Source organism: Sitophilus oryzae, unplaced genomic scaffold (assembly GCF_002938485.1).
Source record: "Sitophilus oryzae breed Bouriz unplaced genomic scaffold, Soryzae_2.0 scaffold_494_pilon_pilon, whole genome shotgun sequence".
Classification (NCBI taxonomy): domain Eukaryota; kingdom Metazoa; phylum Arthropoda; class Insecta; order Coleoptera; family Curculionidae; genus Sitophilus; species Sitophilus oryzae.
Genome location: NW_022147078.1, coordinates 516,678 through 1,018,866, shown reverse-complemented (window position 1 = coordinate 1,018,866; position 502,189 = coordinate 516,678). Strand labels below are relative to the sequence as shown.

Sequence of the window (502,189 nt, the reverse complement as noted above, 5' to 3'; positions counted from 1 at the left end):
GGTTTGATTATACAGGGTGTTTCAAAAAACATGTGCCATCTCTCGTGGGTTGATTCCTCAGGTAAAAATAAGATTTATTTTTCATATCAACATAGGTCCTATTCTGCTTTGTTTCCTAGCTACAGAGCGTTAAAATCTTAATATTTATTCGATTTATTATACTTTTTTTCCAAGTACTTTTAGCGTTTCCAATGAAATTTTGAGGGTAAAAGTTGCTATAAATGCGACATAATTTAAGGCTAAAAAATTATTCACGAGGGACGTATTCACCAGGGAAGTGCATATGGGTTATCACTGGAATATTTTTCTACAAAAAGCATGTACGCCACTGTCTTTTTTTTCTTTTGTTAGCGAAATAGTGTAAGTAGTCTAATGGCAATTAAAAGATGTCTCTTGATATTTTGTCAATTTCGGCCTCCTTGATGAGATAAACGCAATTTTTTTTAATTTGCCTTGATTCAAATACTTGAATCAAGGCAAATTAAATTAAAGGTTGCTATTATACAATAGCAACCTTTAATTTAATTTGTCAGCAACCTTTAAAATTTTTAAAGGTTGCTATTATACAATAGCAACCTTTAAAAATTTTAGTATCATTAACATGAGAACGTTTTAAATGAGTACTCATTGATTCTTCATCAAAAAATATGAAAAAAAAATTCTTATAAACATGGGTATGGAAATGCATAATTTTAGAGTTAAAGGATGTTAAAACATTTTAAAATTAGGTTTTTTGTAATTATCTTAAATACCATAATTTTTTTATTTGAAATTGCTGTAGGTTGGACTAATAGTAATAATATTTAATAATAAATTAGGTAAAATATACAGGGTTGTTCACCACATACGACACGGAGTATTGTAGCTAAACGATTAGATTTTTACAAGTTGTTAGTTTTGGGTTCGTTGAAGGACCATTAGAGCTACAATTTAAAAATATTTTTACAAGATACAGAGTGTCCCAAATATGTAAAAAATATTATAGTTGTATTTTTATAAATGGAACACCCTGTATATTATTCTATTTTTGCATTCTACGATTGAAATAAAGGTAAATTTGATTAAGGTTTATCACACTTAAACCTTACCGCTTTTGAAATATTTTCAATTTTATGAAATTGCAGTAAAAAATTTAAGGCTTTATTTCTCCAAGGGTATCAAAGTTTTTAATACTAAATATTTACTGAAGATTATTTATTGATCAGATATTGTGTTGCAATAATAAAAATTTTACTACCTTATACAGAGTGTCCAAAAATTTATATTAAATAATTACTATCTTTAAACGGCAACAACTTGTTTAATTTAAATGGAACACCCTATATATTTTACGTGAATCAGATGCACAATGTAATTGTCTATTAAATTGTATTGTTCCATTTTTTTACCCACCTCTTCAAGTTTTCATAGAAAATGCATTTTCTTATTGACATTTTAGCTTATTTTTAAAGATGTAATAAATTTTCAAAGGTTTTAATATTTTTTTCAAACTGTTTAAATATTTTTTGTTAAAGAGGACCAATTAATATGATCTCAGTATTCAAACTACATTAATTGACTGTTTGCGTTGATTAATAATAATTGCTCCAAATACTAAAAAACTGAATTTTGTATGTGTATTAAGACAGTGTGGTAAAAAGTAACACCTTATAAATTTTATTTCATTTATTGACGAATGCTTATTTATAAAAACAGAGACATTCATTTTCATAACTTATTATTATATTGATTTCTGAGCTAAATCCACATTTATTTAGAATAATGTATTAATTAAAACAATTTAAAATTATGTAATTAACTAATTTTTGCTGTTTATGGTAGGAAATAATGGTGGTATATTTAATTTTAAAGAAATATTTAAATAGTTTTTTTTGTATGCCAATGGGCTTGCAATATTTACCACCTGTACATTTTGTACATATTATGGTACTATAAAAAATCGGAAATGTCAATATTCCATGGGTATAGTGATAAATGAGGTCTAAATTATAAGAAAATGCATTTTCTACGAAAATTTGAAGAGCTGGGTAAAACATGGTATAATACAATTTGATAGACAATTACATTGTGCATCTGATTCACGTAAAATATATAGGGTGCTCCATTTAAATTAAACAAGTTATTGTCGTTTAAAGCTAGTAATTATTTAATATAAATTTTTGGACACTTTGTATAAGGTAGTAAATTTTTTAGTATTGCAACACAATATCTGATCAATAAATAATCTTCAATAAATATTTAGTATTAAAAACTTTGATACCCTGGGGGAAATAAAACCTTAAAATTTTTACTGCAATTTCATAAAATGGAAAATATTTCAAAAACCGTAAGGTTTAAGTGTGATAAACCTTAATCAAATTTACCTTTATTTCAACGTTATACGTACCGATACGGCGATATCAGCCATCTTGGTTGCAATTTTATTTAAAAATCGCTTTTTATTCAAAATCTGAGCTAGGTAGGTATAGAAAACCCTAATATAGTTTGACAGTGCATTTGAATCTGCTTCGATTTATTTAAAAAATACAGGGTGTTGCATTTGAAATAACGAAGTTTTTATATAAAATATATCCTTAAAATAGATCAGCAACTTTTGATAGCCCTGTATAAATTTAAGGAACCAATACCATTTTTCAGTAAAGTTTATTTCCCTACCTTTAAACTCAGTATAAGAATTAATTCTGAAAAGTGATGTACAGGGTGTTAATAGTATATTCTATTGTAGCATGCAAATTTAAATATCTTTAAATATCTCAAAAACTAAAGATTTTAAACATATTAAACCTTATAATAAATGCCTTTTTTTGGGCCCAAGAATCCAAAAATGAAATAAAATACCGGGTGTTCCATAAGAAAAAATATAACTTTGGTATGGATCTTAGTTCTGAAACACCCTGTATATTTCAAAATAATTTTAAATTGTGCACATTGTCTCCCCACAGGTACCCATAATATATTTTGTTTCTACATCTTTCCGTTTTGAGGTGCGCCACCCTGTATATTATTAAACTGACATAAAGTGTCAAATTCAACGAGCGTAACCATAGTTTCTCGATATATAATTACTTACAAGGTATTACTTTTAAATCTTTTTATATTATTTGGAACGTTTAAAATTGTTTCAAAAATTATTTGTGGCGTTTGAGAAAAAAATAGCATGTTCTATTCGGAGTAAAAATGACTTTTTGTGCCTCACCTGTCAAACGTACAGCCTCGCCACAAGAAGTATCATTTTTACTCCAATAAAACAATATACTATTCTTTGAGAATTTTTCTAACTGTTAAAATAAACTCGTAAAAAATAAAAAATAAAACCGGAAAATTCACTTTTTTCGCCAAATTTTTCCGGAAATCAATCAATTAAAAAAACATTTCCATCTATTAAAGAAATACAGGAATAACTATTTTTTTAGGCAACATATTTATGATTACATGATGAAACACTTTTTCCGCAATATTATTTTCAACAAAATGTTATGGCCAAAGAAACAAAAATACTTACAAGATACATTTTTTTAATTTAAAAATCTTATATATGTGTTATTAGTTATGAGTATAGAAGTTTACTATATATGTGATAGAATTAAAACGGTGTCACAGTAAGCAGAGAAATAACATTGCCACATAAATCTGTTCCATAAAAATTATCTTTCAAAAACAGATTAGTATCTGGATGGTTTTACTTTTTTTTCTAAATAAAATAATAATTTTTCACAAATATTTATATCAGTTTTTACGAAATGACATATTGAAGTCGACTCGACAGAAATTATCATCGAACTTGATTTCAAAAGACACTCAGACGCTTTTTTTTCGATCGTACTCACAAACAGAAAATAACTGATATTTTTATATACTAGTATTTTTGGCATTTAGCAAAGACTTAAATAATTCACTATCCACTGTTTTTAGAACCTCAACCACAGCCATATTCCTAGTAAAAATTCGAACTCAAATGTCATTTCTACACCTTCTGTGACGCCGTTCTTTTTCCGATCATACGTTATATTATTTTTGTATTACATAAGGGTGGTTTTTAGTTAAAATATTATGTATACATGTTAAAATAAAAGAAAAATAACAAAAAAAACTAATAATTACATAGTTTGGAAGTCATGGTTTCTGTGGTCTGTTGAAAATCTTGAAGATCGCTGTTTTAAATTCAATGTAAACCATTTTGGTGGTTCAGAACTTCGAAACACAAGTTCCACTAGGATCCCTCACTTGATCGTTTGAAGGACAACCTTTTTTCGGAACATCTATAGCTATTCTGTCGTCGGACTCATAATATGTCGGGGTTTCTTCATTATCTCCGCTTTGTGGTACTTGCGAAGTCAATGGTACGCTTTCTGGAGGTAAAGTAGTACTTTCGTCTTGATTGTTCTTGTCTATGGAGTCTTCTCCTGGACCAAGAGGTCTCGTTTGACCACCTCTTGACTGTATTGGAGCTGCAGGATGTCTGTAAGGTATTGAAGGAGGAGTACCATCCTTTGCGAAGTACTCATGCAGATGTTTCTCGATGTCCACACTTTCTTGAGAGTTTTTTGGGAAGATACAGCATTGCCCTTGTACTTTGTCGGTATCAATTTGAATGTTATTGCACTGTGATGGGTTATGGGCAGATGCGACCGCCAAAAAAGACATTAAAGCCGCTAAGAACATGATGCAGGTACCGCTTGTATTTTTTTACTGAAGTACTGAACCGGAAAAGTAAATAAAAACGTTACTTTGCCGTTGATTGCATCGGCAAGGTCGCTGTACAACTGGTCAGATTTGATGGTCGGCGATTTTTTATATCTTGTGTTTTTTTTTGTAATGGTAATTTCAAGGAAAAACCACAATAATGTAGGCTATAATTAACAAATAAAATACACAGCATTAAAAAAATTACTTAAGCCGTAAAAAAATCGAACTTTAATTTGAATCACCCTGTATATCTGTCGGAAGATATTTTAAAAATATAGCTTTATAATGGCCCACCATATTCTCGTCCTGAGGAGACTAATTCGGAAGTTTAAGGAATTTTTCCACAATCAGAAAACACCGCATGACGAATCGACGTTGCCGGATTGGGCAAAAAATCCTAATTTTTTATTTCGTACCTACTTAAGGGTGGGTTCTAGTTAAAATATTATGCACGACTGATAAAAATAAATGCAAATAACTGAAATTATATATTAATAACAGTAATTACATAGTTTGGAAGTCATGGTTTCAATGGTCTGTTGAAAATCTTGAAGATTTTTCTTTAAAATTCAACGTAAATCATTTTGGTGCTTCAGAACTTCCGAACACATCTTCCACTAGGATCCCTTATTTCCTCTGGTGCAACACAACCATTTTCTGGAACATCTATGGCTATACCCTGCGTGCGGTCTGCTGCTTGCGAAGTCAATGTTTGGTTTGGTGTTGAAGAAGTACCATCTTTTGCGTAGCGTGCATCCAAGTACTCACCCAGATATTTCTTGATATCCGCCTTTTCTTGAGGATTTTTGGCCAAGATACAGCATTGGACGTGTACTTTACCGCTAGTAACTCGAAGACTACTGCAGTTTGATGGATTTTGAGCGGATACGAACGCCAAAAACGACATTAAAGCGACTAAGAACATGATGCAGGTACCGCTCGTTGTTTCTTACTCAAGTACCGAACCGGAAATTTAAATAAAAACGGTATTCTGCCGCTGATTAAATAATCGGATTTAATGCTCGGCGATTTTTATGTTTTATTGTGTTTTTTTATAAAGGTAATTTCAAGGCAGAACTACAATAACGTATATGCAATAATTATCAAATAAAACGCGCAGCATTAAAAAAAATAAGCTGTAAAAAATCGAACTTTAATACAGAAAGATATAATATTTGAGTCATATCCCTGTATATCTATAAGAAGATATTTTTAAAATATACACTAGCATTGCGCGTACATTTTTAAAAAGAATCACCGTATTCTCGTCCTGGAGAGACTAAAAAATCGGAATTTCAAGGAATTTTTGCACAATCCGACAACACCGCATGACGAATCGGCGTTGTCGAATTGAGCAATAAATCCTATTTTTTTATTTCATACGTAAGGGTGGTTTCTAGTTAAAATATTATAAACGAATGTGAAAATTAAACACAAATATCTGAAATTATATATTAATAACAGTAATTACATAGTTTGGAAGTCATGGTTCTGTTGAATATCTTGAAGAAAGTTTAAAATGCATCGTAAACCATTTTGGTGCTTCAAAACTTAACACTTAAAGCGACTAAGAACATGATTCAGGTACCTCTTGTTGTTTTTTACTGAAGTACCGAACCGGAAAAGTAAATAAAAACGTTATTCTGCCGTTGATTGCATCGGCAAGATCGCCGTACAACTGGTCAGATTTGATGCTCGGCGATTTTTTGTTTGTTTTTTTTGTAATAGTTGAATTTCAAGGAAAAACCACAATAATGTATGCTATAATTAACTAATAAAATACACAGCAAAAAATCGAACTTTAATAAAGAGAACTTTAATTTTAATCGAAATATAGACTAGCATTGCGTGTACATTTTTAAAAAGAATGATCTCCCGTATCCTCGGAGAGACTAAATCGGATTTTAAGGAATTTTTTCACAATCCGAAAACACCGCATGACGAATCGACGTTGCCGGATTGGGCAAAAAATCCTAATTTTTTATTTCGTACATAAGGGTGGTTTCTATTTAAAATATTATGCATGTATATCTATATAAAAAAATGAATTGTGTATGCTAACAGCGCTTTCAGATGGAGCGGACCGTACACGCGGAGCGTCCGCGCGGATTTTTTTTAATATAGCTATTCCGGACGCAGCATACGCGACCCATGTGAAATCTTTCATATAAACTCATGGTACTTGCTCGAAGTCGCGGATGGTCCGTCGCGGACGCTCCGCTCCATCTGAAAACGCTGTAACATTGCCTAAAACTTTTCTATTTAACATTTTTTGTAAAACTTGAAACAAACGAGATAATGGACTTTATTATTGATTCACCCTGTACTGACACCTATACCTGTACCTAATTTTACACTGAACTTAGTACTAAACACCCTGTACAGGGTGTTCCATTTTCGTGTGTTTTACTGAGTTTCCCGATTATGAGTAGGTAGATGCGGTTTTCATCTTTAGTTTCATAAAAAAGTAGCAACTGTGAAAACCGTATCTTTGTACCACTGCTCATAAACGAGAAACCCTGTGTTGTTGTGTTTTTTTTTTGTAATGGTTCAATTTCAAGGAAGAAACACAATAATGCAGGTTATAATTAACTAATAAAATACACAGCATTAAAAAAATTACTTAAGCCGTAAAAAAATCAAACTTTAATAAAGAAAAAATTTAATTTGAATCACCCTGTATATCTATCGGAAGATATTTTTAAAATATAGAGTAGCGTTGCGTGTACATCTTTCAAAAGAATGGTCCACCGTATTCTCGTCCTGGAGAGACTAAATCGGAGTTTTAAGGAATTTTTTCACAATCCGAAAACACCGCATGACGAACCGACGTTGCCGGGTTGGGCAAAAAATCCTAATTTTTTATTTCGGGTGGTTTCTAGTTAAAATATTATGCGTGAATGATAAAAAGAAATGCGAATAACTGAAATTATATATTAATAACAGTAATTACATAGTTTGGAAGTCATGGTTTCAGTGGTCTGTTGAAAATCTTGAAGATTATTCTTTAAAATTCAACGTAAACCATTTTGGTGCTTCAGAACTTCTTAACACATCTTCCGCTAGGATCCCTCACTTCATCTTTTGAAGGACAACGTCTTTCTGGAACATCTATGGCTATACTCTGGCGGTCTGCTGCTTGCGAAGTCAATGTTTGGTTCGGTACTGAAGAAGTATCATCTATTCCGAAGTAGTTACGCAGATATTTCTCGAAATCCTCTCCATGAGAATTTTTGGCTAAGATACAGCAATGACCATATACTTTATCGCTATCAACTTGAATCCTATTGCACTTTGGTGGATTTTCAGCTGATACGAACGCCAAAAACGACATTAAAACGACTAAGAACATGATGCAGGCACCGCTTGGTGTTTTTTACTGAAGTACCGAACCGGAAATTAAAAAAAAACGTTATTCTGCCGCTGATTAAATAATCGGATTTAATGCTCGGCGATTTTTATGTCTTATTGTGTTTTTTTTATAAAGGTAATTTCAAGGAAAAACTACAATAACGTATATGATATAATTAACAAATAAAATATACAGCGTTAAAAAAATTAACTGTAAAAAAATCGAATTTTAATGAAGAAAGATATATTTGAATCATCCTGTATATCTATAAGAAGATATATTTAAAATACACACTGGCATTACGTGTAGATTTTTAAAAAGAATGGCCCACCGTATTCTCTTTCTGGAGACACTAAAAAATCGAAGTTTTAAGGAATTTTTGTACAATCCGACAACACCGCATAACGAATCGACGTTGTCGAATTGATCAGTAAATCCTAATTTTTTATTTCATACGTAAGGGTGGTTTCTAGTTAAAATATTATGCATGAATGATAAAATAAAATGCAAATAACTGAAATTATATATTAATGACAGTAATTACATAGTTTGGAAGTTACGGTTTCATTATTCCGTCGAATATCTTGAAGATTAAAGTTTAAAATTTATCGTAAACCATTTTGGTGCTTCAAAACTTCGTAACACATTTTCCACTAGGATCCCTGACTTGGTCTTGATCTAACCAGAGTGGACAACCGTTTTCTGGAACATCTATGGCTATTCTGTCTCCAGTCTCATATGTCGAGGTTTCTTCATTTTCTCCGCTTTTTGATACTTGTGAAATCAATGTTACGCTTTCTGGAGGTACGGTAGTACTTTCTTCTTGATTATTCTTGTTTCTTGAGTCTTCTCTTGAACCAAGAGGTATTCCTTGATCATGTCTTGACTGTATAGGGTGTCCGTAAGGCATTGAAGAAGGCGTACCATCTTTTGCGTAATACTCCTGCAGATGTTGCTCGATGTCCACACTTTCTTGAGAGTTTTTTGGGAAGATACAGCATTGTCCTTGGATTGTGTCGGTATCAATTTGAATGTTATTGCACTGTGGTGGATTATGAGCAGATGCGACCGCCAAAAAAAAGATTAAAGCGACTAAGAACATGATGCAGGTACCGTATGTTGTTTTTTTACTGAAGTATCGATCCGGAAAAGTAAATAAAAACGATATTCTCTCGTTGATTGCATCGACAAGGTCGCCATATATCTGATCAGATATGATTCTCGGTGATTTTTGTCTTGTGGTTTTTTGTAATGGTTATTTCAAGGAAAACCCACAATAATGTATGCTATAATGAACAAATCATGTACACATCCATTAAAAAAAACAGATCTTTAGAATAAGACACATTTTGACATTTGAATCACCTGTATATTTATATGACAATATTTTAAAATGCATATTAGCATTGCGTGTACGTTTTTAAAACAAATGGTTACCGTATTCTCGACCTGCCAGGACTAAATCAGAGTTTTTAGGAATGTTTGGATAATCTGATAACACCGCATGACGAACCGACGTTGCCGGATCGGACAAATAATCCTAAAATGTATTTATTTCATCTAGTAAGTTAAAATATTAAAGATAAAACCTGACATGGATTTTATAGGATTGCGAGTAATGCAGACTCATCGGAAGTTTTAGGGTTTTTTACACAATCTGACTACACCGTTTAACGAATCGATGTTGCCGGATCGGATAAGAAATCCTAAAATTCATTTATTTCAACTAAAAAATGTAGTTAATAAGTTAAAATAATTAAAGAGAAAAAGTGATAAGGATCTTTTTTAAACAAACTTAAATAAGCCTTGGTGTTTTACAGCAGAATAAAAAATCATTTTATTTATATCTTGCGTGAATCCTGTATTTTAATTAACAATAGAAATTGTTTTATCAATTTTAATTTAAGAGATTCTTAATTCTTCTTAATTTAAAAGAAAGAGGATATGGGAAAATAAATAAAAATCTACGAAAGGTGTATTAAAATAATAAATTATTTATTTTCAAAATTGCATACATCAAAATACTAAATATATAAATATTATTTGTCTAAAATTAAAAAAAATATTTGTTAACATATAAACACCAAAAAAATCTAAACAGAAATGTATAGTATTGGCCAAAATTAGATTCACATTATGTTCACTTTTCTACAATGTTGTCAGATCCTACAGAAACATTGCTCAAGAAGAGGATTTAAAGAAAACATTTCCTTAACCTTCACTAAAACGATAATTTGAAAGAATTCCTTACTTGTCACATTTATTTTTTACATCTTTCTGTGTAAAAAATCGTATACTATCAACTTTCATTACATATTAAAGAAATACATAAAACTTTTTTGAGGCAACGAAAATTTAAAAAATATTATAGATTGATTATTAGAAAACACTCCTTAAACAATATTATTTTTAACAAAAAGTTATGCTCAAAGAATAATAAATATAAGATCTATAAAATTTTGGATATTAGAAATATACTATATGATTGAAAGAAAACGATACCACAGTATTTGTCAATTTTTGTCATTTCAAAGGTTAGTATGACACATTTTTTTGGATAATAGGATATTTTAAATCTATTCATGTTTTTTCTTATTATTATCTGTTAATTAATCTGAAAATTAGCGACATAAAAAACTCAAAATTCTACGCCTACTGTGATATAATTTTAATTTAATCTCACTGTATACTAACACAAATAACACCCCGATAACATAACACTCCTGATGGTTCAATTAATAACCTTAAAATAGAAAACAAACATATAATTCGATTATAACAACTGTAGTTGTTGTTTATTAACGTGGTTCGTGATTTGTTATTTTTCAGTTTTTGGAATTTGATAATGTGAGGTTACAGTAATTTATATAATTGTTATTTGATTTGGTTATGTATGCAATTATATTTGAAGAAATTGTATAATAGATACTCATGAAATATGACTCATTAGCTCTATGAGATGAGGTAATTAAAAAACAGTTCAAACAGTAAAAAGTAATCACTTCCTGTCTTATATACCTATGATTAAAAAAAGATCAGATAAAAAATTATTACACGAATTTACATCTAAATTACTTTTATGATTCAATAGAGAAAATTTATTTACACATAGACATTTTCTTTCCATCGTATACCAAAAAAATTTCAATCAGTTTAAAATAGCCATCAGTCTCTCTAATTTTCTCCGATACCGTGTTTATAATTTTTCTAAGAACTATCACAGCCATGTCAAACGAGACAAAACATTTCTCTTGTCTATCCATACGCCCGCCGTATTCTCGTCCTGTAGAGACAAAATCGGAGTTTTTAGGAATTTTTGCACTATGTGACAACCCCGCACAACAAATCGACGTTGCCAGAATGTACGAAAAATACTGAAATGTGTTTATTTAGCCTAAAAATGCAGGATTCGTCTAGATTTATCTCTGTACCTATACCGAGGCAGTTTCGGGATTTTAAGGAATCCTTACACGATCTGACAACGCCGTTAGACGTATCGACATTGACGGGTAGTGTAAAAATACTGAAATTTGATTTCACCTAAAAATGCTGGGTTTACCCGAGTCCCCTCTGTACTATAACCATGTCAGTTCCCGGATCGACGAATCTACGTTGCCAAATTGTGGAAAATATCCTAAATTTTGGGCATTTTATATTAAAATGCAAGATTCGAGACGTCTCTAAAGTTCCTTCTACATCTATACCGCGGTAGATTCAATATTATTAGGAATATTTGCACAATATGACAATACCGTTCGACGAATCGGTGTTGCCAGATTGTGGAAAATATCCTAAATTTCGGGTCTTTTACTTAAAAATGCAGGATCTGTCTAGAGTTCGTTCTACATCTATATCGCGGTAGATTCAGGATTTTTAGTAATTTTTGCACAATATGGCAATACCGTTCGACGAATCGACGTTGCCAGATTGTGAAAAATATCCTAAATTTTGGGTGTTTTACATAAAAATGCAGGATCTGTCTAGAGTTCCTTCTAGATCTATACCGCGGTAGATTCAGGATTTTTAGGTATTTGTGCACAAAATGGCAATACCGTTCGACAAATCGACGTTGCCAGATTGTGAAAAATATCCTAAATTTTGGATATTTTACGTAAAAATGCATGATCTGTCAGTTCCTTCTACATCTATACCGCGGTAGATTCAGGATTTTTAAGAATTTTTGCACAATATGACAATACCGTTCGACAAATCGACGTTGTCAGATAGTGGAAAATATCCAAAATTTTCGGTATTTTACGTAAAAATGCATGATTTGTCTTGCGGACTGGAATCGGCGTTGCCAGATTGTACAAAAAATCCGAAATGTTGCTTATTTCACCTAAAAATGCAGGTTTCGTCTCGATTTGTCTCTCTACCTATACAGTGGCAGTCTTTGGGGTTGTAAAGGAACATTTGGCGGCAAGAGAAACCATAAAAATCGTTTATCGCGTCGCTTTTAGGTGGGCCGCGTCATTTTTCAGGGCACCTGTCAAGGCACTACGTCACTGGATCTTCTCGTATATCAGTTGTACTCGCACACGTGTCCACAGCCCGTCGCACAAGTGGTTTTGTCTGACATCCAATTCCTCATGTGAAAAATATGACCGCCATGAGAACAGCCCTGACACCACACGTAAGTACCTGTCAAATAAAATAAATAACATACATAATAACTTGATGTTAGCATTAAATAAACGGGTTTTTATAACACAAGAAAAATTACCCACCTTTAACGACTTGGTTGCACACGCTACACAACCCGTATTCTGACGTATGACACCTGTCACACAACCATCCGGCTCTCTGTAAAGGCTTCAAACACTTCCCGCAGTTAGTGTTGATGGTAGTGCTCTGCTGGTTCAACTGACTGACTGAGGGCAACCATGATAGCTTAATTACTTGCGTTGAAGTGTTCCACATCTTGTATCGGCTGAGGAGGTCGATGTAGCCGAGTAACCAGTGTTCTTGTAGAGCTTCGCTAAGCCCTAAAACCGAAAAATTACACAATCCGGTGTTTTCCCATATTTAACTTTATCGAATTTTAGTGTAAAGTTCTGTTCCTTAGGGTCTAAATCTGATTTTTGTCCTGTAGAGACTAAATCTGGATTTCTAGGAATTTTAGCACCATCTGACAATACCGCACGTTGCTGAACTGTGCAAAAAATCCCCAAATAAATTTATTTGATCTAAAAGTTCAGGATTCGTCTAAACTTCTTTTTGTAACTATATCGCGGTAGTTTTCTGGATTTTAAAGAAAAAAAAAATTTTTGCACAATCTGGCAACACCGTTCGACGATTCAACGTTGCCAGAGTGTGCAAAAATTCCACACTTTGCTTATATCACCTAAAAATAGAGAATTCGTCTAGATTCTTCTTTGTATCTATTAATTATTAAATTCCATTGTAAAGTGTGTCATGTAGAGACTAAATCTGATTTTTTAGGAGTTTTTGCACCATCTGACAATGCCGCACGTTAAATCGACGTTGCCGGATTGTGCAAAAAATCCCCAAATATGTTTATTCGACCTAAAAATTCAGGATTCCCGTGAGTTCTCTATAACTATATTGCAGTAGTTTGGGGATTTTATAGAATATTTGCACAATCTGACAACGCCGTTCTACGATTCAACGTTGCCATATTGTGCAAAAAGTCCTAGACTTTGCAGATTTCTTCTATTATTGAATATTTTACTGTAAAGTTCTGGCGAGGTTCTTACCTGTTAAATACTTTCTGCTATCGCCCAATACTATCAGGATTGTAGCCGTTGTTTGTACGTCTCCTAGGGCAGAGTAATACTGTAAAGTGTCAACAACAATCGAACTGGGGTCCCACATCAATTTTTTTGACGGAGTACCGACCGTGAGCATCCCTGGCTGAGGTTCTTCAACCTGAAGTACTGTTTGTGAAGAATCTTCACGGATATCTGGTGAATGGTGAGGGAAATGTTCGGGAGGTGGGGACCTAATAAAAGTTTAACAAAAACAGTTTTTGTTTAACATATTTCAAAAATAAATAAGTACAAGTAAATCTGTGTGTAGCATCTCTAATTTCATAAAAAATAGCACGAGAACCCCCAAAACGAGAAACCCCATAAAACACACGAAAATAGGACACCCTGTACAAAGATTTCTCGTCTATCCATATGCCCACGGTATACTCGTCCTGTAAAGACTAAATCGGAGTTTTTAGGAATTTTTGCACCATCTGACAACACCGCACAACCAATCGCCGGAATGTACAAAAAAATTCTAAAAAGTGATAATTTCGCTTAAAAATTGAGGATTCGTCTAGATTTCTCTCTGTAACTATATCTCGGTCATTTTATGGATTTTAAATAATTTTTGCACAATCTGACAACACCGTTTGACGATTCAACGTTGCCAGATTGTGTAAAAATACCAAAATTTGATAATTTCACTCAAAAATGCTCGATTTATTTAGAGTCTAGAGATCTTTTAGGATTTTTCGTACAATTTGACAAAAGCAATTCGACGAATCAACGTTATCAGATTGTGTAAAACATCTCAAATTTTGCGTATTTACGTAAAAATGCAATAATCGTCTAGATTTCGGACGGCGCATATCCGCAGTAGTTTCGAGATTTTTAGGATTTATAGTACGATCTGACAACGCCGTTCGGCGATTCAATGTTGCCAGATAGTGCCAAAAATTCTATACTTTGCTTATTTCACATGAAAATGCAGGATCAGTTTCAATAAAAAAATAAGCAAGTATAGATTGTGTAAAAAAATTGTACAAAAAAATAGCACACTCATAAACGAGAAACCCCATAAAACTCGCGATAATGGGACACCCTGTACTAACCTGTCCAAGATCTCGTGTCTGATATCAAAGGCTTCTATAGGCAAGGTCCAATCGATCTCATTGTATTCGACGGGATTGAACCGTCCATATTGGTAATAATCCATAAACATTGGAGCCCCGTCCAATTCAACATCTAACTCGTTCTCTCCAAAGAAGAAGTCTCCTCTGGGTAGGCAACCGTCGCGTACATTCAGGTAGTTGGGGAAGGCGTTGTCCACTTGATCCTCGTTCTCTGTTTCCTCGTCTCCGCCACTGAACTGCGCCGCCGCTGGCGTGTCTGGCGCTTGTTCTTTATTGGTAAAAAACAGGGTTAAATTATAACGTGCTTTTTTATTTTATTTTCAAAAACTCCGGAATTTTGTTTATTTCACCTAAAAATACAGGGGATTCGTCTAGAATTCTTTCTGTACTTAGAACCGTGGCAGCTTCAGGAATTTTAGGCATTTTTGCACGATCTGGCAATACCGTTCGACGAATGAACGTTGCCGGATTGTGCAAAAAATCCCAAATATTGATTATTCCACATAAAAATGCAGGATCGTCTAGAATTCTTTCTGCACTTAAACCGTGACAGTTTCAGGAATTTTAGGAATTTTTGTACGATCTGACAATACCGTTCGACGAATCAACGTTGCCGGATTGTGCAAAAAATCCTAAATATTAATTATTCCACATAAAAATGCAGGATCTATCTAGAATTCTCTCTGTACTTATACCGTGGCAGTTTTAGAATATTTGCAAATTTTTGCACGACCTGACAATAGCGTTCGACGAATCAATGTTGCCGGATTATGCAAAAAATCCTTAATTATAAGTACATATAAAAATATACAACTAATTAATTCCTAGATAGAATTGCAAAGAGACATATTAGATTAGTAATTTCCAAACATACCTTCGGCGTTCACCGGAGCACCGGTACTCTCCTCCAAAGCGGTGCTGCTAGCGTTCAAATGCTGCACAAACTCCTCCCCATACATAGTACCCATAATCTTCCACGTCAGAGCCACGTCGTGCTTCCCGAACTGCTTAGCTATGGCCGAATTCCTTTCACATAACTCGGATACCGTCCTACCGCACAGCACGTAGTTCTTAGCCAGATCCAGAAACACCGAGGACTCCTCAGTCTCGGAATTCGTTGGCCTGAAAGCGTAGATACAGCTGGAAGCTTGATGGAAGTTATCCACCGCCTGGGTAGTTGAGGTTTTCCTCATTAAGCCTACGGCTTTGCTGAGCGAGTTTTGTGAGCAGCTGTTGCTGTTTGACATGACGTAGTTTATTTTTCTCGAGTAGATCACCTCTCCTCTGTTGTTGAGTGAGACGCCTTGGGGGTTTGCTTTGCTTGCGGGTCTTTGCCCGTCGCTGAATGAGTGATGGTATAATGTTGAGTCCTGGAAGATTGAGGTAATGACATGGATCTTCAGAACAAAAATATACAATAGAAATTTTATTTTTTTTATAAAAAGGGTGTAAGGGTGTATCTCAATATTTTAATTCCACACCAAACCAGAAAAAAAAAATATGTATAGAAATACTCGCGAATATACCGGGTGATCCGAACTGTATTGCAGAAACTTCCGCAGCACATTCTGCAGATAACAATAAGTAAAAAAGTTCGTATAAATGTATGTCCTAAAATGCTTAGTTTCGGAGATACAGGGTGTAGAAGTTTTATTTTTATTTCGATTTGTTCCAAATAATTTCTGAAGTAACATCACAATATTTGGATGAAAATTGGTGTCTGTGAGTTTTTTGACATGAGAAATTTGATTTTGTTGTCAATATGACTCCTATTTGTAGGGGGTTAGGTTATTTCCGTGATTTTTTACGTAAAAAATGTCTCTTGGTAAAAACCGCTACGAGCAACCGTTCTCAAGATATCTAAAATGGAAATAGTCAATACATGTCATTATTGACAAAAAATAAACATGTTGAGAAGATAGTAATTTGACTAAAATAATAAATTTGGGAAAATTTTATTTTTTAAAATTAATCATAAATTTTCCTTCAAAAAAATGATGATAAAACAGTTGCTGTCGAACTTTTGGCACCACAAAAACATTTCAAATTTATGATTTCAAGCTAAAAACTATTTAGTCAACATGTTCAAAATCGACAACTATGAAACTATGATCCCTTTCCTGACACAAACGGTACATTGCGAGACAGGAAAATGTAGAGAGAAACAAGCCCTATAACAAAGGATACAACATTTTAATGAACAGTGCTTTCCATAAAATGAAAAATATAGGAAATAATATACATGTACTGATTTCTTTCGATAATCGACAACTATGAAACTATGATCCCTTCCCCGACACAAACGGTACATTGTGAGACAGGAAATTGTAGAGAGAAACAAGCCCTATAACATAGGATACAACATTTTAATGAACAGTTCTTTCCATAAAATCAATAAAATGAAAAATATACGAAATAATATACATGTACTGATTTCTTTCGAAAATCGACAACTATGAAACTATGATCCCTTCCCCGACACCGTCACAGGTGATAAACGGTACCATTGGTCGGCAGGCTCCGCGCGCCAATTTCAAATTGTCAAACAGATGACAGAATAAATGTGAAAATAATTTTTTAAATGTCAAGCTCGATGATTTGACATAACTTTTGGGGTTATGTCCTAATTCTTCTCTATTTTAGGTCGTTTTTTTATTAGTGGCAATTGAACAATATGGATATTTTTTTGTATGGCGTATGACGTCACAGGTGGTATGCGCAAACTTAACGAAATTGGAGCCGCTATCGATCATACCTTGTTTTCTTTGTACCATGGGTACTGATAATTTCGATTCCAAATATCTCGATAACTATTAAAAAAATACAAAAAAATTATTTTTTGCTTAAATTTTGAGAACCACTGGATCTTTTCTGGATTTTCGTTTTGTAAATTTAATGTACTACCTACCTTGCCATATTATCAAGAAGTTACGTTTTTTAACTAAAATCTATAAAAAAATAAAAAAAAATCGAAATTTTCAATTTTTTTTAGCGAAAAAAAACTCATAATCGTGTTTTCTGTTTCATAAATATTTGCACTTATTTAATGCTCACGTATAATTCAGAAAAAAACTAAAATTACCTCTGTAATAAATAAAAACTTACCCTGCCACTGCTGAGGAACACATTGGGATCCCCCTTCCATACCACGCCACTGGCAATATCCTTATGCTCGGTAAACGACGCAAAAGGAATATAAGGTCTCCTAATATCCCACACGTTTATACTGCAGTCTATGACCAGTGCGCAACTGGCTATGTGGAACTTATACTGAGGCCTCCATTTAACGTGACCAATTGAAGCTATGGTGTGTATGGTGTATTCTAGGGTTGGTTTAGCTGTCAAATCCCACACCTATTTCGAAAAAATAGTTATTTGTTTATCAAGGGATTCATAAGGGTATTGTTAGCCAGGGACAATGATTGCCCGAGGATATTAACACTTTTTAAGCCCCGTGGTACATAGATAATTTTATTTCTTATTGAATTTAGTATATTTTGTCCCATTTTAAAAGGACACAAATGTTGCATTTATTAATCTCCCGGTATACCGTGCTGGCAACTGTTACTTTTGGGTCGGCATTTACATGTGTGGAAGTAAATCGCATAGGGATCTTATTAAGTTGGAGAGAGAGAAATGCGACGGTGTGCTGTTGCGGCGTTGCCATACGCCTTTCCCTATCAAGTAAAGTAAAATCACGATCGTAAACCGCTTATTTTTAAAATACTTTTTTTTCAAGAGATAACTAGATAAAATCATTAGGTTTGTAATGTTTCTGAGCATCTGAAATGGAATTATATGGATATCGTTAGGGTGTCATTTTAACAGGCCATAACTCAAGAACCACTTTAGATATTGAAACTTTTTTTTATTTTCAAGATCGGATATTTTACAATATGTTTACATAAGCCGGATTAAGATTAATAAAAATTGTAAACAATCCATTCATTTACTTTTAGAGCATAGCAATTTTCAGCAATCGTGTAATTTTTTTATTGATAAAGATTTTCACATACTGTCTACAAAGAAAATACAGCAAAAATATTATCAAAATTCTTGAAAAAACTACAATCTATTATTTCTAATAGATTTCGAGATATCGATTTTTGAATTCAGAGTTCTAATAGCGCGACCACTGTCGAAAACCAACTCAATTCCACTTATTTTTACCAAAAATGAAAGTGTTTCTAGCTTGCACTTCAAATTCAAGCTATAGGGAAAATTACAACGACTCGTTAATAAATAAACAAATCAAGTATCACGAGACATAATTAAATCGTGAAGCTGAACGCATGACGTACACCTTTCCCTAGAACTTTAAGTACTGACAAAGGTATTGATTGGGTCGACCGGTCAACTGCGACAAATCTGCTATATCCCCTTCCACGTCTCTTAGCGATGTGCATAGTTTCTTGCATAGACAAACAGAAAAATTAAAAGACTGCCAGAAGACATACGACGCGCAGGCAAATGTTCCTGTAGCGCATCGACGCAAGTGCGGAAATACGTCCATCTAGCTATCTGTGTTTCGATACTAGTCCGTTAGTCTTAGCATATTCAGAAAGAACACGCTAACCTCCAGCGTTGCCAATTTGTGGGGAATTCCCCAAATTTTGGGGAATCCGGAGCCGATTGGGAATTTTGTGGGGATTAGCAATAGGCGGCGAAAATAAGGGGAGTTGCAACATTTTATTGCTGATTGAAAATGACGTAAAATTTTTAGCTTTAAAAACGGAGCGGGACGATATATCGTTCCCAACTTAAAAATTATAATCTGCTTTTTACTTGTGCTTCCCTTTGCAAATGCTTCAGTTGAAAGAAAATTTAGTGACCTCATATTATTTAATGACTATTAGGGAAGGGATTAAAAAACAAGGAGGGAATTTACAGTTTAATCCCTCTAACATATATAATAAATATTGTATTTTTATTAAAATTATTTTTTTTTGTTAAAATAATCATATGGGGAATTTTTGGTGAATCGGGACATTTTTCTCCCCAAATTGGCGAATTTAATTTAGATTTTTGGGTGGTTTAGAAAATTGACATTGGCAACGCCGCTAACCTCATTCTTTTGTTTGTTGTTTGTTCAAAAAGCGGCACGCGGCGTAGTACAAGGCTTGATCATTTTTTAAGAAATTTTTGATTGTTAATTTTATTTTTGTGCAAACTAAACAGTTGTTTTTTATTAAAAAATAGCAGACAAAGGTAAGAAAGGTAATGTCCATGCAGAAGTTTTTATTTCACAGGCTATTCTTTCTAGAAATTATACCATCCAGCCCTCCTATTTAATTATTAAATGAAAGTGTGAAAGAGATATCAAGGTCTATTCTGTTAAAATATCATCCGACCAGTCTAGGCCCTGTTGTGAACCAGAAGGTGTGCTAAGTTGGATGTTGGATATAGAATGGAAGGAATATCATGGCCGAGAACAAGGCATAATTGTATGCCCCTTGATGTAGGGGGGTAGGTTTGTTTCTAATAGGCAGTAAAACCAAAAATTCTACTGTGAATCTTCATATTCTAGGCCTGTAAAGATAAATAATTCCTGGAGCCATCTCGAGGTATAGTACTCAAGTCGGATCGAATCAATAGATAGCACAATGAAAAGAAATAATAGCCATCATAAAACTGTAAATATGTATATAACTAGTACAATGTAGCTATTTAACTGTAAGTACAATGTAGCTAGATATTTAGTAGAATAGGGGTATTATAAATTAATACAAAATACAATAATTGGTCACTCTTTCCATTCCCATTCAATTCTTCCCATTTAATCATTTTCCCATAAAAAAAGGAAAATTAAAATTAAGAGTGCCGTTAACCAAAAATAGTGAAATAAATGGAGATAGTCAAATTTTATATTAGCGTGTAAGACTTTGATTAAAAAGGTGTAAAAGGATTATAAATGCTGTATTTATATCCTTTAATATCATGATAATATAAAAATTGAGTAGGTATCTCCATTTATTTCACTGTTTTTGGTTAAGGGCACTCTTAGTTTTAATTGCCTTAAAAATAATAAGTATAATAATAATTTAAATCTCCCGCTCTTTCATAGTTCGTTTCTGTAGCCAACTAGAGGGCGCCAAAAGCGCAATCTCCCAACATTTTACCACGCGATTTACCACTCTCTAAACTATTAACTTTCTCTATGGTTTCTCGGTTTATTTCATACGTTTGGCAACGTGTTTACTGTCCTCTCTTTGTTCAGTACATTATAAACGCACTCTTCTTACATACGGAAATCTCGACCCAAGACTAACCTTTGCCTGCCCTTAGTATTTGTATTAACGCTGCTGGTATTAGCTCTGCTGTAAAAAATGTCAAGTTGCCGCATTTATTTATTTATTTCCTGACATCGTCATTCGTTTTGACACTTTAGTTTTGTATTGCGAGTTTTTGGGTTAAATAAATAGTGTTGTGATTCTTTAAGCTTAAAAATGTTTACTAGCAGTCCTTGCAGTCGAACGTGGTTCTTTTTACAAGATAGCTTAATAGCCGTAAAAAACTCGTCGCAACTTTATTAGAACATTTTGAACGGGAAAGCGGTAGTAATGGCCCTTTATGTGCCTTAAGTGCTGTTAAGAAAGTGAATTTTGTCTGAAAGATTCATTCGATGTAAATAACTGGTTATACAGGGTTGTTCACCACATACGACACGGAGTATTATAGCTAAACGATTAGATTTTTACAAATTGTAAGTTTTGGGTTCGTTGAAGGACTATTAGAGCTACAATTTAAAAATATTTTTACAAGATATCGAGTGTCCCAAATAAATAAAAAATATCAAAGTTGTATTTTTTTAAATGGAACACCCTGTATATTATTGCATTTTTAGTTTCTACGATTAAAATAAAGGTAAATTTAATTAAGGTTTATTATACTTAAACCTTACCGTTTTTGAAATATTTTCAATTTTGTGAAATTGCAGTAAAAATTTGAAGGCTTCATTTCTCCAAGGGTATCAAAGTTTTTAATACTAAATATTTACTGAAGTTTATTTACTGATCAGTTATTGTGTTGCAATAATAAAAATAATACTACCTTATACAAAGTGTCTAAAAATTTATTTTAAATAAATAATTATTAGCTTCAAACGGCAATAACTTGTTTAATTTAAATGGAACACCCTGTATATTTTACGAGAATCAGATGCACAGTTTAATTGTCTATCAAATTATATTATACCATTTTTTACATATCTCTTTAAGTTTCCGTAGAAAATGCATTTTCTTGTAATTTAGAACTTATTTATCAATATACCCATGGACTATTGATATTTTAGATTATTTTTGAAGATGTACCAAATTTTTAAAGAGTACAGATACTAATATTGTCGATATAATTCGTTTATTTCATTAAAAAATAAAAAAAAACTGTTTAAATATTTGTTAAAGAGGACCAATTAATATGATTCCAGTATTCAAACTACATTAACTGACTGTTTGCGTTGATTAATAATAATTGCTACAAATACTAAAAAACTGAATTTTGTATGGGCATTAGACAGTGTGATAAAAAGTAACACCTTAAAAATGATATTTTATTTTTTAATAAATGCTTATTTATAACAACAGAGACTTTAATTTGATAACTTATTATTATATTGATTTCTGACTCAAATCCACATTTATTTATAATAATTTATAACGAACACAATTAAGTATGTAATTAATTAGTATATGGGCGCAAATAATGGTGTTATATTTAATTAATGGTATACTCTTTTATAAAGATTTAAATAGTTTTCTTTTTGCATACAAATGGGCTAGTAATATTATCGTTTTGCTAAAAACGATAATATTACTAGTCTGTACATTTTGTACATTTGTTGCTTTAAAAACAATCTAAAATGTCAATATTCCATTGATATATTGATAAATGAGGTCTAAATTATAAGAAAATGCATTTTATACGAAAACTTGAAGGGATAGGTAAAAAATGGTATAATACAATTTGATAGACAATTTAATTGTGCATCTGATTCTCCTAAAATATACAGGGCATTCCATTTAAATTAAAGAAGTTATTGCCGTTTGAAGCTAAGAATTATTTAAAATAAATTTTTAGACACTCTGTATAAGTTAGTATTATTTTTATTATTGCAACACAATAACTGATCAATAAATAAACTTCATTAAATATTTAGTATTAAAAACATTGATACCCTTGGAGAAATGAAGCTTTAAAATTTTTAGTGCAATTTCACAAAATTGAAAATATTTCAAAAACGGTAAGGTTTAAGTATAATAAACCTTAATCAAATTTACCTTTATTTTAATCGTAGAAACTAAAAATGTAATAATATACAGGGTGTTCCATTTAAAAAAATACAACTTTGATATTTTTTATTTATTTGGGACACTCTGTATCTTGTAAAATATTTTTAAATTGTAGTTCTAATAGTCCTTCAACGAACCCCAAACTTACAATTTGTAAAAATCTCATCGTTTAGCTACAATACTCCATGTCGTATGTGGTGAACAACCCTGTATATTTATAATTAATTTATTTTTGTTTTCTAAAATATTTTGATTAAAATAAAATGTATAAAAGTAGGCAACGCTGTGCCGGTCAAGCTTAATCACGTGACTAAAAGTTTATTTGGTATGAACTTATTTCCTTCACATATGGCGACATTAAGCAAGGCGTTATTTCCCAACAATAAGATTGGCTTAAATTGATTTTTTAACAAATAAATTCGATTAATAAAGATATAAATTTATGATTGGTTGTAAAAAGTTTCGAAAAAATATCGGCCAATCGTTAAACCAGGCCGATTTTTATATTTGTAGCACTTAATAAAATAATTAAAAACTTTCAGGCGTACGGGATCGAAAAAAAAAACGCTAACAAGTGTTTTATAACGGATACTAGCGTGTACCAGCGACTTCGTTCGCGTCGAATTAATCATCTGTAATGGTGATGATAAAGCAAAGCAAGAATTTCCATTAACATACAAACTGGATAAAATTTTCTCACATTTATGTCAGCATGAGAAAAAACAATATGCCGATAGGTTTTTCTAAATTTTGCCGATAGATAAGGGTTTTTCATAGTCGTGCCAATTTTTAACTCTATGGTCACGTGCCTAATGTCTACAGAATATGAATTAAATTTAATGGAAAATATAGTTTAATAAACATTCTAGTAAACATATATTTTTAATAATAATTTATATAATTTTATGGTTAAATAAAAATTTACGTTGGCTAAACAAATAAGATGAAACTGTTCTCTTGTAAATTTATTTTTAATTTATTGAGGCCTAGCAAAGGTTAGTTTGGGTGGAGATTTCCGTATGTAAGGAGAGTACATACAATGCGTTTATAATGTACTGAACAAAGAAAGAACAGTAAGAACGTTGCCAAACGTATGAAATCAACCGAAAAACTGTGCACATTGCTAAGAGACGTTAAAGGGGATAAGAAGTAGTACTTAGTAAGCAGTACTTAAAATTCTAGGGAAAGGTTCAGCTTCACGATTTAATTACGTCTCGTGATACTTTATGTTTATTTATCAACTAGTCGTTGTAATTTTCCCTATAGCCTGTAAATTTTTAAGTGCAAGTTAGAAACACTTGCACTTTTGGTAAAAAATAAGTGGAATTGAGTTGGTTTTCGACAGTGGTCGCGCTATTAGAACCCTGAATTCAAAAATCGATATCTCGAAATCCATTAGAAATAATCGATTGTAGTTTTTTTAACTTTCTTAATATTTCTGCTAAATTTTCTTGGCAGACAGTATGTGAAAACCTGTATAAATAAAAAAGTTACACGCCTGCTAAAAATTGCTTTGCACTAAAAGTAAATGAATATTTTTTTAAATTTTTGAATGGAAAAAAACAGCTTATCGATATTTTCTTATTAAAACATCTTGTAAAAGATCTGAACTTCAAAATAAAAAAAAAGTTATAATATCTAAAGTGATTCTTGAGATTACTGACGTTTTCTCGTTATAAAAAAAAATGGACACCTTAACGATATCTTTATAATTCCATTTCCGATGCTCAGAAACATATCTAATGATTTTATCTGGTTATCTTTTCGAAAAAAAAGTTTTTTAAAAATAAGCGATTTGCGATCGTGATTTTACTTGCTTTGATAGGGAAAGGCGTGCCGGAGAAATGTGGCAACTGTCGCATTTCTCTCACTCCAACTTAATTGCCAGCATGGTAATGATGTAAATGAATTATTAGAGTAGTTTGATGAGTGTCCATTTTCATTTTATATTATAACCTACTCAAAATCTCTATTGTGTTTCATGGTTGTTACCTATAAAAGGTAGAGAGAATTATGGCACCTTAATTCCCGTTAATACTATCCCAATGGAGTTATAACTCTATTTATGATTAGCGCAACCAAGACGATAAAAGCTTATATTAATTCAGTAAGAAATAAAGTTATTTTTTGGCCGTTAACCTTAATAGTTTTGTCCCTGCTCGATGTAGCCAGCCACGGTGATTCCGGATGCCAATCGCAGGCAAAAACCGGACCACTGTGCGCTGTGAACTGTTGCTGGAACTTTTCGGGCTTGCGCACATCCCACAGTTGAACGCTACCGTTGTCGGAGACCGCACAAAACATGTAGGCATTGTGCGGACTGAACTGGACGTCCCTGATACTTTCTGTGTTACTATAATAAAATAAATTATTATTTTTGATCACAGTGTATACACTATCGGACAAAAGTAGAGCAACACTTCGAGAAATATTTGTAAATCGCGATTTTTTAATTATACATGCATGATAATGTATACAAATACAATAAATTTAAAAACTACGAAGTAAGCTATGAGTATCCATGACAGCAAGAATTTTTACTAACAAAACAAATGAATTTATTTTGACATTTAGTTTTAAATGTTTAATACACAAAACATCCCTCTTTAGAACTTTTTCTTTAATGGCCATAAGCGGGAGTAAAAGACCAACCGCCCGAACAAACACTAGAGGCGCCACAAGTCATCAAATGGTGTAAAAATTGCGAAAATTTAATCATCTAATTTTGACACAAGGGGTCGCGCTTAACTTTTTCAATTTTAATTCAATATTCATTGTTTTCAAACTATATTATTAGACTTTGTTGTATTTTGTGAATGTACAAATGTTTTCTTAGTATAAAGTTGCATTATAGTAATTTAAATTATATTACATACATATTTAAGATTCAAATATTATGACATATATGTCAGTTGCCTCTAAAATGTCATCTTGATAACAAAAAGTTAGTTATTAGAGGTCGAGTCGGCCTACAAACACGTAAACTTTTACGTACGCATGCGCATTTCTTATATTTTTCATTTTTTATACACGTAAAAGATTCTTTACGTCTACGTATACGTTCCAGCAGCGGCCGACTCGACCGTATATCGTTGTTCTCTATTGTCAAAAGTAGTTAAAATCATGTTAAAATATCAAAATTTACAAGTTATAATTAGATATTTTATATTATTTCAACAACAAACACATAATAATACAGTGTGTTAGTAAGCATAGCCGAAAATCACAACCTAATATTTTTTTTTATTTAAACATGAATAAAAATGAACTCTGTTGCTCTACTTTTGTCCGATAGTGTATATACAGGATTCTGAAACAGTGCTTCTGGCATCTGTAGCTCCTATATAAAACAGAACTTAGGATTTTTTAAGTGCAAGCCTAAAGTAAGTACTAGGATGTATTTCAGAAAAATAGCATTTTTGGCTTTCTTTCTGGTTACTTTACATGATCCTAAGATATTATTAAATATATTTTGCTAGTTTCAGAGATAATAAATAAATTTTGAAAAAATCAGCCTTTTAAGAAAAAAATATTAAAAATATTTACAAGAACTGTTCTGAAATCAAAACTATATTAACTAAAGTTAGTCTGTACTTACTTTTCTATAAATATCGTAATCTTAAATCGTACAGAGCGTTCAAAATTCCATGCCAAACTTACTAAAAAAATAAAATAATTTTTCTTGTTCTTTTTAAATGGCACACCCTGTATATTATTTTTTTGTTAGATGCAAAATTAAAAAACGAACATTTGTTGTATTTAACGTATTACAAAATTTTTAGTGGTTTAGCAGATATTTGCGGTATTATATTACATATGGTTTTTTCAACAGTAAATTTTGATCGAAGCCACCTAATGATTTTATCTGGTATTTTACCGTTGAAAAAAAATTAAAATACCTTATCATCGGAAAAAAAACGACGTACAGTTGGCTGGGAAATGACGATCGATGACATTTCCGAAAAAAAATTACACATAAAATGACAGCATCTTCATTTCATAGCCATCGCTGACGCCGTTTTTTCGATCATATGGTACGTTAAATACAACAAATGTTCATTTTTCAATTCTCTATTTAACAAAAGAATAATATACAGGGTGCTTCTTGCAAAAAAAAACAATGTAAAATTATTTTGTTTTAGAAAGTTTAGCATGCAATTTGAACAACCCTGTATTAAAATGTCTGTCATTAAAAAGGAAGCCAAAAATGCAATAATATACAGGGTGTTCCATTTAAAAAAAAATATTAGCACTTTATGTATGCACAAACAAAATTCTTTTTTATAGAACCTACAAATGCCTGAGGACCCCGTATCATATAAATAACAACCTTTGAAATATTGTAACTGCAGCAGGCACTCTGATATCAAAATATCGCATGGTACCATCCTGTGAGCCCGAAATCAACTTAAACGGCTCCGTAGCATGAAAATTAACTTTATTAACTGTCCGTTTGTGGTCTTGGTAGTCCTGTTCTTGGGTGGGACGCCCGGTTTTTGAAAGATTCCAAACACAAACATGTCCGTTTGTAGCTGCTGTCGCCAAATAATGATCTAGGAACGTTTAAAATAGCTTACATACTCTCAAATATGAGTCTTTTGCAATGATTTACCATCGGTAAGGCTCCAGGCGACATCATTACAAGAAAAGCCAGAATTTAAATGCTTGGAATTCCTCAAATTGCACACTTCACGGAACTTATCGTCTTCGATTTGATAGACCTTAAAAACTGCAACAGAAAAAAACGTGTATGTAGAAGCAAAAAAATTGTGATATGGACATTTGTTAAAAAAATTATCCTTGGCATAGCAATTTAAACTATTTAGTTAGTATTTGTGTGTTTCGTCGTTAATATAAATAATAAAACATTCCTGCAAATATGAATCTGAAAAGTCTAAGCCCCAAAAAACTATTACCATCATCCCCAAAGAAAAACAGGTAATATTTCTATTCTATAGAAACTCCATACAAACTTATTTTTATTCCTTGAAGATATGTAATAAAAAGAGCTCTAAAATGTGTTCATTCTCTAGCTTTTTTCGTTAAATTAATTATAAGAAATGAAAATGTTTAAAGGAAAAGAAAACCTTACCATTTCTTCCACCTATAGCAACCTGGTTATTATCACGATTTAGGGCCAGGGCATTTACTGGGCCCTCTTGGGATACACAAAACGTAGTCATTTTACACGAACAGTACAACAATTAATCGATTAAAAACATTAATATTTTAAAGCAGTGCATTTAAAAGTCCAAATTCATTATCGCTAGTCAACATTTAAGGTTATGTATCAAAAAAAATATTGACACTTGACAAGCAAAAAGGCTCCTGTAAAAAATCTATCTCTTTTTTTTTAACCCATTGAATTAAAGAAAGACAGACATATCTATAGACCCAATTGACAGTTTTAAACGATTTATTTGCTAACCTCATTTTCTTATATTTGTAAACAAATATCTACGTCGAAATCAAATCTAAATAGTGCTTATTTAATTTTATAGATATTTTAATAAAGCTGCTATGGTTTCTAAACTGGACATATCGTGGACTCCTTTACGAAACAAGTTTATAACTTGGACCTACGACACTATAAACTTGTACGAGATCAAACCTACACAAGAGGCTCCTCAAAATGGTGGAAATTTTGTAAGTTTCTATACACAAAACGTCTAATTATCTTGTTATTTTGCAGCTATTAAGATATCTAAGACCACCAGCGCGGACATAATAGCGTGCGTGAACAATTTGCATTACTTGAAGTGTTTAGACATTCACCCTAAATCCGAGAAAGATTTGTTTCTCGCTTTGGGTTTCTCAAATGGAAAAATTCGATTATCCACGTTTGGGGAGCTTGAATGGGACTCAAAAACTTTTTCGGGCAGGGAATTGGGTATTGTTAACACCCTAAATCACCTTTTGCCAGTATTTTTCATATAATTTTTTTCCAGTTCCAAAATATTCAAGGCAATGCAACACTGTGGAGTTCAATCCAGTAGAAAACAATCTACTGGCCACGAGCTTCGATAAATATAAACCAGATCATTGTATCGCTATTTGGGATATCAATCAAGTACCATCGTCATGTGAAATCAGTACTTTTCAATCCGAAAAAGCTTCGCCAGGAACGGATAACCCAAAACCTTTGTGGGAATTTGGGATGGCCGAACATTGCCAGACTATCGTATGGTTTCATAACAACTGCAAAATTCTGGCGGCAGGGATGAATTTGAAACATATTAAGCTGTTTGACATTCGTGGTAAGCATTTTAGTCAATAAAATATTTCATAATATTCTACATCTTGACAGTTTGTAAGGAATACAAATCGTGTTGTAGAATCGCCAAGATTAGTAAGTACCACATTAACCAAGGCAGCTTTTGGAATATGTGCCAATCCAAAAGATGATAAATACTTAGCTTCATACTTTGAAAATCAAGTATTTATTTGGGACACCAGAAACATGGAGAAACCTATTCAGGTTCTAACGCAGAACAGGCCCGTAGCGAAACTCGCCTGGAATCCAATCAAGTAAGACAACTTAACCTCGATAAAAATATTTTTTGTATACAGGGTGTTTCAAAAAACATGTACCGTCACTCGTGGGTAGATTCCTCATGTAAGAATAAGATTTATTTTTTATATCGACATAGGTCCAACTCTGATTTGTTTACTGCTACAGGGTGTGTTTTTTTTTCTTTGAAAGTTTTTGTTGTTCCTTTTGGGTAATTTTACCATAGAAAACCTGTGTCCAGGAAGGGTTCATAGTTTTATAGATGTCGATTTTCGAAAGAAATCAGAACATGTATATTATTTCGTATATCTTTCATTTTATTGATTTTATGGAAAGCATTGTTTATTAAAATGTTGTATCCTATGTTATAAGGCTTGTTTCTCTCTACAATTTCCTGTCTCACAATGTACCGTTTGTCCCCAGGAAGGGTTCATATTTTCATAGATGTCGATTTTCGAAAGAAATCGGTACGAGTACGTCACCGCAACGTACGTCGAATACGAGTACGTTACCGCAAATCGCTCCGCCCACTCATTTTATTGGCTACTTGCAAATTTGTCGAATTTTTATTGATGGGACGCGTCGTCTAATTTTTTACGAAAAACATCGAGAGAATATCGTTTCCCCTCTCACGGATACCCAGTAGCTACAGAATGAACAGACATACTGTACATCTTACTATTATAAACTTTTAAGATATCTGTAAACTTTGACTATAGTGTCTAACAAATCAAGGAAGCTTTCGACAGATGACATCCAGAAAATGGCAGAAAATACAATATGCCTGTGAATTATAATGACACAACAGCCACTGTCACGCATTCTCCCGTTGTACATATCAATTTAAAATAATATAGAAGTTAATAGTTAAGCTTTTTTTTGACATACTATATACTATCCATTTTTCATATAATAAATAACAATTAGAGATATCGTTATTAGTTTATTTTTTGTACTAATCGTTGTGATTGAAATATTTGAAATAAATATCAAACTCAAAAAGGCTTACAATATACAAAACTAATTTTTTACGTCTGGACATATGAAAAATGTAGAAAATTGGTTGGTGTAGAAAATTAATTTTCTATGTGTAGAAAATATAATACTTTCTACCTACCCAACCCTGGGAATCATTAACAGCGTTTTCAGATGGAGCGGAGCGTCCGCGACGGATCGTCCGCGACTTCGAGCAAGTACCATGAGTTTATGTGAACGATTTCACATGGGTCGCGTAAGCTCCGTCCGGAAGAAATCGGTACATTTATTTTATTTCATATATTTTTCATTTTATTGATTTAATGGAAAGCCACTGTTCATTAAAATATTATATCCTATGTTATAGGGCTTGTTTCTCTCTACAATTTCCTGTCTCACAATGTACCGTTTGTGTCCAGGAAGGGTTCATATTTTCATAGATGTCGATTTTCGAAAGAAATTAGAACATAAATATTATTTCGTATATTTTTCATTTTATTGATTTTATGGAAAGCACTTTTCATTAAAATGTTGTATTCTATGTTATAGGGCTTGTTTCTCTCTACAGTTTCCAGTCTCACAATGTACCGTTTGTGTCCAGGAAGGGTTCATATTTTCATAGATGTCGATTTTCGAAAGAAATCGGTACATTTATTTTTATTTCGTATATTTTTCATTTTATTGATTTTATGGAAAGCACTGTTCATTAAAATATTGTATCCTATGTTATAGGGCTTGTTTCTCTCTACAATTTCCTGTCTCACAATATACCGTTTATGTCCAGGAAGGGTTCATATTTTCATAGATGTCGATTTTCGAAAGAAATCGGTACGAGTATGTCGCCGCAACGTACGTCGAATACGAGTACGTCACCGCAAATCGCTCCGCCCACTCATTTTATTGGCTACTTGCAAATTTTTCGAATTTTTATTGATGGGACGCGTCATCTAATTTTTTACGAAAAACATCGAGAGAATATCGTTTCCCCTCTCACGGATACCCCGTAGCTACAGAACGAACAGACATACTGTATATCTTACTATTAAAAACTTTTAAGATATAAACAAATCAAGGAAGCTTTCGACAGATGACAAAAATACAATATGCCTAAGAATTATAATGACACAACAGCCACTGTCACGCTCCGCGCGTACGGTCCGCTCTATCTGAAAGCGCTGTAAAAGCACTTAGCTTTAACCACCTGTAGCTAAGACACAAAGGAGAATCGGACCTATATCGATATAAAAAATAAATCTTTTTACATGAGGAATCTCCCCACTATACAGCTGATACTTGTTATTTGAAACATTCTGTAAATGTTTTTTCCTAGGAGTTGTAGGGTGACGTCTCTACTGAAAGACAGCGGTATTTTCTACTTGTTTGACATCGAGCACCCGATAATAGGAAGTGAACAGGTGGAACCAACGGTTCTGGAGAGGATTGTTAATCCTAAATCGACAGGACCGTTGGCATCTTTCTGTTGGCATCCTACTGACGACAATAGGATCTTAAGTGTAGGGCCTGGAGATAGAAGTACGTATTCGTCTTTAATTTTATCTTTGTTTTTTTCATTATTTTGTTGTAAATTTACTGTAAGATTTAAATGAATTTTTTTGTTTATCAAAATTATTGATTTTTGCGGGTTCTGTACCCCAAAAAACTCCGTCTGACCACAGATTATACAGATTATAATCGTTGTATTTTCTTTATTGTTTTTCGTGGTACCAATTTTCGGAATCGGGCACTAGTTAGGTTACTAGTTTGCGCACATAGCACGCCCACTTATGGCCTCTAAAATTGTGCACAGCGCCTGACCGGCACAGTTATTAGAGAGATATCGGAAAACCGAATAGCGTCATGCAGTATTTACGCGTACCTTATCATGGTTACGATATGCGCAAGTCAATTTTTAACGCAAACCCGCTAATAACGTTACCGCCTGACGTAATTTGCGAATCAATTACACCACGCTTATTTCTAAATAACGTTTAAAAATTGCTTAAATGGGCATGTGCGGGTATTTGACAACCGGGGCCGGCCGGCGATATCTTTTATTTTAGGTTATGTTTGAGTTGTTTTGAATTATTACATTAGTTTTATTAGGTAATTTGATATTTAAGTAGCTGGGATTAGTTTTAATTAAATAAATGTGGCTCAAAATATGGATTTCACCTCTTCCAATACTAAAGAACCTATAAAGAGTCTTAGGTTTACAGCAGATGACGACTTAGCCCTTCTAAGAGAATTTGTTGCGTGTTGCCCTAAACCCACTGACAGACGTTGAACAATAAAGCACTGGAAATCAGTACTTTAGCCCTTTAGTTTTAAAATACCTAGTAAACAAAACAATTTCAAAGTTTTAAATTCAAAGTTAGGTTAAGTTTAAATAGCGGACGCGACGCGAACAGAATTCTTTCCGATCCGATAACTATAAATGAAGAGAGTTAATACCACCTCACGTAAAGGAAATAACACCTGGCCTTATTAACGTCCATGCACGCTATTCGGTTTAGCGGTATCTCTCTATTATGCTGTTTATTGTTATTTTACGCGAGTTTATTTTTGCGCACAGGAAATTTAACTCGTTTGCACATCGTCATAAAAAACAATTTTCGTACCACGAATTAAGCCGGAGTCTCATGCATCCGAAATCCGATGACACGACGATCCGACGGTGCTCCTATTGGTCGAAATATTTTGACACCAATTTTTATCCGATAATTTTAACTAATTGTCTGACGTCGTATAAAGTTAAATTTTGTTTAACTTTTGTACGATATCGTGAAGTGGGCAATTTGGGGATATTTGGCGAGGAAGTTAGTTTTATAAGTGTTTCTCCAATAAAACATGACATGAATCTCTATTCATTGCAGCAGAAAAATGTCAAAAGTGTCAAATTTCGGATCGAACTTTCGGATGTATGTGACAGCCCTTTTTTATTTCACAGGATAACTTCAAATTTCGGATGTCGTACCATCGGATTTCGGATGCATGAGACTCTGGCTTTAGGGATAAGATTTTTATCTGTATACACATAGTATACCTAATCTGTGGTCTGACGCTCAAGACCTTGTTATCTCGGGAATGTGTGGAGGTATTATAGGCTTGATGCATTCTCCGCCGGTGCTGCCACCATCGGAGAATATCGTAAACAACTAGTATATACAAATACACGAGTTTAAATAGCGAGTATACAAAACATTTATTATATAGTTATTCTAAAAGTGTTAGGAAGTACCGTATGATCGAGAAAAAACGGCGTCAGCGATGGCTATGAAATGAAGATCGCTGTCATTTTATATGTAAATTTAGATGGGAAATGTCATCGATCGTCATTTCCCAGCCAACTGGACTCCGTTTTTTTTCGATCATACGGTATAATTTGTGAAAATTCTAAAAATAAAACTAAAAAAGTAAATATTTTGATATCTTGAGAAGGTCTAACTTGTAATATAATTTATTATTCCAATTAAAAAAGCTTTTTAGATGAGTTCAACTACGGTAGCGAACATAGTTTTAATCACAATAGTTTTGCTAGTGGGGTATAATTGGGGCTGAAATTTTTTAAAGGTACCGTGAAGTGGGGTGACTTTACCCAATTCTGAATTTTAAATCGTGTTTATTTCAAAAATTGTTGTATTTTCTGAAATGCGCATGGTCTATGCTATAAGTGGTAATAAGAACAACAATAATACGCTTTTTTGTTTATTAAAAAAAATATATATATATAAAAAAAGTAAAAAACTGGATGGGCAAAGTTAGTTGCTTATATGGGGTGTCTTTGCCCTCTTCCTTATTCTTATTGATAGACCAAAGCCACCCCATTTAAAAGCATAATCACGTAAAATATGCGTCATCACCCTCAATATTATAACGAACTTCTGCATAATACTTACCTCAATATAGCGTGGTTAACTATTGCAGCCACGTAGAAGTTTGAAACGCACAAAATAGGCTTTAAAAACAGATTTGGCTTCACAGCACTGTAAATGCTACATAGCAACTGATGGCAAGCGTTTAGCGACGTTTCGAGACGTGGGGCGCCTCCACCCATAATTTACCGATAACACATAACGCGTTCTTTTCAAGTAGTGGCTACGGCTACGTCTAACATATTTTCGGACGAAAATTGGAAAAGTCACCCCATTTCACGGTACATAATTATAATTTTAGAAGATGTTCATAAAACATCTAATCACTAGTTGATTAAAAAAAGTATACCATTAATGTTGCAAATTATATTTTATCCCCTTATAGTATATGTCTATTTAATTTTTTGATTATTGTAACGAGCACTTTGTTTACTCATTTGTTTTGTCAAACTGCTTGAATCCATTTCTGCTATTGAGCAAATCGGTTAAGAAATTATGAAGCTATAAAATGTAGTTTCGGGAGAGTTGAATATCCGGGAAAGTTAAGTTATTGAATGTTATTGCACTCAACAACGCCCTAATTACGCTGTCCTTTACGCGTTAACATTTTTTGGGGCAATTTTATTAACATTTGAAATTGTCACAACAAGACGCCTAATTTGAATTCTTTTTCACTTATTTTTTTCTACCCGAAACAGCGTTACATCACACAAACCTCGCACCTGAGTGTTCTATAGTCTCAATAAATGCATTAGCAAAAAACTAAAATACTTAAATATCATGACAAAACCTCGATTTCAATATTATTTTAATGCGATCGACATTACATCGACATAGTTCACGCTATATATTGATAATTTCTGATTTCTGCCGTTGAAGTGCTGCCGTCGGAATTTGTTGAAATTAACTAAAATGCGTCAAGCCTATACATATGTAATTAAATCATAAAAAAATACAGTGTTTATACGGACATGTATGAATTTATCTCTATTCATATTTATTTTTGAATATTTAGCTGTGAACTTACCGCAAAAGTTCAAAAAATAGTTTTGTTTGTCAGAATTATTATTTTTTTCCGTGTACATCGATTTATGCTTCGGACATTTGAACCACTCGTTCGGGAGGGCGAAAAGTATCGATATTATACGAAAAATCGATAGTTTGTAGGGGAAATATAGGTAACCAGTCAAATTTGGTATTTCTGACAGCACCATACTGAGTTCAATTTAAAATAATTCTCGTGATATATACCGTATGATCTTAAAAAAAAACGGCGTCAAAGACAATCGACGATAATTTTGGCGAGGTCGATCTCGAGACGTCATTTACCGAAAATTGACATAAAACTTGTCAAAAATCAACGCTATTTATAGAAAGATTAAAAAAGGATAGAACGTTTCTAGACACACAAATGAATTTTTAAAAAATATTTTTTCTCGAATTTTGAACTACACCATTTAAACAACCTAAAAAATAAAGAAGCACGGGTCGAATAAATGACGTCTAGGGCTTGACCTCGTAGAAAATATCATTGATTGTCAATACCCAGCCGTCTTCGACGCCGTTTTTTTTTTCGATCATATGGTACTGTAGCTGTATACCGTGCTGGCAACTGTTACTTTTGGGTCGGCATTTACATGTGTGGAAGTAAATCGCATAGGGATCTTATTAAGTCGGAGCGAGAGAAATGCGACCGACTGACGCGATGCGCGACGGTGTGCTGTTGCGGCGTTGCCGATACGCCTTTCCCTATCAAGTAAAGTAAAATCACGATCGCAAACCGTTTATTTTTAAAAGACTTTTTCTTCAAGAGATAACTAGATAAAATCATTAGGTTTGTAATGTTTCTGAGCATCTGAAATGAAATTATAAGGATATCGTTAGGGTGTCATTTTTTTTATAACGAGAAAACGTCAGTAATCGCGATAATTTAAAAATTCAACTTTTTAACACATAACAGGCCATAACTCAAAAACCACTTTAGATATTATAACTTTTTTTTATTTTCAAGATCGGATATTTTACAATATGGGTACATAAGAAAAATTCGATAAGGTTGTTTTTTCCATTTGAAAAATTGTAAACAATCCATCCATTTACTTTTAGAGCATAGCAATTTTCTGCAATCGTGTAATTTTTTTATTGATAAAGATTTTCACATACTGTCTATAAAGAAAATACAGCAGAAATATTAACAAAGTTCTGGAAAAAACTACAATCTATTATTTCTAATAGATTTTGAGATATCGATTTTTGAATTCAGAGTTCTAATAGCGCGACCACTATCGAACACCCACTCAATTCCACTTATTTTTACCAAAAATGCAAGTGTTTCTAGCTTGCACTTAAAAAAATTCAAGCTATAGGGAAAATTACAACGGCTCGTTAATAAATAAACAAATCAAGTATCACGAGTCGTAATTAAATCGTGAAGCTGAACGCATGACGGACACCTTTCCCTAGAACTTTAAGTACTGACAGAGGTATTGATTGGGTCGACCGGTCAACTGCGACAAATCTGCTACATCCCCTTCCACGTCTCTTAGCGATGTGCACAGTTTCTCGGTTTATTTCATACGTTTGGCAACGTGTTTACTGTCCTCTCTTTGTTCAGTACATTATAAACGCATTGTACTCTTCTTACATACGGAATCCTCGACCCAAGACTAACCTTTGCCAGCCCTTAGTATAAATAAATTTTATTGCTAATTGTTAGGGAGGGTCAAAAGTATCGATATATTACAGGTAAAGTATCGAAATATCGATAGTTTGTCCAAAAATATTTCCAAGGCAGTGAAAAATTGGTATTTTTGTTTGCTCTCGTGATTTCTACTATAGCTGTATAAAATTAATTTAAATGGAACATTAAATATATTTACCAAATTATTGTTTAAATTTGCAGATATAATTATCGATCATCAGCTGTATGACAGGATAACTGTCAATTGCACCCCGTGGTTCCAAATTGTATGGTCTCACGGCAAAAAAGTGTTGAAAAGTTTAGACCACAGCACAGTTCCTGCAATGCAGGATATAGCTGTCAAAATGAAAGACAGAGCAAAAGAAGAATACGGTTTAGCTGTAAGTGAACTGTTGTTTTTATTGTATTTTTTTTTTTTCGATCACATGATATATTCTATAGGAAGAGTTATGTAAGAACGCGAATATAGTGAAGAACGATGAAGTACTCTCTAATGTCTGGAATTGGCTAGATTTGTGTTTAAAATTGGTCGAAGAGAACCAAATAGTGCTGCCGGCAGGGTTTCCATACAAACATCCAGGAGTTATGTACATTTTGAATATAGACCCAGATAGAAATCCTTCAGAGACTGTCACCGTGTCATGGAATGAGTTGGGACATGCCAATTGTAGCGGAACCATAAAATATTACAAGTAAATATAATGAAACTAGTGTGTACCAGCGACTTCGTTCGCATCGAATTAATCATTTGTAATGGTGATGATAAAGCAAAGCAAGAATTTTCATTAACGTACAAACTGGATAAAATTTTCTCACATTTATGTCAGCATGAGAAAAACCAATATGGCGATATTATTATATAACTTGGTTAATATTTGAGGGGTAGTTTCATCTCGTTGGAATTTGACTTTCGAAAAATCAGTTTGCTAAAAATAAGCTTTTTATGTCAAGCAGTTTAAGCAGAATCGTGGTTAAGAAATTACCCAACTTTTTGGAACACCCTGTATGATTTTTTAAGAAATTTCAAAATATGTAAAAAAAAACAAATAAATTATGCGCGTCCAAGCGTTTTCCCGAAAGACTAACCGGGTTTTAAATAAAAAATATTCTAATATTTGAGGGTGGTTTCAGCCCCTTAGATTTCGAGTTTCGAAAAATCCCTTCTTATCGAACCTCTACACCCTAAAGTCAATCGGTTTTCCAAAAATCAGCTTTTTACATCAAGGGCTTTAAGCAGGATCGTGATTAATCAATGACCAGATTTTTCAAAACACCCTGTATACATTTTTAAAAAATCCTAAAATATTATTCTGAAAATTTTTCAGAATAAATAAATATCTAAATATTGAAACTTAATAACGTACTGAAACATACAGCGCCATAGTATCTCGACCTCCGCCCGTTATGCTCGTAACAGGTTGAAAAACAATGTAGGTATCTAAAACAACTGATGGCGTTATTCTCCAACCTGTTTCGAACCTCCATCGACAATCGATCGATGCAGCAGCGTTACTTTCCCACTCCGATTATCTCGACCACCGCTCTGTTATGCTCGTAACAGGTTAAAAAACAACATATCTAAAATGACTGCTTATTTTCTATACGTTATTCCCCAACCCGTTGCGAGCTTTCATCGACAATCGACCGATGCAGCAGCATTCCTTTCCCACTCCTGTTATCTCGACCGCCAGGCGTTATACCCGCAGCTGTTTCAAAAAAGCTGTTTCTTTTATATTGTTACGTTTTTCGTCGGTTCCGTAGTCCATAGATCGATAGGTGCATAGAGAAGGTTTCGATTGTTCTCGTATGTACTACTCCATTCCAGTGGAACTCGATTCTTCTCGAAACTTCGAATAAATTATTACGGTGTCTATTCCTTAATGCGATGTTAAGGTCATCTGAGGGCGGGACATATAGTTAGGTTAGGTCGAGTCCACACGGGTCCGCAACAATATCCTATTATTTTTAAGCTGTTGCAAGCCCAACACGACCATCGACGGCATCGACCGATGCAGCTACGTTCGCTGTAGCGCATACCCCACTCCGTTGCTGTTGTATCTCGCCGCCTGTATCGATGGTTGTCGAAATAACATGTTTTCCATCTATACTAGTTGTTTTTTGGAATTGCTTCGAGCAGCATCGAATTTCGTGGCGGTGCAGAGCGCCGACTTCGTTTCACGAACGGTCGATATCTTCGTGTCGTTATTTTATATCTGTTATTTTTTAAAAGTAGTATCGGTTGCGTTGTGTTATTTGTAAATAATTGTTATAAAATAACAGCTAGTTAAATAACAACCCATCACTAGGTGGAATAATATGAAAAAAATTAAAACTAATTTTTTTCTAAAATCTTCTTGGACTAATTTTTTTATAATAATCTTTATGTTTATTTCCTGCCAGGATATATTTTTACTACTTTAAAAAATTCTAAAAAAAATCCTGAGTGTGTAAAGGAGTTTCTGACGACTTTTAGTGAGTGACATATTTCACAAAGGTTAAAAAAATGAAGATTTTAATCATAGATAAATGCAACAAGTTTAGATTGGAAAGCCCGTAAAAATTTTAGGTCGCGAAATTATTTTGGGTCGCGACCGTTATACGCGATCTGGCGCTGCTATAGCGGTCGCTAAGAACAACGGCAAACAAAAACAGAAATAATTTTCTCTTGTCAAAGTCAGAATCTTCAAAAGTCATAATAATCTTTCAAAATCTAAACCGCTCTCATCAAAGAAATTCCGAAAAGTGTTTATAGAGCCATTTTCAAAGTAATAATTGCTATCTTGTGAGTTTAATTCAAGTTTTATTTACTCCAACCGGTGATAATTGTGAAAAAGTGGCATTAAAAACTTAAAAAGCTGTGCTGTGAACTGTGAACTGCAAAAACCATCGTGGATCGTGGCATAACGTCGGTTTCCAATGTTTCATATCTATTTCATACATGCATCCTTATATAAAATAAAGTTTCTTGTATGCAGCACACTGTCTTTTATTTATAAAATTAAACGAAAATTATAATAAATTTGAATAAACAATATTTGGCGATATAATTGCGGAAAAAGCCGAACCGCTCCGAAATTTTAAAAAGTTTTGGGTCGCGACCGTTGCAAGAATAGCGCCAAATAGTGTTTACATTGTCCCTTTGAATAAGAAGACTAAGGAAGGAGCATAATGCTATCCATGTATTCATGCATGGTGGGCGGAAAAGCCACCATAAAAGCTCTCTTGGGTGGGGATCCTTGACAGTTCTGTTTGACGATTCATTTGACACATTTGAATTTGATTTGAAATTTTGTGGATTTGTCAGTCTTTAGGAAGCTTATTTTATGTTATTTATTATTTATTCTACTACTGATAGTTGTATAAAGGTAGTAAATCTAGATGGAAATTGTGGCAGAACTTAAATTAACAGTGACACTATCGCGATTTATCGAAAAAAGACTCTAAAATAGTTGGTTGTGTAGCGTGCGGTAGATCTCGGCAAAAATTAAGTGAAATAATGGGACAACTTTTCGCTAGTAAGTGACTATATAATATACATACGTGTAGTAAACCGATCATTTATGAAATTCACTTAAATTAACTAAATTATATATTTTTCTTGCATTTTAGCTTTTATTTATTACTTGTCAAAGATTAGATGTCAAAGAATTTAGATACGTTAATTTGACTTACCTGCTTCAGTAGCGTATCGGATGTTTGTGGTAATAAATACTTATTATAACTTATCTATTTTTATTAGAATTATATATTTTTATAACAATTTTAATAACTACCAACATTTATTCACAACGTAAAATAAAACAACAAATTATTGAGTCTACCCCACGTCTACCCTACATTATAGTTTTACATTTTTTAAATAAAATTAGAACGACACTGATAAACCGGAATTTAAGTCGGCCATATTTGAGGCCCATCGCGGTGTACCTAATATTTTTGATATGCTCCTTCCTTAGTCTTCTTATTCAAAGCATTGTCCTTATGGGCACTTTCCAATCTAAACTTGTTTCATTTATCTATGATTTTAATTTTCTTTCCTCAGCCAGAGAGAAAACTAATAACTAAAGTGAGAGAGACCCATCAACGTTAATCTTTGAAGACTGTGTTAGTGGCGCGGCCTTTGGCGTCTAACCCGAACTATGAGCGCATTATCGATATAGTAGGTTGCATTCATACCTATATACTGGCGCCAAAAATTTAAAATCTGTATATTTGAACCGAATCTTAATCTTTGAAGTTTATAATAAGAAATCTTCGTAGTTTTTTTAGATTATTTTGTTGACAACGAAAATTTATTATTAGACTTTAAAGCATTAAAAGCTATAAATAAAATACTGTGTAGGAACATAATAATTTATTTAACTTCATACTCCTTGCCATACTCCAACTCAAGGCTGCAATCTTCAGTATCTTTTTTATCTAACTTGGTTGGGAGTGAACAGGGAAGCACGGTTGGGAGCTCGCACAGAGTATCAGTAGGTATCCCGTAGGTATTCAATGTTTTTGATAGTCTTTATTCTATAACAAGAACCTAGCAGTTGAAGAAAATAATTTGTATTACTGGAAATAATACCAGGTATAATACCTAGTCGTTCCATAGGTATCAGAAAAGAATGTGACGTTTTAAATTAAAAAATTTAAATTAGCAATGTACGATTATTATGTGCACTCACTATTACTATTAGGTATGTTAAAATAATTACCGAGATAAAACTTACCCTTAAAGGAAACGTTTTGTCTGGGTCTCAACCACAAAACAAAAATTACAAAAATGCCGAATAATCGTGGAATCTGAAATAATCAATAATGACAATAATCTTCTCTTCTGACAAGCTAAAAGAACAGGCACATTCAGTCAAAAACAATTTATTACTCCGATTTGCTCCGATTATCAACAGATTTTAGGTATCTCCTTCTAGAACTAAGAAATAGAAAAAGCTACTGACAATCTAATTAATCCTGTCAAATGTTTAACTTGCAAAATTGAAAACTTCCTTTTTTGACCGCCTAAACGCTATGCGCGTCTGGGATGCGCGGTGACAAAATAAACTTGTCTACGAAATGCCCTATTCCACTCACTTTAGTTATTAGTTTCTCTCTATCCTCAGCTAAAAATCGACTTTTTGTTTAAGAATCATGATCACATCATTTTTTCATGTCTTAGACTTCTAAGAATTAGAAAAAAATCATCATTAATTAATTTTGGATTTTACTATAAAAATAAAATTGAAAAAACAGTTTTTTTTTAAAAACTCGAAAACCGTTTGAGTTAAAGAGCTAAAAATTTAGGTGAATTATTTTGATTCGACACCAAATCGATCCCCTGAGTGCAAGTCAAAAAAGCCGCGGAGGCAGATTTCCCATATTAATACGGCTATACCTTTTCTTGAGAAAAAAAAAACCTTTTTTGGCATTTTTAGACACGACGATAGAAACAACGCTCTACTTCTATGCAGCTGGCCAATAGAACGGGACACTGACTCATTGAGTACTATCATTTCCAGCCTAGAAAGAGCAGGAGCCTACACCAGAGCAGCCGCTTTGGCTGTTTTTAACCTCAATGTCCCACTAGCCATAGAAATATTAGGCAGAGCTCCAGCTAGTTTTAACTCAGCTATGGTAATCTTGGCGCTGTCTGGCTTTTCGGACGATCCCAACAGCGTCTGGAAGAGATTTTGCACTACTTCAATCCATTCACTGACCGATCCTTACTTGAAGGCCATGTTTGGGTTTTTGGCAGGTGACAATAACTATCACACTGTGTTGTATGAGTCCGATATCACTGTAGACGATAAGGTGGCATTGGCTTGTGTTTACTTGGCTGATAACAAATTGAAGGAGTATATGAGCAGGCTGGCTAAAGATTTGTGCAAGCAGGGGAATTTGGATGGACTGCTGCTTACAGGTAAGTTGAAATATATGTACAGGGTGGACTATTTTGGTTGTTTTTATAGGGTATCTAGGAAACCGTGAGAAATATTCAAATTTTGATACTGCAGTCTCGGGTTCTTTTTTTGAAAACAATACAATGGCACAAACGGATCGTGGCTATCTTGATCGGTTTCGAAGCTACAGGGGGATCTCAGATTTTGTACTTTTTGAAGATGTTCGTTAGTTTGTTTATTTCAGCCAACCACGGAAAAATGAATTATACATTCTAAAGGCACTTTTCTGTGTAGAATGCAGTGGTGTAGTGAGACTTTTTTCGAAAAAAATATTTTTTAAGGTATTAACTACACCTATGTTTTTTTTTAAATAGAACCCCCTGTATATTTTTAAATTTTCTTATTTAGCTTGGCATGGGCTTCTCGAAAATATATAACACTCTCTATTTATTTTCACTATTAACCTCAACATTTCAAATTTTTCTTAAAAGACAGAATATTATTTTTATTTTTTGGTTCTTTGACATTATAAACATTTATAAATGTTTATTTTAACAATAAGACTGACAATATTATCTGTATAATGTTTTGTATTATCTTTTGTTTGTTTGTTTGTGTACCTTGTTTTTTTACTTTCTTTGTTAGTTTACCTTTGTCTACAAATTGAAAAATTTTTTGACAATAAAGGCATTTATTTATTTATTTATTTTATAAAATATCCACTTAGTAGATAGTAGGCCGCGCCGAGCAACAAACTAAACGATTGTCATGGTGATCGGAACATACCTTTGATGGATGCGGGACATTTCATTTCAACAGATTGAAGTGTGTGTATTTTAAATAATAAAAAAAATGAGTAAATTTGAAAATTTTAAGAAATATAATATGCTAAATTTTAGTTGACCTTGTATAGTCTGATATTTAATTACAGTAACCATTGTATGTTAAACCAAGTTGAAATTTGACCCGAAAAGTTATACAGGGTGAGACAAAATTAATATGGAACATTAGTCATTTTTAAAAGCAAGTTACTCCTTTATTTTAAATGGAACAGCCAGTATATTTTCCGGTGTTCAATGGGGAATTTATATATCTTCAAAATATTATTAAGGTTGCCTACCCCTCTAACAAAGATTTTCCTAGATATTTTAATTTTTATGATTTTGCGTCAGTAGATCTTTATTATTTGAAAAAATCTAGGGTGGCTGTGTGATATACTTTTTGTTAATTTAACAAAAATTAAAGGTTGTAGAGTAAAATACTCAACGGTAATAAAAAGATACACGTTAAAAACATATTTTAATTATTACGGAATTAAAACTAGATATAAACCTATAATTATGTGATAAAATTAGCTAGATTAAATCAAATGCTTACTACAATAATTTATCTCATGTTGTCGACAATAGTTGGTCGAGTTTTGTAAACACTGTCTTTAACATGTATCCCCATAAAAAAACCAGACTAGATAAAATCAGGAGTTGGCAATTATTAGCATCTCTTTTTGAAGATATTTTTTATTATGCTTTGATGAATTAAAAAGAAAACGGTAAATTCATTTTAAAACTATATTATTTGTGTAGGAAATAGCCCTGAAGGATTAAAGCTTCTGGAAAAATACAATAATAATACAGGGGATATTCAGTCTACTACCCTGATAGCAGTTAGAGCCTTCCATAATGAGATCAACTCTGTTGCAGTTCTCAATTGGATTTTAAAGTAAGTTTTAGTAGTTTTTTTTCTAAGAATCACTGATTATAGTATTGAAATCCTTGAATAAAAAGATTCAGGAAGGAGTAATAATGCTATTCACAGGTGGCTATCGATGTATTCATGCATAGAGATGGAATCAACCTTATAAATCTCCATTTTGACGGTTCTTTTTGACGTTTCACTTAACAGTAATTTTTTTGAAATGCTCCTTCCTTGATCTTTTTACTCCAAGATATAGAAATACACCAAATAATTGAATAGGACATTTAACCTACTATCATTATTATTATTTCTAGTTACAGAAATTTGCTCAACACTTGGAAGCTCTGGTTTCAGAGGTGCGATTTCGACATAATGGTGGCAAAATACAAAAAAGACAAACCGCCACCGCAGATCTACGTCTCTTGTAACTATTGCGGGAAAAATATCTCGGCTCACATGCGCAACCTGAGAACTCAGCAATATTCCAGGCTCAACGTTGCCGGTACATCGAATAAGGTAGCTACATTCTCTCCCTTGGTGGGCTAACACCCAGATTCTTGGGTCCAAAATTATAATTATTTAGACATACAAAATTATAGAGGAATTTTGTAAAGTTTTCTCTCTTGAAAAAAGTCATTTCAGATTTTGTTTTGTAATTTTTACTGTTTTTTTAATACAGTTAACTGCTTGTCCGCATTGTCGCAAGCCACTGCCCCGATGTACAGTGTGTTTGATGAATATGGGCGAGCCCGTAGATGACGAGGACTCGGACAAGCCCAGATCTTTTGACAGCTGGTTCGCTTGGTGTCAGTATTGTAGGCATGGCGGACACGCCAAACACATAACTAACTGGTTCGCGTAAGTAAAAAAATCTTTTATTAAAGCCTAATATTCCATAGTTGTCAGGAAATTTTCCAAAGATTTGGGAAATTTCCTACAAATCTACGAAATTTTCCATAGATCTAGGAAATCTTCCGCAGATCTAGGAAATCTTCCACAGATCTAGGAATTTTTTACAGATCTGGGAAATTTTCCACAGATCTAGAAAATCTTCCAGATCTAGGAAATTTTCCACAGATCTAGGAAATTTTTCGCAGATCTAGGAAATCTTCCAAAGATCTAGGAATTTTCCACAGATCTAGGAAATTTTCCGAAGATCTAGGAAATTTTCCACAGATCCAGGAATTTTTTTACAGATCTAGATTTTCCACAGATCTAGGAAATCTTCCAAATGTCTAGGAAATTTTCCGCAGATCTAGGAAATCTTCCAAAGATCTAGGAAATTTTCCACAGATCTAGGAAACCTTCCAAAGATCTAGGAAATTTTCCACAGATCTAGGAAATTTTTCGCAGATCTAGGAGATCTTCCAAAGATCTAGGAAATTTTCCACAGATCTAGGAAATTTTTTTACAGATCTAGGAAATCTTCCGAAGATCTAGGAAATTTTCCACAGATCCAGGAATTTTTTTACAGATCTAGATTTTCCACAGATCTAGGAAATCTTCCAAAGGTCTAGGAAATTTTCCGCAGATCTAGGAAATCTTCCAAAGATCTAGGAAATTTTCCACAGATCTAGGAATTTTTTACAGATCTAGGAAATTTCCCACAGATCTGGGAAATTTTTTACAGATCTAGGAAATTTTCCACAGATCTAGGAAATCTTCTAAAGATCTAGGAAATTTTCCATAGATCTAGGAATTTTTTTACAGATCTAGGAAATTTTCCACTGGTCTAGGAAATCTTCGAAAGATCTAGGAAATTTTCCACAGATCTAGGAAAATTTTTACAGATCTAAGAAATCTTCCAAAGATCTAAGAAATCTTCCGAAGATTTAGGAAATTTTCCACAGATCTAGGGAATTCTTCCCAGTTTTATGGAATTTTCCACATTAGTCTTTTAATTCAATGACTAATCATTAAAACCAATAAAACAATTTTTTTTCAATCATCTTTTTAGAGAACACGTGGAATGTCCACAAGTAGGATGTACTTGCAGGTGTTTTAGGTTAGACCAAACGGCGTGCAAAAACTGACATTAGACAGTTTTTTAAAGAGAATTTTTATTTGTATATACATTTTGTTAGTTTGAAATAGAAAAAACACTCTGTGAGTTTAAATGAATATAACCAAGCAGAACCATAGGAAATCAGTAGGAAAATACTGCGATTTCAAGCGATATTTACCATACTATCGAAAAAAAAAACGACGTCAAGTAGCCGTTTTCATAGACCGCTACGACGCCGTTTTTTTTTCTATTACACGCTACATTATCTTACATTTTGCTTGCGTGTGCTTATTTAATCTGCGATTTCCAGTGATACATACCGTACTCTCGAAAAAAAAACGTCGGCCAGTAGCAATTTTCGATGACCACTATGATACCGTTTTTTTTTCGATTATCCGTTACATTTTACACGTATATAATTGTTTAACTTCACGGAGTCGTTCTGTAGATTAAATTTTAAGCCTAAAAAACAGACTGATTATTTTAAGTAAGCTCTATTCATATTTTGTGTTATTTTATAAAAAAAATAGTTGACAAACTTTTTATTCATATTTTTAAGACACAACTACCTCTTATTGTATAAGTTTTTAGTGTAATCGTTCGTTTTTTATAACCATTAGCGAAAAAAAAATAGATGAAAAAAAAAACAATTTTTTTAGAGGAAAACAACATAGTTTTATTTTCCCTCGTATATATTACACAGTATGAAAAACTTTATATAAAATTTAAGATTTGCTTTTACGTGTATTATAAATCAAAAAGACTGCGTGTTTGACATATAAACTACAAATAATCTAATAATAATAACAAAATACTAAAAACACAAAAAAAATAATTATTTCATTACATCCGGTATAATACAATGACCTAGAAGATCTAAAAAATATATAATTTTGACTGGGCTTAAAAAAATTCAGTGCTTTTTTTGAATATCAAATTTTTATTTTTTTCAATAAGTCTACCCAGAAAAATTAGTATGGCAATTTTTGGTATTTTATTAAAATAAGTACCGTTTGATTTTATACAAAAATAAAAATATTACAATATTTAAAAAAATCTTTTCTGGGCAGGAGCTAAATAGAAAAAATAATGGCAGTGTTAGCCAAAAAATCTATATAAAACAAAAAGGAAAAGAAAAATGGTGTCAAGGTAACCTTTGAAACGACAATCAAACTTGTATCTGCACGCCATTTTACATTTTTCGAAACTAAAAATATTCATAAGTGACGCTATATATTTACATTTATGTTATCACTCTCTGGTTAGATAACAACAGAATTAAATAATTTTGTGATAAAAAAATAAATCATGACTCAACTGAGGCGAATATTAAAGATTCCCTATAATTCTTTTTTATTTTCGATTGAATAAAAAATTAATAATTTACATGAATACTTATAAAGCTTATATTAATATCTTTACAGTAAAAGAAAAATCCGTTTTTTCTGGATATCTCTTAAATGCTTACAAGTAGACTTCTTGCCTTTTTTTTTTCGAGACCATTCTAACTTTGTTTCTTAAAGAATTACACACTTTAGTTTCTTTTTCTTGTTTTTGTCCTTTCCTCTACCGTTGCTTGTCTTGTTTTCATCTTTTTTCCTTGCTCTGATCTCCCTCATCAGATCGTAAAAAACCTGAAGAAAATCAAATATATCACGTACTAAAATTCTCGTATATCTATAAAAACATAATAAACAGTGTTCAAAAACTTACTTTATCAACATTTTCCCTTGTTTTAGCCGATGTCTCTACGTAAGGAACCCCCCATTTATTAGCCCTGTCTTGAGCTTCTTGAAAAGTAACTTTCCTTTTCTCGTCCAAGTCGCTTTTATTACCAACAAGCAAAAAGGGGATGTTATCATCATTCTTTACTCGAAGAATCTGTTCCCTGCAAATCACAAGACGTTTATTTCACAGAATCACATGTCTAAGACTTTAAAAACACTATATTCACCTGAATTCTTGAGTAGCCTGGAAACTTTCATCTTCTGTAATCGAAAATATACACAGAAACCCTTCTCCGCTTCTAAAATAATTATCCCTAATAGCAGCATAGTCTTCCTGACCTGCTGTATCCAGAATATCAATTTGGACTTCTTCACCATCAAGGAGGATCTTCTTTCGGTAAGAATCTGCTTTCGTTGGTTCATAATCTTCAACAAACTCATCGTACATGAACTGAAGGGTTAGGGCGGATTTTCCAACACCTCCACTGCCTACCATAATCACTTTATGGAGGGCTGGCTGCACGGCAGGCCTTTTCGACATTTTTCTAGGCTTGTTTGTGAATAGAACGAAAAAAGGCGTGTTCTAAAAGCACTTATTTATGTCAGTGACCTTAAAATTAACAGTATTTAAAATTACTATTATTAAACACGCAACGCTCGTTAAAACTGGGCCAGTTAACGAGAAAATTAATTATTTAACGCTGTTTTTGTAAACGAACAGGTATAAAATCTGTTTGCTTTTATGTTTACTTCAAGAAAAACCTGATTCACAAGACATTTAACATGAAATCATACTCACAAAATTCCTGGAATTACATCAGTGTTGTCGGATTATTTTAGAATCCTCTTCATTGGATAAATAATATTTTACCGTACAAAGATTTCAGCTCTTTGAATCAAAATTTACCCTGTAGATTACAAAATAATGAAGTTTAATTTCTAATTGTAGACTTTTTGTTTTATTTATGACGCTTTTTATTATATTGATTATATAAATTTGGCAATAATGGAAGTGAAGAAAACTCTTGTTTATGTCACTCTCTGTCACGAAAACATTGACAATTCGACGATTTTTATCTCTGTTTAACTTCATAAAATAAAAAGAGAACAATATATGTTTAGTATTTTAAATGATTGACATTTAAAGGTCTCTGGAAATGTCAATTTTTACGTCAAACAAAAACAACGAATTTTTTTCCAAAATCTAAGAACAAGAAGAATATAATTTTCAAACTTTTAATTACTATAACGATGCATAGGTAATAATTTTCTAACTCCTGGTTGTATATCGATAAACATAATTGATGCAATGTTTAGTTTTAGGCCTACTTAAATCAAGGTAACATTTGTCTTTGTATTTCTGAAGAAAGTTTTTAAATAAAGCCGAATTCATGAGAGCCATGACGAAACCCCCTACGGACAACTTGCCCACCGTTAAACTCGTCGTGGTAGGCGATGGTGGTGTGGGGAAAAGTGCCATAACGATACAGTTTTTCCAAAAACTGTTTGTAACTGATTACGACCCCACAATTGAAGACAGTTATATGCAGCATGTTGAAGTTGATGGCCAGTGGTGTATGCTTGACGGTAAACAGGGACTTTTTGCTTGGTTTTCATGAACGAATTATATTTCTGTGTTTTATAGTGCTTGACACAGCTGGCCAGGAAGAATTTAGTGCGATGAGGGAACAGTATATGAGAAAGGGTGATGGTTTTTTGCTGGTATATTCAGTAACCGACAAGAATAGTTATGAGAACATCACCCATTTCCACACACAGATCTTAAGAGTGAAAGACAGGTATATATTCTTAGAAAAATACTTGTTTTGATATGTATAAATGTGTATATTTTTGTAGGGACACATACCCGATGCTTCTAGTTGCGAATAAGGTTGATTTGGTTCATTTAAGAAAAGTTACTGAAGAACAGGGAAGGGAATTGGCACATAAATTGGGAATTCCTTATATTGAAACCAGTGCTAAAGATCCTCCTCTAAATATAGACGCTACATTTCATGAGGTAACTATAGAGAGATTAGTAAAAGATGGCAGTGTGTACTTTTTCCTTTTTTTACTCAAAGGATTGTGTTTATATTTTGGGGCTATTTTAGGTGGTGAGAATAATCAGGAATCAACCACAGAACGACAGTGATAAAAATAAAAAAAATAAAATGCAGGGCTGTGCCAAGTGCATACTAATATAAAATATATATTTATTAATTTATATATGTTTGTAAAACGCTTTATTTCGTTGTGAGCCTACGAAGAAAACATGAATTTCTGATGTAGATTCATGTTTGTTGTTGTTGTTAATGTGGTATATTGGTAAAGAGACTGTTTCGCTCTCTGTTTGTTATATTTTCTAACGAACTTTTGCCTAAATATTTTTATTCTCTTCTGTTTAAAGACTGTAATTAAAAAAATGCGTTACAAAACCCTTAAAAAGGAATTAACTACTATTTTGTAATTGTTTATTATACACGTCAGTACCAAAGCGTTCCAAGTGAAAATTTTAGGCCTAATTTTTAATTTTTTTGTTAAAATTTTAAGTTTTGCTTTAAAATGTGTAAATAAATGGTTAAACTTATTTTTAATCGAGTATGTTTAGCTAAAATATATGTATATGTAATTCTTTATATATGTAGATTTATTGTGATAAATATACTGAGTAAAACATTTATTTATTTGTATTATTTACTTGACTGTTGTGTACAGGGTGGCCAAATCGTGCGAGTCTAGATATCTAATAATAATGTGTCATTCTCTCTTATTTTAAATAGAACACCCTGTATTTTATATCGTAAATCAGCAAAGCTTTTATTCAGTTTTAAGTATTTTCTATTCCAACTCAAATCAGTTATTATTTTTCGTTTTATTTTTAACTAAACAATTTTATTTGCTTTGTTTATTAGAAAATTAACGTATTGCTTTGTTTAGTGGGTTCTAGGCTGAGTAATAGAGTATTTTGTTATTTTTTCGATTATTTTATTTAATAAAAGACGTTTTAAAGGTATATTTTGTTGTAACATTTAAAAAATTTGATTTTTATAATGTTGTTATGTAACCAGTAATACCAATTTGCTCTAAATATTAAATGACTTTATAATTTATAGAGAATATGAAAATTTTATAGCAAATGCACTGTGCAAAACCGCAAGAATATGGAATAATTACTTATTCATCTACAAAAGAGAATATGTAACATTCGATTTAAAAACCACATAAAAACTTTAGTCAAATACTTTGTGTAATAATATCCCGATTTGAATCACCCTGTATATCGAAGAAACTATCTTTAAAATGTGCTTAACCAATTTTCGCATGTTTTATAAAATATATTGTAGTGAAAAAAACACTGGATACTCCTTATAACTTAATTTAAATTTTTTAGGGAAACTTGTATTACTGGTTGCATAAAGTTACATTACAAAAATTATGTTTTTCGAATTTTACAATAAAATATACCTTCAAAAACACTTCTATTAAATAAAATAAACTTAAACTAACCACAAGATACTCTATTATTTAACAGGAAACCTATTAAACGGAACAATACGTTGAACTAGTGTCCCCAATCCCGAAAATCAATACAAATTTTTCAATAGGCCTGTCCTGCATTGTCCTGTCTGGAGTCCTGCAGGATACATGCGCGTAAAAACAAACAGGCACGCACGGAAACATCCAGATATCCGCGTTTCTGTATCCCGTGCACAAGGGTTCAAAATAATGAAGAATTATTGGCATGTCGTCACGAAATAAATATCGCCAGATATTCTACGGGGTGATATATGAGTTTTTCACATAAATTTATGTCAAAGTTTATGTGTTAGAATGTAAGTAAATTTGTGTTTTATACAGTTTTTCTTTGAAATTTCGCTCTAACTAGTTTTTTCTTGTACTAGTTTGTATATAAACATGATGTAGCCGGTTTTTTTAGGAAGAACATAGTATTTAAATATTCAAACATTGTTAAAAAGTTATTTTTTGCTTTGTGTTGTTGTAGTGAAAGCAAATGTGGAGTTCGGTGGCTCCAGATGATCCCCAAGGGTCGGCGCCCTCGGCTAGGGCAAAACACAGTGCCACCATTGTGGGGGAGTATGTTTACGTTTTGGGGGGACGCAATGGGAATCTGCCTTTGAAGGATTTCTGGAGATACAATTTAGGTAAGTCTGAATAAATTTTGTTTTTATATTTAAATATTAATATTCCTGTTACTTCTGTAGGCTTACTGTCACATAAATTATATTTGTTGCATGTATGCATATTTTATTTTAAAAATTTGACTTCCTTAATAATATTATCTTATACAAATAATAATTCAAGTGTTTTTTTTTTGAAACTTTACATTTACCTTAGATCACAAAACATCCCCCTTTAGAACTTCATCTGTCATGTTAAGAAATGAAAGTAAATAATAAAGCGCCTCTCGTGTTTGTTCGCACTCTAAAAATTTCAATTAATTCCTGTATTATTTTATTTATTTTTAATATATTTTTTAAATTTACATTTTTTTAATTGTAAGGTAATATATTACATTTAAATGGAATATATTACATAACAATTATGTCAATTACAGGATTACAAGCTTGTTTTCTAACATTTTTTAAATAAAACCAATTATAAAATTTCAATATATGTATATTTATCGTAGGTATGAAAAAAGTAAAATATAAAATGGATAAACGCTTACTTACATTGCAATAAAACTTCCACTTTTAGTTTTGCAATCCAAACGCAATATTTCTATTTCACAAATAAAAATATCCGACAACACTAAAATCACTGAAACTTCCGCGGCTGATAACGAAAACTGAAAAATATAACGGCACTTTTTGTTTTGGACCTGCATATCAACATTACGCTGTACTATTATGTGTTTGTTGTTGAAATAATATAAAATATCTAATTATAACTTGTAAATTTTAATATTTTAACATGATTTTAACTACTCTTGACAAAAATTAACTTTTTGTTATCAAGATGACATTTTAGACGGCAACTGACATATATGTCATAATATTTGAATCTTAAATATGTATGTAATATAATTTAAATTACTATAATGCAACTTTATACTAAGAAAACATTTATACATTCACAAAATACAACAAAGTCTAATAATATAATTTGAAAACAATAAATATTGAATTAAAATTGAAAAAGTTAAGCGCGACCCCTTGTGTTAAAATTAGATGATTAAATTTTCGCAATTTTTACACCATTTGATGACCGGTAGCGCCTCTAGTGTTTGTTCGGGCGGTTGGTCTTTTACTCCCGCTTTTGACCATTAAAGAAAAAGTTCTAAAGGGGGATGTTTTGTGCCTTAGATTAATATCTTACTCTTCTAGAAAATATAACAAAAAGTGCAATATATAAAATATATTTAAGACAATGTCTTCGCCCATTTGGTTATACAATAGAACTAAATAGTTAAGTCATACTTCTCGTAAAAAAAAACTTAATGTGAAAAAAAGTGACAGGAGAAACAAATTTCTTTCGAAATTAATATATAGATAGATAGATAGATATATAATAACTGTATATCCTCTCGCTAGACTAACTATAGGTAGTGTATATAATTTTGGCTTATTGAGTATTGACTACGTATATAATCAAAAGTATTAGTATAACAATATATAATGTTCACTGTAGCGTATTGTGTCTTTTTATTGTTATTCATAATTTGAAGTTGTCTGAGACACAGTTCTTTATACAGGGTGGCCCATCGAAAACGTTCCGCAAGGCATAACGGCCAGGGGAATTTTTTTTTCAGAAAATTCAAAAACACGTCAATTTTGTTTGTGAGGGGGACAACTTTTGCCCCAAAAATGATTGCAAAATCTTCAACCCTCTAAGCAGGGGTGTCATCCCCCAATTTTTTTCAAATGGGAAGGGGGGTCAAGTGGCACCGCAATGAAAAGAGCTTTCTATTCTCTATATTTCCCCGCTTCGTTTTTGAAAATCGGTGGAGTCATTGAGAAAATATGAAGGATTGAAATTTGAAAAGTTTATTTAAACATTTACCAGAGTAAATGATAAGGATAAATTCTTCGACCAATTTGCTGTTTTTTCTTATTATTTTAAGATGTTTACGCATTTTTTCACTTACCACAGTGCCACCATTGTGGGGGAGTATGTTTACGTTTTGGGGGGACCTTTGAATAAGAAGACTAAGGAAGGAGCATATCAAAAATCTTAGGTACACCGCGATGGGCCTCAAATATGGCCGATTTAAATTCCGGTTTATCAGTGTCGTTCCAATTTTATTTAAAAAATGTAAAACTATGATGTAGGGTAGACGTGGGGTAGACTCAATAATTTGTTGTTTTATTTTACGTTGTGAATAAATGTTGGTAGTTATTAAAATTGTTATAAAAATATATAATTCTAATAAAAATAGATAAGTTATAATAAGTATTTATTAACACAAACATCCGATACGCTACTGAAGCAGGTAAGTCAAATTAACGTATCTAAATTCTTTGACAAGTAATAAATAAAAGCTAAAATGCAAGAAAAATATATAATTTAGTTAATTTAAGTGAATTTCATAAATGATCGGTTTACTACACGTATGTATATTATATAGTCACTCACTAGCGAAAAGTTGTTCCATTATTTCACTCAATTTTTGCCGAGATCTACCGCACGCTACACAACCAACTATTTTAGAGTCTTTTTCGATAAATCGCGATAGTGTCACTGTTAATTTAAGTTCTGCCACAATTTCCATCTAGATTTACTACCTTTATACAACTATCAGTAGTAGAATAAATAATAAATAACATAAAATAAGCTCCGTAAAGACTGACAAATCCACAAAATTTCAAATCAAATTCAAATGTGTCAAATGAATCGTCAAACAGAACTGTCAAGGATCCCCACCCTAGAAAGCTTTTATGGTGGCTTTTCCGCCCACCATGCATGAATACATGGATAGCATTATGCTCCTTCCTTAGTCTTCTTATTCAAAGGGGGGGACGCAATGGTAATCTGCCTTTGAAGGATTTCTGGAGATACAATTTGGGTAAGTCTGAATAAATTTTGTTTTTATATTTAAATATTAATATTCCTGTTACTTCTGTAGGCTTACTGTCACATAAATTACATTTGTTGCATGTATGCATATTTTATTTTAAAAATTTGACTTCCTTAATAATATTATCTTATAGCACAGATAACATATAATTAGAATATAGATTATGTGTTATCTGTGCTTATAGGTTGAACGATCAGGTGCCACAAGGTTGAACTACAAAGTTGAACGGTCAGGTGCGGTAGTTGCTAGATAGCTGTTCTGTGACTTATGCGTTGAAGTTCTTCTCAGTATCGTTAAACTTTTTAACAATTATGGTGTAACAGAACTTCAACGCACAAGTCACAGAACAGCTATCTAGCAACTACCGCACCTGATCGTTCAGCCTTGTGGCAAGTGAAAAAAATGCGTAAACATCTAGAAATAATAAGAAAAAATCCTCAAATTGGTCGAAGAAATGTATCCTTATCATTTACTCTGATAAATGTTTAAATAAACTTTTCAAATTTCAATCCTTCATATTTTCTCAACGACTCGACCGATTTTCCAAAACGAAGCGGGGAAATATAGAGAATAGAAAGCTCTTTTGAAAAAAGTTGGGGGATGGCACCCCCGCTTAGAGGGTTGAAGATTTTGCAATCATTTTTGGGGCAAAAGTTGTCCCCCTCACAAACAAAATTGACGTGTTTTTTTGATTTTTTGAAAACAAAAATACCCTGGCCGTTATGTCTTGCGGAACGTTTTCGATGGCCCACCCTGTATTTAGTTAAGGAATATAGAGACATTTTGAAATGTCTGCTGGACTATCTCCTGGATATTTCCAGATCTTGGTTTAAATAGATTCTCAAAAAATTCTACGTACAGAGGAAAAATACAGTGCATACATTTTAAGTATAATAAACCTCGACATTTTGGTAATATTAAAAGCATATCTTCAAAATATTAAAAACAATATTTATTATTCTAGTTATTTTTCTTTATCGAAAGTCAACACATACCCTCGCTAATTTTATATCAAACACCCAATAAATAGAACCGTCTTTAACTCCTCACTATCAGCCCTTGGGCCTGTTCCTTCAGCCCCAAGGGATTAATCTCATGCATCATTTAGGTTTGTGCCATATTGGATGAGTCCCTTTCGGCGTTCTGTCATTTTTAACCACTTTTACCCCTGTTTGTAACTTTATCGAGTGATTTATCGTAACTTTATGGATGTTTTATGTCAAATATCAAACTAGTTAAGTAAGTTGGTTTATTTATAGTTATTAATGATACAAGTTCGATACGAACATCATAATGAAACGCATGTAACGTTAAGCCACGAGGCGTCAGCCGAGTTAAGTAAGTAAGTTAGTAAGTTTCATTAAAAAGTTCGTATCGAACGTGTATCATTCAAAATTTAATCTACGAGGCGACACGAGGGACGATCCAAAGAGATTTGATTTAATTTAAAATATCAGAGATATCCTCATAAAAATTAAAATTCAAAATTATCAGGTGCCCATATTAGTTGACGCCGTGGTAACCGTGCTTGTTGATTGTTTCCATTTTGACTTTGACAACTCAATTATTGATGTTCACAAAATATCCCCCTTTAGAACTTTTTCTTTAATGACCATAAGCGGGAGTCTTTGAATAACAAGACTTAAGGAAGGAGCATATCAAAAATCTTAGGTACACCGCGATGGGCCTCAAATATGGCCGTCTTAAATTCCGGTTTATCAGTGCCGTTCTAATTTTATTTAAAAAATGTAAAACTATGATGTAGGGTAGACGTGGGGTAGACTCAATAATTTGTTATTTTATTTTACGTTGTGAATAAATGTTGGTAGTTATTAAAATTGTTATAAAAATATATAATTCTAATAAAAATAGATAAGTTATAATAAGTATTTATTACCACAAACATCCGATACGCTACTGAAGCAGGTAAGTCAAATTAACGTATCTAAATTCTTTGACGTCTAATCTTTGACAAGTAATAAATAAAAGCTAAAATGCAAGAAAAATATATAATTTAGTTAATTTAAGTGAATTTCATAAATGATCGGTTTACTACACGTATGTATATTATATAGTCACTTACTAGCGAAAAGTTGTTCCATTATTTCGCTCAATTTTTGCCGAGATCTACCGCGCGCTACACAACCAACTATTTTAGAGTCTTTTTCGATAAATCGCGATAGTGTCACTGTTAATTTAAGTTCTGCCACAATTTCCATCTAGATTTACTACCTTTCTACAACTATCAGTAGTAGAATAAATAATAAATAACATAAAATAAGCTCCGTAAAGACTGACAAATCCACAAAATTTCAAATCAAATTCAAATGTGTCAAATGAATCGTCAAACAGAACTGTCAAGGATCCCCACCCTAGAAAGCTTTTATGGTGGCTTTTCCGCCCACCATGCATGAATACATGGATAGCATTATGCTCCTTCCTTAGTCTTCTTATTCAAAGGCGGGAGTAAAAGCCGAACCGCCCGAACAAACACTAGAGGTGCCACCGGTCATCAAATGGTGTAAAAATTACGAAAATTTAATCATCTAATTTTGACGCAAGGGGTCGCGATTAACTTTTTCAATTTTAATTCAATATTCATTGTTTTCAAACTATATTATTAGACTTTGTTGTATTTTGTGAATGTATAAATGTTTTCTTAGTATAAAGTTGCATTATAGTAATTTAAATTATATTACATACATATTTAAGATTCAAATATTATGACATATACGTCAGTTGCCGTCTAAAATGTCATCTTGATAACAAAAAGTTAGTTATTGTCAAAAGTAGTTAAAATCGTGTTAAAATATTAAAATTTACAAGTTATAATTAGATATTTTATATTATTTCAACAACAAACACATAATAGTACAGCGTAATGTTGATATGCAGGTCCAAAACAAAAAGTGCCGTTATATTTTTCAGTTTTCGTTGTCGCGGCTATTTGCAAGCCTATGTAAAACTTGAAGATTGGTGTAAAGGGAAAGGAATCAAGAATAGTAGTAACGAAAAGTTTCTCCTGGCATATTTTGAACATCTTTCAAAACATAGAAAGGCTTCATCACTTTGGGTATATTATTCCATGCTACGTTCAGTTATATCAGTGAAGAAAAATACAGATATTAGTAAGTACGTCCATTTAATTGCATTTCTAAAAAGAAAATCGGAAGAATTTCGGTCAAAAAAATCGAGAATTTTAAGAAAAGAAGACATAACTCGTTTTTTGTTGGAAGCTGATGATAAAACTTATTTCCTGACAAAAGTTTCATTGATAGTGGGACTTGCGGGAGCCTGGAGACAATGGACAATGCATTCATGTCATTATTCCATTTACAAAAACAAAGATATCACGAGATTTTTTTATAAGGAAAGGAAACGTTGAAGGAATAAATATGGTGGAAATGGTTTGAAGATATATAGCTATGCGGCCCACACAGAGCATACTCGATTTTTTGTGGGGTACAGAAATGGAAAATGTATTAAGCAACCCATTGGCATTAATACTTTAGGAAAAATGCCGTATAAAATAACATTGTTCTTAAGTCTTCCAAATCCACAACAATACACTGGACATTGTTTCCGTAGATCGTCTACGTCGTTGCTTGCAAATTCAGGAGTGGATTTATTAACTGTTAAAAGACATGGTGGTTGGCGCTCTAACACAGTGGCAGAGAGCTATATAGAAAATTCCAAAGAAAATAAGAAAAAAGTGTCATGTAATATTTTGGGTAACATTTCTGGCAATGATGGGTCCTCAACAAGTTCAAGCACTCAGGAAATAAATTTACTTTCTAAAAATTCAACTCGCCTGTCATCGTCTGGAATTAATTTAACCAATTGTACTGATATTACAATTAATGTTTACAATAAATAAACGTATTTAGGTACCTTTTTTTGCTTGTTTCTTATTTTAAAATTTGCGTGTTATTATGAAAGCCATAATGACATCCAAATGACAATATTAAATTTGTCATAATGACATTGTCGTAGATTAACAATAATAATGACTTAAAAATGACAATATAAATATATAATTAATTGTTTTATTATTAAAGTACATGTATCAATAATACTATTGATTTGTTCTTTATTGTTTTTCATAATTAGAAGTTATATGAGACCCATTTCTTTTTATGTTTTTAGAGGATTAGTCTATCCAAAAATGTTCTATTAATCCAACAGAGACTAATTGTCAGCAGTGGCTTTCTAATGAACAAATTTTTCTAACGAACAAAAAATATTTAACGTTTTGGAAAGTATACTTATCTCTTTCCGTCGTCGGAAGCTAAAAAAATGCCAAGAACAAAGAAAAAAACTATTTAAAATATCTAAATACAACAATTCGAGAACATTTTAGTTTTTTTTTAAACAGATACCTCTGCAAAAACCGTCGACGTTCTGTTAAAATGACTTTATATTAAGTTAAACTTCAAAATTAACAATTACTGTCTGATAACAATTACTTAATAAGGTTAAAACTTTCTGTATGAAAGTGTATGATTATTTCTAATTTGTTTTTAATTTTTATGTATGTTATATTTATCTATGTTATATTTATGAATTTATTTAATTTATTTAGAGGTCATTGATATTTTACTATAAACTAGCTAAATATTTTTGAATATTATTTTTATTTTTTGTTCTTTGACATTATAAACATTTATAAATGTTTATTTTAACAATAAGACTGACAATATTATTTGTATAATGTTTTGTATTATCTTTTGTTTGTTTGTTTGTGTACCTTGTTTTTTTACTTTGTTTGTTGGTTTACCTTTGTCTACAAATTGAAAAATTTTTTGACAATAAAGTCATTTATTTATTTATTTATTTATCTTCTTTATACAGAAGTGATTGCCATACATTACTAACATCTACAGATGCATAAGCAATACCTACATTTATTTTTATTAGATTGTATTAAAATATATATTCTTTTTTGGATAGATGAATGATTTTTCTAGGATTAGTATATTCCTCTGTATAGTCATTATAGAATATTATTATTTTTATTAAATAAAAAAAAATTAAAAGAATAGATATGCTGAATAACTAATCTCAATAAATTTGGATATTTAATATGCTATTTTCAATATTTTTGTAACTTTATTTTTACAACTTTTGAGAATGTTTCTTAGTTTTTCATTGATTTGAATTAATTAGCAAAACTCTGATGATTTGATAAAAATATATTTCCTTAAAATTGTTTTACATGTAACAAAGCCTTTCATTTCTTTATTCTTTGACGTTTCCTCTGCTTGGGTTTCTTCAAGAATAATCGAGTATGGGATAAAAGTATATTTTTGGCTAACGCAAGAAATAAATTGTCGCGTCACTGCAAACACTCTGTCTTCTTCAAGAGGATTTGAAGCCCACTTTATTTAGGATAGAAGGCCAATCTACTAAAAGCCCTATCGTTTGCCCTAAATCTATTATGTAACCACTTTTTTAAAAGAATAGATATGCTGAATAACTAATCTCAATAAATTTGGATATTTAATTTGCTATTTTCAATATTTTTATAACTTTATTTTTACAACTTTTGGGAATGTTTCTTAGTGTTTCGTTAATTTGAATTAATCAGCAAAACTCTGATGATTTGATAAAAATATATTTCCTTAAAATTGTTTTACATGTAACAAAGCCTTTCATTTCTTTATTCTTTGACGTTTCCTCTGCTTGGGTTTGTTCAAGAATAATCGAGTATGGGATAAAAATATATTTTTGGCTAACGCAAGAAATAAATTGTCACGTCACTGCAAACACTCTGTCTTCTTCAAGAGGATTTGAAGCCCACTTTATTTAGGATAGAAGGCCAATCTACTAAAAGCCCTATCGTTTGCCCTATATCTATTATGTAACCAGCGTAAATATAATTTTTCTTGCCTTTTTTTGACACGTAAAATTTGAGATACATTATTACACTTATCGTTTTGAATATTCTTTATTATTTTATTTAAATATTATAATATAAATAGTTTTTCATAATTTAATGTTCTATGATTCTCACCTATTTGTATCAGTGTTACCAAGTTTAATGGGGGATGTAGATGTAGAGATGTTAATGTATCCTAAAGTATAGTGTATAAATATTATTGTAAGAACTGTTTCTATACTCTTTACAACATAAAAAAATAATAAGTTTTAATAACTAATTAAAAACTAATGAGTAATACTGTAGAATTAACTTAACGAGTTATTTTACGTAATGCAACGTTGTCGAATTGATTTCAGTTACTGGCAAATGGCAACAACTGAAACCAACAGGAGACAAGTTACCTTCTCTACAAGAACACACAGCAGTAGCTTACAAAGACAATATCTACGTATTTGGGGGAGAAGTCAGCTTTTCAGCCAGTACAGAAACACCTCTGTGGGTCTACGACATCAGAAACAACAGTTTCAGAAAAGTAAAAACCAAAAAAGGTACATTTTTAGATTTTTACGATTTTTTTTCTTTAGATTTAAGGATTTTTTGTAGGTGTGGCAACGCCGAAAGGTCGCCGGGGACATACAGCACTGGTGCATAATGGCGCTATGCTTATTTATGGCGGATATCAGGATTTGAAAGGGTCTTGTGGTGATTTGTGGGCCTTTCATTTTGGTAAATATTGTATTTTTTATTATTATTGCAAAATTTTAGTGGCTTATATGATAGTTCTTTCTGTTATTTCCTGTATATCTTGTGATACAGTGACGTGCAGTGCAAATCAAAAAAGGCTAGGCAAAAATTGGCAAAGTAATAAAATAAATATTGCATTTTCGTAGTTTCGAAGTAATTAATTAATCAGTATAATTATTTTTTACTCAAAATTGGGGGAAATTTATTCAGATTTGGCAACGATGCGCAGGACAGCTGGTTTTGCCTATATTATATTCACACCCCTGTTGGTGATATACAGGGTGAAAATGACATTACTAATCGGTATTATTAAATAAAAATAATGCTTTGTTGTTTTTTAGACACTGAATCTTGGCATTTGGTGTTCACTCCTCCTAACAAGAGTTCTGAGCAATGTCCACCATCACGCCACAAGCATTCTGCAGCTATTCATGAAGAAACTCTTTGGATATATGGAGGTAAATATAACATTAGAGTATTTCAAAAAGTGCTCTTTCTTAAAAAAAACTAAACAAAGTCTTAAAAAGCAACAATTTAAAGTAAAACTGTATAGTTAAACTGCGCAAACTTGCCTGCACAATCCGCCTGTGTTAAAAAACTGAGCGTCTATGGGGGCTCTTAGAATTAGCAATGATATTATCGTTGTAATGTTATTAATTTTCTACAAATTTAAACTACATAAAAAATTATCAACTCTAGGCATGACAGACCTTCAAGAACGCAGCGATTTGTGGAAGTTTGACTTTTACACGAAAATCTGGACGAATATCAAGACCAAAGTGAATCCTGGACCTCTCCACAGTCATGCTTGCTGTAAAATGCCTTCTTCCATGATCCTGTTTGGTGGTGAAAGGAATGGGCAAAGTTCCAACGATCTGTGGAAGTTTATTTTTGGTAAACCACTTTAATCTGTTTGAAAATGCTTTAAGAGACATACTATAAAGGGTGTTAAAAAAACTTTGGTGGGTGATTATACAGATAAAAATAAAACAAAAAGTTCCTACGAAAAAATGCCCTAAAATGCTTCCCGAAGATGTTACAGCTCTTGAAAGGTTAAAAAAATAATATAGTCCGTCTAGAAAGTATCCGGAATTTTATATTTTTCCTAATTTTAATGTATTTTTTTTTCTGTAACACTCAAAGACAACAGTAATCCATCACGTAGGTTGTGCACAGTATATATCTTGTTTATTTTTAAGAACATTTGTAAACCGTTTTCCTTGACATTTGGTATATGTTTAATGTAGAAAGGTTTTTATTATTATTTTTATGATAAAAGCAACATTATTTGACAGATGTAGAATCATGGGAAAAGATCGTGATCAACGGAGTGAAACCTCAACCCAGATCAGAAAGCAGAGCGTTGATAGTCTCAGAATTATTACTGAACGGTTCCTCCAAGGCTTCTTTTGAGTCAAAAACAGTCAGGATCAGAGCTAGGACCTGTAATTCGGTGGACAGAGGCAACAGGCATTCTTCATACCTTCCTAATAACCGAGTAGCTCCCTCAGAAAACACATATGTCTTTCAACCTTCACAATTCAACTATACTGATGGTAAGTATACAGACCGGACCACTGTAGTAATAACATAGGCAGAACCGGACGAATTAGCGTATCCCCGTCCGCGGGATAAAAAGCAGTCGAAAAAAAGCGATGAAATACAGTACGTCTGTCCGTTCTGTAGCTACGGGGTATCCGTGAGAGGGGAAACGATATTCTCTCGATGTTTTTCGTAAAAAATTAGACGACGCGTTCCATCAATAAAAATTCGACAAATTTGCAAGAAACCAATAAAATAAGTGGGCGGAGCGATTTGCGGTGACGTACTCGTTAAGTCGACGTATAAAATATATTGCTGTTTATTTAAATGTTTTTTGTCCGCATTCCTTTCATAGACACAGATCTAGCAGACGTACTTTAAAAATAGGTAGATATGTGATAAGAATGTTTCAGAATTTGTATTTATTCGTGTTTTAATAGACAAAACGAATACATAGATTCTCGCGGCAGTTCTCGTGTAAAATTTATTAAACGGTTTTATTTAGCTCGACCCGTACGGTATTTATTTATTGGTTTGGGTCAAAATTAGAAATTGAAATTTAAGTACCTTCCTGTTGTCAGATTGATCTGAAATTTGATACACACCTTTAGTTCCGATGACAATACAATATAGTAATATCAATAACATTGTAAATCTAAGATGGCCGCTGGTACAAAATGGCGGATTTCATATTTTTCCACAACCCTCTCAATATGGGTATCAAATGAAAGGGCTACACTAGTAGAATACTGTGATTATGACAAAATTTAAAATCCAAGATGGACGTCGTTACAAAATGGCGTATTAGGTGAGGGCATGAGTAGTCGTGTCCAGAACAGTTGTGTCCAAGATTTTGTGACGTTAGAAGGACAGATAAAAAATAGGTGATTAGATGTACCTAAGTAGTTAGCGGTAGCTTTACCACCCAAGTTAAGGTAATAGGTTAAAACGTGCTGAGGACTGTATGGCATTAGGGTGGCTAAAAATGTAATGTCGCAAGCGTTTTCCCCTCAAGATTGGGCGCCTCTTGTTGTATATTATAGCCTTGCCCCTCTACTGAACCTCTGGGGGGGTCGACCGTTAAAATGTCCATTACTCGTGGGAACAACATGGAAACAATAAATAAAAAAACAAACAAAAATAAAAACGAAACTGCTACACAACGAAAAAGAAGGCTCGAAAAGGCGAAAGAAAAGTATAGAACGAAACGTGCAAAAGAAAGTGACAAATAAATTATCAGGTAAAAAACCATGTAATAATGATGCACTAAATGAATTAAATAGAATGAGGAATATTCGGTAGGCATTTCCGTTAAATACTAAAAACTAGAAAATAAAAAATCGGTAAAAAAACTTTTAAGTTAAACGGTTTTATCTTATGTGCACTGAAAACTAGAAAATAATAATAACAATTAGGTATTTTGAACTTCTAGTTCAGAAATATTTTAGTACTAGGCAGAATAGCTTTTAGGCATATTAGACTAAAATAAAAACGTGGGGCCCATTAACTATTGCTGTAATACTTTCTTCTATACTAAGTGTGGATTGCATCGACTTACTATAATCGTAACTGGAGATTTTGACAATCAATAACCAGCCGTGACGGCTTCACCAGCGAACGCCGAGCTCATGATCTACCAAAGTATAAAGATATGCTTTGCCATAGGTAGGATTTCAGAGGGGCCCCACGTTTTTATTTTAGTCTATAATATGCCTAAAAGCTATTCTGCCTAGTACTAAAATATTTCTGAACTAGAAGTTCAAAATACCTAATTGTTATTATTATTTTCTAGTTTTCAGTGCACATAAGATAAAACCGTTTAACTTAAAAGTTTTTTTACCGATTTTTTATTTTTTGAGTAAAATAATGGATGTTTACGAAGTTCGTGAGAAAATTCAAATTGTAAAATGGTATTTCCAAAATAGGTCTTATCAGGGTATACAAACAATTTTTCCACAAACTTTTGTAAACAGGCCAATTCCATCTTTACCTACTATATCAAGACTTATTAATAATTTTGAAACACATGGGTGCGTGTCCCCACAAAAACACAAAAGGCCTGTTGTGTTGATTAATGAAGAACAGGAGTTAAAGCAAGTGTTCATTTATGCTACCGCGGATCAAAATCCCACGTTTTCAAGTAATCAAATTGCTGAGGTAACAGATTCTTCACCTAGCACGGTTAAAAGAGTCCTTAAAAGGAATGGATACCGATCGTATAAAGCGCGCAAAACTCAAGAAATTTTCCAATTGGTCCAGAAAAGACCAATCTCGGCGTATGGCGTTTTGTGAATCTGTAATGGAAAAGGCCAATTTAGATGAAAACTTTATTCGGCGTATAGTTTTCACCGACGAATCAAGTTTTCCTTTATTGAGTCGGCATAACCCTACACAAGTACGATATTGGTCTCGGGAAAATTTGCACAGATATTTTGAGGTACGCATGCAATATCCTCAAAAGCTAAATGTTTGGGGTGGTTTTGTAGGGGAGCATATGATTGGTCCATTTTTTATAGAGGGTAATTTAACTGTTGCAAAGTATTTGGACTTGTTACAGCAGATTGTCCTGAGAATTCGTGAGTTATTGGGAGAAAGATTCCACAATGTCTGGTTTCAACAAGATGGTTGCCCTGCCCACAATGCCCGTATTGTTCAAGAATATTTGAACAATACTTTTCCCAACCGTTTAATTAGTGGATATGGAACTATTTTGTGGCTCGCTAGATCACCAGATCTTTCTCCCAATGATTTCTTTTTGTGGGGTTATGTAAAATCCAAAGTGTATGGTCATAATAGGGCTAATAATCTGGATGAGCTTCAAGTAAAAATACGAGAGGCTTTCCAAACTATTAGCCCTAATATGTCAGATGGGGATTATACGATCGCCTAGGCTTCTGTCTAACACAAGAAGGTGGTCTTTTTGAACACTTGTTATAACTTCTTTTTATTTAGAGTAATATTTTAGTTTTTTTTTGGGTTTAGAGAATTTATTTATTTTTAGTTTTGGCTTGTAAACATACTCAAATAATAAATATTTAAGTATTTTTATTTTAAATGTTACCTTAACTGAAGGTAAACATTTAAAATGAAAATAATAAATACTCGGCACTCCTCGCGTCGTATTCCTAGTCTGTCACGACCGACCCGTCCAAGCACAACTGCAACTGCGTACTGTCTGACCAGCCGACTAGCCGGCAGTGAATCTCGAGTACGAACGCAAATCGGGTAAACGTAAATTCGTCCGGCAACTTGCTATGTTACTAGTAGCACAAATTGCCTATAACAGATGCGAAAGAAAGCGACTGCATCGGAAACGGCCCGGCAAACCCGACACGCCTATTGAGTGGTGTAAATACACCAGTCGTTTAGTCCGGAAACCTATGCTGTGTCGTATTCGCTTGCTGGAATGACATAGTGCGTGGTTATATGTTTCTTTTTAAAAACGCGTGTAGGATTTTTGTTGAACTTTTGAACTGTTATTTCTAAGTTTTGGTAATTCGTATATCTTATTTAAAATGGGATGCAAATGTTTTTATTCATAAGGAAAAAAAGATATTTATAGTATAAAAAATTAATTTATTTAACAAAATTTAATTAAAAATGTGACAAAATAGTTACCTTTCTATTGGTTCTATCGGACTTTTTTCGACTATATAAATCTTTATTTGTAAACTTTAATACATAAAATATTTTCAATCTAATAAATAATTTAATGATGTAAACAAGAGGAAATTTCTCACATAGGTGGTCAAATTTTATAGTTTTCATTATATCAAACAGCCTCTGAGAAATGTTTTCAACTTAAAATGCCTTTAATTATGTTTGACTACATCATTAAAGAGGGTCTTCAAATACATCAATGTGATGTTTGTCTAAAATTTGCAAAAGAATCCGAATCTCTGGATAACTCGAAATTATTTACCCATTTAAAAGCCTTTGATCATGAAAGTGGAAAAATGTGTTCATTTTATTTACAGGCTGGAAAAATTATTTATATTAAATTTTGATGAGTTTTGCACTGAAGAAAACATTCAGAGGCTGTTTGATATAATGAAAACTATAGAAGTTGACCACTCATGTGAGAAATTTCCTCTTATTACATCATTAAATTATTTATTAGATTGAAAATATTTTATGCATTAAAGTTTACAAAAAATAAAGATTTATATAGTCGAAAAAAGTCCGATAGAACCAATAGAAATGTAACTATTTTGTCACATCTTTAATTAAATTTTGTTAAATAAATTAATTTTTTATACTATAAATATCTTTTTTTTTCCTAATCTCCTACGAGCTGATATAATATGACGAGCAATCTATTAAATTACTGTGAGATTATACAGAAAAGTCCACAGACTTCGAGACATAGGAAAATCAAGTCCATTTAGCGTGTATCCAAATTTTGACAAGTTTTCAAAAATGACAGTTTTGTTTAGACTGACGTTTAATTTCACCTGACCTCTCGGTGAATGATTTCTTTTTATGGGGGTACATAAAATCTAAAATTTACGGCCATGAAGAAATTCAAAACTTGGAGCAGAAAATATTTAATGCCTTTGAGACTGTCACCCCTGATATGTTATCCAATGTGAGGAGGGGATTTTATGATCGTTTGGTTTAATGCAAGAGGGAGGCACTTTTGAACAATTTTTGTAATTTTTTAAATTTCATTATCCTGTTTTTTTTACCGCTTACCCATTACCTACCTTGACGAACATGGGAAAACGAAGGTCCTTTTCAGGACCACAAATATTTTGATTGAGAAAATTGGTAACTTTTTTTGGATTAAAAAACAAAAGTTGTTAATATAATACCAATTTAAAAGTGTTTTAGTAGTTTTAATACACACTATGATATAAAATTTATTATTATTATAATGTACATTATTAATACTATTGTTCATTCGAAATGGCATTAAGGCCCAATTGCAACAATGATTTAAATTTTTCTTAAAGATAAGTAGAGCTTCGAATGAGCTGTATTTATATTTACTTTAATATTCACCTTAAATGAGGGAATTTGACTGATACAATTTTTGAATTTGAATTGTTTTTAATGATACTAACAATTTTAGTTCAATTTTTAATAAAAGTTATTTAATATTAATAGAAATCCAAGAGATTTGAAACCTCTTTTAGCGATTTATAACATTCTCAAATGAATTACAGGTGCCCTTATTTTCTATGAAAATCACACAGCTTTTTTCATAGTCGCTGCAGTTGCTATAGCTATAAAAACTAATTTTTTAAGGTGTGAAAATTGCGACACACGCTAAATGGACTTGATTTTTCGTATGTCTCGAAGTCTGTGGACCTTTTTGTATGCCTCGATAATATATTGGTGCAGATTATTTTCACCCAAACAAATAATAACCCAAACTATACATTGATGCGGATTGTCTATGAACTCTTTCTGAAGGTCACAGAAACCTGAACGCGTAATTCGGTGTTCTTTCGCATCGTTGTAGTTAATTTGTGCTAGTAGCCTGGTCTTCTCTGTATAGGGATATTTGTGGCATTTTATTTCAATATTTTTTTGAAACATAAAAAATAGTTAAAAAACACTGATTCTTCCAGGTAGCAATTTAGTTCAGCAATATTCCGATGCCCGATCTTCCAAGACCAGCTTTCTCCAAGAAATAACGAAATTATCCCAAATTAACATTTCCAAGATTAGCAATAAGTGTAACTACACAGTATTATCCAAGGGAAGGGCTACAGATAGTACTGAAAGCCTTCTAAGGCAGCACTCAAGTCCTCAGCAGGAAATCAACACAACCCTGGCTGAGCCAGAACAAAATATGACGCCATCAAGGGGTAAGTATGATATATTTTATTAAAAATATTTATTTTAATTTATAAAATAGTGTATCATAGTGAGAGAATAAGCTAATGCATTTATATATGTTAGCTTGTTGTCTTTAGTTTCAAATGCCACTCAGGGCCAGTTTTATATCGTCAGGTAGTAGTTAATCTTGAGACACACTTAAAAGAGGTTCTAAAAAGAACAATAATGTTCGACTGCAAAAAGAAAGTAAAGAAAAAAAAGTGCTGTAAAGATTTCTTTTAAATAACTGGTTTTTTGAGTATAAGCCTTTGGAACTATATTATTTTTAAGAAAAAACATTTACTTGCTACACTTTTACTTAACACAGTTATTTTAGGTTATTTTAAAATAGGTCTCGCCTGTTTCGTTAGGTATATACGAACAGGTAAAAAATAAGGTTAAATCATTCTATTTTTTTTTTTATTTTTCAATGTTACACGCTGTATATATGTCCTTTTATTAATATACATTCAAGAATTTTGATAATATATGAGAAAAAAGATCATTTTAAATATTTTAGAAAATTTAATCATTTTACTTTTTAAGTTTCCTTGTATATGAGAATAAATAAATATAATACTTTCATATTTATCTAAATGAAGGACATATATGTATTATTTATTATCAATAGGCTTCAAAATAATAGCTTTTCGCATTATTAATATTTATTTAAACAATTTTGTATAGCTTTTCTAATATACAGGGTATTTTTTATGCGCGCTATTGAACAGTAACATCCACAGTGTGTATCAGCCAAGTAGAATAATAAATTCAATATGAAATAAATGGGGGAATTCGAAAAACACATAGTTAATAATCTTCCATGTTCCTCTCTGAATGGCTAACATGGAACAATAGGCTGATAAACACTGCCTACATTAACGCTTGCAACACAATAATAAACAAGCGCCACAAAAGTATTAATTTTTGCGACGTGATTGTCAATATAAAAAAGTCATTTTAACAACTAGGCATAAAAGTAAAGCACCAAAGGTCTAAGCCATAGACTTAAAATAAAATATAGACTACGCTATTTACATCTCAACGCGGTCAAACAATATTTTTTGTACACATGTTTACTTCTGGGTACAGTCGACCGAGCCTTTGTCATCCAGCCTATGTTGTCACGTCTTTAATATTATCAATATTTTTTTTCTTATTATACACATATATTGAGATATTAATACTACAGTTTAATAAAGTACGTTTTAGTATTCCATAGATGTATTAAATAGTCCTTATACTACTAAATTATAAGTCGGATACTGTTTAAAAAGAATAAGTTCTTTACAATATGACAACACCGATTAGAGGCGAGGGAGCCTATTCATTCATTTATTACCTTGTAGTACGCGTGGCACGTGTGCGGTAAAGCTTTGTTGCCGCTATGTCCCCGGCTGTATTAACGCATTTTCTTAGCTTGTAGTCCTTAAGTGTTTATTTTATTGACTTTTTCTGTTCAAGAACTATAAAATATGGTTCGTCAGTGCCAAATTTGCAAGAAATTTGACTTAAATAATCCATTTAAGTCTTGAAACGACTTTCGACCGGTAGGCAACTCTCAATTTACCCATTAGGAGTCAGTGGCGTTGTTGTAGAAAGGCGCTTATTTAGATAATATTTTAGTAAAATGTAAAATCTGAATTTTTTCTCTTACATTACATTATTTACTTACTTACATTGTAACAAAATCATAATTATAACCCTGTTAATACTTAATAATGTTTTTATTAAAAATATATTCCGGTTTATTCTAAAATTATCTTGAGAATCTAAAATAACATACAAGAATTTTAAAATGATATTACATTATGAAACAATATTTTTTAATATACCGGGTCGTCTCAAAAGTGGCTCACCCCTATAACTTTTTTATTTTTTCAGATAAAAAAAAACAGATTTGTATGTTAGTAGGTATATGACATAAATTAGGATTTATTGACATATTCAATTGTTTTTGGTCTCTTCCTGTTTCACCGAATGATTACATCTTTTGATTTTTAAAGGCACCCTCGGTATATTGCTACTTTATTCGATAAAAAATGACACTCTGAATAGAATGACATATCATATGTCAACTTTCGACATTTTCGCTTAAAAACAAATCGTATTTTAAATTTCAATCCAGGGTGTCATGGTGTTGTTAAAAACACTAAGTTTTAATCAAGGAGCCTTGGAAAAATAGTTTTGATCGTCTAATGGGTTTCGTGTCTTGTCTAGGCCGGTTAAAAGATGTACAAATCGTATTTTTAATCATACATATGTCAATTTTTTCAAATGGGGTGAACGAACAAGGGTGACTCATTAGCATATTTGGAAAAAGCATTATGTTATGAATATATTGATACCACACACATGGTATTTCGAGTCAAATTGTCGTTATGAACCGCGTGTTACAATTACAATTAAACCATATGCGAAAATGTCAAAAGTTGACATATGATATGTCATTCAATTCAGAGTGTCATTTTCTATCGAATAAAGTAGAAATATACCGAGGGTGCCGTTTAAAAATTAAAAGTTATAGTCATTTCCGGTGAAACAGGAAGTGACCAAAAACAATTGAATGCGTCAATCAATCCTAATTTATGTCATATACTAACATACTAAATCTTGTTTTTTTATTTGAAAATATAAAAAATTATGGAGATGAGCCACTTTTGGGACGCACCCGGTATAATAAAGACAGTACCGAGTTAAATAAATGTAGTTTTCATTTTATCCACTTCCTATCATCTTCCTTGCTTTAATGGAACAGATTTATGTTTTCTCTAATTTACATAATAAGACATCACTTAACCAGAAAAAAAATTACAACAATCATATTTTTTTTTCTCCCTGTCGCCGATTCTATTATATCTGTGGAATAGATCCTGTTTTGATTAATATTAGGGGTTGTAAATGTCTGACTAAAATTAATAATTTATTATTAATTTCAAAAATTACGTAATTTGGATTATAAAATTTCTTCTATAACGTGTATTTTATTATTTTTATCCTTTTGGACTCTAAGACGTTTTTCTAAATTTTTATTTAAAAACCTGTCCTAAATCTTAATAAAATATAAAAAAGTTTAAATACGATATATTTTTAATTTAATTATAGCTTCATTAAAATAAAAAAAATACCCGGCTATGATACGGAGAGTTCAGGTGTACTTGAGAAACGAAAGACAGTGTTGTGTTTCTCGGCAGAGTCGTCAGGGAACGACCGTTACGACAGAGACAACCTATCTATCGCTCGTGTCGCACTCGTTATAACCTAAAACAATAACACAACAATAACAAGATATTGTCTGAACGCATGTTCCAGCTATTTATGAATGAGATGCTCAGTCTATATTTTATTTTAAGTCTATGGTCTAAGCCATAGACAAACAAATAAAAAGAGACTGACAAATCCCATGGTAAAGAGTGGGACCGCGTTCCCGTAGCGCAACTCAGAATAACAATTTTGAAACCAATTAGCAGGACCATGGCAGGACGTACGTCTTTATTGCATCTTTCTTTATTATGTGTGCTTTATATGAAAAAGAAAGAGATAGGTATAAAACGTATCGTAAGACATTATCGCACATTCTGGCTGGCGGAAAATTTAAATTAGCCATTATTAGTAGTATTCTTTCATTCTGAAACTGAAAATTTTCACTTAAACTGATTTATTCCCTATACCACGTAAAAGGAACGTGGTGTAGGGAATAAATCAGTTAATGAAAATTTGCAGTTTCTTTCAGAACGAAAAGAATACTACTATTATAAGGGAAATTATAAAAAAAAGCAAAATTGTACTGTTTTGTAAACTTATTTATTTATACATAAAAATAAATAGACTTTTTATAATAGAATAACAAAAATAACAGTGTTTATTCCACCCACCTACCAATTTTAAATGCAGAAGAACTGACTGTTGCAGGAAACGATCGGCCAATTTTTTAAAGGGCATTAAAATCTCATTTTCGAAAAACTGCCTAATTGCAATAACAAAGTGAATATCCAAGCAAAGAAGACTTTACGAGAATCATGATCCTGAACCATTTTCAAGTCCAGTTTTAATCCTAAAACAAAAGTAAAATAGGTATATTAATAAAGTTTCTGGTTACTATAAACCAGCTTAAACTACCTACTCAAAAAATGAAAAAAATTAATTGTATTAATTTGTTATGTTAAGAGAGGTTCGAAATATTTTTGACACAACTACTTATACTTTTTTCTTAATAAGATGATAAATATAACTACTTACGTTTATTTTACTGGGTGTCTTTGACATATCTCTCAGAGAAAGGGGGCACCAATACATATAGAAAATAGATGATACTGGCTCCTGCAGCAAATAAAATAACAAATAGTATAACCTAAAATTATAAGTAACAAAATATAAATACCTATATGGAACAAAGGAATTTGTTCCCTATATCCATATTCATAAGTCAATAAAATGGATAGTTTAGAGAAAAAGGTAAATCACCAAAAGAAAAATTAACAAACATGACGAATTGTCATGATGTTGTCATCTTGCTTGTCATGATGACGAAAACGAAAGGCGATTGTTCTAATTTATATTTAGAAATTACGTTTTATATGGCTGCTTCTTTCTCTCTTGTTATATTAGAATGAGATAGTGGACCCAATAAACGCAATGCGCAGATCAACATAAATAGAACGAAATTTTGCGTTCTGAGTTGCGCTACGGGAACGTTGCCCCTCTCTTTGCGATTTAATTTGCCAGTCTCTTTTTATTTGTTTGCCTATGGTCTAAGCATAAAAGTATGAAAATATATTATTAAACATATTTATTAAAATGACATAAAGTGTCAAATTCAACGAACGTAACCATAGTTTCTCAATATATGTATAATTACATACAAAGCAATGCCTTCTATTAAAAGATCAGCCTACGGGCGGACTTTTGTTTACTTCATCAGCTGTACATACTTAGATATTGGGTTAGATTCCGTTTCATATTTTGTCGGTTGATTTTTGGTTTTAACTCTTTGATTTTTGGTATTATTTATTATTGTAGTGCAAAAAACTGATTATTTTGGTAGCAAAAGTGACATAAACTACTACCAGATATATGGTCCTCTCGGTTTCGCACAAAAAATAGAAATTTTAAAAATTACATCGTTGTGCAAGTGATTTTTTTACTTATCGTGATTTTTGTGTGTGACTTTTTAAGACTCTAACAATTCATCAATAAAGCTTAAGTGGAGTGTGTTTTTTTGGTGCTATGCCTCATCTTTGTTGTGTTCCTGGTGGAAAGGATAGTTATTATACTAGGCAGCCTAAAGTGTCCGGAAGAGCAAGAAAAGTGGGTACGAGTTATAAATCAAGAGAATTTTATTGAAAATATCTTTAATAAATTTAAAAATAATATTCTCCCATGATGGTATTAATGAAAACTGGACAATTATGTTTATTTTATTCATATTGTGGAATCTCCACTCCAAGTGTTGCTGGTTCAGCTTCGATAGATTCAAACACGTAAGTAGGTATTATGATCTAGGGAAAAATAAAGAATATGTGTATTAGAGATCATGAAAAAGATTATTATTTTGAGTTCAAATTTTAAAAAGATTTTTGTATAATGTATGTTAAGCATAACATATATTTGTTCAGTAATTTTTAATGAATAGTATTGATTATTTATAATACCAAATTAATATCAAATATTTCGAAAAGTGATGGCTGAATACAATATGAATAAAATAACAATAAAATTGGTATATTTGCATAATACAAAATTAAGTTTTAAGAATAAAGGTGTTACTAAAAATACTAAGAAATTCATATTTCTTTTGTTTTAATTGGTCTAATGTTATTTACATTTTACGTAAGAATTATACCGTATCATCGAAAAAAATCGGCGTCTAGTTGGCTTGGAAATGAACATCGATGCCATTCCCTAAATAACTGTACACATAAAATAATTAACTAGAATTTTACAATCTTGGAAAATTTGATATTCTTGAACCTTGATTCTAAATATTCTAAATTTTTTGATTTTCTTGGAATTTTGATTCGGAAAAAACGCTGATTGATTTTTCATTTGTTTTTCATTATTTTTATTTGGTTTAAAAAAAAACGGTTCAGCTAACATATAGCCTCCATCAGTGTTGTGTCATATGAAAAAAATAGTGTCGAATATAATCCAAAAATTGCATATAAAAATATTCACACCACGCACATAATGTTTACTGCGTATTCCATAGTCAATGTAGATAATTTTAGTGTTAAGAATAATAATTTTAAAAATATGTGGTCATCTTTTGATAAGTTTATATTAGTTTATTAATTGCAGTAAACATTATGAGGTGTGAATTATATTGTATATGTAATTTTTTGGATTATATTCGTTCTATTTTTCTCATATGACACAACACTATGAAGGCTATAGTTAGCCGAAACGTTTTTTTTAAACCAAATAAAAATAATGAAACCCAAATGAAAACTTAATCAGCGTTTTTCCCGAACCTAAAAATCCCAAGAAAATCAAAAATTTTAGAATAATTTAATATATAAAATGCCAGCGATCTTCATTTCATAGCCATCGCTGACGCCTTTTTTTAGATAATATTGTATTATTTGTAAATATAAATTTTGTGAATGCAAATAATAATACATCACTATTAGTAGATATTAAATGTTTTTTGTTAAATTAGATCGATTTTCAAACCCCAAAATTTAAAATATATTTACATTTTACCCATTATCTTATGTACCTATACATTATTTGTACATTGTAAAACATTTGCTGCATTTGTATGGTTCATAGTTTATTTGCCAAAGTATTTATTACTATAAATAGGTATATATGTTGTAGTTATTAACTGTATATTATGTATATTTCATTTAAACTATATCATTTTTAAAATACAAACCAAAAATCTGAGGAATAATTATGTTTTCCATGTATTTTACAACATATTTATTAATCCGTTATATCTAACTAGCGTGACGTCATAAATCTCGCCCGTAGGCTGATCTTTTAATAGAAGGCATTGTACAAAGTATTACTTTTAAATAGTTTTATTTTATTTGGAACGTTTAAAATTGTTTAAAAAATTATGTGTGGCGTTTGAAAAAAAAATAGCATGCGTTTCTATTCGGAGTAAAAATTACTTTTTGTTCCTCGTGTACAGCCTGCCGCAAAAAGTATCATTTTTACTCCTAATAAAAAAAAACAATATAGTATTAGCAAAATATTATATTGTAATAAATCACAAAATACCTATAGTTTCATCCCTAACTACATAGGAACCATGGTAAAATCCAAATCGGCCTACGTCATCAAGAAGAAGTACCATGACAGTTCGCCAACAACAACCGAAGAAGATGAAGAAGAACAAGTCAAAGAAGTGTCCAGGAAGAAACGCGTGGAATTTGACAGCAACATCAAAAAAATCCCCAGGGAACCGATATCAGTGCCAAACTTCAGTATGCTGACGCTGCCAACTCCTGTACTCACCCCAGTAGAAGCTTCGAAGTTGGTCTATTTGACTGATGAGGAGACTGACGTGGAGACTAAGGCATCGGCTGTCAAAAATACACCTGAGGTAATAATTTACAGGATACAGTTATTTTGTTAATTTGCCTTATTGTGTGTAGAGTTTTTTGACACCAATTGACTATCTCTCCAAAAAAGTCCTATGGGCATTTCGCCACTGTAAAAAAATCTACAATTAAAATAGTTATTTTTTGTAAATACTGCTGCGTTAAACGAATTTTTCTAACAGACAAAAAATGCTTAACGTTTCGGAAAGTATACTATCTCTTTCCATCGTCGGGAAGCAAAAAATACAAAGAACAAAGAAAAAACTATTTAAAATATCTAAATGCAACTTTTCGAGAACACTTTAGTTTTTTTAAACAGATACGTCTACAAAAACCGTTGACGTTCTGTTAAAATGACATTATATCAAGTTAAACTTCAAAATTAACAATTACTACCTGATAAGAATTACTTAATAAGGTAAAACTAAAAAGCTTCAAACTTTCTGTATGATTATTTTTAATTAGTTTTTAATTTTTGCGTATGTTATGTTCTTTAAAATCAAAGATGCGATTGCCATACATTACTAACATCTACAGATGCATAAGCAATACATTTATTTTTATTAGATTGTATCAAAAAAGCCTCTTTTATTTTTCTTTTAGAGGTCTGTCGTGTTTTCATTATAATTTGTGCATTGTTAAAATCTATTCAGTGTCCTGTGTTCCATGAATGCTGACAAATCTTAGATTTGTGAAAATCTCCCTTTCTTAAATAATCTTTATGTTCTTTAATTCGAACATTTACGGGTCTAGATGTTTCACCAATATAAAATTTATCACTATTTTTCGACAGACTCAATTATTTCAAAAATTCAGTTTGGGTAGAGAGATTTGTATCGATATTTATTACTTTTATATTACCTAGGTCGAATCTGAAGAGACTGAAGACGAGTACGATAATTTGAAGCCTCTGAAACGTGCTGATAGTTACAGTTCTCACCTGGGTTACGCTGACAACCCCCTCTATCAGGAAATGATCGAAAAATCTGAAGAACTTGCATCTTCTACTTCAGACTACTACAGTATAGAAACTGTGAATCGCCTGTCTTCAGCGAGTAGTTATAGTGTGAAGACAAATACTCCACAAGAAAATAAAGAAACAGTGGTAAGTATGTTGAATGTGAGAAGTTAATAACCTTGATTTTTCTGGTATAGATATATTGTGTTCCCCAAAATGTCAATATTCCATGGGTATTGATAAATGAGGTCTAAATTATAAGAAAATGCATTTTCTACGAAAACTTGAAGAGATAAGGTAAAAAAAGGTATAATAAAATTGACATACAATTAAATTGTACATCTGATTCTCGTAAAATATACAGGGTGTTCTATACAGGGTTGTTCACCACATACGACACGGAGTATTGTAGCTAAACGATGAAACTTTTACAAATTGTAAGTTTTGGGTTCAATGAAGGACTATTAGAGGTACAATTTAAAAATAATTTTACAAGATACAGAGTGTCCCAAATAAGTAAAAAATATCAAAGTTGTATTTTTTTAAATGGAACACCCTGTATATTATTACATTTTTAGTTTCTACGATTAAAATAAAGGTAAATTTGATTAAGATTTATTATACTTAAACCTTACCGGTTTTGAAATATTTTCAATTTTGTGAAATTGCAGTAAAAATTTTAAGGCTTCATTTCTCTATGGGTATCAAAGTTTTTAGTACTAAATATTTACTGAAGTTTATTTACTGATCAGTTATTGGTTGCAATAATAAAAATAATACTACCTTATACAGAATGTCTAAAAATTTATTTTAAATAATTATTAGCTTCAAACGGAAATAACTTGTTTAATTTAAATGGAACACGCTGTATATTTTAGGAGAATCAGATGCAAAATTTTATTGTCCATCAAATTATATTATACCATTTTTTACCTATCTCTTTAAGTTTCCGTAGAAAATGCATTTTCTTGTAATTTAGAACTTATTTATCAATATACCCATGGACTATTGACATTTTAGATTATTTTTAAAGATGTACCAAATTTTTAAAGAGTACAGATACTAATATTGTCGATATAATTCGTTTATTTCATTAAAAAATAAAAAAAAACTGTTCAAATATTTGTTAAAGAGGACCAATTAATATGATCCAGTATTCAAACTACATTAACTGACTGTTTGCATTGATTAATAATAATTGCTCCAAATACTAAAAAACTGAATTTTGTATGGGCATTAGACAGTGTGATAAAAAGTAACACCTTAAAAATGATATTTCATTTTTTAATAAATGCTTATTTATAACAACAGAGACTTTAATTTGCAACTTATTATTATATTGATTTCTGACTCAAATCCACATTTATTTATAATAATTTATTAACGAACACAATTAAGTATGTAATTAATTAGTATATGGGCGGAAATAATGGTGTTATATTTAATTAATGGTATACTCTTTTATAAAGATTTAAATAGTTTTCTTTTTGCATACAAATGGGCTAGTAATATTATCGTTTTGCTAAAAACGATAATATTACTAGATAAGTTTTGGACCAATTGCGGGTGTTTTGGGGGTCATGTTACTTTCCTTCAATCTTCGTCTTAGAGTCCTCTGACTAACAGTCACTCCTCGTGTTCCACGGAGCTGTTGTTACACCTGAATAGCATTAAGATGCCGATTTCTTAATATTGTTGGCACAATAAAGCGGTCATCACGATCCGTTGTATATCTCTTTCCACCAGTTCCAGGTCGCCTACGAAAGGATCGAGTCTCCTCATATCGTTCACACACTCTTCGAACCGCTCCGCGTGTCATATGTAGTTGCCGAGCTACAGCTCTCTGTTGTAAGTCCATTTTCAATTAAAGCGATTACTTTGGCAGCTTTTTTCCGTGATGTATGCCTTAAATTGAAACACTAATCAAACAATGAAAGAACAATGTGCAAGTTTCGATTACAAAGTAACAGTAAAGTAGTAATTGCAATATTTGATAAGTTTTTTATTCTTATTGTCATCACAACACAAATGCCTTTCATTTGTTTACCCGTTGCTACGCATATAAACGATAAGTACCATAGATAAAAGACAATAATCTTCTATTAAGATAGATATGAAACTTAGTAGTAAAATTTTGGGTCCAAGCGCCCCTCCGTGTTCTTAGTAGAGACTACGTTTAACCCAGATTCTAAAAGACACTTTTCTGCTGTAAATATTTTTTATGTTTATATTTGATTTCATGCACGCAAGTTTATTTTAAAGTTACACTGATATATTAATATAATGTAGTATTATTTTTATTATTGCAACACAAAATTTAGTAAATAGAAAAACTTCTAACTTTAATAAAACATAAGAATATATATATTTTACAGTTTATTAAATATAAATTTTGACTACAAGGTAGAAAGTAAATCACAATATTTGATAAAACTTATAAGTATACCATTTTTACAGTTAATAAATAATAAAACTATTTCTGACTATGATATTTAAAATTTAGATAGATAGAATATTAAAAAACATACCGGTATTTGCAGACGCAGGCCCAAATTCGATAAAAACCAAAATTTTTCCTGTGAAAATCGGGCTTTTTTCACAGAAAAGGTATTTTTTGATTTATCAACAATCATTGTCAAGTGGACAATATACAGGGTGTTTTCTAATTAGTCTAAAAAATTGTGGTGTGATTCCTCATGTGTTCTTAAAACAATTTACCCAATTTTTATATAACCATTGGGTCTAATGTACTTCCTTTCTGATCTACAGGGTGTTAAAAATTAAAAAAAAATCGATATTTTGCTTAACATAAATGGTACACTACTGCTTTTTTAAGGAAAATATATTTTTTCTTGACTGGCCATCCTTTTTCAACAAAATTGATCTTTTGAGTTTTTCTTGTTCATCAAACGGTTGCCGAGAAAAAAATAAATATACTTATTAAGAGCCCGCCGTTTCTAACGATTTTTATTATTTAGATTAATTAGGAAACACCCTGTATATGCATATCACAGGCAACCAAATAAACTAGTAACCTCTAAAAATTATTTTTCCTACCACTAGCGACATACCGTGTTTTTAGTGAATACTAAATTATTTTATCAAAATTTCACCATATAAGTTTCCAGGCAATGGATAAGTACTTTGGATAAATTTATACTCATATTAAAGCATGCTAAATTGTCTTTGAAACAGCTCATATTTTTTTCTTGGTCTGATAAATAGATTCTAAAAGACACAGTTAAGGTGAAAAGTTTACAGTGGGCCGATTTCTATGCGCGCAAGTTTATTTGAAACACATTTTTAGACACCCTGTATAATGTAGTATTATTTTTATTATTGCAACACAAAATTTAGTAAATAGAAAAACTTCAGTTCAATATTTGGTTTTAAAAACTTAAAAATCCTTAGAGAAATGAAACTTTAAAATTGTTACTGCATTATGACAGAATCGTAAATATTTCAAAAACGGTAAGATTAAAATTTACCTTTATTTTAATCGTAGAAACTATAAATGTAATAATATACGGGGTATTCCATTTAAAAAAATACAACTATGATATTTTTTTTTTGTTTGGGACACTCTGTACCTTTTGAAAATAATTTCAAATTGTAGCTTTATTAGACCTCCAACAATTCCATCATTGACAATAATTTATATTGTATGGTAATGTATATTTTTTCTTATCATTTGTTTTACAGAAAGAAGGACCCTTTGGTTTCTGCAACCCCAACTACCTTGGCCCTTCTACAAACAAATCCATGCTCACCAACGACGAAAAAAAGTCCTTCAACAAAATCTTTCCCTCAGACACGCCAGAACATCGTCCAAAAGACGAGGAAGACATTCTGGAACTCCTCAGCTACGACGGCATCCTGGATAAGAACACCAAAGTCATTTACAGGCAGTCGAGTCGGTCAGACAGGCCTGCCAACTTGCCTCTGCACAGGAATCACTTAAGAAAGGGGTCGGGGCATAGAGCTCATAGTGCTGGAAGGGCCGAGAATAGAGGAAAGAGTTTGGAGAAACAGAGTTCAATGAAGGAACCTGCTGAATATGTTGATCCTTTTATTCCATTGTATGTTTATATTATTGGTGGTAAGGAGCAAGGGCATGTTACGGTTTTCCAAAGACCTATATCGATTTGGAGGCTAAAACTCTTCTAAAAATATATAATATTTTTGAGTCTTATAGTTTTAAAATAATTCGTTGATCAATCTTAAAAATAAAAAAAACTGTCTATACTTCTGTGGCGGATTCATCTCTTCAAAAAATAGGCCTATGCCCAAGAAAACTCCTTGAATTTTTGATATAATCTTAACTTTGAAAGATCTAAAAACGAATTGTGAAAGATTATTTTTTTAATTCACCCCCGAGAAGGGGTGAAATAAATAAATAATTAAAATTGAATTTAAAGCGCGCTCGATGACGTAACTAAAAGTTTAATTGGTATCAAATATACTTTACTTTTTTAATTTTGGTATTCCATCCATGCTTATCAAAATAAAAACACTAAATCACCACAATACACTTTTACTTTTACACTGGACGCGCGTTTCGCTAACCATGTTAGCATCATCAGCAGATGATTATAAACTAAAGTACAATCTACAAGTTGAGCGTTTATATACTCGCCCAGTGGGCACCGAGTGGGCGTGGCAAAATCTAGCCAACCGAGTCAGAGCCAACTGAGCGTAACAGTTAGATTTCCGCCACTAGATTTAAAGAACATTTAGCTCAAATAAGATATGGTAGACCGGATAAATCTTGCGTTGCCGAACATATTGTTGACAAAGAACATTGTATAGATCTTAATAATTTAAAATTAATTAAACAAGCCTCAAATTACAGGCAATTAGATGCATATGAAAGCATCAGAATTAATAAATGTAAAGATAGTATGAACAGAGACAACGGTCCAATTCCTTCAAGTTCTTTTTTCCTACTACTCTAGTGGCGGAAATCTAACTGTTACGCTCAGTTGGCTCTGACTCGGTTGGCTAGATTTTGCCACGCCCACTCGGTGCCCACTGGGCGTGTATATAAACGCTCAACTTGTAGATTGTACTTTAGTTTATAATCATCTGCTGATGATGCTAACATGGTTAGCGAAACGCGCGTCCAGTGTAAAAGTAAAAGTGTTTTGGTGTATTGTGGTGATTTAGTGTTTTTATTTTGCTGTGTAACACCAAAGGTTCCAACCCTCAACTGTAATCCATGCTTATATTAAAAAGATCAACGAATTATTTTGGAACAATAGCACGCATATACGGAGTGTTTATAAACCATCTGTACATAATTGCATAGCTCAGTAGTTATTTTTTTTGAGTACTTCCAAAAAAAAGAATTTTTAAAACATAAAAAAATCAATTTAGAATTACTTGAATTAAATTTTATATGGATTTAAAAAGAATGTTATTTTTTTGAAATAGTGGAAAATACAGTGGCATTTAATGAAGTGACATATAATTTGACCCTTATTTAAATAATTAAATACCTTTACGATTTATTACAGCCTTTTTATGAAGACTCTGTATATAATATGATATCTAATAGTATATCTAGTATTTCTAAAAAATTTGACATCTTGTTGTAAGATTCTAGTTCAAAATTTGTGCCAACATATTACATTAGCGAACTAGACCAATATTATAAAGCATTATTTGCTCATTAGATGCTTAATAAGGTTTTTTAGAATATTCTAGAGTTTAACTACTATAAAAATCCAAGAATTCTCTAAAATTACATCCAAAATTAATAATATCTATAAATGATAAAAAAATTATACCGATAATAATTTTCATTAGTTGTTATATGTTTATTTTTTTTGTTTCTAATGATTTCCTATAAATGACGTTTCTAGGTAGACTAATTATTACAGGGTGTAGAAACATCTATTTCATTTAATATATTTTTTTATTTCCAAATTATTTTTGAAATAAAAAAAATCTAGCAGATTACTACCACTTTAGCTCTTTTTTAGTGAAAATATTATTTTGAAAATGCTGAATAGGAGGATTTTGTACAGAAGAACTTTTTTTTCTCTAAAAAAAATCAGCTGTCGTATTTTTTTTGGCAGTGATTCATCTACTCCCTGTATATTTGTTGTCTTTAGCTGTAAATAGTTTTTATGTTATCATATAGCTTCAAAGAAGGGATTTTAGTATGCCTATATATTGATTTTTCATAAAAAAAACGGCGTCAGCGATGGCTATGAAATGAAAATTTTATATGTAAAATTATATTGGGGGCATGTCTTCGATGTTCAATTTCCAAGCCAACTGGACGCCATTTTTTTCCGATCATACGGTATTTTTTTGGTATGTTAAGGGTTAACAAAAGTGTTCTATACGTAAGCAAATCTTAGTGTTTTCAGTATTAAAAGAAATAAAAATATAAAATAAACAACCCCTAAAAATAAATAAAAGACTATGCAGTTCTAGATAGTTTATACTTTTCTAGATATAGAATAGTACAGATTTCTTTAGATTGATTAAGATCTATGGTATATTTATGATCTGATTTTTTTTTGAGATCTTAACTTAAGATCTCTATGATCATGGAGAAATGTAAAAAATCTATTAAACGTGGAATTAGTTAAAATATATATATATATATATATATATATATATATATATATATATATATATATATATATATATATATATATATATATATATATATATATATATAGGTGTCCCAAATTCGAGGTACCAGGTCACATTTTGTGTTTGAGCCGCTCTCATCAAATTTCTTTTTTTTTAAATGCGGCCCTAAATTTTTTATTATGGATTTTAAGAGCTTTTACGGTTCCAAAACCAATGATGTATCGCACTTTTTCAAAAATTAATGGCATTTTCTACAGGAATGGGCTCTTTCACAAAAAATAAAATACCCAATTCAAGGACAAAATCTGAAATAGAAGACTATTTTCAATATATTTATCCAAAAAAAATAGTTCCATGACATTGAATAATTTTTTTATAGGCCCTCAAAATTGCTTTAATTTGAAATAATTTTAAAGTGCCAATTGATGACGTGTGAAAAATACGCCCAATCGCATTGCAGAACCGTGCCCGTGCGCCAGCCAACAACTGGCAACATTGCGATTTGATTTGACCAGCACCACCTCAACTCAAGGCCAATCAAAATGATATGGGCAAGGCAAATATGGCGGCGAAGGCAGCGCATTATTAAATTGTTTACCTTTAATCTGAAAAGCCGGTAGTGGTTTCTCGTTCTGATGGCATACCAGAAATAATTAATTATCTCTAGTTTGTTGTGCTTCTGCAACACGTTTGTTTAGTTCTTAGTGTTCAGTGCATGGTGTGATCAGAAAATTGTGATAAAATAACAGTGTAATAAAAATCCAAACCAGACATTTCACATAGGGAACTTCAAACTTTTGTGCTTGTCGTACTCCTCTATTATTAATTATTTTAAGGTAAGAACTAGAAGTATTTATCAAGATATTACACCTAAATGAGTAAAAAGCCTTCGCCGCCAGTCTGCATAGTACTTTATAATGGTTACTTACAATAATCAAAAGATAGGTATTAAAGGGTAGGTATTAACATTTTATTGGTAGCATGCCTTTTACATGCTCTGTTCCAAATGGTTGACGGCTATTAAAAGAGATAATTTCACTCCTACTAGTAGTTCTCGGGTAAGAAGTGCATTAAATATGCCTCAAAAAGGCCAAAGGCCAAAGCCTCTGTTACCCTAGTGAGGATGTAGTTATGGCTACTGCTTACACTTACCTCACTATAAGTTAAATATTGGAATAAGAATCAAGCTTTTTACATCAAAAAGATCACAGAAAGATATTGACAACATTGACATTTGAAAATTTAAATGGCCTGGATGTAAGTCTTTTTTTAGGTCACAATTGCCCCTCACATACGTCAGAATTTATTATTAAATCCATCTTGTTCAGAATATCCAATATTTTATTGAAGAACTATGCAAAAAAAAAGAATGACGTCTTTACCACAAACACAATGCCCTATGTAAAGATAAAGAGTAAAGAAAACTAAGCTAGGCGTAAGTTTTACTTACGAACCCCCAAAAGGGTATTTAGTTTTTTTTTTCTATATAAAATCTTGAAACACATATTATATTTTTTATTTATCCTCACCTATTATAGTTTAAATTTATTCCCATTTGTGTAATGCTGCAAAACATAGAAAAAATATTCAATATTTTTTAACCTAAGTCAATGTAGTTTATAATTCCAAGAGCATTTACCAAGGCTTTTACTAAGACACAGTAACTTCCTATACTGTCCATAATAGTATATATTTATCAAAAGTTCAGTAAATTCTAAACTATGGTAGGTAAGTGTTTGCAATTGAATCTTTAGTTTATATTGCTATTTTCTGTCATATATTTCTGATTATTTCTTTTTCCGATGATTTTGAACACCCTTTGAATATTTTAACACTACCTATTTTCTGAGAAAGCAGACCTTTTTATAAAAAGTAACTAACTGATGTTTTCATAAAAGTAATAATATAAAAAATTCCATACTTATGTGGAGAACTTTAGACTCCCTGTATATTAAAAAATTAGTGAAATATTACGTAATCTAACCCGACAAATGAAAAATGTCTATTTGTGAATAAAACAGGTTTTAAAATACGCGCCAAATAAAGCACTTCTATCTCCGCCATATTGGAAAAGGTTGAATGGCCTTGTGTGGAGGTGGTGGTGGGTCAGCATGTTGGCTCGGCCGCGGCCGTGTTGTCGCTTTTTAACATGCCAGGTGTGACGTATTGAAAATAAAGTGTGGATTTTTATTCTGGGCTTTTTTGTTTTTATTTATTTTCTTAAGAACGACTTCAAATTTTTCGAAAGTGAGATAGCTGAAAATTCTAGAATTAATTGCTTTATTCAATTATACTAATTCTAAAATATAGTGAAAGAGCCCATTAGTGTGTTAGAGAAACCAATTTTTTGTAAGATCTTACCAGAAAATCATCAACTTTTCCTCCATTTAACCTATCTTGTATCTCTTCTAGTTCCCCAGATACTGTGATTCAGAGACACCCTGTACTGCTATTAGCGTCAGATAGTAAATATACCGGGTGAAACAAGAAAATCGAAAAAAAAATGAGATAAATTTCGTCCATTACTCTATATAATTCCGTTCAATTGTAAATTTGTACGATATAGACATAGATATTTTTGGAACAGTTGAATTTATATTTTTGGTGGTGTAAAGAATAATCAGTAGTAACCATTAGTAGCCAGTAATATTACTAAAATGACTTTTATTGTATAAAATAAACAAAAAAAAAATATAATAACTTCCTGAGTTGTAAAATTTTGAAAAAAAAATCTTTTTAATTTAGTTTTAAGTATTTGAACTTGATTTTCTGTGCAATATTTCATATCACTAGGTTTTAAAACTTTGTTGTTGTGTTGTTTAGTTATTTTTCTGTAATTTTGTTTGTTTATTGTAATTTATTGTATTTTGATCGTTTTTATTATTATATAAAGTGATTAAAAATAGGGGGTTGTATGATTTTTAGTATCCCTAACCAATCTACTGATGTGTGGATAATTTAAACGTAAAGATTGAATTAATAAAATTTATTTTCAGGAAAAAATAGCTATTTGGAACGTCATAAGCTTTCCAAAAATGCAACAAAAAATCCAGGTGGGTATTTAAAAAAATAAAGTTGATGATGGTATCTCGGAAAAGAAACGTCACATTTAAAATCTAATAACATCAGCTTGTAGAGCAGGAAAATTCGTAATGGGAACATGAATTTGTATTGTTATATCTTCTCAAATAATGTCAGAGAAAAATAAAACCAAAATCGGGAAAATTCGTTTTTTTTTCAAAATCCGATTACTTACGAAGATATCTTCGTAAGTAATCGGATTTTTTTTAAATTTCGAAACACGACGTTATATAGTTCAGCAAGACGCAACTTTGTTCTAATTTAACCATCTTTGTGTCTCTTCATGTTTACGAGATACCCGTAGTGCGCATTTTTATATGAGACACTCTATATATTTTGTTCGCTCTGTATATATTTTATTTAATTAAGAATTGGAAAGTCAGACGTATAATATTAAAAATTTTTTTTTTCAATAATAGAATCATATAAATATTATAAAAAAAATGTTTAGGAAAGTTTTTCAATATGATCAAATACTAATTTAAAAAAAATCGAAGATTATTTTGTATATTTTCAAAATATATACAAGACAAACATACTTAATATACCATTTCACATTATTTAATTATAATTTATTATAAAAACGGTAAAAATATTACAAAAGAATACAAAAAATTAATATTAAAATCCATCCTTACATCAAATCTATCAATTTTATCCATATATCTAACTTAGTAGGCTTTGACTTGGTTTGGCAACTCTCGCAGTTTGACAGTTAAAAAAAACGAATGTTTCGCTGGTGCGCTTGTTGAAAAACGCCAAGAAAACTGAACAGAAAATATTTGGTTGTAGGTATTTTCGGGTTGTTAAATAAATTTGTGAGCGGGCATAGTAAAAACGGTGGAACATAAGTGTAATTTTTGTGCCTTCCGAGTGAGATTCTGGATTATCATGGCTTAGTAAGGTAGGATGTTTTTTGAACGATATTTTCAAGTTTATTTGTGTTTTAAAATAGGATATTCTGAGGTAATTATATCTATACGTGTAGTACTTAAATACTAGATATAGTATATAATTCTTTTATATACAATCATACAAAATAGTAGATTTTTTATACACTCATATGAAGCGTTTAATTTTAACCAATAGTGAGACAATAAGTATAGTTATTTATGTATGTATCAATGGATTTATAAGAAGGAAATAATATATTTTTTTCTATAGCAATTGTTAAAATTAGTAGTGGGAACTATCAAATGAATACTATCGAAACATTCGATAGTGGCAATTCATTCGAATAATTCGATAGTTAGTAAAAAAACATTCGTTGAAAACTATTCGAATAAAAATTATCGAATAGATCCGTCATCTGCCTTGAAATATTATATTCTAGTAATTCGGCAGCAAAAACCATTCATTTATAAAATTCATTCATTTATGAAATTCATTCATTCGTCAGGATCGATTATAATAAAATATTAACTGAATTTTAGTTGTCGCCCGGCGTCGTAGGTTTCTTTCCGAGAAACCCGACAGCGGTCGGTGGCAATGCTATGAAAGAAGCCGGCATCTTTGATTTTTTGCGGCGTCAGATATAGATAAGGACACATTATTTTTTTTATTGAGGTGCTAGTATTTACACAGAAAATACATTATGAAAGGCGCTGTTGCCATATTTTGGTATTAGTTGATATTAGCAAAGAATATTATTGTTTGGCTTTAGTTAATTAGGGATAGTATGTTTATATATTCTGCATTTTTTTTATTAATATTCTGTTGATACACTGCAATAATACTTGTTATTTTGAATGTAAGAAAATTATTTTTAATGTTTTTTAGCAAAGACTGGTTTAATAAATAATAATAACAGTAATAATTTGTTATACCTATTAACAACAAAATTTAAAATCATTTAATATAAATATTTTCTTTTAAGTAGTAGCAAAATATAAACAACAAATTAGATGTCAAAATTATTTATATTAGATTCTATTTAAAAATAATATAGTCTCTAAATTTTTTGGCAACGGTGGTTTATTAAATAATAATAATTACAGAACTAATTTGTTATATTAACAACAAATTTTAAAATCATGAAATATAAACATTTATTAATTTTCTAAGCATGCAGTGTAATGTAAGGAAAATATAAATAAAAAATTAGAAATCAAAATTATTTATATTAGGTGCTTTATATTACTATTTAAAAATTATATTTACTTTTACTGGCATTTACTTTAAAAAATAAATGAAATATTTTTTCTTCGCAAAAAACTACATGTAAAAGAATTAGCATAAACAAAATATAAACATTGTTAACTTTTTTTTTTAAATTGGCACGTGTAAAACTTTCATTTTAATTTTCTCACCCCATAGTTTGAGTTCGATAACCATTTACTTAAATATGATTATACAACCGCATTACTTAAATATGATTATTAAGTTCAACTAATTCATATTATTAAAACATCTAAAATACAAATATGTATTTTTTAAATTAATTGTAAGTTCATCTCATCTCTCTTAAAAATTGCTACTTTTCAAAATTTCCCATTAAAAAATAGACCATATACCATATAAAATTAAATAATTAAAAGATCGGACTACGGAAAACCACACAAATTTTCGGAAAAATTTTGACCACCACATGCACACAATCGTCAATAAATAAAATTAAAAAATAACTACTATTTTAGTATTTTAACTATTTTAATAAACGCAAAAATAGCACAGTATTTATACGGCGAAGTTATAAAAATTTGGAAGAACTAATAATGCACCGACGCATACAAAAATCAAACGAATACTAAATTTCATTTATCAAAAGCATTCGATAGTCGTGGCTCAACAATAACCATTTGGTCGCACGGCGACTAAATTTTTTTTTTTTTTTTTTTTCGATTCCTTTTCATAAGTTATTCGGGATTTAAATGGAAGTATAGTTTGGATATGGCGTTTGTCGCCTCAACCTGAATATCTGTTATAATTTCTGAATATTTTTTAAAACGTAACTCGCTATGGAAAAAAATATTGTTTTATTAGTGCAGTGCTTTAAGCCCTTATGAGATACAAACCTCGGAATTCATTTACTGTGAACGAATTTTTATAAAACTTTTTGCATTGTATTGATAATAAGATATATTACAAAGTTTACCTATTTAAATTCGTTGCTTTTACTTTAGTATTCAAATAAACACACACATATACAAACGCATACATACAAGATGGCTCCGTTTTCCGGAAAAGCTCTGTATCAGGATTCCTATTTGAGATGTTCACTCCAAACCTTTTGCAAAATATATGTTTAATAGTAGTTGACATTTCAAAAATATTTTTATAGATATACAGGGTGAGTCAAATATATATCATTTTCGAGTTTAGTGAATTTGCTATAAAATTCTGGTTTCAATAATACCTTAATACCATAGAGTACATTAAATGGTCTTTGAATTATGACTACGTCCATGAGTACGTCAATATAGACGTCCAGGAACCTTCGTATGAGAACTTCTAATCGAGACGATCGATTTATTGTAAGTTTATCGCTAAGAAACCGCCCTTTGCCAGCTTTTCAAATTGATAATGAATTGCACTTAAGAACCGTACATATTAACTAACGGACTACAAGAAGAAGATTAAATAAAGCAAATCTTATGTCAAGAAGGCCTGCTTCGGGACCAGAACTTACTAGATGTGTTGACTAGGCCCAAAAGCAAAGGCATGGTCTTAGTGTAAAAATTACGAAAAATGTTAGTGCCTTCTTTAAAACCGAATATTTCCAACAAAAATAAAGCTAGTGAGATGAACCAAAAAACAAATCATCGAGAAAGGATGTATCTAGATGATAAAATAATTTTTAAATTTCTTGCTGTTTTAACATATTTCACAGGGCGTTTCAAACAAAAATATCAACATTTTGTTTTCCGTCATATAATTAACAGGCGGGGAGTTTCATTTTTAATTTAGAAAAAGATACTAAGAAGTCAAATAATTTGGCAACACACTGCTTAAAAAATCATCAAAATCGGCCCATTAAAATAAAATATATTAACCTTTTTATTAACATTTTAGTCATATACTTTTCTAATGAAACAAACCTTTATTTTTTTACTAGAATCCAAAAATCAATTAATATATAGGGTGTTACATTACAAAAAACATAACTTTGATGTGTAACTTTTTTTGGGGACACCCTGTAGAACTCTACATAATTTTAGGAAATACATTAAATTGACTTACATAAACTCAGAAAATTTCATTTCAATACAAACATTTGTTCTCCTTGCAAAAACCGCGTCGTATATGACGCGCCACCCTGTATAATTCGATTTCAATCAAAATTTCAATGATTAGAATATAAGCAGAATAGGTATAGCTTATGTATTAGATTTAATGATTTCAATTAATTTACTTAGAAAAAGAATTAAAAAAATCAAAATATTAAGAAGGAAATAATTAAGAATTTACTAAAATTACTAAAATAAAAAATTAAAAGCAACGAAAAAAAATGGGTTAAAAAAAACATTTTAGTATTTTATCTATAAAACACAATACAGAAGGTTTCAAATTAATACATTCACAGTAATTGAATTCCGAGGTAAAAGTCTCTGGGCACTCTACTATACAGGGTTGTTCACCACATACGACACGGAGTATTGTAGCTAAACGATGAGATTTTTACAAATTGTAAGTTTTGGGTTCGATGAAGGACTATTAGAGGTACAATTTAAAAATAATCTTACAAGATACAGAGTGTCCCAAATAAGTAAAAAATATCAAAGTTGTATTTTTTTAAATGGAACACCCTGTATATTATTACATTTTTAGTTAATGTTACGATTAAATAAAAGGTAAATTTGATTAAGATTTATTATACTTACCGTTTTTGAAATATTTTCAATTTTGTGAAATTGCAGTAAAAATTTTAAGGCTTCATTTCTCCAAGGGTATCAAAATTTTTGATACTAAATATTTACTGAAGTTTATTTAGTGATCAGTTATTGTGTAGTAATAATAAAAATAATACTACCTTATACAGAGTGTCTAAAAATTTATTTTAAATAATTATTAGCTTCAAACGGCAATAACTTGTTTAATTTAAATGGAACACCCTGTATATTTTACTAGAATCAGATGCACAATTTAATTGTCTATCAAATTATATTAAACCATTTTTTACCTATCTCTTTAAGTTTCCGTAGAAAATGCATTTTCTTGTAATTTAGAACTTATTTATCAATATACCCATGGACTATTGACATTTTAGGTCATTTTTAAAGATGTACCAAATTTTTAAAGAGTACAGATACTAATATTGTCGATATAATTCGTTTATTTCATTAAAAAATAAAAAAAAAACTGTTTAAATATTTGTTAAAGAGGACCAATTAATATGATGCCGTATTCAAACTACATTAACTGACTGTTTGCGTTGATTAATAATAATTGCTCCAAATACTAAAAAACTGAATTTTGTATGGGCATTAGATAGTGTGATAAAAAGTAACACCTTAAAAATGATATTTCATTTTTTAATAAATGCTTATTTATAACAACAAAGACTTTAATTTGATAACTTATTATTATATTGATTTCTGACTCAAAAATTCACATTTATTTATAATAATTTATTAGCGAACACAATTAAGTATGTCATTAATTAGTATATGGGCGGAAATAATGGTGTTATATTTAATTAATGGTATACTCTTTTATAAAGATTTAAATAGTTTTCTTTTTGCATACAAATGGGCTAGTAATATTATCGTTTTGCTAAAAACGATAATATTACTAGTCTGTACATTTTGTACATTTGTTGCTTTAAAAACAATCTAAAATGTCAATATTCCATAGATATATTGATAAATGAGGTCTAATTTAGAAGAAAATGCATTTTCTACGAAAACTTGAAGGGATAGGTAAAAAATGGTATAATACAATTTGATAGACAATTTAATTGTGCATCTGATTCTCCTAAAATATATAGGGCATTCCATTTAAATTAAAGAAGTTATTGCCGTTTGAAGCTAATAATTATTTAAAATAAATTTTTAGACACTGTGTATAAGGTACTATTATTTTTATTATTGCAACACAATAACTGATCAATAAATAAACTTCATTAAATATTTAGTATTAAAAACATTGATACCCTTGGAGAAATGAAGCTTTAAAATTTTGACTACAATTTCACAAAATTGAAAATATTTCAAAAACGGTAAGGTTTAAGTATAATAAACCTTAATCAAATTTACCTTTATTTTTATCGTAGAAACTAAAAATGTAATAATATACAGGGTGTTCCATTTAAAAAAATACAACTTTGATATTTTTTATTTATTTGGGACACTCTGTATCTTGTAAAAATATTTTTAAATTGTTGCTCTAATTGTCCTTCAACGAACCCCAAACTTACAATTTGTAAAAATCTCATCGTTTAGCTACAATACTCCGTGTCGTATGTGGTGAACAACCCTGTATACACGACGATAAAATTGCATTATCGTCTCCCGAAATTAATTCACTCGCTCGTGAATTAATTTTTTCGGTCGACGATAACATACCATTTTATCGTCTTATATAAAAAATAACTATAAGATGTGTAAAGGAAAAAATTAAATTTTCACAACAAAATATACACTATTTATTACATTTTATTTACAATTATTACACGTAATAATAATTATTCTAAACAAAACGTATTACATTATTAGTTATAACAAAAAATCTTAACATTGCATTATTTATGTTTAAATTCTTGAGTTATTATTGACACAGTTCAAATATTGAGCTTAGTAATTTGACAAGGTTTTATTTCGTTGTTTCAAAATTCCTAAAAAGGGCTCAATATTTAGAAATTTTGAAATTCACATTTATTTACTAAATAATTAAATAAAAAGGAATTCATTTTCAATGACTGTAAGTATACAGGGTGTTTTTTAATTTAATTTATATCTCTATACAATAGTGCTTCGTTTGTTCGTTATAAGACTGATGCTGTATACATATCTGCAAATATGATGATAATGATGATGAATAATGACTTGGAAGAATATTATAGTATTAAATCACCCTTTCCTTGTTGAATGACCTGGAACAGAAAAAGACAGAAAAACACATTGAATGATTAAGGACTTTACTTTCTTGGACAAAAATAAGGTCACGGAAGTAATAAAAGAATGTTTTTTTTTTATCTAAAAATAGTCTCTTATTATGAGTTATTGCAGAAAAATAGAGCATTTATTTCTAACAGACCTTTTTTTAGATAGCTAAGGGTTAAATTTACCATGATATGAATTTAAAAACAAGTTCAAATTGTGGAGAATAATGTTATACAGGATCGATGATATGTATGGGAACGGTCGATTATTAGGTAAAATATACAAGGTACCGCAAAAAGTTAAATACAAAAATTATAGGGCTTTTAAATGTCTAGTAGCTATTAGCACAGAATATCTAGCTACGCAACAGAAAAATACTCGAAATGAAAGAGCTAAAATTGCACAAATAGAATACTAGATGGCGCGACAATGTCATAATCAGTAATAATCAGAATATAATTAGAAATTTTGAACTTTCGGTTTTGGATCGACGGCTCGTCGACGGCCTTGTAGCTCGGCTAAATATGCACAGTTGCCAGATTCAAAAAGACATGAATTGACATCCCATTCTTTTTATTGTGTATAAAGCAGAATGTGTTTCTTTCTATTCTTCTTTTCTTGTCAGATACACTTATAATTATTCCTTTGGCTATTAAAATAGTTTTAAGTATATTATTACAAAACATATACATTTTTAACATACAGTACCTTATAATGTTAACTAAGAAAATACCTTTAATTACCTTTAAAATTAATAATATACAGGGCGATTGATAGTGATATTTATTAATGCTGGAACGTTAGTAATGAAATAAAAGTTTAATAATAATGGAAATAATTTATTAAAATGCAGTACAAAAATGTTAACTGACTAAAAAATACTATAATAACAAATTTCTTCCGTTTGCCACGTTATTTATATGTATAGACCTAGGTAAATGTTAAAAAGTGACACAGGTACAATTAATAATATATTAGTTCGGCATAAAAGTTGCTGTCACGACATCGAACAATAAATTAAAATTCGTAAAATAAATTAAAATTATTAATTAAACAAATCTTTATAAAGAAACGCAAGTATACCAAATTTGGGCCCAATCAAACTCCAGGAAATGATATCATAATAATGTACTATATTATGGTACCACTTGATATGCTTTAAGGTACCATAATATTGCAATGTCACCGAAGATCCGTAGTATACCAATTTTAAAAACAATCGAACGCCATGAAATGGTATCGTAATATGGTACTATATTACGGTACCACTTTATATACATCATAGTACAATCATATTACAATGTAACCGAAGATACGTAGTATACCAAGTTTGAGCCCAATCGAACGCCAGGAAATGGTATCGTAATATGGTACTATATTAAGGTACCACTTTATGCGTAGCTAGATATTCTGTGCTATTAGTAAATTTAAGTTAACAGGGTCGGTCATAAAGTTGTGGCACATGCAACCCCGTGTATATTATTGCATGTTTCAATTCTTCCTTCAATTTTAAGCAATAATCGTAATACACAAATGTATCTAAATTCAACTATTTCCGAATTATGAAGGCTAAACCATTTTTGATTATGAGATGCTAATCGAAAATTTTGTAATTTCCAGACTTGATATAATCTCATTTTATCCATCTACAGGGTGACCCATCGAAAACGTTCCGCAAGGCATAACGGCCAGGGTAATTTTTTTTTCAGAAAATTCAAAAACACGTCAGTTTTGTTTGTGAGGGGGACAACTTTTGCCCCAAAATGATTGCAAAATCTTCAACCCTCTAAGCGGGGGTGTCATCCCCCAACTTTTTTCAAATGGGAAGGGGGGTCAAGTAGTACCGCAATGAAAAGGGCTTTTTATTTTACCTAATAATCGACCAGTCTTAAAAAGCTATAGACAATGAAAAATATACAAAATGACTCGAAGAATCTAATCAAATTTTTTCAGCGTACCTACTTTTTTAATGGTGGTTCTATTATTTTTTTATAAAATTTTGCGACTAGTTGATTTGGACTATTTTTTTTTCGGAAACAAACAAAAGGTTAAATGGGGTTTAAAAACAAATAATCGGGTCTTTACTTTTATCCAATATCTATTTCATTCTGCGAGAATTTCTAGACATTTCATTGGTTTAAACCGTTCTGTTCTTGCTCTGGAGTAGCAGCAAATTGTCTATCATCCAGGATTAACGATTTCCAGGAAATAAAATAGGTATTTTGTCCTATACCGGGTTGCTTCAATTGGAAAGGATGTCTTTTCAGGAGATTAGGATTTTTTTGTCCTTTTTTAAGTTTTATTCCATTAAAAGAGCGGAGGAAATTCTGAGGCGGTGCCTTGTCTTGCTGGAAAAATATGTTTTCGTTTTCGATTTTTTTCGAATATACAGGGTGTCCCAGAAATAAGTGCAAGTATTTTAAGGTGTGGTAAATCTCGATAAAAAAAATCATATTTTCTCTTTTTCGTTTTTCAAATAAGTCCAAAATAACGGATTTATTTTACTTTGAAAATTTCGAAAAAACATGATTTTTTGCTAAAATTTTGAGAACCGCTGGATCTTTTCTGAATTTTTTTTTCTTGTAAATTTAATCTAATACCTATCTTGCCATGTTATCAAGAAATTATGTTTTTTAATTAAAAACTAAAAAAAATCCAAAAAATTTTTCAAAAAATTTCGAATTTTTAAAAAAAAAATGTTCGCAAAAAAACTCATAGGCGTGTTCCTGGGGTTGAATTATGCTACCAGTTAAAATACTTGCACTTATTTCTGGGACACCCTGTATATACAGGTTTCAAGAAACATGTGCCATCTTTCCTCACATAAAAATAAGATTTATTTTCATATCAACATAGATCCAATTCTGCTTTGTTTCGTAGCTACAGGGTGTTAAAAGTCTTAATAATATTTTTTCGATTTTTGTCAAAAACTCTTTTTGTCAAAAACATGATGGTAAAAACCGCATATCGATATCTCTTACCGTTTCGAAGTTACGGGGTGTTTTTCAAAAATATGCATTTTTAATAAATCGCTGTAACTTTTTTGCTATGGAAAATTTTGTATTTTTATGAAAACATTTCCAAAGCACCTTTTTACGTAGAATTTAATGGTTTAAGTATAATTTTTTTAAAATTAATAATTTAAGAATTATCAACGGAAAATTTGATTTTTTATATGGGACACCCTGTATATTTTTAATTTATTGAAAAGAATTTAAAATTACCTTTTAAAAAATATAACACACTTGATATTTTGCTCGATTCCTCTTCGAGATATAGAGTATATAAAAATTCGCCCGCTTTAAATAAGTAGGCTTTGAACGGAACGGATGTAATGCAAAAAAATTCTAGCTGTGAGCATCAATTAAAACGAAAATAATATTTGCTATGAGAGATGCAGAATTTTATAACAATTTAAAATATATTTAACCAACATCAACACATTTAAACTATATCTAGTAACAATAAAAATAAATAGCAAACAACATGAGATTTTGCTACAGGTGTTCGACATATCAACCGTCTTCTGTTATGGACAGACGGGGCAGTTTTTGAACATTTCTCGCGGAATTCATTAACTCAGTGGGGGTGAAAGATATCCTCTCATAACTGCTAAGTATTTCTAATTCTTGTCTACATTATACGGAAGAATAAGGAACCTTTATTCTTCCGCAAATATATCCATAGGATTAGATCCATGGGCACTAAGTCAGGCGGCCTCGACGGCCAACGGCTGGGATCTTGGTTAGCTATTCAATTATTCTTGAAATTGACTGCAAAAATTTGCTGATAACTTCAGCGTTCAGAGGCGGTGCGTCGTCTTGCTGAAAAAATATGTTAAAAGAGGCGAATTTTTAAAAATTCTGTATTTCGAAGGGGATTATAACAAAATATCAAGTGTGCTATATTTTTGGAAAGGTAATTTTAAATTCTTTTCAATAAATTAAAAATATACAGGGTGTCCCATATAAAAAATCAAATATTCTGTTGATAATTCTTAAATTATTAATTTTAAAAAAATTATACTTAAACCATTAAATTCTACGTAAAAAGGTGCTTTGGAAATGTTTTCATAGAAATACAAAATTTTCCATAGCAAAAAAGTTACAGTGACTTGTTAAAAATGCACATTTTTGAAAAACACCCCGTAACTCCGAAACGGTAACAGATATTGATGTGCGGTTTTCACCATCATGTTTTTGATGAAACTTGAGCTCCAGACACCGATATTAGTTTTCGTCTATCTCCTATAGAAAAGGGTGTTTCCATTTAAAAGCGTCGAATTTGACCCATCCTGTACAGTGATTGATTAAAGATTATAATTATATTTGTTTTGCGAATTACAAAAAAATTCTAAATACAAAAATGTTTTTAAGAGATTAAGATTAAAAGTCATTTTCCGTATAATTTTCATAATTAATATACAAATTCGTAACTCATCGTTCTCCTTGTACTTTTTGAACTTGTTACACCCTGTACATCTCTACAATAGATTCTCAACACAATAGCAGACACTTTATTAAGGTTTCCGTCGCTATCTGTATCGAAAATAAGCACCCTGTCTCGATATCTACTATTCAGAATTATCATCCATTCGAATCACGAATCGGTCTAACGTCGATTCTGAGGCGCTTTGTTTTTGTTATGTTGTCGCTTCACTAGAGGGCGGTGGGTGGTTTGATATCTTACCCCTTTATAGATTTAGGAAATACAGGGTGGCTCATATTATACACGGTCCGGAAATAGTGCGTCGGTCTATCTCTAGCTCCTAGAATCAAAAACTTGGGAATTTTCTATAAGTACAAACTTAAAATGTATTAGGACGTATTTCAGGAAAATAATTCAACCCCTACAGAATGTCTCAAAAAAGTGTGAGTGGATACGGATATTTTTTTTTAATGGAACACCCTTAAAGATATTTTTAGATATGCTTTGACACTTTCAGAGATATTAATAAATAAATAAAAAATATATTTTTTTTCAGTCTCTTTTAAAAAAAATTAACAATACAAGAACTGTCGTGAAATCACAACTATATTAGGCATTTATCTTAGATGGTCTGTACTTACTTTGCTATAAATATCGTAATCTTAGATCATACAGGGTGTTCAAAATCGTACGCCAAGCTTTCTAAAATATAAAATAGTTTTTCTTGTTTTTTTTTATAAATGCAACAACTTGTATATTCTTTTTTTAATAGATGGAGAATTGAAAAATGAACATTTTTTGTATTTAGAGTATTTCAAAATTTTTAACGGCTTTGCAGATAGTTGCTGTATTATTTTATATGGGTCTTTCAATGGTAAAATATGAGAGAAAAATTGTTGCAGATCCTGCAGTTGAACATTGTTCTTTTTAGAACCTCTTTTAGTGCGAAGTGATAGAAGATAGCTTAATAGCCGTAAAAACTCATTGCAAATTTATTAGAATATTTTGAACGGGAAAGCGGTAGTAATGGCCCTTTATGTCCCTGTGCTGTTAAGGATTTAGTTGATGTAAATAATAACTGTTTATATATTTATAATTAATTTATTGTTGTGTCCTAAAATATTTTGATTAAACGAAAATATGTAAAAGCTGGCAACGCTGTGCCGGTCAAGTTTAATCACTTGACTAAAAGTTTAATTGGTATGAACAGTATGAACTATATATAACTTTATTCTGTGATATTCTGAGTTGCAAATAATTTTCAATATGTAGTAGGTGCCACCCTGTAGGAGGGGTTGTTATAGGGAAACGTACGATTCGCTCCTGTCGTGAGGGTTATATCGCAAAAAGCGGATATTTCAGATGTTGAGGAAATTTAGTTCGTTTTTTATGTCTACCACCCTCTGTATCCTATTTTCCATCGATTTCAATTTTCCGATATTTTGGGCAGGTTGGTTTTTTTATTAAATTCCGATATTCGTAATACACTGTTTGTATATACAGTATGTTCCTGTATTGAAAGGAAATTATATTACCATAGAAAACGAGATTTGATTTTTAGGACCTATTTTCATGTTTTTCTTTAATTTTTCTCTAAAACGGTATGGAAATTTGGAAAAGTATAAACAGAATTAACCATTTTAGAACAAGCAAAAATTTTAATGAAGAATGAATGATCTTCCTCAAAATGGCAACAATAAGAAGGTTTTTCCTCTTGTCAAGACAATCTGGGGAAATACTGTACAGGGTGGGTCAAATTCGACGCTTTTAAATGGAAACACCCTTTCCTATAGGAGATAGACGAAAACTAATATCGGTATCTGGAGCTCATTTTTCATCAAAAACATGATGGTGAAAACCGCACATCAATATCTGTTACCGTTTCGGAGTTACGGGGTGTTATTCAAAATGTGCATTTTTAACAAATCGCTGTAACTTTTTTGCTATGGAAAATTTTGTATTTCTATGAAAACATTTCCAAAGCACCTTTTTACGTAGACTTATATTCTACGTAAAAATTTGCGATGTTCGCCATTTTAAACTAGTAGGCTTTGGACCCCTTATTGATGATATGCCCTTAATGGAACTCGAAAACATATTTTTCCAGCAAGACGACGCACCGCCTCTGAACGCTGAAGTTATCAACAAAATTTTGCAGCCAATTTCAAGAATAATTGAATAGCTAACCAAGATCCCAGCCGTTGGCCGTCGAGGCCGCCTGACTTAGTGCCCATGGATCTAATCCTATGGATATATTTGCGGAAGAATAAAGGTTCCTTATTCTTCCGTATAATCTAGACAAGAATTAGAAATACTTAGCAGTTATGAGACGGTATCTTTCACCCCCACTGAGTTAATGCATTCCGCGAGAAATGTTCAAAAACTGCCCCGTCTGTCCATAACAGAAGACGGTCGATATGTCGAACACCTGTAGCAAAATCTCATGTCTTGGTTTGCTATTTATTTTTATTGTTATTAGATATAGTTTAAATGTGTTGATGTTGGTTAAATATATTTTAAATGGTTATAGATATAGTGCATCTGTGTTGAAATATTATTAAATATATTTTAATTGATGCTCACAGCTAGAATCTCTCATAGCATTACAGCCGGTGCCGTTCAAAGTTCAAAGCCTACTTATTTAAAGCGGGCGAATTTTATATACTCTATATCTCGAAGAGGAATCGAGCAAAATATCAAGTGTGTTATATTTTTGGAAAAGTAATTTTAAATTCTTTTCAATAAATAAAAATATACAGGGTGTCCCATATAAAAAATCAAATTTTCTGTTGATAATTCTTAAATTATTAATTTTAAAAAGATTATACTTAAACAATTAAATTTTACGTAAAAAGGTGCTTTGGAAATGTTTTATTAAAAATACAAAATTTTCCATAGCAAAAAGTTACAGCGATTTGTTAAAAATGCATATTTTTGAAAAACACCCCGTAACTCCGAAACGGTAACAGATATCGATATGCGGTTTTCACCATCATGTTTTTGACAAAAATTGAGCTCCAGACACCGATATTAGTTTTTGTCTATCTCCTATAGAAAAGGGTGTTTCCATTTAAAAGCGTCGAATTTGACCCACCCTGTACAGTGTAATTCACAAAAATCACGATTTTAATTCCGAAAATATTAATTAACACAAGATATACAGAATGAATTTTAAATAAGTGCAAATATTTTCATAGATCCCGATAAAAGACACATATTTTCTCTTTACCGTCTTTCAAATATGTTCAAAATAACCGAGTTATCCAAGTTTAAAAAAATAAAAAAATACTTATTTAAAAAAAAATTGAAAGCCACTAGATTTTTTTTTTGTATTTGTTTCGCTTTTAGTGCCGTAAGCACATTGGCGTAACTACAGGTACTACAGGTACTGCTGGGCACCCCCCAGAAAAATCCTGAATTATGACTCTTGACTACGTATTAATTTTTATTTGTTTGTGATGCAGTAAAAATTACGTTTTATAGTTTTGTTTAGTTAATATTATTTTGTTGTGTTCAAAAAATGTGTTAATTTTTATTTTTTTAGAAAATTTGTAGGTATTTAAGTAATCTACGGGAACACGGTTTGATAACCAAGTCTATGAAATTTATTGATTCATGTAAATGTTTTATTCAAAAAATGTGTTTTTTAAAATTATTTTTCATTTTCAAAAAAACAAAAGCCATAGGCCCCCCTGGGCTCAACCCCAGGCACCCCCCCCCCAGGCCCACCCCAGGATAAATTGCTAGTGAAGCTAATGCGTAAGCATGGTAATGTCAGAGATAAAGAAATTATACGCTGGAAAAATATACGGTCTAAAAAGTTTTCTAAAAAAAAGAAGAAATTTTAAAAGAAAATGTACAATTTTCAACGTCCTCTCTTTGCGAAAAGAATGTCATAGACGTGTTCCTGTGGCCGAAATATATCACCTCTTTGTAATTATTTAACACTCACCCTGTATAAAAAAAAATAATACTACACGATCGAAAAAAAAACGCCGTTGAAGATGCCGGGAAATGGCCTTCAATGATAATTTTGGCAAGGTCAAGCCCTAGATGTCATTTAAGAAGATTGTAATTTATTCTTCACTGAGTAAAAATGAATTTTAATTGGTGTTCATTCAAAACATTTTTTTTGAACTATAGATTTGTATGTTTGGAAACATTCTATCCTTTTTTAATCTTTCTATAATTAGTACTAATTTTTAGATATTGACCTCGCCAAAATGATCATTCCTCAGCCGTCCTTGACGCCGTTTTTTTTTCGATCATATGGTATAATATTACACACCTAGTAGAAAAGTGTTTTTTAATGAGACATAAAACATTTGCATTATTTTTTATTTTATTTGATCTGTGGCCTATACTATCCCTATGCTTCTTACTTTCTTATCTCCTAAACTGCCGAAATCAGTGTTTTTTCTCCACTTTTGTCCATATTGGAATATCGCGATCCAGGACGCAGTCTATGCAATAAGGGCCTTAAAAACACTTCTTTAAACGTCACTCTGAACTGCCTGGACATCGTACAGTATAGTATAAAGTTGATTCCAGAATTGGTCAGTGCCAATATGTCCATAATGTCACCTGAAATATAATTAAAAATATTATCAAAAACAATGTAATAGATATTTATTTTTATAAGTCCTCTTGCTAAACTTTCTTTATACCTACTGAAAATTGTTTTGGGTATGTTTTAAATCTTAGTAAACGTTACAGTTATAATGAGTCAAACATCTCTAATAAGCTCATTAAATTAATTATATTAATTTTAAGCTGCATGTACTGGCTATATTCAGCGAAATGCAGCATATACAGGTAGTTAGTTTTCTTTGAGTAGACGCAAAACATTAATTAGTAGAACTCTACGAATTCTACAATACATCGTTTGAAGTAAGCTTAATTTAAAGTTAAGAACTATGTTACCAGATTTAAGATGTATACAGTGGTTTATGGTTGTACCAGTTGGGGGTAGCACTATTAGTCCCAAACAAATAATATACAGCGTTATTCACCTTATTCGAGAGGGAGTATTTTAGCCAAAATTGGATTGGATTTTCAGAATGAGTCTCCCAAATAAAGAAAAAATATTAAAATTGTTTTTTTTTAAATGAAACACAATGTTATCACATTTTAGTTTTTACGATTAAAATAAAGATAAATTTGATTAAATTTATCTGTATATTTTACGTGAACACCCTGTACATTTTACGTGAATCAGATGCAAAATGTAATTGTCTATGAATTTGTATTATACTATCTTCTATCTATCTCTTCAAGTTTTTGTAGAAAATGTATTTTCTTATCATTTAGACCTCATTAATCAATATACCCGTGGAATATTGACATTTTAGTTTATTTTTAAAGATGTAACAAGTTTTCAAAGAGAACAGATACTAATATTGTCGATATAGTTAACTAATTTTGAGGTTCTGAGTGAAGTTTTTAAAAGAAAAAAAGTTATTAAAAAAATAAAAGTTTCATTGTTAGTGGTAATAGTATTCTGTGAATTATTGTAAAAACTTTTCAATAAACATTTAATTAAGAATTTTTTATATGATAATATATTAAATATAATATTAACTAACTGTACAAATTTATTTTTGACATTTATACATATATTTCTTATGCAAAATATTGTGCACATTTAAATATGATAGCTTTAACAACAAAAGCAAAATTTATTTAAAATCCTGTATTATTATTCTGGCAACGTTCAATGTTTTTTTTTCCTAAATATCCTGTTCAAAATGATTAATAAATAAAATTAATTAAAACGACATAGCTTTGAAGTGTTGGAAAGTAAAATAACCAGATATCCCTGTTTAAAATCATTCAAATAGGTATTGTGTTTGCATTTGTTTTTATAATTAATTAATTTAAAATGTATCGAACAGGTTTTTTTTGCTTGGTAATTTCAACAAAAATTAAGCTTTTGGAAATTGGGCTCCGTGTGGATAATTTAAAGTCTTTTGTCTTTAACAAAGTTTATTTGCACTAAAGAAGGCAACAAGAAACTAAACTAATCAAAAAAAGTTAAGGATATTGTGTTTTCGCTAGGAAGAAAATTTTTAAAAGTGTAATTTCTAGACTCACAAACCGATTTAATGAGACTGGATCTGTCATGGAGAGGCATAGGGAGGTTGACAAAAGCTAGGGACGACCGAAGCTTACTGAGAGAAGCTAGGATGGATCCTGCAAGAAACTACACGTTGCTCAGCCAGGACCTTTTGGCTGCCAGCAGAGTACGTATTACCCCTCGGACGGTCTTAAATCGATTAAAAAAGCAGGTTTACATTGCTGTAGGCCTATAAGCCGCCCTCCGTGATCCTCCAATGATGTCGTCAGCATAAATTTCACCTGTCATTGTACCTTCTCAGACATACAATTCCGTTCGGCCTCCGTAGAAAATTCCATCCCAGACCATTACATCTCTAACTCCAAAGGGATGCCCTTCTTGAACATATCGGTCGTTAAGTCTTGTATTTCTTAGTGTCCATACACGAACTGTACGTCTGTCAGTACGAAGACAAAAGCGGCTTTTATCGCTGAACATCGCAGTATGCCACTCATCATTTCAGTTAGCTCTTTCATTACACCAGAGCAAACGTTGAGCTTTATGACCTCAACCTGACTCTCGCGGTCAACGGAGGGTGTCTTATAGGCCTATATTAATGTAAACCTGCTTTTTTTAATCGATTTAAGACCGTCCGAGGGGTAATACGTACTCTGCTAGCAGCCAAAAGGGTCTGGCTGAGCAACGTGTAGTTCCTTGCAGGATCCATCCCTAGCATTTGTCGACCTTGGTCGACCCTCCCTATGCCTCTCCATGACACATCCAGTCTCATTAAATCGGTTTTTAAGACTAGAAATTACACTTTAGGTGACTTTAAATCGACCAGCCACATCGATCTGTCGCGCACCGCCAAGAACCAACCCAATGGCTTGATTTGCTTCCTCTATTGTTAAATGACGTTTGTTCATATTATCGATGACGGAAAAGCCGTGCCTTCGGCCTTGGCCTTGGGTCCGGACCTTTAACCCAAAATACCATAGGTTTGCGTGAAAGGCAAAGTCCGCGAATATATTTCCGCTATGGTAATTTGGGTGAAAGCCCCGGTCTCAAGAGCAAGTCCAAAGGCTGGGCGTTTCCGTGTATGGGCAGCTATTAATGTTTTAAACTCAGTGCCTTTCGATGGAGTTAAGGTTTCAACAATTACAGCAGCATCCTTACTTCCACTAGCCCTAAAGCTCATAGTACTTGCAAAACCCAATTCTTCTTTTGAACGCTCTTCAATTAACCCTTTAACGAGTCATCTTTGTTTTGTTTTTATATATTTTATACTATCCAATTGAAATGAAACTTTTGGGCATTCACCTGGTAAGCTTGAACTTCCTGTGACTGTGACTACCTGTGTTGGTAACTATTGGTAACTCAAAAGATCTACATCATTCAATATATCGATATTTTTGAAAAAAAGTGAAAATTTGATATCTGCAGAACAAAGGCACGAAGGACTTTAACAAATAATATACGTACAGTAGAAAAGTACATACCTTTGGCAATCTTCAACATAATTTGGCTTTGGAATAAAATGTATAAGCACTTGTAAATATTTTGTTTTCGTATGATCTCTGCCTTGCTGAGCAGAAAACGACCAAATTTGGTTGATAAAAATGTATCGAAATACAAAGAATATTCATGCATTTTTATATCAATTGGAATGTCTACTATTTATTCTTATCAGTACACATTTTTTGGCTTATTTCTAACCAAACGGTTTTGTCCCGCTAAATTTATCTTCCACCGCACTGTGCGCTCGTCCGTCAAACACAAAAATAACTGTCACTGTCTAAGATCTTTAGCGCCAACTTCAACTCCTGTCAAAATAGCGTGAACAATCCTGTATATTTTTATAATTTTCTCTACTTCAGTCTCATTATTTTCTATAACAAATTACACGACATAATCAATAAATGTATAATGAATTAGTTGCTCAAATTAAACATAATGTAATTAACGTTCTAGGTAATATTTTATTAGATAAAAGTCAAGAGCCAGACAATCTCCTGAAAATATCTGGGAAACTCGAGTTTTCCCTCATAGGAAAATGAAATTTTAGGGAACTTTTCATCCATGTCCCGTTTTCCGTCTCCGTTTGAGAAACTTGACATGGCTGCCGCCTCTTCACGATGGATTTGTCTTACATGACGTCGCACAAAATATTATTAAAATTTAACTCGAGATAAGCACACAGCGGAATACCAAAAGAGCGAAATGATTTTATTAAAGGCTTGGTTTTGAAGGAAAATTTAAATCTTGACATATTAATACTGTGGGAAAACTTTATTTTCATTCAAAAATTTAGTTCCATTTAATTTCTGATGATATATTATTTTCAATTTTTTAGGTGTCATCAAAAGGTTAATAATAAAAAAAATTCTCTTGTATAAAGATAATCCGAGGATACCTATACTGTAGAAAGCGTGGTTAGGTGTAGACACAAACGGTACATCGTGAGACAGGAAATTGTAGAGACAAACAAGCCATATAACATAGGATACAACATTTTAATGAACAGTGCTTTCCATAAAATCAATAAAATGAAAAATATACGATATAATATATATGTACTGATTTCTTTCGAAAATCGACAACTATGAAACTATGAACTCTTCCCGGACACAAACGGTACATTGTGAAACAGGAAATTGTAGAGAAAAACAATCCCTATAACATAGGATACAACATTTTAATGAACAGTGTTTTCCATAAAATCAATAAAATGAAAAATATACGAAGATTTCTTTCGAAAATCGACAATTATGAAACTATGAACCCTTCCCGGATACAAACGGTACATTGTGAAACAGGAAATTGTAGAGAGAAACAAGAGAAAAACAAGCCCTATAACATAGGATACAACATTTTAATGAACAAGGCTTTCCATAAAATGAATAACATGAAAAATATACGAAATAATATACATGTACTGATTTCTTTCGAAAATCGACAATTATGAAACTATGAACCCTTCCCGGACACAAACGGTACATTGTGAAACAGGAAATTGTAGAGAGAAGCAAGCCCTATAATATAGGATACAACATTTTAATGAACAGTGCTTTCCATAAAATCAATAAAATGAAAAATATACGAAATAATATACATGTACTGACTTCTTTCGAAAATCGACAACTTTGAAACTATGAACCCTTCCCGGACACAAACGGTACATTGTGAAATAGGAAATTGTAGAGAGAAACAAGCCCTATAACATACGATACAACATTTTAATGAACAGTGCTTTCCATAAAATCAATAAAATGAAAAATATACGAAATAATATACATGTACTGATTTCTTTCTAAAATCGACAACTATGAAACTATGATCCTTTCCCCGACACAAAGGGTATATTGTGAGACAGGAAATTGTAGAGAGAAACAAGCTCTATAACATGGGATACAACATTTTAATGAACAGTGTTTTCCATAAAATCAATAAAATGAAAAATATACGAAATAATATACATGTACTGATTTCTTTCTAAAATCGACAACTATGAAACTATGATCCTTTCCCCGACACAAACGGTATATTGTGAGACAGGAAATTGTAGAGAGAAAGAAGCTCTATAACATGGGATACAACATTTTAATGAACAGTGTTTTCCATAAAATCAATAAAATGAAAAATATACGAAATAATATACCATGTACTGATTTCTTTCGAAAATCGACAACTATGAAACTATGATCCCTTCCCCGACACAAACAGTACATTGTGAGACAGGAAATTGTAGAGAGAAACAAGCTCTATAACATATATGATACAACATTTTAATGAACAGTGCTTCCCATAAAATCAATAAAATGAAAAATATACGAAATACCTGTAGATACATTAATTTTACACTCAATTTCCCTTTATTTATAAACATCTATCTCTAATTTTGTCGCACTTCCTTCTCTAAACAAACCATTAGCATGTATTCCAATTGACGAGAGCTGTATCAATAATCATTATTTCTATCAAAACCAGCATTTCGTGAACTGTTAAAGGGAAAACAAACATGCCCCAGATCCATATACTATGCAAGCAAATTAAGCATAGCCCGAAAACCCAAGGAAAAAGGAAGAACACTAAACATCTGCCCCACCATAGCAATTATTCATTAGTTCTGTAGCTTGTCATTTGTCTGCTTCACCCTCAGAGAAATACGTAAACTTAGAGAAGCCTAAAGGTATCATATTGTAGACTGTATGGAATGGGAGAAGTTAATGACCTCGATCTATTGTGTCTCTCTTTTTTTTTGAGTTATAACTGATCGTTAATAATCTAACACGAGACATACCAACACCAGGGGGCATTAGACAGGGAGACAGCCTTAGTCCCTTCTTATTCAGTCTTTTAATGGACATCATCATAGAAAAGGTGACCTCGATGAATATCGGTTATCGAATGGGACACAACAGAGTTAGCATGGAGTGTTAAGCTAATGATACAGCCATTGTCGCAGAGACAGAGGACGATATACAGAGGCAGCTTCATAAATTCTATCGAGTAAGCCGAGAATTAAATATGATTATCTCCACAGAGAAAAAACTAAATGTCTAACTTTCGCTAAAGCGCCGGTAAGATTCAGAGAAAGATCTGAGAAACCAGATAAACAGAGCAACGGCCATGTCAGGATGTCTGAGACAAATAATGTGGACAAACCGCAAACAGACAGCAAAATTTAAATTTATAAGACCTGCATCAGATCAATAATGACACATATTATGGCATAGAAATCCGAGGGGAAACAAACAAGACCAAAAGCATGTTAAGAGTCGCTGTCGGAATGAAGAACCTAAGAACCATAATAGGGAAGACTAGAAGAGACCAGAATTAGTAACACAAATATCGGACAACAATGTGGAATACAGGACGTAGTGAGATGGGATAGGCAAAGAAAAAGACAATAGTTCGCGCACGTAAAACGCATGGAAGAAGAGAAATCCATGGGTAAGAGACCTCATCTTAGAAACACCTTTTAATTTTTAGGCCTTACAATTTCTATGGTTACAGTTGTTTCAGCAATTTTTTTAAAACCGCTCTATGTTTACTAATATCTCTGGAGTTTCACCTGAACTACTATGTTATTTCGGATGTTGTTTTTTATACTCTTTCCTTTCAAAATTACACATCCACATATATGTTCTTTTCTGCGAAAATTGCAGAGAACGTTGTGTAATGTGTCTTTTTTAGCCATAGTATTTCATTAGATACTCGCATTTTCGTTTAAAATTCCATAGTTAGCTACATTGTGAGGAACATTAAAAGCAATCATGCAGTAAAAATGATAAATATTTTTCTAGATAAAAAAGAGCTCTCCAGAAATGCTGATTTTTGTTAAAACCTTTGTTAAAACTATGATAAAATATAGACTGATTTTCTAGGGTCCGAAAACACTGAAATTATGTTTTCATCTTGTTTAAAAAACTTTATTAAATCTATAGACAAACGTATCGGCCAACAATACAGCCTTCATCAGTGTTATAATATATCATAAAAGAATTTACAAAAATTAATAAATCCAAAAACAGACAATCTATCACAGCACAATGACATGATATTCACTAAAGTTTTTCGAACAATATAAATTTGTGCAAGAAAAAGCCTAGATCATATAAAAAATATCCTTACGTGGATAAATCAACGCCATAAGTTTAGCATTAAAAAATATGTCTCCAACATCACGACATGCCGTTTTCAAACCTTCTTTATTGCACTTATGAAACGTTCAATAGGTTTGTCATTCTCGAGAACCTTACTTTGCGTATGCGCATTAAAAGTTGCACGTATTTCCAAAATAATCACAATTTTATACGGTTTAGAAAGTACAAATTATACATTGTTATGGAAACCAACTTTTCATCGTCATCATATTGTCATAATCTTGTCATAATCTTGTCATAATCTTGTCATAATCTTGTCATAATCTTGTCATAATCTTGTCATAATCTTGCCATAATCTTATCATAATCTTGTCATAATCTTGTCATAATCTTGTTATAATATTGTCATACTCTTGTCATAATCTTGTCATAATCTTGTCATAATCTTGCCATAATCTTGCCATAACCTTGCCATAATCTTGTCATAATCTTGTCATAATCTTGTCATAATCTTGTCATAATCTTGTCATAATCTTGTCATAATCTGGCCATAATCTTGCCATAATCTTGCCATAATCTTGTCATAATCTTGTCATAATCCTGTCATAATCTTGTCATAATCTTGTCATAATCACATGTCATAATCTTATTCCGCGAATTATCTTTTCATATGCAAATAAAGTATTCAGTTGTTCTTTTATTTATATTAAACCACATGAATATTTTCTGGTTAGATTTCCTAAGAATATTGATATTCGTACGGAGTGGCACTGACAAGGAAATCACTTACAAGCAAGTAGAAGAGACAATAAGGAAACTTAAAAATAGAAAATCTCCTAATCAAGATAAAATACCAAACGAGCTAATAAAAAACGCAGGCACGGCTATCATAGAGGAATACACAAAACTGTTTAACATTATATTACAACATAAGAAAATACCAGAAGAATGGAAACAAAGTATAACAATACCCATTTTTAAAAAGGGAGATAAAACAGACCCAGCAAACTATAGAGGAATAGCATTACTGAGCACCTCGCTAAAACTTCTGACTAAGATCATTGCGGACAAAATCTCCTCAATAGTGCCAATAAGCGAGGAACAACAAGGATTCCGAAGAAACCGATCAACTACCGATGCACTATTCATACTCAGGCAACTAGTTGAAAAAGCCTTAGAATATAACTCTCCAGCCTATCTATGTTTCATAGATTTAACAAAGGCCTTTGATAGAGTCCAACTAAAAGACATCATCACCATCTTGGAAAGCAGTAATGTCTCGAAAGAACTCACAGAACTTATCAAGGACTTAAACACAAACACAACAACCCAAATAAGAACAAACTTTACCTTAATGCAGCATCTTCGAACTACAACTGGTATTCGCCAAGGCGACAGCCTCAGCCCTCTGTTATTCAACACAATCATGGATCAAGTAATAAAAACCGTCAAGAATACTGGATTAGGATAATGAATGGGAATGCATAAAGTAAACATATAATGCTATGCCGATGACGCAGTACTTATTGCAGAGTCAGAGGACGACCTCCAAAGAATGCTACAAGCTTTTAACAGACAGGCAGTAAAACTTAACATGCAAATTTCCACAAATAAGACCAAATGCATGACCATTACAAAGGAGCCTCTACGGTGCAAATTGGTAATAAAAAACAAAACTATTGATCAGATAATGTCATTCGAGTACCTCGGATGCAAAATTACAAGCTCAGGATTTTTGGAAGAAGTAAGGAAACAAGCCAATAAAGCTGCCGCAATATCAGGACATCTTAAATATCCCATATGGAAAAACAAACATTTGAGTACAGAATGTAAGTCAAGAATAAACAAAACCTGCATACGACCAGTGATGACATATGGTGCGGAAACCAGAGCTGAAACATCAGTAACAAAGAGAATCCTACGAACTACTGAAATGAAGACCTTAAGAATGATAACTGGATACACATTGAGGGACAGACAGAGAAATGTAGGCATAAGAGAAAAGTGCCAAACAAACGACGTTGTCAGATGGATAAGGCAGAGAAGAAGAGAATGGAACCAGCATATCAATAGAATGGGCCCCGACAGAATGGCCATAATAATTCGCAACAACGTACCCCATGGCAGAAGACCCAATGGACGATCACAAACGTTGGCAAGACAGTTGGCAGTCAACCTCGCAAGAGTTGCTTAGACGAGGAGGAAACCGGAACTAAACAGGCGATACGCCTTCTAAAAGAAGAAGAAGAAGAAGAAGAAGAAGTACGGAGTGGCAAAATGTATTTTTATATAATTTAATTTTTGTAACAGTAAACATTCAATTTATTGTTCAAATATAAGCATTTTACAAATTATATTTTTAAAACTAATGTTCAAATTTGGCGCGTAGACGCTAGGTCCTCGACAAGGATAGATAGAGTAGAAGCACCGCGTGTGCAACAAAAAAAAAAGATAAATGGAAGTCGTTGATATGTTTGCGACAGTTTCCATAGCGATTTACTTATCCACGTAAGTATAATTATGATCTAGAAAAAAAACAAGTGAAACGTCAAACATAACTGTCAAAAAACGGCGTCTCAATTCTGTCTCTAATGCATGAATATAAAAATAGTGTTAGACTCCCTTCAAGTAAACATATTTTGAGCTTCAAGTATTCCTCCAAATTCCAGATAATCTCATAGATGCGAAAACAAGTTAAGCTCTAACTAAATCAATTTGGAGGCATCAGATCCCCCCTTCTTGTTTGTTTAAACTTCCTCATTCCCCTCCAGTTTTATCTAATTTCCCCCACAGGCGTCTGATAAATTCCAACAGACCCCTATCGTTTCCTTGTACTCGGTGAGACAGAAAAAAGCTAAATTTATAGTTGGAGACAATTTTAAGTTTAATAAATTCCGAGAACGGTAAAAAAACCAAGTTGACTTTTTAATTGGTTGAGAAAGCTTTATAGAAAGCTCTTCGTCAAGTTTGATAGAGAATTAAATGGATTTTGTGACCTTTTGAGTTTTCAATGTTACTCTTTTTTCAGCAAATTCACCCTAGGAAACTCGTTCAAAATAAGAGTACATATACCTTTGCCTTATGACATTTTTTTGTAACTTGACTATTTTTGAAGATAGCGCCCAGATCATGAACAAGTGGTGGTAGCTTTAAATGTCTTTTTTTTCAGGAAATTCACAAGTGCTATTGGAAAAATTGATGAATTTCATGTTTCGTTTTGGAGAAATAAATACATATCCTAGTAATAACACCTTTAAGTTGGTAAATTTTTAGAACTAAACAAAAATTATGAAACTACCCCAATTTGTTCATGAACTGGACGCTTTCTCCAAAAGTAATGAAGCTACAAAAAAATCATGAGGAAAAGTTGCTTGTCCATTTATTATGAACAACTTTCATACGGGTCAATTTGCTGTAAAACTTTGTGAAACCAACCCCAAAGGGCTCATGAAACGATCGCTAAGTCCGGAAATAATAAACTTATAAAAAAAATCATTAGGCGAACTTATAGAGAATGTTCTTATGTACAATTTGCGTCTAATTATTTTGTTCTAGTACAGTTTTAAAAAAAAACCCTATTGCTCAAAAACCGCAAGGGGAAAATTTCCGATTTTGTTTATTTTACACTCAGAAGACAGTGGCTGACAAACTCTGTATATAAAGAAAACAAGGGATATAAATTTCTTTTTTGCCAGCTATTTCAAAATTAATAACTAGGGCTTTATAAATGCCAATTTTAATAACTACTAAAGAAAGTTGTATCGTTACCAAACAGATGGGAAAATTCTTTTTTTTTGTAAAAATCGATTTATAAATAAATAAATAATAGGTTAGTAACATCTATCGATTTTTTAATTGTTTTTATTCGTAATTAAAAAAATTAATTGTATTTGTTATGCTTAGTTACCTCAAATTTTGATAGAAACTAAATGAAATTGGAGTTCCGTGTTTATTAATGTATGATCGAAAGAAAATTAGATCAAGGACTAAATAAATGGTTATAAATAAATACCGGGTGCGTCTAAAAAGTAACTCACACCTATAAATTTTTAATTTTTTTAGATAAAAAACATTTTCTATCAAATAAAGTAAAAAAATACCGAGGATGTCATTTAAAAATCAAAAGTTGTAGTTATTTCCGGTGAAACAGGAAGTGACCAAAAACAATTGAATGCGCCAATCAATCCTAATTTATGTTATATATTAACATACTAAATCTCGTTTTTTTATATGAATAAATAAAAATTGGCGCCGGGAGGCACGTATAGCGTTTCCTAAAATATGTTAAGAAAAAGTTGGTAGGCAGTCCTTTTAGCTTCAAAGTAAAGGAATTTTACCAATTTTGGTCCGCGTTTATTTCCCCTATCCGCCACCTGGGGTCGCGTCCGATGAGTTTGGAGTTCATACGGATATTCTCAAAAACGGACTACGGAAACACGGAATATCTCAAAAACTGCGACTTTGACTGATTTTGATGTTATTACAAATTTTGTTGCAAATATTATTCCTAATCTTAATTTGAAAACCGCGTTTCGCTAGCTACTGTAATTTTGGAGTTACGATTTTTTTAAATTTTAAACCCCCTCCTATACCCCCTTACCAACCCCCACCCCCACCAAAAACTAATGGCCAGATTCTCGGGTGACACAGTATTTTTGTGCCAAATTTGGTTAAAATCGGTTTAGCTGTTTTTGAATTATCGTGTTACAGACGGACAGACAGACATAAATAAATACCAATCAGTCTGAAATTGCCAATATTGACCAAAAGAAAAGAACCCTTTAAATAAAAAATAAATACCAAAAGACAGACAGACAAACACCATAAAAATATTTTGTATTTTGGTCATTTATGACCCAAATAACTCATTTTGAGTAAAATAAAAAAAACTTTTCTTTTGTCGGCTATTAAGCCTCGTAAAATAATTTTTCTCTCTTACTACTTGTTTAAAAGAAACTATTTTAGTTGTGTTTAAAAAAACAAAGATCCTTTTAAGCAGAATTTGAAGAAATAATATGATTTCGGTCATTTCTTCTATCCTGTCTGATAAAATTGTTTGTTTACAAAAAAAATACGTAACAAAAATCAATAGTGATGGTATTACTGTCAGGTACGGTAGCATTTTCAAATATGTTGTGTGTCTGAATGCGTGATGGGGTTTGTTTACATTTGCTACATTGTCAGAGGCAATTTCAGGCTGATATGTCAACTTTCCATCTACGTGGGATTTCCGCTCGGGCTTATTTTGGAAAATACGTCGAAAATAAAACAGAGAAAAAGTGTTGTTATTAGTGTGATTTTCCCAGATTTCGGTTAGGGATATTTTTACAGTTGCAACAGTACAGGGTGGGTCAAATTCGACGCTTTTAAATGGAAACACCCTTTTCTATAGGAGATAGACGAAAACTAATATCGGTGTCTGGAGCTCAATTTTCATCAAAAACGTGATGGTGAAAACCGCACATCAATATCTCTTACCGTTTCGGAGTTACGGGGTGTTTCGCAAAAATGTGCATTCTTAACAAATCACTGTAACTTTTTTCCTATGGAAAATTTTGTTTTTTTATGAAAACATTTCCAAAGCACCTTTTTACGTAGAATTTAATGGTTTAAGTATAATTTTTTTAAAATTAATAATTTAAGAGTTATCAACAGAAAAAAATATTTTTTATTTGGGACACCCTCTACATTTTTAATTAACTGAAAAGAATTTAAAATTACCTTTCCAAAAATATAGCACACTTGATATTTTGTTATAATCTCCTTCGAAATACAGCATTTTTAAAAGTTCGCCTCTTTTAACTAGTATGATATGCCCTTAATGGAACTCGAAAACATATTTTTCCAGCAAGAAGACGCACCGCCTCTGAACGATGAAGTTATCAGCAAATTTTTGCAGCCAATTTCAGGAATAATTGAATATCTAACCAAGATCCCCGCCGTTGGCCGTCGAGGCCGCCTGACTTAGTGCCCATGGATCTAATCCTATGGATATATTTGCGGAAGAATAAAGGTTCCTTATTCTTCCGTATAATCTAGACAAGAATTAGAAATACTTAGCAGTTATGAGACGGTATCTTTCACCCCTACTGAGTTAATGAATTCCGCGAGAACTGTTCAAAAACTGCCCCGTCTGTCCATAACAGAAGACGGTTGATATGTCGAACACCTGTAGCAAAATCTCATGTCTTGGTTTGCTATTTATTTTTATTGTTATTAGATATAGTTTAAATGTGTTAATGTTGGTTAAATATATTTGAAATTGTTATAAAATTCTGCATCTCTCATAGCAAATATTATTTTCGTTTTAACTGATGCTCACAGCTAGAATTTTTTTGCATTACAACCGGTGCTGTTCAAAGCCTGTACTTATTTAAAGCGGGCGAATTTTTATATACTCTATATCACGAAAAGGAATCGAGCAAAATATCAAGTGTGTTACATTTTTGGAAAGGTAATTTTAAGTTCTTTTCAATAAATTAAAAATATACAGAGTGTCCCATATAAAAAATCAAATTTTCTGTTGATAATTCTTAAATTATTCATTTTAAAAAAATTATACTTAAACCATTAAATTATACGTAAAAAGGTGCTTTGGAAATGTTTTCATAAAAATACAAAATTTTCCATAGCAAAAAAGTTACAGCGATTTGTTAAAAATGCATATTTTTGAAAAACACCCCGTAACTCCGAAACGATAACAGATATGGATATGCGGTTTTCACCATCATGTTTTTGATAAAAATTGAGCTCCGGACACCGATATTAGTTTTTGTCTATCTCCTATAGAAAAGGGTGTTTCCATTTAAAAGCGTCGAATTTGACCCACCCTGTACAGCAAGGTAAAAACACATACCTTAAAATTCAAAAAATCTAGAGAGAAATAAAGCTACAACGCTGTGCCGGTCAAGCTTAATCACGTGACAGTTTATTTTGTATGAACTGTATTTTATCAGATACGTTCAAAGCTTTATTTGTTTTACCTTCGTTTTTTTAATTTGGTTTGATTATTTTTTGTATATTTAATTTTTGTAACTTCAAAATTAAAGATTCTAATAATAAATAAGAAAGAAAAAAACTTTATTGTTTTTGTAAAATGTTAATTACAGTTACCTATTCTTATTACGTCCCCTTGTATTGACGCCACGATATGCCTCTAAAAGAAATACCATAGATTATAAAGTTAAATTAAAGAAAATCTTAAGTAGCTGCCTCTCTATTAAACCTCCTGACTCCTGGCTAATTACGAATTTTCCAACTTGGAACTATGGAAGAAAAATTAATTTCACTGACAAAGAATTCCTTGGAAAATTCTGGATATTACAAGAACAAGACGTTGTTCTTTCTGAAATTGTAAAGAAACTTTTATATTAAACTTCAGTTGCCTTAGCAAAAATTCTGAAAAGAAAGATTTTGTTTATAAAAGAGGAATTGAGAAAATCCGAACTGTCGTTTATATTGAAAAATAATTTCTGTCTTGTTAAAGCGAGGATATATTTTGTCTTATTTTTGAAGTATACTCAAAAATATGCTGAAAATAGTAAACATCCATCTAAAGCTTTGGCCACACTTAACGTTTGAGCTGTTCAATCAAGACGTATAAAGTAAAGCATGTTGTGTAGACGAAAAAATGGACGTTTTTCTTGAGTTGGCGGGATCATTTAGTTTTACAACAAAAAAGTCGTTTTGCCTTCATCCTCTACTGTCTCCTCAATGAATACCTCAGTATATTGAAGTTAGGAAACAACGGCGAATGCAGATTCTGTGGGGAAAATGAGGAAACACCAGAACATCTCATCACTGAGTACGCCGAGACTACAACTACTCATAGCCTGAGAGCTGGCGACATCTTTAGAGAACATATTTTAGGCAAGTTAGAATAACAAAAAAAATAAAGTTTAATAACTTTTGAACCCAGAATCCTAAGTCTGGCGGGGGGTTGGGGGTATTTTGCTACTGCGCAACCCATAACATTTGCAAAAAAATAAATCCAAAAAACATTCTTTAGGCAACTTGAAATTTGTTTATTCTTAAATTTTAGCATATATTTAACCTAGAAATAAGTGTACCAGACTTTTTTTTCGGGTTTAAAGTGTAACCAGACCATTCCAAATATGTTTAAATATTATACCTGGAAAACATACTTTAGGCATTCTAAAATTTTTACAGCGTGTTTATTAGATGATATTAAAAAATATTTGTTAATTGCCAGACGAATTCAATGGGATTTAATACTTACCAGACGCGAATAAAGATTTTAAATGAGCGCGACAAAAAAGTCTTATCTATAAGCGCGAAAAGATAGTTTATTGAGACCCGTCGGCAGCCGATGCGGCTGACGTAACAGTATTTTGGAGTACTTCAAATTTTCATAAAAACAATTTTTTTTCAGTTTCATTTCAATTATTTGCAGGCTTTTAATTCAGAGATTATTTTGTTGGAATTAAGTTACCATGTACAAATATGTATTTATAAATTAAATATTCACGTGCATATTGTAAATAGTTTAGAATAATTACTGCAAATAAATATTTTAGTAACTACTAATTTCGCTACTAACTACTAAATCACAACGGATAAAAAACATTTAAGTTGTGTAGTTTGTAAAAAAGTTACTAGTGACAAAGTTATTGTTTTTGATGAAGGCAGACTACAAAAATGCAAAGAATTTTTAAAAGTGCGCCAACAACATGATTTAAAATTTAAAGAAGTGGTTTTACCAGAAAACGTAGTCCCGACAAAAAGGTACCATGTACAGTGCTAAAAAATAAGTATTCTGGAATTTTATTAAAGTACCATTGTTAATCTTTCTAAATAGATTCAAAAGTAAGTAAAAGTGCTTTACTTTTATGCTTAGGCGTTAAAATGACTTTTTTATACTGTCAATCTGGTCGCAAAAATTAATAATAATATAATATGTCACAAAAGTATAATAATAATTATACTTTTGTGACGTTTGAAAAAAATATATTTTATATTATGCTAATTTTTAAATAATTATTCGTCTTTTTATTCTTTCAGATACAAAATACTTACATTAAAAAGTCTTCTTATTGAAAGGATTTCAATCATATATTTTTATTAAAAAATGTTTCTTTTTATTTATTCAATATTAGTTAGTTTTTTTTTTAGTTTTTACGACTCCAAAATGTTGTTGTCATCCGCATCGGCTGCCGACCTGGTCTCAATAAACTATCTTTCTCGCGCTTATAGATACTCATAAGACTTTCTTATCGCGCTCATTTAAAATCTTTATTCGCGTCTGGCAAGTATTAAATCCCATTTAATTCGTCTGGCAATTAACACATATTTTTAATGTCATCTAATAAACACGCTGTAAAAATTTTAGAATGCCTAAAGTATGTTTTCCAGGTATAATAATTAAACATATTTAGAACATAAAACATATTTTACACTTTAAACCTGAAAAAAAAAGTCTGGCATACTTATTTCTAGGTTAAATAGATGCTAAAATTTAAGAATCAACAAATTTCAAGTTGCCTAAAGAATGTTTTTTGGGTTTATTTTTTTGCAAATGTTATGGGTTGCGCAGTAGCGAAATACCCCCAAACCCCCAGCCAGACTTAGGATTCTGGGTTCACCAGTTAATAAACTATACATTTTTAGTTATTCTAGCTTGCCTAAAATATGTTCTCTAAATATGTCGTCAGCTCTTAGGCTACCATGCCATAAATCTTGGTACGACTCATATAGGAGATGGAGAACTAACCTCTGGTTAAACAGTCTGAGATACTGGATTTTATCAAAGTCATAACTTCAACGCACAAGTCACAGAACAGCTATCTAGCAACTACCGCACCTGATCGTTCAACCTTGTGGCAAATTGGTCGAAGGAATTTATCCTTATCATTTACTCTGATAAATCTTTAAATAAACTTTAAAATAAAAATTAACTTTTTTAAACGACCGATTTTCAAAAACGAAACGGGGAAGTATAGAGGATAAAAAGCCCTTTTTATTGCAGTACCACTTGACCCCCCTTCCCATTTGAAAAAAATTGGGGCATGACACCCCCGCTTAAAGGGTTGAAGATTTTGCAATCATTTTTGGGGTAAAAGTTGTCCCCCTCACAAACAAAATTGACGTGTTTTTGAATTTTCTGAAAAAAAAATTACCCTGGCCGTTATGCCTTGCGGAACGTTTTCGATGGGCCACCCTATATAATATAAATAATTACGTTAAAAGAAGAAATGTCTTGAAAACAAACTTGGGACATATTTTTTTATCCATTAGGACTCGATTTTTTTAGCCTTTCATTCTTATAATCACAAAATGACAAGAAGAATGATTGATTGTTTTGTAACCGGAGTTTTTTTGTCTGAAGAACTCTGGAGTAATCCGATCTGGAATATTAAAGAGATTAATATTAAAATTTTAATTTGCCATCCAGAAAAATTTTAATAAAGACATTTCCAGGAACCGGCGAATGTCTTTAGAGAGTTACAGTGTGACGTGTTTCGCAGTTTCGGGGCATAATTCGGTCATAAAATTTAATCGTTTCATTTAAATTTTACGGCTGTACATAAAGTTGATTTTATTATTTGCAGAGGCTTTCATTCTAAACTAAATTGTAGTCAGATTTTGTTATGTGGATTTAAAATAAAGTTAAATATTTACAACCACGTATGTAATGTCGACATTGCTGACTTTTTTAACATTACCTAGATTTCAGCATAGACAAAAGAAACAAGTTTAGATAGTGCCCATAAGGACAATGTAAATTCTATTTGCGGCGCTGTTCTTACAACTGTCGTCCTCCAAAACTTTTGATCATTTCAGAGCGGTTCGGCTTTTTCAAAGGGCTATTTCCGGAACTATGTCGCCAAATATTATTTATTATTATTTTTATTTCATTTTTTAAATAGAATACATTGTGTTGCATACCGTGCTGGCAACTGTTACTTTTGGGTCGCATTTACATGTGTGGAAGTAAATCGCATAGGGATTTTATTAAGTCAGAGTGAGAGAAATGCGACTGTGTGCTGTTGCGGCGTTGCCGGTACGCCTTTCCCTATCAAGTAAAGTAAAATCACGATCGCAAACCGCTTATTTTTAAAAGACTTTTTTTTCAAGAGATAACTAGATAAAATCATTAGACATGTTTCTGAGCATCTGAAATGGAATTATAAGGATATCGTTAGGGCGTCATTTTTTTATAATGAGAAAACGTCAGTAATCGCGATAATTCAAAAACTCAACTTTTTAACACATAACAAGCCATAACTCAAGAACCACTTTAGATATTGAAACTTTTTTTTTATTTTCAAGATCGGATATTTTACAATATGTTTACATACGAAAAGTTCGATAAGGTTGTTTTTTCCATTCAAAAATTGTAAACAATCCATCCATTTACTTTTAGAGCATAGGAATTTTCAGCAATCGTGTAATTTTTTTATTGATAAAGATTTTCACATACTGTCTACAAAGAAAATACAGCAGAAATATTGACAAAGTTCTTGAAAAAACTACAATCTATTATTTCTAATAGATTTCGAGATATCGATTTTTGAATTCAGAGTTCTAATAGCGCGGCCACTATCAAACACCCACTCAATTCCACTTATTTTTACCAAAAATGCAAGTGTTTCTAGCTTGCACTTAAAAAAATTCAAGCTAAAGGGAAAATTACATCGACTGGTTAATAAATAAACAAATTAAGTATCACGAGACGTAATTAAATCGTGAAGCTGAACGCATGACGTCCACCTCTCCCTAGAACTTTAAGTACTGACAGAGGTATTTTTTTGTTATCATTTTTTGGTTTGTTATTATTTATTGGGTCGACCGGTCAACTGCAGAAGTGTTTAGCCCTAGCAGTCAACTATTAAGCTTGACCAATCAGGTTGGTTAGCGTGGTTATTTGAAGCGTGTTAATTCATTTGTGTTTGTCAAAAACTCTAACGATGATTAGCCTTAACAGGCAACAGGCAGGGCTTAATAGTGTTGGCAACGTGTTTACTGTCCTCTCTTTGTTTAGTACATTATAAATGCCATTGTACTCTTCTTACATACAGAAATCTCGGCCCAAGACTAAGCTTTGCCAGCCCTTAGTATAAGAAACTTTATTTTATATAAGAACACGTATGAAATCACAATCACAACCTATGAAACAATGAAAACCGACGTTATGCCACGATCCACATGGTTTTTGTAGTTCACAGTTCACACAGCTTTTTAAGTTTTTATTGTCATTTTTTCACAATTATCACGGGTTTGAATAAATAAAATTTAAATTAAACTTAAAAGATAGCAATAATTACTTTGAAAATAGACTCTTTAAACACTTTTCGGTATTTTTTCAATGCGGAAGGTTTAAATTTTGAAAGATTTTATAATTATTGAAGATCCTGACTTTGGCAAAAGAAAATTATTTCTGTTCTTGTTTGGCGGTTGTTCTTAGCAACCGCTATAGCAGCGCCCTACAACGGATGCGATCCAAAACAATATTATAAATTTTGGCAGCAAGCCAAGCATTCCAATCTAAACTTGTTTCCTTTATCTATGGATTTAAGTAAGAACAATCTTCGGATTGTGACGGGGTTTTTAACAAGACACTGTCTCCCCAATAAACACCTCAGTAGATTAAATCTGAGAAACGTCTATCAAAACCCTGAGACACTATGATGAGAACAACTCAAGAACAACTCAAGAAAGGGGAACACAATATATTTATAAGGTCTTGGTCGTGATTAACTTCCCCATCCCATACAATTTACAATCTACATCTACAAATCCAAGACAGATTGAAGATTTCGGATTTGAGTATAAAAGCTATTAAGAGCCATTTTAAAGGGCTTCTTAAGCAAAAACACGGCTCTAAAAGACGACGATATTTCTAAAAGACGATTAAAACTGATATTTACGACAAAAGACCCCGAAATCTTATCTCTAGAAACTTTAAGTTCGGTACAGATACCTTTTAGAGCTTCCTTCGAAAAAAGGAATCTGTAAAAAGTACCTTTGTTCACGAGAGATAGTGGTAAAAGGCTCTATGAAAAATTACAGTTTTCTGTCCGGCCATAATCCCTTATCTAGGGTTGCGCACTATTTTATAAGACCCTAAAATCTTAAAAGCTCATTCTTGTATCTTTTTGAAGTTTATACGGTACGGTAATATATTATTTTTTGGTGGCGGATTTTAGTTTTGATTGACGTTTTTCAAAGTGTAGATAAGATAAGCTTATGTTTTGTATTAAAATATGGTTTATTTATATACAGGATGGTTCGAATTGTAAGCGGGAAAATTTTTCGAGTAATTCCTAAACTAACACCAATTGGATTATAATTGATGTGGAGAATAACTAACTAATCTACAGGGTGAGTATGAAATACGTGTAAATATTTTCAAGGCTGGTAGATCTCGATAAAAGAAATATGTTTTCTCTTTACCGTTTTTCAAATAAGTCCAAAATAACAGAGATATTTTACTTTGAAAATTTCCAAAAAAATGATTGAGAACCACTGGATCTTTTCTGGATATTCTTTCTTGTAAATTTACTTAACTACCTATGTTGCCATATATTATCAAGAAATGATGTTTTTAACTAAAAACTTAAAAAGTTTCCAAAAAATTCTTAATTTTCATTTTTTTTTTCGCGAAAAAAAACTCATAATCGTGTTTCTGGGGTCGAAATATAGTGAGTTTATACTAATTTGTCGTCTGTATCTGTATTTTTTTGTATGATTTTTATTTCCACTGAAATGATAAATTTGGAACTACTTTCATCAATAGAAAGTTCAAAGTCAAGTCAATCAAAAAGTTCAATAGAAACTGTTTTATCATATCTTTTTCTAGAAAAATTCATGATTAACTTAAAAAATAAAATGTTTCTCATTTCTCAGTGGTGTAATATACAGATAAAGACGAAAACTCCTCAAAGCAACTAAAAAATATAGACGGCGCCCTCTACCAGTAGGAATCTGACATTTGAATCGAATTTATACGAACTTTTTTTATATATTTTTATTACCGAAGTTTCCCGAATACATTTCGAACCACCCTGAATAATAATCCAAAAATAATTAATTCATATTTTTCTAATAGCTTTCGTTTTTGAAATTGAATTTTTATGTTTTTTATTAAACTATTTTCAACTCACTGCATTCCTATACATTAACACCCACAACGTCGTCGTAATGATAAATGTAGCAATAAAATTTTATGTTGGAACTCTTAAAAAGTTACGGGATTTAAAAAACTTTCATTTATGAATAAAACTTTGAAATATTAGAGCGAAAATCTTGAGAAATTACCATATTTTACATTTTAATTTAAGTCCATGGCTTATTTCGACTTTAGTTGCCATTGTGAAGCGAAGCAATTTAATAGAGTTTAATAAAAAATATACATCTGAAAATTAATTAACATTAAAAAATATTTAAATTACTTAAATGACTTTTAAGTAAGAGTTATATTTATTTGTTATTTAAATAATCGTCGTTTTTTGCTAAAAGTGGTTTTTATTGAGTTTTATCTCTAATTTTCTTTATAGTATACGAAGCTAATGCACCAGGTCTTGTAAAATTGTTTCTATTACTTTTAAGTAAACGAAACCACGACAGAATGAAATTATAAATCTTTTATTTTTCTTGAAACAAATATAAAAGAAAAAACTTGAACTGTTTTGTTTAATGTTTTAAGAAAGGCAAAGTCCCTGTCTTGGAGAAAACTTTTTGCCATTTTGTTTTAACACACTTTCATCCCTTGAAAAAAAAAACAAAGTCAGATTTTATACAAACCTTAAGGGTCTTTCCATACCATTTAATGATCCCTTTTTTGCCCCGTGTTTTTGTAAGGGAATTAAACCCTTCGACACGGAATTAAAAGGTTGTTTATGTGGTTCTTTTTCATGTTAAAAAGTCAGGAAGTAAAAATCATAAAAAGAGGTAAATGGAAATAACATCACGTAATTTTTTTATCAGAGGATTTTTTAAATATCTGAACTCTTAATAAAGAGTCACTGTACTTAATTCATTATTATTTACTTGGATAGCATACAGGGTCAATCATATCCAAATCTAGAATCCCATTTTATATAGTGAATATAACTTAGGATATTATATATTGACAGATTTTTTTTTCGAGCATACTGTATTTTTGCTTGACCTTAAAAGTTTCTGTCAAAAGGAGGACCTTTTTTATTAAAAGGAAAATAATAACAAATGAAAAGTAGATGATGTATAATCTGTATACAAGCCAGAGATCTAGTCCATATGCTCCATTAGCCGCATAAAAGGATTTTGGACCCTTTGAGACATACTCTGTCCACACAACAATAACCGAAGGTCGTAGAAGGTTACCCTTTGGCAGAATGGTTTAATTTTATCGAAAAAAAAACGAGACGAGTCAAAAGAAAATGGAAAAGGGCTTGATATATGACTGTTTCTGTATCAGTTGAGTTTTTTTTTTATGACAGATTCAGTTGGGATATTGTGGAAGCATCATCTTAAGACTGTACCTAAATGATAGAATGATTTTTAAGTTCCTTGCTTTGTTAATATATTTCACAGGGTGTTTCAAACTTTCCTCAAATTGTCAACATTTTTTATGTGCTTCCAAATGTGTTTCAGTAGCGCATCTAATATTTTTGTTATTAAATAATTATTATAACTTATCTGTGTTTAGTAGAAATAAATTTTCATTATTAATTTTTTGTTTGCATATAGATTCAATTAGTATACATCAGAACAAAACATAAAAATTCGTATTTCTTTTATATCTAAATATAACGAAACAATCTGTACTTTCTTTGAAGATCAAATCATCTTCCATTAGCTAACAAAAAGAGACAATTTCAAACATATTTCTTAGGTTTTTTATGTTGCCAGACGTCTAAACACTTGGAAATCCGCAAAATGGCAAAGAATATTTTTAATATAGCGAAAAATCACGACTTTTTTAAAACACGGTAGAAAAAGCAATCTACACAACGAGAAAAATACGTCTGGGATTTAACGAGCGAAAAAATATACAATTCTGGCGAAAATTGCCCCAAAGAACTTCTCGCTTCGAGCTATATCAAACAACAGCCAGCTAACTTTCATCTTTTGCCGTATATCTTTCATATATGTAGCGTACGTAATATATATGTATTTATTTTTGCTCCAATAAGAGACTATACGTTCTTTATACGAATATTTGCTTTTAAAATGTATGTAATTTGGTTAATTGAAGGGCAAACACAAATAATAATGAGATATTCAAATTGAACATCTGTAATATTTTAACTGTAAATATATTTAAACTTTTTTTTCCCAAGTTGCCCAAAGTTTCCACCAGTCTGACAAGGGTTAGAACTATATAAGTGACAAAACAAACTAATTTAAAACCTCCCTTAGGGTTAAACCCTATAACGATCACTTTACAACCCTTTATAACAAACGTAGAAATTTAAATAACTGTTTAATGTCAGTTTTCAGTAAAAAAAAAACTACAAATTATACATGGAAGTAGACTCTGAGAAATAGGTAAACATAGAGAAATCTAATATACAGGGTGGTCCGAATTGTATCCGATAATATATACAGCAGCATACTGCAGGAAAAAAATATGTAAAAAGTATATATTTGATATCAATTAAACTTTCAGTTATGTAATCGAAGGCGCGATTTCTAAATTCATTGTTATTGGTCAACAAATCGCTAATTATTTCAATATAATACAATTCGGACCACCCTGTATTATAATTTAAAAAGCAGAATATTCGAAAAACAAAAAAAAATCTTTAAAAAAAATAGGTTTTTTGTAATCATCTTAAAATAAGTCATTATTTTGGCAATAGCAACACATTGGAGGATGTAATGAAAATTATAACAATTGTATCAATAGAATTTATTTTTATCTTACCTAAAGGTCTGTAGCATTCTTTCTCGAACTGCTGTCCCTTGGTGGCCATCAGCAGCCCCAAAATAGCCTGCGGGAACTCCGTGATCAAAAACAACAACAAAATGGCCACCAACATCCCAGAGGTCCTGTCAGCTTGCCTCACATTATCAATCTTCTTCTTCAAAAACGGCCTGGAATCATATTCTTGCATCGGTATACTCGAAGTCAGCAACATCTTCCGTCTCTTCTTTGTCTCCAGCAACACCACGATCAGTTTTCTTGACAGATGCGTCAGCAAAATACAGGGTACTAACTTTATTACCACTCCATAAACCCAGAAACTCGCGTACTTGTATTCCTCACTAACATAGTCAGTTATGTAGATAGGTCTCTTCATTGTAACACCGGTGAAAGTCTCTAGATCTTTTTTACTCAAGATTCTTCCTTGTCTGTCACAAGTTTGGTTATAAGTCAGTATCCTCAAGGACAAAAACAAAGGTGTACATATTACTGGACATATCAAGTACGTAGCTAAAATAACACAGAAAGTTGCACGAGTTTCACAATACCTTCTGGCTTTCTGTGGACTGGTGATGGCTATGTACCTCCACACAGCAAGAATGACAGTAAGACAGCAAGAAACAAAATGAAAAACCTGACTAAATAGAGCATGGAAAATAGTAAAAACTGCCCATCCATAGGAGAAGTTTTCAACGTATCTGTTACCTTCACTATCGAAGTATCTGTGAGCAGCAAAAGGTAGGTATTCGAGCATTACTAATAAATCAGCAACAGCTAGACCAGTGAGAATGAGATTGGTAGGCCATCGCATTTCCTTGGAGGTTAGGACACAGATGTTAAGGACATTGGCTACTGATCCAAATATACAAACTGATAGACTTAGAGGTCCATGAATGGATTCGTATCTTTTGGAGAAACTTGTTAAATCACAGTAAAGAGTAATGTTGGACATGGTTGGATAAAGTTTTTGTAGAAGCTTTCTAGAATATTATATCATCCTCTTTCAATACATATTTAGGAGTGAAAGATTTTTTCTTTATTACGAATGAAGTTACAGTAGATTTACATCATTTCAAAGAAGTTTGTCATAGTAAGAGGAACATTGAACATAGCTAGTTTTTTTTTGATGTTTATAGATGATTTCAAGATATTTTTGGGTAACTTGTTATTTCAACTCATTCTTTCTTCTGTTTTAATTATTTATTAGTTTCACATTTTTATAACTAGAGTTTATAAAAATGTTTTATTTTTTTCTTGTCCACTTGTTCTTCTCCGTGTTTTGATAATTACATTTTTGTTTTAACATGAAGCCTTTCAATGTTATATCTGTCTAAATTCACCAACCAACTTTTAATTCAGTTCTTATTTATACTTTTTTAAAAAACATAATTTTAATGTTATTTAAAATTTATTGTCTGTCTTTTTTATTTTTATAAAAATGGTAGTAGTTTTGCAGTTTGAAATGTGTTTTTATAGTTGCTGTTGTGTTGCTAGTCTACATTTGAAGCCTTATTTTTTAACTAACTATTTTAAGTTCTTTTTTCAACATTTCTGTTTAAGTATCTCTCCAAAATCTTTTTCAGTTGGTCACATTATATATTCTCATTGACTCTTCTGTAGTTTGTCTTGTTTTTTAGTTTGTTATCCTTTTCTTTTTAATTTATTCTTCTTAATTGTCATTTGTATATGTATTTATATATTTTTTTTTATTTTTATGTAAAATATATTTCTTTATTATACTTATTGTTGGATTCTTGGCTTTTAAAAAATCTTATTGTCAGTGTATTAAATAGATAATAGTTTTATATATAAATATTAGTATCATTTGATGTCTGAACACACTAGTCATTTAATTTTGAATTTATACACCAAAAAAGTATTTTTTGGTCATCACTTTTTTATTTAGTAAATGTAAACACTTAATATCACTTATATTTAATAGTCATCACAATTTATATTGATTATATTATTTTGAATAGTTTTAATTTTTTTTATTAATATTTTATTTCGAACACATTTTGATACATAAGTAAATTTTCTTTTCACATTTTATTTTTTTTACTGTAGAATAAAATATTTTTAACATTTTCTAGAATATTTTAGACACTTTTAAAAGTTTTCAAACACTTTTTGTTTAAAAAATAATGTTTAACTATTTAGTTCAAAAGTTTTTGTTTTAAACTTTTCGATGTCGCGAACTATTTCAAGTCTGATATTGACGTACGTTCATGCTGATACTCTTGGAAAAACTGACTGAAAAGTTTCCCGAAGCATGGAATCTCGTACAATGAAAAGCGCGCGCAATATTGTACCGCCTGTTGCCTTTTTTTCAGAAAAATTTCCTGTTACTCTCAGTTTTAATACTATATTTTTTTAGTTATTGAAAATGACACCTTATTATAAAGGTTCTGTTTAAAATTTAAGAAAAATGAGGATATAGTATATTGTTTTATTAGGAGTAAAAATTTGAAATATTCGTACAGCCGAGGCACAAAAAGTCATTTTTACTCCGAATAGAACATGCTATTTTTTTCAAACGCCACAAATAAGTTTTTAAACAATTTCAAACGTTCCGAATAATATAAAAAGATTTGATAAAATGATACCTTGTTAGTAATTATATATCGAGAAACTATGGTTACGCTCGTTGAATTTGACACTTTATAGGCTTAGGCGTAAAAGTGCTTTACTTTTATGCATAGGCGTTAAAATGACTTTTTATATTTGTCAATCACGTCGCAAAAATTAATACTTTTGTGACGTTTGAAAAAAAAATAGTTATTTACAAATTATGTGTTTTTCAAGAATCATTTTTTTAAAAGACCATATTTTTTCCAATAAATAAAATTTAATAAAGGCTCAGTCAAATAATACAAATAGGCAAATCTTATTGTACAAAATGAAGGTGCTCAAGATCAAGATATACAATGAAAAAAGAAAAATGCTAGTATTACCCTAGAAATCAACGTAAAGAAGTTTACATTCATAACTCATCTAACCATTATAGGTAATAATTTACAAAATTAGCCATTTTTGATTATAATATTAAGGTACTTAGGTACATTTTTATCTTCTAGATCAGTAATGTCGTCATAATTTAAATGAACTCACAGATAGCAATGGGGCACTGTACCGAAGCAGTATTACAAAATATGTGAAATAAAACTGTAATACAAATTGCTCTATAAAATTTAATAGAAATAAATTTATTTATGAAAATTAAGTTATGAAGTTTTATTTTTCCTAGGAAAAAAATAACATTTATATTTTGATCAATTTAGAACATTACAGTTAAAAAAATATGTGTTAGAATAACATATTTTTAATAAAATTGCAGCTTTTAATTTTTATACTTTTTTGCTTTTATATCAATAAGAACTAACGTAAGGAACAATTCATATTTATACCTGTGTTTATACTATGAAAACGCATGCATATTTTTTGATGTTTTTAAAACCAGTGAATGATGTTGAAATATACTACACCTATTATTCTTATTAACTAACTTTTAATTACAAACTTACACATTATTGTCATTGGAAATAAATTAATTTGGATATTCTATTTGTTTAGAAACTTTTTTACCTATTGTAGTTTTTTTAAAACCTACTTGATTTAAAACAAAAAAATGTCACCTGTTGTGACAAAATAAGGTCTTTTTTACTAGAAAACAATCTAGTAAGCTATGTGTTATCTGTGCTAATAACTAAAGTGAGAGAGCTTGTGGAATAGGGCATTTCGTAGACGTAGAAGTTTATTTTGTCACCGCGCATCCCAGACGCGCATAGCGTTTAGGCAGTCAAAAAAGGAAGTTTTCAACTTTGCAAGTTAAACATTTGACAGGATTAATTAGATTGTCAGTAGCTTTTTCTACTTCATAGTTCTAGAAGGAGATAACTAAAATCTGTTGATAATCGGAGCAAATCGGAGTAATAAAATGTTTTTGACTGAACGTGCCTGTTCTTTTAGGTTGTTAGAAGAGAAGATTATTGTCATTATTGATTATTTCAGATGCCACGATTATTCGGCATTTTTGTAATTTTTGTTTTGTGGTTGAGACCCAGACAAAGACCCAGACTTTCCTTTAAAGGTAAGTTTTATCTCGGTAATTCTTTTAACATACCTAATAGTAATAGTGAGTGCACGTAATAATCGTACATTGCTAATTTATTTTTTTTAATTTAAAACATCACATTCTTTTCTGATTTCACGACTAGGTGTTATACCTGGTATTATTTCCAGTAATACAAATTATTTTCTTTAACTGCTAGGTTCTTGTTATAGAATAAAGACTATCAAAAACATTGAATACCTAAGGGATACCTACTGATACTCTATGCGAGCTCCCAACCGTGCTTCCCTGTTCACTCCCAATCAAGTTAGATAATAAAGATACTGAAGATTGCAGCCTTGAGTTGGAGTATGGCAAGGAGTATGGAGTTAAATAAATTATTATGTTCCTACACAGTATTTTATTTATAGGTTTTAATGCTTTAAAGTCTAATAATAAATTTTCGTTGTCAACAAAATAATCTAAAAAAACTACGAAGATTTCTTATTATAAACTTGAAAGATTAAGATTCGGTTCAAATATAGAAATTTTAAAATTTTGGCGCCAGTATATAGGTATGAATGAAATCTACTATATCGATAATGCGCTCATAGCTCGGGTTAGACGCCAAAGGCCGCGCCACTAACACAGGCTTCAAAAATAAACGTTGATCGGTCTCTCTCACTTTAGTTATTAGTGTTCTCTCTGACGTGAACCAAGGAGATGTTTGAAAAAGTATAGTCTGAAATGTTGAAAAGTAATAAATTAAAAAATATTTTTTTCACAGGTAAAAAATAGTTTTTTACATGTAAAATAAAAAATTAATAAATAATTTGCAACCATCTCAAGACCACTGTCCTGGCAGTCAAACAAACTGGCAGTAAGCACCATTGAAAAATATAGAAGAGAACGGGTTCAGTAAATGACGCCTATGGCTTGACCTCGCCAAAATTATTATCGATTGTTATTCCTCAGCCGTCTTTGACGCCGTTTTTCTTTCGACCGTCTGGTACAATATGATCGAAAATAAACTGCGTCAGCGATGGCTATGAAATGCAGATCGCTGTCATTTTATACAGGGTGGTGCGAACTGTATTCCGGAAACTTCGGCAGCATATTCTGCAGATAAAAATAAGTGAAAATGTTCGTATAGTTGTATGTCCAACAATGCTTAGTTTCGGAGATACAGGGTGTAGAAGTTTCATTTTTATTTCGATTTTTTTCCAAATAATTTCTGCAGTAACGTCAATATTTGGATTAAGATTTGTGTCTGGGAGTTTTTTGACATGAGAAATTTGATTTTGATGTCAATATGACTCCTACTCGTAGAGGGCGCTACCTACATATTTTTTAACTGGTTTGAAGAGTAATAACTTTTCTTCCGTACCTGTATAAAACTACCGAGTAAAAAATATACATTTACGACGTTTTCCACGTGAAACAGATCTCTTGGTAAAAAAGGCTACGAGTAATGGTTTTCGAAATATTTAGAATCGAAATTATCAATACCTGTCATCATTGACATAAATTAAACACGTTGACTAAATAGTTATTAGACTGAAATCATAAATTTGAAATGTTTTTGTGCTAAAAGTTTAACAGAAACTGTTTTATCGTCATTTTTTGGAGAAAAATTTATGATTAATTTAAAAAAATAAAATTTTCCCAAATTTATTATTTCACTGAAATAACTATCTACTCAACGTTTATTTTTCGTCAATCATGACATGTATTGATTATTTTCATTCTAAATATCTTGAGAACGGTTGCTCGTAGCGATTTTTACAAAGAGATATTTTTTGCGTGGAAAACGTCGTGAATGTATATTTTTTCACTCGGTAGTTTTATACAGGTACAGACAAGAAGTTATTGCGCTTCAAAACAGTCAAAACACATGTAGGTGGCGCCCTCTACTAGTAGGAGTCATATTGACATCAAAATCAAATTTCTCATGTCAAAAAACTCCCAGACACCAATTTTCATCTAAATATTGACGGTACCTCAGAAATTATTTGGAAAAAATCGAAATGAAAATGAAATTTCTACACCCTGTATCTCCGAAACTAAGCATTTTAGGACATACATTTATACGAACTCTTTTACCTATTTTTATCTGCAGAATATGCTGCCGAAGTTTCTGGAATACAATTCGGACCACCCTGTATATAAAATTATATGAGGAATGTCATCGATCGTCATTTCCAAGCCAACTGGGCCTCGTTTTGTATGTATGTATAAGTTCTAAAAATGTTTTTCACGTATTTTTGGGTATAATATAATAAAAATGAGAATTAAACAAATTAAAACAGTTTTTATTTGATTGTAAATAAATGAAGTAATACTAATACAAAATATTTTTGTACTTAAACTACTTGAGCTGGCATAAAAATTAATTTTCTTCCGGATTTTCTCCTTATTGAACCATTTGCGAAATAGGTTTTTCCGTTTCTGTAATTGGCTCTTATCCAACTTCTGCACTTTCCCCTGAAAGCGTCGCTCTCGTTCTTCAAAACGTCTGGAATTTTCATTTCATAATTTAATCACGGCAAAATAAAAATTAGTAATTTCTATACCGGATGTTTTCCAAAATTTCACCCGTATAAGTTTTTTTTGATAAAAAAACAAGATTTGGTATTTTAGTAAGACATAAATCAGGATTAATTAACGTATTCAATTAGTTTCCATCACTTCTCTCTTCTCGATCACAAAAATCGAGATTTGGTATGTTAGTATATGACATAAATTAGGATTGATTGACGTACTCAATTGTTTTTGGTCACTTCCTGTTTCACCGGAAATCACTACAACTTTTGATTACTAAATGGTATTATTTTTTATGACATTCTGAGTCTGAAATGACATATCATATATCAACTTTTGACATATTCAATTAAAAAAGTATTTTAAATTTGTGCCATGGCTGCGTTAAAACCACTAATTTTAAATTAGGGAGCCTTGGAAAAATAGATTTGATCGTCTAATGTTTTTCGTGTCTTGTCCTGGCCGGTTAAGAGATGCCCAAATGGTATTTTTAATCATATCTCGATTTTTTCAAATGGAACAAAGGTGGCTCACGAGGGGGAAACCGCTGACCTAAATTTTGTACACCAACTTCACACCGACTTTTGTAACTCGTCTCTTTGTAGCTCTTGTTTTCTTCATATTTTTTCCTCTCTATTTTTTCTCACTGTCTTTTTAATGCTGTCTTTTCTTCTTTACACTTTTAATTAATCTTTCTTCTCTATTATTTTCTCTTCTTGTTCTGTTTCTTTTTATAGCAGTTTTTGTTTGCTAGTTTTCTATATTTCTTTTTTCTTCTTTCTTAACTCTTTTTATTTATATTTCCTCTTTTCTTCTTTTTTTCCACCTCCTCTTCTCGGCTTCTCTCATTTTAACTCTTTTATTCTTTTCCTGAATCGATGTTTTCCCTATGTAGCTTTTATTATATTTCTTTCTATTTTCGCTTGCTCTCTCTTTCTTTTTATTTTTCAACTATTTGTTATTTCTCGCGGTCTTTTTAACTCTGTTTTATTATTTTTCTGCATTTTTTCTCTTTGTAGCTCATTTTTTCCTATCTGTATCTGTTTTTTTTTCTATCTATCTTTGTCTTCTTTCTATCTATGTATATTGTTCTATTTTATTTGTTTTCACTTTTTTCTGTTTCTTATTTTTTCCTCTTTTTATTTTTCTCGCTTTCCTTTTTATCACTGTCATTTCTTACAATTTTATTATTTCTTCTTTCTTACTCTCTTTCTTTTTTTCTTACTTTCTTTTTAACGTTTTTTATTTTTTTTCATATTTTTTTTACTTTATCTCTTTTTTTCTTATATTTTTTTGTCTTTCTATTTTATTAGATCAAATGACGCCGCGCTACTAAGAACTGAAATAGTGAACGGTAATTATCACATGGTGGCTGAGAAATGGTCAGATGTATCAGCTGAAGTACAAGACTTAGTTAAGAAGATGTTAGTTTTGCTACCAAAGAAAAGAATCTCTGATAAGGATATTTTAGTACACCCATGGATGAAAAATGTACGTTGACCAACTTGCCACCAACTTGAGTTACTTCCTTCTGTCCCTTTTAATACTTCCTTAACATCCTCAATACTTCCTCATACTTCCCCATATTTCCTCATACATACTCAATATATCCCCGTACATCCTTAATACTTCCCCGTACTTCCTTAATACTTCCCCGTTAAACCAAAGTATGTAATTCAAAATATATTTCTATTAATCCACTTTAGAATCGGCTACCAAAAACAGCCAGCGTTATAAAAATTCCTCGATACTTCCTAAACTTCCTCTATACTTCACCAACTTCTTTCATACTTCCCGTACTTCCTCGCATACTTCCCCCTTTCTGTACACCAACTTCCCCAGCGGTTTCCCCCATTAGTTTCACAAATGAGATGTAGAGTGTGAAAATAAATATTGAAGATATTATACTTATTTTTAGAAACTAATAACAGGGTATACAGGGACACCCTGTATACTATTTTTTATATTAAACTTATTAAAGATTGCTGTATACCTTTAACTATGCAATCCATTCCTCTAAGCATCAGTACATCTTCATTGAAATCTATATTTCCCTTGATTTTGTCCTGAAAACAATACAAAAATACCGTATGATCGAAAAAAAGGCGTCAAAGATGGCTGGGGAATGACAGTCGATAATAATTTTTGGCGAGGTCTATCTCTAGATATCATTTAGCAAAAATTTACATAAAACTTAACACTAATAATGATAGAAAGATTTAAAAGGCACTAAGCGCAATTAGCAAATAAAGAAGAGTATGTGCCAAGTCATGACGTCTAGTGCTTAACCTCACCAAAATTACCATCGATTTTCATTCCCCATCCCTCTTTGATGCCTTTTTTTTCGATCGCAGGGTATGAGAAACATAAATAATAAAAAAAGTATTTGTGTGAAATCCATTAAAACTAATAAACTTACATAAGCTAATTGAAATTCATCAGGATAACAGATGATATCTTCTAAGACTGTCAATACAGGGTCTCGAAATGTTGACTTGATACATTTTGGAAGTATTTCCTGTAGATTCAAGATCACATCGCAGTTGATCACCTCGTTCATATACAATATTAGTGTGTTTTCAGCTAAATTTTCTACTTCATCATCAGGCAGATCCTATTTAAAAAAATACAGAGTCGTATAACGAAAAAAATGGCATCAGAGTCACAAATTACCTATAACAGATGCGAAAGAAAGCGACTGCATCGGAAACCGCTCGGCAAACCCGACACGCCTATTGAGTGGTGTAATTACACCAGTCGTTTAGTCCGGAAACCTATGCTGTGTGGTATTCGCTTGCTGGAATGACATAGTGCGTGGTTATATGTTTCTTTTTAAAAACGGGTGTAGGATTTTTGTTGAACTTTTGAACTGTTATTTCTAAGTTTTGGTAATTTGTATATCTTATTTAAAATGGGATGCAAATGTGTTTATTTATAAGGAAAAAAAAGATAATTATAGTATAAAAAATTAATTTAATTAACAAAATTTAATGAAAAATGTGACAAAATAGTTACCTTTCTATTGGTTCTATCGGACTTTTTTCGACTATATAAATCTTTATTTGTAAACTTTAATACATCAAATATTTTCAATCTAATAAATCATTTAATGATGTAAATAAGAGGAAATTTCTCACATGGGTGGTCAAATTTTATAGTTTTCATTATATCAAACAGCCTCTGAGAAATGTTTTCAACTCAAAATGCCTTTAATTATGTTTGACTACATCATTAAAAAGGGTCTTCAAATACATCAATGTGATATTTGTCCGAATCTCTGGATAACTCGAAATTATTTACCCATTTAAAAGCCTTTGATCATGAAAGTGGAAAAATTTGTTCATTTTATTTACAGGCTGAAAAAATTATTTATATTAAATGATGAGTTTTGCACTGAAGAAAACATTCAGAGGCTGTTTGATATAATGAAAACTATAGAATTTGACCACCCATGTGAGAAATTTCCTCTTATTTACATCAATAAATTATTTATTAGATTGAAAATATTTTATGCATTAAAGTTTACAAAAAATAAAGATTTATATAGTCGAAAAAAGTCCGATAGAACCAATAGAAATGTAACGATCCTAATCTCCTACGAGCTGATATAATATGACGAGCAATCTATTAAATTACTGTGAGATTATACAGAAAAGTCCACAGACTTCGAGACAGGAAAATCAAGTCCATTTAGCGTGTGTCCAAATTTTGACAAGTTTTCAAAAATGACAGTTTTGTTTAGACTGACGTTTAATTTCACCTGACTTCTCGGTGAATGATTTCTTTTTATGGGGGTACATAAAATCTAAAATTTACGGCCATGAAGAAATTCAAAACTTGGAGCAGTTAAGGCAGAAAATATTTAATGCCTTTGACACTGTCACCCCTGATATGTTATCCAATGTGAGGAGGGGATTTTATGATCGTTTGGTTTAATGCAAGAGAGAGGCACTTTTGAACAATTTTTGTAATTTTTTAAATTTTATTATCCTGTTTTTTTACCGTTTACCCATTACCTACCTTGACGAACATGGGAAAACGAAGGTCCTTTTCAGGACCACAAATATTTTGATTGAGAAAATTGGTAACTTTTTTTTGGATTAAAAAACAAAAGTTGTTAATATAATACCAATTTAAAAGTGTTTTAGTAGTTTTAATACACACTATATTATAAAATTTATTATTATTATAATGTACATTATTAATACTATTGTTCATTCGAAATGGCATTAAGGCCCAATTGCAACAATGATTTAAATTTTTCTTAAAGATAAGTAGAGCTTAGAATGAGCTGTATTTATATTTACTTTAATATTCACCTTAAATGAGGGAATTTGACTGATACAATTTTTGAATTTGAATTGTTTTTAATGATACTAACAATTTTAGTTCAATTTTTAATAAAATTTATTTAATATTAATAGAAATCCAAGAGATTTGAAACCTCTTTTAGCGATTTATAACATTCTCAAATTAATTACAGGTGCCCTTATTTTCTATGAAAATCACACAGCTTTTTTCATAGTCGCTGAAGCTGCTATAGCTATAAAAAACTATTTTTTTAAGGTGTGAAAATTGCGACACACGCTAAATGGACTTGATTTTTCGTATGTCTCGAAGTCTGTGGACCTTTTTGTATGCCTCGATAACACATTGGTGCAGATTATATTTTCACCCAAACAAATAATAACCCAAACTATACATTGATGCGGATTGTCTATGAACTCTTTCTGAAGGTCACAGAAACATGAACGCGTAATTCGGTGTTCTTTCGCATCTGTTATAGTTAATTTGTGTCAGAGTGGCCTTTTGAAATCCTATAGAAGCCTGCAAACGATTATTATTTCAAAAACTCCAAAAACTAACTCTAAAATTAAAATTAAGCCTCTCAAAAATAGCTCTAAATCTAGAAATCGTTTTAAGTTGTATTTTTTAAGTCTACCTAATTTGAATATAACTTTCCGTCAAACGGTTTGCAAATATTTACGTTTGCTTATTAATTCTGGAATATTTGAATAATAATACACCACCCTTCTATCGATTCGTTCATTTGGAAGGGCCGATGACTCATAGAAATACGTAAACGTAGAGCTCTTCTGAGAGAGGGAAACGACACAAGTTTTTCTACAATAGCCGGCAAATTTTATGGAATACCACCCAAAGACACACTTTTATGCAAATGCCTAATAATGATAACGCTTAAATTTATTTAAGAAGAGAAAAAAAAAATTGAACCTAACCAACAATTGGTATTTATAGTGGTTTACAGTAATTTTGTTAAATTATACGAATACTAGCGTGTACCCGCGACTTCGTTCGCGTCGAATTAATCATTTGTAATGGTGATGATAAAGCAAAGCAAGAATTTCCATTAACATACAAACTGAATAAAATTTTCTCACATTTATGTCAGCATGAGAAAAAACATATAGGTTACTATATATATTATAAAACTATATAATCTGCAATATTATTATATAACTTAATAATATTTGAGGGGTAGTTTCATCTTGTTGGAATTTGCTTTCGAAAAATCCCGAGAAAAATCCGTTTGCCAAAAATAAGCTTTTTACGTCAAGCAGTTTAAGCAGAATCGTGGTTAATCAATTACCCAACTTTTTGGAACACCCTGTATGATTTTTTTAAAAATTTCAAAATATGTAAAAAACAAAATAAATTATGCGTGTCCAGGCGTTTTCCCCAAAGTCTAACCGTTTTTTAAATAACAAATATTGTAATATTTGAGGGGCGTTTTCACCCTCTTGGAATTTGAGATTCGAGAAACCCCTCCTTATCGAACCTCTACACCCCACAGTCAATCCGTTTGCCAAAAATCAGCTTTAACCGTCAAGCAGTTTAAGCAAAATCGTGACTACTCAATGGTCATATTTTGTGAAACACCCTGTATAAATTTTTAAGAAATCTTAAAATATGTAAAACAACAAAATAAAATATACGTGTTTAAGAGTTTTTCCGAAAAACTCACCGGTTTTTAAATAAAGAATATTCTAATATTTGAGGGGTGGTTTCACCCCCTTAGAATTCGAGTTTCGAAAAATCCCTTCTTATCGAACCTCTAAACCCTAAAGTCAATCCATTTTCCAAAAATCAGCTTTTTACGTTAAGTGCTTTAAGCAGGATCCTGATTAATCAATGACCAGATTTTTCGAAACACCCTGTATACATTTTTAAAAAATCTTAAAATATGTAAAAAAACAAAATAAAATATAAGTGTTTAAGCGTTTTTTTCGGAAACTTGACCGTTTTCTAAATAAAAAATATTGTAATATTTGAAGGGTAGTTTCACCCCCTTGGAACTGGAATTTCGAAAAATCCCTTCTTATCGAACCTCTACACCCTAGAATCAAACTGTATGCCAAAATTGAGCTTCTTACGTTGAGTGGTTTGAGCAGGATCGTGATTAATCAGCGAGTCAGTCACTTAAGGATCAATAGATTCTCGTTGATTATTGGTTTGAAATAAATATAACGATGCTCTCTAATAAAAATGCTAGTTGCTTAACTCTAATAATTCTAATTCTCAACTAGCAAATGAGCTTTGAACTAGCAAATGAACTAGCGATGCTTTACCTAGTTTCTTACCTTAATTCTCGCTAGCTTGGTCAAGGTTGAATTTTTACTCCAATCGCGCCTAAAGAAATTTTACTTTCAAGAACATAAAAGTTGTATTAATATTGCCCCTCTACGTTCACTTAGTTCTCTGGTCAAATTAATTTCGACAGTGATCGCTCTATCGGATTTCAAAAACCACGCAAAATTAATATTGGGCTTTTTAATAAAAAAATTGTTTGAACCTAAAAACGGCCGAAAAAAGGAGGTGAACATTTTTAGGGGCTTTTTTTAAATTGGAAATTAGATGTTTTTACGAGATAATATGATTTTTCAGTATTCCAAAAGAAACAGAATACTGTTAAGAATTGTTTTGTAATTAAATTTATTTTTCATAAAAACGGAAATAAATGTTTTTTTTTCGTGTTATTATTTCCTAAAATAAATGTTTCTTGTAAGGCTGAGAGTTTTTTGATTGCTTATTAAAATTTAAAGATTCTTTTGGGTTTGGTTTGATTTATTTCTATTTTTGGAATACACAGCTTGGTTTAAAAATTTCAAAAAGCATGCGCGGGAGAACAAAAATCAAGAGATGGATATTGTTTACAAACGAATAAATATTTTGAAAATACTGTTTGTTTTAAGAGAAGTCAGTGGCATACTATTTTTTCTCTAAAAATATTCAATATAAAACACGTATGGAAGCCACTGAATCCATTAAATAAAATTCCCTTTATTGCATTTTGATGCATAGAAGACGTATATCAAATTTCATAAAGTTATTTATAATAACATCAGAGTTATTATGAAAAAAATTAGAAAATTTTACTAATAATAACTGTAAAAAAAATATATCTCGTACCTCTATAGAATCTAGCAAGGCGTCCCAGATTTTTTCTGTGTAGTTGACTGCGTACATCCCTCGGGAGTCTGCGATATTTAACAGGATCCAATCTTTTCTTCCTGCCACTTTCCCAGCATCAGCAACACGAGGAATAGTAACTGCAAAGTGCTTATAGTTAGGGATGGGATAAAATATCGATAAATCAAAATGTAGATACTTAAAGAAATATTTTGTTATATACCATGAATAAGTGTAGAACATTTCAGTAACTGATTGAGATTTTAATAATAATAATAGCTCCCGTATATAGCGTTTAACGCCTTGGGAGTAGCAACGTACAGCTTGCCATGCTAGAGCCGTTCGCTATACAAGGAAGGTAATGTGGCTAGCACTACGCATCAACCACAGTTTAAAGAATATAAATATAAACGATATAAACTCGGATATAAAAGTCCATGCGTAATTTCAATTAAAACAAACGGTTTCCTGAACATTTATCATTTCTCGATACTCATCGTTTTTCCCATGTGCTCGTCAATTGTTATATTTACTGTTACATAAAATTTAGTAAAAACTCTAAAAAACTTGTCAATAGCAGAAGAAGTTGTATGCGCGTATTTTTATTACCTGACGATAAAATTTGGACTTTCCAGGTAGGTAGTTAAAGTTAAATACAAACATCTAAAAAGTAAAACATGCTATTTAAAAAAATGCAAATATCTTAAATAATAATTTAATATGCACTTTGCAAACCGGTAAATACTGCAAAATCCAAAACATAATAGTAAAGTGTCTACTACTACTCTAAAATATCTACTAAAATAATAAACTAATTGTTATAAATAAATATTTTGTGCATATTTCGAGTAAAATCTTTTCTTAATTTATATGTATATTTTTAAAACCATTTTTTCATAGTTAGGTTTCTATAATTATAATATACTTAATATGTCTAATTCTTTAATTATTATATACTTAATATCCTATACTATATAAACACATACTTTCCTTCATCTTTTGGGCACCTACAGAACGATATATTGTCTGTCATTCTACTTTCACAACCATCCACTGCACAACTATTTCTAGTAGACATTTTATTCACAATTCGAACAAACCAACTAAAACACTATTTTTGGTTCACCCTATGCGTCGGACCGAAAACAAAACTAAAATAAACTTGGGACGCTGTGTACACGTCGAGCAACGGATGTAGACTGACCCAAGTCTACAAGACAGGCGGGGAGCGGCGGAAGGAATTTTGATACGGGGGAAGAGTGGATCAACTGATATATTTATATTCTTTAAACTGTGCTTCAACCGCCTATTATTATCTCAGGATTGTAAATCCCAAGTACTCATTTATGGCTGAGTCCACCTAGGTCACAACCAAACTATTTTTATTTTATTAAAAAAAGTCGGCTGATGAAATGACGGGTGTAGGATTCGCACTCACAACCTTGAGATTGGTAGACGAGAGCTGTACCTCAACGCCACCAGGCATCAGCATCTTTTGCAACGTCGCAGAATGGTTCTGGGCATTGATGAGCTCTGTTCATCTGCCTGTATTCTAACTAAAACACATTGTCTACCATCTTCAAACTTGAAACAAACGATCGATAATTTTTTTCCCTTAAAATGTCCATCCCTAATTTATAATGCTGGACTTAATAGCTTGCGGTATTGCTTCAAGTGCATTTTACACACTCTACCTTAGGAAACGAGGGATTTCCACGGGGAAAATCGAATTAAATTACATGGATTTTGTAATTTTCTTTTGAGGAAACGCCCGAGCTAAATCTCGATTAAAATTCGTTACGCGGAAATCTTCAAAGGAAATCGATGGCAAATTCAGTTTTACTTATACTTCCAGTTTAAAATTGACAGAAAATTTGACTGCGACCAACAAAGGATTGAAAATAGATGGGGAATATCTTAATCAACTAAGATTCGGTGATGATATAGAATTGTCAATAGTCCTGAAGATCTGCAAGCAAAAATTATAAAATAAAAAGATAATAAATATCTATAATTAATTTTATTTTGAATTTTTATTTGAACATACAGTATTTCAATGTGTGGTTTTGTAGAAAATCTGTATAATATTTTGGTTTATTAAATATTAATATAAATCAAATGATGGTATTCCAAACATAATAAGTGAAAAGGGAAAGCGGAAGTAAGAAAAACTTGAGGAAAATCAATGTTTGACAGGTCCCATACGATTTTATGGTAGCGTTTATATCAGAAATAAATTGAAAAAGTTCTTTTTTCACCCTCTGATCGATTTCTTATCCCCAATCCGGATAAGAAAGTTTTTAACCATTTACGAATAAAATATATTAAAAAAATGATTTTGAAGATTTCGAAGAGTGTTATCAGAATGTCCCATTTTCTTATTTTTTTGTTGCGGTTGCGGCCCCTAGCGGTCTTTCTACAAACTTGAAAATAATTTCCAGCAATTTCTCATAGCCTCTTTAGTTATAAATATTTTTTTCCGCAGCCTCTACAGCTAATACTTTCCGAGATACAGCCGAGAGCTATTCTTAGTGGGACACCCGGTGCAATAAAGCGTTGTTTATTTATTTATTATTTATTATACACATGATGACTGATGCTAGAGCGAATGGCGATGATGTAAAATTCCATAACAGCCCTGAAAGTTAGGTACTTCTTTTATCCTTATAGATAAAGTAATTTCAACAAATAAAAATTAAAGCTAGGACTTTTTTAATGTAAAAAAGTGTTCTTCGTTTCGGTTATTATGGTTTTCAAAATATTTGCGTTTGAAGGTTCCGATGCACTTCACGTTTTATTATTTTATCATTTCACTTTCGCGCATTTCTTCACATTTTATCATTTCACTAAAATACTAAAATCGATGCATCTTAATCTTTAAACGCAAATATCTTGAAAACCGTTTGAAAACCTAACCAAATTTCAGGAAAAACGGTTTACCAATGTTCTCAAAAATATACATAATATATTATTTTTATTTAACTTTTGTAAGGCTGTAATTTCTTCGGGAAGCATTTTAGGGCAAATATGTATAGGAACTTTTTGTTTTATTTTTATCTGTAGAATCACAAAATTAGTAGAAAAGTTGAATTTTGACTTTTGTAGTGAACTAGACTTAAAGAACACAAGAAAAATAGTACAGTTTTCAAAATTGTTGATGTATTGTACTGAAGTAGTACATTACCTGATTTTGAATCTTTGTCAAACCATATGTGTCCAGTTACATTCCTTTGCATATACGAAATTGGTATAGTCCATTTTCTTCTACACAAATTAGCAAAAATAACAATTAATCAATAACACTGAGTCTAAATTAAATCCTACGAGAATTTTAATAAACAGATTGTTTAAACAACAAGTTTAGACATACTTAATAATTTTATACTTACGTTCCGTTGTATATATCATGCTGAGTGACAATATAACCTTCAGAACTCTCATCAAGACTCAACACAGGCAATCCAGATTGGTATAAGTGGGTTTCCATAAAAGACTTTATATCCAACTCAGGTTTTTCTTTGGAGAATTCTTTGATAATATCGTCTGTCGTGGTAGATCCATAAGAGAATTTCTTTAAATACCTCCTGATAACATTCTGGAAAGCTTCTGGACCCATAACCGTTTCCAGCACTTGAAATATTGCACCACCCTATATAAAACTATTGATTACTTGGTAATTTTTTGAATTATTATTTATTGTACTTTTGAATAAACTGCATTTCTAAAAAGGTCTTTTTCTGTGATTTGATCCGGATAGGTTACAAGTGGCAAAGGCTTGGATTTATCTTCATAGAATAGATTGCTTAGATCGAATACGTTGTGTGGTTGTAGTGTCTGAAAAAATTATATACAGGGTTGTTCACTACATACGACACGGAGTATTGTAGCTAAACGATTACATTTTTACAAATGGTAAGTTTTGGGTTCGTTGAAGGACTATTAAAGCTACAATTTAAAATTATTTTTACAAGATACAGAGTGTCCAAAATAAGTAAAAAATATTATAGTTGTATTTTTTTTAAATGGAACACCCTGTATATTATTCTATTTTTAGATTCTACCATTGAAATTAAGGTAAATTTGATTAAGGTTTATCACACTTAAACCTTACCGTTTTTGAAATATTTTCAGTTTTGTGAAATTGCAGTAAAAAATTTAACGTTTCATTTCTACAAGGGTATCAAAGTTTTTAATACTAAATATTTACTGAAGATTATTTATTGATCCGATATTTTGTTACAATAATAAAAATTATACTACCTTATACAGAGTGTCCAAAAATTTACATTAAATAATTACTAGCTAAATAGATTAATAATAATTGCACCAAATACTAAAAAAATGATTTTTTTTACAAAAAAATTTTACACTTTTAAAAAGACTTTTAAGCCAGAGAAATAAACTTTACTGAAAAATTTGATTGCTTTCTTAAATGTATACAAGGGTATCAAAAATTGCTAGTCTATTTTAAATATTTATTTTACATAAAAACTTCGTTATTTCAAATACAACACTATGTATTTTTTTAAATAAGTCAAAGCACATTTAAATGCTCTTTCAAACTATATTAGGGTTTCCTATACCTATCTGGCTCAGATTTTGAATAAAAAGCGATTTTGCAATAAAATGGCAATCAAGATGGCTGGTGTCGATATGGCAATTTCAGTTAGTAGCTATTTTCAAAGTCGACATTAGTTTATGGACTTTATTTAAATATATAACAGTTTACTTTTATTTAATTTACCTACAAGAGTTTAATAAATAAGTATTTATTATTTTATCACGAAAAATAAAGAAGTAGTCCTTTGATTTATATTACGATGACTTGTAGATATATTGGATTTTCTATAAAAGAACCAATTAAGGCAAATTCATTTTTCTTCAGTTTGAACGACAGGTTTTTGTCTAATAGGTTTTTCATATACCACACTATCAGTTCTGCGAAATAGGAAAAGTAGTTTTTCAAAGGAACGCTTGTCAAGGAAATTCCTATTTGGATACCTTTGAGCAAAACCTTTCAGGCCAACAAACAATTATCCTCACAAAATAAAATCACTAGTAACATATCCATTCCTTCCACCAGCAGATACTGCTTAATTTTTCTTGATAAAATAATAAATACTTGAATATAATACTGTATATTTTAGAGCTATTTTACCTACCACGTTGAAGTACTGATTGAAATATTTGGTCGACATATAGGTAGTCAAGCCTTCTTGCAGCCAAAGATGATTCCATCCGTCGTTGGTTACTAAAAATAAATTAGTGTGTTTAATAATATGATTATGTGTCTATACAAACTGCTATAATTGATATAGCACAAGAATAAAAATAAAACATAAAAAAAACACTAATTCACGCCGCTTTTTTCTGTCTCACTTGAATAATTTTCTAATTAATAACGTAACATCTTGTATCTTGTGTAAATTTTCTCATGTTTGATTCTTCTTGGAAAGATATATAAATAAACGTTTCCAGCCTAAAATAGAGGGAATATCCCCTTGTTTGCGTTGGTTTTGTTTTCCCGAAATGGCGGACATTAAAATGTATGATGTATTATCCAGAACGACGGTTTTTCGTGTCCGCCCGTGTCAATCCCAGGATTTCACAATTATTGTGAAAATGTTTTTTTTTCTTTATTATGCGCTTTGTATACTCGTCAGAGACATTAAAACATAATAGATGGACGAAAACCATTTCTTTTACTCATTACTAACGGTTTAGGTACGTGATAAAATTTATTTTTCAAAGGTGTTGTTGTAGGATTTTGGTAATATACAGGGTAGCACCTCTCATACGACGCGGTGGCTCCAAAGAGAACGACAGTTTGTTTTGAAATGAAATTTTATGAGCATATGTAGGTTAATTCAGAGCTCTTTTTAAAAATATACAGAGTTCTATAGGGTTTCCCCAAAAAAAGTTATATATCAAAGTTTTTGGTTTGTAATGGAACACCCTATATATTAATTGATTTTCGGATTCTGAGAGAAAAATAAAGGTCAGTTTTATAAGGGAAGTATATGACTAAAATGTAAGGTTTTTGACATATTTAACATTTTCTAAAAATAAAGAACAATTTTTAAATTACATACTTTTGGTTTGCATTTATACAAAATTCGTATGTTTTTTATTCTAGGAGCTACAGATGCCCGACGCACTATTGCCAGACCCTGTATATACTATTTTCCCACTATCTTCCGTTGAATTTCCAATAATATCTAAAATATCACTGATTTTCAGTGGACATCAATTCAAAATAAAATATTGTACCTGCTTTTCGATTAAAGGTTGTAAAATACACACACCGAAAAAATCTAGGGATGTCATTTTATTAAAGTTAAAAATAAATGTTTTGAATAAACAACCACATATTTGTAGGCCGATTCTTTCTACTTCGATTGAAACGAAGTAGTCACACTAGTTATCTCTAAATTTGGAATATTTGCAGAAGTGTTTGTGCATTTTTTGTCAAATGTATAAAAAGCACCTAGCATCAATTGTTTGAATTTAACCTGGCTATGTTTTTATGATAACTGGCCAAAATTCATTCAAATAACTCTGTTTAGTATTAAACGACATTATGGAGCGTAGACATCTTAACAGAGACGAAATGCTAAGGGCTATGGGTATGCTCGAAGCTGGAATGCGCCAAATCGACGTAGCTAGAGCTAAATACAACGCAAAGTGTAATATCGCGATTAAGTGCACGCTACCGTGAAAGTGGTGATGTTGCTGAAAGGCACACAGGGCGACATCGCATTACTACCCCTCAGCAAGATCATTTTTTACAATTAAATGCTCGACGCCGACCGACTCTAACAGCACCAGAGCTTAGTTAAATTTAGTTCTCCAGGAAACACATAATGTAACCGTTAGTCCTGACACTGTTCGCAATAGATTAAGAGAGGTCAACTTAAGAAGCAGACGCCCCTGGAGAGCTCAACTCTTAACGAGAGGAAATCGAGAGGTACGATATTTGCGGGCTCAAGATCATGTTCAGTGGCCGAATGAACAATGGGCCAATGTTTTCTTCACGGATGAGTCACGATTTGGAATTCATCCGGATTCGAGAAGGCTTAGGGTATGGAGAGAACCGGGAAATTTTATTCGGTTGGATCATGTTCAGGAAGTGCACCCTTATCAAGGTGGAACAGTTATGGTCTGGGGAGGAGTCCAGTTAGGCCGAAAACGCGATCTCGTTTTTCATGAAAGGTTTCTAACAGGAATCACATATCGTGATTTAATTCTTGAGCCTGTCGTGTTACCATATGCCAATGATTTTGGGAGAAACTTCATTCTCATGCATAACAATGCACGGCCTCATACAGCCAGAGTGGTAAATGAGTTTATCAATGCTCATCAATTAAACATCTTACCCTGGCCGGCACAATCTCCTGACCTCAACCCCATCAAGCACGTATGGGACGCGGTCCAAAGAAGAATTTTGAGAATGGGTATGCCTCGTGAAACTCGTAGGGATCTGGTTCGGGCCGTGAATGCAGCGTGGCAGGCTGTACCTCAAGAAGAGATCGACAACCTGATCAGGAGCATGGAGAGACAATGTAGGGCTGTAATGAACAGTAGAGGAGGTGTTTTATTAAGTAAAAATGGTTTTATCTTTTTTTTTTAATTCACAGTTTAGAATAAAAAAAAATGTGCATATTTTTTTGAGTTCAATAAAAATCAAGGTAAATTTGAAAAATTCGGTAAATTTCGCATTTTTATTTCCAATACGTCCTGTAAACTATTTGTTTATTTTAATTTTATTATATCAGAAATGCAAATAATAAAATTACTGATGATGGCTGGATAAAATTGTAATATCCCTAGACTTTTCCGGTGTGTGTATGTCCCTATTTAGCGTGTAATATTTTATTTTTCTTAAATAGGGGTGACTTTTTTTACAAGAAGAAAGACATTCTATTACTTATAATGTCTATGGTACGCGTTTGTTTTTTGATCCGCTGTACACAACACGTGGACGAATTCCGAGGAAATTTCAGGTAATAATTAATTAATCTATATTTTTGCCGTTCTACAAAATGACCTTCTATTTATTGTTCTTTATGTTTACCCATTTTACCCTCGAATGAAGATAACCTATTTTTTATTTGAAATAACAGAGTATATCTATACTTAATTTTTATTTTATTAAATAATGGTTTCATTTAATTAAATAAAAAATTTATTTAACAAAATTAAAATTAAAATAAATAATTTAATTAATTAAAAGAATCTATACTTAATTATATTTTCTGTATAACCATTGCGATAGTTACTCTTAAATCAACTTAAAGAAAACAGTTTTCATGTGGCACTAATGATTGATATACTTTTTGGGGGTATTTCATGTATAATACTGAAAGAAATTAGGAGAAGACTTAACATACATAGTAATTAATTTATCTAAATATAACACCCTATTAAGTAGCTACATGTTTACTTTTCCTTTTTTTCTCACCCTCGTGTTTACTAATAATTATTATTATATTCACCTTCTTGAGCTAATGGGCTGAAATAGATTAAATTAAGTATTCTTTTGTGTTATAACAGGGAAAAAAACGCCTACAGTAAATGTATTTATAGTTTACCAATATATTGTCTCTTGTTTTTCAAATTGTATATTTTTTTGTATTGTATTGAGGATTTGGGATTTATCCTGTTTTGATTTTTTTCTTTCAAAATAATTTTAAAAAGTAATGCCGAATTTTAGTATATACCGGGTGCGTCTCGAAAGTGGCTCACCCCCTATAACTTTTTTAATTTTTCATATAAAAGAAAACGATTTGGTATGTTAGTATATGACATAAATTAGGATTCATTGACGTATTCAATTATTTTTGGCCACTTCCTGTTTCACCGGAAATGACTATAACTTTTGACTATAACTCACTCGATGTCATTCTATCAAATAAAGTACCAAAATACCGAGGGTGTCATTAAAAAATGAAATGTTGTAGTCATTTCTGGTGAAACAGAAAGTGACCGAAAACAACCGAATACGTCAATCAATCTTAATTTATGTCATATACTAACATACCAAATCTCGTTGTTTTATCTGAAAAAATAAAAAAGTTATTGGGGGTGAGCCACTTTTGAGAAACACCCGGTATTTGACAAAGCAATGTAATTACCTAAATTTCCAAACCATGAGTGTGTCACCTCGTGGAAAATCACAAAACCTCGCTCATGTTTGTTGTAAGTTTCCAGGTTTTGATTCAATAAGCCCATCTTGAACTGTATCAGACCCCATAATTCTGTTCCCAGTCCCTTGGCCTTCTTATATTCAATCATATCTATGCAAAATACACTCAAAATTTAAAGAAATAAAGGAATTAATATATTTCAATAACAGGTTTAATAAATTTGTCACTCAGGAAGAAATGGTGCAATTCAACAACAAAGACCATATAAAATGGCATTACAAATTACAATGCAGTACTGTACAGGGTGTATTTTATACAGGGTTGTTCACCATATACGACACGGAGTATTGTAGCTAAACGGTTATATTTTTACAAATTTCAAGTTTTGGGTTCAATGAAGGACTATTAGAGGTACAATTTAAAAATAATTTACAAGATACAGAGTGTCCCAAATAAGTAAAAAATATCAAAGTTGTATTTTTTTAAATAGAACACCCTGTATATTATTACATTTTTAGTTTCTACGATTAAAATAAAGGTAAATTTGATTAAGGTTTATTACACTTAAACCTTACCGTTTTTGAAATATTTTCAATTTTGTGAAATTGCAGTAAAAATTTTAAAGCTTCATTTCTCCAAGGGTATCAAAGTTTTTAATACTAAATATTTACTGAAGTTTATTTATTGATCAGTTATTGTGTTGCAATAATAAAAATAATACTACCTTATACAGAGTGTCTAAAAATTTATTTTAAATAATTATTAGCTTCAAACGGCAATAACTTGTTTAATTTAAATGGAACGCCCTGTATATTTTAGGAGAATCAGATGCACAATTTATATACATTATAATTTAGACCTCATTCATCAATATACCCATGGAATATTGACATTTTATTATTGACACCTATGGAATATTGACATCATATATTGACATTCTAGTAATATTATCGTTTTGCTAAAATCAATAATGTTGTATGCAAAAAGAAAACTATTTAAATCTTTATAAAAGAGTATACCATTAATTAAATATAGCACCATTATTTCCGCCCATATACTAATTAATTACATACGTATTCATTAATAAATTATTCTAAATAAATGTGGATTTGAGTCAGAAATCAATATAATAATAGGTTATCAAAATTAAAGTCTCTGTTGTTATAAATAAGCATTTATTAAAAAATGAAATATCATTTTTAAGGTGTTACTTTTTATCACACTGTCTAATACCCATACAAAATTCAGTTTTTTAGTATTGGGAACAATTATTATTAATCAATGCAGTCAGTTAATGTAGTTTGAATACTGGAATCATATTAATTGGTCCTCTTTAACAAATATTTAAACAGTTTTTTTTTATTTTTTAATGAAATAAACGAATTATATCCACAATATTAGTATCTGTACTCTTTAAAAAATTTGGTACATCTTTAAAAATAATCTAAAATGTCAATATTCCATGGGTATATTGATAAATAAATTCTAAATTACAAGAAAATGCATTTTCTACGGAAACTTAAAGAGATGGTATAATATAATTTGATAGACAATTAAATTGTGCATCTGATTCTCGTAAAATATACAGGGTGTTCCATTTAAATTAAACAAGTTATTGCCGTTTGAAGCCAATAATTATTTAAAATAAATTTTTAGACACTCTGTATAAGGTAGTATTATTTTTATTATTGCAACACAATAACTGATCAATAAATAAACTTCAGTAAATATTTAGTATTAAAAACTTTGGTACCCTTGGAGAAATGAAGCTTTAAAATTTTTACTGCAATTTCACAAAATTGAAAATATTTCAAAAACGGTAAGGTTAAGTATAATAGTCCTTAATCAAATTTACGTTTATTTTAATCGTAGAAACTAAAAATGCAATAATATACAGGGTGTTCCGTTAAAAAAAATACAACTTTGATATTTTTTACTTATTTGGGACACTCTGTATCTTGTAAAATTATTTTTAAATTGTACCTCTAATAGTCCTTCATCGAACCCAAGACTTACAATTTGTAAAAATCTCATCGTTTAGCTACAATACTCCGTGTCGTATGTGGTGAACAACCCTGTATAAGTGCGAGTATCTGGAGAAAAGAAGCATATTTTCTGTTTACCATTTTTATACACTATTAGAATTAATAGAAGGGTTGTTTTTTTGTTTTTTTTTTAGAAAAAAAAATTAAAAAAATGATGCTTAAATTTTGAGACTTCAACATTTTTAAAGTTCCGTACCTAAAAAGAAAAAAGGGAACCCTCGGTGTGTGAGCCCGATTTAGACTTTGGTTTTTTTCAACTTTAAAAATAAATTTTTAACATTAATAATTCTCTCTATAGATGTAGTTTCCTCCATTTTATGCTTTAGCCCATTAAAAAGAAACATAAAAGACTTGATATTTAAGAAATTTTTCTTAAAAGTATGAAACGCTAGAAATTCAAGGATTAACTTTGTTCCCGCTTCTTTTCAAGGGGAACAATAAAGCGAAAAGTTGAATGGATTCTGATTTTAGAAAATGTTATACAGTATTGAGAGAAGTTAAAAATTGCAATACGGATATAAAATAAAAATGCAACAACAATTTATTCGCTTCCAAATATAGCGACAATAGAAAAAAATCCTTGACTTATATACATTTCTATACTACGAGGATACTTAAATGTGTAATATACAGGATATCCCGTAAATTAGTACAAGTATATCTACTGGTAGCAAGAACAGTTAACCTAATATGAATGCTCGTTCAGCCGAAAGTATCTGCCAGGTGCATGCGAAAACTCTTCGCTTTGTGACGTCATTGTAGTCCTTGTCATAATAGTGTGTGTATTATTGGTTGCCGTATGCAAAACATTCATTATTTAGTTTATTTATTTAAACACCTTATATGTATGCAATATAAAGAATTAACTATATAAATTGTATTAAATATTCGGATAATGCATCTTTAAGAACAGCAGTTCGCTGCATCACCTTTTGCAGCCATTCTTTCTAGAGTACTTCCATATTTTGCTTTCAATTAATTAATAAACAATATCGTAGGCACTTAGTAACAAGTATTTATAAACTCTATAGCTCTAAAAACTTTAAAAACGCCTTTTTCACATTTAAAATCGACAAAATAATTAACTCAAAATTTCCCAGCTGTTATTTTTATTAGCTTACCACAGGCAACCAATAATACACACTATCATGACAAGGACTACAATGACGTCACAACTGTCAGTTGAAGGGCGGGAAGAAGCGAACGTACGTCTTATGAGGATGAGCAATCCTATTACTTTACCGTTCTTGTACTGGTAGAATAGTCTTGCCCCCCCCCCCACTGGATCCGCCACTGGCTCTAACCAAGACGATATAACCTTATTTTATTCAGTAAAAAATCAAATATGTTTTAAACCGTTTAAAACATACTAATTGGTTCTATCGATTTATAATATACCATCCTGATACAATACCCTGAACCACCCTGTATATAATATTACATTTCTTACCGAGTTTTGGCAAAGGATATTCAATTCCAGTGTAGTCAGTGAAAATCTCAAGAGCCGCTTGGGCAAATTCAATAACCTCATTGTTGTTGGTATTGCTAGCATTGTAACTGTATATTGTTGTCGAAAAATTTCTGTTCCGGTACTGAAAATGGCGGGTAAAATTAGCTGAATCTGTCACTGCCAGCGATACCAAATAAGTGGACATTTTGGGAGTCGTTGCGAAGTGGTATACAGTGCCGTCCGATGAAGAATTAATTCTCTTTAAAAAATAAAAGTTTTTATTTTTTTTGCAATAAAATATACAATAACTACGCATTACACAGGGTGTTTCCTAATGACATGCTGATATTTAAGGGGTGATTCTTGGGTCTTAAACGGGAACTACTAAAATTAATAGGGAACGTTCGTTCTAATTCAGTCTATGGCGACTAGTCAGGGCGTACATTTTTTTTCTCCAAAAATATTCAATATAAAACTGATTCATATCTATCGATTCGATCGATATTTTGTTATAATTCCCTTCGAAATACAGAATTTTTAAAAGTTCGCCACTTTTAACTAGTAGGCTTTGGACACCTTATTGATGATATGCCCTTAATGGAACTCGAAAACATATTTTTCCAGCAAGACGATGCACCGCCTCTGAGCGCTGAAGTTATCAGCAAATTTTTGCATCCAATTTCAACAATAATTGAATAGCCAACCAAGATTCCAGCCGTTGGCCGTCGAGGCCGCCTGACTTAGTGCCCATGGATCTAATCCTATGGATATATATGCAGAAAAATAAAGGTTCCTTATTCTTCCTTATAATCTAGACAAGAATTAGAAATACTTAGCAGTTATGAGAGGGTATCTTTCACCCCTACTGAGTTAATGAATTCCGCGAGAAATGTTCAAAAACTGCCCCGTCTGTCCATAACAGAAGACGGTCGATATGTCGAACACCTGTAGCAAAATCTCATGTCTTGGTTTGCTATTTAGTTTTATTGTTATTAGATATAGTTTAAATGTGTTGATGTTGGTTAAATATATTTTAAATAGTTATAAAATTCTGAATCTCTCATAGCAAATATTATTTTCGTTTTAATTGATGCTCACAGCTAGATTTTTTTGCATTACAGCCGGTGCCCTTCAAAGCCTACTCATTTAGAGCGGGCGAATTTTTATATACTCTATATCTCGAAGAGGAATCGAGCAAAATATTAACTGTGTTATATTTTTGGAAAGGTAATTTTAAATTATTTTCAATATATTAAAAATATACAGGGTGTCCTATATAAAAAATCAAATTTTCTGTTGATAACTCTTAAATTATTAATTTTAAAAAAATTATACTTAAACCATTAAATTCTACGTAAAAAGGTGCTTTGGAAATGTTTTCATAAAAATACAAAATTTTCCGTAGCAAAAAAGTTACAGCGATTTGTTAAAAGTGCATATTTTTGAAAAACACCCCGTAACTCCGAAACGATAACAGATATCGATATGCGGTTTTCACCATCACGTTTTTGACAAAAATTGAGCTCCAGACACCGATATTAGTTTTCGTCTATCTCCTATAGAAAAGGGTGTTTCCATTTCAAAGCGTCGAATTTGACCCACCCTGTACATATAAAAAATAGAAAATTTTACCATCCTGTATCTCAAAAGTTAAGATGTTTCGGAGGTACATTCATACGAGCTTTATTTTCTTAAATGTTACCATGCCATTGAGGAATACCCTGTTATTATAGTTATTGTTATATTGTTCATTATATTGTTTGTATGGTGCTTACAATCTGAGGCATGTTAGATACGCAGTAGTAGCTGTCATTTGGTGACACTAAACGTATACTAAATGTTGCTTTAAAATATGGTTCATCGAAACAAGGGAATGCTTTTCTAGCACCGTATGGTTCAAACTCGTTGACAACTATCACTCTAAAAATTATGAAATTATATTACCAAAGAGACGGTTTTTGATTTTTAGAACTTAAAAAAATCCAGCAATATTTTCTCGTTTTTTTAAATGTTCTTTTAAACGGTATTGAAATTCGGAAAAGAATAAACGGGATTAACCATTTTAGAACATGCAATTTTTTTTTCAAATCTATAATAAAAGAGATTTTCCTCTTATAAAAACAATAGTGTATACAAAAAAATAAATAAAGCTGAGATAATTTTAGTTTATTTTTATCAAACATTCTGTGACTTTACCTTGTGTCATTCTTAATTCCATACTCAGTTTTATTTAATCCATATACCCCATATTTTCCGACAAATTTAAAGAAAAAACTATATACTCCTGGTTGAAATATTCCACCATTCCGATAGGCTACTGAAATACGTTCATAAGGCAATTGTTTAATTCGTAAATCTACTCCATTGGCGTGCGCTTTAGACATATTAAGACAACTGGAATGTAAGGTTATGTTGCTGTGATTTCCTGATATTTTTAAGGTTATATTGGCTACTCCATTGAAATAGTCGCTGTCAAGGTTTGGTCGAAGCTTGATGTTGTAGTTAATGGGCTCAATAAGTCTGGATAAGCGATGAGCTAAGAATAAAAGTAATAAAAATGTGAATAATGTATACTAACACATTATTTTTTCTTTGACACGTGTCTACGGAATATCTGGACAAGATATGATTATCTAAACGAAAATAAGAAGAAATATATTCTTTCCTTATAAAGATATTATTGATTTCTTATAAAAATATAAACTGATTTTTTCCAAAATTGAAATTTACGTTCGGTCTGTTTATTTTCTTATAAAATGGGATTTCTTAAATGAGCTTTTAAAAACTTTCAAGTAAATAGCTTTTGTTTACTGCGATGTTTCAATAAAGTTAAGCATATTTATATTATATTTTTTTCGCATCATTTTCACAAACTAAGATGATTTAAACTATTTTTAATCATCTGCTGATTATGGATTATGCCAAAATGGTTAGCGAAACGTGCGTCCAGTGCGAAAGTAAAGTGTTTTGGTGTATTGTGGTGAATTAGTGAATAAGAGAAAAAACTTTTTTATTATAGAAATTTTGGGAAAAATGCATTCTTCATAAACATTTTTGCTTGTTCTAAAATGGTTAATCCCGTTTATACTTTTCCAAATGTTTTTTTTTCTTTTTTCCTCTCAAAATTTATTTAATTCAATGCTATGGAAAGGTTGATAATAGTTATCGGAAAATCTGGTACTTTATTAACAATAGCAAAAAAATATGACGTTAATCAAAATTTATAATAACTGTGTATCAAAGAACGAAATCGAAATTATATTGCCATTGTAAGCAAAAATTTTTATGAAGAATGCATTTTTTTCAAAATGTCAATAATAAAAAAGTTTTTCTTCTTGTAAAGACTAGAGTCTTGAATAATGCTGAATAGATTTAGCCAAATAAAAATTACTTACCATCACTTCCAAGCAAAAAATAACTTAAGACAGCATAACTAAAAATTAATTTCATATTTTTTCGCTACCTCACTGTACAATATTAATACACGTAACTGTAGGCGACATGGATTCAACAATTTTTAACATCTCTTTTTTGTTGTTTCTTGTGGTTTTATTTTCTTTGACGACATTACTGGTAATTCAGAATAGATAAAAATAATGAAACCGCAATAGTTTTACTTTAGTTTAAGATGAATTGACGTCTGCATGTGTGTATTTATATGTTATACAGGGTGGACACAATTCAGGAATTAAATATTAACAAATTTCGTTTTACAATAGCAAATTTCACCTCTCGAAAGCTCCGTCTAATTTTATGGATGACATCTATTACCTGGGTCTTTTGGCGTATCCACTTTACTCTTTTACGGTCTTTCTTGGTTATTCCCAGCATATTTCGTTCCATGAAGCGTCGTATGACCTGTAGTTTCCTTATAATGTCCGTTTTAAGTGTCCAGGTGTCGTATGCATAGGTCATGACTTAGCCTAAGAGCTGACGACATATTTAGAGAACATATTTTAGGCAAACTAGAATAACTAAAAATGAATAGTTTATTAACTGGTGAACCCAGAATCCTAAGTCTAGCTGGGGGGTTGGGGATATTTCGCTACTGCGCAACCCATAACATTTGCAAAAAAATAAATCCAAAAAACATTCTTTAGGCAACTTGAAATTTGTTTATTCTTAAATTTTTATATAAAAACTATTACTTATTAGTTATTACGTTCTGTTAAAATTAACATTTTAACAGAACGTCAATGGTTTCTTGTAGACGTATCTGCTTTAAAAAAAATAAAGTGTTCTCATAATAGTGTGAATTTTAATATTTTAAATAGTTTTTTACTTTATTCTTTGTATTTTTTTTTGCTTCCGACGACGGAAAGAGACAGACTTTCCGAAACGTTAAGCATTTTTTTCTTTGTTAGGCAAATTTGTATAACTGTAAACATAACTTCTGACAAGCAGTGTCCGGTTAGGTTTAACGCCAGAAGTGTTTACAAAAAATAACTGTTTTATTTTGTAGATTTTCTTGCAGTGCTGTGGCGAAATACCCATAAAGGATTTTTACGTTCATTATTTTTGACGCACCCTGTACCAGAGGAAATACGATCAATTTTGATCAATTTTTTTTTTATATTTTTTCATTGTCAAACCAGATTGCACGTTAGCAATATTAATTATAGTTCTTAAATTGTTTATTCCTATCTTACGACTTTGCCAGTAACATTTTTATGGTTAATTATTTTCATCTATTATCACAAATTTGCACTTTTTAATGCTAGGTTTTTGTATATTAAAATATACTGTCCAATTTTTTCAGCTAAAAACGAACTAGAAATTGACATGATTTTCCATGAAGAAAATTTTGAAAAAAGAAACTTTGCCGATTGTGGTAATTTTTTAGGCAATTTGTAGGTAAATTATTTGTCTTTTTAGTTTCTTGTTGGTTGTTATATTAGATAAAAAGGTTGTTATATTACATAAAAAAGACTATTACGATAAGGTTAACAACTTAATCGATAATGGCCATTACATAAATTTGAAAAAGAATCCTTTGTCAAAGATGGTAGCAGACGTTAAAAAACTCTAAAAGAATGTAACACCCTTATTGATCTTTCTTTAAAGAAAAAATTGCAAGTATCCAATCCCTCATTACCAAAATTGTATGCTTTGCCAAAAATTCATAAACCGGACAAGTCTATGCGCCCAATTGTTTCGGCTGTAGGTTCTCCGACTTATAATTTGGCAAAATGGTTATCAAGGGAGTTCGAAAATTTACCTAATCATGAACCTTCTTTCTCAGTTAAAAATAATATTGAATTCATTAACAAAATTAAAAATATAACTTTGCTTGAAGGTGAAATTTTGGTCTCCTTTGATGTATCTTCGTTGTTCCCAAGTGTTCCAATTCCACATACTTTAGGCTACTTGAAGGAATTACTGAACAAATGGTATCGACAACAAAACTGTGATTGAATATATTGAGCTTACATCATTATGTATGAAACAAAATTGTTTTCAATTTAAAAACAACTTTTTTGAACAGCGGGAAGGTACAGCAATGGGTAATCCATTGTCTCCATTTTTGGCTAATTTATTCATGAGCAGGTTTGAAGTGGAGGCTAAGAATCAGTTTGAGTATTTTCCAAGAGTATGGTTTAGGTATGTGGATGATAGTTCTAATATTGCTCACCACGATTAAATGGCGCTGATTGTAATTTAGCTTTTTAATTAGTAATTTTATTATTAAATTTAGTAATTTAGTTTGTAAGAGAGATATTTATATATAAAAAAAACAAAATAAAACACTATAATATATAGAGAATCTGTATTTTTTTATTATTGTATATGTCATATTTAACAAAAAAATCAAGTACGATATATCTTTTTTTTTAAAAACTAGATATCAACTACATACGCATTTGCCATCTTTACATTTGGAACCGCCTTTTAATGGATGATGGAAAGCAGTACGCGGTACAGAATATATTAGTACCCTTACTGTCGTCATCACACAACCAATCTGTCCACGGCAGTTTGTTTCCTTTTTTCTGTAATAATCATATTATTTAGATTTTTCAACTCTTTCTCTAGTTAGTACAGTCTGTCCCACGAGCCACGGAGAACCATGAACCACAGACGACATTAAAAAAGACTATATTTTTAGGTAATTTTTTATTTAAGCGGTATTACTTGCCAAATTTCATAATTTTAAAAATATAATTTTTCGTTAATTTTAACACAAAAATATACATATTTTTTTTTTTAAATTGAACAATTTTAATACTCACTATCCTCAGGGACATACATTGTTAAAATATGAGATATAACCACACAGAAAACCAACAAAAAACAGAACACTTGTACTTTTAGCAGACATTTTTCTATATTATATTGAAAAATTAACTGACAGTTGTTTCTAACAAGGTTTTTCTGTTCACATTCGTTAATATATTAAGCTTCTAGAAAATTATAGAAAACAATTCGAAATATTCTGTAGAAGGTCTCATTACGAATTCAGAAATGCATTTTTACCGTAATTATATCACGCTTCAAGCTTGTATTTTTCCTAAGTTAATTATTTGGAAATAGATTAAAAAGGTAGCTCTCGGTAAATTTTTTCAATGACAGTGATTTTTTTGAAAAAATAATCATTACTTGTTGTTCCCAAGTGTTCCAATTCCACATACTTTAGGCTACTTGAAGGAATTACTGAACGCAAATGAACTCGACAACAAAACTGTGATTGAATATATTGAGCTTACATCGTTAAGTGTATGAAACAAAATTGTTTTCAATTTAATAACAAATTTTTGAACAGCGGGAAGGTACAGCAATGGGTAATCCATTGTCTCCATTTTTGGCTAATTTATTCATGAGCAGGTTTGAAGTGGAGGCTAAGAATCAGTTTGAGTATTTTCCAAGAGTATGGTTTAGGTATGTGGATGATATTTTTGCTGTTTTTGACACACATTCAGACACCATAGATAATTTTATTTCTAAGTTAAATAATCGTTTTCCTTCTATTAAATTTACGCATGAAATTGAGAACAACGACAGATTACCATTTCTAGATGTATTAGTTATTAGAAATGCTAATAATTGCCTGGAATTTGATATCTATAGGAAAAATACGACCACACGCAGATATATTCCCAATGAATCACATCATAGTGTTGAACATAAAATGGCTAGTTTAAATTTCTTAGTTCATAGATTACTTAGTTTCCCACTTTCCAACGAAAGATATGAAATAGAAAGAGATTACATTAGGAATGTAGCTGAGTGTAATGGATATTCCCCTTCACTAGTTGATAAATTAATTAGAAAACGTAGGTATAGGTTAATGATTTCTGAAAATTCGACTTTTCAAGTGGAGAAAGATACGTCTAAATATTTTTCGATACCGTTTCATAGAGAGTTATCCCGTGGTCTAAAAGGAATTTTTAAGAATGTCAATTATAAACTTGTGTATAGTGCTAATAATAAATTACAACATTTATTAGGTAATCCAAAAGATAAAACACCTCCACTGGGTATTTATGAAATTTCTTGTAAAGATTGTAATCAGAAATATGTTGGGCAAACTAGAAGATCAATATTAACTAGATTTAAAGAACATTTAGCTCAGATAAGATATGGTAGACCGGATAAATCTTGCGTTGCCGAACATATTGTTGATAAAGAACATTGGATAGATCTTAATAATTTAAAATTAATTAAACAAGTCTCAAATTACAGGCAATTAGATGCATATGAAAGCATCAGAATTAATAAATGTATAGATAGTATGAACAGAGTCAACGGTCCAATTCCTTCAAGTTCTTTCTTCCTACTACTCTAGTGGCGGAAATCTAACTGTTACGCTCAGTTGGCTCTGACTCGGTTGGCTAGATTTTGCCACGCCCACTCGGTGCCCACTGAGTGAATATATAAACGCTCAACTTGTAGATTGTACTTTAGTTTATAATCATCTGCTGATGATGCTAACATGGTTAGCGAAACGCGCGTCCAGTGTAAAAGTAAAAGTGTTTTGGTGTATTGTGGTGATTTAGTGTTTTTATTTTGGTGTCTCATCATACGAGGAAAAACAAAATGTTGTTATTTTGGTAAAAGTTGGAAATGAAAAGTTAAAATCCACTTTATTATCAAGGTGTATCTTTTCTCGATAGTTTGTTTTTTTGGTTCATCTCAAATAGCTTTATTTTTATTTGATATTTGCTATTGTAGAATTTGCAGCAACAAGTAATGATTATTTTTTTCAAAAAAATCACTGTCATTGAAAAATTTACCGAGAGCTACCTTTTTTAATCTATTTCCAAATAATTAACTTAGGAAAAATACAAGCTTGAAGCGTGATATAATTACGGTAAAAAATGCATTTCTGAATTCGTAATGAGACCTTCTACAGAATATTTCGAATTGTTTTCTATAATTTTCTAGAAGCTTAATATATTAACGAATGTGAACAGAAAAAACCTTGTTAGAAACAACTGTCAGTTAATTTTTCAATATAATATAGAAAAATGTCTGCTAAAAGTACAAGTGTTCTGTTTTTGTTGGTTTTCTGTGTGGTTATATCTCATATTTTAACAATGTATGTCCCTGAGGATAGTGAGTATTAAAATTGTTCAATTTAAAAAAAAAATATGTATATTTTTGTGTTAAAATTAACGAAAAATTATATTTTTTAAAATTATGAAATTTGGCAAGTAATACCGCTTAAATAAAAAATTACCTAAAAATATAGTCTTTTTTAATGTCGTCTGTGGTTCATGGTTCTCCGTGGCTCGTGGGACAGACTGTACTAACTAGAGAAAGAGTTGAAAAATCTAAATAATATGATTATTACAGAAAAAGGAAACAAACTGCCGTGGACAGATTGGTTGTGTGATGACGACAGTAAGGGTACTAATATATTCTGTACCGCGTACTGCTTTCCATCATCCATTAAAGGCGGTTCCAAATGTAAAGATGGCAAATGCGTATGTAGTTGATATCTAGTTTTAAAAAAAAAGATATATCGTACTTGATTTTTTTGTTAAATATGACATATACAATAATAAAAAATACAGATTCTCTATATATTATAGTGTTTTATTTTGTTTTTTTTATATATAAATATCTCTCTTACAAACTAAATTACTAAATTTAATAATAAAATTACTAATTAAAAAGCTAAATTACAATCAGCGCCATTTAATCGTGGTGAGCAATATTAGAACTAATATACATGAAGCGCCATCTTGTAACGAGTTACAGATTTAAAATAACAGAGTTCTGTTTAATGGACTGCTGCTTCCATCTGTCGGGTTATTAGTACACGATGGAATATCTTATTAAAGAAATCTGTAAAAATTATTGTTTTGCCATCTTGTGAGTAGTAGTGAAACGAAAGCGTAAATAAAATAGATTTCTGTTTTAGGTGATTGTTCTGACATCTAATGGAATGTTAGAGAATATTAACATCTTATATTGAAGAATTCTGCAATTTTTAGACCCAAAAAGTGTTTGGTCAGAGCCATCTATACGTAAAAATATATAGTTCAAGTTATTTTAACCCTACAATTTTCGAAAAAATTAATATTTTGGAAAAGTTTAAGTTTATTAAAGATTCATAAAAATATTCTATGTTTGTTTGTCCATTAACTTGCAGCTGTTTACTCTGAGAAGGATTTACATGATAATGTAGGTACTACGAAGAACTATTTAATTAGGATATTCAGTTTACCATGTTTTTTTTTGTAGCCACCAATACAGAGACCAAAATCACATAAAATCTTTGAATAGGCCATTGTTATAAAAATATACAGCTTCTCCAGTAGTGGACCCATCTCAAAAGTGTTAATTTAGAAGATTATAAAAATCATAGAACTCATACTCGTACATAAAAATAAAGGTAGGTATTTTACCACACGAAGGTTAAAACTTAACTTTATTTGTAATATGCCTTGTTTAAAATGAAATTATACAGTAAACTGATGTTAAATTAACTTGGTCTTTGTATGCATAACTATACTGCCGTGTTAAGGCAAACCACCTTATCTGATGCGTTGAGCTAAGATCTCAAGTTAAAGTTAACATTTTTTGTCTTAATATTTGTAAATAGAGTACAGTTTATATGCTATAACCATCAGAGGTGAAACTATATATCATTAAATTCTCAAAATAAAGCAAGATAAGGTGTTTTTGCTTCTCATTTATTTGATAAACACTGTAATACTTTTTTCTTTACCATGGCAGTATAGGGGATTAAACTTTCTTGGTTTTTGTTTCATAAAATAAATTTAATTATTGAATTCTAGACAAGTCAATTAAAAAATAAGTAAAGTATCAACAAACAGGTTTTATATAAACATTATTTCAGTAGAATAAATAATTATATTTTTTCTTTTAGGGGCAGCTTTATGCTGTTCAATCTGACAATGTTGGTAGTGTGATATTTCCTGTTCTACATGCACTCCCTGATGTTACTCTTACAATTTTTCTCTGATTTTTTTGGTAGAATCAGAGGTAGAATTTGATTTTTCTGTTCACTATTTGCGTGTATTCTTAAGGCCTATTCAACCTCTTGAAAATGTAAGTACTCATTCATTTACCTGTTTTCTAGTCTTTTAAATATTTTAGATTCAACTTTATTGCACTTTATTAGCGTTCTCTGGCCTTTGTCTCCATTTTTCAATATATATCAAATATAATAGAGTAATTACTCTATTATCTGTATTATTAATTAATAATCACAGCTAATACATTATTTATTTACTAGTGCCGTCATTATTTATATTGTTGTCTTTTTCTAATAATTAACCATAGATAATAGTTCAAGTTTTATCCTTTTGATTTTGTTTTTAGGACACTGGCCAAGTGACCTATATGAGTTCAAGCCGCTTAAAAGGAAAGAAGAAAACATTTATGTCTGATCTATGGGTGTCTATGTTTTGGACCATAAATATGTAAAGAAGAAGAATGATACTGCTATTCTGTGGATATAGTTCTTTTAAGTCCTGAAATACGAAAAAGAAGAGGAGTGCAGGTGGCGCCATTGTGGAAAAAGTGAGAAAATTTTGAACTAAAATGGTTTCAAAATGGCGTATTTTATGTCATTCTTCTAATTTTTTCGATTTTTTGATAAAAAAATTAATTTTTCTATATACTATTTGAGTTTATTCTGTTCCTTAAGGCCTGTTTAACCTTTTGAAAATGTAAGTACCCATTATTCTGCCTGTTTTCTAAAGTTTTTTTTACTTTCAAATATTTCAATTATGTCATCATTAAAAGCTGATGCATTTTTCCTATTTTCATAGTTTCCTCTTTCGAAATCGACTATATGGAAATGTAGATACTTTTCTTGATGTCTATGGTATATTAAAAATAAATTTACTTAGAATACTGCGCAATATTTAGAGATAGTTGGTATATCTTGGACAATTTTTTTTGGTAGAGTTTAAAGATGTTTTTTGTTCCTGGCGGAATTTTTTAGGTTTTTATTCGTATAAACAAGTATTTCCTACGGTTTTTAGAATGAGTCATTGTTTTTATACATAATGAGGGCCCTCTTTCTTAATAATTATATAATCTTTCAGATAACATAAAAGACTTTTGCACACATGTTTATACTCAACATTGTCGCCATATTTAAGTTAAAAATGTTGCATTGTTTTAATAAAAAAGGCTTTAACAATAATAATTTTCTTTTTTGGGAGCGTTATTAAGAATACACACCAGCACATCAAGACCACCTAATACAAGAGATTTATGTCACTCCTCGTATAATCCTGATGTTTGGCCATCATTCTGGTTTACGAGTTGGTCTTCCAGTATCTGATTAAGGGTAATTTTAATTTATTATTTAAAAATAATTTTAATAAATATATTAAATGTTTATTAACAGACTAATCATAGTTTTTAAGATATATTTAATGTTAATATTAAACAGAAAGAAATAAAAATAATTCTTATTATAGCATAATCAATGAAATGTAATATTATTTCTTTCTTTTTTTACAGATAGTCTACAACAAATCAATGGATGTATACGGTTCCAAGGCAGTACAGTTATCCTTTTCATGAATATTACCAAGAATGGCATCAGGACTTATAAGTATGTCTAAAATTTTATTTCTTTTGGGTAAATAAATTTATTTTACTGGTTTTTAATGTTCATCAGTGGATTTCATTATTTTTAAATTTAATTGAGTATGAAAAAAATTCCATTTAGTCTCTGCATTACATTTTTGTGGTTCCTTATTACCTCGCCAAGTTTCAACAATCTATTTTAAATTTGTGCTAATTTTTGGCTCTGGACACTTCTTTTTCTTTTTGGTAGAATATCATTTACTTAGGACTATACTTCATGTTATTTCTGGTTTACTTTTATTTCTCTATATTAGAGAACAACGGCATACGGTCGAGTCGGCCGCTCCTAGCACGTATACGTAGACGTAAAGAATCTTTTACGTGTATAAAAAATAGAAAATATAAGAAATGCGCATGCGTGCGTAAACGTTTACGTGTTTGTAGGCCGATTCGACTGTATGCCGTTGTTCTCTAATAGCTTGACTCCAATCTTTTCTTGATTGTGGGAATAATATCATTTATCAGTCCTATAAAATCTTCCATTGCCTGTATTTCTATAGGTCTTAATTTGTTTGGTAAAATATACCATCTACTTAGAATTTTACTTCATGTTTATGGTTAACTTTTCTTTTTCTATAATAGCTTGACTCCCATATTTTCTTCCTTGTAGGCATAATAATTCATTGATTAATTTTATAACATATCCCATTGACTGTATTTCTATAAGTTTTCAATTTGTATTGTTTTCCTTATGGTGTCATTCTTCTAAGACTTTTTTGCTTGTATAATTCCTTGTACAGAATTGTAGTTTCCGTGGATTCATTTTTATGCCATTTTTTTAGACCTTTTCCATGAATTGTTATATTTTACAGATTCAGTTGGTTGAGTTTGCGTGCGTTTACATATATTTTAGATACACCATAACGCATTTTAAAACCTCAAAATTGCCGATTAATTCCTGGCGCATTCGCCATTTATTCGAAAATCTGATTTCCACAGGCTGTGTGCATTATTTCCAATGTATTTTCCTAAGTAACATCGACTCCAGAGCATCATAACTAGCCTCCCCTAAGAGGAGGAAACCCAGGTCGCCCCCTAACCCTGATGTTCGGACATCGATGACCTATGTAGCATGCATAGGTACCCAAGGGAGTCACCACCCTCTGGTTTACGAGCTAGGTGTTCTAACGCTAGAGGCTTCGGCCGGATACGACCTGGCACCCAAGCTACGAGACTTCTTCGTGCACGTATCCCGTGACGTCTCGACAGTAGAGGGGGCGGGATATCGGACACATTGAAGATGATGAGGGGGTCCGCCTGTAGGGGGGTCCCGGTGGATGTCCGCTCGATGGGTGACGAGGGTGACCCGAGACGAGGCTGCTTAGCTGGGATGGGAACTGACTGGCGAGGCTTAATCGTCGCCCAAGGGTTAAATCTGATGAAGGGGAGCGAACTTGTATGTTCTGGAGGATTTTTTCTTTATGTGCATGATGTCAAATTTTGACCAGATATTCCTGAGAGGAGGCTAAGCATAACGTTTTGTCAATTTTATTGACCACACACTTCTTTATTTTTTCTTAATATAATCTAAAATTATTTGCTCCATCTTGCTTTTGGCCTATCTCTATTTCACTATTTTTATCTGCCATATTTTCTTTATTATTTGAATATTATCCTTCATCAATTCTATAAACTTTTTGAATCATTGTTACGCATATTTTTATATTCTTATTGGCTTTCTTGTGAGACTTTTCTAAGACATATTTTATCAATTCTATTGCCATAGAATGATACTTATTTTTTAATTATTTTTATGGCCATTTTTCAAATCATAATATCTCCATTTTATTATTATTTGTCTTTCATGTTTTCCTTATTATTGGAAATATCCGTTCTATAAACTCTTTATTGATTGTCCTGTTTATGTAATTTTTTGTGCCAGACTTTGTATCCTTTTCTATTGTCAGATTTATCTAAGACAGTATTTCTACATTCCCTGTATAGAATTATAGCTTATTTTTATTAATTTTCATGTCATTTTTTTTCATCATATCCCTATTTTACTATTTGTCCCCCATACTTTCTTCCTTATGGGAATGCCCCATTTATCAATTCTATAATTCTTCCAGTAATTGTATTTTGGTATTACTAAATCTTCTTTTATGTACACATTTGTATAATTTTGTGTGTCATTCTTCTTTGACTGAAAGTTCATCGGACATTTTCTTGCAATTGAATTGTATTGTTCTGGGAAGAGGGTATTGTACTGCTTTGGGACAAGAATTTTTTGGAACAGCTGGACTTCAATGTAACCACCCTCTTCAAGATGCCACCAGATTGATTCAATTCAACATTCAGCAGTGGATTGAGGATGAAATTCATGAAGAGAAGGCTAAATAATGTTAGGTAGTTTATTCTAAAAGATGTGTTTTTTATTCCAGTTTTTTTGTTTAATAAATACCTAATATTGTATGTTGTGAAACGTAGTTAAAAATTATTAATTTCAAATAAAATGTTTTGGCGCACAGCTTACTTTTTTGTAGGCAACTAAACATACACTTAACGTGTATATAGAGTTGCCTATATAAAGATTTTTTCAGGATTTTTAAAAATTGTTACAATAATTAAAATATTCCTTAGTTACAATTACAACTAATTTCTCCCATAGTATCTATAATATCGTACGATCGAAAAAAAACGGCGTCGAATTGGCTTCAAAATAAACTTCAATGACATTCACCATATAATTCTACATATAAAATGACGGCATTTTGAAGAGAAAATGAATTTCATAGCCATCGCTGACGCCGTTTTTTTTTTCGATCATACGGTATATATAGGTAGCGTAATATGCCGTATGATCTAAAAAAAACGGCTAATCTTATAATAAAAAATAATCTTTTTTAATCTTATAATAGTTTATGTACCCTATCATTTCACTGATTATTTAAAGCTGTTTTTAATCAAGCTTTTTAATGAACAAAAAAAATTATTATTTGTTTATGTTTTCTTACAGAACCAAGAGGACTTTCCAGAAGGGTAGCTAGGAGATGTATTTACCTCAACATAGACATCAGCTTGTCCATCAACATCTTGGATTTAATATATCTTTTAAATTACTCTTGTTAATAAAATATGTTATGTTAATAAACAATAATTAATAATATAGATGAGTTTCATTGAACTAAATAGATAATAAGAAATATACTGCCTAATCGTGAACAAGAAGAAAGTAATTTAATTATCAAATAAATATATTTTTATACTTACTTACACTTGTTCCTGGAATAGACAGTATTTTAGATAAAAATAATACCTACCTTTACCTCTTCGCTCTTATGTACTCCTGATATAAATCCGAGAAAATTCAGCTTTTGATAAAAATTGAACGAAAAATTTTAACCCTTTCCAAAATCACCGATATCTCTCAGGAGCACATAAGTGTTAAGAGGTAGAGAGTAAATTAAAAAGCAATATTTACCTAGTCGCTTTTATGTGCTCCTGATACATACCAAGAAAATTCAATTTTTAACAAAGATCGCACAAAAATTTTTAAAACTGATCCAAAATCGCCGATATCTATCAGGAACGCATAAAAGTGAAGAGGTAAAGCGTAAATTTAGTACCACATATAAATATAGCATTAATCAACAGTATTTCTGCTATCTCTAGCAGTTCGAACTCGTTTCCAAACTTCAACCCTTAATATCTCGGAAACTATAAGGGTTAGAGAGGAACGGAACTCGGCATTCGATAGGCATTTCAACCCTCTATAAGAGCGCAAAATGGAAGGCGCGATCGGAGGCAAAAAAAATTTCTCGGCAATAATGAGGTAAGGGGTTAACCTTCTTTCATTTTTGCCGAAAAAATTTTTTGGTCTCCGATCGCGCCCTTATTTTGCACCCTTATAGAGGGTTGAAAGGCGAATGGAATGCCGAGTTCCGTTCCTCTCTAACCCTTATAGTTTAGAAGTTATGGCCGTTTTTCGAAAAAATCTAACTTGTTCGAACTCGTTGGTCAGGTACTCCAAAATTTGATAGGTTGAATTTATTTTTGACATCTTTGTGCTAAAAGTGACCAATCGAAAATAAAATCAGGAACATATTAGAGCGAGGAGGTATATTTCGGTACCAGGAGTTAAGCAGTTTCATTCGTCATTTAATATTTAATGTGACAGCAGTACTAAACACAATGAGTACCAAACAAAATTGATTGTTTTATACAAATCTCCATTTCTATCAGGAACATATTTTTCATTTATATACAATAGTAAAATATCTCTTCGCTTGTATATGTTCCTGGTAAAAATGACCAATTTGCCTTGTGACAAAACTTTTTCTTGTAGATGTGTAATTTTTAAATAAAACAACTATTATTTCACTATATTATTTATTTATTCATAATAAACCACTAGACACATAGATATACGGTATGATCGAAAAAAAAACGGCGTCTAGTTGGCTTGGAAATGAACATCGATGACATTCCCCATAAGTTTACATAAAAAATGACAGCGATTTTCATTTCATAGCCATCGCTGACGCCGTTTTTTTTTCGATCATATTGTATTTGACAAGCACTGACTTAGGCCCGGTTGTACAAACGGAATTAATCCTGAGTTCACGATGATCTTAGGATCAACGGGTAAAAGACGTTGTACGTTATGGGTTCAGGTGCTGATCGACGATTGATCTTGAACGTCCGAATTTGGACGTTCGAGGCCAGTTCAAGTCGTTTTAAATGATTATTATTGGGTTTGCTGGTAAGCAAAATGTAAATAAATAAATAAATTAATTAATTTATTGCAATCAAACATAATGGATCATCTGTGGGAAGATATTACGGACGACGAAGATTTTTTGGAATTGGTTCATCATGTACATCCTCAAGCCCCACAAGTCTACAGAGATCGACCAGATCATTTCAACATTTGGAATGATACAGAATTTAAAGCAAGATTTAGGTTGGAGAAACAAGTTGTTAGATTTATAATAGATGAATTATCTGAACAAATCTCATCTGTTACAGACAGGTATAGCTTGTTACTAACCTGCCAAGTTTTAAGATGGACATAATTTATTTGTTACTCCTTTAGAAACCAAGCAGTAACCCCTACAGAAATGGTATGCACTGCTTTGCGTTTTTTAGCCACTGGGAGTTTTTTACAAGTTGTTGGAGATTTCGGGGGCATCCATAAATCAACAGCCAGCCGAAAAATATATATGGTTCTAGAAGCAATTGCTCAGTTGGCACAACACTTTGTAAGAATGCCAAGAACTGAAGCTGAAGTAACTAATGTTAGAAAAGGATTCTTTAATATTGCTAAATTACCAAGATGTGTTGGCGCTTTGGACTGCACTCACGTAAAAATTCAGTCGCCTGGGGGGATAGATGCTGAAAGTTACAGAAACAGAAAAGGATTTTTTTCAGATAATGTTCAGGCTATTTGCAGCTCTGATCTCAAATTTCAGGACATAGTGTGTCGCTGGCCAGGCTCTGCCCATGATTCCAACATATTTAGGAATAGCAGAGTCAGAAATGACTTTGAAAATGGAGTGTATGGTGACAACTTACTTGTAGCTGATAGTGGTTATACAATAAAACCATACGTTATAACACCTCTATTAAATCCTCATACACGAGCAGAACATCTATTTAATGAGGCACAAATATGAACAAGGAATCCTATTGAGAGATCGTTTGGAGTTTTAAAAAGGCGATTCCCGATACTTTCTTTAGGAATACGCTTGAAGCAGGAAAAGGTAGAGGCTGTTGTTATGTCTACAGTGGTCCTTCACAATATAGCATTATCAATGCGAGATGTGGAGCCTCCAGAAATCAATGAAAAAATTGCAGCTGCAATAGAACTGACAAATAATGTCAATAATGACATGGTTGGACATGTACAAAGAGGAATCAACAATAGTGTTCGTTACACATTAATAAATACTTACTTTCAAAATTTATTGTAGATATTTTCTAAAAAATGCTATATAGAAATGTACAAATATAAAATTTATCCTGTGGTAGATTACCAAAAATAAACATCATTGAAAATACAAATCTTTATTGAGAACAAAATAAGCTTAATTAATTAATTAAATCTTGCTCCTAAACAGAAAATCTGAAAAAAAATATTTTTTAATTAGGCATTCCAACGACCTGTCAAAATCGATCCAATATGGCCGCTGGGGGCACACATGGCTGTATTTACATTAGGCCTTGTGGTAGTCAAACCAGAGCTAAGTTATATTTAATATATTTTATAGTGTTTTTCAGTTCATATTGTGCTTCAGTAGTTAGTTGTTAACACATTTATAGTGAATTTTGATAGCCAGGATATAAATTCTGCGAGAAACATAATATTTGAAGACGTTTTGTTAGATGCCGATTACGTGTCGGAAGTCGAGCAAATAAAGACAATTTATATTTTTATTGTGTCCCTACGACCACAAATCACCGCTTCTTAACAGAACAAAATTAATTGTCCAAGAATCGTCGTTCTCTTTGGATGGCAGCTATAAAAGGAGATGATTTAATATGTGGTTTATAATAAAAATCAGAGGGTGTGTAGCAAACACTTTCTAACAGGTCTGTAATCAAAATTCTTTATTGATATTTCTGTTTTAATAATGGTGGAATATTACAAGTTTATAATTGTTATTTCTAGGAAAACTTGTTAGTTTAGAAGATGAAAATCATCCAGATTGAGTTGGTTCCGTGACAAGACATGGGTCATAATTGTACAAATCTGAAAAAAAGGATGATATTGAGAGAAAACTAAGGGCTGACTAAAGAAGAAAAGTACAATATGAAGTGAGATTACTGACAACTGTTCAGATTTTAAAATATACTAATTTTGATATTTATTATAGGCCATTCTTAACACGTCTGAAGCAGAACCTCATCGGGTGATTGAAACAGATGTTTGAATCAACAGTTTTAGTGTACAAACATACATCACGATGGATGACTTATGCAACAAATTTGAGTAGCTTAGTTTTGCAACATCTAAAATTAGTAATTTCGCCTTATTGCAGATTACATACCGTTTACACAAATGACAGCTCTAGGCAAGTTTAAAAGATTTGGCTTATCGTTTTAAAGTGTCTTTTGCTACAGCCTTAACAACATTTGAAGTAATCAATAATGATTTATACAAAAGGTATAAAACCTTATAAATAGAATGGTACAATCCATCTACGATGCTCTAAAAAAATATAACATATTGTTTTAAAATGGCATTTAGGAGTCGCAGTGTATTATTGATTGTTACTCAAATATTTATTTATTTATAACATTATATTGTAATTCTTATTTTCACGAGTGTAAATTGCAAAATTAGCTTATTGTTTATATATCGTAATAAACGAATATGTAGTATATACTGTTATACTCCTTAACAAAAATATACAATTGTCAAATAAACAATAAGAAAGATACTTTTTATTTATTTCTATTACTTTTTACACATACTGATGGCCCAATAGGTATGTACCTATACCTATTATTAAAAAAATATAAACTGAATACAAAACTAAAACCTCAATTCATAGAATTATGACAGAACAGCTGATCGGCTTCATTGACCTTGCCCCCAGCCGCCATTTTAAAGTCACGTGGTTTGGAATGCCTAATTGTTTTTATATTTACTCAGTTTGAAGGTTATGCTGTTGGTTTTTTCTTCTTTTTTCTTTGTAAACTCTAGTTCATGAAAACGGGAATTGGAACAACACTTGAGACTCTGAACTACGTTCAACGGTGAACTATAGATCACTGCAGTTCAAGAAAACTTCTGTTGAACCAGTCGTTGTACAACCGGCCCTTAGGATTATTAATTTTAATGTATACAATTATAAAAAAAAATAGAAATTATACTCATTAAATTTTACTTTTACAATAAAAAAAAGGGTGGCAATGGAATATTATCCAGGATATGTGTTCTGTTGTATATCTTCATGGAGATCATCATCTCTTCATGGTAGAGGAGTAGAAGTTCATATACCAGTACCCCAGAGTAAACCAGTACTAGTATTAGCTGCAGTTGTAGAAATATTCTTACCAGTTTGATATAATCTGAAACAAAAAAGAAATTTATAGTTTTTAAAGGCTCTATTTTACACACTAGGCCATAACTTTTTGAAGTGAAACAACTTTACGCGCGCTGGGTGTAAAAATTCAAGGCCGTGACACACGAGCTAGCGAGGCGACCCTGACACACGAGCTAAGCTAGTGGTTAGTGGTAATGAAAAGCAGTAACAGCTTAGAAATACGTAGTGACGCGACGTGTATTTGTGAGCAGTCCACGTGATTATCAAAAATATTAAGATTTTAATACAAATTTTGCGATAGTGAATCAAATTATTACGCAAATTACGCGTATAAAACTATTTGCTACACGAAAAATATTTTTTACGGGTTAAAAACTATTTGTTACGCGTGTAAAACTATTTGTTACACGTAAAAAACTATTTTTTTACACGAAAAGACTATTTTTTACGCGTAAAAAACTATTCTTACGCGAAAAAACGTATTTTTTACGTGTAAAAAATTTTTTTCGCGCCTAAAAAGATTTTTTTACGTGTAAAAAATTATTTGTTACGCGTAAAAAAAACATATTTATCATTAATTTTTTATTTTATACAACTATTTATCACACGTATAAAACTACATATTTTTTACCCATAAAATATTTTTTTAATTTATTGCTTTTTCAACATTTTAAACTACAAATTTTCAAACATGTCCTTCAAATCTTTCAATTTAAAAGTTGTTAGTAAGAAGATTTAACAGCTTATTGCCCTGCGAAGTTTATACATTTTGTAGGGAAATATGGTAAAAATCTAAAATAAAGGAATCGGCGCTTATCATGTTTTCCCCTGGACCCTTCAATTATTATACTAAAATCTCATAAAAAATATTTATACTGTAAAAGAACATAAAGATATACATATATGTGTTTTTTCGAGCATACTATCATTTCGTTCAGGTCGTTTCACTATTCACTTTACAGAAAATTGTAACAAATCAAAAAACACACGGAAACAATGTGAAAAAAAATTTACCTCATACCACGGCATCTCCTCATAACAATAATACATTTCCTAACAATGTAGAACAACAATTAAAAGCAGAAACCATCCCGCGGATATATTTTTCAACAGGATTCCAATCTTGTTGCTCCAGCTTTACTCTTTTCTGGTACATACTTTCACTCAAAAGCAGAGTACAATCGATGAGGTTTTCTTAAGAAAATCTACGTAAGTTCACATCTTCCCAAAAGAAAATCTCATTTCTTTCCATTTTTCTTGGTGTCTTCTCCTTTGTTATCTTCATAAGAAGTTCTTATTTGTACCTGTAATAAAAAATGTTACTTCAGTCTTCAGTATAGGTACTCATGTCTTCCAAGATTACACTTAAATAGACGAATGGTAAATAAATAAAATTAAAAATTAGATATTAAGTATATTATATAGATCGTACAGTTTAACTTAACCAGTGTTAATCTGTTATTAAACCAGATGAAACTGAAAATATACTCATTTATTTTACTTTTATATAACAGAAACAGATACAAAAAAATACATTTTCTAAAATTTCTAAGGTTAGAATCAATATTAGTATAAAATTTTATTCATAGATGGCTCTCACTAAAATCATTTTGAGAACTAAAAATTATAGATATCTTTAAAATTCTGAGAAAAATTTAACCGAAGTTCAACTATTTAACATTAGATAGCACCAGCAGCGTGTTTTGTTTATAGAAATCTGTAAGTAACTAGTTTAAATATTTAACCCACGATGGCGCCACACTTACATAGGAAAGAAACAGAAATCTGTATTTGGTTACTTGTAAAATTTTCCATAAGGTGGCGCCATAATCGTTTCGACGATAGTTCCAAAAATTCTCACTAAATACGAATGGCGCTGTTATCAATTAAACGCGCGAAAGGAAAAATTTGAATAGACGGGGTAGTAAATGTAATTTTTTCTTGTTGTTTCTTCACTGTATACATGCATACTAGCATAAAATATCAAACTTACTATTTGTAGAAATTGTTTAAGCCCAAAAATTAGTCCAAATTAAAAATAGATGGTCTGAATCTGTCTATGAAATTAAGGAATCATAAATTAAAATTAGAAAAAATAGATGAACATTAAAAACCAGTAAAATATATTGCAATAATCTGCAAAAAAAATAATATTACATTTTATTAATAATATCATAATTTAAGTATTATATTAAAACAATATAAATTTGTTAACTACAATATGATAATGGCGTACAATGTGTGTTAAAAATGTAAAAAGACCATTACCCATTAATTTTAATAGTGTCTATCAAAAAAAATATATAGGTAATAAAAATAATGTTCTAAATTTACACTAAAAAATTATTGATGCATTTTACTCGCAAAAAACTCTAGTCAATTACGTAACATTACTTTCAATTAACAAAAACCGTTAATGCATTTTTTACATAAAAAAATACATTATAAATATGAATAATAAAATATTTTTATTTAATTTTTAAGAAAAATCAGTCGGTAAAATGTTATTTTCTGTCATAATTACATTTTTGCTGTTTTCTGCAAATGCTAATGACCAAAATTTCGAAAATCAGTTAGAAAAATGTATCGAAAAGATTATAGAAAGATTTTATAAAGATTCAGACAAAATTAGTGTTCTGGAATACTCGAAAAATCCGAGAAATATTTTAACAAGACGTCCTACAATGAAAGTAACCAATTTTACAAAACTTTGGTATAATCGAGAAGATATCTATGTTATTAATGAAAACATGAATGACATAAACACTACAATGGAAGAGTGTTATACCAGTAGATCTATGAAACCCCGAGCATTGCATATATTTGTTTCAAATTTCACAACTTCCTCAAATTTTTCATTTTTCACCAGGTATTACGTAGCCCAAGTCATAGCAATAAATAGTGAACTGAATATTTTCACTATAAACCCTTACAAATACGAGAATGTAAAGAATCCAGAAAGCACACCCTTTCAAGTAGGAACTTGTTCTAAAATCGAGGATATCGATTTTGAAAGTTACAAAAATAAATATCCGAAAAAATGGAGGAATACAACATTGAAGGAACATTTTAGAGATATCCCTCCTTACTCTGTAAAGAACCATGACGGCATTGAGGATAAACTGTTTGAGTTACTCAAAGACAGAATTGGTTTTATTAATAAAAGGGCTCCTCTGGCAAACTTGGTAGGTTATATCAAAATTTTGAGTTTATAAAACGGTTTACAAAAAAGTATTTAAGTAATAATAATAGTAATACTAAATTAAAACCGTGTATTCGTCATTTTAGTGAAAATGTTTTAAGAATCTATTACGCTGTACTTTAATTTATATATTTTACACACTAAAAATTCCAAACACAGGTGCTTTGATTAAGATGTGCAGAGCTTCAGAATTTGCTGAATTTGTTACAAACCCATATAAATTATATATCAATGTAATCACAAAACTTCAATCTATTTCCGTATTGTAACAGAATTTTAAATTATGTCTTTTTATTTTCGAGAAAATTTAGTACAAACATAAGGAATATTTTGTTGATTATTGACCATCAAAATCTTAAAAATAAAGAAGTTGTCTAAAAATGTGCTATAATACGGATATAGTATAATCCTTTATCTTTAATTTCCTTCTTCATTTGTATAAAAATACTTAGTCAGTTTTACATAAAACATTAAATGCCGAACGCTTATTTTGCTACTTTTTCGGATTAGTGAAATGGACTCTTAAAAGTGAACACTGGTTAATTATGTTGTTCTGAGGCACTTAGTAAACCTAAAAATAACTTTTTGTTGGTCTTGTCTACTATTTTATCTAACAGATTCGTTAACAGCTTTGTTTTTTTACTTAAATTTAGTTCATTTTTTAAATTGGTTTGATTATTTTTTTAACTTGTTACATTTTTTGTATATTTTATTTTTGTAACTTCAAAATTAAAGACTTTAATAATAAAAAAGAAAAAAAAAACTTTATTGGGTTGGTAAAAGGCAGTTACTTATTATTACATCCCCTTGTATTGACGCCACCCTACGCCTCTGGAAATAGTAGACTATTCTTTTAGAATAACGATGCCTTGAAAAATTGCTTATTGATTTTAATTACGATTACTTACTTTTAGCCAAACTATACAATAGACGTGATACTCTACACTCAAGTAAAAAAGGATTTGATCAATTACAAACTGGACTTGTTCGGAGGCTTTTGCACTTTAAGGAACGGCGACAATCCGACAGATTTTGACATCACTCCTTTTTACCTCACTGACAGAATGGTTTGGGTCGTAGCGGCTGCTCAAAATAAACCAGCCTGGCTTAGAGTATTCCAGATTTTCTCAAACCAAGTTTACGCAGCCTATATTGCCATTACCATTTTCTCAGCTCTGGTAATGAAATGGTTGTACAATTTCAACGTGCTGAAATGGACAGAGTTGATGGTAATGGCAACTCTAGAATGTCCTATTCTATCTGACAGCAATTTGAACGTGAGAGTACCATTGATCGTTTGTATCTGGGCTGTTTTTATTATCTCATCGGTCTTCAAGAATTCTTTACTAATAATTACTGCTTCATCAATAAGAGAACATCAGGTAGATACTTTAAAAGAAATATATGAAGCTGGTTTCGAGTTTATACTAAGCGGGGATATCACGAAATGCTACCAGCATGACGACGATGTGAAAATGAACTACAGCCGTATAAAGCATTGCGGGTACAAGGACTGCTTGAGCGAAATCGCTCAGTACCGAACATACGCTACTGCTACAGTAGATTATATGGTCGCTCTCCACTACGTTCCACTGTATTTCCTGACGGAGAACAAGGAAAGCATGCTTCATATTAATTCTGAAACGATCTACAACAAACCTATTCACATGATGTTTACCAGAGGACATCCGATACTTGATCAATTTTCGGCAGTTATTCAAGGTTGTGTAGAGAATGGATGGTTGCAGAAAATCGTGAACGATTTACGGAAGGCGATTGTGATCAAACTGTTCACTTTAGACACCGATAAGAAGAAAATTAATCTAGAATCAATAGGGTTTGCTTTTTGTATTTGGGCTGGTGGTATGTGTCTAGCTTTGATTGTGTTTTGTGTAGAAGTAACGACGGATTTTTTGAAAAAAAGAAAGCAGCGTCTGTAAGACTCCATAAGAAACCAACAAATTATGACTCTGGTTTACTGACAAAATGGTTTAAGTTAAACATACCGCTAAAATTTAACGAACTAATTTAAGATTTTTTTAATTTAAGACTATTACGCTGTACTGTTCGAGTCGCTCTCAGGGATCGGGTAAAGAGGGTGTGCGGCCGAAGGAAGTATATATTATATTTCAGAAATCTGACTAAGTCTTAGCCCAATCCTGTCGTGTTAAGCCACACCCAAAATTTCAAACACACGTGCTTTGATTAAGGCTTGATTAAGGTTTGCAGAGCTTCAGCATTTGCCATAAAATAGCGAGCAATTTGTTACAAAACCATATAAATTATATATCACTGTAATCACAAAACTTCAATCTATTTCCGTATTGTAACGGAATTTTAAATTACGTTTTTATTTTCGAGAAAATTTAGTCCAAACATAAGGAATATTTTGTTGATGTTTGACAATCAAAATCTTAAAAATAAAGAAGCTATTTAAAAATACCTAGCCAATTTTAAATAAAACGTTAAATGCCGAACGCTTATTTTGCTACTTTTTAGCACTAGTAAAATGGTCTCTTAAAAGTGCAAAGCTATTATAATATGTTCAAACCACCCTGCATAGGTAGCTATATGTATTTTCCGTTAAGTTAATCAGTACTTTTCATTTATATCAGTTAATATTTCACACATTTATTCAACGTTTTTATTTTTAGAAAGAAATATGTTTATTGGTATTGGTAAACACCATTTTTTATTAAAAAATACATTTAAGCATTGTAAATTTGATAAAAGTTATCAGTTTTAAATATTTTGCCTTAATTATTTCCAATTAATTCTATTTTAATCCTAACGCTGTATTATTTAAATAAACCGACTACAACTAATTTGTCACCATTTATAGCAAAATAGTCAAGCGAAACTTGAAAAAACTTTGCTGAGATATGTATACTTTCAGGAGATTTTTTTGCATTTTGCCAAGTATCTTGGTTATCGTTTTTATTGGTTACATTCAGGGTAAGAAAAATTATACTATATTATCTTTATTGTTTAAACTTTAAGAAAATGTACAAAACACATTACATATATTTTACAAAAATAATAATTTCGAACTTATTATTGATGTACTAAACAACATATTTAATTTTTTTCTAGTCATTTACTGATATAAGCAGTATGTTTGTTGAGTTTCTAGATTTTTTAAATAGAAGAATAAAACTTTCTGAGGAACTAAAAATATACTCTATTATGGAGCAAAGTCACTTTATTTCTCTCTTTTACACCCTGTATTTTTTAACCATTAGGTCAGGGGAGTCCGCTTTGTAAAGTGAATTCAGAGTACAAGTGCAACGGTACAGAATTTCAGTGTCCTGATACCAAACCTGAAAAACCAGAAGGGTGTAAATGTTATTGTTTGCCTGGCTATTGGAGAGACAACTGTGGAAACTGCGTGAAAGAATGTCCATGTCCACCAGGAAAAGTGTGGAGGTATATATACAGGGGTAGTTATTATAAACGGACACATTGATGACCAAAATGGTTTTTTTTTTCTATATGCTTCATTGAACATTCCACAATAAAAAAAAACACACATTCAGAATTATTAAGAAAACAAATTAAAACAACAAAAGTCAAAATTTTGCAGACGTATATGGAAAAGTAACTAAAAATCCTAGTCAGATACCTATACTAGATTGTGGAACTTTCTACTTCAACTTTATGTAAAGCTTGTCCGACAAATTAGGGAAGATTTCGACAAATGACATTCAAAAAATGACAAAAAATATAATTTACACAAATGCACACAAAACAGCTGTCACTGTCATGTACTCTCTATATTGTTGGTCTTTAATAATTGAGGAGTCTAAATTTAGGGGTTTTGTCACTAGGAGATTTTGGTAATAACAATTTTAGTATATTTAAATATAATTTCTAAACTATACTTTGTGAGACAAGGTACAAAAATAATTTATTAATTTCTAGGCAAAGTAATCAGTGCGTGGATCAATGCAAACATGACATTTGTCCCTTATACTTAACTTGGGGTTGTTTTTGCCCGCTATATTATTGCTGGAATGGAATAACATGCATCCGAAGTTGTTAAATAAGTACTCCGAACCTGTTAAATAAGTACTCTCGAGAGTACTCCTATTTTAATAGATACTAAGTCATTTTCATTGTTATATATCTATCTTACATTAAAAAAAATTAACAGCTAAAAGAGAGTGAACCTGAGCTGCATTGTTATTTCTAGACCTACCCTGACGTTGTTTTTATTCTACGATATGCTGTCATAAGATCGAAAAGAACAAAAAAAGGGCGTTATAGGGTTGTCATTTTATATACCGGGTGCGTCTCAAAAGTGGCTCACCCCTATAACTTTTTTATTTTTTCAGATAAAAAAAACAATATTTGGTATGTTAGTATATGACATAAATTAGGATTGATTGACGTGTGCAGTTCTTTTCGGCTACTTCCTGTTTCACCGGAAATGACTACCACTTTTGATTTTTAAATATGGCCCCCCGGCATTTTTTACTTCATTCGATAGAAAATGACATTCTGAATAGAATGAAAACGCTCAAAACGCTTAAAACAAAATTGCATTTTAAAGTTTAATCTACAGTGTTAAAAACGCTAATTTTTATTAAGGAGCATTGGAAAAATAGATTTGATCGTCTAATGTTTTTAGTGTCTTGTCCTGGCCGGTTAAAAGATGCCTAAATCGTATTTTAATTATATCTCAATTTTTTCAAATGGAACGAGGGTGGCTCGATCATTAGCATATTTAGAAAAAGCATTTTTTACCAATAATTTGGTACCACACACTTGGTATTTCTAGTCAAATTGTCGTTATGAATCGCATGTTGCAATTTCAAATAAACCATATTCGAGAATGTCAAAAGTTGACATAATATGATATGCATTCTATTGAGAGTGTCATTTTCTATCAAATAAAGCACCAAAACACCGAGGGTACCATTTAAAAATCAAAAGTTGTAGTCATTTCCTGTGAAACAGGAAGTGACAGAAAACAATTGAATACGTCAATCAATCCTAATCTATGTCATATACTAACATACAAAATATTGTTTTTTCATCTGAAAAAATAAAAAAGTTATAGGGGTGAGCCACTTTTGAGACGCACCCGGTATAGTTGGTCTTTAATTGAGGACTCTATATAAAATCTATTAACTTTGGGGATTTGTCACTAGGGGATCTTGGTAACAACAATAATTTTATTATATTTAAATATAGTTTCTAAACTACACTTTGTGAAACAAGGTACAAAATTAATTTATTTATTTCTAGGCAAAGTAATTCTTGCGTGGATCAATGCAAACACGACATTTGTCCCTGGTACGTAACTTGGGGTTGTTTTTGCCCCGTATGTCAGTGCTGGAATGGAACAACATGCATTCGAAACAATAACACTACTTGTTACTCATAAGTACTCTCGAGAGTACTCATATTTTATTACATACACGTACTAATACATTTTCATTGTTGACCTGACATTAAAAAAAATTAACAGCTGATAGAGAGTGAACCCGAGCTGCATTGTTATTTCTAGACCTTGACGTTGTTTTTATTCTATAACATGGTACGAGTACAGTAAGATCGAAAAGAAAAAAAAGACGTTATAGAATTTTATTGGAAATTAATATCGCTGTCATTTTATAAATGTAAAAATTTATAGCGATTGCCATCGATCGTCTTGTCCTAGCCAACTTAACGCCGTTTTTTTCGATCATACAGTATTTACCAGTTATCAGATATGATATTATTTCTATGAATCTGACATATAGGATTATCTAACTATAAAAAAAAAATCTGCCTTCAGTGTAATTAAGTATATTTTAATTATAGTGCCTTTACACAAAGTATCGTCAAATATAAATTAGAAAATACTATACCTAAATATAATTTTTTCTAGGGAAAGCAATAGTTGCTTCGACCGCTGTAACAGCACGTTTTGTCCCCAGTACTTAATCTCGGGTTGTTTTTGCCCACCCAATCAATGCTGGAATGGAACAACATGCATCAGAAGAATTATTACCACTTGATATAGACAAATAAGTACTTTTAAGAGTACTCTCTGATTACATTTATAAATATATACCTATTAATACGTTTTCAGTGTTACCCTACTCATAAAAAAATATATGAAGTCATAACTACCTAATGCCTTTGTTTATTTCCCTCTAATACAAAGAGTCTTGATTTTTTGAGGAAATATTTAGCATTAGCTAAAGGCTAAAAAAAGTGATTTTGTTTATTTGTTTTTATCGCGTATATACAGGGTGGTTTTAGAAGTAATGTCAAGCAAAAACTTCGACAGAAAATCTTTGTATAAACATATGTTCTAAATTGATGCTCTGTTTTAGAAATACAGAGGGATATATTGTAAAATAAAAAAAAGTATATTATTTGTAATACAAATTATGCTCAAATGTGTATAAAGTAGAGAAACTTATAAAAGTATTTATTACAAAGGAAGGTAACAGATGCTTTTACCAATGCTAAAAAAAATCGTACTCAATATACTGGCCACAAAAGTTATAAAATTTGGTTTATACTGAAATTCATGTATACATTATAGAATTCAACTATTAACATTCTCTAAATTGACGTTCTCTAGTTTTACAGTTACAAAAAGCATTAAAACAAATTTTTTGGAATTTTTACAAACCTTGAAGAGTTTGGCCGGAAAAAATACAACCTATCCAAAAATCTGTGTTCTGTTGTGTATCTTCATGAAGTAGAGAAAAAGAACCTGATGTACCAGTACCAGTAATTGTTGCAGTTATACGACTATTTCTAACAGTTTGATGATCTAAAAACAAAAATAAATTTATAGTTCTTGCAAAATAAGTTTAAAAATGGGCCAAACATTTTTTTTTAAATTAATCTCACAATATTTGGAAAATAATTCAATTAAATAAACAGTGATGAAGTTTGTGTACTAGAAAAAAAGTAGCAAAATCTAAGTCAAGCGTAGATTACATAATATATTTGAATTTTTTACTTATTTACTTTGGAATTATCTAATAGTAACACCACTGAATACGTTAACTGATAAGTGGCATTTATACAAAGAATTTGCTAAATATTAACTTTTCCACATACGTACATAACAATACTTATTATTTAAAGGATTAAACTATAGTTTAAACCACCCTGGTACATGCAGTTTATTATTTATTTCATTTTTTAAGGTAAAATATTAATATAAAAAATAGGTAATTCTTTATCTATATCACTTAATATTTACTACATCTATTTCAAAATTTTTATTTTTATAAAAAAATATATGTATTACAATAGGTAAAACCCATATTTTACTTAAAAATACATTTCAGCATTGTCAATTTGATAAAAATTATCAGTTCTAAATATTTTTCCTTAATTATTTTCAATTGATTCTATTTTAATCCTAACGCTGTATTATTTAAATAAACAAACAACTACCAATTTGTCTCCATTTAAAGCATAATAGTCAAGTGAAAAATAAAAACGCTTTACTGGAATATGTATACTTTCAGGAGAATTTTTTGCATTCTGCAAAGTATCTGGATTATAGTTTTTATTGGTTATATTCAGGGTAAGGAACATCAAGTACATAAGATTTGTTGTTTAAACTTTTAAAAATGTACAAAACATATTATACAAATTGTAGAAAAATAATCCAAGCATCAATATTTTCAACTTTTCAGATATTTTTGAAGCTAGGCTAAACAACATATTTATCTTTTTAATAAAAAGTTTCTAACAAACTAAAAAGAAGCCTTTTCCTACACTTTCAAATATATTAATCACATTCAAAAGAAACAAAAAAAAATATAGAGAGTGTCTATTCTGTTTTGGAACAAAGCCAGTGTATTTCTCCATTTTACACCCTGTATCTTTTAACCATTAGGTGTACCTCCACTTTGTAAAGTGAATTCAGAGTTCAAGTGCAACAGTACAGAGCTGCAGTGTCCTGATACCAAACCCGAAAAACCAGGAGGATGTAAATGTTATTGTTTGCCTGGCTATTGGAGAGACAACTGTGGAAACTGCGTGAAAGAATGTCCATGTCCACCAGGAAAAGAGTGGAGGTATATATACAGGGCATGGGCGCCGGAAGAATGAAATTTAGGGGGGGCAAGGTAAAAATGAATAAAAAATTGACATTTTTGGTAATTATTGGGAAAACTGGAAATCGTCCGATTTTCACCAAAATTGGTATACACCCCATTTTGAAGTCGTAGATTACGAATCTGAACTTTTTTCTTGGCGGTCTCTTACCGTTTTTCAGAAAAACGGAAAATAATTTCAATATCGAATTTTTCTTAATTTCTCATATTTTTAAGGTTTTCTAGCACATATTTTGTTAGGTATTCAATAATCAATAATGTTTTTGCTATTTTCTGTTACTTTTTTCACCAATTCTATGCATACTAGAGGGAAATTTGCTAAAATAAATTTGTAAACAATCTGAAAATGTTAGATTATAGCTTTGTTCGGGTTCTTGTTATTACCGATTTACCGAAATGCCCCCTCTTGTCCCCCCTGTCCGGCGCCCAAACTGGACGCCGTTTTTTTTTCGATCATACGGTATATTTACTTATAACTTAGTATGATTCTAACGCTAAAGATTAAATAAAAAAAAATATTTTTTTAACCTTTTGTATAATTATTCTAATTTTAGAATCTTTTTACACAAAGTATGGCCTGTAGTATGGCCTAATAAAAATTAGAAAATACCATAAATGTACTTGTTTCTAGGGAAGGCAGTATTTGCGGCGACCTGTGTAATTACAGGTTTATTTGTATCCAGTTAGCAGTTTGGGGTTGTTTTTGCCCAGGAAATCAATGTTGGAATGGAACAACATGCATCAGAAGAAATATTACTACTTCATAGATAAATAAGTACTTTTAAAGTACTCTTATTACATTTATAAATATATGTACATATACCTATTAATACATTCTCGCAGTGTTTCTCTAATCATTAAAAAATATAGTATATAATATCATAACTACCTGATGATGCCTTTGTTTATTTCCCTCTCATACAAAGAGTCTTGATTTTTTAACGAAATATTTAAAGCTAAAGGTAAAAAAAGTCTTTTTGTGTATTTGTTATTATTAACTAAACTAAAAAACTTTGAAAGAAAATTTTTGTATAAACAAATGTTCTAAATTGCTCTGTTTTAGAAATACAGAGGGATATATTGTAAAACAAAAAAAGTATATTATATGTAATACAAATTATGGTCAAATGTGCATAGAGAACCTTATAAATATTTGTTACTAAGGAAGGTAACAGATGCTTTTGCCATTGCTAAAAGAATTTTCGTGATCAATATACTGGACACAAAAGTTCTAAAATTTGATTTTTACCGAAATTCATCTATGCATTATAGAATTCAACTATTAACATTCTCTAAATTCTAGTTTTACAATTAGAAAAAGTATTAAAACAAAATTTTTGGAATTTTTACAAACCTTTATGACTTTGTCTGAAAAGAAATGCTATCCAAAAAAATCTGTGTTCTGTTGTGTACCTTCATGGAGTAGAGAAAAAGAACCTGTTGTACCAGTGCTGCAGTTTACCAGAACTACATCTACCAGTTTGAAGATCTAAAAACAAAAATATATTTATAGTTTTTGGGAAATAAACTTTTCATAAAGGATCATACAATTTTTTATTAACGAATCTCAAGCAAAATTTGGAACAAAATAAAAGTCAAGAACAGATTACATAATAGTTTTGAATTTTTTACGTACTTTATTAATTTTTTTATACTTTTTTATTAATTAGTATGAAATTAAAAAATACCCTAATTGATAAGAGTCATTTACATAAAGAATTTACTAAATGTTGAATTTACCACATACGTACATAACGATAATTATTATATAAAGGATAAAACTATGATTTAAACCACCCTGGTATATGCAGTTTATTGTTTATTTCTTTTTTTAAGTAAACCAATAATTATTCATAATCAGTTAATATTAAATACATTTATATGAAAAGTTTTATTTTTATAAGAAAATATATGTATTGGACTAGGTAAACACCATATTTTGTTAAAATACATTTCATTGTCAATTTGATAAAAATTATCAGTTCTAAATATTTTTCCCTAATTGATTCTATTTTAACTTTTAACTCGTTATAACGCTATATTATTTAAATAAACAACCTACAACTAATTTGTCACCATTTAAAGCAAATATAGTCAAGTGAAATATAAAGAAGCTTTGATGAAATACGAGTATGTATACTTTCAGAAGAATTTTTTGCATTTTGCCAAGTATCTTGGTTATCGTTTTTATTGGTTATATTCAGGGTAAGAAACATTACATCTATTTGTTATTAAGACTTAATATTGTAAAAAAATAAAAATTTTAAATTCCAATTCTTTTCAACTTCAAAAAAAAATTGTAGCTATACCCTACCCTGTATACTAAGCAAATCATATTTATATATTTTCTAGTTCATTTAGGAATGTAAAATAATAAGTTTTTGTTGAGTTTCTGGGATTGTTATCAAGAAAGAAAATTTCTGAGAAACTAAAAATTATTTTTTTTCTACGTGTTTAAATATCTTGAACACACCACTTAAAAGAAACAAAAAAATATTTCTAGTGTGTGTATACTCTGTTTTGGAACAAAGTCACTTCTTTATTTCTCTCTTTTACACCCTGTATCTTTTACCCATTAGGTCAGGGCCCGCTTTGTAAAGTGAATTCAGAGTATAAGTGCAACAGTACAGAGCTCCAGTGTCCTGATACCAAACCTGAAAATTCAGAAGGATGTAAATGTTATTGTTTGCCCGGCTATTGGAGAGATAACTGTGGAAACTGCGTGAAAGAATGTCCATGTCCACCAGGAAAAGTGTGGAGGTATATATACAGGGGTTGTTATTATAAACAACCACATTTAATTGACCAAAATCGCTTGAGCAGATAGTGTCCTGTTAAAAAGCTCAAATAATACAAATAATCTTACAAAGGAATAATATACAGGGTGTTCCACTTAAAAAAAAAAACGAGAAAAATTATTTTATATCTTAGAAAGTTTAGAACACGTACAAGAACGTAGAATTTTGAACACCCTGTATGGTTTAAGATTATGATATTTATTGCAAAGTAAGTACAGACTAACTATAGAATTTATAGATATTGAACCAGGAATCACCCCCTGAAGTTTTTCGCATTTGTTTTGAAACACCCTGTATATGGTAGAAAATTAATTTATTTATTTCTAGGCAAAGTAATGCGTGCTTGGATCAATGCAAACACGAAGTTTGTCACTTATACGTATATCGGGGTTGTTTTTGCCCCATAATTCAGTGCTGGAACGGAACAACATGCATTCTAAGAAACAACACTTCTTGAATAAAACACTCAACAGTACTCTTTTATTACATATAAGTACTAATTAATTTCATTGTTAACCTATCTTACTTTAAAAAAAAACTTAACAGCTAATAGTGAGCGAACCTGAGCTACATTGTTGTTATTTCTAGACCTACCCTAACGTTGTTTTTATTCTATAATATGCCCAACAAAACGGCGATAGAGTTGGCTTGGAAACGAACATGTCATTTTAAAAGCGAATGTCATCGATCGTCACTTCCTAGCTAACTAGACGCCGTTTTTTTTCGATCATATAGTATTTCTTATTAACTATGGAATAAAATAACGAAATATATATTTTTTTCTACCTTCAAGGGTAATTATTTTAATTTTAGTGTCTTTTAACACAAAGCATGGTCAAATATAAAACAGAAAATACTATAAATATACTTGTTTCTAGGCTAGGTAACGGTTGCACCGACCAGTGTAATAACAGATTTTTTTGTCCTTATTTCTTAATTTGGGGTTGTTATTGTCCAACCATCAGCCAATGTTGGAATGGAACAACATGCATCAGAAGAAATACTACCACTTCATAGATAAATAAATACTTTTAAGTACTATAAATATAGATTCTCAGTGTCATCATAATCATTAAAAAATATATAATCATACTACCTAATGAATTTGTTTATTTCCCTGCAATACAAAGAGTCTTGATTTTTTAAAGAAATATTTAGCTATTTGGCAAAAAAAGTGATTTTGTTTATTTATTTTTATCACGTATATACAGGGTGGTTTTAATAAGTAATGTCAGGCAAATATGTTGCAAAATGTCTCTAAAAAACTTCGAAAGAAAATCTTTGTATAAATATAATACAGAGGAAAATATTGTAAAGCACAAAAATAGTATATTTGTAATACAAATTATGGTAAAATTTGTATAAAGTAGAGAACATTATAAAAATATTTGTTACCAGGGAAGGTAACAAATATACTGGGCACTAAATTGCTAAAATTTGATTTGTACTGAAATTCACGTATAAATTATAGAATTTAACTACTAATATTTTCGAAATTCTAGTTTTACAATTATAAAAAGTATTAAAATAACAATTTTGATTTTTTTACAAACCTTTATGAGTTTGTCCGAAAAGGAATACAGTCATAAAACCTGTGTTCTGTTGTGTATCTTCATGGAGTGGAGAAATAAAAGCTGATGTACCAGTAATAGCTGCAGTTATAGAACTACTTCTACCAGTTTGATGATCTAAAAACAAAAATAAATTTATAGTTTTTGGGAAATAAGCTTTTCACAAAGGATCATACAATTTTTTATAAATGAATCTCAACACAAACTAAATTAGAGGTTAGTCTATGGTTAAGTCTGTGATCTCAAGCAATATTTGGCAGATAATTTAATTAAATATATTAAATAAATACTGAGTACCTACTGTAATAAGTGTGTGTACCTACTAGAAATAGTAACAAAATCAAAGTTAAAAATGTCTTACATAATAGTTTTGAATTTTTTACTTATTACAAAATAAAGGAGACATTTACAAAAAGAATTTGCTGAATATTGAATATTAAATTTACCAAGAATTTACCAGATACGTACATAACGATAATTATTTTATTTAAACGATAAAACTATGGTTTAAACCACCATGGGGGGTATATGCAGTTTATTATTTTTTTTTAAGTAAATCAATAAAATATTCATTTATATCAGTTAATATTTAACACATTCATTACAAAATTTTTATTTTTTGTTAATTAAAAATATAGGTATTGGAGTATACACATAACACCATATTTTATTTAAAATGCATTTCAGCATTGTGAATTTGATAAAAATTATCAGTTTTAAATATTTTCCTTAATTATTTCCAATTAACTCTATTTTAATTCCTAACGCTGTAATTTAAATAAAAAAAAACCTACAACTAATTTGTAACCATCACAGTCAAGTGAAACATAAAAAAACTTTGCCGAAATATGTATACTATTAGGGGATTTTTTTACATTTTGCAGAGTATCTTGATTATCCTATTTATTGGTGATATTCACGGTAAGATATATTATGTCTACTTTTTGTATAAACTTTTAGAAAAAATAGAAAACACGTTACACATATTATTGTACAAAAATAAAAATTTCAACTCCAAACTTAACCTGTAAACTAATATAAACATTTTTATATATTTTTCTGGTTTATTTACTAATGCAAACTAATAAGTTTTTTGAGTTTCTGGGATTTTTAACAAGAAAAAAAGTTTCTGGGAAACTAAAACAACACACAACATTTAAAAGGAACAAAAAATATGGTTAGAGCCTGTATAATTGGTGATGGGACAAAGTCAGATTATTTCCTTTACACCCTGTATCTTTTGACCATTAGGGGATGCTCCGCGTTGTAAAAAAAATTCAGAGTACATGTGCAACGGTATAGAGTTTCAATGTCCTGACACCAAACCTGAAAATCAAGAAGTGTGTAAATGTTTCTGCAATGGAGGCTATTGGAGAGATGGCAATGGCAACTGCGTGAAAGAATGTCCATGTCCACCCGGAAAAGTATACAGGATACTAAAAAATGCGAGCAATTTTTTTTTGATGACCAAAATCGCAGAAATCTGTATTTTTTTTCTATATGCTTTATTCAACAAACCACAATAAAAAAACCACACATTTAGAATTATTAAGGAAACAAATTAGAATAACAAATTATATAAATACTATCTTTCACCATACTTTGTGAAACAAGGTACAAAATGAATTTATTTATTTCTAGGGAAAGTAATCATTGCGTGGATCAATGCAAAGTCCAAAATTGTCCAAAATACATAACTTGGGGTTGTTTTTGCCCCATAGGTCTGTGCTGGAATGGAACAGCATGCATCCCAAGAAATACTACCACTTAAACATTCAGTACTCTCAAGAGTACTCCTATTTTATTACATACTTTTATATGTACTATACAGTTCATTTTTAATGTTATTTATCTTTCTATAAAAAAAAAACTTAACAGCTTATTGGCAGTGTCCATTTTGATTAAGTCAAAATTATGTCATCTGAACTAAATTGTTGCTTCTTTCTAGGCCTACACTGACGTTGTTTTTAATCTATAATATAGTGTAGATAGAGTGGAAAATAAAAATCGGCTTTAGAGTTCGCTTGGAAATGAAGATCGATGTTATATGTAAAACTAGCGTGTACCCGCGACTTCGTTCGCGTCGAATTAATCATTTGTAATGGTGATGATAAAGCAAAGCAAGAATTTCCATTAACATACAAACTGGATAAAATTTTCTCACATTTATGTCAGCATGAGAAAAAAAACAATATGGCGATATTATTATATAACTTCGTAATATTTGAGGGGTAGTTTCATCTCGTTGGAATTTGACTTTCGAAAAATCCGTTTGCCAAAAATAAGCTTTCTACGTCAAGCAGTTTAAGCAGAATCGTGGTTAATCAATTACCTTTTAATTAACTTTTAGGAACACCCTGTATGATTTTTTAAAAAAATTCAAAATATCTAAAAAAACAAAATAAATTATACGTGTCCAAGTGGTTTCCCGAAAGACTAACCGTTTTTTAAATAACAAATATTGTAATATTTGAGGGGCATTTTCACACCCTTGGAATTTGAGATTCGAGAAACCCCTCCTTATCGAACCTCTATACCCCACAGTCAATCCGTTTACCAAAAATCAGCTTTAAACGTCAAGCAGTTTAAGCAGAATCGTGATTACTCAGTGGTCATATTTTATGAAACACCCCGTATACATTTTTAAAAAATCTTAAAATATGTAAAACAACAAAATAAAATATACATGTTTAAGAGTTTTTCCGAAAAACTCACCGGTTTTTAAATAAAAAATATTCTAATATATGAGTGGCGGTTTCACCCCCTTAGAATTCGAGTTTCGAAAAATCCCTTCTTATCGAACCTCTACACCCTAAAGTCAATCCGTTTTCCAAAAATCAGCTTTTTTCCGTCAAGCGCTTTAAGTAGGATCGTGATCAATCAATGACCAGATTTTTCGAAACACCCTGTATACATTTTTAAAAAATCTTAAAATATGTAAAAAACAAAATAAAATATACGTGTTTAAGCGTTTTTTTTCGGAAACTTGACCGTTTTTTAAATAAAAAATATTGTAATATTTCAGGGGTGGTTTCACCCCCTTGGAACTGGAATTTCGAAAAATCCCTTCTTATCGAACCTCTGCACCCTAGAGTCAACCTGTGTGACAAAATTGAGCTTCTTACGTTGAGTGGTTTGAGCAGGATCGTGATTAATCAGTGAGTCAGTCACTTAAGGATTTTATTTATTAGTATAGATTAAAATTATATGTATAAAGCGACTGTCATCGATTGTCATTTCCAAGCCAACTTGACGCCGTTTTTTCGATCGTACAATATTCATCACATAGATATATTCTAAATTTCTTTACTTGTAAATTAATTGTGTGAATTTTTAACGTAAATATAATAACGAAAATATAGATTTTTTTCTAACTTTTGTATAATTATTTCAATTTTGGTGCCTGTTAACACAAACTATGGTCGAATATAAATTAAAAAGTTATATAAATTAACTTGTTTCTAGGGAAGGTAACAGTTGCTTCGACCAATGTAACAACAGGTTTTGTCCCCAGTACTTAATGTGGGGTTGCTGGAACGAAGAAACATGCACCTGAAGAAATACTTCCACAGGATAAAAAAATAAGTAATTTTACTCTTATTAGTTTTATAAATAGATAATGTACCTAAAAATAAATACATAATATAAGATCATAACTATCTAATACCTTTTTTTATTTCCTTCCCATAATAGAAAGAGTCTGAATTTTTATGGAAATGTTTTGCATCAGGTAAATTTAAAGGAAGTGATTTTGAGTATTTATTATTATTACGTGTATACAGGGTGCCACCCTGTATATATGTACGTAATATAAGATGGTTTTATAAGTAATGGCCATACGTAGATAACGATAATTATTTTATTTAAAGGGTAAAACTATGGTTTAAACCACCCTGGTATATGCCCAGTTTATTATTTATTTCTTTTTTTAAAAAAAACAATAATTATTATTCATTTATATCAGTTAATATTTAACACATTTATTTGAAAAGTTTTATTTTTATAAAAAATATATGTTTTTGACTAGGTAAACACCATGTTTTATTTAAAAATATATTTAAGCATTGTCGAATTGATAAAAATTATCAGTTTTAAATATTTTTCCCTAATTATTTCCAATTAATTCTATTTTAACCCTAACGTTTGTAATGTTTAAATAAACATCCAACTACTAATTTGTACCATTTAACGCAAAAATAGTCAAGTGAAACATAAAAAAGCGTTGCTGAAATATGTATACTTTCAGGAGAATTTTTTACATTTTGCCAAGTATCTTGATTATCGTTTTTATTGGTTATATTCAGGGTAAGAAATATTACATCTATTTGTTGTTTAAACTTAAAGAAAGTAGAAAACATTACACATATTGTACAAAAATAAAAATTTCAAACTTCAAAAAAAATTGTAGCTATTCTCTACCCTGTATACTAAGCAAAACATATTTATATATTTTTCTAGTTCATTTACGAATGTAAACTAATAAGTTTGTTGAATTTCTGAGATATTTATCGAGAATAAAAGTCCAAATATCTGGACCATACTACATTTAAAAGAAAAACGTTTTTTAGGGTGTGTACACCCTGATAAAGAACAAAGTCACTTTATTTCTTCCTTTTACACCGTATATTTATTAACCATTAGGAAATGCTCCGGCTTGTAAAGAAAATTCAGAGTACAGGTGCAATGGTACCAATAACGCTATAGAATTCCCGTGTCCTGACACAAAAATTGAAAATCAAGAAGTGTGTAGATGTTTCTGTTTGCCTGGCTATTGGAGAGATAAGTGTGGAAACTGCGTGAAGGAATGTTCTTGTCCACTGGGAAAAGTATGGAGGTAAATATACAAAATCCTCCAAAATGCGAGCAAATTTTTTTGTTTGCGATGAATTATTGTATATTGTTCAGTTCAGATATTATAAAACAACAGAATGGGGTAAGAAAGCGCGAAATAAAAATTCCTGCAAGTTTTAATAATTTTTCTTCGTTCTAAAACGAATCATAAGTAGTTTTTTTATTATTTTGAAGGAAACCATTGAAAAATCAGTGGATTGGCATAATCTACCGGTTTCCACAAGCTGAAGTACCTAAAATCATCAATAAAGTGTGATGCTGAGAACTAATAAGTATTTCTAAAAAATCTGCCCGTGACTTTTGTTCGCGTTCAAATCGTTAGTCTTTTGAATATGTGCTTTTTTAGGGTTCACTTAAGAGGCTATATTGTTCGGGTCGCTCTCAGGGATCGGGTAAAGCGGGTGTGTGGTAAAGTGCGGGTAAAGCACACACGTGCTTTGATCAAGGCTTGATTAAGGTTTGCAGAGCTTCAGCATTTGCCATAAAATAGCGAGCGATTTGTTACAAAATCATATAAATTATATATCATTGTAATCACAAAACTTCAATCTATTTCCGTATAACAACGGAATTTTAAATTATGCCTTTATTTTCGAGAAAATTTAGTCCAAACATAAGGAATATTTTGTTGATGTTTGACCATCAAAATCTTATAAATATAAAAATAAAAAAGTTGTCTAAAAATGTGTTACAATACGAATATAGTATAATCCTTTATCTTTAATTTCCTTCTTCATTTGTGTAACAATACCTAGCCAGTTTTACATAAAACTTTAAATGCCGAACGCTTATTTTGCTACTTTTTCCGACTAGTGAAATTGACTTAACATCTATCTTTTCTGAATACAACAGGTTACCACGACGCTGGAGTAAATCCCCATTTAGCATCTGGGATTCCCCTACTATTACAGCATTAATTTATTTATTTCTAGGCCAGGTAACTATTGTTGGGATCAATGCGTACACCATATTTGTCCTCTCTATATAATCCAGGGATGTTTTTGCTCTGCATATACATGCTGGAATGGAACACAATGCATCAATAGTAATACCACCATTTCATAAATCAGTACTTCAAGAGTACTACTAGTAACATACATTAATTCATTCGAAAATTATCTTATAATATATATATAAAAAAACTTTTCTATAGAAAAACTAATCTAAAAAAAATCGGCGTTATAGTGGTTTTTGAAATGATATTAGCTGATAATTTTTGTTGTCTCTACTCCTGGACATTAAATTTTCTTTATCTAGCTTGAATATCTCTGTAATATACAAAGTTATGGTCAAAATATAAAATATATCATATTCTACATATAAAATCTGTATTTGTGTCCCATAAACAAACAAAATATAGAAGACCATACTATTGAAAAAAACGGTGTCAGAGTGGGCTTGAAAATAAACATCGAAGTTATTTTATATGAACCAAGCATTTGACATTCTACCGTTTACTAGTATGAACTGATCCATACCGGGCATTACCAGGCTGGAACTACGGTAAACGTCATTGATTATTATTTCCAAGCCCACTTGACGCCATTTTTTTCGCTGTTTTTTCCTCATTAATCAATACTGCCATGAAACAAATTTTATTTGAAGATGTACTACCAATCTCCAGAAACTTTTTAGATTTTTTTCCTAAAAACTATTTTTAGTAAATCATTCATTATTTATAATTTTCATAGTTTTTAATACATATACAAGGTAGTTATTAATGAGTATTTCCAAAAGTTATGCTAAAATAAAGATTTGTCTAGATCTAGAATACAATTATTCCAATTTTAGTACCTGTTAGCACAAAATGTGGACAATTATTAAATTATAAATTATCATAAAAATATACTTGTTTCTAGGCAAAGTAACAACTGCTTCGACCAGTGTGTAATTACACATCCTTGCCCGTTAATCTTAATATGGGGCTGTTATTGCCCTCCTATTCAGTGCTGGAATGGATCAGCATGCATCAGAAGAAACGCTACCACTTAATGAATAAGTACTTTTAAAAGTACTCTTAACAGATGTATAAATACGTACTTATTAATACAATCTTTGTGTTACTAATCTTTAATAAAAATATATAAAATTAAAACCACTTAATACATTTTGTTTTTGTCCTTCTTATGCTGGGTACAGACTAAGCAAGCAGACAAAACAACGACAATTCATGTTTTACGACAAAATTGCGACAAATCCAATACATTTCTGCGACATTTTTGTCTCATTTTTGTTTTGTTTCAAAATTCGACACTTTTCAATGTCCCGTCTCGAGTCGGTAAAGATCAAAGTGTCTATGTTTTGTTCGTATATTTTACAAGTGTTTACTATGCTATAGGGCTAGTTTCTCTCTACAATTTCCTGTCTCACAATGTACCGTTGGTATCCAGGAAGGGTTCATAGTTTCATAGTTGTCGATTTTCGAAAGAAATCAGAATTATTTCGTATATTTTTCATTTTATTGATTTTATGTAAAGCACTGTTCATTAAAATGTTGTATCCTATGTTATAGAGTTTGTTTCTCTCTACAATTTCCTGTCTCACAATGTACCGTTGGTATCCAGGAAGGGTTCATAGTTTCATAGTTGTCGATTTTCGAAAGAAATCAGAATTATTTCGTATATTTTTCATTTTATTGATTTTATGTAAAGCACTGTTCATTAAAATGTTTTACCCTATGTTATAGAGTTTGTTTCCCTCTACAATTTCCTGTCTCACAATGTACCGTTGGTATCCAGGAAGGGTTCATAGTTTCATAGTTGTCGATTTTCGAAAGAAATCAGTACATGTATATTATTTCGTATATTTTTCATTTTGTTGACTTTATGGAAAGCACTAAGATGGAAAGCATCCAGACCACGTTTCTGCGATGACCAAATCTGTATATAAAACAATGTATGCACATTTAATTTAAATCATGAGTTAAAAAAATAACAATTTAAATGTCGTTATTTATCTTGAAACCTATTCGTTAACAAAAAATAAGATTATTCAAAAGCGACTATGACATGAACATATAATTTCACATGTTTGAATTTATAGTTTTAAAGAATTCAGCAAAATATACTTTGCAGTACTATTACAGAAGAAAAATGAATCGCTGGGCTTGTTTTATTTTAATTTTTTCAGTTATTACTACTGTATTTTCGAGTTGTATTTCAGGTAAGTTAGAGTAATTCATCTAAAGTTAAAAAAAAATAACACTAAAGCCAATATTCTGACAATATTACTACAAAAAAGATATTAAAAAATTAAATATAAATTTGAAAAGTTTTACGAATTTTCTAAAAAGCTAAAAAATAGTAAACATAGTAACGAATGTTATAATATAGTCTTGAGTAAGTGCAAATATTGTCAGGGCTGATAGATCTCTATAAAGAAAACCGTTTTTCTAACTAAAAGTTTAAAAAAATCCATTTTTTTTAGAACAGCAAATTTTCATTTTTTTTTCGCAAAAAAACCTCATAGGCTTGTTCCTGAGGTCTAAAACTTACCCTGTATATTAAATACTTTAACTCAACCATATCATATTAATTAATAATATCAGGCTTCTCCCATAAAATAGCATGTAGTTATAACGAAGAATACACAGTAGATGGAACTGAAGTAACATGTCCACTGTATCCAAATAATGAAGTAGGATCACAAAGTTGCTCTTGCTGTTGCAAGGACGGGTTCCAGAGAGATTTCTACACAGGACAATGCACTAAAACGTGTCTTTGTTTTGGAGGAAAAATATTTAGGTATATTAAGTTTAATTTTAAGAAAATAAATGAATTAAAAGGATATCAGACCAATTTTTTCAAGTTCTGTATATACATGTCTATATTTTTTAACCTAAATTGTTTTTTTTTCAATTTAGGGAAAGCAACAGTTGTGTTGACAGCTGTGAATCAGAAATATGTCCATTTTACGTCGTGCAGGGATGTTTTTGCCCCTCCTATTACTGTTGGGATGGTGCAAAATGCCAACTTAAAGCTTTTTAGGAATAAGGAACTATTGTACCTAAATCATTGTTTCATTATTTCTGCTTTCTACATTCTACATACATTTTTAAAAGAAAAATAAAGGAAATTAATAAATAAAGTCACTGGTATTTTATACTATTTATTTAAAGATTTTCTATGTAAAAAATACCTCTAGTTTTCCTAATCTATTAAAAATTGCAAGAGTTGCAAGAGTATAGTAACAAGACTAAGACCAAGGGTTTTGCTCGTCACTAAGTAATTGAGGTAAGAAGCCCACTAAAAAAAAAGTTAACACTCTATAGAGACGGTTTTTTTAAGGATCAATATTACATTGTATAGAAATAATTATTTCCTATTTCGTCAGTGAAACGTGATAACCTGCTAACTCCATTTTTTACGTTAAAAAGTTTTTTTATACCATTAGAAAGAGAAAAAAAAACTCTATAAGTAGGGAAAGCAAACATATTTTTTCCCATTAAAGAAAATATTTTATTTTAACTCAGTAATATCTGCTAACTCCTAGTGATCTGAAATAGCCACCGAAATGCTGCTATCTCCGTAATTTTCGTTACGATCACGCTAAAGCAAACACACAGATTTTTAGTCGTATGTTTTTTTAGTACAGTACGTCGATCCAGGGTCGCACTAGGACAAAGGGGCCTGGGTGGCAATGTTAGGAGGGGCTAGTATGTTTTTTTGGCGTATTTTTTCGCCTTACGTTTTGGTCAATTTTTCCCTATTTTATGCAGGATGAGTCTTAAATAAGTGCATATTTTTAGGGTAGTATATTTCGACCCAAGAAACACGATTATGAGTTTTTTTGCGCGATTTTTTTTTTGAAAATTTGGAATTTAAAAAAAAACATTTGGGATTTTTTTTTAATTTTTAGTTTAAAAACATACTTTGTTTGTAATATGGTAACATAGGTAGTAGATTAAATTTACAAGAAAGAAAATACAATGATTCTCAAAATTATAGCAAAAAATTGGAAATTTTAAAAGTGAAATAACACGGTTGTTTTGGATTTATTTGAAAAAACGGTAAAGAGAAAATATTATGTTTCTTTTATCGAGATTTACCAGCCCTGCACATATTTGCACTTATTTAAGACTCACCCTGTATAGAAATCAGGGAAATACCCTAATGCAAGGTAAATCAATGCAATGCAAATTCCATAATGCAATGCAAAAGCAAATATTGTTAAGAGAATAATAATTATTCTTAATTCTCTTTAATTATTAATGAACTATAAGGGGCCCCCCTAATAGTTATCTATATAATATGGCCAGTTCGACCCTGCGTCGATCCCTTCTGTAAATACAGGGTATCCGTAAAGGGTAACGGGAAAAACGAAATTCTCTATATACGAGCAATTCATCCGCGTGCTATAAATAGTTTAAATAACATTACTTACTTGTACAAGAATTTCCATAATACCTAATCAGTTTTATTTTTTTCAACGTATTTTCACGTAAATGATACATACTTTTTATAAAAATTAAAAAAATAAGGAGAAAAGTAATAAAAATTTAATAAAATCACGCACTGTCTTCAAAGCTCGGTCTACTACCGTTGTGTAAAAATTAGGATAAGCATGGAAGGATTCTACCATTTCTTCTAAGAATTATAAGTTTAATTTTTAAATTATTTTCATATTCATTAAGTCCAAAATTCTGCTACTTCAGTTCTTTAAAAATGGAAAAAATTTTAAAATTTTCAATAAAAATTTATTCGTTTTTGGACTTGAATGTTTTGGTTATGAATCTAATATTTTTTAAATTTAATTGATTATTTATAAATCTGTTTGGGTAATATTCATTTCCACTTTTTCAAACAATAAAGGTTGCACAAAATTTCAAACAATAAAGGTTGCTATCTCCAGAAGTATATTTTTATTTCTTATTTCTGCAAGACGAATATCTGCTATCTCCCTATTGTGTCGGAAAAAAATGACAAATGAAAAATTCTTATCTCTTTATCATATTAACGCATCAAAATACTTCCCACATGTATACATATTTTTTTGTACCGTTTTTTTGCTCTCCTGTAAAATTAGGAATAATGGAGTTAGCAGTTTATCACGTTTCACCGACGATTTATTATGTTTTATATTTAGAATAATATACTTTATACTCTGGGGACACATCTTTCGCTGTCCCAACATTGATTTATTGGACAATAACAGCCTTCAACAGCTTCTTTGGTACAAGGCTGTAACTTACATTCATCCAAGCATTTATTAAAGTACCTAAAAAGAAATAGTTATATTTGGCACCATATTACCGTAAAATTTTGACTCTTTGATGACAAAAAAGAATATACAGAGTTTTACTAAAATATATTTGATATCAATTAAACTTTTAGTTACGTAATCGAGGGCGCGATTTTTAAATTCATTATTGCCAACCATGGACATGTTCGGCACCGGGTTGAATAACTGGAATTTAAATTTTGCGCTGGGAATTCAGGTGGTAGCTCTGCTGTAAAAAATGTCGAGTTGCCACATTTATTTATTTATTTCCTCACATTGTCGTTCGTTTTGACACTTTAATTTTGTATATTAAGAGGTTTTGGTTTAAATAAAAAGTGGTGTGATACTTTAAGCTTAAAAATGTTTACTAGCAGACCTTGCGGTCGAACATTGTTCTTTTTAGGACCTCTTTTAGTGCAAAGTGGTACAAGATAGCTTAATAGCCGTAAAAAAACTCATCGCAACTTTATTAGAATATTTTGAATGGGAAAACTATAGTAATGACCTTTTATGTTCCTTAAGTGCTGTTAAGAAAGTGAATTTTGTCGATGTAAATAACTGGCTATATATTTATAATTAATTTATTTTTGTTTTCTAAAATATTTTGATTAAAATAAAATATGTAAAAGTGGGCAACACTGTGCCGGTCAAGCTTAATCACGTGACTAAAAGTTTATTTGATATGAACATTATATCATTCTATATTTTTATTATTTGATTGATTAGAAATACCTGAACACCATTCCTTTCGGACATGGACATTTTCCAACGCATTTTCCAGACACTGCATCTCTAAACGTTCCACTTTTACAATAACATTTACAGTTTACAGGCTTTCGTTCATTTTCAAGCGTACTGCAAGTTTTTTCTATTTCATCTTCGCATCTATAAACCTCATTTTTATCGCACTGACTTGAATTCTGATCAGCTTTGACAGAAAAAAAATATAAATTCAAAGCAATAAGTAAAGGAATGAGAAATTTTTGTTACCTTGGTGTGAACTTGGCAGAAGAGCAACCAGTAAAAATAGCAGCAAATACGTCGAACACATTTTCATTGTTATAGTTTTTCTGAAACAGTCGTCTAAATGCACTTTTAAATATATACCACTAATGACAGAACTTGCCTAGGTACTAATTATAGGATTTGTGTAAATTTATTTCAGAGAATAATAGACAAAAATGTCAATTTCTCAAAACAATGTTTTTTTGGGTAGTTTTTATAAAGCTTAATAACTATAATTTTATTTAAAAACGTAGTCTTTTTTTAAAACTTCGAGAAGCAAGTTAACATTTAATTGGTAATTAGTTTTAAGACTTTTTTTTATTAATGTCTAACTAAAGTAAATGTGACTTTGTTAGTTGTAGAGGGTACGACAAAATTATATACTGTTCTGATTATTTTTTTCTGTAGATATTATACCGTATGATCGAAAAAAAAGGCTTCAAAGACCGCTGGGGAATGACAATCAATGATAATTTTGGCGAGGTCAATTTACTAAAAACTGACATAAAATTTGTCAAACATTAAAACTAATTATAGAAAGATTTTTAAACTACTCCATTTAAAAATCATTATACTCAATATAAAAATAAATTACCACTTTTTTGAGGTCAACAAAAAATAAAAAAGATCTCGCCAAAATTATCATTGATTGTCATTCTCCAAGGGTCTTCGACGCCGTTTTTTTTCGATCGTATGATATTTTAAGCTAAAGAAGAATGGAAAATGAACCACTGCTTTACAAAAATATCTCCCTTATTAAATAACGCACAAATATATATTGCGATGACGTAGGTATCTGTTTTAAAAATCTAAATAACATTTTTGATGAAAGTCTGCTATTGATCGCTACTCACACAAGAATAGACCGGTTAATTGTTTTTTTCTTTACAAATAAATATACCAAAAGGTGAAAACAACAATGGAGAGTCTAGGCCCTAATAACCTTTCATTATTGTTCAAAAAAAAAATCGAAGTGGTTGGCTAGTTTTGATATTGTGTCGATAACTTATACTGTAGGAAAAAAATAGCAACTTATTGTACAAATCATATATATCACTACAGTTCATGCCAAAAATTTTTAGTCACGTGATTAAGCTTTTAATCAAAATATTTTAGAAAACAAAAATAAATTAATTATAAATATATAAACAATTATTATTTACATCAACAAAACTCACGTTTTTAACAGTACTTAAGGGACATAAAGGGCCATTACTACCGCTTTACAGTTGAAATTATTCTAATAAAGTTGCGATGAGTTTTTTGCATTGACTATTAAGCTATAAGTCCCAAATAAAAAATCAATTTTTCTGTTGTTAACTCTTAAATTACTAATTTTTAAAAAATTATACTTAAACCATTAAATTCTACGTAAAAAGGCGCTTTGGAAATGTTTTCACAAAAATAGAAAATTTTCCATAGCAAAAAAAAGTTACAGCGATTTGTTAAAAATGCACATTTTTGAAAAACACCCCTTAACTCAAACGGTTACAGATATCGATGTGCGGATTTCACCATCATGTTTTTGATAAAAATTGAGCTCCAAACACCAAAATGGTGTTTCCCTTTAAAAGTGTCCAATTTGGCCCACCCTGTACCTTCACAAATGGCTAATAGTATTTTCTTTATTTTTCTAAAACTACAATGTGCAATTTGTATAATTTTTTCTTTGCCTTTCCTAACTTATTTCCTTTTTACCGTAATTTCGCTGGAAAGGGTTCGCATGTCGCTCCTTAAGAGCTTGTCGTGACTGAAATTATTGGCGTCATTCAGATCCAATTTCACTTAATACGAGCCCATATTAAAACTCTCCAAGCGATTAAGCTTTCACGTCCGCAAATATTTGTCCATTTTACGTTTTAGCGTTTTTAACGTTTAAATTTTGACGTTTACAACACGAATTTCAAGTTGTTAGCGCTTTTATTTCATTCAACTTAGTGCTTAGAAACTTTTACGACAGCTCTGTATTTTTTCAATGGAATAAATACATTAAAAATATATTTTGTAAGTTGTTATTTTTTTATACGTTTAGCACAAAGTTTCGCGTTTTAATTACTATAGGACTTACAGGATGTCCCGGTATTCCGTGGACATTCCCAGTTGAGGACTAAAGCGTCAAAACGAATGACAATGCCAGAAAATAAATAAATAAATGTGGCAACTTGACATTTTTCACAGCAGAGCTACCACCTGAATCCCCAGTGGGAAATTCAAATTCCAGTTAGTCAGCCCGGCGCCGAATATGTCTATGGTTGGCAACAATGAATTCAAAAATCGTGCCCTCGATTACGTAACTAAAAATCTAATTGGTACAGTTCGTCTGCTGGATCTGTGTCTATAACGGGCCACAGATTATACGATTTATCGTACTACAAGTTGTACAACATCAAATCGTTTCGACCGTTGGATCAATGGTTGGATAGTTAAACGGGCCACACATTAATACGATTCGTCGTACTACATGTCGTACGACAAGTTGATACAACCGCTGGAACGACAGATCGGATCCGCGTTTATTCACTAACTAAAACTACCATTTGATGTTAATCACCAACAAGTAGTAGTTTTATTTTCCATTCATTTTGAATTCTATTGTAGCATCTGCTTTTATTTCTTTTAATTTTTCCAGTAGGATATCATAACTGGCATTTCTTTTTTGTTTATTTAGGTATTCCTTACTTTTCACATCCAACAAACAAGGTTGATTATGATAAATTTCTATAAATTCCGCTCAAAACTTCTCGTTGGTATCCATTTTAAAGAGATTGTTTAACCATGTGCAACGAAAAATGTAAACGATCTGTCTGCGACACATAGCGTTTGCACACAAACCATCAAATCTATCGTATATACTACTGCGTTGTACTACAGATTTTCTGCATGCCATACTTCCGTACGATACGACTTTGTCTTACTACAAGTAGTACTACAAAGCCACTAACTATCCAACCATTGATCCAACGGTCGAAACCATTTGATGTTGTACAACTTGTAGTACGATAAATCGTATAATCTGTGGCCCGTTTTAGTGGCTTTGTAGTACTACTTGTAGTAAGACAAAGTCGTATCGTACGGAAGTATGGCATGCAGAAAATCTGTAGTACAACGCAGTAGTATATACGATAGATTTGATGGTTTGTGTGCAAACCCTATGTGTCGCAGACAGATCGTTTACATTTTTCGTTGCACATGGTTAAACAATCTCTTTAAAATGGATACCAACGAGAAGTTTTGGGCGGAATTTATAGAAATTTATCATAATCAACCTTGTTTGTGGGATGTGAAAAGTAAGGAATACCTAAATAAACAAAAAAAAATGCCAGTTATGATATCCTACTGGAAAAATTAAAAGAAATAAAAGCAGATGCTACAATAGAATTTCTGAAAAAGAAAATTAATAACTTTCGGACTGCTTTTAGACGTGAATTTAATAATAACTATCTTACTATTTATGTTTCTACTTACCTCAAAGACTTACCTTTAAATATTCCTTCTTCAAAACTTCGTAAATCGCGCAACATGTTTCAGGCACTATTTTACCAATGGATTGAGGTGAAATAGCCGTACGAAATTTAAGGTCTTCATAACTATTTCCAGTTGCCAAATATCTTAGTGTAACAATTAATCTTTCTTCAGCGCTAATAGCCTCTCTAAATTTTGTATTTAGTTTCACAATTTTAGGGCCTACTAATTGTAACAGTGACTTAAAAATATCTTCGTCCATTCGTAAGTAGTTCTTAAAATCGACTGGTTCATTAGCACTTATTTCACGTAAAAGGTTCATAGTAGAGAGTAGAGTTGTCGTTTTTGTAACCAATTTTTCCACCATTTTCTTCTTTTTTTGGGCTGTTCTTCGTCTTCGTCTAACAAAACTAACAAAATTGCAGCTAGAGTCCTTTTTGATAAATTCGATGTCATGTTGACGTTGAACACAATAGAATTCAAAATGAATGGAAAATAAAACTACTACTTGTTGGTGATTAACATCAAATGGTAGTTTTAGTTAGTGAATAAACGCGTATCCGATCTGTCGTTCCAGCGGTTGTATCAACTTATCGTACGACATGTAGTACGACGAATCGTATTAATGTGTGGCCAGTTGTAGTTTAAGTTTGTGGACAACAGCGCGTCCGATATGTCGTTCAAACGGTCGAATCAAATTTGTGTTGTACAACCTGCAGTACGATAAATCGTATAATGTGTGGGCCGTTTATGAAAGGAATGCGGACAAAAAAACATTTAAATAAACAACAATATATTTTATACGTCGACTTCACGAGTACGTCAGCGCAAATTACTCCGCCCACTCATTTTATTGGCCACTTGCAAATTTGTCGAATTTTTATTGATGGGACACGTCGTCTAATTTTTTACGAAAAACATGGAGAGAATATCGTTTCCCCTCTCACGGATACCCCGTAGCTACAGAACGGACAGACGTACAGTATCGCTTATATTTCATCATTTTTTCAGTCAATTTAGAACTTTACATGTTATTAAATAAAATAATATCCAAAACTAAAGATTCCATAAATATTTTGAGACACCTCATACATTTGCTAATATTTCAAAGGTTAAGAGGTGGGGTAGGGGAAGTTGGAGCAACAATTCCTCCCCCGATCGTTCATCCCCCGACTCACCAACTCACTACCCTTGCCTAGTCATAAATAAATCAACAAGCACCGGCCAATGGGACGGCTTTTCGCCGCTGTCCATTCTCGCGGGTGCGTTCGTTTCCCGCCAGGAGGCGCTTTTATGGACATTTTCATCGGTAGAGTGTCCCGAAGAGATAACGCGACCCGGAAAAGGTTTGTAACGTTGGTGGTAATGTGAAAAGTGTGCAAATAGTGCCAGTGAACACTAATAAATAGTGAATAAAAACATAATAATACATAAATAAAAACAGTAAGTTGAAAAATTGAGTGCCAACTTATTATTTTTTATTTTTTCTTCATATTGGTGATTGTTAAAAATACCGTCAACCGGCGGCATTCTACTTCTACAGGGTGACTCTTAAAAAGTACAAATATTTTTAGGGCAGGTATACATTTAAACCCAAACAAAACAAACAAAAACATGCCCATGAAGTTTTTTTCGCAACAAAAATTTTTCGAGTTTTTTTTTTATTTTTTAATTAAAAACATAATACAGGGTGCTTCAAAAAAAATGTGCCATCTCTCGTGGAGATATTGCTCACGTAAAAATAATATTTATTTTTCATATCAACATAGGTCCGATTCTACTTTGTTCCGTAGCCACAGGGTGTTAAAGTGTTAATAATCTTCCGATTTTTAATTTTTTTAATTTTCTTCCAAGTACTACGTGCATCTTGGTTATCACTGGAATATTTTTCAAAAAACAACATGTGCGCCACTGACTTTTTTTTATTTTGACATCAAAATCGTTTAGGTCGTTTAATGACAATTAAAAGTTATCTCTTGATATTTTGTCGAATTCGGCCTCGTTGATGACATAAACGCAATTTTATTAATCACAATTAATAAAATTAAAATAAAAATAATAAATTTAGTTGACAATTCTGTTAAAATAACTTAAGAAGTAAAACTTCAAACTAAAAATTGCTGCCTGATAACAATTACTTAATAAAGTAAACCCCAAAAAAAACTTAAAACTTTCTGTGTGTCCTTTCTTTTATTTTGTTTTTGATTTTTACTTATGTTCTTTAAAATCTAAGAAATGATAGCCATATACAGGGTCCGGCAATAGTGCGTCGGGCGTCTGTAGCTCCTAGAATAAACAACTTGAGAATTTTGTTTAAGTGCATACCTGAAGTATGTACCAGGATGTATTTCAGGAAAAGATTTTAACATCTATAGAATGGCTCAAAAAAGTGTGAGTGGACCTGGATGATTTTTTTTAAATGGAACACCCTGTATATTATTACATTTTTGGCTTCCTTTCCGATCACTTTACATAACCCTAAGATATGAATAAATACATTTTGATTAGTTTCAGAGATATTAAAAAATAAATCAAAAATATATATTTTTTCAGCCCTTCTTAAAAAAAATTATTAAAAATACAAAAACTGTTCTCAAAACAAAACTATTTTAGGTATTTACTTTAGATAGTCTGTACTTACTTTGCTATAAATATGAAAATCGTAAATTATACAGGATGTTCAAAATTCTAAGCTAAACTTTCTAAAATATAAAATAATTTTTCTTCGTTTTTTTAAATGGAACACCATGTATATTATTTTTTCAATAGATGGAGAATTAAAAAATGAACATTTTTTATATTTAGAGTATTTCAAAATTTTTAACAGTTTCGCAGATATTTGCGGTTTCATATTTCATATGGCATTTTCCACAGTAAATTTTTATCAAAGCCACCCAGTAATTTTTCTCTCGTATTTTACCATTGAAAGCGCCATATGAAATAATACTGTGTGTATCTGCGAAACCGTTAAAAATTTTGAAATACTCTAAATACAATAAATGTTCATTTTTAAACTCTCCATCTAATAAAAAAATTACATACAGGGTGTTCCATTTAAAAAAACAAAGAAAAAATATTTTATATTTTAGAAAGTTTGGCGTAGAATATTGAACATCCTGTATGAATTACGATTACCATATTTATAGCAAAGTAAGAACAGACCATCTAAAGTAAATACCTAATATCGTTTTGATTTCAGAACAGTTCTTGTATTTTTAATAATCTTTTTAAGAAGGGCTGAAAAATATATATTTTTAATTTATTTTTTAATATCTCTGAAACTATGGAAATATATTTATTCATATCTTAGGGTTATGTAAAGTGATCTGAAAAGAAGCCAAAAATGCAATAATATACAGGGTGTTCCATTTAAAAAAAATCATCCAGGTCCGCTCACACTTTTTTGAGCCACCCTATAGAAGTTAAAATATTTTCCTGAAATACATCCTGGTACATACTTTAGGTTTGCACTAAAACAAAATTCTCAAGTTTTTTATTGTAGGAGCTACAGATGCCCGACGCACTATTGCCGGACCCTGTATTACTAAGCTTTACAGATGCCTGAGCAATAGATTTATTTATATTAGATTTTATTAAAAAAAGCCTCTATTATTTTTCCTTTTGATGCTATCGGATCTTTCATCAAATATATTTTTTTAAGGTTGTACACCCTTTCCTTTTTTATCCAGATATATGGCAAATATTCCTTGGTACTATCTTTCATAGATTGTAGTAAATTTTCTTGGTCCCTTAACACATTTTTGTAGCTGTACTTACTCCTGCTCTGTATAATGTAATATAATATTTTTATTGATTATGAAATCAAGTAAACAAAATTAGAAATAAGGAAGAAGAAAAAACTAAAAAAACTTAATAGCACTAATCAAATTAGGCCTAGGTCTTAATAATTAATCAGAGATATAGCCAAAAAAAATCAATTTATTCTTTTTTTAGAAGCTTTTATTATTCGATCAAGTATAGTTAAAGAAAAAACTATTGAGGACAACTGTTTTGAGGACTATTAAGTTCGGACAGACAATAATTAGATACTAGTTTGGGGCAAACCATAGCGCTGATAATGGGGTTAGGGGAACGCATAAAGGACACTCAAAATAAAATACATCGATAATTTTTCAGTTATTCATTGTTTCTACATCTATGAATATAACTCGCAATATTCGGTTCTCATACCACAAGCAGTACGTAAAAATATACAGGGTGGTCCGAACTAAAAATAAGTAAAAAGTTCGAATAAATGTAGGTCCTAAATTCCTTTTCCGGAGATACAAGGTGTAGAAGTTTCATTTGTGTGTAGAAGTTTCAGTCTAATAACTATTTAGTCAACAAGTAATTTATGTCAATGATGACAGGTATTGATAATTTCAATTCCAAATACCGAGAGACCTTTTTTGCGTAAAAGACTTCGCAGATGTACATTTTTTTACTCAGTAATTTTATACTGGTACGATCGAAATTTTATTTATTTTCAAACCAGTAAATATATGTAGGTGGCGCCCTCTACATGTAGGAGTCATATTGACATCAAAATCAAATTTCTCATTTCAAAAAACTTCCAGACACCAATTTTCATCCAAATATTGATGTTACTTCAGGAATTATTTGGAAAAAATAGAAATAAAAATGAAACTTCTACACCCTGTATCTTCGAAACTAAGCATTTTGGGACATACATACAAATTATGACCTGTATTCCATGAATGCTGACAAATTTTAGATTTGCGAAAAAATCTTCCTTTTTCTACCTCTATAAAAACAGATTTTTTTTTTCAAGAAACAAACCCTGGATATAGTTATAGACATTAGTCATCAATTTTCTTTAGTTTGACCATTTTATCGATTTTATCAATAGATACTGACGACCTGCCAAATTTCCAAAACATTACAATCGCCGAAAATACATTTTTATTAAAGGCTATCATAATTAATCATCATTTTACTCCGGACAGCTATCGGTACGTCAATTTGATTTGATGTATTATAATTTTTGTGCAAAAGCAATATTCCATGCAGGATTCTATGGGTATTTAAAACATTCATGTATATCGTTAAAAATAGAAAATTATAAATGCAGTTTCGAACTAATATGGTAAAAATTAATTATTGATAAAACATGGTCCTAACAACGTATATTTTTGCAAATGATGTTAGTTTCCTAATTTGTAGAGAATATGGAATTGAAAAAATATTTGAATATTTTTTAGTTTTTTTGTTAAAAAACATAATTTCTTGATAATATTTCAATATAGGTAGTAGATTAAATTTACAAGAAAGAAACCCCAGAAAAGATTCAGTGGTTCTCAAAATTTAAGCAAAAAAAATTTTTTTTTCGAAATTTTCAAAGTAAAATAACTCTGGTTTTTTGGACTTATTAGAAAAACGGCAAAGAAAAAATTTGTTTCTAGCCCTGAAAATATTTGCACTTGCATTTTAAGACTCACCCTGTGTATTGTTGTAATATCAAGGTTAATATACAAGATAAGTTTTAGAAAACTAATTATAAGTGTCTCCAAATACTCGTAAAATAAATTAAAAATAAGCAAAAAAGAAATCATAAAAACATTATTCAAGAACTATGTCAAATAAATAGTAAAATTATCATTAACTTAATAAATATTTAATCAACATTCTGCGTAAGTGGATCAATAACTCATTTAATATTTGATATATCTGTTTTTGTCCATGAAAAACATGGTAGATATCAACTATTGACCTAAAAACTAAATAATTTTCTTCTGTCTTTTCCAGATGACAATTTATACTATGCAAACGCGTACAAAATGAAGACAACGTTCAAAAAATTACTTTAAATAATGCCAGTTTTGAGAAAAAGGGCCATAGTGGATACTAAGGGTCTGTATGTACACAGTAGCCCTCCTAGAGGTAGGTATCCACCTCAATCTCAGATATCCATACTCTCTGAAACACACACAAGGTTTTCAGATAGTTTATAGAGAAAATCCTTTTAAAGATTGGAGTTTTTGGTACATTTTTTCATTTTCTTTTTTCAGTTTTGAGTATGAGCGCTGCTCATATTAAACATCTGATTCGAAATGGTGACATAGACAAGTTGGAACAGATCGTTTTGGAAGGTCAAGGAAAAAAACTTGTAGGAGAATACTCGGCGGATTACAAGACAAGGATGTTCTTGAAATCTGTGCCAGCTCTTATGGTAACTATTTCTCACATTTATTTAATCTCAAAACAGTGATATAAACAGAGAAACTTTACTGTGACCACTCCCAAAACGAAGATAGATACCCAAGAAAACTGACTGCTATCATCTACAACTATTATGATTTCTTTTTTATATTCTAGTCCAAAATATCTCAACTCCACGATTCTGTGAATAGCGATAGACTGACAGAACTACAGAGTATTTTAGACGAAGAACCGGAAAAAAGGAAAAGGCTAGTGATGGCCAAAGATGAAAGCGGTGTTGGTTTACTGCACAAGGCTATTTACTACGACTTGAAGGCCATCTACAGGTGGTTGCTGGATAAATTCCCCCAAACTGTAGCTATGAGAGACTCGGTAAGAATTTTTTTCTTAAAATAATCTCATTTCTTAACGAGAAAATGTAAAAAAAATAAAAATTTTCAAAAATATTGGAGTAGAAAAGCAAAAGTACTTAAGAGACACTCTATATTTATTTTCAGGAAGGTAGAACTCCATATTTTTACTCTTTGCTCTGCAAAGATTCGAATACTGTACAGAAGCTTCTGGTAGCAGCCGGTGCCGATCCATCTGCTGTAGACTATAGACAACACTCTACCAAATACTATACGACTCATTTACAAGAGCTGGAGTTACCTAGTGGCCCAAAAACGACGACTACTTCGAGAAAAAGCACAGCCAACAAAGAAAGTAAGTCTTTGCAATTTACTGTTTTTAAAATAAAGAAATAAAGGCCTAGGTTAGTTACTGTTAAGGTAGTATTTTTATACAGGGTGCGTCTCAAAAGTGTATAACTTTTTAAACCCCTATAACTTTTTAATTTTTTCAGATTAAAAAACGCAATTTGGTATATTAGTATAATATGACATAAATTTGATTTGATTGACGTATTCAGTTGTTTTCGGTCGCTTCCTGTTTTACCGGAAATCACTACAACTTTTGATTTTTAAATGGCACCCCGCTATTTTTTTATTTTAGTAGTAAGATACTTTTTAATGCTCTAAATAAAGATTTTAAAAAGTTGTTGAGTTAGAAGAAGTTGTAAAATTTTTTTATTATACCTACTTATAATTTTTAACACACTGACTAATGATATGATATATTTATTTGAATTCAATTTTTGACAGCTCTAGCTACTAGCAAAAAATTTTCAATAAAATTCGCATAGAAACAAGCAACCAGTCGCATATCTTTTTCTGTCTGCATCGCATGTCCAAGTCGCATCCAACCGTAAATGGTGGTTATCATTCGAAAATTAAGATACGATGCCTGCATCGTTGAATTTTAATAATTTTATCAATTTTTCCCTCATTCGCAGCTGCTAATTCCCGGTAGATAATCGTAGAAATACACTGAGCGGGTGTCATTTTCTATAATTGTTTTGCATACTTGTATGACAATTAGACAAATAGGGAATTCTTTATTTCTTTTTACAAACAATAGTATATATATTGTTTTGTTAGGAGTAAAATTTAAACCTTTTGTGGTAAGGCTTTACGTTTGACAATACAGGGGAGAACATGCAATTTTTCAAACGTCACAAATAATATAAAATGAAAAACCTTGTAAGTGATTATACCGGGTAGTTCGAACTGTATTCCGGAAACTTCGGCAGCATATTCTGCAGATGAAAATAAGTAAAAAAGTCCGTATAAATGTATGTCCTAAAATTCTTAGTTTCAGAGATACAGGGTGTAGAAGTTCCATTTTTATTTCGATTTTTTCCAAATAATGTCTGAAGTAACGTTAATATTTAGATAAAAATTTTATTTTGATGTCAATATGACTCCTATTTGTAGGGGGCGCTACCTATATTTTAACTGTTTTGAAGAGCAATAACTTTTCGTCCGTACCTGTATCAAACTACCAGGTGAAAAAATTTACATTTTCGTGATTTTTCCAAATATCTCGAAAACCATTTACTCGTAGCGATTTTTACCAGCAGACCTTTTTTACGTAAAAAACGTCGTGAATGTATATTTTTGTACTCATACGGTTTATACAGGTACGGACAAAATGTTATTACTCTTCAAACCAGTTAAAAAATATGTAGGTGGCGCCGTCTACAAATAGGAGTCATACTGACATCAAAATCAAATTTCTCATATCAAAAAACACCCAGACACCAATTTTCATCCAAATATTAACCTTACTTCAGAAATTATTTGGAAAAGATCGAAATAAAACTTCAACACCCTGTATCTCCGAAACTACGCATTTAATTCGAAACTATACATTTATACGAACTTTTTTACTTATTATTATCTGCAGAATATATGATGCCGAAATTTCCGGAATACAGTTCGGACCACCCTGTATATCAAGCAACAATAGGTACACTCAAATATTTTTTTTTACTTTTATGGCTAGGCGTTAAAATAAACGTTTTATATTGTCAATTACGTCTCAAATATTAATACTTTCGGACGTTTGAAAAAAAAGAATATTATTTTATTAATTGGGCCATTAAAAATGAATATTATCCTTTTAACCTTACTCGTAATATGCCACACAAAAAATTATAACAAATATCGAAATCTCAATCTTAAACAAAGTTCAATTCACCCCCCTACCAAAAAAAAACAACCTTAACATTTATCAGACACCTACCAAAAAAAAACGTAATAAAAACAAAATAATGTCTTTCTTTTCATATTTTTCTTCCCCATTATCTACCCCAATCTAACCCCGCCGAAAGGGACAGCGACGAAAAACGGGACAGCCCGATCGATTTCCGGTCATCCTTCTGTCGTTACCCCCCACGCAGGGACCGGGGGGATAATATTTTACCCCCCGAACCCCCTCAGACGCGAATCGATTGTTATATTAAATAATTAAGTCGGGGGACCCCCACGTGACGGCGGCGGTTTGTTTGTATTTGAAGTCGGAATGTGACACGGCCAGCCGCAGCGAGGGCACCTCAAACGTGCCGGTGCTCGCGTACGTACACCATGGCTGCGTCTCCAGGTCAGTACCGTTATGCGTTGGGGGTACAGGGGGTGTATTAGTGGCCGATAGAGCGATTTTTGACGAGTTTTGAGCTGAATTTATGTGTTGTTTTTGATCTTGCAGTATTTTTCTGATGTCGGTAACAGTTATTTGTATTTTTCATCTGAATTTTTAACGATTTTCGTGATATTCTTTAGGGTATCAGTTCACTTGTATTTAGAGGCACCTAATTTTTCTAAAATAATAGCACCGTTTCATTTTATAAAAATCTTTAACAAAATTCAATATTTTGCGATTTTTCAACGAGTTTCGAGCTATTTTCGTGTTGTTTTTTTTATTTTGGAGCTTGTTTCTATTATCGGTTACGGTTATTTTCATTTTTCATCTAAATGTTTAACGATTTTCGTGATATTGTTTAAGGTATGAATTCACTTGTATTTAGCGGCATCTAATTTTTTTGAAATAATAGCACCGTTTTCATTTTATAACAATCTTTAAAAAAAAAACAATATTTTGCGAGTTTTGAACGAGTTTCGAGTCTATTTTGGGGTTGTTTTTTATTTTGGAGCTTCTTTATAATGTCGGTATCAGTTATTTTCATTTTTTATCTAAATTTTTAACGATTTTAAAGATATTGTTTAGTATATCAGTTTACTTTTATTTAGGGGCATCTAATTTTTTTGAAATGATAACACCGTATTCATTTTTAATAAAATTCAATATTTTGCAATTTTTTAACGAGTTTCTAGCTGAATTTATCTGTTGTTTTTGATATTCGAGCTTGTTTTTGATGGTTATTTTTATTTTTTACCTAAATATTTATTTATTAATTTCAAATGTGTCATATTTTTCACATTATCTAAAACAATCTCATGATTCTTATTTATTGTCATCCTAGGCCTCAACTTTAAAAAATCCAACATCAGGATATGGATTCATCAGAGGAACTTAGCAAATTTGCAGCAGGTAGTCTGGGAAGGGCACGGTTCAAGGTTGTTGGTAGAACACAGCAATAATCCACGAGTTAGAAAGTTTTTGGAAGCAGTACCGTTTATTATGGTGAGTGTTGTTAAATCCATCAGTGGCTTAAATTCTCTAAATACCCTATATACCCATAATGATAATAAAAAATGGCGTCTAAGGCGGCTGGGAAATGACAATCGATAACAATTTTAGCGAGGTCAATCTCTAGACATCGTTTACTATAAATCGACATAAAATTTGTCAAAAATTAACACTAGAGAGATTAAAAAAGGATAGAACGTCTCCAGACCCTCAAATCAATATTTCCAAAAAAAATATTTTTCTCGAATTTTAAGCTACAACATTTAAAAATCATTTTTATTCAATATAAAAATAAATTTCATCCTTCTTAAGGCCAACTGGCTGTAAGCGCCATTAAAAAAGAAAGGAGAGTACGGTCCAAACAAATGACGTGTAGGGCTTGACCACGCCAAAATTATCATCGATTGTCATTCTTCAGCCGTTTCTGACGCCGTTTTTTTAATTTTACGGTATTTTACCACTCCAACGTCAATATTTCAAATATTTTATCGATTTCTTATCGCAGACGATTCTAGAAAAAAATAACAAGTCAAGTCAATCGAAGCTCTTCCTAGAAATAATTCAAGGGATATTTTTCCGTGGAAATGTTGAATCAATCAGACTATAGAGAGACTTCAAGGATAGATAGAGGTCTTAATAATTAAGTAGCCAGGTATACATACGAAAATTTATTGAACTGGAACTGCGAAAACAATAGAAATGTCACTGGCGGGATCGATACATTAATAAATGGCCGGAACACGCACAAAGTTCGATCTATTTACAGCAAATATTCTTGAGAAAGTCTTTAAAACACGTTTAGCCAGCAGTGACGGTTCCTCAATAAGGGCACATATACAAGGCGTCCCATTTTCGTGTGTTTACAGGGTTTCTCGTTTAAGAGTAGAGCTACAAAGATGCGGTTTTCATATCAGTTTGCTATTTTTTATGAAACTAAAAATGCTACACACAGATTTGTCTTTTATTTCCTTTGACTCTTAGTTCATGAATTTTAAATTGTTGTATTTTTGACTCCCTTCGTATCTTACTACTTATCGAAAATATGAAGACTGAGTCCCATTTTCTATTTTTTTTTAATAAAATAAAATATAAAGTATAATTTATAAATAAAAAAAGAAAATAATACGTTTACTAAGTTAAGTAGATATTTATTAGGAATAACTGTTCACTGCCTCATTTAAACGAATTCGTATCTCTCCTAGTTTCTGAGATGCCAATGTTGAGCATCGAAATTGTCACCACCTTGTATAATATTTCCAAATATGTTCTTTGTATTTTTTCGGAAAATATACAGACATTTCCTGCTATTATTATTATAGGCATTATACCTTTTTACAGGGATTTATTAAAGATGTACATTGTGATGTCCAAAATGGAGATTTGGATAGCCTGAGGAACAGAATATCACCGCCTGCACCTATAAATATTCTGACAGCCAAGGATTCTAATGGTCTTACACCATTGCACAAAGTATGTATTGCTTCATCTTTCTGTGTATTTGGTATTATATTATACTGTGACATGTATATATTACACTCTTCTTTTATCTAGATTACATTCTCCAGTTTTATCCTTTTCAAAAAGACTCATAACTTAGAGTCCGAATCTTTCATATTACTCATTGGCAATGGTTTAGCATTGTCTAGTACAAAGAACCGCATATTTGCCAGGCCACCGACATAGACTGCATCATTTCTTTTTCTAATTGACAGAATCTGCACTTGGCTTCATCTGTCAATCTCATTAGTTTTAAATACCTTTTGAGCTTGCAATGCCCAGGCCTGGCAGTTAGTAGACCCACTAAAATTTTGACTGCTTATAAAGTCCCTGATAGAATGTAAACTTAATAATGATTCTACTCGTATATTTCTACAAAAAATCTGTTAAAAAATCAATAGAAGTAATAGGTAGTTAAAATAAGAGTAATTTTTGCAGGCAGTTGGTTTGGGAAAAGAAGATATAGCCAAATACATAGTTCGAGAAGTACCGCACAGTATAAATGTAACAGATAATGAAGGTCGTACCGCTTTACATTATGCAGCGGTGCTCAAAGATGACGGAAAAATGTTCAATTTCTTGATTGAAAACGGAGCAGACGAATCCACACTAGATAACGTAAGTACTACAACCAAAACTATATCTGAATGTTCAATATACTAATTAATATTGACAGTTTTTTTTTGATGAGGTTAAAAAAATAGGTACAGATATTCAATCAAAAGTAAATGATAAAAATAGAGATGAGAAAAATAATCAGTATAGATAATCCAAAATAGAAAGGTTAAGAAAAACCTTACCAATTATTATCAACTTTTTCTAGCGACAAAAAACGGCAGCTTACTACAAAACCAGAGCTTCGGAAATGGACACTAAACTACTAAACGTGGTACCAGATTGTCCCAGAGGTGCAAGGGAACCAAATGGCTTCGATTGGAACATGCTGGCAAGCATAGCTTCGTCAGCACCAATCAACGGCTTGATTAAGAAAGTATCTGAATCAGTAGTGAATGGTATGTAATACACAATTCACACAACAAATCTATCTTAGGTCTAAATCATTTGGATAGTCGAAATCATTCGTGAGGGAAGTACGAAAACAGCAATACAAATATTTTGACTGTGTCCAAATTTTTAAACGATACGTCTTCAAAATTTTGAAAATTTTTTCTTTACATTTCTCTCACAAACAATTTCGAGAATCAAAAAGATTTCGGCTCAAGCCGTAAACTTCAAAATAGTTTAAACACTAATACCCAACACTCGACACTTAAATCAAGGTCTTAAAAAAGCACAAACGGAAGAGAATAAATCCGAAGAAAAACCTGATGACGGAGGCAAAGAAGACACCGAAACTGAGGATGTCTTGGGATCGGAGGTCGGTGAAGCTGAACCGGTTGTAGAAGGACAAGAGCAAAGTATTGAAGGTCAGTCCAAATAAATAAAGGTTTGAATCGCTTTTGGTGGTTATGGATTGGTGTTGCTTTGAAAGAAAAATGAGAAAGAAAATCAAAAGATCGGGGTGTTTGGAATATTTTAAAAATATAACAGCGTAGAAAAAAAAATCTAGTTGACTTATAGAATTGAAAAGAATGGAATAAAGCAGGTAATAACTTCACTATCGCACTTTAAAATTCACATTAGTGGCATATCCTCAAAATAAGAATGATTCTCGTGGTTTTATTTCAATAGACCCATAAAAAGTTGTATTTTGTTAGAAGAAGGTACCTTATTTTTTAATAATACATATAATAGTAGTTCTGACAATAAAGAATAACATAAATATTACTGACAACGTTATTTTATAAACCATTTTGCAGTTACAAAACCAGTTACAAACCATTTCACCTCCCTATATCGAAATACAACTTCGAAATCATCTGACGTTCATTTTACGTTACAAGGTTCAATAGGACCAATTAATCTTACCAAAATTCTAGGTGGCTCATCTGAAACAGACCAAACTCAGCCTACTGAAGCCACTGAACCCATACAGGACGAACCCGAACCCGAAGAACCTCCTGCTGAAGTTTCGGAAACCGAACAACCCGAAGAAAACGACGAGGAAACTAAAGAACCTGCTGAAGAGACTGAACCACCTAATGAAGATCCTGATGAACCTAATAACGATACTGAAGAGCCTAACGAAGAAGCTGAAAAAGTCGATGATGGTGATATCACTGAAGCTGATAATGAAGAAGATAAAAATGAGGAAGAAAGTCCTCCAGATGATGCAGGTGACGAAAACAATAATAAATCTGAAGAACCTGAAGAAAATAATGAAGAAAAACGTCAAGACACTCCCATACCCACCAGCAGACCAACTAGTAAGATTTCTAGGACATCCAGCGCCGCAAAAAGTCGTCCAGCCACGGGCAGTCGACCTGGAACAGCTCAGGATTCTGGAATAGCATCCAACGAGATCACTAGCGAGGACAAAGAGGAAGAACAAAACCAGGAAGATGAAGTAAAACCAGATATTGAAGGTGAAGGCGTGATAGAAGGTAAAATTCATGTCGTGGCGTGATTTGTGTGAGTCTATCCTCTTTCTATACATGCCTTTTGACTCTGTTGTTGTGTACCACGTGTGTCGTAGCTAGTTTCAAGTGTTTTTTGTAATACACCCTTAGTAATATAACTTCTGAAGCAATCAAATGTGTCTTATTTTGAGCCTTATACACTACTTTCAAGACACTCAATCATCTGTGTTTCATAACTATTTTTCACCACAAAGGTATACACATAATATTATTTGGTATATCAAGTGTCTCAGTATCACTATTCCAAAGAATTACCTCATAACATTAAAAGAACTCACTTAAACAATGTACTGCAATTTTTTCAAAACATCAAACTCTTCATCTATTATACATGTAAATTTTTTACAGTAAAATCTACTTAACGTCATCATAGCATACATTTATTTGTTTATTTGATCTTTGTCCACTGAGTATTCTAAAAAACGTGCCAATCCAAACACCCCAACACTTACAAGCACTTGCTATCATTTTCTGTGTTTTAGACAATCCAAATTCAGTTCCATATTAAAGCTATCTAATGTGTTTTTTTTCCTACAGTATCAGGAAACCATCAACAATAATAAAATTTGAAAGACCTATTGATTTGTTGTTTTTTTAAATTTCACATTGGATGTTTTATCATGGAAACAACAATTAACTAACCCAGATAAAAACAAGTTTTTTACAGGAATAGTAAACGGAGAACATGAAATAGAATCTGTGAACAACGCAGGTCAAAACAGACCCAATACTGAAGATGTTGAAGATATCAGAGCCATTATAGACTCAGGAAACATGGAACAACTGGCAGCACTGGTTCTAAATGGTGAAGGTGAACGTCTAGTTGGACAAAAATGCGATAACCAGGAGTTACAAACTTTTCTGGACAACGTACCAGTCTACATGGTACGATCTAGGATTTTTTAGTTAAAAATGAACGGTAATAAGTAAAAATAATCCAATTGTTTCTTGTTTTAGTCAAAAATTCGGCGGATTCACATAGCAGCTCGCGAAGGGAGTCTCAGAGACCTCCAAGCAGCGTTGGACAGGCGTAAGTTTGCAGTGGCTCGTGATAATGTCTCGCCAAATGGTGCTTCGCCTCTACATGTTGCAGTGGCCTTTGGTCGTACTAGTGTAGTACGGTACTTGGCTGGAAGGTAATATTATGTTTATTTGATACTGTAAAACACACCCTGTACAGTAAATTCCATTTTTGTGTGTTGAGATACACTTTTTTCATGCGGCTTTCATATTACTGTGCTACTTTGTGCGTAGTTTCAATCTAGAGTGCCATGGCTGTATTAAAAACACTAATTTTTAGTCAAGGAACCTTGGAAAAATAGATTAGATTGTTTAATATTTTTCCTGGCTTGTACTGACCGATTAAAAGATGCCCAAATCGTATTTTTAATCATATCTCATTTTTTTGGAACGATTAGCATATATGGAAAAGGCCTTTTTTACGAATAATTTGGTATCACACACTTTGTATTTCGAGTCAAATTGTCGTTATGAACCGCATGTTACAATTTCAAATAAACCATATGCAAAAATGTCAAAAGTTGACATCTGATATGTCATTCTATTTAGAGTGTCATTTTTTATCGGATAAAGTAAAAAAATACCGAAAGAGCCATTTAAAAATCAAAAGTTATTGTCATTTCCGGTGAAACAGGAAGTGACCAAGAACAATTATTGAATACCAATCAATCCTAATTTATGTCATATACTTACATACCAAAGCTCGTTTCTTTATCTGAAAACATACTTTTGAGACGCACCCGGTGTACTTATTTTTATCAAAAAAATGTAGAAAACTGCATTATTTAATTTTTTTTACATAGGCTTGTATTTTTTTAATGTATCGTAATATTTTTTTTTTCAGGTTTCCAGAAACGGTACATATAGAAGACGAAAATGGGCGTACACCTTTACATTATGCGGCAGTTTTGAAGGATAATGGGCATTATTACAATTTACTGATACATTTAGGAGCAGATAATAGAATAAAAGACAAGGTACGATTATTTCTCAAAGTTGTTTTAAACAGTTTGTTCTGATAATTCACGTTGTTCTATATAGTTCGGCCGTACGTCAGATTTCTACCTAAAGAACCAATCAGACTTCAATCATAGGCAAATTTTGACAGATTTTGGTGCAGAAAACGAAGTTGAAACCATTCTCAATGACAGGGGTAAGTGAAAAATTGTATTTTTTCTAGATTGTACGCTTTGTGTATCGAACAAGCCATAAAGATTGTAAATAAAGTAATTACTTATTCACTTTCGTGTGTTTTAATTTAAAGATAGCTCTACTTTGTTACCAATTCCTAATTTATTTTAAACTTGTTTAATTCTAATCTGTGTATAACTATAAAACATATACAGGGTGTGTCAATATTCCTGGGACATAGAACTGCTACGTATTTTTACGAATTATTAAATTTATTTTGTCATGAAAATAATCTTTATTTATTTATATTTTTGACGGTGAACAATACTTTTTTAAATGTATATTATGTATTATGCCAATTATTTAAAAAAAAAGTAAAAAAATGTTATCAAAAGTTACAAAAATAGTATGGACTAGTAGGTCTAATATACAGGGTTCGGCAATAGTGCGTCGGGCATCTGTAGCTCCAATAAAAAACTTAAGAATTTTGTATAAGTGTAAACCTAAAGTATTTAATAACTTCTACAGGGTGGCTCAAAAAAGAGTGAGTGTATCGGTATGATTTTTTTTAATAAAACAGTGTATATTATTGCATTTTTGGCTTTCTTTCTGATCACTTTACATAATCCTAATTATATTATTAAATATGTTTTGATAGTTCCAGAAATATTAGTAAATAAATTAAAAAATATATAATAATAAATAAATATTTTTTCAGGCTTTTTAAAAAAAATTTAAAAATACAAGAAATGTCCTGAATTCAAAACTATACTAGGTATTTACTAATAATAAAAAGTTAAAATTCTGTGCCAAACTATATAAAATATATAATAATTTTTCTTCGTTTTTTTTTAATGGAACATCCTGTATATTATATCTCTGTTAGAATTAAAAAATAAACATTTTTTGTACTTAAATGGCTTTGATAAAAAATTACTGTTGAAAAATCCATATTATGTAATATAATATTTACCAATATCCATGGATGACGGTGGACAAAGTACTATGTCCACGAAATCTTGGAACACCCTGTAAAATAGATGAAATTTTGATGAATTTTGATATACTGCAATCTTTATGGCTCATTTTGTGATTTAAATAGGTATACTGATTAAAAATGCTGCTTTTAAAATCAGGACGAGACATATTTTTAGAAAATTTCGTAAAATAATAGAGTAAACAAAACAAGGATTAAATTTCGTTTTAAAAAAAAATCAGGGAAGAATTACCCAAAAATAATCTAGTTCAAAGCATAAGAAAACCAAGAACACTTTTTTGGTTTCTTCAAATTTATCTCCAAAATCTTCAACGGTATAAACTATTAGTCTATCCTTCCTTTTTTTACTCTAATTATTTTGAAACAACCGACATGCAGTCATAGATGATACCTGCTCTGCTAGAAAAGACCTAGACGACGAAGACATGATAGGAGTCCTAGACCGTTGTTACAGCGTCCTTCACGGACGTAGAAACTCAAACTCTATATCTGCAGCATCAACCACATCAGCTTCTCGCAATTCTGTATCTAACCATACAGCATCTCTTTTGTCCAAACACATCAAACGGTAGGAAAACACGATAACCTTTGATTCTATCACGATTTTCCATCATTTTAACGTTATTTAGATACATTTTTGATGCGATTCGTCTAAGAATGACCAGGCTAGATCACACCCTGTATGACATTATCTGGCCCAGCGTCAAAAAACTACCCTCAGAACCCAGCGTTCGTGCTGCCTTGGAAGAAGACTTCCCCATTGGAGTTATTGCTCCAGATTTCTATGCTTACCGAGTATTCCAAGAATTACTTGAACCAATGATTAAGGAATACAACTATATGGATATCAGGCTAGAGTTAGGTACTCACCCAAGAACAAAACTGATCGAAGAAGAGCTTAAAGAATTAGATTTAGACCCGTTAGCCAAATGGGTGGTTGCAGGAACACTAGAATGTACAAGAAATCTGTCTGGATTCGAACTACCCAAATCTCTGACTCCTGGAGAATTGGAAAAAGTAGAAAAACTCATTGTTGATCTTCTGTTAACGCAACAAGCCTCCAAGATCCTTTATCCCAACGCTACTGAAGATGAAATCAGGGAAAAAGGTGCAGGAACTTACTACACCATGAACGAAGTTTTGGAAGAACCTTCTGAAGCCAGAGTTACGCTGGCTAGTCACGGACTCTTAATACCTCTCTGGAATATTCCGGAATCTGATAGGTTACATGGAAAACACTGGCCTTACGGCAGAGGAGTTTTTATAAGCAATAGTTGTACATTGGCTGTGTATGTTAATGTCTTGGATCATGTCAGGATCGTAACTAGTGCCGAGCATTCATCTCCAGGCTCTATAGGACTGGTATTCATCCGCCTAGCTCGAGCATTAAAATGTTTAGAAGACCTGGATTTTCGTTTCGATGAAAAACTAGGATATCTGTCAGCCAGACCGTCGACTTTAGGTTGTGGACTGAGATTTCGTCTGACTCTTCGGTGTCCAAACTTGTTAAAAGAGCCTGATAATTTACGACAGTTGTGTGCTGTGCGAGCGTTAACTTTTAGACGCAGTGGAGTTGCTGCTGATGTTTTTCGGGTTGACAATCGGGTGGCTGTGGGAGTTGACGAACTACAATGTTTCTCGGACTTTACTACAGCTGTAGCTAACGTGCTTCAACTAGAGAAGGATATGGCAATGTCGAATTCGATGCATATAGCAGCGGTTTTTCTAAACATCTTCAAAAGCAAGCGTAATTCTGCTGCTTTGCGCCATTGACATTATTTTTGAACGTATTTTGACAATCGTAAGTTAGTTTTAGTGCCAAGGACTCACGTGATTTTCGAACAGCACCATAAACAATGTCAATAAAAAGTTAGTCAAGTGAAGATGGATCTTCAAGATGAACAGTGTGATTTTTGAAACAACAGTATTTAAAACCTTTTTTGGATTGGATTTTAAATGAAGTTATGGGTGAATTTTCAGAAGTTACAGTTACCTTAGTGATTTATCTCCCTTGGTGAACTCCAGAATCTGATAGATTATATGTAAAGTACTGGCTCTCTGTATTTATGAGCGACAGATATATCTTGGTTGTGTACATAAATGTCTTGGATCATGTCAGGATTATAACTAACGCTGATCATTTATCTGTAGGATTTACAAACATAGCTCCAAAGATGAGTTATCATCTTCAGTTACAGAAAGTGGTCTTGAAAATAATGTATTATTATGTGTCAAAGACTGAATTATAGTAACGCTGATATCGAAGATGGTTAATGTTATTATTTCTTTATCAAATGAGAAACAGCTGTTTGTTGCTGACGGGGAGGTTTCAGCATTTTTAAAAGTATACCCATGATTGCCAAAAGTTAGATTAGACTAGTGCCAAAGTTTCACTGAGTGTTTTTCGAATTTTTGTAAATACCACTCATGTGAGGGGACGGACGGCTGCGTTTAGGTTAGTACAGCAAGTATTAATAATGGGAGATTATGCAAAAATGCAAGACGCAAGTCAAACACTACATTTATCCAATATATAATAGTGGTCAAATTTTAAAAGTAAATAAAATTTCCCTCAAATTTTTGAAAGATGGATGATTATTTAATTTTTAAGGATATATTTATAATGTTAATTTTCAATCAACTTGCCTCTTGTTATGTGTAATCGACCGATTTTCTAATCTCAAACTTGTTTCCTTCTGTGTTTTCGAATTTGTTCGTCTCTGTCACAACATATTCGGTGTCTTTGTCTTTAAGTCTGTCTTATTTAACTACTTACATTCTAGCTGCCACATAAAACCTTGAAGATGTCTTCATATCACACAGCCTTTCCTCCCTTTCACAGCTATACATGTCTTTTGTGTATTTTTACTAACAGACTGTCCTCAACTTATTTAAACATGTACAGTTGTTAGATTTCTAGTTCAGAAATTTCATATAGACTTGATAACTAAAAAATTTATATTTTCTGGTTTAAAAAATAGATGAGGGCAATCTTTCTACACACTGTGTTCTTTGTTTAGTTTTATTTCAGTGCCACTGTGGCTTATAAGATTTTTTGGTTGCAGAAGATGTGCCTGACCAATCAGACGACAACAATCAAGTTGACATGCCTTTTTTCGCCACAGAAGAAGGGCGGTATCTCGCCTCATGTAAGTGATTAGCAGTACCAAAAGCCACAACACTAAACAACATGTTACTATACTACAAACAGCAACACCAAAAAAATTTTAAAGACACTAAAAAAAAATCGCCCAATAAAAAAAGATTTCGTTAAATAAATGTCTCGTTTATTTTTTCAATCATTTATGAAGAATTATATACTTATTAACGTTAAATAAAGTGAAAATGGTAACGTTTCGTGTATATTATTTTTACAAACCATACTCCCATTTAAAATAGCATTCAAAAACTATCAAAACATGAAATATACAACTTCAAATATAAAAAAAAACATTTCTAAACATCCAGTTTCTGAATAGAAAAAATTGTTTTTTTTTTCAAATACCACAAATGTATTAATTTTTGCTACGTGATTGACGATATATAACTTTTTAACGCCTAGGCATATAAGTAAAGCACTTTTCGCCTAGGCACAAAAATACAAAAATATATTATTAAACTGACAATAAGTGTCAAATTCAACGAGTGTACCCATTGTTGCTGGATATGTATAATTCTTACAAAGTATTTTTTTACAGTATCTGCGACGTTTGGAATTGTTTAAAAAATGATTTGTAACGTTTGAAAAAAAATACCATGTTCTATTCGGAGTAAAAGTAGTAAAAGTGTATTTTTTGTACCTCGCCAGTAACGTCAAACGTACAGACTTGCCACAAAAAGCATTATTTTTACTCCTAATAAAACAATATACAATTTTCTAGCGCTAGGAGATCCCTTGATCAAAGGTTTAACCGAGGTAGCCAATAGACGCCCTGATGACCCTATAGCCTACCTAGCGACCTATCTGTACAATTTTGCACGCAGTAGAGATGGACCTTCAGGTTCAGACCAAAATCAAGTAAGTAAACAAGAGAGAGACTCATGACATGATCCTACCAACTGCGCCAGAAAATAATAAAACATTGAAAATAGAGCTGTTAAAAAATTTAAATATATTTTTACCGGTTAAGAACTTAATACTGTTGCAAATGGGTACAAAATTCGCCATCCCCTGATTAGATATTAGTGAAAATCAACTATATAAAATAACTTTTAGTAAATTTGAGTCTGATCTTTGCTGACGCATTAACAGCTATCTTAAACGCTTAGGAGCACCAAAATCAGTACCGTAGTCGAAGAGATATGGGTGAAGATGGCGTTAGTAACATGCAAATGGCGACGGGAGGCAGAGTTCCGGTTAATATTGACGTAGTGACGGTTGAACCGGAAGAAAATGAGGGACGGACAGAAAATAACAACGCTAGTAGAGTAAGTAGGGGATAAATAAGATACACAGCTAATTTATTTTTCTAAATTTCATTTTTTTTTAATTGAAAATAAAGTCGAATTTTTCGTATTTTTGAATATTATTTCTCTAGGATGAGCATGGTCAAAGTATGTTGCACTTCGCTGCCGCCAGAGCTCACGGTCGCAACGCCCTCTTCCAGCTGCTTTTAGAAACAGATATCAACATAGCTTACAGGGACGAACTGTATAGAACAGCTAGAGATATTAGCATCCAGGCGAATATTCCAGCTAACACAACGGAGATAGACAAATATATACTGCACATAGCCAAACAAGGTAGGTCCTCAGAGGTCTACTTATATTTTTTCTCTCTTTGTACAGTATGTCCCCGGATTATCTTTACAAGAGGATAAACTTTTTTATTATTAACATTTTGAGGAAAATGCATGCTTCATTAAAATTTCTGCTTGTTCTAAAACGGTTAATCCCGTTTATACTTTTCCAAATTTTCATACAATGTTAGGGAAAAGTAAAAAAAATATATAAAAATATGGTTGAATTTTTTCCAATTGGAGTGCAAAAAATCAAATGGCCTTTCTATGGTAATATAATTCCAATTTCATTCTTTGATAGATATGGTTATTATCAATTTTGATTAACGTTACTTTTTTGCTGTTGTTAAAGTATCTCATTTTCCGATAACTATTATCACCCTTTCCATAGCATTGAACATTGAACTAAATAAATTTTCTGCTTTATTTTTCAACTATATTTTCATGTTTTTTTTTTTATTTTTTCTAAAAGTTTGGAAAAGTATACCTAGGATTAACTATTTTAGAAACAGCAAAAAAGTTTAATAAAAAATGCATTTTTCCCAAAATCCCAATAATAAAAAAGTTTTGCCTCTTAAGATAATCCGGCGACATATTGTATAATAATATTACATGCTACAGGGTGATCAAAATAAATTTATAGTATGTATATTTCTATGTTTCTATATCTAAATTTCTATGTTTTTTTTCTAGGTGATACAAATAAACTGGTGAAATTACTATTGGATGGTTACGATCACATAACTGACGTAGTGGATGAGGATGAAACGCCCATCATTGAAGTGGTCTCCAAAGAGAAACAGACAGAAACAATGTCATTCTTACAGTCCATTCTAGCTTTTGAAGTGAGTATGAGTATATTTTGAAAAGAAAATCTAAATAAATTAATAATATTTTTTTCCGAAGCCAATTGGAATATGGTTCTTAATTTCTGTTTGCCGTTTTTCAAATAACTCCAAAATAACCGAGTTTGATACTTTGAATATTCAAGAAAAAATGATTTTTTGGTTAAATTTTGTGAACCACTGTATATTTTCTTGGTTTTCTTTCTTGTAAATTGAATGTACTACTTATGTATTATGAAAATAGTATGTCTTTTAACTCAAAAAAAAATTGAAATATTTTTTCAAAAAATTCCAAATTTTCACATTTTTTTAGGGAAAAACCCTTCATAGACGTGTCTCTGGGGTCCAAATATAGGTACTACCGTACTACCCCTGAAAATATTTGCACTTATTTAAGACTCACCCTGTATATGCTTCTAATATTGAAGATATTATTTTTTTGTCATTTCGAAAAAATATATTTCTTTATTAATTTTCTATAAAAAGATAAAACATACTGTATAAAAAAATATGATATTTTGTTATTTATTTAGGAAAAACGTGAAAGAGTTCATCATGCCATTAGACAAGGTTCGATAAACGATGTCATGAGTATGTTGGCAGACGAAAATGACACTGGCAGTGGTAAACTACTAGCTATAGGAAAAAATAGTTATGGAAGATGCTCCTTGCATATCTCTGTTTTGTGTCAACAGGAAGAAATAGTCGACTATTTGGCGAATACTTTTATAGACACCTTGAAAATTGGTGATAATGTAAGTAAAACAACGCCTTGTATAAATATTTGTACCTACAAAATCACAGTCATCATAAAAGCTTAGTAGTTTTCCTTTTACTATGAATGCAATTAACTAATTATATATTTTTTCTTGCATTTTTGCTTCTGTTTACTATTTATCAAAGAATTTAGATACGTCAATTTGACTTACCTGCTTCAGTAGCGTATCGGATGTTTGTGTTAATTAATAATTATTATAACTTATCTATTTTTATTAGAATTATATATTTCCATAACACTTTTAATAACTACCAACATTTATTGACAACGTAAAATAAAACAACAAATTATTGACTACATCCTATATCATTTTTTTACATGTTTTGAATAAAATCAGGACGGCACTGGTAAACCGGAGTTTAAGTCGGCCATTTTTGGCCCCCATCGCGCTCGGCCTAACTTTTTTGATATGCTCCTTTCTTAATCTTGTAGAATCAATCTTAAAGATGTTGATAAAAAACAAATCTTATTTTTAGGAGAATAAATTCCCCACGAGAGATGGCACATGTTTTTTGAAACACTCTGTATAGAAAATGATCTTGAAAAATTGACATATCTTTGACGTATATTATATGATATTTTAGTTGGAGAGGACTGCACTCCACTACGCTATGGGTGTGGAGAAGATGGAGACCATAACCAGAGTTTTGATCAAGGCTGGAGCCAAACGAGTGGTAAAAGACCTAAAAGGGCGTCAACCCACTTACTATTTTCTCAACAAGTCAGATATTCTACGTCTCCAAGAAGAGGAAGAAACTTTTTAACAGTAATTTAACTTAAACATACAAGATTTGTATCAATATTAGATCCTAAAATAGGTAGATAATTTTTAATGAGAGGGCTTAATGAACACCCCTGTATAACTCTGCTATATAATAATTTTATACACGGGGTGGCCCATTAGTGCGAGGAAGAGTGTAGGAAAGAAGAATGTTTCATAATGCGTGTCAGTATTATATTGCTCTTTCAAAGTAAAATTTCAGGCAAAAATCATTAGGAGGCTTTCATAAAAAATTACTATTTTGATAGCAATATCTATTATAATAGGAATATAATACAACATATATTGTTGCAAAACGCTTTTTAAATTTAGGAACACTTTAAATACAAAAAAATGTTCATTTTTTAACTTTGCATCTAAAAGAAAAATAATATACATTTATGTTTCACTTAAAAAAAATATAGAGATATAGCATTTTAAATATTCCGATGTTGTTCACGCCATAAAAAATACTCTGTATAACATGATATAATTTTTTTTGTTATCCTTGGTCTATTTAGGAAAATATCGCTAAGTATTAATAAATTTAAATTCACACCTTTTTTAACCACTTCTTATAGTGTCTTTATTTAAACTTAAGTTTCAGCAAATAAGAAACAGCATGGCAACACAGCACAGTGGTTCAAATAAAAATAGTGTACTATAGATGACTTTTATACTGAATCCAATTTTGTACAGAAAAAAGGGGGTTGCATTTTTAAAAAAAATCTTCCAACTTTATCACTAGGTAGTTTTTGGGATACCCTGTAGATATATACAACAAAACATTTTTAGGATATGCACCTTTACAAACCATGCAACATTTGTGTAAAACTTTTTTCATATTTTCGTTTTTTCATTATCAACGGCGATATGGGACTTACTCTCACTAATGGGCCACCCTGTATGTATTGAATGTGTCAAAATCAGATTAAAACACTAATATAGACGCATTTTTGGGGTAAATACATTTGGAAGACCTTATTTTTGTAGAAATAACAATAACAAAGGCATATTTTTAACAAAGAAGGTAACTTACCATTCTCCATAAGAATTTTCTGGAGTTTTCCGCAACACAGAATCTGGAACTCACATATCACTATATTTTTATAGAAAACGACTTTATTTACCACCAGCCAAACATTTTTCAACAATTAAACTCAATTTTTCACCTAAATTTTATTTCTATAAAACTAAGACCGGCAAAAACAAAAAACAAATATTTTTTGACATATGTCGATATTTTTGTCCATAGCCTGCATTGATTGAATATCGTAGCTTAATCGGGAGTGACTAAAGTTCCGTTGTACGGAAACAAAATAATATAAACTAATTTATTTTTTATTACTCTTTTTTAATATTACGTAGAAACTAAGTAGATTATAGGTGAATATTAAATAAATAATGATTCAGTAATGCCTTAGAATCGTGTTGATGTAATGTTAGGGTTATTCAAATAAATTTTATATAAAATAAAATATATTATATTATATAATAAAATGAAATGGGCTGTTAAAAAAAGATATGCTGTGTGTCATTATTGTCATCGTAGTTTTTGGGTAGTAGAAAATGTTATTTTATTATATAAAAGGTTTAGAAATAGTTTATTTTATTTTATTCTACGAATTTATAATGTGTTAAATAAATTTATAATTGCTAAATTCTTGTTTTATTTACAAATATATTCTAATAGCTTCATAAATAAAAAAAAATGATTTAATTACGTATATACATGGTGGCCCCGCAACCAGTTTATAATCATCTGCCGATGATGCTAACATGGTTAGCGAAACGCGCGTCCAGTGTAAAAGTAAAAGTGTTTTGGTGTATTGTGGTGATTTAGTGTTTTATTTTGCTATTAAACTATTGTAGGTAAATTAAATAAAAGTAAACTATTTTAAATATAAATAAAGTGCATAAACTAATGTTGATTTTGAAAATAGCTACTAACTGTCTCTAGCAAATTGCCATGGCAACACCAGCCATCTTGATTGCCATTTTATTGAAAAATCGCTTTTTATTCAAAATCTGAACCAGATAGGTATAGGAAACCCTAAGATAGTTTGAAAGAGCATTTAAATCTGCTTCGATTTATTTAAAAAAATACATAGTGTTGTATTTGAAATAACGAAGTTTTTATGTAAAATAAATATTCAAAATAGACTAGCAATTTTTGATACCCCTGTATACATTTAAGGAAGCAATAAAATTTTTTAGTATGGTTTATTTCTCTGGCTTCATAGTCAGCACAATAATTAACTCTGAAAAGTAATGTACGGGGTGTTGACAAACTTTTTTATTATAGCATGCATATTTAAATATCTTTAAATATCTCAAAAACCAAAGCATTTAAACATTTAAACCCTTAAATAATAGAAATTATTAATAAATGCCTTATTTTATGCCCAAGAATCCAAAAATGAAATAATATACCGGGTGTTCCATAAGAAAAAATATAACTTTGGTATGGATCTTAGTTCTGACACACTCTGTACATTTGAAAATAATTTTAAATTATGCACATTGCCTCTCTACAGATACCCATAAAAAAATTTGTTTCTACATTTTTCCGTTTTCGTATAATCAACCGAGGCGAATGAGGTGCGCCACCCTGTATATATTTTGGACACAAAAATTACAGCATGGTACCCACGATGTATTAAGAGACCTAGAGCACAGAATATCTAGCTACCAATGCGTAGCTAGATATTCTGTGCCTAGAGGAAGATCAAACTTGAGATGGGACCATATTGTCAAGATCAAGGTGTATTACTGGTTGCATAACTGCATTACTGCTACATAACCGTAACGTGCATTGGGGAACCTGGCGAATTCGCCAGAAAGTAAAAGAGAATTACAGAATTCTTTAGAAAATTCCAGAAACCATCGCCAGGGGGTATATAAGGCCCGCGCTTTGACAGTTGGAGAAGTCTGAAGATAGCCTGAAGTCTGAAGTTTGATAATACCGCGAAATAACGTTAGAGTAATAGCAGTTGCATAAATTGTGTTGTAAATAGTATAAGTTGTGTGTACAGAGTGAGACAAATAAATTCGTTAAGTATTTTATCGTGAGTTTAAATAGTGGACCCACGGAATCCGTAACAATATTATATTAGAAAATGATCAGGGATAATTTGGGGCCGCATGGCCAACAACAGACAACAATGGACCAAATTACAAAGATAGTATCTAAATATGTGAGGGAGGCGCCACCATAATTGGAAATGGTTGAATAAGCTGAGAATGATGATAATACAGGGTGGCTCAACATTTCAAACGAGTCCATTAATATACTAAATATGAGATTTTTGAAATGAGATTGTTGAAGGACTATTAAAGCTACAATATAAAATAACTATCACAGAGTACTAGGTGTCCTAAATAGTCTGAGTCACCAAAAATAAACTAATAAAATGATTTTTACATATTGAAAGAGTTCATACTTATTAACACCTTCCCGGGATATTTAGATTAGTTATATTTTTTTCTTCTACGCTCTAAATAAGACACTCCTTGTTAAAATAAATTATTTATTTATTAAATACAAAAATGAGGTACGCAAAGTTACAATAAACAAAGTCTAAAATAGATCCTAACTGATACAATAACGAATACCTAAGGCAAGAATGTATCACACTGTTGAAATTTACCTAAAATTAATAAAAAAAAAACCTATTAACCCTTCTTAAACTTAAGTGTGATAAGACTTATTGTTAAAAATATGAAAATCCACAAAAGTAACGATAGAAATCCGGAATAGACTATTGGATCCTCAATACCCCAACCTCTGGCAATCACACATCTAGAAAAAAGAGTTTTCTATCATACGGAATATACAGGGTGTAAAAAACTTTAGTGGGTGAGACTTGATTGAAGATACCGAAATAAAGGCAAATATTTTTAGGGCTGGTAGATCTCGATAAAAGAAACATATTTTCTCTTTACTGTTTTTCAAATAAGTCCAAAATAATCAAGTTATTTTACTATAAAAATTAAAAAAAAATATATATATTTTTTGCTTAAATTTTGAGAACCACTGGAGCTTTTCTGAGTTCTCTTTTTTGCAAATTTAATCTACTATCTATGTTGCCATATTATCAAGAATTTATGTTTTTTAACTAAAAATTAGTATATAATAGATCCCAAATTTTTAAAAAGAAAATTTTCGCGAAAAAAACCGAAGCTACTCCTAAAAATATTTGCACTTATTTAAGACTCACCCTGTATATGTATAAAACAGAACAAAATTTCTTATTGTTGTTTAAATAGCTGGAAGATCACTGGAATAAGTTTTTCACTTACCTTAGACTTTCTGTGGCTTGAGTTAAGGGCAAGAAGTCTGTGATCCACAGTAAATAAGGGCTCATGGCTTGAATGGGCCATATAATGCCACACAGCATCACAATGGGAAGAAAACTACCAAGGGCTAAGTACGTAGCTGATCTTTCAGTGTCACAGGTACAAGCAATAACAAAGCCTGTAAAAATAAATTCGTCATTAATATTTCGTTATTTTTCCGTCCTGGTCCAAGAGTTTTAATATACAGGGTGGTCCGAACTGTATTCCGGAAATTTCGGCAGCATTTTCTGAAGATAAAAATAAGTAAAAAAGTTCGTATAAATGTATGTCCTAAGATGCATAGGTACTTTAGGAGATACAGGGTGTAGAAGTTTCATTTTTATTTCGATTTTTTACAAATAATTTCTGAAGTAAGGTCAATATTTGGATGAAAATTGGTGTCTGGAAGTTTTTTGACATGAGAAATTTGATTTTAATTTCAATATGACTCCTATTTGTAGAGGGCGCCACCTAAAACTAAGCATTTTGGGACATATATTTATACGAACTTTTTTACTTATTTTTGCAGAATATACTGTCGAAGTTTCCGGAGTACAGGGTGTCCCATTTTGGTTGAAATCATACGGTATCTTAGTTATTAGTGAAGATAGAAGGGTGCGGTTTGCACAAACCTGTCTCACTTTTTTGTCAAACGGAAGATGCCGTAGACAAAATTTTCATAGCCCTCTTCGTTTCCAAGCTACAGAGTCTTTTTGAAAATTTTGCAATTTGGGACACCTCCTGTATCTCTGTTATTGTTAAAGCTATCAAGAAGGTGAAAACTGTTTATTGTAGAACTTTTTACGTAGAATACAGTGGCGTAGTCTGTTTTTCTACCAAAAAAATATTTTTGAAAATATGAACTAAAGTTATGTTTTTTTAAATAGAACACCCTGTATATTTATAAATCGTATGATCTATCTTGCAATAAGCTTCTCAAAAATATATATCACTCTATATTTATTTTCACTATTTACTGGAATATTTAAAAATTTTTATTAAAATATCATATTTATTAGTAGGCCATGATTGAATAAAAGAAACTAAAGAATTATTAAAAGTATACTGCTATCTGTCTCTTGTTTTATTTTGGGAGCCGCTAATAAATTCTTTATATATTAGGGAAACTTAACTCTCTACCGCTATTTGTAAATCTTGGAATACGTGTATACGTAAGAATAATCTATCGTATCGGAAATTTTAGATATTCCTTTAGCTAATTTACGTACAATTTCAGCAAGAAACATTCCTCCTCATAACTATGGAAATATTAGAATACTGTTAAATTATTATTTTTCAAATCAATGAATTGGAACCAATGAACGCATATTGATAGCCTCCTCGATTCCCGGATTTCGCCGTTCTCGATTTCTGATTTTGGGGATTTTTGAAATACGAAATATATCGTGGGCACTACAACAATGTCGAACACCTGAAAAATGCTTTAATAATTCAAGATTTAGATATTTGCAAACCCATCCCGTTATAAAATAAAGAAAAATATATTCACAGTTTCAGTGGTAACAGTTTTTTCAAAAGTAGAATATACCAATCCCAAATAAATTTTAATATGTGTATGACTATTTTAGTAAATACCATTTTGATTTTTTGTTATTTATCACGGCCTACTAATAAGAAAATGATTATTATTAAATATTACAGTAAATAGTCAAAATAAATATAGTGCTATATATTTTTGAGAAGCTCATAGCCAGCCTGATCATATGATTTATAAATATACAAGGTGTTCTATTTGAAAAACACAACTTCATACCTTCAAAAATATTGTTTGCGTAGAAAAACAGACTACGCCACTGTATTCTACGTAAAAAATTCTACAAAAAACAGTTTTCACCTTCTCGATACCTTTAACAATAACAGAGATACAGGAGGTGTCCCAAATTGCAAAATTTTCGAAAAGACCCTGTAGCTCAGAAATGAAGAGGGCTATGAAAATTTTGTTTGCAGCATCTTCCGTTTGACGATAAAGTGGGACAGGTTTGTGCAAAACGCATCCTTCTATCTTCACTAATAACGGAGATACCCTATGATTTCAACTAAAATGGGACACACTGTACAGTTCGGACCACCCTGTATAAAACTCTGAAAAAGATCTGAATTAGTACTTACCAAAACACATTCCACATAAACCTCCCAATATGGTCAAAGTAAACAGCAGTAACCAGCTTCCGTTTTGTGTGAGGTGGAATATGGGGAAGGCTACAATAAGTACCATGGTGGTTTGTCCAAACATCACCACAAATTGAGTGAGTACCTGCGAGAACAACATTTCTGTTGCTGTTATACCGTTGACCAAAGATCTTTCCAAAATTCCTTCGTTTCTTTCTAGCAACATAGCTCCTGAAGTCAAAGCTACAGCCATAAAAAAGATGATCCTGAAAATAATACAGTTATTGATTATATAACTGTTAAAATAAGTATCTACTACAAACTTAGACAGATAATGTAATTAGACAAACCTTACTATAAAGAAATAAGAAATAATTGCCAAATATAAGAAAATTAAGCAACAAGTATTATATTAAAATCTGTGGACAAATAAATAGTAAATAACCAAACGGTTTGTTTACATTTTGCTTGTATATATTGAGTCAAAACAAATCATTGTACATATGATTAGTCTTTTGGGCTACGCGATGGGACGCGTCGTCTGTTTTTTTACGAAAAACATCGAGAGAATATCGTTTCCCCTCTCACGGATACCCCGTAGCTACAGAACGGACAGACGTACTGTAGTACCAAATTGTTCGTAAAAAAAATATTTTTCCAAATATGCTAATGAGCCACCCTAGTCCAATTTGAAAAAATTAAGATAGATACCTATGATTAAAAATACGATTTGGGCGTCCCTTAACCAGCCAGGTTACACACAAGACACGAAAAACATTAGACGATCAAATCTATTTTTCCAAGGCTCTTTGATTAAAAATTAGTGTTTTTAACACAGTCATAGTACTCTAGATTGAAATTTAAAATACAATTTTCTTTTATGCGAAAATGTCAAAAGTTGACATATGATGTGTCATTCTATTCATGTGAGTGTCATTTTCTATCAAATAAAGTAAAAAAATACCGAGAGTGTCATTTAAAAATCAAAAGTTGTAGTCATTTCCGGTGAAACAGGAAAGGATCAAAAACAATTGAATACGTCAATCAATCCTAATTTATGTCATATACTAACATATCAAATCTCGTTTTTTTATCAGAAAAAATAAAAAAGTTATAGGGGTGAGCCGCTTTTGAGACGCACCCGGTATATATTTTACTTACGTAAGAATAAATCCTGGAGCTGCAAAATCTGTAAAGTCTGGCTGACCATATCCATATATCGGCTTCTCAAACTAAAATAAAAAAATGTGTTTTCCCTGTGAGGATTTTTCATATTATTAAAAAAATAATTTCAAATCACAGCTTATTCGATAGACAGCCAGTCGATTAACGATGCATAACAATTCGAATTTTCAGTTCCATTGAAGCTATACTAAACGCATAGTAAAATTGACTAAACTAATTACCTGCTTAAAAACTAAGGAAGATGACTAGCTGGCTAGTGATTTCGCTGTGGTTCGAATAAATTATAAAAAATCTAGGTAAGTTATGATTACTCACTCTGATAGGTCTTCCAAAAACTTTAGGGTCAATTCCGCACTGCTTTAAGAAAGCCTGTCCATAACTTTCCAGACCAAAGAGCAAATCCCTCGTCACGAACGTTGCGATATTTTCATCTAATAAAAGAAATTGAAAAATTAAAATTTCATATTTTATTACTCAACTCAACAGTAGGTACCAACTGACAATTTTTTTAACATATCAATTCTAAAGTTAATTTAAAATAACTTTTTTTTAAATTTTAGTGGGAAAACATTTTTATGGTTGGATTGAAAACGCTATATTTATTTTGAGTCTATTCAAATATGAAAAAAAAAGTAAAAATCGTTCATATATATTTTTATTTACTTGATTTGTCTGGAGTGACGTGGATTTTGGACGTTTCCAGGTCCCAAGCTGGAGTGTCCTTTCCCAATTCTATCCTGGACCGCAGAGAATCAGAAAAATTATGTGGCACAACTAACATTGCCCACGATTTTCCTTTCACCACTGCCGTTCTGGCTTCTTCCTCAGTGGCGTAGTACGTCTAAAAATAGATAAAAAAATCAATTTTATTTATTTACTATACAGGGTAGCATAATGTCACATAGTTAGCGAAACGCGCATCCAGTGTAAACGTAAAAGTGTTTTGGTGTATTGCGGTGATTTAGTATTTTATTTTTCTGTGTAACAGCAAAGGTTCCAACCCCCAACTGTAATATTTTTTTTCATTATTTATAGGTACCTTGTTTATTTTTTTTTAGTTGCAAAAAACCTGATTTAAAAAAACTAGGTATACAGGGTGTTTCAAAACAAATGCGAAAAACTTTAGGGGGTGATTCCTTGTTCAAAATAAAGGGTAGTTTGCTTTATAAACGTTGGGTCAAAAGTCAACCATTAGGGAGATATCGCGGTACAAAGATGGCGGAAAAATAATGTTTTTATTTTTTATCTTGAAAACAAAAATAGATAGACTAATGAAATTTTATGGAAGCATTACTGTTATGAAAACACACTTTCTGGTAATTTTTTCACTTTTTTAAAATGAGTGGAAGGGGTTGAAATAAACTACCCCTATCATTCTTGTTAACGAAATTTAAAGAAAAATCTTATCAAATACATGCAAAAAAATTAATTTGGATAGTTTAGTTTGTTTAGAAACTTTTATCTCTCTTGTGTTTTTTGATAAAACTCACCGATTTGAAATTAAAAAATAAAATGTAAAGCATTACATGTCAGGACAAAAAACATTTTTAGATTAAGAATCTAGTGATAATAACGATAATACTAATCATCTAGATAATAACGTATTGCAGTAGAGTAATGTCAAATAAAATAATATTAGGAACATCCTAAAAAGTACCAGCGGCTGACTAGATTTTTTCCTAAAAAAATTACAGCAGCCTACTAGATTCTTTATCAGAAAATGTTTTTTGTCCTGGCATGTAATGCTTTACATTTTATTTTTTAATTTCAAATCGGTGAGTTTTATCAAAAAAATACAAGAGATAAAAAAGTTTCTAAACAAACTAAACTATCCAAATTATTTTTTTTGCATGTGTTTGATAAGATTTTTTTTTTAAATTTCGTTAACAAGAATGATAGGGGTAGTTTATTTCAACCCCTTGCACTCATTTTAAAAAAGTGAAAAAATTACCAGAAAGTGTGTTTTCATAACAGTAATGCTTCCATAAAATTTTATTAGTCTATCTCTTTTCGTTTTCAAGATAAAAAATAAAAACATTATTTTTCCGCCATCTTTGTACCGCGATATCTTCCTAATGGTTGACTTTTGACCCAACGTTTATGAAGCAAACTACCCTTTATTTTGAACAAGGAATCACCCCCTGAAGTTTTTCGCATTTGTTTTGAAACACCCTGTATATAGGACTTACCAAATCAAGAGAGTAATTATCGGCAATATATTGGAAATAATTACAACTCAAGTGTGACGCATTACAACCATACTTATACTGGCATCGTTCCATAGGGTAGTCAATTTCATAGTTGACAATTGATAGAGGAACATTTTTTGGATCATGTCCTATCGTTATACAGAATAGAATCGTTTGTCCAACAGGTAAACCTAAGAAAGAATTGCAATATTTCATTAATATAGATATTTTGATTCAAATGTAAATCTCAAAGAAATAAGTAATCATAGATGTATCAAAAAATATTTTAGAAACCTTCTAAGTCTACTTATTTCTCTGAGATGTGAAATGTTAAAACGGTTCTAACCTATAATAAACGCCATAATGGGTATGTTCCGCCACATCCACAAGAAATTCTTCCACATCATGACCCGCATGTGGGAAAAACTGACAACTTTTAGCATATCGCGAAATCGGAAGCCCGTGTCTTCGTCTGGTGGTAGTTCCGACGGTATTTCTTCTGCTGTGGGTTCTGGAGCAATGGATACCCTTCCTAGAATCATAGAAAAGTACCTTTAAACAACTATACTAACTTTAATATACGTATTTAAACTTAAAACATGACATTGGTTGATTTAAAAAATCTTGTGATCAATCAATCAAACTTTTACTTACTGTTTGTCCTACTCGATATAGAGATGTTATCACCAAATTCTCCAGATATTTCTCCAACTTCGTCATCCAGAACTGCAGCATCGTTGACAGCTCCTGCAGGAATAGGAATAGTGTCTGTTACAGTTTGTAGTACACTGGATCGTCTTCTTTTTCCCATGTTTTGGATCACACTGAGCTTGAGAAACACATCTTCAAGACTCTCTGCGTTGAACTGGCTTATGAGGCGTTCTGGAGAAGCTTCTGCCAGGAAGTAGCCTCCACGCATCAGTCCGATCTGAAATATTCAATCCAATAAATAAAAAATCAATAAGTAATGTACAACAAATTAGTAGACAGAAATAACACAGCACTGGAAATAGTAGAAGAATGAATATACAATATTTGGGCTTAGGATTTTTACTACCAGAAATCAACAGAAGAATGAAGTTAGCATAATTTCGGGAGACGATAATGCAATTTTATCGTCGTGTATAAAACAATATTTTTTTCGAAAGCGAGTTACGTTTTAAAAAATATTCAGAAATTATTATTTCAAGGAATTTATTACGAGTAGAAAAAATATTGTTCTGGGTTGGCGTTGGTTTCTATGTACTTTGACAAATAAATAAAACTGTCTCTTTAGTTGTCAGTTTTGAGTCAATATTTTTTAATTCTCTTTCGTGTCGATTGCTGATTGAATTGGAGCCAGAAATGACTCAAAACGAAATAAGTAAATTACGAACAGATATTCAGGCTGAGGCGACAAACGCCATACCCAAACTACTTCCATTTAAATCCCGAATTGTGAAAAGAAATACAAAAATTTTCAAAAATGGAAGCAATTAAAACACGTCCGAGAAGAAATAAAATTTTTAACCTATCCTCGCTGTTAAAGTACTATTTTATCTACTATTTTTGATAGATATAAGGCAATTTTAACAGTTGCCATGGAAAAAATATATTTTTGTCATACGCTCCCAAAAACAGCTATTTTACGGACTCATTTCAGTCCGTAAAATGTTTCTTTTTCGGCCTAGGCCGTAAAGGTCGTCATGGCAACCTTTATGGACTAAAATGTCTAAATTCGTTATTTGGTTGTTTTATTTTGTCATTCGAAATTTGTCACAAAATCACATAAAATTATACATATATTTATAATTAAATTATTAAATACTAACAATATCAAAAGCTAAGTTATTTGTTTAAAGTAAGTACCTAGGTACCTATTTAAAAGAGGCTTTTAAATTAAAATATTCTTAAATTACAGTCACAAACAAGACATAATCATGTGGTACATTTTTGGCCTAAGACAAGCATATTTTCTATACAACTCAACTGGATTGACAACGTTCCCTTCGTTCACCACCGGAAACACTCTTTTGATATTAGTTTTTGTATCCGCAAGAGGGTAACTAAAAGGCAGCTGTTGTCTTTTTTCTATGATGTCTTGCACTCGTAGAGAGTACAATTCTTCTCTTCTACATGCTCCACAAAGGCCAATGACAAGAGCTACCTAAAATCAAATACAATGGAATAAGAAACCATCTATATATTTTAAAAATCATTATCGCAAACTTACCTTAGTAAGTAAATAAGTTTCATCACTAGCCGTGGCCAAAAAATCACCGATCTCTTTTATGGACAAAACCTTAGACTTTTAGGCTCGTAACCAACCGAATTCCTCTTCAAAAAAGCAATAAGTTTTGGAAATTTGTCAATATAAATATCTTCTTTAACACTTAACACTGCTCTCAGCATGGAATATTTCGACCAAATTGACGATGGTTTGAATGTTTGTGACTGTAATTTAAGAATATTTTAATTTAAAAGCCTCTTTTAAATAGGTACCTAGGTACTTACTTTTTCGTGGAAATAATTTAGCAATACATCTTCATTTACAACGAATACGCCATTTTGTCTTTCCATTCATTAAAAACATCATATTCTTTCTGGTAAATGGCACGAGACTTCACAGGAAGTAAATCCAACACGATTTCTTTGGCCTTATTAGCAATATGTTCGGGATTTTGGAACATTTTAAAATTGTTGATGAATTTGTGTGATTTTGTGACAAATTTCGAATGACATGTCAAAATGCGATGAAATAAACAAACTCGTTACTAAGATATGAATTTATAAGCCAACTTTTTCAAACATTATAATTTCAAATATGGAAAATTTGCAAATATGCGTTCTAAAAAACTGTAAAAAGCGTATGACAAAAAATAGTGTATGTAACACGTACCTAAATTATGTTTTTTAGGACTCATCTACTATTTCGGACTCGGCTAACGCCTCGTCCGCAAACAGTAATGATTCGTCCTAAAAAACATCATTTTAGGTACTAGTTACATAAATAGCTATTTCGTACTTTTGTGCTTAGGCGTAAACGTATTTTACTTTTATGCCTAGGCGTTAAAATGACTTTTTTTTATATTGTCAATAACGTCGCAAAAAATAATACTTTTGTGACGTTTGAAAAAAAAACTATTATTAGATACACAATGATATATTGTATACTTCTTTATAATATAAATCATATACCTATACTCTAGTTCTGACTAATAATCACATAAAATAAGGTAATTTATTCAAAGGCGCGTGTTGCGAAATTTAAACTAACGTATAAAGCACATTTAAGATAATAGCAGGAGGGCAATTTTTGGAATTGATCGTTTACATGCGAACGCGCAACTTTGCGAGTGTTAGAAAACGAATGCGTTTTAAAAATTCAATTTTTCAGCCATTTTCGCATCTTAATTTGCGATTGTCGTGAGCGTACGCAAAATTACGAGCCGGAACTGTGGCAACGTCGACAAATCACAGTGAAAAACTAAATTCTCTCCAGTTTAACCGTATTTTTTACTGTTTATTTACTTTTCATTACTTGGTATCGATAATCGAGGTTTGTTGTGTTGTTGGTCAAGTGGGTTAATAATGGAAAAAAAACGTGGAACTAATGTTAGAGAAAAGCAAAAAGTAACGTTAATATTTGTAAAGAAATTGCAATTGCAATAGGCAATGCAATAAATACCCGTATTGCAAAACCATACTGTTCTCTATTCTGTTGAGTTTTTCAAAATTATTTGTAAATTCAACCCATTGATCGGATATCTCTGGATGGTTTAGACCGTTGGTAACTTCATCAATTGAATGAGAAACCGAGGCTTGGTACATATCGATGTATTTATTTAAAGCAATATCCGGGCTGGTAACAACCACTTCCGTAAAATTTCAAAGCAGCTAAAGCTAAAATCTGAAATTTAATGTTACTTCATAGATATACAATAATAGAGAAAAATGTTACCCGGCTTTGCACATCCCAATCAGTCTTCTTTGTGGTCGCATGTACGGCTCAAGTAACTGAATTAAAAAACGGCACAAGTCTTTGGATAACCGAAATATTTTTATTTTTAATAAATTACCTTTCACTCAGTTCTATGAACGCATTCCCCGGATTGCGCAAAACATTAGGGCGGTATTGCAGTTCTGCATTTTCTAGGTTTCGAATGGCCAAAACATTCATTATCACTACTATTATTGATACACCTAAACCCAACTACAAACTTGGAACTATCAAATCTAATAAGTGCACTTAGAAAACATATCCTTACGATGCTGTCGATCCGCTCGCAAGACAACGCAGGGAAATTTGCTAATACGCAAAAATGCGAACACTTAAAAATTGGATTTTAGTGTTGATCGAAAAGTTGCGAACAATTTGCTAGGAAACGAATAGCCAAAAATTGCCCCCCAGGCTTTAAAAAAAACGATGTCGTATGAGTCGTCTAATAATACGAAACGAGTGTAATGAGGTTGATGCCAAGGATCGCAAAAAATAACAACAAATATAATTATATAGCCAATTGAACGATGGTTAGAGAAAAGTATATGTAATTTTCTAGTAAATTAGTAATGTCTAACATAGGAAATTACTTAAACGGGTAAAAATAAATAAAAACAAAGCGATTTTATTGTCTAATATGTTTAAACGGTTTTTCATATATAGGATTTAAAATAGTCCTTTATTAAAATTGGCCAGTTTTGCACATACATGTTTTTTTTTCGCTGATAATCAAGGCATTAATATTATAAGTGTCATTTGGTTGCCAAAAAAAACTGTCAAATTGTTTGGTCTCGATCATTTCAGATCATTCTGTCAATCAGTTATCCATATTACAAAACTGACTATTAATTAGAATATAAATTAAGAAAACAGCCATATTTAAAACTTACCAAATGGGCTTGTCTGGTTTCATCGATGTAATGAGTGGTGATAATAACAGTGGTTTTGCCGTGTTTGGTTATGTCCACCAAATGATTCCATATATTCTGACGCAATACTGGGTCAACTCCTACGGTTGGTTCATCCAGAATCAAGAGCTCGGGTTCATGAACCAAGGTGGCGGCAAACGATACCCTTCTTTGTTGACCACCACTAAGATTCTTGACTTGTCTAAACTCAAAAAAAAATCGTTATGAGTGTATGACTTTTACTCTGACTAACTTTATGACTGCTGATTATTTTTTTCATATTTATATTTTTTTATTTTATAAAAAACATTATATATTTTTTTATATTATTTTTTTTTATATTTAAAGTTGATGATTATATTTTACTCGATAGAAAAAACAATTTAAAGTAAAAAATCTTGCGTCATTAGAGTAAGTTAAATCTGTCAAACAAAACAGGAAAGAATTCGACAAACGACATCCAAAAAATGACAGAACCTACAATTTACTCCTCTAATTAGATTTAAAATGATAGCCTCAGCTGTCACTGTAATGTATCCTGTCGTTGGATAGACTACATAGACATTTCAGCACGTGTATTCAAAATTCCATTTTTTTAAAATTAAATAACATTTACCGCAACAATATTTAAAAAATCAACATTACTGTCAACAGTAATTAATATGTCTAACACCATTAAAACTGAAAAAATCAAATAATTCAAAATTAATTTATAAAATTATTTTTGTTTATCACTATTTTTATTAGCTACACGTTTATAAATAATTAATATTTAAGTCATTTTCACACATCAGAGACGTATCATTAAAAATGGCACAAATCTTTTCTTTTCAATTTTTTTGTCATTATTTTAAGTAAATAATTTCTATAATTATATACAGGGTGTTTCAAAACAAATGCGAAAAACTTCAGGGGGTCATTCCTTGTTCAAAATAAAGGGTAGTTTGCTTCATAAACGTTGGGTCAAAAGTCAACCATTAGGGAGATATCAGGAGTTTATTTCAACCCCTTCCACTCATTTTAAAAAAGTTAAAAAATTACCAGAAAGTGTGTTTTCATAACAGTAATGCTTCCGTAAAATTTCATTAGTCTATCTCTTTTCGTTTTCAAGATAAAAAATAAAAACATTATTTTTCCGCCATCTTTGTACCGCGATATCTCCCTAATGGTTGACTTTTGACCCAACGTTTATAAAGCAAACTACCCTTTATTTTGAACAAGGAATCATCCCCAGAAGTTTTTCGCATTTGTTTTGAAACACCCTGTATAATAAAGTGGTGTAAATAAATATTGTCAAAAAAAGTCGGCATTTTTTTTAAAGAATTATACTTTACTTACTTAGAATGAGCTAAAATCACAATAAACATGTAAATTGAATTTGCCTATACAAATTTACCATAAAAAGTGTATAAAAAATGTCATATTTCTTAGCCACAGTACCTGCCGAGTGACATGGTCATAAATGTAAATTTGACTCACAAAATACCAAAAGTGTGTACTACCAAATTATTCGTAAAAAATGCTTTTTCCAAACATGCCATTGAGTCAGATTTGAGCATCGTTTAACCAGCCAGGACAAGACACTTAAAACATAAGCCGATCAAATTTATTTTTCCAAGGTTCCTTGATTTCAAATTAGTGTTTTTAACACAGCCATGGCACTCTAGATTGAAATTTAAAATACGATTTTTTTAGCGAGAATGTCAAAAATTGACATATGATTATTTACATTATTCTATTCAGAGTGTCATTTCTATCGAATGAAGTAAAAAAATACCGAAGGTGCCATTTATAAATCAAAATTTGTGGTGATTTCCGGTGAAACAGGAAGTAATCAATGCTTATTTTTGTCATGTACTAACATACGAAATCTGGTTTTTTATCTGAAAAATTAAAAAGTTATAGAGGTGAGTCACTTTTGAGACGCAACCGGTATAGCTGAGGGGCGGGAAAGTGAAATAGCAAAAGCGGTTCCACCGTTTTCACGGAAATCTCAAATAAAATAGTTCCAGCCCTAGCCACTAGGTGGTAGTGCAATTAATTTTTAGGTTAAGAAGTTGCTACTAGTTATTGCCAAATAGCGTTAAATCAGAATTTTTTTGTAGTTTCCAACGGACATTGTCATATTATTTGTCAAATTCTCAAAAAATATTGTCGTTGTCATAGCGCCAATCATAATATCAAATAAATGATTATCAAAATGTTTTTCAAACTATAATTTGTTATATGTGTTTTAATTAGACAATTCCTTTTGTTTGTGGCCCTAAAAATATAATGTAAGTCTTTTATTTTTGCCATCATTTAAGTACCTATTTATATTTACTCCATTTACAAAACTTTGGGCGTATTACGTTGGTCTTGTTTTATTATAATTAACGATGTTTAAATATTTGACTTATAAATAAAAACTTTAAATAATAAATAATTTTTCACATGTTTGGCTTTAATTTTATTTAATAATTGTATAAATTATACTGTTAAATCTTATTTTTTACACATCACAACGATACTTGTTATTAGTATTGTTGAATTTGTGTAAAAATAAGATTTAATAATCAAATTTAATAATTTTAGAGTAAAATTGAATAAATACGCTCATTTAAAAAGCCCGCGCTTCGGTCCATTTAAAACAAGCCCTACTCAATAGATGGCGCCACTTCTGTAGGACCATTTTTCAGTATGGCAGAGTCCATTCTTTTTCTAGCTAGGTATATTCTTTGGTATAGCTCAATTATCGTTGACAATAATGACAGATGTCTATTACAAATCTATTGGCATACTACTACCATAGAGTTAAAAATTACTATTACTGAGTTTTATTTTTTCCCCAAAAATTACAAAATATACTAGTTTTATTATAAATTATTATTATAAAAATAATAGAAATTAAAAAGATTTATGCAGGATCTAAAAATAGATTAAAAAATAGGATGTTATATTTAAAAAAACATGTAATATCCGCCATATTTTTTTGAAGCACCCTGTATACTCGAAGATAATTATAAATTATGATTCTTATCTTTCTCTAAAACTTTTCTATTTAAGATCTTTTCATAATTTTCGAAATGAAATAAAATAATAAACACAAAAACTCTATCGTTGATTCACCCTGTATAATCCAATTAGTACGGAAACAACAATTCGAAAAATTAATAGGAAAAATAAAAACACAACCTTTATTCGCGTATTATAAGACTATAAATAAGGATGTAAACATATTAAGGGTTTCAAAGTTTCTTTGATTACAATAAATATACCATTATAAACTTAGTAACTATGTAAATGAAAAAAATTATAATGAATAATGCAAATTTTCTAATAAATTATAGTTGAAAACTAATTTTTGCACTATGGATTTCCAGTGTTTACTTACCTTTCAGCATCAGGAAGCATGAGAAAATTGACCAGAAACTCCAGTTTAGTCTCTATTTCTTGGGTAGTTTTCCCAGATAACCAACCAAAATACCTAAGAGTTTCTCTGATGGTGAATTCTCCATACAACGCAATTTCCTGCAATCAAAAACAAATTTGTAACGTGAATCATACAATATGAAAAAAACGGCGCCAAAGTCGCCTGGGGAATGACAATCGATGGTAATTTTGACGAGGTCAAGCCTTAGGCTTTTTGAATGGCATTTACTGAAGGTTGTAATTTATTTTTATATTCAATAAAACTATTTTTGAATATTGTAGTTCAAAATCTGCGAAAAATGGTGTTAATTTTTGTCAATTTTTAGTAAATGACGTCTAGAGATTGACCTTGCCAAAATTATCATCGATTGTCATTGATCGACCCCAGTCGTCTTCAACACCGTTTTTTTTTCGATCATACGGTATAATGGTACAATAGGTGACCAGCAAACCCCATATTAATTTATATTATAACATCCTTCTTAAAAAAGCAATTTAACGAAAATTTAAATGATTCACATAGAATCCCCATTTTATTCCTAAAAGTAGGTAGGTAATAAACCCAGACATAATGATTCTTTGAAAAAATAATTAATTATTACTTATTATATTAGGTCATGACTGGTAGTAGACATTGGTCGAATGTTTTCTTTTTTCGATAAAGTAGCAGTCTAGATTTGAAGATGATTGAGTTTCTTCCAGATCAGTACTCCATGCTTCCATCAGTACTCCAACTTAATTCTTCGGTTGATTTCTGGTAGTAGAGATCCCGAGCTGTGTATTATTTGTCCCAAATATATGTATTCTTCTACTATTTTCAGTTTTGGGTTATTTATTAGAATGTCTTTTCTGTCTACTAGTTCGTTTTACATTACTTTAGTTTTTGTTTATTTCATTTTTAAACCTACTTTATTGCTGGCTGTATTTAGTTCGTTAATTTGTGTTTGTAGTTCTTCAGAACCATTTTCTATTAGGAGTATGTCATCAGCGAATCTTAGATGGTTAAAATAGTCTTCATCTATTTTTAATCCTTTGTTGGTTCAGTCCAGTTGACGGAAGATTTCTGCTAGTGTTGCTGTAAACAGCTTTGGGGATATTCCGTGTCCTGTCATACTCCTTTGCCATTTGGGAACTCTGGAGTTGTTTTATATATGCTACTGTAAATTACAGTTGAGGGTTGGAACCTTTGGTGTTACACAGCAAAATAAAAACACTAAATCACCACAATACACCAAAACACTTTTACTTTTACACTGGACGCGCGTTTCGCTAACCATGTTAGCATCATCAGCAGATGATTATAAACTAAAAAAAAAAGTTCGAAAATTTACCTGATCATGAACCTTCTTTCTCAGTTAAAAATAATATTGAATTCATTAACAAAATTAAAGATATAACATTGCATGAAGGTGAAATTTTGGTCTCCTTTGATGTATCTTCGTTGTTCCCAAGTGTTCCAATTCCACATACTTTAGGCTACTTAAAGGAATTACTGAACGCAAATGGTCTCGACAACAAAACTGTGAGTGAATATATTGAGCTTACATCGTTATGTATGAAACAAAATTGTTTTCAATTTAATAACAACTTTTTTGAACAGCGGGAAGGTACAGAAATGGGTAATCCATTGTCTCCATTTTTGGCTAATTTATTCATGAGCAGGTTTGAAGTGGAGGCTAAGAATCAGTTTGGGTATTTTCCAAGAGTATGGTTTAGGTATGTGGATGATATTTTTGCTGTTTTTGACACACATTCAGACACTATAGATAATTTTATTTCTAAGTTAATAATCGTTTTCCTTCCATTAAATTTACGCATGAAATTGAGAACAACGACAGATTACCATTTCTAGATGTATGAGTTATTAGAAATATTAATAATTGCCTGGAATTTAATATCTATAGGAAAAATACGACCACACGCAGATATATTCCTAATGAATCACATCATAGTGTTGAACATAAAATGGCTAGTTTAAATTTCCTAGTTCATAGATAACTTAGTTTCCCACTTTCCAAAGAAAGATATGAAATAGAAAGAGATTACATTAGGAATGTAGCTGAGTGTAATGGATATTCTCCTTCACTAGTTGATAAATTAATTAGAAAACGTAGGTATAGGTTAATGATTTCTGAAAATTCGACTTTTCAAGTGGAGAAAGACACGTCTAAATATTTTTCGATGCCGTTTGATAGAGAGTTATCCCGTGGTCTAAAAGGAATTTTGAAGAATGTAAATTATAAACTTGTGTATAGTGCTAATAATAAATTACAACAATTATTAGGTAATCCAAAGGATAAAACACCTCCACTGGAAAGGTCGGGTATTTATGAAATTTCTTGTAAAGATTGTAATCAGAAATATGTTGGGCAAACTAGAAAATCAATATTAACTAGATTTAAAGAACATTTAGCTCAGATAAGATATGGTAAACCGGATAAATCTTGCGTTGCCGAACATATTGTTGATAAAGAACATTGTATAGATCTTAATAATTTAAAATTAATTAAACAAGTCTCAAATTACAGGCAATTAGATGCATATGAAAGCATCAGAATTAATAAATGTAAAGATAGTATGAACAGAGTCAACGGTCCAATTCCTTCAAGTTCTTTGTTCCTACTACTCTAGAAGCGGAAATCTAACTGTTACGCTCAGTTGGCTCTGACTCGGTTGGCTAGATTTTGCCACGCCCACTCGGTGCCCACTGAGCGAGTTTATAAACGCTCAACTTGTAGATTGTACTTTAGTTTATAATCATCTGCTGATGATGCTAACATGGTTAGCGAAACGCGCGTCCAGTGTAAAAGTAAAAGTGTTTTGGTGTATTGTGCTGGTTTAGTGTGTTTATTTTGCTACTGTAAATGTCCAAAATGCGGTAAAACCTAGGATAAGCGCGCTAAACCTAGGATTTACCAAAGGCATTAACTAATTAGGTTAGCCTATCTATCAAGGATTGTTTATTTGGAAATATTTGGGTACGAATACGACGTTCTACTTCTTCCCAGAGATTTTCAATGGGGTTAAGGTCTGGGGATTGTGCTGGCCATTGCAAAACTCGAACGTCATTTTCCCTAAATCACTGTTGAACAACTTGTGAAGAGTGTCTTGGATCGTTGTCCTGTTGGAGAATAAAACGCAGTGGCATTTCCCATTCTGCATAAGGAAGCATAACATTCTGCATACTAATAAAGTATATAGGGTCTATCCCATTCCATGAGAAACAACCCCATAAAAATACACTGCCTTTACCGTGTTTAATTGTAGGTGTTACGTATTTAGGATTAAACCTTGTAAACCTATTGAACCTTGGTCGCCTCACACGTCTCATTCCATCAGAATTGAATATTTTGTAGCGCGTTTCATCACTGAACAGAACTTTTTTCCAGTCATTGACGGTCCAGTTTAAATGCCGACCTGCGAATGCCAACCTTGATGCTCTATTTCTTTCCGAAACTAACGCCTTTTTAGCTGGACGTCTACTAAATAACTTTGCATCTACTAATCTTCTTTGTACTGTTCGTATACCAACCGTAATTTCTGGAATTTCGGCAATAATTCTAGGTGCGGACTTCCAAGGATCATTTTGAGCAATTCTTTTGGTGCGTCTGTCGGTCATTACTGTTGTTTTCTTTGGCCTTCCCGATTTTGGCAACTTTTCTAAGTGTTCCCTGTCATTATACGATGAAATTATTTTAGATACACTGTACCGGGGTAACACAAACTGTCTTGAAATATCGGCTTATTTGTTACCTTCCATGAATGCATTCACAACTCTTTGCTTCAAGTCTTTTGAAATTGGAATTCCTCTTGGCATGACTAATACAGCATAGAAATGTTTAAAAAACATAAAATAAATGTCGCACGATTATTTTGCCCTTTACTTTTGCTAAAACCCTTCTTTGGAATGAATTATCTGAATGTTGCTCTACTTTTGACGCGTTGCTATTAAGCATTTAAAACTAAACGTCAAAATAAATTCATTTGTTTTGTTAGTAAAAATTCTTGCTGTCTGTATACTCATAGCCTACTTCGTAGTTTTTAAATTTATTGTATTTGTATACATTATCATGCATGTATAATTAAAAAATCGCGATTTGCAAATATTTCTCGAAGTGTTGCTCTACTTTTGTCCGATAGTGTATAGCGTCAATACAATAAAAAAATACGGAACGGATATGGAATGGATATGGAATGGAAACGGAAGGTATAGTGAGAATCAACCTTCATTTACCTTAAAGGATCACATGACAACAGGTTTAGTCAAAAACGTTTTTCACTAAAAAACTGTTTTCTCTTTCTGTGAGTTCTAACTCAAGAGGACATTCTTTTGAATAACCAAGGATATTTTGTTAGCAAATTTGGATTTTAAGACCTCGACCATCCCATATTTAACTTCATTTAGGAGACAGATATGTAAACAAGATATGTTTTTATGTCTTCTTTCTTTTTATTAAAAGTGGAAACAATGTCAAGTTTATTTCATATTTGCGTTCTTTAATGGCCAAATTTTCCTCACCAAAAACAGGTTTTGTTATTTGCGTTCTTTCAAAATGAAGCATCATTCTGTTTCGTTCCTAGGAACAATATACCTAGCTAATAATAATAAATTTATTTAATTGGTAGTTTATATAAATTGTTTACGACAAAATTTCTAAAACACGGGGATATTGTACTTAGACCTTTTTTCCAATATTTATCACTGAAAGAAACATTGCTTAATTCAACCACAAAAATCGTTTATATGAAATTTAACTATAAAAATGGACATACAGGATGGTCCGAATTCGGCAGAATATTCTGTAGATAAAAATAAGTAAGAAAGTTCGTTTAAATGTATGTCCTAAAATGTTTTGTTTCGGAAATACAGGGTGAAGTAGATTCATTTTTATTCCGATTTTTTCCAAATAATTTGTGAACTAACATCGATATTCTGATGATAATTGGTATCTGAGGAGTCTTTGACATGGGAAATTTGATTTCGATGTACAGAAGGACTCCTACTTGTAGGAAGCGCCACCTACACATTTTTAACCGGTTTTGAAGAGTAATAACTTTTCGTCCGTACCTGTATAAAACTAACGAGTAAAAAAATATACATTCTCGCCATTTTTTACGTAATAAATATCGCTTGGTAAAAATCGCTATGAGTAATGGTTCTCGAGATATTTGAAATCGAAATAATCAATACGATGGGAATAATTTTAGATGGGGTAATGAGTAATAATTCTTTTTGTAATTATTTAGGTTATTATTCTCATGCTATATGTTTTTTATCTATTCTTTAAACTCAAAGTTGTTTTAAGAAAGTAAAAAAAAACTGACCTGGGGCATGTATCCAACTCTGGGCCCAGGCACCCCACTGCCCCTGGAACCTGGTTTCCCCCCTAGTACCCATATTTCCCCCGAATTCAGTCTTTTTCTTCCTACTATACAGTTGAGAAGGGTGGTTTTTCCACATCCACTGGCCCCCAACAGTCCATATCTGTAACAAATAAGAATAACCTTCAGTCGAATCAAATAAAGGATTTTTACACGTATTATTATGATCACGACCAAAGACATTATAAAGATAGACCGAACATCTCATTCATAAATACTCGTTGGTAGTGTATCAAACATTCCAATGTATCAAACAAGGACAGAAGAGACAGAGAAGTCTAAAATTTCCGACCCCGGCAACTAGGAGCATTTCGATTGTTCTAATGGCCAGTGGCGTATCGTTTTTTGGAAAGCATTTAATTAGTAAAGTAAAAAGTAAATTAATTAGTAAAATTTATACTCCATATTGATATACTATATTAACACTTTTTCGTCAGATGAGTTTTGTTATAAGGTCTAATATAATACTATAATTAATATCCCACATATACCTATGTTGAAACGTTAGTAGGTGGTTTTCGAAAATCGCTCCAACGTCGATTTTCAATTTAAACTTTCTGTTAGTTCTATATAAACTTTCAGTTACGTTTGAATATTCACAGGGTGACTCAGGCTTCCGAAACAGTTCTATATTAGGTTTGTGGTTGGTGATATTTCTTTCAATTTTTTTTCAGAATATGGAGGCAATGGTAAAGCACATTTTAGACATTTTTGTAAACATAGGTGGCCGGAACATATTTTCAAACTAAAGTTGTAGATTTGCCATTAAATTTCCATTCCAGAAATACCTAGGGTTGCCACCTGTCCTTTTTTGAAAAGGACAGTCCTTTTTTGGAATAACTTGTCCTTTTGACTTTTTTTGACTTAAAAAGTCATTTTTATTTTCGTATTTTCCCTGAGAAAATTACCTACAGCAAACAGAAATATTCTTTGCGTCCAAATTTAATTAGAGATGTTATAAAACTTATAAATAAATTTTTCTTGTTTAGAATAGGCAACATTATTTCGAATGATAGTTTAGGTTTTAGTTTTACCATTTTTGATCTTAAAAAGAACTTCAAAATTAGTAATTAGTAACGATTTAGTTCGCAATCGATAGCTTCCTGCCAAGTACTGTGTAATAGTTGTTTAATCTTGTATTATTAATAACTTCCTATACCTAAAATCAATATTTAATGAGAAAATTGAAAATTGATTCATTAAAAGTATCAAACATGTGTGCTACAGTATGGGATTTCTGTCGCATAATAATGAATTACGTTTGCTTCATCTACGTTACCGTAGATGGAGCTCAAACTTAGTAGGGTATGTATAAATAAACAAAATACAAGAAGCAAAAAATTATTAAGGCCTAACCCCTACATATATGCTTATTCTCTGCATTAAGTTCAACAGACTTGTTTAAACAAGGCCGAAGGGGCAGATATAATAAAGCAATAAAATGTAAAAAAGGTCGGGTAACACGTTTGTTTATTTGTTGAGCAAAATTCCTTTAGAATATCGTATATAATGACTAGAAATGACGCAATTTTAAGAAAAAAATGTCACTTTCTGGCTTATAATATAATTTCAAATGCAACGTTTATATTCAAATTTGTTATGATCTACAACAGTCATTGGGACGAATTATAATTCAATTACTGGCTACTACGTTCTTGTTTTAATAGATTAATTATTACAAATATAATTAGAAATTATTTTGATTGTGAGAGGCTCCCTTGTGGGACGCCTATGTACAATGACGAAAACAATACCCACCTGTGAAAAGACAAATTCGGGTAATTTGAGCTTATTTTTCCACACACTTGACACTGTCGTACCATACTGAATTCGCAGATTCAAAAGTACGTTAAACAAAAACAAAAACCACCGAAAAACACTTAAAGTTCACTTTCGTCTTGATTCCGACTTCAAACACACCGCAAGCTAAACGTAGTACGCTATAACGGACCAAGGGCCGTCGCGAGGGGTGGTGGGACGGACGGCTCATTTCATTCTGGAAGACTAGCAGCGACGTTGCCAATAGTTCTAGACGTTTCAGCACATTAAACAGTAAACATGTCCTTTAATAGTAACGCATATATCTTCTGGTTAATAACATATTATTACGCATGCTTCTTTAAAAATAAACTATTAATTTAATTAAGAAATTGAGATTTATTGATATCCGGTGAAGGTTTTAAAGTCACCTTTTCTGCAAATCAAACTGAGGAGATAGGCGCAAATTTGAGATGCGGCAATGTCGCCTTCTCTATCTCAGTTGATTTTTACAGTACGTAGTCAACCTCCGATTGTTTGATCGGGTTAAAATGTCTAATGTGATATCTGTTCTTACTAAATCTATGATCACGACTAATTATAATCTTTTAAATAATCACATATCTCTAAAAAAATATCATTTTAGATGATTTTAGTACACAATAGAACCATTTTTGTCCCTCAATAAAATAAAATGAATGAAAGCTAAACCATTTTAAAATAAGCGACTTAATATTGCTTTTTGAATGTACCTACTAGGCTCTTGTTTTAGATTTCAAAGAATCATTATATAGGGTGGTCCGAATTGTATTCCGGAAACTTCGGCAGCATATTCTGAAGATAAAAATAATTAAAAAAGGTCGTATAAATCTATGTTCTAAAATACTTAGTTTCAGAGATACAGGGTGTAGAAGTTTCATTTTTATTTTGATTTTTGCCAAATAATTTCTGAAGTAACGTCAAGAGTTGGATGAAAATAAGTGTCTAGGAGTTTTTTGACATGAGAAATTTGATTTTGATGTCAATATGACTCCTATTGGTAGAGGGCGCCACTTACATGTATTTTAACTGTTTTGAAGCGTAATACATTTTTGTCCGTATCTGTATAAAACTATTGAGGGAAAAAATATACATTACTATGACTTTTTACGTAAAAAATATCTCTTTGTAAAAATCGCTACGAGCAACCGTTCTCAAGATATTTAGAATGGAAATAGTCAATACATGTCATTATTGACGAAAAATAATCACGTTGAGTAGATAGTTATTTCACTGAAATAACAAATTCTCATAATTTTTTCTGCAAAAAAATGATGATAAAACAGTTTCTGTTGAACTTTTAGCACAAAAACTTTCAAATTTATGATCTCTGTCTAATAACTATTTAGTCATCATGGTTAATTTATGTCAATGATGACAGGTAATGATAATTTCGATTCCAAATACCTCAAAAACCAATACTCATAGCGATTTTTACCAAGAGACATTTTTTACGTAAAAAACGTCGCAAATGTATATTTTTTTACTCAGTAGTTTTATACAGGTACGGACGAAAAGTTATTACCCTTCAAACCAGTTAAAAAATATGTAGGTGGCGCCCTCTACTAGTAGGAGTCATATTGACATCAAAATAAAATTTCTCATGTCAAAAAACTCCCAGATACTAATTTTCATCGAAATATTGATGTTACTTCATAAATTATTTGGAAAAAATCAAAATAAAAATGAAACTTCTACACCCTGTATTTCCGAAACTAAACATTTTAGGACATACATTTATACGAACTTTTTTACTTATTTTTATCTGCACAATATGCTGCCAAAGTTTTCGGAATACAATTCGGACCACCCTGTATAGTTAAACCACTATTGTTGCTTTAACTGAACATGGTGGAGATCAATTATTTATAGAGTAACTTTCAACAAACAATAACAATATGACTTTTCAATGACAGTAACATTAGAAAAACAATAAACACTATGTCATAAGTGTGTTGATATGGACCAAAAGCAAAGGCAAGCTTTTAATGCTAAAATTGTTGTTAATCTCGTCTTCAAAATCGAATATCTCCAACAAAAATAGAGTTATCGAGATGAACCAAGAAACAAATTATCGAGAAAAGATGCATCTTGGCGATAAAATGGTTTTTAAATGCCTTACCTTGTTAAACCATTCCACAGGGTGTTTTAAACTTTCGCCAATATAACAACGTTTTGTTTTACCTCGTATAATACAGATTGGAGATTTTAATTTTAATTTAAAAAGAGGGTAAATATTTACATAATTTCGAATATTAAAATTAAGGGGTGTATTTTCTGTAATAATAATTATAATTATTATCTGGTATAATTCTAAGCTTGATTGATCTTGCAAATTTTTGATAACACTGATGTATTTTCCTATTCTATAAGTACTTACATACAACCTTTTGGTACAGTCATATTTAACCCATCCAAAATGACATAGGGATGGCTCTTGGTACCATATCTTTTGTATGCCCTACGAACACATACGGCATTTTGTTTTCTAGTTTGTAGAGTCGATTGTTGTGACTTGAGCTGTCTTCTACGCAGCTCCAAATCAGAAGAGCCCTCCGTCATTTTTTATCTGAAAAAAAAATATTTTTTTAAAAAAGTATACCATTAAGAGTCCATTTAACTAGTCCGAAAAAGTAGCAAAATAAGCGTTCGGCATTTAACGTTTTATGTAAAATTGGCTAGGTATTTTTACACAAATGAAGAATGAAATTAAAGATAAAGGATTATAGTATATCCATATTGTAGCACATTTTTAGATAACTTCTTTATTTTTAAGATTTTGATGGTCAAACTTCAACAAAATATTCCTTACGTTTGGATTAAATTTTCTCGAAAATAAAGACATAATTTAAAATTCAGTTACAATACGGAAATAGATTGAAGTTTTGTCATTACAGTGATATATAATTTATATGGTTTTGTAACAAATTGCTCGCTATTTTATGGCAAATGCTGAAGCTCTGCAAACCTTAATCAAGGCACGTGTGTTTGGAATTTTGGTTGTGGCTTAACACGACAGGATTGTGTTAAGCCTTAGAAAAAATTCTGAAATATAATATATATTATATCTTTCGGCCACACACGCTTTACCCGACCAATGAGAGCAACCCGAACAGTACAGCGTAATAGATTCTTAAGAAAATGTTTAACAAATTTATTTGATATTAAGATTCAACTTATTCAAAAGTTTTTTTAATTTCACTCAAAATGAGTTATTTGGGTCATAAATGACCTAAATACAAAATATTTTCGTGGTGTCTGTCTGTCTGTCTGCCGTCTGTAACACGATAACTCAAAAATCGCTGAACCGATTTTAACCAAATTTGGCACAAAAATACTGTGGCACCCGAGAATCTGGCCATTAGTTTTTGGTGGGGGTGGGAGGTTGGTAAGGGGGTATAGAGGGGGGTTAAAAATTTTAAAAAATCGTAACTCCAAAATTACAGTAGCTAGCGAAATGCGGCTTTCAAATTAAGATTAGGAATAATATTTGAAACAAAATCCATACATATATAAAAGCTCAAAGGGCTTTTGAGCTTTATATATGTTTTTTTTGTTACATCCATCCCGCCGAAACTGCTTTACCAATCTTGATGATTCTTTTTTTAAATGAAAGGTCTAGATTTGTTATGAAGTATTTATAAATTGTTGAATGGCTATATCTTTGTGTAAATTGACTAAAATAATAAAACATACCTAAAAAACACCTACACACAATACCTCCAGAAATAAATTATTTGTCATTGTCAGTGGTTTGTCAGTTAGATTATATATCAAATTTTTAGATATTTTAGGGATCAGTTCATACAGCCAGCTTTAGATACATAAATATTAGAACAAAGGTTCGTTTAAACGACATTAGTGAATTAGCTACACAAAGCGATTTTAGGAAATTCATCCTCTTAGAGAGTAAAATTATGTCGGAACAATTTGTTGTATGAAAATTCCTTACTATGTGGTCTAGAAGAATGAAATCCTACAAAAAGAATTAGAAGAGATTTTTGAAATTCATTTTTTATTTAGTAGGTATATTTGACCCCAGAAACACGACTATGAGTTTTTTCGCGAATTTTTTTTTGAAAATTTGGAATTTTTTGAAAAACCTTTTGGATTTTTTTTAGTTTTTAGTTAAAACCCATGATTTCTTGATAATATGGCAACATAGATAGGTAGTAGATTAAATTTACAAGACAAAAAACCCGAAAAGCTGCAGTGGTTCTCAAAATTTAAGCAAAAAATATTTTTTTTGGAAATTTTTAAAGTAATTCGAAAGAATTATTTGAAAAACGGTAAAGAGAAAATATGTTTTTTTATCGAGATCTACCAGCCCTGAAAATATTTGCACTTATTCAAAACTTGCCCTGTATAATACCCAGAAAATCGACAATTGATAACTTTCATATGAAATACGAGTAGCTCTAAAACTCTTAAAAACATAGTTTAAATAGGGCATTTGTCAGGCTCACTAGCTCTATATACAAAGAAAATCATTTAAATCAATGCATGAACTATTCGAGGTGTAACGCGAACGTAGTCGCGGGAAAAACCTAGTTTATAATAACATCAAAATCTGTCAAAGTCGCAGTTTTCGAGATATTAACATATTTTAGTATGGGCGGCCATACGTGCCTGCCGGCGCCAATTTTTTTTGAAAAAATTACCCGACTGGTTTAAACTAAAACAAAAAAAAATTATTACATATTAAAAAAAAATGCATTAAAGGTGTGTTTACACCAGTAAAGTCAACTGAGCAAGTCCAAAAAACTCGAAAAATACAAAATTTCCAATTTTTTTCTGGCGAAAAAAACTTCATATTTCTAGGGTCGAAATATGCTTGTTAAAGACTCACCCTGTATAAATAATTACGCTTAGAAATTTACCAAAGGAACCAAGAAATTTCTTTTACAAAAAAAATCTAGTTGGCTCCTTTCAAACACAGTTTAATTATGTACTAACATTTTTTTCAAGAACAACAAATTTTTAAAATAATTTATTCACAAACATGTCATAAATGAATTTAGGCATAAAGGAAAAATAAAAAGCTTTTAAAAAAAATACATATATGTTTGAGATAACCAAATTTTCGTTCAAATTATTTATTTTATTTAAAATAAATGAGCAATATGACATAGCTACTAAACAGGTAACTATGGAGATATTTCTAAAAATAAAAACACAAGAAAATATCACAAAAAAATAACATTATGTTTATATAAAACCTCAAATAATCTTTTAGTCATTTTTCAAATTTTTCTTTAAGCCGATAGGTAGATTATCCAAAAAATTATAGACAGTATTTACCAAAAAAAAATAAATACAGAAAATAGCAATATAGAACGAAGCACCATCTTATTAAACATACCATATAAAATATATAATCCTTCACTGTACTGAAACACTTTGTTCAAATACCTTTTCACAGAAAAGGTGTAATAAACTTTAAACTTTACCTGATGTAAAGGCGTATTAAACTAAACTTTTATGGCCAAAAATACGCCTTTAGCAAGAAGGTCATAGAAATCATTAAATAGGCTGGTTATGCTATAATAGAATTATTACTTATTAATGGTTCAAATGCCTAATCGTTTTTTGAAAAATATGTCTCCAAAGGTCATATAATAATATTAGATACTGTTACAGACACGAGCACTAAATATTAAGATATAATACATTTCATAAAAGTGCTTTTCCAGGTGTCTAATAGTATCAAATTTCTGAAGTAGGTACAGAAATAAATTTAGCTGGTAGAGTTTTACGACAAGCTACTGACTTAAAAATATTTTATTCGTTTAATTTTAATGAAAAGAAATGATTATTTCACCTACTTTCAAAATTTGAAGAATTTTGAATTAGACAGTGGTCAAGACACGTAAAAAATCGGGACAAAAATTAAAATCGCTATTTTAATATGGAAAGAAATAAAATGAAAAATAACGAGATATGTATATATTATAATATTGATCAGGTGTATCATTGATCAAGTTGACTCATTATAAATATTTTGGTTGGTTAGTTATAATGAGAGTAACTTATTATTTCAACTTTTTTCAAAATTTGAATAATTTGAATTGCACAGTGGTCAAGACGTTTAAAAAATCGGGACAAAAATTTAAATCTCTATTTTCTACAAAAAAATCGAAAATTATTGAAACGTATTAAAATTTTATATTTATGCAGATTTACTTTAGTTACTTTTAATAATAATTATATTCACATATCCATAAAGCACTCTAAACTCAATTAGTGTTTTTTTTTCATTAAAGAACCTTGTAATAGACATTTACATAAATGTTATATGCCTTAGTAAGTACATACTTGTATTTTATTGACAATTTATTGGAAAATTTTTGAACTTTGACTCCGTTTAAGTGTTGTCTTCAAGGTTCAGAAAAATTAATGATTGATTCGTCGACTCGACGTGTAATGTAATATTTCAAGAAAATAACGCGACAAAATTATCGATAATTATTCTTATCGTTCGTCATTTATTCTGCCATTTTACGCGGCCAGGCTTAATCGAAGATTGCCGTGTTTTTTCTCACCTTTAAAGTAATGAGTTTGAAAAGTCATGAATCATTACGTAAGAACAGGTTTTTGATAGATTATTGCTCGTTTTATTCTATGAACTACGAAAATTTTTGAATATTTTCGCATGATTGAAGATAAATTTATCATAAACTTTTAAAATATACACTGGGTTAAACAACAGCCGGCGGTATTGTAAGTGTATACCATGCGGGCAACTCTTACTTTTGGATCGGTATTTATATGTGTGGAAGTAAATCACATAGGGATCTTATTAAGTCGGAGTGAGAGAAATGCGACGGTGTTCTGTTGCGGCGTTGCCACATTTCTCCAGCACGCCTTTCTCTATCTAGTAGAGTAAAATCACGATCGCAAACCACTTATTTTTAAAAAAACTTTTCATCAGAGTCAAAAAAAAACTAAAATAGGTATATACGATAAATTAGGTAAAAGGGAGATAATTTATTTTTAAGTGTTTATATTTATTTGTTAATTGTGATTAATAAAAAGTACTTGGAAGAAAATTATAATAAATCGAAAGATTATTAAGACGTTAACACCCTGTAGCTACGAAACAAAGCGGAATCGGACTTTTTACGTAAGGAATCTCCCTACGAGAGATGTGAAACACCCTGTATATCCTACTAAATAAACACCCAAAATTAAAGAAAATATAAATATATTCTTTTTTCTGCAGTTTCTTTTTTTCAATCTGAAAATGTTGGTATTGACCTAATTTTCAGAGGTTTTAAGCTCTTATATGCCCGCTTCTGTATAAGCGCTGTAACATCAGTCATTACATAATGCAAATTTACACATATTACATATGTCCGGCGGTAGCTGTAAAAGAACGCGCTCGAGCAATTTTTAGAAATCACCGAAGATATCGTTAAAACGATGATACAATATATTCTTAAACCAGTGTCGCGTACTAAAATATTCCTTTAATAATTTTACTAGAGAAATTTTAATATAAATCTTCCTCGATTTAATTAAGAACCAAATACATATATTAAAAGAATATATTGCTAGTAAGGAACAGAAATTGAAGCCAAATATTCGAGATGGAGCTGTACAAAATCCACAAAAGTCGGTCCTTTTCGTTCAACAGCTTTGAGAGGTGCTTTGCGATTAGTTGATTTATTTCATACTAACCAATAGAAGTAGTTTTCTAAGTTTCTATCTACCACGTAAATCAATTTAGCGTCTGACTATTCGCGCCTTTACTTATAAATTTAAATTTAATCTCTGACATAATTTAAGAAAAACAAGAAAAGGATAGATATGATGAATATCTAAAATAACAAGTTGAAATAATGCCATTACCAATAAAAAAAATTATATATTATACGTTATTAATATTTAGAGTTTAAAATAGTGCGCGGGCAGGTGAGAGCGTTCAGCGATGAAGTAGACGAATGAGATCGTTTTATTTGGCGCGTGCGCACGAAAATCCTGTTGAAACAAAACTTATGCAAGATTGATATCCCTATTTCTTTTCTTTGGCTTCACTTTCCACTCATTGTGTAAATACGGTACTAGCAATATATTCTTCTAATATATTTGGTAAGAACAATCTTCTCTCGCCAGCGAGTAATGCCAGTAGTAGTAGTAGTAATATACAATCTACAAGTATTAAGCATAAAATTAGATTATAGACAACCATTTTTAATAAATATTCGGTTAAATAATATCCCTGACGAGCCGCTACTGGTAGGTATACATGCGAGAAAGGAGTAATAAACCCAGAGAGAAACAGAAACCGAGAAATTTATTGGTACCTGCTGAATAATAATTGTAGATCAAGGTTGAAACCGAAATTTTCAAATTTCGGTTTAAAGGCGGAGGAAATTTTTTTCACCAGCCGGTTTTTCGGATATTTTTGTTACGTCACAAATCACGCCATTACACATTTGGAGATTATTTATTTAACTTTCGTTCAGGGTACTAATTAGAGAAATACGCACTTGTAACGAATGAGCAATAATAACCTTTGTAATATTCATATTTAAGTTCTATTTAAGTTTTTATTTCTTTAATCAACTTTTATCTTGATTTTGTCTACCTTTCTATAGTTTTTATTTTGAATATTTCTGTTTTTCTTTTATGAATGATATTTAATTCTACTATTTATTTTAATTTAATCTTGGAGGGCTCACCCAAAGTAGTAAGATTGTCTCTAATTTTTGTTTCCTCCAAAGTGTACAGGGTGGGCCAAATTGGACGCTTTTAAAGGGAAACACCCTTTTCTATAGAAGATAGATGAAAACTAATATCAGTGTCTGGAGCTCAATTTTTACCAAAAACATGTTGGTGAAAACCGCACATCAATATCACTTACCGTTTCGGAGCTACGGGATGTTTTTCAAAAATGTACATTTTTAACAAATCGCTGCAACTTTTGTGCTATGGAAAATTTTATATTTCTATGAAATCATTTCCAAAGCACCTTTTTACGTAGAATTTAATGGTTCAAGTACATTTTTTTTAACTAATAATTTAAGAATTATCAACGGAAAATTTTGATTTTTTACATGGGACACCCTGTATATTTTTAATTCATTGAAAATATTTTAAAATTACCTTTCCAAAAATATAGCATACTTCATACTTCTTCGAGATATAGAGTTATACTTCTTCGAGATATAGCATACTTCATACTTCTTCGAGATATAGAGTTTATAAAAATTCGCCCACTTCAAATAAGTAGGCTTTGAACGGCGCCGGCTCTAATGCAAAAAAAGTCTAGCTGTGAACAGCAATTAAAACGAAAATCATATTTACGATGAGAGATGCAGGGTTTTATAACAAGTTAAACTATATTTAACAACATCAACACATTTAAACTATATCTACACACAATGTAATGATGTGAAAACCGCATCTTTGTATCTCTACTCAAAAAAGAGAAACCCCATAAAACACACGAAAATGGGACATTCTGTACACAATTTACATCTATCATTTTGGATGATTATTTCAAGATGACCATTAAAAGTGTCAAAAATGTAAATGAGCTTACGCACAGATGATAGGGAACCTTTAAATAATTGAAGGTACAGGAAAGAGGTCTTTATCCAAACAATAGGTACTACAAATAGCACCTAAAAGAATCTAAAAAAAATATAATTTATATATCAATATAATATAGGTACAGACAGAGGTGGACAGAGGATAAATTGTATTGTTGTTATGACCCATAATAAAATTAAAGAAACCTTAATAACCAAATTTACATTATCCATACTCTAATACCTGAATGGCAAACAAAACCTACAGGAAAGATGGCTTTAAACTTGTACATACTTCAAAATATATAACTCCAAAGAGACAGAAAAAGAATGTAGAAATAGTATATAGGTATTGTGTGTTTTTATTAAAAGGAAAAATGATACTTTTTGTGGGGGATGGTTGAACCATATGAAATAATACTGCGTGTACCTGCGAAACCATTAAAAATTTTGGAATATGTACTTTAAATACAAAAAATGTTCATTTTTTTTCACTACTTCCATCTATTAAAAAAATAATATACGGGGTGATCCACTAAAAAAAAAACAAAGAAAAAATATTTTATATTTTAGGAAGTTTGGCGTAGAATTTTGAACACCCTGTATGATTTAAGATTACGATATTTATAGGAAAGTAAGTATAGACCATCTAAAGTAAATACCTACCTAATATATTTTTGATTTCAGGACAATTCTTCTATTTGTAATATTTTTTTTAAGAAATGTTGAAAAATAAAGTCTCTGAAATTATCGAAATATATTTACTTATATCTTAGGGTTATGTAAAGTGATCTTAAATGAAGCCAAAAATGTAATAATATACAGGGTGTTCCAATCTCACTTTTTTAACCCACCCTATAGAAATATTTTCCCGAAATACATCCTCATACATACTTTTTTAGGTTAAACAAAATAATTATTCTCAATTTCTTTATTCTAGGAGCTCTATACAGATACCCGACGCACTATTGCCGGACCCTGTATATCGAGCTACAATGGGAACACTCGCTGACTAATGTCAGTTTGATAATATATTTTTGTAGTTTTGTGCTTAAGCGTAAAAGTGCTTTATTTCTATGCCTAGGCGTTAAAATTACCTTTTCATATTGTCGATCACGTCGCAAAAATTAATAATTTTGTGACGTTTGAAAAAAAAATACTGGTAATGCTTTTATACAGCGTGTTACATGAAATATTAGTGCTCTGGTCCATTTACTACAAATCACCATATTATGTAAACTACATAATATCCATCTTTGAATAAACAAACAAAAGGAAAACAACTTGATATTATTAGTATAGTTACGCATTTGAATCGTTTGTACAAACACATAATTAGACACAAAAAATAAACAAATTTTCCATATTTGTATGAATTTCATCGGAATATGAAACCTATAGAATATGTTATCTGTGCTATAGATATGCACTCAGTTAATACCTTACTCTGAGGTTAATACCAGAGTGTCCTTTTGTAAAAATACTTTTAGTAAAATGGCAAAATACACTGGACGACAGGCAAAACAAACACCATCAAATGTTTATGTAATTTTAAGTTCAATATACAGGGTGTCTCAATATTCCGTGGACATGGAACTACTACGTATTTTTCGTTAGGTTTGGTAAAACTTCCCCTAGGAGATGCAAGACCTTGTCGTTGGTGGGGAAGCTCCTGGTCAGGTGCTGGGGGAAATCTCCCCTAGCACTTGGCTTGGTCTAAGAAGCATCTCACTCATCGTCTTGTCCCTGACCGTAGTGTCGTGGCCAGGGAATTGCACCAAGACATATAACGATACCGGGCGGGGCTACGGACAGCCTCAACCTTGGGGCACCGGGGGGCACCCCATTGTATTTTACCCCTTACTTCTACATGCGGGGCTCTGTAGAAGTGGACCGACTGTCCCTAGCGACTCATAGGAACACTATGAGATCTGGTAATAATAGTAATAAAAACATCACCGGTGAAGCTGTGGGGAAACCCCCTAACGACACTGGGAACAGTAACAATGAAAGTTCCTAGGGGCCAAACCCAAAGAGAACTACAGGAGAGGTGGCTGACACTTGCGTGAGACCATCCTCCGCAAGTGGCATACAAGCTACCACCTCCTCCAAGGGTCGGGAGCCTACCTCCTACCTCTAAACCCAACAGGCGACACAAGCTACCGTTTCGTCTACCCGGCCTGGGTCGTAGCTCTTCGACTGTGAGGGACACGGATCTCCGTAGGAAGTCCTGGGACTGTATGATGAGTTATAACTCAAGAAAGGGGGACACAATAGATCTCTAAGGTCGCAGAGATTAACCCCCCTCCCACTTATTCTATTATTCTATTCTATTAGGTTTGGAATAACGGTTTTTAAAATATCTGAAAAAATATGTTTATTTTTTTGAAGTTTGATGCCCTCTACTGGACAAACGAAGCACTTTTGTATAGAGGTAAATTGTGTCCAATGAACTTATTTTGATTCCCAAAATACGTAGTAGTTCTATGTCCACTGAATATTGGGACGCCCTGTATTTTGTCTTAGAGGGCCAATTTTAATCATTTTTTAAGCTAAATTATTTTGGCCTTTTAGCCTTTTCTTAAATTAAAAATTGAAGTCTGTTAACGTAAACAGCTAAATAAGAGTTTTTATTGAAAATGATAATTTTTAGTGCATTTTATAATTACAATGTATTTTGGAAGGTGGAGAAGGCAGCAAGATAAGCTGAAGTACCCGAAAGAGAAAATTTCAGTATTTTTTTGTACGTTAAAGTAGAAAATACCTTCCAAAGAAAATTGCTGAAAACTTCCCTACATTTTTCATTAATTTTAATATAATTTTACTTTCACTCGTTATTTTTTCTTATTTAACATAATTTTAAACTTGTTGGGGAGGGACATCGCGTCCAGAGGACGAATTCTGATCCTTTAGAAATCCCAGTAGTTTATATTTTTCGACCACAACTTTATAGTTATTTTTTATACAAGACGATAAAATGGTATTTTATCGTCAAACGAATAGATTATTAATTTCGGTAGACGATAATGCAATTTTATCGTCGTGTATAAAACAATATTTTCTTCCATAGGGAGTTACGTTTTAAAAATAATTCAGAAATTATTATTTCAAGGAACTTATTATGAGTAGAAAAAATATTGTGCTGGGTTGGCGTTGGTTTCTATGTAATTTGACAAATAAATAAAGCTCTCTCTTTAGTTGACAGTTTTGAGTCAATATTTTTTAATTCTCTTTCGTGTCGATTGCTGATTGAATTGGGGCCAGAAATGGTTCAAAACGACATAAGTAAATTACCAACAGATATTAAAGCTGAGGCGTCAAACGCCATATCCAAACTACCTCCATTTAAATCCCGAATAACTTATGAAAAGGAATACAAAAGTTTTCAAAAATGGAAGCAATTAAACAACGTGAGAGACGAAATAAAGTTTTTAACCTATCCTCGCTGTTAAAGTATCATTTAATCTACCTTTGCGGTTAAAGTACTATTTTATCTATTATTTTTGATAGATATAAAGCAATAATTTTAACAGTTGCTATGGAAAAAAGTATATTTTTATTATTGTTCATTTTGAGACACTCTGTATAGATAAAACTATATAATTTAATTGATTAGTAATGTAAATTAAATTGTTCTTACGAGCCGTTTTACATCTAGACCGCTAATTAGTGGAATCGTTGACGAAATATACCTTATTATTTTTAAAGACAAAACTAGGTCATGTATTACAACATTATATTTCGGTTTTTGTTAATATTTATTGTTTGATTTAGCGAATTGTGCATTGTTTTTGACAACATATTGCACAAAGTACTCATAGAGAAGTACGTAACAATTTTTTATGCATATCTTCTTATTTATTTTTTTACTTCAGCATTTAATATAGATGGACCTCAAAAATTATATTAAGTTATTATAATAACTATTATAATAAACGGAAAATGATGATGATGATGATAAACTAAGAAAAAAACTACGAACTAACTTTACGAACTTGGTTTTACAACAGAGTACAGCCCTAATGTCGGTTAAAAATAGGATGACAATTACATATAGGTTTCTTTGAAATGAATTTCTTAATAATTTATTGAAATAACTTTCAATAAATCGATGCCAAACAGAATTTTTGATGTTTCCCAATCAGTAGTGTGCTAACGAAACCCAGAAATATACTGTTATATAAATTGAAATAAAGAAAAGTGTTAATTTTTACATCTCTTTGCCTAGTATGACGCCACACCTTAACACAGCATAAATTCAAGTATTTTTTTAATATTGCCAAAGTATATCTGCAAAACTATACATTTTATGCATTTTTTAAAGTTAATTTATATTATAATAAGTGAAGGAAATGAATATACCATGTTGAATCACAAAATTTACATTTTGTGGGATAGAGACATATTTTTTTAGTTGTTTAAATAACAAATATCATTATTTTAAGCACTTTTTACATCCTTTCATAGTTATTATTCTGAATAGACAACTAATTTGTTATAACAAACACGTTTGAATCAAAATATTTGTGCATTTTTATGCAAAAAAATTCTTGTATGTATGTTAAAAGAGTCAATTTTCATAGAGTCAATTTTTTCATATAAAAGCATTAGAGTTTTTTTTATATATTCAAATTAGTATAACCATATAATATACAGTATGTCCCGAATTGTCTTTACAAAAGGATTAAGTAAAGTAGAAGTCCTAAAAATAAAAACGCGTTTCTATTGTAATATAATTTAGTTTTCGTCTCTTCATAGATTGTTATCGAGAAAATTTTAATATTTTAATTAACGTCATATTTTTTGCTGTTTTAAAATGTTAAAGAAGCCAAAAATTTATTTAGTTCAATGCTAAGGAAAGGGTGATAATAGTTTTATCGGAAAATGTGATACTTTAACAACAGCAAAAAAATTTGACGTTAATCAAAATTAATAAAAAACAATCTATTAAAAATTCAACCATATATTTCCATGTATTATTTTAATTTTCTATAAAACGGTATGGAAATTTGGAAAAGCATAAACACAGTATAAACGAGATTAACCATTTTAGAACAAGCAAAAAGAATGAAGAATGCATTTTACTTAAAATATCAACAATAAAAGAGTTTTTCCTTTTGTATAGACAATCCGAGGACATACTGTATATTTAAAATGAGCCCCCTAATTTCCCATATATTTTATAAAAAAGATTGTCAACAAATTTTAAATAGAAACACTGATATAACACATTTTCTTGACAATTCTGAGTAATATAATTATAAAAGTAGACTAATAAAAATTTTAGCAATATGAAGAGAATTAATTATAAGGGTATATTCTATTTATCTCTACTTACAGAATTATTCCCAGGATCACGACAATGCAAATATCATTAATAAAAAAAATCTATCGCACACAATAGCACTTAACAACCCCAAAAAAAAACTTCAACGCCGCCTTGCGAAAAACTACCCTTTTTTAACCAATCACGCGCCGACTTTAATGCCTATCAAACCCCGGCCAATGACTGACCATAAACCAGCGAGGTGCAAAAAAGCAAAAGCAAAAAAACGCGCTTTGCGACACTGGTTTGACTTGATCCTCTCCCCGCGATGGTATGAGCGCGATTTTTGTCTTATTTTTTCAACATATTGAGCGTCTGTTGACTTTGGACATCAACAGGTTTCACGGTGGGAAAAAAATTCCGATTGCCTTGACCACAAATGCCGTTGGGCAGCTTTTCCCCCTGTATGACGTCAAAAGATGGGTAACATGTGACGTATATTATTTATTTTACACTAAAAAATATAATACACGTGTTAAATATTAAATTGAACTACATATAGATAAACAAATTAATTCATTACATATAAGAAAATGTCTGGCCTATTAATTACTTGTTGGTATTCAAATTTTTCATATTTCAAATACAGAGTAATTTAAATTTGAATAAAAAATTAATTTTGGGTATTGTAAAGGTATGCAACTAATAAAGCAATAAAGCAATTAGACCCACCTACCCGTCAATAGCGCTACTCGGAGCGGACAGTTTCCTGTCTACCTGAAGTTATAAATACCGTTACAGGTCGGCAGCAGCAGTTATTCCAATTTGGAAAGAATGTCGGTGGTGTGTTTTGGAAGAGGTGTTTTGACTCACGTGTGAATATTTTCGATTTAATAACAAAAAAACTCTGCAAGTATTCGAAAACTACCCGGAATAATTTACTAAACGCATCTGTCCATCAGTTAGTGTCTTCGCGCAGTGTAATCAAGAGTGTCTTGGGCTTTTTTTCAGTGTGCTTTCGTGAAATCTGCAATTGTCTGGCGCCATAACCTCGAAAACGTGTCCATCTCAAAACAGTGCTTTATTTACTCGAAATTCAGTGTAATTCGTCTCGGTTCAAGGGTATTCTTGCTCACTTATATGTTGTATCTCCGCCAGTATGCCCAGGTAGTGTCCGGAAGGTGAAATAATACTGAAAAATCGTTCTGTTTTGGAGGTGTTTATGAATCTGAAGAACGTCAACATGGATGTGGGCCTATACAGGGACGACGAACAGTTCTCGTTCGATTCCTCGTCTCCATACACGGTAAATTACTTCGTTATTCATGTAAAACGTTCTTTTCTAAACATATTTCATCCCTGTAGGACACTTACTCGAGTGACATGAGCAATTATGAAAGTTTTGGACAAAGCGAGTTCTTTGAACGAATCCACTACATGCCTGGACCGCCAAATCATTTGTTTGAATGGGAGGATTCAGGCAGACGGTGAGGCTCTCTGTTTTTAAATCTAAGTGAACGGGTTCTCATATACCTATTTCTTTGTAGTGTGAATGATGATCTACGGCATTCACATAGAGTTGTGTACGATGCACCACAAACAAATATTATTTTTGAAGGTCAAAATGATATTATTCTCCCTGAGGAAGCACAGGACTTATCAGTTCCATGGCCTGCTGCAACCCAAGTAAGTACATTTTAATTATTTTTAAATATTCAATCAATTTGTAGTTAGTTTCCAAAAAAGTATAGTCTGTCTAGCAAAAGAATACAGAATATTACTATAAATGTTGTATATAATTTTAATTCTGAAATAACTTGCATTTTTCTGTCATTTTTGTATTTTTTTGTTAAATATTGTTTTGCTTGTCAGCCTATATAGTCAATATGTTTCATAAATATTATTTTGCTTGGCAGTCAATTCTTTGTAAATATTCAACCATTTCCTAATTCTAAATCAAATAACTATAGTCTGTCTAGCAAAAGAATACAGTATATTACAGTAACAGTTTTCTGTCATTTTAGGATTTTTATGTTTGATAAATGTTATTTTACTTGGCATTCAATGTTTTGTCAATATTTCATCAATTTTTAGTTCTAAATCAAGTATAGTTTATCTAGCAAAAGAATAGAATATATTACAGCGACAGCTGTCTTGTTATTTTAAATAAATAATATTTTTTTCTGTAATTTTTTGATGTTAGATAAATCTTATTTTTCTTAGCAGTTTTATTGTTATTTTAGTTTAGTTTTTTTAGTTTTTTTATTATTTAGTTATTTAAAATTAGTTACTTGTGATGAACTTTGTGGTGTTAACTTTTTTTTCTTATTAAAACACTTAAGTACCTTCATATATTCCCGTTTTAATGTTTCATAAATAGTTTAAAAATAAACATTCCAAGAAATTTTTATTTTATTAATGAAATTTTTCTAACTTTTATTGGGAATGTTGTATATAATTTTAATTCTAAAATAAATAGCATTACCTCTCATTTTGTTAAAATTTTTTGTTAAATATTGTTTTGCTTGGCAGTCTATATAGTCAATTCTTTGTAAATATTCAATAATTTTTAGTTCAAGCATAGTCTGTCTAGCAAAAGAATACAGTATATGACGTTGACAGTTTGCAGTCATTTTAATTAATTATTTTAATAAATGTTTTGTCTAGCTTTCTTATGTTTCATAAATATTATTTTGCTTGGCAGTCAGTTCTTTGTAAATACTCAACCAATTGCTAATTATAAATCAAGTACCTATAGTCTGTCCTGCAAAAAATACAGTATATTACAGTAACAGTTTTCTGCCAATTTATTTAAAATATTAATTTTTTATGTTAATACATATTATTTTACTTGGCATTCAATACTTTGTAAATATTCCATCAATTTTTAGTTCTAAATCAAGTATAGTCTATCTAGCAAAAGAATAGAGTATATGACAGCGACAACTGTCTGTCGTTGTTTAACCAACCAAAATTTTTTTTCTGTAATTTTTTGATGTGATAGATAAATCTTACTTTTTTTGTCAGTTTTATTGTTATTTTAGTTATTATTTGGTTAATATTAGTTACTATTTCGCTATTAAAAATTAGTTACTTGTAATGAACAAACTTACCTTCATATATTCCCGTTTTAATGTTTCATATATAGTTTAAAAAAAAACATTCCAAGAAAAATATTAATATTTTTCTAACTTTTACAGGGGGCAAATACCGAACAAGATCCAAATATAAAGCTACAAGATATTCTCGAGCTTCCCGAAATAGTCAACAATTTAGAAGACATACAGCCAAGTAGTAGTATTATCAAAACAGAGCCCATCTACGATAACAGAATATCACACATGCACGATTCCTCAATAGTAGAGACCGATACAAGGAGACGTACAGTCTCCGAGACTGAAGATCTACTAAACATTAGCTTTAGTAGCACAGAAATGACAAATTTCGACATAGCAGAGTATATTTTCGAAGAAAACAAACAATCCATTCAGAGTATACCCCAGATTGATTGTACGAATAGTGTTAAAAATGAAGTACCAGAGCCTGTAGTAGCACAAAAAATTACAAAAAGGTCCGTGGGAGCAGGCAGAAAAAAGATAGACATGAAAGCTCAAAGATACGTTGTGGAAAATAGATATATTAAGAAATCTTTGTCTGATGATGAGTGCGATGTAGATATTGAAACGGTTTCCGAAGAGGAAAATGAGCCAGTATTAGAAGCGGGTGATTTGGCTAGTCTTTTGGAAAAATTCGAAGCAGCCGAATCGGATAAGTGCAATGAGAAGAAGAAAAGGGTAGATGTAGTAGTTAACTTAGAATTGAAGGCTAGTATAAAGCCGGTAAAGACTAAAATCGAACAGGGTGTGATAAAACAGGAATATATAGTTAAAGAGCGTGTGGAGGATAAGCATGACAAGAAAATGAAAAAGGAACAAGCAAGTAGGAAGATAGTTGTGAAGCAAGAAAAGACTGATAGAAAAGAAGAAACTTTGATAAAAAATGGTAAGTCAATTTTTTTATATACAGGGTGGTCTGATCTGTATTCTGGTAACTTTGGCAGCATATTCTGCAAATAAAAATAAGTAGAAAAGTTTTATGGTGGCTCGTAGCGATTTTTACCAAGAGACGTTTTTTACATAAAAAATCACAGAAATTTTAGTGTTACCCAGAATTTAATACAATACCTTTTTCACTTCATCGATCTTAATTGCTAATTGTGATCTATAAATACCAGTTGATTTTATTATTGTTATTTTGTTGTTTAAAAAACCACCAGAAAGTGTTTTGGTGTATTGTGGTGATTTAGTGTTTTTATTTTGCTGTGTAACACCAAAGGTTCCAACCCTCAACTGTAATCTATCACAGTATACAGGGTGGTTCATTGTTCCTAAAACGACTCCAGCTGTCTCTTTTTTTTTAGATTTTGCAGTTTTACAAAAATATATTTTCATAGATCTACAGTGTGTTCATTTTTACCAAGAGACCTTAATATAAATGTATATTTTTTCATTCAGTAGTTTTATACATGTATGGACGAAAAGTTGTTACTATTCAAAACAGTTAAAATACAAGTAGGTGGCGCCCCTACAAATAGGAGTCATATTGACATCAAAATCACATTCACATATCAAAAAACTCTCAGACAACAATTTCCATCCAAACATTGACATTACTTCAGAAATTATTTTGAAAAAATCGAAATAAAAATTAAACTTCTACACCCTGTATCTCCGAAACTAAGCATTTTTGGACATACATTTACATGAACTTTTTTGCTTATTTTTACCCGCAGAATATGCTGTCGAAGTTTCCGGAATACAGTTCGGACCATCCTGTATAGTATGATGTTTAGTATACAGAGGAACTTATTTTTTCTGTAACTTATTTATAAAAACGAAATATTCTAATAATTTTAAAATTGTTTCAGTTAAAACAGAACCAGAACATACCAAACCAGTTTCAGTTAAAACTGAGCCAGAACACAAAACACTACCAAACACACAACAGAACACTACCAAACAACCAAAACCAGCTACCTCTACTACAACAGCCAATAAGAGTCAGATCAGGGAGTCGCTGCCACAGGATCTGATTGACCGGATCAAGGAATCCGGAAAGAGGAAACCAATCACTGTAATCCAGCCGATAGCCAACAGAAAAGTGAAGCCTGTCAAGCCTGTAGGACCCCCCAAACTAGTGCCCATCCAAATGAGCAAGACTGACATGGTGAAACTGGATCACAATTACTGTAGCACAAAGAGTAGTTCAAATGTACCGGTCGTTATAAAGAAGGATTCCGGGTTTGTTTCGTCTGAGGACGATGACAAGACGATTATTAGTAGACAGCCCACTGTGAAAAACGCAGATGGAACACTTATGGTCTCGTTACTGAAGGTAAGTAATGATTTTTTTTTGTATACAGTGTGTTTAAATGTTATATTAGGACATACAAAAGTTTTTCAGAAATTTTTGTCTAGATTTAAATTTGTTCATCACTCAGCTACTTTTTTATGAAACTAAACATGCTATACACAGATTTTTCCTAGCCCTGTTAGTTTCTGAAATACAGGGCGATTTTTAAAATGATGCATTTTAGAGTTTTTCACGTATAGTCCAATGGCGTAACTAGATTTTTGCTGGGAGCTGTCATTCTTGAAATATGATTCAAACTTATGTGTTTTTTTTTAATTGGGACACCCTGTATATTATTTTTTATTTTATTTACCTTGTTGTAAGCTTTCTAAAAATATATTATACTTTATACTTATTTTTATATAATTTCTTTTTCTTTTTTTATTCTTTTTTTTATTTTTTTTTTCACTTATTATTTTATTCTGTCTTTTTGTGTCATTGGCTTATATCCTGCTTTTTTGTCGCTAATTTAGTACCCAAGATTCGCACCCGTCAGTATACAGTATGTCCCTGAATTGTCTTTACAAGAGGAAAAACCTTTTTATTGACGTTTTGAGAAAAATGCATTCTACATAAAAAATTTTGCTTGTTCTAAAATGATTAATCCCGTTATACTTTTTCAAATTTCCATACAGTTTTAGAGAATGTTAAGAAAAACATGAAAATATTGTTGATTTTTTCCTCAAAAGTCGTAAAAATCAAAACGCGTCTATGGTAATATAACTTCGTTTTCATTCTTTGCTAGATTGTTATCCATAGAATTTTAATTAACGTCATATTTTTTGTAGTTTTAATATGTTAAAGAAGCACAAAATTTATTTTATTCAATGCTACGGAAAGGGTGATGATAGTTATAGGAAAATATTATACTTTAACATCAGCAAAGAATATGACGTTAATCAAAATTAATAATAACCATCGACTCGAAAAAATCAACAATATTTTTATGTTTTTCTTAATTTTCTCTAAAACTGTATGGAAACTTGGAAAAGTATAACTAACTCAACATAAACTTATGAAAGTTATGGCGGTTCAAAAGTAACCAAGTAGTTATTAAATAATTAATTGGAAAATCAAAATTTCATGATTTTTAAAACATCTTATGGCTTTAAAAACGAAATAAACCAATTACCAAAATTCCTTATTAAAATAATGCATTCCTTAATTCATTCATAGTAAATGTTTAAAGTGACCACCGTTCATTTCAATGCAGACATCTGCTCTTCTTCTCCAAGATCTGCATACCCTGTGGAATATCCTTGGTGTTGTCCGAATTTGATTGGAACAGTCAATAATGCGTTGCCGTAGTTGCTCTTCAGTATTAATCGGCACTGGGTAAACCAAAGCTTTCAAAGTGGCACCAGAAGTAGAAATCTAGTGGATTATTTCGTTGTTTAAAGCAATAATATATTTTAAAAATCATAAAATTTTGATTTTTCAATTAATTATTTGATAACTATAGTCTATAAAATGAATAACTTTGAATTTTGACCGTTATTTTTTACCAACATGGCATATATAAAACCCCTCTGTCAAAAAAGTTACTGATATTCTTTAAACTGAGTGCCTGAACGAATCAGATAGGTAACTCTTTTTACTTTCGTGAAATAAAAAAGGAAAATTATAAAACAAGTGACAGTTCTTCCTCTCCTTGCAAAAATCAACACGAAATGTCAAAATTGACAAAAGTAAAATGTCATCAGCTTTTGACATTTCTAAATATTAGATCAATGCCGTCTCTAATAGAACAGCCACGGAGCGAGATTTATGACGTCACACGAGTTAGATACTACGGATTAATAAATATGTTGTAGAATACATGGAAAACATAATTATTCCTCGTATTTTTGGTTTGTATTTTAAAAATGATATAGTTTAAATGAAATATACATAATATACAGTTAATAAATACAATATAATATATACCTATTTATGATAATAAATACTTTGGCAAATAAACTATGAACCATACAAATGCAGCAAATGTTTTACAATATACAAATAATGAATAGGTGGTACATAAGATAATGGGTAAAATGTAAAATATATTTTAAATTTTGGGGTTTGAAAATCGATCTAATTTAACAAAAAACATTCAATATCTACTATTAGTGATGTATTATTATTTGCAATCACAAAATTTATTTATATATTATAATGTTTACTGCAATTAATAAACTAATATAAACTTGTCAAAAGATGACCACATATTTTTTTAAATTATTATTCTTAATACAAAAACTATCTACATTGACTATGGAGTACGATTTCAGCCATATTGTAAAACATTTGCTGCATTTGTATGGTTTATAGTTTATCTGCCAAAGTATTTTTTTTTTATTGTCAAAGTATTTATTACTATAAATAGGTATATATATATTGTATTTATTAACTGTATATTATGTATATTTCATGTAAACTATATCATTTTTAAAATACAAACCAAAAATACGAGGTATAATTATTCCATCCATTTTCTACAACATATTTATTAATCCGTAGTATCTAACTAGCGTGACGTCATAAATCTCGCTCTGAGGCTGTTCTATTAGAGACGGCATTGCGTCAGCATGGCCGCAAGTTGCTAACCTAATAATATTAACACTAGAAAAGCCCGCGGGAACTGTCAAATTCAAAGTTATTCGTTTTACAGACTATACTTGGTTACTTTTGAACCGCCATAACTTTCATAAGTTTATGTTGATACCAACCCATCAGAGCAAATTCTTTGCCTTCAATTTTCTCGAAAACCATCGCTCTGGGCGATGTGCAACAAGAGTACCTTTTTTGTAGGAAAAAGTATGTAGATTTCAAAAAATGAACCCACGTTGCAAAAGAAAAACCTCTAAGAAGTTATTCACGAAACAACTCCCTACACTTGCAAAAACTACTCTTTCCACTTTTCCAAATAATTTTTCAGTATCACCATTTGATTTAGGGTCAAAATTTATGGCAAAGCATTTTTTTTCGAAATTTTATCTCGTTTTTTAAGCCTACAATTTCAAAACAAGTGCCCCTAACTCCCTCAAGTGCCCCTAACTCCTTTCAGTGCCCCTAACTCCCTTAATCTGCATTTTCCGCCCTATACTTATAGGAACTTTTTTTACTATTTTTTACACCATATCAATGACACCCTGTATAATCATAATACTGTTAGTTTATTTTAATCTCTTATTTTATTTATTTTTGTTATTTTTTATTTATTTATTTATTTTACAGGCAAACACAATACGCAAAATCGAATGTAAGACCGAACCGACAGCCGTTGCCAACAATAAAAGAAAATTGAACTTGGAAGAGTACAAAAAACGCAGGAAAGACTTCCTAACCCCCCAAAACAGCTCCTTAAACTCTTCCCCAAACACCAGCACGTGCAGCTCACCCCTACCCGAAGACGAACACCAGAAAATGTTGAAACACCAAGAAAAACTACGCAAAATGGCCGAAGAACTCCTCAACTCAGCCCCAAAGTCGGAGAAAAAATCTGACCTCTCTTCGATATACTCCAGCTCGGCTGCTTCGTCAGCTTCAGCTTCGCCGTGCTTTACTAACGTCAAACCCGAGCTGTCACAGGTCAAGACCGAACAGCCACCTGTCAAAATTGACGTACCTGTCGCTGTCGAATTCCCGAAAGTACCTTCGTATTTAGAACGTGTAACCGTTGTCAGTGTTGGAGTTAATACTGATTTTAACGGTCCTTTAGAGCCTGTGGTGAAGCTGCAAGAAATCAAGCCTTTGCTGGAGAAGGCCAGCGATAAAATCAGCGATAACTCGCTGATATCTTCGGTCATAGAAAATATACCGAAAGTGATAGATAAGAAAGGAAGGGTTCTGAATGTACAGGGTGCGGTGAACAAGGAAGATGCTGAATGTCATGGTGAGGATATGCGGGTCATGTATTTGGAAAAGGATAGGGTGAGGGTGCCGACTAGCGAGGCTTGTACGCAGACGAATATAACTTTTGTGGAACAGTGTAAAAAAGAAATGAGTAGGAGGAGTAGGAAGAGGTCTACGAGTAGTTCGAGTTCTTCCAACAGCAGTGTATATTCGAATAGCTCAAAAAGGTATGTACTCTCTGTTTAATTATGTTTTTTTTCAAACGTCGACAAAAGTATTAATTTTTGCGACGCGATTCATTTTAACAAAAAATTCATATTTACAGTCTTTGTTTATTTTAATTTACAAAGTTTGGATGCGACAGTTTTACATTTCTGAGAGCAACGGCGATTGAACTTGTTTCCATGAATAACTAATTGTTTAAAAATCATAAGAATTGGCATAACTCAGTAATTTTTCGAAAAAAAATATAGCTTATATTGATAAAAAGCTTAAAAAAATGGGCTTTTTATGAACTCATGGCCAACTATGGTTCCCATTTTTAAAAAAACATATGTTTGTATTGTATGTCAAAAATGACCTGGTTTAGAAAAAAGCGGAGGTCACAATTTCATTAAGGATGAGATTATCTACAACTTTTATCTGAAAACTTTTTGTCCAAAATAAATTATAATGGAATTAAGGACAATTTTTAAAATAGCCGAAATTTGTTTTTTTTTTTGAAATATCTAGTAAAGAACTTTCCAAGAACTTTTTCAAAAATCTGTGCTTATTTATGACCCCACAAAACTGCAATTCTTTCCCCATTTAACCGACTCTTTATCTCCAGTAGCTTCCGAGATACCCATAGAGAACATCATAGGAAACTCACCCTGTATATTCTTCTACTATTTCCAGTGTTATTTTTAGAATGTCTTTTCGGTCTACTAGTTCTATGAAATGGCAAAAGTAACATTTTAAAGCTATTTTTTTGAGGCCTTATATGGTATTTGAATGATTTTTTTTTCAAAAATCCGTTTTTTTTTCAGATTTAGACACGATTCTATATCATCTTCGAGCTCGAACTGTTCGAGAAGCTCGCGCAGATCAACATGTTCTTCCAGGTCTTCAAGATCGTCAAATTATTACTCGCACAGGTCATATTCTAGATCTAGATCAAGATCTCCGAGATACCGAAGGACAAGATCGCCAAAAACTGCGGAAAGAGATCATTTGAATGCCGTCGAAGAAAGAAGAATCATCTATGTTGGCAGGATAACCAAGGGTACCATCAAAGATGATTTGAGGAAAAAGTTTTACAAGTTTGGGCCTATCACGAAGATTTCTCTTCATTTCCGAGATATTGGGTATGAACAATATTTATTTATTTATTTTGAAAATATAGTAGTTTAAAAAATATAAACACAACCAAACGTATATGAAATTATCTATTATTTTTCATAATTTTTGAGACGGTATGAACATTTTGTGTTTATGAATAAAACTCAGTCCTTACTAAAGAGTTTTAATGAAAAATAATTCATATAGCAATAAAAAAAAATCAGTTCCGCTGCATTATTTATGCGGTATTTCATTTCAGAAACCGGTATATTTATTTAGTTTCTTAAATTTTCGAATTCACTATTAATCTCCAGACACTTTTTTATTTACCTAATGCTATTTTCATCCTATTATTAAACATTTATAGCTAGGGAATTTCTACCTTTTCCATGTAACCCAAAAGCCAAATATTTGAAGAAGTCTATTCATTCAGTAATTTTATGAGGGGTGTTTATTATATCTATAAAATTCAGATGGTTCTAACTACTATACTAAATTGTCACTTTTTGCGCCTTATTTGGAAATGTAATTTGAGAAGAACTATGTTTTTGATAAGTTTTTCAATATTATTAATGGCTTAAGTGTTGTTTTAACACTTGTTTGTAACATTTTTTTTATATTTTCAGTGAAAACTATGGATTTGTCACTTTCAAATACAAAGAAGACGCTCATGCTGCTTATGAGCATGGTAACGAAGATCCTTCCTACCCTTACTACAAAATTAGCTTTGGAGGACGCAGAGAATTCTGTAAAGCAGCTTACTCAGACTTAGGTAAGTCAATATGTTGCAATACCCATATACAAATATGTTTTTTTATTATATTACCTTATTACTTTGTCTATGATTACTACGCAAACAAATTCTAATTAAATGAAGTTATTAGCAAGTTTTCTGAATGAAAAATGTTTAGTTCTGCTTGGTTAACATTATTCTTCACCTTTTGTAAGATTCTAATCACAGTCTGTAAACAAATATTGAAATGTGATGATATAGATGAATCAAGAACGGTAAACTAATAGGATTGCTCATCCTCATAAGCAGGGTTCGGAAAACTACATGTTATTTTAAAAACTACATAAACTACATTACATGTAGTTTATGTAGTTTATGTAGAGGGTGTAGTTTATGTAACTTATGTATGTAACTTTCAAATATCAAAGGTTTGAGGTGAGGTTTTAATAAGTTGAAGCTTTAAAAACACATAATGTATTTAAGAAAACAGAAGAAATATGGCTTTAAATATAATATTTACATCATATTATCTCTATTACATCTCATACAAAGGAAAATTATTCATAATATCAACACATAGTTTATTAACGTAGTTTTCATGTAGTTAATAAAGGGAAAAGACGTAGTTTTTGAAGAAAAACTACACGTAGTTAATCAGGTAAATTACGTCTTAATTAACTACTTTTGAACCCGGCTCATAAGACGTACCTTCGCCTCTTCCCGCGCTTCAGCTGACAGTTGTGACGTCATTGTAGTCCTTGTCATGATAGTGTGTATTATTAGTTGCCTATGGTAAATTTATAAAAATAACAGCTGAGAAATTTTGAGTTAATTATTTTGTCAATTTTAAATGTGAAAGGGGTGTTTTTAAAGTTTTTAGAGCTATAGAGTGTACAAATACGTTCATTTTGTGTTGTGGATTGTAACAAAGTGCTTACTAAGTGCCTACGATATTGTTTATTAATTATTTTAAAGCAAAATATGGAAGTACTATAAAAAGAATGCCTGCAAAAGGTGATGCTGGGAACTGCTGTTCTTAAAAATGCATTATCCGAGTATTTAATACGATTTATACAGTTAATTTTCTATACTGCTTACATATAAGGTGTTTAAATAAATAAATTAAATAATGAACGTTTTGCATCCGGCAACCAATAATGCATGTGTGTGTATTATTGGTTGCCGCATAAGGACTAATAACCATGACAAGGACTACAATGACGTCACAAAGCGAGGAGTTTTCGCATGCACCAAGCGGACACTTTTGGCTGAATGAGCAGTCATATTAGGTTAACTGTTCTTGTAGATGAATATTGAACTGATGAATAGTGGTTTTGACGTTTTATTGCAATGAAAATTGCGGTTTTAACCCTAGATCATATTTACTTACGTGGATAAGTAAATAACTATGGAAACTGTCGCAAACATATCAACGACTTCCATTTATCTTCTTTTTTTGTTGCACACGCGGTGCTTCTACTCTGTCTATCCTTGTCGAGGACCTATCGTCCCCGCGCCAAATTTTAACATTAATTTTAGAAATTTAATTTGTAAAATGCATATATTTGAACAATAAATTGAATGTTTACTGTCACAAAAATTAAATTATATAAAAAATACACACTCCGTACGAATATCAAAATTCTGGAAATCTAACCAGAAAGTATGCATGTGGCTTAATATAAATAAATACTTGCCTATGAAAAGATAATTTGGGGACCTTTATATTAGAAATTCCACACACCAAACACTTTCTAGTCATTTTTACTAGTATTTAGAAAGTCCAACGAAAAAAAAATAGAAATATAAGTGCACAAACTTTTAACTTCTCACTGAACACACTTTCATCCTTGGCTATATAAAAGCGGTCGATAAATGAGTAATTAATACAAATTTTAAAATAAAAAAAACAAAAAACAAGCGTCGTTACACAGTGAAAATAAGATTATGATTGATTCAGAGAGAACACTAATAACTAAAGTGACAGAGACCGATCAACGTTAATTTTTGAAGACTGTGTTAGTGGCGCGGCCTTTGGCGTCTAACCCGAACTATGAGCCCATTATCGATATAGTAGGTTGCATTCATACCTACATTCTGGCGCCAAAAATTTAAAATTTGTATATTTGAACCGAATCTTAATCTTTCAAGTTTATAATAAGAAATCTTCGTAGTTTTTTTAGATTATTTTGTTGACAACGAAAATGTATTATTAGACTTTAAAGCATTAAAACCTATAAATAAAATACTGTGTAGGAACATAATAATTTATTTAACTCCATACTCCTTGCCATACTCCAACTCAAGGCTGCAATCTTCAGTATCTTTTTTTATCTAACTTGGTTGGGAGTGAACAGGGAAGCACGGTTGGGAGCTCGCACAGAGTATCAGTAGGTATCCCGTAGGTATTCAATGTTTTTGATAGTCTTTATTCTCTAAAAAGAACCTAGCAGTTGAAGAAAATAATTTGTATTACTGGAAATAATACCAGGTATAATACCTAGTCGTTTCATAGGTATCAGAAAAGAATGTGATGTTTTAAATTAAAAAAATTAAATTAGCAATGTACGATTATTATGTGCACTCACTACTACTATTAGGTATCTTAAAATAATTACCGAGATAAAACTTACCTTTAAAGGAAACGTTTTGTCTGGGTCTCAACCACAAAAAAAAATTACAAAAATGCCGAATAATCGTGGAACCTGAAATAATCAATAATGACAATAATCTTCTCTTCTGACAAGCTAAAAGAATAGACACATTCAGTCAAAAACAATGTATTACTCCGATTTGCTCCGATTATCAACAGATTTTAGTTATCTCCTTCTAGAACTAAGAAATAGAAAAAGCTACTGACAATCTAATTAATCCTGTCAAATGTTTAACTTTGCAAAGTTGAAAACTTCCTTTTTTGACCGCCCAACCGCTATGCGCGTCTGGGATGCGCGGTGACAAAATAAACTTGTCTACGAAATGCCCTATTCCACAAGCCCTCTCACTTTAGTTATTAGTTTCTCTCTGGATTGATTATGATAATATGATGACAGTTGGTTTCCATAACAATGTATAATTTGTATTTTCTAAACCTTTCTTATTTTGGAAATACATGCAACTTTTAATGCGCATGCGCAAACTAAGGTCCTCCGAAAAGACAAACCTATTGAACGTTTCATAAGTGCAATAAAGAAGGTTTGTAAATGGCATGTCGTGATGTTGGAGACATATTTTTTAATGCTAAACTTACGGCGTTGATTTATCCACGGAAGTATAATATGATCTAGGGTTTCTAGGGTCAAATTTTCCAAAAAAACTCAGTTTAAAATTGAAAAATAAGAAATGTCAAGATTAGAAAAGAATAATAAAATAAGAATATCACAATTTTTTTTTCAGATAACATGAGGGACGAGTCTTTCTATCACATGCAATCCAGCGACAATTCCTATGACAAACTACTCAAAGACACTTTGGAAAAACTAAAGAAACGCAAAGTTTGACCCTGCGCTACTGATCTACTCGACAACCTTCGTAAATCTTCGTTTTTCTGTCATTTTCGCCAATTCATTTTCGTCTTTTTTTGTGATAACGGCTAGTGGGTTATCTACTAGCATTTTTTTTAATTTAGTTCAAATTGAAAAACAAAAGCATGCACTTTATTTTATTAATTATTTGGGAATGATGTTTTTTCGGAAAAAAAAACATCCTGCGCAAACTATTTTTTTTAATTTATTTTTCTAACGCTGAAAACACAAATAATTTTTTTTTCTCGTGTAAATAGTATTAAATATGAGATGAATTTAGAAAGAAAACAAAATATAAAATTGATTATATTATTAAGTTGTATTTTTATTTAAATTTTGTTCTATCTTCGTTGTCAATAGGTTTTGGCAAATCTATTTTATGACAGTTTAAGTAATTTTAATCGTTAGTTTCTTTGGCCAAACTGTTAAATAGGGTTTAAAATATACAGGGTGTGCTAAAAAGTGTAATTAGGTGACAAAATATTGATAAATAATGTCAATTTTACCGTTATATTTACTGGCAAAATATATCAGTTTTTCAAATGAAAGTCTCGGTATACTTATTTATCTTAGTACATACTCTTTGACGTTTTTTTTTATATATTGTCATATAACCCCTTTTTTTACATTGTTTAAGAAGACTTTCGACAATTTGTCGCCATGACAGTTGAATTGAATGTCAAAATAGTTTCTTTTTGTTATTGGATACAGTGAGAAAATTCTCCATAAACGTTTTTTTTTCCGCGTCTTCGTACTAAGTTTTGTAAATATACAGGGATAATAGGAGTAAAAATTATACTTTTTGTAGCAAGGCTGTAGATTTGACATTACAGTCGAGGCACAAAAAGTCATTTTTACTCCGAATAGAACATGCTATTTTTTCTCAAACATCACAAATAAATTTTTAAACAATTTCAAACGTTCCAAATAATATAAAAAGATTAAAAATACCTTGTAAGTAATTATATATCGAGAGACTATGATTACACTTGTTGAATTTGACACTTTTTGTCAGTTTAATAATAGAGTTTTGTACTTTTATGCCTAGGCGTTAAAATGACTTTTTTATATTGTTAATCACGCCGCAAAAATTATTTATTTTGTGATTTTTTAGAGATTATTTAAAAAAAATCATTTTTTCTCTAAAATAACATAAATCAAACAAGAATAATTCCAATCCGTAGTATTTTTTATTTGCAAAAAAATATGAAATATTAATTTTTAAAAACTATAACTTTTTGGCACACCCTGTATTATGTTTTTTCTTTGTAAATTCATCCTCTCCGACGGGTCCTACCATATTTATTTTTTTAGTTGCCGTTTTTTCGTCATAGAATCATCATAATATTTAAATATTTTTATTTATTTATTTTTTGAACAAATATTATTTCTCCTCTTAAGCCTAGAACATTAAATTAATTTTTTTCTTATTATAATTAGACTTAAGTAGGTACAGTAAATTAATTGCATGATTTTTTAGTCAAATGTCAACAAAACAAAATATATAATTTTAGTTTAAAAACATCAGATGGTTCAGAATTGTTTTTTCTGAAAATATAAAGACTGTTCGGCCATCATTCAACGTTACGTCATTATTATTTGTCAAATATGAGTTTGAGGGTGTGTCTGAGATCAGTTCATATTGTTTTGAAAATTCAATCAAATTTTAATTTTGACCTTGATCGATGTCCGTCAATAAAATTATAACCCTAAATCAAATGACAATGACAATTACTAAAAAGAATATGCAGTAATTTACGAAATGCCGTAATGACGTCACTAATAATCTCTTTCATCCGGTTTGTCAAGTGAATGAGGGTGCAGCCACACTATCCTAAAAACGGCGTATCGGCGTAACGGCGTAATGACCTTGAATAGATTTCCAGTAATTCTATTGGCTGAAACATTCATCTGTCAGAAATTTTATCTGTCAAATTTATCTGTCAAAAATTTCAGCCAATAGAATTACTGGAAATTGATTCAAGGTCGTTACGCCGTTACGCCGATACGCCGTTTTTAGGATAGTGTGGCTGCACCCTGAGAGAGTTCGACAATATATGACGTGACATTAAACAATGGCCGAACATTCTATAGCTTGACTTTATACATAACTTATGTTTTTTACATTGTTCAGTATCTTATCAATTGAGTTTGACATATAATTCTGGAGTTTTCCTAATATTTCTTTTATTTTTAAAGAAACCCCCCTTCTGTAAATATTTTTGTATCATAAGATTTTTTTATATCGAAAATTGTGATTAGATTGCCCATCGAGGTATACCTACCTTTTTTGATCAGAATAAAATAGATTTGATTATATTAATTCTAAACTCACTTAAATCTATTTTTTTTTCAATCATTTATGGTGCTTTATACATTAGATTTGATATAATTTAAGGTACACAGCAGTTTTCCTATAATCCTAGTCTTGTAACGATGGTTAATTGATTATTTCTCAAATTTTTGGATGAATTTTGAGTGTTTTTGAAAATATGTTTTCGGGAAACAACGAAAAAGAAATTGTCTTTTTTAGTTCATTTAATTTGCTCTTAGAATTTACTGTATAAAAGTACCAATACTGTTTATGTTTTTTTTTATATGTGTTACCTAATTGTTTCAACGCAAATATAAATTTGTTTTTAATAAAAAAAGGTCCAAAAAAATATGTTTGATGTATTATTTCACAATCCTAATTTTTCCTAGGTACCGTGTGATCGAAAAAGGAAACAGCGTCCAGATGGCTTGGAAACGCCGATCGATGACATTAACTAACCAGTTAATTTACATCTAAAATGACGGCGATCTCCTTTTCAAAGCCATCTCTGACACCATTTTTTTCGATCGCATTGTATCAAACTATGTTGTGATAAATATTTTTATATCAAAAATCAATGTTTAATTACTAATTTTTTGTTGTGCATTGATTGATAAAACGTTTGTTGCTTTGAGAGGTAAAACACAGGGTGTTCCATTTGAAAAACATCTTTAACCAATCAAAACTAAACCTATTTTAATGTGATTAGTCACTATTATACACTATTAGGCACTAACATACCATATAGTCTGTTCCACAAGAGAATACATGACAGTGACAGTTCTGTCTCATTTAATTCACAGGTAAATGGTATTTTGTCATTTTTGGATGTCGTCTGTTGTTCCCTTGTTCGTTGAACAGCCTCTACTTTCAGTTAAATGGCATCAATAATCTGTAATTTTGCAGTTTTCAGAGAGCTAGATGTAAAAAATTTAGTCTAAAAACAGTAATATTTCAAAAACCACCTGGTATAGCTTATGCCATTAGGGTATTTTTGATTTTTGAAATGAAGGATTTATTGAAAATCACTGAGCAAAAAAAATTAGAGCATTCTAAATAAAAAATACAACTTTAGTGTAAAAAACTGATTCACCCTGTATATACGCGTCTACAAATGTCTGAAATTTATTAAAATGACGAGAATAAAAACAATTGGAATCAAATTGAAAACCTGATATGCAGCAGTAAATCTGTAAAAGCTTAATAAGCTAATTATGGAACTATTTCAAAAATTTGGATTTTTATTTTTATTGATCCAAATTGATTATTCCAAAGTAATATTTTTAACCAATCACAAAACGATGCACTCGACCCACTGATTCAAAACTTCAAAGCGGTTAAAACCAGCTGTTTTTTGACACGTTGAGTGGAATTACGTGAGTAATAATTTTATAATTAAACTGTGGAATTTTTCTCTATTAATTTTACAATTTAGCCTTGTTATCGTAAACAGATTTTTACATATTTACAAATATTTACTAAATAAAGTTAGTGTTCATATAAAAAGAAACTTTAAAGTGCTTGTTATATACTGGTTTTCTAGCAATATATTTCTTTATTTATTTCCATTGATAGATCTATAAATAACTCAGGTAAATAAGCCATAATATACTAGATAAATTAATTTGCAAAATTATTAATTTCCATGTAACTTTATTAAGTAAAGGCAATTTCCTTTTTGTTTTATAGAAAGTTAGGTTATATCAAAACAGGTAGTTGACCTTATAAGGGCAAACGTAAACATTACATATTTACCAATGATTTATTACTAATATCGAGCTATTTACGGATCAAAACAAGTAGTAATGAGATAATTTAAGTTGTTTAATACATCCTGACTTGAATAATTTACATCTGTTTACAGAAATGGACTAGATATCTAATTAATTATTTATGTTTCTTTAAACAAGCTTTACATTGATAAAAACACATTTCATGGACACAGAATGCAGTCTTTTTAACAAAACTAATTAAATTTGCAGCGTTTTTGATGTGCTTTCCGATATGAGCACTAAAGAAGGCACTGGGGAGGCTCTCAACGTGGGAGAGCCACCATCTTCGTCAAATCTACCTGTTAGTGTACAAAGTGACTCTGAAAAACACTCGAATTTAGTGACTGCGTCTGAACTGAGCGGTAGTGTTTCGTCTTTGGCCAGTGTAGCCTCTTCGAAGGCCAGTGTTTCCACCACAAAGAGCGGTATTAGGCCTCCTAGTCGGATAGGAAGATTATGTGGGGACAGACATAAGCCTGCAGTGCCACAATCGCCACCAAAAAGTAGTAAGTACCCTTTTTTGTTGATAAAATTCGAAATTTAAAGAACTTTTTTTATATAGAAAATGACCTACCAGTGTTTATACCTAGTCCTTTTTTTACTTGAATTTTGAATTATTTTAAGTAATTTAACCAAAAATATATTTTAAAATGATACAGATTATTCTGGATAGTATTTTTCGTAATATAGTTGACGTTTTCGTGTTAATTATATGAGATATAGTTTCTTCAGTATGAGAATATATGGTTTTGACAGATGAGATGAAAAGATTATGTAAAATCGATGTAGATTTGAATTAAAATGACAGAAGACTGTCGCTGTCAGTAGTATTTTACTGGACAGGTTATATAAATAATTAGTTCTAATAATATTAGTAATTGTTCAAGTTTTCACTGTTTTTTTTTAATATAACGGTTTTTATTAAATTGAGAATTATTAGCTGGTATTTAGCAGATATTTAATAAGAAAATATAATAAAATCACAAAAAAATAAACTGGTAGGACATAATACTTAATATTTTTGTAAAGCTTGTCCAACAAATCAGGAAAAATTTCGACAGAGGACGTCCAAAAAATGACAGAAAGTATAATTTACACGTGAAATTACTTAGAATGACAGCCAACTGTCACTGTCATGTATTTTCTCCCTCGACAAGCTTTACTTTACTACGTAGGGGTACTATATTTTTTAGAGAAGCATAGTACTCTAGTAAAAATTGCAATAAAGAGTTAAAATTGATACTTTATTTTTTAATGTAAGTACAGAGTGGTAAAATATTTTTTATTTTTATTTTAATATCTGTCTCTGGTATTTTCAAAATAATAGTAAGTAAATTTTTTCTATTTTCTCTATGTATGTATTTCGAAAAATAACATATTAATTAACATAATATGTGAGAGCACCCTGAATATCAATAATAAAGCATTATTGTATTGTAGAGTCCAGGGGAAAAACATTAGAAGCCTTATTTTACTAATTTTACAGGAAAGCACTGGATGGCTGGTGGTTATCACGTTTTTTCCGTATATTCTATATTTTTACTAGGCATGTACAGGGTGGGTCAAATTCGACGCTTTTAAATGGAAACACCCTTTTCTATAGGAGATAGACAAAAACTAATATCGGTGTCTGGAGCTCAATTTTTGTCAAAAACATGATGGTGAAAACCGCATATCGATATCTGTTACAGTTTCGGAGTTACGGGGTGTTTTTCAAAAATATGCATTTTTAACAAATCGCTGTAACTTTTTTGCTATGAAAAATTTTGTATTTTTATGAAAACATTTCCAAAGCACCTTTTTACGTAGAATTTAATGGTTTAAGTATAATTTTTTTAAAATTAATAATTTAAGAATTATCAACAGAAAATTTGATTTTTTATATGGGACACCCTGTATATTTTTACTTACTAAAAGAATTTAAAATTACCTTTCCAAAAATATAACACATTTGATATTTTGCTCGATTCCTCTTCGAGATATAGAATATAGACTATATAAAAATTCGCCCGCTTTAAATAAGTAGGCTTTGAACGGCACCGGCTGTAATGCAAAAAAATTCTAGCTGTGAGCATCAATTAAAACGAAAATAATACTTGCTATGAGAGATGCAGAATTTTATAACAGTTTAAAATATATTTAACCAACATCAACACATTTAAACTATATGTAATAGCAATAAAAAATAAATAGCAAACCAAGACATGAGATTTTGCTACGGGTGTTGTGACATATCGACCGTCTTTTGTTATGGACAGACGGGGCAGTTTTTGAACATTTCTCGCGGAATTCATTAACTCAGGGGAGGTGAAAGATACCCTCTCATAACTGCTAAGTATTTCTAATTCTTGTCTAGACTATACGGAAGAATAAGGAACCTTTATTCTTCCGCAAATATATCCATAGGATTAGATCCATTGGCACTAAGTCAGGCGGCCTCGACGGCCAACGGCTGGGATTTTGGTTATCTATTCAATTATTCTTAAAATTGGCTGCAAAAATTTGCTGAAAACTCCAGCGTTCAGAGGCGGTACGTCGTCTTGCTGGAAAAATATGTTTTCGAGTTCCATTAAGCGCATATCATCAATAAGGGGTCCAAAGCCTACTAGTTAAAAGTGGCAAACTTTTAAAAATTCTGTATTTCGAAGGGGATTATAACAAAATATCAAGTGTGCTATATTTATGGAAAGGTAATTTTAAATTCTTTTCGGTTAATTAAAAATATAGAGGGTATCCCAAATAAAAAATCAATGTTTCTGTTGATAACTCTTAAATTAATTTAAAACAAATTATACTTAAACCATTAAATTCTACGTAAAAAGGTGCTTTGGAAATGTTTTCATAGAAATACAAAATTTTCCATAGCAAAAAAGTTACAGGATTTGTTAAAAATGCACATTTTTGAAAAACACCCTGTAACTCCGAAACGGTAACAGATATGGATGTGCGGTTTTCAGCATCATGTTTTTGATGAAAATTGAGCTCCAGACACCGATATTAGTTTTCGACTATCTTCTATAGAAGAGGATGTTTCCATTTAAAAGCGTCGAATTTGACCCACCCTGTACATGTCATAGATATCATAGGATTTAACGACTGATTGCTCTGCAGAGTTTATACATTTTGTAGGGACCAGTTAGACCAACTATAATATTGTAAAATTCTCGGTAAAATCCTAAAATTAAGAAATTGGCGCTTATCAAGTTTTTCCTCTAGACCTTTAATTTTTGATCACACACTTGTTAATTTTTATGTTGTATTTATTTTGTTAACCCTAAATTAGGTTTATTTTTTGATAAAATGTGTTTTAAACCTATTTAATTGTCGAATATCAAGGTAAGTAAAGTATTTTTTTTTATTAATATTAATATTATTTAGAAATATTTTTAACTAAAATTTATGTGCCAGTCTTCGTGACAGTATAAAGCTCAGTAGGCATATCAATGACAGGATATACATATATGTTTTTTAATGGCTTGTTTTTGACATTTTTTATGTATATTTTGAACACTCGTTAAAACATTGCGATTAATTTTCAACTTATTTCAACCGTTTTTTTTTAATTTTTAAACAACTGAAAAAATTAATTAGTATAGATTTTAAAGAAGAAACACTATGCTCTGACTCGTCATTCCTGATCCTCTGGTAATTTTAATGCAAGCTTATCCAGGAACACCCTGTATATTATTTAAATCTTTCGCGACATTCTAATAATGAATACTTAGACTTGTTTAATAGGAAAACCAGTCGAAAAAGTTCTAAACATTAATGTAAACAAATAATTTGAGTACTTCGCCCACAGTTAAATGTACATAAACGTTTATTCTCAGTTATTTTGCTATAAAACATGAAGAAAACGCCATGAAATTAAGAATTTTATAGTCGGTGTAGGTTGGTTATTGAATCGTAAAAAAGCCTCTTAATTGTTTTAACAGGTTGTGTGAAAAAATGTCATTAAATTAGTGCATCCAGATATTAAATAAAAATTAGATTGAAGTCAATAGGATATATTTTTAATTGTATAACTTTGTGTTCAAAATAATTGAACCACGTATGGGAATTTTTTTTTTCAAATGTCACAGAAGTATTATTTTTTGCGACGTGATTGACAATATAAAAAAGTCATTTTAACACCTAGGCATAAAAGTAAAGCACTTTTACGCCTAAGCACAAAAGTACGAAAATATATTATTAAACTGACATAAAATGTCAAATTCAACGAGCGTAACCATAGTTTCTCGATATACAGGGTGTTTCAAAACAAATGCGAAAAACTTTAGGGGGCGATTCCTTGTTCAAAATAAAGGGTAGTTTGCTTTATAAACGTTGGGTCAAAAGTCAACCATTAGTGAGATATCGCGGTACAAAGATAGCGGAAAAATAATGTTTTTATTTTTTATCTTGAAAACGAAAAGAGATAGACTAATGAAATTTTATGGAAGCATTACTGTTATGAAAACACACTTTCAGGTATTTTTTTTTTTGCTTTTTTAAAATGAGTGGAAGGGGTTGAAATAAACTACCCCTATCATTCCTGTTAACGAAATTTAAAGAAAAATCTTATCAAACACATGCAAATGCTTTAATTTGGATAGTTTAGATTGTTTAGAAACTTTTTTACCTCTTGTGTTTTTTTGATAGAGCTCACCGATTAGAAATTAAAAAATAAAATGTAAAGCATTACATGTCAGGACAAAAAACATTTTTAGATTAAGAATCTAGTGATAATAACGATAATAATAATCATCTAGATAATAACGTATTGCAGTAGAGTAATGTCAAATAAAATAATATTAGGAACATCCTAAAAAGTAACAGAGGCCGACTAGATTTTTTCCTAAAAAAATTACAGCAGCCCACTAGATTCTTTATCAGAAAATGTTTTTGTCCTGACATGTAATGCTTTACATTTTATTTTTAATTTCAAATCGGTGAATTTTATCAAAAAATACAAGAGATAAAAAAGTTTCTAAACAAACTAAACTATCCAAATTAATTTTTGCATGTGTTTGATAAGATTTTTCTTTAAATTTCGTTAACAAGAATGATAGGGGTAGTTTATTTCAACCCCTTCCACTCATTTTAAAAAAGTGAAAAAATTACCAGAAAGTGTGTTTTCATAACAGTAATGCTTCCATAAAATTTTATTAGTCTATCTCTTTTCGTTTTCAAGATAAAAAATAAAAACATTATTTTTCCGCCATCTTTGTACCGCAATATCTCCCTAATGGTTGACTTTTGAACCCAACGTTTATGAAGCAAACTACCCTTTATTTTGAACAAGGAATCACCCCCTGAAGTTTTTCGCATTTGTTTTGAAACACCCTGTATAATTATTTACAAGCTACTCGTATTACTTTTAAATATTTTTATATTATTACTAGCTTGTACTCGCGACTTCGTTCGCGTCGAATTAATCATTTGTAATGGTGATGATAAAGCAAAGCAAGAATTTCCATTAACATACAAACTGGATAAAATTTTCTCACATTTATGTCAGCATAAGAAAAAACATTATGGCGACAATATTATATAACTTGGTAATATTTGAGGGGTAGTTTCATCTCGTTGGAATTTGACTTTCGAAAAATCCGTTTGCCAAAAATAAGCTTTTTACGTCAAGCAGTTTAAGCAGAATCGTGGTTAATCAATTATCCAACTTTTTGGAATACCCTGTATGATTTTTTTAAAAATTTCAAAATATGTAAAAAACAAAATAAATTATACGTGTCCAAGCGTTTTCCCGAAAGGCTAACCGTTTTTTAAATAACAAATATTGTAATATTTGAGGGGCGTTTTCGCCCTTTTGGAATTTGATATTCAAAAAAACCCTCCTTATCGAACCTGTACACCCCACAGTCAATCCGTTTGCCAAAAATCAGCTTTAAACGTCAAGCAGTTTAAGCAGAATCGTGATTGCTCAATGGTCATATTTTATGAAACACCCTGTATAAATTTTTAAATAATCTTAAAATATGTAAAACAACAAAATAAAATATACGTGTTTAAGAGTTTTTCCGAAAAAAAACCCGGTTTTTAAATAAAAAGTATTCTAATATTTGAGGGGTGGTTTCACCCCCTTAGAATTCGAGTTTCGAAAAATCCCTTCTTATCAAACCTCTACACCCTAAAGCCAATCCCTTTTTCAAAAATCAGCTTTTTACGTCAACCGCTTTAAACAGGATCGTGATTAATCAATGACCAGATTTTTCTCAAACTTGATCGTTTTTTAAATAAAAAATATTGTAATATTTGAGGGGTGGTTTCACCCTCTTGGAACTGGAATTTCGAAAAATCCCTTCTTATAGAACCTCTACACCCTAGAATGAACCTGTATGCCAAAATTGAGCTTCTTACGTTGAGTGGTTTGAGCAGGATCGTGATTTATCAGTGAGTCTGTCACTTAAGGATTTTATATATTAGTATAGATTATTTAAAAATTGTATTGATGAGTATTATATCGATAACAAATAAGTTGCCAATGCGCTGTGGAATGAAATTACTAAAATATTATTTTTAATTAATGCAAAAATGGCAGATACACCCTGTACATATTATGTAATTAAATACTCACAGCTTCTGACCTTTCTCAATAAAACATTTCTCATTGATAAACAATTCTATACAATTATCTATCAATCTTCTAAAGTATATATTGCTATTTCTGTTAATTCTTCTTTGTTGAACTATTCGAATCACTTATACATCTTAATGATAAATTCCCATTACTGGTTCATTTTCACATTCTGGTTTCTTACACGGCATCCCAAAAAAGGGAACGAGATTACGTAGTACCACAGCAGTAGGTACCATGGAATCTTTTTCAGGAGAAATCGCATCATCTTCTGTTTTCATTGAGCAAGTTACTATAATAAGTTGATGATTTGTCGAATAAAAATGCCAATAATTAGCTCAGAAAAACAATAAAACTGCACAGGAAAAATATAATAATATTTTTTAAAATTCTGTCATGACTACCGGGTGCGTCTCAAAAGTGGCTCACCCCTATAACTTTTATTTCTTCAGATAAAAAACGTACATAATTTAGGATTGATTGACGTTTTCAATAATTGTTTTCGGTCACTTCCTGTTTCACCGGAAATGACTAGAACTTTTGATTTTTAAATGTCGCCCTCGGTATTTTTTTACTCTATTCGATAGAAAATTACACTCTGAATAGAATGACATATCATATGTCATACACACATGTATATGGTTTATTTGAAATTGTAACGTGTGGTTCATAACGACAATTTGACTCGAAATAATAAGTGTGTGGTACCAAATTACTCATAAAAAAATAATTTTTCCAAATATGCTAATGAGCCACTCTCGCTCCGTTTGAAAAAATTGAGATATGATTAAAAATACGATTCGGGCATCTTTTAACCAGCCAGGACAAGACACCAAAAACATTAGACGATCAAATCTAGTTTTCCAAGACTCCAGATTAAAAATTAGTGTTTTTAACACAGCCATGGCACTGATTGAAACTTAAAATACGTTTTTTTTTAAACGAAAATGAGTGTCAATTTCTATCGAATGAACTAAAAAAATACCGCGGGTGCCATTTAAAAATCAAAAATTGTAGTAATTTCCGGTGAAACAGGAAGTGACCAAAAACAATTGAATACGTCAATCAATCCTAGGTTCTTTTAAACTATAAGTACCTCGGAGTGTTGCACTTGTTCTTGTTTTTTATTAAAGCTTCACGTAAATATGGCTGATTCAAATAAAAAAATTATTGGATTATGCAGTTTTCTTTTATATTTTAATAATTAACTGTGATTTTGCAAAAATATTCTTAGATTTGTTAGCATTTGGGTAGCTTTGGTTAGCTTCTCTTTGTGGAGGGTGTTAAGCTGTGGTTTTTATTTATGATTTTGCAAAAATATTATTAGATTGGTTAGCATTTTAGACACTTTTAAATTATTTTTTTTGGTTGCGACTGTTCTATAAGCGTAGGACTTTCTGGCAAAATTTTTTTTGCTAAATTCGTGGGTACTTATACTTTACAAGACCCCAATCCTAATTTATGTCGTATATTAATATACCAAATCTCGTTTGTTATCTGAAAAAACAAATAAGTTATAGGGGTGAGCCACTTTTGAGACGCACCCGGTATACAGTGGCGCATCTAGAGATTGAGTTTTAGAAAGGTAGTGACAATACTTATTTAAATAAATTACTAAATTTACTATTTTGTTTGGTAGGTACTACATATTAGTTTTTTTGTGACGATTTTATTTTCAAAAAAATGCTCAAAAGGTCCTCAGGAAACATTATGTGTAAACTGGACTTAACATTTTACCACGCCTTTTATTAAGAGAAAATTCATATTTTAATAATATGAATTTTCTCGAACAATACAGATCCTTTTTCTTCTCTCTACCACAAACAAACAAGAAAAACGAACACCAACCAAGGCCATGAATCTAGTATTCCGCGGATTTTTCCCACTTAGCAGCTCCAGTACTGCCAACCTTTCCTGTACTGCTACGGGCACATCTTAATCTCGCGGTACTACCGTCGCATTCTGCACCAGGTGCTCGGCGTGTTGTTGTTTCCCTTTTGGATCCTGCTAGCTGTCTTTTAACAAATACCGGATACCATAAGTTTCGAGTTTTTTAAGGGAGTAACATCCTCATAAAAAATGAGCTATTATGGTGAGTCAAATTATTGAGTTTTTTCGTATTTTTATGATTTTTTTGGTGTACGATTTGCTTTTGATTTTTTTCTCGATTTTTTGTATGTTTTTAAACCAATTTGTGTAACAGTTTTATGTTATTTTTACTTCTTGTTATTATATCTTTTTTGTCTTGCTATTCTCGTATATTTTTTTTTTGTTTTACATACTCTTTCCAAAATTTTAACTGCCGTAAGGAATTACCTGAAGTTTTTTAAACAAAGATAACAGTTTTATTCAGGAGAATAAATAATCCTATAATTATATTTTAATTTGGTTATTTTTCCTGCATGTTTTATTTTCTTTGATTTTTTTTCTTAAATTTTCTTGTTATTTTTGTCTTGAGTTACTTTTTACGTTGTTGCTTATTTTGTATGATTTTTTCTTGATATTTTTGGACAAATTTATATGTTGACAAAAGGAGAATAATCATTTTCTTTGATTTTTTTAAATTTTTTCTTAATATTTCCTTGTAATTTTTGTCTTGATCTCGAGTTGAGTTAGTTTTTACGTTGTTGTTTATTTTTGGACATATGTATATGTTGACAAAAGGAGAATAACCATATAATTTTATTTTATTTTGATTATTTTTTTTTGTATTTTTTATTTTTTCTTAATATATTCTTGTTATTTTGGTCTTGATTTTGAGTTAAGTTACTTTTTACGTTGTTGATCATTTTGTATGTTTTTTTCTTGATATTTTTGGACAAATACAAAAAAATGTATATGTTGACAAAAAATGTTGACAAATATTCCAGTTCTAATATGGCCTCTCTAGCCTGTCTCTTTCCTGGCGAATTTTCCGTATTATAGAGTTACCGCCTACTCTTTTGTGGCAATTTTTTTATTGCTTTTGCAGATACACAGAAGGGTTCTGGACCTATAAGTAGCATTTATGAGCCTTATTTGGCCATTTCATCTACATTTTCGTTGCTCTTGTGTTTAACATACTATTGCTACGTTTTCCCAATCTATTTAAAGCACGCACACAATTTTCCAGTATTCTATAAAGGTGTATAGATGAAAAATCTGAGTTTATTCGAAGGAAAATCACCATTTTCTTGTCGCACGGATGGTTTTCTGTATCCCACGAAAAACCTCTACCTACATACCGTTTTTCCATCTATGTTGTGCTAGGATCTGACCGTGTATAACCGCAGCGTAGAAATGTTAATTTTTTTTCTTAATTAATTAGTTGTTGTTATTCGTTCAGATGACATCACGCGCGTTTTATTTGCATTTTCAATTTGCATTTGCTCGGAGAATAGTCTCGTAGCCACTCTGTTTGGTTTTCTATTTTTTTAAGGCAGAGATTTTATTTTTATCTGGGGTTATATTTGGAAAAATTAGAAGCAAATACAAATTTTCAAAAATAAGTTTTTAAGGCTAGTTCGCTACTAAAATTTTTAACAGTTTTGGCAAGACTATACAGGTTTCAAACACCCTGTGGAACGAATTAAAAAAGTAATGAATTTAAAAACCAATTTATCATCAAAGTGCAACTTCCTGTTTCACCGGAAATGACTACAACTGTTGATTTTTAAATGACACCCTCGGTATATTTCTATTTTATTCGATAAAAAATGTCACTCTGAATAGAATGACATATCACACGTCAACTTTTTGCATATGGTTTATTTTAAATTGTAACATGCTGTTTATAACGACAATTTGACACAAAATACCAAGTGTGTGGTACCAAATTATTCGTAAAAAAATGCTTTTTCTAAAGATGCTAATGAGCCACCCTCGTTCCATTTGAAAAAATTGAGATATGATTAAAAATACCATTTGGGCATCTTTTAACAGGCCAGGACTAGACACGAAAAATATTAGACGGTCAAATCTATTTTTCCAAGGCTCCTTGATTAAAAATTAGTGTTTTTAACACAGTCATGACGCGCTAGATTGAAATTTAAAATACGATTTGTTTTTTGTCGCGAAGTGAAAATGTCAAAAGTTATGACATATGATATGTCATTCTATTCAAAGTGTCATTTTCTATCGACTAAAGTAAAAAAATACTGAGGGTTCCATTTAGAAATCAAAAGCTGTAGTAATTTTTGGTGAATCAGGAAGTGACCGAAAAGAAACTAATACATCAATAAATCCTAAGTTATGTCATATACTAATATACCAAATATCGTTTTTTTACCTGAAAAAATAAAAAAGTTATAGGGGTGAGGCACTTTTGAGACGCACCCGGTAGTGTTGGTTGAAAAATCAAGAAAGCGATAGCCATATATTTTGATATTACTAACCCCTACAAATACCTGAAAAAAAAACTCTTCTATTCTTTAGCCGGATTTATAATTTCTGCATTCTTGTAGTCTACTATGTGTCCTGTGTCCCATGAATGCCAACAAATTTTAGGTTTGCGAAAATCCCATTTAAAAAAAATACAAAAAATTAACTTTTTTTTAAATTTCACATTTCAGTTTTGCAAATGTTAACATAAATTACCTGTTAATAATCACCAATTTACACGACAAATAAGACCTTAGAAATTTCACGGCATATAGTTTTCTCTACATCACCTCGCCAGTCTCCTAACAAAAGACACATTGTTAACTCGAAAAAATCGTTAAAAATAACAACAATAATTATAATAATAAGTACTATAATTGTTTGCGATGATGGATTGATGAAAGGTCACCTTCCCTAGATGAGTAGCTTATTTGAAGCGAGTATATAATAAAATTGACAGGCCCGTGTGTTTTAATAATAATTTTATGATTGATTTGGCGTGTTTAGGGAGGTAGGTATGGCAAAAAATTACATGCCGTTAAATTGACATGCAAATAATGCATTTTATTGTTGTTGTTTGTTAGCTTGAAATCGATGTTTTAAAATGCGATTTGTTTTTAATATTAATTACTGGCGGTTCCCTAATAAGTGCACATGTACTATTTATTTGTATTATTATTGTAACGTATGATATAGAAAAAAAACAGCGTCAAAAACGGCTGAGGAATAATAATCGATGATAATTTTGGCGAGGTCAAGCCCTAGATGTCAAAAATTAACACCGATTATAGAAAGATTAGAAAAGGATAGACGTCTTGATAGGTGCGTCTTGGACGTGGCTCACGCCTATAACTTTTTTATTTTCTCTGATAAAAAATCGAGATTTGGTATGTTAGTATATGACATAAATTAGGATTGATTGACGTATTCATTTGTTTTTGGTCACTTTCTGTTTCGCCGGAAATGACTACAACTTTTGATTTTTAAATAGCACCCTCGGTATATTTCTACTTTATTCGATAGAAAATGATCTTCTGTGTAGAATGACATATTACATGTCAACTTTTGACATTTTCGTTTAAAAAAAATCATATTTTAAATTTCAATCTAGAGTGGCTGTGTTAAAAAATACTAATTTTTAATCAAGGAGCCTTGGAAAAAAAAGTATGATATGTCATTCTATTTAGAGTGCCATTTTCTATCGAATAAAGTAGAAGTATACCGAGGGTGTCGTTTAAAAATCAAAAGTTGTAACTCATATACTAACACTAACATATAAAATCTCGTTTTTTTATCTAAAAAAATAAATAAGTTATAGGGGTAAGCCATCTTTGAGACGCACTCGGTATAGTTTGTATGTCACGTTCGGATTCTACAGTAAAGTTTGTCAATATCATTTGTCTCAGTATAAAAAACTAGCAATATGTGAATAAACTTGATGTTTACTGTTACCTCTAAACTACTCATAAAGTATATTTATTTTTTATGGCTTATTGTCTTATACTAGCTTATCTTAGTTTCTTCTATACGAACCCACCTTTATTTACGCGAATTTTTTTTATTTTATTTGCGTAGTGACCTCTAGAAAAGGCGCTCGACAACAATACATTTCAAATTGTTTAAAAATCAACACAAGCATAATGTCAGCAACGAAAATAAATCGTTTCAAGTAAAACGACGATTAGAATATGAAAGAAGCCACATTTAACCTTCAAAAATGCGAGTGAAGTAGTTCAAGATTGTCGAATTGTTTGTATGGCGAAAAAATTGTACTATTCATATGCAAATGTATCTATTACAGCGTCTCATACAACATTTTTTTTAAGCAAATCAGAAGTAGTTTTTATGATTCTTCTTCCTGCAACACCTCTTTAAGTAGCGTTATTTTCTTGGATCATATATACTTACGTGGATAAATCAACGCCATAAGTTTAGCATTAAAAATATGTCTCCAACATCACGACATGCCATTTTCAAACCTTCTTTATTGCACTTATGAAATCTTCAATAGGTTTGTCTTTCTCGAGGATCTTACTTTGCGCATGCGCATTAAAAGTTGCACGTATTTCCAAAATAATCACAATTTTATACGGTTTAGAAACATAGATAAAAGAAAATAATCTACTGTTAGTGAAAGTTCTAATATAAAGGTCCCCGAATTATCTTTTCATAGGCAAGTAAAGTATTCAGTTGTTCTTTTATTTATATATTAAGCCACATGCATACTTTCTGGTTAGATTTCCAGAATTTTGATATTCGTACGGAGTGTGTATTTTTTATATAATTTAATTTTTGTGACAGTATCATTCAATTTATTGTTCAAATATAAGCATTTTACAAATTAAATTTTTAAAATTAGTGTTCAAATTTGGCGCGCGGACGATAGGTCCTCGACAAGGATAGATAGAGTAGAAGCACCGCGTGTGCAACAAAAAAAGAAGATAAATGCAAGTCGTTGATATGTTTGCGACAGTTTCCATAGTGATTTACTTATCCACATAAGTATAATATGCTCTAGGCTTATTTTATATAGATTGCTATTCTACTTACTTGATAAAAAAGAGTGTGTGCACTAGAGTGTCCGATATTTACCAAGTTGATCATTTCTCTCAGGATGTCTCTCTAAATTCGTATCAATCGTATCATCGTATCGTCGGATAACGGATGCATGAAAATCAAGCTTAATAACTATTTCTCATGACCTCTAATGAATTTAATGCTCTCCTATTATTTAAATCATCTTGACATTTCATCTATTGTCATTATTATTGCAACAAATCTTTGAAATACACGCGCTCGTTGGCGTTTGTTTATTTCTTCTGTGGTAGGAGTCAAAGAACAGATGTCTCTTGCAAGATATTATAAATTTCAAAGATTAAACAATTCATATTTTCTTCGTATTCTATTTTTACATGACAAATGGATGTTTTGTTTATGTAAGTAGATTTTAATTATTTTGCAGAGGTCTTTGGTTGCAGTAAATGTAAACCGCAAAGATTTAAATGATAGCCTTGAAAAATCACGAGATTTACTTGAAATTATAGCGAAAATATTAGATAAAATGGTTTCTTAATTAAAAACTCATTTTTTTGAAGGATTAATTTTTTGGGACAAAATTTTGGAGTGACATGAAAGAATGTTTCTCCTCACTTATACCACAAATTAACTACAACAGATGCGAAAGAACACCGAATGCGTTCAGGTTTCTGTGACCTTCAGAAAGAGTTCATAGACAATCCGCATCAATGTATAGTTTGGGTTATTATTTGTTTGGGTGAAAATAATCTGCACCAATATGTTATCGAGGCATATAATCTCACAGTAATTTAATAGATTGCTCGTCATATTATATCAGTTCGTAGGAGATTAGGAAAAAAAATATATTTATAGTATAAAAAATTAATTTATTTAACAAAATTTAATTAAAAATGTAACAAAATAGTACCTTTCTATTGGTTCTATCGGACTTTTTTCGACTATATAAATCTTTATTTGTAAACTTTAATACATCAAATATTTTCAATCTAATAAATCATTTAATGATGTAAATAAGAGGAAATTTCTCACATGGGTGGTCAAATTCTATAGTTTTCATTATATCAAACAGCCTCTGAATGTTTTCTTCAGTGCAAAACTCATCAAAATTTAATATAAATAATTTTTCCATTTCCAGTAAATAAAATGAACAAATTTTTCCACTTTCATGATCAAAGGCTTTTAAATGGGTAAATAATTTCGAGTTATCCAGAGATTCGGATTCTTTTGCAAATTTTAGACAAATATCACATTGATGTATTTGAAGACCCTTTTAATTGATGTAGTCAAACATAATTAAAGGCATTTTGAGTTGAAAACATTTCTCAGAGGCTGTTTGATATAATGAAAACTATAGAATTTGACCACCCATGTGAGAAATTTCCTCTTATTTACATCATTAAATGATTTATTAGATTGAAAATATTTGATGTATTAAAGTTTACAAATAAAGATTTATATAGTCGAAAAAAGTCCGATAGAACCAATAGAAAGGTACTATTTTGTCACATTTTTAATTAAATTTTGTTAAATAAATTAATTTTTTATACTATAAATATCTTTTTTTTTCCTTATAAATAAACACATTTGTATCCCATTTTAAATAAGATATACAAATTACCAAAACTTAGAAATAAAAGTGGGCTCAGGTTCGATCCCTGAGGAACTCCTGACGTAGCAATATAGTCACTCGAACAGTAGCCATTATATGAGACAAATTGCTTTCTTTGAGAGAGATAAGATTGTAAAAACAATAAAGACTTGATATGAAAATTTGATAAGATTGAGATGGGACGATAGTTTTCCACGTTATTTTGATTTCCTGATTTCAGAATTGGACATACTCTTGCCTGTTTCCACACCTCTTGAAAGGTGTTTGAATTGACAGCTTAGTTCTATATAAACACTAATTATTTTTTTTTAAATGTCAATTTAGTGGCGATTTAACTAGAATAGTACAAAAATATTAAATATCTTAACCATAAATCATAAGTCTGTGAAAAATACAAAACAAAACGACTTAACAAATAAGGAAAAAACCACTCAGTATACCAACAACACTATTCACTACTACATTGACTCACCTGGAACTAATTTTGAATTAGAATCACGCATCACAGTTTTATAATTTAAAAAAGAGAAAAAATGGCTATTATAAGGCAAAAAAAATACAGAAGCATTGTTTTGTAAGATTTTATTGGTCTGTGTGGGCGTCGTACCGGTTATTTTAGCATGTTACAGAAATGTAATGGGCAAATTATGCGGAAATTATATAAATATCTGGGTTCGTTCGTCAGATAAGAGGTATGAGAAGATCAAAGCAAAGGAAATTGGTCATTTTGTTGATAACGTGTAAATTTTGTCTTTTAAAACTGGTCTTTTATTAAGATTTAAGATGCCTTGATAGTCCTTGTTAGATTCTTTAATTTATCTTCATTGGCATAACTACAGGGGTGCCCGGGGGTGCTGGCCCCCCCCCCCTAGGTACTACTGGGCACCCCCCAGAGAAGTCTTGAATTATGATTCTTGGCTACGTATTAATTTTTATTTGCTTGTGATGTAGTAAAAATGATGTTTTCTAGTTTTGTTTAGTTAATATTATTTTGTTGTGTTCAAAAAATGTGTTAATTTTTACTTTTTAGAAAATTTGTAGGTATTTAAGTAATCTACGGGAACACGGTTTGATAACCAAGTCTATGAAATGTATTGATATAGAGATTCATGTAAACGTTTTAGTCAAAAAATGTGTTTTTTTAATTTTTCTTGTTTTTTTTTAAACAAAAGCCCTAGGGCCCCCCTGGGCTTCCCCCAGGTTGAATTGCTAGTTACGCTAATGTTTATCTTATACAAGGCTAGTCTGAACAGAAAACCAAAGCAAGAAAAGGGATCGGAGTATTTGTTCATTTACACACACAGTTGTTTTTCTGCTTTTTCTTTATTGTACACGCGGGCAAGATGCAAGACAGAACTGTATCTCGGCAGGTAATTTTCACTTCAAAAATGTGTTGAAGTGAGTGCGTCACTCAGTTCATTGTACAGGGTGGTCCGAACTGTAGGCCGGAAACTTCGTTGTTTCTGTTGAAAAAAGTTCAACAGAAACTAGCTAGCGAAGTTTCCGGAGTACAGTTCGGACCACCCTGTATATTAGCTTTTGAAAACTAATCAAATCTATATTATTATCTTAGAGCATTACTCGATAACTATTTATTCATTCACTAGAGAATAAAATGACCAGCCAACGTGGTAGCTTAAGGTGTAGCTAAAAGTGTGACCCACATACAGCAGTGGAAAAAAATTGGCATAAATAGAATACGTAGGTAGGAAATACCGTCTTAATAGGCTTGGAAAGTAACAGGAAAATCTATAATCGTGTTCCAACACCATCGAAATGTGATATTTGAGATAAAATGCATAGGCTAAAAAATCAACTTATTGACTACCAGATAAGATGGTTATTCCCTGTATAATAAATAAGTACTATTAAAATAGTCCAAAATTATAATCTAACTTTAAAAAAATAGTTAAAAACATAGTTGTTCGATGACATACCAAAATATATTTCAAAACAAACAAATCTAACCTTAACTTTGACTACCAGCGTGAACCCACGTGATTTTTACCAAAGAAAAAATGCCGATGATGATGATATTATGATCGTATTGGTATGGTGGCAACAGCAAGCGGTGTAGTATTGTACAGGTGTCGACGAAAACGTCGAAAAGGCGGTGGGCAGTGGCGTCCGTGGGCGGGTTTTATTAAAAGGAATAAATTAAAAAAGACGCGAAAAAATTCGAATCGACAGGTGGAGTGGTGTGAGCGTATAATGATCGTGAAAAAATATAAATAAATATAAAAGTATTTAACTTTATTTACAATTTTGTTTTAAGAGTCTATTACGCTGTACAGGGTGACGATAGAGTAAAGTCCATTATCTCATGTTAAATACAAAAGTTAAATCATGTTAAATACAAAAGTTAAATTATCATGTTAATTACAAAATGTTAAATACAAAAGTTATAGGGAAGATTAAGATACACATTTTAAAATTATTATAGAGTACACAGGGTGCTTCAAATAAGTGTGGCGGGTATAACATATGTTTTTTTAAATGCAACACCCTATTTTTTATTTTATTTTTAAATTCTGCGTAAAATTCCATAACTTTATTATATATAATGTTATATACCTAAAATTAATAGTTTTTGTAATATTTAAATTTGTTTATACAAATGTTAAATTGCAGTGTGGTAAAAAATTGTCAGTGGTACCATTGTTTCTGAAGTTGGAATACCAAAATTTGGTATGAGAGTTCTATAGAGATTAAAAAGAAGATATATGTTAAGATATTTTAGTTAAATGCTACAGGGTGTTCAAAATATATTTATAAATTTCAACTACTTAAAATTAAAAAATATAAAATTTTTTAAATGGTACACCCTATATAATTTGATTTTTCCTGATAGATTTTGCAAAGCTCTTCAACTTTTATTAAGTATGTCATATACCTATTTTTAATAATTTGCGATTTATTCCAATTTTTTCTATTTTTACCCATTTCTTTAATACAATTACGCTATAACATCATAGTTACCATGACAAAAATTAATAATTATTATCAAAATTTCATATGTCTATTAAGCAAGTTAAGAACAAAAGGTCAATTTTAGTTTAATTTGTTGTAATAAGTATAAATGTTAGAGGTAGAGGTAATAGTTTCAGATTTTCCTGAAAATGGATTAGTCAATCTGACTGATATACACGAACAAGCCAAAATAAACATATTTTTTGGTTCAGTACTATATATTATATAGTACTTTGCAATAAGTACTACAAGAATAGATGTAGATTATCTAGAAAACATTTTCATATTATATTATATTATTATATTTTCAGTGTGTAATGGGACGGTTTTGTGGCAGTAGTAATATTGGCTTTACGAAATGAATTATAAACCAGAATTACTACGAGAACAAAAACTTTACTGTATGTCGGAGAAAATTTCAATATCAGTAGTCGTCAACAATTAAGTAATCTAGTTAGCATTACCATAATCTGTGGCTGTTCGGCCCGACGGAAAATCCAAATGTCAATCTTTCATAATATAGAAATACACCAAGAAATTCACGACTACGATTTTAGTTTATTTGAGTAAAGTTAGTTAATTTTGACTAATAATAACAATTGTAACTAATTATTAAACTACTTATTAAAAATAAGTAATAAATATGTTTGTTTTGTTACGGTAACTATGATGTTATAGCGTAATTGTATTAAAAATTAGGGTAAAAATAGAAAAAAATGGAATAAATCGCAAACTATTAAAAATAGGTATATGACATACTTAATAAAAGTTGAAGAGCTTTTCAAAATCTATCAGAAAAAATTTACTTTAAAAAATTTGAGATTTTTTAATTTTAAGTAGTTGAAATTCATAAATATATTTTGAACACCCTGTAGCATTTAACTAAAATATCTTAACATATATCTTCTTTTTAATCTCTATAGAACTCTCATGCCAAATTTTGGTATTCCAACTTCAGAAACAATGGTACAACTGACAATTTTTACCACATTGCAATTTAACATTTGTATAAACAAATTGAAATATTACAAAAACTATTAATTTTAGGTATATAACATTATATATAAAAAAGTTATAGAATTTTACGCAGAATCTAAAAATAAAATAAAAAATAGGGTGTTGCATTTAAAAAAACATATGTTATATCCGCCACACATTTTTGAAGGACCCTGTATACTCTATAATAATTTTAAAATGTGTATCTTAACCTTCCCTATAACTTTTGTATTTAACATTTTTTTTTGTAAACCTCGAAACAAATGAGATAATGGACTTTACTCTATCGTTGACCAGGGTTCGGAAGTAGTTAATTAAGAGGTAATTTACCTGATTAACTACGTGTAGTTTTTCTTCAAAAACTACGTCTTTTCCCGTTCATTAACTACATGAAAACTATGTTAATAAACTATGTATTGATATTATGAATAAATTTCTTTTGTATGAGGTGTAATAGAGATAATATGATGTAAATATTATATTTAAAGCCATATTTCTTCTGTTTTCTTAAATACATTATGTGTTTTTAAAGCTTCAACTTATTATAACCTCACCTCAAACCTTTGATATTTGAAAGTTACATACATAGGTTACATAAACTACACTCTCTACATAAACTACATTAACTACATGTAATGTAGTTTATGTAATTTTTAAAAGTAACATGCAGTTTTCCGAAACCTGTCGTTGACTTACCCTGTACTTTTGGGTCGGGTAAATGGGTGTGTGGCCGAAAGAAATATATATTTTAGAAATCTGCCTAAGGCTTAACCCGATCCTGTCTTGTTAAGCCACATCCAAAATTCCAAACACACGTACTTTGATTAAGGCTTGATAAGGTTTGCAGAGATTCAGCATTTGCCATAAAATAGCGAGCAATTTGTTACAAAACTAAATAAATTATATATCACTATAATCACAAAACTTCAATCTATTTCCGTATTGTAACGGAATTTTAAATTAAGTCTTTATATTCGAGAAAATTTAGTCCAAACATAAGGAATATTTTAAATTTAATAATAAAGAAGTTGTTTAAAAATGTGCTACAATACGGATTATAGTATAACCCTTTATCTTTAATTTCCTTCTTCATTTGTGTCAAAATACCGAGCCAGTTTTACATAAAACGTTAAATGCCAAACGGTTATTTTGCTACTTTTTCGGATTGGTGAAATGGACTACTCTTAACACAATTTCCTGGGTTACATTTGGTTTTCTTAAAAATATGGCTTTCTTAAAAATATGTGAATGTATCTACTACACACCATTATCATATATCAAATATTTTTTTATGTTATGCATCAATTCAGCATAACCCACAGATCTGTCTATTTCTCACACTTGTTTTGTATTTCACAAACTTTCAATACCTATCGTATTTTAGTTGAATAACGCGTTGAGCCAAAAAGGAAAGAAAGAAATTTAAAACAATAAGATGTCTGCCTGTTGTTTTTTACAGTTATTCATCAGTCTTTTTTTAGAAAAGTCAATAGTTCTTCGGATTATGCAAATGAACATTTTCTGCTTCCATCGTTTGACATAACGGTATTCTATTAATTCATACCGTTGACACCAATAAAGAAGCGCAAAAGAAATGTTTGCTGTTATTATTTAAATTTTAAAATAACAATTATTAAAGTACTTATATTAAGGTGTTATAGGTTATAGGTATAGGTATAATAAGTTAGTCTTATAAGAAAAAAATTGGCGCTGGGAGGCACGTATAGCCCATACTAAAATCTATACTAATCTTCCTAAATCTATGGTACTAATATATAAAATCCTTAAGTGACTGACATACTGATTAATCACGATCCTGCTCAAACCACTCAACGTAAGAAGCTCAATTTTGGCATACAGGTTGATTCTAGGGTGTAGAGGTTCGATAAGAAGGGATTTTTCGAAATTCCAGTTCCAAGAGGGTGAAACCACCCCTCAAATATTACAATATTTTTTATTTAAAAAACGGTCAAATTTCCGAAAAAATGCTTAAACACGTATATTTTATATTGTTTTTTACATATTTTAAGATTATTTAAAAATGTACAGTATTGGCCATAAGTGGATGAACTTTGTTAAAATAATGGGTTTTTCCTAATATGTTTAAAATTAAAATTTGAGCTATATTTACTTGAAGTCTAGTGTCAGTGCTATAAAAATAAATAGCATTGTTTTTTTTAAAATGTGCTTTAATAAGGTAGCAAAAAATTTAAATTGAAAAACTATTGGACAAAAGTAGATGAACAAAATATATATTTAATAAAAATAAATCTTATGTTAACAAAAACTGAAAAATTAACTTATAATTTACTAGTACTTAGTGTAATAACCCTTATTCTTAATTACTTTCAGACATCGCTTAGGCATGGATCCCAGAAGATTTTCAATTATAGAAAAATCGATATTTTTCCAAGACTCTTCCAAAGCTGCAAATAATTCTTGCTTATTTTTGTAGAATTTGGTCCTAATGTGTTGATCCAAAATTTCCCATAAATTTTCTATTGGATTAGGTCTGGGATTGGTGATGGCCATTTGAGAACAGTCACCATTTCATCTTCCAAAACCTTTTAACCAATTGTGAGGCATGTTTCGGGTCGTTATCATGTTGGAAGTAGTGTACAACTGGCATTTTTTCCTCCAAATAAGGCACTAAAAGGTTTTGTAAAATGTCTCTCAAGCCAAACCGATCCATTATGCCCTCAATTTTATGGAGAGGCCCCATCCCATACCCAGAAAAACACTCCCATACCATGATTGAGCCCCCACCATGTTTTACAGTGGGTCGCGTGTACTTTGGTAGCAATCGTGTGTTGGGAGGTCTTCTTACATGTTGAATTCCATCTGATGACACCAAATTAAACTTTGATTCATCACTAAAACAAACTTTTTTCAAAAACAAAATTGTGCCACAGTCCAGTTTTGATATTCCTTGGCAAATGCTAATCGGGCCTTCAAATTTTTTTTTGATAGCAGTGGTTTCTTGGCGGGTCTTCGGGAAAACAACTTCTGGTCAACTAATTTACGTCGGATCGTCCTTGTACTCACTGGTGGATAGCCCATTTCTTCAAGTTTTGCTTTTATCTTTGTTGACGGCAAAATGGATCTTGTGAAGAAATTCTTTTATGGGTTTTATCATATTGGGACCAACTTTTTAGGTCGTCCTGGTTTTCTTTTTATAGAGACATCTCCTCTCTCATTATATTTCTTTTAAAATATAATGTACCGCTGATTTTCCAAGGCGTAATTGCTTAGCGATTTCCGATTGCTTCAAACCATCCTTAAAAGCATTCACTACTCGCAACTTAAGATCTGCAGACAAGTTAATTCCACGTGGCATGATATATCACAAGAGCTCAAATGTTTTTAAATCGCAATTGTTCATAAAAAAAGCAGAACAAATGAAACTAACGATTTTTAAAATATTTGGTTCATCTACATTTGTCCAAGACAAAAAGCAATATTTGCCAATTCTTATCTATAAATGATAAGACTAACAGAAGAATTTATATTTGTTTGTAGTATTTTGGTGAGAATGTATTAAACTTTTAACATACAAAGGTACATAAAATAATTTTGATATTTAACACCTCAAATCTGATTTTCTTCGCAATTATTGGTATTGGTTCATCCACTTTTGGCCAATACTGTATACAGGGTGTTTCGAAAAATCTGGTCATTGATTAATCACGATCGTGCTTAAAGCGCTTGACGTAAAAAGCTGATTTTTCGAAAACAGATTGACTTTAGGGTGTAGAGGTTTCGAAACTCGAATTCTAAGGGGGGTGAAACTATCCCTCAAATATTAGAATATTTTTTATTTAAAAACCGGTGAGTTTTTCGGAAAACTCTTAAAGACGTATATTTTATTTTGTTGTTTTACATATTTTAAGATTTTTTATAAATTTATACAGGGTGTTTCATAAAATATGACTATTGAGTAATCACGATTCTGCTTAAACTGCTTGACGTTTAAAGTTGATTTTTGGCAAACGGGTTGACTGTGGGGTGTAGAGGTTCGATAAGGAGGGGTTTCTCGAATCTCAAATTCCAAGAGGGTGAAAACGCTCCTCAAATCTATACTAATATATAAAACCTTTATCCAGTTTGTATGTTATTGGAAATTCTTGCTTCGCTTTATCATCACCATCACAAATGATTAATTCGACGCGAACGAAGACGCGGGTACACGCTAGTTTGATATACATTACTTTTTGAGACCTACTTTATTTCTGGCTGTATTTAGTGAAACTGCAACTTGAAAATTCAAAAGCAAATCGTACTCAGAAATACGTCATTAAAAATAGAAATATAGTAAACTATTCCTTTTCTTAATATTTTTTTAGAAGAGACAGATGATCCTCTGAGGAGGATGATAGACGAATATGGTAGACATAGATTGACTGGTAGGTACATTAAATTACCAGTTTTCTTGAAAGAAGCATAAAATTCATGGAAATATCTTCTGAAAATACCAAATTGTATTGTATAAAAGTATTAAGAATTCATTGGTAGTTTTTGTAATTTGCAATTGATTATAATTCTTTCTATAAAGATCACAAGATCATAAAGTTATAACACTAGAACTAAGTTTTATATCATTTTTTTATTAGAAACACTTCCACATATTTGGCATATCTGGTCACAAAGATATTTCCTAATAATAGTTACTTTTTTTTAATAATTCATAAATTATTGCATCAATTAGATGTTCTTGAGGAGGATTTCTATGACGATCATAGTCAGCATTCGCCACCTTGGAGTGTACAGAGTCATAGAAAGAAACATTCTACAAGTAAGTAATGCTCTATGGAGTTATCGTTTGATCTTAACAAGATAAAAATGTTAAGAAAGCTCTCTATAAAAATCATACATAAATTTATTTTTCATATCTAAAGATGAACGTTTATTATTAATATGTTTTCGTAAATGTCAAATAAATTACTACAAAAACTTTCATAAGTTTTTGTAATGTTTATATGTAGTGTCATCAGAAAAGTCTGCATTATTTTGATTTTTTTGATACGATTTTATGTAAATTTGAGTTTAGTTACTGTTTTGAATGATTATATTGATAATTTCGTAAAATAACCAACATTGTTGTTCTTGAGTTCTGTCAAATTTGACGTTTAAGAAAATAAATGTCATTTTTAGTCGTAGATTTATGCTAAAATTTCTATAAATAGCTATCTTAACATTTATCTTTCTGATCAAGCGGTATATAAACAAATAAAAGTTATTATAAAATAAAATACAAGAAATCAATCATATTAAAATATCGTTTTAACTAAATATCTTTGTGGATAACATTTTGCCTCATACTATCCCACACTTTTAACTTTGTTAAATATTCTTGTTTATTTTTGATTGTTTTTTTTATAATCTTCAAATTCTGGGAGTGTCAAAAGTCCCACGTCACGTGGATCAAACTGACGTTTTATTTTCACGTTACGCATACCATTTTTTTATTAGATCAATGCAAATAATAAATGCCAACATATTTTTTAAAGGAATCATTAGTAGATGAATACATTTGTTTATTTTTTTGTGTAGGAGTTTTTTAAATATTACTTGATCATTACTCAGCTTTGATTAATGTTATTATTAATTTGTTAATTATATCATAATTTGATAGTTTTAACATTTGAAATTATATTAGAGAAGCTTTTAGGTATATTTTCTCTAAATATATTGTTTTATTAGGGGTAAATGTACGTTTGACTTATAGGCGAGGTACAAAAAGTACATTTTTACCCCGAATAGAACAAGCTATTTTTTTTCAAACGCCACAAATAATTTTTTAAACAATTTCAAACGTTTCAAATAATATAAAAATATTTAAAAGGTAATCCTGGTATGTAATTATACCGTATGATCGAATAAAAACCGCGTCAGCGATGGCTATGAAATGACGATCGATGACATTCCCCATATAATTTTACATATAAAATGACAGCGATCTTCATTTCATAGCCATCGCTGACGCCGTTTTTATTCGATCATACGGTATATCGAGAAACTATGGTTACGCTCGTTGATTTTTACATTTTATGTCAGTTTAATAATATACAGTGGCGGACAAAAGTATGGAAACATTTTTTATTTTCTATTTTATCTCGCTCAAACACATAATACAGCTTAAATCTTTTCGTATGCTAACAACCGCATAAATATATAAAATATTCACAAGATAATTTTTTTATTCTACCTACATTGTTTATTTTTATCAACATATTTTGTTTACGCTTCGGACAAAAGTATGGAAAGCTTTTTTCTTGTTCATATTTTTGCTGTTGTGATCGATTTGTTTAATTTGATTTTATTGCAAAGGCAAGCAACATATTGTTAAAAATGGGTAAAAATAAGTATTTGTCTGAGGACTTACCCAAGAGAGTTATAGAGTTAAAAAATAGAGGTGTTAAACAGTGTACAATTGCCAAATCATTTATGATTTCAGAAGGAGCAGTTTCGAAAATTTTAATAAAACTATCGAACATTGGGAGCTACAACTAACCGGCCAAAATCGGGGCGTCCCCGAAAAACTACCCGTTTTATAGAAAAATACATTAAAAAGATTCCTCTAGCAGACCCACACAAATCTGCGCGGCAAATAAAAGAGGAAATATGTGACAATTCCAATATCAATGTTACTGATCGCACCGTGAGACGACGCTTGTGTAAGGTAGGACTTCTAGGAAGAGTGGCCGTTAAAAAACCTTTGCTCTCAAAAAGAAATAGGAAGAACAGAATTTGGTTTGCTCCAAACTATTTAAATTGGACATCTCAAAATTGGAACCCAGTGCTCTGGAGTGATGAGAGTAAATTTAAAATATTTGGTTCTGATGGTAGATCATTTGTGAGAAGGCCAGTAGGTAAAAGATTTGATGCAAAGTACCAGAAGCCAACAGTAAAGCATGGTGGTGGTAGTGTTGTGATCTGGGGGTGCTTTTCTCGAGCTGGGGTTGGTCCGCTAGTAAAGATAGAGGGAAAAATGGATCGTTTTATGTACTGGGACATTCTGCAAAATCCCATGTTACCATTTGCCGAAGAAGAGATGCCCCTAATATGGAGATTCCAGCAGGACAATGATCCCAAACACGCCTCACGATTGGTAAAAAATTGGTTTTTGGAGGCAAACGTGGATGTTTTGGAATGGCCTTCTCAGTCGCCAGACTTAAACCCAATTGAACACCTTTGGGGGCATTTAGAAAGGAAAATTCGGTTAAGGGCTATTCACAATGCGACAGATTTGTGGGAGATACTCCAAGATGAATGGCAGAACATTCCTTTGGAAATTTGTCAAAACCTTGTGGATTCCATGCCAAGAAGATGAAAAGCAGTTCTTCAGGCCAAATGTTACGCAACCAAATATTAAATTTTAGGATTTGTTTCTTTATAAAATTTTCTTTCCATACTTTTGTCCATAGTAATTTTTATGTTTTTTAGTAAAAGAAAAATAAGAAATTATTTTTGAAAATTAAAACTAAATATCCATAAATTACAAAACGTTGTTTCATTTAATATATTTAAAATAAGTTTAAAAAGAAAGTTACACAAAATATTTTAGAAAAAAAATCTTTCCATACATATGTCCATCACTGTATATCTTTGTACTTTTGTGTTTAGGCGTAATAGTGCTTTACGCCTAGACGTTAAAATGACTTTTTCATATCGTCAATCACGTCGCAAAAATTAATACTTTTGTGACGTTTGAAAAAAAACATTTTTTTAGAGGAAATCAACTTTTTTTTTATCTGTCATGTATCAAAAAAAATCATTCTTCCTCTGATCACTTAGTTACAGAAAGTTAGCAGTTCATTTTAACTAGTAATAAGCTGAATAATATTCTTTCCCATCATTTTGTTGAACTTTATACAGTTTTTACTGTTATTTTATGCAAAATTAACGTTTGTTATATCGAAACAAGCCATTTTCTTTAATTCATACCGGCATTTAAACCATAAAAATGTCAGAACTGAGCTTTATACATTATGTCTTGCTGTGTTGTTTATTCTTACTGTTATTATTATAGTCGATTTAAATGTTAGAGGCGTATATAAGTCAAAGTCCGTCAAATCACACAATATTTGCTATTTGTTTCTTCAGTGTTTGTTAGAGTGTGAGTAATCGAGGTCAATGAGGTAGCTGAAAGCGTTTTAGCAAAAATTCTCTAAATTTTTAAAAACCAAAGGTGGAAGAGATGAAGCAATTCGTGATTTAAGCTTTATTTAAAACCTCGGAATTAGTGGAATAAAATAGTGGTTTCAATTAACATAGAAGTTATATAATATACATATTAGCAAAATTAGTGGTAGCAATTTTCAATTAGTAGAAAAAAATTAACAAACTTTTAACTACTTTTTCCATTTATTGCGAAAATTCTACTTTTTTCTACTTCTACTTTTATTTACGAAAATTCTAGACATTTTTCATGTTATAATGTTCTATACCTGTCCCCAATTAAAAATTCAGAAGCATTTGAGGATCGCTATGGACATTGTACAGGGTGTTCAATTTTCGTGTGTGTGTGAGATATACAGGGTGGTCCGAACTGTATTCCGGAAACTGCGGCAGCATATTCTGCAGATAAGAATAAGTAAAAAGTTCGTATAAATGTACGTCCTAAAATGCTTAGTTTCGGAGGTACAGGGTGTAGAAATTTCATCTTTATTTCGATTTTTCCAAATCATTTCTGAAGTAACGTCAATATTTCGATGAAAATTGGTGTTTGGGAGTTTTTTGACGTGAAAAATTTGATTTTGATGTCAGTATGACTCCTATTCGAAGGGGGAGTTACCTAAGTGTGTGTTAGCTGTTTTAAAAAGTAATAACTTTTCGTCTGTACCTGTATAAAACTACTGCGTGAAAAAATATACATTTCAGTGACTTTCAACGCAAAAAATGTCTCTTGGTAAAAATCGTTAGGAGCCACCGTTCTCAAGATATTTAAAAAAGTTTTTACGAAATAAGAAATTTGGGAAATTTTATTTTTTTTATATTAATTATGATTTTTTCTGCGAAAAATGATGATAAGACAATTTCTGTTGAACTTTTGGCACAAACACATTTCAAATTTATGATTTCAGTCTAATAACTATTTAGTCAACATGTTTAATTTACATATGTCAATGATGACAGGTATTGATAATTTCGATTCCAAATATCTCGAGAACCAATACTCGTAGCGATTTTTATCAAGATACCTTTTTTGGGTAAAAAACGTCGTAAATGTATATTTTTTTACTCAGTAGTTTTATACAGGTACGGACGAAAAGTTATTACTCTTCAAACCAGTTAAAAAATATGTAGGTGGCGCCCTCTACAAGTAGGAGTCATATTGACATCAAAATCAAATTTCTCATATCAAAAAACTCCCACACACAAATTTTCATCCAAATATTGACGTTACTTCATAAATTATTTGGAAAAAATCGAGATAAAATTGAAACTTCTACACCCTGTATCTCCGAAACTAAGCATTTTAGGACATACATTTAGACGAACATTTTTACTTATTTTTATCTGCAGGATATACTGCCGAAGTTTCCGGAATACAGTTCGGACCACCCTGTATAACCGAGGGATGTCGAAAAATGCAACATTTTAAAAATCGCCCTGTATTTCAGGAACTAAGGGGTCTATAGAACAAATCTGGGTGTAGCATCTTTGTTTTGTCTACTAATAAACGACAAACGCCAAAAAACATACGAAAATGGGACACCCTGTGCATAAAATATGTTTAGAATTTTGTTTAGAATCCAAATATTTAATAATATACAGGGTGTTGTCTGGCTGATGTGGCATCTGGTCATTTTATTATAAAAACACCTTTCAGCTACCTTTATATCTTCAAAAAAATCCATTCGCCTTGTTAGTTTTAGTGTTTTACTTGTGTTTACTTACTCACTGAGCACTGGCTTTTCAGTCGAGCACAATATTCGTTGTTTTTTATGCTTTTTGTGTTGCTTTTGCCCCGTTCTAGGCAGCGCAGGCTCCATGGACGCCCTCTGGGACCTCCACCCGCACAGGCTCAGCGAGGCTGGCCTCAGCCGTCACTCAGGTACCGAGAATAACCGCCAGGGGAGCTGCGGTCCCGCTAGCTACAACATAACCTCGCTTTTATTCAATTTACGTTGTCTAACCAGTCCATAATAATTTCGATGACTAAAAATCGTTCATTTTACAGTAACAAATGGGATTGTTTTATTATTAGAGACGTGAGAATATTATACAGGGTGAGTCGTAAATAAGTGCAAATATTTTTAGGGGTAGTATATTTCGACCCCAGAAACACGATTATGCGGGGTTTTTTTCGCGCAAAAAAAATGAAAATTTGGGATTTTTTTTTAGTTTTTAGTTAAAAAATATAATTTGTTGATAATATGTCAACATACATAGGTTGTAGATTAAATTTATAAGAAAGAAAATCCAGAAAAAATCCAGTGGTTCCCAAAATTTTAGCAAAAAAACATTTTTTTTTTAATTTCCAAAGTAAAATATCTTGGCTATTTTAGATTTATTTGAAAAATGGTAAAGAGAAAATATATTTCTTTTATCGAGATCTACCAGCCTTGAAAATAGTTGCATGACTCACCCTATATATATAGGCTAAACAGCATTCTATTTCTTATAATGCTATGTAACAATCATTTACAACATTTTTTAGAAATTTTTTTTAAATATATTTCCCATTTTAAATTTCAAGACAAAGTTATTAAAATATTAACTGGATTTTAATTTAATTAGTGTCAATTTATACTAATCATTCTTGGGAAATTTCAAATTTGTCGAATTAAGATACCGTACGATCGAAAAAAACGGTGTCTAGTTGGCTGGGAAATGAGGATCGATGACATTTCTCATATAAATTAACATATAAAATGACAGCGATCTTCATTTCATAGCCATCGCTGGCGCCTTTTTTTTTCGATCATACGGTATTTATTTTCTAGTAATCATTATTTTGCTAGGTTAATTTTTTTAGGTATATGCATGTCCATCATAATATTCAGGAACACTATAATTTAAAAAAATCTATATCATGTAAATATACATCGGAACTTGAATAACAACCTACTTCACATAAACTTGTTTTATTTTAAACATTTCTGAGGACTTCTTTCTGAGTCTTTCCATCATCACAAACTTGGAAAACATGGACTTGGTGGTAATAAAACATAACGTCAAAAATTCAATAATAATTCCTATTCCCAGGGACTAATAAATAATATAATAAACGTACTTCCATAACCGAACTCACTATGATCGATTTTTTCTACTTAACCTCAAATATCTTGTTTGATAGATTCCAGCGTGATTTTGACAGAAGACACGGACAGCTTCATCATTGGCCAGCGAGTATGGGTGGGGGGAAACAAACCAGGACACATCGCTTTCATTGGCGAGACGCAGTTCGCGCCAGGCGAGTGGGCGGGGATAGCTTTAGATGAACCAATCGGTAACGTTTACTCAAGGGCATAGTCAGGACCGTCTCGGCAGTTTCTTTTTCATTTCTAACAATTGACCTTGTACTAAAAATGATCATTTACAGGGACGGTCCTGATAAAGGAGACCGAAAATCAAATAAGAACTACTTAAATTTGATCGTTTTTAGGTAAAAATGATGGATCTGTGGGCGGCATACGATACTTTCAATGCGAGCCTAAAAAAGGCGTATTTTCGAGGTTGACCAGGCTAACTAGGGTTCCTTTGAATCAGGATAATATGGGATCTGGGGATACATTTACTTATTCCAGTCCTGTTAATGGTGGACTCAGAAAAAGTACCCCTAATACCCCATCACCAACTGAGGGTCACAGAAGCAGTGTCAGGACTCCAGTATCAGTTTGTGAGTTCATTATTAATATCATATCAAGTATTCTCTTGAATTGGGTAGGTAGTATGAGGTTCTTAGTCGTGTACTCACCAAAGAAACAATAGCAATACACCAACATATAAGTTAAACTGATTTGATCGGTCCGGATTTAGTTGGCGAACTAGGCTTGGCAAGTACCAAAACTCTAGTAATTGTGGGTAGCCTAATCTGGCTTGCGAGAGACTGAGGCAGATTTTTAGAGAGATTGGGAGAATTTTTAGAGAGACGGAGATATTTTTAGAGTGAAAGACATTTTAGAGATTGAGAGAGCTTTTTAAAGAGACCGAGATATGGTTTAGAGAAAATTTATAGAGAGGGTGATAGAGATTTTTAGAGAGGCAGAGAGAATTTTTAGAGACAGAGAGGTAGCTTTTAAAGAGTCCGAAAGATGTTAGAGACATGTTTAAAGGTGAGAGATTTTTAGAGACAGATTTTAAGAGATACAGAGAGAGTTTTAAAGAGACTGAGCGATTTTTAGAGACTGAGAGGCATTTTTAGAATCAGAGGTTTTTAGAGAGGCTTAGAGAGATTTTTAAAGAGACTGAAAAAGAGAGAATTTTATAGTTTGTTAGATATTTTTAAAGAGACCGAGAAATGTTTAGAGAGAAATTTTTAGAGAGGGTTACAGAGATATTTAGAGAAACTGAGAGAATTTTTAGAGAGACTGAGTAAGAATTTTAGAGACTGAGAGATTTTAAAGAGACTGAAAGATTTTAAAGAGACTGAAAGATATTAGAGAAAGAGAGAGAGAGAGAGAGAGAGAGAGAATTTTCTAAAATTTTCTCTCTCTCAAACTCTTTAAAATTGATATAGAGATTTTTAGAGAGGCAGAGAGAATTTTTAGAGACAGAGAGATAGCTTTTAAAGAGCCCGAAAGATGTTAGAGACATTTTTAAAGGTGAGAGATTTTTGGAGAGACTTAGACAGATTTTAAGAGATACAGAGAGATTTGTAAAGAGACTGAGCGATTTTTAGAGACTGAGAGTCATTTTTAGAATCAGAGATTTTTAGAGAGGCTTAGAGAGATTTTTAAAGAGACTGACAAAGAGAGAATTTTATAGATTGATAGATATTTTTAAAGAGACCGAGAAATGTTTAGAGAGAAATTTTTAGAGAGGGTTACAGAGATATTTAGAGAAACTGAGAGAAAGAATTTTAGAGACTTTAAAGAGACTGAAAGATTTTAAAGAGACTGAAAGATATTAGAGAAAGAGAGAGAGAGAGAGAGAGAGAGAATTTTTCCAAAATTTTCTCTCTCGAAATCTCTGTCTCTAAAAATCTCTTTAAAATTGATATAGAGATTTTTAGAGAGGCAGAGAGAATTTTTAGAGACAGAGAGATAACTTTTAAAGAGCCCGAAAGATGTTAGAGACATTTTTAAAGGTGAGAGATTTTTAGAGAGACTTAGACAGATTTTAAGAGATACAGAGAGATTTTTAAAGAGTCTGAGCGATTTTTAGAGACTGAGAGTCATTTTTAGAATCAGAGGTTTTTAGAGAGGTTTTTCAGAGGGATTTTTAAAGAGACTGAGAAAGAGAATTTTATAGATTGATAGATATTTTAAAGAGACTTAAAGATATCTTAAAGAGACCGAGAAATGTTTAGAGAGGTTTACAGAGATATTTATTTAGAGAAACTGAGAGAATTTTTAGAGAGACAGAGATTTTTAGAGAGACTGAGAGAAAGAATTTTAGAGACTGAGAGATTTTAAAGAGACTGAAAGATTTTAAAGAGACTGAAAGATATTAGAGAGAGAGAGACAGAATTTTTCTAAAATTTTCTCTTAAAATCTCTGTCTCTAAAAATCTCTTTGATAGAGATTTTTACAGAGTTTTAGAGCGATTTTTAGAGACAGAGACAATTTTAGATTCAGAGATTTTTAGAGACTGAGAGAGAGAGAGAATTTTAGAGATTGATAGAGATTTTAAAGAGACCTAGAGATGTTTAGAGAGATTTTTAGAGAGGGTGAGAGATATTTTATGAAGACAGAGATTTTTAGAGAGCCCGAGAGAGAAATGTGTAGAGGGAGTGAGAGAGAGAATTTTAGAGATTGAGAGAAGTTTTTAAAGAGACCGAGATATGTTTAGAGAAAATTTATAGAGAGAGTGACAGATTTTTAGAGAGACAGAGAGAAATAATTTTAGAGATTGAGAGCTTTTAAAGAAACCGAGAGATGTTAGAGAAATTTTTAAAGAGGGTGAGAGAGATTTTCAGAGGGACCTCTGTCTCTAAAAATCTCTCTAAAATTAATAGAGATTTTTACAGTGACATTTTTAGAGACTGAGAGACTTCTTAGAGCGACTTAGAAAGATTTTAGGAACACTGAGAGATTTTTAAAGCGACTGAGAGATTTTTAAAGGGACTGAGAAATTTTTAAAGAGACTCAGAGAGAGAGTAGCTTTCTAGAATTCTCTCTCACTTTAAAAAAATCTGTCTCTAAAAATCTCTCTAACATTGATAAAGATTAATGTTAGAGAGATTTTTTACAGTGACATTTTTAGAGACTGAGAGACGTTTTTAAAGAGACTTAGAAATATTTTTAGGGACACTGAGAGATTTTTAAAGCGACTGAGAGATTTTTAAAGACTTAGAGATTTTTAAAGAGACTGAGAGATTTTTAAAGAGACTGAGAGATTTTTAAAGAGATTGAGGGAGTAACAAAACTAACAGAGTCAAAGAGATTTTTAGAAACTGAGAGACATTTTAGAGAAATTGATAGGGATTTTTAAAGAGACCGATAGATATTTAGGGAGAGATTTTTACAGAGACTGAAAGGTTTTTAGAGAAACTGAAAGACATTTTTAGAGACTGAGAGAGAGAGTTTTACAAAGACCGAAATTTTGACATTTTGAGGGAAATATTTTTAGAGAAATCCAGAGAACGGTTTTTAGAGAGACGGAGTGAGATTTTTATAAAGGCTGACATATTTTTAGAGAGATTGATATTTTTAGAGAGAACGATAGAATGGTATTATTAGTTAGAAGTTTCAACTTCACTCTTAAAATATTACTTATAATTCAAGAGAATATTGGTAATCATGAATTTTACAGTTTTAAAAGAGATAAAACTAAAATGTGTCACTTTTTAGCTGGTTCCAACACGAGCTTGTCCACAGTTCACATAGATTACAAAATCGGAGACAGGGTAATCATCAAGAGCAGCCAAGGCTCCAAGGTGGGCTACGTCAGGTACATGGGTGCTACTGAATTCGCTCCCGGTGAATGGGTGGGTGTGGAACTGGACGAACCCAGAGGAAAAAACGACGGTTCCGTCAATGGAAAAAGGTGGTTTTTAATCCGATTACAACTTGCACACCCTTAACCTTAAAATTCTTCTAGATATTTCGATTGTCAACCGAACTTTGGCCTTTTCGCGCCAATATCCAAGGTCAGTAAGTCCCCGTCCAAGGTCAAACCCAGCCAGTGCCAAGTACACTCGCCAGGGGGCGTAGGCTTACCGCCCAGTGGCTTGAAACGGGCTAATTCTAAGGAATCTATGGCGTCGAATCTTTCGATGATGAGTTCTGCATCTGCTGCAGCACGCAGGGTAAGATTGGGAGTGACGTCACTGTCTCCAAAGGTAGGTTGGATGGTGTTTGATTTTTATTTTTTATAGAGAAATAACAGAGCAGGCATAACTGTCAAAATAAAGAGTCCTTTTCTTTTTCAGTCAGTATTGTCGACTCGACTGAAAAAAAACTTATTTAAACTATTGTTTTGTTGTTATGTCTGGTCTATAATTTTACTCTTTTCTTCTTTTACAACCTTTCAACAAATTAGTAAATACACCAACCAACCAGGTAAAATATTGTTTACGTTCTAAAAAGGCATGAGTTTGTAGTATTAATTTATTTGGATTTTTTTTTTAATTTTTCTGTATTATTAACTCTAATTTTTTAATATAAATGTCTTAAAAAAGCTTCTAAAATAAAAATAGTTTTTGGTTTTTGTGTAACAAAATTTAGTAATCTTGAACCATTTTAAGGTATAATATAATTAATTTTAAATAATAAATAAATTATTAAACCCAAAAAACTTAACCATTAATACTAAAATAAATAAATTTTTATTTCATTTATTAATTTAAACTTTAGTTGGTTTGTGTTGTGTTATTTTTATTATTGTATACGTTAGAATTGTTTTTATTTTTACAAAATACTAACCACAGCATGTTTTGGATTGTGTTTTATTAGAAATTACCCTCAAAACCCAGCGCCGCCACTGTACCCACGAGAACAGCACTTCAGGTAACTTATTGAAATACATCCGCAACCCTGGCAACACCGCAAGCTTTATTTCTGGCTTCCCCTTCATAACCTGTTGAATTTCGTAGATTTTAGTGGGTATTTTTGCCCCCTTTTTACACCTACGCCTATGGCTATTACTAATTTTTCATATATTTAATCCTTAATAAATTTATGAAAAATGCAAATTTATTTTAACCAAAATAATCTAAATATGGAAGATGGATAAAAAATAATATTGATTAATTTTTGTATGCATTAATCAACTGAAATGTCAATAGATTATTACAAAAAAAACAATAATTTAAATCCGAAATATTAATAATAAAAAAACAATGACAAATATGTTTGTTTATTTGATGAGATTATGACTGAAAAAACTTGTTAGTTATAAATCTGTGGCATTGATATGGGATTAGTCTCTTTTATTTACAAAACAAGCATTGCCATAGGCGTAGGTTGAAGGAAAGAATAAGGTAAAATAAGAATTAACAGTAGGTTTTAACTTAACTGATTTAGATTTAGAGTAACTTTATATTTTGTTTAAGAATGATTTAACTGTTGTACTGTTTACATGGATTAATAAAATGTTTTTATCTTGTTGTGTTTGTTTTGTTGTTTGTCTCGTTTATTTTGTTTGAGTAACATGCTGTAGTATAATTACTATTTTATACCTTGATTGTGCCTGCTTTTATAAACTTAGTATTGTTGTAAAATATCATAAAAGGAAATTTGTAATAAAATTGTTAGAATTTATTTTTGTTCATTCTAAAAGTATGGGATGAAATAAAAACATTTATAATATTTAACAAAATTGTGAAAACTAACGAACTATCCTAAATTTTGGTGCAACAATATAGGATTGTTTCTAAGCCAAAAAAAAATATTAAAATCATATGGTGATAAAATGCTCTAGCTCAAGGTATGTTAATAAAGAATATAAAAAATAAATATTGGTTATTATCTTTAAGAGTTCTTGAAAAAAACGTGTAAAAAATATACCGGGTGTTCCTCAAAAATGTGGCTCAACACTATAACTTTTCTATTTTTACAGATAAAAATACGAGATTTGGTATGTTAGTACCTATATGACTTAAATTAGGATTGATTGACGTATTCAGTTGTTTCACTTCCTGTTTCGCCGGAAGTGACTACAACTTTTGATTTTTAAATGACACCATCGGTATTTTTTACTTTATTTGATAGAAAATGACACTCTGAATAGAACGAACTAAATTTAAAAAAAAATCGCATTTTAAATTTCAATCTAGATTGCCATGGCTGTATTAAAAACACTAATTTTTAATCAAGAAGCCTTGGAAAATAGATTTGATCGTCCAATGTTTTTCGTGTCTTGTCCTGGCCGGTTAAAAGATGCCCAAAAATCGTATATTTAATCATATCTCAATTTTTTTTAAATGAAATATGAGGGTGGCTCATTAACATATTTGGAAAAAGCATTTATTACGAATAATTTGGTACCACACGTGGTATTTCGAGTCAAATTGTCGTTGTTGAACCGGATGTTACAATTTCAAATAAACCATATGCGAAAATGTCAATAGTTGACATATGATATGTCATTCTATTCAGGGTGCCATTTAAAAATCAAAAGTTGTAGTCATTTCCGGTAAAACAGGAAGTGATCGAAAGCAATTGAATACGTCAACAATCTTGATTTAAGTCTATACTAAGGTACAAAATCTCGTTTTTTATCAGAAAAAATAAAAAAATTATAGGGGTGAGCCACTTTTGAGACGCACCCGGTATACTAAAAATACCTAATCGAAAAATAATCAAATAACAAAATATCAAATCTACGGACTAAAAATATAAACGAATTGAAAAAAAAATCTAGAAAACAATGAACGAGCATACATAGGTTCAGCAGGGTCCGATTTCGCTCAGGTCAGGCTAACGGCCTGCACAGACGGCCTGAGCGTCTGTGGGGGCCTTTAGAGAGTGGTAATACCAATTAAAAAAATATCTAGAGAGCTGCGTCAATAGAAACTTCTAAATGTACACCTAAAATTTTGTAATTGAAAAAAAAAGAACAAATAATAATCTAGTACTGTACTCGGTTAGGTACCTGTTTAAAACTATCATATTATGATTAAAAAAAACGGTGTCAAAGACGGCTGGGAAATGACGATGGATGATAATTTTGGCGAGGTCAAGCCCTAGACGCCATTACTTGGCCCGTACTCTTCTTTGTTGTTCAATGGCGCTTACTGTCAGTTGGCATTAAGAAGGTTCTTATTTATTTTTATATTGAGTAAAAATGATTTTTAAAAGGCGTAGTTTAAAATTCGACAAAAAATGTCAATTTTTAGTAATTGACGTCTTGAGATTGACCTCTCCAAAATTATCATCGATTGTCATTCCCTAGCTGTCTATGACGACGTTTTTTTTCGATCGGACGGCACTACCATGAACAAAACTAACCTTAGCATTTCCTAAAAACACCAAAGAATCATTTTTACTACAAACAGATGTTCAGTACTCAGAAAAAATATACTTTCAAATACTGTCTAAAGCTGATGCGGTGTTGCCACTTCGTGCTTGTTTTCCCACTGTTCTAAGAATATATATTTCGCATCTTTAGGACGTGCTGAAAGAGAAACAACAACACATCGAGCAACTGTTAAAGGAACGCGATCTGGAAAGAGCCGAAATAACTAAGGCTGCGAGCCAAGCTGACGATGCAGAACACAAGTTGGCTCTTTTGAGACAAGAATACGATAAAGTAAGTGCCAGAACAAGGAAAAATAATATACATTATGTTTACACTTTCTCAGTTGCATGATTGAAACCCCTCAACAGCCATTTGATAATATTCTTCCTTGAATGAGAATCTCCTCCTTTCAATGAGGATATTTTCGCTTGTATGGGAATGTCCCCTCTTGAATGAGAATATTCTCCCTTGTTTGGGAATATAATCTCTTGAATGAGAATATGCTTTCTTGAATGAGAATATTCTTTCTTGAATGAGAGTATTCTCCCTTGAATGAAATATCCTCTCTTCAGGGAGGATATTCTCCCTTGTCCTCAATTGAATGAGAATGTTCTCCCTTGAATGAGAATATCCCCTCTCAAATGATAATACCCTTTTTTAAATCAGGATACCGTTGTATGAGTATGAGAATACTTGTCTACTACATTAATTCTCCCTGGTATGGGAATATTCTCGTTTGAATGAGAATAACCTCGTGAATGAGAATATTCTCCCTCGGATGGGAACTTTCTCTTAAATATGAGAATATTATCGAAAACATTTTTCAACTATTCATGTTTTAAATACTGTACTCTGTTTAAATGGATATTATTTATTAATTTTCTTTATTAATCTTCAACATTTGTTGATAGTATCGTGCAGAATGCGAAGAAACTCTAAAACAACATCTAGATATGCTGAATCAACTGAAGGAAAGCAGAAACGAATTAATAACGCAGCTAGAAGACGAAAAGAAGAAGAACGAAGATTGGCAGTTTAAATTTGAAGAAGCTGAAATAATCAAAGCTGATTTAGAGGTATATAAATCTTTTTCTTTATTTTATTAACAATTATCGGTATGAATATTCTATTGAAACTGTTTACTTCACTTATTCTAGAAACAAATTAAGGAGGAAAATGTAAGTTCCAGAAGTATGCTTGTGTGTGTCATTTGCTTTTGTGCATTTTTTTGTTTTTCTTTTAGTAGTATTTTTTTAATGTGCATTGTTTTGCCTATCTGTACTATTAACAAGTACTTTTATAGGAAGCGAAAGATTCCAGTACTGCAAGAATTAAGGAACTGGAAAGTGTCCTGGCTGCAGAACGGGAAAAAGTGGAAAACTTAGAATCAGAAACAAACAAGTTGTTTGAGGCTGAAGAAAACTTGTCCAGAGCTCAAGAAGAGATTGAAAACTTGAAGAAAAGTTTGGAAGAAGCCAAAAATACTCAGGTAGCGTTGCAAGGAGACAGTGCTACCACTACAGGTATACTAGAACATAAAAATTAGAATTCTATTTCATAATATTTATTTTCAGTTTTGATTAAATCGCTTCAGAATGATCTGGATCAAAGCAAGAAAGATTGCGACGAAAAATCAGAAATGATCAACGTTTTGAAGCAAGAAATAGAAACTTTGACCAATGAACAAGCCAGATTATTTAAGAAACTTGAAGAAACCGACAGCAGAGTATTGGAAAAGGAAGGTATATGTGAAAAGAAGAATGAAGAAATAGAGAATTTAAAGAAAGAGTTAGATAATATAAACAAAATAGTGAATGAACGCAATAAAACCATTGAAACTCTGCAAGCAGAAAGTTTAAATATCGAAGATACATCCCAAAAACAATTACAGCAATTAAAAATGGAACTTAGCTCTAAAATTGTTGACTTAGAAGCTTCAAATGAGAAAATTATAACATACGAGAGTGAACTTACCAACTTAAGAAAAGAACTTGAAATAAACCAAACAAATTTAACCCAAAAATCGCAAGAATTACTTGAATTCCAGAACAACTTAGGAGGTTTAGAATCCAAACTTAGAGCAGAACTGGAACAGACCAGAACAAACTTACAGAACCGCAATCAAGAGTTTGAAAACCTCCAAAAAGAATTAAGCCAAAATCTTACTGAGAAGAATGCAGAAATTGAAAAACTAACAACTCTAAATAAGGAAACTAGTGATAGATTGAATCAACTCACTTCTGAACTTGAAAATACTAAGAAACTATCGGAAGAACAGCAAAATCAACAACTTGAATCTCACAAAAACGAAGTTGAACAGCTTCAAGCAAGTCTTGTTGCAATGGAAAGTCAGCTTGAAGCACTGAAGAATGATTCTGCAAAGATACTTGAAGAAAAGGAAACTGTTATTAAAGAACTTGATCAGAAATTGTCTGATTCTCTTTCCAAGGTTGAAAACTTAACGAAAGAGCTTGAAGTTCTTAAAACTAATTCCGAAAAATCATCTGAAGAACTTCAGACTAAATTACAGCAAGAAATTGATAGGAAGAGTGAAGCTATTGAACAATTAACCAGAGATCTTCAAGAAAAATCAACTCAGCAATCTAAAACGTTGCTAGAACTAGCTGAAATCAAAGCAACAATAGAACTAAAAAATAAATCTTATGAAGAGCTTGATGAGAAATTTAAAAAACTAAAATCAAAGCTAGAGGATGACTTAAAACTTATGAATACCGAGCTCCAAAAGAATGTTGAAGACAATAACGAAAAAGACAATCAAATACATTCTTTACAAACTCAGTTACAAGCTACCAAGTTAGATTTAGAAACAGCAACCACTGACCTCTTGCAATATCAAACAAATTTAAGTGATATTGAAGGAAAATTGAAAAAAGAACGCGACGATCTTCACGAAGCTTTGAAAGAAAAAATGACTGAATATGATAATTTACAAAAGAAATTGTCTGATACTATCACAGACAAAGATAAAGAGTTAGAAGGCTTGAAAAATAATATAAAAGAAAAAACAGATGAAGTGGAGAAAGTAAATCTAAAGATAGAAGAACAAAAAGTATTAATAGAACAAACAAATGTAGAAGTCAGTAACTATAAGAAGCAAATAGTTGAAAGTGCTGAGGAATTATCAAAATTATCTTCAAGACTTCAGGAAAAGGATAATGAAGTTTCTAAATTAACTCAAACAGTAGCAGAACTGCAAAATAGTGATAGTGAAAAAACAAACACTATAACTAATCTTAACCTGGAGATTCAAACTATAAAAGACCAAAATAACAATGATTCTGATACTATTAGCAAACTAAATCAACAAATAAGTGAGCTGAATGAGCTGAAAAACAGCTTGCATAAGAGCAAAGAAGAAACTAAACAGCTTCAAGATCAGTTAGATAATACAAAACAGAAATATGAAGATGAGTTGGATTCTAAAACCAAACAGATTGAAGAAATTCAAGTGAAATTGACCAGTAAAGAATCTGAAATTAAAGAAATAAGTTTAGTATTGGCAGAATCCAAAGAAAAATGTACTGCACTTTCTCAAGAATTGGTTCATTATCAGAACAATTTAAGTGATGTAGAGAGTACATTAAAGCAAGAAAAAGAAACTCTTACAGTTGAACTAAACAGCAAAAATGCTGAGTTAATAAATATCAAAGAAGAGCTTTCAAAATTAATGCAAGATTTAGAAATGAAGAACGCAGAATTCAACGGTATTGTTGAAGAAAATAAATCTACTAAAGCTGAGCTAGATAGTCGTTTAGTTGAATTAGAAAAAGTTAAAGAAGAATTGTCGCAAGTAACGAAAAAGCTTGAGCTAAAATCGAGCGATGAAGAAACTTTAAAACAAATTCACGAAACTTCACAAAGAGAAATTGAATCAAAAGACGTTGAGTTACATAAACTCCAAACCAAGCTCACTGAAGTCGTGAAAGATCTAGAAATACAGTTGAAAGAAGCTCAGAATGCTTTGGCTCAGAAAACTGAGGAGGTTCATTTGAAACAGGATGAGATCGTTTGTATCACAGAAAACCAGAAGAAATTTATAAGTGAGCTGATGGAAGATCATAAAAGCAAGCTGTCTGAACAGAAGAAACAAGTTCAGAGTTTGGAAACTCAAATTACCGGAAAATCTACTGAATTTGATAAAAATGTTGAAGAGTTTAAAAAAATGGAGGAAAATTTGAGAAACAAAACTGATGAAGTTGGTAAACTTAGCCAGGAATTAGAAGCTTCTAAAAAAGCTGTTGAGGAGTCTAGTAAAGTTGTTTCTGAATCTAAAGAGAAAATTGAAGGCTTGGAGAAAGAAAGTAAGGAGTTTAAATTAAAAGTCGAGGAACTGCAGAAAGAACTGTCCAAAATAACTTCAGAAAAAGATCTTTTATCTCAGAAAGTTACCAGTTCCGAGACCGATATCTCCCTTAAAGAAAACGAATTAAAAACATCACTAACTGAAAAAAATACACAGTTACAATCTTTGGAATCACAGCTCAGTAAACTGAAAACTGATAGTGAAGAACAGCTGAAGCGTGAAGCTGAAAAACTGAAGATTTCTGAACAGTCTGAATCGCTGCTGAAGAATTTGATAGCTGAGATGGAGAAAGATTTAGAACAGGTTCCCGCTCTCAAATCTGTCATTACCAAAAGTCAGGAAAATGCCAGTAAAAAGGATCAAGAACTTGCCAGTAAAAATACCGAAATAAGCAAACTTAAAGAACAGCTTGCCAAGGTATATTTGTTTTTAATCTGTAAAAATGTTTCTGTATTGTTTTAATTCTTTTTTAGTTGCAAACTCAAAGTGATGTTCCTGTGAACGGAGCTGTGATCAGTGATAGTGCTGTAAGTATGATAGTTTTTAATAAAAATATGAGGCTGTCAGTTAGGTTATACAGGGTGTTTCAGTAAGAGATTTTTAGTTGCTTATACAAAACGATTTGCTTGAATTTAGGCGACTGCTGAAACAGCCTTGTGTATAATTTTTGCTTGTAAATCTAAATATTTTCGGCTTGTGATTGTTTACTAAAATGGATTTTCTACTTAATAAGTTCAGGTACAATAGCAATTCATCCCTGGGAGGTCTAGAGTCTTTTGTTGTTTAAAAAATGAAGAATAATAATATTAAAAAACTTGGTTATCAACCCGTATTCCCGTAGATTACTTAAGTACCTACAAATTTTGTTAAAAATTAAAGACTAACACGCATTTTTGAACGAAACAAAATAATATTAAGGAAACAAAATAATATTAACTAAAAAACTAGAAAAAGAAATTTTTAGCATATCACAAGCAAATAAAAATTAATTTTTAAAGATTTTTTTGGGAGGTTTAAAAAATATTATTATTGTTTTAAACTTAGTTTGCCAACATTCTGTGAATGTACTGTTTGATCGAAAAAAAAACAGCGTCAAAGGCGACTGGAAAATTACAACTGATGATAATTTTGTTGAGATCGATCTCTAATCTCTAGACGGAATTTATTAAAAATTGACATAAAACTTGTCAGAAATTAACATTATAGAAAAATTAAAAAATGACAAAACGTTTCCAGACCCACAAATCTATTTCCAAAAAAAAATTTTTTTTCCCCAATTTTAAACTACACCATTTAAAAATGATTTTTACTCAATATAAAAATAAGTCACAACCTTCTTAAGGCCAAGTAATGACCTCTAGGGCTTGATCTTGCCAAAATTATGATCAATTATCATTTCCCAGCTCTCTTAGACGACGTTTTTTTCGATTGTATGGTATTATCTTGATTTTTTTTTCGTTTAGAGTAATTCTGTAGTACAAATACTAATGTAGATACATTAAAAATTCCTTGTCTAGTAGAAATAACCAAATTCTGCAGCTTTGCACATTAATTTTGCATGAGGCTTTCTTATTTTCATTAATCCGGCAAAAACTAATACATCACAAACCAATTACAAGCAGCTATTGGAAGAAAAAATCTTTGCCGAGAACCAAGTAGAGTTCTTGAACTCGATCATCGTCGATATGCAGAGGAAAAACGAAGAACAAAAAGCCAGGATAGAAATTCTCGAAATGGGTTACAGCCCGGCAGCAGCAGAAGAGTTAAAACAGTAAAAAAATCATATAAAATAATAAATATAACCTCATTTTTAATTTACTTTGTAGGCTTGGCTTTAATTTAGACAATAGAAGACAACCTGCACCTCGAATGTACTGTGATATATGTGAAGAGTTCGATCTTCACGAAACAGAGGATTGTCCTACTCAAGCATCGGAAGAGCCCCCCAGTAGTGCTCAATTAGGGCACGAAAAGAAGCAAAAACCACCTCCCAGGCCTTATTGTGATATATGCGGAGGTAATTTTATTTAAAAAAAAATAAATTCACGTACCTTATAATATTTATTTTATTTTTTACAGAATTTGGGCATGATACTGTTGATTGTACAGAAGACCAGGAGTTTTAAATACTTACTATTTAATTTATTATTATTTATTCATTGATTAAAATTAGTTTCAATTTGTTTTGTGTGTCTTGTTATTGTATATAATAAATTTATTTTTTATATATCAAAATTGTTTTATTTACTACAAAATACTTAATCCAAACCTTCCTTCTTCTCTTTTATAGCCTCCTAAAAAGAAATAATTAATAGAAAATAACTAAGACGATTTTTTTAATGTTTTATACCTTGAAACGTTCCTCGAACAAGGATAATTCTGAAATCAAATCAGTAATAGCATGCATAAGGGCATCTTGGGGTGAATAATCTGAAGTAGTTTGAATTCTTAACACGAACTTGTGTTCTAAGGGGTGAGGTAGCTTATAACCAGCGAATAGTACATTAGGGTCCTTTAATAATTGACTAAAACAAAATAATTACTATAATTGTAATAATTTAAACTGATTTTTTACGATACTTACTTCCTGATCATGTTTCCCAGTGTGTGATCCTCTTTATTGATGGTAAAAATAGCAGCGTTTGGTACTTTTGTATCTTGTTCTCGGATAATTCTGTAAGAAAGAATATATTTAAGTTTTTTGTTTAAAATTAACTTCTTGATGTTTACTTCTTTTCACCCTCGTAGAGCAGAAACGATTCGAAAGTTGGTGGAGCATTCATTTTGAATTATTGTGTAATTTTATTTGGATAAATTTAAATAAGAAAGAATTTAAGACAAAAACACAAACAATTTATTTTTCTAACCTAAAATTATTTTGTTTGTATATTTGGTTGCCTAAATTTCCTTTAATACAAATATGTATTCTGTGGTCCGAGACAGTTTGTCTCTGCTGTGGTATTTCAAATTTTAAAATAAACCGAATTTAATTTAGAAAATGCAATCACAGAACACACTAAAAATGCAATGTATTGAAGGAAATCGAACAAAATAAATTAAAAGAGTAAAATATAGAAAATAATAAGATTTATTAACATAAAGTACGGTTTATTTATCACTTATTTATATAAAGATCAAAGCATTATTAGTCATTCTTAATTTTAAACTATAAAAAATTAAAATATTTTTTAATTAAAAACAAATGGAAGAACAAGCAATCTATAAGATATAAAGCTATAAGTAAGTCACATTTAATTTCAAAAAAATAGTTAAAGAAATCACTGAATAATACCTTATAAATTATCAATTATCATTTATCTCACTTTTTACAAAACAAAGTCTTTCTTCTGTTAATATTTCTTCAATCTTTTCTTGACAATAAACTGCCTTTCCAGCAGGCATTGCACGAAGTTGACTGGCAATATGCCGCCCATAAATATCAAATTCATCCTGATCTCTATTGGCACTTGCATGAGAAATGTTTCCCAATTTACTTATGGCTTTATCACTGTTTTTATTCTTTAACTCACTTAAGTCTAACTTAAAAGTAACACCATGAGGCTTAGGACTTCCTATGTGATCTGGAGGATCTTTTTCCAAGCAAGAGGATGCTTTACTTTCTTTTTTAATACCTATGTCTTCTGTTTTTCCTATGAAAGAATCTTTAACTTTTTCTTTACTATCTTGGAGGCCCTCCTAAAAAGTCAACCTTACTGTAAACCATGTTAATAGTGAATTTATTTAACAATTGTTTGATATAGGTACAACTTTAGGGTACAACTCGCATAATATTATGATATTCTTTATGTTCAAATATAGGACTCTAAATTACCTACCACATCAATCATTTCTATAGTGGGGTTTGAAAGTAAAAATTCCATATTGGGATCAAGATCTGAATCTTCAAAAACTGCTTCGTTTTCCAGTGATTTTCCCCTGTTTTTTCTCTTGCATTTGTTGCTAAAAAGTAATCCAACTTACTACTCAATAACTGTATAACTCTAAGAGTTACCTATGTATTTGTAAACGACTTTCAGAAGTGTTTTTAAGTTCCGTGTTACATTTAAGACACAAAGCATAATATTTTCGGCGATTGTTTACCAATACACGGATTAACTTAAAATGCAGGTTTTCAAACCCTTTATTTGGTCGTCTACCTCTAATCATTCTATAAAATCACAGTAACCATTAATAGTTCATAAATAAACTACAAAAATTTGAGTAAATTAAAGGATATTTAACAAAAATTCACCAAAATACAAAAAAATAACATTTTTGACTTATTTTTGATGTATCAATTTTAGGTTAAGATAGCCATAAGATAGCCACAGAATAAATAATTTATTGGTCTGGAACTTAGACTATTACGATATCTAGAAGGCTTTTTTCAATAAAATCTTGTAACTATAATTGAAAATGAATATGCGAGGTAATTTGTGGGTATAATAAAAAGTATGTAGTATTTTAATTTATAATTGTATATTTTGTACAGGAAACTGTTATTCTTTTATATATAATTATGAAAAGATTGAAGAGATTTTACTTTGAGTAAAAAAAACTGTTATAAAGTATAACAGTTATTAACCTCATTAAAGTGAAAAGAAAAACAATAATGTTTTGTAAATGAAAATCTAAACAACGTTAATCTAATTTCAACCGCACTTATTAATTACCAATTCATTTCTATGTCAGATTTTCTAGATATTCGATTAATCAGTTATCTATACAACTAGATTGACAAAACTCTCACTTAACTCAATTATCTGTGCATTTTCCAATAAAATAAAAATATATTACACATTTGTATCTTGTATATTAAAGATTTTGTAAAATAATATTTCAGAGCTACTCTACGTTAACTTATTTCTGTGATAAAAATTCTTTCAGTATTTTTACAATTCGGTATCTGGTTAGAATTCATGATCAAAGGTTGTTAAAATTTTTAAAACTGCTGGCGACATCTAGCTGACAGTAGCTGAAACTTTACCACCACCGAATAGAAATCTCAATCGAATAGAGGTAATCTGCTTTATCGTCATTACACGTGTCATAGATGTCATTTTACGTGACCGTCAGCCGTCAGATAAAAATCCCGATTTTTTTTCCAGTTTTCGAGATTTGCCGGATATCGCAGACCTGAAAATATGAAGTGGTAACGCGAACCAAACATAACAAATTCGCCCGAATCCTATCTTATCTCCGTTGCGACGAGATACCCGCCGATACACAGGGGCGTAACGCCGAAAATTCGTGCTCTGCGGTGGTCCTCTCTCGTCCTGCTAACTGGAAATACGAGCGCAGGATAATCAAAAATCGATTTTCGCCCTTTGTCGCCGCATAGGGCCGTCCCTTGACTCGCAGTTTCCGCGATTCGGTCGCGCTTTACGCATCGTCTGTGTGGTGTGGCTTGCTCTGGATCGAAGCAGGCCGTAAAATGGCGGAAGCTTTGGCCGAAGCTACAGGTGTGTCGAACACGAACCCCAATGCCGAAATTGTTAGGGGACAAGCCTTCGAAGTGGGGCCCCGCTACACTAACCTAGCCTACATAGGCGAGGGTGCCTATGGCATGGTCGTGTAAGTACATTTTCATTTTTATATCAGCCCCGTTATAACGTAAACCTGTGCATTTATCCTTTAAATATTTTGGATATGATTTAAGACAGGGTTTCTCAAGTTTATAGCTTCATGTAAACACTGTGTTAAGTTTTTGTTAATTCCGAGCAAGTAGGCTCTGAAATCCGTACTTTGTTGAAAAAAAATATAAGTTTATTTATGTAAGGTTTGTCTTAAGAGAGAATACCTACCCGACAGTGAGAGTTGTCTGTCATATTTATTCACAGGCAAATTGTATCTTTAACGGGAAATTAAAGGCAGTTGAAAAAGTGTTAAATATACTAATTTGCCTTTGTGGGAAATACTTTGTACTGTTAAGTATACTTTACAAATGACATCAGAATTGGGTTATCCTTTTTTAAAAGAAAACTTTGAGCATTTCATTTACACACACTTTCGTTTTAGCATTATTAAATGCTTAATTTTATTGGTAAAATTAAATATTGTACTTCATATATTGGTACTTTATAACTAATTTACACTTTGCATGTACAATATTAGCATGAGCTAAAGTCTGTCCAATGAATCGGGATAAATTTCGACAGATTACGTTCAAAAAATGACAGAAAATACAATTTACTTATGAATTAAAATGATAGGCACAACCAGTGTTGTCAGAATTGAAGGATTGTTGCCACAAATTTCGTCGATTGAAGGGCTGAAGTATTTTTATCCAAAAAGAAGGCAATATGAAGGTTTCTGGCAGTTTTGCACAATAAAAATTATTAAAATGTGCAGTAGGAGTATTTATTGTATCCACCTGTTGATAAGCGTTTTTAGGGCGTATATTCTGTTAATACATTCCTTCCCAGAGGTTTGTCCAAAGAATCTAGGTTAGGGTATGTTTTTCAGAAGTGATAGTGATACTGTTATTGCAGTTTGGTTTGCATTTTTATTTTATCTGTATGCATACAGATAGGTTGCTTAGTTTGAGTTGTTTATTCAGGTTATTTTTAAGCCCACTTCTGTGCTGTATATTAATTAGAAAATGCATACATTAGAACTATGAAATGCTATAGGTCACTTAACAGATATTATTTTATCAAAATATGTTTTGCCTTAACTTGAGAGCAGGAATTTTGAAAGTAAAACAGTCAAAACATTGTCCTTTGCATTCCATTTATCGTTATAAATATTTTGGATATGATTTAAGACAGAGCAACCATATAGGTTTAAATATATTTTGAACACCCTGTAGCATCTAATTCAAATATCTTTACATATGTATATATGAAAAAGTTATAAATTTTGACGCAGAATCTAATAATATAATATAAAATTGGGTGTTCCCTCTGCTGTTCCATTTAAAACTACCTACATCTGTTAAATCCGCAACATTTTTCTGAAGCACCCTGTATACTCTATAATAATTTTAAAATATCCATCTTAACCTTCCCTGTAACTTTTCCATTTAACAGTTCTTTGTAAATCTCGAAACAAATGAGATAATGGATTCTCTATTCGTTGACTCACCCTGTACATTTTATAAAAATTCTACTTATAATAAATACCGGATGACTCTGCAATGGGTAAATAAGGTCCCCGCAGTGAGAAAATCACCAGGTCCCTGCAGTGGGAAAATAACTAGGTTCACGCAGTAGAAAAATCACCAGTTCCCCGCTGTGGGAAAATCACCAGGACCCCGCAGTGAGAAAATCACCAGGTCCACTCAGTGGGAAAATCACCAGGTCCCTGCAGTAGGAAAATCAGGTCCCCGCAGTGGGAAAATCCCTAGGTCCCCCGCAGTGAGAAAATCACCAGGACGACACAGTGGGAAAATCACTAGGTCCCTGCAGTGGGAAAATAACTATGTTCACGCAGTAGAAAAATCACCAGGTACCGCTGTGGGAAAATCACCAGGTCCACGCAGTGGGAAAATCACCAGGCCCCCCAGGGGGAAAATCACCAGGCCCCCGCAGTGCGAAAATCACCAGGCCCCCTCGGTGGGAAAATCACCAGGTCCCCGCAGTTAGAAAATCACCAGGTCCCTGCAGTGGGAAAATAACTAGGTTCACGCAGTAGAAAAATCACCAGTTCCCCGCTGTGGGAAAATCACCAGGACCCCGCAGTGAGAAAATCACCAGGTCCACTCAGTGGGAAAATCACCAGGACGACACAGTGGGAAAATCACTAGGTCCCTGCAGTGGGAAAATAACTAGGTCCACGCAGTAGAAAAATCACCAGGTACCGCTGTGGGAAAATCACCAGGTCCACGCAGTGGGAAAATCACCAGGCCCCCCAGGGGGAAAATCACCAGGCCCCCGCAGTGGGAAAATCACCAGGCCCCCTCTGTGGGAAAATCACCAGGTCCCCGCAGTTAGAAAATCACCAGGTCCCTGCAGTAGGAAAATCACTAGGTCCCCCTAGTGGGAAAACCACCAGGTCCGCTGAGTGGGTAAATCTCCAGGTCCCTGCAGTAGGAAAATCACTAGGTCCCCCGCAGTGAGAAAATCACCAGGTCCCCACAGTGGGTTAAATCACCAGGCCCCTGCAGTGGAAAAAATGCTAGGTCCACGCAGTGGAGAAATCACCAGGACCCCGCAGTGGGAAAATCACCAGGTCCCCGCAGTGAGAAAATTACCAGGTCCCCACAGTGGGAAAATCACCAGGTGCCTGCAGTGGGAAAATAACTAGGTCCACGCAGTAGGAAAACCACCAGGTCCACTCAGTAGGAAAATCTCCAGGTCCCTGCAGTGGGAAAATCACCAGGTCCCCGCGGTGAGAAAATTACCAGGTCCCCACAGTGGGAAAATCACCAGGTCCCTGCAGTGGGAAAATAACTAGGTCCACGCAGTGAAAAAATCACCAGGTCCCCGCTGTGGAAAAATCACCAGGTTCCTGCAGTGGGAAAATAACTAGGTCCACGCAGTGAAAAAATCACCAGGTCCCTACAGAGGGAAAATTACCAGGTCCCCTAACCAACTACAACCAAACCAACTTCTTTGATATCATCTTACAAAATATGCCTATTTTTATTGAATCTAAAGAAAAGACGAATTAATAATAAAAAAAGACAGGATATTTATTTGATACAATTATATTTTACTATAACAGGATAAACAATAATATTTATAAATATTATTTAATGCTTTTAGTAATGCATAATATGTATTAATCTATAATTTCACATCAGCATACTTATGTAAGTATCAGAACTAATATCAATTATTCTATTTATCTTTAAGTAGTGGAAATTCATAAAAATAAATTATCTAAATGCAGAAAACAAGCTTTACCGATTTTTATCTTATTATCAAAAACTAAAAACCAATGCTAAAACCCTTTTAAAATTTCTATTTTTTTTTTTCAAAAATTGAAATTGAATGAAATGAATAAACTAAAATTCTGAGATTAACTTGATTATCTATGGGTACCTATATGAGATTAAATTTATTAAAAATTAGAACAGATTGTTAATAATTTGTTGTGGTTAAATTATTAAAATAATGATAAATCTTGTATCATGTTTGCATAAATATTTTTCTATTTTTAGCGTAAAAAGTAACTGTTACTCTTATCTGTAATGAAGTTTACATAATTTAAGATTAAAATTACTGTTGCCATCCATATCCAAACCATTTTTAATAATGTGTTATTGGCATAATTAATATACTATTACTCGAAAAAAAAATTATATGTATAATAGTAATTAGTAATATAATTTCGTTTTGATTTTTTGACAGATTTTTTAAAACTTAATAACTAATAAAATACCATGTTTATAAATATTTGCCAAATAAATTACTTTCAATATTTTGGGCCCGTTTTTACGATTTTCCTGAGGTCCAATTTATGCTGTATTGACGTAGAATCACCCTGTATATTTGATATAATACTGGCATGTTTATTACGTGATTTGGAGTGGTTTGTTTGTAAATATTTTTACGATTCATATCATAGCGAGAAAAAATACCTACCCGTCTCCATTATAGCGAGATTTTAGCTGTTGGTTTTTTCTATTAAAATCAAACCCACGCAAAAACATAACTGGAATATACAACTATACATAGTTATTAAACGGTATATAGAATCAAGTTTTACTAGTTTTGACAGGACAGTAACATCATCGACTTTTTGATAATTTGTCTAATAATTATGTTGTATTATTTCGATTTTGACTCTATACAGTGTGATCAAGATATAAAAATGACAGTATAGTCTAAAAAATATAACTTTCTAAAAATACATGTGACTCATTATGAACTAAGCTCTGTCCATTGAGTCAGGGTCAAGAATGTCAAGATTTCGACGGACGAGATCCAAAAAATGACAGAAAATAAAATTCAGAATTAATTCAAACACACGTGTTTTGATTAAGGCTTGATTAAAGATTTGCAGAGCTTTAGCATTTGCCATAAAATAGCGACCAATTTGTCACAAAACTATATAAATTATATATCACTGTAATCACAAAACTTCAATCTATTTCCGTATTGTAACGGGATTTTAAATTAGTCTTTATTTTCGAGAAAATTTAGTCCAAACATAACGAATATTTTGTTGATGTTTGATCATCAAAATCTTAAAAATAATGAAGTTGTGTAAAATGTGCTACAATACGGATATAGTATAATTTTTTATTTTTAATTTCCTTCTTCATTTGTGGTAAAAATACCTAGCCAGTTTTACGTAAAATATACAGGGTGGGTGTGAAGATATAAAATAAATTGTTTTTTTTTTGGTTTCAGATCGGCGAAGGACACGCTGACCAAAACGAAAGTGGCCATAAAGAAAATATCACCCTTCGAACATCAAACCTACTGTCAGCGAACGCTCAGAGAGATCAAAATTCTCACAAGGTTCAAACATGAAAATGTAAGAATTGTTTTTATAAAGCAAAGAGCAGTTTTAACATTGCAATTTAAAACAAAACTCTATCGATAAAACCGTAATTTAAAACTAATTTTCTCAAAACCACCTGACTTGTGTCAGATTTCTCCTTTTTTCAACAGCATGAGCCCCATATACCGGATGTTCACTCTGTTGATCATTCGTCCGCTTTAAAATATCAATATCGTCTCAATTTTCTGCGTTTAAATTTACGAAAAAACTGTATTTACTTAATACAATTTTTGAAAATGGCGTTTGAAGATATTTTTGTACTCTAATCAATGAAATTGTATTATTTCAGATAATAGACATTAGAGATATACTTAGGGCGGTCACCATCGATCAAATGAAGGACGTTTATATCGTACAGTGTCTTATGGAAACAGATCTCTACAAGCTTTTGAAAACACAGGTACGTAATGATAAAAAATTACATATAGTTTGTACAAGGATCGTCCGACGTGACGTCATCGACCCATCGTCGAGCGGGACATAGGAAATCCCATGTAAATTTTAATGGGGTCAATTATTGGCTTTCCTAATTATTTTAGAGAATAATTCTATTTAGGTTTATTGAAGAGCACTAAAACCCACATTTCAAAAGAATAACTTGAGATATTTTTGATTAGCCCGTTTACGAGTTATCGCCGATTTCTTTTTAAATATTTCTCCTTTCTTATGGCCCTGTATTTACTTATGAGCACCAGTCAAGGTAAAAGATAACTGTCAAATGAAGTTGTCATTTCAGAAATTTATCTATTTGTGCTTTATTATTATTATTAAAAACTCATACCTACATCGAAAATATTAACCATGAATTACACTACCGAAGAAAAAGTATTGATGATTAAATGTTATTATCAGGGAAATAGTTTCTACAATCGCAAGGAATATCCAGAGATTTGAGACCAAAGGTACCCTAATAAATAATTGCCGATGTGAAGCAAGGCAGGAACAAAGAGAAGATACAAGAAATGATACGACTTGGAAGTTTTATTGTGCGTGGAAGAGAATGATGGAAAGATCAGCACAAGGAAACTTGAGGATGAAATAGGAATAGATCACACTACAGCGTTTCGAATTTTGAAATGACATAAATACTATTCCTTCAAATATGAAATGGACCAAGAGCTATGAGATGGGGACGAAATACGGCGGCAGGCGTTTTGTTTTGATATGATGGAAAGAGCAAACACGGATAGGGAATTTTTAAAAAACATATGTTTCACTGACGAATGCATGTTTACCTTAAATAATGAACCCAATGTTCAAAATGATCGATATTGGAACAAAGAAAACCGACACGGGTTTGTCGAAACAAGGACGCAATATCCACAGAAAGTAAATGTTTGGGCAGGGCGAAATTTAAATGCAGAATATTATTTGGAACTACTCGAAAATCATATTTTTCCTGCTTTACATGATGCCGCTAGGGAAAATCAGGAAGTTTGGTACCAAATGGATGGCCACCCGGCACATAGTACCCTAGCTGTTCGGGAATATTTATAAAATAATTTTAACAGAAACGTTATTGGCCTAAATCATACAGTAAATTGGCCAGCAAGGTCTCCTGATATTTCGCCAAATGATTTCTTTCTCTGGGGCCATTTAAAAAACAGGATATTCAAGGATAAAAAATACCCAAATCTAGACGAGTTAAAAAATGCTATTTCTGCTGAATGCAATAGAATTTCAGTTTACCAACTAGCGAATATAAGAAGAGAATTTTATGATCGCCTGGGTTATTGTCTAGCAGTCGATGGAGGAATATTTGAACATCTTAAATCCTAAAGTTCTAACAATTTAATAGTACCTAAATTAATAAGTTATTGAATATTGTAATAATACTATAATTAACCTTGTAATTGATTACTTTATTTTACTTTAATTCATATTAATTTGTATTTATAAATACATCTTTAAGATTTCCGATGTAGGAATGAGTTTTTAATAATAATAAAGCACTAAATAGGTAAATTTCTGAAATTACAACTTCATTTTACAGTTTTTTTTTATCTTGACTGGTGCTCATAAGTAAATACAGGGACATAAGAAAGGAGAAATATTTAAAAAGAAATCGGCGATAACTCGTAAACGAGCGAATCAAAAATATCTAAAGTTATTCTTTTGAATGTGGGTTTTAGTGCTCTTTGATAAACCTAAATAGAATTATTCTCTAAAATAATTAGGGAAGCCAATAATTGACCCCATTAAAATTTACATGGGATTTCCTATGTCCCGTCCGACGATGCAACACCCCGTATAGTGAAATCAATAAAAGTTAGCACGTATCTACACGTCATGAAAGACGTCGAGATTGTTACCAAATTATTTCTAATAAATAAAAATTCCTTTGAAACTTAGAGCTTTTTTTTTACTTTTTTCTTTCTTATCATCTTATATCCCGGTTAAAAAAAACAGCACGCTGTCGCATCAAGCAAACGAATTTATTACTAATATTTTTCTTCATAATTTTCATTTTACTTTAAGTTTTTCTTTTCTGTTTTTGCAGAGGTTGAGTAACGATCACATTTGTTATTTCCTTTACCAAATTCTGCGAGGTTTGAAGTACATCCACTCGGCGAACGTGTTGCACAGGGACCTGAAACCGAGCAATTTGTTGTTAAACACCAATTGTGACCTCAAAGTAAGTAATTTTTTAGCGCCATACTAGGATAGGTTTTTTTTTTAAAATAGATTTTTCATAAAATCTACATGTTTTCTTATGTTGATTTTTTTTATTTAGATTTGTGATTTTGGATTGGCAAGAGTTGCAGATCCTGATCACGACCACACAGGGTTTCTGACTGAATACGTTGCTACCAGGTGGTACAGAGCTCCAGAAATCATGCTCAATTCAAAGGTAATTCATAATTGAAGCAGGAAAAAACTTTGATACTCTGTCTTAATATCGTTTTATGTGGTTTTATAGAATTATACAACTACAAAAACACCATTTGTTTAGAATAATGCATTCTTTAACACTTTTAAATAAGTTTTAATAAAGAGATGGGTGCATAAATATGACAACGCTGTTGAGTCCCGTGTGCATTTCTGCCTTTTCGGTCTACCAGTGGCGTGCTGTTTTTTATTAAGAATCGTAAAAAATAATTTTAATTTATATTTTGATTTGTTATTTATAAAATATAATGTAATATAATAATTACTTCTCTATTATAGTAATAGTTAATTAGAATTCAAGATGTAAAGACATAAAAAAATCGTGTAGATATAATTTATTTTCAATAATGCTTTTTTGTAATAACCTACTTGAACTTAAATTAGGTACACCACTGCTAAAGATAAAAAATACGTTAAATCACAATTTTGGGCTAGAATAACCCACTTTTTAGCAAACTAAGCACTAGCGAACCGTCTTAGAGATTTAAAATTACTTCAAACAGTTGGTTTGCAAAGAAAAACAGTAAAAATTACTTGAAAAACATAAAAGTTCACAAACACCACGCGGCAACACTGTTAAGCATGGCTTGAATGAATCCATCAAATTTTCTAAATTATTCTTTGTAAAAACCATAGAAACTAACAACCTTCCTGAAGCAGCGTTGCCACAATTACTTCCCGAATAAATTTTAAAACTGAAAATAGTTTTAAAGGTATAATTTATGTATTTTGACTAAAAAAATTACTTACTACTTTTGACTAAAAAAATTACTTACTCTATAGGTACCTATAGTCATTTCTATAGGTACCTATAAAGCATTAATAACAACAATAACATAACAATATAGTCTGTCCAACGAGAAGATCCTTGACTGTGATAGATGTGTCTGTCATTTTAATTTCAAAGTAGTTTATTTTATTTTACAAAGAAATAAGTTGGTACAACTGGAACGCATAGCAGGAAATTAATATATGTATTTAAAATTTGACTGACAAGTAACTTCAAAATATTGTGAAAAAAACTGTTTAAAACTGAAGAAATGTAATCGAGTTATTTTATTTAATAAAAAACGGTATGTGTTAATACAAAACAAACAAAAACAAGACACCACATACCAAAAAATATAAAAAAGAACTATTTCTTACTTTCAAGCTATATGAAACTTCCCGCATTTATCATTATATTTATCAATATAACTTATGTACAAATACAAATTTGTAATATTCCGCAGGAATAAATAAAACAACATAAATAAAACAAGCTATTTTATTAATAATAACACTTACCAAATTTTATACCTCACAGGTTGATTAATTAACTTTAATCTTAATTTTTTTAAACCAGTACCTTTTGACATTATTTTTCTGCAGTACTAAAATCCATTATTTACCTATTGTGTGATGTCGATATTTTACAGCTACTCCAGTTTTTAGTATGTGTTTAGTATGGTCCTTCTACCATATTCGGGATGCACTTATCTACGACGAGATGGTATACGAACTTTATTGATAGTAACAAGATAGTAACTTTATTGGTGTATCTGTATAAGACTTTCTGCCTGGGCAGCGAGTATTAACCATAAGCTGTGCTCTGGGTTCTACAGTTAATTTTCACTCGATTTTTCCTCCACTTGACTTCAAAAGACACAAAACACACGTAATAACACGAATCAAAAAATGCATCATCTTCTAAAACGCTGGTATTTGACAAAAGTTGTCACAAAATTATAACCTATAATTTGGCAAGACTTTGACAAACGTCAAAAATCTAAAGGCGAGTTCATACGCATCGGCGTCCGTTTGTTTTTCATCGTTCCGTCAAACCAATAAAATTGAAATACGATCTATCATTTTGAAATAAACCAATAAAACTGGTTAAAAACAACAAGTGACGACGCATGACGAATTTATATTTAAACCCATCCATAGTTAACTTAAAAATTATTAGAAACTTTTTTTAGTAAAATAAATAGATTGGTATGGGACGTCATCTGCTTTTCTTCTGTCATCGTCTGTCGAAATCTTACCTGAGAAAAAAAACAGAGTATAACAACGTTTTCAAACATAAGCCTTAGATCTATCGCAATCCGGAGAAATTTGGCATCATCGCTTTTGGTTGAAAACGATGTTTTATCGGGATAAAATGTAAAATAAAAAAATAAAATGTTAAAAAAATAGTTTTGTTTCCTTTAAGTTAGATATCTAATTATTTGTGTACTATTTAACGTTTTTTTTCTACAGGGTTATACTAAATCCATAGATATATGGTCGGTGGGTTGTATATTGGCGGAAATGATCGCCAATAGACCCATATTTCCGGGTAAGCACTACCTCGACCAGTTGAACCATATTCTGGGCGTCCTAGGTTCACCGTCCCAGGACGATTTGAACTGTATCATAAATGAAAAGGTACGTAATTTGTTCGTTTTGTTATTAGAAATTATTCGACAAAAATATAGGGAATAGAATATAAATTATCTACACAAATTAGAAAGAGTAAATAAACCCGCGTAAACAAACAAATAGTTGCCTAGCAATGGCGATGGCGACAGCGCTGCCAGATTGTGATGGATTTATGAGATGAAGCTTAACGTAAAATTGACAAACAATATATTTATTATATCATTTTTTAAAGATTTTTACGTTTTATTTTTAATTTATTAATTAATATTTTAGTAATTTATTGATTTATTTGTGTCATAACTTATATACTTATTGCATATTGGCAAAAACTAGTGCATTGTGAAGATTATTCTAAGCGTTAATATGTGTTATTTATTTATTTATTGATGTACATCTTACAACACCACAAGAGGGTACCATTAATGCACGAACTAATAATCACAGAATTAACTAAAAACTAACGTAGAAATAACTTTGAGAGTGGTATAATGTACTTACCAATAAACTTACTTCTATGACTGCAGTCAAGGATAATAAAGGACCTTTATTATCACGTTCTTGTTTAAAATAGTTTATTATGCTCTTTGCTTTGACTGTTTAAATGCTTTGGCGTATTTTTAATATACAAATTTCAAGAAATGCAATACTAAAACTGAAAAATATAGTTCTTAAAAGAACTGTTTGTCGTTAAAAGTATAATTTAAAAAAAAGACTGTGAAAATAGGTAAAAAACAAGAATTACTCACAAAGATTCAACAACACCATATCATACAAAATAATGACTGACATTAGGATAATTGTTAAATAATAAACAACAACGTTGCTGAACACGGTGCAATGTGACCAACGTAGCGATAATAAAATTTGGTTTAATCTAATTTTTGGAGCTTTAATCTAAATAAAATATCTGTTACAATCATTTGCTCTATAAAGTAGCTGCTCGGTATCTTAAATTATACAACAAATTTAAACATTTTTGCCAAAATTTTATTTAGTCAGGTTTATAGGCTTTAAGCTACACGCACACTGGTGCGATCACGGCCTCGATCACGATCACGATCAGGGCAGCGATAACATGAGCGATCATTCCGGCACACACCAACGCGTTCACGTTCACCGCCGTACCTATATGTAGTGAGCTATCCTGTAGGTATACATAGGTACAAATTAAAAATGTGAATTATGTATACCGAAAGAAAAACATTCTGAAATATTTACCTACAATATTTAAACTTAAACAATAAAAATGTATACATATGTACTATCCGATCCAATTGCAACCCTAACTTTGTCTAAAACTTTTTATTTTTAATTCTGTTATTTTTGTAACTTGGATCGGATAAATCATAGAATTTTGTGTATTTTTACAGCCCTAATTAGCTGCTCTGTTAACTCCATTTCTAAATTGCAACAAGAAAAAACACAAAATAACGGAAAATTCCTATCAGTTGGGTCGCGATCACGCGATCAAACTCGACAAGTTGAATCTGATCGCCACCGCAGAATAGAACGCCGCCACACAGTGTAACGAAATCGGGAAATGCGGGACATTAGCCCAAAAAACAAAAAAAATTAATTCATCAAGTTTTTTATATAGATGGATAAAGGACATCCCAGAGCCCCACCATGTGAGATATTTCTTGAGTTGACCTCTTAGTCGGGGAGTTATGGCGGGTTAAAATTATGGTTTCCTTAATTTACCAAACCTGTACAAACATTTCATACAATGAATTTTATTTTTTTCAAAAGTTTCCTTGTGTTGTTCAATTCCAACAATTTTTTCCGTAAAGAGAGGTCTTTTACCAACAGCAAACCTGAAAAAAATGTCCCAATTTTTCTCAAGTCTAGTTTCTACATGTTTATTATGACTTTCAAAAAAACGCTTACATTCGCGCAAGGTTATATAATATACAAAATATCATAGAGTGAACCTTCTAGTATACTGTTACATATAAATTTCATCCACCTAGATCCGAACCTGGAAAAAAAAATTAATTTCTTCGGCAATAATTACGTTTTCCATTGATTTGACCGTAGTTTTTATCCGTAATTTTTTGTGCTATAATTTCTTTATTGAAAAAGATACGCTTGCTATGAACATACTGAATGCTATTTTAGGGGCGAGGAACCATCCTCACATTGGGGTGGGGGACAGTTTACAACAATTCAGAAAATCTCAACATTGGAGAAAAATTACTTAAGAGAATATTTTTCCAAACCGGCAAAATTTTCTTCGATGTATTTAACACTCCACCCAGCATGTTTTATGTAACTGCCTTACATATTATGTTATTTTGGAATAATATACACCCCACATAAATCATCGCATCACTTATTAATTTGGAAAACTGCAAAGTATTCTTAAATTCTCTTGGTTAACAATAATCTCAAAAGTTATTTGCATTAATAGCAACTTGTTAAGGAATGGAAAGTATATCATAGTACATCAACTCAGGCAGACCTTAGATTTAAGTTTTTCACATAAAAATGTTTGAAGCGTTTCAAGAATAAATACTAAGAAAAATATAAGTGTTGCGAAATTTTTTGTGAGGTGTGTATTATGGTTTCCTTTGTTGAAGTTGAATACGGTTTTTTCGCATATTATCATATTATTTAATACTGTTAAATGATATTTGCCACTTGTGTCGTTCTCTTTGAGTTTTGCAGTCTTATCTAATTTATCCCTCATTATTTGAATATTTAGGAATGTTGATTGAGTTTTGACATATTAGCGGGAGATAAATGATTGTTCGACAGTAATTTGATAACGTTTTTGGCCCATAAGAGTTATAAACTCTTCGTAAATAAAAAAATATACCTGTAAAGTCCTTTTATAAAACTTCGTATATTTTTTGACCTTCCATTACGCCTTTTTTTACTCTTTTCGCCCTGTAGCAAAAATTCCTAGTTGTATTATTTAATTTCTGTCAAAAAATGTCAGCAAGAATAGTGATAACTGAAGAAAAATGCCGATGTCCCACTATTTTAGTTTTCGTTACACAGTGCGCCAGGCCGCTTCATCTCCAAAACTCGATCGCGCCAATGTGAAACGTCCGCTGCCGCGCGGTGATCGTGATCGCGCCAGTGTGCATACAGCTTTAGTGTCAATTTCGATATGATTCATGACGTGCATCGGAAAATGTTTTGCGGTTACCGTAGGTTCGCTATCACTGCTATAACAGATGTTTACTTAAAAATTTTCTTAGGCGCGAAGCTACTTACAATCCCTACCTTACAAGCCCAAAGTACCTTGGGCCAAACTGTATCCGCATGCCGATCCTAAGGCTCTGGATTTGCTGGACAAGATGCTCACGTTCAATCCTCACAGACGGATAGTAGTAGAGGAAGCTTTGGCACATCCTTACCTGGAACAGTATTACGAACCCACTGATGAGGTGAGTATTCTTTGTTCAGCGCATAGATTAAAGAAATAAATTTAGACTGGAATGCTCGGCGTTCTTATGGACAAATTCCAATCCAAACTTGTTTCGTTTATCTATAAACAGTATTGACTTATAATACGAAGTATGTTTATAAGAAAATCAACAAAATGTCTTTATTCCATGTTCAGCCAGTGGCGGAACAACCGTTTAGGTTCGACACAGAACTGGATGATCTACCCAAAGATCACTTAAAAAGGCTCATCTTCGAAGAGACGCTGCTGTTCAAGCAGAAGCAAATAGATGACCACAGCCAGAACATCAACAACGCCTCATAGTCATTTGAGATCAGCGTGTAAGAATTGAGTTATTTTTTATGAGCTATGTTGGGGTGAGATATAAAAGATGGAGGGTTGTTTTCGATTTTTAAGGCTTCAGAGTTGGTGGAAATTTTTTTTGAAGTGATGTCACAGGGCAAAACAATTCAATTTTTTTCCCTTATTTTCGTTGAAATTTTGTTCGTTATTTCTGTTTTTAAATCTTGCAAAAAGTAGGACAATATATTTAAACAACATTGTATGCCACTTTTTCAAACATGTTCTTCAAATCTTTCAATTAATAAGAAGTTTTACTTCAAAGTCGTTGAACAAAAATACTAATAAAATTATTTTATCAAAAAATATCTTATGAAAAAAATTAACTAGGACAAAAGGTGTTGTGAAAATCGGGTTGATATAGTATTTAATAAAAAAATAAATTTCCTAATAAGAGTGCAATATTCAAATATTTAAACTATACAGATTTTCTATAGAAGAGACTACAATTATGACGTCACAAATGAAAAAAAATCTCCCCAACCTCTAGAACTATTTATACGTTTATCTCCATTTAAAAAAGTTGTGAATTTGAATTATTATTAAAAAGACACTAAAAGAATGTCAAGAAAAATTCATAAAACTGACTGCTTTTCAGTATTTTAGGCACTCGCTGGACGAATTCATTCATTATTAATTAATTATTTATTGTTTATAATTTTTTGTTGAAAATATCGATTCCGCGGTCAATTTCTATTGTATAGCGTTAAATAATTTGTTTATAAAAATGTTCCGTTTTTTTATACGTGCGTCTTAAGTTGTATAAGGGTGTGTTTATATAGGGAATGAATTATTTTTTTGATAACTAAAATTTTTGATGTTCAAACTTATTTCTTGTACACCTCGTATATGTTTTATTAGCTTAAAATTTCGTTAGAAACAATTTTTTCGAGCCTTTATACAGGGTATTATCGCGATAAGGTTAGACACTTTCAGAAATATATAAATTTCTTTTGTAATATATTCCTGGTATAAACGTACTCTTAAAACTTTGTCTACACATAAAGTTTTGCCTGTCAGGTAACGTTGGAAGTTTTGCCTGTAGTTTTATTAATTATAGCATTATGTTTATGTAGTATATTACCGACAAAGCAAAAAGAAAAACTCAACGGAAAAAAATTTCGTTACCTCTAAAATGTTCTTGTTTTTTTCTTTTACACACAAGGTTTTTCTTGATACGTTTTGACTGACAGGTAAAATGCTACGTGTAGACCAAGCTTTATATTAAAATATTTTTCCCTTATATACAGGGTGGCGCACCTCATTCGCCTAGGTTGATTATACGAAAACGTAAAGATGTAGAAACAAAATATTTTATGGGTGTATGTGGGACGGCAATGTGCATAATTTAAAATTATTTTGAAATGTACAGGGTATGTCAGAACTAAGGGTAACCTAACCTATTATAAATTTAATAAAGTTCATAAATTAATGTCGATTTTGAAAATAGCTACAAACTGTCACTAGCAAATTGCCATGGCGACACCAGGCATCTTGATTGCCATTTTATTCAAAAATCGCGTTTTATTCTCTGAGCCAGATAGGTATAGGAAATCCTAATATAGTTTGAAAAAGCACTTAAATCTACTTCAACTTATTGAAAAAAAAATACAGAGTGTTGCATTTGAAATAACGAAGTTTTTATGTAAAATAAATATTTAAAATACACCAGCAGTTTTTAATACCCCTGTATACGTTTAAGGAAGCAAACAAATTTTTTAGTAAAATTTATTTCTCTGGCTTAAAAGTCAGCACAAGAATTAATTCTGAAAAGTAATGTACAGGGTGTTAAGAACCTTTTTTTACTATAGCATGACATGTTTAAATATCTTTAAATATCTCAAAAACCAAAGCTTTGAGACATATTAGTCCCTTATAATAAATGCCTTATTTTATGTCCAAGAATCCAAAAATGAAATTAAATACTGGGTGTTCCATAAGAAAAAATATAACTTTGGTATGGATCTTAGTTCTGACACACCCTGTACATTTCAAAATAATTTTAAATTATGCACATTGCCTTCCCACGGATACTCACAAAATATTTTGTTTCTACATCTTTCCGTTTGCGTATAATCAATCGAGGCGAATGAGGTGCGTCACCCTGTATACATAATTATACATATTGTTATTGTATATTTGTAATTTGTAGTGTTGAGGTTTCTTTTTATTTACGTTTCGAAGAATGAAAATTTGTAAATAATTTCTTTGAACAGAACCCCCACCCGACCTTGTTTACATAATCTACATTTAAGAGCAATGCATTAGAAGAAAAAAAAATACTTACGAATATAATAATTAAAAAAATAAAACAAAATAAAAAATACATCTATTTTTGAAACGTTGTAGGTTTTTTAATGTTAACAAAAAAGTTATCGAGAAAAATAATTATTGAACTGTGGTTGTGGTAAGCTCTTTAAGAGATATCTTCCTTGAAAACTACTAAAATTATTCAAAACGGTTGAAAAAAAAATGATAATTTTTGATAATTTTCAACAGAAAACAATTAAAAAATACCATGCAATCGAAAAAAAAGCGTCATAGCGGTTTTTTTAGAAATTTCAAAGTCTACTTTGACGCGTTTTTTTTTAAATTTAACTAAGCGAATCAAAAACCCCATTTAAATGATTCTTAATAAACGATAAATATGTCTAAAAAACGTAACAAATGCACAAATTCTATAAAAAAAACAGTTTTTAGAGAAAAACTTGATTACGTAATGAAACAAAAGCCTCTGCAATTGCGTAGATAAATAAATAAAAAATAAATCATATAAATTTAATAAAAAACGTATTCTAAATTATTTATCGTCGCATAATAATTTAAAAATAATAATTGTTGTTAAAATAAGGTCTTTTATTGACGGTGAAAATTTAAATATCATATTTTTAGAAAGGTATAATAATTTTGTATTAAATCAAAAATATGTGAAGTTAAAATACTCCCATTATAGAATTAGGAAATAATTCTGGATTTGTAGATATTTTGAACACTTGTATAAACTATGATTTTTTGGTTGCGAATATTTGGGAGAATTTTATTATTACCATTTTATGAAGAGAAAAAAGTTACAAAGATGAAGTGGCATTTATTTTAAAATATTACTTCAAATAACGCAAAAAAAATGATTTTAAAATATATCGAATTTTTTAATTTTGAAAACGTCGTTTTATTGGGACATCCTGTATAGCAAAACTTCACTGTAATAATTTCTTATATAGAGATTTATAATCAAGTGTTCAAAATATTGAATAATTTAGCTGTTATTCCTAATTCTTTTACCTCATTTTCTTTGTTGGACTTAAGTACTTTTTTATCATGAAAAAAATCATTGCTTTCATTTTATTATAATTCTACAGGGTGTGCCATAGTGACATGCGAATATTTAAGGGTTGATTCTTGAACATTATCAGTGTTTTAATGAAAAAAAAAATAGAAAATTTTACCATTCTATCGCAAAAGTTCTCATCCCCTTTATAATATTAGCATGTCATTAAGGAACACTCTGTATAACCGGAAATGGGATCGTGTAAATATATATTCCGTAGAATCATTTAACCAAAACATTACTAAAAATATTTTATCTGTGATTATTGATTGATGTACTTGAATTATATATAAATATAATATCCAGTCTAGGTCTTAATAAGAATTGTTAACACTCTTTAGCCAGGAATAATATTTGTTGTATAATGTTGTAAGTCGCATCTTTCTATTTAAAAATATAAAGAAAAAAACATATAAAACTTGAAAAAGACTTAACTTAGAAGATATTCTACATTTACCTGTAAGTTTTTATTTTTTTTTGAAGATGAAAAATGATAATAAAAAATAAAAACAATATTTGAATAAATGTACCTGGGGTGGGCCAGGACCCCCCCCCCTCCCTGTAGTTACGCCAATGGCTTTGACGCGAATCTTGTTCCGACATATTGGGAAAAATTACGCGATAGGAACAATAGATAAAATTTTTATCAAAGTAAGGTAATTTTTGTCAACTCTGCATTATTTTATATTCAGTAAATGTAGGATATCTCCGTTATAATGTTTTCAATTTTAAAATCTATATCTTATTCCTAATAATAAAATTTGTATACTTTAATCTCTATGAATGTGTCCTACAAATTTTTATCTAGATGTCATCTACAAGTTTACATCTAAATGTTTGTTACTTTTTAAATGTAAGTACTCTGGTATGTAATCTATATGAAAAACATGAATTGTATTTATTATTTTTTAATAATTATATCAGTTTTCAATTGAAAATGGTATTGTTTTATTTCAAAAAAATAATATACCAGAGATATACAGGGTGGTCCGAACTGTATTCCGGAAACTTTGACCATATACTTTGACAGCATATTCTGCAGATAAAAATAAGTAAAAAAGGTCGTATAAGTGTATGTCCGAAAATACTTATTTTCGGAGATGGAGGGTGTAGAAGTTTCATTTTTATTTCGATTTTTCCAAATAATTTCTGAAGTAACGTCAATATTTGGATGAAAATTGGTGTCATGAGTTTTTTGACATGAGAAATTTGATTTTAATGTCAATATGCTTTTATGTAAGTACTCTGGTATGTAATCTGTGAATATCTATAAATTGTATTTGTTATTAATAATTATATCAGTTTTCAATTGAAAATTTTAATGTTTCATGGATAATACAGTTTGATGAGAAACTTTCGGATCACCCTCGTAAAACAAAGTATATTTTAGGCAACCAGATATACAAACAAAATAGTAAAAAAGTGACATTTTCACGGTCAGTGATTTTCCTAACCTCAGAAAAAAATGCAAATTCTTTTAAAAATTGAAAACTATGTTTCGGTGATAAGATTCACTTAAATACCTGCGTACGTGTTGATTTTTTAAGAAATCAAAATGACCGCAAGCTATCTATCGTACCTTAAGGTCTATCTGTTAATATTAGCTGTTATTTGTTGTGTTTTGGGTCAAGTCCAAAGCTTAGGTCAAATTATTTACTCTGTGAACGCCGGTGGAGATGTCCATACCGATTCAAACGGGGTTAAATACGAAAGCGACCCTTTAGCAGGCAAAGTAGGCATTGCCTCGGATTACGGTAAAAGATTAATAATTGGAAGAGTACCTTCGAGTGACCATATACTCTACCAGACCGAACGGTACCATACAAACACATTTGGGTGAAAAAGAGCTTTACTTTACTTTAAAATGCCTTATTTTCATTGCCCCTTTTTAGCTATGATATTCCTGTAAGTGGAGATGGTGATTTTGTCCTAGTACTTAAGTTCTGTGAAGTCTATTTTGAGGCTCCCGATCAGAAAGTGTTCGATGTTGTACTTAATGGAGAACACACAATTGTAGCGGATTTAGATATATTTGCTAAAGTGGATAAGGGCGTTGCACATGATGAATATATCCCGTTTCAAATAAGTCAAGGTATGAATATAGATTTTACTTACAGGGGTTAATTTTATTTCTTGCAAATTAATAGAGATCCTATATTGCCACATCGACTTAAAAGTATATTATAACAGGAAAATATATTAGGTATTTAAATGATTATAAAAAAACTGCAATAGTGAAATGTTACTTAAATATTACTTATTATGCTTATCCAGTTCATAAGTAATTAACTCTAAAAATGTTAAATAATGTGTGTTTATCTAGATTTATGGTAATGGATACTGATATGAATATATTGCTCACTGACTGCATTAAATAGAGCATAATAATTGCACATTATGGGATAATATTTAAGCATTTAACCATTTTTTTTATTTAAATTTGAATTTTTTTTAAACATGTTAAGGTATAAAAGGCTTTTTTTCATTTTCTTTTTGATATAATATGTATCTGCATTTTTATTAAGTATTTCTTTAAATTAAATAATGCATTCTGATAGTCAATCTCCCGATTATATGTTCTTTCCAATCTTGGGGTTTCAAAAAGGGGTCCCTATCTCAAAAATTGGAAACCCTAGTTAACACCTATTTTTTAACAGGCAAGTTAACAATAGCCGGTGAAGAATCAGAAGTTGTTGGAAACAAAATAAAACTAGAGTTCATAAAAGGTTACAAGGATAACCCTAAAATCAACGCTTTCTATGTGATGAAAGGTACTCTAGACGAAGTTCCAAAGCTCCCACCAATAGTTAACCCAGAATCTCAGTCTGATCAGGCTTCAAAACAGTCTTCAGATGAAGAAGAAGAGGAAGATAAGTCTCAGAAGAGGCCTAGGACTGTGCCAAAGGTCGCAGACCCTTACGAGAGTGAGGACTCATCAATTATGTTACCAGTTTTCATAGTTATCGGTGCTTTTATACCAGTTTTGTTCTGTTTGTGCCGATTGTGATAGAATCTTCTTTAATTTAAAGTAATTTGAGTCATTTTTATCTCTGTGTTCAGTTGGGTAATGAGGTTATTTTGGGTTTGTTCCAAAGATATCTAAATAAAGGGAGACAGAACTTTACGTTTTATAGCGATCAAACATTGTTTTTAACGAAAATCGATGATGCCAAATTTCTGCGGATTGCGTTAGATCTACCACTTGTGTTTGAAAACTAAGTATGTTATTATTGTTATTAATGTTTTTCTGGGTACCTATAAAAACAGCATACTAAATATATGTCTATGTATATCATTTTAGTTAAAATACATAGATTATTCCTTTAAAATCATTTTTTGTTTTCTAATTAAAAATGATTAGGGAAATAACTGTGGCAACGCTGCTTCAGAAAGGCTGTTTGGTTTCTCTGGGTTTTACGATGAATAGTTTAGAAAATTTGATGAATTCATTCAAGTCATGTTTAAAAACGTTGTGTTTGTGAACTTTTGTGTTTTTCAAGTAATTTTAACAGTTTTTCTTTGCAAAACAACTGTTTAAAGTATTTTTAAATATCTAAGATGGTCCGCTAGTGCTTAGTTTGCAAAAAAGTGGATTATTCTAGCCCAAAATTGTGATGTAACGTATTTTTTATCTTTAACAGTGGTGTACCTCATTTAAATTCAAGTAGGTTATTACAAAAAAGCATTAATGAAAATACATTATATCTACACGACTTTTTTTGCCTTCACATCTTGAATTCTCATTAACTATTACTATAATAGAGAAGTAATAAATATTATATTACCATTACATTTTATATATTTTAAATTAAAATTACTTTTTACGATTGTTGATAAAAAATAGCACGCCACTGGTAGACTGAAAAGACAGAAATACACACGAAACTCGACAGCGTTGTCATATTTATGCATCTATCTCTTTTTAACTTATATAAAAGTGTTAAAGCATGTATGATTGTAAACAAATGGTGTTTTATGAACGGAGTGTTGTGTCTTCCTTTTAGATAGATGTCTTTATTTGGTCCCATTGAATAAAAAGACTAAAAAAAGGCGTCTCGTGCACCTTTTTTATTTTGATTTTTTTAATAAAACAAAATGTTATTTTGCTTTTTTACAAATTAGGCTGACAGATGAAATCAATTAACTGAAATGGTAAATTTTTAGCTACTGGAATTTCACTTAGTAATTAACAAAAAAACAAAAATCAATAAATTAAACAAACTAAATAAAACAAAAAAAGGATTTGATATGAGTCAATATTAAACCAGTCAATATAAAAGTTGAATATGGCTCTTTTTTTAGTTTTTTTTCAAGTGGTTGTAATAAATTCATTATTGGGTTGTTTGGTATTAAATTATATGTCATAATGACAAAAATTAAGACCAATTAAATTATTTGGTTCGTGACTTAAGTAAAAAAGACAAAATTAGATTTTGTAGCATTTTATTTTTTTATATTTTTTTTTTGGTGTGGTTTTATATTTTATAAATAACTTAATTATTGCAAAAAGATGTACCTAAATATTTTACTTGAATAATACGTTTACCTTATATGAGGTTATTTCGAAGTCTGTGTTACTATATTATTGATAATTTTAATTTTTAAATGTCTTTTAAATTAAGGATATGATTAAATTGTTTTGTATTGGTGTATGTTATTTAAGAAAGGTTAGTGAGGGGTATTTCAGTCGTTTTGTTTTGTCCAGTATTATAATTATAATTGTATGTGAAGTACTTTAATTTTAGGTACTTAAAATCATTTTATTGAATTGGATCAAAAAATGAAATCCATGTCAAAATGGAAGACAGTAGATAATAAAGTTTATTTAAAAAATATTATTTGTGTTTTATTTGACTTTTTCGAAGAAATAAAGATCATTATTAACTAAATAAAGACGACTTTTATTTATAAATAAATTTACATCAGTTATACAACATACAGAGGCTTAGGTATAATAAATACATAGGATTATATTGGAACAGAATAATAATCCACAACTATCGTTCCATTATTGTCTTTCAAAGCTGCATTTCTTTCACCACCATCACTAAGACTTCTTTTTAATTTTCTTCTACCTTTGAAGATGCCCCTCACCAATTTATATGGACTCATCCTTCCAGCGGACTTTGGAGACTTCACCACATCCAAAGAGTCTTTTTTCTGCTCCTTCAATGAATCTTCTTTGGTTTTAAGAGCCTGTTCTACCACAAATACTGGTTTGGACTTGTGCAGAGATGACAGGGAAGTGTCCATGGTAGTGTTTTCTACTGGACACGATCTTATGGCGTTTGTCAGACATGTTTCATTGATGTCTTTGGAATAGGACAAGCAATCATCCATAAAAACATCGTCCGAGTCTTCTATACTGGAAGAATCAACGTAGGTTTGGTTCATGACCTTTGGCTGGTCTTTTTTGAGCGGTTTTGTCTTAAGAAACAACTTTTCTGGATGATAAACGTTTAAGTCTTTGAGGGAATCTTGAGAAGAACCCGAATCTCTTCCAGAATCTTCAGCGATATTCCAGATATTTCTGTGAATGTTCCCTGTAGGTACTGCAGCGATCACAGTAGAGTTTTTTAACATTGTTTCGACTTTCGATTGACTCCTGTACCTTCTCTGGACATCAGTATTGATGCTGGAATTACGATATGGGGTTCTGCTGTAGTTCGATGGGTATTTTGGAGGAAACTGATCACAAATCTGTTGCTCCAAGTGAAACAAATTGCAGAAAAAGTTCTTCAAAGCCGCTCTGAAGTCACGCAAGTGATAGGCGTACAGTAAAGGATTCCCAGCTGAATTTAGGTGAGATAAAATGATACAGGACAGCATGAAACTGGAGTTGACTTGGAAGTCCTTGTAGAAAGCGATGATACAGTTGATGGTGTAGAGTGGAATCCAGCAGATCATGAAGAAGAGCACTATGATGGCTAGGTTTTGAGTCGCTCTCACTTCGTTGCGCTGTTGGACTCCAAGCATCCTCACCATTCCTCCTGACGGGAGGTTCTTGGACTTTTTGGTTCCGTTTTCCGGGTTCATAACCACGATTTGTCTCAACTGAAACAAAAGAGAAAGAAGAGTTTTGTTAATTCTATTTTAAGGAAGTACAAAATAAGAAATGAGTAGAATTTTTTTTCTGTTTTTAAATTATTTTTATTGATTTCTAAGGTGAGGGAAAACAGACAGGGTGTTTATAAATACGTGTTAAAAAATGACTGTTACAAGGCAGGATCGAAAAAAAAACGGCGTTATAGACACCTGGCGAATGACAATTATTGATGATAATTTTGGCGAGGTCAAGCCCTAGATGTCATTTACTTGGCCCTTTTTATTTCTTAATGGAGCGTATTGTCAGTTGGCCTTAAGAAGGTTGTAATTTATTTTTGTATTTAGTAAAAATGATTTTTTAAATGGTATAGCTTAAAATTCGAGAAAAAATATTTTTTGAAAATAGATTTGTGGGTCTGGAAACGTTTTATCCTTTTTTAATATTTCTATAATTAGTGTTAATTTTTGTCCAGTTTTATGTCATTTGTAAATAACGTCTAGAGATTGACCTCGCCAAAATTATCATCGATTGTCATTCCTCAGCCATCTTCGACGCTGTTTTTTTTCGATCATGCAGTATAATTATAGATTAAAGTTAATTTTAAACTGTTTTTTTTTATATAAAAACATCCAAAAATGAACATCGTCCTATAAAATTTGTTTTTCTATTAAACTATTAAAACAAATCGATAGTTGTAAAAACATCGAGAGAGATTTGTCTTATACATCTCTAAGTCAAACATAAAACATTTAACTCCTTTCTGCAGATATTTAACGCTTTTAAGGAAATCCTAGAAAGTTTTACGGAATTTCTTATGACAAATGAAAAACAACTTGATTTATACCAGTGGCATTCAGCGTTACAGAAATTTTGTCCAAGAAAAATTATCCACTCCGTTTTTAAGAACATAGTAAATAGAAGTATCAAAAATGAAAAATGGAAATTCTCTTCAAAACTATGATTTTATATCTATTGAAGAACTGTAAACATAAATACAGAAAAAAAGATAAGTCTGAGATATATTAGTGGAAAAGTCGCAGAAAATACGATGGAGAATATACAGGATGTCCCATTTTTGGATGTCTTACAGGGTTTCTTGTTTATGAGTAGATATATACAAAGATGCGATTTTCCAATCGCTATGCTACTTTTTTAGCTACTTTTTTTTTATTTAAGATGTAATAATTAAAATATGTTTTAAACGTGTACTTATTTATTATACTGTTTGAATGTTTTATTCTTCATCATTTTTTTATTAAATTAATGTTAGGTATATCACAGTCACGGAGATTTTATCAAATAATAAAGATCTACCGACACTAAATCATAAAAATAAAAAATTCTAGGAAAATCTTTGACTAACGGGTATGCAACCTTAATAGTATTTTGAGGAGACATGAATTCTCCATTGAATATCGGAATAATATACTGGGTGTTCCGTTTAAAATAAAAGACTCATTTTAAAAGAGACCAATTTTCAATATTAATTTTGTCTCACCCTGTATAACTTTTCGGGTCAAGTTTTAATTCTTTTTAAAAGGTTTTAAAATACAATGGTTATGTAAACTATATATCAGGCTATATCGGGTAAATTTCAATTTAGATAGCTTTTATTGAAATCTTGAATGGGCTCTTCATTTTTAGAAAAAGTTAAATATATGTTAAAAATATTATATTTTAGTAAAATATGCTTCTCCAATGGAGCTCACCTTTATTTTTTATTTCTTGAATCCGAAAATCAATAATATATAGGGCGTTCCATTACAAAAAACACAACTTTGATGTGTAACTTTTTAGGGACACCCTGTAGAACTCTATATATTTAAAAAAAAGTGCTCTAAATTAATCTATATATTATATGCTGACAAAATTTCTTGTTAATTTAAGCTGTCGTTCCATTTGGAGCCTCCGCGTCGTATGAGACGCGCCACCCTGTACAATATGTATAGGCCTGTACCTTTGATCACAAGAGATAATTTTAAAATAAAAACATATATAGATAATGTATTGCAATCAGTTCAGAATCTTTATTTGTCTCTGCACATTTTTTTCTACAATATTCTGTTAGTTATTTTTATACAAAGCAGAAATATCATCAATTTTGTCTAATTTGATGGATCGTCTACGACTATAGTGGAAAAGCTACACGCGAAGAACCTTATAATTATCAATTAGGGTGACAAGTTTATAATTTCAATACACCCTGACATTTCATCGATACATCTGAAGCATGCTTATCAAATTACACTTTTAATGATAAGGCTTAGAGTGTTATTAGAAAAAGGGAGTTTATTAGATACTGTTTTAGTACTAATTTGAGTTTCAAGTCCTTTTGATAAGTGTGATTTGTGTCTTCTGATAAGGTGGTTCATCAAGCTCTGAAAAGATTATATCTTTGTACAGGGTGTCTCATTTTCGTGTGTTTTACAGGGTTTCTCGTTTATAATCAACGATACAAAGATGCAGTTTCATAAAAAAGCAGCACAGTAATGTGAAAACCGCATCTTTGTTTCTCTATTCATAAACGAAATATCTTGTAAAACACACAAAAATGAGACACGCTGTACAGGGAGAGTCAATAATAAAGTTCAGAATTAGATGCTACGAGGTGTGAACAAGATTTTATTATTAGAATAAATATACGGATATAATTTACCTGTTTTAAGACCACCCTGTATATGTGAGCATAGAATCCGATCAGTATCAGGGCTGGCGTGATGATGGTACCGAAATACAGGAACACCAAGTAGTTGTAGTCCATCACAGTGAGGAAGAAGCAGTCGACGCTGTTTGGGCGGTCTTGGTGCCAGCCCATCAGAGGTAAAAACCCTATGAAGCTACCAGCGAACCAGCATATGCTGATTATAACTGAAAAAGAAACACTAAATTTAATTTTAAAAAATATTTTTTTTGAAAGACAAACTTTTGATACGTGATTATGGTGGCCAAACAACAGAGGTGACACCAGGTACCATTTTAACGATTTTTAATAGTTTACTGTGTAGTGAACTTTGTATAAACCTTATTACAATGGTGATTTGTAATACCTTTTTGATATTTTTGTGTAGCTATAGGCCCTTACTCTAATAATTTGCAAAGTATTCGCTTGATACACGAAAGTATATCAAACATGTTCAAGTTTCAACACTAGTTTATACACGAACACCATCACGAACACGAACCAAGAATATAGAGTATCAAAATGGCATCTGTCTTGTCACAAATCAAAAAAATTACTCATATCATTTTCATTTCATTCAGTTTTTAAAATTACAAAATTCTAGTGTATCAAGCAAAATGAGAGAAATCGTTCATATTCAAGTTGGTCAAGCTGGCAACAATATTGGAAATAAGGTGAAGTACAAAAAATATTTAGTAATCTTCCTGTATTATATTTCCTCTTAATTTTTAACACTTTTTTCAACTATTTCTAGAAAAATAATTTTTAGTATACTTTGCACAAATATTGCGTTACAGTAGTCCCCATACTATTATCTACAATCTTTTTTCTACACTATGATACATATTTTTCTACATTTTTAAAGTTTTGGGAGGTGATATCTGACGAACACGGTATAGACCCTACAGGACATTGGCATGGAGACACTGACCTCCAATTGGAGAGGATCAACGTTTACTATAATGAAGCATCTGGTGGTAGATTCGTACCAAGGGCTGTACTAGTGGATCTGGAAGAGAGTACTATGGATTCTGTACGCTCTGGCCCTTTTGGAAGGCAAGTTTTGAACGCATTTTATAAAAATTGCCTTTATTTTTAATATATAGATCCCTGCGGAATCAAGTGCCTTTCATGCTATATTATGCTTGCTTATAGTCAACACAGTATTTATTTACCTTAATCTTTCTCCCTCTCAAGTCCAATATGGCCGAAAAAAAGAGTCCAGTTGGCTTTGAAATGAACATCGATGACATTTCCCATACGATTTTTCATAGCCATTGCTGACGCCGTTTTTTTTTCGATCATATTTTAGATAGAACATATTTCAGAATTCATCATATTTGATACCACTTTTAAAACATTTATAATGCTTACTTATAATTTTGTAGGTTGTTTAGTCCTGACAGTTTCGTGTTCGGTAGGGGAGGTGCGAGTAACAATTTCGCCAAAGGGATGTATACAGAGGGTGCCGAATTGGCCGACACCGTGTTGGACATCATTAGAAAAGAAGCAGAAGGATGCGATTTACTGCAGGTTGTAAAAAAATCCTATTTACACAATATACAATATGTCCCTGGATTGTTTTTTTAAGAGGATTTTTTTTTTATTATGGGCATTTTGTTTGTTAAATTGTAAGAAAGCGCCCCCTAGCGTCTACGTTCAAAACATTATTATTATTATTTTTATGGTATAATATAGATTCTGATCATCCAGTCCGGAGTTACTAACATTTATATAATAGATAGATCTAACCTTCCCCCACCACTTTATTTTAGCAGATAGGGGAAAATGGTTCTAACAAAGAAAATCCAAAATTTACTGAAGATTATGAAGCTATTACTTATAGTACACCTTATCTAGGCAAAATGGTGTAAAAACTCCATTTTCTTATTTTTTGTTGCAGTTGTGCCCCCTAGCGGTCCTTCTACAAACTTGAAAATAATTTCCAGCAATTTCTCATAGCCTCTTTAGTTATAAATATTTTTTTCCGCAGCCCCTACGGCTAATACTTTCCGAGATACAGCCGAGAGCTATTCTTAGTGGGACACCCTGTACTTATGATTCATAAAAATAGGGCTAAAAATATAAAAAATTAAACACTTTCTCCGTTGCGTTTTTTTGCATTTGAGTGTACATTATTTTCTTGATTTCTGATAGAAACATAATCCTATTACTCTATTACTAAAAACTTACTTCTAAAACACATTTAGAAGTAAGTTCCCAGATCGCATGTCACATACAAATTAATATAGTTTTTGAAATCATGCAATTCTAGGGTTTCCAGATGGTGCACTCCATAGGCGGAGGTACGGGCTCAGGAATGGGTTGCCTGCTGTTGGATAAAATCAGAGAAGAGTATCCTGACAGGATTATCAGTACTTTCACCATCATTCCCAGTCCCAAAGTATCCGATACAGTGGTAGAACCTTATAATGCTACTATGTCCATCACTCATTTGGTAGAAAACTCCGATGAAACTTATATAATAGGCAAGAATGAAGTTTTCACGCTTTTTTTATTAGTTATATATTATTCATTGCCCCAGCTCGATGTTCTGTGTCGAAGTCAAATTCTTGTAATCGTTCGATCCATCTAGCTACCTACCCTTCAGGATTCCTAAACTGCAACAGCCATTTCACAGCATCGTGGTCTGTTCTTAACAAGAATTTTCTTCCATAGAGATACTTGTAGAAGTGTTCCACTGCTTTAACTACGCTAGTAATTCTCGTCTGGTTACAGAGTAGTTCCTTTCTGGTTTTGATAAGGTCTTACTAAAATATCCAATTACTTTTTCTTGACCATCCTGGATCTGAGACAGAACAGCGCTTCATCCAACATTGCTAGTGTCTGTATCCAATATAAAGTGTCCGTTGCCAAGAAGGTAGCTAACTATGGGCGGACTTTCAAACGGAAACCAACTGAAAGCGGAACCGAAGAATCTGGAAAACTCCATCCGTAACTTGGAATGGGTGTCCTCCAACGGTCTAAGATACTCGAAAAAGTTCCTCAGTGGGGAAAATGGGGAAACACCAGAACACCTTATCACTGAGTGCGCCGAGACAACGACCATTCGTGCCATGAACTTTGGTACGTCTGATGTCGAGGATGGAGGAGCTGGCCTCTGTGGAGCCGTCTCAGATACTGGCTTTTGTTAAAGCCCTGAGACTGTATGATGAGTTATAACTCGGTATAACTAAAGAAAGGGGAACACACAATAGATCTATAAGGTCGCGGTGATTAACTCCCCTCCTAAACATTCTAAATTCTACATGGGCGACTAGTCTTCAATCATTAGGGCCTTCTTCAATCTTCGGAATGCCTCGTCAGAATCTGAGTCCCAAGAGAAACGCCTCTCGTCTTCGGTAAGTCTGGTCAATGGTTTAGCGATAGTGGCGAAACCATGTTGTCCAATTTGCTACTACTATACAATAAATCGTCTATTTTTAGTATAGTAGGTAGCAAATAATGATTGTATGAGTATCACGGTCATGGTAGATAGTATAAAACACTCAGTTTTACTTTACTTCCAGACAACGAAGCGTTACATGACATCTGTTTTCGAACTTTGAAGCTATCCTCTCCGAGCTTAGCTGACTTGAACCACCTGATTTCAGCTGTCATGTCCGGTGTAACGACTTGCATCAGGTTTCCAGGTCAGCTCAATGCTGACTTGAGGAAAATCCAGGTGAACATGGTACCTTTTCCTAGGCTGCACTTTTTCATACCTGGATTCGCACCACTATATTCCAGAGGTAAACATTTATTACAGTTGGGGGTTGGAACCTTTGGTGTTACACATAGTATTGCACAAGACAAGAATTCTTGTCTTGAAAATCAATTTCTTATGTTGTCTTGAAATTCAAGACAAGATATTTTCAAAGTCTTGTCTTGCAAATTTCTTGAATGGGAAAGTCTTGTCTTGTCTTGCCAGACTCTTGAAATTTCTTGCATATTAAAGTCTTGTCTTGAAATTCAAGACAAGAAATTTTGAAAGTCTTGTCTTGAATTTCATGTAAGAGTTTTGGTCTTGCAAGACTTTTTCAAGACTCTTGTGCAACACTAGTTACACAACAAAATAAAACACTAAATCACCACAATACACCAAAACACTTTTACTTTTACACTGGACGCGCGTTATGCTAACCATGTTAGCATCCTCAGCAGATGATTAAACTAATCTAATCTAATCAGTTTAATCATCTGCTGACGATGCTAACATGGTTAGCAAAACGCGCGTCCAGTGTAAAAGTAAAAGTGTTTTGGTGTATTGTGGTGATTTAGTGTTTTATTTTCCAGAGGTAAAAATTTAATAACATTTTTTTTTAGTATAGTCAAATGAATTGTTTTTTTTTTCTTATATTTTAGGGAACAGACCTTACAAAGGCAGTACAGTACCGGAACTTGTATCCCAACTGTTCGATGCGAAAAACCTAATGTGCGCTTGTGACCCCAGAAAGGGACGATACTTGACAGTGACCTCTATATTTAGAGGTCGCATGTCCACCAGACAGGTCGAAGAACAAATGGTCAACATCCAGGACAAGAACAGCAGCTATTTTGTGGAATGGATACCGAACAACGTCAAAACTGCAGTTTGTGACATACCACCGAGAGGTTTGAAGATGTGTGCTACCTTTATTGGTGTTTATTTACTAGAAAATGTGTAATTTTTGTATACATTTTTATTGTAAAATGTTTGTAGGTAACAGTACTGCTATTCAGGAGTTGTTTAAACGAACTGGTGAGGCATTCTCGGCTATGTTTCGTAGAAAAGCATTTTTACATTGGTATACAGGTAAGGCAATTAAAGAGTCTTTGAGTAAACGTTCGATCCATCTAGCTACCTGCCCTTCAGGATTCTTAAACTGTAACAGCCATCTCAAAGCAGCATGGTCTGTTCTTAACAAGAATTTTCTTCCATAGAGATACTTGTAGAAGTGTTCCACTGCTTTAACTTGAGTTCTTACTTAACTGAGTTCTTCTCTATGCTCTATAATCCTCTATGCTACATGTCTATAGATCATAATATTCTAATAAGGTTGCGATGAGTTTTTTGCAGCGGCTGTTAAGCTATCTTTTACACTTCGCACTAAAAGAGGTTCTAAAAAGAACAATGTTCGACTGCTCTGCTAATAAAAATTAAGGTCTGCTAATAAAAATTTTTAAACTTAAAATGCCGCAACACAATTCATTTAAACCAAAAACTCGTAATACAAAACTAAAGTGCCAAAACGAATGACAATGTCAGGAAATAAATAAATAAATGTGGCAAATTGACATTTTTTTAATGCAGAAGAATGTTTTCTATTTTTTTTCTTTTATTATATACAGGTGAAGGAATGGAAGAACATGAGTTTACTGAAGCTGAATCAAATATGCACGATCTTATATCGGAGTACCAGCAATATGAAGCTGCTAAAGATGAGCCTGATGAAGATGAAGACTATGATGAAGATGAAGAAGATGATTACTGAAGAGATTACAACAAAAAGTAGAAAAAATATCAAAACATCAAAATACTCCTAAAAAGAAATCACGAAAAAAGTTTGTTTGTTTTGGAATTGAATGAAAATGATGATTAAGAAGAAAAGAAAACAACGAATAAAGACAGGAAAAGAAAAAGAGAATAGAAAAATCAAGTTCTGAAACATTAAACTAAATTTATAAAAAAAATTCAACATAAGTTTTTGGAATTGGGGAAACTGATGAAATAAAATTATCAAAAAATTTAAGCATTTTTAATTTATTTTAAAGCCCCGTTCTCAGAACATCGACTATTAAAAGTGCTTGAATATCAATTCATCTTTTATTTTTTGTTTCTTATTATATAAAATATTTTTTATTTCTACAAAAAGGAACAAAGAAGAAACCTATTTAAAATATCTATTTTAAATAGACAACACATTTATTAAAATGTGTTGTTTTTTAAACGTACAAAACATTTAATAAATTCTAGATTCCAAAATGCGCATTTTCCAAGAAATAATTTATGATGCGGCAACATCGCTCGAAAATTTAATTAAGCTAAAAAGCAAATGGATTTTATCCATTATCGCAAGTACGATTAAAAAAGGAAAAAGACCTACGAAATATTAGACAATGGAGTGAAAGAAAGAGAGGAATATATATCCGGATATAATTCATTACAGATCAAGCTTTTAAGGCGTTATTAATATTGATGAATAAATAAACAGGTTTTGAGCTAAATATGACAGAGACGGCGTGTAATTTTCTTTCTGATGGGGTACATATTAATTTATTTTACAATGTAAAATAAATAGGGAAAAAATACATAGTTATTTGTAACGTATGCAGTACAAATTTTTTTTTAGTATAAAATGACAGACAACTCTTACTGTCAAGCATTCTCTCGGTATACAAACTTTACATTTTACATACCTAAATAAATTTATAGGTCCGGATATTTAGATCACTTATTCGAAATTTCCAAAAACTTGTATGGAGACCCTAATTTAATGAGACACCCCGTATATAGATATATTCTTATTTCTTTCCTTCTCTTTGTTCATAAACATTCAGAAAGCGCTTTTCTTCTTGAAAAACTTTGTTGTGCTGTATCCTTCATGTACTAAAAGCTTTGTTATTTCACCCGTGAATGTTTTTGTTTTATTTTCATTTAATATGCAAAAGTGAACTTTTAAGTGAAGATTACTAATGTTTTCACTTAAAGTACTGAAAAAAAATGAATAAAAACTCCTACTTAATACATTTTGATATTTTTATTTTATTTTTAAAATAAAAAAAAAATAATAATACAGATCCTGAATGTAATGGTTTTTTAAGGACATACCTTAAAATATACTTTAGTTAGGGTTAGATTTAATCATGTGTAATTGTATTTACTGTAATTATAATATTTACACGGATATTAGTAATAATTTGGAAATAATGTAGAAATGGTCATAGTAACGATATCTGTGACAAGTAGGGTGAACTAGACCGGGAACGACAGGGTAGTTGAGGTTTTCTCGGACCAATCAGACGGTTCCTGAAAAGCGAACCCGAAGAGGATTTGAGAATAGCTCGGCTTTTGGTGGTTCCCTCTTCTTTTTATCCGCCCATTTTAAAGATTTCAAGGAAAATAGTTTTTTTGGATCAGTTCGGTACTGACTTTTAAATTAGACGGTCGAATTTACTCCGTGTAGATCTTATATTATCCAGTGGTTTTTTTTTAATGATTTTAGTAAGTTTTCTATTTAAAGATTTTCTTAAATATTCAATTCTCAAGTTAGGAAATTTTAAACATTTCATGTATAAAGATTTTTAATTTGTAGTTTTAGATTTTCTTTAATATTTTTTTATTAACGATTTAAGACTTTCTGTTTGTTTTAAAGGCTTTAGTAAAAGTTAGATGTCATCACACAAATGATTATTTTGCAATTGTTCCTTTTATTAAATTCTAATTTAAATCCAATTGTTCAGTTAATATTTTTTTTTGACATATTAATTTTCTGGCAACGAAAATTCTAAGAGAGATTTGAATTGTATGCTAATTTTAGATAATTTAGATTAGACTAATAAGAAGAATATTTTGTATTTTTAATTTTATCACTTCTGAATTTTAATATCGTTCATTAATTATTTTTGATTAAATTTCTTTTCTTTTTTCTATATTTCATTAATTATAAATGTTTTGTTGTTAAATCTTTTTCTTTATTTTAATTTATTTATTTCTTTATATTAAATATAGGTGTTGTGAAAAATCGGCATTTTATTTCTTAAATCTCACCTTTTCACTAAAATATTAAACTAGAGTCCAAGACCGAAGCGGTAGATCTACAAGGAGATTAATGAAGTCTCCGACAGGTTCTTGTTGTTGATGAAATGCTGACGGATGTTGACGTAATAAGGTAAGTGGCAATAGAGTTTATAGTAACTGAATTTAGAAAGAGCCCTTACCATAAAAGTGCGATACCTTAACTTCTATTTTTAGCTGGTTAGTTATATTTTGTTTTTATATGTAAACGATAATCTATATTTGCGTTCTGAAAAGACGGTGTTCTCATTAATCCAAGTTCTGCCTACCGCTCAATAAATTATTTTAATTATAATTATTATATAAAGGCCACACTACCATGATCACGGACAAAATCTTGAAAGTTTTGTCACATGAAGAACGTCATATCGTCCCATTGCTGCCAAAAGTCACTAACTTACTTTTTATTACTTCCGAGAAAAATGCGTCTAAAGATGAACTGCATTGCATAAAGATGTTATAGTTAGTAACTATTCGGTATTAAAATAAAACATAAACAGCCAGAAATCGTAGTTAATGACTTTTGCAATCGATTCTCCGCTTCAAAACATAGTTAGTGATTGAATTTGGTTGTTCGGAAAAATGTTAGTGACTTTTGGCAGCAATAGGACGATATACAGGTTGCTCCGAACTGTTTTTCGGAAACTTCGGCAGCATATTCTGCAGATAAAAATAAATAAAAATGTTCCAATAAATGTATGTCCTAAAATGCTTAGTTTCGAAGATACAGGGTGTAGAAGTTTTATTTTTATTTCGATTTTTTCCAAATAATTTCAGAAGTAACGTACATATTTGGATGAAAATTGGTGCCTGGGTGTTTTTTGACACGAGAAATTTGATTTTGATGCCAATATGACTCCTACTTGTAGGGGACGTCACCTACACTTTTTTAAATGGTTTGAAGTGTAATAACTGTTCGTCGGCACCTGTATAAAACGACTAAGTAAAAAAGTATACATTTATGACATTTTTTACGTGAAAAAGGTCTCTTGGTAAAAAATCGCTACGGGTAATGGTTCTCGAGATATTTGAAATCGAAATCATCAATACCTGTCATCATTGACATAAATTAAATATGCTGACTAAATCCCGTATGATCAAAAAAAAACGGCGTCCAGTTAGCTTGAAAACGAATATCGATGACATTCCATATATAATTATTTTACATGCATTTTAGGAAATAAACTTATACAAACTTTTTAGTTATTTTTATCTGCAGAATATGTTGCCGAAGTTTCCCGAATACGATTCGTACCACCCTGTACAATAAGCAAAACAGTGAGAGGCTCAATGTCCTTAAATAAGAACAAAAACAAGTAGAAGCCAAATAAACAATATCCGCCAGAGCTAAAAATAGATAGAAAAACGGTGATCGCAAATAATTCATACGTCAGTAAAATACTTAAGAAACCTTATAATTTTTTTTATTAATGTCTCAAGATATTCTTGCCCGTTTGGTACTGTTTAAATTGTCATCCTGTATAAAGTTTTATCTATTTCCAATTTAAAATGCCGTCCCTCTATAAAGAGAAGCTTTATGAATACATTTGTAATATTTCTTCTGGAGTTTTATATCCAGTGGAGCAGACAAGAACAAACAGAAACTTTCTTTAAGGTCATCCGGTATAAAAATTTGGAAGAAGGTTGCATCAAAAATAAGCTTTATGTGTTTATTTAGATCGAATATATTTCCCGACAGTGGACGTCTTTGTTATACCTATATATTTATTCTTATCCTCAATAACATAGTTTTATTTTTTTTTAAAAGGCTGATGTGAGTATTTTGTATATTGTAAGTTGAGGAACTATATTGTTGTAGTATGCAATGGCATTAAAAGAAAAAATACGCCGAAATAAATTATTTTTATTGCTGCTTTATAAAAGAAATGCCTTGTTGTTGTTTTTTTATTTTCACCAAAAATTCTCTACAAACCAAATTAAACAGAATTAATCTTTACGCTTTGTTGCCTCCAGCTAAACTGCAACTCCTTATCTGGAATACTCAGAGATTAGGGGTGGTTCAGCCCTTCGTTTAGGGGCTTAAACTGTAGCTTAACAGCGTGGGATTTGGGGAAAATACAATACGCGGGAGGCCAATTAAACGTCAGAGAAACACGTAAACATAGAGACACTCTAACATTCAAAACCAACAAAAAAAGTCTGTATAAAAACCCTATTTAAATATTAAATAGGATCAATAAAAATCCCATTTAATACTTTAAATAGGATAAATAATAAATCCCATTTAATACTTTTAATGGGATTTTTAAGTATATACCTTTGAATAAGAAGACTAAGGAAGGAGCATATCAAAAATCTTAGGTACACCGCGAGGGGCATCAAATATGGCCGACTTAAATTCCGGTTTATCAGTGCCGTTCTAATTTTATTTAAAAAATGTAAAACTATGATGTAGGGTAGACGTGGGGTAGACTCAATAATTTGTTATTTTATTTTACGTTGTGAATATATGTTGGTAGTTATTAAAATTACCTAAAATTGTTATAAAAATATATAATTCTAATAAAAATAGATAAGTTATAATAAGTATTTTAACACAAACATCCGATACGCTACTGAAGCAGGTAAGTCAAATTAACGTATCAAAATTCTTTGACATCTGATCTTTGACAAGTAGTAAATAAAAGCTAAAATGCAAGAAAATATATAATTTAGTTAATTTAAGTGAATTTCATAAATGATCGGTTTGCTACACGTATGTATATTATATAGTCACTTACTAGCGAAAAGTTGTTCCATTATTTCACTCAATTTTTGCCGAGATCTACCGCACGCTACACAACCAACTATTTTAGAGTTTTTTTCGATAAATCGCGATAATGCCACTGTTAATTTAAGTTCTGCCACAATTTCCATCTAGATTTACTACCTTTATACAACTATCAGTAGTAGAATAAATAATAAATAACATAAAATAAGCTCCGTAAAGACTGACCAATCCACAAAATTTCAAATCAAATTCAAATGTGTCAAATGAATCGTCAAACAGAACTGTCAAGGATCCCCACCCTAGAGTGCTTTTATGGTGCTTTTTCCGCCCACCATGCATGAATACATGGATAGCATTATGGTCCTTCCTTAGTCTCCTTATTCAAAGGTATATACCGTCATAATTACATAACCACTTAATCCGACACTATATTTCATGCTCTAAGAAACATAATTAACACCCATAGAAAATCGTATTGCCCAGTCAGATTCGTTAAGAGATTGTCGCAAACTTAGACTGTATTTTGAAACCCTACGTTTGCTTATTTCTCTGAGAATTAAACCCATAAAACAAAATCGTTTTGCTATAGAGAGGGCAGAGAAAAGATTTTCTCAGTGGTTTGTTTCGGGGTTGGTGGTAATAATGAAAATAACGGGGTGTTTTCCTCCTCTAAAAGGTCCACTTCTCGCTTTTAGATTTCCTATTATTGTAACAACGTTCACCGTGCTTGTGTTTATTGTAACCTTGTAGTGGATTTCTCTAAAAACGATTGGTTCGATCGGAGATTTGTGCAAATAAATGGATGTATTTGAATAATCCTAATAACTTTTTATTTTCCACTTTTAAAGTTGATTCTCACTATTCTACCTTCGATATCAGCTCCCTTCCGTTTCCCCACTTCCGTTTACATAAAATATTATATCATGTAAATGAATAGGACAATGAACACTATACGTTCCGTTTCCTTTCCGTTCCATATCTTTTTCTTCATCCATATCAAATTCTTACATTTGTACCAGCTCTGTTAACATTTTGCTGATATTTTTTTATTCTTTCACCTCTTAATTAAATCTATTACCTTTTTCAAAAGATACAAATTTTTAAAATAAAACTTTCGTAATGATAATGATATGAATAGTACAATAAAAAGTGTCTGTAAAAGGTATTTTGAAGACCAACTTACCTAACGCAGTTTTTGTCCTGACATTCCTCGAATACCCCATAGGATGCAATATAGCCCAATACCTATCAACAGAAACAGCAACCAGACAAAATATCGATATAGTACACAACACCACCAAGAGGGACACAGTAAACAAACAAGCATGTAGGTTATTGGGTAGTCCAACCGAAGACATCAGAGCAAAAGGTATCCCTAGCAATCCCACCAAGAAATCCGCAGCGGCTAGGGATACAATGTAGTAGTTAGTCCTTCTGCGTAGTCTTCTTTCCTTTCTGAAGACATGGATGACCAGTGCGTTCCCTGCTACAGCCAGTACTGCTACCACTAGTTCGCAGATAGCGTATAAGGAGTTCAGTTCGCTGGTTTGGTAGTCGTAAGTTGAATTGACTGGGGTTGTGGTGGTGTAGTTTATGGTGAGCATTATATTTGCTTCCATTTTGGTTGGTTCTGAAGGGCTGTATTGATGAATTGGTTGATAGGTATTATCCGTACTCCATCGTTTGGAAATGTGGTGTTTCTAAGAAGATTGGCATCTGTAACAAAAGGAAACTAGGTAGTAGTATATTATTCTTGACTTTATCGTCTTGAATATGTTTTAGATAAATTATCAAAAAGACTTGGAAGAGATTGTGACATAGTATTTTCCAATTAAATATCCATTAAAATATCTAGGGTAGTAATCTCAAAATATATAAAAAAGTAGAATTTTTAGAGTGATTGATTTAAAATAGAATTTAATAAGGTTTAAAAATGCATTTTAAGTTGGAACTTGAACTGCGTCTCAGTTTATTACATTTCCATAACAGATGCAGATAAAATTTTATTCAGCTGCCATGCCTGGATATCAGAGAGTTATTTCTTAGCTTCCGCGTCAAACTTACAGCTAGAGTTTTGCTTCAAGTTGGCCGTATAAAATGTACATACAGTTCGTCTGCTCGATCTGTGTCTATGAAAGGAATGCGGACAAAAATCATTTAAATAAACAACAATAAATTTTATACGTCGACTTGACGAGTACGTCACCGCAAATCGCTCCGCCCACTCATTTTATTGGCTACTTGCAAATTTGTCGAATTTTTATTGATGGGGCGCGTCGTCTATTTTTTCCAAAACACCAAAAATTAGTTAATTACATGCTTTTAAATTGTTTTAATTAATAAAGTATTCTAAATAAATGTGGATTCGGCTCAGAAATCAATATAATAATAAGTTATGAAAATGAACGGCTCTGTTAGTAGAGGGAGATGGCCGATTCTACGCCAGGATCAAAGATCAGGCGCACTGCGCATGCGCGTAAATCAGCTAGGAACATGTAAAATACGCTATAACAAGAATAAACAGGTTTGGTTTGGTTTGAACAGCTTTTGATCAGCTTTGAACTGCTTTTTAGCTTAAAACAACAGACCTGTTCATTTTTTGTTCATACCTGTTTATTTCTGTTTTAAAGCTGTTCAAAGCGGTTCAAACCTGTTTATTCTTGTTTATTAGCGTATTTTACATGTTCCTAGCTGATCTACGCGCATGCGCAGTGCGCCTGATCCTTGATCCTGGCGTAGAATCGGCCATCTCCCTCTACTTCTGTTTTTATAAATAAGCATCCGTCAAAAAATGCAACAAAATTTATAAGGTTTTACTTTTTTACACACTGTCTAATACACACACAAAATTCAGTTTTTTAGTACTTGGAGCAATTAGCAATTATTATTAATCAACGTAAACAGTCAATTAATGTAGTTTGAATACTGGGATCATATTAATTGGGTAAAATATTTAAACAGTTTTTTTTAATTTTTAATTAAATAAGCGAACTATATTGACAATATTAGTATCTGCACCCTTTGAAAATTTGTTACATCTTTAAAAATTTGTTACATCTTATAAAAAATAAGCTAAAATGTCAATATTCCATGGGTATAGTGATAAATAATGTCTAAATTATAAGAAAATGCATTTTCTACGAAAACTTGAAGAGATGGGTAAAAAATGGTATAATACAATTTGATAGACAATTACATTGTGCATCTGATTCACGAAAAATATATAGGATGTTTCATTTAAATTAAACAAGTTATTGCCGTTTAAAGCTAGTAATTATTTAATATAAATTTTTGGACACTTTGTATAAGGTAGTAAAATTTTTATTATTGCAACACAATATCTGCTCAATAAATAATCTTCAGTAAATATTTAGTATTAAAAACTTTGATACCCTTGGAGAAATGAAGCCTTAAAATTTTACCTCCAATTTCATAAAATTGAAAATATTTCAAAAACGGTAAGGTTTAAGTGTGATAAACCTTAATCAAATTTTATCTCACCTTTATTTCAATCATAGAATACAAAAATAGAATAATATACAGGGTGTTCCATTTAAAAAAATACAACTATAATATTTTTTACTCATTTGGGACACTCTGTATCTTATAAAAATATTTTTAAATTGTAGCTCTAATAGTCCTTCAATAAATCCAAAACTTACAATTTGTAAAACTCTAATGGTTTAGCTACAATACTCCGTGTCGTATGTGGTGAACAACCCTGTATATGTAGATGCTCCACTAAAATAATAGTGTGTGCAACTTTAGTTAGGTAAGTACCTACTTCACTTTCCGCGTGATTCTAGATAAAAATAATTAATAAAATAACTAACTATATAGGTCTTATTCGTTAAAGTAAACAAAAAAGATTCTATATTAATATACACAAACATGAAAAGCCATATGGGTAAATATTCAGACTCGGTCTTTTGAATATGTTTGGGAAGAAAATATTTTTGCAATTGGTCTTTGTTCTAATTTCATTTTTGAGAGTTCTAAGTAATTTAAATAGTTACCTATACGAAGGTTGTCTCTTATTTTTTGCATATACCGGGTGCGTCTCAAAAGTAGCTCACCCCTATAAGTTCTTTCTTTTCCAATGGATTTTTCGCAATGGTTTATTTGAAATTGTAACATGCTGTTCATAACGACAATTTGACTCGAAATACCAAGTGTGTGGTACCAAATTATTCGTAGAAAAATGCTTTTTCCAAATATGCTAATGAGCCATTTGAAAAAATTGAGATATGATTAAAAATACGATTTGGGTATCTTTTAACCGGCCAGGACAAGACATGAAAATCAAACGAACAAGTCTATTTTTCCAAGGCTCCTTGATTAAAAATTAGTGTTTTTAACACAACCATGGCAATTTAAAATACGATTTTTTTAAGCGAAAATGTCAAAAATCGACATATGATATGTCATTCTATTCAGAGTTTTATTTTCTATCGAATAAAGTAATAATATACCAAGGGTGCCGTTTAAAAATCAAAACTTGTAGTCATTTCCGGTAAAACAGGAAATGACCAAAAAAAATAATTCAATATGTCAATCCCAATTTATATCATATACTAATATACCAAATATCATTTTTTTATCTGTAAAAATAAAAAAAATATAGGAGTGAGCCACTTTTGAGACGCTACCGGTATAATATGTAGGTATGTACAATAATATACATATTATTAACAGCCTGCTAGTTGAAACAAGGCCATCAAATTACCTTGACAAAGGGCTAATCTAATATAGAAATTAAATTTATAATTGACAGATTTACACATTAATCAACAGAGCTTCACTTTGATGTAGCAAATCAAACTTGACGTTGCGTTGATTATAAACGTAATTTTATATGAAATAAAAAAATAAATAAGTTTTATAATTATTATACAATTATAAACATTCTAATAAGCATATATAGCTACACAATTTATATACACGGCGTGATGACGGCGTGTTGTTAGTGAAGAGTGAAACATGTATTTACCTGTGAGATTGCGTCACAAGGATCACTGGCTGATCACGGTATATTTGTTACTGTAATTGTCCGAAATGCGGTTAAATCTAGGATAAACGCGCAAAACCTAGGATCTACCAATGAATAACACCCTCCAAATAACCACGCTAACCAACTCGAAATTCGGACATTTACAGTGACATAGTATTTGTTTTTTTAGCAAAGTTTTAAAAGTCGCTAGTATTTCAATGCTTGTTTAGCTGAAGTTCTGAATAAAAAGATCTTTTTGTGATCTTCTTTATATCGTAAGATTTTCTACATAATAGTCACATGGCATCTGATAGATACAATCTTTTTTTTTAATAAACTTTTTAAACCTCCCTGGTAGCAAGTATAACAAAATCCAGTGGTTGAAGATTTAATATTAACCCAGATAAAAAAGATAATAAAGTTACCGACAAAAGTTATGGAGTGCTATATAAAAACAGCAGTCGAAGAGATAAAGCTCTCTATTTGCTGGCTCTTGTTAATAATGGTGCTTGGAAAAATTTATGATTTATCCAAAGATTTATCAGGCTACGGTGAAAATTCATTTTTTGTAATTACATGAGGTATACAGAAAATAAATGGGAATCAGTTATAAAAAAAATTTATTGGGATATAAAAAATATAATATACTCATTCGGCATTTACTTACGTGTAATATTTCTTTTATACAGGGTATTTGAAAAACATGTGTCTCTCGTGGGGAGATTCCTCAAGTAAAAATAAGATTTATTTTTCATATCCACATAGGTCCTATTCTGCTTTGTTTCCTGGCTACAGGGTGTTAAAATCTTAATCTTTTTTCGATTTATTATACTTTTCTTCAAAGTACTTTTAGCGTTACGAATGAAATTTTGAGGGTAAAAGTTACTATAAATACGACATATTTTAAAACTAAAAAAATGTCGTCATATGCATATGGGTTATCACTAGAATATTTTTATAAAAAAGCATGTACGCCACTGACTTTTTTTCTTTTGTTAGCGAAATAGTGTAAGCAGTTGAATGCTGATTAAAAGGTGCCTCTTGAAATTTTGTCGATTTCGGCCTCCTTGATGAGATAAATGCAATTTTATTAATGACAGAAATAACGAGAAAAAACGAAATTTCCAAGAATATTCGACTAACTGAACTGTTTATTCTAATTTGCATATCGCTATTGTACAGGGTGGGTCAAATTCGACACTTTTAAATGGAAACACCCTTTTCTATAGGAGAGAGACAAAAACTAATATCGGTGTCTGGAGCTCTGTCATTTTCATCAAAAACATGATGGTGAAAACCGCACATCGATATCTGTTACCGTTTCGGAGTTACGGGGTGTTTCAAACAAATCGCTGTAACTTTTTTGCTATGGAAAATTTTGTATTTTGATGAAAACATTTCCAAAGCACCTTTTTAGGTAGAATTTAATGGTTTAAGTATAATTTTTTTAAAATTAATAATTTAAGAATTATTAACAGAAAATTTGATTTTTTATATGGGACACTCTGTATATTTTTAATTTATTGAAAATAATTTAAAATTACCTTTCCAAAAATATACCACACTTGATATTTTGCTCGATTCCTCTTCGAGATATAGAGTATATAAAAATTCGCCCGCTTTCAATAAGTAGGCTTTGAACAGCACCAGCTGTAATGCAAAAAAATTCTAGCTGTAAGCATCAATTAAAACGAAAATAATATTTGCTATGAGACATGCAGAATTTTATAGCAATTTAAAATATATTTTACCAAACATCAACACATGTAAACTATATCTAATAACAATAAAAATAAATAGCAAACCAAGACATGAGATTTTGCTACAGGTGTTCGACATATCGACCGTCTTCTGTTATGGACAGACGGGGCAGTTTTGGAACATTTCTCGCGGAGTTCATCAACTCAGTGGGTGTGAAAGATACCCTCTCATAACTGCTAAGTATTCCTAATTCTTGTCTAGATTATACGGAAGAATAAGGAACCTTTATTCTTTCGCAAATATCCATAGTCCATAATAGTAATATCCATAGGATTAGATCCATGGGCACTAAGTCAGGCGGCCTCGACGGCCAACGGCTGGGATCTTGGTTAGCTCTTCAATTATTCTTGAAATTGGCTGCAAAAAATTGCTGATAACTTCAGCGCTCAGAGGCGGTGCGTCGTCTTGCTGGAAAAATATGTTTTCGAGATCCATTAAGGGCATATCATCAATAAGGGGTCTACAACCAAACCAAACCAAACTTTTAAAAATTCTGTATTTCGAAGGGGATTATAACAAAATATCAAGTGTGCTATATTTTTGGAAAGGTAATTTTAAATTCTTTTCAGTTAATTAAAAATATAGAGGGTGTACCAAATAAAAAATCAATTTTTCTGTTGATAACTCTTAAATTATTAATTTTAAAAGAAATATACTTAAACCATTAAATTCTACGTAAAAAGGTGCTTTGGAAATGTTTTCATAGAAATACAAACTTTTCCATAGCAAAAAAGTTACAGCGATTTGATAAAAATGCACATTTTTGAAAAACACCCCGTAACTCCGAATCGGTAACAGATATTGATGTGCGGTTTTCACCATCATGTTTTTGATGAAAATTGAGCTCCAGACACCGATATTAGTTTTCGTCTATCTCCTATAGAAAAGGGTGTTTCCATTAAAAAGCGTCGAATTTGACCCACCCTGTACACTACGATAGATAATTTAATGGTCTATAAACGGTTTGAAATTGAAAGGTAAGCGCCATTTTTATAATTAAATTTATCGCACACGTAGACGAGTAATTGTAAATTGTTTTCTGTCATTGAAAAAAGATGACATTAAAAGGTTTATTTCTGTTTGCATAATACTTATTTACGCATTAATAATAATAATATTCCATGTATAGTATAGTGGCATAGTATAATCACCGATCGATTATACCCATGAGCAAGAACAATCTTCGGACTGTCACGGTGTTTTTAACAGGACACTGTCTCCTCAACGAACACCTCAATAAATTGAAGCTAAGAAACAATGGCAAATGCAGATTCTGTGGGGAAAATGGGGAAACACCAGAACTCACTGAGTGCGCCGAGACGACAACCATTAATGCCATGAACTTTGGAAAAATTACTGAGTTATAGCCAATTCTTATCTTTCTTGACTAATTTCACTTAGTTGGTATGGTGTTCTTATTTTGTTATGATTTATATCTTATAAAAAGACAAAATATATTAATAAACGGCTCTTTACAATTTACATCACACAAACTAAAACTGTTCAAAAAATCCGCCATTGTTTTGAGTACATAAATGCATCTTTTTAAAACTGAATTTCTAGCTATTTCTCACAGAACGACCGGTAGACTTAATTAAACTTCTCCTGTACCGCCTCTTCGAGTGCCTCTCTTAATTCCTAAGTTCTTTTGTAAACCTTGTTAACCATACCGCATAAAAAAATCTAAAATGGATAGGTCAGGTGATCGAGGAGGCCCATGCAATTGGTCCACTTCTTTCGATCTCTGAGTCTATATAATTATGATATAAATAATTTTTAACATTTCTCTCATTGTGGGGGGGGGGTGTCAAAATGAAAGTCTTGTTGTAACAACTATATTAATGCGCGAGTATCTAAATTTAACTTTTTTAACATGTTTTGATAACCGTTCTCTAAAAAACGTAAGTAACGTTCACCGGTGCGGTCAACATATCCTGGAAAAAGTTGAACCAATAATCCTACACGCTTTTCTTCATTTGAAAAAAATCATATTTACAATTTTTGTTTATTTTAATTTACAAAGTTTGGATGTGACAGCTTCACATTTCTGAGAGCAACGACGATTGAACTTGTTTCCATGGCTAACTAAGTGAAATTCGTCAAGAAAGATAATAATTGGCTATAACTCAGTAATTTTGTGAAAAAAACGTATTATAGCTTATATCGCTGAAAAGCTTAAAAACTTGCACCATGAAGTCATGGCCAACTATGGTTTCAATTTAAAAAAACATATATGTTTGTGTCATATGTCAACAATGACAAGCTTTAGAAAAAATAATTAGGGATGTGATTATCTACAACTTTTATCTGAAAACTTTTTGTCTAAAATGGATTATAATGGAATTAGGGACAATTTTTAAAATAGCCAAAATTTGTTTTTTTCGAAATATCTAGTAAGCCATGAACAAAAATCTGAAAGGCGCATATTTATGACCCTACAAAACTGCAATTCTTTCCCCATTTAACCGACTCTCTATCTCCAGTAGTTTCCGAGATACCCATAGAGAACATCGTAGGAAACTCACTCTGTATATTTTACAGTGGGCTGGTATTCATACTAACATATAAAATCTTTAAGTGACTGACTCGCTGATTAATCACGATCCTGCTCAAACCACTCAACGTAAGAAGCTCAATTTTGGCATACAGGTTGATTCTAGGGTGTAGAGGTTCGATAAGAAGGGATTTTTCGAAATTCCAGTTCCAAAGGGGTGAAACCACCCCTCAAATATTACAATATTTATTATTTAAAAAACGGTCAAGTTTCCGAAAAAAACGCTTAAACATGTATATTTTATATTGTTTTTTTACATATTTTAAGATTTTTTTAAAATGTATAAAGGGTATTTCGAAAAATCTGGTCATTGATTAATCACGATCCTGCTTAAAGCGCTTGACGTAAAAAGCTGATTTTTGGAAAACAGATTGACTTTAGGGTGTAGAGGTTCGATAAGAAGGGATTTTTCGAAACTCGAATTCTACGGGGGTGAAACCACCCCTCAAATATTAGGATATTTTTTATTTAAAAAACGGTTAGTTTTTCGGAAAAACTCTTAAACACGTATATTTTATTTTGTTGTTTTACATATTTTAAGATTTTTTAAAAATGTTTACAGGGTGTTTCATAAAATATGACCATTGAGTAATCACGATTCTGCTTAAACTGCTTGACGTTTAAAGCTGATTTTTGGCAAACGGATTGACTGTGGGGTGTAGAGGTTCGATAAGGAGGGTTTTCTCGATTGTTTTTTTTCATGCTGACATAAATGTGAGAAAATTTTATCCAGTTTGTATGTTAATGGAAATTCTTGCTTTGCTTTATCATCACCATTACAAATGATCAATTCGACGCGAACGAAGTCGCGGGTACCCGCTAGTATATTTATATTATTATATTGTGGATTAAATGGCGAAAAGCACGTAACATGTTGTACGACGCAGCGCGCATTTGTTGTTATTAATCCTGGAATCGAAGTAATAAGGAACTTTTGTTTGGAAAAATAAAGAAAAATGTTCGATTTGGGGGGACGTCGCGCTAACGAGAAAAGAAAAGTTAATTTCGGACAAGCAGCCGTGGAAAATTGAAAAGTTTCATTGCGGGAAACTTCTGCGAAAACTTGCGCGAAGAGCGTGTGTGGGTAATTGGGAAAATTCTGGAAAGAGTTCCCGAGTGGAATATCGAGTTTTTCTCAATACAAAAAAGAATAAACGGATGATTTACTCTTATACGTTTGTACTTAGAGAAATAAGTAAACATAGAGCCGAAAAATCTATTTGAATTCCATTTTGTTCCTATAATAATTGTTTTCTATTTAAGGTTATTCTAAATTTCGTTTTTTAATCTTCTTATTCTACTTTATCATCAGCTCTTTACTTGATAACCTACCCATTGTCTATTTAGACCCCCCGTTCAATTACTTTAAAATAAATTATATTCAATTTTTATTTCTCGCTATAGAAATGTATTTTTTAAGACCGATTGGTTATTTTTTGATGCTTTTTATTCAGAATAATCATTTTTAGACTGATTTCTCCAACGATACGGTGTATTTATCGTCTCAAAGTGCCAGAGCCGAGCAGCTTGTTATTTAGCGCAGCATCCTGTTACTTACCTCGAATTAAATTATTGTAAAACAGGCGACAAAACCGTTTAAATGATAATAGAGCCTCTTTCTTTTTCTGAGAATAAGAATCGCCTTCTATAATAGAGACACAAATATCAATAGTGCACGTCATGATGTAAAAATGTACACATATCCACGACTCGCACGTTGTCGCGCTGTTGTGGTTGCTATTTTTTTGACATTAAAAATAAAAACTTATATTAACATTATCTAATTTTTTTAATAGTACCGAATAGAAAATTCAGTGGGACTGGCAACATTGTTTTCCCTTCTGTCGGTGTCATGTCAAATCAAGTGTTAAAATTCTCATAACGTCAAATATGTGTCAAATATTAAATTAAAATATTTTGAAATTCCGTGCATAATCTACAGGGTTGTTCACCACATACGACACGGAGTATTGTAGCTAAACGACGAGATTTTTACAAATTTTAAGTTTTGGGTTCGTTGAAGGACTATTAGAGCTACAATTTAGAAATAATTTTACAAGATACAGAGTGTCCCAAATAAGTAAAAAATATCAAAGTTGTATCTTTTAAATGGAACACCCTGTATATTATTAAATTTCTACTTTCTACGATTAAAATAAAGGTAAATTTGATTAAGGTTTATTATATTTAAACCGTTTTTGAAACATTTTCAATTTTGTGAAATTGCAGTAAAAATTTTAAGGCTTCATTTCTCCAAGGGTATCAAAGTTTTTAATACTAAATATTTACTGAACTTTATTTATTGATCAGTTATTGTGTTGCAATAATAAAAATTATACTACCTTACACAGAGTGTCTAAAAATTTATTTTAAATAATTATTAGCTTCAAACGGCAAAAACTTGTTTAATCCTGTATATTTTACGAGAATCAGATGCACAATTAAATTGTCTATCAAATTATGTTATACCATTTTTTACCTATCTCTTTAAGTTTCCGTAGAAAATGCATTTTCTTGTAATTTAGAACTTATTTATCAATATACCTATGGAATATTGACATTTTAGATTATTTTTAAAGATGTACCAAATTTTTAAAGAGTACAGATACTAATATTGTCGATATAATTTGTTTATTTCATTAAAAAATAAAAAAAACTGTTTAATAAATGTTTATTTATAACCACAGAGACTTTAATTTTGATAACTTATTATTATATTTATTTCTGACTCAAATCCATATTTATTTAGAATAATTTATTAACGAACACACAATTAAGTATGTAATTAATTAGTATGTGGGCGGAAATAATGGTGTTATATTTAATTAATGGTATACTCTTTTATAAAGATTTAAATAGTTTTCTTTTTGCATACAAATGGGCTAGTAATATTATCGTTTTGCTAAAAACGATAATATTACTAGCCTGTACATTTTGTACATTTGTTGCTTTAAAAACAATCTGAAATGTCAATATTCCATGGGTAATGAGTAAGAAAATGCATTTTCTACGAAAACTTGAAGGGATAGGTAAAAAATGGTATAATACAATTTGATAGACAATTAAATTTTGTATCTGATTCTCCTAAAATATACAGGGCGTTCCATTTAAATTAAAGAAGTTATTGGCGTTCAAAGCTAGAAATTATTTAAAATAAATTTTTAGACACTCTGTATAAGGTAGTATTATTTTTATTATTGCAACACAGTAACTGATCAATAAATAAACTTCAGTAAATATTTAGTATTAAAAACTTTGATACCCTTGGAGAAATGAAGCCTTAAAATTTTTACTGCAATTTCACAAAATTGAAAATATTTCAAAAACGGTAAAGTTTACGTATAATAAACCTTAATCAAATTTACCTTTATTTTAATCGTAGAAACTAAAAATGTAATAATATACAGGGTGTTCCATTTAAAAAAATACAACTTTGATATTTTTTACTTATTTGGGACACTCTGTATCTTGTAAAATTATTTTTAAATTGTACCTCTAATAGTCCTTTATCGAACCCAAAACTTGAAATTTCTAAAAATCGTTTAGCTACAATACTCCGTGTCGTATATGGTGAACAACCCTGTATATTTTCTCATCTTTTTTAAATGGAAAATGCGATTTTTCTATATTTGTATGTCATGTTTTACCCAGTTTGTACGCTTTTACCCCGCCCAGCACCCCTATTCGCTCCCCAATCCCGTAAGTTTGGTTGAAAAAATACTTAAAGAAACACAATTTCTCTTCTCCCCCAGCATATTTACAATATCTAAGGTCAATAGAATGTGAGTATATAACAATTTTCTTATATAGTCCAAAAATAGCCGAAAACAGTATATGCCACTGTTATTTTTCTTCTATAGGGTTACCCTTAATAAGCACTAGCACTACAAAAAAATAAAATAGATTGTATTAGAAACAATTAATATAAATTTGCTTCAAAGAAGTTGAGAAAAAATAGCTACAGAAATAAAGCGAAGACAGACGTATACATTAATTTTAACAGCTTCCCTTCAACAATAATATGTAGATTTGAAAAGAAAAACGAAGGAAACGATTGAACTAGGCCCTTTTTCGCAGCCATTTCTTCTTTTGCATATAAATAGGTTTTTATTTTATTTTTCTGAATTATTCAGACGATGCTGTTTGAGTCAACAAACGACGGACGCTTTGTTGAGTGAGGAAAACATGGTGGAGATTTTCTCATTTCACGTGTCCCCAAACCATATAATTTCTACTGTATATATTTTATCATACATGATGCCTGTATATACAATATAGCTTGCTAAAATTGCCGACAGCCCTTCCTAATGATGTAACGCCAAAAAATAAAATGCCAACACCGTTATTCACGGACATTAATTTCTATTACCTAGTCAACATACAAAATGTTTTTAGTAGTGTAATAAATAATTAAAGAAATGGGCTTTCTCTACAGAGTGACACAATGAGTGTATAAACACTATAGATTTACATTCAGTTTGCAGTATCCGCAAAAATCTAAAGCCTTATTTACATTTGTCATTTTTAATGACCTGAACTTTGTACTCCCTTACAGCGAAGTGAGGTCTGGAATCTAGACCACCCTGTATATAGATTAATTACTTTATAAAATCAATTTTTATTTGTTAAATAGTTTATCCATTAGTTATTCTCATCATTCATTAACAAAAGCCTATATTAACCTTTATTTAGTAATCAAATTTAAAATAATCATACAGAAACTTCGAAGCTTTTTGGTTTTATCAACGGTTTTACCTTATTAAGTAATTGTTATCAGGTAATAATTGTTAATTTTGAAGTTTAACTTAATATAATGTCAGTTCTCGAATAGTTGCATTTAGATACTTTAAATAGTTTGTTTCTTTCTTCTTTGTATTTTTTTGCTTCCGACGACGGAAAGAGATATACTTTCCGAAACGTTAAGTATTTTTTTGTCCGTTAGGCAAATTTGTTTATTAAGCGGCCCATACATTATCAAACAAATAGCGCAACAAAGCGATGCGCAACGTTGCGTTGCACAACTGATTCAGCGGTCCATACACTATCAAACAAGTTGCGCAACAAAGCGATGCGCAACTGCATCACCCATGCACTTAGTAAAATTTTGATCAAACTTTTTATTAAAAGTTGTGCATTGTTTTAGAAACAATCATGTCCTCAATTGCCATTGCGTCAATTATTATCGTATATACCCTAGATGATGTCAATAATACCAAAAAACGAAAAAGAAAACAAAGCATTTGGATGAAAGAACTAATAGAACTAAAATATTGCACAACGAAGCGCTACACACACATACACTACACAACGCGCTGCGCAAACGCCTGTTGCACAAAAGAATTCAAACATTCTTGAAACTTATCAAACAATTGCGCAACGCATCAAACGTAAGCGGCCCATACACTATCAAACAAATTGCGCAACGAAGCGATGCGCAACGTTGCGTTGCACAACTTATTCAGCGGTCCATACACTATCAAACAAGTTGCGCAACAAAGCGATGCGCAACTGCATCACCCATGCACTTAGTAAAATTTTGATCAAACTTTTTATTAAAAGTTGTGCATTGTTTGAGAAACAATCATGTCCTCAATTGCCATTGCGTCAATTATTATCGTATATACTCTAGATGATGTCAATAATACCAAAAAACGAAAAAGAAAACAAAGAATTTGGATGAAAGAACTAAAGCGGCCCATACATTATCAAACAAATTGCGCAACGCAGGCTGTTGCGCAACGAGTTGCCTATGTATAGTAGTGTTTGATGCGTTGCGCAATTGTTTGATGAGTTTCAAGAATATTTGAATTCTTGTGTGCAACAGGACTGTTTGCGCAACGCGTTGTGTAGTGTATGTGTGTGTTGCGCTTCGTTGTGCAATATTTTAGTTTTTTGTTTCTTAAACAATGCAGAACTTTTAATAAAAAGTTTGATCAAAATTTTACCAAGTGCATGGGTGAGACAGTTGTGCAACGGAACGTTGCGCATCGCTTTGGTGCGCAACTTGTTTAATAGTGTATGGACCGCTGAATCAGTTGTGCAACGTAACGTTGCGCATCGCTTCGTTACGCAATTTGTTTGGTAATGTATGGGCCGCTTAAGAGAACAAAAATATTGCATAACAAAGCGCAACACACACATACACTACACAACGCGCTGCGCAAACGCCTGTTGCAAAAAAGAATTCAAACATTCTTGAAACTTATCAAACAATTGCGCAACGCATCAAACGTTACCATTCATTGGCAACTCGTTGCGCAACAGCCTGTGATGCGCAATTTGTTTGATAATGTATGGGTCGCTTTAGTAAGCCACTGCTGACAATTAGTCTCCGTTGGAATGACACAGCAGTAAGTTTACAAAAAAAAAATACTATTTTATTTTGTAGATTGTAATTGTATTGTAGAAATACCCATAGGACATATATAACACATATTCCCACAAAATCTGCATTCGTTGTTTCTTAGCTTCAATCTACTGAGGTGTTTGTTGAGGAGACAGTGTCCTGTTAGAAACCCCGTGAAAATCCGAAGATTGTTCTTTCTTAAATCAATAAAAATCTTTAATTTTTCTCGGTCATAAGTCCTGAAAATTTTCTTCGAGTGTTTTAGATTGATGGAGGCTTTCCATTCCAAGTTACTGATGGAGTCTTCTATAGGTTCTTGAGATCCGCTTTAAGTTGGTTTCGACTTGGGAAGCAGTTTTTCTAGCTACATCGTTCATTCTTACTTAAATCAAGAAAAAACTTTGATTTTTCTCTGTAATAAGTCTTATTCACCCTGTAAGCGAGGGTTGTCCTTGGCTTGCCGTCCTTTTTTATCGAGCTAATGCACTGCGTTTCTCCGTTTTCCCGTTGCGACGGGGGTGGAAAACTAATTTTCCGTAGAGAAGCCTTCGTGGGTCTGTCGCTCGTCGAAAAGCATCACGCTAAATTCGGCGTTAATGAGTTTTTTACCGATCAAGATCTTCGTTCACCGTTACAAAGTACTTTTTGTTATCCGTTGTGATCGTTAAAGCGTCTGGAACGAAGTCTTACACGAAAAAAAGTCCTTAAAACAATTAACAACAGTTTTTAATTACTTTACGACCATTTTTTAGCTTTTTCTTTTTTCTGCTTTATAATTTTCATCGAATTTTACCCCTTTGCGAACTTTAACTTACCTAATTATTAACATATGTCATGTATTACATTGTCACGTCACTATTACACAGTATGATCGAAAAAAAATGGCGTCAGGTTGGCTTGATAGCGATCTCCGTTTCCAAGCCATCTCTGACACCGTTTTTTTTTCGATCGTATGATATTTTATACCATACAATGAAAAAAAAACGGCGTCAAGGACGGCTGTAAAAACTTAGTGTCACCAATGGTCACTGGTCGAATATTCAACCGCTTACGTTAACGCGCCAGTTCAGCCAACGTATAGATATGGTTGATTTAATGACCAAGGCTCGCATAGAAATAAGCATAGCAAGCAAACTGGGTGATAGTACACTTCCACGCGACTGATTAGTTGGTTAAATTAAAGTGGTCGATTTAGCGACCATAAACCTATAAAGGGTTAAAATTCGAGGAAAAATATTTTTTTGAAAATAGGTTTGTTGTCGTTTTGAAAATAAAAATTGACCTCGGCAAAATTATCGTCGCAACTATATCGCAAACTAACAATTTAATTAAAAATATCTCGACTTTTAAATTAATGAAATGAAAAGTATTTTTCATGCATTTCTTCAATGGTTTCCTACGTATTTTTTTTAGAATAAACTCTCTGGGGAAATATTACCGTACTGCGTTCTGGAAAATTCAACACCAAAATGAAAGAAAACTGCATGGGTGAGACAGTTGTGCAACGGAATGTTGCGCATCGCTTTGATGCGCAACTTGTTTGATAGTGTATGGACCGCTGAATCAGTTGTGCAACGTAACGTTGCGCATCGCTTCGTTACGCAATTGTTTGGTAATGTATGGGCCGCTTAAGAGAACTAAAATATTGCACAACAAAGCGCAACACACACATACACTACACAACGCGCTGCGCAAACGCCTGTTGCAAAAAAGAATTCAAACATTCTTAAAACTTATCAAACAATTGCGCAACGCATCAAACGTTACCATTCATTGGCAACTCGTTGCACAACAGCCTGTGATGCGCAATTTGTTTGATAATGTATGGGTCGCTTTAGTAAGCCACTGCTGACAATTAGTCTCCGTTGGAATGACACAGCAGTAAGTTTACAAAAAAATACTATTTTATTTTGTATACTATTTTATATATGTAAAAATATCTCGACTTTTAAATTAATGAAATGAAAAGTATTTTTCATGCATTTCTTCAATGGTTTCCTACGTATTTTTTTAGAATAAACTCTCTGGGGAAATATTACCGTACTGCGTTCTGGAAAATTCAACACAATTGCAGAGGGCTTGCTATTGTTATCACAATAACCAATATGTTTATTTCGCGTAACTTTCCCCATATCATAACACTATATAAACACGTCTTTGACGCTGTTTTTTTTTCGATCGTACAATATTTGGAATATTTTAGATAAAGAATAATTTTATTACGAAATTGTTTTATACCTATACTACTCAGTTTTAGCGTTAACACAAAAATCATTTTTTCTTCGTATGTTTTTATCCCCAACTGTAAATCATCCAATAAAAAAGGGTCTGAAAGTGTACATCACCCCAAAAAGAAAATGAAACCCTGAGAAATTTCCCGATGCCGTATTAGTTTTCACGTCTCGCATTTTCACTCTTACACACGTACCTTGGACGAATTTTCTTTTAGCCGCGAACATCATTTTTGATATAACACACACAAAGGGAGAGGCTTTTTTTTTTCTTTATTCTTTTAAAGTACTTAGCTTTTTACTTTAACGGTACTTTCCGTCAGCCGTCAATATTTAGTAATTTTTAACTATATTTTATCTAATACGAGTTTATCAAGATGATGCTATATTTATAATAAATGCTATAATAAATGGCAGCGAGTTTTATATAAGCACCATAAATAAATAAATGCAACAAATATATTATATATTTTTTCATTTGTTAATAATCAATAAATAGTTAGGTATATTATCTGACTTTTATTATATATTAGTCGTTCAAAGATTAGTCGGTATACCGTCATAAAACAAATTAAAAGAAACTAAAGTTCATAATTATTTATTATTGATATACAGGGTGTTTCAAAACAAATGCGAAAAACTTTAGGGGGTGATTCCTTGTTCAAAATAAAGGGTAGTTTGCTTTATAAACGTTGGGTCAAAAGTCAACCGTTAGGAAGATATCGCGGTACAAAGATGGCGGAAAAATAATGTTTTTATTTTTTATCTTGAAAACGAAAAGAGATAGACTAATGAAATTTTATGGAAGCATTACTGTTATGAAAACACACTTTCAGGTAATTTTTTTACTTTTTTAAAATGAGTGGAAGGGGTTGAAATAAACTACCCCTATCATTCTTGTTAACGAAATTTAAAGAAAATCTTATCAAACACATGCAAATGCTTTAATTTGGATAGTTTAGTTTGTTTAGAAACTTTTTTTACCTCTTGTGTTTTTTGATAAAACTCACCGATTGGAAATTAAAAATAAAATGTAAAGCATTACATGTCAGGACAAAAATATTTTTAGATTAAGAATCTAGTGATAATAACGATAATAATAATCATCTAGATAATAACGTATTGCAGTAGAGTAATGTCAAATAAAATAATATTAGGAACATCTTAAAAAGTAACAGCGGCCGACTAGATTTTTTCCTAAAAAATTACAGCAGCCCACTAGATTCTTTATAAGAAAATGTTATTTGTCCTGACATGTAATGCTTTACATTTTATTTTTTAATTTCAAATCGGTGAGTTTTATCAAAAAATAGAAGAGATAAAAAAGTTTCTAAACAAACTAAACTATCCAAATTAATTTTTTTGCATGTGTTTGATAAGATTTTTCTTTAAATTTCGTTAACAAGAATGATAGGGGTAGTTTATTTCAACCCCTTCCACTCATTTTAAAAAAGTGAAAAAATTACCAGAAAGAGTGTTTTCATAACAGTAATACTTCCATAAAATTTTATTAGTCTATCTCTTTTCGTTTTCAAGATAAAAAATAAAAACATTATTTTTCCGCCATCTTTGTACCGCAATATCTCCCTAATGGTTGACTTTTGACCCAACGTTTATGAAGCAAACTACCCTTTATTTTGAATAAGGAATCACCCCCTGAAGTTTTTCGCATTTGTTTTGAAACACCCTGTATACGATATGGTCTATAATTGACAATTTTCTAATTTTTTGGAAATTTTATCACAGCCACAAAATTAATTATAATTCCCATTTTTGGAAGATGAAGCATATTCGCATAGCTTCAAATAGATATACAGGGTGGCCCATCGAAAACGTTCCGCAAGGCATAACGGCCAGGATATATTTTGTTTCAAAAAATCCAAAAACACGTCAATTTTGTTTGTGATGGGGACAACTTTTGACGCAAAAATGATTGCAAAATATTCTACTCTCTAAGCGGGGGTGTCATCCCCCAACTTTTTTCAAATGGGAAGGGGAGTCGAGTGGCGCCGCAATGAAAAGGGCTTTCTATTTTCTATATTTCCCCGCTTCGTTTTTGAAAATCGGTCGAGTCATTGAGAAAATATGAAAGATTGAAATTTGAAAAGTTTATTTAAGCATTTATCAGAGTAAATAATGATTATTAAGGATAAATTCGACCAATTTGCTGTTTTTTCTTATTATTTCTAGATGTTTACGCATTTTTACCCTTGCCACAACGTTGAACGATCAGGGGTGCAACTTTGTTCAAGTTAGCAACCGATCGATTAGAAGCGATGTCGAAACCAGATCGGTACTATGTTCATTGCAAAACTATTGTCGCTCAAATGCTGCGGAATATGGTATCACTATCACACTCTTGCACACGCACACGTGTCTAGACTGTCGTCTCGCCACAAAGCGAGAAATCAGAATATCGCTACGAATCGATGTTGCTACTGAACATAGTGCATCAAGCTACAAATTACTTTGCTATCGCTTTGAAACATGAACAAAGTTGCACCCCAGGTGCGGTAGTTGCTAGATAGCTGTTCTGTGACTTGTACGTTGAAGTTCTTCTCAATATCGTTAAACTGACCCACAATAGAATTTCCAAAAATACCAGCCCACACGTTCAATTTCTGAGGGTTTTGTGTGTGCACCTCGTGAAAAACCCTGGGGGTTGTCCTCAGCCCAGTACCCACAGTTGTGCCGATTAACTACACCGTTCAAAAAGAAAGTACAGGGTGGGTCAAATTCGAAGCTTTTAAATGGAAACACCCTTTTCTATAGGAGATAGACAAAACAATAACGGAAAAAGAGCTCAATTTTCATCTAAAAACATGATGATTTAAAACCGCACATCAATATTGTTACTGTTTCAGAGTTACAACTGTATTTTTCAAAAATGGCATTTTTAACAATTCGCTGTAACTTTTTTACTATGGAAAATTTTGTATTTCTATGAAAACAGTTCCAAAGCAACTTCTTACGTAGAATTTAATGGTTTAAGTATCTGTTTTTAAAATTAATAATTTAAGAGTTGTCCAACAGAAAAATTGATTTTTTATTTGGGACACCCTCTATATTTTTAATTAACTGAAAAGAATTTAAAATTACCTTTCCAAAAATATAGCACACTTGATATTTTGTCATAATCCCCTTCGAAATACAGAATTTTTAAAAGTTTGCCACTTTTAACTAGTAGGCTTTGGAAAACATATTTTTCCAGCAAGACGACGCACCGCCTCTAAACGCTGAAGTTATCAGCAAATTTTTGCAGCCAATTTCAAGAATAATTGAATAGCTAAACCATGCAAGATCCCAGCCGTTGGCCGTCGAGGCCGCCTGACTTGGTGCCCATGGATCTAATCCTATGGATATATTTGCGGAAGAATAAAGGTTCCTTATTTTTCCGTATAATCTAGACAAGGATTAGAAATAATTAGCAGTTATGAGAGGGTATCTTTCACCCTCACTGAGTTAATGAATTCCGCGAGAAATGTCCAAAAACTGCCCTGTCTGTCCATAACACAAGACGGTCGATATGTCGAACACCTGTAGCAAAATCTCATGTCTTGGTTTGCTATTTATTTTTATTGTTATTAGATACAGTTTAAATGTGTTGATGTTGCTTAAATATATTTTGAATTGTTATAAAATTCTGCATCTCTCATAGCAAATATTATTTTCGTTTTAATTGATGCTCACAGCTAGATTTTTTTTGCATTACAGCCGGTGCCGTTCAAAGCCTACTTATTTAAAGCGGGCGAATTTTTATATACTCTATATCTCGAAGAGGAATCGAGCAAAATATCAAGTGTGTTATATTTTGGAAGGCAATTTTAAATTCTTTTCAATAAATTAAAAATATACAGGGTGTCCCGTATAAAAAATCAAATTTTCTGTTAATTCTTAAATTATTAATTTTAAAAAATTATACTTAAATTCTATGTAAAAGGTGCTTTGGAAATGTTTTCATAAAAATATAAAATTTTCCATAGCAAAAAAGTTACAGCGATTTGTTAAAAATGCATATTTTTGAAAAACACCCCGTAAGTCCGAAACGGTAACAGATATCGATATGCGGTTTTCACCATTATGTTTTTGACAAAAATTGGGCTCCAGACACCGATATTAGTTTTTGTCTATCTCTTATAGAAAAGGGTGTTTCCATTTAAAAGCGTCGAATTTGACCCACCCTGTACATTCATCCGAAAAACACACATTAGATAGGAAATTATTATCATTCGCCACTCTTTAACTCATAGTTTCACAAAATTGCAAGCAACGATCAAAATAGTCTTCGTTGAGTTCCTGTATGAACTGAATTTTGTACGGGTGGAACTTGTGTTTTTTTAATATCCTTTGGAAACTTGTACAATTCCCGCCGGTCTCATTGGCTAATTTTCTTGTACTTAGAATAATGTCCATGACAACTTGGCCCAATACGAATACCTCCATAGCTTCATTTACTACAGGATTCTACAGGATTCCCTCTGCCTCTTTTTATTCATAACGGAACCAGATTCGCGAAATTTTGCTACTAACTGGCGAACAATTTTGCCATAAAGGTGTTTGTCAGGATGGCGTTCATTGAATATCTGCGCAACCCGATTGCAAACATCTAGAAATAATAAGAAAAACAGCAAATTGGTCGAAGGAATTTATTCTTATCATTTACTCTGATAAATGTTTAAAAAACTTTTCAAATTTCAATCCTTCATATTTTCCCAACGACTCGACCGATCTTCAAAAACGAAGCAGGAAAGTATAGAGAATAGAAAGCCCTTTTCATTGCGGTACCACTCGACCCCCCTTCCCATTTGAAAAATATCGGGGGATGACACCCCCGCTTAGAGGGTTGAAGATTTTGCAATAATTTTTGGGGCAAAAGTTGTCCCCCTCACAAACAAAATTGACGTGTTTTTGAATTTTCTGAAAAAAATTACCCTGGCAGTTATGCCTTGCGGAACGTTTTCGATGGGCCACCCTGTATGTTGTTTTATTGTATAGGTAATCAGGTGGTACAGGGTGGTCTCAGGGTGGTCTCGTAAATATGAGTAAGTATTTTAAGGGTTGGAAAGAAACATATATGTTTTCAATTTAGTATTTTTAAAATAAATTGAAAATTACCGAGTTGTTTAACTTTGAAAAAACATTTCCAAAGCACCTTTTTACGTAGAATTTAATGGTTTAAGTATAATTTTTCTAAAATTAATATTTTAAGAATTATCAACAAAAAATTTGATTTTTTATATGGGACACCCTGTATATTTTTAATTTATTGAAAAGAATTTAAAATTACTTAAAAATTATTTAAAATATATTTAACCAACATCAACACATTTAAACTATATTAATAACAATAAAAATAAATAGCAAACCAAGACATGAGATTTTGCTATAGGTGTTCAACATATCAACCGTCTTCTGTTATGGACAGACGGGGCAGTTTTTGAACATTTCTCGCGGAATTCATTAACTCAGTAGTGGTGAAAGATACCCTCTCATAACTGCTAAGTATTTCTAATTCCTGTCTAGATTATACGGAAGAATATGGAACCTTTATTCTTTCGCAAATATATCAATAGGATTAGATCCATGGGCACTAAGTCAGGCGGCCTCGACGGCCAACGGCTGGGATCTTGGTTAGCTATTCAAATATTCTTGAAATTGGCTGCAAAAATTTACTAATAACTTCAGCGTTCAGAGCCAGTGCGTCGTCTTGCTGGAAAGATATGTTTTCTAGTTCCATTAGAGGTATATCATCAATAAGGGGTCCAAAGCCTACTAGTTAAAAGTGGCGAACTTTTAAAAATTCTGTATTTCAAAGAGGATTATAACAAAATATCAAGTGTGCTATATTTTTGGAAAGGTAATTTTAAATTCTTTTCAGTTAATTAAAAATATAGAGGGTGTCCCAAATAAAAAATCAGTTTTTCTGTTGATAATTCTTAAATTATTAATTTTAAAAAAATTATACTTAAACCATTAAATTCTACGTAAAAAGGTGCTTTGGAAATGTTTTCATAGAAATACAAAATTTTCCATAGCAAAAAAGTTACAGCAATTTGTTAAAAATGCGCATTTTTGAAAAACACCTCGTAACTCCGAAACGGTAACAGATATTGATGTGCGGTTTTCACCATTATATTTTTGATAAAATTTGAGCTCCGGACACCGATATTAGTTTTCGTCTATCTCCATTTAAAAGCGTCGAATTTGACCCACCCTGTACATATAAAATAAATTAATAACGTGATACTTAGTAAGAAAATTGCTAATTGGTAATACAAGAAAATTAATAATAGCATTTAAAAAAAAGGTACTTAAATAGAATTCTGGTTGTCTTGACGATTTAAGTTGATCATTACGATTTAAGTCAAAAATATAGACTTAAGTCATAAAAACGATTTAAATAACGTTATATTGACTTTACAAAAATGACTTGACTTGAAATAGACTTAAATCATTACATTCAATTCATTCAAAGGAACATAATATGTACCTATAAATTTCTACGGAACCCTTGGTGCCTTGGTGTTTTTTCTCTTTCACATAAGTTTAAAAACTTTATTAGTGTTTAATTGAATTTTTGTTTTTTCTGTTTCGCTTTATAAGTGTTACAGACATTCTGATCGATCATTGAATATCATTCTTAAAGTAGTAAAATTTACTAATTTATTTCATCGAAATAAACTTACCATGTTCAACAAGTGTTGCACTACATTATAAAATAACGTACACCAAAAAATCTCTTTTTTTTCAAACTTAAAAGTCTTTCAAAATATTAAAAAGTCTCCACAAAAAAAAACACAAAAATATTTTTTTCTTTTTTCTTTACAGTTTAGTTGTAAAAGTGATTCTCTAAAACACTTTTAGTCACTGAAATGAGCGTGAGCTTGCTCTAAAAACTCGCGCTTTTTACTGACTCAAAGAATCAACGGTTTCTGCGGTGTCCAGTGCGATTCCTGTATCCTGCTGATACTCTATACACAGTTGCGCGATTCCTACACGATATGCGCAGGATAATCATGTCAAAATTATGGCAGGAATGGCGAGAAAAGGCTAATTGGGTCTTAAATTCACCGGATATCTCGTAGAAGTGATAAACTTTTGAAAGTTACTCGCGTTTCTTGTTTATTTTTACGTGTTTTTTTACTCGGGTTAAGGGTGTTACAGGTCTTAGACTTAGTTAAAGCATTTTTAAGAAGAAAGTATCAACTTTTAACATAGTAAATAAAGACACCAAACACTTTCTTTAATAAGATTTTTTCTTAAGCTAAGATATACTTAAATAAAGTAAAAAATCGTAAAAAAATACCGAAAGTACCGGGAATTCCCGGTTCTTTTGAGACATCATAGAACCGGGACCCGAAATTATTATTTCCCGTTTTTTTTACTTTCGGGACTCGGTAATAATAATTAAAAACATATTTTTTGTTACGTGCGAAAGACTTTTGATACTTTCTAGCCGTCGAAATCAAACTCTTCTAAATATTAATGATGCTATTTCTTATTGTTCCTGCTTCTTTTCTCTTTTGAAGTTCCTATAATATTTATTATGTTAAGTTTTAATAGATTTTTGCACTTTTAGTCAATATTGTAGGGCTTTTGTCTCAAATTCAGTTAAGTTGGTTTATGTTGTTTACTTTTTTCTTTACTTGTGTTCATGTTAATATTTTCATGACTGATTACTTAATAATTTGATATTATTTTCATTAAAAATCTCAATTTTTTATCCATTTTACTTTGAAAAACCATTCCTTGCTTTCTGATTGATGAACTGCACCACCATTAAACAAAAATTAGTCAGTAGGTACCAAAAAAAAACGGAAATCCCGGTTCCGAAAAACAGCTTCGATTTCGGAAACCCTAGTCAATTTTTAGAGGAATAAACCAATAATACATTTGCTGAATTTTACGGTCTTTAAGTTCCCCTGTATATAATACAACCAAATTGGCCTTATTCAAGTAAAATTAATATTAAAATCGTTTTACAAACGAATCAATTTCAAAAGGAATACTGAACAGCGTAGTAGTTTTATCGTTTATTAACTTGTCGACATAATTGTAAAAGGAAGGCAATAAAATCGCCAATAAACCAAACTCTATATAACTTTTTATTATCTTTCAATTGACTCAGAGATTTATAGCTATTTCCCCAAGTTGGACAGTTAACAAAACTCATCTTATTACACGATCGTCAACCCTTAAAATGGTTTTAGAATAATAAAATTCTAACAAGACTATAATATATTATTTTACAACTCTTATTTTTAGCAGTATTATACTCAAAATGTATTAAATTTTCGTTTACTTTACAAGAATCTCGAGTTTTTATTTTTTTTTATAAATTAATCAATATAATAATTTTATGAATAAATAAAACTGACTGCAACATTCACAAAACATAATTTTATTAGTTCAAAGTACGTTATTGTTAATCTTGAGATTCTTCCTTAATATATCCCAAATGCAATTTTCTCGTGGAAGGTGTATGAAAACTTGCTGTCCTACTCTCATCGTTATCACCCTGTATATCAAGAAAATTTTAAAAAGGTGGTGTTGTTATGCAACCAGATATATACCTGGTCTGAATAACTGGTTGCATAACAAAGAAAATATTTAAATTTATTTTTTTTAACAAAAAATAAGAAACAATTAAATTATTTACGTAAACCATCTTTGTATAGTCGTGTTCATCGTTATCTGAACTATCTTCTTCATCAGATTCAGCTTTTTGAAGAAACATTTTGATTTTTCTCATATTTTTTAATGAAGAAAGACTTGAAGTTCTGGTGGGTTTGTTATTGGAAAAACTGGTAAAAATATCTTCAGGCACAGGAGGAAGATTTACCACATTGTTCAGGTCTATTAGAGACTCTTTTGACAGATTTTCTGGGTACTTTTCATCAACGTCGTTCTGTATATTTAAAAATACTTCTTTGTGCAAAAATAATGCATGAAATACGATATTTTACCTTAAGAGATTTAGTACTACTGGAATTTCCGTGTAAAACATTCTCAGAATTTCTTCTTTTAGCTTCTAGATACTTATTTTTATCGCTTGTATGTTCTTCCATGTTAAAATCACTTAAATGTTTATTTATAAGTCCTAAAATTATGTTTATTTAGAGTAAATAACAGAATTATTATGTTTAACCTTGTAATTGATCATATTCAAGCTTTAATTCCTCTGATAATTCAGGAACATTAATGTTATTTTCCACTAACTTGTTGGCTAAGTTAAAGGATGATTTTGATGTGATTTCAATAGCATTTAACGCTTTTTCTGCTCCTAAAATACATACACTTTCATATTTTTAAATAGTTCTTTAACTAACTTACCGTTAATCATCGATTTGAAAAAATTAATGCATTTTTCACCAGCGATGTAGTGATCTCTAAGATCCATCGCAACTTCGGATAAATTTAACGCTTGCTTCAGGATTTCGCTGTTTAGATCAGCGTTTTTATTTGTATTTTTCTTATTTGCTTCGGGAGACATGATTGGAATTTTTCATTAATTTAAAATAACTGTCTAAGATCATTTGACAAATTCGAAAGGTTAAAATTAGGGCTCTTTGATGCGAAACTCTTTAAATTTATTTTAATATTGTTAATTTAATATAAATGCGTTATATTAATTGTTGATATAGTTTGCGAATATATTTAAAGTTCGTACAAAGATGATAATTAATTTAAAAACGAATTTGAATTAAATCTGATTTAAATTAAATAAAACGTCATAAAACATACTAGTTTAACTAGTTGCATACTTCATAACTGTCACTCGGGAACAATCTCGGGAAGGTATCAACGTATAACGGATGCATGAAAATCAAGCTTTACACGCTCTGTTTACACGTTAAAATCCAGACCCCAGATCACAAATGACCAAATCGGTATAATAATTCTAAAATGACCAAATCGGTATAATAAATTATTTATTTTACGTTAAAAAAAATCTCATGTCAATAAAAAACAATTTATTCTTATAAAATTACAATTAGCCACAATAAAAAATAAATTACTCTTATAAATAAATAATAATAATACGAAACCGTATCAGATCAAAACGAATCGTTGAAACTGATGTTGCCAAATCCTTCAGTGGGATAACTATGTCTCATTGGTGAACTTCCACAAGGCACAGCCTTCATCAATTTGTATAACAAATAAATACTGCATAAAAACGCCAAATAGGTGTCTATTCTGTATCCAAACAGCAATGCTACGATTCCACCGAATAGCAGGTAACCTAGGAATCTGTAACTGGCCCACGGTCTTAGGCTTATTCTAGGTGGTAAATTGACACCGACCCTGGGAGAGCCCATTATGGATTTGTCGTATTTGTGCACGGTAATGGGAGGACAAAGGATCTGTCTCCAAAAACGGCCCCAGTAGGATGGGCTGTGGTAAAGTTGGTAAAATCTATCTCCAAACTAAAACAAAAATACACATAATATACCGGGTGTTTTTCAAAAGTGTATCGCCTCTTTAACTTTTATTTTTTTCAGATAAAAAAACGAGGTTTGATATTTTACCATATGACATAAATCGGGATTGATTGATGAATTCAATTATATTGTCGATCGCTTCCTCTTTCACTAGACAAAATTACTACAACCTTTTTGATTTTAATAGTAATAAATACGATATCATATAAAATTTATATATATTTTTATATATGACCATACTAAGGGCTGGCAAAGGTTAGTCTTGGGTCGAGATTTCCGTATGTAAGAAGAGTACAATGCGTTTATAATGTACTGAACAAAGAGAGGACAGTAAACACGTTGCCAAACATATAAAATAAACCGAGAAACTGTGCACATCGCTAAGAGACGTGGAAGGGGATAGAGCAGATTTGTCGCAGTTGACCGGTCGACCCAATCAATACCTCTGTCAGTACTTAAAGTTCTAGGGAAAGGTGTACGTCATGCGTTCAGCTTCACGATTTAATTACGTCCCGTGATACTTAATTTGTTTATTTTATTAACGAGTCGTTGTAATTTTCCCTGTAGCTTGAATTTTTTTAAGTGCAAGCTAGAAACACTTGCATTTTTGGTAAAAATAAATGGAATTGAGTGGGTGTTCGATAGTGGTTGTGCTATTAGAACTATGAATTCAAATATCGATAACTTGAAATCTATTAGAAATAATAGTATCCTGTATAAAATATCTAGATATAAATGAAATATGCTATCATATATAATTTATATGTATATAATCTTCATATAAAAACAGCATACATGTACATATAAATTATATATGATTCACTTCGCGTAAAACGTCCGTTTTTACGTCTGCACACAATGTTTTACCTGATATGTTTTATCTGAACCGATAAAATGATACTTTAGCATTTTTATTTTTTAATACAGAAAATATTCATTAAAATATCAACTTGTAAGGCTTTAGGTCAAATAACTCTACATAAACTTCTTTGAAGAACTCAATAATATTTTTTTTGTATTAATTGTTATAAATTAAAAAAAAGTCTACTTACATTTTCGTTGATTTGTAGTGAAATTTGATACAATGTCCTAACTAAAAATTTATTTTCGTCACTACGAATGGGTATTAAGTCTGGATCCCCTTCGTATTTAATAGTTTTAACTCTGCTTCTCACTTTTTCGGGCGTTAAAAATTTGAAATCGTGTGACATCTCGAAACCGTTACCGTTGGCTGTCTTTATTGTATCAGGTTCGTCCTCAAATATCTATAAAATTAATTATTAACAAAAATACCCTCATTAATTTACTGAAAAAAAAACAAATGATACTTTATTACAATAAATTTTTATCAAAGCCACAACAAAAAAGCCACACTACAAAAAATAATGTACAGGGCGTTCTATTTAAAACAATAAAGAAAAATCATTTTATATTCCAGAAAGTTTCACCCCTTCAAAAGGGGTGGTTAAACTGGCCAAAAGAAGCACATTTCAGGGTCTATACTACCAGTTAAAATACCTGCACTTATTTCTGGAACACCCTGTATAATAATCATATATCTTCCTTAATAAACTTATTTAATACATAATCTACCATATTTCTGTTAACAGGTACCATCATTTTGTACTTGTATTACAAACCTTACATAAAGCTTACAAAAAAGCTTACATAAACCTTACAAGTCTTGTAAGGTTTGTCTATATATATTAATTTTCTGTGTGGAAAAAATTCTACAAAAAATGACCCAAAAGCAGTACATTACCTCTTCAGTGATATCAAACATGTCTTTCAAGTTTCCCAAAGCCACCTCTAAATAAATCGGCACTTTTTTCCTGTCATCCAGACTAAATTCATCATTTGATGCAGGAGATTGCAAAAAGTACTTTATCGATCCCCAAAATCCCGAATAAAGTTCTTTTTCTTCCTGTTCTTTCATCCTGATCAGATCATAAGCTAATCTCTGAGATTTTTTGATTTGTGACAACAGTTCATATATCTAAAACCGAAACATTATCAAAATATTTTTAGAAAGAAACAGCTTACATATTCTATCCAGCAAAATAATATATTAAGACGCAAACAAAGAAAAAAAGCGTCATGGTAGTCTCTGAAATAATTTCTCAATGATTACAAAAATAATAGTCAATGTAATATAGGTATTCTTTCGCTAGACAGAATATTCTAGGTCTATAAACGTACTTCTTGCGCTGGTGGGTTTGAAAATAGAGGCTTATAACAAAAACTGGGTCCTTCCAAGTCAAAAATTCTCTGTTTGGTTATGGCTGACCATTTCTTGTCTACCGGCGCTACCGTACTACTTAAAAAGGATACGTTACCATTCCTAGCTGTTAATTTAAAGAAAAAAAATATTGTAAATACAAATAAAACTGGTAATAACCATTATACCATTCTTAGTAACAATTAAATAAAAAAATAAAAGTAAAAAAACGGAGAAATTACACGAGAAGAACTATATTATAATTCGTTATCTTACCAGCATGATGAGGTATAGGGGAAGCTGGTAAAGTTGTGGACCAGTTGTTGTTTATGGACAAAGAAGGTAAAACCGACTGGAAACCAGCATATTTCTGATGAGTGGGTGACGGTTGCCGATTCTCAACGCACTGTTCAATTTCTTTCAAAAATTGTGGCAAATTTGGTTGATCAAATACCTAGAACACAAGCAGTAAAAATTACAGTATACTATAGTCTGTCCAGTGAGAGATATTATCTCCTAAGACTATTCTACATGACTAAAGACTTACCTTAGTTATTCTATAAAGCATCAAGGACATTTTAGGACTTACTAAGTCCACCCTTCCAAACCTGGGAAGGAGTTGCTCAAAAATGACCACATAACATAATAAATTTTCAGCAATAAATTGTAGGTGATCTCTCGTTGGGTGCAAATTTTGTTTATCAGAATTAAATGCTACATCTTCAGCATCTTGATTCAATTCTGTGACATTTCTGTAAAAAATATAATTAATAAAAGGTTAAATTGTGAGAAATAATAAAAATTAATAGCACAAAGAATATAGAAGAAAATTAATAAAAATAAATATTAAAAAAGAAAAAAAAAATATATATATATATATATATATATATAAAAGAAAATGAATAAAAATAAACATTAAAAAATAATAAAAAGACAGAAACTAATTTAATTCTATCCAATTTCTGTAAAAGTTATAATAAATTAAAAGTCAACTTATATGAAATAATAAAGACTAACAAAAAAAATATAAAAGAAAATTAATAAAAATAAATATTAAAAAAGAACAAAAAAAATATATAAAAGAAAATGAATAAAAATAAACACTAAAAAATAATAAAAAGACAGAAACTAATTTAATTCTATCCAATTTCTGTAAAAGTTATAATAAATTAAAAGTCAACTTATATGAAATAATAAAGACTAACAAAAAAAATATAAAAGAAAATTATTAAAAATAAATATGAAAAAACAACAAAAAAGTATATAAAAGAAAATTAATCAAAATAAACACTAAAAAATAATAAAAAGACAGAAACTAGTTTAATTCTATACAATTTCTGTAAGAGTTATAATAAATTAAAAGTTAACTTATACAAAGTAATAAAAATTAACACAAAAAAATATAAAAGAAAATTAATAAAAATAAATACTAAAAAATAACACAAAAAATAATAAAAGGAAATACACCAAAAATTAATTAAAAAAACTAAATAAAAATAGCAAAATAGCAAAGAAATATTCAAAAAATTACTTACATTTTTTTAACTAAATTTGTAGCCGGATACCTCCAAGGCTGTATATAAGTCAACCACAACTCCAAAACTAGCCTAAATGACCCATCCAAAGGCCATCTGTGTATTAAATTCCTCAAAAAAGCATAAAACTTCCCTTGTATCATTGGTACAGAAATTTTCTTTAACTCAGACATATTGGTGTCATCACATTTTGAACTGTCAGAAAATGCGTGAAGCTGTTTTATTAAAACTCTGACAATTCTCATGTATTCTCCTGTGGGAAGCTCATTATAGTACAGTCTCATTGAAATGGGTTTGTTGAAGGAATCATTCAGTTCATTATTGCTGACAGTTTGACTGACCGAGTCATTGCACAGCCACATGTCAGTGAAAACTGTCAGCACAGTCTCGCTGCGCCATATTTCGTTTCTTGGATGGTATCTGTCAAGATTCACTGTGTTATTGTCATCTACAGTTTTGCTGAACACAATAGGACTGACTAAGCCTTTTGAGCTAAAGCCTCTTGGTGAATTACTGAAAATATGTCAAATAAAATATAAAATAAAAATTCTAATCATTTAGCTAGTACAATAATCAACAATATTTACTTACTGTGAACTTGATGGGGGTGAAATATGTTTATTAGGGTTCTTTCCGTTATAGTAAATGTCTGGCAAAATTTTTACATTTGGATCAGTGGGTAGAAAATGTAAAATATAGTCACAGCACAACACATAATAAACAGTATTCCATGAAGTAACTAAAGAACCTGATCTTTGCTGCCAAGGATTGACTAAATGATAGGCAAAATGAAAGAAATAATAGTCAAAAGGGTCTGAAAAATATAAAAAAAAATATTTATTAATTTTATTCCAAAACATATAATTAAAGAAACTTACTCAATAATAATGATGTTATCTGTTTACTTTGGGGATTTAGATTTACTAATTCTGAGTAAAACGGATTACCCGAAGAATGTTCTAGAAGTTGCCTTATTTTGGTCTAAAAACAAACAAGAATTTCATCATTAAATAACCTTAATAACAGTAATAAGTAAATACTTACAGGTAAATAAGTCAAAGAGAATTCATATTTAATATTTGGATCTCTCAATAAAATATAAATTAACCTAAAAAGGGGCCCACAAGGAGACAGGAAATGATGCAATTCTCTCAAGTCTTCCCTGTTTTCTTCAGTGCTGGTGCGAAGGCCCCACGATATCGTGCCTTGTGGGCCGAATATATTGTCTATAAGAATGGGGAAGAAATTGTGAAGTTCAAGTAATGTAGCTCGGTCTAAAAGAACTGCAAGTTCTGCACATCTTGTTCGAATTGGTTGGTTTAATGCATGCTGAACGGCCACCTGAGAATAATATACAAAATTACGTAAATAAGTTAAGAATTAGCTCAAAAAATAGTAATTTACCATAAAATTATCAGTCTCTTTTGCAAACATTGTGTTGGTGATGGAAATAAATCTTTCTTTACCATAGATTTGGGGACTGTTGCTATATTCTTCAAATTAAGGGTTGTTTCACTGATAATATTTATTGTATCTACATACAGACAATGTAAACTTACAATTTTATTAACTGAATGTTTAATAAATGAACAAAAAAACAACCGCTTCCTGTTTGGAATTAAAATTCATAACCTCAAATTGCCCAGCCTCAGTTGTGGCCTCAGCTCGGGTAAAATATACTTACCACAGAGTGAGTAAATGAAAGTTCCTGATGCAATCAAGCCAAAGATATAGCTCTGGCTGTTGCTAAGGTTCGAAAGTAGTTTTACGTAATTTAACTACGTGTAGTTTTTTTAACAAAAACTACGTCTTTAGTCTTTATTTTAAGACCTAAATTGGGAGATTCTGGAACGAAATAATTACACAACATTAAAATTTATTACATTTTTATTATACAAACAAATTTATGTTTATAAAAACTATATTATTTTGTCCTTAACATAGTTCAACTTAAATTTCGAAATATACAAATTAAACTAATGTTTCATTCAAACCTATATAAATACAATTTACTTTCTGTTTCTGTAACGATCGTTGGGCATGGTGATTTTTAACGGACTTTTGTGATCTAGCTTTTGACTTAGCCTACTTTTATCGAAGCCTGGACGGTCAGGGTTCCTTGATCTCTTCCTAGACGCATCTGATGAAGAATCCCCTGATTCTGATTCCGACTCGGACTCACTACTACTGCTACTATTGTCTGATCCTTCTTCCGACTCTGATTCAGAAGAACTCTCATTACTATCACTAGATTGTTTGACTCTCGACCATATTGTTGAAGCAACCGTTGGTTTCTTCTGAGTTTTGATCACCACAGCCACTTTACTTTTGGGTTTATGTGACACTCTGTCCTCACGACTATAACTTCTTCTACTTCTTCGTATTCTGGAAGTTTCTGACTTAATTTGGTCACTATGTAAGGTCCTTTCCGGTGTACGTCTTCTGCTAGACCTGTGAGACGGTCTTTCACGATTTCTTTTATCTTCATGTCTGTCTCTTGTATCGTGGTAGAGTCTGTGTGAAGCAGAAACCAGAGGTGAACGGTCCCTTTCAGGCAACTGAGCCCTTGTTCTGCTATTTAACTGTTCTCGGACATCCGGAAAGTAGTTTCTGGTTAAGAACTCTATATGAGGTGGTGGACGGTCAAATAAATCACGTTCTATGGCATAAATCATCTTCTGGTTTCTGTTTCTTAGTTTGCTGCCTAAATCCTCGACTCTATCGATAATCGGAAGGTCCTTCTTCATTACTAATCTATTTGTTGGGCCTAGCATGTCCCTTAAATCTCTATCACTAGATTTCTTTTCAATAACTTCACTTTGTTTTTTAATCCTCTGTAAGATTTTCTTTCTTTTCATGTTTTCTTCTTCTTCATCTGCATACATTTTCATTCTTGGTACTTTGTTGTTTTTTCGTTCTTTTGGCCATTTTTTTGATTCAACAACTTCCAATTCTTTCTCCGGTTTTTGAGGTTCTTCAACTATTTCTTCACTATTAACTTGTCTTTTTGTACCCAATCTTGCTAATAATTTGGGATTTTTAACCTCAATCTGTGGCTCTTCTGTATCTGATAAGTTATAAATGGTTGGTTCTCTTTCCCTAAATTTAGCATCATTATCCCAATTTTTTGCAAGAGAGCCCCAGGGATTCTTACTTTGATTCAGTTCCTTATTTCTTTCAAATATGCTTCTCAATTCCTTTTTCTTATTCTCTGAAATGCCCGTTTTCTTGTAATACTTGCTGCATTTTTCTGATTTAAATGGAATTTTGTCAGTTATGAGTCCAAACCTGACCAACAGACATTTTGTTTTGGGATGGGGTACGCCTAATCTCCAATAACCTGGGGGAATTGGTATTGAGATTTCAGAAATATCCACAGAATTTTTAGGGAACACTTTTTTCTTTGGAAGAATTACTTCACCTATTTCGTTACGCAATTCTATCTCTCTGTTTAGGTTTTTTATAAGAATGCTTTGATCATCTTCTTCTCTTTCTTCAATTGTATCATCAAGGAATTCTTTGGGAAAGACCTCTTTAGCCTGTCTCGCTGGCATGCCTCTAACAGGTTTAGATTTGAAATGCATAGCTCTAGCAGCTGAGAAACTGTCCAGCCACACTAGATTGCAAGAATTCCCGTCAATCCACTCGATACCATCTGGAGCGTAGCCCGCGAAATAGTCAAGTATATCTTCAGCACCCATATCATCCAAGCCAAGGAGATGTATTTTTTCAAACTTTATTTCCTTCTCGTTACTTGGTTTTATGCCTAAACTATCGTATAATTCTTGAAGATTTTCATCTGTAAAGCTGTGTATTTCGTCGGGTTTTAATGCAAAACGTTTTGCACGTTCTTGTAGCTTCAGTTCTTCGTTTTTATCGAAGACGTTTATGCCAGTTGTGAAGATTCCAGTAGATATCTAGAAAATAAAAAAGAAACACTGTTATTAACGTATATAATTATATTTACTAAATAAAACGTACCTTATTTTCGCTAGTCGGTGGAAGAATCTCGGAAATATCATGTCCATTATCGTCCAGAATTTCACCTTCTTCGTTCTCTTCCAAATCCTCGTCTACGTCCATTTTTTCCACTGATTCGTTCGATATATTGTTCTGGATTTGAATCCGGATGTTCGGACGATCACTTTCTGGTTCTACATCCATTTTACTGAAGAGAAATGTTTAATTTTCTTTGGATTAATATGTTTTATTTAAGAAATTTTCTCTCAAAAACGGCTGTCACAGACGGCTGAATAAAACAAAATGACGGATGACGGAACATCATGTTGACATAACTGACAAACTGACATTTATATAAGTTTGTAATCTGTGGTTCTTGTTTTAAGTATGATTCACACTGTGTCCTGCAATCCAGCTGCGAATTTAGGCGTTGCTAGTGGTCCGCTAAACGCACGAATAAAATTAATTAATCGTCCGTTTATCGAATAAACATAACCAGGGTTCAAAGTTAAAAGGTAATTAATTAAGACGTAATTTACGTGATTCACTATGATGGTCATCAGATCAGTTAATATTTTTCTTTTGCATAAAGAATTTGTTGAAGAGTGTAAATAATTTGATGTCAGTATGTCAGTGTTATATTTAAAGCCATATCTCTTCTGTTTTCTAAAGCTTCAACTTATTATAACCTAAATCTTGCCACCTTCCTCAAACCTTTGATATTTAAAAGTTACAGATAGTATTACACCATCTACGTCAATTATCTACATGTAATGCAATTTTTAAGAGTAACATGTAATTTTCCGAACTGCACACGGTCATACTCACTCTCCCTAGCTTTATATCTCTGATCAGAATCCTAGTCTATCCTAGTACTTCTTGGCTTCTTGGAGTTTTTTGTTTTTGATATAACCGGAGGATTAACATATTTTATTTATCCGTTTACCGTACAACTAGACACCGGAAATTTTAAGGTAAACCGTGTGAACCGTACCTTAAAAACGTCAAATTCGGTCAAGGACAAAAAAATAAAAGTTGGCAATTCTTTGGTTGGCATTTGGAAGGTTATCTATGGCCGCCGGCCAGTCAGTGCAAATTCGTCTGTTGCTGAATTCTGTTGTGTGGAAACATGGCAGGATCTGTGCTGGACGACTTTTGCGGATCAACATTTTGGGTAAGAAACCTTTATTTCTACCTTGTTATTCAATAAAATCTAGCTTATTTATTAGTTTTATTGGTATTAACGCATCTGACACCTTTTGGATGTATTAAAACCGTTGAAAAATACTAGTTTTTGTACTTTGTAATATTATGCAAACTTTCAGAGATGAGTCCTCTATTATTTTTGTTTTTATTCGATTTTACAGAACCTATCGCTGACCTGGGAAACGGACGATCCGAGATTTACACCGTGTTTCGAGAAAACCGTCCTCGTTTGGATACCATGTCTTTTTCTATGGCTTTTTTCTGGACTGGAAGTGTACTACATAACAAACAGTAAAAAGAAAGACATTCCTTGGAACTGGCTCAATGTATCCAAGCTCGCGGTTACCGGTATCCTTTGTGTATTGATGTTGAGTGATTTTGTTACAAGTTTAAGTAGTTCAAAAACAGAGTTTGTGCCCAGTGTTGATATCTACACACCTATATTTAAATTACTTTCATTCGTAAGTATACTTTTTCTTTTACTTTGTAATTTGTTTGAATTAAGATCAAGTTAATATTATGCAATGCAAACATTGCAACATAGAACAAAGCAAACATAAAATATTTAGGATTTATCGAGGGATTTGCAATATACACCCTACCTATTTTTAAGAGAATTTATAAAGGGACATTTTTTCAATAATTTATTTGTTTCAAAAAAGTTTGATAAAGCTTTTATTTTTAACTCTATGGTTTTACCTGTCAGGCCAGATGGATTAAAGACTAGCACACTGAAAGTTTAACCTGCTGATAGCATTGTGTTTACTGAAGTTGAGAAGAAAAAATTATGGAGTTTTACTACAAAATTGTATTTTTGGTTTATCATATATACATAGATCATTTGTAAACACACAAAACTAATTGCGAAAATACCTGGTATTGTTAATCACCAAACAATTTTGTATTATTACATTATATTGTGAAACTATGTAAAAATTAAAATTTTAAAACTTCATAAATTACTATCAACAACTATTTATTTAAAGATTTTCTATGTAGAAAATGTCTCTATATAAAAAAATACTAGAAAATACAAGACCTGTAACACTCTTGCAGCAAGACCAAGACTGGACTCTGCAAGACTAAGATACGTTTTGACTGACAGGTAAACCGTTAAGTGTACACAAAGCTTTAAATTTATAACAGAAGATTTGATCAGACTTGAGAAAAATGTAATGATAAACAATTATTTGCTTACTGTTTTAAATATCTGCATAGTTTATTTAAATTAATAATCAATTATAATTTGTTTTTGCACTACCTATAATTACACTTAATAGTTCTCAATGTGGGTTTATATAGAGATATTTAATTTCAGATAAAAAACATTACAATGGATACTCTTGATAGTAAATATCCTGAGGGCAGTATATGAAATTCCTGTTTATATAATCTCTGTCTGTCTAGTTCAATAATTTTAAATATTTTTTTATATAAAGAAAAGAATATTTTTTATACAGGGTGTATATAAATATGTGCCAACATTGTAGAGGCGATTGTTAAACATCTTTATACAAAGTTATCGTTATTTTTGACTACAGTTAAAGAAAAAAAAATGAAGGAAAACGGGTGTTTTCATGTAAAAAATTTGAATTTTTATAGCTTTGTCAATGTAAGGTAATAGTTATTTGTAACATTTTCATGAGCACAGGGTGTAAAATGAACACCGTGTATATTAATTTACCTAAAAGTATTCAAAAATATTTAAAGATTTTTTTTAGAATACAGAATATAAACAAATCTTCGATTACACCTAAAAAGGCGATTTATTACTGCAATACGATCGAAAAAAAACGGCGTCGAAGACGGCTGGGAGTGACAATCGATGATAATTTTGGCAGGGTCAAGCCTTAGGCGCCATTACTAGGCTCGTACTTTTTATTTTACAATGGCGCTCACTGCCAGTTGGCCTTAAGAATTTATTATTATTATTTTCTATATTGAGTAAAAATGATATTTCAAATTTTTTTATCATAAATTCTCATTCCTCAACCGTCTTTGACGCTGTTTTTTTTTCGATCGTACGGTATTATAACACTTGATTTTTTATTTTATTTTCTCGACCGTTCATTTTATTAGTAGGTAATTTATATCTAATTATTGATGGTAGCATGAATAATTTAATGTGTGTTTTAAATAGAGATATTTAATTTCAGATAAAAAATAACAACTGTTCTTGAAGGTAAATATCCTCAGGGATATATCAAAATACCTGTGTAGGTATGTTATTCCTCTGAGATCCATTCAATCAATTAAGTGAAACAGTTTATTGGCTCAAGTCAATATTCTACCCTTGAACGGTATACATTTTTAATCTCTTTGATATTGGAGATCAATAAAATACAGCCTAACATATTGTGTAATAATGAAATTGCACAACAGTTAGATTGAGTGAATAATTATTTCTTGGTTATTTTAAAGCCCCCTGTATACTTTTTAAATCATAATTTTGACAACCGCTAATTTTAATCCATTTTTCCAGAATTTTTAGTTTTATTTTTTATTTTTTTAAAATATTAGGTTTATTTGAAGTGATCAACTTCTACAAGTGTGAGTGGATCAGGACGATTTTTTTAAAAGGAACACCCTGTATATTATTGCATTTTTGGCTTCCTTTCAGATCACTTTACATAATCTTGAGATATGAGTAAATATATTTCCGTAGATTAAGAGATATTAATGAATAAATAAAAAAATATATATTTTCAAGCCTTTCATAAAAAAAAAATTATCAAAAATACACGAACTATCCTGTAATCAAAACTATATTAGGCTTTTACTACAGATGGTCTGTGATTACTTTGCTGTAAATATCGTAATCTTAAATCAGACAGGGTGATTCAAAATTCTACGCCAAACTTTCTAAAATATAAAATAAATTTTCTTTCTTTTTTAAATGGAACACCCTGTATATTATTTTTTTAATAGATGGAGAATTAAACGTACGGTAAAATTTTAGGTGTGGACTATGCTTTAGGTTTTTTTACAAACTCTTTTTACTATTTCTTTCAGATACTCTCTGCAGCCTTGTTGTTTTTCAACAAAAAATATGGCCTGCGAACCTCAGGTTTGCTGTTCCTCTTCTGGTTCTTCTTGGGACTATGTGGAGCAATCCAATTCAGGTCAGAAATCAGAAATGCCAGTACAAAGGAGTACCCTGAGTCGTACTATTCCTACATTACTTATTTGGTCTATTATCCCTTGGTCATATTGATGCTGTTGCTGAACTGCTTTGCTGATAGACCACCTAAAATTACCAAGTATCCCAAAACTCAGGTAAGTCGATTTTATTAAATTATATTTTCATGCTTTTTTTTAATTTTTTTACTAAAATGGTATGGAAATTTAGAAAAGTATAAACGGGATTAACCATTATAGAACAAGATTTTTTTTTATGAAAAATGCATTTTTCTCAAAAAAGTTTTTCCTCTGGTAGAGACAATGCGGGGACATACTGTAGAAGTAGGTGTCCCAAAAAAATAACAGGTGAAATAAAACAATTAATATGTTTTTACTGTTTATGGTTTTTGTGGTAGTTTTAAGTAATTTTTTTAATTAGCTTAGATGGTTAAAAAGAAGGACCTCTAGAACATTAGTTACTCACTGATGCGTAGTTGGCGTGACAAAAATAATTTTACCGTTAAAACCAGTTGAGTGAGTTTGTTAGAGCGCTTGCACACGCACCGGCAAAGTCGGTGCCGGATCCGGCGCCGGCTTTGCACACGTTCCGATAGTTGCATTTAATTCTGTTGAATTTGCCGGTCCACGACTATTTTACCGGATCGGAGTATATGTGAAGGAGCTAATTTATTTATATTGCAATCGATTTCAGGACCGGTACCGGCACCGATTTTGCCGGCGTGTGTGAAAGCGCTCTTAGGTCTGTTTATATACAGGGTGTTGGCTAATGTCGGTATTTTTTTTTACTTTATTCTATAGAAAATGACACTGAATTGTTTTTGTCTCAATTGAGTCAATATTTTTTTTTATTTCTTTCCCTGTAGAAACCAGTACATGTATATTATTTCGTATATTTTTCATTTTATTGATTTTATGGAAAGCACTGTTCATTAAAATGTTGTATCCTATGTTATAGCACTTGTTTCTCTCTACAATTTCCTGTCTCACAATGTACCGTTTGTGTCCGGGAAGGGTTCATAGTTTCATAGTTGTCGATTTTCGAAAGAAATCAGTACATGTATATTATTTCGTATATTTTTCATTTTATTGATTTTATGGATAGAACTGTTCATTAAAATGTTGTATCCTATGTTATAGCACTTGTTTCTCTCTACAATTTCCTGTCTCACAATGTACCGTTTGTGTCCGGGAAGGGTTCATAGTTTCATAGTTGTCGATTTTCGAAAGAAATCAGTACATGTATATTATTTCGTATATTTTTCATTTTATTGATTTTATGGATAGAACTGTTCATTAAAATGTTGTATCCTATGTTATAGCATTGTTTCTCTCTGGTTTCCTGTCTCACAATGTTTTTTGTGTCCGGGAAGGGTCTAGTTTCATAGTTGTCGATTTTCGAAAGTTTGTTTAGTACATGTATATTATTTCGTATATTTTACTTATTTTATTGATTTTATGGATAGAACTTTTTCATTAAAATGTTGTATCCTATGTTATAGCACTTGTTTCTCTCTACAATTTCCTGTCTCACAATGTACCGTTTGTGTCCGGGAAGGGTTCATAGTTTCATAGTTGTCGATTTTCGAAAGAAATCAGTACATGTATATTATTTCGTATATTTTTCATTTTATTGATTTTATGGATAGAACTGTTCATTAAAATGTTGTATCCTATGTTATAGCACTTGTTTCTCTCTACAATTTCCTGTCTCACAATGTACCGTTTGTGTCCGGGAAGGGTTCATAGTTTCATAGTTGTCGATTTTCGAAAGAAATCAGTACATGTATATTATTTCGTATATTTTTCATTTTATTGATTTAATGGAAAGCACTGTTCATTAAAATGTTGTATCCTATGTTATAGGGCTTGTTTCTCTCTACAGTTTCCTGTCTCACAATGTACCGTTTGTGTCCGGGAAGGGTTCATAGTTTCATAGTTGTCGATTTTCAAAAGAAATCAGTACATGTATATTTTTAAGTCTGCCTAACTAAATTCAATATATAATTAATAAATATCTTTTTTTATTGATGACTGAGCAGATTTTGTCCATTTTCAACTAATCAATATTTTTTTTACCAGTATTTATGTTTTTATAGTGTTCTTTTTATTAAGAAAACATGGATATATTTCATTTCTTTTATATGATAGTCTGCCTGATGCATTGGATAATAAACGACAATTTAAATAATTAATCTGTGACCTATGCCACATTATTTATAAACTTAATTGAAATCAATGCAGGTTAATGATTATATTGTATTAAAATAGTTTTTTATGCCTTATAAAAAAGGAATACGATTTTTATGTATAGAATTAAAATACCAGCAAAAATTTCGTTTTAAAATTTACATGGGATTTCCTATGTCCCGTTTCCCATGCATCACACGATATGTGATACCGTTTATAAAAAAATTGGCGCCGGGAGGCACGTAAGCCGCCCATACTAAAATATGTTAATAAAAAGTTGGTGGGCAGTTCTTTTAGTTTCAAAGTAAAGGAATTTTTCCAATTTTGGTCCGCGGTTATTTCCCCTATCCGCCACCTGGGGTCGCGTCCGATGGCAGTTTGGAGTTCTCCACACGGATTTTCTCAAAAACGGACTACGGAAACACGGAATATCTCAAAAACTGCGACTTTGAATGATTTTGGTGTCATTACAAATGTTGTTGCAAATATTATTCCTAATCTTAAATTGAAAACCGCGTTTCGCTACCTACTTTTGGAGTTACCATTGTTTAAAATTTTTAACCCCCTCCCATACCCCCTTGCCAACCCCCCACCCCCACCAAAAACTAATGGCCAGATTCTCGGGTGTCACAGTATTTTTGTGCCAAATTTGCTTAAAATCGGTTTAGCGGTTTTTGAGTTATCGTGTTACAGACAGACCACCATGAAAATATTTTGTATTTAGGTTATTTATGACCCAAATAACTCATTTTGAATGAAATTAAAAAAAACCAAACCATACCTGTTGGTATTGTCGGCTAAAAATGTAGGTATATTTTTGTCATTAAGATAGATAGGTAAAAGGAAGTTCTGAACCAATAAGAAGAAAACACGTACAATAATTTGCAAACGTTTTTTTTGCTTTCATGTCCTCAACCAAAGCAGATGTTTTTTGAATAGCAATCGAGATATTTATCAACGGTACGCGTGTGGTTAAACAAATACTTTTTCAGAGTGTCGTTGAATCCATTTGATTCATGTTTATCGGTTTATTGATAGGTATTTTTTCCGATATTTGCATAGTCAACTCAAGGCCAGAGGAAGACCCATTATTTGTAACCCAAGGATTATTTGTGTTATTTTTTTAGCTGATAAAAAAACTGACAACTAACGATATAAACATAATCTGCGATTTGTTCACCAAATCATTATCTTACTCAAATTATTTATGATTCATTCTGTAAATCAGTAGCGTAGTTTAATTTTGTGTAATGAAAGATTATACGAAAAGCACATACAAATAATATACATAATACATATATGAAATGAACAAAATTCTTACAGTTTTAGTGTAATAAATAATATTTTCTTGCCTTTAACTTTGTAATTTCGAAAAATCGAAAGTGGAGAAAAAAAATCGGTAAAAAAACTTTTAAGTTAAACGGTTTTATCTTATGTGCACTGAAAACTAGAAAATGATAATAACAATTAGGTATTTTGAACTTCTAGTTCAGAAATATTTTAGTACTAGGCAGAATAGCTTTTAGGCATATTAGACTAAAATAAAAACGTGGGGCCCATTAACTATTGCTGTAATACTTTCTTCTATACTAAGTTGGATTGCATCGACTTACTATAATCGTAACTGGAGATTTTGACAATCAATAACCAGCCGTGGCGGCTTCATCAGCGAACGCCGAGCTCATATACCAAAGTATAAAGATATGCTTTGCCATAGGTAGGATTTCAGAGGGGCCCCACGTTTTTATTTTAGTCTAATATGCCTAAAAGTATTCTGCCTAGTACTAAAATATTTTCTGAACTAGAAGTTCAAAACAACTAATTGTTATTATTATTTTCTAGTTTTCAGTGCACATAAGATAAAACCGTTTAACTTAAAAGTTTTTTACCGATTTTTTATTTTCTAGTTTTTAGTATTTAACGGAAATGCCTACCGAATATTCCTCATTCTATTTAATTCATTTAGTGCATCATTGTTACATGGTTTTTTACCTGATAATTTATTACAATCTAATTCCTCAACACATAGCCCTTCCAGAGACTTGACTCGACTTAGAGCCACGTATGCTTGCCCTTCCTCAAACAATTTTGAGCCCAAATACACTACTGCATGGTCGACTGTGCTGCCCTGCATTTTATGGACGGTGGATGCCCATGACAAAATTAAGGGTAACATCCTTCTTTCAGCCGTACCATAATTGAATTTTGCTGGAAACTGTATGGCTTTCCGGTGTATAACGTGTATGCCGTCTCTGCCAAAGTCAATCCAAACTGATGGTACATCTGTTTCGTACATTTGGGTTCGACGGAACAGAGGCCAAACAATTTCTGTAATGTGGCCTATAGCACCATTTACCAATCCTTTTGTAACGTCAATGTTGGACCGCAACATTTTCACAAATTCATCACCTATTTTTTTTTTTTATCTGTCCTTCTAACGTCACACAATCTTGGACACAACTGTTCTGGACACGACTACTCATGCCCTCACCTAATACGCCATTTTGTAACGACGTCCATCTTGGATTTTAAATTTTGTCATAATCACAGTATTCTACTAGTGTAGCCCTTTCATTTGATACCCATATTGAGGGGTTGTGGAAAAATATGAAATCCGCCATTTTGTACCGGCGGCCATCTTAGATTTACAATGTTATTGATATTACTATATTGTATTGTCATCGGAACTAAAGGTGTGTACCAAATTTCAGATCAATCTGACAACAGGAAGGTACTTAAATTTCAATTTTTAATTTTGACCCAAATAAACAAACAAATAAATAAATACCGTACGGATCGAGCTAAATAAAACCGTTTAATAATAAAAAGTAAAAAGAAAATTGTTTTGCTTGTTGTAAAGGGGGGGGGGGGTAAAAAAAACAATTTTCTTTTTACTTTTTATTATTTTTTTCTCTACTTTCAATTTTTCGAAATTAAAAAAAAATACACAGCTAAAGGCAAGAAAATTTTATTTATTAACAAATAATATATAGACAACAATATCACTTATCTGTAGACAAAGTAAAAAAAGTCATGCGCTCTACGTGTTTCTGATAACGGAGGTATATCAATCTGAGGGTTTGTAGGGTGAGGGTAGGCATACGAAGGGGTAGTAACGTATGAGGGTAGTTATGAGTTTACATTTATAATAATTGCGAATTTCTTATTTATTTTTCTTCGGCTACCTACGCCAATGGCTTGATTCGCGCCAGAAAGAGAATGTTACATAACAATTATATATCTCGTCTTCCTTTCCGTTGTTGTTCTTTCTTTTCTTCGTGAATGTGGGGAAAAGTCAAGGACATAATCAACTGTGTAGATCAGAATTTAAAAATCTTGTTTGGAGAATCTGGTTTTTCGGTGTTCATCGACTGTTTTTGAAGTATCTATTTATTTATTTAAGCTTGATAGAGATGATTTTTGAGTTTAAAATAAAATTTTTAACATTTTTTAAAACTTATGGCTGCATTTATTGCTATTCCTTGTATAATTCACATACTGTACCAACACTTTTAAGAAACTCAAGATAGTACAGCAAGAGTCAAATAAAAAAAATAATGTCCTGTATAAATAAATCAAATTAATAAAGAATTATACAGGGTGTTCACCTCATTCGACACGAAATATCGTTGGAGGAAACTAAAACTACTAAAATTACAATTTAAAATTATTTTCATAAGGTACAGAGGGTCCCAAATAATTAAAAAATATCAAAGTTGTGTTTTTTTTTAAATGGAACACCTTGTATATTATTACATTTTTAGTTTTTACGTTTAAAATAAAGGCCAATTTGATTGGTGATTGGTTGATGGTTTACCGCACTTTAACCTTACCGTTTTTAAAATATTTACGATCTTGTGAAAATGCAGTTAACAATTTTAATGCTTCATTTTTTAGGCGTATTTAAGTTTTTAAAACCAAATATTGTACTGAAGTTTTCCTATTTACTAAATTTTGTGTTGCGATAATAAAAATAATACTACCTTATACAGAGCGTCTACAAATTTATTTTAAATAATTACTAGCTTTAAACGGCAATAACTTGTTTAGTTTAAATGGAACACCCTGTATATTTTACGAGAATCAGATTCACAATTTAATTGTCTATCAAATTGTATTATACCATTTTTTTACCTATCTCTTCTAGTTTTTGTAGAAAATGCATTTTCTTTTAACTTAGACTATTATATTGACATTGGAAAAAAACACAAGATTACTTATTGGTGCTTGGTGTGAAATCAGGATATTTCAAGGCTTTTTTCTTTCCAGAACCCATGTCCAGAAGAAGGTGCCAGTTTCTTATCCAGGATGGTCTTCGCCTGGTTCGATCGCATGACGTGGCGAGGTTTCAGAAAACCTCTGGAAGCCAAGGACTTGTGGGACATGAAACCAGAAGATTCAGCAGCGGAAATAGTGCCAGTTTTCGAAAAACACTGGAAACACACTGTCTTAAAAAGCGAAGGGTAAGTCAAGTAGATAAATTTAGTGTTTTCAAAGGGTGTTTATTAAAACTATTGAACAAGATTAATAAGACAGTTGTAGATCAACGAAATCAGAGAATATTACTAACTTAAAATTCCGTTTTTTTTAAAATATGAATATATCTTGAAACTTTAACAACATATTCTGCAGATAAAATTATGTAAAAAGTTCGTATAAATTCACGTCCTAAAATCCTTCGCTTCGGTGATACAGGGTGTCGAAATTTTATTTTTATTTGTTTTCCACTGAAAAAGTAAAATAAAGTTTAGGTAAAAAATGGCGAAATATGTATATTTTATGGAATTTTAAATTTAAAGGCGCCGTAATTTTGGTGCCCAACGTGGGGTTCATCCAAAATTTTGGATTATAGAATAAACCGATGTTCTGGAGCTCATTTTTCCAACGTTTTGGGTCTTAGTAGCGTGATACAATTACGGACGAAACATTATTAACCTTCAAAACACTTAAAAATATGTAGCTGGCATCCCCTACAATAGGAGTCATACTGGCTTCAAAATCGAATATAATTAAAAATCGATTACAATTCAGACCACCCTGTATATAAAATAGTATATTTATGTCATAGGGGAACCACACATGCCAGAGCACAGTTCAAAGGCGACTCAGGTCACATAGAATTCGTCCCGGCCAAAAGGAAAGAGGCATCTATTTTACCGGCATTACTTAAATCCTTTGGCCCTATGTTTCTGTTCGGAGCTGTTCTAAAACTTGTTCAGGACTTGCTTACCTTTGTCAGTCCACAAATATTAGGGTAAGTAATTTTCTTTTCTGTTTTCATTTTTACCTAAGATGACCATTAAAAACCTTTCTTTTTGTAGGTTAATTATTAAATTTGTGAAGGCTCCAGATTATTTTTGGCACGGTCCTTTGTACGCCATACTTCTTTTCGTGACAGCTACGATTCAAACTGTCTTTTTGGCGCAGTACTTCAACCGGATGTTCGTGGTGGGCATGCGCATTAGAACCGCTTTAGTCTCGACTATCTACAGGAAATCTCTGAAAATCTCGAATAAAGCTAGAAAAGAAAGAACAGCAGGTTAGTTATTCCACTATGGTTCCGGATGAAGCTTTACGCTAATAAAATTGATTTTTTAAAGCACATTTTATTTTTTTCATAATTGTTCTTTTCTAAATTTAAACTATAGGTGAAATCGTAAACCTGATGGCCGTAGATGCTCAAAAATTCATGGACCTCACTGCCTACCTTAACATGATCTGGTCAGCACCTCTCCAGATCTGCCTCTCCATGTATTTTCTCTGGAAAGAACTGGGCCCTTCAGTCCTGGCAGGTCTAGCTGTCATGATCATCCTCATCCCAGTCAACGGCTTCATTGCCAACAAGTCAAAGATTCTCCAGATCAAGCAGATGAAGAACAAAGACGAGAGAGTGAAGCTGATGAACGAGGTGTTGAGCGGGATCAAGGTGTTGAAGCTGTACGCTTGGGAACCCAGTTTCGAGAACCAGGTGTTGAAGATCAGGGATAAGGAGATTCACGTGTTAAAGCAGGCGGCATATTTGAACGCTGGGACTTCCTTTATCTGGTCTTGTGCGCCGTTTTTGGTGAGTTCTGTCTGTTTTTAGTTATTTACGGTGTAATATTTTTTTTAGTATTTTTCTGGAATTTTTGTCACTAAAACTTTATTTTTGATTGACTGTGATTGATTGTGAAGTTAATCACCGCGACCTTATAGATCTGTTGTGTGAATTTTGTGTGACAAAATTTCAGAAAAAAATATGTTACTTTATTCAGTTATTTAATCGTTTTATATTTATTTTAGAAAATGCCTTCCTATTTTTTCATCTTTTCTTTACAATGGTTTATGGTTGCTGTAAACCTTGAGAAAAGATGATTTCCGTCCATTTTTTTTCTTTTGTTGAGAATCCTTGTAAAGCACGTTTTAATAATAAAAAAATGTTTACACTCTAAACTTAAGAAAATATCATCGGTTTATTGTACAGAACTTATTAAGTTATTATGTATTTTTCTTTGAAGTAATTGTTTTATTGTAATAGTGCATCCCAGCTTTAATATTGCGTAAACTATTGTAAAAATGACGTAAGAATATTTTGATTCTAAAAACCGATAACAACTAAAGGAATTTGTTATAAATGACGCAAATCACCTTTATTTAGGGTTCCGTACCCAAAGGGTAAAAACGGGAACCCTATTACTAAGACATCGCTGTCCGTCCGTCCGTCCGTCCGTCACAAAGGTCTATCTTATGAACCGTTATAGCTAGACAGTTGAAATTTTCACAGATAATGTATCTATGATGCCGCTATAACAACAAATACTAAAAACAGAATTAAATAAATGTTTATAAATAAAAAAGGACTTTCACTAAACATTATCTTTTAAGTAAGAATTTTACATAGAAACTTTCAAGTTCTCGGTGGCCGCGTGGTTAAAGCGTTAGGACTTTACGCTGCTATTTGGCCGTAGTAAAGCAGGTTCGAATCCTAGTCAAGGCGACTTTTTTTAATCGTTTTTTTTTAATTTTTACATATTTATTTTTACTTTTTACGTATTTATTTTTGATTAATACAATTTTTAGTACTGTGTTTTTTTATTTTTTTTTAATTACTTATACGCCCATTCAAAATTTCAGCTAAATCGGAAAAAAGTTTATAATAATATAGTGTCTAATGTTGTATAGATAATGAATGGTACGGAACCCGTCGTGCGCGAGTCCGACTCGCACTTGACCATTTTTTTTTGTAATTTATGCACCAAGGGTGTATTGAGGTAAAGACTGTTCAGCCATCGTTCAACGTTACGTCATCATTATATGTCAGATATAGTCTGTCCAACGAGAAGATCCTTGACAGTGATAGATGTGTCTGTCATTTTAATTTCAAAGTAGTTTATTTTATTTTACAAAGAAATAAGTTGGTACAACTGGAACGCATAGCAGGATATATTTAAAATTTGACTGACAAGTGATTACTTCAAAATATTGTGAAAAAAACTGTATAAAACTGAAAAATGTAATCGAGTTATTTTATTTAATAAAACGGTATGTGTTAATACAAAACAAACAAGAACAAGACACTACATACCAAAAAATATAAAAAGAACTATTATTTACTTTCAAGCTTTATGAAACTACCCGCATTTATGATTATATTTATCAATATAACTTATGTACAAATACAAATTTGTAATATTCCACAGGAATAAATAAAACAACATAGGTAAATAAAACAAACTATTTTAATAATAATAACACCTACCAAATTTTATACCTTAAAGGTTGATTAATTAACTTTAATCTTAATTTTTTTTAAACCAGGACCTTTTGACATTATTTTTCTACATTACTAAAATCCATTATTTACCTCTCGTGTGATGTCGATATTTTACAGCTACTCCAGTTTTTAGTATATGTTTAGTTTGATCCTTCTACCATATACGAGATGCACTTATCTACGACGAAATGGTATACAAAATTTATCGATGGCAACTTCATTGGTGTATAAGACTTTCTGCCTGGACAGCGAGTATTAACCATAAACTGTGCTCTGGGTCTACAGTTAATTTTCACTCGATTTTTCCTCCACTTGACTTCAAAAGACACAAAACACACGTAATAATACGAATCAAAATGCATAATCTTCCAAAACGCAGGGTATTTAACAAAAGTTGACAGAAAATTATAACCTATAATTTGGCAAGACTTTGACAATCATCAAAAATGACAAAAATCTAAAGGCGAGTTCATACGCATCGGTGTTCGTTTGTCGTTCATCGTTCCGTCAAACCAATAAAAATGAATACGATCTGTTATTTTTAAATAAACCAATAAAACTGGTTAAAAACAACAAGACACGACGCATGACGGATTTATATTTAAACCCATCCATAGATAACTTAAAAATTATTAGAAACTTTTTTTAATAAAATAAATAGATTGGTATGGGACGTCATCTGCTTTTCTTCTGTCATCGTCTGTCGAAATCTTACCTGAGAAAAAAAAACTCTTCTTCTTAGAGTCTTAGGGTGTGTCTGAGATCAGTTCATATTGTTTAGAAAATTTTAAGTACGTTCCTATATTATTGATTGAGCGTTTTTTTTTCGGCATTTTTTAATATTTTCTTGAACTCTTCATCAATTACTATCCCTTTAGTTCCAAACCTTGGGACTGTTGAAATTTCGATTTCTCAAGCATCAGTAACTCGCTATATTTTTTAAAAACGCTATCAATTTGTATTTTACATACGAATATTACACCTTTGCATTGTACTTAGGTACTTCATACCGTGCTGGCAACTGTTACTTTTGGGTCGGTATTTACATGTGTGGAAGTAAATCGCATAGGGATCTTATTAAGTCGGAGTGAGAGAAATGCGACGGAGTGCTGTTGCGGCGTTGCCGGTACGCCTTTCCCTATCAAGTAAAGTAAAATCACGAACGCAAACGCAAAGGCTGATTTTTAAAAGACTTTTTTTCGAAAGGATAACTAGATAAAATCATTAGAAATGTTTCTGAGCATCTGAAATGGAATTATAAGGATATCTTTAAGGTGTCATTTTTTTATAACGAGAAAACGTCAGTAATCGCGATAATTTAAAAACTCAACTTTTTAACACATAACACGCCATAACTCAAGAAATACTTTAAATGAAACTTTTTTTATTTTGAAGATAGGATCTTTTACAATATGTCTACATAAGAAAAATTCGATAAGGTTGTTTTTTCTATTGAAAATTGTAAACAACCCATCTATTTACTTTTAGAGCATAGCAATTTTCAGCAGTCGTGTACTTTTTTTATTGATAAAGATTTTCACTTACTGTCGACGAAGAAAATACAGCAGAAATATTAAGAAAGTTTTTGAAAAAATTACAATCAATTATTTCTAATAGATTTCGAGATATCGATTTTTGAATTCAGAGTTCTAATAGCCCGACCACTGACGAAAACCAACTCAATTCCACTTATTTTTACCAAAAATGCAAGTGTTTCTAGCTTGCACTTAAAAATTTTCCAGTTATAGGGAAAATTACAACGACTCGTTAATAGATAAACAAATAAAGTATCACGAGACGTAATTAAATCGTGAAGCTGAACGCATGACGTACACCTTTCCCTAGAACTTTAAGTACTGACAGAGGTACTCATTGGGTCGACCGGTTAACTGCGACAAATCTGCTATATCCCTTTCCACGCAATGTGCACAGTTTCTCGATTCAGTTCATACGTTTGGCAACGTGATTACTGTCCTCTCTTTGTTCAGTACATTATAAACGCATTGTACTCTTCTTACATACGGAAATCTCGACCCAAGACTAACCGTTGCCAGCCCTAAGGCGTTCACGGACAAGAGTGTTCTACCAGCGTCTCTTTCCCGAGAAAAATAATTTATAAGCTTAGCAATGAGCTCGAGCGTTCGTTTTGGTTAAACCTTTGAGGCATTTTTGCAACAAAAAAATTTGAATTTTGTTTTACAGCAAGAATCAAATTTTAATTTTGACATTGATCGATGTCCGTCAATAAAATGATAACCCAAAATCAAATGAAAATGACAATTACTAAAAAGAATGCGCAGTAATTTACGAAATGCCGTACAGACGTCACCAATCTCTTTCATCTGGTTGGCAAGTGACAGAGAGAGTTCGACAATATATGACGTAACGTTAAACGATGACTCAACATTCTATACATTGCTATTTGCTCTTCATTTGATTTTGTTAGCGATCTTAGGTTTATAGGTATTTATTTTACAAAATGTTATGTTGAAAATACTTAAGAATGTCGCTCTAAGAAAGGTTCTTTCTTTTTGTCGGGATAAAATAATAACAATAATTATGCAAATTTGTTGACATTTGACATTGTGCATCTATTATAAATTATTTTTGCGTCGAAAACTCGTTGGATTAGTTAATTAAAACCAGAACGTGATGTAATAACAGCTTAAGATTTCAGACTTACGAAAAAATAAACAAGAATTAATTGATAATTATAATAAATTAATAATTTATATATAGTATCAAGTTATTTAATAAAAAAATAAATATTTCTTAAAGAACATAAGTATAATAAACGTTTAGAGAATTAAAAATAAGTTCTGTAAACTTTGGTAAAATAATGTTTTCCTTTTCTAGTCTCATTCGCTTTAGTTACATTAAGTAAATATTGTACTTACTTTATTTTATTTTTTGTTATGCAACCTTTACCTGTGTTACTTAAATATAAGTTTATCTTTGTCTACCTATACACAATGGCACAATAACCTGTCAAAAATATTTACATAACTACAACTGTCTACATCTCAGAAGCATTTACTGTAAACTCTGGAGTTCTATTTATTTATTAACATTTTAATAATTAATACATTTAATTTTTTTATTATTTCAACATTATTTATAGAGTACCAAACACATAAATAAGAACGCCCTTGTGCATTATCATCCATATTACAGGGCATTATAATGTATATGGTAAAGTCCCTTCAACAAAATATTCTGGTAACAATACAATCACAGATTATTATTTTCAGTAAACCAAAAGTTGTAGTCATTTCCGGTGAAACAGGAAGTGATCAAAAATAATTGGATAAGACAATCAAACCTAATTTATGTCATATACTACCATACCAAATCTCGTTTTTTAACCACAACAAATAAAAAAGTTATAGAGGTGAGCCAACTCTAAGAAAAATTGTTTTTAAAGTCTTAATAATAATTATTATTAACTGTATCACATTATCACACGTTAAGTAAATTTAACGATATTCTTTTTAAATTTAAATCAATATGTTGTTTTTTTTTATTTATTATAAAATGAATTTTAGGAATTTCATATTATTATTCATAGGTACTTCAAATTATAGATATTGGTCTCCAATTATATGACTTACTCTTTAAATTTTACTACAATTGTATTTCTATGAATCACATTACTCTCAACTCTCAACCCTATCTTGCTTCTTATGATCCCCTTTGCGTATACACATATATATTTTCCTGTAGTCAATGACTTTGCATCGAGATAAAATTGAGTTTAATAAGTATTGTGCAACATTCCGCAAATAGCAAAAGATAATTATTTATTTTAATCCAATATTTTCAGTCATTGTTTATATTTTTGACATGTCCTTGTTGATATTCTTTCTGAGTGTAATGTTGTGAAACATTTTTTTATCTATGTAAATTAACCTTTTTTATTTCAGGTGAATAAATATACATATAACTTTAAAAAACTTTTTTAAATAAGTTCGAAAAAAATAAGGGGTGATTGCTTCTTATAAAATTAAAGTAGACCACCCACCGAGGGGCATGTTGGGCAATATGTTGATGAATGTTGCTAAGCATTGCTAAAACATGATCTCTGGTGAGTGGCCTGTTTTAGTGTAGTAAACTAAGTACTAAAGGATTATCTATCCAGTGCTAGAATATATACGATTTCAACAGAAGGCACCCAAGAAAATAACAGAATAAACCTTTGAATAAAAAGATTAAGGAAGGAGCATATCAAAAATCTTAGATCGACCGCGACGGGACTCTAAAATGGCCGACTTAAATTCCGGTTTATTAGTGCCGTTCTAATTTTATTCAAAACGTGTAAAAATATGATGTAGGGTTGACGTGGCGTAGACTCAATAATTTGTTGTTTTATTTTGTGTTGTTAATAGATGTTGGTAGTTGTTATAAAAATATATAATTCTAATAAAAATAGATAAGTTATAATAATTATTTATTAACAAAAAAATCCGACACGCTACTGAAGCAGGTAAGTCAAATTGACGTATCTAAATTCTTTGACATCTAATCTTTGACAAGTAGTAAATAAAAGCAAAAATGCAAGAAAAAAATATATAATTAGTTAATTTTAAGTGAGTTTCATAAATGATCGGTTTACTACACGTATGTGTACATATATTATATAGTCACTTACTAGCGAAAAGTTATTCCATTATTTCCCTCGATTTCTATATATTTTTTTATATATTTCATAATTTTTTTACTTTATATATTTTTCGATAAATCGCAATAGTGTCACTGTTAATTTAAGTTTTGCCACAATGTCCTAGATTTACTACCTTTAACAACTATCAGTAGTAGAATAAATAATAAATAACATAAAATAAGCTCAGTAAAGGCTGACAAATCCACAAAATGTCAAATCAAATTCAAATGTGTCAAGTGAATCGTCAAACAGAACTGTCAAGGATCCCTACCCTAGAGTCCTCTTCCGGCCATGCATGAATACATGGATAGCATTATACTCCTTTCGTAATCTTTTTATTCAAAGGAATAAATAACATGACATCTGTTACTGTAATATATTCTTTTGCTGGACAGACTATAGATACTTTTTCCCATTAAAAATTAGGTAGTTTTGGCAACATTCCTTTCTTTTACACTGAGCGACAAGTCGAACATCTTGACACCAGAGAAGGCCTTCAAGTCTTTGACACTGTTCGGCATAATGGGCATGCCAATGGGACTACTACCCATACTGTTGGTATATACAGTGGAGGTAAAAAGGAAGGCCGGAAGCAAAGAGCAACTCATAACCTTAAAATTATGTTTATTTATTTTTATCTTGATTCTCTTTCGACTTTTTTTTACTTTCCAGCTCAAAGGTGGTTGTGTTAACCTATAATCTCTCATTTTTCTTGTAGGTCCATGCTTAATTTTACAGGATGGTGAGGTATTTCTCATTGATATTTTCGTGTGTTTAAAATACACAAAGTCAAACACTAGTTTACCACTAAACACTACACAGATTTAAATAATTTCTTTCTATATCATATCTTTTGTTGGTAAGTACCTATAGATCCTGATTTCTTTCGAAAATCGACAACTATGAAACTATGAACTCTTCCCGGCAACTGTGAAACTATGAACCCTTCCCTGACACAAACGGTACATTGTGAAACAGGAAATTGTAGGGAGAAACAAGCCCTATAACATAGGATACAACATTTTAATGAACAGTGCTTTCCATAAAATCAATAAAATGAATAATATACATGTACTGATTTCTTTCGAAAATCGACTACTATGAAACTATGAACCCTTCCCGGATACAAACGGTACATTGTGAAACAGGAAATTGTAGAGAGAAACAAGCCCTATAACATAGGATACAACATTTTAATGAACAGTGCTTTCCATAAAATCAATAAAATGAAAAATATACGAAATAATATACATGTACTGATTTCTTTCGAAAATCGACAACTATGAAACTATGAACCCTTCCCGGACACAAACGGTACATTGTGAAACAGGAAATTGTAGAGAGAAACAAGCCCTATAACATAGGATACAACATTTTAATGAACAGTGCTTTCCATAAAATCAATAAAATGAAAAATATACGAAATAATATACATGTACTGATTTCTTTCGAAAATCGACAACTATGAAACTATGAACTCTTCCCGGCAACTGTGAAACTATGAACCCTTCCCGGACACAAACGGTACATTGTGAAACAGGAAATTCAGGAGAGAAACAAGCCCAATATATTGGATATGTAAAAAATGGTTTAATACAATTTGATAGTCAATTAAATTGTGCATCCGGTTCTCCTAAAATATACAGGGTAGTTCATTTAAACTAAACAAGTTATTGCCTTTTAAAGCTAGGAATCATTTAAAATAAATTTTTAGACACTTTTTATGAAGTAATACTATTTTATTATTGCAACACAATAACTGATCAATAGATAAACTTCAGTAAATATTAGGTATTAAAAACTTTGATACCCTTGGAGAAACGAAGCCTTAAAATTTTTACTGCAATTTCACAAAATTGAAAATACTTCAAAAACGGTAAGGTTTAAGTGTGATAAGCCTTAATCAAATTTACCTTTATTTTAATAGTAGAATCTAAAAATGTAATAATATACAGGGTTGTTCTATTTAAAAAAATACTCTATATCTTGTAAAAATATTTTTAAATTGTAGCTCTAATAGACCTTCAACGAACCCAAAACTTACAATTTGTAAAAATCTAATCGTTTAGCTACAATACTGTGTGTCGTATGTGGTGAACAACCCTGTATTCCTAGGTACTTTTTGTTTTATTTTTATCTGTAGAACCACCCACAGTAGTTTGATACACTATTTTTTGACACCCTGTATTTATTGGGTATTTTGTAAAACATATCGCATCGAAAATATATTGAGAAATACCTCATTTTTAAGTCATTTAGTGACTCATTTTACTATAATTAATAATTTACACGGTTTATGGATTTATACAAATAGAGAATACAGACATTTAGAGCTAGGTGTTTCCTCTTTTGCATGTGCGCGCCATCCATTCCCCTCCCGCCAGGTGTCACTGGTCAGTTTTGCCACTTACGTCATGGTGGACGAGAACAACGTGCTAGATGCGAGCAAAGCGTACGTTTCTATATCGCTATTCAATATCTTAAGGTTTCCTCTAAGTATGTTGCCCATGATGATATCCAATATGGTCCAAGTAAGCACCGTTAACATGTTTTGGTAATACGTTCCATTCTCTTTCAGCGTTGTTTTGTCCCGTAATTTGTGGGGTTTTATGCAGTGGTGTTTTGGCCATGTTTATAACTATTTTTTTCGGTGGTTCTTAAATTAACTTATATACAGGGTGGTACGAACTCTATTCGCCAGCGTATTCTACAGATAAAAATAAGTAAAAAAGTTCGTATAAATGTACGTCCTAAAATGCTTAGTTCCGGAGATACAGGGTGTAGAAGTTTCATTTTTATTTCGATTTTTTCGAAATAATTTCTGAAGTAACGTCAATATTTGGATGAAAATTGGTGTCTCAGAGCTTTTTGACATGAGGAATTTGATTTTGATGTTAATATGACTCCTATTTGTAGGGGGCGCTACCTAAATGTGTTTTAACTGTTTTGAAGGGCAATAACTTTTCGTCCGTACCTGTATAAAACTACTGAGTGAAAAAATATACATTTCCGTGATTTTTTACGTAAAAAATGTGCCTTGGTCAAAATCTCTACGAGCAACCGTTCTCAAGATATTTAGAATGGAAATAGTCAATACATGTCATTATTGGCTAAAAATTAACATGTTGAGTAGATAGTTATTTGACCGATATCATAAATTTGTGAGCTTTTTATTTTTTTAAATTAATCATAAAATTTTCTTCGAAAAAATTGGCGATAAAACAGTTTCTGTTGAACTTTTAGCACAAAAACATTTTAAATTTATGATTTCAATCTAATAACTATTTAGTCAACATATTTAATTTATGTCAACGATGACAGGTATTGAAAAAATCTCGAGAACCATTACTCGTAGCGATTTTTACTAAGAGACCTTTTTTACGTGAACTCAGTAGTTTTATACAGGTACGGACGAAAAGTTATTATTCTTCAAACCAGTTAAAAATATGTAGGTGTTGATATCAAAATCAAATTTCTCGTGTCAAAAAACTCCCAGTCACCAATTTTCACCCAAATATTGACGTTACTTCAGAAATTATTTCGAAAAAAGCGAAATAAAAATGAAACCGGAATTTCATTCCGGAATACAGTTCGGACCACCCTGTATCAGGTCGTACCAAATAAACTTCCGGTGGCAAAATTGGGAAGACTTATCTTTGTTATAAAGAAAAAAAATATTAAGATTTTATATATATTTTTTCAGAATTTAAGATCCATCGTATTCATATAACAATCAGTAACTTATCTTGTTCATTAGTGTCTCATCTATTAATTGCTTTAAAATAGTTCTTTTTACTATACTTTTTTCTTTTAGTGATTTAGAATATCTACAATTTTTTTCTTTCTAGTAGATTATTAATACTTTACTGTAAACGCATTCTAATATAAAGAATTTCTTTTAACAACTATTAATTTTAACGTGAAATTATTGCAGACAACATTCCATTAAAAAAACTATAATTATTCCAGTCATCGTGATCAATCTTTAGCTTAAAATACTATACATCGTTATAACAATTAAATACTATACTAAACGTAGATTGTCTGAAGGTTAAATTAGTTATTAGAAACATCCAGTAGGATTATTTGTTTGTTAGTTTGGTGCTCTTTGGCTTTATGTTAATTGTTTGTTATTAGATAATGATATAACAAAATTTAATTATTTTTTTTTAATATTTTTGGAAGGTACAAATATTATTTTTATTTTTTTAAGAGGGTGATTCGTCATAAAAAAATATGAAAAAAAAGTTGCTATAAATATGGGTTCAGAAATGAATAATTTTAAAGATGCATACAGGATGTTAAAATTTAAAAGAAAATACCATTATTATTTTTTACTATTTCTTGTAGTTAGGCACTGAATAGTAATGTTACTTTGAATATGGTAGATAATTATTCAGTATTGAAACTAAAGGAATTTCGGACTTCCATTGTCTTTATTTATTTTGCTTACACAACGTTTCGATCAGAAGTATCACTGACCGTGCATTTCAAACACCCTGTATTATATTTTGAGTTAGACGTTGTATTTCATTAAATAAACACATAGGATTTTTTAAATATGAAAATCTAATAATAATATTGATTTTTAGTCATATTTAATAATTTATTTGTACCTTCTAATTTGCTGTTATTTAATAGTATGTATCTAGTGAATTTATGAGCTTAAACATTATTGTTTTAATATAAACATTTTATAATTTTAAATACCAAGAAACAGACTTTTTTTTCTATTTTAAGCTTACAAATTGACTATTATACTTTTTTTGGGGGAAAATATACTCTGATTTACTTTCTTATATACCGTATGATAAAAAAATTGACGTCAAAGACGGCTGGGAATGACAATCGACGATAATTTTGGCGAGGTCAATCTATAGACGTCATTTACTGAAAATTAACACCATTTATAGAAAGTTTAAAAAGGGAGAGATAGAACATTATAAATAAAAATAGATAGAACGTTTTCAGACACAAAAATCTATTTAAAAAAAAATCTCGAATTTTAAACTACACCATTTAAAAGTAATTTCTACTCAATATAAAAATAATTATAATCTTCTTAACCTTGACTTGGTCAAAATTATCAACGATAGTCATTACCCAGCCGTCTTCGACACCGTTTTTTTTTCGATCGTATGATAACTTTTACAACTCTTGTTTAAGTACCTATTTAAATTCCTGTAAGGTCTTAAATTTGACAGAAACCTTTGTACTAAAAAATTGCAGTGTTCAGAGTATATTTTATAACCACAAAAAGTAAGTGCTTAGAATGAATAAAAACGACGTCATAGTAGGCATCGAAATAGCATTTCACTTCGAGCTTTACTCTGTATACATCTGAAATTCTTGACAGTTGATGTCGATCAGAAATATTACTTCTAACACTATAGTAATGTCGTTTTTATCCGATTACAATGTATTTTAGCTATTATTAATTACGATATTTATATGAACACACTATTTTTTTAGACATACGTGTCTGTAAAAAGAATAAACACTTTCATGAATGCCGATGAACTAGATCCAAGCAACGTTAGTCATAGCCCTTCAGAAGGTAGAATAAATATTCTCCTCTTTGTGCCCGAATTGTATGATTAAAATTTGGCTTATGTTACAGATTATCCTTTGGTAATTGAAAATGGAAACTTCTCATGGGGTGAAGACCCGATTTTGAAGAACATTGACGTGAGACTGTCAAAGAAATCACTGACAGCTGTCGTAGGGTCTGTCGGTTCCGGAAAAAGCAGTTTAGTATCGGCTTTTTTGGGTGAAATGGATAAAATATCTGGATGGGTAAGTATACTGCATGTTCAGCGAACCTTCAACGTTACGTCAATTGCGGAATTTGTCGGGTATTTACAATGGTCGAATTGTAAATACCCGAATTACCAGCTTTTATAGCATATCTAATAGACAAAAAGTATCTGGTCGATTAGTAACCAATTGGCACAGTCCGAAAATTATCGATTTTTATTTTCTCTGTTTTTATTGGCCGCTTCAAAATTCAGAGTGACAAAAAATATTTTTCTCTAGTAAAGGTCTGTGAAATACGCCCCGCCATCTGGTGCTTTACATCCATAAACGTCTTAGGTTGAGCTACTTTAAAAATTCATATACAAGGATATGACGTAACGTTGAACGATGACTGAACGTTCTATACCTTACTATAGTTTATTATTTTCCTCGAAATATAGGTAAATACCGATGGCAGTATAGCATACGTTTCTCAGCAAGCTTGGATCCAAAACGCCACCCTAAAGGACAACATTCTTTTTGGCAAATCTTATGATAAGACTCTGTATGATAAGGTTATCGAAGCATGCGCTCTAAAGCCCGACTTTGAGATGCTGCCTGGCGGAGACCAGACAGAGATTGGAGAAAAAGGTAATCTGGGAAAAAAATGGCTAAATAATAGGATCAGTAATGGACATCCATGTTTTCTTTTTCAGGTATTAATTTATCTGGTGGTCAAAAACAAAGAGTCAGCTTAGCGAGAGCGGTCTACGCAGACGCAGAAATCTACTTCTTGGACGACCCACTGAGCGCAGTTGACTCACACGTAGGAAAACACATTTTCGATGAAGTTCTAGGACCTAAAGGTTACTATGACGGCTTAATTTAGTCATTTTAACTGTATAACTCTCTTTATAGGTCTTTTGAAGAACAAGACAAGAGTTTTGGTTACGCACGGTATCACTTATTTGCCTCAAACCGACAGTATTCTGGTTATTACGAACGGGGAAATTTCTGAAAGTGGTACCTATCAGGAATTGCTGGCTAAGAAGGGTGCTTTTGCTGATTTCCTCATGCAGCATATCCAGGAACATAGTGATAATGAAGAAGGCAAGTGTTTTATTTAATTTTATTTTTTTTTAAATATATTTTTTTCATTTATAGAAGTTTTTTTAAATTACGAGTTTTTGATAACTTTAACAGTATATTTGATGTATTTCTTTTAATTTTTTAGATGTTTCTTTAAATACCGAATCTACTGTGGGTACGTAAAATACAAGAAAAAAGAAAAATAACTGTGAAATAGAAAAACAATTATTGCTTGTTTAACTTTCTGGCTCCCTACGTATATCAGTGTAGAATGTTACGTGTTTTTCCGTATATTTTTTTGTATATAACTCCATATTTCTCTATATATATTTCATTGAGCTTCTTCCAGTTCATGAGAAGGTTTTACGTACTTCAAACCTTTTTTGTTTTTATTAACCAAAACGCCGTACGACCGAAGAAATTAATACTTAGATCTTCTCTATATTAACTTATTCTTCTGGGGTTTGCATTGCATTATAAAGAATTGAAAATTTAACTAAAGGCTGTTCAGCGATTGTTCAACGTTACGTCATTATCATATTTGTCAATATGCATTTTAGGGTGTGTCTGAGATCGGTTCATATTGTTTAGAAAATTTTAAGTACGTTCCTAAATTATTAATTGAGTGCGTTCCGTTTTTATTAAATTCAAGTGGGTATTTTAGACCTTTATTTATTTTAATTCATAATTTGAAACGCATATGCCAGTAGCTAAATCGTACCTATTTTAAAATTAAGCTTATGAAAAAAATTAGGGGTATTTTCACTCTTTGAATCTTTCATACTCTCACCGTTTAAGATGCTTAAAAAATATATTTTTGATGTAGTTACAAGAAATCAAATAAGGTAAGGTACTAAGAATATTACTATGCGACAGACCTTGAGTTTTTCTAGGTTGTTTAGGATTGATTTCTTGGATTGTACGGTGTCATTTAAAGCATGTATACATTTTTTTTATAAAGATTAGTGTAAATTATCATGGATTATATTATAGAATTGGACGAAATCAAGTCACAACTGGTAGGAATTAGTCACCAGTCGTCAGTGGATGGTCCCAGGCAGATAGTTAGGCACAGGTCAAGAGTATCAGAATCGATTTCTGAGACTGGATCAAACACTGGATTGAACGGGTCATTGCAAAGACAAAAGTCTGAAGATAGTGCCAAAGGACGGAAAGGTAAGATATACTAATATACCGTGTGGTGCATCGGAACACGGCACATAACAAATCCCATGTATATTTTCAAAAGGTCAAATATTATCTCCCTAGATGATTTTATGAAAAAGATGTATTAGACTTTTTCTGAATATTCGTATAATTTAATAAAATTACTGTAAATCACTATAAATAATGAATTGTTTGTAATTGAACTGTATTATTAATCCGGTAAATGATGGAGAAAAACAATTGTGATTGATTAAACATTCGTAGAATTCGAATAATGAATTGAATCAAGGATATATAGAAGAAGGATATTCAACTCCCTATAGCGGGCTATGTTGGAAAATATGCCGTATTTTGTCGAGGAAGACGATTTCGTCACGACCAATGAACGTCGAGTATTTGAAATTGAAAACATATAAATTGACGGTAACCTATGTTTTTTGACTCATTTCACTGACAGATGTGATGAGATTATTGTTGTAATTTTTAGATCCAAACGTTTTTTGAAAAAATAATGTATTTTAAAGTTATTTCCTAGAGTTTGGTTTGGCCTTCTATATTCTGGTATTTGTCTACTAATAAATAATATCTTATTTTGTATTTGGATGTATGGAAATCCGCAAGTTTTGTATTTGAAGCCGCAAAGAAATTTCGCTCTATAGTGAGAAAAATGTTATTATATCTTTTTAGACGTGTAGAATTACAAAATTTCTTATTTCAGATGTTCTAAATCTGAGTGCATGTCAAAAATTTAAATATATACTTGAAATATTATTTCAATTAATTTTATATGCTTTGACATTTTTTGGAAGTAAACAAATATTGAAGAAAGTGTTGTGCCTTCACAGAATTTAAATTGGCATTAGGAATAGATTTCCTTGATTTAATAATGATATTGCTCATAGAAATTGATAATGTGAAGAATAACAATACAGGAACATAGAATAACAAGAAAGAAATTCTAGCAGCAAGTTAGATTATGAGATAAATTTTATTTATATAGTTTGTTTAAAGAGTTTAGTTTGAAAAAAAGGTAAAACAATTATTATTGTCCAGGTCATATTTGATAACTGTTGTTAATTGATAACATATTACAGGGACACAGTAAAAAGACAAAACATTTAGACCCTTTGAAAGAGAAATGTTTGCAATGAATATTAATAAAATAATAAAAAAATTAATTAATATTATAATATTAATAAATAAAATTTATTATTAGTTGGCTAGTGTGTTAGTAGGATAGGGAAGTATGAAGTCGTCAGGTACCTATTAATAATAGGAATTGATCAAAGCTTATACATTTATTGTGATATTTATATTGTGAATTTAAGTAGTTAGTTTTGGTTGTTTAATAAACGAATTAATGTGCTTATTGTGTATCTAATTAAAAGAACAATGAAAAGTTGAATACCATAGGGGTACGTATGTTATACAAAGAATTTGCATCAACATTTTTTGGTTATATACTTGTACTGATATTTGTTTCTTGAACTAAAGAATTATACAGTACCTACTACACAATATAATAATCTGCAGCTACATAGGTAGGTAGCTGTTGGTAATTAAATTTTTTATCTAATATAATATCTAACATCAGAAATATTGTTAATTATCAACTATAAACAACTAAGAACTAGAATTATCAACTATAAACACAATATAATATACTGTATCTTAAGCAATATGTAATTATTTAACAATTATTTTTTTTGGGAAATAAAAACTGGTACTAAATTCTTTTTGACTATTTAATTTCTAAGTCACAAATAATGGTGGACAAATAGCAAGAAAATTATACAAGTAAAACATAATTTTAACTTATTTCTCTAATGGAATTTTGGTATTGATCTACTTAGTAGGATATGCAGTTTATCATATTTTTGAATATTTATATTCAATATTGTTCAGGAACAGCCCAATTACTCTGAAAAAAAAATATATGGTCAAATTCTTTGAAAAGAAACTTTTAAAATCAGTAATGATAAAAAAATATATAATTGTTGTATAGCAGAACCAGGGGACACAGAATTAGGGGAATTAACAATAGATTATTAAAAACTGCCTTCTCTTAAAAAAGTAGTATTATATGCACTTAGAAAGACTATAAAGGATATAAGTACGCATAGAAAGAAAGTAAGTATCTATACTACTGATATATATATATAACTATATATGAATACGATACCTACAGTATACAATATTACTAGTATAAAAATAACAGCACAGTCGGCACACTTTAAAATAAAAAAGCAGCATAATATTCAGGTATGTATAAAAGTAAAATTTTCTCAAAAATATTAGAATATGAAATAAATTGCAACTAAATTTTAATTAATAAACATAAACAAATAAAATTGTCAGTGTTATTAAAACTTTATGTAAATATATGTTACCTTAATACTTTGTCTTTAATCCTACTCTTCTGACATGGCTTTTCAAACTTATGCCCAAATCTCAATTCTTGTTATTAAGAATAATATTTATGAACTTTTGTTTCCATATTAATTTCAATATATTTGAATAAAACTGGAAAAATAATCAATATTGGCACTTGAAATTTTAACTTCTTATGTCCTTAAATTATTTATATTGTGTTATACATAATACTTACATAAATATTCAATTTAAAAATAGATCAGCACTTGAACGAGTGAATATAAAATAGTATATTATCAATTTCTATGAGCAATATCATTATTAAATCAAGGAAATCTATTCCTAATGCCAATTTAAATTCTGTGAAGGCACAACACTTTCTTCAATATTTGTTTACTTCCAAAGGGCAAAGGGTATAACTTGAAATATTTCAACCAATATTTCAAGTATATATTTTAATTTTTGACATTAAGCACTCACATTTACAACATCTGAAATAAGAAATTTTGTTATTCTACGCGTCTGAAAAGATATAACATTTTTCTCACTATAGAGCGAAATTTCTTTGCGGCTTCAGATACAAAACTTGCGGATTTCCATACATCGAAATACAAAATAAGATATTATTTATTAGTAGACAAATACCAGAATATAGAAGGCCAAACCAAACCTCTAGGAAATAACTTTAAAATACATTATTTTTTCAAAAAACGTTTGGATCTAAAAATTACAACAATAATCTCATCACATCTGTCAGTGAAATGAGTCAAAAAACATAGGTTACCGTCAATTTATATGTTTTCAATTTCAAATACTCGACGCCCATTGGTCGTGACGAAATCGACTTCCTCGACAAAATACGGCACGTTTTTTTTGGGCCAGTCGAATATCCTTATTCTATATATCCTTGAATTGAATAATGACAAGACAAGTGACATCTGTCTAAAAATGACAGCGATTTAGAGTGACAATTTGGATTATGCAAAAGAAATACTGGTTGCCTAACGATTAACGTTAATTTAAAAATAAGTCCCCAACATGAATAATGAACAAAACATTTAAACAAAAACAGACCACACAAGTAGTAACTAGTAACCTAACTAGTGCCCGATTCCGAAAATTGGAACCACGAAAAACAATAAAGAAAAAACAAAGTTTATAATCTGTATAATCTGTGGTAGTAGTCAGAGATATAGATGTAGTAGTATTTTGGTTTAATGGCCACAGCTGCCCGGGCTATCCGGCCGGGTGATAGAATTCTCGTTTTTTAATAAAATTTAAAAACAAACATTATAAAATTAGAAAGCTAGAATAGTATAGGGAAATTAAAACATCTTTCGTTGCACGTCATCAATGACACCATGCGTCGTCTTATGGAGTTTGCTGGTGGTCGTGTTATGATGTGCAACGAAAGTTATTTTATTATATACGGTTTTATATTAACTCTAATTTTTACTAAGTTCATAAAAAACATTCATAAAAAAATATGTATCCTTCAAATCCTTCAATTTTATTTTTGCTATTTTTTCTTTTAGGTTCTGCAGAGAAGAATGGACCAGTCCAAGGTGAAAAACTCATCGATGCCGAGAAATCTGAGACTGGCAGTGTCAGTTGGCAGGTTTACAAACACTACTTGAGTTCGATTGGTGTGTTTGTTGTCATAGTAACAGTTTTGTTGAACATGTGTTTCCAGGCATTTAGCATAGGTTCAAACGTATGGTTGGGTAAGTATTTCTGTGAATTTAAGGCAGCCATTTTGAAGTACCATAGCGGTCGGGCCAACCTTAATCGCGATGATCCTTCCTTAAGCTTCATTCAGAACTTCTAAATTAGTGAAATAAATTAGTGGTTTCAATTATACTTTATACTTAAGAATTTACGATCATTCAAAATGTCTAAAAAATACAATTAAAATTAATAGAAAATCCTAGCAGCATTAGTCAGTTGTATGCATAGTTATTGCTAATAATTAGCTTATAAATTTTGAAGTATTTTAACTTTTTCTACTAATTGAAAATCCGGAGTTTAACCATAGTTTTTTTTATTGCAAATAATTATTCTTCATACAATTTTATGACACCCGTATTTTTTTATTTTACTTCAATTTCATCCCATTTTTTTTTAAAAATTAATCAATATTAAGAATTTCAATTATACACTTTTGCAATCTCTGACGTCACCTATCAAAAGTGTCGCGGTTTGCCACCAGGTACAAAGGTAAATAAAAACCAATTTTCTAAATGTATTTTAACGTAGATATAAAATTAATTGTAAAATAAAATTTAAGGAACTTACGTTAAAATGATCTTCACAACAAAATCTCGTACTTTTGCTGACATGTCTTGCCGCTTCAAACCAGGCTCTTCGACGGCTTTCATCCAAAGGAACAGTTATAAAAACTTTTTCTGGAGAGCCTTCAAAGTTATTTAGACAGCCCTTCACAAAACAGACTTTAACACCCTTCATTACAAAAATAATAAAGAGGGTACAAGAAAACAAAATTGAAAACTCAAAGTATTTAACGCCAAAAGCAAAATCCACAAAATACGAATCTAACCTCGAACCCTCGAACGCCTCGAACATCCGAACAACTTTGGTAGTGTTTAGTGCTTCGATAAAAATGGCAGTAACCTGTTAATTATAAAAATTTAAGTTTTAATTTCTAGTAGTAAAAAATATAAAAGTAAATTTAATATTGGGGTAATAAAGAATAATCCCACATAAAAACGTATTTTTTAACGATCTTAATAAAAATAGAAAAATCTAACGTGATTTTAAGATATATGGTGTAAATATGGTAGCAGAGAACTAGACACGCCATAATATTATTCTTCACAGGCTCGCGCCCTCTGTGAACTATTCAGTCAAATGCTGATAGGTGACGTCACAATTTTCTACGCGTCGTCCTTGTTTATATATTCTTAAAGTTGGTCAACCGACTAGACAAAATGTGCCGCTAACTGGAGGACAAATCGTGAACCTTTCGGGGCGGAGTCAAAAATATCGATTATTTTCGTTATTTTCCTCAGAGTAATGTAATAATATAGCCCGGGTATCTGCGAACTTTAATAGTGATCAGCTGATTAAGAAATTTAAAGGAAACTGTTATTTTACTGTAAACTGTGGATTATTTTTGCCTGTTATTTTAAGAATTCTAAACCGTATTAACAAAGAAATTATTATTTCGATATGTTGGTACATTATTTATAATTTATGATAATTTTATGCTAATTGGCTGTTAATTAATATTTAAAAAAAAGTTACATACCTATTTTAAGTTGATTTAATGCAGGTTTATAAAAGAATCATTTCATTCTTAGATTATTTTATTCTAAATTGAGTACTGTACTAATTTTACGATATTTTTTTTTTTGAAAACAAAACTTTTTACTTTTTTGATGCTAACTAATTGGTATGGTATTATTGTTATGGAAATTAGCCAAGAAAGAAAAGAATTGGGTATAACTTGTAATTTTTCGAAAAAAAGATATTATACCTATCGCTGAAAAGCTTAAAAAATGGCGCTTTTTATGAAGTCATGGCCAACTATGGTTTACTAAAAAAACATATGTTTGTGTCATATGTCAAAAATGACAGACTTTAGAAAAAAAAACAGAAAACACACTCATTAGGTATGTGATTATCTACCACTTTTATCTGAAAACTTTTTGTCTAAAATACCGTATGATCGAATAAAAACGGCGTCAGCGATGGCTATGAAATGACGATCAATGATATTTGCCATATAATTTTACATATAAAATGTCAGCGATCTTCACTTCATAGCCATCGTTGACGCCGTTTTTATTCGATCATACGGTAGATTATAATGGAATTAGAGACAAGTTTTAAAATAGCCAAAATTTGTTTTTTTCGAAATATCTAATAAGCCTTGAACTTCTCCGAAAATCCCGAAAGGCGCATATTTATGACCCCACAAAACTGCAATTCTTTCCCCCATTAACCGACTCTCTATCTCCAGTAGTTTCCGAGATGCCAATAGAGAACATCGTAGGAAACTCACCCTGTATAATATTTTGAAACTAACTATTGTTATTATTTGACTAGTTTAATTTGATTAATAAGGCTAGATTAATTTAATTTCAAATAAATTTGATCAGATTTTTTTTTCGTATATTCTGCTACCAGAAAACCAAGATTATATGATAACGCACTTTTCAACGAAGTTGAAGGAAGATATAGTGTATCTATTACAATACTTAATAGAACTACAATTATTACAAGAAAAACAAAAAGAAGAAATACCCAAATACCCCTTCACCTACTACTCAACTACAAAATAAATGAATATAATCTCTTAAAACACTACACAACTACTTATTTTTGTATTCTACACTGAACAAATTATCAAACTTACTAATTTATCAAACAAAAAGAAAAAATAACAAAATTATCCCTTCACCTACTACTTAACTACAAAATAAACTATAAAAACACTACTAAACTATTTTTGGTAGACTACACTAACATGCTACACTAAACACTATAATTAAACTTAATAAATTAATCTAATTTTACACTACACCTTCAAAGAAAAAAGAAATATGAACATTTTCTAAAACTAGAAGAAACAGAACTTCCATACGTGCAACCAGGATTAATAGGTCAAGGGGACAAAGAATATAAAATATTTTAAAATGTGCATTCAGAAAGAAAAAATATCTCGAAAATTATCTAAACAAACATTTTTATTTCTTATCAGTGAGAAGCATCGGCCTTGTCGGCCTTGAAGAATTTGTCGGATATTTACAATGGTCGAATTGTATAATTGCCAGCTTCTAATAGCATATCTAATAGATAAAAAGTAACTGGTCGATTAGTAACCAATTGGCACAGTCCGAAAATTATCGATTTTTATTTTCTCTGTTTTTATTGGTAGCTTCAAAATTCAGAGTAACAAAAAATATTTTTCTGTAGGGAAACCGGTCCTGCCATCTAGTAGTCTTAGTCCATAAACGTCTTAGGTTGATCTACTTTAAAAATATATATACAAGGGCGTCATTTAAAACCAGTGAAATTTGTATTGAATTTGATTTATTATTTATTCCTTAATTGTAACTTCGTTGCATTTCTTTTTGTATTGATGGAGTACTTTTTAATCACTTCAGTTAAATTTTATATTAAAAATAACAAAAATTTACTATGGTTAAACACCGGATTACTACCACTAATTTTTAACTTCTACGCTAATTGAAACCACTAATTTATTCCACTAATTTCGAGGTTCTGAATGAAGCTTAATAACTGATTAAGTATTATACAGAGCGCTCAGAAAAATATGGACTATTTTTTTATAAAAAACTATTTTTATTAATTTTTTAAAGCTTTGAATATGAAAATTACTGTTATAAATCGAATAACATTTATATAATTAAACCTTCGTATTTCTAAAGGTGTATGGGCTGACGATCAAGACATATATATCAACGACACTGTTGACACAGCCAAAAGAGACATGTACCTAGGTGTATACGGTGCCTTAGGCATAGGCCAAGGTAAGTGCATAATTTTAGTTAACTTCTGCATTAACAAAATGTAGAATTTTTCCATATTTAACTATACATTTTATAGTGTCATTACCTTAACTATTTTTGTCACTAAAATCACACTCTTATTTATTTATTGATATTTTTAAACTAAATCTTAACTATTTTATTATTATTTCGCAAAATTTATCTTAATTTTTGCATGTGTCAGTTCATAAACTTGCTCTATGTTGGTTAGGTTCTTAATTTCATATAATTTTATTTTCTGTTATTTATTATTTTTCGTGTTTTTTTTTTAGTATTTTTTTTAACCACTGTTAACACTCTAACACACTAACTGCCTTTTAGTAGAGCACTTAGGAGTATTTTTAAAATATACTGTTAGAAGCTTAGTTGATTTGCCTTTAGCTTGTTTGAAGCTTGTTATTATAATTTTTTATTGCTTTTTAAGGTTTTTACAATGTCGTTGCGTGTGGAACGGTTGTTGGCCTTTCGCGATAAAAAATAATTATATTTAAAGTTCATACTTCGGGTATTAGTCCTAACCTTACCTTTAATATTAACCCTAAAAAATAACCTTTTGAACTTAAGGAAATTCCGTTCACAATTCTACTTGTCTTAATAATATTCTAGTATGCGCTTGCGCACATATGAAACATATGTTTAGAGTTTACCTAACTTTACAAGTATTTTTGGAATTTAGAAAACTAGAGAAACTAATTTTTACAATGATAACATTTATTTGTTTGTGAATAAACATTAATCATTTCTAGACCAAAAAAAAAACGATTAACATTTATAAACCGTCAAATATAGCATGTCAAATATCATTTTAAAAATTCTTAAAACTTCTAGTTTCGAGCATGCGCAAATTAAGATCGATACGATTAATGTTAAGATCGACGCATTGAAAGCACGAACGCTAACGTTTATTAAGGCTAATTCATATTGTTGAGGTTAGGACTAACGTTAGTGTCAGGGTTAAGTTCGGAAGCATGGACCAACCATTAAACTTAAGTTGACTGTTTTTCTAAATTATATATTAAATGTCTTGATTTTAAAAATCTATAAACACACGATAAAACAAATCAAGACCAGCTAATCACCTATATATCTACCGTCTTAGATCTTATAACCTACGTGGATATGTAAAATTGCTTCATATTTATTGAAAAAATCAAAAACATACGTCTTTGACCAGTCTAGAATGTCATCTTTAAGAAATAAATTTAAATCTTTAACTAAAAATTACACTGATATGGACGAAAAATTATTGTCATATTATTTATTAGATATATTTAATTCTAGAGACAAAACAGATGTAAATGTTTGAAAATCATTCAAAATCATTAGTCTTTACTTTTTGTGAGTTTATATTCACAGTCCGAAAACTGATATTGAGCTAAAAGACGCTGAAAGATGTACATCTTGTCTACAAGATAGATAACTTATGGTATACAGCTTTATCCACGAAGCTTATATGATCTAGACACGCAACCCACATTACTTTATACCCTTTTCAGTCGTGGTCATCTTCTTCGCGGCCTTGGCCCTGTTCGTGGGCTGCTTGAACGCGGCCAGGAAGCTGCATCTAGCTCTCCTGTCCAACATCCTGCGCTCGCCGTGTCCATTATTTTTCGATGTGACACCCGTAGGTCGTATCCTGAACCGGTTCTCCAAGGACGTGGACACTTTGGACACTGTGTTACCCATGACACTGAGAGGATGGATCAATTGTTTGATTTCGGTTAGTTTAAAAGAGTTTCCGAGTACCAGGCAAACGAATTTGAAGCATCGATGTGTTACATTATATACAAGACCAGTAAAGAATGCTCAGCGATCGTTCAACGTTACGTCATCATATTGTCATACTCTCTCTACCACTTGACAACCAGATGAAAGATAGAGTTTTATTGATGTATTCGATCAATGTCAAAATTAAAAATCGATTGTACCGGATGTCCCACTAAGAATAGCTCTCGGCTGTATCTTGGAAAGTATTAGCCGTAGGAGCTGCGGAAAAAAATATTTATAACTAAAGAGTCTATGAGAAATTGCTGGAAATTATTTTCAAGTTTGTAGAACGACCGCTAGGGGACGCAACTGCAACAAAAATTAAGAAAATGGAGTTTTTACACAATTTTGCCTAGATAAGGTGTACTATAAGTAACAGCTTCATAATCTTCAGTAAATTTTGAATATTTTTTGTTATAGCAATTTTCCTCTATCTACCAAAATAAAGTGGTGGGGGAAGGTTAGATCTGTTTCTATTTAAATATTAATAACTCTGGACTGGATGATCGGAATCCAACAAGCGAGGGCTCGTTTAAAAGAGCGTTTCTTACTCTATATTATACCATATAAACAATAATAATAAGCTTTTGAACATAGACGCTAAGGGGCGTTGTCTTACAATTTAACAAACATTGCACGTTTTTTTTTTAAATAAATACAATAGTATATGTAATTTTAGCTGATCGGAAAGAGTAGAAAAAGCTTAAAAAGTCAGCGAAAACCGCATCTTCATATCTTCTTTCAAACCGAAGATATTAGCAAAATTATAATAAATACTAGCGATGGGAACTATCGAATGAATTAGACTATCAAATGGTTAATGAATGAATGAATTCAACTATCGAATGGTTTTATTCGAATAAAATCATTCATTCATTTGTATACTAAAGCATATGTGACAACCTCGCCGTGCGACTAAATGGTTATCGTTGAGCCACGACTATCGAATGCTTTTGATAAATGAAATTTAGTATTCGTTTGATTTTTGTATGCGTCGTGCATTATTAGTTCTTCCAAATTTTTATAACTTCGCCGTATAAATACTGTGCTATTTTTGCGTTTATTAAAATAGTTAAAATACTAAAATAGTAGTTATTTTTAATTTTATTTATTGACGATTGTGTGCAGGTGGTCAAAATTTTTCCGAAAATTTGTGTGGTTTTCCGTAGTCAGATCTTTCAATTATTTAATTTTATATGGTATGTGGTCTATTTTTTAATGGGAAATTTTGAGAAGTAGCAATTTTTAAGAGAGATGAGATGAACTTACAATTAATTTTAAAAATACATATTTGTATTTTAGATGTTGTAATAATATGAATTAGTTGAACTTAATAATCATATTTAAGTAATGTGGTTAAGTAAATGGTTATCGAACTCAAACTATGGGGTGAGAAAATTAAAATGAAAGTTTTACACGTGCCAATTTAAAAAAAAAAGTTAACGATGTTTGTATTTTGTTTATGCTAATTCTCTTACATGTAGTTTTTTGCGAAGAAATATTTCATTTATTTTTTAAAGTAAATGCCAGTAAAAGTAAATATAATTTTAAATAGTAATATAAAGCACCTAATATAAATAATTTTGATTTCTAATTTTTATTTATATTTTCGTTCCATTACACTGCATGCTTAGAAAATTAATAAATGTTTATATTTCATGATTTTAAAATTTGTTGTTAATATAACAAATTAGTTCTTTAATTATTATTATTTAATAAACCAACGTTGCCAAAAAATTTAGAGACTATTATTTTTAAATAGGATCTAATATAAATAATTTTGACATCTAATTTGTTGTTTATATTTTGCTACTACTTAAAAAAATATTTATATTAAATCATTTTAAATTTTGTTGTTAATAGGTATAACAAATTATTATTGTTATTATTATTTATTAAACCAGTCTTTGCTTAAAAACATTAAAAATAATTTTCTTATAACAAGTATTATTGCAGTGTAACAACAGAATATTAATAAAAAAAATTCAGAATATATAGACATACTATCACTAACTAAAGCCAAACAATAATATTCTTTGCTAATATCAACTAATACCAAAATATGGCACCAGCGCCCTTCATAATGTATTTTCTGTGTAAATACTAGCACCTCAATAAAAAAAATAATGTGTCCTTATCTATATCTGACTCCGCAAAAAATCAAAGATGCCGGCTTCTTTCATAGCATTGCCACCGACCGCTGTCGGGTTTCTTGGAAAGAAACCTACGTCGCCGGGCTACAACTAAAATTCAGTTAATATTTTATTATAATCGATCCTGACGAATAAATGCATTTCATAAATGAATGAATTTTATAAATGAATGGTTTTTGCTGCCGAATTACTAGAATACAATATTTCAAGGCAGATGACGCATCTATTCGATAATTTTTATCCGAATAGTTTTCAACAAATGTTTTTTACTAACTATCGAATTATTCGAATGAATTGCAACTATCGAATGTTTCGATAGTATTCATTCGATAGTTCCCACTACTAATAAATACCAAAAAATAAGCCCTTAATTACCTTATTTTTACAATACGGTATCAGTAGCCCTCTTGATTATGCCCATTCTAACAAAAAATAAGATAAAAACGGTTAGTTTATTTTAAAATCGACGAAATACCAGAATTCCATAATACCAGATGTATTAATATCTAATAATTAAGATATTAATAACAGTGAACAAGAAACGATGATTCAGTGAACATGGTAGGCTTTGGAAAAAAGTTGCTTTTAACGTAATAGTATAAACGTCAAATTGTTATTAGATCAACATTTTGATAGCTTTAGCAGCGTTTTTATTGTTTTATTATTTGAAGTAGTTGAAGTTGTTGCCATTTTGAAAAAGCAATAAAAAAAACGCTACTAAGACTATCAAAATGTTGATCTATGAACAATTTGACGTTTATACTATTACGTCAAAAGCAACTTTTTTCCAAAGCCTACCATGACTTCACTGAATCATCGTTTCTTGTCCGCTGTTATTAATATCTTAATTATTAGATATTAATACCTCTGGTATTATATGGTATTCTGGTATTTCGTTGATTTTAAAATAAACTAACTGTTTCTACCTCATTTTTTGTTAGAATGGGCATAATCAAGAGGGCTACTGATACCGTGTTGTAAAAATAAGGTAATTAAAGGCTTATTTTTTGGTATTTATTATAATTTTGCTAATATCTTCGGTTTGAAAGAAGATATCAAGATGCGGTTTTCGCTGACTTTTTAAGCGTTTTCTACTCTTTCCGATCAGCTAAAATTACATATACTATTGCATTTAATTTTTTTGAAAAAACGCGCAATGTTTGTTAAATTGCAAGACAACGCCCCCTAGCGTCTACGTTCAAAAACTTATTATTATTGTTTATATGGTATAATATAGAGTAAGAAACGCTCTTTTAAACGAGTCCTCGCTTGTTGGATTCCGATCATCCGGTCCAGAGTTATTAATGTTTAAATAAAAACAGATCTAACCTTCCCCCACCACTTTATTTTGGTAGATAGGGAAAATGGCTACAACAAAAAATATTCAAAATTTACTGAAGATTAAGAAGCTATTACTTATAGTACACCTTATCTAGGCAAAATTGTGTAAAAACTCCGTTTTCTTAATTTTTGTTGCAGTTGCGCCCCCTAGCGGTTGTTCTACAAACTTGAAAATAATTTCCACCAATTTCTCATAGTCCCTTATAAATATTTTTTTCCCGTAGGCCCTACGACTAATACTTTCCGAGATACAGCCGAGAGCTATTCTTAGTGGGACACCCTGTACTGTCAAACAAAATTTAATTTTTCTTATTACAAAAATGCCTCGTAGATTTAGCGAATATGATCAAGAACACGTTGCTAAGCTCATAAATTATTTTTCCCGAGAAAGAGACTCATAGCCGTGGACGCCGTATATGAAGCAAGTAAAATGGAAAGGTGTGATATTTGTATGTAAAATACTAAATAATAATATATTATTATTTTGGTTATTAATATTCTGTTAATTTTTAAATTGTTTTAACCTTTTATCTATTTTAATTCGGCCAAATAAATTCTGAACTTATAGGGTATTAAAGAGCATATGATATAGCTCTTAATTGTTTCCATAAATGTATTTTCATTATTGGTACGATGTAGCTGGAAAAACTGCTATTAAAGCACAATCAAAACGAATAAAGCTTTGTTCAACCACTAATTTATCCCACTAATTGCGAGCTTTTATCCACTAATATTATCCACTAATTGCACGAAGCTTAAATGCCGAAAAAACGGAACTCGCTCTATTAATAATTTCTGAACGTACTTAAAATTTTCTAAACAATACGAACTGATCTCAGACACACCCTAAAAAGAATATTTGACAAATAATTATGAAGTAACGTTGAACGATTGCTGCACATTCTTTATATCATACAGATTGAGAAAAAATCACTGCAGTGAATTTGGTATAAAATTCATAATTTTAGTATTATCTTGAAATTACGTACAAATAAGAGCAATTGAAGAGATTGGAAGCAGTTATTATTTTGTTGTTGTTTTATTTTAATAAGTCAAATCAGTATTAAGTTAATTTTAAAAGGAATCTTGGTGCACGGTTGATTTTCTCATTTACATATTTAAGTAAACAACTCTTATGGTTTTCCCTATTCATGTTTACACTTGTTATGGATTTGGTTGCTGGGTTTTTTCAGTTTGTTATGAATCAGTTCATTTTTAGATGATCTGCATGATGTTAGATATTTAGTGGCTCTGTGCATGTAAAGGGATGCCATAAAAAATATAAGGTGATGATTGTTATGATCTAGTTTGGTAGCATAATATCTTTTTGAGAGAGTTAAATGTATGTTATAGCAGTTAGTGAATGACTGTGATTGAAGAATGATGTAATTTGAATATTAAACACTAGTAAAAGAGAGAAGTGTAAATTTAAAATTAAATTTTATTTCTTTCTAAATTCCTTAAGCATTAACTAGTTTTTTGGTACTTTCTTAACAATGCACAGTTCTGTTTTTTACATAGCTATCACAGTGTGCTCTTCAGAGGTGAATCTGACGGTAGCGTGTCTGAACGCAGCGTTCAAGATTCACGCGCAGCTGCTGCGCAACGTGCTGCGCCAACCGATACGATTTTTCGAAAGTCAGCCCATCGGGCGCATCCTGGCCAGATTTTCAAAAGACCTGGGCGATACGGATGTTGATTTACCGTTTAATTGTTACGAGGTAGTCGAAAGTGGACTCATTGTAAGTGAGTTTTGTTGTAGTCGATGATGGAATGACGTAGACGATTGTTGCAAGATGTTAACATTTATGCCAAGATTTATTTTAAGTTTCAGTAGCGAATGTTCTCATTTTTTTTGTCCTTTTTTAAGGTAAAACAATACTCTGACTTGGTTTAGAGTAATATTATGCTGACCAATGTTTTTTAAATTCATCTTTATGTTAGAAAATATTACTATATAGTTATAAAATAAGCATCAGTATAGATATATACTTTTTGGATGTGTTGTATGCATGAAATTGGCATTTTATTATTTTTTAAATCATAATATTTGTTCATTTCTATTGTACCTCAATGAAAAATCAATATTTATAGAAAGAGGGTAAGTATAAATATTATTTATTTTTACTGGTGATGGTAATGATAACAGTTTTACTTCGATTTTCTTAAGGTAAGTGTTACAGAATATTGTTTTATTTATTAAACAGTAACTGCTTGCTTTTATAACACACCCAGTATCATCATAATGAAATAATTCATATTACATGATGGATTTGGCATTTTCTAAGCAGGAACGAATTAAATGCGTTAAATATATATTAACGATAATATTTTCGTCATGTAATATGAATATTGCATAGTAAGAAGCATAATGCTGAAGCATAATCCACCGCTTTTCTAACCTGTAACTAACATAACCTAATCATACTTATATATTTAAGAAAATGTACAGGGTGGCTCGAATTCGACGCTCATCATTGGGATTTCGTAAACCGTAAGAGATACCGGATCGGCTAAATGGAGTCAAAGTTGCGCAATTTGATGCTCAATAAAATGCCGTATTGCATTTTTATTTTTTATTTTTTTTTGCATAAAATATTCTGGTCATGGAATTTTCTGTACGAAACGTCGGCAAATATCAAAGTGACTATATATAGTGTTTTAAGAGTGATGAAAGGATTTAATTAAATTGAAAAAAAAAAACAGATAAAAAAAATTAAGTTGATGATGGTCGCCAGAAGCCGAACCGTCAGAGTCAATATTTAATCACACAGAGTTATAGAGCAGAAATAGTAGCCATGAAAATGTGTTTTTCATTTTAAGTTATCTTAACAAATAAAGCCAGAAAACAATAGAAAACAAAATTGAAAATTCCGTTTTTTTTTCGAATATATTCGGAAGTATTCGGAATTTTTCAAAATGCAATACGGCATTTTATTGAGCATCAAATTGCGCAACTTTGCCTCCATTTAACCGATCCTGTATCTCTTACGGTTTCCGAAATCCCAATGATGAGCGTCGAATTCGAGCCACCCTGTACAATAATATTTCATGAATTTTCGTGGCAAAATTCATGCCTTTTGATGTAATGTTTCTTTAATTAACTTTTCACTTTTTATTATTTTTAGTCATGAATTGATTGGGTAGTTGAAATCGAAATTTATCTTACAGTGTGTTCTTTTTAAAGCCTACATCGCATATACTTTTGTAGTTAAGCTCTAATCTTCTATCTTGGTCTTCTAGACCAACCTAACAGTACAAGAGTTTCCAAGACATACAAATGAGATGTAAACAGTCACTCATTATACTCAATACATTTCTAATATACAGGGTGTCCTATTTAAAAAAAGTTTATATCAATAACTGTGACATTTGACAGCGTGTGACATTTTTGATAATGCAGTTAAAAGTGGGACAAAGTAAAATGAAAGCCTTGCTATATACGATGTAGGCATAAAACCTTTGAATAAAAAGATTAAAGAAGGAGTATAATGCTATCCATGTATGCTATACTTAGGTGGGGATCCTCGACAGTTCTGTTTGACGATTCATTTGACACATTTGAATTTTATTTTAAATTTTGTGGATTTGTCTGTCTTTACTGAGCTTATTTTATATTATTTATTATTTATTCTACTTCTGATAATTGTTTAAAGGTAGTCAATCAAGAATTTTGTTGCAGAACTTAAATTAACGGTTACACTATTGCGATTAGATCTCGGTCAAAAATCAAGGGAAATAATGGAATAACTTTTCGCTAGTAAGTGACTAGATAATATACATGCGTGTAGTAAACGGATCATTTATGAAATTAGTTATTAATTAACTAATTATATATATTTTTTGCTTTTATTTACTACTTATCAAAGATTAAATGTCAAAGAATTTAGATACCTACTTCAGTTTGACTCACCTCCTTCAGTAGCGTATTTGATGTTTGTGTTAATAAATGATTATTATAACTTATCTATTTTTATTAGAATTATATATTTTTATAACAATTTACCAATATTTATTGACAACCTAAAATAAAACAACGAATTATTGAGTCTACCCTACATCATATTTTTACACGTTTTGAATAAAATCGAAACGGCATTGATAAACCGGAATTTAAGTCACAGATTAGGTATCCTATAAATATACAGATAAAAATCTTGTCCCTAATTCGTGGTACGAAAATTGTTTTTTATGACGATGTGCAAACGAGTCAAATTTCCTGTGCGCAAAAATAAACTCTCGTAAAATAACAATAAACAGCGTAATAGAGAGATATCGCTAAACCGAATAGCGTGCATGGACGTTAATAAGGCCAGGTGTTATTTCCTTTACGTGAGGTGGTATTAACTCTCTTCATTTATAGTTATCGGATCGGAAAGAATTCTGATCGCGTCTCGTCCGCTATTTAGACTTAACCTAACTTTGAATTTAAAACTTTGAAATTGTTTTGTTTACTAGGTATTTTAAAACTAAAGGGCTAAAGTGCTTATTTCCAGTGCTTTATTGTTCAACGTCTGCCAGTGGGTTTAGGGCAACAAGCAACAAATTCTCTTAGAAGGGCTAAGTCGTCATCTGCTGTAAACCTAAGACTCTTTATTGGTTCTTTAGTATTGGAAGAGGTGGAATCCATATTTTGAGCCATATTTACTTAATTAAAACTAATCCCCCAGCTATTTAAATATCAAATTACCTAATAAAACTAAAGCAATAATTCAAAACAATTCAAACATAACCTAAAATAAAAGATCTCGCCGGCCGGCTCCGGTTGTCAAATACCCGCACATGCCCATTTAAGCAATTTTTAAACGTTATCAGAGGTTATTTAGAAAGAGCGCTTGGTGTAATTGATCCGCAAATTACGTCAGGCGGTAACGTTATTAGCGGGTATTGCGTTAAAAATTGACTCGGGCATATCGTAACCATGATAAGGTACGCGTAAATACTGCATGACGCTATTCGGTTTTCCGATATCTCTCTAATAACTATGCCGGGCAGGCGCTGTGCACAATTTTAGAGGCCATAAGTGGGCGTGCTATGTGCGCAAACTAGTCACCTAACTAGTGCCCGATTCCGAAAATTGGAACCACGAAAAACAATAAAGAAAAAACAAAGATTATAATCTGTATAATCTGTGTTTAAGTGGGCCATTCTAGGACCCCGTAGCCTTCGATCTAAAATTTTTGATATGCTCCTTCTTTAATCTTTTTATTCAAAGCATAAAACCAACCACTAAAAGATACTTTCTCTATTTTCTTCCATTTTATACAGTTTGTTGGTTTCTTCGTTCTTAACCTGTCTCTGCTTAAGTCCACATCTCCATTATCCATTCTTTTCAGCATTCACGTCCTTTTTCGCGCAGCTGATCCCAGACCTGGGCTGTCTGAAGGCCGCCATCATCGTGCATAAGTATATGTTGCAGAACGTCATGCGTTTGCCTTTGGTATTCTTTGACACCACTCCTTCAGGAAGAATACTGTCCAGGTTTTCCAAAGATGTCGAGGTGGTGGACGATACCTTACCCTGGCTAATCGTCGATAGCATATATTGTGTATTTGAGGTATTTTGACTTAGTTTGTTATTTTGGGTAAGTGTTTACGGAAAGGTGTTATTGATTCCTAGAGTGTTTTAAGAATTTATATTTGAAAAAAAAACAGAAATTTGTACTTTATTGGTTTGTACAGGGTGTCCCACTAAGAATAGCTCTCGGCTGTATCTCGGAAAGTATTAGCCGTAGGGCCTACGGAAAAAAATATTTATAACTAAAGGGGCTATGAGAAATTGCTGGAAATTACTTTCAAGTTTGTAAAACGGCCGCTAGAGGGCGCAACTATTATGGAATAAAATAAAATAAGAAAATAGAATTTTTACAGAATTTTGCCTAGATAATGGGTACTATAAATAATAGCTTCATAACCTTCAGTAAATTTTGGATTTTTTTTGTTGGAACCATTTTCCTCTATCTGCTAAAATAAAGTGGTGGGGGAAGGTTAGATCTATCTTTATTTAAATGTTAATAACCCCGGACTGGATGATCAGAATCCAACAAACGAGGGCTCGTTTAAAAGAGCGTTTCTTACTCTATATTATACATACCATAAAAATAATAATATTAAGATTTTGAACGTAGACGCTAGGGGGCGATTTCTTACAATTTAACAAACATAGCGCGTTTTTTCAAAAAAATTAAATACGATAGTATATGTAATTTTAGCTGATAGTAAAGAGTAGTAAAAGCTTAAAAAGTCAGCGAGAACCGCATCTTGATATCTTCTTTCAAACCGAAGATATTAGCAAAATTATAATAAATAGCAAAAAATAAGCCCGTAATTACGTAATTTTTACAACACGGTATCAGTGGCCCTCTTGATTATGCCCATTCTAACAAAAAAATAAGATAGAAACAGTTAGTTTATTTTAAAATTGACGAAATACCAAAAACCATAATACCAGATGTATTATTATTATCTAATAATTAAGATATCAATAACAGTGAACAAGAAACGATGATTCAGTGAAGTCATGATAGGCTTTGGAAAAAAATGCTTTCGACGTAATAGTATAAACATCAAATTATTATTAGATCAACATTTTGATAGTCTTTTATCTTTTGATTGCTTTTTAAAAATGTCAACAACTTCAACTACTTCAAATCATAAAGGCATTTTGAAAAAGCAATTAAAAGATAAAAACGCTGCTAAGACTATAAAAATGTTGATGTAATAACAATTTGACGTTTATACTATTACGTCAAAAGCAACTTTTTTCCAAAGTCTACCATGACTTCACTGAATCATCGTTTCTTGTTCACTGTTATTAATATCTTAATTATTACATATTAATACATCTGGTATTTCGTCGATTTTAAAATAAACAAACTGTTTCTATCTTATTTTTTTGTCAGAATGGGTATAATCAAGAGGGCTACTGATACCGTGTTGTAAAAATAAGGTAATTAAGGGGTTATTTTTTGGTATCTACATATATAAAATGCTAATGTTTATCTGTGTCGTCTCTACTGAAGTAACGACTTGCTCTAGAGAGTTGCTTTTTTTTACTAAAAGATAGCTAATTGGCTCTTCTAAAAACTGTCGTCGCCGGATTTTTTGTTTTTCATTTAATTAAAAAAAAATAGAAGTATTTTTTTCATGATGTCGTGGCGGATGCGCCAGGCTTCAACTAGTTTATTATAATTTTGCTAATATCTCCGGTTTGAAAGAAGATATCAAGATACGGTTTTCTTTGACTTTTTAAGCTTTTACTACTCTTTACTATCAGCTAAAATTACATATACTATTGTATTTAACTTTTTTTGAAAAAACGCGCTATGTCTGTTAAATTGTAAGAAAGCGCCCCCTAGCGTCTACGTTCAGAATCTTAATATTATTATTTTTATGGTATAATATAGAGTAAGAAACGCTCTTTTGAATGAGCCCTCGTTTGTTGGATTCTGATCATCCAGTCCGGAGTTATTACCATTTAAATAAAGATAGATCTAACCTTCCCCCACCACTTTATTTTAGCAGATAGAGGAAAATGGTTCTAACAAAAAAATCCAAAATTTACTGAAGATTATGAAGCTATTATTTATAGTACCCATTATCTAGGCAAAATTCTCTAAAAATTCTATTTTCTTATTTTCCATAACAGTTGTGCCCTCTAGCGGCCGTTGTACAAACTTCCAAATAATTTCCAGCAATTTCTCATAGCCCCTTTAGTTATAAATATTTTTTTCCCTAAGCCCTACGCCTAATACTTTCCGAAATACAGCCGAGAGCTATTCTTAGTGGACCCTGTACATAATCTTGGACAAGTCAATGAGGTAAGAGATACTATAAGAGGTACTATAATATATTTTCAACCAAATGAGGGTCATCATTTGTCATTTCTAAGTCGACTTGGCGCTGTTTTTTCGATCGTACTGTATATTTATGACGTAATTAATGTAGTAATCAGCAATGTGTGTGGTTGGCATACTCTAGGAGTTTGTTATACGTTTTCCTAACCACTTTCTATGTAACTGAAGGAATATCATGAACTACATAATATGAGTAAAACCGAAAAGTAAGTTATTTCATACAGTAAAATGAATTAATGTATTTTGTGCACGTTAATGTAGGTTAAGTAATTAGAAAAATTAAGTTTTTAAATATTAAATTTATATGATATTGAATTTTATATTCTGATGTTTCTGTTAACGTTTTGCATGTTTGTTATTGGTGGATTTTCTCTCTTATTTATAGATAGTGCTAGAGGGAATATAATATAAACAGCAACAAAGTTGTAACTGCTATTCCAAACAAAAAATTTTAAGTGCTTTATATATTTTTGAAAAGCAATTTCATCCTTTTTTTAGAAAATGAAAACCGTTTTTATTCTACATACATATATTCTGTTATTTGAAATTGTTTAAAGTAAATTAATTTACTTATTTAAATTAACAGTAGGTACTTTGGTGTACTTTTTAGATATTTTTACAAAATTATAAAACCTTTAAATTTAATACATAATATATAGGTTCTCTAAGTAAGGTACAGCATTTTAAGTGTTGATTTTTAGATCATCTTTTGAAAAAAAAATTAAATATGTCCATAAGAGGTATTTTTTTGCTACAGGGTGAAAAAGATTTAGGAAAAAAAGTGTTCTTCTATAGATCATGCCAAATAAACTTTTAGTCACGTGATTAAGCTTGACCGGCACAGCGTTGCCCACTTTTACATATTTTCTTGTAATCACAATATTTTAGGAAACAAAAATAAATTAATTATAAATATATAAACAGTTATGGTTTACATCAACAAAACTCACCTCCTTAACACGACTTAAGGGAGAAAATATTTTAATATGCTTGCGATGAGTTTTTTGCAACAACTATTAAGCTATCTTGTACACTTCGCACTAAAAGAAGTTCTAAAAAGAACAATGTTCGACTGCCAGGTCTGCTAGTAAACCTTTTTAAGTTTAAAGTATCACAATACGATTCATTCAAATTAAAAACTCGTAATACAAAACTAAATTGTCAAAACGAATAACAATAATGTCAGGAAATAAATAAATAAAAGTGGCAACTTGACATTTTTTACAGCAGAGATACCATTTCAATCCCCAGCGAGAAATTTAACTTCCAGTCAGCAAAATTAGAATTATTTTGCAAATTTAGCATACCTTGTAGCTCAAATTATACTTCTCTTCAAAAAAAAATTTCTCTGGAAATGTCATATTTTACTTAGAATACAATACAGGTTATATTCTTTTACTTAAACGTAATATTACTTTTTTAGGTTATCGGTACACTGGTAGTAACCAGCTTTGCCACGCCCCTTTTCATTATAGTAATCGTCCCCATCGCCCTCCTCTACTACTTCATCCAGCGATTCTACGTCGCAACCTCACGCCAACTGAAACGTCTGGAATCCGTATCCAGGTCCCCCATTTACTCCCACTTTGGAGAGACTGTCAGTGGCGTGCAGGCGATCCGGGCGTACAATCAACAGGACCGGTTTATCAGGGAATCAGAACATAAGGTGGACTTGAATCAAGTTTGTTATTATCCTAGTATAATATCGAACAGGTGGTTGGCTGTAAGGTTGGAGATGATCGGGAATCTGATTATACTGTTTGCTGCGTTGTTTGCTGTTTTGAGTAAGGACCAGCTGCCTGCTTTGGTTGGGTTGTCTATCAGCTATTGTCTACAGGTGTGTGATTTTATTAACTTAAAATATATCCTCTGATGTTTTGTTTTTTGGTAGATTACTCAAACGTTGAATTGGTTGGTTCGTATGACATCAGACGTAGAAACCAACATTGTGGCTGTTGAACGTATCAAAGAATACGCAGAAGTACCTCAAGAAGCAGCATGGGAGATACCTAATGAAGTTATGTCTAAATCTTGGCCCGAAACAGGTAAATATTTAAAAAAAAAATTTTTTTTGTTTTTTTTGTATATTGGATATTTTTATATGTATGCTTATGTTTAATATTATAGGTGCGGTAGCATTCAAGGACTTCTCTATCAGATACAGGCCAGGGCTTGATTTGGTGCTGAAACGTGTCAATTTCGTGGTTAAGGGAAGCGAAAAAGTCGGTATAGTTGGCAGGACCGGAGCAGGAAAATCTACATTGACATTGGCATTGTTCAGGTAGTGTAATAACCATATTAAGTAATACGCTTATAACGCTAGCAAAAACTTTAACCATCCTCCAAGAGAGTGCTATGGCAATATCACGCGTAATGCTGTAAACAAGGATGGTAGGAGGAATCCAAATCCACCTACCAACTATTTCATACTCGAGCCATGTAGTATTTTTTCCTTATACTAAGGGCTGGCAAAGGTTAGTTTTGGTCAAGATTTTCCTATGTAAGAAGAGTATAATGCGTTTATAATGTACTGAACAAAGAGAGAACAGTAAAAACGTTGCCAAGCGTTTGAAATAAACCGAGTAACTGCGCACATTGCTAAGAGACGTGGAAGGGGATATAGCAGATTCGTCGTGATCGACCCAATCAATACTTCAAATTCTAGAAAAGGTGTTCACGATTTAATTACGTCTCGTGATGCTTTATTTGTTTATTTATTAACGAGTTGTTGTAATTTTCCCTATAGCTTGTAAATTTTTAAGTGCAAGTTAGAAACACTTGCACTTTTGGTAAAAACAAGTGGAATTGAGTTTGTGTTCGACAGTGGTCGCGCTATTAGAACTATGAATTCAAAAATCGATATCTCGAAATCCATTAGAAATAAACGATTGTAGTTTTTTTTTCAAAATATTTCTTAATATTTCTGCTATATTTTATTCGCAGACAGTATGTGAAAATCTTTATAAATAAAAAAGTTACACGATTGCTGAAACGATATTTTGAACTTAGATATCTTTTCGAAAAAAAGTCTTTTAAAAATAAGCGATTTGCGATCGTAATTTTACTTTTATTGTTAGGGAAAGGCGTACCGGATAAATGCGGCAACGCCGCAACAGCACACCGTCGCATTTCTCTCACTCCGACTTAATAAGATCCCTATGCGACTTACTTCCACACATGTAAATACCGACCCAAAAGTAAGAGTTGCCAGCATGGTATACAGCATCACGTGTAGGTTTTTTTTCTTTATAGTAGTGAGGTAGTTGACCTCACAGATCATAGATTTAAAAAAAAATTCTATATTGCTCCATTTTGTGAGAAAACTGAAAATAATAACTTATCTATATTCTCAATAAATTGAGTTTAAAATATATGTGATTTTTTTACGAAAATTTTGAATTATTAGCATGGTTTAAAATAATTTTTTTCTACTATTTAGAAGTCAGTAATGTTTTATTTTTAAATTTTTTTACCCGATGAAGTGTCAAACTATGAAAATACCTTTTTAAAATAAATTTTTCAGAATCATCGAAAGCGTAGAAGGCCAAATCCAGATTGACGGTGTCAACATCTCCACCATCGGCCTCCACACACTCCGTTCCCGTCTCACCATCATCCCTCAGGACGCTGTCCTCTTCTCCGGCTCCCTCAGGATGAACCTGGACCCGTTCGACACCCACAGCGACGAGGAAGTGTGGAGAAGCCTGGAACAAGCCCATCTAAAATCATTCGTCAAAGGCCTTCCAGCCGGATTGAATCATGAAGTCACTGAAGGCGGAGAAAATCTGTCTGTAGGACAACGACAATTGATTTGTCTTGCCAGAGCTTTGCTCAGGAAGACCAAGGTGTTGATTCTGGACGAAGCAACGGCCGCGGTCGATCTGGAAACTGACGATTTAATCCAGAAAACTATCAGGACGGAGTTCAGAGAGTGTACTGTGCTGACTATAGCGCACAGGTTGAACACAATCATGGATTCTGACAGGGTTGTTGTTCTGGATAAGGGTAGGATATCGGAGTTCGATACACCAGCGAATCTACTCACGAATTCGCACAGTATATTTTACGGGATGTGTAAAGATGCAGGGTTGGTGTAAAGAAAAAAAAAAGGGAATAGGAAGGTTTGAGTTCATGATATTGTAAATCGTGAAAAATACGAAGCCTTCAAATACTTGAATTTTTGATATAAGTTACCTTGAAAGATCGAAAAACGAATTGTAAAAGATTTTTTTTAAATCCACCCCCGAGAAGGGGTGAAAAAATAAATAAAATTATTTTTTCGAGATTTCGAAGAAACAGTGAGGACTAGAAAAAAAGGGTTCAAATAAAATTAGATTTAGATCGTCCAATTTTACATATAAATGATCTCTATACTTTTTTTGCTCAAATCAAAATTAACCGAGATAAGGTGGCTAGAAACTAGGGGACAGCTTTTATTGAAAGAAAAGTTTCAAAGTCCTTACCATTTCTCTGAAATTTGAAAAAAAAAACAATTTATTTATATTTTTCACCCCTTCTTGGGTTGAGTTTAAAAAAATATTAATTGAAATTTATAATTTTTCAAACAAATTTGAATAGAAGTGTTAAATATATGAATTTTTCAGCAACTTATAATTTTTTTAAATTTCTACCATCATCCCCTAGATTCTAGCCACTATATCTCGGTTAATTTTGATCTGAGCAAAAAAGTATAGAGATGATTTCTATGTAAAATTTGACGCTCCACTACTTTTATTTCAGCTTTTTTTTCTAGTTCTTACCGTTTTTTCCGAAATTTCGAAAAAACATAATTTTATTTATTTATTTCACCCCTTCTTAGGGGTGAATTTAAAAAAAAATCACAATTGTTTTTGGATCTTTCAAAGTAACTTATATGAAAAATTCAAGTTAATTCAAGTATTTTGTGATTTGCAATGCTGTGTACACGGCTTTATACAGGATGACTCAAATTTGAGCCAGTTGAAAGTAATCTGATTTTTTTTTGTTTGTAATTTGTAAATTACAGGTTTGTAATTTCACACATTTCTTTATATCTTTTGGTGATTGAAATTTATTGAAAGATATTATTTTACTTTTAATCATATATTATGTAGTGATAGGCTACAATCTCAGACACCTTGGTTATTTAATATTGTTTTTAAATGAGATTCTCCTAATTTTAAGTAAACTGTCATCAGTGACAGCTTGAATTTGTACTTGTACTTTTGTGCTGGCTCTTTAGAGTAATGGACATAAATATAGAAATGTCATTTATTATGGTTGCAAATGAGTCTAAAAATGATTTTATTTTGAACTTCTAGATGTAGCAAATACCAAACGATCGAAAAAAAATCGGTGTCAGAGATGACTTGGAAATTTAGATCGTCTATCATTTTACATATAAAATTATATGGGTAATGTAATCGATCGTTATTTTTAAGCTAATTGGATGGCGTTTTTTTCTCGATCATGGTCATGGATTTCTAATAAAAAATATAAATCTTCAATTTGTTTTTGCGCTGAATTCATCATTTTTATCTAACAAAATTTACAAATTCTGAAAATTACAAATAAAACGCTGTTATGGTAGGCGTAGAAATAATATTACAATTTGAACTTAGCTTCGACCATAGTTTACACTCAAAATAAGACAAATTATTTACGATGGTGTACTCTGAAGGTCTTTAGCGCTAAACATAGTTCAGTGTAAACCAAAAAGGTTGTTTCTTCACCTACTATGACATCGTTTTTTTTTCACAAGCTTCTCAAAAAATGACATTTCTGTAATTTCTTTTTTACTCTTTATATTAATAATCTCTTAAAGTTGGTAAAATTATTGTTTTCTTGTTGTTATTCTCAACAAAAAACCTTGTTGTTGCTAGCTAGTTTCACCTTATACAGTATTTTACTTATTGTGTAGTTTTTTTTTCACTTAATACACCACATTACTTAAGAATCACTTTTTATAAAACGGGAGATCAAATTATTTTTTGATACATAGTTTTTTGTTCTAGATTTTAAGAAAAAAATCTATTTCTTTTTTGCTGTTCCATGTTATGAAATACGCTTAAAATCAATTAAATGTCAATCAACTGTTTTTATTATACAGGGTGAGATAGTGTTCTGATAAAGCTCCATATTATCAGGTTTTCCTAAAAGAGTTTGAAGAACTTTTGGGATAACTGGTTCACCTTGTATAACTGTTGATTTGGAGCAAAAGAACAATCAAATTCTACATTTACGTTGTTTAAAATTTTGACTTACTTATTGTACTTTTTGATTTAATTTATAATTTTTACTTAGTTTTGAATTTTAAGTACAAAATTCTGTACTGCAATAATTTTCTGTACTTATTTTCATAACTTTTTCAAGTTATTTATTCATTCTTGCCTTAAAACCTATTGTGATCAAAATTTAATACTATAGCAATCATTATAAGTTATTATTTATCTGTAAAATAATAAATATAATAAGCCAATACTTTGTTTAAACAATTAAGTAATTTTTTTTGTTATGTTTATATAGATTTTCGAATTTTATTATCTCTAATACGATCAGTTTTTTTATACACACCGCTTAAATGTATATTTGTAAATAAATCTTTTTAAATTCTATAAAAATTCAGTGTTTTACTTAATTATTTTGCTGTTTTATTACCAAAAAATCCCATTATTAATAAAAAACCAGTTCAAATTTCCCGCAGTAAAGACAATGTTCCGGTTAGTTAAAAAACCGACCGGAGGGGATCCGACGAGTTCTCCCGAAGGTTCAACGAACGTTCTTTTTTTGTTTTGCGCAAGCAAGCTGGCCGTTGCCGCGTGAAAAATCGACTTTGCTAATCGCCAAATTAAACTTTTCACGGCAATGGCAGAGTCCATCGACGACCTGTTCGATTGCTTCGGCCAGAACGACGACGACGAGGAAAATGCCGTCTCAGAAAATTGCGACGCCGACGACAGGTTTGTTACAAGTTTTCCTAACCTCAATTTGCGATGTTAATATGGTGGTTTTTCGCTGAATAGAACTACGGAAGAGGCAGGCAAAGGCGTTAAAAGAAATGTCGAAGGGGTTGACGAGAAAACCTACAAGAAAATCAAGCAGGACGACGTAAATGTGGACGATATCAAGTAAGTTTTCATGCGAGGGTTTCATCAGTTGAACGACTTTATTTGCCTTGAGACTAGGCGTCCATTTTTTTCGACCTTTTTTTTTTGCTTTTGTCACGCTTTTCAACAAGGTTCATGTTAATAACATCTTTCTGCTTTATAAGCGGTTTTCGTTCTGGCTTGTGTGAGTGTGTTGTGCGACTTTTTGCATTTTTTTATGCTCCTCGTGCGAAAAAAATGGCGGTAAAGATGCCTTGCTGGGATAATGTGCATTTTAACCTGTTGAGAGCAATGCAAATAAATCAACTTATATTTTGAAGGTAATATTACAGTATACTATGTTGATATATCGTGTGTTGCATCGTCGATACGATCATAGGGATTCCCTTGTATATTTAAAAAAAATGATTAACAAAAGTTTTCCATTGGAATTTAGAGAAAAACTTAAAAAAAATAATTAAAATTCTTCGTTTTAAAAGACAGACAAATATCACTCATGTCACTGTGATAATCTATCAAAAACATTCTAAATAATACCATATGATTATGATCGAGAAAAAAACGGCGTCCAGTTGGCTTGTAAATGACAGAGATCTTCATTTCATAGCCATCACTGATGCCCGTTTTTTTTTTTATTATATTGTACCCTATGATAAAAAAACGGCGTACAGTTGGCCGGGAAATGACGATCGATGACACTCCCCATATAATTTTAGATATAAAATGACATCTTCATTTCATAGCCATCGCTGACGCGGTTTTTTTTTCGATCATACGGTATTTTGTATCAAATATTGCAAAAAGCATAAAATAAATAGGATACCATCATTAAAAACGAACGTTGAATGAATGAAAAAAAAAGTAAATTTTTTGTGAAAAAAAAAAGAATTTGATGAATCTGCTAAAAAAGAACAGTTTGCTTCATTTTAAGAGCTACTTTAAGAAGTTCTATACACGATTTTGTCTGAAATAAAATGGTAATTTTTATGCTTTAATTTTTAAAATTTACTTGGTATTATCTGTTTCTTACGTTGAGATTGAAAATGGTAACCATAGATTTACCATATTATACAGAAGTGATATGGATGATTTTTTTTGTGGACCACATTTTGAGTGAGTATTGTTTGGGCTATAATTTCTCTTCAAATAAAATATTAAGTATTAAATAATTTTGGTGATTAAATAAAAACAATTATTTATTACTTTACTATCAGAATATAAACGAAAATAAAATTTAAAAAAAATTACCCCGAGCTGGTATTGAACTCTGAACTTCTCGCTTTATAGGCTGAAGGTTTTCTCGCCGCGCTATGGAGACTTGTTCGATTATATTCAAATACTAGAATTTAAAGGACTAAATAAAAATATAGGAACTTCTTTCAATGCGGCAGTAGTGAACGCAACGTCTATCGGCAGCCAGACGACTCGCACGCTGTTCCAGAGAGCATAGCAAATGATATATTAAAGTACTTTCTCGAAAACGTTGCTAGCTCTTATGTCTGTAAATATTTAGTTCTATCTTCATTAATTTCTTAGCTTCGAAGAACTAAGAAACAGAATACAAGTTCTCACAATAGAAACGGTGGACTCTTGCACTCACGAAGTTGCATACCCTCCAAGACAAGAATACACACCTTTACAGCCCAGAAATGGAGAACCAGCTAAGGTTTATGCCTTCACACTGGATCCTTTTCAAAAAGAGTCCATCTTATGCGTGGACAACAATCAGTCTGTGCTGGTATCGGCCCATACGTCAGCTGGTAAAACGGTGATTGCCGAGTAAGTACATTTAAATGGTTTGGTTTATAGGGTATTGTGTTTTGAGAAATTTTGATAAGAACTTGTTTATTTGAATAAAACCGCAGATTTGGGTTTTAAATATATTTTTTTCTAGGTATTTCATAGGAAGTTGGTGTGTGAGATAAAAAATAAAAAGATTAGTTTTAGTAATTTAATTTTGAAATTAGATTGCGGCACACAATTTTATACATATTTTGTTGTAATGACTAGTAAAGTTCACACACATACCAATTGGACTTTTAGTACCGTGATTAGGCTTGACTGGCACAGCGTTGCCCATTTTTACATATCGTCAGTGAAACGTGATAACCTGCTAACTCCATTTTTTACGTTAATAAGTTTTTTATACCATTAAAAAGAGAAAAAAATACTCTAAAGTGGGGACAGCAAATACGTTTTTTCCCATTAAAGAAATTTGCGTATTTTTTGCTTTACGTTTTGGTCAATTTTTCCTATTATATACAGGGTGAATCTTAAATAAATGTAATTTTTTTTAATATTTCGACCCAAGAAACACGATTATGAGGTTTTTTGGGCGATATTTTTTTTTTGGAAAATTTGAAATTTTTTTAAAAAAAAAATTGACGGTACGTCACCGCAAATCGCTCCGCCCACTCATTTTATGGGCTACTTGCAAATTTGTCGAATTTTTATTGATGGGACGCGTCGTCTAATTTTTTACGAAAAACATCGAGAGAATATCGTTTCCCCTCTCACGGATACCCCGTAGCTACAGAACGGACAGACGTACTGTAATCAGTTTTATTTTTTTCCACGTAACATAGATAACAAATACATAGGTCATAATACCGTTTGATCGAGAAAAAAACGGCGTCAAAGATGGCTGAGAATAAAACAATTTCGCGCGTTTTTATGATGTCATCATACCTGTGCTATATGATTTATTATTTTTTTATCTATTTGATTATACAGAGTCGTCCGAACTGTATTTCGGAAACTTCGACAGCAAATTCTGCAAATAAAATAAAAAGTAAAAAAGTTCGTATAAATGTATGTCCTAAAATGCTTAGTTTCAGAGATATAGGGTGTAGAAGTGACATGTATTGACTATTTCCATTCTAAATATCGGTTGCTTCTAACGATTTTTACCAAGAGAATTTTTTTTACATAAAAAGTCACGGAATTGTATATTTTTTCACTCAATAGGTTTTACCCATGTACGGACGAAAAGTTATTACTCTTCAAAACAGTTAAGGGCTCAAACATTGCTCAAACTCACTGACGACCAGGTCGCAACGACCTGGCCGTCGGCTGGCCGGACGTATTGCGTTTTTTAGCTGCAGCCAGATGAACGACCAGTTTCAACAGAGTTGTCAAATCTAACGATTTTTTACGTTTTACCAATTAGAAAATATTGTTTCAGAAATGTTAAAATATCCGAGTTAACTAAATAACGAAGTTGCTATTCACAACAAACAAAAAACATTGTGTACGCGCGACCGACAAAAAGGGAGATATTCTGTTTTTTTTTCTACTGATATGGCGCCCTTATCGACTTAAGAAGTAAACATATTAGGGCCATCGTAAAAAAAGATCGTCAGACACTGGCTCTAAATATAAGCAGGTAGAAAGTTTAGCTTCCAGTTATTTCAATGTTTACAATATAACGAAGAATCTACAACAGTAATTACTTCTATTTTTATGAATGTTTACGTTACTTTCTTAATTTTTTTTTTCAAAATAATGTACCTAGTAGAAATATAGTCTAATGAACCCTGCTTGAAAAACGTTAAATTAAATATAATATTTAAAATTCAGTTGTCCTCCTTGTACATGACTACAATACCACTAAAAAAACTAATTTAATAAAAAAAAACAAGTGGTTGTAGAAAAACTTTAAATATTATTTTTTTTATTTTTTAACATCGAAACTCAAAGGTATAATAACATGTATCATACCAACCAGAAATAGAGTAGGTATGTCATATCAAAATGTTTGGAGTTTTTACTAGAATCGACCCTTGATAAAAAAAGGGATTAGATTTAAGTTTACCTTTGATCCGGTCTGTATACTATTTCTTTGGATTTTCTGCACGTGTGCAAAAACTACACTAAAACACTACATCTTATAGAAAATAAAATATTGTGCCTTGAATTTGGGGGATTTCATCTGAAAAAATATTAATTTGGAAGAAAACCGGCAACAAGCGGCAGAAAATAATAATATTTCCGTGCAGTCTTCTGGTCGCAACGACCAACGGACGGCCAGGACGTTAGTGTGCGCTATATCATTTGATTTAATGGTTTTAGAGGTAGCTGCGGCCTGGCCGGTGCGACCTGGTCGTCAGTGTGTTCGAGCCCTAAAACACATGTAGGTTGTGCACCCTACAAATCGGAGTCATATTGACATCAAAATCAAATTTCTCATGTCAAAAAACTCCCTAACACCAATTTTCATCCAAATATTGACGTTACTTTATAAATTATTTGGAAAAAATCAAAATAAATATGAAACTTCTACACCCTGTATCTCCGAAACTAAGCATTTTAGGACATACATTTATACGAAGTTTTTTTACTTATTTTTATCTGCAGAATCTGCTGCCGAATTTTCCGGAATACAGTTCGGACCACCCTGTATATTAACGATTTTTTCAATATAGTATTTTTTGTGACGGTAATAGATAAATTTAGCTACTATTTTAAGTTTATTATGGTAATTTTTTAAGTTACACAATTGAATTGAATATTTGATATGAAGAGAAAAAAAAATGCTGTTTTTAATCCTTCTCTGTATCAGGTACATGTTAAATACTTTTTTCTAGATATGCTGTAGCAAAGTCACTGAAAAATAAGCAAAGGGTTATTTATACAACACCTATAAAAGCGTTATCCAACCAGAAATATCGTGAGTTTCTCGACGAGTTCAAAGACGTAGGGCTTGTCACCGGAGATGTAACCATCAATCCCACGGCATCTTGTCTTATAATGACCACCGAGGTAATTTGCTGTAAGATACTCAGAAATGGGTTTTACGGGAAATTCACTTTTTTCATAACTACTGTCAAATGTCTTTTTAGATCTTGAGAAATATGTTGTACAGAGGATCGGAAATAATGCGCGAAGTGGGCTGGGTAGTTTTCGACGAAATCCACTATATGAGAGACAAAGAGAGAGGCGTGGTTTGGGAAGAAACTCTCATTTTACTCCCCCACAACGTCCATTTTGTTTTCTTGTCCGCCACTATTCCAAATGCCAGACAATTTGTGGAATGGGTAGCTCATTTGCACCAGCAACCCTGTCACGTGGTTTATACGGACTACAGACCTACACCGTTGCAACATTTCATATACCCAGCCGGGGGTAATGGGATTCATATGGTTGTGGACGAAACTGTAAGGGCATTCTCAATAGTTATTATTTTAGATCATATATACTTTTGTGGATAAAGCTATACAGGCTGTAAAAAAAGTTACGAAAAATCCCATTTTTAGGGAATGTTTAAAGATGACAGTTACAACGCTGCCATGGGCGTCTTGCAAAACGGCGGCGACGCGGCAAAGGGCGACCAGAAGGGTAGGAAAGGCGGGTATGCTGGCAAACCCGACCCTACCACTACCGATATTTTCAAAGTTGTTAAAATGATCATGGAAAGGAACTTTGCTCCAGTTATAGTTTTCAGTTTTAGCAAAAAAGACTGTGAGACTTACGCCACCATGATGACGAAATTGGACTTCAATACTGGTAGGTTTAGATAATTTTCGTTTGGTTGATTAAAGTTTAGGTAAATAAGTGCATAGTTCCTTGAGTAAATCCCAAAATCACGGCTTGGGCTCACTTGTTACTAGCTACATACGGCAATAGAACTGATACGGCAGAAACATCTATTTAGCTTTGTCTACTAAAACTTTTTTTCTAGCTGCCGAAAAACAATTAGTAGACGAAGTCTTCAACAATGCCATGGACGTTCTGTCAGAAGACGACAGGCATCTGCCTCAAGTCGAAAACATACTTCCTCTGTTACGCAGAGGCATCGGAATCCATCATGGCGGTCTCTTACCAATTTTGAAAGAAACCATAGAGATCCTGTTTGGTGAAGGCCTGATCAAGGCTCTTTTTGCTACAGAGACCTTCGCCATGGGTTTAAACATGCCGGCAAGGACTGTCTTGTTCAGCGGTATCAGGAAGTTTGACGGGAGGGACTATAGATGGGTGAGTAGAATATACAGGGACAAATTATGTTTGAAACTGAAATTCACACTTTACCGTATTACAAATCAGACTCCTCAAGTCTAAAAGTCATTTTTTTCTGGATGTACATTCTAGCTGACGTCAGGAGAGTACATCCAGATGTCTGGAAGAGCTGGAAGAAGAGGTTTGGACGATAAAGGAATAGTGATTTTAATGGCCGACGAAAAAGTACCGCCCAAAGTCGGCAGGGATATAGTTAAGGGTCTACCAGACCCGATAAACTCTGCTTTTCACCTAACTTATAATATGGTCCTGAATCTGCTCAGAGTGGAAGAAATCAATCCAGAATATATGTTGGAGCGGTCGTTCTATCAGTTCCAGAACCAGACAGATATTCCTGTGTTCCATCAGAGTAAGTTTTTGTACGTTGTAATCTTAGTAGTTCAAATGTACCGTAACTTTTTTCTTTTGTTTTTTTTAAACGTTCTGTTTACTGTTATTCAAATAAGTCCAAGATATTTAAGATTGTTTTATATAAGTTCAAATTTTATTTCTTTATTTTTTTTATATTAGCTGTATTTTAAACGTAAAAAAACGTCAAACTTACAGACGTATCCCTGGTTAATATTTTCCTCATCTTCCCTTATTACCCTCGTTTAGAATTTCTTTTAAATTTTATTTTTTTGGTACTATAAAAAACAGCTATAAAAAGATTGATTTCTTGGTGCATTTAAAAAAATCTTTAAAATTCTAGACATATTTTTTTATGTACAGGGTGTCCCATTTTCGGGTGTTTTACAGGGTTTCTCGTTTATGAGTAGAGATACAAAGACTGTGGTTTTCACATTACTGTCCTACTTTTTTTATGAAACTAGATTTGTCCTAGCTGTCCTAGTTTCTGAAATATAAGGAGAATTTGAAAATGAATATGAGACCCTCTTCGTATCTCGGTTATTTTATAACATATCGCAAAGCTGAAACCTGGGTCCCATAGAGTTGTTTATGTAGAACTCAGTGATGTAACTAGTTTTTCGCTGGGAGGTGTCATTTTTGAAATATGACGCAAACTTATGTTTTTATAAACGTGATACACTGTACATTCTTTTTATTTTATATGCCTTGTCATGACCTTTCAAAAAAAATTAATATACTCTATACTTTTTTCATAAATAAGGTGCATCTTTTACCTTTACTCATAAACGAGAAACCCTGTAAAACTCACGAAAATGGGACACCCTGTACAAGTGAAATTAATTGTCAAATATGTGACTTGAAGGGCAGAGTTTGGGACACACTTCAAAGGAGCCAACGATTACTGTCGTTCCTGTCTAACTAAAATATTCTGTATCCCAGTAGTTCAAATGTATCATAACGTTTTGTTTGGGTTTTTTGTTTCTTAAATATTTTTTACTTGAAATATAAGTTAAGTTTGTTGTTCCAGAATACCTAGAGAAACTAGATGAATTAAACTCTTTCGATATCCAACAAGAAGACCAAGTTGCAGCTTACTACGACATAAGACAAGAACTCGAAGCCTTGGGTGTACAATTTAGGACCTACCTCACTAAATCTAATTACATAATACCTTTCATGCAGCCAGGAAGGCTAATTAAAGTACTTAACTATATTTTTTTATTAAATTTTTATTAATTCTTATATAATTTTTTCGCAGTTAAAAACTCAGGAGGCTGAATACGATTGGGGTGCGGTTGTGAACTTTAAAAAAGTTCAAGTTTTCGATCCTCAAAAAAATCGGGGGAAATTTCGAGCTAAACCGACCACAAAGCTTCAGTTGGACGTTTTGTTGCATGTTGTGCCTGAGGAGGGGAACGATAACGTTATACCGAAACCTTGCAACGACGGTCAGGTGAGTGTAGTGAGAAAAATCTTGTTTTTGAATGTTTAATTTAATTATTTTATTATTTTTCGTAATTAATTTTAAACCATTGAATATAAAGACTATGGTCAGGAATGTACCATGTGATCGAAAAAAAAACCGGCGTCAAAGATGGCTTGGGAATGACAATCGATGATAATTTTGGCGAGGTCAAACTCTAGACGTCATTTTCTAGGCCTATACCACAGAATATCTAGCTACGCAACAGAAAAATACTCGAAATGAAAGAGCTAAAATTGCACAAATAGAATACTAGATGGCGCGACAATATTATAATCAGAATATAATTAGAAATTTTGAACTTTCGGTTTTGGATCGACGGCTCGTCGACGGCCTTATAGCTCGGCTAAATATGCACAGTTGCCAGATTCAAAATGACTTGAATTGGCATCCCATTCTTTTTATTGTGTATAATGCCCAGTATGTGTTTCTTTCTATTCTTCTTTTCTTGTCAGATACACTTATATTAATTATTCCTTTGGCTATTAAAATAGTTTTAAGTATATTATTACAAAACATATACATTTTTAATATACACTATACCTTATAATGTTAACTAAGAAAATACCTTTAATTACCTTTAAAATTAATAATATACAGGGCGATTGATAGTGATATTTATTAATGCTGGAACGTTAGTAATGAAATATAAGTTTAATAATAATGGAAATAATTTATTAAAATGCAGTACAAAAATTGTTAACTGACTAAAAAATACTATAATAACAAATTTCTTCCGTTTGCCACGTTATTTATATAGACCTAGGTAGATTTTAAAAAGTGACACAGGTACAATTATAATAATATATATTAGTTCGGCATAAAAGTTGCTGTCACGACATCGAACAATAAATTAAAATTCGTAAAATACATTAAAATTATTAATTAAACAAATCTTTATAAAGAAACGCAAGTATACCAAATTTGGGCCCAATCGAACTCCAGGAAATGATATCATAATAGTGTACTATATTATGGTACCACTCGATATACTTTAAGGTACCATAATATTGCAATGTCACCGAAGATCCGTAGTATACCAAATTTAAGAACAATCGAACGCCATGAAATGGTATCGTAATATGGTACTATATTAAGGTACCACTTTATATACATTATAGTTCAATCATATTACAATGTAACCGAAGATACGTAGTATTCCAAGTTTGAGCCCAATCGAACGCCAGGAAATGGTATCGTAATATGGTACTATATTAAGGTACCACTTTATATACATTATAGTTCAATCATATTACAATGTCACCGAAAATACGTAGTATCCCAAGTTTAAGCCCAATCGAACGCCATGTACGTAATATAGTACTATATTATGGTACCAGTTGATATGCTTCATGGTACCATAATAATGCAATGTCATCAAAAATACGCAAGTACCTATATATCAAATATGAGCTCAATCGAACGCCAGGAAATGGTATTAAAATATGGTACTATATTAAGGTACCACTTTATATGCATCATAGTACCATCATATTACAATGTAACCGAAGATACGTAGTATAACAAGTTTAAGTCCAATCGAACGCCAGGAAATGGCATCGTAATATGGTACTATATTATGGTACCTCTTATTATGCTCCATGGTACCATAATATTACAATATCACCGAAGATACGTAGTATTCCAAATTTAAGCCCAATCGAACGCCATGTACATAATATGGTACTATATTATGGTATCAGATGATATGCATCATAGTACCATCATATTACAATGTCACCGAAAATACGTAGTATACCAAGTTTAAGCCCTATTGCCGCCATGTACCTAATGGCCTATGTCATCAAATATGGTACTATAGAAGGTACCACTTTATATGCTCCATGGTACCATGATATTACAATGTCACTGAAGATATAGTATACCAAATTTAAGCCCAATCGAACGCCATGTATCGTAATATAGTACTATATTATGGTATCACTTGATATGCTTCTGAAAAAAACGGCGTCCAGTTGGCTGGAAAAGGACGATCGATGACATTTCCCATATAAATTTACATATAAAATGACAGTGATATTCATTTCATAGCTATCGCTAACGCCGTTTTTCCCGATTATACAATATGAACTTGGTATGAACACAATCGAACGTCAGGAAGTGGTATCATAATAGTAGAACAATACTTTTATATTGTCGCCGAATTACAATGAAAATTCAGGATTCAATTATACAATCAAACGTCAGGAAGTGATTGTAATTTAGCTCATAAGATTTAATTCCAACTAACATGGCAAACTGAAAAAAACAGCTCTGATCTATTTTAATATGTTTAAATGATATAGCAAATTTGAAGGTAGGCTTTATCAGGAAGTATTACGATATGAATTACACAATGGCAACACTGCACAAAATTCTTTTAAATTTTGTTTGTAGAAAACTGTTTTCTTTTAAATTTATTGCCCTCTATTATGTAGTAGCGAAACTACCACATCAAAATATCTGATTTGGAGACAGACTTTTAAAGCCTGTCTCCTTTTGCTACCTACAATTTTATACATGTAACGAGGCTTCTGTTGCGTAGCTAGATATTCTGTGCCTGTACTCTTTATTTTTAATGGCGCTTACTGTCAAATGGCCTAAAGAAGACTGTAATTTAAGTTTAATCTACTGCCTATGTTGATATATTATCAAGATGTTATGTTTAACTGAAAATTATAAAAAAAAACAAAAAAAAATTGAAAATACAACATTTTAGTAAAATATACTATCCCTAAAAATATGTGCACTTATTTAAGACTCACCCTGTAGAGTTACTTACTAGTGGAAATTTTTAGTATAATAATAGTGATTCCTTTTCTAAATCCCTAATTTTGTATCTTATAATAATTCTCTTTTATGACATCCCCAGTAAACTGGGGCATTCTGTGAACTCATTGAATAGGGGGCGTGTTTGGACAATATTTTTCGTTTGAGAGCAATACACTTTTATAACGCACTTTCCATAAAAGCAATAATAAAATAAACAAGAAATAAATTTAAAAAATGATCACAGTTAAGCACAACTCGCTCAAAAAAAATTAAATTCTAACAAAGTCAAATAAAAATAAGAAAACAGATTGCTATAATGTACCTTCAGTCTCTAAGTATGGATAAAAAAATATTTGACTTGTTCCTTTTCTTTCTAGAAAGGAGAAGTCGAAATTGTATCTGTCGATTCCAAATTCGTAACGCACGTCTCCTCCGTAAGACTATTCTGTCCGCCCGATTTGACATCCAGGGATTCGAGAAAGAGCGTTCACAAAGGCATCAAGGAGGTGAAAAAACGGTTTCCCGAGGGTCCTCCTTTGCTCAATCCGGTCAAGGATATGAAGATTCAAGAGCCGGACTTTTTGGACATCGTGAGAAAGATCGAGATTTTAGAGAAAAAGTAAGTTTTAATGGGTTTTAGGTGATGGGTCATTTGAACTACTTTGTGTGTGTGTTTTTTTTGAATAAGTTTCATTTAAAATCTCGAAATTAGTGGTAGTAATTTAAAATTAGCAGAAAAAGTTAAAAAACTTTTAACTTTAGCCACTAATTATGCTTGAAAAGTTGCTAGTAATGTCATTTTAGTTTTTTATTATTATCCCCTCTAGAAAAATGTTTGTTGTCTTAGTCTAGTTTATTGTTTTATAAGCTAATTGTTAGGCATTCTCTATGGATTTAATTGACTATCGCAAGATGTTGGCTAGGATATTCTATTAATTTTAATTGTATTTTTTGTGCGAAAAAAACTAAGCATCTGTGAGGTCCTTTTCAATAAAAATCCATAATTTTAAATGTAGTGGGTTAAATACACTGGGTTGGTTATTTTAATACCAAATTGTTATTTTTATCAGGCTTTTTGAACACCCCCTACACAAAACGGAACTTTTGGACTCCGAGTATGAAAAATACGAGAAAAAAGTCACTTGTCTGAAAGAACTGGAAGTTGCGAAGAAAAAACTTTTAGATGCCAAATCTGTCTTACAGTTGGACGAATTAAAATCAAGAAAAAGGGTTTTGAGACGACTGGGTTACTGTACAGATGCTGACGTCATACAGTTGAAGGGCAGAGTAGCCTGTGAACTTAGCAGGTAAGGTAATTTTTTTTGAATTTTTTTAAATTTTACTACTTTTGAATTTTATAAATTAATTTTAAAGAATTTTTATATAAATCATTGTTTTTTTTACAGTGCCGATGAATTGCTGATCACTGAGATGCTGTTCAATGGTCTGTTTGGTACAATGACACCTGAACAATCTTGTGCGCTTCTCAGTTGCTTTGTTTGCGAAGAAAGAAAAGCTGAGACTCCTAAATTGACAGACGAGCTGTCGGGCCCCTTAAGACAGATGCAGGTTAGTACTTAGTAGAAACATTGTTTATTTTTTTATAAATTGACAGAAAAGCGAATATGCTTAAAAAATTTACAAAAAATACAAATATTAGATGTAATTTTCATGGAATTCGTGGACCACTTTTATATTGGCTATATTTTTTAAGACAGGCGTATTTATGTATAAATTGTTTTTCGTGTCATTTCTTGGATATCCTCTGTCGCAATAGTGAGTAGATACAGGAACTAGGAAATGTAGAAAAAGGTACAGAATAAGGCTACAGCTACACATAACGTTTTACCTGTCAGTTTTGCGTGTTAGGTAAAGTTATATAAAAAACCAATATCTTATTTTAGCGGTTTTTAATATATAAATCTAGTAAATATTCATCTTCGAGAGTTGGCAACCCTGGTAGATGGGGCTTAATGCCTTCCCGCCTTAAAGTTGTGTAAACAATAACTGCGGGGGGGAAAGTGTACTTTACCTGTAGTGCGGATTAAGGAGAGAAACGATGGGTCGTAAAATGTTGCACTTGGACTGACGGGTTTTTGCAAAACGAATATTAATAAGCTTGAAGTTTTCTTGGAATTTCTGGGGTTTAAAAGGGACCGTTTATTACCTGGTAAATATTAAACTAATAGGGTGCTATAGGGTATTAAGTGCCATTTTATTAGCTTAAGGAATATTTAAAGCTAATTAAGTTTATAGTGCTGCCAGGTTATAATAATACTTTATGATTACAGAAAACTGGCGTCAAGTTGCCTTAGAATTGACGATGATATTCATTAGAAAGATTTTTAAAAGCACGTTGGCCCATAAATGGATTTTAAATTCAAAATTTACATTAAAATTTTCATAGAATTTTTGATTCATTTTTAGGGTTTCGTACCCAAAGCACAAATTAACTATAACAGATGCGAAAGAACACCGAATTCCGCGTTCAGGTTTCTGTGACCTTCAGAAAGAGTTCATAGACAATCCGCATCAATGTATAGTTTGGGTTATTATTTGTTTGGGTGAAAATAATCTGCACATAATATGTTATCGAGGCATATAATCTCACAGTAATTTAATAGATTACTCGTCATATTATATCAGTTCGTAGGAGATTAGGAAAAAAAAAGATATTTATAGTATAAAAAATTAATTTATTTAACAAAATTTAATTAAAGATGTGACAAAATAGTTACTTTTCTATTGGTTCTATCGGAATTTTCTGGCTATATAAATCTTTGTTTGTAAACTTTAATGCATAAAATATTTTCAATCTAATAAATAATTTAATGATGTAAATAAGAGGAAATTTCTCACATGGTTGGTCAAATTCTATAGTTTTCATTATATCAAACAGCCTCTGAATGTTTTCTTCAGTGCAAAACTCATCAAAATTTAATATAAATAATTTTTCCAGCCTGTAAAAAAATGAACAAATTTTTCCACTTTCATGATCAAAGGCTTTTAAATGGGTAAATAATTTCGAGTTATCCAGAGATTCGGATTCTTTTGCAAATTTTAGACAAATATCACATTGATGTATTTGAAGACTCTTTTTAATGATGTAGTCAAACATAATTAAAGGCATTTTGAGTTGAAAACATTTCTCAGAGGCTGTTTGATATAATGAAAACTATAAAATTTGACCACCCATGTGAGAAATTTCCTCTTATTTACATCATTTAATGATTTATTAGATTGAAATATTTGATGTATTAAAGTTTACAAATAAAGATTTATATAGTCGAAAAAAGTCCGATAGAACCAATAGAAAGGTAACTATTTTGTCACATTTTTAATTAAATTTTGTTAAATAAATTAATTTTTTATACTATAAATATCTTTTTCTTCCTTATAAATAAACACATTTGCATCCCATTTTAAATAAGATATACAAATTACCAAAACTTAGAAATAACAGTTCAAAAGTTCAACAAAAATCCTACACGCGTTTTTACAAAGAAACATATAACCACGCACTATGTCACTCCAGCAAGCGAATACGACACAGCATGGGTTTCCGGACTAAACGACTGGTGTATTTACACCACTCAATAGGCGTGTCGGGTTTGCCGAACGGTTTCCGATGCAGTCCCTTTCTTTCGCATCTCTTATAGGTAATTTGTGCCCAAAGGGTAAAAACGGGAACCTAAGACCAGGGGGGTGACAGTAAACCGGAAAATTGGAAACAGTTCTGGCGCGGTCTTACCCAGGCAGAAAGCATGGCCTTCTAGACTGTCCTAGACAAAAATCTGAATATTTCTATATGATTTCTGTCAATTTCAATTACGGAACATTTTATGCACGTCGGCGTCCTCTTCTTTTGTCTGTGTGTCAGCCATGTGTCAACTCCGAGGCCTCTGGCAAGGTCGGGCGCCATTTTAATTTTGCCGTTTTAGATTTGAATGGAAGTTTGTTTATGATATTTCGGCTGAAATTTATAAGTACAAAAGATGTTTTTGATATAAAGTTCCTTGTTAACACTTTAATAAAGTATATGATATTAATTACATGAAGAAAATGATGAAATCGACGTTTCTGCGTGTAGTAGGTATGGGCCATATTTTATGTAAAAATAGGTATAATAAATTAACTGTTTTTATATTTTTTAGCTTTAGATCAAGGATCTTGGGATATTCTTTACCAAGGATTTTTCCGTATCTCTACTTTAAAGACTGATCGGTTATTTTGAGCAATTGAAAGCAAGTTACACAAGGTAAATTATGATTACTGAACTATTATTAGCCTACAGCCTATATTAATTATCTACAAGATGAACAGAAATGCGTAATTACATATCACATAGGTACCTATTATGTATTTTCATAGCAATAATGCTATATGTAGATTATTTTTAAAATACAAATGAGGTATTAGATGCATAAGTATCATATTTTTTATTCATTTTATTTTCATTCAAGTCCTGTTTGATTTAATTCATAACAGTCTTATGTACCTATATTTATGTTTTTTTACATATTTTTTTTGATTCCAGGTTTTGCGTGGGTTTCTGTTGTCTTTTTCCTGCTTCCAGTTAGTTTTACGCCCGTGAAGCTGTGAAAACATTTATTTATCTTCAAGTTTCTGTAAGTCAGTGCATTGTTACTTTACTAATTCACTTTAACACAGCATCTCTGATGTTATTTAAATATTTTGATATTGATACAGTAGTTTATGGGTTTATAGCTCTTTAATTGTGTTGATTTGCATATTTACATTGTTCTAAATTCCAAATAAATATTTTTGAGTAATTTTGTTGTATTATTTACTACTAGAAAAAGTAAAAAGTATATTAACCCTCATTTAAACCTCCCGAACAGCCCGCCATTAAAAACCGGAAACGGAAATAAATTTCATAAAATTGAAATTGTCATGTCAATGAAGTGTCTATGTCATGTCAAATCATGTCAAATGTCCCAGCCGCCATATCTGAAAATTAGTTACCCAGGCAGCCACGCTGTTTCCATAATTTAACATTGACTTGACACTTCTTCTTGTATTTATTATTTTATGCCTATGCCTAAGACTTCGCTGTCCGTCCGTCCGTCCGTCTGTCACAAAGGTCTATCTTATGAACCGTTATAGCTAAACAGTTGAAATTTTTACAGATAATGTATCTATGTTGCCGCTATAAGAACAAATACTAAAAACAGAATTAAATAAATGTTTATAAATAAAAAAGTACTTTCACTAAACATTATCTTTTAAGTAAGAATTTTACATAGAATCTTTCAAGTCCTCGGTGGCCGCGTGGTTAAAGGGTTAGGACTTCACGCTGCTATGACGTTGGAGCCGTAGTAAGGCAGGTTCGAATCCTAGTAAAGGCGACTTTTTTTAATCGTTTTTTTTTTAATTTTTACATATTTTTACATATTTATTTTTACTTTTTACATATTTATTATTCATTAATACAATTTTTAGTAATGTGTTTCTTCATTTTTTTTTTAAATACTTATACGCGCATTCAAAATTTCAGCTAAATCGGAAAAAAAGTTTATAATAATATAGTGTCTAATGTTGTATAGATAATGAATGGTACGGAACCTTTCATGCGCGAGTTCGACTCGCACTTGAGCAATTTTTATTATTAATCCTACATAAATTTTGCATAAACGTTTTTCAACAACTGAATAATAAAAAAATCGTTTTAGTTTGAGGACTCGTTTGATCAATAATTGACATGATTTGTCAAGTTTAGACAGTCATATACAAAATGAATTCAAGTAATTTGATCAGTTGACTCGACTCGTGTAAACGTACCTTTACAATTTTCATATCCGTTGATGTATGGGCAGCTATTGAACAATTTAAAGGAAGAGTTTTTCTTTTTCTTTATTTGATAAAAATACCTATACATCAAACATGTTTATAACAGTTTTAAGCAATTAAAAGTTTAATTTGTTTCTAAAAGAACTGTTTAAAAACTGCTATTCACTTGCTTGAAAAAAATCCGTACTTCTTCGCGCATCATTTTGAAAATTGTCTGGTTTCGTTTCACCATAGGAACTGGCACGTAGGATAGCCAAGGTGAGCATAGAGGCTCGTCTCCCTCTCGACGAAGAGAACTACGTCGACCAATACAAACCCTTCATCATGGACATCGTGTACAGTTGGTGCAAAGGCGCGTCCTTTCGCGAACTTTGCGAAAACACCGAGATTTTCGAAGGGTCAATCGTACGAAGCATGCGCAGATTAGAAGAATTGCTCAGGCAGATGGTCCAAGCCTCAAAAACGATAGGAAATATCGATCTGGAGGATAAATTTAACACCGCGATCAAGTTGATCAAAAGAGACATTGTTTTCTCTTCCAGTTTGTATTTGTGAGATCATTATGATGATACGTGATCAGACTTATATTTTATTGTTGTTTTATTTATATATATTTTCTTTCGTGATTTTTTTTCACTGATGCGATACAAATCTATGGAGTACCTTATGGATTTTAATAAAAAATCTGTTTTAAAATGTGACGTGTAGGATTTTTTTTCGTAATTTCTTTGTTCGTGTAACTCTTTGATTATTTTTGCAGAGTTTTTTCAATTCACATAGTCAAAATACCATACTGTCTAAAAAAGCCGTCAAAAATAGCAGGGAATGACATTCGAGGACAATTTTGCTGAGGTCAAGCCCTAGACGTCGTTACTAAATCTGTACTCTTTATTTTTTAATGGTCTTTTTTAGTCAGTTTATTTTAGTTTAATGGTAATTTTTTTTAGTAAATGACGTATAGAGATTAACCTCGCCAAAATTATTAACGATTTATTCCCCAGCCGTCTTTGACGCCGTTTTTTTTCGATCACACGGTGTATATTGAAATTAAATAAAAATACACGTGTTCTGAGGATCAAATTAATAAATAAATAGTAAATTTTGCTAAATTTTTGGTTGTCACAGATTTTTCTTTACAAATTTGATATTTGTCATTTTCTATTTTATTCTTAGTTTTCTTTAACAAATATGAAATTAAATCTGCGTACCAAAAACCACTAAATAGTGGGAATCAGTAACATCGTCACATATTTTCTGTGATATAATGCCTCATAAAACCCATATTTAAATTTCTACACTTGTTTTTCCCATTATAATGCAATTTAGTTGCAATTTAAAGTAATTCTATTAAACTTTTATTTTACGTTTCTATTTTTCTTAATTTCGAATACAGAATTCCTGTTTTTTCTTAACACAATAGAAATTTAGTTATGTTTTTGCTATAAAACAATTATGGGACCATTATAGTAAATCCTATATTATTTATTTCATATTTCTTTATTCTAATCCATAGAAAACATACATTTATATATTTATCTTTCTTATTTTTTAATTTTTTTTTAAATGTCTACCTCTGTGGCTGATTCATTTCTTCAAAAAAGTCCTATGGGTATTTCGCCACTTGCACTGCAAAAATCTACAAAATAAAATGGTTATATTTTGTAAACATCACTGCGTTGATTCAATGGATACAATTTGTCAGCTGTATTTTACTAATAAGACATTTAATGAATATCCTCTAATGAGGGAATAAAGACACGTATCCTCACAGTCTTGTATTAAAAGTATTACTATCTGAAAACAATTATTATGACTTCCAAACTTTTTTATTTTTAGTTTGTTTTCGATTTTTGCTTATATTTTGTTTATTAAAATTAAGTGATGGCCATACATTACTAACCTCTACAGATGCCTGAGCAATACATTTATTTATTCAGATTGGACTAAAAAAGCCGCTTTTTTTTCTGTAATTATATCGATATTATTATTATTATGTTTCTATTTTAATTTGTAAATTTTCATATAGTGGCGAAAACCCCAGAATATAATTTAAGTTACAAACTTATTTGAATAATTTCACTCAAATGAAAAACCAATAAAAGTTCAGTTATATTATGTGTCATAAAGCAATTTACCGATATTACAGTCTTCCTTTACCACAGAGTTTCGGCAAATTGGTCAAAACAACCAATTTTAGAAGAACTTACTTTACCCATCGTTTTCAACCGCTTATACCTGCTTTCTAAGTCCTGCTTCCCAGTGGCGTGCAGGGTAGGCAAAAATTGGCAAAAACTTTTTTCTAACTACAATTTCTCTTGGCGGTTGATAATCACAGGTCAAAATGACATTACTGTCAAAGCTTCATTCAGAACCTCGCAATTAGTGGTTTCAGATAAACTTTATACTTACGATCATTCACAATGTTTAAAAAACACAATTAAAATTAATAGAATATCCTAGCAACAGCTTGCGTTGGTCGGTTGTATCCATAGAGAAAGCCTAATATTTAGCTTATAGAACAATCAACTTTTGATCAAAGGCCAAAATGACATTTCTCGCAAATTTTAATGTATAATTAGTGGAAAAATTAAAAGTTTGATATTTTTTTCTACTAATTGAAAATGTCAACCACTAATTTTGACAAATGTTTACATTGAAATTAAAGGAACAAACTTCTACGCTAATTGAAACCACTAATTTCGAGGTCCTGAATGAAACTTAATATTCTAAAAAAAGATTTTCTCTGGGGTTTACTTACATTATATGCACGCCACTGCCGCTTCCTGGAATATTCAATGCTATTGTTACTGACCGATGGACAGTACTACCCACCCTCACCCCTCTCCCTTTAGCTATTACCTCCCCCACCCCTTGTAAGTACCTTTCTATGAAGTTACACTTTAGCTAAACGCTCTAGTTGAGTTAGTTTAAGTTTTGCACTTCTGGCGGGTAGAGGTGTTGGTAGCTTGACAGTAAAATGTCATTCTTATCCTTAGTGTGTGAAGTGTTTGAATTTTGATCTGCTTTCCAATTCCAATGGTGCTACGGCTTTGGTACTATCTCCTTTATTTTCTGCTTGCTTATGTCCGGTTTTTGGCGTAAGATATCTCCGTCTCCACTGTATTTCGGCCAGTAGTACGGACTTATCTCACGCCTGAGGCTTCGGATTCTGTTTTGGGGTTTGCTCTGTTTTGACGCGGTGTTTGGCCTTTTGGATCAGGTAACTTTATTATTATTATTTTATTAAGGTTTGCTTTTTTGCATTTTTTGTTCGCTGCTTGCTTGAAGTTTGAATGTTTGTGTGCATTAAAATAGTGTAAGATTTATTTATCGGACCAAATAAACTTTTAGTCACGTGATTAAGCTTGCCCGGCACAGCGTTGCCGACTATTACATATTTTCTTTTAATCAAAATATTTTAGGAAACAAAAACGAATTAATAATAAATATATAAAGACAGTTATTATATACATCACCAAAACTTACCTCCTTACACAACTGAATCACCAGAGAGAAATTTAAATTCCAGTTAGTCAGCCCGGCGCCGAATATGCCCATGGTTGGCAACAATGAATTTAATAACCGCGTTCTTGATGACGTAACTAAAAGTTTATTTGGTATCGCTTATACAGGGTGTCCCAGAAATACGTGCAAGTATTTTAACTGGTAGTATAGTTCAACCCCAGAAACACGCCTATGAGGATTTTTTTGCGAAAAAAAAATTGAAAATTCGAAATTTTTTGAAAAAATTTTTGGATTTTTTTAGTTAAAAAACATAATTTCTTGATAATATGGCAACATAAGTATTAGATTAAATTTGCAAGAAAGAAAATCCAGAAAAGATCCAGTGGTTCTCAAAATTTTAGCAAAAAAGCATTTTTTTTTTTGGAAATTTTCAAAGTAAAACAACTCCGTTATTTTGGACTTATTTGAAAAACGATAGAGAGAAAATATGTTTCTTTTATCGAGATCTACCACCCCTTAAAATACTTGCACTTATTTCTGGGACACCCTGTATAGGGCGTCTCATATATTTAGGGTTTATCTCCAAGGTCCGGTAAATGTCCATGCATGTTGTGGACATTTTCATCAAGTTTTTGCTTAAACAGAAATTTGCGTAAACGAAAAAAACAGTAAGGTTTCAAACGCCTCAAGCAATAGCAAATCCTATTTATTTTTTATTATCAAAAAATCCATTTTTTCCTGAGAAATACAACATTTTCTACGTACTTTTTTGAAAAAAAAACTTAAGACATGTTTCTGGGCCCGTAGTATACCACCCCTAAAAATATTTGCAAGACTCACCCTGTATACTTATATTGGGTTTAACAGGGATAATCTGCATTTTTTTAACACAATTTGTTACAACAGTTGGGGGTTTGGAACCTTTGGTGATAGAACAGCAAAATAAAACACTAATTCAGTACAATACAACAAAAACATTTGATGCTAACCATGTCAGCATGTACTGGTGTTGCTAACATGGTTAGCGAAATACACGTTTAGTGTTTTGGTGTATTATGGTGAATTAGTGTTTTATTTTGATAATTTGTATATATTATTGTAAATATATTTATATATTTCGTTGTATTTCTTCTATTACTACAATTTAAATTTAGTATTACATAGTTAATAAAAATTTTGTAGATTATAATTTTGTTATAACATAACTTTGGCAGTTTTAAATTTGTTTCCAGTATTTTTTTCACACATATTTTAACACCTCGCCCAGCTGTCTATCTTTGGTGATCTAGCCCTGTGATGGTTTTTGAATGTGTCACCTGGTTGGGTCACCAAGTTGGATCGCTTGGGAGCGGTCGACAATCACCAAGAGGCCAACGAAGTCTGGTGCTGAACGTCAGAACTAATGGAGAAGGAGGGCAGTTATGGCGAAGGAACTATTGGTTTGATGTGTTGTTTTGATATACATATCACAGCCATTAGTTACTTCCCCGTGACAGCTGCAATCGACAGATTTCGAAAGGAAGGCAGTTAAAATGGAGTGACATAGACCTGTATACAAACGATATACACACATTGGTTTCTTTTGACCCTAGATCATATATACTTACGTGGATAAATCAACGCCATAAGTTTAGCATTAAAAGATATGTCTCCAACATCACGACTTGCCATTTTCAAACCTTTATTGCACTTATGAAACGTTTAATAGTTTTGTCTTTTCCGAGGATCTCACCAGAGTATGTAAACCGACGAGTAGTGACAGTCCCGTTTTCAGTTTTCTTTGCGGCTGCGCGAAATAAGTAGTCTATCTGTCATATGAAGAAGCGAAGTTGCCACTGTTGCCATTTATCAAATATCTCTATATACTTTATTTCAAGTATGCCTCAGGCAACGAATCATTTTTTAAATTATTTATTAGCTGTAAGATATTTTATACATTCAAATTTAGAAATAAGGATAAAACAAAACAAAAAAAATATGTATAAAACTTTATAATTAATTCCACTTCAAATTATGAGCAGTGTATACCATGTTTATAGGACCACTTCATAAGTTGAGCAGTTAAATACGTAGTCTATCTGTCAAACACGTCAAAAGAGAGAGAAAGAAAATTTGGTCCCACCGCATCAAAAGAGCCGACGGTTTCTGTCGCTACTCGGCGATCTGCTTACTCTGATCTTACTTTGCGCATTATACATTGTTATGGAAACCAACTTTTCATTGTCATCGTAATCTTGTCATAATCATATGTCAATTGATGTCAATCTTATTTCCATTGTTTCCACGCTTGATTTTTGCGTTTTTTATTTTACAAATTGTATTAATTACTCTTTTGTCGACCGCTTTTATATAGCCAAGGACGCAAGTGTGTTTAGTGAGAAGTTAATTTTAAGTTTGTGCAATTATATTTCTATTTTTTTTCGTTGGACTTTCTAAATACTCGTAAAAATGACTAGAAAGTGTTTGGTGTGTGGAAGTTCTAATGTAAAGGTCCCCGAATTATCTTCTCATAGGCAAGTAAAGTATTCAGTTGTTCTTTCATTTATGCTAAACCAAATGGATATTTTCTGGTTATATTTCCTAAGAATATATCCTATGATATTCGTACGGAGTGGCTAAATGTATTTTTCTATATAATTTAATTTTTGTGACAGTAAACATTCAATTTATTGTTCAAATATATGCGTTTTACAAATCAAATTTTTAAAATTAAATTTCAAATTTGGCCCGTGGACGCTATAGGTCCTCGACAAGGATATATAGCGTAGAAGCACCGCATGTACAACAAAAAATGAAAATAAATCGAAGTCGTTGATATGTTTGCGACAGTTTCCATAGTGATTTACTTATCCACGTAAGTATATATGATCTAGGGTTTTTTGACCAACACAAAAGTTTAAAAAAGTGACACCTTTTTCGCACTATATCACATCATCCAAATTCTTTTAACTAAATCCTGATACATACCTTTTTAATTCTATTAATTTTTATTCGTTATATTTTAAAATATGTCTTCTTGTTAACTGTTTATTTTTTTTTTGACGTTTCATATTTTCTACGAGTGCTCGATTATAGTCGCAGTGACTTTAATTTTGTGACTAGATCGAACATTCGAATGGAATATGACGAGAACTACGAATTTTTTGACGTAGCTGTGACGTAACCATACGATCAAGAGCAAAGTGTGACGTCCTTGTTAGTTGTTGATGTGGCCTTACTGGTGTATTCAATATTCCATAAAGCTATGTCAGCAATTAATAATGTGTCAGAATTCTACAATAAGGTTATATTTGAGCAACACTGTATATAGCAGAAATATTTTTAAAATGTGTTACCATGGCTGGCATAGTTTTTTTTGTATACTGGGCTACCCTGTATATTTATTAAAATGTTTTATATATAGTAATGTTCAGCGAGAGTGTACCTGACAGTGACAATTGTCTGTTGTTTTAATTCAAAAATACAGAAAATTAAGTGTTTTTCTGTCAAAATAGTTGGTTCTTTTGTTGGACACATTCAATATCACCTGATCAATATATGTTATTTTAATATTATTTTTCAAAAAAATATATTATATCAAATTCAATAATTGTTACAAAATACATGCTTTTTCCAAAGATATACATCACAATATTTCAAAAATTCTATCAAGAAGTGAGATTTTTCTATAAAAAAAAACACTTTAAAATACTCTAGTAATCATATTTTACTTATTTCCATGATTTTTTATTAAAAAATACAGTAAGATCGAAAAAAACGACGTCAGCGACTATGAAATGAAGATAGCTGTCTTTTTGTATGTAAAACTTTCGATTGTCATTTCTAAGCCAGCTGGACGCTGTTTTTTTTTCGATCATAGGGTACATAAAGATGAATAATCTTCACACTTTTTTTAAAGCAAGCCTTTTACCTATTTATTCAACGAGTAACAAACACTATTTTTATTAAAAAATACGTTGCATATTTAAAAATCCTCGAATCACGTATGTCTGTGCTAACATCATTAAATATAACAAATCCACTCATTGATTCTCATCCGGTCACAGCACACTACGAAATAGCAACAATTTTGCCAGTTGTCAACTTAAATCCAGGTTAGAGACGTGCGAATATTTATCTCGATTTTACTTCGTATTTTTACGAAAATACTTGTTCCCTAGTGATTATTTTTGTAATACGATCTTTCTAGAAGCTAGTTACCTGTTTTAAAAGGGTAAGTTTTTCGAAATCTTTATTATTTTATGTTATTTTTTAGTGATTTTCTGTTAAAAATTTTTATTCTATAATGGACGACGCGTCAAAGTTTGACATTTGCATCGGCCAGCCGGAGACAGTAGAATTTTCATGGCAATCGCGATTGAGCCCAGCCTGAATGAAATATCGATACGGCTTTAGATTGAATGCCGCCGCTCATAATGTCGTTTTGAGCGAAATTGTTCGAATTTTTTCGGTTTCAAAAAATGTCGATGTCTATATCAAAATTTTGATTTTTTACGTGCTTTTGACGTTTATTTATTTCACGTATTGCCTTGTTGAGGGTTTATTGTGCGTGAAAACTATTTACTTATTTTGACAGAAGGCGGTGTTTTTTTGTGAACTTTTTTTTAAAGTTACTTGATAAAATTTAATACAAAACATGCTTTAGGTATATACAGGGTGACCTATTGTTTCAAATACAGTCAATATCATGTTTCTAATTCAGAATTTCACTCAGTAATTTTTTTTAGAACTTAAACATAAATTAGAAGTAACATTATTTATTTATTATTATAAATAAATAATGGATTTTTATTATATTTTTATTTTAGTACCATTAGAAGAAAAAAGAACATACTTACACTACATTTTACAAATATTTTCATAGATATACAGGATGATTCAAAGATATATTTACAGTAAATTTGATTTATAGAATATAATTTGTTAGTTTTTTTTTGCTCTGTAATTTGTCCAAAAAGTTTCATTTTAAAAATTCTCTATTATACAGAGTGTTGGTTGAAATACGACTATTTTTAGCGTAAATTTCGCCCAATGTTTTTTAATTGAATGAAAAAAATATTTTACATTAGTGTAAAATAGTATACTCTTAATTTCTTAATTCACTATACTTCGTGATATAATATATGTATAGGGTGAGTCAAAATAAATATTGTTCTTTTCTCTACTAATTTAGCATCATGTAGTATTTTAGAACTTAACGTAGATTTTCTATACATTTCTGGTTTGATAAATACATAATTTTTCTATAGAAAATCGATTTTTATTAAAAATTTGATTAACTTGTGAAGTAATAAATTATGAAATTAATTAAAGATGTGTTTAATTCGTACTCATTTTTTTGTTGTAGCGTCAATTTTAGAAACCAACGTCTAGGTAGTGAAAAAATTAAAGAAAAATCATGTTTTATTTATAAAAAATCTATTTTCATTTTTGCTAGGTGGTTTTTCTTTGTTTAATTGACATACTCATAATATTTTGGAGCATTACATAGGTTTCCAATAATATACTCGATACAGAACACAAAAGAAGATATTCCAAGACCCACTAGCCATGTTTTAAACAGAAACGTCAATGAATAAAGTGACACTTTGATTTTATCCGTTGCCAATTTGGAAGCTTTTCTTTCAGTTTCTTTCATCACATCTCTAAGTTGTTTGGTTATCCAACCATTTTCAAAACTGATCAGTATTATATCCGTTATCTGGTTATACAGGGGATGCCCTTTTGTTAAGCACATGTGAATAGTTTTAGAGTATACAACTTCAGGAGTGACATATAACAGGCTCTCTCCATTTTCGTCAGTAAAAACCATAGGAATTTGATAATGGAGTACTAAGGATTTTGACCATACTGTTGCTGAATCTTGCTTATAAGCTGTTCGGTTCAGACACTCGTTATAACCACATTTTTCTATTTCGTTAAAGTTGAAGTCCAAGTCTTTTCTGGATAAGTAATACGAAGTTATGTTTTCTGGAGATGTCAGTATAAGTCCTGAGTCTATGATGCTCTCTAGTGTATGTAGATATACCTTTTTACCATCACTGGCATGGATAATGATCAAAGAATTCTTGAACAACGACGTACATGCCACCAAACACAAAAACCAAACGCCTATAAACAATCTTTTGGAGTCTGTTCGAATTCTGCTATGATCCACTGCCTGTTCAGTAAACAGCCTCAGCATCCAGCAAGTCAATGTCAGACATTTTATATTAAAAATTAGCGTTCCTAAAACGATAGAGAATATAATGAGCGCTATCCAGTAAATATAGCATTCGGGATTGAAAATGCCCATGATTCTGATCCATGCCGCCAATGCTTGTGGTGGTGGAGTTACCCAAAGTTTGTTTTCGAACATGTAGGCAATGCTGACGTCTGACGTGAAGAATTGGTTGTTTCTTGGAGTGTAGTAGCCGCCGAATAGGTCTAGGTTTTTGTTGTTTAACTCGTTGAAAATGTAGGGGTAATCCGTAGAATTCTGAAAAACAAGATGACGCTCTTAGCTATTTCATTTAGAGTACATTTCACTAGTCGGAAAAAGTAGCAAAATAAGCGTTAGGCATTTAACGTTTTATCTAGAACTGGCTAGGTTGTGAAATAAATCATCAACGAAATGTTTCTTATGTTTGGACTAAATTTTCTCGAAAATCAAGACATAATTTAAAATTCCGTTACAATACGGAAATAGATTGAAGTTTTGTGATTACAGTGATATATAATGTATATGGTTTTGTAACAAATTGCTCGCTATTTTATGGCAAATGCTGAAGCTCTGCAAACCTTAATCAAGCCTTAAATCAAAGCACATGTGTTTGGAATTTTGGGTGTGGCTTAATACGACAGGATCGGGCTAAGACTTAGGCAGATTTCTGAAATATAATATATATTTCCTTCGGCCACACACCCGCTTTAACCGACCCCTGAGAGCGACCCGAACAGTACAGCGTAATAGACTTTTTTCTACTAATCTAATTAAAACCACTAATTTATTTCACTAATGGTTCTAAATGAAGCTTAAAATTGCACTTAAAACTAGTGATGTGTCGGTATTTGAGTAACGCGATTTTGGAGCGGTATTTTTTTGTAACGCCGTGTCGCGCTCCACAACGAATGAGGAACCTGTTACTGAAGAACGACAATCATAATGACGACAAAATTATAAATTATTTATAATTTGCAAATAAATTATTTATAATCGGTCTTGAAGTTAGCTTGAAGTGTAGTAACCGCATAGCGACGTGTTTAGCTCCAGCCGTCGCGATTTTGTCGGTCGCCTACAATAGTTACTGGAACTGTACGTAGCGTCGAGCGATCTCGATGGCGACGTGTTCGCTCCAGCCGACGCGCTCCTAGAGTTGTAGTTCCCTGTCGCGTAACTGCTGTAACTGGGCATCGACGCTCGACCTCGGCGGCGCGGCGGCCTACTTCGCTCCAGCCGTCGGCGTCGCGCTCCTAGAGTTTTAGTTCCCTGTCGCGAACAGAAGTAACTGGTGTAACTGGCTATCGACGCTCGACCTCGGAGGCGGCTTACTTCGTTCCAGCAGTCGCTGGAGCGCTTCTAGGGTTTCGTTTTCGCCTGTAGCGATTGGGTCGGTTACTATTGACGTTGATGCTCCCGTCGCTACGTTACTTTTGAAATAGCGATTTTTGGTATGTACTAAGCATGGTATAAAATAGCGTTGTTTGAAAGATGAAACGTAAAAGCAAATAAAATAAAATGAAAATTTTATTTGCTTTTATACATTTATATAAGTTTTATTGTTTATATCTATTTTTAAGGTCTGATGATAGCTGGAATTGCCGAAACCGGTCACCAATAAAGAATTTTTTTTGACAGTGGTTTGTGGGACTAGGTAGGTAGTATAAAATAAAAGTAGGTACCAATGTCAGAAATACTACATAAGCGAGGACCGCGACACTTTGAAAGTTGGAACCTCGATTACAAAATCGCGGTATTTTTCTGGAACGGTCTCTATTGTAACGCGACTCATGTGGAACCGGTATTCCCATCACTACTTAAGACTATTAAAAAAAAACGTCATTTAGGTCCCTTTAGATTTAAGCCCCTCAATTATGAATGGAACTATTTAGCTTATTTTTTTCTGTTTTTGATGTGAAACTTCTTTACGCGCGCTGGGAGTAAAAATTCAAGGCCGTGACACATGAGCTAGCGAGACGGCCTTGACACACGAACAAGTGGTAACAGCTTAGGAAAAAACTATTTGTTGGACGCAAAAAACTACTTTTTTTTATCAAAACTTACCGGTTTAATTTTGCTTCTATTACAACCCAAACGCTCCCTAAACAGTTCTACCAAATTATCGTCCAAACCGTTATTCTCATCATTTGCAAAAGGTGGTCTATGGTTCAGGAAATACCTCAAAGTAGTATTCCTCCATTTTTTTGGATATTTCCACACCAAATTCTTGTCTATACGAATAGTATTGTTCAAGCATTTTCCTATTTTGGTTGATTCATACACAGGGTGTTTTATGTCTTCTGTTACGTAAGGATTATAGGTGAAAATGTCTAGTTTTTCATCGACAGTGTAGAGATTGACTATGTAATATTCTGGATACAGTGACCAGTTTAGCTCAGTGCTATTGGTGACTATGTAGATGAATAATGCTCTTGGATATAGCATTCTATCTGTTAAATAATAGTATATTGTTTTATTAGGAGTAAAAATGATACTGTTTACTGCGAGGCACAAAAAGTCATTAAATCGGAATAGAACATGCAATTTTTTTTCAAACGTTCCAAATAATTTTTTACAGAAATTCAAACTTTACAAATAATATAAAAAAGATTTAAAAGTAATACCACAGATGAGGTATCCTATAAGTATACAGATAAAAATCTTGTCCCTAATTCGTGGTACAAAAATTGTTTTTTATGACGATGTGCAAACGAGTCAAATTTCCTGTGCGCAAAAATAAACTCGCGTAAAATAACAATAAACAGCGTGATAGAGAGATATCGCTAAACCGAATAGCGTGCATGGACGTTAATAAGGCCAGGTGTTATTTCCTTTACGTGAGGTGGTATTAACTCTCTTCATTTATAGTTATCGGATCGGAAAGAATTCTGATCGCGTCGCGTCCGCTATTTAAACTTAACCTAACTTTGAAATTGTTTAGTTTACTAGGTATTTTAAAACTAAAGGGCTAAAGTGCTTATTTCCAGTGCTTTATTGTTCAACGTCTGCCAGTGGGTTTAGGCCTTGTTTATATAAGGGTTTAGGGCAACAAGCAACAAATTTTCTTAGAAGGGCTAAGTCGTCATCTGCTGGAAACCTAAGCCTCTTTATAGGTTCTTTAATATTGGAAGAGGTGGAATCCATATTTTGGGCCATATTTATTTAATTAAAACTAATCCCAGCTACTTAAATATCAGATTACCTAATAAAACTAAAGTAATAATTCAAAACAATTCAAACATAACCTAAAATAAAATCTCGCCGGCCGGCCCAGGTTGTAAATACCCTCACATGCCCATTTAAGCATTTTTTAAACGTTATTTAGAAATAGCGTTTGGTGTAATTGATCCGCAAATTACGTCAGGCGGTAACGTTATTAGCGGGTGTTGCGTTAAAAATTGACTCACGCATATCGTAACCATGATAAGGTACGCGTAAATACTGCATGACGCTATTCGGTTTTCCGATATCTCTCTAATAACTGTGCCGGTCAGGCGCTGTGCACAATTTTAGAGGCCATAAGTGGGCGTGCTATGTGCGCAAACTAGTCACCTAACTAGTGCCCGATTCCGAAAATTGGAACCACGAAAAACAATAAAGAAAAAACAAAGTTTATATTATAATCTGTATAATCTGTGATGATATGAGCTTTTTTTTAATACAATACCTTTAATATGTTCCAAAAATTTTTCATTGTTCATTTTTTTCAAGTACAAAACATAGGCGTGGATAACTTGATTTTCTTGCCATCGTATCTCGAGTGTATGGGAAAAAGTAAACTTTGGCATTTTCTTTTGACCACTTCTACCGTAGTTTGTCAGTATCATGGCATTGTTTTCGTCAATGTTGGCAATATTCCTGAAAATGTGACCTACGCAATCCCAAACTTTGATTTTAGCAGAAACGCGAGTGGAATTTTCGGCAAGCAGTGCGGAATTTGTTAGAACAAAATTCGTTATTAGTAGTGTTAAAGGATTCATTGTGTTAGAGAAGTTAAAATTGTCTGAGGTAAGACAAATGTGTAAGATAGGTAAAAGTAGTTGTTTTAAGGTAATGACTAGGTTGCAAAGATTTGTGTAAAAGCTAATGGAGTCTATATGTATTAGAAGCAAATTGATTTTCTTAGGAATATGTTTGATGTCTTTATAATATCTGTGTTTATATGATTATATAATATGCAATGGCGTCTCTAAGGGGACAGGGAGGGACAACTGTCCCCCTATAGGGGGACATTCAGAATTTGCATCAAAGGCTAAGTTTTCGAGAAATTTACAAAAAATCTCCAAAATATACTTTCTCCACCCTCCCAGTTACCCTCCCAGTTTGACAAGCCCCCCACCCTATCGAGAAAAAACGGCGTCAAAGACCCCTGGCGAATGACAATCGATGATAATTTTAGCGAGGTCAGTCTTTAGACGTCATTTCCAAAAAAAAATTCTCGAAATTTAAATTGTACTATTTAAAAATCATTTTTACTCAATATAAAATTAAATTAAAACCTTCTCAAGACCAGCTGACAGTAAGCGTTATTATAAAATAAAGAATAGTACAGGCCAAGTACAATATGATCGGAAAAAAAAACGGCGTCAGCGATGGCTATGAAATGAAGATCGCTGTCATTTTATATGTAAAATTATATGAGGAATGCGCTTTTTCTTTCGAAAAATACGGTAAATGACGTCTAGGGCTTGACCTGGTCAAAATTTTTATCAATTGTCATTCCCAAAGCCGTCTTTGACGTCGTTTTTTTTTCAGTTATCGTCATTTTGTTAAACATTTGGCTTGCGTGATGTAAACTATGAACGGTCCCTATCTAATCATCCATATCTTTCATTCTTCTACCATACGATCGAAAAGAAAGGCGTTAGCAATGTCTGGGATATGAAGATCACTGCCATTTTTCAAAGCCAAACTGGACGTTGTTTTTTTATCATACGCTATTATTTATTGTATTGTTCTGTTAGAATATATTTTTTTAATAAAGTGAAACAAGAAATAAATGCCATATATATATAATATATTTATGTTTATTACACAAAACTTCTAGACCTGACTTATAATAATAATGCTCTGTTTTTATGTGGTTACAGTCTTCACAACTAATTTGGTATAAAACAAGTGAAAGTATCAAACCTAACCAAGAAGATATTAAAATGGAAAAAATATATTTTAATCACCTAAAAATATACACCATAATTAATTTTTATTTCTTACATTTTGTTTTTTCATGTCTACTAAATGACAAATAAATTTTACACAAAGTTCCCCGAAAAACACTACTAAGGACACTGCCATTCCAAAACCCCAACAAATAAAAATGAAACACAAAGACTTTGTCGTCACTTTACCTTGACTTTCTATTTTAAACTCTTTAGATTTAACAGTCTTTTTCAAATTATCAGTAATCCTGACTATCCATCCTGTCTCAGTAAGTTTAAAAATCACATCCATACAAGGTTTGAACAGAGGGTATCCCTTGGTGAAGATCATGTGAACTGTTTTGGCCACCACCACTTCATCCGTGAAATGTATCAAGCTTTCACCATTTTCGTTCTTGTAGTACTTAGGGATATAGTGGTACATCCCCATTATCCTACCCATTGCTGAGGCTGTATCTCTTTCAAAAGCTGTTCTATTGTAACAAGCGAAATGGTTACATTGCTGGTAAGTCAGGTTTGGGTAGTAGTTGCTTAGGTTCATGCCAGAAGTTGGTAGAAGACCAGATTTTACAATATCATCCAAATTTTTTAGTTTGGGCTCTTTCAGAGTAGATGCTGTAATAACAATCAAGGAGTTTCTAAATATTGAGGATGTATTTAGCACTGCTACCATCCAAGAAAGTATCAATATCTTTTCGGAATATCTTCTGGTTTTAAGCCTGTGTAAAACAGCATGTTCCAATGCTATTTGGAGCATTGTATCCATCCAAGTAAAGGGACTAGACCTGAAGAGACATAGTGCAAAGACAGATGATGTTACAATGGAAAGAAGAAAATACATGTAAAATTCTTTAGTGAATATGTGTTCAACTCGTAAGTAAACTGGCTTAGTTTGAGGACTTGGGGTGATCCAGGTCATTTTTTCAATGAGATATGTTGGGGAGATATCGTAATCTAGTGTGCTATCTTCCAGTCTGACATTGAAGAAACCCGCGAAAACGTCTAGTTGGTAGTTACGTAGCTTTTTCTTTTGTTGGGTTTCTACTACGTGGTCGTAGTTTATATCAGGCTAAAAAAAAAAGAAAAAAATAGTAAAATATATATGAATATACATCTACTTACAATATACGATACATTAGCCCTTTTGACTTGGAATTCTAACTCCTTTTGGAAGATATCTACTAACGTATCTTCAATACCGTCATGATTTTCAGTGGTAAATGGTTTGACCACTCTAATATACTGTCTCATAGTGGTATTCCTCCATTTTTTTGGATTCTGATTCAGATATTTCTGGAAATTGATACCCTGAACCTGTAGACAATACCCAATAAGAAAAGGAAAGTTCTCTGGAGCTTGTACATTCTCGTATTTATATGGATTTATAGTGTATATATTTAGTTTTTTATCTATAGCAAAAACTCTGTTTATGTAGTATTTGGTGAAAAACGAAAAACTAGTAGAAGAATCGAATTTGGATAAAAAAATGAATATTGATCTTGGCCAAAGCATTTTCTGTATCAAGAAACTTTGCATTGTCTTCTCGATGTTTTCTAACTCATCCTGTATAATATACACCTGCAAATTTGAATACCATGTGATGTTTTCGATTTTTGATACAATCATTGCAGGCCGCTTGGTCAAAATTCTTGACTGTTCTAGAGAGTATGCCAAAATTGATATTTTCTTTTCATCATAGTATATTTTTGATAGAATTTTATCCACGCATTTTATAATATCTTTATTTTCGAGGTTTATAAATATATTTGTGTTGTTTAGTGTGCTGTTACAAGTTTCAAGAAATATTAATATATGAACAAAATTTAGAAACAGTGTGTACAGTGACATAGTTTCTTCTAAACAGAATTTTAGTGAAATAAGAGTCTATATAAGAAAATGGGCGATTCTGTGTTCAGGGTTAATCTTTTTGTCCAGTAATACTGTCACATTTCGTAGATTTTATTAATCTGCCAATGCGATTTTTATATCAGTACAATCATTAGGAATATAGCGTATGATTTTTCCAAATTTGCGAATATATAATTTTGAAAAATTTTATTATATAATAAATAATTTTGAAAAAAATCTATAATAAAAAAATAAAAAATTGATATAAAACTTGTCAAAAATTAACGCTAATTTTAGAAAGATTAAAAAAGGAAAGAAAGTTCCCAGACATACAAATCTATTTGTAAAGAAATATTTTGAACTACACAATTACATAATAATTTTTACTCAATATAAAAATAAATTACAAACTTCTTTAAGCCAATTACAAGTGCCATTACAAAATAAAGTAGAGTACGGGCCTAGTAGATATTATCTAGGGCTTGACCTCGCCATAATTATCATCGATTGTCATACCTCAGCCGTCTTTGACGTCGTTTTTTTCGATAGTTTGATGTTTTATCACTTTCTAATAATATAATATAGTTACAATCGAAAGATAACTTAATATATGTCATTTAAATGTTCATGTGTCATGTTCTTTTCTATGACTTACCCTTTGACTTACCTATAAATTGTATTTTTTTGTCGCAGTAACAAAAAATTACTGTTATAATATACAGGGTTGTTCACCACATATGACACGGAATATTGTAGCTAAACGATTAAATTTTTACAAATTGTAAGTTTTGGGTTCGTTGAAGGACTATTAGAGCTACAATTTAAAAATATTTTTACAAGACACAGAGTGTCCCAAATAAATAAAAAATATCAAAGTTGTTTTTTTTAAACGGAACACCCTGTATATTATGACATTTTTAGTTTCTACGATTAAAATAAAGGTAAATTTTATTAAGGTTTATTACAGTTAAACCTTACCGTTCTTGAAATATTTTCAATTTTGTGAAATTGCAGTATAAATTTTAAGGCTTCATTTCTCGGAGGGTATCAAAGTTTTTAATACTAAATATTTACTGAAGTTTATTTATTGATCAGTTATTGTGTTGCAATAATAAAAATTTTACTACCTTATACAGAGTGTCTAAATATTTATTTTAAATAATTATTAGCTTTAAACGGCAATAACTTGTTTAATTTAAATGGAACACCCTGTATATTTTATGAGAATCAGATGCACAATTTAATTGTCTATCAAATTGTATTATACCATTTTTTACCTATCTCTTCAAGTTTCCGTAGAAAATGCATTTTCTTGTAATTTAGAACTCATTTATCAATATACCCATGGAATACTGATATTTTAGATTATTTTTAAAGATGTACCAAATTTTTAAAGAGTACTACTAATATTGTCGATTATTAAAAAATAAAAAAAAACTGTTTAAATATTTGTTAAAGACGACCAATTAATAAGATTCCAGTATTCAAAATACATGAATTGACTGTTTGCGTTGATTAATAATAATTGCTCCAAATACTAAAAAACTGAATTATGTATGTGTATTAGACAGTGTGGTAAAAAACTAACACCTTAAAAATGATATTTTATTTTTTGATAAATGCTTATTTATAACAACAGAGACGTTCATTTTCATAACTTATTATTATATTGATTTCTGATTCAAATCCACATTTATTTAGAATAATTTATTAACGAACACAATTAAGTATGTAATTAATTAGTATTTGGTCGGAAATACTGGTGATATATTTAATTAATGGTATATTCTTTTATAAAGATTTAAATAGTTTTCTTTTTGCATACAAATATTGTGTATGTTAATAATGCATGTAATGTAATAATTTGTATATTTGTTGTTTTAAAACAATCTAAAATGTCAATATTCCATGGGTATATTGATTAATGAGGTCTAAATTATAAGGAAATGCATTTTCTACGAAAACTTGAGGGATAGGTAAAAAGTGTTATAATACAATTTCATAGACAATTAAATTGTGCATCTGATTCTCATAAAATATACAGGGTGTTCCATTTAAATTAAACAAGTTATTGCCGTTTAAAGCTAGTAATTATTTAAAATAAATTTTTAGACACTCTGTATAAGGTAGTATAATTTTTATTATTGCAACACAATAACTGATTAATAAATAAACTTCAGTAAATATTTAGTATTAAAAACTTTGATACCCTCGGAGAAATGAAGCCTTAAAATTTATACTGGAATTTCACAAAATTGAAAATATTTCAAAAACGGTAAGGTTTAAGTGTAATAAACCTTAATCAAATTTACGTTTATTTTAATCGTAGAAACTAAAAATGCAATAATATACAGGGTGTTCCATTTAAAAAAATACAACTTTGATATTTTTTATTTATTTGGGACACTTTGTATCTTGTAAAAATATTTTTAAATTGTAGCTCTAATAGTCCTTCAACGAACCCAAAACTTACAATTTGTAAATATCTAATCGTTTAGCTACAATACTCCGTGTCGTATGTGGTGAACAACCCTGTATACAGGGTGAGTCTTAAATAAGTGCAAATATTTTCAGGGCTGGTAGACCTCGATAAAAGAAACATTTTTTCTCTTTATCGTTTTTCGAAGAAGTCCAAAATAACAGTTATTTTACTTTGAAAATTTAAAAAAAAAATTTTGTTAAATTTTGAGAACTACTGAGAACAGACATTTACTGGGTTTTCTTTCTTGAAAATTTAATCTTTTACTTAAGTTGCCATATTATCAAGATATTTTGTTTTTTTAACTCAAGATTAAAAAAAATCGCAAAAAAACTCATAGGCGTGTTTTAGGTTTCTATTCTATCAATATTACCTGCACCCTGTATAATTAAAATTAAAAGGATCTTATCATAAAAATTAAAAATATAAATACATAAAAAATAACAGTTTGAAGAGAATCACCGAAACAGATACCAATTCTTATTTCTATTTACGCCTTTACGTGTATTATCTTAACATAATTAATGAACATTCAGGTATGCCATCTTTAATATACCTTATATTTTTATTTGTCATGGATGATTGATTAAAATTAAGCCATGCAGAATAACGCCTGACATTTTTTTTTCTTTTATCTGATTTGGTTTTACCTAATTGATGACATTTTTACATTAAATGCATTAAGTTAACTGCAGGTTTCTGTTGTCAGATTGATATATTTTTATGAGTAAGTTATTTTAAATTATTACGTGAGTTAGGTAAACAAACACAGTTAAAAATAATATTTTATTATTGTTTTTTTGATAGATAAAATTGTCTTTTGTGGCTGTTTCATTTGCATATAGATTAATAATATATAAAGAATAATAATATTGTGTGAATATATTAATTTATTTATTTACTTATATATTTATTTATTTACTTATCACAAAGATGCAGCTGAACAGAATACACAGTGGTTATACTTACTAGTCCTTGCTAGTGCTTCACTAGTCCGAAAAAGTAGCAAAATAAGCCTTCGGCATTAAACACGCTTTATATAAAACTAGGTATTTTTACACAAATGAAGAAGGAAATTAAAAATAAAGGATTATACTATATCCCTATTGTAGCATACTTCTTTATTTTTAAGATTTGGATGGTCAAACATCAAAATATTCTTTATGTTTGGACTAAATTTTCTCGAAAATAAAGACATAATTTAAAATTCCGTTACAATACGGAAATAGATTAAAGTTTTGTGATTACAGTGATATATAATTTATATGGTTTTGTAACAAATTGCTTGCTATTTTATGGCAAATGCTGAAGCTCTGCAAGCCTTAATCAAAGCACCTGTGTTAGGAATTTTGGGTGTGGCTTAACACGACAGGATCGGGCTAAGCTTTAGGCAGATTTCTGAAAAATAATATATATTTCCTTCGGCCGCACACTCTCGACCCCCGACACTCTAACCCCTCTCAGTTACCCGACCCCTGAGAGAGACCCGAACAGTATAGCGTAATAGACTTTTAAATTAGCTGGTTAAATTTTAGCAGTATATTTAACTTAAACCATTTTGTCAGTAAACCAGAGTCATCATCTATTGGCTTCTTATGGAGTCTGACAGACTCTGCTTTCTTTTTTTCAAAAAAGCTGTCGTTACTTCTACACAAAACACAATCAAAGCTAGACACATACCACCAGCCCAAATACAAAAAGCAAACCCTATTGATTCTAGATTAATTTTCTTCTTATCGATGTCTAAAGTGAACAGTTTGATTACAGTCGCCTTCCGTAAATCGTTCACGATTTTCTGCAACCATCCATTCTCTACACAACCTTGAATAACTGCCGAAAATTGATCAAGTATCGGATGTCCTCTGGTAAACATCATGTGAATAGGTTTGTTGTAGATCGATTCAGAATTAATATGAAGCATGCTTTCCTTGTTCTCCGTCAGGAAATACAGTGGAACGTAGTGGAGAGCGACCATATAATCTACTGTAGCAGTAGCGTATGTTCGGTACTGAGCGATTTCGCTCAAGCAGTCCTTATACCCGCAATGCTTTATACGGCTGTAGTTCATTTTCACATCGTCGTCATGCTGGTAGCATTTCGTGATATCCCCGCTTAGTATAAACTCGAAACCAGCATCATAGATTTCTTTTAAAGTATCTACCTGATGTTCTCTTATTGATGAAGCAGTAATTATGAGTAAAGAATTCTTGAAGACCGATGAGATAATAAAAACAGCCCAGATACAAACGATCAATGGTACTCTCACGTTCAAATTGCTGTCA

General features: G+C 31.3%; 27 protein-coding genes and 8 long non-coding RNA genes across 70 annotated transcripts; 21 read left to right on the top strand and 14 right to left on the bottom strand.

The window, feature by feature from the left end:
- Positions 1-11,296: 11,296 nt before the first annotated feature.
- On the bottom strand, positions 11,297-28,475 carry LOC115886657 (GATOR complex protein WDR24). The gene is made up of 10 exons (XM_030905905.1): positions 28,266-28,475; positions 27,786-27,902; positions 27,504-27,726; positions 25,313-25,526; positions 17,991-18,239; positions 15,760-16,255; positions 14,865-15,153; positions 13,756-14,000; positions 12,766-13,023; positions 11,297-12,679 (listed from the first exon to the last, which is right to left on the bottom strand). The coding sequence occupies exons 1-10, from the start codon at positions 28,354-28,356 to the stop codon at positions 12,561-12,563; spliced, it is 2,301 nt and encodes a 766-aa protein (XP_030761765.1). The 5' UTR covers positions 28,357-28,475; the 3' UTR covers positions 11,297-12,560.
- LOC115886656 (GATOR complex protein MIOS) lies at positions 27,968-47,695 on the top strand. Its single transcript, XM_030905903.1, has 13 exons — positions 27,968-28,111; positions 28,675-28,808; positions 28,866-29,063; positions 29,122-29,430; positions 29,509-29,701; positions 31,990-32,192; positions 37,434-37,612; positions 37,674-37,924; positions 42,653-43,137; positions 44,701-44,836; positions 45,127-45,328; positions 45,492-45,670; positions 46,770-47,695. The coding sequence occupies exons 1-13, from the start codon at positions 28,053-28,055 to the stop codon at positions 46,843-46,845; spliced, it is 2,604 nt and encodes an 867-aa protein (XP_030761763.1). The 5' UTR covers positions 27,968-28,052; the 3' UTR covers positions 46,846-47,695.
- A 451-nt stretch (positions 47,696-48,146) lies between these two features.
- LOC115886659 (ras-related protein Ral-a) lies at positions 48,147-49,592 on the bottom strand. Of its 3 annotated transcripts, none has more exons than XM_030905910.1 (4): positions 49,344-49,592; positions 48,772-49,127; positions 48,531-48,705; positions 48,147-48,451 (listed from the first exon to the last, which is right to left on the bottom strand). In XM_030905910.1, the coding sequence occupies exons 2-4, from the start codon at positions 49,083-49,085 to the stop codon at positions 48,335-48,337; spliced, it is 606 nt and encodes a 201-aa protein (XP_030761770.1). In that variant the 5' UTR covers positions 49,086-49,127; positions 49,344-49,592; the 3' UTR covers positions 48,147-48,334. The 3 variants fall into 3 exon arrangements, with proteins under 3 accessions (XP_030761770.1, XP_030761768.1, XP_030761769.1); XM_030905908.1 differs by having other exon boundaries at positions 48,772-49,154; positions 49,344-49,582; XM_030905909.1 differs by lacking the exon at positions 49,344-49,592 and adding an exon at positions 49,182-49,343.
- Positions 49,593-49,691: 99 nt separating this feature from the next.
- On the top strand, positions 49,692-51,220 carry LOC115886658 (ras-related protein M-Ras-like). Of its 2 annotated transcripts, none has more exons than XM_030905906.1 (5): positions 49,692-49,803; positions 49,862-50,131; positions 50,190-50,343; positions 50,402-50,564; positions 50,656-51,220. In XM_030905906.1, the coding sequence occupies exons 2-5, from the start codon at positions 49,936-49,938 to the stop codon at positions 50,746-50,748; spliced, it is 606 nt and encodes a 201-aa protein (XP_030761766.1). In that variant the 5' UTR covers positions 49,692-49,803; positions 49,862-49,935; the 3' UTR covers positions 50,749-51,220. The 2 variants fall into 2 exon arrangements, with proteins under 2 accessions (XP_030761766.1, XP_030761767.1); XM_030905907.1 differs by having other exon boundaries at positions 49,715-49,803; positions 49,868-50,131.
- Positions 51,221-52,554: 1,334 nt separating this feature from the next.
- LOC115886696 (tip elongation aberrant protein 1-like) lies at positions 52,555-82,440 on the top strand. The gene is made up of 10 exons (XM_030905958.1): positions 52,555-52,707; positions 61,821-62,012; positions 62,068-62,190; positions 62,550-62,666; positions 62,908-63,102; positions 63,504-63,764; positions 69,327-69,566; positions 76,830-77,128; positions 77,992-78,231; positions 81,787-82,440. The coding sequence occupies exons 1-10, from the start codon at positions 52,557-52,559 to the stop codon at positions 82,249-82,251; spliced, it is 2,283 nt and encodes a 760-aa protein (XP_030761818.1). The 5' UTR covers positions 52,555-52,556; the 3' UTR covers positions 82,252-82,440.
- LOC115886697 lies at positions 73,596-73,984 on the bottom strand. Its single transcript, XR_004050932.1, has 3 exons — positions 73,958-73,984; positions 73,816-73,896; positions 73,596-73,630 (listed from the first exon to the last, which is right to left on the bottom strand). It is a non-coding gene; the product is annotated as an uncharacterized LOC115886697 (long non-coding RNA).
- Positions 82,441-94,341: 11,901 nt separating the features above from the next.
- On the bottom strand, positions 94,342-157,997 carry LOC115886622 (leucyl-cystinyl aminopeptidase-like). 2 transcript variants are annotated; one of them, XM_030905864.1, is made up of 14 exons: positions 157,833-157,997; positions 156,634-156,973; positions 156,213-156,357; positions 154,438-154,696; positions 150,931-151,092; positions 146,959-147,047; positions 145,499-145,630; positions 145,186-145,445; positions 144,981-145,060; positions 141,797-141,936; positions 136,785-136,979; positions 136,359-136,431; positions 103,625-103,826; positions 94,342-94,804 (listed from the first exon to the last, which is right to left on the bottom strand). In XM_030905864.1, exons 1-13 carry the CDS (start codon positions 157,885-157,887, stop codon positions 103,636-103,638), a joined length of 2,121 nt encoding a protein of 706 aa, XP_030761724.1. In that variant the 5' UTR covers positions 157,888-157,997; the 3' UTR covers positions 94,342-94,804; positions 103,625-103,635. The 2 variants fall into 2 exon arrangements, with proteins under 2 accessions (XP_030761724.1, XP_030761725.1); XM_030905865.1 differs by lacking the exons at positions 94,342-94,804; positions 103,625-103,826 and adding an exon at positions 134,116-134,339.
- Positions 131,596-132,160, top strand: LOC115886623. Its single transcript, XR_004050916.1, has 2 exons — positions 131,596-131,863; positions 132,045-132,160. It is a non-coding gene; the product is annotated as an uncharacterized LOC115886623 (long non-coding RNA).
- A 5,929-nt stretch (positions 157,998-163,926) lies between the features above and the next one.
- On the top strand, positions 163,927-165,127 carry LOC115886638. Its single transcript, XR_004050920.1, has 3 exons — positions 163,927-164,064; positions 164,125-164,275; positions 164,774-165,127. It is a non-coding gene; the product is annotated as an uncharacterized LOC115886638 (long non-coding RNA).
- A 312-nt stretch (positions 165,128-165,439) lies between these two features.
- On the top strand, positions 165,440-169,561 carry LOC115886637. Of its 2 annotated transcripts, none has more exons than XR_004050918.1 (3): positions 165,440-165,578; positions 166,080-166,207; positions 166,384-166,760. It is a non-coding gene; the product is annotated as an uncharacterized LOC115886637 (long non-coding RNA). The 2 variants fall into 2 exon arrangements; XR_004050919.1 differs by lacking the exon at positions 165,440-165,578 and adding an exon at positions 169,469-169,561 and having other exon boundaries at positions 165,593-166,207; positions 166,384-166,477.
- A 1,506-nt stretch (positions 169,562-171,067) lies between these two features.
- On the top strand, positions 171,068-172,170 carry LOC115886515 (putative nuclease HARBI1). The gene is made up of 2 exons (XM_030905709.1): positions 171,068-171,484; positions 171,548-172,170. Exons 1-2 carry the CDS (start codon positions 171,270-171,272, stop codon positions 172,125-172,127), a joined length of 795 nt encoding a protein of 264 aa, XP_030761569.1. The 5' UTR covers positions 171,068-171,269; the 3' UTR covers positions 172,128-172,170.
- Positions 172,171-172,597: 427 nt separating this feature from the next.
- LOC115886523 lies at positions 172,598-173,892 on the top strand. 2 transcript variants are annotated; one of them, XR_004050905.1, is made up of 3 exons: positions 172,598-173,043; positions 173,123-173,268; positions 173,328-173,892. It is a non-coding gene; the product is annotated as an uncharacterized LOC115886523 (long non-coding RNA). The 2 variants fall into 2 exon arrangements; XR_004050904.1 differs by lacking the exon at positions 172,598-173,043 and having other exon boundaries at positions 173,051-173,268.
- Positions 173,893-174,293: 401 nt separating this feature from the next.
- LOC115886521 lies at positions 174,294-231,793 on the bottom strand. Of its 2 annotated transcripts, XR_004050902.1 has the most exons (6): positions 231,245-231,793; positions 190,135-190,269; positions 187,138-187,272; positions 184,337-184,480; positions 175,518-175,807; positions 174,294-174,528 (listed from the first exon to the last, which is right to left on the bottom strand). It is a non-coding gene; the product is annotated as an uncharacterized LOC115886521 (long non-coding RNA). The 2 variants fall into 2 exon arrangements; XR_004050903.1 differs by lacking the exon at positions 184,337-184,480 and having other exon boundaries at positions 231,245-231,789.
- On the top strand, positions 180,533-183,824 carry LOC115886518 (slit homolog 1 protein-like). Of its 3 annotated transcripts, none has more exons than XM_030905716.1 (3): positions 180,533-180,660; positions 180,948-181,131; positions 183,581-183,824. In XM_030905716.1, the coding sequence occupies exons 1-3, from the start codon at positions 180,588-180,590 to the stop codon at positions 183,708-183,710; spliced, it is 387 nt and encodes a 128-aa protein (XP_030761576.1). In that variant the 5' UTR covers positions 180,533-180,587; the 3' UTR covers positions 183,711-183,824. The 3 variants fall into 3 exon arrangements, with proteins under 3 accessions (XP_030761576.1, XP_030761574.1, XP_030761577.1); XM_030905714.1 differs by lacking the exon at positions 183,581-183,824 and adding an exon at positions 182,956-183,318; XM_030905717.1 differs by lacking the exon at positions 183,581-183,824 and adding an exon at positions 181,627-181,873.
- On the top strand, positions 185,029-193,782 carry LOC115886519 (neurogenic locus notch homolog protein 2-like). 5 transcript variants are annotated; one of them, XM_030905720.1, is made up of 3 exons: positions 185,029-185,248; positions 185,564-185,744; positions 186,415-186,671. In XM_030905720.1, exons 1-3 carry the CDS (start codon positions 185,176-185,178, stop codon positions 186,548-186,550), a joined length of 390 nt encoding a protein of 129 aa, XP_030761580.1. In that variant the 5' UTR covers positions 185,029-185,175; the 3' UTR covers positions 186,551-186,671. The 5 variants fall into 5 exon arrangements, with proteins under 5 accessions (XP_030761580.1, XP_030761579.1, XP_030761581.1 ...); XM_030905719.1 differs by lacking the exons at positions 185,564-185,744; positions 186,415-186,671 and adding exons at positions 188,363-188,543; positions 189,460-189,658 and having other exon boundaries at positions 185,097-185,248; XM_030905721.1 differs by lacking the exons at positions 185,029-185,248; positions 185,564-185,744; positions 186,415-186,671 and adding exons at positions 187,814-187,988; positions 188,363-188,543; positions 188,909-189,147.
- Positions 194,302-197,101, top strand: LOC115886517 (scavenger receptor class F member 1-like). 2 transcript variants are annotated; one of them, XM_030905712.1, is made up of 3 exons: positions 194,302-194,457; positions 194,794-194,986; positions 196,863-197,101. In XM_030905712.1, the coding sequence occupies exons 1-3, from the start codon at positions 194,385-194,387 to the stop codon at positions 196,993-196,995; spliced, it is 399 nt and encodes a 132-aa protein (XP_030761572.1). In that variant the 5' UTR covers positions 194,302-194,384; the 3' UTR covers positions 196,996-197,101. The 2 variants fall into 2 exon arrangements, with proteins under 2 accessions (XP_030761572.1, XP_030761573.1); XM_030905713.1 differs by lacking the exon at positions 196,863-197,101 and adding an exon at positions 195,936-196,819.
- Positions 197,985-199,093, top strand: LOC115886516. 2 transcript variants are annotated; one of them, XM_030905710.1, is made up of 3 exons: positions 197,985-198,165; positions 198,551-198,746; positions 198,866-199,093. In XM_030905710.1, the coding sequence occupies exons 1-3, from the start codon at positions 198,030-198,032 to the stop codon at positions 198,987-198,989; spliced, it is 456 nt and encodes a 151-aa protein (XP_030761570.1). In that variant the 5' UTR covers positions 197,985-198,029; the 3' UTR covers positions 198,990-199,093. The 2 variants fall into 2 exon arrangements, with proteins under 2 accessions (XP_030761570.1, XP_030761571.1); XM_030905711.1 differs by having other exon boundaries at positions 197,992-198,165; positions 198,569-198,746.
- Positions 199,098-202,339, bottom strand: LOC115886520 (serine protease inhibitor 2-like). The gene is made up of 4 exons (XM_030905723.1): positions 202,213-202,339; positions 201,955-202,150; positions 201,098-201,219; positions 199,098-199,247 (listed from the first exon to the last, which is right to left on the bottom strand). Exons 1-3 carry the CDS (start codon positions 202,277-202,279, stop codon positions 201,099-201,101), a joined length of 384 nt encoding a protein of 127 aa, XP_030761583.1. The 5' UTR covers positions 202,280-202,339; the 3' UTR covers positions 199,098-199,247; position 201,098.
- Positions 207,010-230,595, top strand: LOC115886514 (serine/threonine-protein phosphatase 6 regulatory ankyrin repeat subunit B). 4 transcript variants are annotated; one of them, XM_030905704.1, is made up of 22 exons: positions 207,010-207,132; positions 211,456-211,590; positions 211,719-211,879; positions 212,026-212,241; positions 212,367-212,574; positions 215,732-215,892; positions 217,237-217,368; positions 217,834-218,013; positions 218,219-218,408; positions 218,676-218,822; positions 219,336-219,899; positions 220,603-220,820; positions 220,893-221,071; positions 221,800-221,932; positions 221,997-222,108; positions 226,149-226,232; positions 226,965-227,101; positions 227,353-227,511; positions 227,622-227,826; positions 228,516-228,667; positions 229,201-229,422; positions 230,030-230,595. In XM_030905704.1, exons 2-22 carry the CDS (start codon positions 211,521-211,523, stop codon positions 230,207-230,209), a joined length of 3,810 nt encoding a protein of 1,269 aa, XP_030761564.1. In that variant the 5' UTR covers positions 207,010-207,132; positions 211,456-211,520; the 3' UTR covers positions 230,210-230,595. The 4 variants fall into 4 exon arrangements, with proteins under 4 accessions (XP_030761564.1, XP_030761565.1, XP_030761567.1 ...); XM_030905705.1 differs by lacking the exon at positions 218,676-218,822; XM_030905707.1 differs by lacking the exon at positions 219,336-219,899.
- Positions 231,794-233,719: 1,926 nt separating the features above from the next.
- On the bottom strand, positions 233,720-270,753 carry LOC115886556 (ABC transporter G family member 20). 2 transcript variants are annotated; one of them, XM_030905778.1, is made up of 14 exons: positions 270,399-270,753; positions 257,905-258,093; positions 253,671-253,830; positions 248,308-248,444; positions 244,917-245,136; positions 240,702-240,975; positions 240,394-240,579; positions 240,048-240,238; positions 238,522-238,699; positions 238,174-238,289; positions 237,835-237,905; positions 236,674-236,939; positions 234,508-234,682; positions 233,720-234,007 (listed from the first exon to the last, which is right to left on the bottom strand). In XM_030905778.1, exons 2-14 carry the CDS (start codon positions 258,084-258,086, stop codon positions 233,881-233,883), a joined length of 2,283 nt encoding a protein of 760 aa, XP_030761638.1. In that variant the 5' UTR covers positions 258,087-258,093; positions 270,399-270,753; the 3' UTR covers positions 233,720-233,880. The 2 variants fall into 2 exon arrangements, with proteins under 2 accessions (XP_030761638.1, XP_030761639.1); XM_030905779.1 differs by lacking the exon at positions 270,399-270,753 and adding an exon at positions 260,887-260,992.
- Positions 270,754-271,124: 371 nt separating this feature from the next.
- LOC115886573 (NK-tumor recognition protein) lies at positions 271,125-285,863 on the top strand. Its single transcript, XM_030905804.1, has 9 exons — positions 271,125-271,632; positions 271,692-271,813; positions 271,874-272,012; positions 273,527-274,328; positions 275,254-275,720; positions 278,958-279,802; positions 280,604-280,921; positions 281,522-281,667; positions 285,022-285,863. The coding sequence occupies exons 1-9, from the start codon at positions 271,549-271,551 to the stop codon at positions 285,123-285,125; spliced, it is 3,027 nt and encodes a 1,008-aa protein (XP_030761664.1). The 5' UTR covers positions 271,125-271,548; the 3' UTR covers positions 285,126-285,863.
- A 2,873-nt stretch (positions 285,864-288,736) lies between these two features.
- LOC115886562 (restin homolog) lies at positions 288,737-333,358 on the top strand. 10 transcript variants are annotated; one of them, XM_030905793.1, is made up of 18 exons: positions 297,698-297,901; positions 312,625-312,684; positions 312,987-313,073; positions 318,261-318,338; positions 319,584-319,736; positions 319,893-320,126; positions 323,242-323,437; positions 323,492-323,732; positions 324,346-324,399; positions 327,002-327,142; positions 327,763-327,927; positions 328,009-328,029; positions 328,155-328,374; positions 328,426-331,592; positions 331,649-331,702; positions 332,762-332,946; positions 333,002-333,192; positions 333,255-333,358. In XM_030905793.1, exons 1-18 carry the CDS (start codon positions 297,889-297,891, stop codon positions 333,299-333,301), a joined length of 5,307 nt encoding a protein of 1,768 aa, XP_030761653.1. In that variant the 5' UTR covers positions 297,698-297,888; the 3' UTR covers positions 333,302-333,358. The 10 variants fall into 10 exon arrangements, with proteins under 10 accessions (XP_030761645.1, XP_030761651.1, XP_030761648.1 ...); XM_030905785.1 differs by lacking the exons at positions 297,698-297,901; positions 312,625-312,684; positions 312,987-313,073 and adding exons at positions 288,737-288,839; positions 289,446-289,741; XM_030905788.1 differs by lacking the exons at positions 297,698-297,901; positions 312,625-312,684; positions 312,987-313,073 and adding exons at positions 288,828-289,055; positions 289,446-289,741 and having other exon boundaries at positions 323,492-323,699.
- LOC115886566 (DNA-directed RNA polymerase II subunit RPB11) lies at positions 333,222-334,042 on the bottom strand. Its single transcript, XM_030905797.1, has 4 exons — positions 333,906-334,042; positions 333,760-333,849; positions 333,526-333,700; positions 333,222-333,469 (listed from the first exon to the last, which is right to left on the bottom strand). The coding sequence occupies exons 1-4, from the start codon at positions 333,956-333,958 to the stop codon at positions 333,434-333,436; spliced, it is 354 nt and encodes a 117-aa protein (XP_030761657.1). The 5' UTR covers positions 333,959-334,042; the 3' UTR covers positions 333,222-333,433.
- A 203-nt stretch (positions 334,043-334,245) lies between these two features.
- Positions 334,246-335,503, bottom strand: LOC115886564. Its single transcript, XM_030905796.1, has 4 exons — positions 335,436-335,503; positions 335,188-335,382; positions 335,012-335,135; positions 334,246-334,871 (listed from the first exon to the last, which is right to left on the bottom strand). The coding sequence occupies exons 2-4, from the start codon at positions 335,340-335,342 to the stop codon at positions 334,479-334,481; spliced, it is 672 nt and encodes a 223-aa protein (XP_030761656.1). The 5' UTR covers positions 335,343-335,382; positions 335,436-335,503; the 3' UTR covers positions 334,246-334,478.
- Positions 335,504-336,239: 736 nt separating this feature from the next.
- Positions 336,240-351,997, top strand: LOC115886563 (mitogen-activated protein kinase 1). Its single transcript, XM_030905795.1, has 8 exons — positions 336,240-336,749; positions 341,477-341,603; positions 341,920-342,030; positions 344,131-344,265; positions 344,365-344,481; positions 346,761-346,928; positions 350,129-350,317; positions 350,494-351,997. The coding sequence occupies exons 1-8, from the start codon at positions 336,610-336,612 to the stop codon at positions 350,638-350,640; spliced, it is 1,134 nt and encodes a 377-aa protein (XP_030761655.1). The 5' UTR covers positions 336,240-336,609; the 3' UTR covers positions 350,641-351,997.
- Positions 351,998-355,445: 3,448 nt separating this feature from the next.
- Positions 355,446-358,830, top strand: LOC115886619 (malectin). The gene is made up of 3 exons (XM_030905860.1): positions 355,446-355,840; positions 355,897-356,096; positions 356,662-358,830. Exons 1-3 carry the CDS (start codon positions 355,560-355,562, stop codon positions 357,009-357,011), a joined length of 831 nt encoding a protein of 276 aa, XP_030761720.1. The 5' UTR covers positions 355,446-355,559; the 3' UTR covers positions 357,012-358,830.
- A 78-nt stretch (positions 358,831-358,908) lies between these two features.
- Positions 358,909-398,064, bottom strand: LOC115886506 (5-hydroxytryptamine receptor 4). Of its 2 annotated transcripts, none has more exons than XM_030905687.1 (4): positions 397,807-398,064; positions 374,422-374,954; positions 362,707-362,918; positions 358,909-360,058 (listed from the first exon to the last, which is right to left on the bottom strand). In XM_030905687.1, the coding sequence occupies exons 2-4, from the start codon at positions 374,855-374,857 to the stop codon at positions 358,973-358,975; spliced, it is 1,734 nt and encodes a 577-aa protein (XP_030761547.1). In that variant the 5' UTR covers positions 374,858-374,954; positions 397,807-398,064; the 3' UTR covers positions 358,909-358,972. The 2 variants fall into 2 exon arrangements, with proteins under 2 accessions (XP_030761547.1, XP_030761549.1); XM_030905689.1 differs by lacking the exon at positions 397,807-398,064 and adding an exon at positions 391,318-391,482.
- LOC115886507 (tubulin beta chain-like) lies at positions 363,275-368,462 on the top strand. Of its 3 annotated transcripts, none has more exons than XM_030905691.1 (8): positions 363,275-363,404; positions 363,596-363,786; positions 364,119-364,263; positions 365,015-365,219; positions 366,261-366,482; positions 367,096-367,371; positions 367,433-367,525; positions 368,062-368,462. In XM_030905691.1, exons 1-8 carry the CDS (start codon positions 363,348-363,350, stop codon positions 368,202-368,204), a joined length of 1,332 nt encoding a protein of 443 aa, XP_030761551.1. In that variant the 5' UTR covers positions 363,275-363,347; the 3' UTR covers positions 368,205-368,462. The 3 variants fall into 3 exon arrangements, with proteins under 3 accessions (XP_030761551.1, XP_030761552.1, XP_030761550.1); XM_030905692.1 differs by having other exon boundaries at positions 365,006-365,219; positions 367,096-367,344; XM_030905690.1 differs by having other exon boundaries at positions 365,006-365,219.
- A 1,440-nt stretch (positions 398,065-399,504) lies between the features above and the next one.
- LOC115886612 lies at positions 399,505-400,687 on the bottom strand. Its single transcript, XM_030905852.1, has 5 exons — positions 400,454-400,687; positions 400,269-400,403; positions 400,087-400,220; positions 399,780-400,028; positions 399,505-399,638 (listed from the first exon to the last, which is right to left on the bottom strand). The coding sequence occupies exons 1-5, from the start codon at positions 400,611-400,613 to the stop codon at positions 399,546-399,548; spliced, it is 771 nt and encodes a 256-aa protein (XP_030761712.1). The 5' UTR covers positions 400,614-400,687; the 3' UTR covers positions 399,505-399,545.
- Positions 400,688-401,079: 392 nt separating this feature from the next.
- LOC115886614 (sphingomyelin phosphodiesterase 4) lies at positions 401,080-406,970 on the bottom strand. The gene is made up of 11 exons (XM_030905854.1): positions 406,723-406,970; positions 406,363-406,659; positions 406,197-406,299; positions 405,910-406,132; positions 405,319-405,831; positions 404,331-404,535; positions 404,060-404,237; positions 403,765-403,910; positions 403,328-403,561; positions 402,618-402,830; positions 401,080-401,550 (listed from the first exon to the last, which is right to left on the bottom strand). Exons 1-11 carry the CDS (start codon positions 406,750-406,752, stop codon positions 401,179-401,181), a joined length of 2,514 nt encoding a protein of 837 aa, XP_030761714.1. The 5' UTR covers positions 406,753-406,970; the 3' UTR covers positions 401,080-401,178.
- A 258-nt stretch (positions 406,971-407,228) lies between these two features.
- On the bottom strand, positions 407,229-409,588 carry LOC115886618 (nuclear cap-binding protein subunit 3-like). Its single transcript, XM_030905859.1, has 2 exons — positions 409,300-409,588; positions 407,229-409,235 (listed from the first exon to the last, which is right to left on the bottom strand). The coding sequence occupies exons 1-2, from the start codon at positions 409,480-409,482 to the stop codon at positions 407,328-407,330; spliced, it is 2,091 nt and encodes a 696-aa protein (XP_030761719.1). The 5' UTR covers positions 409,483-409,588; the 3' UTR covers positions 407,229-407,327.
- Positions 409,589-410,339: 751 nt separating this feature from the next.
- On the top strand, positions 410,340-461,384 carry LOC115886683 (multidrug resistance-associated protein 1). 4 transcript variants are annotated; one of them, XM_030905944.1, is made up of 22 exons: positions 410,340-410,452; positions 410,646-410,945; positions 413,497-413,760; positions 420,082-420,275; positions 420,881-421,066; positions 421,134-421,351; positions 421,461-421,876; positions 430,610-430,756; positions 433,698-433,782; positions 433,846-434,021; positions 434,423-434,612; positions 434,678-434,827; positions 434,880-435,071; positions 435,196-435,225; positions 436,044-436,226; positions 440,126-440,314; positions 444,005-444,106; positions 454,722-454,942; positions 458,664-459,077; positions 459,132-459,285; positions 459,368-459,521; positions 460,764-461,384. In XM_030905944.1, exons 1-22 carry the CDS (start codon positions 410,408-410,410, stop codon positions 461,335-461,337), a joined length of 4,584 nt encoding a protein of 1,527 aa, XP_030761804.1. In that variant the 5' UTR covers positions 410,340-410,407; the 3' UTR covers positions 461,338-461,384. The 4 variants fall into 4 exon arrangements, with proteins under 4 accessions (XP_030761804.1, XP_030761802.1, XP_030761803.1 ...); XM_030905942.1 differs by lacking the exon at positions 454,722-454,942 and adding an exon at positions 445,621-445,844; XM_030905943.1 differs by lacking the exons at positions 430,610-430,756; positions 454,722-454,942 and adding exons at positions 428,652-428,798; positions 445,621-445,844.
- Positions 437,084-437,583, top strand: LOC115886686. Its single transcript, XR_004050929.1, has 2 exons — positions 437,084-437,185; positions 437,312-437,583. It is a non-coding gene; the product is annotated as an uncharacterized LOC115886686 (long non-coding RNA).
- Positions 437,537-438,903, bottom strand: LOC115886685. Of its 2 annotated transcripts, XR_004050928.1 has the most exons (3): positions 438,826-438,851; positions 438,608-438,740; positions 437,537-438,138 (listed from the first exon to the last, which is right to left on the bottom strand). It is a non-coding gene; the product is annotated as an uncharacterized LOC115886685 (long non-coding RNA). The 2 variants fall into 2 exon arrangements; XR_004050927.1 differs by having other exon boundaries at positions 438,608-438,903.
- Positions 461,385-463,993: 2,609 nt separating the features above from the next.
- Positions 463,994-481,454, top strand: LOC115886558 (exosome RNA helicase MTR4). The gene is made up of 14 exons (XM_030905781.1): positions 463,994-464,178; positions 464,242-464,346; positions 465,862-466,104; positions 468,912-469,086; positions 469,167-469,481; positions 469,581-469,830; positions 470,006-470,298; positions 470,413-470,689; positions 471,719-471,891; positions 471,950-472,144; positions 475,324-475,565; positions 476,017-476,253; positions 476,353-476,515; positions 480,992-481,454. Exons 1-14 carry the CDS (start codon positions 464,084-464,086, stop codon positions 481,310-481,312), a joined length of 3,084 nt encoding a protein of 1,027 aa, XP_030761641.1. The 5' UTR covers positions 463,994-464,083; the 3' UTR covers positions 481,313-481,454.
- The last annotated feature ends 20,735 nt before the right edge of the window (positions 481,455-502,189 follow it).

What these genes read in the sequence shown, in the direction of transcription:
- LOC115886519 (XM_030905719.1), top strand. Translation starts at nt 185,176, where the DNA reads ATGTATACTTTCAGGAGAATTTTTTGCATTCTGCAAAGTATCTGGATT. An exon ending in TTTTATTGGTTATATTCAGG is followed by an intron (nt 185,249 to 188,362) that starts GTAAGGAACATC and finishes TTTACCCATTAG; the next exon opens with GTCAGGGCCCGCTTTGTAAA. An exon ending in CCACCAGGAAAAGTGTGGAG is followed by an intron (nt 188,544 to 189,459) that starts GTATATATACAG and finishes ACTTGTTTCTAG; the next exon opens with GCTAGGTAACGGTTGCACCG.
- LOC115886563 (XM_030905795.1), top strand. Translation starts at nt 336,610, where the DNA reads ATGGCGGAAGCTTTGGCCGAAGCTACAGGTGTGTCGAACACGAACCCC. An exon ending in ACAAGCTTTTGAAAACACAG is followed by an intron (nt 342,031 to 344,130) that starts GTACGTAATGAT and finishes CTGTTTTTGCAG; the next exon opens with AGGTTGAGTAACGATCACAT. An exon ending in AAATCATGCTCAATTCAAAG is followed by an intron (nt 344,482 to 346,760) that starts GTAATTCATAAT and finishes TTTTTTCTACAG; the next exon opens with GGTTATACTAAATCCATAGA.
- LOC115886556 (XM_030905778.1), bottom strand. Translation starts at nt 258,086, where the DNA reads ATGACGGAGGGCTCTTCTGATTTGGAGCTGCGTAGAAGACAGCTCAAG. An exon ending in CATTATGGCGTTTATTATAG is followed by an intron (nt 240,239 to 240,393) that starts GTTAGAACCGTT and finishes ATTCTTTCTTAG; the next exon opens with GTTTACCTGTTGGACAAACG. An exon ending in CGTCACTCCAGACAAATCAA is followed by an intron (nt 238,290 to 238,521) that starts GTAAATAAAAAT and finishes TTCTTTTATTAG; the next exon opens with ATGAAAATATCGCAACGTTC.
- LOC115886520 (XM_030905723.1), bottom strand. Translation starts at nt 202,279, where the DNA reads ATGAAAATGTGTTCGACGTATTTGCTGCTATTTTTACTGGTTGCTCTT. An exon ending in TCTGCCAAGTTCACACCAAG is followed by an intron (nt 202,151 to 202,212) that starts GTAACAAAAATT and finishes TTTCTGTCAAAG; the next exon opens with CTGATCAGAATTCAAGTCAG. An exon ending in CCGAAAGGAATGGTGTTCAG is followed by an intron (nt 201,220 to 201,954) that starts GTATTTCTAATC and finishes ATTTCTTTTTAG; the next exon opens with GTACTTTAATAAATGCTTGG.
- LOC115886658 (XM_030905906.1), top strand. Translation starts at nt 49,936, where the DNA reads ATGAGAGCCATGACGAAACCCCCTACGGACAACTTGCCCACCGTTAAA. An exon ending in CCAGTGGTGTATGCTTGACG is followed by an intron (nt 50,132 to 50,189) that starts GTAAACAGGGAC and finishes TGTGTTTTATAG; the next exon opens with TGCTTGACACAGCTGGCCAG. An exon ending in TAGACGCTACATTTCATGAG is followed by an intron (nt 50,565 to 50,655) that starts GTAACTATAGAG and finishes GGGCTATTTTAG; the next exon opens with GTGGTGAGAATAATCAGGAA.
- LOC115886518 (XM_030905714.1), top strand. Translation starts at nt 180,588, where the DNA reads ATGTATACTTTCAGGAGATTTTTTTGCATTTTGCCAAGTATCTTGGTT. An exon ending in TTTTATTGGTTACATTCAGG is followed by an intron (nt 180,661 to 180,947) that starts GTAAGAAAAATT and finishes TTTAACCATTAG; the next exon opens with GTCAGGGGAGTCCGCTTTGT. An exon ending in CCACCAGGAAAAGTGTGGAG is followed by an intron (nt 181,132 to 182,955) that starts GTATATATACAG and finishes ATTTATTTCTAG; the next exon opens with GCAAAGTAATTCTTGCGTGG.
- LOC115886612 (XM_030905852.1), bottom strand. Translation starts at nt 400,613, where the DNA reads ATGTCTCCCGAAGCAAATAAGAAAAATACAAATAAAAACGCTGATCTA. An exon ending in GTAGTACTAAATCTCTTAAG is followed by an intron (nt 400,029 to 400,086) that starts GTAAAATATCGT and finishes TTAAATATACAG; the next exon opens with AACGACGTTGATGAAAAGTA. An exon ending in ACTATACAAAGATGGTTTAC is followed by an intron (nt 399,639 to 399,779) that starts GTAAATAATTTA and finishes CTTGATATACAG; the next exon opens with GGTGATAACGATGAGAGTAG.
- LOC115886618 (XM_030905859.1), bottom strand. Translation starts at nt 409,482, where the DNA reads ATGGATGTAGAACCAGAAAGTGATCGTCCGAACATCCGGATTCAAATC. An exon ending in CACCGACTAGCGAAAATAAG is followed by an intron (nt 409,236 to 409,299) that starts GTACGTTTTATT and finishes TTTATTTTCTAG; the next exon opens with ATATCTACTGGAATCTTCAC.
- LOC115886614 (XM_030905854.1), bottom strand. Translation starts at nt 406,752, where the DNA reads ATGTTTGCAAAAGAGACTGATAATTTTATG. An exon ending in TCACCCCCATCAAGTTCACA is followed by an intron (nt 405,832 to 405,909) that starts GTAAGTAAATAT and finishes ACATATTTTCAG; the next exon opens with TAATTCACCAAGAGGCTTTA. An exon ending in TGCTTTATAGAATAACTAAG is followed by an intron (nt 404,238 to 404,330) that starts GTAAGTCTTTAG and finishes CTTGTGTTCTAG; the next exon opens with GTATTTGATCAACCAAATTT.
- LOC115886517 (XM_030905712.1), top strand. Translation starts at nt 194,385, where the DNA reads ATGTATACTTTCAGGAGAATTTTTTACATTTTGCCAAGTATCTTGATT. An exon ending in TTTTATTGGTTATATTCAGG is followed by an intron (nt 194,458 to 194,793) that starts GTAAGAAATATT and finishes ATTAACCATTAG; the next exon opens with GAAATGCTCCGGCTTGTAAA. An exon ending in CCACTGGGAAAAGTATGGAG is followed by an intron (nt 194,987 to 196,862) that starts GTAAATATACAA and finishes ACTTGTTTCTAG; the next exon opens with GCAAAGTAACAACTGCTTCG.
- LOC115886656 (XM_030905903.1), top strand. Translation starts at nt 28,053, where the DNA reads ATGAATCTGAAAAGTCTAAGCCCCAAAAAACTATTACCATCATCCCCA. An exon ending in TTTTTCGGGCAGGGAATTGG is followed by an intron (nt 29,064 to 29,121) that starts GTATTGTTAACA and finishes ATTTTTTTCCAG; the next exon opens with TTCCAAAATATTCAAGGCAA. An exon ending in CACATAACTAACTGGTTCGC is followed by an intron (nt 45,671 to 46,769) that starts GTAAGTAAAAAA and finishes TCATCTTTTTAG; the next exon opens with AGAACACGTGGAATGTCCAC.
- LOC115886696 (XM_030905958.1), top strand. Translation starts at nt 52,557, where the DNA reads ATGTGGAGTTCGGTGGCTCCAGATGATCCCCAAGGGTCGGCGCCCTCG. An exon ending in AAAAGTAAAAACCAAAAAAG is followed by an intron (nt 62,013 to 62,067) that starts GTACATTTTTAG and finishes GATTTTTTGTAG; the next exon opens with GTGTGGCAACGCCGAAAGGT. An exon ending in ACAATTCAACTATACTGATG is followed by an intron (nt 63,765 to 69,326) that starts GTAAGTATACAG and finishes TGATTCTTCCAG; the next exon opens with GTAGCAATTTAGTTCAGCAA.
- LOC115886562 (XM_030905785.1), top strand. Translation starts at nt 289,468, where the DNA reads ATGAGCACTAAAGAAGGCACTGGGGAGGCTCTCAACGTGGGAGAGCCA. An exon ending in ACAATCGCCACCAAAAAGTA is followed by an intron (nt 289,742 to 318,260) that starts GTAAGTACCCTT and finishes GCCCCGTTCTAG; the next exon opens with GCAGCGCAGGCTCCATGGAC. An exon ending in TGACGTCACTGTCTCCAAAG is followed by an intron (nt 323,733 to 324,345) that starts GTAGGTTGGATG and finishes GTGTTTTATTAG; the next exon opens with AAATTACCCTCAAAACCCAG.
- LOC115886683 (XM_030905942.1), top strand. Translation starts at nt 410,408, where the DNA reads ATGGCAGGATCTGTGCTGGACGACTTTTGCGGATCAACATTTTGG. An exon ending in CCAAGTATCCCAAAACTCAG is followed by an intron (nt 413,761 to 420,081) that starts GTAAGTCGATTT and finishes TTTTCTTTCCAG; the next exon opens with AACCCATGTCCAGAAGAAGG. An exon ending in GTCAGTCCACAAATATTAGG is followed by an intron (nt 421,067 to 421,133) that starts GTAAGTAATTTT and finishes TTCTTTTTGTAG; the next exon opens with GTTAATTATTAAATTTGTGA.
- LOC115886657 (XM_030905905.1), bottom strand. Translation starts at nt 28,356, where the DNA reads ATGACTACGTTTTGTGTATCCCAAGAGGGCCCAGTAAATGCCCTGGCC. An exon ending in TGCTATAGGTGGAAGAAATG is followed by an intron (nt 27,903 to 28,265) that starts GTAAGGTTTTCT and finishes TTTCTGTTGCAG; the next exon opens with TTTTTAAGGTCTATCAAATC. An exon ending in TGTTCCTCAGCAGTGGCAGG is followed by an intron (nt 16,256 to 17,990) that starts GTAAGTTTTTAT and finishes TCAATCTTCCAG; the next exon opens with GACTCAACATTATACCATCA.
- LOC115886506 (XM_030905687.1), bottom strand. Translation starts at nt 374,857, where the DNA reads ATGGAAGCAAATATAATGCTCACCATAAACTACACCACCACAACCCCA. An exon ending in CAGGACAAAAACTGCGTTAG is followed by an intron (nt 362,919 to 374,421) that starts GTAAGTTGGTCT and finishes TTTCTTTTTCAG; the next exon opens with TTATAATCAGCATATGCTGG. An exon ending in ACAGGGTGGTCTTAAAACAG is followed by an intron (nt 360,059 to 362,706) that starts GTAAATTATATC and finishes CTTTTGTTTCAG; the next exon opens with TTGAGACAAATCGTGGTTAT.
- LOC115886515 (XM_030905709.1), top strand. Translation starts at nt 171,270, where the DNA reads ATGGATCATCTGTGGGAAGATATTACGGACGACGAAGATTTTTTGGAA. An exon ending in ATCTCATCTGTTACAGACAG is followed by an intron (nt 171,485 to 171,547) that starts GTATAGCTTGTT and finishes TTACTCCTTTAG; the next exon opens with AAACCAAGCAGTAACCCCTA.
- LOC115886507 (XM_030905690.1), top strand. Translation starts at nt 363,348, where the DNA reads ATGAGAGAAATCGTTCATATTCAAGTTGGTCAAGCTGGCAACAATATT. An exon ending in CGCTCTGGCCCTTTTGGAAG is followed by an intron (nt 363,787 to 364,118) that starts GCAAGTTTTGAA and finishes ATAATTTTGTAG; the next exon opens with GTTGTTTAGTCCTGACAGTT. An exon ending in ATTTTTACATTGGTATACAG is followed by an intron (nt 367,526 to 368,061) that starts GTAAGGCAATTA and finishes TATTATATACAG; the next exon opens with GTGAAGGAATGGAAGAACAT.
- LOC115886573 (XM_030905804.1), top strand. Translation starts at nt 271,549, where the DNA reads ATGAATCTGAAGAACGTCAACATGGATGTGGGCCTATACAGGGACGAC. An exon ending in TGGGAGGATTCAGGCAGACG is followed by an intron (nt 271,814 to 271,873) that starts GTGAGGCTCTCT and finishes ATTTCTTTGTAG; the next exon opens with TGTGAATGATGATCTACGGC. An exon ending in CTTCATTTCCGAGATATTGG is followed by an intron (nt 280,922 to 281,521) that starts GTATGAACAATA and finishes TTATATTTTCAG; the next exon opens with TGAAAACTATGGATTTGTCA.
- LOC115886622 (XM_030905864.1), bottom strand. Translation starts at nt 157,887, where the DNA reads ATGAAATTAATTTTTAGTTATGCTGTCTTAAGTTATTTTTTGCTTGGA. An exon ending in CATGATATATACAACGGAAC is followed by an intron (nt 145,061 to 145,185) that starts GTAAGTATAAAA and finishes TAATTTGTGTAG; the next exon opens with AAGAAAATGGACTATACCAA. An exon ending in TGACAAAGATTCAAAATCAG is followed by an intron (nt 141,937 to 144,980) that starts GTAATGTACTAC and finishes AGCACTTTGCAG; the next exon opens with TTACTATTCCTCGTGTTGCT.
- LOC115886619 (XM_030905860.1), top strand. Translation starts at nt 355,560, where the DNA reads ATGACCGCAAGCTATCTATCGTACCTTAAGGTCTATCTGTTAATATTA. An exon ending in TACCATACAAACACATTTGG is followed by an intron (nt 355,841 to 355,896) that starts GTGAAAAAGAGC and finishes GCCCCTTTTTAG; the next exon opens with CTATGATATTCCTGTAAGTG. An exon ending in CCCGTTTCAAATAAGTCAAG is followed by an intron (nt 356,097 to 356,661) that starts GTATGAATATAG and finishes ATTTTTTAACAG; the next exon opens with GCAAGTTAACAATAGCCGGT.
- LOC115886516 (XM_030905710.1), top strand. Translation starts at nt 198,030, where the DNA reads ATGTTTGAATTTATAGTTTTAAAGAATTCAGCAAAATATACTTTGCAG. An exon ending in ATTTTCGAGTTGTATTTCAG is followed by an intron (nt 198,166 to 198,550) that starts GTAAGTTAGAGT and finishes TAATAATATCAG; the next exon opens with GCTTCTCCCATAAAATAGCA. An exon ending in TTTGGAGGAAAAATATTTAG is followed by an intron (nt 198,747 to 198,865) that starts GTATATTAAGTT and finishes TTTTCAATTTAG; the next exon opens with GGAAAGCAACAGTTGTGTTG.
- LOC115886566 (XM_030905797.1), bottom strand. Translation starts at nt 333,958, where the DNA reads ATGAATGCTCCACCAACTTTCGAATCGTTTCTGCTCTACGAGGGTGAA. An exon ending in CTCTACGAGGGTGAAAAGAA is followed by an intron (nt 333,850 to 333,905) that starts GTAAACATCAAG and finishes TCTTTCTTACAG; the next exon opens with AATTATCCGAGAACAAGATA. An exon ending in TGTTCGAGGAACGTTTCAAG is followed by an intron (nt 333,470 to 333,525) that starts GTATAAAACATT and finishes ATTTCTTTTTAG; the next exon opens with GAGGCTATAAAAGAGAAGAA.
- LOC115886659 (XM_030905910.1), bottom strand. Translation starts at nt 49,085, where the DNA reads ATGTCGAAAAGGCCTGCCGTGCAGCCAGCCCTCCATAAAGTGATTATG. An exon ending in CAGGCTACTCAAGAATTCAG is followed by an intron (nt 48,706 to 48,771) that starts GTGAATATAGTG and finishes TGTGATTTGCAG; the next exon opens with GGAACAGATTCTTCGAGTAA. An exon ending in CAAGGGAAAATGTTGATAAA is followed by an intron (nt 48,452 to 48,530) that starts GTAAGTTTTTGA and finishes GATTTTCTTCAG; the next exon opens with GTTTTTTACGATCTGATGAG.
- LOC115886558 (XM_030905781.1), top strand. Translation starts at nt 464,084, where the DNA reads ATGGCAGAGTCCATCGACGACCTGTTCGATTGCTTCGGCCAGAACGAC. An exon ending in ACGGGAGGGACTATAGATGG is followed by an intron (nt 470,299 to 470,412) that starts GTGAGTAGAATA and finishes TGTACATTCTAG; the next exon opens with CTGACGTCAGGAGAGTACAT. An exon ending in AGCCAGGAAGGCTAATTAAA is followed by an intron (nt 471,892 to 471,949) that starts GTACTTAACTAT and finishes ATTTTTTCGCAG; the next exon opens with TTAAAAACTCAGGAGGCTGA.
- LOC115886514 (XM_030905704.1), top strand. Translation starts at nt 211,521, where the DNA reads ATGCCAGTTTTGAGAAAAAGGGCCATAGTGGATACTAAGGGTCTGTAT. An exon ending in AAGCACAGCCAACAAAGAAA is followed by an intron (nt 212,575 to 215,731) that starts GTAAGTCTTTGC and finishes TTGTCATCCTAG; the next exon opens with GCCTCAACTTTAAAAAATCC. An exon ending in AGGTGAAGGCGTGATAGAAG is followed by an intron (nt 219,900 to 220,602) that starts GTAAAATTCATG and finishes AGTTTTTTACAG; the next exon opens with GAATAGTAAACGGAGAACAT.
- LOC115886564 (XM_030905796.1), bottom strand. Translation starts at nt 335,342, where the DNA reads ATGATTAGAGGTAGACGACCAAATAAAGGGTTTGAAAACCTGCATTTT. An exon ending in AGTCGTTTACAAATACATAG is followed by an intron (nt 335,136 to 335,187) that starts GTAACTCTTAGA and finishes ATTACTTTTTAG; the next exon opens with CAACAAATGCAAGAGAAAAA. An exon ending in CTATAGAAATGATTGATGTG is followed by an intron (nt 334,872 to 335,011) that starts GTAGGTAATTTA and finishes TTGACTTTTTAG; the next exon opens with GAGGGCCTCCAAGATAGTAA.